This window comes from Sodiomyces alcalophilus, assembly GCF_042370955.1.
Source record: "Sodiomyces alcalophilus JCM 7366 unplaced genomic scaffold ACRALscaffold_2, whole genome shotgun sequence".
NCBI lineage: Eukaryota > Fungi > Ascomycota > Sordariomycetes > Glomerellales > Plectosphaerellaceae > Sodiomyces > Sodiomyces alcalophilus.
In genome coordinates this window covers 469,301-1,005,790 of record NW_027263533.1, presented here as the reverse complement: position 1 = coordinate 1,005,790, position 536,490 = coordinate 469,301, and the positions used below count along the sequence as shown (strand labels likewise).

The 536,490-nt window shown below is 49.9% G+C and overlaps 138 protein-coding genes and 1 non-coding gene across 140 annotated transcripts in view; 68 read left to right on the top strand and 71 right to left on the bottom strand.

Annotated features, from left to right (window-relative positions):
* ACRALDRAFT_2039931 (uncharacterized protein) overlaps positions 1–2,128 on the bottom strand; it is a gene marked incomplete at both ends in the record, with an annotated part of 3,006 nt that extends 878 nt beyond the window's left edge. Inside the window, 2 exons of the mRNA XM_071021003.1 lie at positions 1–1,854; positions 1,921–2,128. The exon at positions 1–1,854 is cut by the window's left edge and continues 878 nt beyond it. Of these exons, the coding sequence (XP_070876540.1) occupies positions 1–1,854; positions 1,921–2,128 (2,062 nt within the window). The remainder of the gene's footprint in view (positions 1,855–1,920) is intronic.
* Positions 2,129–3,271: 1,143 nt separating this feature from the next.
* ACRALDRAFT_1068084 (uncharacterized protein) lies at positions 3,272–4,224 on the top strand (the record flags this gene model as incomplete). Its single annotated transcript, XM_071017526.1, has 3 exons — positions 3,272–3,343; positions 3,397–3,457; positions 3,524–4,224. 3 exons carry the CDS (start codon positions 3,272–3,274, stop codon positions 4,222–4,224), a joined length of 834 nt encoding a protein of 277 aa, XP_070876539.1.
* Positions 4,225–4,648: 424 nt separating this feature from the next.
* ACRALDRAFT_2039930 (uncharacterized protein) lies at positions 4,649–6,368 on the bottom strand (the record flags this gene model as incomplete). Its single annotated transcript, XM_071021002.1, has 4 exons — positions 4,649–4,735; positions 4,811–4,884; positions 4,956–6,260; positions 6,341–6,368. The coding sequence occupies 4 exons, from the start codon at positions 6,366–6,368 to the stop codon at positions 4,649–4,651; spliced, it is 1,494 nt and encodes a 497-aa protein (XP_070876538.1).
* Positions 6,369–7,067: 699 nt separating this feature from the next.
* On the top strand, positions 7,068–7,838 carry ACRALDRAFT_2039929 (uncharacterized protein; the record flags this gene model as incomplete). The annotated part of the gene is made up of 2 exons (XM_071021001.1): positions 7,068–7,123; positions 7,238–7,838. The coding sequence occupies 2 exons, from the start codon at positions 7,068–7,070 to the stop codon at positions 7,836–7,838; spliced, it is 657 nt and encodes a 218-aa protein (XP_070876537.1).
* A 260-nt stretch (positions 7,839–8,098) lies between these two features.
* Positions 8,099–8,842, bottom strand: ACRALDRAFT_2099926 (uncharacterized protein; the record flags this gene model as incomplete). Its single annotated transcript, XM_071022981.1, has 1 exon — positions 8,099–8,842. The coding sequence occupies one exon, from the start codon at positions 8,840–8,842 to the stop codon at positions 8,099–8,101; it is 744 nt and encodes a 247-aa protein (XP_070876536.1).
* An 828-nt stretch (positions 8,843–9,670) lies between these two features.
* Positions 9,671–11,037, top strand: ACRALDRAFT_2025287 (uncharacterized protein; the record flags this gene model as incomplete). Its single annotated transcript, XM_071020301.1, has 2 exons — positions 9,671–10,921; positions 11,008–11,037. 2 exons carry the CDS (start codon positions 9,671–9,673, stop codon positions 11,035–11,037), a joined length of 1,281 nt encoding a protein of 426 aa, XP_070876535.1.
* ACRALDRAFT_1060863 (uncharacterized protein) lies at positions 10,856–12,525 on the bottom strand. Its single transcript, XM_071016316.1, has 5 exons — positions 12,123–12,525; positions 11,976–12,021; positions 11,673–11,861; positions 11,008–11,595; positions 10,856–10,921 (listed from the first exon to the last, which is right to left on the bottom strand). The coding sequence occupies exons 1-4, from the start codon at positions 12,337–12,339 to the stop codon at positions 11,295–11,297; spliced, it is 753 nt and encodes a 250-aa protein (XP_070876534.1). The 5' UTR covers positions 12,340–12,525; the 3' UTR covers positions 10,856–10,921; positions 11,008–11,294.
* A 498-nt stretch (positions 12,526–13,023) lies between these two features.
* ACRALDRAFT_2118350 (uncharacterized protein) lies at positions 13,024–15,042 on the bottom strand. Its single transcript, XM_071023793.1, has 2 exons — positions 14,861–15,042; positions 13,024–14,800 (listed from the first exon to the last, which is right to left on the bottom strand). Exons 1-2 carry the CDS (start codon positions 14,959–14,961, stop codon positions 13,180–13,182), a joined length of 1,722 nt encoding a protein of 573 aa, XP_070876533.1. The 5' UTR covers positions 14,962–15,042; the 3' UTR covers positions 13,024–13,179.
* Positions 15,043–15,114: 72 nt separating this feature from the next.
* Positions 15,115–15,943, bottom strand: ACRALDRAFT_1060861 (uncharacterized protein; the record flags this gene model as incomplete). The annotated part of the gene is made up of 1 exon (XM_071016315.1): positions 15,115–15,943. A coding segment is annotated over exon 1 (269 nt), but the record flags the coding sequence as incomplete, so codon positions are not given.
* A 2,174-nt stretch (positions 15,944–18,117) lies between these two features.
* Positions 18,118–23,407, bottom strand: ACRALDRAFT_1079699 (glycoside hydrolase family 18 protein; the record flags this gene model as incomplete). Its single annotated transcript, XM_071018933.1, has 17 exons — positions 18,118–18,259; positions 18,320–18,371; positions 18,427–18,551; positions 18,631–18,691; positions 18,752–18,946; positions 19,033–19,135; positions 19,244–19,723; positions 19,826–21,100; positions 21,206–21,375; positions 21,446–21,523; positions 21,638–21,738; positions 21,815–21,893; positions 21,948–22,097; positions 22,173–22,837; positions 22,898–23,044; positions 23,128–23,134; positions 23,202–23,407. 17 exons carry the CDS (start codon positions 23,405–23,407, stop codon positions 18,218–18,220), a joined length of 3,936 nt encoding a protein of 1,311 aa, XP_070876531.1. The 3' UTR covers positions 18,118–18,217.
* Positions 23,399–23,857, bottom strand: ACRALDRAFT_2057239 (uncharacterized protein). The gene has a single exon (XM_071021802.1). It carries the CDS (start codon positions 23,741–23,743, stop codon positions 23,516–23,518), a length of 228 nt encoding a protein of 75 aa, XP_070876530.1. The 5' UTR covers positions 23,744–23,857; the 3' UTR covers positions 23,399–23,515.
* Positions 23,858–24,135: 278 nt separating this feature from the next.
* On the top strand, positions 24,136–26,510 carry ACRALDRAFT_1068077 (carbohydrate-binding module family 50 protein; the record flags this gene model as incomplete). Its single annotated transcript, XM_071017525.1, has 8 exons — positions 24,136–24,509; positions 24,574–24,656; positions 24,733–24,901; positions 24,972–25,400; positions 25,510–25,946; positions 26,029–26,118; positions 26,278–26,367; positions 26,443–26,510. 8 exons carry the CDS (start codon positions 24,136–24,138, stop codon positions 26,508–26,510), a joined length of 1,740 nt encoding a protein of 579 aa, XP_070876529.1.
* Positions 26,511–71,272: 44,762 nt separating this feature from the next.
* On the top strand, positions 71,273–71,530 carry ACRALDRAFT_1028469 (uncharacterized protein; the record flags this gene model as incomplete). The annotated part of the gene is made up of 1 exon (XM_071014847.1): positions 71,273–71,530. A coding segment is annotated over one exon (258 nt), but the record flags the coding sequence as incomplete, so codon positions are not given.
* Positions 71,531–91,915: 20,385 nt separating this feature from the next.
* Positions 91,916–96,689, bottom strand: ACRALDRAFT_1028738 (uncharacterized protein; the record flags this gene model as incomplete). The annotated part of the gene is made up of 2 exons (XM_071014855.1): positions 91,916–92,065; positions 96,639–96,689. Coding segments are annotated over 2 exons (201 nt in total), but the record flags the coding sequence as incomplete, so codon positions are not given.
* Positions 96,690–104,477: 7,788 nt separating this feature from the next.
* ACRALDRAFT_206801 (uncharacterized protein) lies at positions 104,478–105,094 on the top strand (the record flags this gene model as incomplete). Its single annotated transcript, XM_071022117.1, has 6 exons — positions 104,478–104,505; positions 104,532–104,565; positions 104,589–104,666; positions 104,711–104,790; positions 104,828–104,935; positions 104,979–105,094. 6 exons carry the CDS (start codon positions 104,478–104,480, stop codon positions 105,092–105,094), a joined length of 444 nt encoding a protein of 147 aa, XP_070876526.1.
* ACRALDRAFT_1060858 (uncharacterized protein) lies at positions 104,759–106,900 on the bottom strand. Its single transcript, XM_071016314.1, has 2 exons — positions 106,196–106,900; positions 104,759–106,137 (listed from the first exon to the last, which is right to left on the bottom strand). Exons 1-2 carry the CDS (start codon positions 106,551–106,553, stop codon positions 105,161–105,163), a joined length of 1,335 nt encoding a protein of 444 aa, XP_070876525.1. The 5' UTR covers positions 106,554–106,900; the 3' UTR covers positions 104,759–105,160.
* A 155-nt stretch (positions 106,901–107,055) lies between these two features.
* Positions 107,056–108,305, bottom strand: ACRALDRAFT_1079697 (uncharacterized protein; the record flags this gene model as incomplete). The annotated part of the gene is made up of 2 exons (XM_071018932.1): positions 107,056–107,681; positions 107,763–108,305. The coding sequence occupies 2 exons, from the start codon at positions 108,303–108,305 to the stop codon at positions 107,088–107,090; spliced, it is 1,137 nt and encodes a 378-aa protein (XP_070876524.1). The 3' UTR covers positions 107,056–107,087.
* An 894-nt stretch (positions 108,306–109,199) lies between these two features.
* ACRALDRAFT_1079696 (carbohydrate-binding module family 50 protein) lies at positions 109,200–110,604 on the top strand (the record flags this gene model as incomplete). 2 transcript variants are annotated; one of them, XM_071018930.1, is made up of 2 exons in its annotated part: positions 109,234–109,431; positions 109,495–110,604. In XM_071018930.1, the coding sequence occupies 2 exons, from the start codon at positions 109,234–109,236 to the stop codon at positions 110,602–110,604; spliced, it is 1,308 nt and encodes a 435-aa protein (XP_070876522.1). The 2 variants fall into 2 exon arrangements, with proteins under 2 accessions (XP_070876523.1, XP_070876522.1); XM_071018931.1 differs by having other exon boundaries at positions 109,200–109,764.
* Positions 110,605–111,217: 613 nt separating this feature from the next.
* On the bottom strand, positions 111,218–114,753 carry ACRALDRAFT_2039919 (uncharacterized protein; the record flags this gene model as incomplete). Its single annotated transcript, XM_071021000.1, has 3 exons — positions 111,218–111,779; positions 111,839–111,930; positions 112,003–114,753. The coding sequence occupies 3 exons, from the start codon at positions 114,751–114,753 to the stop codon at positions 111,218–111,220; spliced, it is 3,405 nt and encodes a 1,134-aa protein (XP_070876521.1).
* Positions 114,754–115,112: 359 nt separating this feature from the next.
* ACRALDRAFT_1060855 (glycoside hydrolase family 16 protein) lies at positions 115,113–117,146 on the bottom strand. The gene has a single exon (XM_071016313.1). The coding sequence runs from the start codon at positions 116,679–116,681 to the stop codon at positions 115,719–115,721; it is 963 nt and encodes a 320-aa protein (XP_070876520.1). The 5' UTR covers positions 116,682–117,146; the 3' UTR covers positions 115,113–115,718.
* A 1,366-nt stretch (positions 117,147–118,512) lies between these two features.
* Positions 118,513–121,448, bottom strand: ACRALDRAFT_1068070 (glycosyltransferase family 34 protein; the record flags this gene model as incomplete). The annotated part of the gene is made up of 7 exons (XM_071017524.1): positions 118,513–119,176; positions 119,244–119,532; positions 119,590–120,057; positions 120,125–120,201; positions 120,688–120,772; positions 121,181–121,221; positions 121,411–121,448. The coding sequence occupies 7 exons, from the start codon at positions 121,446–121,448 to the stop codon at positions 118,513–118,515; spliced, it is 1,662 nt and encodes a 553-aa protein (XP_070876519.1).
* A 424-nt stretch (positions 121,449–121,872) lies between these two features.
* Positions 121,873–125,576, top strand: ACRALDRAFT_2046328 (uncharacterized protein). Its single transcript, XM_071021518.1, has one exon. It carries the CDS (start codon positions 122,226–122,228, stop codon positions 125,394–125,396), a length of 3,171 nt encoding a protein of 1,056 aa, XP_070876518.1. The 5' UTR covers positions 121,873–122,225; the 3' UTR covers positions 125,397–125,576.
* On the top strand, positions 125,452–127,455 carry ACRALDRAFT_206795 (uncharacterized protein; the record flags this gene model as incomplete). The annotated part of the gene is made up of 4 exons (XM_071022115.1): positions 125,452–125,492; positions 125,615–125,701; positions 125,762–127,296; positions 127,361–127,455. 4 exons carry the CDS (start codon positions 125,452–125,454, stop codon positions 127,453–127,455), a joined length of 1,758 nt encoding a protein of 585 aa, XP_070876517.1.
* Positions 127,456–127,522: 67 nt separating this feature from the next.
* ACRALDRAFT_2099560 (uncharacterized protein) lies at positions 127,523–128,460 on the bottom strand (the record flags this gene model as incomplete). The annotated part of the gene is made up of 2 exons (XM_071022954.1): positions 127,523–128,242; positions 128,317–128,460. The coding sequence occupies 2 exons, from the start codon at positions 128,458–128,460 to the stop codon at positions 127,523–127,525; spliced, it is 864 nt and encodes a 287-aa protein (XP_070876516.1).
* A 514-nt stretch (positions 128,461–128,974) lies between these two features.
* ACRALDRAFT_2073887 (uncharacterized protein) lies at positions 128,975–129,432 on the top strand (the record flags this gene model as incomplete). Its single annotated transcript, XM_071022234.1, has 2 exons — positions 128,975–129,193; positions 129,262–129,432. Coding segments are annotated over 2 exons (390 nt in total), but the record flags the coding sequence as incomplete, so codon positions are not given.
* Positions 129,433–129,621: 189 nt separating this feature from the next.
* On the bottom strand, positions 129,622–132,042 carry ACRALDRAFT_1029780 (uncharacterized protein; the record flags this gene model as incomplete). Its single annotated transcript, XM_071014879.1, has 2 exons — positions 129,622–131,598; positions 131,911–132,042. The coding sequence occupies 2 exons, from the start codon at positions 132,040–132,042 to the stop codon at positions 129,622–129,624; spliced, it is 2,109 nt and encodes a 702-aa protein (XP_070876514.1).
* A 357-nt stretch (positions 132,043–132,399) lies between these two features.
* On the top strand, positions 132,400–132,864 carry ACRALDRAFT_1068065 (uncharacterized protein; the record flags this gene model as incomplete). The annotated part of the gene is made up of 3 exons (XM_071017523.1): positions 132,400–132,433; positions 132,495–132,738; positions 132,810–132,864. 3 exons carry the CDS (start codon positions 132,400–132,402, stop codon positions 132,862–132,864), a joined length of 333 nt encoding a protein of 110 aa, XP_070876513.1.
* A 165-nt stretch (positions 132,865–133,029) lies between these two features.
* On the bottom strand, positions 133,030–134,471 carry ACRALDRAFT_1068064 (uncharacterized protein; the record flags this gene model as incomplete). Its single annotated transcript, XM_071017522.1, has 2 exons — positions 133,030–133,089; positions 133,170–134,471. 2 exons carry the CDS (start codon positions 134,469–134,471, stop codon positions 133,030–133,032), a joined length of 1,362 nt encoding a protein of 453 aa, XP_070876512.1.
* A 324-nt stretch (positions 134,472–134,795) lies between these two features.
* On the top strand, positions 134,796–134,910 carry ACRALDRAFT_t110. The gene has a single exon. It is a non-coding gene; the product is annotated as a tRNA-Leu (tRNA).
* Positions 134,911–135,708: 798 nt separating this feature from the next.
* ACRALDRAFT_2099717 (uncharacterized protein) lies at positions 135,709–138,372 on the top strand (the record flags this gene model as incomplete). The annotated part of the gene is made up of 2 exons (XM_071022970.1): positions 135,709–136,480; positions 136,571–138,372. 2 exons carry the CDS (start codon positions 135,709–135,711, stop codon positions 138,370–138,372), a joined length of 2,574 nt encoding a protein of 857 aa, XP_070876511.1.
* A 415-nt stretch (positions 138,373–138,787) lies between these two features.
* ACRALDRAFT_1068062 (uncharacterized protein) lies at positions 138,788–139,223 on the bottom strand (the record flags this gene model as incomplete). The annotated part of the gene is made up of 2 exons (XM_071017521.1): positions 138,788–139,078; positions 139,152–139,223. 2 exons carry the CDS (start codon positions 139,221–139,223, stop codon positions 138,788–138,790), a joined length of 363 nt encoding a protein of 120 aa, XP_070876510.1.
* Positions 139,224–140,304: 1,081 nt separating this feature from the next.
* Positions 140,305–143,330, top strand: ACRALDRAFT_2118323 (uncharacterized protein). Its single transcript, XM_071023792.1, has 5 exons — positions 140,305–140,706; positions 140,806–141,002; positions 141,078–141,553; positions 141,634–142,085; positions 142,148–143,330. The coding sequence occupies exons 1-5, from the start codon at positions 140,658–140,660 to the stop codon at positions 142,828–142,830; spliced, it is 1,857 nt and encodes a 618-aa protein (XP_070876509.1). The 5' UTR covers positions 140,305–140,657; the 3' UTR covers positions 142,831–143,330.
* A 182-nt stretch (positions 143,331–143,512) lies between these two features.
* ACRALDRAFT_1074516 (uncharacterized protein) lies at positions 143,513–145,150 on the top strand. The gene is made up of 4 exons (XM_071018251.1): positions 143,513–143,864; positions 143,973–144,402; positions 144,483–144,772; positions 144,835–145,150. Exons 1-4 carry the CDS (start codon positions 143,823–143,825, stop codon positions 144,850–144,852), a joined length of 780 nt encoding a protein of 259 aa, XP_070876508.1. The 5' UTR covers positions 143,513–143,822; the 3' UTR covers positions 144,853–145,150.
* Positions 145,151–146,278: 1,128 nt separating this feature from the next.
* ACRALDRAFT_2051381 (uncharacterized protein) lies at positions 146,279–147,899 on the top strand (the record flags this gene model as incomplete). The annotated part of the gene is made up of 5 exons (XM_071021612.1): positions 146,279–146,537; positions 146,610–146,620; positions 146,693–146,772; positions 146,861–147,200; positions 147,278–147,899. Exons 1-5 carry the CDS (start codon positions 146,484–146,486, stop codon positions 147,897–147,899), a joined length of 1,107 nt encoding a protein of 368 aa, XP_070876507.1. The 5' UTR covers positions 146,279–146,483.
* A 301-nt stretch (positions 147,900–148,200) lies between these two features.
* ACRALDRAFT_1068059 (uncharacterized protein) lies at positions 148,201–148,823 on the bottom strand (the record flags this gene model as incomplete). The annotated part of the gene is made up of 2 exons (XM_071017520.1): positions 148,201–148,481; positions 148,553–148,823. 2 exons carry the CDS (start codon positions 148,821–148,823, stop codon positions 148,201–148,203), a joined length of 552 nt encoding a protein of 183 aa, XP_070876506.1.
* A 779-nt stretch (positions 148,824–149,602) lies between these two features.
* ACRALDRAFT_1079686 (uncharacterized protein) lies at positions 149,603–151,064 on the bottom strand (the record flags this gene model as incomplete). The annotated part of the gene is made up of 3 exons (XM_071018929.1): positions 150,942–151,064; positions 150,549–150,836; positions 149,603–150,490 (listed from the first exon to the last, which is right to left on the bottom strand). Exons 2-3 carry the CDS (start codon positions 150,663–150,665, stop codon positions 149,603–149,605), a joined length of 1,005 nt encoding a protein of 334 aa, XP_070876505.1. The 5' UTR covers positions 150,666–150,836; positions 150,942–151,064.
* Positions 151,065–152,058: 994 nt separating this feature from the next.
* Positions 152,059–153,523, top strand: ACRALDRAFT_2077095 (uncharacterized protein; the record flags this gene model as incomplete). The annotated part of the gene is made up of 2 exons (XM_071022297.1): positions 152,059–152,571; positions 152,651–153,523. Coding segments are annotated over 2 exons (1,386 nt in total), but the record flags the coding sequence as incomplete, so codon positions are not given.
* Positions 153,524–154,417: 894 nt separating this feature from the next.
* On the bottom strand, positions 154,418–155,307 carry ACRALDRAFT_1068056 (uncharacterized protein; the record flags this gene model as incomplete). Its single annotated transcript, XM_071017519.1, has 3 exons — positions 154,418–154,423; positions 154,587–154,639; positions 154,734–155,307. The coding sequence occupies 3 exons, from the start codon at positions 155,305–155,307 to the stop codon at positions 154,418–154,420; spliced, it is 633 nt and encodes a 210-aa protein (XP_070876503.1).
* Positions 155,308–156,026: 719 nt separating this feature from the next.
* Positions 156,027–156,719, bottom strand: ACRALDRAFT_206783 (uncharacterized protein; the record flags this gene model as incomplete). Its single annotated transcript, XM_071022114.1, has 7 exons — positions 156,027–156,076; positions 156,131–156,169; positions 156,269–156,282; positions 156,309–156,450; positions 156,482–156,552; positions 156,581–156,643; positions 156,673–156,719. 7 exons carry the CDS (start codon positions 156,717–156,719, stop codon positions 156,027–156,029), a joined length of 426 nt encoding a protein of 141 aa, XP_070876502.1.
* Positions 156,720–156,742: 23 nt separating this feature from the next.
* ACRALDRAFT_206782 (uncharacterized protein) lies at positions 156,743–157,237 on the top strand (the record flags this gene model as incomplete). Its single annotated transcript, XM_071022113.1, has 4 exons — positions 156,743–156,837; positions 156,875–156,903; positions 156,976–157,051; positions 157,087–157,237. The coding sequence occupies 4 exons, from the start codon at positions 156,743–156,745 to the stop codon at positions 157,235–157,237; spliced, it is 351 nt and encodes a 116-aa protein (XP_070876501.1).
* Positions 157,238–157,729: 492 nt separating this feature from the next.
* Positions 157,730–158,655, top strand: ACRALDRAFT_2025263 (uncharacterized protein; the record flags this gene model as incomplete). Its single annotated transcript, XM_071020300.1, has 2 exons — positions 157,730–157,961; positions 158,039–158,655. 2 exons carry the CDS (start codon positions 157,730–157,732, stop codon positions 158,653–158,655), a joined length of 849 nt encoding a protein of 282 aa, XP_070876500.1.
* Positions 158,656–160,058: 1,403 nt separating this feature from the next.
* ACRALDRAFT_2057225 (uncharacterized protein) lies at positions 160,059–161,987 on the bottom strand (the record flags this gene model as incomplete). The annotated part of the gene is made up of 3 exons (XM_071021800.1): positions 160,059–161,679; positions 161,806–161,878; positions 161,947–161,987. The coding sequence occupies 3 exons, from the start codon at positions 161,985–161,987 to the stop codon at positions 160,222–160,224; spliced, it is 1,572 nt and encodes a 523-aa protein (XP_070876499.1). The 3' UTR covers positions 160,059–160,221.
* A 1,862-nt stretch (positions 161,988–163,849) lies between these two features.
* ACRALDRAFT_1039765 (uncharacterized protein) lies at positions 163,850–167,418 on the bottom strand (the record flags this gene model as incomplete). Its single annotated transcript, XM_071015152.1, has 3 exons — positions 167,295–167,418; positions 165,541–167,117; positions 163,850–165,466 (listed from the first exon to the last, which is right to left on the bottom strand). The coding sequence occupies exons 1-3, from the start codon at positions 167,350–167,352 to the stop codon at positions 164,111–164,113; spliced, it is 2,991 nt and encodes a 996-aa protein (XP_070876498.1). The 5' UTR covers positions 167,353–167,418.
* A 2,490-nt stretch (positions 167,419–169,908) lies between these two features.
* Positions 169,909–172,900, bottom strand: ACRALDRAFT_1074512 (uncharacterized protein). Its single transcript, XM_071018250.1, has 4 exons — positions 172,611–172,900; positions 172,137–172,549; positions 171,265–172,077; positions 169,909–171,205 (listed from the first exon to the last, which is right to left on the bottom strand). The coding sequence occupies exons 1-4, from the start codon at positions 172,875–172,877 to the stop codon at positions 170,002–170,004; spliced, it is 2,697 nt and encodes an 898-aa protein (XP_070876497.1). The 5' UTR covers positions 172,878–172,900; the 3' UTR covers positions 169,909–170,001.
* Positions 172,901–173,216: 316 nt separating this feature from the next.
* On the top strand, positions 173,217–174,286 carry ACRALDRAFT_2039900 (uncharacterized protein; the record flags this gene model as incomplete). The annotated part of the gene is made up of 2 exons (XM_071020999.1): positions 173,217–173,601; positions 173,679–174,286. The coding sequence occupies 2 exons, from the start codon at positions 173,217–173,219 to the stop codon at positions 174,284–174,286; spliced, it is 993 nt and encodes a 330-aa protein (XP_070876496.1).
* A 2,525-nt stretch (positions 174,287–176,811) lies between these two features.
* On the top strand, positions 176,812–179,580 carry ACRALDRAFT_1074510 (uncharacterized protein). Its single transcript, XM_071018249.1, has 2 exons — positions 176,812–176,888; positions 177,002–179,580. Exons 1-2 carry the CDS (start codon positions 176,857–176,859, stop codon positions 179,061–179,063), a joined length of 2,094 nt encoding a protein of 697 aa, XP_070876495.1. The 5' UTR covers positions 176,812–176,856; the 3' UTR covers positions 179,064–179,580.
* A 26,912-nt stretch (positions 179,581–206,492) lies between these two features.
* Positions 206,493–207,319, bottom strand: ACRALDRAFT_206777 (uncharacterized protein; the record flags this gene model as incomplete). Its single annotated transcript, XM_071022112.1, has 4 exons — positions 206,493–206,572; positions 206,646–206,818; positions 207,185–207,231; positions 207,259–207,319. Coding segments are annotated over 4 exons (361 nt in total), but the record flags the coding sequence as incomplete, so codon positions are not given.
* A 569-nt stretch (positions 207,320–207,888) lies between these two features.
* On the top strand, positions 207,889–209,178 carry ACRALDRAFT_1068050 (uncharacterized protein; the record flags this gene model as incomplete). Its single annotated transcript, XM_071017518.1, has 2 exons — positions 207,889–208,008; positions 208,069–209,178. The coding sequence occupies 2 exons, from the start codon at positions 207,889–207,891 to the stop codon at positions 209,176–209,178; spliced, it is 1,230 nt and encodes a 409-aa protein (XP_070876493.1).
* A 570-nt stretch (positions 209,179–209,748) lies between these two features.
* Positions 209,749–213,419, bottom strand: ACRALDRAFT_2051371 (glycoside hydrolase family 38 protein; the record flags this gene model as incomplete). Its single annotated transcript, XM_071021610.1, has 4 exons — positions 213,092–213,419; positions 211,289–213,026; positions 210,494–211,200; positions 209,749–210,463 (listed from the first exon to the last, which is right to left on the bottom strand). Exons 1-4 carry the CDS (start codon positions 213,235–213,237, stop codon positions 209,749–209,751), a joined length of 3,306 nt encoding a protein of 1,101 aa, XP_070876492.1. The 5' UTR covers positions 213,238–213,419.
* Positions 213,420–213,850: 431 nt separating this feature from the next.
* On the bottom strand, positions 213,851–215,641 carry ACRALDRAFT_1060837 (uncharacterized protein). Its single transcript, XM_071016312.1, has one exon. The coding sequence runs from the start codon at positions 215,194–215,196 to the stop codon at positions 214,165–214,167; it is 1,032 nt and encodes a 343-aa protein (XP_070876491.1). The 5' UTR covers positions 215,197–215,641; the 3' UTR covers positions 213,851–214,164.
* An 881-nt stretch (positions 215,642–216,522) lies between these two features.
* Positions 216,523–220,153, top strand: ACRALDRAFT_1079676 (uncharacterized protein; the record flags this gene model as incomplete). Its single annotated transcript, XM_071018928.1, has 2 exons — positions 216,523–217,232; positions 217,475–220,153. The coding sequence occupies exons 1-2, from the start codon at positions 216,693–216,695 to the stop codon at positions 220,151–220,153; spliced, it is 3,219 nt and encodes a 1,072-aa protein (XP_070876490.1). The 5' UTR covers positions 216,523–216,692.
* Positions 220,154–220,186: 33 nt separating this feature from the next.
* ACRALDRAFT_1060836 (uncharacterized protein) lies at positions 220,187–220,387 on the bottom strand. Its single transcript, XM_071016311.1, has one exon. The coding sequence runs from the start codon at positions 220,373–220,375 to the stop codon at positions 220,217–220,219; it is 159 nt and encodes a 52-aa protein (XP_070876489.1). The 5' UTR covers positions 220,376–220,387; the 3' UTR covers positions 220,187–220,216.
* A 248-nt stretch (positions 220,388–220,635) lies between these two features.
* ACRALDRAFT_1068046 (60S ribosomal protein uL10) lies at positions 220,636–221,897 on the bottom strand (the record flags this gene model as incomplete). Its single annotated transcript, XM_071017517.1, has 5 exons — positions 220,636–220,642; positions 220,706–221,273; positions 221,334–221,526; positions 221,647–221,726; positions 221,804–221,897. 5 exons carry the CDS (start codon positions 221,895–221,897, stop codon positions 220,636–220,638), a joined length of 942 nt encoding a protein of 313 aa, XP_070876488.1.
* Positions 221,898–222,386: 489 nt separating this feature from the next.
* ACRALDRAFT_1068045 (uncharacterized protein) lies at positions 222,387–224,248 on the top strand (the record flags this gene model as incomplete). The annotated part of the gene is made up of 3 exons (XM_071017516.1): positions 222,387–222,961; positions 223,041–223,754; positions 223,828–224,248. 3 exons carry the CDS (start codon positions 222,387–222,389, stop codon positions 224,246–224,248), a joined length of 1,710 nt encoding a protein of 569 aa, XP_070876487.1.
* Positions 224,249–224,810: 562 nt separating this feature from the next.
* ACRALDRAFT_2100541 (uncharacterized protein) lies at positions 224,811–226,238 on the bottom strand (the record flags this gene model as incomplete). Its single annotated transcript, XM_071023015.1, has 4 exons — positions 224,811–225,136; positions 225,201–226,019; positions 226,073–226,142; positions 226,203–226,238. 4 exons carry the CDS (start codon positions 226,236–226,238, stop codon positions 224,811–224,813), a joined length of 1,251 nt encoding a protein of 416 aa, XP_070876486.1.
* Positions 226,239–227,519: 1,281 nt separating this feature from the next.
* Positions 227,520–228,244, top strand: ACRALDRAFT_2039891 (uncharacterized protein; the record flags this gene model as incomplete). The annotated part of the gene is made up of 3 exons (XM_071020998.1): positions 227,520–227,872; positions 228,016–228,097; positions 228,170–228,244. The coding sequence occupies 3 exons, from the start codon at positions 227,520–227,522 to the stop codon at positions 228,242–228,244; spliced, it is 510 nt and encodes a 169-aa protein (XP_070876485.1).
* A 646-nt stretch (positions 228,245–228,890) lies between these two features.
* Positions 228,891–230,552, bottom strand: ACRALDRAFT_2025249 (uncharacterized protein; the record flags this gene model as incomplete). The annotated part of the gene is made up of 7 exons (XM_071020299.1): positions 228,891–229,544; positions 229,610–229,968; positions 230,055–230,102; positions 230,164–230,170; positions 230,277–230,339; positions 230,392–230,417; positions 230,528–230,552. The coding sequence occupies 7 exons, from the start codon at positions 230,550–230,552 to the stop codon at positions 228,891–228,893; spliced, it is 1,182 nt and encodes a 393-aa protein (XP_070876484.1).
* Positions 230,553–231,058: 506 nt separating this feature from the next.
* On the top strand, positions 231,059–232,885 carry ACRALDRAFT_2057214 (uncharacterized protein; the record flags this gene model as incomplete). Its single annotated transcript, XM_071021798.1, has 4 exons — positions 231,059–231,363; positions 231,551–232,077; positions 232,141–232,248; positions 232,306–232,885. The coding sequence occupies 4 exons, from the start codon at positions 231,059–231,061 to the stop codon at positions 232,845–232,847; spliced, it is 1,482 nt and encodes a 493-aa protein (XP_070876483.1). The 3' UTR covers positions 232,848–232,885.
* A 536-nt stretch (positions 232,886–233,421) lies between these two features.
* Positions 233,422–236,666, top strand: ACRALDRAFT_1079671 (uncharacterized protein). The gene is made up of 4 exons (XM_071018927.1): positions 233,422–233,845; positions 233,974–235,145; positions 235,211–235,909; positions 236,000–236,666. The coding sequence occupies exons 2-4, from the start codon at positions 234,208–234,210 to the stop codon at positions 236,556–236,558; spliced, it is 2,196 nt and encodes a 731-aa protein (XP_070876482.1). The 5' UTR covers positions 233,422–233,845; positions 233,974–234,207; the 3' UTR covers positions 236,559–236,666.
* A 649-nt stretch (positions 236,667–237,315) lies between these two features.
* On the top strand, positions 237,316–238,584 carry ACRALDRAFT_2099707 (uncharacterized protein; the record flags this gene model as incomplete). Its single annotated transcript, XM_071022969.1, has 2 exons — positions 237,316–238,046; positions 238,122–238,584. 2 exons carry the CDS (start codon positions 237,316–237,318, stop codon positions 238,582–238,584), a joined length of 1,194 nt encoding a protein of 397 aa, XP_070876481.1.
* Positions 238,585–239,012: 428 nt separating this feature from the next.
* Positions 239,013–240,863, bottom strand: ACRALDRAFT_1079669 (uncharacterized protein; the record flags this gene model as incomplete). Its single annotated transcript, XM_071018926.1, has 2 exons — positions 240,613–240,863; positions 239,013–240,410 (listed from the first exon to the last, which is right to left on the bottom strand). The coding sequence occupies exons 1-2, from the start codon at positions 240,775–240,777 to the stop codon at positions 239,013–239,015; spliced, it is 1,563 nt and encodes a 520-aa protein (XP_070876480.1). The 5' UTR covers positions 240,778–240,863.
* Positions 240,864–241,138: 275 nt separating this feature from the next.
* On the top strand, positions 241,139–243,225 carry ACRALDRAFT_1060828 (uncharacterized protein). The gene is made up of 2 exons (XM_071016310.1): positions 241,139–241,408; positions 241,489–243,225. Exons 1-2 carry the CDS (start codon positions 241,348–241,350, stop codon positions 242,850–242,852), a joined length of 1,425 nt encoding a protein of 474 aa, XP_070876479.1. The 5' UTR covers positions 241,139–241,347; the 3' UTR covers positions 242,853–243,225.
* Positions 243,226–244,321: 1,096 nt separating this feature from the next.
* On the top strand, positions 244,322–245,920 carry ACRALDRAFT_1074499 (polysaccharide lyase family 3 protein). Its single transcript, XM_071018248.1, has 4 exons — positions 244,322–245,000; positions 245,077–245,175; positions 245,245–245,298; positions 245,383–245,920. Exons 1-4 carry the CDS (start codon positions 244,638–244,640, stop codon positions 245,575–245,577), a joined length of 711 nt encoding a protein of 236 aa, XP_070876478.1. The 5' UTR covers positions 244,322–244,637; the 3' UTR covers positions 245,578–245,920.
* Positions 245,921–246,275: 355 nt separating this feature from the next.
* On the top strand, positions 246,276–248,201 carry ACRALDRAFT_1068036 (uncharacterized protein; the record flags this gene model as incomplete). The annotated part of the gene is made up of 2 exons (XM_071017515.1): positions 246,276–247,113; positions 247,198–248,201. 2 exons carry the CDS (start codon positions 246,276–246,278, stop codon positions 248,199–248,201), a joined length of 1,842 nt encoding a protein of 613 aa, XP_070876477.1.
* A 381-nt stretch (positions 248,202–248,582) lies between these two features.
* Positions 248,583–252,073, bottom strand: ACRALDRAFT_2039882 (uncharacterized protein; the record flags this gene model as incomplete). The annotated part of the gene is made up of 14 exons (XM_071020997.1): positions 248,583–248,614; positions 248,678–248,783; positions 248,843–248,927; positions 248,990–249,094; positions 249,160–249,387; positions 249,439–249,882; positions 249,946–250,173; positions 250,243–250,346; positions 250,400–250,401; positions 250,460–250,937; positions 251,003–251,185; positions 251,250–251,521; positions 251,578–251,894; positions 251,949–252,073. 14 exons carry the CDS (start codon positions 252,071–252,073, stop codon positions 248,583–248,585), a joined length of 2,709 nt encoding a protein of 902 aa, XP_070876476.1.
* Positions 252,074–252,781: 708 nt separating this feature from the next.
* ACRALDRAFT_206759 (uncharacterized protein) lies at positions 252,782–255,000 on the bottom strand (the record flags this gene model as incomplete). Its single annotated transcript, XM_071022111.1, has 17 exons — positions 252,782–252,817; positions 252,856–252,899; positions 252,924–252,998; positions 253,066–253,151; positions 253,178–253,317; positions 253,394–253,438; positions 253,485–253,592; positions 253,696–253,746; positions 253,780–253,792; positions 253,855–253,892; positions 253,965–253,977; positions 254,098–254,195; positions 254,223–254,564; positions 254,593–254,650; positions 254,707–254,823; positions 254,875–254,940; positions 254,981–255,000. 17 exons carry the CDS (start codon positions 254,998–255,000, stop codon positions 252,782–252,784), a joined length of 1,350 nt encoding a protein of 449 aa, XP_070876475.1.
* A 1,286-nt stretch (positions 255,001–256,286) lies between these two features.
* On the top strand, positions 256,287–262,791 carry ACRALDRAFT_1039744 (uncharacterized protein). Its single transcript, XM_071015151.1, has 5 exons — positions 256,287–257,595; positions 257,750–258,233; positions 258,379–260,248; positions 260,319–260,715; positions 260,784–262,791. The coding sequence occupies exons 1-5, from the start codon at positions 256,785–256,787 to the stop codon at positions 262,271–262,273; spliced, it is 5,052 nt and encodes a 1,683-aa protein (XP_070876474.1). The 5' UTR covers positions 256,287–256,784; the 3' UTR covers positions 262,274–262,791.
* Positions 262,792–264,731: 1,940 nt separating this feature from the next.
* Positions 264,732–268,512, top strand: ACRALDRAFT_2100347 (uncharacterized protein; the record flags this gene model as incomplete). The annotated part of the gene is made up of 4 exons (XM_071023008.1): positions 264,732–265,019; positions 265,113–265,809; positions 265,927–267,968; positions 268,063–268,512. 4 exons carry the CDS (start codon positions 264,732–264,734, stop codon positions 268,510–268,512), a joined length of 3,477 nt encoding a protein of 1,158 aa, XP_070876473.1.
* Positions 268,513–269,913: 1,401 nt separating this feature from the next.
* On the bottom strand, positions 269,914–271,318 carry ACRALDRAFT_2016602 (uncharacterized protein; the record flags this gene model as incomplete). Its single annotated transcript, XM_071019851.1, has 2 exons — positions 269,914–271,196; positions 271,279–271,318. 2 exons carry the CDS (start codon positions 271,316–271,318, stop codon positions 269,914–269,916), a joined length of 1,323 nt encoding a protein of 440 aa, XP_070876472.1.
* Positions 271,319–272,463: 1,145 nt separating this feature from the next.
* Positions 272,464–274,865, bottom strand: ACRALDRAFT_1079663 (uncharacterized protein). Its single transcript, XM_071018925.1, is given in 4 exon segments — positions 272,464–273,123; positions 273,213–273,236; positions 274,044–274,323; positions 274,336–274,865. The coding sequence occupies 4 exon segments, from the start codon at positions 274,744–274,746 to the stop codon at positions 272,762–272,764; spliced, it is 1,077 nt and encodes a 358-aa protein (XP_070876471.1). The 5' UTR covers positions 274,747–274,865; the 3' UTR covers positions 272,464–272,761.
* A 445-nt stretch (positions 274,866–275,310) lies between these two features.
* ACRALDRAFT_1074496 (uncharacterized protein) lies at positions 275,311–276,982 on the bottom strand. Its single transcript, XM_071018247.1, has 3 exons — positions 276,375–276,982; positions 275,972–276,286; positions 275,311–275,862 (listed from the first exon to the last, which is right to left on the bottom strand). Exons 1-3 carry the CDS (start codon positions 276,825–276,827, stop codon positions 275,755–275,757), a joined length of 876 nt encoding a protein of 291 aa, XP_070876470.1. The 5' UTR covers positions 276,828–276,982; the 3' UTR covers positions 275,311–275,754.
* Positions 276,983–277,459: 477 nt separating this feature from the next.
* On the top strand, positions 277,460–278,469 carry ACRALDRAFT_1029091 (uncharacterized protein; the record flags this gene model as incomplete). Its single annotated transcript, XM_071014868.1, has 3 exons — positions 277,460–277,489; positions 277,558–277,705; positions 277,835–278,469. The coding sequence occupies 3 exons, from the start codon at positions 277,460–277,462 to the stop codon at positions 278,467–278,469; spliced, it is 813 nt and encodes a 270-aa protein (XP_070876469.1).
* Positions 278,470–279,275: 806 nt separating this feature from the next.
* ACRALDRAFT_2039876 (uncharacterized protein) lies at positions 279,276–282,234 on the bottom strand (the record flags this gene model as incomplete). Its single annotated transcript, XM_071020996.1, has 5 exons — positions 279,276–279,496; positions 279,560–281,133; positions 281,357–281,588; positions 281,809–281,879; positions 282,230–282,234. The coding sequence occupies 5 exons, from the start codon at positions 282,232–282,234 to the stop codon at positions 279,276–279,278; spliced, it is 2,103 nt and encodes a 700-aa protein (XP_070876468.1).
* Positions 282,235–283,002: 768 nt separating this feature from the next.
* ACRALDRAFT_206752 (uncharacterized protein) lies at positions 283,003–285,570 on the top strand (the record flags this gene model as incomplete). The annotated part of the gene is made up of 15 exons (XM_071022110.1): positions 283,003–283,037; positions 283,138–283,222; positions 283,292–283,305; positions 283,419–283,572; positions 283,608–283,713; positions 283,844–283,952; positions 283,987–284,099; positions 284,150–284,194; positions 284,251–284,261; positions 284,329–284,412; positions 284,452–284,539; positions 284,571–284,604; positions 284,645–284,804; positions 284,846–285,459; positions 285,501–285,570. The coding sequence occupies 15 exons, from the start codon at positions 283,003–283,005 to the stop codon at positions 285,568–285,570; spliced, it is 1,722 nt and encodes a 573-aa protein (XP_070876467.1).
* ACRALDRAFT_1047520 (uncharacterized protein) lies at positions 285,169–287,269 on the bottom strand. The gene is made up of 5 exons (XM_071015507.1): positions 286,849–287,269; positions 286,459–286,766; positions 286,321–286,399; positions 285,784–286,240; positions 285,169–285,712 (listed from the first exon to the last, which is right to left on the bottom strand). Exons 1-5 carry the CDS (start codon positions 287,057–287,059, stop codon positions 285,592–285,594), a joined length of 1,176 nt encoding a protein of 391 aa, XP_070876466.1. The 5' UTR covers positions 287,060–287,269; the 3' UTR covers positions 285,169–285,591.
* A 1,101-nt stretch (positions 287,270–288,370) lies between these two features.
* ACRALDRAFT_1060816 (uncharacterized protein) lies at positions 288,371–289,339 on the bottom strand. The gene has a single exon (XM_071016309.1). The coding sequence runs from the start codon at positions 288,936–288,938 to the stop codon at positions 288,777–288,779; it is 162 nt and encodes a 53-aa protein (XP_070876465.1). The 5' UTR covers positions 288,939–289,339; the 3' UTR covers positions 288,371–288,776.
* A 302-nt stretch (positions 289,340–289,641) lies between these two features.
* ACRALDRAFT_206748 (uncharacterized protein) lies at positions 289,642–290,245 on the top strand (the record flags this gene model as incomplete). Its single annotated transcript, XM_071022109.1, has 5 exons — positions 289,642–289,674; positions 289,775–289,830; positions 289,888–289,959; positions 290,002–290,134; positions 290,171–290,245. The coding sequence occupies 5 exons, from the start codon at positions 289,642–289,644 to the stop codon at positions 290,243–290,245; spliced, it is 369 nt and encodes a 122-aa protein (XP_070876464.1).
* On the bottom strand, positions 290,105–292,857 carry ACRALDRAFT_1079659 (uncharacterized protein). The gene is made up of 2 exons (XM_071018924.1): positions 292,564–292,857; positions 290,105–292,400 (listed from the first exon to the last, which is right to left on the bottom strand). Exon 2 carries the CDS (start codon positions 292,239–292,241, stop codon positions 290,592–290,594), a length of 1,650 nt encoding a protein of 549 aa, XP_070876463.1. The 5' UTR covers positions 292,242–292,400; positions 292,564–292,857; the 3' UTR covers positions 290,105–290,591.
* A 95-nt stretch (positions 292,858–292,952) lies between these two features.
* ACRALDRAFT_206745 (uncharacterized protein) lies at positions 292,953–293,725 on the bottom strand (the record flags this gene model as incomplete). The annotated part of the gene is made up of 6 exons (XM_071022108.1): positions 292,953–293,046; positions 293,110–293,274; positions 293,321–293,354; positions 293,391–293,456; positions 293,586–293,648; positions 293,707–293,725. 6 exons carry the CDS (start codon positions 293,723–293,725, stop codon positions 292,953–292,955), a joined length of 441 nt encoding a protein of 146 aa, XP_070876462.1.
* A 57-nt stretch (positions 293,726–293,782) lies between these two features.
* On the top strand, positions 293,783–299,510 carry ACRALDRAFT_206744 (uncharacterized protein; the record flags this gene model as incomplete). Its single annotated transcript, XM_071022107.1, has 16 exons — positions 293,783–293,845; positions 293,876–293,939; positions 293,974–293,998; positions 294,031–294,071; positions 294,108–294,153; positions 294,177–294,345; positions 294,388–294,419; positions 294,511–294,969; positions 294,996–295,230; positions 295,284–295,315; positions 295,431–298,768; positions 298,806–299,002; positions 299,092–299,175; positions 299,262–299,279; positions 299,321–299,433; positions 299,501–299,510. 16 exons carry the CDS (start codon positions 293,783–293,785, stop codon positions 299,508–299,510), a joined length of 4,926 nt encoding a protein of 1,641 aa, XP_070876461.1.
* Positions 299,511–299,808: 298 nt separating this feature from the next.
* Positions 299,809–301,384, bottom strand: ACRALDRAFT_1068024 (uncharacterized protein; the record flags this gene model as incomplete). Its single annotated transcript, XM_071017514.1, has 2 exons — positions 299,809–300,087; positions 300,167–301,384. 2 exons carry the CDS (start codon positions 301,382–301,384, stop codon positions 299,809–299,811), a joined length of 1,497 nt encoding a protein of 498 aa, XP_070876460.1.
* Positions 301,385–302,024: 640 nt separating this feature from the next.
* ACRALDRAFT_1060813 (glycosyltransferase family 57 protein) lies at positions 302,025–303,899 on the top strand (the record flags this gene model as incomplete). The annotated part of the gene is made up of 2 exons (XM_071016308.1): positions 302,025–302,271; positions 302,338–303,899. 2 exons carry the CDS (start codon positions 302,025–302,027, stop codon positions 303,897–303,899), a joined length of 1,809 nt encoding a protein of 602 aa, XP_070876459.1.
* Positions 303,900–304,322: 423 nt separating this feature from the next.
* ACRALDRAFT_1091744 (uncharacterized protein) lies at positions 304,323–306,172 on the top strand (the record flags this gene model as incomplete). The annotated part of the gene is made up of 7 exons (XM_071019585.1): positions 304,323–304,441; positions 304,512–304,866; positions 304,931–305,718; positions 305,742–305,767; positions 305,841–305,947; positions 305,984–306,065; positions 306,138–306,172. The coding sequence occupies 7 exons, from the start codon at positions 304,323–304,325 to the stop codon at positions 306,170–306,172; spliced, it is 1,512 nt and encodes a 503-aa protein (XP_070876458.1).
* Positions 306,173–306,195: 23 nt separating this feature from the next.
* ACRALDRAFT_2025227 (uncharacterized protein) lies at positions 306,196–309,876 on the top strand (the record flags this gene model as incomplete). Its single annotated transcript, XM_071020298.1, has 1 exon — positions 306,196–309,876. The coding sequence occupies one exon, from the start codon at positions 306,196–306,198 to the stop codon at positions 309,874–309,876; it is 3,681 nt and encodes a 1,226-aa protein (XP_070876457.1).
* Positions 309,877–310,633: 757 nt separating this feature from the next.
* Positions 310,634–311,201, bottom strand: ACRALDRAFT_2039865 (uncharacterized protein; the record flags this gene model as incomplete). The annotated part of the gene is made up of 4 exons (XM_071020995.1): positions 310,634–310,665; positions 310,773–310,875; positions 310,950–311,097; positions 311,188–311,201. 4 exons carry the CDS (start codon positions 311,199–311,201, stop codon positions 310,634–310,636), a joined length of 297 nt encoding a protein of 98 aa, XP_070876456.1.
* Positions 311,202–311,454: 253 nt separating this feature from the next.
* Positions 311,455–314,556, bottom strand: ACRALDRAFT_1039730 (uncharacterized protein). Its single transcript, XM_071015150.1, has 2 exons — positions 314,507–314,556; positions 311,455–314,441 (listed from the first exon to the last, which is right to left on the bottom strand). Exons 1-2 carry the CDS (start codon positions 314,521–314,523, stop codon positions 311,570–311,572), a joined length of 2,889 nt encoding a protein of 962 aa, XP_070876455.1. The 5' UTR covers positions 314,524–314,556; the 3' UTR covers positions 311,455–311,569.
* A 190-nt stretch (positions 314,557–314,746) lies between these two features.
* ACRALDRAFT_1060809 (uncharacterized protein) lies at positions 314,747–316,326 on the top strand. Its single transcript, XM_071016307.1, has 5 exons — positions 314,747–314,882; positions 314,968–315,209; positions 315,278–315,700; positions 315,797–315,946; positions 316,003–316,326. Exons 1-5 carry the CDS (start codon positions 314,821–314,823, stop codon positions 316,083–316,085), a joined length of 960 nt encoding a protein of 319 aa, XP_070876454.1. The 5' UTR covers positions 314,747–314,820; the 3' UTR covers positions 316,086–316,326.
* Positions 316,327–316,995: 669 nt separating this feature from the next.
* On the top strand, positions 316,996–317,775 carry ACRALDRAFT_2100321 (uncharacterized protein; the record flags this gene model as incomplete). Its single annotated transcript, XM_071023007.1, has 1 exon — positions 316,996–317,775. One exon carries the CDS (start codon positions 316,996–316,998, stop codon positions 317,773–317,775), a length of 780 nt encoding a protein of 259 aa, XP_070876453.1.
* A 1,248-nt stretch (positions 317,776–319,023) lies between these two features.
* ACRALDRAFT_1079655 (uncharacterized protein) lies at positions 319,024–324,104 on the top strand. Its single transcript, XM_071018923.1, has 2 exons — positions 319,024–323,061; positions 323,123–324,104. Exons 1-2 carry the CDS (start codon positions 319,572–319,574, stop codon positions 323,353–323,355), a joined length of 3,723 nt encoding a protein of 1,240 aa, XP_070876452.1. The 5' UTR covers positions 319,024–319,571; the 3' UTR covers positions 323,356–324,104.
* ACRALDRAFT_206736 (uncharacterized protein) lies at positions 323,418–324,393 on the bottom strand (the record flags this gene model as incomplete). The annotated part of the gene is made up of 9 exons (XM_071022105.1): positions 323,418–323,439; positions 323,493–323,543; positions 323,584–323,760; positions 323,798–323,902; positions 323,938–323,988; positions 324,074–324,091; positions 324,182–324,208; positions 324,240–324,297; positions 324,381–324,393. The coding sequence occupies 9 exons, from the start codon at positions 324,391–324,393 to the stop codon at positions 323,418–323,420; spliced, it is 522 nt and encodes a 173-aa protein (XP_070876451.1).
* A 673-nt stretch (positions 324,394–325,066) lies between these two features.
* ACRALDRAFT_2118236 (uncharacterized protein) lies at positions 325,067–327,746 on the top strand. The gene has a single exon (XM_071023790.1). It carries the CDS (start codon positions 325,183–325,185, stop codon positions 327,238–327,240), a length of 2,058 nt encoding a protein of 685 aa, XP_070876450.1. The 5' UTR covers positions 325,067–325,182; the 3' UTR covers positions 327,241–327,746.
* A 3,552-nt stretch (positions 327,747–331,298) lies between these two features.
* Positions 331,299–332,032, top strand: ACRALDRAFT_206733 (uncharacterized protein; the record flags this gene model as incomplete). The annotated part of the gene is made up of 7 exons (XM_071022104.1): positions 331,299–331,328; positions 331,462–331,501; positions 331,542–331,605; positions 331,647–331,709; positions 331,765–331,846; positions 331,886–331,938; positions 331,996–332,032. The coding sequence occupies 7 exons, from the start codon at positions 331,299–331,301 to the stop codon at positions 332,030–332,032; spliced, it is 369 nt and encodes a 122-aa protein (XP_070876449.1).
* A 29-nt stretch (positions 332,033–332,061) lies between these two features.
* ACRALDRAFT_206732 (uncharacterized protein) lies at positions 332,062–333,373 on the top strand (the record flags this gene model as incomplete). The annotated part of the gene is made up of 9 exons (XM_071022103.1): positions 332,062–332,090; positions 332,143–332,369; positions 332,396–332,444; positions 332,519–332,545; positions 332,678–332,941; positions 332,991–333,015; positions 333,074–333,090; positions 333,156–333,286; positions 333,336–333,373. 9 exons carry the CDS (start codon positions 332,062–332,064, stop codon positions 333,371–333,373), a joined length of 807 nt encoding a protein of 268 aa, XP_070876448.1.
* A 345-nt stretch (positions 333,374–333,718) lies between these two features.
* ACRALDRAFT_206731 (uncharacterized protein) lies at positions 333,719–334,726 on the bottom strand (the record flags this gene model as incomplete). Its single annotated transcript, XM_071022102.1, has 9 exons — positions 333,719–333,746; positions 333,792–333,852; positions 333,938–333,987; positions 334,056–334,065; positions 334,125–334,224; positions 334,288–334,312; positions 334,350–334,480; positions 334,558–334,613; positions 334,684–334,726. 9 exons carry the CDS (start codon positions 334,724–334,726, stop codon positions 333,719–333,721), a joined length of 504 nt encoding a protein of 167 aa, XP_070876447.1.
* A 1,505-nt stretch (positions 334,727–336,231) lies between these two features.
* Positions 336,232–337,522, top strand: ACRALDRAFT_2039859 (uncharacterized protein; the record flags this gene model as incomplete). Its single annotated transcript, XM_071020994.1, has 3 exons — positions 336,232–336,514; positions 336,600–337,322; positions 337,395–337,522. 3 exons carry the CDS (start codon positions 336,232–336,234, stop codon positions 337,520–337,522), a joined length of 1,134 nt encoding a protein of 377 aa, XP_070876446.1.
* Positions 337,523–345,879: 8,357 nt separating this feature from the next.
* On the bottom strand, positions 345,880–351,379 carry ACRALDRAFT_2051345 (uncharacterized protein). Its single transcript, XM_071021608.1, has 3 exons — positions 351,008–351,379; positions 350,277–350,931; positions 345,880–350,223 (listed from the first exon to the last, which is right to left on the bottom strand). Exons 1-3 carry the CDS (start codon positions 351,104–351,106, stop codon positions 346,253–346,255), a joined length of 4,725 nt encoding a protein of 1,574 aa, XP_070876445.1. The 5' UTR covers positions 351,107–351,379; the 3' UTR covers positions 345,880–346,252.
* Positions 351,380–351,916: 537 nt separating this feature from the next.
* ACRALDRAFT_1028466 (uncharacterized protein) lies at positions 351,917–352,857 on the top strand (the record flags this gene model as incomplete). Its single annotated transcript, XM_071014846.1, has 2 exons — positions 351,917–352,042; positions 352,168–352,857. 2 exons carry the CDS (start codon positions 351,917–351,919, stop codon positions 352,855–352,857), a joined length of 816 nt encoding a protein of 271 aa, XP_070876444.1.
* Positions 352,858–352,883: 26 nt separating this feature from the next.
* On the bottom strand, positions 352,884–353,124 carry ACRALDRAFT_2016579 (uncharacterized protein; the record flags this gene model as incomplete). Its single annotated transcript, XM_071019850.1, has 3 exons — positions 352,884–352,957; positions 352,994–353,035; positions 353,067–353,124. The coding sequence occupies 3 exons, from the start codon at positions 353,122–353,124 to the stop codon at positions 352,884–352,886; spliced, it is 174 nt and encodes a 57-aa protein (XP_070876443.1).
* Positions 353,125–353,146: 22 nt separating this feature from the next.
* ACRALDRAFT_206726 (uncharacterized protein) lies at positions 353,147–353,536 on the bottom strand (the record flags this gene model as incomplete). Its single annotated transcript, XM_071022101.1, has 4 exons — positions 353,147–353,195; positions 353,274–353,299; positions 353,339–353,381; positions 353,427–353,536. 4 exons carry the CDS (start codon positions 353,534–353,536, stop codon positions 353,147–353,149), a joined length of 228 nt encoding a protein of 75 aa, XP_070876442.1.
* A 35-nt stretch (positions 353,537–353,571) lies between these two features.
* Positions 353,572–355,883, bottom strand: ACRALDRAFT_2039856 (uncharacterized protein; the record flags this gene model as incomplete). The annotated part of the gene is made up of 3 exons (XM_071020993.1): positions 353,572–353,680; positions 353,744–353,882; positions 353,939–355,883. 3 exons carry the CDS (start codon positions 355,881–355,883, stop codon positions 353,572–353,574), a joined length of 2,193 nt encoding a protein of 730 aa, XP_070876441.1.
* Positions 355,884–357,806: 1,923 nt separating this feature from the next.
* On the top strand, positions 357,807–358,012 carry ACRALDRAFT_206724 (uncharacterized protein; the record flags this gene model as incomplete). The annotated part of the gene is made up of 2 exons (XM_071022100.1): positions 357,807–357,819; positions 357,843–358,012. The coding sequence occupies 2 exons, from the start codon at positions 357,807–357,809 to the stop codon at positions 358,010–358,012; spliced, it is 183 nt and encodes a 60-aa protein (XP_070876440.1).
* Positions 358,013–358,733: 721 nt separating this feature from the next.
* ACRALDRAFT_1047505 (uncharacterized protein) lies at positions 358,734–360,749 on the bottom strand. The gene is made up of 4 exons (XM_071015506.1): positions 360,501–360,749; positions 360,308–360,433; positions 360,132–360,253; positions 358,734–360,068 (listed from the first exon to the last, which is right to left on the bottom strand). The coding sequence occupies exons 1-4, from the start codon at positions 360,547–360,549 to the stop codon at positions 359,454–359,456; spliced, it is 912 nt and encodes a 303-aa protein (XP_070876439.1). The 5' UTR covers positions 360,550–360,749; the 3' UTR covers positions 358,734–359,453.
* A 540-nt stretch (positions 360,750–361,289) lies between these two features.
* Positions 361,290–362,825, top strand: ACRALDRAFT_2099004 (uncharacterized protein; the record flags this gene model as incomplete). Its single annotated transcript, XM_071022922.1, has 4 exons — positions 361,290–361,482; positions 361,557–361,737; positions 361,828–362,590; positions 362,652–362,825. The coding sequence occupies 4 exons, from the start codon at positions 361,290–361,292 to the stop codon at positions 362,823–362,825; spliced, it is 1,311 nt and encodes a 436-aa protein (XP_070876438.1).
* Positions 362,826–363,349: 524 nt separating this feature from the next.
* Positions 363,350–365,101, bottom strand: ACRALDRAFT_1068012 (uncharacterized protein; the record flags this gene model as incomplete). The annotated part of the gene is made up of 3 exons (XM_071017513.1): positions 363,350–363,490; positions 363,555–364,431; positions 364,488–365,101. The coding sequence occupies 3 exons, from the start codon at positions 365,099–365,101 to the stop codon at positions 363,350–363,352; spliced, it is 1,632 nt and encodes a 543-aa protein (XP_070876437.1).
* Positions 365,102–365,434: 333 nt separating this feature from the next.
* Positions 365,435–366,449, top strand: ACRALDRAFT_2039852 (uncharacterized protein; the record flags this gene model as incomplete). The annotated part of the gene is made up of 4 exons (XM_071020992.1): positions 365,435–365,465; positions 365,570–366,021; positions 366,136–366,358; positions 366,424–366,449. 4 exons carry the CDS (start codon positions 365,435–365,437, stop codon positions 366,447–366,449), a joined length of 732 nt encoding a protein of 243 aa, XP_070876436.1.
* A 613-nt stretch (positions 366,450–367,062) lies between these two features.
* Positions 367,063–369,266, bottom strand: ACRALDRAFT_2039851 (uncharacterized protein; the record flags this gene model as incomplete). The annotated part of the gene is made up of 3 exons (XM_071020991.1): positions 367,063–367,308; positions 367,346–367,667; positions 367,804–369,266. 3 exons carry the CDS (start codon positions 369,264–369,266, stop codon positions 367,063–367,065), a joined length of 2,031 nt encoding a protein of 676 aa, XP_070876435.1.
* A 573-nt stretch (positions 369,267–369,839) lies between these two features.
* Positions 369,840–371,542, top strand: ACRALDRAFT_1039713 (uncharacterized protein). The gene is made up of 2 exons (XM_071015149.1): positions 369,840–370,082; positions 370,153–371,542. Exons 1-2 carry the CDS (start codon positions 369,896–369,898, stop codon positions 371,451–371,453), a joined length of 1,488 nt encoding a protein of 495 aa, XP_070876434.1. The 5' UTR covers positions 369,840–369,895; the 3' UTR covers positions 371,454–371,542.
* A 76-nt stretch (positions 371,543–371,618) lies between these two features.
* ACRALDRAFT_1039711 (uncharacterized protein) lies at positions 371,619–373,555 on the bottom strand. The gene is made up of 3 exons (XM_071015148.1): positions 372,706–373,555; positions 371,845–372,586; positions 371,619–371,774 (listed from the first exon to the last, which is right to left on the bottom strand). The coding sequence occupies exons 1-3, from the start codon at positions 373,375–373,377 to the stop codon at positions 371,758–371,760; spliced, it is 1,431 nt and encodes a 476-aa protein (XP_070876433.1). The 5' UTR covers positions 373,378–373,555; the 3' UTR covers positions 371,619–371,757.
* A 202-nt stretch (positions 373,556–373,757) lies between these two features.
* Positions 373,758–375,135, top strand: ACRALDRAFT_1060799 (uncharacterized protein). The gene is made up of 3 exons (XM_071016306.1): positions 373,758–373,917; positions 373,977–374,428; positions 374,498–375,135. The coding sequence occupies exons 2-3, from the start codon at positions 374,018–374,020 to the stop codon at positions 374,951–374,953; spliced, it is 867 nt and encodes a 288-aa protein (XP_070876432.1). The 5' UTR covers positions 373,758–373,917; positions 373,977–374,017; the 3' UTR covers positions 374,954–375,135.
* Positions 375,136–375,583: 448 nt separating this feature from the next.
* ACRALDRAFT_1079645 (uncharacterized protein) lies at positions 375,584–378,820 on the top strand (the record flags this gene model as incomplete). The annotated part of the gene is made up of 1 exon (XM_071018922.1): positions 375,584–378,820. The coding sequence occupies one exon, from the start codon at positions 375,584–375,586 to the stop codon at positions 378,044–378,046; it is 2,463 nt and encodes an 820-aa protein (XP_070876431.1). The 3' UTR covers positions 378,047–378,820.
* On the bottom strand, positions 378,376–381,568 carry ACRALDRAFT_2099194 (uncharacterized protein; the record flags this gene model as incomplete). The annotated part of the gene is made up of 3 exons (XM_071022936.1): positions 378,376–380,198; positions 380,267–380,647; positions 380,770–381,568. 3 exons carry the CDS (start codon positions 381,566–381,568, stop codon positions 378,376–378,378), a joined length of 3,003 nt encoding a protein of 1,000 aa, XP_070876430.1.
* A 447-nt stretch (positions 381,569–382,015) lies between these two features.
* ACRALDRAFT_1060795 (uncharacterized protein) lies at positions 382,016–383,929 on the top strand. Its single transcript, XM_071016305.1, has 4 exons — positions 382,016–382,120; positions 382,193–382,306; positions 382,422–382,501; positions 382,589–383,929. The coding sequence occupies exons 1-4, from the start codon at positions 382,035–382,037 to the stop codon at positions 383,659–383,661; spliced, it is 1,353 nt and encodes a 450-aa protein (XP_070876429.1). The 5' UTR covers positions 382,016–382,034; the 3' UTR covers positions 383,662–383,929.
* Positions 383,930–384,093: 164 nt separating this feature from the next.
* On the bottom strand, positions 384,094–385,282 carry ACRALDRAFT_1068004 (uncharacterized protein; the record flags this gene model as incomplete). The annotated part of the gene is made up of 2 exons (XM_071017512.1): positions 384,094–385,170; positions 385,235–385,282. The coding sequence occupies 2 exons, from the start codon at positions 385,280–385,282 to the stop codon at positions 384,094–384,096; spliced, it is 1,125 nt and encodes a 374-aa protein (XP_070876428.1).
* Positions 385,283–385,550: 268 nt separating this feature from the next.
* Positions 385,551–388,581, top strand: ACRALDRAFT_1091729 (uncharacterized protein; the record flags this gene model as incomplete). The annotated part of the gene is made up of 10 exons (XM_071019584.1): positions 385,551–385,670; positions 385,715–385,761; positions 385,805–385,897; positions 385,967–386,202; positions 386,272–386,347; positions 386,410–388,093; positions 388,140–388,215; positions 388,297–388,317; positions 388,368–388,440; positions 388,503–388,581. Exons 1-10 carry the CDS (start codon positions 385,608–385,610, stop codon positions 388,579–388,581), a joined length of 2,448 nt encoding a protein of 815 aa, XP_070876427.1. The 5' UTR covers positions 385,551–385,607.
* Positions 388,539–392,684, bottom strand: ACRALDRAFT_1060792 (uncharacterized protein). Its single transcript, XM_071016304.1, has 2 exons — positions 392,327–392,684; positions 388,539–392,249 (listed from the first exon to the last, which is right to left on the bottom strand). The coding sequence occupies exons 1-2, from the start codon at positions 392,441–392,443 to the stop codon at positions 388,668–388,670; spliced, it is 3,699 nt and encodes a 1,232-aa protein (XP_070876426.1). The 5' UTR covers positions 392,444–392,684; the 3' UTR covers positions 388,539–388,667.
* Positions 392,685–393,175: 491 nt separating this feature from the next.
* ACRALDRAFT_2025206 (DNA replication licensing factor MCM7) lies at positions 393,176–395,932 on the top strand (the record flags this gene model as incomplete). The annotated part of the gene is made up of 5 exons (XM_071020297.1): positions 393,176–393,224; positions 393,297–393,559; positions 393,630–393,766; positions 393,841–395,773; positions 395,843–395,932. 5 exons carry the CDS (start codon positions 393,176–393,178, stop codon positions 395,930–395,932), a joined length of 2,472 nt encoding a protein of 823 aa, XP_070876425.1.
* A 44-nt stretch (positions 395,933–395,976) lies between these two features.
* On the bottom strand, positions 395,977–396,217 carry ACRALDRAFT_2016561 (uncharacterized protein; the record flags this gene model as incomplete). Its single annotated transcript, XM_071019849.1, has 2 exons — positions 395,977–396,120; positions 396,194–396,217. The coding sequence occupies 2 exons, from the start codon at positions 396,215–396,217 to the stop codon at positions 395,977–395,979; spliced, it is 168 nt and encodes a 55-aa protein (XP_070876424.1).
* A 142-nt stretch (positions 396,218–396,359) lies between these two features.
* ACRALDRAFT_1068001 (mitochondrial 37S ribosomal protein mS29) lies at positions 396,360–397,845 on the bottom strand (the record flags this gene model as incomplete). The annotated part of the gene is made up of 2 exons (XM_071017511.1): positions 396,360–397,150; positions 397,218–397,845. 2 exons carry the CDS (start codon positions 397,843–397,845, stop codon positions 396,360–396,362), a joined length of 1,419 nt encoding a protein of 472 aa, XP_070876423.1.
* A 34-nt stretch (positions 397,846–397,879) lies between these two features.
* Positions 397,880–399,784, top strand: ACRALDRAFT_206708 (uncharacterized protein; the record flags this gene model as incomplete). The annotated part of the gene is made up of 12 exons (XM_071022097.1): positions 397,880–397,917; positions 397,958–398,037; positions 398,144–398,160; positions 398,194–398,310; positions 398,351–398,399; positions 398,447–398,459; positions 398,490–398,738; positions 398,805–398,834; positions 398,888–399,213; positions 399,264–399,429; positions 399,467–399,603; positions 399,660–399,784. 12 exons carry the CDS (start codon positions 397,880–397,882, stop codon positions 399,782–399,784), a joined length of 1,347 nt encoding a protein of 448 aa, XP_070876422.1.
* ACRALDRAFT_2032328 (uncharacterized protein) lies at positions 399,160–401,405 on the bottom strand. Its single transcript, XM_071020703.1, has 2 exons — positions 399,264–401,405; positions 399,160–399,213 (listed from the first exon to the last, which is right to left on the bottom strand). Exon 1 carries the CDS (start codon positions 401,333–401,335, stop codon positions 399,824–399,826), a length of 1,512 nt encoding a protein of 503 aa, XP_070876421.1. The 5' UTR covers positions 401,336–401,405; the 3' UTR covers positions 399,160–399,213; positions 399,264–399,823.
* Positions 401,406–402,366: 961 nt separating this feature from the next.
* Positions 402,367–403,732, top strand: ACRALDRAFT_1060788 (uncharacterized protein). The gene is made up of 2 exons (XM_071016303.1): positions 402,367–402,660; positions 402,711–403,732. The coding sequence occupies exons 1-2, from the start codon at positions 402,448–402,450 to the stop codon at positions 403,323–403,325; spliced, it is 828 nt and encodes a 275-aa protein (XP_070876420.1). The 5' UTR covers positions 402,367–402,447; the 3' UTR covers positions 403,326–403,732.
* Positions 403,733–479,690: 75,958 nt separating this feature from the next.
* On the top strand, positions 479,691–481,158 carry ACRALDRAFT_1039701 (uncharacterized protein). The gene is made up of 3 exons (XM_071015147.1): positions 479,691–479,801; positions 479,860–479,958; positions 480,043–481,158. The coding sequence occupies exons 1-3, from the start codon at positions 479,735–479,737 to the stop codon at positions 480,465–480,467; spliced, it is 591 nt and encodes a 196-aa protein (XP_070876419.1). The 5' UTR covers positions 479,691–479,734; the 3' UTR covers positions 480,468–481,158.
* Positions 481,159–481,188: 30 nt separating this feature from the next.
* On the bottom strand, positions 481,189–483,245 carry ACRALDRAFT_1047484 (uncharacterized protein). Its single transcript, XM_071015505.1, has 3 exons — positions 482,470–483,245; positions 481,840–482,408; positions 481,189–481,728 (listed from the first exon to the last, which is right to left on the bottom strand). Exons 1-3 carry the CDS (start codon positions 483,023–483,025, stop codon positions 481,546–481,548), a joined length of 1,308 nt encoding a protein of 435 aa, XP_070876418.1. The 5' UTR covers positions 483,026–483,245; the 3' UTR covers positions 481,189–481,545.
* Positions 483,246–485,395: 2,150 nt separating this feature from the next.
* Positions 485,396–485,981, bottom strand: ACRALDRAFT_206699 (uncharacterized protein; the record flags this gene model as incomplete). The annotated part of the gene is made up of 5 exons (XM_071022095.1): positions 485,396–485,496; positions 485,582–485,613; positions 485,662–485,689; positions 485,734–485,850; positions 485,921–485,981. 5 exons carry the CDS (start codon positions 485,979–485,981, stop codon positions 485,396–485,398), a joined length of 339 nt encoding a protein of 112 aa, XP_070876417.1.
* A 130-nt stretch (positions 485,982–486,111) lies between these two features.
* On the top strand, positions 486,112–487,156 carry ACRALDRAFT_2099904 (uncharacterized protein; the record flags this gene model as incomplete). The annotated part of the gene is made up of 2 exons (XM_071022978.1): positions 486,112–486,478; positions 486,537–487,156. The coding sequence occupies 2 exons, from the start codon at positions 486,112–486,114 to the stop codon at positions 487,154–487,156; spliced, it is 987 nt and encodes a 328-aa protein (XP_070876416.1).
* Positions 487,157–489,302: 2,146 nt separating this feature from the next.
* On the top strand, positions 489,303–492,521 carry ACRALDRAFT_1067996 (uncharacterized protein; the record flags this gene model as incomplete). Its single annotated transcript, XM_071017510.1, has 6 exons — positions 489,303–489,383; positions 490,006–490,668; positions 490,756–491,256; positions 491,316–491,760; positions 491,826–491,902; positions 492,078–492,521. 6 exons carry the CDS (start codon positions 489,303–489,305, stop codon positions 492,519–492,521), a joined length of 2,211 nt encoding a protein of 736 aa, XP_070876415.1.
* Positions 492,522–493,264: 743 nt separating this feature from the next.
* Positions 493,265–497,124, bottom strand: ACRALDRAFT_2016548 (uncharacterized protein; the record flags this gene model as incomplete). Its single annotated transcript, XM_071019848.1, has 4 exons — positions 493,265–493,286; positions 493,329–493,371; positions 493,412–497,046; positions 497,105–497,124. 4 exons carry the CDS (start codon positions 497,122–497,124, stop codon positions 493,265–493,267), a joined length of 3,720 nt encoding a protein of 1,239 aa, XP_070876414.1.
* A 269-nt stretch (positions 497,125–497,393) lies between these two features.
* Positions 497,394–497,750, top strand: ACRALDRAFT_2039831 (uncharacterized protein; the record flags this gene model as incomplete). Its single annotated transcript, XM_071020990.1, has 3 exons — positions 497,394–497,418; positions 497,475–497,530; positions 497,610–497,750. The coding sequence occupies 3 exons, from the start codon at positions 497,394–497,396 to the stop codon at positions 497,748–497,750; spliced, it is 222 nt and encodes a 73-aa protein (XP_070876413.1).
* Positions 497,751–497,963: 213 nt separating this feature from the next.
* Positions 497,964–499,007, bottom strand: ACRALDRAFT_2016546 (uncharacterized protein; the record flags this gene model as incomplete). Its single annotated transcript, XM_071019847.1, has 8 exons — positions 497,964–497,988; positions 498,040–498,128; positions 498,159–498,170; positions 498,237–498,287; positions 498,342–498,539; positions 498,598–498,828; positions 498,857–498,896; positions 498,937–499,007. The coding sequence occupies 8 exons, from the start codon at positions 499,005–499,007 to the stop codon at positions 497,964–497,966; spliced, it is 717 nt and encodes a 238-aa protein (XP_070876412.1).
* A 482-nt stretch (positions 499,008–499,489) lies between these two features.
* Positions 499,490–500,888, top strand: ACRALDRAFT_1074468 (uncharacterized protein). The gene is made up of 3 exons (XM_071018246.1): positions 499,490–499,569; positions 499,629–500,778; positions 500,835–500,888. Exons 1-3 carry the CDS (start codon positions 499,547–499,549, stop codon positions 500,862–500,864), a joined length of 1,203 nt encoding a protein of 400 aa, XP_070876411.1. The 5' UTR covers positions 499,490–499,546; the 3' UTR covers positions 500,865–500,888.
* Positions 500,889–501,443: 555 nt separating this feature from the next.
* On the bottom strand, positions 501,444–503,799 carry ACRALDRAFT_206692 (uncharacterized protein; the record flags this gene model as incomplete). The annotated part of the gene is made up of 10 exons (XM_071022094.1): positions 501,444–501,477; positions 501,591–501,611; positions 501,637–503,009; positions 503,050–503,064; positions 503,109–503,188; positions 503,311–503,321; positions 503,356–503,387; positions 503,494–503,545; positions 503,601–503,622; positions 503,661–503,799. 10 exons carry the CDS (start codon positions 503,797–503,799, stop codon positions 501,444–501,446), a joined length of 1,779 nt encoding a protein of 592 aa, XP_070876410.1.
* ACRALDRAFT_1047475 (uncharacterized protein) lies at positions 503,781–505,679 on the bottom strand. Its single transcript, XM_071015504.1, has 3 exons — positions 505,506–505,679; positions 504,776–505,371; positions 503,781–504,700 (listed from the first exon to the last, which is right to left on the bottom strand). Exons 1-3 carry the CDS (start codon positions 505,582–505,584, stop codon positions 504,356–504,358), a joined length of 1,020 nt encoding a protein of 339 aa, XP_070876409.1. The 5' UTR covers positions 505,585–505,679; the 3' UTR covers positions 503,781–504,355.
* A 349-nt stretch (positions 505,680–506,028) lies between these two features.
* On the top strand, positions 506,029–507,891 carry ACRALDRAFT_1060781 (uncharacterized protein). The gene has a single exon (XM_071016302.1). The coding sequence runs from the start codon at positions 506,149–506,151 to the stop codon at positions 507,475–507,477; it is 1,329 nt and encodes a 442-aa protein (XP_070876408.1). The 5' UTR covers positions 506,029–506,148; the 3' UTR covers positions 507,478–507,891.
* Positions 507,892–509,561: 1,670 nt separating this feature from the next.
* ACRALDRAFT_2025194 (uncharacterized protein) lies at positions 509,562–510,220 on the top strand (the record flags this gene model as incomplete). Its single annotated transcript, XM_071020296.1, has 2 exons — positions 509,562–509,568; positions 509,637–510,220. The coding sequence occupies 2 exons, from the start codon at positions 509,562–509,564 to the stop codon at positions 510,218–510,220; spliced, it is 591 nt and encodes a 196-aa protein (XP_070876407.1).
* A 5,262-nt stretch (positions 510,221–515,482) lies between these two features.
* Positions 515,483–522,852, top strand: ACRALDRAFT_2088851 (uncharacterized protein; the record flags this gene model as incomplete). Its single annotated transcript, XM_071022530.1, has 5 exons — positions 515,483–516,694; positions 516,770–519,386; positions 520,359–522,074; positions 522,197–522,653; positions 522,729–522,852. Coding segments are annotated over 5 exons (6,126 nt in total), but the record flags the coding sequence as incomplete, so codon positions are not given.
* Positions 522,853–524,680: 1,828 nt separating this feature from the next.
* On the bottom strand, positions 524,681–525,592 carry ACRALDRAFT_2079759 (uncharacterized protein; the record flags this gene model as incomplete). The annotated part of the gene is made up of 2 exons (XM_071022366.1): positions 524,681–524,973; positions 525,187–525,592. Coding segments are annotated over 2 exons (699 nt in total), but the record flags the coding sequence as incomplete, so codon positions are not given.
* A 3,363-nt stretch (positions 525,593–528,955) lies between these two features.
* ACRALDRAFT_2039823 (uncharacterized protein) lies at positions 528,956–530,019 on the bottom strand (the record flags this gene model as incomplete). The annotated part of the gene is made up of 2 exons (XM_071020989.1): positions 528,956–529,410; positions 529,599–530,019. 2 exons carry the CDS (start codon positions 530,017–530,019, stop codon positions 528,956–528,958), a joined length of 876 nt encoding a protein of 291 aa, XP_070876404.1.
* A 977-nt stretch (positions 530,020–530,996) lies between these two features.
* Positions 530,997–532,950, bottom strand: ACRALDRAFT_1060773 (uncharacterized protein). The gene is made up of 5 exons (XM_071016301.1): positions 532,402–532,950; positions 532,008–532,335; positions 531,300–531,923; positions 531,202–531,224; positions 530,997–531,128 (listed from the first exon to the last, which is right to left on the bottom strand). Exons 1-3 carry the CDS (start codon positions 532,692–532,694, stop codon positions 531,492–531,494), a joined length of 1,053 nt encoding a protein of 350 aa, XP_070876403.1. The 5' UTR covers positions 532,695–532,950; the 3' UTR covers positions 530,997–531,128; positions 531,202–531,224; positions 531,300–531,491.
* Positions 532,951–535,695: 2,745 nt separating this feature from the next.
* ACRALDRAFT_2082223 (uncharacterized protein) overlaps positions 535,696–536,490 on the top strand; it is a gene marked incomplete at both ends in the record, with an annotated part of 1,007 nt that continues 212 nt past the window's right edge. Inside the window, 2 exons of the mRNA XM_071022421.1 lie at positions 535,696–535,764; positions 535,897–536,414. Of these exons, the coding sequence (XP_070876402.1) occupies positions 535,696–535,764; positions 535,897–536,414 (587 nt within the window). The remainder of the gene's footprint in view (positions 535,765–535,896; positions 536,415–536,490) is intronic.

The window sequence follows — 536,490 nt, the reverse complement described above, 5'->3', positions numbered from 1 at the left end:
GGTGGACGTAGTCTTCCAAGTGATTGGGCGCATCGTAGTTGACGACGAGCTTCAGCTGCTTCACGTCCAAGCCACGGGCGGCCACGGACGTGGCAATCAAAATAGGCACAATGCCTTTTTTAAAGTCGGAAATGGTCGAATCTCGGTCGACCTGGTCCTTACCGCCGTGGATGGACATGCAAGGGTATCCTTTGGTCATGAGTTCCTTGAGCAGGTCATCGGCCTTTTCCTGGCGTTCCACGAAGATCAGCGTCCGGGCATCCTCGTCCTGGTCGTACAGCTCGCCTAGGAGGCCAAGCAGGTGGAAGAACTTGGCACCTTCGTCCAAGACTTCGACAACCTGGGTGATCTCGGGGGCGACCACACTGCGTCCGCCAACGGTGATCTCGACTGGTGACTTGAGCACCTTCTTCGTCAGGGAATCAATGATGCGGGGCATCGTCGCCGAGAACAGGATGGTCTGTCGGTCTGGCCGCATGCTGGCGAAGATCTTCATGACCTGCGGCTCGAAGCCCATGTCGAACATGCGGTCCGCTTCATCCAGCACGACGTATGAGGCTCGCCGGAGGTTCGTCACTCGGCCCTGGTTGGCGGCTAACAAGTCGATCATGCGCCCGGGCGTGCACACGATGATTTCCGCCCCGCGCTTGAGCTCGGCAATTTGATCGCGAATCGGCGCTCCACCGTAGGCGCATACGGCGCGCAGACCCATGGATCGGAGGAATGGCTTGCAGTCCCTGTGGATCTGCACGGCCAACTCGCGCGTGGGCGTCATGATCAAGCCAACGGGGCCGTCCATGTCCTTCAGCGGCGGTTGGTCCATGATGTGGCGGAACATGGGAAGGAGGAAAGCCATCGTCTTGCCCGAACCCGTCTTGGCGACGCCGACGACGTCCCGACCGGACATGAGCGCTGGCAGAGCTTGCATCTGAATCGGCGTCGGCTTTTCGTAGCCTAGGCCGGCGATGATGTCCAGTGTCTGTCGAGTCAACCCGCATTGCGCCCATTTCTGAACCGGTTTGGGCACGTCTTTTCCGGACACCTTGATGCCATCCAACTCCAAGCGCAACTCGTTCGTCTCGGCTTCGGTCAAACTGCTCAGTTCGGCGGGCTCGACCCAGAAGTCCTTGCGGATGGGTTGCAAATCGATTTTGGTGTAATCGACCGTGGGGATATCCTTTTTCTTGCGCTTGGCGGCGGCCATGGCTAAGGCGGCACTTGGTTTTCCCTCCTCTGGCTTGAAAGCGTAGTCATCATCGCTAAAGTACGCTTCGGGCTCTTGGACCTTGGAACTACTCGCCTTGGGCTCCTCCTTCGATACCGTGTCGTCCAACCCGGCCATAAAAGCATCCAAAGGGTCTACCTCCTCCTCCTCCTCCTCCTTGGCCTCATCAGCAACAGCAACCTTGACATGTTCTGTTTTGGCGACCGCGCTTTGCCCTTGTTTGGGTGACTTTTGTCCATTCGGAATGCCGTTTGTGTTTGTTTCCACCGGAGCGTCAGCGCCAGCACCGGCACCAGCATCAGCGTCAGTCATCTCGACATCGTTCGTCGACTCGGCCTGGGGGTCTTGCTGCATCTCTCTTTCCCGCCTTTCGTGCGCAGCGCGTGCGGCAGCCGCCGCTTCTTCCTCGGTCCCGGCAAAGTTGTCACCGTCGGATTCATCGTCGTCTTGATCAGCATATGGGGTGTCATCGGCTTCGAGGGGAAGAGCGGGGAGTTTCGTGAGCTTCCTCTTGGTTTCGTCGTCTTCGTCGAGAACGAGCTTTCGTTTGCTGGGGAGTTTGTCATTCTCGGCCTTTTGGAATCCAAAGGCGCTCAGGTTGCTTCTGTTTGCTGGGAGTGCAGATGCTACTATGGCCGATTGCGTTAGCATAAACAAGCGGTCCAGACAATTCGGGAAACAGGCATCTGACGAACCTTGTGAAACCGGTTTTACAGGTGCTGGCACCTTGTCGGCGCCGTCAACGCTTCCCCAGACACCGTTAGCAGTACCTTGTTTCTGAGACGTCGCCGTCGATTTCTTGGCGATAGCCTTCGGATCAAACTTGCCAGTGTATTGGGTAGGCGTCGCCGCTTCACTGGGCGCACTGGGAGATCTGGTGGCCGACGACTCCTTCTGGTCCATCTCGGCAAGCAGATTCCGGGTTTGAACAGGATTCACTTCCGTTTCCTTCTTCGACTCTCTGCTCTTCTTCCAGGCTTCGAGCCGAGCAAGGCGTTCCGCCTTCTTCTCGGCCTCGGTCTGGGCCTTCGCGGGCTTCGGCTTGGGGGTATCATGGCCGGCAGCGCTGGTGGGCGTGGCGGGTTCGTGGGTGCGGCTGCGACTGCGGTCGTCACGCCGACTTCGCGCGGGGGAGTCGGCAGCGCCATCACGACGGCGACCACCCCGATCGCGCGATCCGTCTCGCCTCGCGCGAATATCCCTGTCGCCGCCATCCCGACGTCTCCGGTCGGGCGTCCGATCGCGGGATCGCCGTCGCTCTCTGTGGCGGTCATGGTCACGCCTGGTACTTCCTCGGTAGGAATCGTCTCGGCGGTCTACGGACCGGTCTCGTCGGCGATACGCGTCCCGGTCCCGTTCGCGGTCAAAATATCGACGCTGATCATGTCCTCTGTCAGATAATTCCTCTCGACGATGCTCAAAGTATCTTCTCACATTGCCGGGACTTCGAGACCGGTCACGACGACGGTAGTCGCGGCCATCGTCGCGACGGTCTCGATCGCGACGGTCATCATCTCTCCGCCGTCTCGAGCTGTGGTAACTTCCTGCAGGCGATGGTGAGCGCGAGTCCCTGGTCCGAACCATTATAAAGGTCCCGAGGCTCAGCGAGACAAGTTGGTGAGAGAGCTACTTTAAAAGCTGCTGTTGTCCTTGGGAGCGGCAAGAGCCACGTGAACGAACTGTCTATACGAGTGTTGCAGTGGAAATAAGGGTGCGAGGGTAAATGGGTTGTAAATTTTCTTGTCTTCAATCGTTTCTTCGCAGGGCGTAGGGGAAGTGTAAGAGTTGAGTCAAAATCGTCATGGGTCGGAAGCCCAAAGGTTTGCTTCGAATCAGAAGCCGGGAGAAACTGGATGGGACTTTTCTTGTCTTGGCAAAGGTGATTATATAATACGTCAGTGATTCAGCCACATGTGGCTTAGTTATCAGGACCCATCCGTATTTCGTACTTTGTAGTTCACCTCGTCCTCCAGAAGACAGGAAAGTGAGTTGACCCAGACTCATCCATCCACTCAACACCTCTTGTATTCACCGTTTCCTTCGATCATGGCTGGACTTGTAGCATATACCAGCGATGATGACGATGATGAAGTTACAGAGGTTACGCCAAAGCCGCTGGTGAGTCCCAGACACCAGCTTGTTTTCATGGCCAGTCACTCATGAGATTCTAGCAGCAGGCAGAAGCAGATGTGAAAGAGACGGCGCCCAAAGCTTCTGCTCCGGATCAACCACGTATGGATTCCATTGGTTGTCGCGAACCTCATACTAGGACAGTGATATTCTGACATGATGCCACAGAAACCTCCTCTACCCCTGCATCACAAGAAGCACCGCCGACGTCCAAGCAAACGGAAGAGCCCACAGTCACTGGGCCCATACCGCAGCATGCTGTTCCCCTAGGCCCATCATTGCCACCAGGAGATGTGTCCTACCTTCCCGAACCAGAAGATCTTGCTTCGCAGCCCGATGCCCCATCATCGCCCTACTCCGCCAACCGCGCTCTCCTGCGGCACCTCACGCTCCCTACACACCCCGACCTCGACATCCCCCCATCGCCTCCCAGGTCGCCACCACCAGGCTTGAACGAGAAATTCGAAAAATTCCTCGACCTGAAGAGGAAGAACGTGCACTTTAACAGCAAGCTCGCCAACTCCTCCGCGCTCCGGAACCCATCCCTCATGGATAAGCTCATTGACTTTATCGAATTGGGTCCGGAAGAGGGCAGCAGTGGGGACGTAAACTACAGAAGACAATACGTCACCACGCTGTCGCCGGACGTATGGGACCCGACGGGTCCGGCGTTCCCTGACTGGGCCTTCAGGGGTTCCCTCAGGAAGAACCAGGAGAAAATCCGTCAGGAACGGATGGCGGAGAAGACGGGCGGGAAGCGGAGTGGGATTGAGTTTGTGCCGTCTGTCACTGCGTCGTCGGGAAGTGGCGGAAGCTCCGAGGGGAGAGGACTGTCACGTAGGGGTAAGAGGAAGGCCGGCGGACAGTAAAAGGTATACCCAGGGTCTGTCAGCCCAAAGTGAATGGCGTGGTAGGGGCTGGTATGCTCACAATGCGCTGGCGCACGGTGAGGTTATTTTTTTCATCTTTTATTGTTTACTGGTGACAACGAAGTCAGGTAGTCATTGCGGCCCAGAGGCTCGGTTCAGGGGGTGCGCCGTTTACTTATTACTGTGCTACACCTGTATTTTGGAGTCTTATTTTGGTCATGCAGGCTTAGACCTCTTGACAACTCATGGCATGAACCGCGCAGACCGTAATGCGGTAATGAATGATAAAGATTGACCTCCTTGAGAAGAATAACATGAGGCTGGCTATGGAATCCAAGGAATTATGGGCCAAGTCGGATATATGTCTTCTATGCAACGCTGATGAACTCGGATGGAAATCCCAACCCTCGGCCAGACATGTCGTTTATAGCTTTGCTGGGGTCCATAGTCCGCCCTTATCCAAACCGGGGTCGCCATCGAAAATCTCCTTTTCAACCATTCTAGTGTTGATCTGCAGCCAAAGTTAGTCGGACTTCCCAAACGCACCCAGGTTTGGGCTCTAGGGATGGGAAAATTGTCGACTTACGAATCGAGGACCTAAATCAGCAATGGACTGTGCGCCCAGGAGTCGCACACAAGTATCGATCTCTCCTCTCAAAACTGACATGGCGTTAGACTGCGAAGCTCTCCCTTCGACGATGGTAAACATGGCAAAGTGGATGGCCACTCACTCTCAAACGTCCGCTCCACGCCGGCCTGACCGCCGGCTCCAAGTCCAAACAGCGCCGCCCGTCCTATACCAACACCCTTGGCGCCCAGGCAGAGCGCCTTGACAACGTCAGTTCCGCGCCTGATGCCGCCGTCCACCCACACCTCGACCTTGCTGAACACCTCGGGGCAGTATTTGCGAATCTCGAGAAGGGTGTGGACGGCAGGCGGCGCCGTGTCGAGGGCCCTGCCGCCGTGGTTTGACAGGATGATGGCCTTGACCTGCGGGGCGTACTTGGCAGCGAGGTACGCGTCTTCGTGCGTCTGCAGGCCCTTGAGGACGATCGGGAGGTCCGTGTGCTGGGCCAGCCAGGGCAGCGTCGTCTTCCAAGTAAGGTCGTTGGCCGTGCCCCAGAAGAGCTGCTGGCCCACGCCGCCTCCTCCCGGTCGCTGCTCGGACGCCTCCTTTTGGTTGGAGGACGCTTCGACAGGCTCAAAGTCGTCAATCTGCTGGCGCTCGTCGAGCTCACGCTTCCCCGGCAGTGGGGCATCTAGGGTCAGGCAGATGTATTTGAAGTGTTGCTTCATGGCGTTGATTCGCTTTAGCATGGCCTCGCTCTTCTTGCGGTCCTGCTGGACGTAGAGCTGCCAGCCAAACACCTGCGAAGGGTCGGCGCCCTCGACGATTTGTTCGGGCGTCATGGACGCGTTGTTGGAGATGTTCAGCATGATGCCGAACTTGGCAGCCGCCCTTGCAATGCCCCGCTCGCCGTCCGGGTGGGCGAGCCGGGCCATGGCGGCCGGAGCGACATAGAGTGGCAGGCCGACTTTGTGTCCCAGCAGGGTGGTGGTCAAATCGCTCTTGCTGATGTCGAGAAAGACTCGGGGCCGCAGCAAGATCTTCCTGTACACCAAGTTGTTGTAGGTCTTGGACCACATGTCATCGCCGGCGGAGTAGTAGTACGCATGGGCCTTCTTGGAGATGCGCTTGGTGGCTGCCGCCTCGATGTCGTCGAGGTTGAGCAGCGCCTCTAGCCGCACAGGCGCATCCTCGTCTTTTGCGGATTCTTTCGGAGCGGAAAGTTTCTCATTCGCCTTCGCCTTGGTTAGCGACTCCGGGTTGATTTTGCCCAGTTTCGCCTCTGGCTTCAGGTTCTCTTCGAGGGTCCCAGGAGGGTGAACTGGGTCATACTCCTCGGTAGCATCTTTGCCGCCCAGCTTGAGAATAATCCTCGAGCCTCCTGGGTGTGAAGGGAGGAATTCCGTCACATCATAGACGTCGCCATATAACACCACCCAGCAGCTCTCGGGGGTGTTGTGTTTGGCCACTGGTACGAAGGGACGAGGGAGGATTGTACGTCAGTTTCTCTGTACCACCTGGTGGATATGACGGGAAAAAACACAATACCTTCATCAGCTTCAAAGATCTTGACCATCGTATTAGTCCTTAATTGATTCGGATGATGTTTTGGGCCAGACCATCGGTTGGGAGAATGAGAACTCACCTTACAAGGACTGGTCCAAGGCCTGGGTGGTGTCGACCTCCTGAAAGGGCAAGGAAACGGGATTGGAACCCACTCTCGGTGGCTCGGTGTTAGTTATGCCGTCGAATCAGTGGGGTACGTAAGCCGGGCCCCACACTGCGGGGTTAGAGGGATCCACTGTGTACAAGGTACATCGGAAGCATTGGCGAAACACCCCCACGTAAGTCACGACAGAGCCATTACTATTGCACAGGACCCAATGCAGGCGACAATGAGATATAAGCCCTGTTACGGTTTGTTTGGGTCCAGGCAACGCTTTGATGTTGGTGTATTGAAAAGAACAAATTATCTGCTCCGTAGGGTACCTGGTGTGGCGGAGACGGCCCACCGGCGTGCAACGTCCAGGTCACGTGATTTCCAACAGACTGATACGTAGACCGCCAATCTACTTCGTAGTCGTCATAGGCCAAGCCTCTTATCTTCCGGAGCTACCCTTGGCCAAGCAAGAAATTCGAGCTCGGAGCTTTAACCGATGCAAAAAATTGCAACATCCCTACATCCTCCACGCAACACACCGTTACCGACGTGTATCTGCGTACAGCTCACTTATGTAGCATTTTGGCCACTGCTTCAAGTGCGATTACCTTAACGATGCGGACGTCTATCCGGAGTTCCGTCCGAGCCTGCGTCAGGTGCCGCGTCCAGGCGTCGGTGGCCCAGCCATCCACCTTCTCGCCCTTCTCCCAGAGCAGAACAGTCGCTGTACCGAAAACCCAAAGGAATCCGAGGACATCAGTTCATGCGCGATGGATCACTCATAGCGCGTCTCTCTGTCATGCATCCTCCTCTTCCTCTTCGTCCTCTTCCTCACGCCCGACCAGCCCTCCGACAAACCACTACGATTTCTTCCCCGAGGCGCTACCCGACGGTCCCCCACCCAGAGGCCACTTTCCCATCGACCAGCGCGCCCTGCGCCGCGAATTCCTCCGGCTCCAAGCTAAGGCCCACCCGGACTTGCATCCGGCCGACCTGAAAGCCCGAGCCGAGGCAACATCGGCCCGCATCAACGAGGCGTACAAGACCCTCTCCAACCCGCTGCTGCGTGCCCAATACCTCCTCTCCCTGCGTGGCGTCGACGTCTCCAACGACGAGACTCTGCGCGTCGAGGATCCGAATCTGCTCATGATGGTCCTCGAAGCCCGCGAGACCATCGAGGAGGCGCAGGACGAGGCCGAGCTTGAGCAGCCGCGGGCGGAAAACGACGAGAGGATCCGGGCCAGCGAGGCCGTGCTGGAGGATGCTTTTGCGCGGGATGATATTGACGCTGCGAAGCGGGAGGCCGTCAAGCTGCGGTACTGGGTGAACATCAAGGATAGCTTGGATGCGTGGGAGAAAGGGAAGCCCGTCGTATTAGAGCACTGAGAGCGATTTGATTTTTCATATATTCCTAGATAAGACGGCCGTACATAGGCGAACATAAAAGGACACGAGTAATGTTTTTGTGTATGTTGAAACAAACAACAGGGAGACAAGCTCATGTAAGCAAAGGTTCTAGCTATCTACCGGTTCTCCTAAATACAATACCATGAGATTACGAGGCTCCTGTGACCGGAGACGACAGTTATTTCAGCTACTTACCAAGCGGCATACAGACAGCTACTTCTACCACCGTATCAGCTCCCTCAAAGACCATGCACCGGGGGCACATCCTCCGCACCCCAGTACTCCGCAAAAGGATCGCTTGATGGATCGGTAACCCGTTCATGCTCGATACCGATAGCAAGAGTCTCGGCGTATTCTTCACCAAAGACGGCCCCGACCCAAGCAAGGGTAGCATCGATCCCGGCGCTAACACCGCTCGAGGTCCAGACGTTACCGTCGACGACCCACCGGGCGCGGGCGATCCAGTTGGTGGCAGGGCCGTGGGCCACCGTCTCGGCCCAGGCGCGCTTGTTCGTGGTCGCGTTGCGGCCATCCAGGACCCCAGCGCGGGCGACCAGGCCGGCCCCCGTGCAGATGGAGATGAGGTATTCGAGGCTCGGATACACGTCGCGAATGTAGCCGATCACCTCGGCCAGCCGTGGCTCCGGGGCGCGCGTGCCGATGCCACCTGGGACGAACAGGACGTCGAGGTCGGGCGGAGGGTCGGCGAAGGTGTGGGTCGGGACGACCGACTCGGAGAAGCTCGAGTTCATGGGGTTCATGGACACGGGGGCGGTGCTGACGGGGTCGAGAGTGGGGGCGATGAGGTACAGGTTCATGTGCTGCGACAAGGAGAACAGGTTGAGGATGTCGAGGGGCCCGAAGACGTCGAGTGCTTGGAAGGCGGGGAAGAGAACCATGCCAAAGCTGACGGGGGTGCTGGTACTATTTCCGCACCGGGCGGATGCTGGGTTGACGTGAGAGAATGTCCATGCCAGCAGCATCGACAAGCTGGGAGGTGAGAATTTCATGTCGATGAGGGGGTAGCCCGTTGCGCGATACTTTGTCAAGTGATGAGGGCCCGACGTTTACCTGCGAGGATTACAGGGCGATTTGAAGTCGTCTCGAGGCCGCAGCGTCGCATGGCTTTATAGTTCTTCTCGACATGGCGGTGTCCTTTTTTCGTCCCCTGCCGTTCCTAAATACGTCGCATAAGCTCCAATCAGATTTCTAGAAAACTGCTCATTATACCGCATATTGGTGGTAGAAAGAAGCTGAAGGATCTCAGGCTGACGAGCTCGGTGGACAAGCCCAGTAACGATGTTACGTTGGCATCTGAAGCTAAGACGGGGTAAGCATCTCGGTGCCAAAGTTCTCTTTTGGAACGGAGAGTTTAGTTTGTGAGATCCTATTGTGAAAGGATCCTAGAGCATTTGGTCTCAGCAAGACAGCTCAAGAGCAGCTGAGCAGCTGTTCATGCCGAGATGCAAATGTGACTACCAGACAGAGAGCCTTCAAAGGTACCGTACCGTAACTAGGTACCTAGACCCTGGTCCTGAGGGCCAATCATATTGGACTCCGTTATCATCACGTGGTGGTACGTACCTGGGCATAGCATGTGGGGTCAATGAAGCTCCAATGCTAGGTACAACCGTACCTTGGCTACCCCACATTACCGTTGACAACCTACGGCATTCTCTCAGCACGACGCAACTTGAATACCTACAAGCAGCTCCAGATACCACCACGGGAATCGGGATTCCAACAACAAACACTACCGCCCTTTTCCGACTTTCTTCCCCAGCCAAGGACCTGAAAGTACACAATTCACAATGGAGGCATCAGAGGCAGTGGCGGCCGAGCTCGCCAAAGCACAGTCAGCCTCCGACAAGGCCCCCGTTTACGAATCCATCATTTCCAACATCAAAACCCTCTCCAACCCCTCCACCATCAGCGCCGACCTTAAAATTACTCTCACCTCCTTATTCGATGACTCCCTGGGCATAGTGGGCACGCGGTCCCTCGTCCAATTCTTCATCGAAACCCTGCGGGCCCTGGACAACCATGAAATCTGGAAAGACGTCGGCCTCCACGCCCTTTCCGTCCTGGCGTCACAGCAGTCCACCTCCTTCATGGACCAGGTGGCCGATTTCCGAGACCTCGTAGCGACGGCGTACGAGGCCGACGAAGACTTCCTCGCCGCCGCCCAATGCCTCGCCGAGATCCCGCTCGACTCGTCCCAGCGAAAAGTCACCGACACGGACCGCGCCCGCGTCTGGGTGCGCATCGCCCGCAACTACCTCGAGGAGGACGACACCACCGCGGCCGAGACGTACGTCAACAAGCTCAAGAACATCATGCACGTCGTGTCGGAGCGCGAGCGCCCCTCGGACGCCCGCGACCTCGACCTCCACTTCCGCCTCAGCCAGGCCCGCATCCTCGACTCCAAGCGCGACTTCCTCGCCGCCGCCGCCCGCTACCTTGACATCAGCCTCATCCCGGCCATCGCCGAGGAGGAGCGCCTCCACACCCTCGCCATGGCCGTCAAGTGCGCCATCCTCGCCCCCGCGGGGCCCCTGCGCAGCCGCACCCTGGGCCGCCTGTACAAGGACGAACGCTCCGCCGCGCTGGCCGAGTTTGGCCTCCTCGAGAACATCTACTTTGACCGCCTCCTCTCCCAGGAGGACGTCGACAAGTTCGCCCAGGGCCTGCAGCCGCACCAGCTCGCCACCACCGCCGACGGGTCGACCGTGCTGGCCCGCGCCGTCGTCGAGCACAACCTGCTCGGCGCCTCGCGGCTCTATGCCAATATTGGGATTGACGCCCTGGGGGACCTGCTCGGGCTGGACCCGGAAAAGGCCGAGGAGACGACTGCGCGCATGATCGAGCAGGGCCGGCTCGTGGGTCGGATTGACCAGATCGACCGCATTATCTGGTTCGAGAGGGGAGAGGCGTCCGGCGAGAAGGGCAGCGGCCCGGCGGAAATGGTGGTGGGCAAGGAGATGCGGCAGTGGGATGCCAACATACAGAGCGTGGCCGAGGAGGTGGAGAATGTTACCAACATTCTGCAGAAGGAGTTTCCGGTATGTCCGTTCCGTCATTCTTCTCTCCTCTTTCTTCGCTATGTCTCTGCCAAAGTAACCACAGAAAAGCTAACCATTTGATCCAGACTTTTGTAGCGAAGAACCTCCACGTGTAAAGAAAGCAAAAGAAGGGGAATAGAAGACGAAGAAGGCCGGTCACATCATGACATTCACGAGACGAATATGCATTAGGGCGTTAACACGGAATTGGATTTGGGACGTCTCAATCAGATTTCAAGCTGAACGAAAAGAAGAGCATAGCATGTTACGGAGCCGGAATGAACAAGAACGCCATGGCGTGGGCTTTTTGGGGGTTTGCTGCACCGGCGAAGGATCCCCAGATGTCCAACCCTAATGATATCATGTTTTCCTCTTAGTTAAGATCTTTCAACCGTACGACGACATACCCCTCGTTGAGATGCCTGGGGTCCCCCATTTCCTCCTCGAACAGCAGCTCGTCCTGCGCGTACCGCAACATCCTCCTCGATCGCCGATCGGAGGCACCGGTGGCACTAACCTGTTCAATTATAAGCTTGATGAGGGCGCTGGCGATATGCTTGCCCATCCAGTCATAGCCATCCGGTGTCAAGTGGACGGCGTCGTCCCAGTACTTCTTCTTGTCCCGAGGCGACAGGGAGTGGTACGGTATCGCGGCGTGGAGGTCAAAGGCGTAGCTAGAAAGGGGGGGCAGGGGGGGTTGTTTGTTAGTTCGACTGGTGGTCCAAGTGGGAGAGAAGACGACGGGTCTTACAGGCCATGCGTGTCGTGATTCATGATGGCATCGTTGATTTGTTTCCGGCGTGAGCTGATGCTTTCTGGATTCAAGCGTGTTTCCGGGATGGTGAGGGCGAGGACCTTGCTGCCCTTGAAGAGGGCGGATGCCCAAACATCCTCCAGGCATGACGTGATCTTTTCCGGACTGATTCCGTATGCGATGTCACTAGGGCGGACGTATTAGAGCACATGTTCCCACGGAGTACGGAGTTATGGGGATATAATCCGGAGAGTCGCGAGCACGTGTAGAGACGACAGAGTAACGGGAGTAGCAGCTCACTTGGTCCCGCCCAGAATGATAACCCAGTCAAAAGTCGGCCTGTTTACTGCTTGACGCCCAGAGTGCGTCAGCTACGATCATCAAAAGCGAGGAGAACCCGCCCCCCAAAAACATCGGCAAGGCGCGTGAAACAGGGGCAGACTTAACGTTCTGACGCTAGCCTCTGTGCAAACGCCTCTGCACAAACAACATCCCCGGCCATGCCATTCTCGATGACCGTGACGTCGGTGTCTGGGAAGGCGGCTTTGAGTGTCTCCTCAAGCACCTCCGAGTAAGGGTGGTAGACGGTGCCGCGGCGGGAGTAGCCGGCGGTCAGGGAGTCGCCGAAGCAGAGGACACGGAGGGACCGTTTCGGAGTCGGCATGGCTTGGTCAAGCCCCTTTGCTAGATGGAACAGAGAGGCGGATGGATTCGGAATGAGATGGCGGGAGAGCTCAGGGTAGGTAGCTTTGGTAGGTGGGTAGCTATCCCAGTTATCTTATCTGTGAATGGGGGTGGGGAAAACGCGGGGTACGGGGTATGTGTGGGCAGGCAGACGAGAGAAATGAAGCAAGGGTACAGCCAGAAAACCTGCGATAGTTCTCTCGGACTACTTCGTACATGGTCTGGGGCGTGGAGATGTACACGTAGAAGTATTCGCATGTCTCGGGGAGTCGGTGAACGTCACCACAGTCCTCCAGGCAGCGGCATATGGTAAGCTTGGTAGGGCGCATGTACCCGCGAGGTTAGCTTGGTACCTACGGTACCTGTGTGCTAAGTCACTGCGAAGTACCTTATTTCCCAGACAGCGGAATGGGTGGTGGACTCCTTAGGCAGGCGGACGTGTAGTGAAGCGGCGTGACACCTTGCATCTGCACCTATGACGCCCAACCCCTGCAGAGTCCTATTTTGAGAGAGGTGCAATGATGCGAATCTGCGCGTCCACTGGTGGGTAATTATCCCGTCACTGCGTCGAACCTGCGTCTGCTCACCTAGTCCAGCCAGAACAACTTACCATGTCAAATATAAAGCGGGAACCAAGGCCTCATCGTAGAAGTATAGTAATATTAGCTAGGGTATTATTATTAGTATTATTAAATGGTCGGCAAGACCACCAGTATGTATGTTCATACATGTCCTACCCATGATAGGTTCATTGATATCGTCAAGATGCATTCTGCCACCCCATTGTCCGTTCATGTCGCGGCAGCGCCAAGCACGCCATCTAGGCCAATTCCACGCCCCTCCAGCGCCCACGTTCCGTATGCCACCACTTCTCCTTCTCGATCCGGTCGACGTAGCCGCTCGTGGTCATATTCCATCGCCCACAACACCCGTCGCGGTTGCTCAGGTCTTCGCCGCAGTCCCCCATGACATCCCCCACATCCACCAGCCCGCCCTTGTCGTCGCGCGCTCCCGTATCCGGCAGCAGCATGTATCGTATCGGACTGTCGACGGTCCCCAGAAATCCGGCGACGCCAAATTCCTCGGCCAAGACGCCGTCCTCGTTCACGACGCGTATTAGAAATCGCGGGGCTTGCCGTGCCTCTTCGAGGCGTGCTTGGGCTGCCAGACGGGCCTCGCGCAGGTCGCTCGACTCTCCAAAGGCGGCCGTGGTTGGGGTGGATGGGGTGGTCGGCGTTGTGGGCGTCCGAGGCGAGCTTTGGGGTCGATCCACGCCATTCACGCTCCTACTCCCGTCGCTGCCACTGCTGCTGAGGTCGAAGTGATTCCGCCCGGGGCGTAAGAATCGATCGGTTACAATCTCGACCCTTTCCATTGGGCGACAGAGTGATTGGAAGATGCCCTCCGGGTCATTGGGTATGCGCAAGGTGCGCAAGGACGGGAAACCACCCGTGGTAATGCTGCGGGCGAGGATCTGATCTGCCGGGTCCGCGACGAGGGAAGGTGTCGTCACGTCCCAGTGTAGCCTCCTTAGAGAGGGAGAAGCAAGGTAAGGCATGAGCCAGATCATGGTATCCTCGGGCAGAGTGGGGCAAGATGTCTGCACCAGAGAAAAAGTATGGAGGCGGGTCAGGTTGGAGAAGATCCGGGCCAGCGCAGGAAGGGAGTCGAGATTCACGTGGCGGAGCGTCAACTTGGTCATGTCCTGGCTGGCAGGTCGTGTGGCCAAGACGGAGAGGCCGGCACTGGTAACTCCGGGTACGTGGGAGAGCGAGAGGGTTTGGAGGGGCGGGAGGGAACATAGCGAGCGGTCGTCGAAAGTGGCGTGGGATAGGCGAGAGAGGTACAGATGCTGGAGAGCAGGCAGACGCCTCAATGCCCTCATGATTAGGCCGTTGGGTAGTTGCGTTGCTCTTGGGAGGGTGTGGATAGATAGCGTTGTCAAAGTGGTCCAGTTGACATGTAAATCCAGGAAGGCCGTGCTGTCCTGAAATTCAACACCTTGGGGCGATGGGGTCGAATTCCACCGAGATTTATTCAGGACGCCGGCCCTCCCCGAGCTCGATCCCGGCCGAGAGCTTGGGCGCTGGTGGTGCTGCGGGTGACCCGGTGGTTCCAAGATCCAGTCCATCTGTTTCAGGTGCTGGCGAGTCGACAAAGCGTGAAAGAGCTTGCTAAAGCTGTGGTCGTGTCGTGGGTTCAGGCCGAGAAAGCGCTCCAAGTTGGGGCACGCCATGACAAGGGTGGCCACGAGGTTGTGATAATCGTCGAGCGAGTGGCCCTCGGGGGCCATAGGCACCTTCAAGGTGCGTACCATGGCCGCGAGTCTGGGGTTGGCACGCAAAGTACGGCGCAGCACCACAAGCCTAGACCCAAATGCAATTTTGTAACGTTTCTTCTGAGTCGCTGAATCAGCGCCGTCCAACTGGATGTTCTCGTACCTATCTCATGGTTAGTTAACTTGCTGCTCTGAGAGGGAACGCAGGAAGAAGGCATCTTACAAGGCACGCGTCGCATAAGTATGCCATCTCCTAGACGTAGAGGCAATCGAGCACATGTCTCGCATGGCGCACGTTGCACAGCTGTCGCTTTTCCAAGACATGTGATGGTCGCGAAGCTTCTCCAATATGAGCTCGAGAACCTCGCCCGGTAGGGCGGCAAATAGCTCTCCAGGCGGGCGTTTGACAGGCATAAAGTTTGTCCTGATAGGACTCGGTCGGGAATATGCATACTCGGGCCGCCATGCAGCATATCCACCCGGCGCGTCGTGGGACTGGAAAGTCGTCTGGCTGCTCCAGGATGAGCTTCTGGACCTGATTTCGAAGCTATCTCGGGGGGAGCTGGGCGGGGTGGTGGTGGTGGTGTTGGACGAGGTGGCCATGGACAGCTTCCTCGGCCGGTTGAGGGTGACCGGGTAGGTCTGTTCACCGACCATCCTTCGTTGCGACGTCGTCTCAATGGCGGGTCTCGGAGTTCGGGGCATGGAGGCATTGCCGGCCGCCCAATGGTTCCGTGGCATATAATCCATGGTCGGTTGGTTCAGCTCTGGAGGGTAGCTATCAGAGCTGGCACCGGGATACGACGGCATGGCCATCGTGGCCACAGCAGTCATAGCTGCCATAACGGGAGGAAGTCGCGGAGGGACCGTCAGAAACCTCGTATCACTCGGAGTGTTGTGGAAGGCGGGCGACGCAGATTTCCGTGTCTGATGCTGAATCTGCCGAGGAGTACTGGAGAGAAGAAAGTCAGAAGGTCAGATGCAAGGACGTGCAGATTTTGAGGTATGTGCGTCGTGCAAGGTAGCGAAAGTGGTCTGCCTGGCAAGACCTTGTACCTCCGATGGCAGGGCAAGGAGGGAACAGAAATAGAGAGGAAATGGAATCAAAAATCCAATGACAGAAAAATTGGAGAATATGCACTCATCTTCCAAAGACAGGAAAAGAATCGTGGAGTAGCAAAAGGCGACCGAAGGGGAGAAGGTCATAAGGTTAAGAGACGTCGAACAAGCGAGTCGCGTTCACGTCCACGTCCACGTTCACGTTCATTTACAAAAAGCCATCGTTCCTGTCCCCTCCGTGTCCGCTCTTGTGCCGTGCTCAAAGAGCTTTGTGCTCCGCCGGCACGAGCTGCCAAGTTCATCCAAGCTTCCGAGCGCGCGCACGGCTCTCGGAGACACTGGTCGGTGAATGAGACTGGACAGGCTCGAGGAAACAGTGGGGGGCCTTTGGCGAGGCTGCTTAGCCTTCATCGTCGTCGAGACCCAAAGCGGTTCTAGCGCCCTTGCGATGACGATGTTCGTCCCAGCGTCCCCTGTCCAAGAAGTCTCCGTCGCCCATGGTTGGCTGGCGGGAAAGAATTTGGAGGATTTAGCGAGGACAAGATCCACACAAACCAGGCGTGGGAATTAACCCCCCTTTTTTCTTTTTCCTTTTTGGTAGCGACGCCTTCAGGTACCATGCCACTAGCACGAGGCTGTCCAACCAGATGCGGCCGTACCTGGGCGTTACTGCAACTTGGCAGGTGCCTCCCCTGGCCGCACTTGCACTAGTGGAGATTACGACCATTGGCCCATCATTTGGCGCATTTTAGGGCATTGGCCAGCGTTTTTCTCGGTCGATTCTCAGGGGAAAGGGCTCGGCAGTCGGTTGAGTTAAAGGACGAACAAGGCGCCAAGATGTGATAGAATCCGAGTTCAATCGGTGGAATTGTGAACAGGGCAATTGACTTGTACGTTGTACGTACGAACCCGATTTGAGAAAGGCCGGAATCATAAAGATGTCCCTGGAAAAGGATGGCGTCTGGTTTCGAATAACCAACCGACCTTGTGTTGGCAAAAAAGAAAAAAGAAACAAAACAAAACAAAAGAAAAGAAAAGAAAAGAAAAAGAAACGTGGCGATGCGGAGGGGTGGTGGTGCCATGCAAGCCATCGGGTTCAAGACGTGACACTTGTGTCGGTCTCTCTTTTCGTCTCGGACTGACCATGGTGGCAGCGATAACCAAACAATCGGCGACGTGGGCCATCCAATGCAATGCTACTTACCAGCCATTTGCTCCCCGTCTATTTTCGGCTCGTTTAGCAGCACAGGTTTCGACGCTTTCTCGAATCACCTCGCGCGGCTTGCGCTCCGGTGCTGGCAAAGACCGCCTGTCGGATCGCAGCAGGCACTTCAACTTGCACGTCCTTTGCTGTTTTGCGTCTTCCCTCAGCTCGAGTCCCTTGTCGTTGGGCTTTGTCCCCGTCCTAGGACCATACATCACCGTATCGTCGCGTCGGTTTCGTCTCGGGGGACAACTCATATGCTTTTGCAAGGGGCCGTCGATTCGTAGGGCGCGCTGTGTCAACTCACGGTCCTGTCTCACGGTTCTCTCTCATAGGATTCTTGCCAGTCGAGGGGCTTGGGGAGTTCTCGGAGGTACCAAGGCGTTTCAATCTCCCGCCGAGTTGTTTCTCGCTTCTCGTTTCCACTCGTTTCATAGGAAAGAGGTGGTCATATATATATCGCCACAAGGAGCCGAGTTGTCCATCGTCGACCCAGACCGTCGTTGAGGTGGTACCCGATGCAAAGACGTCGTATTCATGAGGCAAGAAGACGCCGACTGCTGTGTTCCGTCGTCCGATGGTGATCAAGGCGTGGAATTAATAGGCAGGTCAACCGAATACGGTTTCCATTCGCCCTTGGCACAGAGCCAGGAGCAGCGAAACTTGGATCGAATCGCGGCTTCATTACAAGTCGTTGAGGGTATTGTCATCAGGTGGAACAAGTGTCGCTGCTTTCTGCCATCGAGGCCGGTTTCTGATTCCTCCAAATTCTGCGTCACGTGCTTATTAACCCGTGCATGCGACGTACCTGATATCGAGGTAATGCTCCAGCTACGTCTCCAACATGGATAACGCCGTTCGTCCAACTTCTGGGCAATTTCGCGCCATCAATCCAGCTTTCGCGTGGTATCTTCATGCTTCGGAAAACACGCTACCGAGTCCCAAGTTCGAGAAGCCGTCAACTCCCCGGTCAGTCTACCAATAGTCAGCAGGGCATCGACTCGGGCGTCAACTACGCCACGATTAGGTGCATGACGACCATCATGTGGCCCGGCTTCTCACGTTGAGCGGATATGCCAAGGGCGTACGGCCTCTACTGCTCAGTGCCTTGTATGAGTCCAGCATAGAATGCAATATGGCACGCCGTAGCTCCGGCAAGGACGATGCCGGGATAACTCATGGGACTCCCGCATGAGATCTAAAAGAACACATTAACTGCAGGTATCGTTGCGAAATTCGTTACTGTTCAGCATTCAAGTAACTAATATAGTTGCAATTTAATCGAGTCCTCCCTTCCAGCGACCAGTTCCGGGTACCTCAACTGTCAGAGTCGTCACAGGTTCTTGGAATAATGTCAAACTAGCAGAGCACCCCTTCGTCAGTACCTATCCGTAGACACAGAAACGGGAATGAACTCACCGTGTCAGAAAGCAGGTCCCAACGCCGATTCAACGACATGCCAAACAATTCCCTGGAGTGGTCGACTCGTTAGCCAAGCGATAGTGAGCAGGATAGGATCAACTTACGGAGAGGAGACCCTGCCAAAGACGCTGTACCCAGCTTCTGCACCGTAGCAATACTCCCACGCAATCTCAGTGCTGGATCCTGCCGAGGCGTACATCCGGGCATATGCATCGACGCCCGCATCGATCTGTAATACAAGATTGGCTTTTAGTGTCGTTCTTTCGCGCGGAAAGGAGAGGGGATACAACAAGGTAGAGTAAACTAACCGCCGAGTTGGGGACCTGAAGAGATGAATCAAAGACGATGCCGAATGATATAATCGGGGTGCTGGCATCCCGTCTCAGTAAGCCTGCTGCAAACCCAAGGAATGCTTCGAGATGCACTTACACAATGGCCTCAATCATGCCCTCGGCCCTCAGATCATAGCCGAATTGAGGTTTGCCTCTTACGGCGAGACCCTCTCGTGGATCTTCGGTATCAGGCTCGTCCTTGTCGTTATGGATGGGCCCCTGGTTGCTATCTTTGAGAGGGTACTGCTGCGAGAAGTCCCACTTCATGACATTAAATCCGACATGGGCGTTTCTGGAAGACCATATTGAATGAGCACACAGCGGGGCAAGACAGGCCGAATGGAAAGAAAAAAGGAAGCAGGCGATTCTTCGACGTACACATTGATGGAGGCTCGTCCGTTAAGTTCCGCCATCATTCGGAACTGTGGTCCAATGGTGACGATGCCCGGAATCTTGAAACTTGCACCGAGGGGGGCGATCCCTACGCACCAGCCTTGTTAGATCCAGTTCGCCATGGGCAAAGAAAAGAAGAGAGAAGAAGAGAGGGGGGGGGCGCCACCAGGGCCTGCCCAGCAGCGGGTCGACTCACCAACGACCTCTGTAGGCCCAGTCGTAAATCGGAGCTCGGCGTTGGCATCAAAGTGGAACGTGAATTTGACGTCTCCCGAGTTGCGGAACGTCACATAGGTATGCTGCAGGTTGGCGATATTCGTGATGGAACCAATGAAGGTGGCCACAGCCGCCGTCTCGACGTTGACGTTCAGGGACGCCCAGAGCTCGGCGTGCGCATCCAGTCGCGGGCAGCTGATGTCCTGGTCGAATAACGTCCATCGGAAGTTCTGGTTGACGCTGTGACGGACGAGGTCGTAATCCGTTTCGGCATCGTGCTGCCTATCCAGCCAGTCTTCGAGGGCCAAGGCGAACCACCTCTTTTCAAACTCGTGCAATTGGTCGTCGGGCGTCTCGCGTCTCTCCTTTCTGAACTGGTGGTCGACATAGCGCTTCCAATTTCCGCCGTGCTCCCTTTGGACCTCCCGCTTGACTGATCTCTTCCTGTCGGGGGGTGCGGCTGTTGGACCGGTTAGTCCCGACGAAAAAGGAAAAAAGGGGAGGGATGATCCCCTCTTCAGCTGACGAGAGCGAGGCATCATAGAGAAAGATTGATACTTACCGACAACCTGGCTCCAGTACCCCGGAATATCGCTGTAGTCGATTCGGATCCTCACCTGCTTGTCCTGCCGGCCTTGAAGAATCGAATAATCATAATCAAAGGTCAGGTTGTAGACCCGTGGCTGCTCAATCCCCCTCTTGAACAGCCGCCTCCGGGCATGCGATGGTAGGCTTGCTGCTGCTTCTTCTTCCGGCAGCTGGTCCATGCTTACGGCGATGGCGTACTTGCCCGCTCCGCAGTGCGCAGGCATCTCCATGATGGTGGTTGGCACGCCGCCCTCGAAGATCTTGTGGCAGTTGCTCGACTCGGTCTCGTCGATGCAGACCATCCTGGCGCTCTGACGTCCCTGATGGATCTCCCTGTCGCAATCGTACAGGCGCCAGTGCGACCCGTCGCGCTTGGTCAAGCTTATGAGTTGATCTTCCGGGCCGGACATGATGTGCCAGCCGAAGCTGTTGGCATCCGGGTGGTCGTCCCCCGTTTTCTTCTTCTTACCGCCCATGGTCTGGTCAACCTCGACCTCGAAGCTCTGCTCGTCCGACTCGGGAATGTCGTCGTGGTCCGGGAACAAGTTCTCCAGCGGTATGGGGAGCTCTTTCAACTTGGCGTCAAAGTCATCGGCGTCGCAGCACAACCGCGGAAAGACGGTCGCCTGCGCACCAGGTTGTCCCGGAAACGTGCCGCCACCAGGCACGCTGTACTGGCAGTTATGGCCGCCGCCCTCGTTATGCTGGCCAAAGCTGATCTCGTTGCCTTGGCAGGTCGGGTTACACTTGTCGAACATGTGGGCCCTCCATCGGCACGAGCTGCTGTCGACGTCAGTGTCGCAGCAGAACGGCTCGTACCGTCCGGACGGACACCTGCCCCTTCGGTGGGTGATGTACTTGGTGCCAGAGGGGCACTGCGGGTCGTCCTGAGGTTTCCCGGTGCTGTCGACTTTGATGCAACGGTCCGTATTCCATTCGCATTTCAGGGGCCCGCCAGACGCGAGCTCGCAGCAATAGGAAGCAACACCCGGTCCGCCGCACCGTACGTCTTTATTGCCGTCCTTGTAGTATTCGCTAGAAGCAACCCGCTGCTCGCCAGATGGGCATACATCCCCAGGCTCGCACCACAGGCCGCCAAATGCCGTTCCACGCCAGTGGCAGGTGTCCGGGTCCGGTGCGTGGTCCATGGGACAGCATAGTTTCTTGTATGGACGTGTTCCGTCACTCCTGATATGGCAGCGCACTTCCTCGATCGGGATGTAGCGGACCGGGCAATCGCCACCACACGCTGTTGGCCCCGTATTAGTCTTTGTTTTGCAAAAGGAGAATCGACGGGGGATAATGCTGCGTCGAAGGAATCAAAGCTCTCTCCCAATGACATAGATTGACTCACAAGACCAGTAGCAACCGCCCTCCATGTCGACGCTCGTCCAATCCTGCCCATCGCCACCGACGCCGTTTCGCTTCTTGAACTTTCCCAGGCCATCCGGCTGTAGCACGGCGTCTAGCATACTATTATCATAGTCATCCTGATCAATGGCCCAGATGAACAGGCCCCGGAGACTGACGGATATCGAGTCAGCAAATAGCCATCGTTGTAAGAGGGCGCATCGACTGAATGCGTTCTACGTACCCCATTTCGTTGGCGAACTTGACCTTGTCCTGTATCGTTTCCTCATCATCGTACGAAACCCATTGATTCTTGTCATACCTGCACACTCTTGTGTTAGAAGCGGTTACCGCTATGAAGACAACCCTCCGTCGAAAACCCCTTGGTGCATGGAGGGGGAGGGAGCTCTCCGTCCTCCCCTGGAACTACACATACGTAAAATATTTCACCATCTCTTTCTTGTCATGCGTGATTTTGGGATTCCAGGTTTCTTTGATGTATTTAAGATCCTGCCAGGACATGTAGCCTGGCGTGCCCTGAAAATCATGTCAATATGCATTCACCCATGAAATGCAGTGTATGTACAAGCATAATGGAATAGGGGATACCTACCGAGCATTGACCTGCTCTGCCAGGATCGTCGAATTTGCATCCTGGCGTCGTACAACTTGATGATTCCAGGAGATAAGTTCTTTCCAAGGCGTTAGACTCGTCATCTTGCAATGGACAAGAGTTCAGTAACTACCTTCCGTAGAAAGCCAGACCCAGCTGGACCTTGTTTGCTGGGACGCCGTTTCTCCATAAGAGCCCTAAGCCCTTCTTAATCTCGGTCATGTTGGTGTGGGCGTATACATGAGGGCCAATCCAGTCGGAATCTTCATCCCAGCTGCCGTGACTATTTGCAAAAGCTTCCGTCAGTGTTTCTCAGTTGGCAGGTCAAGAAAGGTATGCATGGTAAGAAAGAACTCACATATCGTAGGTCATCAGATTGATCCAGTCCAGGTACGGATGCATGTTTCCAATATCAAACCACCGCAAATACCAATACGAAGTGGGAGCGGCAATGGAGAGACCCCAGCCTCTGCCTTCCGCGTCGAACCTGGTACGAATGTCCTTTACGAGCTGGACATAGTTTTCCGTGTCTCGGTCTTGGCCGCCGCGGTCAGGGGCTCCGGGGTATTCCCAGTCGAGATCGACGCCGTCAAAACCCCATTCCAGCATGAACCGGACCAGTTTATCAATGAAACGTGCTCTCTTTGTGCTGGAACTCGATAGATCCCCAAATACGGGCTGCGTATCGGTATCATTGTCGTTGTGCGTCCAGCCGCCCAATGCAATCCAGACCTTGAGACCGGGTGCCTCCTGCTTGAGGTTGGTGATTTCTTGGAAGCTGCTAATACTCGCGCCCCTGATGGGGTAGATCTCGTAAGTATCAGGTCTGATGAAGCCAAAGGCGACATTGATGTGCGTCAGGGAGTCGGTACGGATGTGGTCGATTGTCCTCTTGCTGCAGCCGCGTTTAAGGAGGGTCCAGGCTGCGAAGTAGCCGACAACCTGATCCCGGACATCGCTGTCGTACTGGCCTTTTGGAGGGGGCTCGTCACAGTTGCTTTGACATCCGTCCTCGCAGAAGTCCTGACGAGGCAGCAATCGTGTCAGTCGAGTCTCTCCCCCTTCAACATGGCTCTAACGAACCTCTGCAACACCACAAAAACCATGTTTACTGCAACATGTTCGCAATGGGCATTCCGTTCCAGGGGGGTCGGCGTACTGCCCGCAATCCGCCTTGGCATCGCAGTCGGCTACACACTCCGAACCGCAGTGCGATGGCTCAAAGCCACACTATCGAATGTCAGTATCGTCAACTCCAACAGGATGCAACCCCTCATTCCTTGGGTTTGCTTTTCCTAGGCGGTAAAACGTACGAAGCCACTGCATAGCAGACGTTAGCTAGATTCTGATAAGGAGCATTTCCATGGAAGGATGCGACATCATGTACCTAACGCCATTACAGCAAGCCCTCGGCTTTACACATGGGTTGTCTTTCGAGCAACCAGACTGTCGAACCTGGAGGCCATGGGCGAGGTTCTCGGACACTTCCGATGAGGCGATTACCTGACCGCAGGCGTAGACGACGAAGAGGAGGAGAAAGCAGAGACCTCTCACGGGAGAGATTGGCCTCGGCAAAGCCCCGAGTGAAAGCATTAGAATGATATTCGTGCGAGTGTATCCGTCATGAGGTGGTATGTATGATCAAGAAATCAAAACTTGAAGGAAAGAGATGATGCAGTCTTCAAAGGTCGGCTCGGGGTGCTAGGCGGCATGGATGGAACAAGTCGTCGTCGGTCGACGCCCTTGACGACCCAAGCGACCAGCCGCCCACAACACCTGAAATGGTCCATCTGATTCCGTTGCTTGCCAGGGGGGTAGATGATGGACGTCGTCGTGATGGAGGAGCATTCCCAAGTACTGGTACTTTGGGAGAATCAGAAGACAGGAGGTGGGGAGGAGGATGCAATTCCCTGCGTTAAGAGCCAACATCCCTGATGCATCCTCCGCTGCAATACTACCGCCCTGTCAGGGTTGCTTCCTGGGCCCCGTCACCCGACCCTTCCGCGGCCAAGGCTGGAATGGACTATTGTCTGCACATGCATGAACATCCCTGGAAAGGAGGCATCGGGCTGTCTGTCATCTTGATCCGTCATCATCCCCTAGGGCTTTGAAATCAAGGAAAGCTGAAAATTAGATGGGGCGTCGGCCACCAGACGATGCGCGGGCGTCTGTGATACAGTGGCCCTGGTGGGCTGCTGCCATCGAACCGTGCTGTTGATGATTGTGCCTGGCAAGCTTCAGACTTTTTTTTCCATTGGCGGTTTCTCCATCTCGAAAAAGTCAGTGTAATCTGGAACCACATCCAAAGCTGGCACGAAACGATGCTTATACGTTCTACCCTCATCCTCGCTGCCGTTCTTGTGACGGCACCGCGAGCGTCAGTTGCTCAGGTGTATCTCGCAAACATTACGGCGCCCATTGCGGGACTGTCAAGCACCTGTATCCAGGTTCTCAACCAGCAAGTCGCTTGCGATCCGCGGATTCTCGAGATCGAACCAAACCGCTATGAACCCAACTCGGTGGTCACTGCTGTTTGCACGAGCACCTGTGCAGCGGCACTTGACACGTACCAGCGGCGCGTCCAGGGAGCATGCGGAAACAGTAGATATGATGGCGGCGATGGCTGGATGTATCTGGCGACCTACAATCTGCAGATTGTCCTCGAGAGCTATCGCGGATTCTGCCTCAGAGACTCGTACGTCCGTCATCATGAAGCCCCTCGTCGAGTTGAATCATTGGACTAAAAGGATGATGTATAGCCAGAGCAATTTGTGCAATACCGTCATTCGTGATAGCGTGTATGGCATCGACCCTGAGAATTATCAGGTCACGGCGACTCCTGGTAGGCTCCCCATGTCGATGTGAAGTTCTTCATTTCGCCGTGATTTATTATGAGTTTGGAACCTCACATTACATAGCTTCAACGGTCTTTTGCAACGACTGCTTCCTGTCGAGCATGAAATTCCAGCTTGAACAGCCGTTGGGAGCCGAGCCAGCGTTTGAGACAGTGTTCAGCTCCTTGACATCTTCATGCGGAAGTTCAGGCTTCGCCGTGACGACGCCAGCGTCAACGACCTGGGCAACCAGGTTAGATGGTCCCCTCAGATGAGCTCGTTCTTTGTCAAGCGCTGTACTGACCACAGAGTCTGAGATGTAGGGCAACTTCTGCACCGGCACCTCCTGAATGCGACGGCACCGAGTATACTCTTCAGTCTGGCGATACGTGTCAAAGCGTCTCCCTCGCCCAAGGAATCAACACTAACCAGCTCCTTGCCGCGAACAATTTGGTGGCATATTGCCGCAACTTTCCTACTTCAGGGAAGATTTGCATCCCATCAAGGCACAAGTGCGCGCCGTACCAACTCGAGGCGGGCGACCACTGCCGCAATTTGGCGCTGAGCAACCAGATCACCTGGACGCAAGTAGTGACGTGGAATCCCGACGTCGGCTTATTTTGCGAAAATATTGAGGCCCTCGCATCGGACGGGTTCGTGGTCTGCCTTTCCACTCCGGGAGGTGGTTGGGAACATCCTCTACCGGAACTGGAGCCCGAGCCGGAGGAGCCGATCACTACGGCAACAGCCATGTAAGTGCACCTCGGCTGACCATGAAAGGCGGGCAGGAGGGAGATTCGAGGCTGACGTGATGCAATGCTGGAATAGAGACTATGGGATCTCGATGACGACGTATTCCAGCCGTCCGTCGCCGACGAGAGACGCACTTTTGCCCAATCTGGGCCACCTCGATCCGCTCGCCGACGGCACGCGCAACGACTGTTTCCAGTACGCAGTGGCGCCCGTGGTCCTGAGCAGCATAAACTCGACGCTCACATCCGTCTGTGACGAAGTGGCCGAGGCCTACGGCGTAAGCGAGGCCGACCTCACAGAGTGGAATCCCGATCTGCTCGCCACCCCGGGAGAGGACTTCCCCTGCCAGCTGCGCGCCGGCTTCCGGTACTGCGTGCAGGATGAAAAGGTCAGGGCCAGCACGCTGACGCCTTACTGCGTGCGTGAGACGACGGGGCTGCCCGGATGGTACTGCGAGGATCTGCTGAACCTCCTCGACGTGCCCCTCGCCCGGTTCGCTGAATGGAACCCCGATGTCGGTGCAAGCTGCCAAAACTACGAGTTCAGTTCGTCTCCCGGGTCCCAATGCGTCCTTACCCTCTCGGCCTTGGTTTCTTGACTTGGGCTGACACGGTTTCCTTTCTTCAGGCCACACGTATTGCACAGCCGTGCAGGGCTTCCGCCCAGCAGGGCAAATCTCAACATGCAACCGCTGGGCGACAGCGACCGACGTAGATCGTGAGTCCACCATCCTTGCATGGCCGGGGCCCCTTTCCAATCAGTAGCATACCAGCTTCCCCTTCTCCGACCCCGGAATTCTCCATCACCCCGTCACATTGCCATTCTTGTCTGTTAGAACCAACCGAATGAAATGCTAACGAAAGGGTTCACGTGTAGCGGATAACGACCCGTGTGGGCAGATTGAACAAGAGTATGGCCTGCAGCATGCGAGGTTCGTCGCGTGGAATCCTTCGCTTCAGCAAGACTGTGAGTCCACTTCCCCGTTCGTCACTGCGCCGCAGATATGCGCAGCGCTAGCTTAGTGCTTACCGGTAATTGTAGGCTCTGGAATTGTCGAAGGATACGAGTACTGTGTGGGCACACCTTCTTTCCCACCGCCTTCGGGTTGAGGGATCTTTGGATGATCGGGCCAGTAATTGCTGGGGTTGGAGGGTTTCTTGGGGTGTCTCGTTGGGGTCTTCCACCTCGCAATGATGATGGCATACTTTGATGAATCACAATCACTGTGAAGTGATGATCAGGGCCGCAGACGCGATGAATTGGGCGAACATGAGTACCCCACGAACATGGAGGTGTGTTGAACTGAATAAAGGAAAACCCACTATCATTAGGTAATATTAAGTTATGGCCCTATATCGGAAGGATAATTATCCGAAGGGTATATCTTATAATATATTTAGACTTAGTATATAATTTTCCTTTATACACGTAGAAAAGAGATAATATAACGCTTTTACCTCTTTTTTATTTACTCGAGATATAGTATAATAGTTATAAGCCCGGGTAGTAGATAAACGCTAGTAACTTCTAACACGACTATTACTTTATAATTAAGTGCTTATCTTTCTCTTTTTAAATAGCCTAATAGCTCTTTAACTCGGTACTAAGCCTTTAAACCCCTTACTAAAAAGCTTACCTAAAGATTATTAAAAATAGACTTAAAGGATTATAGTGTATCGATGCCACGCCTAGAGTCTACTAATTAATAGTCGGATTAGATCCTAGAGCTATAGAACGTAGCGCGCACCCTAGAAGTCTAGGAACTCATGGATCCCGATAAACCCGATTACCTAGACGATATCCTAAAGCGTACTAAGCCGGAAACCCTCGAATAGATTTAAGAGCATTTAACTATAAAAGACGATCTAGGAATACCGGTAGCTCCGAATAAGAATAAAGTCTACGAAAAATATAAAGTCGGATATAAAGGTGCTATAATTAAAAACTAAGAAATTTAAGGTATAATAAAGTCGCTTAATAAAGTCCGTTAATTAATCTATTAATCGGTTAAAACCACGGCGTATACTTAGGCCTAAAGTGCCGCGATTTAGGTATTTAAGGATAAGTATAATAACACTATAGCTAAAAGCAGTACTAAAAACCGTATTATAATCCGGAAAACGTTCTCTAACCGATAATTAATTAAGGAGCTTGAGAAGATCTTTATACCGAGCCCTCTTTATACTAAGGAAAAAGTTAGACGAGTATATAATCGCTATCTTAAAGATATATATTATACTAATACTAAAATTAATCCTTAGTATACCGAATAAATAGCTTTTCTCTAACGCGTAAGACACTATAAGGTAGCTAATATTAAGGGAATAACTACTATATATAACTTCCTTTAAGTAATCGGATACCGTTTTAGCCTAGTATAGGCCGAATCTAAGCGTTAAGAGCTAGTCCTTAAGGAGATTAATAATAAAGGTATCTAAGACCTTCTAAGTTATAGTCACGAATTTCTAGCGATTTCTAAGGCCCTAGCTATTAGTGGAATATATTATTGTGTATTTATTATACTAGGAGAAAGCTCGGATAAGGATAAAGACGGTAAAAGGAAAAACAGTAAAGGATCCCCTTATCCTTATAAGCGAACCCACTAATAAAAACCTAAGTAGTATTTCCGCCTAGAGTATACTCTAACTAGGAAGAATAATAAGCCTGATTATATAATAAGTAAGCGTAATATTAAGGAAATCCGGAAAAAGATCTAATAGCCGAAATAGAAGAATCTAAAAGATAACCTAGTAAAGAAAGGCTAGAGTCTATGCTCGGAGAGTAAAGATACCGCTAAGGGAAGCTACCCTAGGAAAGTTATCGCGACGATCCTAGACCCGACGCTCCTTTATAATAAAGAGGAACCTCCTTTAGTCTTTTTTACGCTTAGAATCGGCGACTATCCGCTCTTAAAAAGCACTCTTCTTAATAATTACGGTATAACTTATCTTATTAACTCGGTCGACCTACTTATTAAGGGATTATTTATCCTATACGACGGTATAGTTAAATCAGGTATAATAGAATTTCTGATTATTAGGAAGGGTAAAAGAATCTTTAAGGGTTTATTAGATAAGGGACTAGGTGCTTTAAAGGCAGACCTAGAGCTTAACGATATAATCGTTATAAAGGGATTCTATATAAATATTATTTTAAAAGCTTTATTATATAAAGTTAGTATTTAGTATTCTAGGTTTAATTACTTACTACGCTATAGTAGGGCTAATAATAGCGTTATTTTACTAAAGTTAATTCGTTAATATAACGTTACGATTCTAGAGTATAAATAGATTTCTTTTTACTCTTTTATTCCTATAATAATCCGAGATATAATTCTAATTAGTACCGACTTTATCTTTATACTCGTTATAATAATAAATCGGCCTTTAAGATTAAAGATTTATAGGCCTGTAACGAAAGGAAAGTCCGTAGACTTTAGTTAAGGAAAAGATATTATAGAAAAGGCTCGATAACTTAGTATCGCAGAGTGATCGCAGTATATTTATTAACTAAGCGCTGACTTTAAACTAAGACTTTAACTTAAGGGATTAAACTAATCCCTTAACGTACGCATAGAGATAGGTTCGGATCGGTGGTCCGTGCGCAGCCATCGGTCCGACTATATACCGATGGGTCTGCGATTATCTTATTACACTGCCCCCCCTAATAAGTCTAGTCCCGTAGACTTATATTATCGTGATGCCTTGAATTACGCGTTTATCGTGATTAATTATCTCTATCTGGTTCTATACAAGCCCTCGTTAAAAACCCGTAGGAAAAAAGAGTAGCCGCTCCTTTATTTACCTTTATCGGCATTCTATCGCCGACTATATACCTTATAATTTATCCGAATATTACTACGGAAACTCCGCGATACTTATTATTACTGCTTATAGTTATCTAACCCTTTATGGATATTATGCCTAGCCTTAGGTAACCGTTTAGCGATAATATATAGTACCGTTATATAATTCTCTATAATAAGACGATCGCAGACCTATCGGCATGTAGTCGGACCGATAGCCGCGCACGGACTACCGATCCGAACCTATCTCTGTGCGTACGTTAAGGGATCAGTTTAATCCCTTAAGTTAAAGTCTTGGTTTAAAGTTAGCGCTTAGTTAATGAATATACTGCGGTCACTCTACGATACTAAGCTATCGAGCCTTTTCTATAATATCTTTTCCTTAACTGAAGTCTATAGACTTTCCTTTCGTTATAATTCTTTAACTTCTATACCTTTAAGGTAGTTAGGCCGAAGATACCACCGAGAAGGACTCGAGGAATAAGCGTCCCCCCAAGGGGAGCTAGCAAAGCGGACGCCGGGTAGGAGGCGCCCGTCGTGCCTAAACTAATAATAACGGTGCCTAAGCAGGGGCCGGATAAAGATAAGAACGAGGGGTTAACGGATACGCCGGTTACGCTTAGTCCTAAAGATAGTGGTTCGTAGGTTAATCGGCGATCCGTTACCGGCCCCTTACCGTCGATATAAAAGGCGTTAATTATAATATTTTTATAGTATTTTTAGTAATAAAGCGAGATTAATCGAGTAATTATAAAGAAGCTCGCTAAACGACCGGCGCCCCGGCGCGATTACGAAAAACCGCCGGTATATAATTATAAACTAATTAAAGAGTTATCCACGGTTATAGAGATTAATAATTAGTTAGTAGCGATTAAGGCTAGGAACCAGTTTAGGCCTAGTGCCCTAGTGCTATAGTAGATCGAATAGGCTTTAACGAAGCTCGAATATACCTTCTAGATATCCTAGAGGCACTATACCCGGAAAATCACTAACCCGAATTAAAACGACTTTATAGCGTTTATTCGGTAAGAGTATCTATCCCGGGATATATAACGGTACTATTACTATAAGGAACTTCGTAAGCTATGGATAACCGGCGATATAACGCCGATAAAGCTATTTAAACGGTGGGATAACCTATATAGGCTATTAGGCCAGGAGATAAGCGGAAGCGAAGAGCGTGCCTACGACTATTTTAGTCGGCTACCCCTATGTATTAAGGATAAGATATAAGAGCGGAAGACTAAACTAGATAAGGCCGTAACGCTAGCTTAAGAGGCGTAGCTATTCTAGGATATAAGCCCTATTAAGAAGGCGAATAGCGAGCGGTCGGATACTAGCTATAAGAGGACCTTATCGAACTTCCAGTATTCGGACGGTCGCTTAAGCCGGGTAAGCACTCCGGCGACTAATCGGCGTATACCCGCTAAGCTAGGTAAGACGGACTCGAAGGGGGCGCCCCTAACGGGTTAAAAGGCACCGGGCTCGGGCCTAGAGCCTTCGTAAATATAGCCTAGCACGCGTGCTTTTATAGGCGAGTGCTATAACTATGGTAAGAAGGGTCACCGTTCTAAGGACTATTATAGTAATAAGGAACGGCGGATAACGACTAATAACGGGGCTGCGAAGAGTCGCGCCCGTGTTAGTAATATACACGCTATATATAATAACCTCGATAACGATATTCGGGTCAGGGAACTCTATTTATCGGGAAACGAGTCGGCGTAGACGGGGAGGCCGAACCTATACCTAATAACCGGCCGGCGATCGCTATTAGCGAGGTGGCGAGATCTATAGCGATAATAATCCGTTACGGGAAGGAGATCGAGTTTAGCGTGGATTTAGATACCTATACGTAAGTAAATATTATTAGCCCGGCGTTAATAAAACGCCTAGGGTTAAAACCGCTCTTAGAGGTTAAGACTCCGGAGATTAAAGGCTTCGACGGTAGCCCGGTAAGGGTTCGCGGAGTATACGGCTTAGCTTTTTACCTGCTAGACGTAAAGGGACGGCCACGCCTATTAAAAAGGGTCTTCCTATATATAGATCGACCTAAGGGTACCGGATAATTACTGCTCTTAAACGATAGTATAGGTTAGGAAGGTATTATAATTAATACGGCTCGCCGAATATTCGTCTACGGGCCGATCTTAATTATAGACCCCGAGCTATAGGCTCGCGAGGTTATCGAAAAGCGGGCGAAGGCGTATATTATATATATCGCTACCGTTACTACTATTATACCAGGGACGCCGGATATAACTATTCTGTCTATAAATAACAAGGTGATATACGGACTAGTCGTTAAACTGCTACCGGAAATCGCTAACTATTAGGACGTATTTTCGGAGCAGGCTATAAAGGAGCCACCCTTACTAAAGGACGCCGAATACACGATTAACTTATAAGATAGGAAGGAACCGCCGTTTAGGCTATTATATCCCCTGTCTTAAGCCTAGCTAGAGGAGCTAAAAAGGTATATCGCCGAAGGGATAACAAGCGGTCGTATCTAATAGTCGACGAGCCTTATAGGCTCGCTAATACTATTCGTGCCTAAGAAGGACGGTAGCTTACGACTCTATATCGATTATTAAGGGTTAAATACTATAACGATTAAGAATAGGTACCCTTTACCCCTAGTCGGCGAGCTATTAGACAGGCTCGCCGGGGTAAAGTACTTTTCTAAGGTGGATATCCGAGATACCTATTATAGGATCCGGATTAAGAAGGAGGACCGCTAAAAGACAGCGTTTAGAACGCGATACGGCTATTATAAGTATACGGTTATACTATTCGGGCTAATAAATACTCCGGCCACTTTCTAGGCGTACGTTTACTAAGCACTCGCCGGTTTACTAGATATATATTATATCGCTTACCTAGATAATATCCTTATATATTCTACGTTAAGGGAATAGTACACGAAGGACCTAAAGAAGGTCCTAGATCGGCTTTATAGGGCCTAGCTATACGCGAAGCTATTAAAGTATAAATTCTACTATAACTAAGTAGACTTTTTAGGGTTTATAGTAACCCGCGAAGGTATCGCGATAGATCCGGAACGCGTATATACGGTCGCTAAATAGCTAGCGCCCGAGTCGTTCCGGGATATCTAAGTTTTCCTCGGTTTTACTAATTTCTATAGGAGGTTTATTAAGGGATACTCTAGGGTTATAACGCTATTAACTACGCTACTAAAAGGCAGTTAGGCGGGCAAAAAGAAGGGACCTTTTAAGTTCCTAGATAACGCTAAGCGGGCGTTTAAATTACTAAAAGTCGCCTTCGGGTCGGCGATTATTCTACGGTACTAGAACCTAGTACTGGATATAAGGGTCGAGATAGACGCCTTAAATAAGGCTATTTCCGGGATCCTGAGTTAGAAGTATAAGACAGGATAGCGACCGGTCGCCTACTTCTTATAAAAGCTTTCTGAAACGGAGTAACGATAGGGTATAGGATAGCAGGAGCTATTAGCTATAGTAAAGAGCCTCGAGTATTAGCGCCACTATCTCGAAGGCATAGGATAAGCGTTTATAGTGCTAATAGACTATTAGGCGCTTAAGGGCATACTAAACGCGCCGGCGCGGGACCTTCGCGGAAGGCTCGCTAGATAGGTATACCGATTATCGTTATTCGACTTCGAGGTTTAACACCGCCCGGGCAAAATAAACCCGGTAGACGGCCTATTAAGACGGCCGGATTATATAATAGATAAGACGCTATACGATAATATACTTCCTACCCTATTATAAAGGTTATAACTAGTTAGCGACCTCCCGATAAGCGTTCGCTAACGGATTACAAGTATCCACCTTACCCTAATAAGTAACACGGTAAAGATCGTATACGTTTAAGCTGCTCGGGTAACGCTACCCGAATATAGGCCTAGTAAGCGTAAGCGGGTATAGACTCTATAGGAGGGGGCCCTGCCTAGCTTAAGAGATAAGGACGGAAAAGGGCTATAACCCCTATATCCTACTAATAATACCCGGTATATTATTATCGCTACTATTACCCGCTCCTGAATATAAGACGTGGGGTATAGGGCGACTGCCTAATAAAGGGTCGCTAATAAGATATCGCCGATACCTAAGGCTAAGGCTAGGGTTACTATAATACCGGATTAGTATATCCTATATTCTATAGCTAGAGAGCTAGCTAGGAACGAAACGGTAAGTCGGTATACTATTAGCGAGGAACTAGAAGATCTGGTTAGAGGGCTATAGACTATTAACCCGGATTATATATCCTTAATTAAGAATATTCGCCGAGGGACCGGAAAAAGAGCGGGGTACTCTCTTAAAGATAAGGACGTGCTACTATTTAAGGGACGGTTAGTACTGCCTATATAGGGCGCCTTAAGGGCGGAGGTCCTATAATAACACCACGATAACCCTAGAGCCGGGTATATAGGAGCGAATAAGACGCTTAAGCTGATTTTAAGAAAGTTCTATTAGGTGGACTTAGCGGCGGATATTCGCGATTACGTCGCTATATATTCGGCGTGTTAAGGAGTATAGGTGCCGCGATATAAGCTATACGGTTAGCTATAGACGTTACCGTTACCTATATATCCGTTCTAAGAGATTAGTATAGATTTTATCACGGGTCTACCGCCTATACAAGGGGTAGACAGGCAAACGTATAACGCTATCCTAGTAATCGTCGACTAGTATATAAAGTACGCTCTGTTTATTCCTACGCGGAAGGATCTAATAGCACCCTAGCTAGCGGCGCTACTATATAAGGAAATTAAGTGCCGATTCGGTAGCCCGGAGGGTATAATAATAGACCGGGATAAGCTATTTACTAGTTAGTTTTAGATAGAGTTCTGCTATAAGCGGGTAAACGCTTAGCGACTATCCACCGTATACTACCCGTAGACGGATAGTTAGACGGAACGAACGTATTAGTTCCTAATTAAGTACCTATAAACGATTACCGGTAACACGACGATATAATAGCCTGTTTAGTTATTAAAAGCAGGGTTCGCCTATAATAATAGCAAGCACTCCTCGCTTAATATCTCGCCGTATAAAGCGTTATACGGGTACTATCCACGTATAGTAGAATATATTTAACCTAGGGATAATACCCGGGTACAGGGCGTTTAAGAACGTATTAAGAAATTAGCGGAGGTTCGGCAGAAGGTCCGCGAATACTAGGCGCGTGCTACGGAGCACTAGGCCCGGCACTATAATAAGCGCTACTAACCATAATAGTATAAGGTAAGCGATATCGTTAGACTATCCACGAAGAACTTCCGATTCCGGTAAAGGTTAAAGCTAGCATTATAATATATTCGGGTATAGGTGACTAAGAGGATCGGCGAGTAGGCGTATAGGGTTCGCCTTCCTATATAATATATAAGGATATATAATATATTCCCGGTGTCTTTATTAGAGCCGTGGAAAGACCGAGTAGCCGTAAAGCTATCGGCGAAAGATCTCCCGCTTCTAGAGGAGGAGTAAGACGAATAGGAGGTAGAAGATATTATTAGTTATAAAGAAGAATAAGGGAAAACGTTCTATCTTATAAAGTAGGCAGGCTAGCTAGTAGAGTATAATACCTAGGAACCAGAGGACCACCTAGAAAACGCTCTAGGGATCTAGAAAAGGTACTAGAAGCATAAAAAACATATATATATAAAGTAGGACGATTATAAGATAGTATAAGGCGCCGAAGGGTCATCGGATATAAATAAGAACTCGATTATAGGTTATAATAACCTTTTCCTTATAGTAACTAAATAAATAGGGTTAAGCCCCGACTAGTCCTAAAACAAAATCCTAAAACTATCCGTATAAAGTTTAACGCTATTTTAGGCGATTATTACTAGCAATTACTCGGCGAATAAAAAAAAAATTAGTTACTAAAACCGAAAAAGTCGGTCTTATTACTAATAACGGCGGCTACGATATTATCGTTATTAGTAGGGGCCGACGGGGCGGCGGGGGCTTAACGATAAGGTATACGAACACGCCGACAGGGCATATTATCCTTATTTAATAAGGTAAACACTAGCGGCGTGTACGCGGTATTACTAGTAGAAGCCAGGGCGTTAGCGGCCGATAAGGCGGCGGAGGCTTAACGATAAGCAGGGCGACAAGGGCGAGTTATAAAGGGACGGGGAATAAGTAGGATAGCCTTATCAGAACTATCGCTAAAAGGGTTATTATTATTATCGGCGGAGGCATAACTATAGCGAGTAGCCGCTAAGCGACCGGCGAAATAATAAGCCAGAGCAGGGCGTCGAGGATTATTAACGGCCACTAAGAGGTCGGCGAGTCTATCTAAAGATAGAAACGCCTCGAGACCTTAAAGGCGGTCCTTATAATCGAATAGGCGGTAACCGTTTATCGCTAAGTCCTTAACGAAAAAAATAAGCGACTTAATATCGCAGAGGTCGCCTTTACGGGGCGGGCGGGTTTAGTCTAGTAACGCCGACGCTTTAGCGTTATTAATACGACCTAAACGGTATATAAAGTCGACCGTTATTATAGAATATAAGGATAAGATTTTATCTAGAACTAGTATTTAAGACTGCTAATCGTTAGGAATAGGTAGCCGAGCGGTCGGCGATTAAACTTATATCCTTAGCGGTAAGCTTTTTCTTACCGCGGTCTATAACCACGCGGAACTATTTACAGGCCTTAAAGATACGCTTATAAAAGCGACGCCGGGCTATTAGCGTTAAATTATTATCTATTATATAAATACGCTTACTGCTATTCTATAGTAACTAAGCAGCACCTAGTATAAAATCGGGGATCTAACGACTAATTAGTATAGAAAAACGCCGAAGAGTCGGCGAACCTATAGTAACGTATTACTAATAACCCCGGGTATAGGCGACGCAGCGACTAGCCCCCGTGCTATCGCCGGCTTTATTAAAACAGTTAATACTAATATATAAATCTAGCCGAGAAACATAAAATAAACAGGGAGCCTTGTCCCTAATAACCGATTCCTATCCGTTATCGGTATTATATTATAGCTCGCGAAGAGCCATAGTAACTTATAAATTAACCGACGATATAATAGCGATTAGTCGGCGTGATAATATTAATATTATTAATAGTAATGGAATTAAGATAGGTAAATTAATAATCAGCGAACGGTCGGCGATTATAATAATAGAAGATGGTTATAGGAAGAAAATTAGGAGCTATAAGGGAAATTATACAAGGGACTATATACTCGTCGCCGAACGGTTACCTAAGGCTAGGCATATTATCCGCGAAAGGTTAGATAACCATAGGCAATAATAATAAGTATCGCGGAGTTTCTATAATAATATTCGGATAAATCACGAGGTATATAGTCGGCGATAGAACGCCGAAAAGATAAATAAAAGGAGCAGCCACTCTTTTTCCTACGGGTTTTAATAAGCGCTCGTATAGAACCAGATAGAGATAATTAATCGCGATAAACGCGTAATTAAAGTTATCACGATAACATAAGTCTACGGGACCAGACTTATCAGGAGGGGGGGCAGTATAATAAGACGATCGTAGACCTATCGGCATATAGTCGGACCGATGGCCGCGTACGGACTACCGATCCGAACCTATCTCTATGCGTACGTTAAGGGATCAGTTTAATCCCTCAAGTTAAAGTCTTGGTTTAAAGTTAGCGCTTAGTTAATAAATATACTACGGTCACTCTGCGATACTAAGCTATCGAGCCTTTTCTATAATATCTTTTCCTTAACTAAAATCTACGGACTTTCCTTTTGTTATATTCTCCTCGTAGTAATTCTAACCTTCCTTCTATAACTATCTTCTATTATTATTATAATCGCTAACCGTATAGCGATTATTTCGTTTATCTTAATTCCATTATTATTAATATTATTACCGCCGATCTATCGCCGCTATATCGTCGGTTAATTTATAGGTTATTATAGCTCTCTAAGAGCTTTAATATAATACCGATAACGGATAGGAGTCTATTATTAGGGATAAAGCTCCCTATTTATTTTATATATCCCGGCTAGACGCTTATATTAGCGTCGATTACTTTAATAAGGCCGGTGATAGTACCGGCGCTAGCCGTTATATCGCCTACGCCCGCGGCTATTAGTAATACATCGCTATAGGTTCGCTAATCCTTCGGCATTTTCCCTTATACTAATTAGTTATTAGATTCCGGATTTCCTGCTAGGCGCTACTTAGTTACTATAGAATAGTAGTAAGCGTGATATGCACTAACCGTATATATCTCTGGCCAGCCAGTACTATAGGACCTACGAGAGGATTTAAGTTAGGTAACCTTAGGGTGCAGTAAATGATGTGTAAATAGGATGGATTCTCTAAAGGAGAGGGCGAGGTTCCGGCCGTGTATATCTACGGGGGAACCTCGGACTATCTAAGGCTAGGCGCTATACTGGGTATAGTGCTAGGACGGTGCTAGCACCGGTCTAGCTCTATACTGGTTTAGTGCTAGTATAGGGCTAGCACTAATCCAGCGCTATACGGGTTTAGTGCCCGTATAGTGCTGGCATTAATCTAGAACTATATAGTTTTGGGTCCTGGTATAGTGCCGGATAGTGGTGCGTAGTATATACCCCGGGAGAGATAAAGCCCTATATCCCGCGGGCTTCCCCGTCTTTTAAGGTCTACGACGTCCGACTTAGACTCGGCGTGGCCGATTATTATACTAGTAATAAGTGGTAGACGTGGTTATAGTCTTTATTCTTAGTCGGGGCTAAACTAATAAAAAAGAAAAAACTATAGTATATAATAGCGCTTTATAGCGCGACTCCTAACTCTATTAGGCTCTATTTATAGCACTAGTAATTATGCCTAGCCGCCTGTCCCCCTTCGCGTGATTACTAACCTGGGACTCGGTATAGATAAAAGAAAATAATTAAATAAAGACCACGAGTATCCTTCCCCCCTTTACTCTACTATAGTATCTTAACCTCTAGGGCGTCCGGCTCTATACTAGGTAAGCCCTAGTCTTATATAGGCAGTCCGAGAATTATGGCTATATCCTTAGGTAAGATCTCGTCTAGACGCGTCTATAGCTTATTATCCACTAGATTATATAACGCCAGGATTCCTTTACGGCCGTTCCTCTAATAGTGGTTATAGATAGCTACGGTATAGTAAATAAGGTCCGTGACTAATTAGGTATTAGTGGTTAATCGGTTAGATATAGTCTCCTGCTTAGTAGCGTCTAAAGCCCTATTACTCTCTAATCTAGCTACTAGCGTATATAGTTCTATACGCTATATCGCGACTAAAAAGGGTAGGTCGGCTACTTATTACACGTCGTGCTATACCACGTAGTCTTTAATAAACTATATCACGAACTTAGCGGTCGGTAGAGGGACGATAATAGCGTGGTGGCGCTAGGTAATAATAGCTAGTATCTAGTTAATAATCTCGATATCTATACGTTAGGCTTAGGCGTTAGGGTCTTTAAGCCGCGAGGCGAAAGCCTTAGCGGCCTACACCTAAATTTTATCTTCTCTGTGTCGCGTAAAAAGCATCTTTTAGACTAGTCCTGTATAGCCGGAGTTATTATATAGCCTCTTTCTGGAGGCGATAGTTCCGCTAGGGGTAATAGGTTCGGCACTAGCCGGGGATAGTTATAGACTTATTTACGCTAAGATATCTATAACTAAACGAATAGCGGGGGCTGGTCGTTCTTTAAGCGTCTATATATATTCTTTAATAGCCATGGTATACTATTAGATATACTCGCGGTATTCTTTAGTCGCCGCGATAAACGAGTCTAGATTAATATTCCTGTTATTAAGCTTATCGATAGCGTTTACTAGCGCGAGACTAATACTATTAGTTTCGTTAATCTTATTAATTATCTTAGCCGATAGGTGGGCGCCTCGGAGCGCTAGGCTCTAGCGGTTAGTTAGCGTGTTAGCGACACGTATAGGTGAACCAGTCTCTATCACCGTGAGTCTACTAGCCCGACGGGCCGATCTATATAAGAATTACCTATCTAGGCCGCGGGGTATATTATAGCGTGCTATCGTAAGGTATTATTCGAATAACTGTTTATACTAAGGCTACTAGGTAATAATAAGATTATTATCTAATAGAAACTATAGCTACGGGTATTCTAAAGTAATCGATCTTACCCTGGCGACGCTAATAGATTTATTAGCGATAGCTTCTAGGGCGAATATAGTGCGTTCTAGGCGCCGGTTTTATAGGTCGTCGTATCCCGCTTCTATTATTTATCTACGGTACCTCTTTACTATGCTCTTATGCTTAGTGCACCACTCTTTAAAGGTTAGCCCGGCTATAGTAAGGTGATATACGATATAATTCTTATCGCTAAAGAGAGTGACCGTATAAAAATATCCCTTAAACGTTAGGCCTAATCCGTCCCTTCCGTTCCTAAACCAGCGTGTAAACTCGTCTCGGAGTCCCTGGTCCTTTAAGCGATAGACGTTTATAGGGTATACTACGACGTAAAACGTTATATTAGGGGGTATAGAGCTAGGATAGTGACGGTTAGCTATAAGGGGCATAATATTATTAATCGGGGAAGTGACTAGGACGTTAGTAAACCTATAACGGGAATGGTTTCTTATACCGGCGGAATATAATAAGGGATAGTGCTTAATGGTCTTATGATAGGGTAATTAACTAATTAAGGAGGATTATGATAGGAAATAATAGAGTTAGGCGAGAGTTATAGTCGAACTATAGTCGCGATTGTTTAATTATAGATAAAGAATAAGGGAAAATTACGAGGCTATAGGCGGGCGAGGAAATCTTTTATTTTTAAGCTAGCCGTGCTGATTTATATATATACTAGGGCTATATACCCGGTAAGGCCTTTATTCTTATTAGTTCGAGATTAGATAGTATTATTCTTTTTATATCGGTTATACCTTCTAAAGGAGTGTTCGTTATTACGGGGGGTGGTTCTTTAGCTCTAGCCTAGCTCCGCCGCGAGGCTAAATAGGTCCTTTTAGTTCTTTAGAGCTCGCCGGGCTCTAGTCTTTTAACCTCTTTTATTCCCTTTAATACTAAACAAAGCACTTCTAAAGCTCTTTAACGTTTCTCGAATTCCTCTACTAAATCCGGAGCTTCTATTACGTCTATAGGCATCCAGATATTCCACTAGTCCGGCTAGTCCTTTTATCGAATAAGGTACTCGGTGCGTGGCTTGCCTCTTCCCCTACGGGTAATCCGTTTATCTAGGATAGCTTCGATCTCGTAGTGCTTATATAGGTCCCGCTATTATTCTTAGTCTCCATCTTACACGTCGACGGGTCCTCTAGTCTTAGGTGTCTCCACGAACCTAACTATCTAGAGTTAAGTAATACTAATAACGGAATACACGTTAAGAGTCTTAGGCAGATCTAATCGGTACGCTAACGGGCGACACTTACTTAAGGACCTTAAAGGGGCCTATCCGTTAAGCGCCAAGCTTAGGTCTAGCCTTACCTAAGAGCGAGTATCCGCGGCTAAGGCGGACGTATACACGGTCGCCGGGCTAGAACCGAATATTACGCTATTTCTTATTATATAGGCGCTTTATATATATCTAAGCTATTATAATAGTAAGTTTCGTGTCCTCCCAGAATATCTTATATACGAACTTAGGGTTAATATTACCGATTAGATTAAGTAGACTATTCGTTTTAGTGCTATATAGTATCTTATTTAGTATATAGCCGAGCGTCTTATTAAAGGCGTTATTTAGGTTAAACTATAGAGGTATAATCACCTTCGGCTATAGGGCGTTTAGGTTATCCGCTAGATATATATATATCCCGATCTTAACGGTTTAGTTCTTCCTCTCGGAAATACCGTCGGTTTAAGGATACTATACTATTAAAAACTTTAGCTTAGTTCCGGCTACCTTCTATAGAGTTATCTAGAAGTCTAATAAGAACTTAGGGTCACGATCTAAGATAATAACGCGGGGGATACCCTAGTTACCTATCTAGAGGGCTTAAAAGAGCACGGATACCTAGTCCTTTACGGTATAGGTGCTATAGCCACGGATAAGCAGGGAGGCCTTTAAGAACTTATCCGTGACGGTTAAGAGGGTATCGAATAAAGGGAAGCCTTCGCGCTGCCAGGGAGTCCCTATAGAGGGCACTTCGGGTAGCCCGATAATAAAGTCTATAGCGATAGTATAGAAAGGGATAGGGGGCGTTAGGATAGGCTATATCTCGTTAAAGGGAGCCTGCCGATCCGTTTAGTAGGTGCGATATATCTTATATTAAGCGATATATAAGTCGACCTCCTTATAGAGTTATAGGATTACGAAGCGGCTAACTAAATTATACTATATCCGTTTAGCTCCGAAATAATACTAGTCGTTATAGGCGGCCTAGAGGAATTCCTTATACAGGGAGAAGGGGATATAAAGGCGTTTTCTCTTATTTAGATCCACTTAGTATAGGAGACTATTATCCACCTTAAAAGGGATCTTAACTAGTAAGTTATAGTTAGTGGCTTAGGTAAGGATAGGTGCCTACTTCGAATCGTTAACGTATCCTTTAATAATCCTTTATCGTATATCGTCCTTTATTTAGATTTTACTAACATGGTATATAGCCTAGTCTTCCTAAATCCGGTCTAATTCGCCTAGGCCTTTAGCTAGGGGGCCGTCGGTGGTAGGTAGCCAAGATAAGGCGTTAGCTACCACGTTTATCTTACCGGGGATATATCGATAATCTAACTAGAACTAGCTAAGAAACTCGGAGGAGAGGGTAAGCTTTATATTTAGCCTAGTCTTATCGGTGCTAGACAGGACTATCGACTTTATAATCCTAATAGTTGCGGCGTGGTCTATAAGGACTATAGTCGGGTTACGATAAGCGGACTAAATAATAGTGCGGGTTTTATAAACGGCCTATACTAGGCAGGTAACCTTAAGTTCCGTGGGCTAGTACTTTTCTTCGGCGGCGTTAAGCCCCTTACTAATATAGAGTACTAGTTAAACGTTAGTTTTCTTAAAGGTTCCTTTAGTAAGCTATTTAGTCTTATCGACTAACTAAAAGAGTATAGCGGAGAACCCGTGCTCTTTAAAGGCGTCTAGCTAAATAAAGAGGATCTTAGTAGGGATATAGTAGAATAGGTAAGTATCCAAGGTAAAAGCACCGGTGATATTATAGAACGTAGCTAACTCTTTAGTAGTGGCCTCGAATATAGTGCGTTTAGTATACGCCTTACGGGCCTATCCCTTATCTTTCCCGATTTAATAAGCCTCGGCGAGAAGGGTCGTTTTCTGTTACTAAAAGGGAGCGATTTAGTAAGAGAATCGGGGAATAAGATAGCGAAGCCACCCCGTTATCCCGATCTAACGTTCTAAGGACTAAAGAGAAGTCGGAGGGCGAATCTTTCGTAGAGCCTTAGTATATTCTTTAGTATTTAATAGCCTAAGGGCGTCGACCTTAAATCCTAGTAGTTAAACTAACGGGTATCCGATAAAGGACTTATTAGGAGAGATACTAATCCTCTTTTTACTAAATAGGGAGAGCACCGTGTTTAAGTGCTTAGCGTAGTCGTCCTTAGTATCCGATATAATAATAATATTATCGATAAAGGCGGAGATAAAGTCCTTATATAGGCGAAGGAGCTAGTCTATATAGCGTTAGATATACGCGGGCGAATTACGGAAGCCTATTAAGGCGACCTTTAGTCGTTCCTATCCCTATTAGGAAATAATAGTAAACCGCTCGCGGTGCGGTTTATACACAGGGAACTAATAGAAGAATACCCGGGCATCGATAACGGAGATAAACTTCTTCCCTTAAAGTCGCTTAATAACCTCGTCCTAGAGCGGTATCGGGTATATATCCGGGATAGTAACCTTATTTAGGGTATGAAGGTCGACCACTATACGGCCTTTACGTTTACCTTTTACCTCTCGCTATATAATAAAAACCGGAGTATTAAAGGGCGTTAATACTAACGTCTATTCTATACGGTCCTAGTCGTAGAGTCTATCCAGAGTCTAGTCTAGAAAAGCTTAGTCCTTACGGCTAAGCGGGTATAGCTTCTAGCTAATCCTTTAGGTATACTACCCGTTAATTAGGGGAAGGCATATATAGTCCTTCTTATTTATATTAATAACGCCTTAGTCCGTCTAAACCTTAGGGTAGTTACCGATAATCCTAGTAAAGCGTCGTATAAAGCGGGCTCCGTGGTCGTAAATAGTCACGCCTTCTAGAGTCGCTTTAGTTAGGGTATATAGGCTCTTAGCGATTCCGAGCTTCCCGCTAATAGGTAGATACCCTCTAAAGATATCGCCTTATCCTTCCGGACTTAGGGACTTCTTTACGGCCTCTAGTTATTTTATTAGAATATCACAGGCTTTATCTTACTCTATATTAAAATATCTATTAGCGTGGAAGGGATCTATATACCCTAGCTTATTACCCCGGGAAATAAGTAATAGCCGGTCGCTAGCGTTATAGATTAGAACGGATATCCCTTCGCTAAGGATATAGTTTAGTAAACCTTTAATATCCGGTTAGAATTCTATAGAGTCTAAGGTTATATTCCGTTCCTTAAATAGAACGAATCCGTACTAATACGGCGGAATAGTAACCTTTTTAGCGGCTTTTAATCGGCGCCTAACTAGCGAACGTTTAGCGAAGATACGGGCCGGGACGATAAGACCTTCGTAGGACCTAATCTGGATAGCGTCCCGCGAGTTAAGGATATCGACCTTATTCGGATAGTTAAATTCCTGCTTAAGGAGTAGACCGGCTTTTAGCTTAGGAACCACCTAAGCTTTTATATATAGCCGTCCGACTCGGGGCTAGTTATCTACTATGCCTCGTACTAGTAGGGTAAATAAAGCCTATCTAATAGTATCTAAAGTACCCACGCCGCGAAGCGTAGATCTTTTAAACGTGTCGACTTCTATATCAGGGAGGTAGGGGAGGAGGTACTAGCTTATAACGTATCGCGAGGCACCTAAATTAATATAAACTTCGAAGGGAGCGCTATCTAGGGTTACACGAACTTAGACCCTTACGTATATATAACCGTATAGGCCGGCTAGTAGGTTTATTATTTCCTAAGGGGCGCCTTTAATTAGCGGGGAGTCCTAACCGCCTTATTCCTTTATTAGGAATAGGTAGGAACAGGACTTCTTATAGCGGAGGGCCTTATTATTAGATCTTATTAGTTATCTATACCTAGTATATTATCGTCGTACCTAATAAAGATCACGGTACTTAGGTACGAATCCGGGTTTATCGGCGACCTAGTATAGTTAATTATTACCTTTATCGGTCTTGGCTTTATTATCTATAAGGTCCTTAGAACTATTAGACTCCTCCTCGAAATAATATAGGTCCTCTGGTTCCTTATTGTTCTCGCGTCCTTTATCGGAGACCTTATTATTAATAACAGTATTTACTAGATCCCTGGATTATTCCCGGCGAAAGTTCCGGTTTCCGCGCGCTAGTTAATTAGACGTATTATTAGCTAAGAGCCGTTAGCCGTGTTTATTTATATAGCGGTTTAGCGTTCCTAGGGCCGGTAGAGCGCGGTTATTCCGGCGGAATTATCTTAGTCCTGGTCCTAGTAAGCGACGTTCCGGGAATAGTGGACGATAATCCGGCGCTAGGGAACGTTATTCGGGCTATAGTGAGCGGCGTAGAGCCGGGCTACCGCGTCGATCCGGGTACTATAGAAAAGGCGAATATACCTAGGAGGATTAGTTTAATATCGATATCTATTTAATCTATAGTAGCGTTTATCGGGTAATAAGTACCTTCTAGGCTTTATTAGTATAATTCCGGTACTATCCTAGTATTATACTAGCTAGGCTATTTATAAAGTCGGTTATTATAGTTTCCGGTCTAGGACGGGGTATAGTATTCGCTAGGTTAGCGTCTAAGCGATCCTATATAAGAGCTAAATGCTTACCTCTAGGTTCGTTAGCCGCCTTAGCTAATCGGATTACCTTATCTATAAAAACACGGATATCGCGGCGGGTGATTATATCGTTTAGGGTATATCGCTCGCGTCTTAGCTTATACTCGGCTTCCTCTTAAGGTAGTCGGAACCTTTCCTGTAGGGCGGTCTTTTATTCTATAACGGTAGCTATTATAGTAAGGTACGAATATCGTCCCTTATTAAGGCTTATAAACTATACGGATACCTCGCTTAATAAATAGCGGGCTAGTCCGCGGGGAAAGGACTCGCGGTGCTAGGCATTTAGGCCGGTATACTAGTCTATTACGTTAATAAAGCGGAAAACGTCTATATAGATTAGTTTAGTTCCTTTAGTTTCGAGATCCTAGTCGGCGGCGAAGTATAAAGGAGGCTTAAAGTAGCCTAGGTTATCGGCCTTAAACTAGTATATTCGGTTATCGCGCTAGCTAAGGATAGCGAGTAAATCCGATTATCGTATATATAGGTATGGTTCCGGATAGCTAGTGCCCGGTGCGTTCCCTAGGGGAGGACCTACGCCGGGGGAATTATGTCCGGGAGGACTATTACCCGGAGGGGCTACTCGCTATTAACGTTCCGGGTTCCCGCCGTTTCCGGTTCCGATATCCTCTATCTTATCGCGAGGGTAGTATATAATATCGGAGGGTATAGGGCTTATACGCTCGTCGCGGTTACTTATAGTATCGGCTTAGTAACTTTCTTAGTTAGAGAATAGTATACGGTTATCGGGTATTAGGGTATAGTCGGGTATTCCTTTAGAAGGTTTAGCGTACTTTAAAGAAGGGCTTTCCGCTATATCTTCGGGGAAACTTCTAACTAGCTATTCGACTATACTTATAGCGGGGCGGATTAAAAGCGATTCCGATCCCTTAACCTTAATCTTTAGTTCTACCGGCGGAGAATCGTAGCCGGCGGTAAAGGGGGCTAGCTCCTTTCCCTTTATTACGCTGCTATAGGGTATAACTATAGACTTATAAAGGTCGATATACTCGGGCTCCTTTTTTAGCTAATTATAGAATACCTTTATAAAAGAGTCGTGATAAGTAACCTACTTAGTAGGATAGGTTAGCTAAGGAGGCAGGATAGCTTTAGAGACTCTCCCTTTAAAGGTTATGGCCTGGCTAGCTTTACTAGTGCCAGGGAGGTTCCCTGCTCGCTCGGCTATAAAGAGGAGTAGCCGATATTCGGGTATAAGAACCTTTTCGGCTATATCTGGATAGGCGTTTACTATTATAGTAAGGGGACGTACGCCTTTTAGATCCCTTAGCGTAGGGGGAGAGTCTAGGAGAACGGGGTAAGGAGTATCGGTTATTATTAAGCGGGTTCCATAATAATACTATTTAGTATTCGATAGGTCGTTTTAGATATAGGCCTATCGGATAACTAGTACTCGTGGACTCTTATACTTATCGCTTACTCGCCTAGTCCTAATAAAGGGGAGGCGCTTTACTTAGTAAACTACGGTTAACCGGTACCGCTCTAGCTATATATCCGCTTAGTACGCTATATATAGCTATTTAACTAAATAGGGGTTTAGTACGCAGACCTTTACGGTTTATACTAGAGGGCTAGTAAATATAGTAAGGGGCGCGTGGGTAAGTAGTTTCTTATCGGCACTATTAGGCTATGGCTTGATAGTCGCTGCTTATCGCCTAGTCCTATTTAAGGGGAGGCACTTTATTAACGACGGATAGTTACTTACCCTAGGATCGTGTAACTAGAATAGTCTTTGCGGTCGTTTAATAGGATCGGTACACGAACCTTACTAAGATCGAATAATCTTATTCTAGTTACTATTATTTAATATACACTAACCGTATATATCTCTAGCTAGCTAGTATTATAGGACCTATAAGAGGATTTAAGTTAGGTAACCTTAGGGTATAGTAAATAATATATAAATAGGATGGATTCTCTAAAGGAGAGGGCGAGGTTCTAGCCGTGTATATCTACGGGGGAACCTCGGACTATCTAAGGCTAGGCGCTATACTAGGTATAATACTAGGACGGTGCTAGCACCGGTCTAGCTCTATACTGGTTTAGTGCTAGTATAGGGCTAGCACTAATCCAGCGCTATACGGGTTTAGTGCCCGTATAGTGCTAGCACTAATCTAGAACTATATAGTTTTGGGTCCTGGTATAGTACCGGATAGTGGTGCGTAGCAAAGCGCGTCTATATAATAGATAATAATTTAACGCCGATAGCTTAGCGCCGCGCTTATAAGCGTATCTCTAAGGCCTATAAGTGGTTCCGCGTAGTTATAAACCGCGGTAAGAAGAAGCTCGCCGCTAAGGATATAAGTTCTTTTTCCGGTCGCCGATTATTCGGCTATATTCTTAACGGTTAGTAGTTATAGATACTGGTTTTAGATATAAGCGGCTGATCACGAGTTGTTTATAGAGTAAGGCCGAATAATTAAATTATCTAAAGCTAAGGAGAAAAGAAGGAAAGGGGAAAACTCTATAGGTGCCTACGACCTAAATATAATATCACGGCGACCCACTAGGAACACACTATAATTAGTCGGAAGATCCAGTGCTTTACCGGATTATCTCCACGGGGTTAGCCCGTAATATTACCCCCCTCCCCCCTTAATAAGTTATTAACCTTTAGTATAGGTTCGTGGAGCGTTATTATTTAATCGAATAACGCCTCTTTATTAATTAAACAACGACCCTTAGTGGCTTTTTAATCCTAAATAACCTCTCTATTCGTTAAAGAGCGCTTAAGGAAGGCCTTTATAGTTATACGATTAATTAATATATTATATACGGCTATTATTATTATTTATAGACGGGTTATAGGATCATTCCTTCTATATAAGGAACCGATATACGTACCTTCCCTAACTATATAACTTATTTATTAATAATACTAACTTTACCGTTACCTCCGTTATCCCGTTTTTTTTTCTTTTCTTTAATAATATCCTTTACTATTAGCAGTACGTTTTCTATCGCCTACCACCCTTTCGCACGCCGTTTTATTATTCTAACCCCTTATCTCTCTTTTTAGAAGATATTTAAGTTTTTAGGATTATCTCCGGCCCCTAAGGTACGTTTCCTGTTCTTCCTAAGAGCCTCGCGCGATGTTTACTAACTTATATATATAATACAGGGGACTAATAATAATAATAATAATAGTGCCGGCGAGGAGGCACCTGCTCCCGCCCCGGCTAATAAGGAGATCACCTCTCCTACCTTGGCTATAGACCGCCGCGCCTAGTAATAAAAGGCGAAGCCGTCACTATGCAGAACGGCTTAGGTAGTGTGATCTCGGATAAGTCTTCGATAACAGGAGTGCTTAAGACCACGAAGTGTATATAACTAAAACAACATATATAATAAGGAGACCTTTAAAAGAGGTTCCTGGAGGTGCGTGCTGCTCTGATTAGGGTAACGTAGCTTAAACGAAGTGAATATAATAAACGTGGTAAAACTTAGGGTTAAAAGGATAATGATTATATAGGATAATAAGTATCCTCTGTGTCTGGGTGGCGTCGCCACGTATATATAATGTATAAGATAAATAAAAAAGCGCGCGTCTTATAATATCACGTAACGTCCTAACAATATAGCACTAGGTCTCCGATCCACCCCTTTATAATCGGCCCTAGTTATTTTACTCACACCCTTATAGCTATAATAACTCTAAATATAATCAGGTTACCCTAATTAAGCTAAGTATAATCTAGTAAAACTATCCTAAAACTTATTTACGCTTACGGAGAGTCCGTCCACCGACTATATAATCCTCCTTCTTAGTATATACTCGCTTTATAATAGCCGTAACTATATCCTTATCCTACTTAATCCTAGCGTTATACCGTAACTATCCTTCCTAGGGAATCACGCGTAAAGGCGGTATATATAAAGAACTATTAACGGCGGTATCGTGAAGTGTTACCTAGTAGACACTATTATATAAATAAACCTAATTATCTTAAGAGAATAAGCTGGGTCTAATCGGACTAACACAAGAGTCTATAGGGCGAGGATTATATAGTCTATAGAATAGATAACTACGAGATATCTTGACGCCCTTATCTTACTCCTTTATATCCTTAACCTATCTGCCTTAGATATTAATCTTCCTAGGCTATACTAAGACCTTCTTTAGCGATATCTAAATAATCTCGTAGCTATTTAAGTTAATACTAGTAAACTTAGAAGGCTTAGAGGACTTAGGAGTCTTCTTAGGACTCTTTATAACCTTAGCGATCTTCTTAGGCGTGCTCGGTGCCGAGGGCTTCTTAAAGATAGCCTTAGGTATCTTAGGACGCACCGGGACACTAGTATCTTTCTTAGGCTCCTATAACTTAGGAGTACTCGTAACTAAGGCTTAAGTCTTCTTCTTAGCCTAATCAGAGGAACCAGGGGTAGTAGGCTTAGACTTAATAATAGGTTTATTAATAGGGGTAAAACCTATACTCTTAGGAGGAGGCGGCAGAGGGGACTAAGGGACTACCGGGACTACTAATATCTTCTAATAGCCGAAACCAAGAATTACTCTAACATAGGATAGCTATTCTTCTTTAATATAATAAGCATAAGCTATACCGTTATTTAAGTAGCAGCGTCCTTATACGAACCGGTAAATCTTCGAGCTTTAAGGGAATAAGTAGCCCTCCTAGATAATAGCTCGTATCTACTCGATAATAAAAAGGCCGTATAAGTAATTATCCGTTTAACGGGGACCGGGAATAATATAGAAACGGCGAGTAAGACTAAAGACGGCCTTATTAGGTGTATTAATACTGCGTAGCTAACCTATAACGTACTTAAATAACCGTAAAAGGCGGTCCTTAGTATCGTTAGTATTCTAAATACTATTATACCTATATATATACTATATCTCTTAATCTATAATTAAACTAATAAAGTGGTTATCGAAGTAATAAATAATAGGGATAAAGCGACTTCTCTTAATACGGTTAATTACCTTAAGCGGCTAAGATAAGTAGACCGCTATACGGCTATTTAACTCCTAGTAAGGCGTAATACTAATCTATGCTATAGGACGGGTATCCCCTTATCTACGCTTAAATATAGCGCGTATTATATCTTCTAGACTACCCCGCTCTAACTATCTTTTATTTATTAGGTTATAATATATCCTAAAAGACGACTAAACTACCGGGTAAGTATCACGCGGCCTCTCGGCGAACGTGCTTATTATAGGAATATAAGGCAGTATTATATTAACTATAATAGCGTTAAGCTCGCTATCCACGGCGTTCTTAAGGAGGCGTTAGACTGCACGTATATTATCCTTAGGCTATTAGGGAAAACCTATAAAGGGGGCGGCGTTATCGGGGACGTTAAATAAACGATACGGCAGGCCTTATATAGGAAACACCTATCGGCTATTATTAGGGTTATTAATACGACAGGGGCGTATAGTCTTATCGATAATAACGCGGGTAGCGGGAACGATATTAGCGGTAAGGATAGGACCGGCGGGAGCCGGCTCCTAGTAGTTAGTAAGGGATATAGATATTCTTAATGCCTTTATTAGCCTAATCACGGTAATATATAGGCGGGGGAATATAGGAAAAATATATAAGGGCAGCGGGGGTAATAAATAGCGAAGAAATAGATAGGGGGTAAGTTAGAAATAAACTTAATAATATAGGAAAAGAGAAGAAGAGAGGGAAAACGGGTTAACTAGAGCTAGTGATAGGGGATATATATCCTTTATCGACGTCTAATATTTCTAGGTAGTGCCTCCCTTATAAGACTGGCTTTAACCGGAGTTCCTATTACGGCTATTAGTTAAATAGGGTCGTGATTATTAAAGAAAGGGTAATCCTAATACTATTTATAGTTTTCGGATAAAAGTAACTTAGTGAATTAGGTATAGGATCTAAATACGGAAGTCGGCTTACCGTATAACCGATCTAATTAGACGAAAAGATTAGATAATACCTTTTTTATTATACCTATAGTCGCGACTATATAATAAAGCGACGTACAGAAGGTAATCGTGAATCACGCTTAAAGCCTAATCTTTTTTAGTAACTTAAAATAGGCTATTTATTTAACTACGCCTCCTTAAGTTACTAAAACTATAAACCGCTAGGCCACGTCACCTATCGTTAAGGGATATAAGGCGGAGGGCTACCGGCTAAAGGCGTATCTTTCGGGCTCTGCGTCTTTATATTATTATACGATTCGATATCGTGTTTCCTATACGCTTCTCTTTAATAATAGCAATAAGATTATCGATATATCTACTAAAGCTCTAATCACGGGGCTTAATAACCTTAGCTCTTATAAGCGTAAGAAAGCCATGGCTTATTAAGAGTTAGTTTATCCTATACCGTGTTTCTGGTCTAAAACATAACTTATCGTAGGTACGGTTAATAAGTATAATGTTTTTACGACGGTCTAAGATATAGTGGTAAGTTCTTTTTACGCTTTTTATTATGTTACCCTAATTAGGGTAAGCTAATATTATAGATATAAGTAAACTCGTATTTTATTTAGTACGAAGTAGCTAGTAAAGGTGGTGTATCGTATATTAAGCTAGACTTCGTAGGCTAGGTTATCCAGGGCGACTCTAAGGCTATTATCGTAGGCCGGGTATAGGATAGCCTACTAAATCTTACTAATAGAGATATAAAATAGGAGCTATTTAAGAAGGTAAGGTCTAATAATAGTTCGTCTTTATTTCGCCGCCGTGTATTCGTGGCTAAGGACCTCGCTGGTCTATAAAGGGAGTATATTATAAAGACGGTGACCCGGGCTTATACGGTTAGAGCTCTAATTATCTAGGGGTTCGGGGTTATTAATAAGGTGCCGTGCTAGTGCTATAAGGAACGGTGGTCGGCTATAAATAATCGGGTTAATAATAAGATCACTTATCCTTTTTTCGAGTACGTATCGCTCTAATATAACGATCGATTTCCGGACTACGCTAACTATTATTTTTATAAGATAGCTTATATATATTATAATAATAAGCTCCGAAAGCAGTTCTATTAGTCTAATCAGGAGGTCTTATAGCCAGATAGTAACTATATAGGTGTTAGTCACGCTAATCCGTGTACTAAAGACTTACTAATACTATTATAGTCCGTATACGACGATAAGATACGTCCACGGCTATCGCCTCGATATAGCGTCTTTATAGTAAGCACTATTACTCTATACTATAAAAATACTTAGTAGATACGCGATGTTTATAGAGGAAGGGGTCTTAAACCGTGGGACTATATAATAGTATAGGTCCCTATATTAGCGTATAAATATAAGGACGATCTCGAGAAGTTCTGTTATACTATTTAGAATAACCCGATAAAAAGGGATTAAGAAAAGACGGTAGAGTAGTATTATATTCCCTTTATCTCTAGGGCTTAGGTTTAACGGTATAAGTCGGAAGTGTATAGCCCTAGTAATAGCGACTATAAGAGTAAGCCGGAGTAAGATATAGATAGGTGATTCGGGTAGTAATTACTATAATCAGGGTAACCTTAGTATAATTAGGATATTTTTATTTCGGTGCGCGGCGTAAACGGGTAAAGGAAAGATAGATAAATAATAAATATGTTTAGTGGATATATCTTTATAGTGTCTACTTAGTTAGTGCGTGTAAATAGAAAATAGTAATAGTAAAATATAAATAAAAGGAACTAATAAATAAAATAATAAGTAGAAGGGCGTGGAATAGGGTGATTAGGGTAATAAAGGGTAAACGGGAAAGAAATAAGAAAAAGAGCGAGTAGAGGAGTCCTAAAGGTGGTATTTTCGTTTTAGGGGGTGGTAGTTAGTTTTCGACGATAAGTAGATAGCGGTGCCTTATATATCCTTGGCCCTAATACTATACGTAAAACTCCTATTAAGTATAGTATTACTATAATTAGGTTAACTAAATAAGAAGTAATAATAGGGGATAAAGTATAAGGTCCTAGTATAGTCCTTATACTTACTTAGGTTAAAGTCAGGATCTCTAGGGATATAGACTTCGACTCTTCCTGATTATATCGCTTTCCGGAGTTCCGCTTCTAACCTCTTATAATACTCGCCTAGTATATCCCGAAGTCTCGCTAACCGTTATAGGAGAGCGTTAATAGTCTAATTAAGGGAACCAGCGTTATCTTAACGCTTATTACCCTCGGCCCTAGTATCTTTATTAGTGGATTCACCTAGGAGGAGGGGTGCTTTAACTAGTTCTTTATTAATAGGAACACCGCGGGCAGGGTATATAATTATTAGTTCTTTAGCGTAGTCCCTTTCTAGTATCGTCTAGTCCTTTAGCTCCTAGTATCCGTCTTTATCCTAGATAAATTTCTTAAGACGGTTAGCGGTAAAAGTAACGCCCTAGAGCTCTTCCCCTAATAAAGTCGATAGCCTAAAGGTCTTATTATCCTAATTAGACGAAATAATACGAAATAGGCTATTCTAACGGTAATCCAGCTTCTTATCGCGGCTTATATTAATAGCTAGCTTAGTGTCGTGTATAAGGATAAGGTCGCCGACTCGGAGTCTTTACTTACGCAGGGTCCTAACTCTTAAACGGTTAATAGAGTCCGTCTTCTACTACCGTTACTTATTAACTATATCGGTAATAGTCCTCCTATCGGCTTTTAACTAGGCGAAGGCCCTTAGGCGTAATAATATCTCTTCCTTAGGGGTCTTAACGCGGCCCTAGTTAAGTACTCTCTAAGTAAGGCAGGTCGTCTTTATAGGCGTGATAGCCTTATAGCTATAAAGGAGGTAAAAGGGGGTCCTCCCGGTAGATACTCGGATAGTCGTACGGTCCGCGAAAAGGACTATAGGCAGGATCTTATATAATATACTATGGTAAATCTTCTGCTAGATAGCCAGCGTATAGGCGATAGGCTTATATCCTACCTTATTTAGACTATTAGCGCGGGGGTAGTAGGCAGAGATAACCTTCCGCTTTATTAGGTACGCCCGATTTAGCTTAATCACACTGCCCTTATTCTTAGGACCTCCGTCCACGATAATATACTAGTATAGCCTATACCGGCAGATAACGTCTTCTTATAAGAATATCGCGATGGCTCGCGATATGTTTTTTTATAGTAGACGGGCTTCGACCTATCCCGTGAATATATATCGAGCTTCCACTAAGTAGTACCCGTTAAGATACTGGATATTAAGACTTACCTATATAAAGGGGAGGGCTTATTAAGGTAGTTAAGTGGCGATTAGGGGATCCTTATATACTTTACCTTAGCGGCTTTAATACTCGGCGTATACTTCGATAACCTCCTTAGTCTGCTTATAGATCCCGTCCTAAGTGTATAAGGGGGCGAGCTTTTAGTATATCCCGTCCCTTACACGATAGCCTAACTTATCGTAGGCCCTCCTAATTAGGGTAACCTAAGTCTCTTTATCGTTAATCCACCTCTTAAGAGTCGAATCTTTCTTAGTAACTCTCGTCTATAGCAGACCGTCCTTTATAAAAACACGGGTTAACCGATCTTAGACGCGGCGGGCGTTACGAGGGTTTATTCTAGAGGGTATCCGTAGGCTCGTTAAATATAAGGCCACTTATTAAGAGAACTGGCTCTAGGTGATATCTAGGTCTAAAACGTTTTTAGCTAGGGTAGGGTTATTAAACCTCTTATCCGTATCTATAAGGAAGATTCGGCTATTAATAAAATCGTTAATATCTCCCTCCGTAGCGTTATTAGCCTGATTAGACGGAGTAGCAGGTATCCTTAAAAGTCCGTTAGCCGTAGTATTCTTAGTCCCTTTAATATACTTAACCTTAAAGTCGAAGAGTCGGATCTAGGTAATCCACCGAGTAATAAATACGCCGGGTAGGTCTATGGCAGAACCACTAAGCTAGGATACTAAGGCTTAAGTATCTATTTCTAGTATAAAACGGACTTTATAAAGATAGTTACGAAGTTAGCGAAGCACCTTTAATACTCCCCTTAGCTTTAGCTTACCGGTATTATAAACCTTCTTTACCGGGTTCTATTTACCGCTTTCGTACTAGGCGATAACTCTTTTCCTATCGATATACTAGCCTAAGATCCCGCCCTAGCCCTTAATATATACGTCGATAATTATATAGATAATACCGGCCCCTTTACTATACTTAATAGTGATTAGAACTAGTATAGAGGTTAGGGTAACCTTAAAAGTGTTTATAGCGTACTACTAAGGCTCGCTTTATAGGAAGACGGAAGTCTTTTTTAGTAGGTCTATTAACGGCCCCGCGATAATAGCGAAGCGGTAGATCTAGATACGGTAAAAGGTGGCGAGACTAAGAAAAGAACGGACTTCGGAAATAGTCCGGCACTTCTACTATTTAGTTAACTTAGCTACCTTAGCCTGCTTAGAGGAACGATTATCGGTTCCGTATATATAGCCCACGATAATAGCCGCTTTCTGATACTATTAGCTTTTAGCGCTAGCTATAGTGCCTTTAGCGAGCTCTATATTAAGAAGGACTCTATTAATATTACTAATATACTTAGCTACGTAGCGGCGAATTCTAGGCCTAATTAGGGTATCGTTATAGGTAGTAGTCGGCCCTTTAACCGCGATATCGTTAATAAAGGGTCGATAGCACTAGGGAATAAGGTTATATAGGATACGGGTTATAGTATATATAAATTAGGCCACTAAGTTAGTCGCCCCTTATAAAAGGGTATATATCCTAAAAAGTCCTAAAACCGTAGTAAAGGTCGTTAAGTCCCTCGATTCCTTATTAAGGGTGACCTAGTCGTAGCCGGAGAAGAAATCTAGAAGGGAAACTATCTTATATATACCGAAGTCCTTAGAAAACTTGTCGGCCCTAGGCGGGATAAAGGCATCGCGTAGGGTAATAGCGTTAATCTTAGTAGTAGAGTTAATAAGGCGTATATTACTATCTTTTTTCTTTATAAGGAACCAGGGGTTATAGTAGGCCGCGTGGCTTTCCCTAATAACCCCCTTATCCTTCCTATCCTTAATTATCTTAACGATAATAGACTCTAGGGCTCTTAGGATAAGGATCCCTTTCGCCTACTATACCTTATACGGAACCACCTTAATCTTCTATAGCGGGGCGACTCTAGGGTTAAGCCTCCTATATTCCTGCTAATCCTATATAAGGGCAGCTTCGCGGTTTAAGAGGGTCTTTATTAAGAGCTCCTTTTTTATAGGCAGTAGATAGTCGGCAGAGTCTAAGATATCTTTAAGTCGCTTTTCCGTAAGTCTCGAGTAAGGGGTAATCTTAGAGAACTTTAGGGTAATTAGGCTAATAAAACGGTCGTCTTCCTATTCCTATATATCCTCGGGGATTTCCGCTAAGATCCTCTGCTTCTAGAGGGGGTCGCCTTTAAGGACGGAACTATCGGATAGCGTGTTATTAATAGGGTGAATCTTAAAGGCTTTTGGCTTATATATAGTATAGATAGCCTAATTAGGCCTATAGTATACCTCCTTAATTAGGTCCTTATGCTTTTTTCTTTTCGCGGTCTATAGCTTCTTCACGGCTATTACGGCGGCGCTAGTAATACGCGCGTCTTTAGCCCTTAAAGCTAATAACGCTAACGACTAGTAAGACTTCCACGCTTCTAACTTAAAATTAGTATAAGTAATTTAGTATAAATTAGGCTAATTAGGGTAACTATGATAAGGACTTATAAAAAAATATAGTAGTGGGGGAAAAAAACGGTGTTTATAGTGTTATCGGGCTTCCTTATCGTATTTCCTATACCCTTAGCCCTAATTCTATAATATCGCCCTTAAGGCCACGTATACCCTTAGTAAAAATAGCTTAATCTCCTTAGAGAATATAAAGGCTATTAAAGACGCTGCGTCGGCGTCCCTAATTATATATTAAATCTTATCGCCCTCCTTTAGAACGTTCAAAGGGTAATAGTTAGCCTTTTCCTTAACGGATAGCGAGGCAGCGGCCCTAGGCTAATAGGTAGGGTCGCTATCCTAAAGCTAATAATAATTAGCCTAATTAGACTAATCCTTATTAATCCGATACCTTTTATTAGCCTTATAGTTCGGCTAGCTTTAGTTCCTCGGTATCTCCTTAATCTACTCGCGATAGGCGATAGGTATAAGAATACGGGTATTACCGAGTATAAAGTCGGTATCGATCTAACTATCCCGGAAAGAAAAGGACGCTCTAGTCTCCTGGATTTATAGTATACTAAGTAGTATATCGGGCCCTAGACCGGGGAGAACTTAGAAGTTAAAAACGCTACTCTGCTCGCTAACCTATAAACGCTCCTTAAGGTATCTAGTACACGGTTACCCTTCCCGGTTATTAACACCCTTAATTCGGATCTTAGTCTAGCTAATACGATATTCTAAACCGAAATGTTTTATAGTGTTTATAGAGATAGTATTAAAGGTGGCCCCTATATCGATAATAGCCTTAATAAAAATATCAGGGTTATACGTTAAGGCACCTTTATAAGTAAGCCTGTATTTTAAGACTATATGTCGGGTAATAACTAAAGGGTTATCGGTTTTAGGGACGGCCTCCCTTTTAATAATAGTAAGGGTATTCGAGTTAGCGTTATTAGGTCGGGTAAATAAGACGGTATACCCCTTAGACGAAGGCGGGGGAGGAGGTATATTAGGGGGACCTTATCTATTAAGGAAGAAGGCTTTATTAGCGGTTAGGCGAACGATCTTACGCTAAGGCTAACTAGTCTTAGCGGCGCGTATTCTCTTATTATTTCTTAGCCTTATATCTAGGTCGCTAATAAGGTAATACTATAAAGGAACTTTAATCCGGAGATCCCTGATTTACCTATCCAGGTCTTTCTATGGTTACTCTAGGTTATAAGGGTTATCCGCGGAGGCACTAGCCTTACCTTTACCTTTATCGACTACCTTAGGTTATTACTAGTCGGGCTATATCGGCGCTTCGTCTATCTCCACTTTTTTATTAATAACCTTAGCTATAATTAGGGTCGGTACCCGGTAGCTAGGACTAGGGTTTAACTTTTATAGGCGTTATTTAATAACCTAATTAAGGAAACGGATAACCTTAGGAGTGGGTTTAACGATCCTCCTACTCCTAGTTATATATAAAGGCTATACGGGGGGCTACTCTTTCCGAGTATCCTTTAACGCGGTATAAATATCCGCCTACTAATAATCGGATATAATAAACACGAAATTAACGCTAGTACTTACTATGGGAGCCTTAGCCTTCGCTTTTTCCTCCTTTAGCCTAGTATAATATTCTAATATTACTCTTATAACGTCTTCTATCTTAATAGGGAGGCTTCCGGAGTTAGTATTAACGTGGTAGGCTTTAACTAGGTCTTTATACTTCCCTTAAAGGCGCGTGCTAAGCTAATAGAGGATAGACCGCCGGTACGGCTAGTCTTACTGCTTAAGGTATATATCCTAGGGGCAGGGCTATTACTCGTTATTCTAGTCTAAGGCGAGGTAGTCGGGGTAGCGGAACCTAACTAGGTGCTAGGTCTTATCTAGCTATAATACCGCGCACTACTCGCGGCGGTAACGCTCCTATCTATAATAAAAGTAATAGGGGGGTTAGTTATCGATAGGGTGGTATTATAACGGACCGCCGGAATAGGGGTAGGAATTCCTATTCCTATACCGCGGTGGCCCTTACCTATACTATATATCGTCCTTATATATACCGACGTTAGTCTAATTAGGGGTAATATAATAAGCTACCGGAGCGGCGTCCTGCCTCTCCGAAGTAGACTGCTTTAGGGCGGCGTAGAACGGGGTCTTTAGGTAGGGGTCGGTAGCCAGGATCGCGTTAACCTTATTAGCTCCTACTCGGCGCGAGAGGGCCACGACTTAGGGGACCGCGTTCCTAATAACGCCCGTACCGTTATAGACTATAAAGATAGCGCACTTCTTTAAAAGCTCCGTTAACTTATCTATATCGCTCTATATCTATATAGCCGGTTTAGGCACCACGGTAGGCCTCTATAAGATAATCGGCGTATATATTATCGGGTTAGCCTGATTAGGCCAAGGCGTAACGGCTAGTATCGGTTTAGTGGTTAGCGTAGGGGTAGGAATATCTATAATACTCGCTATTTTATTAATAGGCCGCCCGTTAGCTACCTAAATATCTTCTGCCTACTCTTTTAATATATCCGATAAATCGTAATACCTATATAGTCGGTCCTTTAGGTTAACGAACTTATACTTTATCCGGTTATCAAGCTATATATTAATATCTCTGTATACGATAGTAAGGAAGATATCGTAAAGCTTATAGTCTTTAATAAAGGTGCCGCCGACCTTATCTACTCTCGACTTCTAAACCGTGATACTTATTAATAGCTACTTAACCTATTAGACGGTCTTAACCTTTTTATACTTATAAGTAAGTCGTAACTAGTATACTTAGTCGGATAGGTTAAGCTGCTAGTCGGGATCCAGGTAAGAGTATTCGTTAATCAGCCGCTACTTTAAGTGCTTTTATCGGCCACCGGATACTTCGATTAGTCGGATTATCTTATTAACCGCAGGACGGATACCAGGCTCTATAAATAGGCTAATATAGGAGATCTTATCGGCCTCGCTAAGGCGGTTAAGCTTAGTATAGTCTTCGTAGTCCCTAAGGAAGTTAGATAGGGCCCTTCTACTAAAGCAAGGGGCTCCCGCGGCAAAGGGGTTTAGGGGCGCGCGAGATATAATAGTAGCTCGAGTCTTCTTATTATCGTATAGGCTAATATACTAGTAGATAGCCGCGAGCGTCTTTATAGTAAGGCTCGCCTTAAAGTTCTTTAGGATATCGTTAAGGGGCGCGACCTTTATACTAGGAGCGTGGGCCTACTAGGGAGCGCTCGGTCCGGGGGAAACGGGGGGAATAAGGGAAATAGGGGGAGCTAGCCCGCCGATAGGTATCGGGTTACCCTAACTAGGCGAAGGGGAGGCCGATACGGCTTTATAGTTAGACGCCAGGGCGCTCTAACCGTAAGCGATAGTCGTTAACGGGCCGATACCGGGGTCTACGTCCCCTTACCTAAGTAAGGCGGTCACGAAAGGAGGGTTAGCCGTAGGAGCGGCGTTACCCTAATTAAGCGTAACCGTGGTTACTAAGGTCAGGATAGCCGTATACGTGCTATTATCGTTAGGCTTAGAGTCGCTATAAACTATAACCGTAGGGGGAGGGTCGTAATAGTCGGTCCACTATAAAGCTATTATATTATTAAAAGGGGGGGGTTAATCTATTATAGTAATAGGTTTAGGTAGATTAGGGGAATTAGGGTCTTTAAAAAAGAAAGGGTTAAGAAATAAAAAGCAGTTATATATTAAGTCTATAAGTCTAAGGATAATTCCACTTAGCGATAGGGGGTAGGAGGAACCCTTTTTTTAGGGGCCCTAAAGGATATAATATAAGTACTCTCCGCTAAGGCTTAGGAGGGAACCTACTATAGTTAGACTAATAGAGACACCTATAAGGAATAGGATAAGGTATCGCTAGCTATTATAGGAGATTAGTTTAAGTTATATCCGGGATCCACTAGCAGGTTTACCTAATCGCCGGGTCTATAAAGGCGCGGTATCTCGGGGCTCCTTAATAGGTTTTTCTAACTATTAGGGCCTTATATAACTAGATTTTCTTAAAATTCTCGGGGCTAAGGACTTACCGCCGTTTATATAGGCCTTCGTTACCCTGATTATAATAAGGTTAACCCTATGCCTTTATCGTTTTATACTTAGAGGGTTATAGTAAAGGATTTTTTTATATCTAGGCTTTATAGCCCCTAACGGTCTATATCCGTAGCTTTTCCTATTCCAGTAAAGGAGCGCGCCCTCTATATCTATATCTATACTATATCCGGAATCTATCTTATAGTTAATCTATTCTTTATTCTATTTATCGTACCTTTTTCTTAACTATCTTTCGCTTTTCTTCCTACCTTTACCTTATCGGCGGTAAGGGCCTATCTCTCTATCTATAGCTCTTATCTTATTTTTAGTAGGGAGGATCTATCCCCGTTTTCTAGTTACTAGGTTTTTATTAAGGCTATATAGGGGGTAGGTTTCCTAGGCTATTATCGTAATCTTAATACTAATTTTAAATATTAATACTTTATTTTAATCTCGGCCCCTTAGCCGTATACTTCCCTTCCTATTTCCGTAATTAACGTGCAGTTCGTTTAGGTAGGCCGGAACTCCCCTTAAGTATTTTCGGTTACCCTAATTAGGCGATCAGGACTTCCTAGGCACCGAATAGATCCGCCTCTAAGCACTAATTAATAAAAGGCGAAGCCGTTACTATACAGAACGGCTTAGGTAGTGTGATCTCGGATAAGTCTTCGATAATAGGAGTGCTTAAGACCACGAAGTGTATATAACTAAAATAATATATATAATAAGGAGACCTTTAAAAGAGGTTCCTAGAGGTGTGTGCTGCTTTGATTAGGGTAACGTAGCTTAAACGAAGTGAATATAATAAACGTGGCAAAACTTAGGGTCAAAAGGATAATAATTATATAGGATAATAAGCATCCTCTGTGTCTGGGTGGCGTCGCCACGTATATATAATGTATAAGATAAATAAAAAAGCGCGCGTCTTATAACGTCACGTGACGTCCTAACGATATAGCACTGGGTCTCCGATCCACCCCTCTATACTAGCTAGCCCGAGCCGCTAAGGCTAAGGGTAAGCGTTCCGTGGGCGAAGCTTCTATAGTGGTTAAGAGCCCCGTGAAGCGCGCTCGTGGAATAAAATATCCTCTTAAAGGGACCCGTTCGGTCTTCTACTACTCTTACATAAAGGCTATTACGAACGGCCAGGATAGGCGGCGCTACCGCGACTAGTCGGGACCCGGAGCGAGGATACCCGATCCTAAGTACTATAATTACTTAAAGGGCGGTTATAGGTGCGTTCCTCCTCCGCCTAGGATAACTAGTCTATCGGTAGTACTCCTAGAAGCGGTAAAGGTGGTTAATAACGACCCCTTCTATAGCCCTAAAGCGACGGAGGCGCTTATAGCGGCTTATTCGGCCTTCTAGAAGGCGTCTAGGGTTTCGAAAAAGATCTCTAGTACTTTATAGGAGGATAAGCCTATCTCGACGCCTATTAACTCGGGTACCGGTAAGCCTTATTTATCGGTATAAGCCACCGCCTCCCCCCCTCGCGGGGACTCCTATATTATAGTAGGTAGACCTATACCTATCACGGCGCCTCCTATTATTATTACGCCCGTTCCTAGCGTGATAATTACTTTTACGGGGGTAAAAGGCCTACGCCGGCTTAACCGGTTCTTATAGGTAGTCGAGAATATTATAGGGGTTATTCGTGTCGAGGTAAAGGATATTAAGTCCTTTAAGGGAAAGAAAAAGGATAGGTAGGCCGAGGTTATAGTGTCTACGTTATCTCCCGTTATTACTAAAAGCGTTAATAGTTATAAGGATACTTATAATAACGTTAATCTTAATACCTAAACCCGGTAGCTAGGGGCGGGGTGTCAGGGATATTCTATTTAAGGGGGTCGGATAGGACTTAGAGGCGGTAAGGAATACGTTAGGAACCCGGAACCGGCCCTAAGGTTAACCCTAGGAGATATTTAGGACCGAGTCATGTTTTAGGACTATTAAGCTGGCCTAAGACCTATTATCTTAGAGCCTTAGGTTATTATATACTAGTCCTAGGGAGGATAGTCACTGGCCCTTAAGTAGGGTGTTTCCCGTTAAGTCCTAAGTTAGAAGGGCTTAACGAATAATCTTATAATTATTCCCCTCTAAGGTTAGCTTCGTGACCTATCCTTATTATAGTCTTAACGACTCTTTTTACTCCTTATATAAACCTATAATATTTTATTTATTCTAACCGTTTACGGGTATAATAACCGTTAAGAGTTTAAAAGACTAGTTATTTTTTTAAATCCTACCACTACCCCTAACTAGTACCTAAGATACCCCCTAAACGCACCGCCCTTATTCGTACCCGGGATACTTCCCCCGTTACTAAAGGAGCCGAAGCCAGGCTATTAGGCGTCGATCACGAGTAATCCCTTACGCCCGAGTTAGAGGATAAAGATAGTAACCCCGAATTCGAGATTCGCGGATAAGCTAACCCGGGCGCTTATAATCCTATAGTAGGACCACTACTCGACTAAGGGACCCCCTAAGTTATCCGTATAGGACCCTAATTTAATATTAAAGACCTCGAGGGCCGCCCCCCCGGCACTCTATCGTCAGCGGAACTCGACTTCCTAATTAAGCACTATAAGGACCGCCGAGCGCGCGAAAAAAAGGAGAAGCGTCTCCTTACCCTCTAATAGGGGAAGGACCCCGATACCTCCGAATATACCCCCCAAGGGGACTCCCGTAAAAGCTAGTATAAGGTCCCGTAGAAGCTCCCCGAATAGGATAGGCAGTCCTATAACCAGTTCTAGACGTTTATCGAAGAAATCGAGGAGCGCTTTATACTTAATAAGGTCGAGCCGTCTAAGGCAGAGAAGATCTATTTTACCTTTACCCTACTACCGAAGATTATAAAATCCCGATAGTATACCTACTATAGGCGCGTCTATAAGAAGACTAAAGGTGCTACCTAGGAGGACCTTAAGACCTTCCTAACTAAGCAGTTAGTTAATAATAAAACCCATAAGATATCTATAACTAAGAAGCTATTCTCGGACTAGACTATATAGAAACCTAATTAGACCTACGCTAAGTTTATCGATAAGCTAGACTCGTTATTTAATAAGGTATCCCTACCCTTCCCCGATAAGTAGCGTATATAGTTAATCTTAATAAAGCTTAATAAGCCGCTATATAACTAAATCGTGGCCGCTAGTATCCCTACCGATAATAAGGCGTTAGGTATCGTAGCCCGATAAACAGAGATCACTCTCTTATATAAGAATAAAAAAAAGATACCCCGGAATAATCGCCTAAGGTAGCCTTATAATAAGAAGCGTGGGCAAAATAGGGCCCTTAATAGGGCCCGCACTATAACTATTCGGCCCTCTATACCTCCCTAAGGTTTCGTGGAATTAATCGAAGTAGACGATATAAAAGCCCCCGGGCCCCTTAAAAGGCGCCACTACCCTGGCGTTATATATTTTAGCTATAATAAAAAGGGGTATTACCGGAATAAATACCCGAAGGAACCCCCTAAGTCAGGTTAGTCGTTAGGATACTCCGCTAGTTAGAACCCGAATAACCTACCGGTTAATATAAGGCACCCTATTATTAGATAGGCTTAGGCCTAGGAAAGGCCGCCGTCTTAGCCGTTCTTCGCTAGTAAGGGCGCGATTAAGGTAAAGTTAAAGATACGGCTAAGCGGCGGATAGGGCCGCCGGAGCGCTAAGCTTAATAAAGGTGCCGAGGTTAACCTAATCGACTAAAAGGCCCTGCCTCCTGCCCACGGTCCCCTAGGACCACCGAAGCGATTTAGATAGGTTATCCCTAGGATCGATATATAGTCTATCAGGACCTTTAAGACGTATATTAAGGTTATGGATAGTTAGGACCGGACCCGGATATATCCGATTAAGTTCGAGGTATTAAATATAAACCCCGATAGGTCCTAAATTATCCTCGGTATACCCTAGTTAGTGGAATATAACCCCGTTACCTCTTTCCGGTCCGGCGAATAGATATATCGACTTTAGCGAGAGGACCTTCGAGGCGTCCCGGGTTAAAAAGAGTTAAAGAAGGCGAAGGAGTATATATAGCTTATTATCCGCCTTATAAAGTCCGGTGCCCCCCGTATCGGCTAAGTTATTAGTATAAAATAGAACGCTACCAAGGAAAAAAAGGACACGTTACCTAATAGTCCTTTAATCCTTATTATCTAATTAGACCCGTCGTAACCTATACCCCCTATACCCCTTAACCCGACCCGACTAGATAAAGGGATCCTGGAATATCTTAATCCCGGGCCGTATTAAGAGTCGCTAGATAAGGACGAGTTAGGGAACGTTATCCCCGAGCACTATTAAGAGTTTTTAGATGTTTTCGACGTTATAAAGGCTGGCCGTCTACCCGCCTATTAGCGTTAGGATCACGCTATTAAGATAAAGGAAAGTAAGTCACCCCTATTCGGCCCTATTTACCCCCTAGCTAAGTAAGAACTAGCCGTCCTATAAGAATATATTAAGGGGGCTATAGCTAAAGGGTAGATTCGACTATCGATAAGCTCTACGGGCGCCCCGATTCTATTTATACTAAAGAAGGGTGGATAGCTACGCCTATATATAGACTATTAAGGTCTTAATAAGGTTACCCGTAAGGACTATACCCCGCTCCCCTTAATATATAAGATCCTTAACCGCCTCGCGTCCTCCACGGTTTATACTAAGTTAGATCTTAAGGACGCCTACTATCGCTTAAGAATTCGAGAAGGGGACGAGTAGAAGACGGCTTTTAGAACTAAGTATAAACACTTTAAGTACTTAGTGATACCCTTTAGTCTATATAATACCCCCGCTAGCTTTTAGCGTTATATTAATAAAGCCTTAAAGGGTCTCGTCGATACTATCTACGTTATATATCTAGACGATATCCTAATCTATAGCAAGGACCTTAGTACCCACCGCGTACACGTTAAGGAGATCCTTACACGCCTAAAGGAGTGGTCCCTATTTATAAACCCTTAGAAGTGCGTGTTCGAGACGTAAAAGGTCGAGTTCTTAGGCTTTATATATAGCCCTAATAGGGTCTTTATAAACCTAAAAAGGGTCGAGGCTATTAAGGATTAGGAGGAACCCACTTCTATTAAAAAGATTCAGGTCTTCCTAGGTTTTACCGGTTTCTATTAACGTTTTATTAAAGGCTACTCTAAGGTCGCTACCCCTTTTACGGACCTATTAAAGTTAGGGGGCAGACCAGGTATATTCTAGTTAGGGGACGTAGAGAGGGCCGCTTTTAAGAAGTTACGATTATTATTCTAGTCGGTACCTATACTACGGTATTTTAACCCAGCCCTACCTATTCGTGTAGAACCCGACGCGTCTAACTTTATATTAGGCGCTATAATTAGTTAGTATAAGGACTGAACCTAGCGATTTATAGCGTTCCTATCTAGGAAGCTAAGAGGACCCGAACTAAACTATCCGACGCTAGATACTAAGTTAATAGTAATCGTCGAAGCGTTCCGGTAATAGCGCTACTATTTAGCGTATAGTTAAACCTTAGTAAAGGTGCTAACTAACCACTTAAACTACCGGTATCTGCTAAATAAGCCTTAAATTAAACCTTAACACGCCTATTAGCTAGAGGAGCTATTAAGCTTTGATTTTAAGATCCGTTACCGCCTAGGCGTTTAGAACCCCGTAGATAGGCTTTTACGGAAGCCGTAGCTCGTTATAGATTAGGTAGATCTCGAAGCGGAGCGGCAGAAACCCGTTAAGGGATTCACTAAGAAGTTTATTATTAGCCTTATAAGGGCCTAAGGTATACCTAAGCCCTCGGGTCTATCTAGCCTAAAGGATAAGATTATCTTTACCTAGAAGGACGATCCCTTTTATATCTCCTTGGTATTAAAAGATAACTTAGCGGACCTATAATCCTATAACGGTTAGGGTACGGTCTACTTTAGGGACCGTCTCTTTATACCGAACTAGTTAGGTTTACGCGATAAGGTCCTCTAGGTATTTTATAATACGCCTACTATAAGCCACTATAGGTTAGGTCGGACGATTAAGAGGATTTCCGAGTCCTATTATTAGGAATACCTCTCGCGAGATATTAAGAAGTTCGTGCCTATATATAGTATCTATTAAAGGACTAAGCCGCGCTAGCATAAGCCCTTTAGGTACCTAGCACCTCTGCCTATACCCGAATAGCCGTTCTAAAAGATCTTAATAGACTTCGTAACAGGCCTCCCCCCTATAACCTTATAGGGAAAAAAGAGGGATTCTATCCTAATCGTGGTGTATCGATACACTAAGTACGCGATCTATATCCCTTATAGCAGCTCTTTAATAGCTAAGGGTCTCGCTAGTATTCTATAGGTGTATGTTTTTAGTATCTACGGCCTACCTAATAGCATCGTTTCGGACTAAGGGTCCCTATTTACTAGTAAGTTCTAGACCACCCTGTATAGCCTCCTAAGCGTTAAGCGGCGGTTATTAACCGCGTTCCACCCCTAGACGGATAGCTAAACGGAACGATAAAACCAGAACTTAGAGCACTTTCTACGGGTATTCGGTGCCCTATAACAGGACGACTAGGTTAACTAGCTACCCCTAGCCTAGTTCACCTATAACACCGTATAGTATTTAGCTATCCGGTAAACCCCTTCTATTACACTAATAGGTTTTAACCCACGCGGACTATATAATATATAGATACATAAGTCGGGTAAGGTTCGTGCCGCTATAGCTAAGTAAAGGGTAAAGCACCTTATATCGAATCGCAGGGCTATAAAGGTCCTTATTAGGAAAGCCTAAACTACCTATAAACGATACTATAATACTAGCCAGGTAGCCTAGCGCTTTAAGATTAGCGACTACGTGCTACTATCTTCGAAGAATATTAAGTAACGTCGCCCTAATAAGAAACTATCCGATAAGTTCCTCGGCCCCTATAAGATTACCTCCGTAATAGGTTAGTATAGGCTCGCCTATAAGCTATAGCTCCCGGAGTTAATAAAGATTTATAACGTTTTCCCGATCTCGCTCCTTAAACTATAGAAGTCTCGGGACGGTAGGTCGCCTATACCCGCGGACGTTAAGGTCGAACTATAAGAGTCGGATAAATACGAGGTAAAGGAAGTCCTAGCTTATCGCTATAACAGGAATAGGCGCGAATACCTTATTAAGTAGGCCGGGTACGAGCATAAACATAATACTTAGGAACCACGAAGACACCTCCCCGACACGCTTATTAAGGAGTATCAAAATCGGAAAAGGGAAGCTAATTAATAGTATCGTCGGTGCCCCGCAGGCAGGGTTAGGAATTAGTCTCTTAGTAATTAGTATTAGTTTAGTATACTAATAGTATCTTAGTATTAGTTTAGTATTAGTACCGCTATGCTTAGTAAGCTTTAGTATTAGTCTTTACCTAGATTAGTATTAGTTTAGTCTTAGTTAGTATTTAGTATACTAAAATACTAAAGGTAATATCTTTAAGAATAATAAAATATAAGTATAAATACTATAAATAAAGTAGCTATAGATTTAATAAATTAGCTTTAATTAGTTTAAATGAGTCTTAAAATCTATTATATTAAGATGTATTAAGAAGATATAATTTATTAAAATATATATATAATTATTCACTAAAAGAGTTTAAATTAAGATAATATTAGTTTATAATTCTAGAATATTCTAGAATATTCTATAAAATACTAATATATATAATAGAGTATTAGAATATCTTATTAAATACTAGAATATTCTATAGAATTCTAGAAAAGGCTACGAAAGTCTAGAAGATTCTATGAAATTTTATGAAATTCTATGGTATTCTATAGAACTCTAAAGTATTCTATATTAATAAGCATTTATAAACCTAGCTTCTATAATATTCTTTCGTATTCTATGATTATAAATCAGTTATAGAAATCTATTTCTATTACATTCTATTAGATTCTATAGCTTTTAGATAGAAAAGTATAAATATAAGGGTCTCCCTAAATCTATACTTACTTTTCTCTCTTTTATATATATATTATATACTAACTCTTTAACAAGCTTACTTATTATATAACTCTTTTAACTACCTAACGACCTTATTATAAGTTTATATCTTATATACAATGGATTCCTTTATCGAGTCAACGCCTTACGAATCCGAGGTAGAAAATAGTCAAGTATCGACTACACCTACTATATCGAATACTCCTACCTCCTTTAAGGACTCTTTATATAATAAAGAGGACTATATCTTAGAAAGTAACTCTGATTCGAAGATATATATCTTTAAAAACGATTTATTTACTAGAGAGCTTCTGCCTATCGACTTAACTAAAGAACGCTTAATGCGTTTAAAGTGTACGGTATAAGTATAATAATATTATATTTATATATCGTATATATAAATACTAACTAATATAGGTGTGGAAAAACCTTTATAACTACTATAAAGGGATTTCAAAGCTCGAACTACGTTAAACACTATCGAAAATACCATTCAACTATCGCATATAATAAAGAAACTAAAAAAACTTTATAAAAAAGTAAGTTATATAATATAAAGATTTATAACCAGATACTAACTATTATTCTAGAATCAGATACTATTCCTATACACGAGAACTTCTTTAATCAACAGAAACGACAGCGAACTAATACGATAACGGATTTTAACGAAGAAGACGCTTATTTAAAGATTCTTACATTTATTAGCGATAATAACCTACCCTTTTCGATTATCGATTCAGAGTCCTTTCAAGATTTATTAAACTACTATAATCGGTATATATAACCTATTATTCACTACTATAACTACTAATTACTAACTTATATAGGGTTAATCTTACGTTAAATCGAAAGAAAATCCGAGAGCTACTAGAAAGTACTTATAATCGTTATTTAACGGTTATAAATTCCGAAATCGAAGAAAATATAAGGACTTCAGGGTCTTTTTCCTTAACGTTCGATATCTGGACGTCGAAATCACAAGATGCCTATCTTGGTATTATACTAAGTTATATCGATAAAGAGTTTAACTTAGTATATAAGCTTATATGCTTCGAGCTACTAACAAAATCACACACGGGGCTTTATATATACGATGAGTTTATTAAAGCTCTTAGTATATATCCAAAGCTGTCTTTAAGTACGATACAAAGGTACGTTATATTTATATTTACATATTTATATATATATATTTACTAATAATATTATAGTATTACTCGCGATAATGCATCGAATAATAATACTTTCTTAACTTCCTTTAAAGATAGATACTATCTATCTTTACAAAAGGATTTTAAGGGTGATATTCGATATCTAGCTCATATTATTAATCTTATCGCACAAGATATACTTAAAGACTTTATATCGAATTCAACTACCGATTCGTTATTATTTAATTATACTAATAGCGATATTCAATCGGTTAATACTAACGATAGTATCGAAATATCGGATATAGCCCCCGGCTTTAAAAGTAAGTAATTACTACTAGTATTACTATTATTATTACTATTATTATATATATACTAACTTATTATTTATAGCTTTAACTACTCGAATTCGACGTATATCTGTACTTATACGATATACCTCTAAAGTTAAACGACTATTTAATAAGGGCCTAGAGAAGGCTAAAAGGGATAATTACCTTCCTATAAATTATAAAAAGAAGAATATTCCACTAGGTAAGTAATATATTTAACTAAATTATTATTATTATTATAATTATACTAATTATATATAGATACACCTACAAGGTGGAACTCTACCTACTATATAATATCAACTACTATTGAACTTAGAGAAGTTCTTTTATATATCTTTCGGAATACAAGTAATAAAGAGTTTAAAGAACTCTTTATTACTGATCCGGAATGGACGGCTTTAAACGAGTTAAAAGATATATTTACTATCTTTTTAAAGCCAACAATTCGCTTACAAAGCGAGTTTTATACAAATATTAACAAAGGGCTTTTATATATTTATTCGATATATAATAAGCTCGAGGCACTAATTGCTAAGTATCAACGCTTTCGGGATATAAACCCAGCCCTAGTAAGTAATTCTCTATCATATTTTAAATATTATACATACTAATTATAACGTAGAATAACTATTATTCGACCTTTATAACTGCTTTAGCTACTGGTATAGCTAAATTAGATAAATACTTTCCTCGAAAACTCGACCATAATGATATTACTAAGTATATAGTATATATACTTAGTATTATCCTCGATCCACGTTTAAAGCTATATCATTTTCAGCCTAATCGACTACTATACTTCTTTTCAGATATCGAACAAGAAGTAAAAGAACTACTAATACAAGAATATAATAAGTAAGTATATTATTATTATTATTATTATTATATACTAAAGATATAATTTACTAACGCTTATTAGAGTTAAAAATAAGTCTGAGATCTTAATTCACGAAGATACTTCGTTAGAAAGATCTTATAACTCTGATTCTGATAACGACTTTTATATTCAGGATAATACTATATTACCTGAGTATATTATCTATTTTCAAGAGCCGCCTCTACCGCAGACTGTAAGTTATAATACACTCTTTTTAATAACGTATATAATATCTACTAACTTATATATTAGATTGATCCTTTACTATTCTGGAAGAATAACGCCTTTAAATATCCGATTTTATCAATTTTAGCTCGTCGATATCTAGCTATACCGGCTACTTCAGCTTCTATTGAACGGATCTTCTCAGTTACTAGTAATATTATCTCTAAAAACCGTATTAATCTTTATCCAAATACGGTTAAAGAGATTATATTACTGAAAAACTGGAAAATTAAAGATTTAAAAGAATTAGAACTACTATATAAGGAGGAAGATATCGAGGAGAACGAGGAGTAAATATATATATACTATATAAAAAACTATATATACTATAATATATATAGTTTAAATATATTGATTTTTTATTTATAATTATTTTAGTATTTTAGTATTAGTATTAGTATACTAAGAAATTTTAGTATAGTATTAGTACTACCCTATACTAAACTAGTTAGTTTTAGTATCACCCTGTACTATACTAGTTAGTATTAGTATTACCCTATACTAAACTAAACTAAACTAATTCCCAACCCTGCCCGCAGGGTCTTTTTTTATTCAGGCCAGGGAAGAAAAATAAAAAAAAAAAAAAAATAGAAAAAAGAAAAATCAAAGAAAAAACCAAACGCTAACGCCCCCCCCCTACCCCTAACTCCCCCTAGTCCGAGCCTAATAATAACCATAAGCAGTCCTTATTTATTTTTTATAGCCGGTTTTTTTATAAAGACTAGCTAACTTCGAATTTTATTTAACTAACTAGCCTAAACGGCGGGTAATAGTGGCTAGGTAGCGCTCCGTGTTAATAAGAGTATCGCGGCGCTTCTTCTCCGCCTCCTCCTCCTCCTCCTAGCGATAACGCTTTAGGGGGTCGAACCCCTTATTATCGCGGGCGTATTTCTTTATAGCCTTAAGGGCCCGGCGTAACTTAATTTAGACCCGGAAGGCCCGGCGCTTATATACATTAGCGGTGCTCTCTATAAAGATATCGGGCCAACTTATAGACGCCTAGTTATTTAGACCACCGCCGCCCCGTACGGCCGCTATTAATATCTTCTATAGCTTTTTAGCTACCCTCTCCGCCTATAATAAAAGCTATATATCTAGTTAGTAACCTCGGGAGCGGTTAAAGTAAAGGGGACTATAGCTATATAAACGTACTAACTTATAGTCGCGGCTATTACTATTATAGTAGTAATAGTATTTATCGGACACCTTATTACCGCGGCAGGGCCGTATAGTAATAGGACCGGTAGCGTTATCGCTATATAGTACTAAGAAACCCAGTATACGGGCGCACCGCCTATAAGGAGCATAAAGCTCTAGGCCCGACCTAACTAAGATAACAGGACGCACCGGTATCTTAATACTATCGCCGTTACTAAAGTCTAAGGGTTTATCGCTAGACCCGTTTATAGATAAAGCGAACTCCGATAACGATAACCTATTAGAGTTAGCTTCCTTATCGTTAAAAAGGGTGGCTTTATCGGCACTACCGCTTATAATAACGTCCTAACTAGTATAATCAAGGATACCCTCTAGGTCACTAAGGGGCTCGAGAGCACCCTACGGCGAGTTATTATACCCTAAAGGGAGAGGGCCGGTTAACTTAGTAACCGGAGTAGCCATAATAGCCGGCTTCTTAACAGTCCTAACCGGCGTAGCTTACTTAGCTAGAGTAGCCGCCGTACCTAGCTACTTAATAGCTTTATCCTCTAAGGAGGAAGAAGACGACGAATCCGAAGATAAATCCGACGATAAGTCCGACGAAGAGTCAGACTACTACTACTACTACTACTACTACTACTACTTAAGAGTAGCCGCTATAGCCGTGGCCTTAGCCTTAGCCTAAGCCTTCTTAGCGGCCCGCTATGCCTTCTTCCTAGTAGTCTTAGTTATCCCCTTATCGATAACCTTAGGTGCCACCTTAGTAGACTTTATACCGGCCTTACCGGACTTCTTGGATTTACCGGCCACGCCGGACTTTTTATACTTATTAGCTAAAGCAGGGGGCGCTATTATATAATAGTGGTCTGCTCTAATACTATAAGTTAGCCTATAGTCTACGCGAAGGGGGCATAACACTTATATAGTAGTGATAGTAACGGTGGTAGTAATAATAATAATAATCTGCCACGATATTAGCCGGACCCTAAGCCGCCCGTGTTCTTATATACGATACACGGAACCATATAGAGATAATACGTACCCTAATAAAGAGTCGATAGGATAAGTTAATACCCTTAATATAGACGGGGGCGGATAACTTATTATTAATAGTAATAGCGTTATTATTATTATAGATAGGTAAATAAGAATAGGTAAGGAAAAGGAAAAATAATAAGATAAGTTAGGTAGACGGAAAAGTCCTATATTAGAATAGGCGTATAACCTAATATAGGCCCTACTTATATTACTCCTTCCCCTTTTACCTAGATACGACTACCTATTACGGGTTTCTACGATACGGTTATTTAGTTAATTAAGGGCGCGTCTAGGGTGCTATTATAGAACACGCGTCTACGGAGGGGCTTTATTATTATTAATATTCACGATAGATACCACGCCTTATTATTACCCGGCCTTAAGCTAGACGAGCCGCGAGAGGGTAATAAAGGAAATAGGGCAAGTTCTTTATTATTTAGGACTATATTATAACGGGCTTTATTTAGGATAGGCCCTTTATATATATATCTTAGGCCGCCTTAATAATAGTGGTAGTATAAAAAGAGTAGATAAAAGGAGTCCTAGAGGATTACTAAAGTAATAAGGACTACGGTTTACTACCTATAAATACCACTATTTACCGATATAATACCTGCCTTTAGAATTATAGTTTATCTAGACTAGAGCCCTTTATCGGAGGGGCCCCGGCCAGAGCGCTCGGGGCTTTATTAGGGTATAGTCGTAATAGTGGTGATAAATAAGGGGACCCAGGAGAGTTATGCTTTATCTAAAGACAACGGGGTCTCCCGGTTTGTAAGGATTACGGTTATATTATATAAGGAGGACGGGATTAATTAGAGGAAGGTTAGGCCAGGTTAACGGGGACGTTTAGTTTAGCTCGGATAAACGAGGAGGGAGTTAGTGGCCCCGATAAGTAGGGTTTAGGCCGGCCTATCCGTCCCCAGGTCGGGATAGATTAACGGACGGGTCCGGACTAGTAACGGTCACCGGCTCCCGTGGACAGGAGCCTTAGAAGGAGGGGCGTGATATCAGGGATATTCTATTCGAGGGGGTTAGATAGGACTTAGAGGCGGTAAGGAATACGTTAGGAACCCGGAACCGGCCCTAAGGTTAACCCTAGGAGATATTTAGGACCGAGTTATATTTTAGGACTATTAAGCTAGCCTAAGACCTGTTATCTCAGAGCCTTAGGTTATTATATACTAGTCCTAGGGAGGATAGTCACTGGCCCTTAAGTAGGGTGTTTCCCGTTAAGTCCTGAGTTAGAAGGGCTTAACGAATAATCTCATAATCATTCCCCTCTAAGGTCAGCTTTATAACCTGTCCTTATTATAGTCTTGACGACTCTCTTCACTCCTCACACAAACCTATAACACGGGGCTTATCCGCCCCGACTTAATTAATATAAACGGCTTTACCGTTATCCTAACCTTTACTTAATCCTTACTGCCTTTCCTATAACTCTTTTTCTTCTTATACCGTTCGCGTAGTCCGTTATTAACTTTAATCGGGCTATACTTCTCTTTATAGCGGTCCAGGGCGGTTAATTCTTATAGGGACTCTATTAGTTCCTAAGATATCTAGGCGTATCCTTTTTACTTTACTAACGCCTCTCTCCTTACGCTTCTACCTACCTTCCTATTCCTAGCGTATAAGATTTCCTTTACTATCTATTCGTCTTCTTTAAGGCCGTTATAAATTAGTCCGGGTTAAGGGTCGTATAGAATTTAACTAGGAAGCGGGTCTTCGCTTATATATTATAGGAGGTCTATATAAAACCTCGGGTATATATTTAAAGGTATATCTAGTTCTATAATATACGGGTTAATAACCTTAGTGACCCTATACTTCTAGTATAGCTAGCTTAACTTACGTAACGGTCTTAGGGTAGAGTAGTTTACGAGTAAGAGCTATATAAGGTCGCCTTTACGAAGGCGTTTAGCGGGGATACGATACTTATTCGCTAACTCTTCTTATTATAGCTATATAGCCGCTATTAAGGCTTAGGCGAACTCTATAGCTTCTTAGAGATAGCGAAGTAGGTTATAGGCTACGAACTCCTAAGCGTCGCTGCTTAGTTCCTTATAGATCTGGATCGGGTCGATATAGTATCCGTGTTTAAAGAAGAATAGGCTTATCTTAGTAGTAAAGCTCTCTCGGTTATTTAACGCTAGTTAGGCGGCAGGCAGTAACCTATCCTAATTATCTTAGGCGTAGTAGATAAAGGCTTAGAGGTACGCCTATACTTCTTAGTTCGCTTATTTAGTGGCTTTATCGGTCTAGGGGTAATACGCTATACTTAATCGTTATTCGATTTTAGCTAATTTATAGAAGTATTACTAAAAGCGACTTATCTAGTTAGAACCTCTATTATTTACGATTAAGCGAGGTATACCGTGGAACCGAAAATAATAGTATAGGAACCGTTCGGTATAAGCTTCCGCCTTTATAGAGTCTATCGCTTTAAGGGTAATAGCCTTTATAAGTCGATCGGTTATAACCTATAAGTATCTACACTTCTTCTCCTTAGCGGGGGGCAGATCCGTTATAAAGTCTATTAATAGGTCGCTCCTTATTTATTCGGGATTTAGGAATAGTTTTAAGAGTCCTCGTTAAGCGTTCCGCTACGTATAGCTCTAGTTATAAATATTATAGTTACGTATAAACCTATTAATAAAAGGCGAAGCCGTTACTATGCAGAACGGCTTAGGCAGTATAATCTCGGACAAGTCTTCGATAACAGGAGTGCTTAAGACCACGAAGTGTATATAACCAAAACAACACACATAATAAGGAGACCTTTAAAAGAGGTTCCTAGAGGTGCGTGCTGCTCTAATCAGGGCAACGTAGCTTAAACGAAGTGAATATAATAAATATAGCAAAACTTAGGGTTAAAAGGATAATGATTATATAGGATAATAAGTATCCTCTATGTCTGGGTGGCGTCGCTATATATATATAATATATAAGATAAATAAAAAAGCGCGCGTCTTATAACGTTACGTAACGTCTTAACGATATAGCACTAGGTCTCCGATCCACCCCTTTATAATCGGCCCTAGTTATCTTACTTACGCCCTTATAGCTATAATAACTCTAAATATAATTAGGTTACCTTAATTAAGCTAAGTATAATCTAGTAAAACTATCCTAAAACTTATTTACGCTTACGGAGAGTCCGTCCACCGACTATATAATCCTCCTTCTTAGTATATACTCGCTTTATAATAGCCGTAACTATATCCTTATCCTACTTAATCCTAGTATTATACCGTAACTATCCTTCCTAGGGAATTACGCGTAAAGGCGGTATATATAAAGAACTATTAATAGCGGTATCGTAAAGTATCGCCTAGTAAACACTATTATATAAATAAACCTAATTATCTTAAGAGAATAAGCTAGGTCTAATCGGACTAATATAAGAGTCTATAAGGCAAGGATTATATAGTCTATAAAACAGATAACTATAAGATATCTCGACGCCCTTATCCTGCTCCTCTATATCCTTAACCTATCTGCCTTAGATATTAATCTTCCTGGGCTATACTAAGACCTTCTTTAGCGATATCTAAATAATCTCGTAGCTATTTAAGTTAATACTAATAAACTTAGAAGGCTTAGAGGACTTAGGAGTCTTCTTAGGACTCTTCGTGACCTTAGCGATCTTCTTAGGCGTGCTCGGTGCCGAGGGCTTCTTAGAGATAGCCTTAGGTGTCTTAGGACGCACCGGGATACTAGTATCTTTCTTAGGCTCCTATAACTTAGGAGCACTCGTAACTAGGGCTTAAGTCTTCTTCTTAGCCTAATTAAAGGAACCAGGGGTAGCAGACTTAGACTTAATAACAGGTTTATTAATAGGGGTAAAACCTATACTCTTAGGAGGAGGCGGTAGAGGGGACTAAGGGATTACCGGGACTACCAGTATCTTCTAATAGCCGAAACCGAGAATTACTCTAATATAGGATAGCTATTCTTCTTTAATATAATAAGCGTAAGCTATACCGTTATTTAAGTAATAGCGTCCTTATACGAACCGGTAAATCTTCGAGCTTTAAGGGAATAAGTAGCCCTCCTAGATAATAGCTTATATTTACTTAATAACAAAGAGGCCGTATAAGTAATTATCCGTCTAACAGGGACCGGGAATAATATAGAAACGGCGAGTAAGACTAAAGACGGCCTTATTAGGTGTATTAATGCTACGTAGCTAACCCATAACGTACTTAAATAACCGTAAAAGGCGGTCCTTAGTATCATTAGTATTCTAAATACTATTATACCTATATATACACTATATCTCTTAATCTATAATCAGACTAATAAAATAGTTATTAAAGTAATAAATAATAGGGATAAAACGACTTCTCTTAATACGGTTAATTACCTTAAGCGGCTAAGATAAGTAGACCGCTATACGGCTATTTAACTCCTAATAAGGCATAACACTAATCCATACTATAGGACGGGTATCCCCTTATCTACGCTTAAATATAGCGCGTATTATATTTTCTAGACTGCCCCGCTCTAACTATCTCTTATTTATCAGGTTATAATATATCCTAAAAGATAATTAAATTACCGGGTAAGTATCACGCGGCCTCTTAGCGAATATGCTTATTATAGGAATATAAGGCAGTATTATATTAACTATAATAGCATCGAGCTCGCTATCCACGGCGTTCTTAAGGAGGCGTTAGACTACACGCATATTATCCTTAGGCTATTAGGGAAAACCTATAAAGGGGGCGGCGTTATCGGGGACGTTAAATAAACGATACGGCAGGCCTTATATAAAAAACACCTATCGGCTATTATTAGGGTTATTAATATAACGGGGGCGCGTGGTCTTATCGATAATAACGCGGGTAGCGGGAACGATATTAGCGGTAAGGATAGGACCGGCGGGAGCCGGCTCTTAGTAGTTAGTAAGGGATATAGATATTCTTAATACCTTTATTAGCCTAATCACGGTAATATATAGGCGGGGGAATACAGGAAAAATATATAAGGGTAGCGGGGGTAATAAATAACGAAAAAATAGATAGGGGGTAAGTTAGAAATAAACTTAACGATATAGGAAAAGAGAAGAAAAGAGGGAAAACGGGTTAACTAGAGCTAGTAATAGGGGATATATATCCTCTATTAATATCTAATATTTCTAGGCAGTGCCTCCTTTACGAGACTGGCTTTAACCGGAGTTCCTATTACGGCTATTAGTTAAATAGGGTCGTGATTATTAAAGAAAGGGTAATCCTGATACTATTTATGGTTTTCGGATAAAAGTAACTTAGTGAATTAAGCGTAGGATCTAAATACGGAAGTCGGCTTACCGTATAACCGATCTAATTAGACGAAAAGATTAGATAATACCTTTTTTATTATACCTATAATCGCGACTATATAATAAAGCGACGTAAGGAAGGTAATCGTGAATCACGCTTAAAGCCTAATCTTTTTTAGTAACTTAAAATAGGCTATTTATTTAACTACGCCTCCTTAAGTCACTAAAACTATAAACCGCTAGGCTATATTACCTATCGTCGAGGGATATAAGGCGGAGGGCTGCCGGCTAGAGGCGTATCTTTTAGGCTCTACGTCTTTATATTATCGTATAATTCGATATCGTGTTTCCTACACGCTTCTTTTTAATAATAATAATAAGATTATCGATATATCTGCTAAAGCTCTAATCACGGGGCTTAATAACCTTAGCTCTTATAAGCGTAAAAAAGCCGTGGCTTATTAAGAGTTAGTTTATCCTATACCGTGTTTCTAGTCTAAGACACGACTTATCGTAGGTACGGTTAATAAGTATAATGTTTTTACGACGGTCTAAGATATAATAGTGAGTTCTCTTTACGCTTCTTATCGTGTTACCCTAATTAGGGTAAGCTGATATTATAGATATAGGCAAACTCGTATTTTATTTAGTATAAAGTGGCTAGTAAAGGTGGTGTATTATATATTAAGCTAGACTTCGTGGGCCAGGTTATTTAGGGCGACTCTAAGGCTACTATTATAGGCCGGGTATAGGATAGCCTACTAAATCTTACTAATAAAGATATAGAATAGGAGCTGTTTAAGAAGGTAAGGTCTAGTAATAGTTCGTCTCTATTTCGCCGCCGTGTATTCGTAGCTAAGGACCTCGCTAGTCTATAAAGGGAGTATATTATAAAGACGGTGACCCGGGCTTATACGGTCAGAGCTCTAATTATCTAGGGGTTCGGGGTTATTAATAAGGTGCTATACTAGTACTATAAGGAACGGTAGTCGGCTATAAGTGATCGGGTTAATAATAAGATCACTTATCCTTTCTTCGAGTATATATCGCTTTAACGTAATAATCGATTTCCGGACTACGCTAACTGCTATTTTCACAAGATAGCTTATATATATTATAATAATAAGCTCCGAAAATAGTTTTATTAGTCTAATCAGGAGGTCTTATAGCTAGATAGTGACTATATAGGTGTTAGTCACGCTAATCCGTGTACTAAAGACTTACTAGTGCTGCTATAGTCCGTATACGACGATAAGATACGTCTACGGCTATCGCCTTAATACGGCGTCTTTATAGTAAGCACTATTACTCTATACCGTGAAAGTGCTTGGTAGATACGCGACGTTTATAGAGGAAGGGGTCTTAAACCGTGGGACTATATAATAGTATAGGTCCCTATGTTAGTATATAAATATAAGGACGATCTTAAGAAGTTCTATTATACTATTTAGAATAACCCGATAAAAAGGGATTAAGAAGAGACGGTAGAGTGGTATTATATTCCCTTTATCTCTAGGGCTTAGGTTTAGCGGTATAAGTCGGAAGTATACGGCCCTAATAATAGCGACTATAAGAGTAAGCCGGAGTAAGATATAGATAGGTGATTCGGGTAATAATTACTATAATCAGGGTAACCTTAGTATAATTAGGATATTTTTATTTTAGTGCGCGGCGTAAACGGGTAAAGGAAAGATAGATAAATAATAAATATATTTAGTGGATATATCTTTACGGTATCCACTTAATTAATACGTATAAATAGAAAATAGTGATAGTAAAATATAAATAAAAGGAACTAATAAATAAAATAATAAGTAGAAGGGCGTGGAATAGGGTGATTAGGGTAATAAAGGGTAAACGGGAAAGAAATAGGAAAAAGAGCGAGTAAAGGAGTCCTAAAGGTGGTATTTTTATTTTAGGGGGTGGTAGTTAGTTTTCGACGATAAGTAAATAGCGGTGCCTTATATATCCTCGGCCCTAATACTACATATAAGACTCTTATTAAGTATAGTATTACCACGATTAGGTTAACTAGGTAGGAAATAATAGTAGGGGATAAAGTATAAGGTCCTAGTATAGTCCTTATACTTACTTAGGTTAAAGTCAGGATCTCTAGGGATATAGACTTCGACTCTTCCTAACTACGTCGCTTTCCGGAGTTCCGCTTCTAACCTCTTATAATACTCGCCTAGTATATCCCGAAGTCTCGCTAACTATTATAGGAGAGCATTAACGGTCTAATTAAAGGAACTAGCGTTATCTTAACGCTTATCACCCTCGGCCCTAGTATCTTTATTAGTGGATTCACCTAGGAGGAGGGGTGCTTTAACTAGTTTTTTATCGATAGGAACACCGCGGGCAGGGTATATAATTATTAGTTCTTTAGCGTAGTCCCTTTCTAGTATCATCTAGTCCTCTGGCTCCTAGTATCCGTCTTCGTCCTAGATAAATTTCTTAAGACGGTTAGCGGTAAAAGTAACGCCCTAAAGCTCTTCCCCTAATAAAGTCGATAGCCTAAAGGTCTTATTATCCTAATTAGATAATATAATACGAAATAGGCTATTCTAGCGGTAATCCAGCTTCTTATCGCGGCTTATATCGATAACCAGCTTAGTATTATATATAAGGATAAGGTCGCTAACTCGGAGTCTTTACTTACGCAGAGTCCTAACTCTTAAACGGTTAATAAAGTCCGTCTTCTACTACCATTACTTATTAACTATATCGGTAGCAGTCCTCCTATCGGCTTCTAACTAGGCGAAGGCCCTTAGGCGCAGTAATATCTCTTCCTTAGGGGTCTTAACGCGGCCCTAGTCGAGCACTCTCTAAGTAAGGCAGGTTGTCTCTATAAACGTGATAGCCTTATAGCTATAAAGGAGGTAAAAGGGGGTCCTCCCGGTAGATACTCGGATAGTTATACGGTCCGCGAAAAGGACTATAGGCAGGATCTTATATAATATACCGCGGTAAATCTTTTACTAGATAGCCAGCGTATAGGCGATAGGCTTATATCCTACCTTATTTAGACTATTAGCGCGGGGGTAATAGGTAAAAATAACCTTCCGCTTTATTAGGTATACCCGATTTAGCTTAATCATACTACCCTTATTCTTAGGACCTCTATCCACGATAATATACTAGTATAGCCCGTGCCGGTAAATAACGTCTTCCTATAAGAATATCGCGACAGCTTATAATATATTCTTCTATAGTAGACGGGCTTTAACCTATCCCGTGAATATATATTAAGCTTCTACTAAGTAGTACCCGTTAAGATACTAGATATTAAGACTTACCTATATAAAAGGGAGGGCTTATTAAGGCAGTTAAGTAGCGATTAGGGGATCCTCGCGTACTTTACCTCGGCGGCTCTAATACTCGGCGTATACTTTAATAACCTCCTTAGTCTGCTTATAGATCCCGTCCTAAGTATATAAGGGGGCGAGCTTTTAGTATATCCCGTCCCTTATACGATAGCCTAACTCGTTATAGGCCCTCCTAATCAGGGTAACCTAAGTCTCTTTATCGTTAATCCACCTTTTAGGAGTCGAATCTTTCTTAGTGACTCTTATCTATAGCAGACCGTCCTTTATAAAAACACGGGTTAACCGATCTCGGACACGGCGGGCGTTATAAGGGTCTATTCTAGAGGGTATCCGTAGGCTTATTAAATATAAGGCTATTTATTAAGAGAACTGGCTCTAGGTGATATCTAGGTCTAAAACGTCTTCGGCTAGGGTAGGGTTATTAAACCTCTTATCCGTATCTATAAGGAAGATTCGGCTATTAATAAAGTCGTTAATATCTCCCTCTATAGCGTTATTAGCCTGATTAGATAGAGTAGTAGGTATCCTTAAAAGTCCGTCGGCTATAGTATTTTTAGTCCCCTTAATATACTTAACCTCGAAGTCGAAGAGTCGGATCTAGGTAATCCACTAAGTAATAAGTGCGCCGGGCAGGTCTATAGTAGAACCACTAAGCTAGGACACTAAGGCTTAAGTATTTATTTCTAGTATAAAGCGGACTCTATAAAGATAGTTACGAAGTCGGTAAAGCACCTTTAATACTCCCCTTAGCTCTAGCTTACTAGTATCGTAGACCTTCTTTACCGGGTTCTATTTACCGCTTTCGTACTAGGCGATAGCTCTTTTCCCGTTAATATACTAGCCTAAGATCCCGCCCTAGCCCTTAATATATATATCGACGATTACGTAGATAATACCGGCCCCTTTACTATACTTAATAGTGATTAGAACTGGTATAGAGGTTAGGGTAACCTTAAGAGTGTCTATAGCGTATTACTAAGGCTCGCTCTATAAGAAGATAAAAGTCTTTTTTAGTAGGTCTATTAACGGCCTCGCGATAATAGCGAAGCGGTAGATCTAGATACGGTAAAAGGTGGCGAGACTAAGAAAAGAACGGACTTTAGAAATAGTCCGGCACTTCTGCTATTTAGTTAACTTAGCCACCTTAGCCTGCTTAGGGGAACGACTATCGGTTCCGTATATATAGCCCACGATAATAGCCGCTTTCTAATACTATTAGCTTTTAGCGCTAGCTATAGTGCCTCTAATAAGCTTTATATTAAAAAGGACTCTATCGATATTACTAATATACTTAGCCACGTAGCGGCGAATTCTAGGCCTAATTAGGGTATTATTATAGGTGGTAGTCGGCCTTTTAACCGCGATATCGTTAATAAAGGGTTAATAGCACTAGGGAATAAGGTTATATAGGATACGGGTTATAGCACGTATAAATTAGGCTATTAAGTTAGTCGCCCTTTACGGAAGGGTGTATATCCTAAAAAGTCCTAAAACCATAATAAAGGTTATTAAGTCCCTCGATTCCTTATTAAGGGTAACCTAATCATAGCCGGAGAAGAAATCTAAAAAAGAAACTATCTTATATATACCAGAATCCTTAGAAAACTTATCGGCCCTAGGCGGGATAAAGGTATCGCGTAGGGTAATAGCGTTAATCTTAGTAGCAGAGTTAATAAGGCGTATATTACCGTCTTTCTTCTTTATAAGGAACCAGGGGTTACGGTAGGCCGCATAGCTTTCCTTAATAACCCCCTTATCCTTCCTATCCTTAATTATCTTAACGATAATAGACTCTAGGGCTCTCGGGATAGGGATCCCTTTCGCCTACTATACCTTATACGGAACCACCTTAATCCTTTATAGCGGGGCGACTCTAGGGTTAAGCCTCCCGTATTCCTACTAATCCTATATAAGGGCAGCTTCGCGGTTTAAAAAGGTCTTCGTTAAAAGCTCCTTTTCTATAGGTAATAGATAGTCGGTAGAGTCTAAGATATCTTTAAATCGCTTTTCTATAAGTCTCGAGTAAGGGGTAATCTTAGAGAACTTTAGGGTAATTAGGCTAATAAAACGGTTATCTTCCTATTCCTATATATCCTCGGGGATTTCCGCTAAGATCTTCTGCTTCTAGAGGGGGTCGCCTTCGGGGATAGAATTATCGTATAACGCGTTATTAATAGGGTGAATCTTAAGGGCTTTCGGCTTATATATAGTATAGATAGCCTAATTAGGCCCGTGGTATGCCTCCTCGATTAGGTCCTTATGCTTTTTTCTTTTCGCGGTCTATAGCTTCTTTATAGCCACTACGGCGGCGCTAGTAATACACGCGTCTTTAGCCCTTAGAGCCGATAACGCTAACGACTAGTAAGACTTTTATACTTCCGACTTAAAATTAGTATAAGTGATTTAGTATAAATTAGGCTAATTAGGGTAACTACGATAAGGACTTATAGAAAAATATAATAGTAGGGGAAGAAAACGGTGTTTATAGTGTTATTAGGCTTCCTTATCGTATTTCCTATACCCTCGGCCCTAATTCTATAGTATCGCCCTTAAGGCCACGCACACCCTTAGTAAAAGTGGCTTAATCTCCTTAAAGAACACGAAGGCTATTAAAGACGCTATATCGGCGTCCCTAATCGTGTATTAAATCTTATCGCCCTCCTCTAGAACGTTTAAAGGGTAATAGTTAGCCTTTTCCTTAACGGATAGCGAGGCAGCGGCCCTAGGCTAATAGGTAGGGTCGCTATCCTAAAACTAATAGTAATTAGCCTAATTAGACCGATCCTTATCAATCCGATACCTCTTATTAGCCTTATAGTTTAGCTAGCTTTAGTTCCTTAATATCTCCTCGATCCACTTATAATAGGCGATAGGTATAAAAATATAGGCATTACCGAGTATAAAGTCGGTATTAATCTAACTATCCCGGAAAAAAAAGGACGCTCTAGTCTTCTAGATCTATAGTATACTAAGCAGTATATTAGGCCCTAGACCGGGGAGAACTTAGAAGTTAAAAACGCTACTCTACTCGCCGACCTATAAACGCTCCTCGAGGTATCTAGTATACGGTTACCCCTCCCGGTTATTAACACCCTTAATTCGGATCTTAGTCTAGCTAATACGATATTCTAAACTAAAACGTTTTACGGTGTTTATAGAGATAGTGTTAAAAGTAGCCCCTATATCGATAATAGCCTTAATAAAAACGTCGGGGTTATATATTAAGGCACCCTTATAAGTAAGCCTGCACTTTAAGACTATATATCGGGTAATAACTAGAGGGTTATTGGTCTTAGGGACGGCCTCCTTTTCGATAATAGTAAGGGTATTCGAGTTAGCGTTATTAGGTTAAGTAAATAAGACGGTGTACCCCTTAGACGAAGGCGGGGGAGGAGGTATACTAGGGGGACCTTATCTATTAAGGAAAAAGGCTTTATTAGCGGTTAGGCGAACGATCTTACGCTAAGGCTAACTAGTCTCGGCGGCGCGTATTCTCTTATTATTTCTTAGCCTCGTATCTAGGTCGCTAATAAGGTAATACTATAAGGGAACTTTAATCCGGAGATCCCTAATTTACCTATCCAGGTCTTTCCGTGCTTACTTTAGGTTATAAGGGTTATCCGCGGAGGCACTAGCCTTACCTTTGCCTTTATCGATTACCTTAGGTTATTACTAGTCGGGCTATATCGGCGCTTTATTTATCTTTACTTTTTTATTAACGACCTCGGCTATAATCGGGGTCGGTACCCGGTAACTAGGACCAGGGTTTAACTTCTATAGGCGTTATTTAATAACCTAATCAGGGAAACGGATAATCTTAGGAGTGGGTTTAATAATCCTCCTACTCCTAGTTATATATAGAGGCTACGCGGGGGGCTACTCTTTCCGAGTATCCTTTAACGCGGTATAGATATCCGCCTACTAATAATTAAACGTAATAAACACGAAATTAACGCTAGTGCTTACTACGGGAGCCTTAGCCTTCGCTTCTTCCTCCTTTAGCCTAGTATAATATTCTAACGTTACTCTTATAACGTCTTCTATCTTAATAAGGAGGCTTCCGGAGTTAGTGCTAATATAGTAGGCTTTAGCTAGGTCTTTATACTTCCCTTAAAGGCGCGTGCTAAGCTAGTAGAGGACGGACCGCCGGTACGGCTAGTCTTACTACTTAAGGTATATATCCTAGGGGTAAGGCTATTACTCGTTATTCTAGTCTAAGGCGAGGTAATTAGGGTAGCGGAACCTAACCAGGTACTAGGTCTTATTTAGCTATAATATCGCGCACTACTCGTAGCGGTAACGCTCCTATCTATAATAAAAGTAACGGGGGGGTTAGTTATCGATAAGGTAATATTACGACGGACCGCCGGAACAGGGGTAGGAATTCCTATTCCTATACCGCGGTGGCCCTTACCCGTACTATATATCGTCCTTATATATACCGATATTAGTCTGATTAGGGGTAATATAATAAGCTACCGGAGCGGCGTCCTGCCTCTCCGAAATGGACTACTTTAGGGCGGCGTAGAATAGGGTCTTTAGGTAGGGGTCGGTAACTAGGATCGCGTTAACCTTATCGGCTCCTACTCGGCGTAAAAGGGCTATAACTTAGGGGACCGCGTTCCTAATAACGCCTATACCGTTATAGACTATAAAAATAACGCACTTCTTTAAAAGCTCCGTTAACTTATCTATATCGCTCCTTATCTATACGGCCGGTTTAGGCACTATAATAGGCCTCCGTAAAATAATTAGTATATATATTATCGGGTTAGCCTAATTAGGCCGAGGCGTAATAGCTAGTATCGGTTTAGTGGTTAGCATAGGGGTAGGAATATCTATAACACTCGCCACTTCGTTAATAGGCCGCCCGTTAGCTACCTAGACATCTTCTACCCACTCTTTTAATATATCCAATAAATCATAATACCTACGTAGTCGGTCCTTTAGGTTAATAAACTTATACTTTATCCGGTTAGCGAGCCATATATTAATATCTTTATATAAGATAGCAAGGAAGATATCGTAAAGCTTATAATCTTCGATAAAGGTACCGCCGACCTTATTTACTCTTAACTTCTAAACCGTAACGCTTATTAATAGCTGCTTAACCTATTAGACGGTCTTAACCTTTTTATGCTTATAAGTAAATCGTAACTAGTATACTTAGTCGGATAGGTTAAGCTATTAGTCGGGATCTAGGTAAGAGTATTCGTTAATAAGCCGCTGCTTTAAGTGCTTTTATCGGCCACCGGATATTTTAACTAGTCGGATTATCTTATTAACCGTAGGACGGATACTAGGCTTTATAAATAGGCTAATATAGGAGATCTTATCGGCCTCGCTAAGGCGGTTAAGCTTAGTATAGTCTTCGTAGTCCCTAAGGAAGTTAGATAAGGCCCTTTTACTAAAACGAGGGGCTCCCGTGGCGAAGGGGTTTAGGGGCGCGCGAGATATAATAATAGCTTAAGTCTTTTTATCGTCGTATAGGCTAATATACTAGTAGATAGCCGCGAGCGTCTTTATAGTAAGGCTCGCCTTAAAGTTCTTTAGGACGTTATTAGGGGGCGTGACCTTTATACTAGGAGCGTGGGCCTATTAGGGAGTGCTTAGTCCGGGGGAAACGGGGGGAATAAGGGAAACGGGGGGAGCTAGCCCGCTAATAAGTATTAGGTTATCCTAACTAGGCGAAGGGGAGGCCGATACGGCTTTATAGTCGGACGCCAGGGCGCCCTAACCGTAAATAATAGTCGTTAATAGGCTAATACCGGGGTCTACGTCCCCTTACCTAAGCGAGGCGGTCGCGAGAGGAGGGTTAGCCGTAAAAGCGGCGTTACCCTAATTAGGCGTAACCGTGGTCGCTAGGGTTAGGATAGCCGTGTATATACTATTATTATTAGGCTTAGAGTCGCTATAGACTATAACCGTAGGGGGAGGGTCGTGATAGTCGGTCTACTATAAAGCCGTTATATTATTAAAAGGGGGGGGTTAATTTATTATAGTAATAGGTTTAGGTAGATTAGGGGAATTAGGGTCTTTAAGAAAGAAAGGGTTAAGAAATAAAAAGCAGTTATATATTAAGTCTATAAGTCTAAGGATAATTCTACTTAGCGATAGGGGGTAAGAGGAACCCTTTTCTTAGGGGCCCTAAAGGATATAATATAAGTACTCTCCGCTAAGGCTTAGGAGGGAACCTACCGTGGTTAGACTAATAGAGACACCTATAAGGAATAGGATAAGGTATCGCTAGCTATTATAGGAGATTAGTTTAAATCGTATCCGGGATCCACTAATAGGTTTACTTAACCGCCGGGTCTATAAGGGCGCGGTATCTTAGGGCTCCTTAATAGGTTCTTCTAACCGTTAGGGCCTTATATAACTAGATTTTCTTAAAATTCTCGGGGCTAGGGACTTACCGCTATTCGTATAGGCCTTTATTACCTTAATTATAGTAAGGTTAACCCTACGCCTTTATTATTTTATACTTAGAGGGTTATAGTAAAGGATTTTTTTATATCTAGGCTTTACGGCCCCTAACGGTCTATATCCGTAGCTTTTCCTATTCCGGTAAGGGAGCGCGCCCTTTATATCTATATCTATACTATATCCGGAATCTGTTTTATAGTTAATCTATTCTTTATTTTATTCGTTATACCTTTTTCTTAACTATCTTTCGCTTTTCTTCCTACCTTTACCTTATCGGCGGTAGGGGCCTATCTCTCCGTCTATAGCTCTTATCTTATTTTTAGTAGGGAGGATCCGTCCCTATTTTCTGGTTACTAGGTTTTTATTAAGGCCACGTAGGGGGCAGGTTTCCTAGGCTATTATTATAATCTTAATACTAATTTTAAATATTAATACTTTATTTTAATCTCGGCCCCTTAGCCGTATACTTCCCTTCCTACTTCCGTAATTAATATATAGTTCGTTTAGGTAGGCCGGAACTCCCCTTAAATACTTTCGGTTACCCTAATTAGGCGATCAGGACTTCCTAGGCACCAAATAGATCCGCCTCCGAGCACTAATTAATAAAAGGCGAAGCCGTTACTATACAGAACGGCTTAGGCAGTGTGATCTCGGATAAGTCTTCGATAACAGGAGTGCTTAAGACCACGAAGTGTATATAACCAAAATAATATATATAATAAGGAGACCTTTAAAAGAGGTTCCTGGAGGTACGTGCTGCTTTAATCAGGGTAACGTAGCTTAAATAAAGTGAATATAATAAACGTGGTAAAACTTAGGGTTAAAAGGATAATAATTATATAGGATAATAAGTATCCTCTGTGTCTGGGTGGCGTCGCCACGTATATATAATGTATAAGATAAATGAAAAAGCGCGTGTCTTATAACGTCACGTGACGTCCTAACGATATGGCACTGGGTCTCCGATCCACCCCTCTATACTATATACGTCTCGGTTTATTCCCGGCCAGAAGAAGCGTCTTGCTACGAGGGTAATTATATTATCTCGCCCCGGGTAACCTCTAATCGTAGAGTTATATATAGATTAGATTACTCGCGTTTATAACATACTCCCTTCTTAGGCTCCTAGTACCTATAGGCGATCTCGGAATATTAGTAGTCCTTATAAGGTGATCCCGTATTCGGTAATCTAGGCTCGGAGACCTAATAAGGGGGAAAACTATCGATCGCCTTTAGATACGGCTTATATAGCTTAGTTATCTCCTTCTACCATGGCGTCCTATAGCCGTTATAATTCGTTATTAGCTTCGAATACTTATAGGTGTATATGAAGGAGGCGGATCTTTAGGGGGATTAAGGTCTTAGGGATTAACTATATATATCGCGCCTATTCCTATTCGTTAAAGAAATCCTTCGGTTTATCTTATTCTTTTCGCGAGAGAGCATTAATAGTATAGTTATCGGCACCCTTACGGTATTCTAATATAAAGTCGAACTAAGTAAGCTCGCCGGCCTATCGGCTTTATCTCTTATTAAGTATCTTTTTTATTATAAAGTATTCCAGGGCCTTATAGTCGGATAGGATCGTAAAACGACTATAACTTAGGAGCTTTACTCTTTAATACGTCACGTAACTTATAATCGCTAATATCTCCTTATTATAGATAGGGTAGTTATACTCGGCTCCTATAAATCGCCTAGAGTAGTAGGCGACCACGTAACGATATCCTTATTCGTCTTCTTAAACTAATACACCTCTTAGTACGAATCCCGAGTAATCGGTTTCCACGAAGGTCTTATTACTTAAGACCTATTATTATAGGATCGGTTCCTCCTAGAACCTCTTCTTAACCTCTTTAAAGGCCGTTTATTCGTTAAGACCCTAGGAGAATACTCGATCCTTCTTTATTAGTCTTATTAGGGCGGATATAATATAGGCGAAGTTCTCTATAAATATACGGTAATAGTTTATAAAGCCTAGGAAGCTTCGGACTCCCTTTACCGAGGTCGGGGCTTCCTACTCTTAGATCGCCTTTAGTTTATTAGGGTCGTATAAAACGCCCTAGCCGGCAGTAACTATAAACCCTAAGTACTTCACGGTCTTTATACTAAACTCGCACTTCGCTAAGTTAAGCGTTAGTTCTGCGTTACTTAGCGATTATAGTACTAGGTTAACCTTTTTTTTATAGTTATAAAGGGATCCGCTTAAATAAATTAGGATATCGTTAATATATACGGTAATAAAGTCGTTAAGGTAGCGCTATAACGTCTTATTAATATATCGTTAAAAGGACGCGGGGGCGCTACTAAGTCTAAAGGGGTATACTAACTATTTAAATAAGCCGAATCGAGTTCGGAACGCTATCTTCGCTTTATGGCTAGCGGCTATTCGGATCTTATAGAACGTAGTAACTATATCGAGCTTCGTAAACCACTTAGCTTACTCTAGGTTTCGGAGTATCTCCGTAATTAGTAGGAGAGGATAGCGGTCTCTCTAGGTGATTATATTTAGGGCACGGTAATTATAATAGAATTATAACCCTCCTCCTGGCTTTTTTATAAATAGAACTAGAGCTTTAGCGGCGGAGCTGCTAGCTTATATAAACCCCTTATTAATAAGGTCGGTAAGGGTCTTCCGCAGGACTAAGAGTTCCTCTCTGGATATATTATAAAGAGGGCCCTAGGGTAGTTCTGGCTCCTTATTATCGGGCCTTTATATAAGGTTTATTTTATAGTTAACCCTAGGTCGATAAGGGGGAAGGCGGTTTACTTATAAGTCAGAGAATAAGTCCGGGAATTATCGTAGTATCTTTTTTAGGATATACTTCCGGGGGTCGACTAAGGACTTACCTTAAAGGGCCTTATCGATATCCTTAATACTAGTAGCGTAAAGCGCGAGTTCCTTTTTACTAAACCGTTATTTCCTTTATAATCGCCGTATAATACCGGCGAACACCGACCTAGTTACTACTTAAGCTCCACGGATAGCTCTGATATTATCGGGTTCTTCTTCGCCTTAGAGTTAGATATCTATCCGGGCCACTCCGTGGTAAAGGCGATATCTCTTCGCGTAATAAGTAATATCGTTATATTCTATCTATGGTTTCCCTAGGAATATATTATAATCTAATCCTAGTATTATATAGGCGAATAGTCGTTATATATATCCACTAATCTTAAGATCGTATATAGCGATACCGGAACTCTTTATAGACCCTATAGTATCGGAGAACCCCGAGAGGGGTCTTTTAGTCTTATTAACTAATAGGAGGCGGAGGGACTTTATAAGATATTCACTTATAGCTATATAATAGTTATATCTAGTATCTATAAAAGCAGTAATTAACTTTTTATTAATCCGCGCTTATATAAAAGCTAAATAACTATTACGCGACTATAATATAAACTCTTTCTAATCCCTTTATTCCTTTATAATAGGCTCTAGTACCCGTTTTTATACTAAAGCTATTCTTTTTCCGGGTCTTTATCGTTATCCGTGACTCCCGTATAGATCGTCTTATTATCCGAGGCTACTAAGACCTTCGCTACGCGGTTCTCTTTATAATCCTTAGCGTCTTTTTTCTTTAAGCGGTATCTTCTAGTAAGGTATCCTTTCTTTCTATAGTTATAGCACTCTTTTATCTCTTTCTTCTCGGTCTATACTCGATTAACTCCTCCTATCTTTATATCGCCGTTATAATTATAAGCATAACTATTATTATTACTATTATATAGCGCTTAGCCGAACCGTGGCCTTATAGCGAGGGCTTCGAGTCTCTAAGCGATGCTTTATACTTTAGTTACCTAAGCGTAGTAGTTATTTAGTAGTTTTGTGGTAATAAAGGCGGCGTGGAGGCGACTACTAAGAGCTCCCTCTAGGAATATAATCTTCGTAGTATTATCCTATTAACCTTTACCGGCGATAGCGAGCTATTATTCGAAACCGGGTATAAAGCTTCCGAACGCTTAGTCTTTACGCTAGCATAATATTCTTAGGGCGTTAGCCGCGCGAGGTTATTTATTAACGTCTTTATATATACGGTTAAGGTAATTAAGGAAGTCTTCGGGGTTATATTAATTATCGGTTCCGCCTACGGCCTAAAAGGAGGCGATAACACGGCGGGGAGCTTCGTCTAAGTAGGCGTTAATAAAATACCACTTCTTATAAGCGTTCTAGAAAAGATATTAATCGAGTAGGAGCTTTTCGCGAATCTCGGATAACCAGCTTATATACTCGGAGCGTTTACCGTTAAACTTCTAGGGTAATAGAAGTGCTTTAGTCCTAAGGTTCGGAATAAGCGTTATATCGGGTATAGGCGTAGTAATAGGCGGCTAAGGGCCTTATATAGTCTTTTCCGATAGTATAGCGAGATAAGGCGTGGTTATATATTATTAGTTTTATATCGCCTATAATAGCTAGTTAATAGTGTTCTGTTATTCTTAGATCTAGGTGGTTAAGGTCGCGACCTAAGTCTATAAAGGGTTAATGATCTCCCTCCTCCACTCCGTAGCCTTAGGCGACTTGCCCGCTAGGCGTAACGGAGCGCCGGGAGGTGGATTAAAGTAATAGTCTATCTCTATTAGCGTAGCGTATAGGTTTCGCTAAGCTTTAGATATATAAGCGGCTAATCACGAGTTATTTATAGAGTAAGGCCGAATAATTAAATTATCTAAAGCTAAGGAGAAAAGAAGGAAAGGGGAAAACTCTATAAGTGCCTACGACCTAAATATAATATCGCGGCGACCCACTAGGAACACACTATGATTAGTCGGAAGATCCGGTGCTCTACCGGATTATCTCCACGGGGTCAGCCCATAACATTAGATAAGATCTTATCCTTATGTTCTATAATAACGGTTAACTTTATACACCGTCTTAGTCGTATTAATAATACTAAAGCGTTGGCGTTACTAGACTAAACCCGTCCCCCTTATAAAGGCGATCTCCGCGACGTTAAGTCGCTTATCTTTTTTATTAAGGATTTAGCGGCGAACGGTTACTGTCTATTTAATTATAAGGATCGTTTACGTAGCCTCGACGCCTTCCTATCTCTGGACGGTCTTACTAGCCTCTTATCGGCCGTTAATAACCCTTATTATCCCGCTCTAGTATATCGCTTCGCTAGTTAGTCGGCGGCCACTCGCTATAGTTACGCCTCCGTTAATAGTAATAAAAATCCTTTTACCGATAGTTCTGATAAGGCTATCACGCCGGCCCCTTATCCCGCTTATCCTACTACGGCTTATCCTTATCGCCTAGCTCGTCGTTAAGCTTCTACCGCTTCGTTAGCTATTAGTCCCCCGGCTCCGGCTAGCGATACCGAGTATACGCCGCCGAATTTTACCTCTTCCGATAAGGAGGATATTCCCCGTTATTATATCCGTACGCCCCGCCGTTATACCCCCGCCGCCTAGTCGGCTCCCGCTAATAATAACAATATCGTAGCCGCCGTTATCGGTAAGGAGACCGACTTCCATGGTTTTAGTAACTAAATTTTTTTTTTATTCGCTAAGCGATCGCCGGTAATAATCGCCTAAAATAGCGTTAAACTTTATTCTAATAGTTTAGGATTTTATTTTAGGACTAGTCGGGGTTTAGCCTTATTTATTTAGTCACTATAAGAGAAAGGTTATTATAACCTATAATTAAGTTCTTATTTATATCCGATAACCCTTCGGCGCCTTATACTATCTCGTAGTCGTCCCACTTTTTATATATATGTTTTTTATGCTTTTAGTACCTTTTCCGGATCCCTAGAGCGTTTTCTAGGTAGTCCTCTAGTTCCTAGGTATTATACTTTACTAGCTAGCCTACCTACTTTATAAAATAGAACGTTTTCCCTTATTCTTTTTTATAACTAATAATATCTTTTACCTTCTATTTATCTTACTCCTCCTTTAGAAACGGGAGATCCTTCGCCGATAGCTTTATAGCTACTTGGTCTCTCCACGGTTCTAATAAGGATACCGGGAATATATCGTGTATCCTTATATACTATATAGGAAGGCGAACCCTATACGCCTACTCGCCGATTCTCCTAGTTACCTATACCCGAATATATCGCGGTATTAGTTTCGACCCTTATCGGAATCGGAAGTTCTTCGTGGATAGTCTAACGATATCGCCTACCTTATACTATTACGGCTAGTAGCGTTTATTATAGTGCCGAGCCTACTGCTCTATAGTATACGCCTAATACTCGCGGACCTTCCGCCGAACCTCCGCTAACTTTTTAATACGTTCTTAGACGCCCTATACCCGGGTATCGTCTCTAGGTTAAATATATTCTATTATACGTGGATAGTATCCGTATAACGCTTTATACGGCGAGATACCTAGCAAGGAGTACTCGTTATTATTATAGGCGAACCCTGCTTCTAATAACTAAATAGGCTATTATATTATCGTGTTACTAGCGATTATTTATAGGTACTTAATTAGGAACTAATACGTTTATTCTATCTAACTATCCGTTTACGGGTAGTATACGGTGGATAGTCGCTAAGCGTTCGCCCGCTCACGGCAGAACTTTATCTAAAACTAGCTAGTAAATAGCTTATCCCGGTCTATTATTATACCCTCTAGGCTACCGAATCGGTATTTAATTTCCTTATATAATAGCGCCGCTAGCTAGGGTATTATTAGGTCCTTCCGCGTAGGAATAAATAGAGTATACTTTGTGTACCGGTTAATAATTACTAGGATAGCGTTATATATTTGCCCGTCTACCCCTTTTATAGGCGGTAAACCCGTAATAAAATCTATACTAATCTCTTAGAACGGATATATAGGTAACGGTAATATCTATAGCTAACTATACGGCTTATATCGCGGCACCTACGCCCCTTAATACGCCGAATATACGGTAACGTAATCGCGAATATCCGCCGCTAAGTCCACTTAATAGAACTTTCTTAAAATCAGCTTAAGCGTTTTATTCGCTCCTATATACCCGGCTTTAGGGTTATCGTGGTGCTATTATAAGACCTCCGCCCTTAGGGCGCCCTATACAGGCAGTACTAACTATCCCTTAAATAATAGTATATCCTTATCTCTAAGAAAGTACCCCGCTCTTTTTCCGGTCTCTTGGCGAATATTCTTAATTAAGGATATATAATCCGGGTTAGTAGTCTATAGCCCTCTAACCAGATCTTTTAGTTCCTCGCTAATAATACGCCGACCTACCGTTTTATTCCTAGCTAGCTCTCTGGCTATAGAATATAGGATATACTAATCCGGTATTATAGTAACCCTAGCCTTAGCCTTAGGCGTCGGCGATATCTTATCGGCGACCCTTTACTAGGTAGTCGCCCTATAACCTATGTCTTATATTCGGGAGCGGGTAATAGCAGCGACGATAATACGCCGGGTGCTATCGGTAGGACGTAGGGGTCGTAGCCCTTTTCTGTCCTTATCTCTTAAGCTAGGCAGGGCCCCCTCCTATAGAGTCTATACCCGTTTACGTTTACTAGGCCTATATTCGGGTAGCGTTACCCGAGCGGCTTAAACGTATATAATCTTTACCGCGTTACTTATTAGGGTAAGATAGATACTTATAATCCGTTAGCGAACGCTTATCGGGAGGTCGCTAACTAATTATAACTTTTATAATAGGGTAGGAAGTATATTATCGTATAGCGTTTTATCTACTATATAATCCGGCCGTCTTAATAGGCCGTTTACCGGGTTCGTCTTACCCGGGCGGTGTTAAACCTTAAAGTCGAATAATAATAACTAGTATACCTATCTAGTAAGCCTTCCGCGAAGGTCCCGCGCCGGCGTGTTTAGCACGCCCTTAAGCGCTTAATAGTCTATTAGTACTATAAACGCCTATCCCGTGCCTTTAAGATAGTAGCGCTAATACTCGAGGCTCTTTATTATAACTAATAGCTCCTGCTACCCTATACCCTATTATTACTCTATTTCGGAAAGCTTCCGCGAGAAGTAGGCGACCGGTCGCTATCTAGTCTCGTACTTCTGGCTTAGGATCCCGGAAATAGCCTTATTCAAGGCATCTATCTCGACCCTTATATCTAATACTAGGTTCTAGTACCGTAGAATAGTCGCCGACCCGAAAACGACTTTTAGTAATTTAAACGCCCTCTTAGTATTATCCGGGAACTTAAAAGGTCTTTTCTTTTTACCCGCCTAACTGCCTTTTAATAGCGTAGTTAACGGCGTAGTGACTCTAGAGTATCCCTTAATAAACCTCCTATAGAAGTTAGTAAAACCGAGGAAAACTTAGATATCTCGGAATAACTCGGGTACCGGCTACTCGGCGACTATATATACGCGTTCTAGATCTATCGCGATACCTTCGCGGGTTACTATAAACCCTAAGAAGTCTACTCGGTCATGGTAGAATTCGTACTTCGATAGCTTTATATATAGCTAGGCCCTATAAAGCTAATCTAAGACCTTCTTTAGGTCCTTTATATACTATTCCCTTAATATAGAATATATAAGGATATTATCCAGGTAAGCGATATAATATATATTTAGTAAACCGGCGAGTACTTAGTAAATATATACCTAGAAAATAGCCGGAGTATTTATTAGCCTAAACGGTATAACCGTATACTTATAGTGGCCGTATCGCGTTCTAAACGCCGTCTTTTAACGGTCCTCCTTTTTAATCCGGATCCTATAATAGGTATCTCGGATATCCACCTTAGAAAAATACTTTGCCCCGGCGAGCCTATCTAATAGGTCGCCGACTAAGGGCAGAGGGTACCTATTCTTAATCGTTATAACGTTTAACCCTCGATAATCGATATAGAGTCGTAAGCTACCGTCCTTCTTAGGCACGAATAGTATTAGCGAGCCTATAAGGCTTATTAACCGTTAGATACGACTACTCGCTATCCCTTTAGCGATATACCTTTTTAGCTCCTTTAGCTAGGCTCGAGATAGGGGATATAACGGCCCGAATAGCGGTTCCTTCCTGTTTTATAAGTTAATCGTGTATTCGGCGTCCTTTAGTAAGGGTGGCTCCTTTATAGCCTGCTCCGAAAACACGTCCTAATAGTTAGCGATTTCTAGCGGTAATTCGACGACTAGTCCGTATATCACCTTATCGTTATCAATAGACGGAATAGTTATATCCGGTATCCCCGGTACGATAGTAATAGCGGTAGTGATATATATAATATACGCCTTCGCCCGCTTTTCGATAACCTCGCGAGCCTATAGCTCGGGGTTTATAATTAAGATCGGCCTATAGATAAACGTTCGGCGAGCCGTATTAATTATAATACCTTCCTAACCTATACTATTATTCGAGAATAGTAATTATCCGGTGCCTTTAGGTCGATCCGTATATAGGAAGACCCTTTTTAATAGGCGTGGCCGCCCCTCTATGTCTAGTAGATAGAAAGCTAAGCTATACGCTCCGCGAACCCTTACCGGGCTACCGTCGAAGCCTTTAATCTCCGGAGTCTTAACCTCTAAGAGCGGTTTTAACCCTAGGCGTTCTATTAACGCCGGGCTAATAATATCTACCTATATATAGGTATCTAAATCTATACTAAACTCGATCTCCTTTCCGTAACGGATTATTATCGCTATAGATCTTGCTACCTTACTAACTATAATCGCTGGCCGGTTATCGGGCGTAGGTTCGGCCCCCCCGTCTACGCCGACTCGTTTCCTAATAAATAGAGTTCCCTAACCCGAATATCGTTATTAAGGTTATTATATATAGCGTGTATATTATTAATACGGGCGCGAGCCTTCGCCGCCCCGTTATCGGTTATCCGCTATTCCTTATTACTATAATAGTCCTTAGAACGGTGGCCCTTTTTGCCGTAGTTATAGCACTTGCCCGTGAAGGCACGCGTACTAGGCTACGCTTATAAGGGCTCTAGGCCCGGTGCCTTTTAACCCGTTAAGGGCGCCCCCTTCGAGTCTGCCTTACCTGGCTTAGCGGGCGTACGCCGGCTTATCGCCGGAGTGCTTACCCGGCTTAAGCGATTATCCGAGCGCTAGAAGTTCGATAAGGTCCTCTTATAGCTAGTATCCGACCGCTCGCTATTCGCCTTTTTAATAGGGCTTATATCCTAGAATAGCTATGCCTCTTAAGCTAGCGTCACGGCCTTATTTAGTTTAGTCTTCCGCTCTTATATCTTATCCTTAATACGTAGGGGTAGCCGACTAAAATAGTCGTAGGCACGCTCTTCGTTTCCGCTTATCTCTTAGCCTAATAGCCTATATAGGTTATCCTACTATTCGAATAGCTTTATCGGCGTTATATCGCCGATTATTCGTAGCTTACAAAGTTCTTTACGGTAATAGTACCGTTATATATCCTGGGATAGATACTCTTACCGAATAAACGCCGTAAAGTCGTTTTAATTCGGGTCGGTGATTTTCCGGGCGTGGTGCCTCTAGGACGTCTAGAAGGTATATTCGAGTTTCGTTAAAGCCTATTCGATCTACTATAGCACTAAGGCACCAGGTCTAAACTGGTTCCTAGCCTTAATCGCCGCTAGCTAATCGTCGATTTCTATAACCGTGGATAACTCTTTAATTAGCTTATAATTATATACCGGCGGTTTTTCGTAATCGCGCCGGGGCGCCGGTCGTTCGGCGAGCTTCTCTATAATTACTCGATTAATCTCGCTCTGTTACTAAAGATACTACGAAAATATTGTAATTAACGCCTTTTACGTTAACGTTAAGGGGCCCGCGACGGATCGCCGATCGACCTACGACCTACTATCCTTAGGACCGAGCGTAACCGGCGTATCCGTTAACCCCTTATTTTTATCCGGTCCCTGCTCGGGTACCGTCGTGATTAATTTCGGTATAATAGGCGCCTACTCGGCGTCCTTATTAGCTCCCCCCGGGGGGACGCTCGTTCCTTAAGTCCTTCTTAGTAGTATCTTCGGCCTAACTACCTTAAAGGTGTAGAAGTTAAAGAATTATAACGAAAAGAAAGTCCATAGACTTTAGTTAAGGAAAAGATATTATAGAAAAGGCTTGATAACTTAGTATCGTAGAGTGATCGTAGTATATTCGTTAACTAAGCGCTGACTTTAAACCAAGACTTTAACTTAAGGGATTAAACTGATCCCTTAACGTACACACAGAGATAGGTTCGGATCGGTGGTCCGTACACGGCCATCGGTCCGACTGCATGCCGATGGGTCTGCGATTATCTCGTTATAAGGCCCTTAGCGGATAACCTAAGACCCTGAGTCTATAAAGAATAACTATAGCACTTAAGAGCTGGCTATTTAGGTCCTGATACTCTAAGAGAGCTTATTTATAACGTAAAGAATATATTAATTAAGGGAACTAAGCGGATAGATTATAAGGTGTGTTTATATATATAGGCTATATAAATCGTATCGCGGAGATAATCCGAGTATCGCTTACCTCGACCCTTTTAGTGTATTTATTAGGACCTCTAAGAGCTACCTAAGAGCTATAACGGTATACGATATCTCCTTATAGTAAAGGACGAATATAGCGGATAGATTTATATAATACTAATTATATCTAAAGACGGCGTTACGATCCATAACGCTTTAATATCCATCGATAATTAGGTTACACGATAATTTTTAGTTTTAATCTATAAGATATATAGTAATAATAAGCCCGCTATAATATATATATTAGGAAATGCCTATTTCTAATAATGGCAGCGCTTTTAAGGGATCGAAGCCGAAGTCGTACCCTTATACACCTATAAACTAAATAGAGGATCGGAATAAGCCGGATAAAAGGTAGTTAATAAGTCGAATATAATACTTACCGGAGCAGGATTACCTTAGTTTATATAGCCAGAGAGTATAAAGGCAGCAGCGAAAATTATTAATATAAGTCCCTTAAAACGCCTAGGATAGAAATCCCTAATTAAGGTCCTAGACTTATAGTTTATAAATAATATGCTATTACTAATAAAAGAGTATACCGCCGACCTACGCCCTAATTAAAGTATATTACGTGTATATAAATACTATACTTACCCGCTAAAAAGGGATAAAGAGGCAGGAAGAGATAAGAAAGCGTATAAAGTTAAGCCGAGGGCTTATATTAGATACCTAATAGGATATATCGCCTATAATATCTATAGGATCTAGATCCCTTAGGTCTAGAAGGTTATCTTAACACGTAACGTTCGCTTTAATAAGTATATATTTTATAACCTAAAGCTCGAAAAAGAAACGTAAATTAAGGAGGCAGAGATAAAAAAGTGGATTATACTCTACGAAGAGAAAGAAAAGGATAAAAACATAGAATTTATTCCTTAAATACTACCTTTAAGGACGTTAAGCGTAACTTCTAGAGAATAAGTATAGTCCGCGGGTTTAAACTCGGGGGTGGAAGTAAAGGGAGTATTAGAAACGGATACCGATACACGGCCTAGAAAAGATCCTAATATAGACACTTAGTATATACCGTCACGAACTATAGCGACTAGACTTTAAACACTACGGGAAACGCCTAAACCGACTACGCGTATATAGGAATAGGATTAACCCGAATTACCGTAAAAGAAACTAAGGATAGTGCTTAAGACACCTAAGCCTAAGTGTTAACCTTATTCTTAGAAAGATATAGTAGTTAGCGGTAAGGACGCTAGGCTTAACACGCTAGATACGCCCGGTCTAGAGCTTAACTTAGATTACTTAATATATAAAGTAAGCGATAGGAATACGCAGACTTCTTCTAAGGTTATAGCTACCCTCGAATAGAGTCACGGTATCACCTTATCGCTACTAATTCCTCTAATAAAGTCCGAAATACTAAAACCTAAGGTAAGTAAATAATATATAGAACTAACACGTTTAAGCGTAAGGATCCGTGAACGAAGAGCTTAGGGGAAGGTAAAGATAATTAATCGGAGGATATACGAAGCAGAACCGGAGGAAGACGGAGCCCTGATTATATTCCTTTTATCTAATTAATAAGAGGAATATAAGAAGGACCTATCCGCGTTTTTAGCGTTCTTTTTAATATTCCTTAGAGTAATAGACCCTAAGAGGTCCGCTCGACTAAGTAAAGTAATAAAAAAGTAAATAATAATAAGCCTAAGGCTTAATAGACGGATCTATTAGGATAACCTATAATCTCCGCTAAGGAACTAGTTAGAGATAACTTTATATTTAATAAATACTTAATTTAAGGAAGCAGCGTATAAGGAAATTAATAAACTAATTAAAAAACGTATATAAAAAGAAATTAACCGTGACGATATAAAAACCAGACCTTTTCTATAAAAATAGGTCTTTACCTATAAATTTAACTAAGACGGATATCTTAAGAAAGCTAAGGTATATATTTACGTAAGGGGCGATCTTTAGGATAGCTTTATAATTAAGGGTATATATATAGCGATACTCGTATCGCGCTTATTCTGTATAATAATAGCGCTCGCCACGTAATTCGACCTTAAGATTAAGTAACTCGATATTATAAACGCCTTTATCCTCGCTAAATAAAGTAAGACCGGATAGCTAGTTACGTATAAGCTATTTAAGGGATTTAAGTAACCAGGAAAGTGCCTAAAGCTTAATAAAGCTCTATACGGCCTAAAAGACTCGCTAAGACTCTGGTTTATAACCTTTTTAGCCACGTTAAAGGAGCTAGGAATAGAGGCTAGTTTAGAAGAACCGTGCCTCTTTTTTACTCTAAAAAGAGACGTTTTTATTATATTCTTCGTAGACGATATATTAGTCTTATTCTATAGAAATAACGCGTCTCGAGTATACGAAATTATAAACGGTATTAAAGGTCGATTCGAAGTATCGGATAAGGGAGATACCGAATTCTTCCTAGGCGTTAAAATTATATAAAATTATACCGAGTATAAGATTAGCCTATTATACGAGTTATATATCGAGAAAGTAGTATAGCGATTTAGGATAAATACTCTAAATATATATCCGATAATCCTGATCCCCGTTATGGATTATAAGAAAAGCACCGATAAAGTAACTAAATACTAAGTAAAGAGATATTAGGAGAAGGTCGGATTACTGCTTTATATAGTAATTATAATTAGACTTAATATAGTATTTACGTTTTCCGTTTTATCACGATTTCTTACTAACCCTATATAAGAATATAAGAAAACCGTGGATTAAGTAATCCGCTATTTATTTATAACGCGTAACCTCTTAATTTAATACGGTTCGAGTATAGGGGTATAGGTAATAGTAATCGCTAGCGACGCCTCTTTTATAAACGATATAGATACACGCTAATCGTTATAAGGTTTTTTAATAAGCCTTTTCGGTGGTCTTATCGTTTAGAAAGCTAATCGCTAGGCTATAGTTATAACGTCTATAACCAAGGCAGAACTACTTACCTTAGAATAAGTCGCGAAGGAAATAATAGGACTAAAGCGTCTTTTCGCTAAGATAAGATTTAACCCGGAGTTACCTTAGAATATCTACTATAATAATATATAAACGACCCGACTTATAGTTAATAATAACTACCGGATTAAAACCCGTCTACGCCACGTCGATATATAGCGTATATAGGTCCGCTAGGAATATAAGAAAGGGGTATTCAGAGTGGTTTATCTTACTATAAAAGAGATACTAGCTAACGGTTTAACGAAGGCGCTCCTAAGGTAACGATTTAAGACTTTCCGAGCGCACCTTAATATAAAGGTACTCGGAGGGGGTGGAAATTAAGGAAATTAACTAAGGACCGAAAACACTACCGAAAATCAATTATCTAAGTTAACCCTATAATAGGGGAAAAAGGTATTATATACTAATAACGCCTATACGCTATAAAGCCCCTATCCTCTTATTAAAAGCTCGAATAAAAAAATCATTTACTCGTACCCTTACTATTAGCTAAAGTATTAGCCGCCTTAGTTATAGTTTTTATTAGCTTCTTTATTTAAGCCTTAACTACCTTTTAAACAGTATTAGTTAATACCGACCCTAGTCTATTTCTAGATACTTTATCGGAGCTTTTATCGCCCTTAACAAGAGCTTTATTTAGAATAAGTTCTAGGCTTAGTTTATTAAAAAATTCCTCGAATTCATTAAATAAAATTAATTAAAACTTAATAGTCTTTTTAAGCTTATCTTCGAACTACTAAGGAGTTAGTAAGTAAGAAATAACGGTTATAAATCTTAGATAAGCACTTATACCTAGAATATCTCGAACCCTTATATTATCCTAACCACTAATAATTTTAATTAAGACACGTATTAGTAGGAGGAGGTACGCCGGGCTAAGTATAAGTTAGCGGTTATAAGTCTTAAAATTAAGAAAAAGGAGTAACTTATATTAGCTTATATACGTGGCTGCTATTATAACACTTACTATAACGCTTTAACCGTTTAGAGTAGGTATAGTATTTATTAAACGATTTCTGTTTACTAGACACGATACTATATATATATTAAACGCATAGAGGATTAAATAGGATCGGAACGTGCTCCTTAGTACTTACTTTGGCTTTAGCCTTGCCCTTATTAACTTTCGCCTTTTTTAAAGGCGAGGGGGAGGTAGTAGCCTTGGACTTAGAAGCGGGGGCGGTGGCGGCATTTAAGGCGGGGGTGGTAGCGGTATTTAACGGCTTAGAAGTTAAATCGACGGTATTAATATTCCTCTTATTCTACTCGTTATTAGAGTATAAAGCAGACTAACAGAAAGCTTAACTTACCCGAGGAGAACGCCGAATAGGAGGGGGCGTGGCGGGAGGGGGCGTGGCGGTATAATTATTCGAGACGGCGGGGAGAGGGTCCTGTATACCCGAGTCCTAAGATTAGCTCCGGGCCAAGCAATAAGTGCGACGATTAAACAGAAGCTGAGCAGATCACTTACTATGGTGAAGCTTTGTTAAACGTTTGATTTGCTAAGAAACGGGGACTCCCGTGCACTTAGCGGGAATGTATAGGGCCGCTGTGGGGCCCTATTAGGCGAGGCGAGATGGGTCACGATGTATTATCACGTGATAACATATGTCTACCTACCTATGTACCTAGGCACCTAATTAGAGACCAAATTCCTCTAGCATCGGAGCTTACGATGTATTCGTATGTTCGTATGTACGCGAGCAAGACAATATGTACCTGTTGAAGAGCTGACTTGACAGGCCAGTACACTCCAACAGAGCGGAATCGGGCCCTGTGCGGTTGTGTAACCATAAGCTGCAAGGAAGCGAAAGCTGCGGGCGGGCGAGCTTGGCGCAGTAACCGGTCCGGCCACCGACTCGACATTAGTAAGCGTCATCATGTGACGGAATAACAATCCCCCGAACTGCAAATGGATATTAACAGCCAGCCGGAAGGCCGTGGGGACAGACAACCTACATACACACCCGACAAACGCATTACACCTCTCAACCTGTTCGTCAATCGTATCAATCTCTTACGTTGTGGAAAGCTGTATTCGAGATGCCGAGCTGCATGTGCGCTTACTGAGCGAAAATTCCGACAGATGCTTGTCAATCCGTCACCCCACTACCGGTATCGCCAACGCGCTGAGGATTGAATCCGTCGAGAGTGAGACTTACGCCGAGCCACTATACGATGGTGTCAAGGAAAGAGGGTGAGATTGAACGTTATGCATGCACGTGGTACTGCTGCTGCGATGAACTTGGGACGTTACAACGGTTCAACAGTTCAACGGCCCAACGGCTCAACGGTTCGCTCCGTTGCTAGCTGTGCCGCAAGCTTGCATCACGTTAACTTCACCAAGACGCAGAACCCCCGCGCCCCTGGCAGCTTTCACTCCTCGGTAGCCTGATGGGTAAGCTGCTCAATCCACTGGGCAAAATTCTCATGTCCGCGTGCCCTCGCAATCCCCGCCGCATCCAATCCCGATCCTCGATCCCGTGCGTCGACTCTGGCACCGTGCTCCACGAGCAACCTCGCCACCTCCACATTGCCTCGCCAGGCGGCCGCATGCAAGGCGTTGAGCTGGTCCCCAGGCTGCGCCGGCATACCCCAGTCGCGCATTTCCGTCCAGCGTCGCTCGACCCCCTGCTCCAGGTCCAAGCCCGGAATTCCCTCAAGCACCAGCCTGATCAACTCCACCCGCAGCTCGTCGGTGAGGTGGTCGGACTCGATGAGCACAACCAGGACCTGCCCGGTATGTTGGGGGTAAAATGCCGCGCCCGTCGCCACCTGTGCCGGGGGGAACCGGGTAAAGTACAGCTCTGCGCGCTCCAGGGAAGGGCAATGGGAGAGGAACTTTCCAATCTGTACCAGCCCGGGGAAGAGATTGTTGGCGCCCAGGGCGGCGTGGAAGGCATCCAGGTGGGGTGATGCGTAGTCGATGATCCATGGTCCTGGATGTTGGACTTGATGGGCGAGTGCGCCGAGACCAACTCGAAGTCCCCATTCTACCGGCTGGTGGACCCACCCCGCGTTGAGGAGCTGTGTCCAGAGCCGCGCTTCCAGTTCGACGTTGGCAGGTCCTCGGGCGGAATGCTGATGCATATGGTAGTAGTCGTTCGAACGAGACTCCACGACGGCCATCTCGAACCAATCGAACGATGACCTCGCCGGCACTGGAACCTGTTCCAAGAGGTGTCCGAAGAGCGCAACGTGCCTCCTGGCGTAGCAGACCATGATGAGGATATCGGCCGCTTCGGCCGACAGGACCGACAAGTCGAGACTGCGCTCCTCGCTTAGACGGTCGAACGCCGCAGGGTCTTCTGTAACCCACGCCAAGCCGGCGAGACCTCGTAGGGTATCCCATTCTGAGCGATTTGTAAGTTACTCGTTCAGAGGGTACCAACGTATAGACTTCATGCGTACCCTGGGCGCGAAGCGCCTGGAAGCCGTCCGTCCAGAGACGTGCTTTCACCGCCCCCGCGAAGACGTCAACGAGGTGGAGGGGTAATAAGTCGATCTCCGGGTCTACTTCCCGGGCCGGCCGCCTGTCGAAGCTGTGACGGACTCCACCGTCATCCTCGGCCCTCAAGTGCAGGAGGATGGCATCAAGATATTGATCGAGGTCGTACTGGCCCAGGAAGAACTGCGCCGCAGTCCTGGCGAAACAGGGGGCATGGCCTGGGTCGTTGTACTCTGCCTCAATCCTACCAACCAGTACACCACTACCGTACTCCCGCCAGGCTACCCCGGTAGTGCCGTCGGGTCGCGTAATGGCCTGCATCGGATGGGCGTTGTGCTAGAATCTCGGAGAGTGGAAAGATATGAACGACGTGGGAAGAATGAGTGAAATCGAACCCGGACTATAAGGATGCAGTGCCAGGTTAGGCAGCTAGATAAGGAGAATGTAAATGCCGATAAAGGCGATTGTGCGCGCCAGTGGCATGGCTTAAATAACCGTCTTGTGACACCAGAGACTCTGCAGAGGGGGAGTGGAGTGGCACTTGCATGATACCACCTGGCTCAGCCTCTGTGTTGGGTCCCTAGAGGTCGTAAGGGGTAAGATGCCTACAGCCACTGTAAATGCTTGGCATAGGTGGGTCAGATCACTAAGGGGCTTCCACCAACTTCAGGGCCAAGTTCCCTTTGAACGGATCGCCCTGAATACAGAGATCTGTATGTAGTCTTTGCGGTTACCAAAGGGTTAATCATGCTGTTAGTCAAGGCGGCATTATATACAGGACCAAAGATATGAAAATTGCAGATGGAATTGCAGATGGACAAGTGGCGCATCGTGCATCCAAGCAAGCCCTTCGCATCAACCCCAAGGAGCGGGAAGCTGTGGGTGCTCGGCATCGTTAAAGTAATCCATTCCCGGTTTCTGCGATGCGAGTCCCGTGGTATCGCACATGTCTCTCTGCAAGAGCATCGAGAAGGTCTCATTGAGCGCGGCAAGCTCAGTGTCCCTCTTCCACCACGTATTCAGGGGTTTGAGTGGACCGACAGTAAAGGTCCTCGTGTTGGTCACTTGACGGGCTCCCCCCATGGGGTCGTTGGCGTCGACGACGAAAAGCTCCGCGTTGCCGGCGAAGACATGGTCTCTCAGGACGGGTCTCTCGTGCGACCAGAAGATGTTGTTGAATCGCTCGTAGGCGCCTCCCGGTCGGTACTCGTAGAGCTCTGTCGGCGTCCACGTGAAGATGACGATGCGGCCGGAGCACGCCTCGGCCATGGACTGCGACATGGCCTGGAAGTAATTGATGGCTGGCGATGCGCCCGTCCTCCCCGCCCGGGTGAAGCGAATGGCGGCATCGCGCACGGGAGCGAGCCAGTGGTCGCCTTGGTCCCAGAGGCAGTAGAAGTCGCGCACGCCGGGGTTTCCCGCTGCATCGACGCTGTTGGGGAACAAGTGCTAACAGACAAGGCAGCGTCAGAATAGATTCTCTGAAGTCGTCACCAAACCTGACATGTTCACAGCCGTGTTCCTGCTTACCCAGATGGTGTAAAGTGCGTTCGTCCTCGATCGACAAGCCCAGTTGGTCGATGCCTCGGAAAGTCCGCTAGTGTTGGGAATGGCCTTGGTGTAGAAGACGCACTTGTCCTTCAGCCCAGAACTACTTCCCTTCATGTAAGACCGGAACATGGTGGGCGTCATGTAGTTCAGGATGGCATGGGCGTCGGTATCGTCGGCGATGTCGCCGAGCTCAGGCCGGCAGAAGATGCAGTTGGACATGGAGAAAGCTGGACCAAGTTGCATCACGTTGTCATCGGGTAGCATCTGTCGCTCCTCCAGCTCTCTCTGGCGAATGCTCTGGGGAGACGCCTGCCCGAGAGGCAGTGGATATCTCGGGACATCTTCCTGCTCGAAAATCGCCCCGACCATGCCTTCCAGCACCCGCGGTGGGTTGTCTGGCCGCCATTCTACTCGCTCGGCTCGAGCGACCACCTCGACCGCCCGGTCATCGACAAAACCGGAGAGGCCAAAGGAGCCGAAAAGGGCTACAGCGAGAGAAAGAGAGAGCCGGAGAGGCATCATTGTGGAAATCATCGACAAGAACAGAGGTCAAATTCTGAATCCGCGATGTGCTGTCAAGTTCGAACAGCTAGCTGGCTTGAGGAGGGGCAAAACCTCAAGACTCGACTGTCACCACGCAACGCGGCCAGGGCTTGAAAGGGCGAGCTTCAGCGAGGTGCGAGACACTGAGGAGTGGCTCTGTCTCGCCGTATGACCCGTATCCTTTCACCCTTTCCCGGACCCCCTGCCGCCTCGTCTTACATGGAGCTTTAGACGAGTGTCCACCACGAATCCTCGTGATTCGACCACTTTCCGAAACCCCCACGCTGGAGGGTGACCTGATAATTGATCAGCCTCGGTCACCAGAAGGGTCCAGGGTCGAGTCCAACCCGGACAGTTTTACTAATCCGCGGACCGAGGCCTCCCCTGCTCATATGTGATGTAACCCACAGGCCAAGGGGGCCCCTGACCGAAGGATCTGATAACCCACATACAGCATGCAGTATCCATAAGACAGGCCATTGGAATCGATGTACTGGTACATCTCCAGGCATCACCGTATCGTCTGCACGGAAAATACAGAGAATGCCTCAGAATGTGGAGGCTTCGAGTCGACACCGCCGCCCACGCCGCCAAAACAACAACCTCAGTCCTCGTGGACCATGGTTACTATAGCATGCAGATGGGCAAGGATTTTGCTAGTCGACATGAGACTATCGATACTCTGCAGTCGACTGACGAACACGGGTGCATGCTCTTACCTCAGAACATGTAGGCAGTCATATCGACGTAGAGAAGGCCCACCGTCCAGTTCGTGCTCGACATGGCGTCAACTGTCGTCCTGCACCGCATATAAACACGACCAAAATAACCCGACTTTTCTCTCAGAAGCGTGAAGCTTACTTCGTTGTCAGTAGCGAACCGCAGGTCCTCATCCCAGCTTCTCGTCATGATCTTCTCTGCTCGCCTGGCTTTGCCAGCCCTCTGGGCTTCCTCTGCCGTCGCGCAATGGCTTACGGATCCGCCTTCAATTGCTGATCCAAACACCCCCGCCGATTGTAGCTGGTGGCATATTGCCGCGTCAAGTGACACTTGCGAGTCCATCTCGCTCAACCACCACATCTCGGAAGCACAGTTCCAGAGCTATGTGAGTATATTCCAACCCCCTTGATAGGACATCATCTGACAAAGTCGTGAACGTGCGTCTCAGAACCCTACTTTAGCATCTGCTTGCGACCTGGTAGTCGGCAACTCTTATTGTGTTGAGAGGAATTGGGGAATCCCCCCTGAAGAGCCCGAAGAGCCAACTCCGACCTCCGCGTCGGCTGGCCCTACAAGCAGCGCTGGCAATGGCGTCCAGACCCCTACCCCTACTCAGCAAGGCATGGTGGCCGACTGCGACGATTTCTACTTTGTCCAGAAAGATGATGGCTGCGCAGACATCGCTGCCGCCCACGGCATTTCCCTGAGCGACTTTTACTCCTGGAACCCAGCCGCAGGCCCCGACTGCGCTGGCCTCTGGGCCAATGTGTACGTCTGCGTGGGCATCATCGGAAGCAACATCCCTTCGTCGACGTTTAGCACCATCACCACAACCACAACCACAACGCCTGGAAACGGCATCTCGACGCCCACGCCCACACAGCCGGGAATGGTTTCCAACTGCAACGAGTTTGATTTCGTCGAGCCCGGAACCGGCTGCGCTGATATTGCCCTTCGGAACGGCATCTCTCGGACCCAGTTCAACGCGTGGAACCCGTCCGTAGGGACAGATTGCGCCGGCCTCTGGGCCAATGTGTACGTCTGCGTGGGCATCATCGGCTCCACGCCCACCCCGACATCCTCGTCCGATGCTAGCACTACCACCCCTGGGAACGGCATCACAACCCCGACGCCTATCCGCGCGGGCATGACGACGGATTGCGACACTTTCTACTTCGTCAGACCGGGAGACGGCTGTGTCGATATAGCCATCGAGCACGGCATCTCCACCGCCCAGTTCTATGAGTGGAACCCGGCCGCAGGAGCAGACTGCCAAGGCCTCTGGGCCGATACCTACGTGTGCGTCGGCGTCATCGGTTCCACCCCCGTGCCTACTACCACCTCGACAGGGAACGGCGTAGCAACACCTACACCTATCCAACCTGGTATGACCACCCGATGCAACAGGTTCCATGAGGTCGTGGCTGGGGATACCTGCGAGACCATCGCGACACCTCTGGGCATTAGCTTGAGCAACTTTTACTCCTGGAATCCGGGCGTCGGCGATAACTGCGAGACTCTGTGGGCCGAATACTTTGTCTGCACCAGGGTGTTCTAGGCCATAGGGTCTCCCTGCTTGAGTGCGACCTTGAACGATTTTCCTTCATGAGTCGCGAGGTCGGTCAACAGCATGTCCTCTTCTTCTTTCTTCTTCGAACGAAGCCAGGTCGAAGGGATTTGACGAGTATTACTCGAATTTGGTCCCTGCACCCGCAAACATGCCAGGTTGAGAATCGGGAGCATCCGAGATCCCGGGTGGAACTGCAGGTAGGGAACAAGGATTAAAAGAAGCCTTTGACAGCACGGGCCATAATCAAGGCGTGCCACCGGAGGTTAGATTCGGGTGCGGAATAACAAGCGGCCGAACCGTGGGAATACATGTAGTATCAACAGCTGCAACTAGAATCAATTAATTTTGAACGCCTACAATCTTTTCAATCGCATCAGTCTAGGATGTTGTGAAACCGCCGCATTGGACAGATGCCGGTCAAGCACCCACATACCAGTAGTACAGGGTTCAATGCATAACGTGGAATAGCTTGGTTTCCATGCGACTCAAAAAGACGACACGGGAGATCACCAAGCCATGTTAAATGCGAACCACGAAAGAAGCCAAAGCGTTGAAGTCGCCACCCGCCGTTGCAGTTGTAGACGTGCCCGCCAACACAAATTCATCCAAAGCGTACCCGGCGAGCCGCTCTCTCAGGAAGAATCCCGTCCATTTCAACCTTCTCCGAAGGGCGGGAATGATTCGGATTCGCACCGGAGTGGGTTCGCTTGAGCCCATTCAGCTTCGCCGCCCCAGCGTCGTCCTTGTCGCCCGTCCAGAGGTCCTCGTCCGGGTGCATCTCTCGCCCGAAACCGCGCCCGAATATAGGCTGCGGGTGTTTCAACGGAGCCATCTGATCCAGCTTGCTCGGTTCTCCTTCAGGCATGGGCATGATGCTCGCGTTCAAAATCCAGTCGTAGATGGGCCGGTCGTCTAACAGCGACTTGCACTTCCAGTGCTCCGCCTGGCTCATGGTGTTCTTCCGCTCGACAATGACCTCCTCGATGCTGCCGCGCAGTACGAGAGTCTCGACGGAGACGGGCTTTTGCTGGCTGATCCTGCGAACACGCCCAATGGCCTGCGCCTGGATTTGGGGGTTCAAGATGGGATGCATAAAGTAGATCCTCGACGCAGCTCTCATGTCCAAGCCGAAAGCCGCTTGCGTAAGGTCCATCAGTAGAACCCTATTTGTTTTTGTCCCTGTCAGTGCTAATTACGCGTTCCGCTGGCTGAGCAAACTCACCTAAACTTCGTATCATTGTTGAAAGTGTTAATGTACTGGGCTTTCCGCTTGGTGGTCAGGGACTTGGCGTAAATGAGATAGCGAACCCGAATCTGTGTCGTTGTGTTAGCAGCAAGAACCATACCAGAAGAAACAGGCCAGATGGCGCTGAAAACGTTTCTTACCACGTCCAACATGCCGGCCACGTACCACGCCATGTTCTCATTTTCGTAAAAGATGATGATCTGCTCTTTCTCCTGGTGCTCGGTTATGCTGTCCAGGAGATAGGACATCTTTGCCGAGGCTGTCGAGATGAGTTTCGCTTTGGCAAATGCCTCGGGAACCTCGTCTTTATCAGGATCACGACCATCCTTGTCGTTGAGGGGAGCCCAAAGTACGTTCGACCGGAGATTCTTGGGGCTCTTTTCGTCACCCAGTTTGGTATCTCCGGCAAGAGATTTGGACCTCGCAGCGGCGTCGTCTCCGTCTTCTTCCCGCGTCAGTGCAGTCGACTTGCGCTCACGTCCCGCCGCGAGAAGCCCGCCATTTAGCAGGCTGTTTAGCTGGGTAGGATCGTTGACAGAGTGGCGAATGATCTTCTGCGCGTCCATAACCAGCGTCGTGTTTGTGCACACTGGATCGCCGTCCTTGCCGTCCAAGGACCAAGCTTGGCCGGCACCGTTGGGCAGGAAGTCCCGCACAAAAACTGGCATCTCGTGAAACTGGTGACTGTGCCGTCTCAATTCGTTTCCAAGGGCCAGCTGGCCGGCCCCGATAGCCTGCCTCAGAAGAGTTTCGTCGTCCGCGCTGATGGGCACCTTCTTCTTCTCCAGGAATGTGCTTGCCGTCTCGAGGGCCTTGGCTAGTTCCTGGCTGGAGAAGAAACCGCCGCCAAAGAAGCAGGCCAGCCTCAGGTTTTGTACCAGTTGAAGCAGAAACTTCCGCTGGCTTGGGTGGAAAAAGTAGTCTCGGTCGGTTCTTTGCGACTGGACTGCGTTGAAGATGATCATCATCGAGAAGGCGTTGAGGGCCAGTTTGTCTTGGTACGAACCTTCTAGCACCACCACTTTCTCATCGACAGTTGGCAGCATACGACTGAGCTCGGAGAGCCTATGCCGGACGATCAGCGAGTTAAGTGTGGCTTTCAATGAGCCCTGCCGCCCAGAACCCTTCGGGGTGTGTTTCGGCTGCATCACGTACACCGCCCACTTGGCGGGTGTGTCCCCCTCTTCAATCGTGTTCGCCCAAGGACGGACCTTGAGATAAAGCGACGCTATGGCACCGATCCTAAGAAGATCTCGCCTCTCCAGCTCGTCCGATTGTTTCCCTTTCTTACTTGCAGGCCCCGGTCCTACCTTCCCTGACTCTTCTGACGATAAAGTCATGCTCTCGTGCGGCTTGTCGCTTTGAGGACCGTCTACGCCATAAAGCCCTCGGGAAGGTGTTCCGGTGACGACCCAACGAGCCGAAACGTGCAGGCGGTCGAGCGCCAGGAGCAAGTCGCTCTTGTTGTGTGCGGTGTAGTTCCCGAACATGTGACCTTCATCCACGATACAGCGCTTGAAAAGGACCCTGGTTAAGGAGCTGCCGCTGGATTGCATGATCCCGTGTAGCCGGGAATGCGAGACGAGGACAAGGTCGCAATGAGCAAGCGTTTTCGGAGAAACGTCACAACTGTTGTCTGTCAGCCTAAGGGTCTTGAGACCAGTCGTGTGCTTGCGAATCTCCGCCTCCCACTGTGGCATCAAGTTGCCGGGGACCACGATGACCGACCCGTGACCGATAAGTATAGGTCGTGAAGCGGCTGTTACCAGCTGCCGGGACACAGCGCGGGCACGCTTCTTGGCCTCGGGAGCGGGGATTGTGTACGCCCCCGGATTGCGGTCTATGGCTTTGAGGCAGTTCTCGTACACGAGGTCCCGCTGGTCATCGTGAGCCCCGAAATACCACTTCCAGGGCGCACCGTTGGACGTCGCGCAGGCAGCGGCCATGTCGGCAAGTGACCTGACGCCACGCGACTGTGGTACGAGGGGGCTGCGGAACGGAGGGGGTTCGGCGGATAGTGACCTGGTAGCTAGGATGAGAGCGAGGCAGATGAGCGTTTTCCCCGCGCCCATCTGCTCGGCAAGAATCCCACCGCGAACACGGTCATAATAGCGCGGTTCCTTAAGTAAAACACCGGCGGGAGCGTCGAAAAACCAGTCGCGGTCTGCCTGGTCCTTGACCCGGACTAGTCGGGGGTCGATATCCTGAACGGGCTGGACTTCTCTCATTAACATAACAGCGGCCGACCGGCGTTGGTACGGGTAAAGTGTCGTATTCAGACCAGCAACCTCGCTCTGAAGCAGGCTGTTGAGCGGTGCTTGGTACAAGGGTTTGAGGAGCTTTTCGGCGAAAGGGTCTGGCGAGGGAATGTCGTTGAACATTTCCAACAAGGAACGCGATTCTTCCCGGTCCACCTCGGGGTCCCGCGGCTCAGGAACCCATCGAGGGACCGGGCTGGGATTGCCGGCCCAGGTAGATTTCGAATAGTCCAGGTTCGCAAGCAAGTCCTTCCTCGCCTTCTTCAGGCGGATGTCGGACCTGTCCACAAGGAGGTTATCCACATCGTCGGGGAGAACATACACGCGAATCACGGCAGTGGCGGGTTTGCTAGAACAAACGCAAAAGTCCAGATTGATCCATTTCTTGCTGAAGAGCTCGGGGAGAAGGGGTGCCGTCTTCAAGGTAGTAAAGACTTCAGACTGGACCTCCCTGGGCAGGACCGGCGTAGGCAGGGCGGCAAACTGGAGGTCTTTCTCGTTCTCGTCCCCAATCCGAAGAAACGCATGCCACTGGTGAAAACATGCTTGAGACCAGAACTGTTGTTCCGGGGGTTCGGTGTTATGGTCCCTTGATATGACGAGACATCCCACTGGTATGTATCGAGATGCCATCCCGGCTGTGGAAAGGTCCGCCAGCTTCAACCTGCTACCTGGTATTAGGGAGTGGGCCGAGAGCGGGCATCGTCGCAGCGTGCCAAAAATAGCGATGCAGGATGAGGAAAATCGATGCGCCGTCGATAACAGGGTTGAGATGCGAACGATGGAATATGGAGTTGAGTAGTGGGTTGAAGTGTTCAAGTCCGTGCGAGTTGAGGGACGGGGGATGTTTGCCTAATTGTCCGTGTAATTAATTATTGATACTGTGCCATGTATCTACCTTCTTAGTAAACTTAAAGCAACCAGGTCTTTCTTTCCCTTTCACCAGAGCTTCCTCACGGAAGGACCCCGGTACGAGAATTTTCCTAGAAAATCAGCGATAGCAGTTAGCTGGCCGAAACATGACCGCTGTTGGGGCCTACCGATACACCCGATATAGGGGTCCGTTGCACAGTGTGGTTCAAGTCGGGAACTATTCCGGTCTTGGAGGCCATGAAATCACGGCGATGTCCGGGCTTTGCAGGTGTGCCGTCGCCCGCTGGATGAAGCATTCAATATGGGGTTGGCTACGAAATCGCAGCTGATGTCAAGCTCTCTGGCCTTTTCTCAACCGGCTCAACCACCATGACCTGTGTCGCAATAAGAGTCTTTTTGGCACTTGTTGCAATGCCGTTGGCACCCGGACGCAAAATCCGTGGTTTGATGTCGCCGAAATGTAATGGTCCATCAATGGGACAACAAAAATCTAGTAAGCGCAATGGTATGTTGAGGGTATCTGTCTAACAATACCGAGACCAAAAGACAAAAGCAAACGAGCAGATGAAACGCATGCCGCCATGCAGAAGTATTGACAAAGCGTTAATTCATAGAGGCGTAGGACGTCCGCCAGTTCCAACCTTCCTGAAACGGGCAATTCAAAATGCTTAAAACAAGAAGACCTCGTCGTGGAGCATATGCCAAGTGGAAAAGAAAAACGCCTCTCAAGCCTCGTGCGCCTGGAAGATTCGAACCGAGTTGATCAACCAGTACGCCTCAGCAAATGCATCCGGATTGTCGGCAACCCACTCATCGCATGTCGGCGCCAGCGCCGAGCACTCTGCATTATCACCCCATACACGTCCCGCCCATTCGCCGCACAGCGCGATGTTGAAGACGAGGCTCTGCTTCTTGAAGTGGTCCGGGAGGTGACACTCTTCCCCGCCGTTGAAGCGGGCCAGCGCGGGGCCCCATGCCGAAGGGTCCGGGCTATCCGACTCCACATTGTCCGGGATTCTGCCTCGAGGGAAGAACCAGACCGAGATGTGCTCGTCGGTCCACTGGATCGCGTAGACGCCGCCGCCTATGTCGTTGAAGCCGTCGCCGTAGTTGTCGTTGCTGGCCGTCGCCTGCGTGCAGCCGAGGTACGCGTCGCCGGCGTTGCAGTTGGTCTCCTTCAGTGTCGTGGACGCCACGGTTCCTTCGTTGGTGATGGAACAGCCGGGGCCGGTGTGCAGGGTGACCTTGTTCTTATCCTGGGTGTTGACGCCCTCGATGATGTCGATCTCCCCGTCGTACGGCCACTGGGGCCCGAACATCCAGAACGCCGGCCAGACCCCGCAGCTGCTGGTGGGCATGTGCGCAATATCGGCGATGAAGAGCCCGCTGTCGTAGGCGGTATTGGATGTGACGCGGACCGAGCGCCGCCATGGCCCCGGGGTCGTGTAGTCCACGCCTAGAAAGACTGCATCGTTGGCGAAGCCGGCAAGATCCACCGCATTGGCCTCGAATGCGCTGACATAACGCTGAACACCACGTGTGGGATCCGGTTCGCTGAAGAAGCTGAATTCATCAAAGAAGTTGGTGTGGTCGAAAAGGTGGTGTAGAACATATTGTTGGGCCCCCACTAGGCTAAGGAAAGGAATCGCACAGAGCCAGAGTGAAACGCTATGCACAGAAAAACGCATCGCGGTTTCTGGATAGAGCCCGAATAGATCTTAAAGGAGTGACTGGGGGAAAAATGAGGATAGTTTGCTGTTCAGCGCCTCGGCGCAGATGTCGGCGGCTGATATATTCAGGAAGATAGGCCGCAGTTAGGGGTTGATCGACGCCAGACGAACTGCTTGGTAAGTGATGGACGATGAGAAGCACACGCCTTGGAACAATGGAAAATACCGCACGAAAGGAGTGGAATACTTCTTATGTAGATCGGAGGGAAACTGGATAACAATTTACTGACTTTGAATACGACGGGGTCTATTATCCATGGAACAATAGAACAGCTGGAACAGAGGGAGTGACTCCAGTCCGTGGATAACCAAACCTCGTGATTATGCTCGATGAACATCAATAATAGGACCCCTAGCCCGGCCGAGGCGGGTGGATTGCCCTGGCATAACTGAACAAAGAACCCATGACGACGGCGAAGCAGATGTCATGCAGCTGTTGTCTGGCTAGAGAGGAGAAACCCTCCAAACCGACCACTTGGTGGAATGGCCGAGGATAAAACTGCTTGGTCGGCAATACCGGCAACCGGGTCTCAAGTTGTGCAAAGGTAATGAAGCATCGTATGTACGCCCAGCCAGCTCAGCTCGTACGGGGATAGAGCATTCTCGACTGACAAAACGCGTCTGGGCATGGCGGGACATCGAATGTCGGTCATCTGACCCGCAGGCCGCTTGACGCCATTCTGAAGTTTGTTTCAGCCATACTGCCATCCTATACAACAGGACGTCCGGGCAGCGAATGTTGGAATGGAGATAGAAGTCTGGACCATGGCCACGATCCCCGTACTGGCTGGGATGAACCTCGACTGGGGTCCGGCCAGTGGCCGAGTTCTCGTACGTGCTTCTACGGGGTTGGAAGCATTCAAAGTCGGGTCAAGTGCAGTATATTCCGGCCTGAATGTTCCCCAAGTCAAAGGGCTGGGAAAATACCATCTAGCGGCGAGGGAGGCAGCGTAGCTGATGCGAGGAAGAGGCAAGTGAACTGAGACACTGGCGGAGGTCGAGAATGTGCCTCGAGGCACGGGCCATTGACCAATCAGTGCCTTGTTCATGACCCACTCTATCCACCAAGAACGTTGATACAGCTGTCAATGTTGTAGCGTACAGATCGACGCGACAACACCATCTTCACGTCGGCAACAGGACCGCAGTGATGTGACGTTGATTGCATTCCCTGGGCCACCTCGTCACGGTTACAATTCCCGTTTACACTGAAATTCGACAAATCGCCCCCACGCGAACCAGGAATCTGGAAAGCCGGTTATATCTACCACGTGGGCCGAGATACGACTCGAGGACGCGAAAAGGAGATCATAATCGGACCGAGCCTTTTCCCAAATGAGTGGCCAATGCTGGTGTTGAGAATACACCAAACCATCACAAGTGGTAAATATTACGTCGGGTCATGCGTGGACTTTTGATCCAGAGGCTCTTGACCTCTTTCGTCTTCGTTTCGGACTTCTACCTCTGTCTCCTCTCTCCGACAGTGTTCATAACCGCCCTGTGTCCATTCTCCAAGCGTATCATTTCGCGCACCCTTCTACGGGCAGCTGGAGAAGGAAAAAAAAGAAAAGACAGGAATAACCTGAAACGCGCTCATGCAAAGGCTTCCGGGTGGAAGAGTGGTATATAAAGAATCCCCCAGACGAACAGCAGAACAAAGTATGTGATGCCGCCATGCAAAGACTCGCCATTGTGACTCCAAGCTGTACAAGAATCGAATGATAAAACAACATGGAAATGATACGCGACGTATAAGAGGAGGCCAGGTGAGCCTCCCTAGTCTGGCACCTTAGAGCTTGACCTTCTGCCCGGTCAGCTTGTACCATATCACAGCCACCAGATCTTCCTTGAACCGCTCCCAGAGGCTCCGGTTCAAGTAGTAGCTAAGCTCGCGATAGTTGTATATTTCGCCCCAGCAATCGCGGTTCACCTCGCAGCCGGCCGTATGGACCACAAAGTCCCGGTCTTCCCTCTGGTAGTGGAAGCGCGCGTCGTTATCGCCTTCCCCACAGGCCCCTGGCGGGAAGCTGTTGATCATGCGCTGGGGTAAGAAGGCCGTGTGCTTCCGAACCCACGGCTGGGAGCTGTACAGCTGTTCGAGGGGATCTTGCTCTTTGCGGCTCCACTGCATATGCATCTGCTCGTATGCGACCGGGTCCCACCACATGTCCAGCAGGCGATCCAGCCAAGCACTCCGCCGGACGAAGAAGGAGCCGAGGTTGAACCCCATGCAGTCCTGGGTGAGGAGGAGCGAGACGGACTCTTCCTTTCCGTCTCCCACGGGGCTTCGCGATTCCGAGTCGAGGTATTTTTCGGTGAAGGGGTGTGTAAAGTTGAGGGGATTGTATTCGTTGACATCACGGTATACCACCTCGGCGAGGTTATCGAAGATGTGGCTTTGGAGAGAGTATGAGGGTTCCATGATGAGAGTGTTCAAGTCGAGCCACCAGACCCTGCATCCCAGTCAGTCGGATGCTCCCAGCACGGATTCTTGTTCTCTGTCAAGGAGGACTGTCTTACCATTCGGCTTTGGGATACTTTCGAAGTGTCTTTCGGATAAGATCAACCTTTTCCCAACCCTGGCGCCACTCGTGGGCGTACCGTTTCTTGGTGCTCATGTCGACAATCTCCAAATCATACCCCCAACGAGCGACATATCTTTTCTTGTTCCGAATGCTGTCGCGCTCGATGGCCCATTCGCGGCCACCTTTCCACTCCATGACCCCTCCCTCCACGTTGGCTCCTAGGATGATTACGAATTTCTCGCCGCCACCCCAGGAAGCCGATCTCCTCCACTTGTATACCAATGCTATAAAATGGTCAGTAACGCCAACAGAAATGGGCGAAGGTTCAGGGAGAATCTCACAGGTATTGTAGAAGATGTAGCGGCTGGCTAGAATAAAGAAGATGAAGAGCAGAAACAGCCTCGTCCCTCGGCTCCTGCGGGACCATCCAGTGCATATCCTGCCCACCATGGGCAGCCTCCGAGGGGACCATGTGCCGCGACCCAGCTTGTCTTTGTCGGCGTAACGGGTATGCCTGTCGTGGTTGAAACGGGGCAGGCTACTGGATATGCGGTGCATATATTTCTGAAAGAAACTCCGGCTCTGAGTCGTCGAAAAAGATGGATAACTTCTCCCCCCCGGCTTTCTCATCGCCGCCGACTCCCAGGGCACAAAGCTGGGGGAATTCGAAGAAGGGGTCCATCGGCTCGCCGGACTGTGGCGGTCGTCGTTCTTGAAATGGTCGGGAGAGTCGAGGCCATGGCTGGGCCAGCCGCCACCAGGGAGAGGTGACGGACTGCGCGAAAGAGGCATCTGGCCAAAGGGGGTGACTGCAACGGGAGAGCAACATGACCAGTTAGCGACACGGTATCGTCCATCGTCCTGTGAACCACATACCTGGCAGGGTCGGAAGGGGAGACCCCTGAGGACCCAGGTGCCTGGGACTGCCGCGTGCTGCAGCATCGACGTCTATTCTACCCGGGCCAAGCAAAGGGCGTTTGCGCTGAGCGGACGCAACGGGGCGGCTATCGCCCGAGAGCGAGGGAGCTGCCGAAGCAGCGGCCGCCGTGGGTTGTGGGTCGGCCAGATTGGAAGAATGCCGGCGTCAACGCCCCGGCAGCAGGCGCTGTGCGAGACTTGCTGGTCCCGGATGGTCGGGTATGTATGTCGACTCGGCGTATGAGTGGCGGCCGTTCTTGGAAGGAATGCGACAGCTCGTGGGGGCGCGAGATTGCAACGGTAGGGTTGTCGGAAAAAGGTATTCGCGTGAAGGGAGGAATGCGATTCTTAGGACTGCCCAATGATCATGCGTTGTCGGCGAAACTCGTCGTCAATGTCAGAGACCGGGGGGCTAGGAGGCGTGGTGGGAAGCAACTAGAGATTCGCGAATGGGAAAAAGTACAACCGAATAGACGAGTCTGCAAACACGGGCTGGAGAGCCAGGACTCGAGGACTTTTACCCTGTATCAGAGAGAAGGGAGGAGGGAACAAAGGTGTCCATTCGGCTGTGGTAATGAGCCAAGCACGCCCAGATGGGCTGGCCATCTAGTCTCTTTAGAGTAATTGCTAATAAGTAACTATCGCGGTGGGCTGGGCTCTTGCTAGATATTCGGTAGGTGCGCACGCTCAGGGGTATGGGGTGTGGCTAGGGCGGGGCTAAGGAAGCGGCAACGAGTTTGATTGAACGGAAAAGGAAGGACCCTTGCCGTTCCCTTTCAGCCGCCGGCCAGAAACAAACACCAAATGTGGCGCTTCCATGTCAACGTGTCCCTGTGAGTACTCCGACAAACCGCTCTCAGCTTTTGCGTAGTGACTCTACGAAGTACGGGTGATCTAGACAAAAATACTCACTTTACGGATAGATGTTCATATAGCCGTCCGAATGTGTAGTAAATACCCGTGTTGTCGTGATAGTTTGGTTCCAGGAACAGTTGCATGACCGTACCTACGTACATAGTGCACCATCGGCGACCGGATGATTAGTAACCAGCGTACTGAGTAATCACAGAACGTAGCCACAGGGAAGCCACAGACAGTTAGCTTGGTCCCACGATGGTACGTACCTTGAGTGCAATGCAATGCTGTCGTCGTCCCGTCCGTCTCCAACTTCAACTTCCTACAACAACACTTGACCATTTGACCCGTATTCGCCCAAGCGTAGCAGATAATCGTTGCCAACGTACCGTAGAGATGTCTCCCCCTCAGCCAGTTGGCCGGCCATGGCAGAATCCGATCTGCACAAGACGGGACGACCAGTCGTAATCCCGCATTGGCATGCCGCTCATTCAGACTGGGCGGCACCTCATCCAATCAACACGCCATGACAACTGCCTCGGCGCTTGCTCACACTACGATGCCATCAACCAGCCAAACACCTTCGAATGTCGCACTCAAACGGCAATATGGAACCCCATCGACGCGTGTGGCCTAGGTCGACAGACCGACGGGGACGGACGGACATGATGGGCCGGGCGATATTTGAACCAGAGTCCTCCCACTCATCGTGTTCTTGCCTTGGTTGGCCGTCATTTCTCTTTTTTTCGTTGGACGCAAAGCTGTGGTGCGTGGCCCGGGGCAGCAGCCTTTCTTTCATTCTTTACTCACTTGTTACTCAGTCTATCCATTGAGTGATACGACTATTCATTCACCCGCTCTGGCCATTGTTCCGTGAACAACGCCGTTGTCCTTCTTTATCTTTCTCTCCCTGACTTGCACAACTTTCTCTTCTTGACCTTCTTACATCTCAAGACGTCTTGGTCTTTCTTTTCTCGTTCAACTTTCCGTAATTACGAAACAACCCTTCGTTCAAATCAGTTTGCTACTCCCAGATGACTCGACATCTCCTTTGAATCCTCGCCCAACGTCTCCAACACAGCTCTCAAAAGCTTATGAACAGCTTCAACGATTTTTACCACACATCCCTCCCTTTTCCCACCGCACGACTTTCCCTTACACACGACATTACCTTGCATACTACAAGACACCAACAAGAAAAACAATGAACACGACCCTCAGTATACAACCGCCCAGGCGACTTCGCTCCGGCGAGAAGGGGGCTGGGAGAGAGGTCGAGGGCTGGGAGGACTGGGAGGACGAAGAGGTGGTCACCCCCATCAATGACGACGAACAGACCCCCATCATCGAGAGGGACGCACTTCCGAGCCCCCTCCGGCCCATCAAGTTGACGGCCGCGCGAACGTCCCAGGCGAGACACTCGGTACAGAAGCTCAGGAGACTAAAGTCTAGGAAAAGACAAAAAGCACAAAACGCCAAGGCGGGTATCAGGTTGATAACTGATATGACCGCCCTCCGCCAGAACCAGCTCGTCCAGGAGCTCACGAGCCCCGAACGTCCACGGGGCAAATTCGTCGACGCTGCTGCTCTCAGGGCCCTCGAGGGCGAGCCCTCGTCAGCCTCCGTGGGCAACTGGAACTGGTTAAAAAAGAGGTCGGCCCGGTCGCCGCAGTTGGGAAATGAATCAGCAACTCCCACCCGCAGTCCCCAAGGGCCGCAGCTCTCCCCCGACGACCGGCCCATCGTCATTGGCATATCGTTGCCTTCTGAATTGGCTAGCCAGGGCAATGCGAGTACCACCGCCGATGCACCCATGCTGGCCACCCCTCTGGAGTACTCGGCACACCCCGCGAGAACGGCTCATGCAAACTGGGGTGAATCAGATCGCCACGTCACCCCTCTGACCCCTTCTCAGATGAAATCCGTGTGGAGTCCTGACACACCCGACACCACGTCACCATTTCAATCACCCCGGCCGGGATCCAGTATCTACTCGCAAGCAACGGGTTTCGGCGCCACGGTCGACGGCGACGCACCGCCTGTCCCCACTGTTCCGCGTGCATACCAGGACCAGGAACGTCCCGTGGATATCGAGCGGCCAAAAGGCGGCAGTGCAAGCGACGACGGGGGGAGTCCCTGTACCCTCTTTGAGGAGGACACCGCCCTCACCACGTCTCCCCAGAGCATCAAAATCAAGGAAACGTCTCGGAGTCCAGGTAGCGCTCAGACACAAACCCGTGGCTGGTGGGACCACATTATCACACCATTCACGGAGAAGACGAGTCCACTCCGTGAAGCCCAAGAGTCATGCATGACCAACATCCCAGTCACGCATGAGCAGACGACTGAAGATGTACCATCAAAACCGACGCTCGACAAGATGGACGCAGAGGCAGAAAAGGCTGCTATTTTCAGACCCGGTCTTCCAGTGTCACCGAAACCATCCCCCAGGAGCGATCACACCCCCATAGTCAGGGTGCCCACTCCAAGAAGGTCACCATCTCCGTTCTTGGCCCACCGTGCTTATTCCCCGGCATCTTCTTCTCGGTCTGCGACACCACGGCTGGCCACACCGCTGATGAGTGGTGGTAACACCAACACCGAAAAACTAAGAACCGAAACAACGAGTCTTCAAATCCCCTCGGAGGAGCCCCCGCCTTATTCCCCTCCTAACAGGCAGAAGCCGGTCAGATATCGTGCCGTGTTCCCCGCCGGGCATCCGCTCCAGGGACTATACCCGCCTTCTCCCGGACCCGTCTCTCCCGCCATTGTCGGGACAATGAGCTCCCAGGGTGCCGTCACCATGTCCGAGATCCCTTTGACCCCAGCACCTGGGACATCGACACTCCCACAAAGGTTGCCGGGGACTTATCTCCCACAGGAGCATTTTCTTGCTTCTTCGGGTGCACCGGAATCCCGTGTCGAGCGTGAGCGCCGTCGGCATGAGAAGGAAGAGGTCGTTGCCAGGAAAGCTGGTGGTCTTTGGAGGGGCCGCGGCTGCATCCCAGCTAGCGGCTGCTTTGGGCGGCCCGGAAGGGAGGGCCGCAAGAGGAGGCGTGTATGGCTTGGGGTATGCGGCGGCATCCTGGCCATCGTTCTCATTATCGTGCTCTGCGTGACCCTCATTCCGCGAGGTGGCGACGCTCCCCCGGTCGAGAGCATGTTTGTCAACCTCACCAACTTTCCCCCCATGCCGACAGGCGTCATGACTATCGTCGGCCCGGACAACTCGGCTGCTGTCACCGGGTGCACGCAGCCCACGACGGTATGGAGCTGCGCGTTGCCGAAAGAGGACCACGATACAGCTGCTCCGTTCCGACCTAACCAGCCGGAGTTTATCATGCAGATTCAGTGGGACAACAGCACGCGGGAAGCGTGGAACATTCCGAACGGAGAGCCCCCACGTCCCGGTAATGAGGGTCGAGACGGGAGGCAGAGGGCAAGGCGGAGCGGTGGGTTTACGACCAGAGCGCGGGATGTCATTCGGAGACGCCAGGACCGCGGGGGTTTCAATCCAACTCCGCGGCCACCTTCGTTTGAAGAGATGTTCTTCCTCGGAAAAGAGACAGACGGCATCGTCTCCGACGACAAGGCGGGGGAGCCGACGCCTTTCTACCTCAGCATCCTGACGCACCCCAATGACACGGCTGGGCCCAACGCCGTCAGCAAGCGACAGGACGACTCTGACCCCGGGTCTGGATCCGGGTTTATCGTGGATCTGCCCGAGCCCGACCTCAACCAAGACGGCACGGTAGCCCCGGCCAGGTTCATGCCCGAGGCGTTTCAGCAGCCCGTGCGCCTGTATGACCGCGGGTTGCCAACGGAGCATTACGGATTCTACACGTACTTCAAGCGATCCCTCTATCTCAAATCCGTGAGCGTGCTCAACGGCTCGGAACCCAGCCGCGGGGGCACGGGGGAGGGCAACGTCCCACTCGACGAGAACGGCGGGGTGGGCCGCACAGAAGCCAACTTTGTCGTCACATGGACGCAGGTGCGGTTCCTCGTGCAGATCTGGACGCGCCGGGAGAGCAGAACGCAGCTTCTATCCGACAGGGTCAGGTCCGGGGCCTCGACAGACGGCGCGTCCACGGACAGGCCGGGTACCATGCCCTACCCGGTCACTATCACCACGGACACGCACGGCGGGCAGCCGGGGGAGAAGTTTGTGTGGCATTGGCCCATCGATGCGCGGCAGAGGGTTGATACGAGCAGGCCGCAGCTAATAGCCAACAATATTGGTTTTGGGGGGACGGTGGTGAACCCGCGGCGGGAGAATGACACGTCTTTCGGAGGGTTCGATGGGGGGAAGGGAGGCTGCAAGTGCGAGTGGGTAAACTTCCTCGAGAGGAGGGGTGGTTCCCAGGACGATTGATGAATGGACGTGGACCTTGGACCTACGCCGTGAGGTTTTAATTCTGATATTTTGCATGAGGTTGGCATTCGAAAATGGCATTGCATTAGATGGGATGTAACATAGCGGTTCGAGCCCGGATATAGGTACTTGTCGAAATTTCGGCATAATATTCACTTGTAACATGATCTTGATATTGGGCTTGATCTCTCTTGATATTTGTGTCGTGGTTCTTGTAGACGGCCAGATAATTTGAAGACGGTGTTGTCGGTGAAGGCGGTGATAGTGAAGTCGGTGAAGTCGGTGAACTCGGTGAACTCGGTGAAGTAGATTGATATCGGTGGGAGATAAGATAAGAAACCTCACGGATATTGTACTTCGTACAGGTCTGAATGGCCGTCTGGGAGCTGTATTAAGTCCGATCCTCTTTCAACTGCCCTCATTCCCTCCTCGCACACCTACATCACCTTGATGAGAGCCCCATGTCGCCCGCTATGGCCACGGCTTGCATCGCAAAGTCGGCGCCACCAAGCACACGGACTGCGACAATGGCACGTTGACTCGATACCGACTCCCCCTCGTCGCCGCAACCTCCTCACGTTAGCCATCGAAACCTCCTGTGACGACACATGCGTGGCCATCCTCTCGAAACACAAAGACGGGTCTGCGACGCTCCACTATAACCGCAAGCACACCTCGGACAGCCGTGCCTACGGTGGCGTGCACCCGGTCGTAGCAGTAGAAGGACACACCAGCTCCCTCGCCGAGCTCATCCACGACAGCCTATCTTCCCTCCCGGGCGTCGACGGCAGCGGCGCAGAAAAAGATGGCAAGGTGATAGTGGTCCAGGGAAAGAGGCGGCGCATCCCGGACTTTGTATCCGTCACGCGGGGCCCAGGCATGCTCGCCAACTTGTCCGCTGGACTAAACACGGCCAAAGGTCTGGCCGCCGCGTGGCAGGTGCCGCTCGTCGGGGTGAACCACATGCAGGCGCATGCCTTGACGCCGCGGCTCGTCACGGCTCTTGAGAGAGGCGACGATACCTCTCAAACCGGGATCACGGCAAATGGCTACGCCCCTGCGTTTCCTTTCCTTTCGCTGCTGGTCTCGGGAGGACATACCATCCTCGTACATTCACGCGGGCTCAACGACCATCGTATCTTGGCCGAGGCGACAGACATTGCGGTCGGGGACGCTATCGACAAGGCAGCACGTCTGGTTTTGCCCGGTGACGTTGTTGCCGGCGCCAAGGACGTCATGTTCGGGCGTATGTTTGAGGCCTTTGCTTTTCCCGAAGAAAACGGGGGTGCCGCTGCTGCACCATCATCGCAAGATGTAGAAGGGGCGGTAGAAGCAACGCCATCCATGCACGGAGGCCACTACCACTACCAACCACCTCAGAAACGCGTGGACGAAATCACACCCCGGCCCACGCCGTACGGCTGGCAAATCATGCCGCCCATGGCCGAATCGCGCCGCATGGGGTACGCCTTCTCCGGGATTGGATCTCAGATACGCAGGATCGTCGAGGCGAACCCCGGCATGTCCGTGGACGAGAGGAGGGACCTCGCGCGGGAATCCATGCGTGTCATATTCGAGCACCTGGCGAGCCGGGTGGTGCTGGCGCTGGGGAACGCCGAGCTGGGCGTCCGCGACGTCCGGACGCTGGTCGTCTCGGGCGGGGTGGCGAGCAACCGGTTCCTGATGCACATACTCCGGACGGTGCTCGATGTGCGCGGATACGAGTCGGTGGGCATCACTGCGCCGCCGCGCGAGCTCTGCACGGATAACGCGGCCATGATTGCATGGACCGGCATGGAGATGTACGAAGCTGGGTATGAGAGTCGGCTGTCCATCAAGGCGATTCGGAAGTGGCCTCTGGATCCTACTGGGGCGGATGGAGGGATCTTGGGTGTAGACGGTTGGATCAAGAGGGGGTAGAGAGGGTTTTGTCCCTCCAAGGCCATGGTTTTGTATCATCACAGCATTATCACTTGTCGAATCACGGAAGCACCTGTACAATAGAATAGGACAAATGGGGAACATAATTGTAATTTACAAGATACAAGGAGCAGCGTGATCTTTTTTTTTTTGCCGCACCCCGACCCTTGCCCTATTCATCCGCCTGTCTCTACCCTCGAACTCCCCTAGTCTAGGTCCGCGGTCACGTTGGTGAACTCGCCCTTCTCTAGCTTGGTATTCCAGAAGATCGGGTTGGTGTCCTCGAAGCCAAGCTTGACCCATCCAGCCTCCTTGACGTGGTACAGGTTGATGAAACCACCGGAGAAGGCGTCACGGTGGGTAGCGGCGAGGATGCTCCGGCGTCCGAGCTCGATGGCGTCTTCGTCGCTGAGGTCGTAGCGGTACTCGGCGTCGAGCACGCCGTAGGCGAAGGTCTGGCCGGAGCCGACGCAGAACAGGTTCCCGGCGAGGCGGGTGCCGTCCGAGTCGACGTAGTAGAGGGCGGGGCCCTCCTCCTTGGTGACGCCGGCGCACATGGTGCCCATGCTGAGGCCCATGCCCTTGTAGTTGTAGACGAGGTTGGCGAGGATCTTGGAGGCGGCGGCGACGGAGATGCGGCGCTTGTGGCGGAGCTCGTGCAGGCGGCACTGCATGCCCAGCCAGGCGAGCCAGTACTGGCAGTCGGCGGCGCCGCCGGCCATGGTGCCGAGGAGGACCGAGTTGATCTCGATGACCTTCTTGACCGTCTGGGAAGCGATCCAGTTGCCGGCGGTGGCGCGGGAGTCGGTGGCCACGATGATGCCGCCCTGAAAGCGGAACGCGAGCGTCGTGGTGCCGTGGGCGATCTTGATGGGGCAGTCCGGGTTGGAGCGGTCGTCTGTCGCGGCGCGGAGCCAAGAGGAGGGCTAATGGAAGGGGGGGGATTAGCATCTGATATAGGGAATGGACGAAATAGGCCATCGGCGGAGGGGTGGCGTACCTGTGCTATCGGGGGCATGGCAAACTTCAGAGACAGGGGTGGCGCGGCGCCCATGAGCTCCAGATCCTGTTGTTCCTCATCTTGGAAGGCGACCTCATTCTCCTGGTAGGCCGGACGGCTGTATCTGGATACCAGACTGTCCATGTCGGCTGTTGGGTTTAGGTAGTTTCACTCGTCCGACCGTTCCGGTAATCGATTGTCGTTTATTTGGGGACGAGTAACGATATTCGTGATCCGGCGGACAGGGTGCAGCCGAGATGAATGACGAGGCTTGGTGTTGTAAATGGGTTGATTTTTCGTGGTGATGATGGACGTTGGAGCTTCAACCCGCTCCTAGAAGACAGGCAGCTCTTTGCTCGCGTCACAGCAGCTCCCAGGAATAAGGTACGTAGGTACATTCGAAGCTGACTGATGCCTGTTGCCTCATTCGGAATAGTCAAGAGTACAAAGCACTTTCAGTCGGCGGACCGGTAGAAACCGTTGGCAGGTGACAGTATCAACCTTCGGCCCGGCCCGGATTTCATGGAATCTCTCATCGTCAAACCCGACGCTCATATTTACGGTATTGTCGTGGGTATCCAACGGATTTCATATCACATTTGGTCAAAATATCTCCTTAATCTCCTCGAAGCTTTTCAAATCGACAGTGTGACCACCAATGCGTCCTTCAACAGCTCGAAGATGGGCCTCTGCCGCCACCCGAGCCAGAACCCTCGGCCCCAACGCCCCAATGCCTCTTCTGCCGCCCATCCCCCTCTACCGCCGCTTGCTAAGAGCCCACCGCAAGTTCCTCCCGGCCGATATGCGGCTGCTCGGGGACGAATACGTCAAGGCCGAGTTCCGGGCCCACCGCAACGTGGACAACCCCGCCCATCTAGTACGACCGCCGGCCCCCCGTCTTACAACAACCTGGACTGCAGGCCCAGCGCTAACATATTTTGCTAGATTGGCTTCTTAACGGAGTGGCAGCTATACGCCCAAAAGGTCGAGGGCGAGTCGTGGATAGGGGAGAAGATTGACAAGACCAAGTTTGAGAAACTCAGTGACGACCAAGTTGGACAGCTTTACGAGCTCATGATGGCTATTCGGCAACAGCAGCAGGAGGAGGGGGGAGAAGGCGAGTCGAATGCAACATAATGGTTCCTCCCGCATCTATCATGGTGGAATTTGTGGATTTTGAACTCCAACAGGGATTGCATCTAAATTCTATCCAAGATAGCCATCCATGTCATGTATAATGACCATGAGGTCTCAACTGTATTATATCTTATACCACCCACAGGTTGCCTATGCCGCTTCTTTCCCTCAGTCCTCCCCTTGCAAAGCCTCCACGATCCAGTTCCCCTGGATGGCGCTGACTTTCTTGGCGTAGTTCTTCTGCGTAAAGACATGCTCCAAGAACATGATGGCCTCCCTCTTCTGCCCGTGCAAGACGCTGGACGGATGGATCGCCACCACGTGCTTCCCCTGCGACGTCACATAACTGGCATCCGGCGCCAGAACCGCCGTCTTGGAGGCGAAACCCCGCAGGAAACACTTGAGCAGCGTCTCGGCGCGCTCCGGCGTCGGGGGGACAAACGGCTGCGGATCCGGCTCGGGCGGGGCGGCGAGCAAGCCCTCCTTGAGGCACAGGGCGCGGAGCTGGCGGCGGATGCTCATGGCCGTGCGCATGTTGCGCACGTTGACGCCGCGCCGCTTGCACCAGGCCACGCGGTCGGCATGCTCGGCCGCGTAGAGCTGCACCGTCGTCAGGTAGGTCAGCACGTCGCCCTCGCGGCGGTACACCTCCTTGCGCGCCTCTTCGACCTCCTCGCGCTGCTCCTCCGACTGCAGCTGGTGGAAGATGTCGTCGCCCGCCGTCAGCGCCGAGATGACGTCGACCGCCTCCAGGACGCAGTCAAACCCGGGCTTGGCGGCGGCGAGGATCACGGCGGCCAGCGGCGCCGAGATGGGGAACGAGGCCATCTTGCGGCCGGCCGGGCTGAGGGAGCCGTCGTCTGCGAGGGCGCCGAGGGCGTGTAGTTGGAGAAGAACCTTTTCGATGGCGTCCACCGGGGGGGAGTCCATTAGCGGGAAGGAGAGGACGTCGTCGATGCCTCGAGCCTTCATCGTGAGAACGGCACCGAGAACGTCGATACGCAGCATCTCGGGAAGGTCGGCATCGTGCAGGGTCGCAAAGGCATCTTCGGTGTAGAGCCGGAAGCATTTTCCGGGCCCCTCACGACCGGCTCGTCCAGTCCTCTGTATGGCCGAGGATTTGGAGATGGGCTTCGCCAGCAAGGACTCCATGCCTAGCCGGGAGCGGAACTGCTTCACCTTGGCCTTTCCGCAATCCACTACATACCGCACACCTGGCACCGTGACGGACGTCTCGGCGATGTTCGTGGCAAGGACAACTTTGCGCGTGAAGCCCCCCTTGATCGGTTTGAACGCCTCGTGCTGTGCTTCGATGGAGAGCTGGCCGAACAGGGGGAAGACGCGAATCTTGGGGACACCGGAGGACAAAGTGGCCGAATATTCCTCGATGAGCCCTTGCGCGGCCTCAATCTCTTCCTGGCCCGTTAGGAAAGCGAGAATGTCACCGGGGAGAGGTTCCTCCGTATGGATCTTGAAGATCGATTTGAGGAGGCCCTCCTGGATGTCGGGGATCGCCTTGGGCAGGTGGACCGTTTGCACCGGATACTGTCGACCTGGAATCCGAAGTTCTCCGACCGAAATAGCTAACCCTTGACTCGTTGCTGGCTGAGATTGATTCTCGCCGTTTTGAATCCCGGCATCGTCCGAGTGGAAGAAGCTTCGTATCCTCTCGACATCAGCCGTTGCGCTCATGACCACCACCTTCAAGGGAATACCGCCACGGCCAGCGAGGTCTTTTCCCGACAGAATCTGCTTCAAGAATCCCGACAGCAAGTCGACGTCGACGCTCCTCTCGTGGATTTCGTCCACCACAATGGCGCTGTACTGCCGCAAGCAAGGGTCGTGCAGCAGCTCCTGCAGGAGCATACCTTCGGTGACAAACTTGATTTTCGTTCCCTTGGGAACGTTGTGGTCGAACCGGACCGAGTAGCCCACCATTCCCGGGGTGCCTTGTCTCAGCGGCGTGCCGGCCTCGCGGGCGACACGGTGTGCTAGTGTGGTGGCCGCGACTCGGCGCGGCTGGGTGACGGCGATGACTCCTCCTACGCCGACCTCGCGATCCTTGTCGACTTTTACCGTCTTCCGGCGACACCAGGGTTCGGAAACGAGAAACTGCGGCACCTGCGTGGATTTGCCCGAACCCGTCTCACCGACGAGAATGAGCACATCGTTCTTGCGGACGAGGTCCTGGATTTCGCCGCGGTGCGCCCAGATGGGCAGTTTTTGGCGAATTTTCAGCAGCGAAGCATCTTCCTTCCAGCGGGATGACGGACCATCCTTCTTGGATCGAGGGCCCTTGGCCTGATGTGAGGGTTCAACTGTCTCGCCTTTAGACGAGGGCTGATGCGATTTGTGCCGTTTGTGCGCCCTCGCCTGGTTGTCATTAGAGGCATCCTGTGGTTGTTTCTGCTCTTCAGACTCTTTGGTATCGGGCTCCTTCTGGGGAGTCTCGTCGACTGGCTTCTTTTTCTTCGCAGGCGGGTTGAAATAACCGTCGAGTGAGAGGACTTTGTCGCCGACTTTGATGATGTGCTGGCTGCTGAGTTTTCGCTTCTTGCTCTTTGGCTCGCCGTTCTTTAAGTTCGACATGGCAACAGAGCCCCTACTATTTGAATATCACTTTTGGCGATATGGCGGAATCTGTCGACGAGAAGGCGAGGTTGGAGTTGAGACTGAACCGACGAACCAAAAATTTGGTGATGGACTTGAACGTGGAGCTTCCCCATGTACCTTAGGAAGTACACTGTAAGTCAACAACTATATGACACTGTCCGATGTAGGTTACACAGGCTGCCCACTGTGGTGCACACAGGGTGGAGATCCCGCCCTGGGCAGAGATACTTCGTATCGTATGAGGGGAACAAGTCAAACCACCTCTGTCGTCTTCCTTATTTCCCAGTCTATTCCCTGATACTCCGTACATTATATACCATCACGTATAACAAGATGGACCGATACAAACTGGTATATACAGTCCCCTGTAGGTAGCCATGCTCCTCTGACCATGACATGGACCCATCGCTAATGGCCTCCCGTCTCAGCATCCCACTTGACGGCTACCAAGGACGCCGTCTTCGCCGCCGGAGCAGGCGTGTATGAAGGCGGAAAATACGTCCAGGTGGCCTTTGAGCTCACCGGACAGGGTCAGTTCCTACCCGTAGCCGAGGCCGGCGCCGACCCTCACACCGGCTCGGCCGGTCAGCTGGAGCGAGTCCTCGAGTACCGCGTCGAGATACTATGTGAAGGACGGGACACCGCCAAGGCCGCCGTCGCTGCACTGAAGAGGTACGTCCGAGACATGCTCGTGGGGTATGTGCGGGAGCAAGAGAGTCCACTGACATGTTTCCCATGCATAGCTCTCACCCATATGAGGTACCGGCATACGAGGTGTACAAGTTGGAAGACCTATGAACCTCATCACACGAAGGATGGATTGCGAATCGGCAGAGACAAGCTATGAAGTCAATGAATGTAGAAACTCCAATTACGCCAAATGTATCAACCGTTAAGACTGCTTTAGTTTCATGCTCCATCTTTCTATACTTCTGACAGCCCATGTACCGCCGGTCCGTCTGATTACTTGATGCGGTCCAAACGAGCCCTGTTGATGCGCACACCATCGTCCACCATGTCGGTCTATCCCGGTTTGTCAGCATTGGCTTTCTTGTATTTGAAGGATTTCTTTGGTTCGAACATGGCTCATAGGACCGCCTTACCTTCTCGTTGATCCTGTCGGCGCTGACAATCTGTCTCTGGACCGTCTGAGACTGCGCCTTGGCTACCCGGTTGAGCACGCTGACTGCATCGCCCAGCTCGCCCATCTGTCGCGAAATCGTCGCCTCATCCTCCAGTGCCTGGGCATTCTCCTCGTCATCGTCGTCAGTAAAGACGTATTTATTGGTCTCGGCCGCCGACGGCCTGTAATCACGACGCGGCGCAGCAGGTCCCAGGTTGATGTCCCTGAGCGACTTTTCTATCGCCTGGTTCGAATCCCAGGCGTTCTTGCGGGTGGCCTGGCGTAAGTCACGCTCGGTGCGGTGATTTTCGAGTACCGACTGCTCGTACTCGGCGGTGCGCCGCTGTGACGTGAACGGGTTGGAGACGTGGACGGCAAACATGCTCCGGTTGAGATGCTTGAGCTTCTTGGCCCTCTCGGCTCCGATCTTGTTGTAATTGGCCGCCTCGTCGAGCCGCTTCTCCGTGTTGATCAGCCGCTCTTCGTCTCGCGCGAGGATGCTCATCGTGTTGATACCCGTGTCGGCTGCCTGGTGGGCGAGGGCGATGGACCGGTTGAGGGATTGAATCGACTCTTGTCTCGTGTCCTGGATCTGCTTCTTGATGTCCTTGACCTCCAGTTCTTCCACCTCTTCTTCGGTAAGCTGCCGGTCTGCCCCGTACCCGCCGTAGGGATCAGCTGCCGAGGCGCCGGACTGGCCGTAACCGCCGCTGCTGCCACCACTGCCCTGGCCTTGGGCCGGCGGGGCATTTTGCTGTTGTTTCTGCCGTTGCTGGGCTCCCGAGAAGAGCTGGTCCCGCTGAGCATCCGAGTCAGCGTCACCCGCCGGACCAAGACCTCCATAGCCACCGGGTCTTCGCGATGCACTCGAGGTCGACCCGTATCGGTTTGCACCATGGCCGCTTCCAGTATCGTATCGATTGTCACCGTAGCCGCCCGCTGCGCCGTAGGTGTCGGCGCCGTATCGAGCAGTCGGGCGCTCGCCAGGGTCGGACGCGCCGTAGGGGGGAGGAGGCTGAGAGTAGCTGGATGCACTGCTGGAGGAGGGATCGCGGCGAAGACCGCCGGGGCCGGACGGGAGCCCAGAGCGGGATTGTTGTGACGGAGCAGGGCTGGCGGATTTCGAGCTTTGGGCGTAGGGATCGTTGCTGGGACCTGCCCGAGCGTAGGGATTGTCGTTCACGGGTGCTGGGGATTGCTTCTTCCGACCGAAGAGTGCGCTTCGAGACGCATCTTCCTCGCCAGCATTGTCATCTTTCCTGCCAAACCCAAACTTCTTCATGATTATTGACGCCCGGAATTAATAGGTAGGTGCGGGTTCGAGCGACCGATGCGAATGCAGAGGAAGAATACTGTAGTGAGATGATGTTGGTTGGTAAGGTGAATAGGGGTTCAAGGCGGAGGTTAGTCGTTGCGAGGTACAACAGTGGCGAAGGTGTAACAACAGGGGTTAGGTATCAAAGGGTTAGCGTCGGTGTTGGGTGTTTCGGTTGGCGTCTCAGGCGGGGCTGAGTTCTGGGGCTATGCACCAGGCAGCCATTGTGGAACCTAATTTGGACTAATAATACTCATACCGAATTTTCCAAGCAGAATCAAAAGTCACGTAGGCAAGGTGACCGAGTGGTTAAGGTGATGGACTCAAGTTTACTCTTGTATGCTTCCCTCCAAGAGGGTCTTTTCCATTGTGGCAACACGCATGGGTTCGAATCCCATCCTTGTCAGTTTCTTTTTGATTCATTTTCATTTTTTTTTTTTTGCCCATACGAAACGCAAGCCTTCGATTCGACTGATCCAAGGGCTCATTGTGTTTTGCTTTGAATTACTAGCTAGGCAGGTGCAAACATCAAATTTTACCAGTGCACTACCAACATCGAGGCAGAGAGGCGCAGGTGACGAACTTTACATTATTACTCACCCGGGTGCACAGTGCTTTCCACACGGTGCTTCTAGCCACTAGCAGCTGCCACACACGGAAGGAAGTGTACAAGTCACAATGTACCATATGTTGCCTGACCGTTGTGGTGCCATAATATCCGTCTTGCTGTCATCTCCGTCTGCGTCACAGCGACAGCCTGAAGACTCACTCACTCGCATCTTTTAGTCCGTCTCCCCATAGTCTTTTCGCGTTTCCCTTTTGCTTCTTTTCTTCTCAAACCAAATGCGAAGAGGCAAACACACTTTGAACAGTCAAGTCCTCATCGCTCTCATCACCATTGCCATGTCACCGTCCCCTAATTGATCGTCGACTGGGCTTCGTTCTCTCTTTGCTCGTCACCGCTTAAATCACCAAGTTCCGCGCATTGTTTTAACCATCAGGTTTATACGTATTACAAGTCCGCATTAACAAGATGATACCTCACTTACACGCCTATGTGCCCTTTTCTGTACTGAACGTATTAGTCCTTACACTGCTCATGAGCGAGTAGACGACTTGCTACCAGTCTTGCACTCACCATCGTCGCTCTACCAACTCCCCAACATCGCTTCGCACAAAAGCCGTTTCGAATACTTTGGCAGCCATGGCTTCGGGTTCTATCTTCACTTTCGAGGCCGAGCCCCAGAGGGTCTCCTCGCCGTGGGCTGATGCCGAGGACTCGGCCAGAAGGAAAGCCACTCCTGTCCAGGCCACCTCAGACAGTACGGAGCCGATGAAGCTGGCCAAACTCTCGGATTATGGCGTAACGAAACTCGAGGCCGAGCCGCAAGAGGGCCCGACCGAATACAAACTTCATCTGTTGCTGCGGGCACGCAGGAAATACAAGTCCATGACCACCATGCCCGCTGTCTACCGAGCCCAAATCGAGCCTCGCGCCTTGTCGTCCTCGAACCAGTCGCGCCAAGTGCGCCTCCAGCAACTCACAAACCAACTCCTGTGGCGTCTCCAGCAGTCTTCTCCTTGTCATGTCTTGAAACCAAAGGATCTGGTCATACCGCAGTTGCCCGACGACGCCATCGACCTGAGTCAAGCCCTCACACTGCAGCCGCTTCTCCCGGGACTGGAAGAATCCCGCGGTGCGCTGTACGAAATTGGAGTCGCCGACGACGGCACGCTTGTTGGTCTGACCAAGGACGAGATGGAGGAGAGTATCACGACACTACGGGTCATGGCTGCCACCTTGGGTTGCCGCGTCGAGATCCTTCGCGACGTCAACGTGGGGGAATGCGAGTGGCTAGAGACCTCCGAGCTGGTGGACAATGCTGCGTCGGAACCGGCCGAAACCCTGCGACACGGCAGCTTATGGGTCGTCGAAGCCTTCGTGGCGCCGGACTTTGATTCGCGACACAACGACGGTGCAGCATCGGCCAAGGGAGCCGCCGGAGCCTTCGTGATGCCGGACTTTGGTTCTGGGCGCAAAGAAGATGCAGCATTGGCTAGGGGAGGCGTTGTTTCGACCCAAGTTCGCTCTTCTAAAACGCCTAGCCAAGCTCGCTCGACCACGGACCAGCTACGGGTCACGCTTACGGGGCCAACGACGTCTGGGAAATCGACTCTCCTCGGTACTTTGTCCACAGGCACCTTCGACAACGGCCGTGGGCGCAGCAGGCTGAGCTTGTTCAAGCACCGTCATGAGGTCGCCTCCGGGATGACCAGCTCGGTCGCCCAGGAGCTGATAGGGTATCGGGACGGCACTGTGGTCAACTATGCACAGTCGCACATCGAATCCTGGCTGGACATCCATTATGAGTCGGAGAACGGCCGCCTTGTTTTCGTCTCCGATTCGGCCGGCCACCCACGATTCCGTCGGACCATTCTCAGGGGCTTGTTCGGCTGGGCACCTCAGTGGACCGTGTTATGCCTAGCGGCGGACGATGCGGAGGCCAACTCGGCCAAAGACGGCCCGACTTCCTCTGCCCAAGAGGTGCTAGGCACTGCCGGCGCTGGCGTGGATCTCGCCAAAGCCCACCTAGAGCTATGTCTCAGGCTCCAGACGCCGCTCGTGGTAGCCATCACCAAGCTAGATCTCGCCACAAAGACAAGTCTGCAGCGTGTCCTGGGAACAGCCCTGACGCTCATCAAGGCGGCTGGTCGCACTCCCAGAATCCTGCAACCTGGGCAGAATGGCCATCAGGACGCGACCAAGATTTCGGAGGCGGACATGGCGAAGGCGCAAGGTGTGGTTGGGGAAATCAAGAAACACAGAGACTTCCTCAAGCTCGTTCCCATCGTCCTGACCAGTTCTGTGGATGGTTCCGGGGTCGGACTCACACATGCTCTACTCGCGAATCTACCTCTTCCCGCTCTCCCCACGTCTCGCGACTACGTGGGAATGGCGTTGAATCCAGAGCAGCCGACGAGCGCTTTTCATATCGACGACACGTTCACCCGGCCGGCCGACTTCGCCACGGTAGCTGACAACGTGAACCGGTCGGATTTTGCCATCGTGGTCTCTGGCTACCTCCGGTTCGGACAATTATCCGTCGGGGATACGGTTGTCGTGGGCCCGTTTCCTTCTGACGGAGATGATTCCAAGGGCATGACACCGGACGAGCGTCCGTCTCCTGGGGGGTATGGGCTTTCCATATCCCATCCGTCGTCGGCCGAGCTAGCCAAGGTAGCTATACGAAACGCCGTTGCCGCGTCTACCATCAAGGGCGAGTGGCACAACGCCAAGATTGTCAGCGTGCGTAACTTGCGGTTGTCCGTGAGAACGCTGGAGGCTGGTCAGGTTGGCACCATCGGCATCCTGCTCGACCTGCCGCCAGAGGCTCCCGCGGACCAACCCGAGCCGCGACCTCGTGACGTCCCCCGAATACGCAAGGGGATGGTCCTGGCGGTCCCCTCCGACCATATGCTGAAGACCGGCCTATCACTCCAGGCGGCTAGCGGCCTGACGGCACACTTCAATGATCCGGCCGCGTCTTCTCTTGTGGTAGGCTCTTTGGTGAATGTCTATTGCGGAATGGTCCGTGTGGCTGCGCGGGTACTGGGACTCTCGTCTGTTCCCCATGGCCAGCATTCGAAGGAGACGACGGATGTGGAAGATGCCGAGGAGATCTTCGCAGTTGATCGGGAAGAGGACGACAACAGTATGAATGCGAGAGGTACCGAAGTCGTTCTAGAGCTTCTGACTAGCAGGGAGTGGGTTGAGCTTGGATCTCAGATCATCCTACTGGAAGGAGGTCGCAACGATCGGTCAGGTCTGGAAGGGTTTGTTGGCAACGTCGTGGAAATTGTCGACTGAAGCGTTTAGATTGTCTTCTCTTCTGTCCGTGTTTTCTGGTTTGGACTAGCGTTTGATTGCATTTATTCCTGCCTCTCAGTATTTTAGTCTTTCTGTCGTTACTAGATTTCTTCGAAACTTGTTGTCAATGTCTCGATATCGTTCTCGATGCGTGAAGAAACCCAACCTCGAGACTAGTTGTCATTAATGTAGGCATATCGTTCGCGACGAATCTGCAAAAAAGGTGCAGCACAATCAAACGAGAACGAATATTCGTGACACAGCTACCATACCCTTCCTGAAGGCACGCCCTTGATGTAAGATGCCTAGTTGATCAATCCCTCAAAATTGGGAACATGCGACAGACTCCGCAACGCCAGCTTGTTCTCCCTCCGTACAATTAAACCAGCTCTCGTCCTTTGCCTTCCAGACACAATCAGGCTCTCACGATGCCGTAAAACAGCGTCCACGTCAATATGAACCCCGGCAACCCATTAAACATAGCACCGATCCAAAAGTCGAACGGTCGCCGGAAGAATCGTGATGTGTCGAAGAGCGGTAATCCAGCGGACATGGACTCGGGAGCAACTCGGAGGACGTATGTGAAGAAGGTGACGAAGGCGGCGAAGGCGAAGTAGAAGAGGAAGCCGGCGTATGATTCGAGGCCCAGGATGCCAGCGCCTACACCGAACAGGGACGCGGTGACATTTTGAAGGTTCGTTAACGTCTACAAGGAACGCGGTCTTGAAGTCAGCATCATTGTTCGAGCTCAAGGGCGCGTGGGACGGGAGCTCGCGCACCTTGGTGTTGTGGACGACGGCTTCGCCGACGATGGGGTAGATCTGGGCCTCTCGCTCCCGTTGTCGAGACATGACTGCAGATCGAATTCGAGGACTCGGGATTCGTTAAGCGGTGTTTGGCGGAATGGATTGGTAGAATATGCCTCTTTGTGGTGTTGTGCTTGCTCGTTTTCTGAGCCCAGAGGTCGATCGCAGCTATGATGTCCGTGATGCAAGCTTGGGTGTACTACGAAGTATGCTCCCAAGCAGTCCGATCACGTGACAGGACTGCGGCCTACGAAGTAGGTACGTATCTTTGCTTCACAATGTACCTAGGTACCTACTTCGTAGTGGACCTAGCACAATGTAATTACGTTGTACTTCGTACACGGAAGGCAACGAGGCACGATTGAGGAGTACACTACGAACAGCTATGAATAGGTAGGTACCTTTTCATGAGCATCATTTACAATGCGAGATGCATCATGCATTGGCTCCGGACTGCAAGCGATTTTTTTTTTTTTTTTTGAGTTTGAAAACGCGGAGGACGATTGTTATTAGCACCGTAGGAGTCGGCTCATGCTGAGAAGCGATGAGGATGGCCACGGTGCCAATAGGTATCGCCGGCTTGCACAGCTCTGCGAGTGTGCTAACAAAAGGAACAGAGATCGGCTCTGCCGTTGGGTTTACCTACGACGTAAGAACCACCCCGTACTTGGTACGAAGTACATGCACAACCGCATCCTGGGAACAAGGAGCATCTCTCATGATTGGATTCCCCGGCAGCTGGGCCGATGCGGATCCTTGCCTTTGTCCGTCTCGACTCCTGTCAGGGCTTCCAGATTCCGTCGGACTGCTTTTATAGGACGCCGTTAGTGGGCCGGCGGTGTCTCCTAAAATTGCCTGGGTTCGGTCGCTTTGCCCCAGCTTTCCCCCCTGCAATATGCAAATGAACAGGAATAGTGAATACGCAATGCGCAATGCGGCATCCCCTATTTCTGCAGACACTGGAAATATCCCGCGTCCGGAGGGGACAGCGTGTGCTTTTCCCAAACTGCTGTTCCGTTGGCTCGGGGAAAGATCGTGTTCCGTATTCCATGTACTCTGTACCTGCGGTGTGTATTCGTAAGTTGCATCCGTCGATTCGCTTTTGAATACCTGCCACCTAATGTAAGGTACATCCAAGCCATGTCCACGCATCTCGCCCCAAGACCTTCAACGTGACTTCATCATCTCCACATTCTCGCCTCCGCCTTCACCTCCGCCTTTGCCTCCACGACTTCCTCCAATTACCCTATCCGACTGGGTGACTAGATCGCATCCTCTACCAACTAAACGCTATACTCACTACGCGCAACGTCAAACCGACCAAACGTCGAATACACACCGAATACACAGGTCGAGTATTCTACGAACAGACACAGCGACATCGAACACGAGACGCCGACGCCGACGCCTTCGACTCGTCGAAGCTGCAGATGGCTTTACTGCATGTGAAAGCCGCCTCGACAATCCCCAGGCGATTAGATGGAGCCCGTCGTCTTTGATCAGTCCCCTCTCGCCGACTATCTTCGCGGTATGTCTCGGTGGAACAGACCGACTTTTGGCACCCGTTCTGCTCCTCGTGCACCGTCCATCGTCGCCAGCAACATAACTAACGTCGGGCAACTTGCAGATGAAGGCGAGGTCGACCATGAAGAGTGGGCACAACCGGCCGAGTCCGTCCACGACATCTCCCCCCCATCTAGTCCCGGGTTTGCACCCACCGGCCTGCCGATGGTCAAAACCCGATTTCGCTCTAAAGCCCCCGACTCCCTGAATCTCGAAATCCCGAATAAGTCGTCGCTCGATACGTGGAGAAAAAGCTACTCTGTGCGTCCCACCTCTACTTCCTACGAACCTACATTTGAAGCTGACAGCTTTCCTGCCATTCTCCCCCGACCCCAGACAGCTGTAGCATCTAGAATAGACCGCGCGGACAATACCAAGTTCCTCGAGCAGTTTCGATACACCATCGTCGCATCCCAGCTCCTAAGCGGCTACTCCGTCAGTTGCCAGAAGCATACATCGGCGCGCCGCCTTCCGCACGCGACAAATGGCCACGATGGCACTATCGGGTTCCTCGATCCAACCGGCGCAATCGGTGCCGTGCTGGCGGCTCTTGCGATCGCCCTCACCATCAGCTGGCTGCTGGGCGGGGGACCTTTGAACAAGAGACGGCTTGCCCTCGTGCTATTCTTCGGCGCCATCGCAGTAGGGGTCGCCAGGGTGTTCATGCGGCGGCAGTGGCTGCGGTACCGTCGACACCAAGCACTGTCCGAGGTCGCTACTTTGGTCTCAAATTCTCAAGAATTCGACGATGTCACTTCAGCGGCTATATCTCTAATCCAGGAAGTGGAGCTGGTTTCCCGGGGCTACAGGATGTGAGCTTGAGGATCCTTCCTTTTCTTGACTGTTTGGACTGTCTTTTAAATGCATCACCCAGTGCTAATAATGGACTCAGAAGCGCGCCGCTCCCGCCCATAAGTCGCCTGGAGAACCGCTCGCAGACACGGCGGTGCGTGCGTCTGCGAAAGGCCCTGAGAATGTGTTTCGCGGAAGCTCTGCAGACCTATGAACAAACCTTCGCCGTCGTGAAGAGCTTTTCCGAACAGCTTAACCTGGAGAAGTACTACGATATTTACGATATCAGTGATCTGGACATCTCCGACGTCATGCAAGGACTGGCGGAGACGGACTCGGAGGATGCCGAGTCGTTGAGATCTCTCAAGATCGCAGCAGCGCGGTTCCATACGATTCGCAAGATGTTTCTTTGCGCGCTACTTGCGCTCGATGCGAGCGGCGACAGCAACGATCTTCTGAGGTGGACGACGGCCGTCGAAGCCATCCGAACGCTCAATTCCATCACATCCGCAAACTACGAAAGGCTCAGATCGATACTGAGCGAAGAAGAATGTTAGTCCCGTGCCATGTGATATCCATCGCCCTGTCTTGTTGAAGCTAACGCGACTTTGAAGCCTTCCCTGTTCCCCCGACGCCCCAACAGCCGCTGACTCCTGGACGCGAGCGATGGAGAGGGCAATTGCAAAAGCTCAATTCTCTGTCGACGGGAATCCGCGGGTTGCAAGCGAAGCTTCATCTTCTGCGGGAAGAATCGGATAGGACCCTTAACGAATCGGACGACATCTCCGAGCTCGGGTCGAACCTCATGGCCCAGTACGAATCGATCGGCGTCGACCTCAAGGCGTTGATGCAGGCCTGGGAGGAAGGCAAGGCAGCCCTGGCCATGGGCATTGACCGGAATGAGAAGCGTCTCTCGTCGATGAGCACCTTGCTCTCCCCGACCAGCTCTCTCAGTGGGCCCACGGCCATCGAGGATGGCGGCACGTTGGAGGCCCTAAAAGCGCTGTCTGGAGATTCTTTCGGCAGCGTCGATGGGAGCAGTAACGCTGACAGCGACGAGGTGTTCGAGGCCGTGGCCATGCCGAGGCCGCGAAGCCTCCTCACCCGAGAGGAAAGAATCGCCAAGATGAAGGAAGACCGGGAAAAGAGGGAGACGGCGAAGGAGAGTGCCGAGGCCACGAGGGGCATGCTCCGGGAACTTGAGACCGTTATCAATCTCAGGCCTCGCAAGGCCACCAGGCCCAGGAACAACACAACACCAACTCGGTCGACGGGAGCTCGCATCACGACCTTGTGATGGGCTGCCCAACAACAGACCCTAGCGGTCTACACAAGTCATGACGACAAATTGTTTTATAGAGTCGAGCGCGTTGTCCGGAACTTTTTACTTGATGAATCGGCGTTTTGGGGGGAGTGGAAACCTTTCTTTCTTTCTCTCTCTTTTTTTTTATCCTTTCGTCTCACGGCTGGACCTCTACTCCCATCCTAATCGTTGTCCCTCACTTGTCAATTTCTTTTTTCCACATGGTATATCCCTCGCCTGGTTACTGCTGGGCTGTCTGTCTCTCTCTTTCGGCATATTGTATAGACATAGATTGGTTTCCAAGGCGCAGCCCCATGGGCGGGGGCTCGTTCGGCGTCGTTGGGGTTCACGATGCTCGCTGTACATCTTATTACACAGCGCTGGGATTCCGAGGCTAAAAACCAGGTTTCCATTTGTTACACACCAACTTGGGACAGAGTACCTAGGTTGAGGTTCAATACCGGTACTTCAATAGACAATTCGCAATTCCCATGATGACGCTGTGGTACCCGTACAGTGGATACATTATTGATTAGTGATTCGATTCGCCTCCGGCACAGGTGACCGGGCATTGATGACCTAATCATAGCCCACCGACGCGTCTGCCCCAAAATCCATTAAACCCCGGCCACACAGATTGCGCGTTGACCGCGTCGTTGACTACACGACCTGACCCTTTGAAGTCCATTCGTTTCCTTGAACGAATTAATATTGCCCTCCTCCTTTCTCCCCTCAACCCTCCTTACACAGCATCGTCCACAAAACACGCTTCGCTGCCAACCTCTCCATCTCTCGTCTTGGCCCTATCTCTGCACTTTATTTTCCCAGATTGTTTTCGAAGCGCCTTTTTGCCGGTCTTCCATCTAATTCTCCTTAATTTCTACTACATTCGACCCGCCGGCCAGTCAGTCCTCAGTGCGACTCAAAGCCGTTTCTAACGAACTACCCCGCCTCTTTCCCTACTCAACACCGTCGCCGTCGCAAAGATGTTGGAAGCGCGGCTTGAGCAGGCTAACATCCTGAAAAAGGTACGTCTTAGCCCTCTATCCATGCATCCAGCCATCCCCCATACTCAGCAGGATTCCGGGTACCCCTGACAAAAGACGTGGCTAACGTGAATCTCCTCGCTGTTCCAGGTCGTCGATGCTATTAAGGACCTCGTTCAAGACTGCAACTTCGACTGCAATGACTCAGGCGTCGCCCTGCAGGCCATGGACAACTCCCATGTCGCCCTCGTATCCATGATGCTCAAGGCCGAGGCCTTCTCCCCTTTCCGCTGCGACCGCAACATCGCTCTTGGCGTCAACCTGACCTCGCTCACCAAGGTCCTGCGCGCCGCCCAAAACGAGGACGTGCTCACGATGAAGGCCGAGGACGCCCCGGACAGCCTGAACCTCGTGTTCGAGAGCAGCGACAACGACCGTATCAGCGAATATGACCTCAAGCTCATGGACATCGACCAGGAGCACTTGGGTATCCCCGAGACGGAGTACGCGGCTACCATTGCCATGCCTTCTGCCGAGTTCAAGCGGATCTGCACCGATTTGGCTGCCATGAGCGAGTCAGGTAAGGAGAGGCCTCTATGGAAGAAGAGAGAGCGGAGAAGGAGTTGGTCAAGGCTGACGTTTTTTTTTCTACTTCTGCAGTTACCATCGACGCGAGCAAGGATGGCGTTAAATTCTCATGCAACGGCGACATCGGTAACGGCGCCGTGACCCTGCGGTCGCACTCGAACGTGGAAAAGCCCGAGAACAACGTCGATATTGAGCTGACCGAGCCCGTTTCCCTCACCTTCTCCCTCAAGTATCTCGTCAACTTCTGCAAGGCGTCGGCGCTCTCCAACCAGGTCAAGATCTGCCTCTCGAACGAGGTGCCGCTCCTGGTCGAGTACAACCTCTCGGGAAGCAGCTACCTGCGCTTTTACCTTGCTCCCAAGGCAAGTCATGTTTCGCGCGACGTGAGGGGGAATCAGGCTAACACTCGTGTGCTTTCTTGCAGATTGGTGACGAGGAATAAACGGTTTCTCTTTAGCAGACATAGTGGTGAGGACTCAAAGGACTTGCGACTGGCCGGCGTTGATGGAGAATTTCAGGGTTTTGGACCCGGGTTTGCTGTACTCGGAATCAAAGGTTCGTATTTTCGGAACAACAAGGGGAGGGGCCCCCTGTCTCTCGGGGGGTGGCCAAAACGACGGGATTTGATGGCATTAGATGATAATGAAGACAAAATGTTTCGCCGATTTTCTACTGGCTGTCTGATCATTTGTTTATATGCGACACCTACATCAATACTGACCTTCAACCCACAAACGATCTGGGAGGTAAGGGAAACCCGAGCCATGTCTAACTCTTTCCTGCTAAGCCAACAGGACCCAGTCCCCCCTTTCGTCCAGTACCGCAATTACCCAAACGTATAAAGGTCGATATCGGGACGAAGAACGACGACACCGGCATTCAGGCTAGGCCCTCTGGTCGTGGGGTGGCTGTGACCTACTTGACGGCGCTTAAAGGGGGCTGGGGTCAGTTCTGGGCGCGTAATTGAGCATAAGTGTTGAGGCAGCGGTGCGTTCTAATCTGAAAACGCCGTGACTGTCCCTTACACATTGTTCGTCTTTACCTCTCCCGCTTTAACCTTCTATTTTTATTCGTCATTTTCCCGGTATAACACACAGCGAGCACAACACGATCTCCTGCCGGGCGGGTGGCATCTGTGACAACGTCCAAGGCAACAACCCGAGGCATCCGACTCAACGGCACCCCACTACATTGACGAACATGGGTCATTCATCAACTCGCCGGATGACACCTCGAGCACCATATCGACCTCGGAGATTGAGGTGCTGAGTCGGGAAATCACGGATGAGGAAGGGATGTACCGAATCCGGGCGCGCAACAGAGTCCACTATCTCACGATATCCTCGCTTCCCAGTCTCGTGTTTGACGAGGACACCTTGTACCGTCCGTATCTTTTGATCCCAAGGCTCCCGCCGCTCCCAGACGCAGATTGGACTCGCATGCGACTATGCCGGAACTCTGACGGCCATTTGCATTCCTCCATTTCGTATGCTCCCCTGGACCAGATACAGTCCTGCTGGGATCCAAAAGAATCGACGTCCCTACATCGAGGCGGCGTTCTAGCTACAACTCTCGGGTTAAAGGAGTTGAATAATAAGCCGAGAGACTGGTATTGAGAGGTCAACTTGTCGTTTAGGTACAGTGACGGGACAAAACTGTCGAGCCGATATACTTACAACACCACGCTATAGGTGTGCGTAGGTAGGTACATCGGCTCGACACTTGTGTCGAGTTACTGTACACTCACCCGAAGGAGGGTGGGGCGCTTCTAAGCTTTTTACACGTGATTTTTATTGACTCTGCCGCGATTACTTTCTGCTATTATTAACCCGTCCTCGTCTTGCATTTATTATTATTGCCTCTGAAGGAGTGCAAATGTCCAACTCTTAGTATACCTATGGTTATGGTCATGTTTACTTGTGTCTTCCATATATCCTATTTCCCGTCGGTCGGTGCCCATCTCATTATAAGCCGTCCCTAGGACGCTGTCTTGGATTCTCTTTTTTTTACCCCCGTGTCTCCGAGATGACGATCTGAGGTCTAGGTATAAATCCGGCACCGTGCAGTTCCAGAATGGCTTCCGAGTTCCCCGTTCCAGAGACACGGGTATTAGCCATAGCCAGCCATGTAAGCTTGACTAGAAAATATGCAGCCAAAAAACCCTGCGCACTGGGACTCGCATGCTAACTTGGTCCCAAGGTCGTCTCCGGGTGAGTCGAGTGCCATCTCCCTCACGGCCAGCATGGGATGAGCCGAATAGCTAACGGCGTCTGTGACCGAAGAAATGTCGGAAACAAAATTGCCGTCTTCACACTTCAGTCCCTCGGATGCGAGGTGGCTGCGCTAAATACTGTCCAATTTAGTCCGTGAAACCCGCCATGGCCCATCCCCGTCTTTGCTGTCTATGGTGTCTTTCAAGGGGCAAGCGGCTGACAGTCCAGCATGTTAAGGCAACCACACTGGCTACCGTCAGTGGACGGGAAGCAAGGTGTCAGCTGAGGAGATCTACTCGCTGTATCAAGGTCTGAAGCAGTCGTACCTCGACGACTTTGATATGATGCTCTCGGGTTACATCCCCGGCGCCGAGGCCGTCGCGGCAGTAGGACGGATCGGCAAGGACCTGCGCGAGAAGTCTCTAGCCGAGCCCTCTGGCCCGGGGAGTTTCTTTTGGGTGTTGGACCCCGTCATGGGGGACAATGGTCGGCTTTACGTCTCCGAGGAAGTCATCCCTGCGTATCAGGCTCTGGTAGAGCACGCCGACCTAATATTGCCTAACCAGTTTGAGGCGGAGTATGTCTGGGGTTTTCTTCTTTTCTTTTTTTTTTCTCCCTTCTTTCCCCCCTCTTGCCTGTGATAAGGATGTCAAGGCCCAGGGGCTTCATCGCTAATGCAGAGAGCAGGGTTCTCTCAGGTGTCAAAATTGTCGATATGGATACCCTGAAAGAAGCAATCAAGGTGCTTCACCGGCGATATCGTATTCCCCACATCATCATCACTTCTGTCCGATTACCTGCTCCGGACCTACCCCCACGCCATCTCTCCGTCGTCGGCTCCACCATGACGTCCGACCTCCGCCCGCGCTTATTCAAAATCATCTTCCCGGCCATCGACTGCTACTTTAGCGGCACGGGCGACATGTTTGCCGCGCTCACGACGGCGCGCATGCGTCAGGCCGTCTGGGAAGAGGATGCAGACCTGCGCACGAGGCGGTCGTGGCTCAGTGGCGACGACGTCGACGTGCTGTCACTACCCCTTGTCCGAGCGGCCGAGTGCGTGCTGGGCAGCATGCACGAAGTTCTCACGAAGACGGTGGATGGGATGGCGGCGGCCACAGAGAAAGCCGAGGCCACAACGGGGCTGGTGGACGGCGGGGAGGGAGGCGAGAAGAAGGCGCATTTGCTGAGGAGCAGAAATGCGGAGCTGCGGCTAGTGAGAAACTTGGCCAGCTTGCGGGATCCCCAGGCGAGATTCAAGGCCAAGGCAATATAATGTTGAGAAGGTGCTGGGCCGGGGCATTGGACATAGATAGACGGCGTGCATGAAGCTGGTGATTTTGAAAACACATCTGATAGAACTGGATTTAAAAGTCAAGAGATATTATAGAAAAGAGGAATCTATTGATGCAATATTCATGATTCGTTCCGCCGTCTAGTCGGACCACGCTTTATATCCCATGCTTCTCGATTCTACTCCATGCTATCCGCTATCGAGGATAGTAAATGCAAGCGTCCTTCAGGTCGGGTGTTCATCGTCCCCCAAAATAGGGGGGTTATAATAGGAGGTTCATCCCTCATGCTGCCGCCGGCTTGTCGAGCGACACGCCCGTGCTGCCGAAGCCGCCAGCTCCGCGCACACTCTCCTCCAACTCGGCGACTTCAACGACCTCGGGGGTGTAGATGCGCTCGATGACGAGCTGAGCGACACGATCACCCTCGGCGACGGAGAAATCGGCGTCCGAATGGTTGAAGAGCAGGACCTTGACCTGGCCGCGGTAGTCGGCGTCGATGACACCCGCGCCCGTATCGATGAAGTGCTTGGCAGCAAGGCCGGACCGGGGGGCGATGCGGCCATCTTGGGGCACGTTACGTTAGCGCACACCGCAAAGGTAAAAAGGATTCCAGAAGAAAAAGGGAGGAACGAACAGGTTCCGGCCGGCACGGAGATGGCAATGTCCGTGTCAACTAGGGCCTTGCCGCGGGCGGGGATGATGGTCTCTTTGGCGGCGTAGAGGTCGTATCCGGCGGCGAAGGCCGAGCCGCGGGTGGGCAGGCGAGCCTTATCGGAGAGCTTCTTGATGAGGAGGGGTGGGGCTTGTTGTGAGGATGCCATCTTGGGATGTTCGTCTGTAGTGGTCTTTACACGTTTGGCGGGCGGAGAGGTCGGTGGGGAGGTCACGGATTCCGCTGTGGTCATGTCGGCCTTGGCGGTGCAGAGGAGGGAAGTATAACGATGGGGTGGTAGAAGTGCAGGAGTGATCGTGCTCAACGTACGAATATTTGGTATTGGCACCGGCGAAGAGAAGACGCGACCCCGACGCGTAACTCAGGTACAACATGCAGTTTGATATCCGGCATACAATCCACTTTTAAGTGGAGTCACACATGTGGCGCGGCCTAAGCATGTACCTCACCATGGCGGGTCGCTTCCTCAGGAGTGAGTATCAAGTCGCCAACAAGAACGTTGAAGTTGTCGCAGAGGAAAATGTTATTGCATGATATGTCGCAATGAAGCACATTTTCGAACATAGAAAAGCGATCACGTCCGTGGCCCGTTCGGCCCAGTGGAGTCTGGTGGCCACAGTTGTGCGACCAGTGAGAGTGCAGTCAGGTGTTGCTTGATAGAGCCGTTGCATGCAAATTGGAGAACCACGCACCGGTCCTCTGGAAGACCGTAGTATCGCATAATGTATGGGTGCTAACCGTCATAAGCTTGAGACGTTCATAGACAGCTGGACGGTGTAGCATTTGGCTACGGCATCAAGTCGGAAGGCCCATGATGAAAGGCCCGGCCGACAGACTTGAGAGGGCCTCCATGGCAGCGTCACACGAATCCCGTATTATCTCTGGTCTTTCAAGTCGCAACTCGGGACCTTTTTATGCCTAGTTACCGTCATAGGAGAGAATGTGATAATGTGGTATGCCCGAATCCTCCCGATGAAACACGGCGAGCAGAAATATAAATGTCCATCTTCCTTAATCATCCAGTTCCTTGCCAAAATCGATCAGCTTGATCCGCGTTGCGTCCCTGGGATGGAAATGTGCCACTTTGGATCGAATTAGAAACCGTGCAGCCGCCGTCTCTTTGGGTAATCGGACGTATGCGGCGGAGCTATCGCCCCCCGACTCGACCAATCTGTTGAGAAGCTCCTCGATCAGTTCGCGCAGTTCTTGTCCGGCCGCTGCAGTCTCGTCAACAGGCTGCCCTCCGGGCGCCGGTTGAAACACAGTTGGACCCCAGACCTCCTCGAGCCGCCGCTGCCTCAACCCCCCTTCGTCTTCGCCCGTTGCTGTCTTACGCTTCTTTGGCCGTCCATGGCTCGTAAACCCCCCGGCGAGATCATCCGAGTCAACCTCCATCATATCACCCACAACAGGGCCACCGAGGACCTCTGCAGCGAGCTGCGCCGCCAGGTGATCGTCGATCAACTTATTGAGACCCTTGAATAGCGCGATTCTTTCCCGGTCGTAGCGCTTCTTCTTCTCCTTCAGCTCGCCCACCCTCTCCCGAGCCACCTGCTCTGGCGTCATGTCCATCTGGACATTAAGATCGTCCTTCAGTCGCCGGATACGGGTTTCCAAGCTGGTCGTAAGCAGGCGTTGTTCGTTCAGACTGGCTTCCTCAACTTCGAGTCGCCTCTTGGTTTTGTCCATCGAAGTCGTCTGGCTTTCAAGATACGCCCGGGTCTCTACGATGGTCTGGTGTGTCGTGCGTAGTGCTAGCAGAGCCGGTAGTACAGAGGCGGAAGAGGGCATGAAGGGCGCCTCCTGGGACACGCTTTCAAACGCAGCCTTCATCACCTCAAACGGAGCCCGCCTCGACGTGGAGAGCTCTGAGCTGGTAGTTTTTGCATCGCGCTGTAGCTGAGAAGGGATCAGTATGAAAGACGAATGTCTGAACGAAAAGAAGGGGATGCCTCACTGCCGCGAGTTCCTGTTTGTACTCCTCGATCTTATCTTGTAGCTCTCTCAAGCTCTGCTCCATGCTGGTGGCATGCCTGGCCACCACTGCGTCTCGGCTAGTGAGTCCTCTCTCCATGTTTGTTTCTACTGGGCCAACACGAAACCGGAGCTCGCCCTTGAGAGCTTGTTATCCCGCTTGTCAGATTTCACTGAAGGGATGGGCCGAACATATGACGCCTTAATGTTCGTCGGAAGTTCTATTCAACAACAGAGAACGAATAGGACCTTAATTTGGATATCTACGGCGCTGGTGACGCGTTTCAAAAAGTCAGAAACACGACTTCATCTGCCCGACAGACACATCATGGGCACTTGGAGACAAGATGGGGTCGGCTGATTGCGGGTGACCTACAGGCTATTATATAAGTCGAGACGCAACTAAACACAGACCAGAGGCAATTGTCACGTTCGAGTAGATCGGTCAATTGCTGCTCGTGCTGTTCACCAAAACTGCTGTAACTCGTCTCCAGGTCACAGGGAACACGGACATTCTCGATGTGGTCACATTGTACAGTGTTTTAGTATCATACACTCACTGTGGAATCTTGTACGAATATGTACGGTACGCATGCCCCATACTCCAATCGGAACTATATTTATCCGGACTCGACCCACTTAAGATCCAGCTTCCTCTTTCGAACGATCACGATTCTTTTCCAAAACCACGACACCAACGTCAGCTCCCCAAGACTCCAGAGCATCGCGTCCGTCGTTCATCAATCGTCCTTTCGGTCGTCTTATTTGAAGCACCTCGCCGTGTCTTCCATCAATTCTTTCCTCCCTATTTCGACGGTATTTCACCTGTCAGACACGCATAGTTTCGACTACCCAGCAAGATACCTCGCCTTCCACCTGCGTGCCGACCGCGCATCGAAAGCCGAGAACGCGGCCGTAGCTGCGTACGGGATATTCTTGTTGCAGGCTAGGGAATTTGAAGAAGGTGTTGTTCGCCATCGTCAGGTTCTACGTTAAGAACAGAGCGTCGTGGTCAAGGCCAAGGTTTGAGCATCCTGCGCGTCCGCAATCCATTCTCGCCTTTGGCATTCGTCTTCACACCCTCAACTCCGCATCTCGGCATCCGCCCACACCCTCCTGCCTACTTCCTACTCCTCTTTCTCCCATCAGCCTTCTACCTACGCTGTCCCTTTCTGGTCGGATTTGAGATAGCACCACCGGTACCGCATCCCAGCCATCAGCCCAAGCACGAATTCCTCCCCGACCTCAGCCTTGTGTACGAGCTCTATATATTTTCCCAGGCTCCTCATCCTCGATCCGTCATCACCGCCACTTCACCAACAACCTCATCTCGCCCTACACCAGGCCCATCAGCGTTCGCCACTACACCAGCCCGTTTTCCTTTGAAAACCGTCGCGTGGTGTAGATAGAGGCGAATATAACTTTTCTTGAAACAAAAAAAAAATCTCAGCTGCCCTCGACTCTTCGCGTGAGACATTAACCCATAGCCAGTCATGTCGGCTTCTCCTACTCAGCCTGCCAACTCGGCCAAGCGCCCTCTCGAGGAGACTTCGTCTCCTTCCCAAAACAATGACCAACCCGAGGCCAAGCGCCCTGCCCTCGACAACATCTTGAAGAATAACGAGGAAATCCCTGTGGCCGAAAAGCCGGAGGATGCTGCCCCCGAGGCCAATGAAAATGCCCCTGCCGAGTCTTCCAACGGCGCCCAAGGCGAAACCGCAGGCGATGCTTCTGCTTCTGCTGCTACTGCCGAGGAGCCCAAGCCCATCACGAGCGCTGTTCCTGCTGCTGCCCCGGACGCTGCCGCCACCCACGATGAGACGGCATGGATTCACATCAGAGCGGTGATCTCGAGTCCTGAGGCAGCCACGATCATTGGAAAAGGCGGCGAGAATGTTTCCAATATTCGTAAGATGTCCGGCGCCAAGTGCACCGTCAGCGACTACCAGAAGGGAGCGGTTGAGCGCATCCTAACCGTTAGTGGTGTTGTGGATGCCGCGGCCAAGGTACGTGAATGGTCTCCTGGGCTTTTTTGGGTGTTGAAAGCATCGGATTCGGGTACCTGCTAACATACCCACCTAACAGGCGTTCGGTCTCATCATCCGGACTCTCAACAATGAGCCGCTCAGCGAGGCGTCCAACGCCCAATCCAAGACGTATCCACTTCGACTCCTTATTCCACATATCCTCATCGGATCTATCATCGGCAAGGGTGGTGCGCGAATTCGGGAGATCCAGGAGGCCTCCGGTGCTCGACTCAACGCTTCCGACTCCTGCCTGCCCATGTCTACTGAGCGATCTCTCGTCGTTATGGGCGTCGCCGATGCCGTTCACATTGCCACCTACTACGTGGGCAGCACGCTGCTCGAGCAGCTCAACGACCGCTTTGGCGGCCCTGCCGCGTCGGCCTACGCGACACGTAGCGGCGGTCCTGCCGGCGTCGTGCCTGGCGGCATGCAGGTGGTGCCATACTGCCCTCAGCCGACCACTGGTAATTACGGGAATAGGGAGAACTACGGCAGGCGACACGACGTTCGGGCCCAACATCCCCCGCAACACCCTCTGCCTACGGCGCCTTATGCGCAGCACTATCCGCCCCACGCTGCGCAGCCCAGTCCGGCCATGCCCATCCACTATGGCGGCCAAGCTGGTGCTTACGGGGCGGCCGCACCGGTCCAGCCTCACGGTGCGGCTGTTCCTCAGCCCCACGGCGCCCATGCTGCGCCCGTGCACGGCGGTATCGCCGGTGCTCCTTTGACGCAACAGATCTTCATCCCCAACGACATGGTGGGCGCCATTATCGGCAAGGGTGGCACGAAGATCAATGAGATTCGTCAAATCAGCGGGAGCGTCATTAAAATCAATGAGCCCCAGGACAACAGCAATGAGCGCCTGGTCACCATTACCGGAACCGAGGAGACTAACCGCATGGCGCTCTACATGCTGTACTCTCGCCTTGGTGAGGCCCAGAAGAAGCAAGATCATGACAAGACCAGAATGCCTTTCTAATACCGCGCCCCCCAACAGAATCGGAAAAGCACCGGATCTGAGGACCGGTCCAATGACGCCCACGACTTTTTTTCTTTTCCTCCTTTTGCTAACAACTGTTGTGATTTCTTGTCTCCTGTTTCGTTTTTTCTTCTTTAGGGCTTTTCGTAGATCTTAACCAAAAAATTGCTAACCGGGGGAGGGATGCCTTTTCCACTTTGGTGGCTATCTTGATACCGGCTCTCGGGCGGTGTTTGGGTGGGCGGTGACGGCACCTTCGAACGATTTGATCGTCGAAACACGGCAAGGACGGTTACAAGGGTTTGCAATCTGAATAGGTGGAATCATCGGAATCGCGATGGTTTTCTTGAGGAACAGACAGAAGGTACACTTCTTTTAATAGCGCAATACTTTATCTTTCACTTCCACGTCTGTTCCGGGTTTGTTTTCTGTTGTCCTCGCGTCCGAATCTTTCTCTATGCGATGAAAGGAAGGACACTGGTTCTTGGGGACATGTGCTTGGGCTCAAGTCGTGATACCTCGACCCTTTCCCGTCGAGCTCCGGATCATTTTCCACAGTCCCCCAGTCTACATCACTCATCTTAGCCTGGACCTGGTAGAGGAGCTGGGGCATCAGAAGTGGCACTGCGGTTTGTAACAACTGTTGGCTCCCTGCCCCTGGGTTTGTCGGTCAGCATGCTCACTATCAAGTGTCCCCCAAGACCAACGACCAAGAAGACCGGTCCTACTGGCGATGTGCTCAGTCGAAGCGCGTGTGTATTAGCGCCCTCTTTTTAGTGGCTGATATAATGCAACAGGTCAAGTGGGCCAAGTTCATCCAGTGTCTACGAGACGCGGCACAGCTCATTGCTGGACCACGTAAATAGTATGCGATTTACGAAACTCTTCTTTCCCTGAACATTTGACCCGGAACCAGTTCTCCTCGGGGCCCGCTACAGCTTTTTCAGATTGACATGGTACTGAGGATTGTTAGTGTCGTCCGAAAAGCTCAGGCCCAATTCGGCCGACTTACCATTGTCAAAGCCTCACGCTCTTTTCGGATCAGCTCGATGTTGTCCGATATGGCTGGCAGACGGGAGCATCAGCACTCCAATTCTCGGCGAATCAACGGCAGGCAGGTAGCTGTAAGTGAGGCGAGGTAATGAGGAAAGAAACATACGTCCAGGTACGGCCTTGGCCTCGAGATGGGCGTCCTTGCTATCCCAACCCACGAGCAGCACGGCGGCGTGTCCCTCGGCGCCGCCCGAAGGCGCAGGGAGCGGGGTGGTGACCTCGCCCCAGGCGTTGGCATGCCACCCGTTCATCGACCCGGAGCGGCCGCCGTCGGTCATGCGGTCGGAGAAGATGCGCAGGTTATCGACGAAGACGGGGCGACGGATGCCGTAGGCGACGACGACCTCGGTGCAGGGGGCGTCGAGGGCCGGGGCGGCGGACGGGGTGAAGCGGACCTGGTAGAAGCGGGGCTCGGCGGCGAGGGCCTTGAAGTCGGCGAGCCAGGGGGTGTAGGCGTCCGAGGCGGAGAAGGCGGCGAAGGCGTCGTGGGAGGCCCAGCGGATCACGAGGACGTGGGCCGTCGGGTCCTCGAGCTGGGTCCCGTGGTAGACGGAGTCCACGCCCTGGACGGACTTGAGTGTTGATATGACCGGGTCGAAAGCAGGCGATGGGTCGTCTTCGGGTCGCTTCACGCTGAAGAGGGCGAATTCCGTGATGGGCGTCTCCATGATGGAAGTCATCATGGCAAGTGGCTCGGGACGATTTCTCCGAGATGTCCAACCTTTTGGTTCTGAGATGCCAATGATAGAGCGAAGCGTTTCAGTAAGGTGGTGATGTAATGGTTTAGTTTGACGCTACTGGAAGCGGAACATTTGGCGATGGATCATCACGTGGGGCGCCGCTCCGCAGTCTTGTCCTGGCCGATGTGTGATACGGATAAGGTCGGAGAACAGACATTGTGGCTTCTTTAGACCCGGGCCGCTCATCATATTCTCCGAGTATATACATTGTGGCTTCAACGGGTAAAGAGACGTTGCTGTCGCCAAACAAATTGGGAGTGAACCTGGAAGGCAAATACGGATACCTCGCAGCATCTCAGGAGAAAAATCCCATCAACAACTTTGCTCCTCGGCAACGGTTGCTACCTCCGGACAAAGGGACGAACAAATACCCTCCCTTGGCTGGACCTTTTTCCCATCTCCCCCTTTTTCTTTTCAAAAAATGCCTTTGGTAATTGCGACTCTCGGCCATAACGACGAAAGACAATGACGCGACGCATTAAACAAAAAGTGCTTACTTTCCATGGCGCTAAATCTCGGTGTCCAGGTAAGGCTAAGCTGGGCTAGATAGGAACTGGGAATGACTACCTAATTCAAGCCAGCATGAGGAGGAGCAAACAGATGGAAAGCCGGAGGTGTCTTTTTTTCCCTTTGCGTGTTTGGAGATCCGTGTTCGCCATTCAGGCATGGATGGGGAAGTACAGATGCTGCTCCTGATGTAGCATGACGACTCACACCAATAATTTAGTGATTATTGATGTACATATTCGTAATGATATGTGACTTTTGTTGTTCCCAATGTACGTTGTACCTGGGCTCGCCACTCACGATGCTTCAAGGCCTTCCATTTCCCAAGTGCATCGAATAGTGATGATCATGGGGTTAGCGAGGCACGTGTCCTTACAGAGCACTCATGTCTCACTTTTCATCGCATCGCTCACATGGCAGGTCAGTTTTTGCACTTGGAAATCCAGACGGACTGGATGGCCGTGAAATCCGACGTATCCATGCCAAGAGAAGTGTCGGCCAGTCCGCTCTGAACCATATGATCGAAGGATGCGCTGTTGGTGCTGTTGGTTGGTGTCCCGCATTTGGTTCCTGGCGCTATTGAAATGCGTGCATGCCTGTTTGTCACCAACGGCATTTTCCTTCCCTTGCCAGCGAGCTAGGGCGAGTTGGGTCCATGGGCCGGCCTCGAGCCAGGCACTCCGAATCGACACGAAATACAACGTACTTCGTATGCGACATGGAATATTCCGTAGAGATATGCCAGAGGATATTCCAGAGGATATTGAAGCTTCATGAAGAGTGTCAATGACCTCATACACATCGCAGCTCATGTCGTCTGCTAAACTCGTCTCAGCAACGATCATCGCATCTGTGCGCGCGTGTACATATGAAGTGTGGGGAGGGCTCCAAATACAAGTACCTACGTACCTGGGTACCTACGCTACATATTCGTACTTCGTTCGGCTACAAGCACACATCTCTGTACATTGATTGTATGGGGCATTAAAATTGAATTGAGCTGCGAGAAAGAGACCAAACGAAGAATGAGTGCCAACAGAAAAGTACACAACGTACAGATGAGAGAAAACGTTGCCTTTAAACGCCGACTTTTTGGTTTAGCGACCCATTTCCCCGAAGCCAAGCTCAGCCCTGTTTGGTCCAAGGAAAGCAGTCCAAACCAATTATGTATAGAGCAGTTCCCAGCTCGAACCAATCACGACGCGTCAACAGAGAGCCTAATCTCGTAGACCCATCCGTTTTGGCGGCGCAGCAGAAAAGCGGACACAGGATCGTCAGGGGGTGGAAGGAGGCCACCAGCGCATCCCCCCACCCCCATCCATTTCAGAAATATGTCCATACTGGTTCACCGAGCTCACGATGACCTGCCCTGTTACGGCCATGTTACTGGCTACCATACGATAGCAGAAGAATGACTCCCACTCTGATGGCGTTCGGTGCCGTTTACCCGGGTGGGCTCTACGAAGTACCACACCATGCGCCTCACCACTGACCAGTGCTTACTCTATACGTACCCAATCCATATCACTCCTTCCTTCTCTCTCCCCCCTTTCCCTTCCTTCCCTCCACCTTCCTCACCCTCAATTCGTCAAATAGACCTTACCGCTCACGGTCCTCGTGGTCTTTCCTGGCTTTTTCTGCCTTGCCACTCATTTTTCTCAATACCTTGCCTACCTAGCCACTCCTTTGGTCTCATCGCCATTCGTCGCTCTTTTTTGACCTGTTCTCAACTTGCCGTCCCTTCGCCACGACAGCATTCCAGTCGCTCCCTCCGTCGTTTATTCACCGCTACAAATACCCGTCTCATCCTCTATCGTACCCCTTAAGGTCTTTACTTCCACCTCCTACCATCACGATGCGCTTCTCCGTCGCTGCTACTGCCCTCGTGGCCTATGTGGGCTCCGTTCTTGCCCAGAACCCCGACTTCAACCCCGTCTATAAGCCCGAATCGGGTGAGGAGCTGGTTGCCGGTAGCACCGTGACCATCGAGTGGACCACCCCCGAGAAATACGCCGATGTCACCATCAGCATTGCACTCATCGGTGGCCCGACTCAGAACACCCAGGTGCACATCGTGGACGTTGCTTGTGAGCTTTTCATTCCTTTTTTTCCCCGGGGCCACCAGTTCCCAATGCGGGCGCTAACCGTGACTTGTTCCTTCTAGCCGGCGTTCCCAACTCGGATGAGAAATACGAGTGGACCATTCCCAGCGATATCGGCGGCGCGAAATTCTACGGCCTTGTCCTGACCTCCGAGTCGAACCCGGATGACTGGCAGTACTCCAACCCCTTCAACATTGTCCTTGACGAGGACGTCAGCGACGCCGATGCCGATGACGATGCCGATGACGATGCCGATGACGACGCCGATGACGATGCCTCTCCCTCTGCCTCTGCCTCTGCCCCTGCCAGCGATGCCAGCGAAACCGTCACGCTTACTACTTCGGTCGGAACTGCCACCGTCACCCTGTCCCTCGCCGAAAGCAGCGTCGTCTCGATCTCTAGCAGCAGCGTCGTCTCCGAGTCCAGCAGCGTCGTTGTAGAGGAATCCACCTCCTCCGTCCCCGCCGAGACCTCCAGCAGCTTCATCGTCACTAGCTCGCTTGCCCCGAGCACCCTCGTCCCCTCGGTTACACCCACGCCCTCCTCCGATGAGGATGACGAGGCTCCCTCCGCCACAGGCGACGCGCCCGTCGTCATCGATGAGGATTCCGCCGCCCCCAAGGCCGCCGTCGGCATCTATGCTCTCATCGCTGGTCTGGCTGTCGCCGCCATGATGTAAGAGCTGCAGCAGCCGGCTCCGTCTCATCGGCTCGTATATTCGTCAACCATACAGCCCGACACGTTTTCATACGGTCCTTCCTCACTACGCCCGATTTTCCCTTCTCTTTTACTTTTTTCATGACACACTTGCGCGTCAAGCAATACTGGCCCCCGACATTTTGCGCACATTCACGATAATTGGGTTATTCTTGGAGAGGGATGTGCCGCAGTTCGGAGGCGTTGTACTGCTTGCATATTGGGGCGGCGATTTTCGGGGGGGGTGTCCGCTTGCCTGAAGATACCATGGGATGGGATGATCTTTTTTTTTCACGCGTACGCCACAAGGCAAAAAGGGGTCTCGCATGGGTTTTTGACGCCTGGACAGTTTTGAGCGGCCTGATTCTCGAGCCGGTTTTATTATTCGACTGTTCTTGGTACTGGTCGAGGGAAAAGAAGAAGAAAAAGGAAATCAATTCTGTTATTCGAGATGCCATGCCCCCTTTTTGCTGCTTGCCGGCCCGCGTCGTTGATCCCGTCCTCCGCCCAAACTTAGCTATCGCGCTTGTTTTAAAAGAAGCTTGGTTTGGACCATCCTTGATGGCTTATGCAGTAGGGAAGAAACTCCCTGGGCCCTGTCTGTAAACGACGCATCGTCGTGGACACGCGCCATTTTTGCGTGATGGATGTTGTTCTGTGCCCCGCGGTCCCTTAACTGGGTGGTCCACTTTGACGGCTCCGTGTTGGAATGAAGACGTTTGAGCATGGAACACTGCAGTGAACCCCGAGACACGCAAAGGATCCGGCAATAATTACCGAGGACGTTGTATTACATGCACATGCCACTACACCCATTGCATGGCACGTTGTACATAGCATGCATGGGGAAATCGCGTGCCCATGAACCCCTGGATGGGATTCAGATGAGGCAGGACGCAGGGGGAGAGAGAGGTTTCGTCGTCGGAACGTTATTTCGACATTTCGGGGAATTTTGACGAGTGGGCATCACGATCAAGGGAGCAAAGCTTCTTCGCCCTTTAGCGCCGCCGACAATGCATCGATCAATATTATATTGGCTGTCGCAGGTTGCGCGCCCTGCATATATTGAAGAAGAAGGGAAGTAATAAATGTGCATGTGAAATGAAAATATCCAGCGTTCCTCGTGAAGTAGGCAATCGGGCTGGAGGGAGCACAAATCACACGCGGTTGCTCCAAGTAGGGATCAGCCACAATGTAATACACTACGAAGTACACTACCTACACTAATACTCGACGGATAACTCCGCCGGGAAGTGGATCTTCTTTTCCTTGTACCTGCACTAGCTCACCGCTCGACCTCACCAGCCACAAATGAGCCTTGTTGGACTTGTACACGGATTCGCCGCCTGTAGTGGCTGAGGTTCGGTGCCAAAAACGCCGAAAACCGAGAAACACTTGTGATTAAGTCTAAAGCCCAGGGACGTCTAGCTACTCCTTTCTAAACAAAACCAGAACACACATCTCGAACGCCAAACTTCTAAATCATCATGTCACGTGTCATATCTCTGTACGCAATGAAACGTCATTGTTTTACCCTTTACCGCGACCCTCAATGTCCACCAATCTGGCCCTTGGGCACGGGCGGGATCCAGGACACCGCCAAGTTCAACCCGATGTGAATGCAGCCGATGACCCAGAATCCCTTTGCATAGCTGGTCCCACCGTCCATGAAGCGGAAGATGACGGCAAAGACGACGCCGCCGAGGTTTCCGCCTGCGCCGGTGAGACCGGACAAGACGCCGTTAGCAGTCGGATGGACATGGGGCACGAGGGCAAAGTTGGCGCCGTTGCCGGCCTCGTGGAAGACGGCCATGAGGAAAATGAGGCCGAACATGGTGGGCTCGTGGTGCGGGTCGAGCTGGCCGATGAGGACGAGCAGGGTGCCGGTGGCGACGCCGCAGGCGACGACCCAGGCCTTCTTCCACCACAGGTCCCGGCCGACGTAGTTGTAGAGCAGGTCGCCGACGATGCCGCCCAGGGGCCGGGTGACGACGTTGAGGAAGCCGAACATGGCGGCCCAGTTCGAGGCGCCGGTCTGGCCCAGGTGGGGGAAGTTCTTGAGGTAGTAGGACGAGAGGATGGCGTTGATGGCCAGCTCGCCGCCGAAGGAGCAGGCGTACGTGAGTACGTGGAAGATGGTCTGCGGGGAGACGGCGACGCGTAGGGCATCGCGGAGTGACGGTTTCACCACCGTCTCGCCCTGGGCTGCTTCGAGCATCTCGGCGCGGGAAAGGTCGATGGTGTGGGTGTCGAAGTGCGACTCGTTTTTGCGCGACTTTGTGCTGTTCTTCTCCTCGTCGGAGCCGTCGGCGGGTGGGGGGGTTGAGGGTGGGAGCTCGGGGCGGTCGGTGATGGCCCCGGGGACGTCAACGACTGTGGTGACGGGGGTGGTGGGTTGGATCGGGACGGTGGCATCTTCCATGCCCTGGCTTCGCAGGTTCTCTTGAATGTGGAGATGGCGGTCGCTCCACTTACCCATCGGCGTGTCGTCGCAGCAGAGGATGAGGCTGATGCCGCAGACAATGATGCAGGCCAGGGGCACGATGAAGGTGAGACGCCAGGCGACGCCGGGACTGTGGCCCCTGGCACGGAACGCGTCGAAAACAGCAGGCATGACAAAGTAGGTGATGCCACCGCCGGCATTACCCCAGCCTCCGGCAAGGGCGTTGGCCGTGCCGACGATATTCTTGTCGAAGAATCCGGTGCACCACACCTGGCAGGGCACAAAGGTGGCGCCGAGAACACCGATGAAGAAGCGGCTGATGTAGAGGCCGGTGGCGTCCTTGACTAAAGGAGCCAGGCCGACCGGGAGGGCGCCAAGAAGTAGCAGGCCACCGAAGACGAGTCGAGAACCGAACTTGTCACAGGCCGGGCCGGCCAAGAGGCGCATCAAAAGGGTGGATGACAAGGATACAATGTTGGAATTGGCGACCTGGGCCGGGGTGAGGTCGAGGTCGTCCCGTATAGTGACGGTCAGGAGGGGCGGAAAGGTGTACCAGGCCCAGAACTTTAAGGAAAAGAAGAGTTCTGCGTTAATAAGGGATGATTTAAAGGGGTGTATAGGAGAGGGGGGGAAAAAGGGAAAAAAGGGGGGAAAAGGGGAAAAAGGGGTACATCGACATAGTCGACTTACGGCAATCATAAAGCCCATCCAGCTGAAGAAAAAGACCGCGCCATACTTATTAAAGGGGTTCAGTACTGGAATACTGCGAGCCTGTTGGGCATTGTTAGATTGACATGCTTGGGTTTCTTGGGAGGCGTTGAGCCGGCCGACATGCCTTTAGGCTTATAGGGTTGACCTCCGGGGCTCTCCATAAATAATGTAATTTCATCGCGGATCTTTTCGTCTGAAGAGGGCAGAGAAGGTGGCTCGATTGAGAGTCTCAGAGAAGTGTGCCAAGTCTGAACCGGCCGGGGGCGGCAGGGGAGAGGAGAGGAGCTCTGTAAGCCGATATCGATGTGAAGAGCTATTGAAGCGTGCTCTGTAGATCCGTGATACTATAGCCGGGAGGTCGAGTGAGAATCCGTGGATCGATGATTTTTTGAGGCTGAGACTGCAAAACGGCTTCATTGTTGATTCGAGGCATCTTATAGAGTTGTTGATCATACTCGGTCCATATCTGGTGTCGTATATTTGGAGGCGGTCATGGTCGCGGCACCTGCACGATAAAGAGAAGAAAAAAACATCTCCGGACGAGGCACTTGAAATGTGCCACACTAAGAATATCGACTCTGCCGGGGAGAGTTTCCCTTGCCTCTTCGTGGGAGACGTACAGGGGTATGGAGCTCGAGGTGGACGAGGAGGCCAGTGAGAGACCTGGATAGGACGCAGATAGCAGATAGCAGATAGTAGACGGCTTGGTGCAGATGAAGATTACTGATAAGGGTCCAGTCTCGAACCCTACGCCCTTTTTGGGGGTATTTGACTGAAGACGAGCATGACGCAAGCCAGAGATGGTCTCGGTTGTCGATTCTGCCACCTGTCATCTGAAGAAGCGAAGAAGAGACAGTCTTCGAGCGTAACCCGGATGAAGAAACAGGGAGAATATCCTGACGACACAGGAAATATCTCCTCTCAGCATCTAATTTGCTGTAAACGTCTCAGTCCCGGGACACGAACACTATCAGGAGAGAGGTGGCGGGACTGTACCAACGCGGGCTACACGTCACACTTGGAGGGGTGTGCCGAGACGATATCTGAAAGACGCATGAGTTTCCAACGACGGCTTATCAGTATGATGCTGGCTATGTCCATGCCGGCAAGATATCTATGAGAGGGCTTGATGGTTTTGGCAGAAGACACTATCACGAAGTCATGTCAGGTCCAAGATAAGTATGGACGGACTAAGATAAGGCACGGTACTTGTCAAGCTTAGGTAATCGTCGTGCGGAATAGGTACCACATTTCGAGTACCCCCCCACAGAGCCGCCCTGCCAAGAGATAAGAATTCAAGATTCTGATTGGGTCAAGCTCTACCCATATCAACGACGTCTCTATCGCCAGCCCAACACCGACGATACTACAGTAAATTCGACCCGGCAAGAAATTCGGCGATAGGGAATGAATGCTGCGATTATCATGGATGATGCAGACAGACTCGATTATACGAGTCCAGCCGGTGCACGTTCATCTCCGCTGAGAGTTATTATCAGAATGGCCTCGATATCGTTGCTGTTCAGTGCTTGGACGACGAGGTTCAGCTCGGCATTCATGTCCAGTCCCGACCCGAGATCTGTGGAAAAGAGCAGGGTCAGAGATGGTTAACCAATCTCCCGTCTTCTTATTGATATTACGGGGCACTGGGTAATGATGGCACCCCGATAGATATCAAGGCTTGCTCACCGTGCTACCGGCATGACCATCAACGTCATGACAACATACTTAGATACCGACGGGATGGTCAGCGGCTTTCTGCCAGATAAAGCGGGAGGGCCCTCAGAAGCGGGACTAGAGTGGCCGCATCGCATCGTCTGCTTCCGTGGAGATGCAAGATTCATCGATTCATCCGACATCACTGATAGCCTATCTGACGGAATGGAGCGACACTGGCGCCTTTCATCAACCCCTGACCACGAACAGCAGTAGAAGCAAGTCCCGGTAAATTCTCCGGCTGGTCTGGCTTATCCGACTTGCTATCTGCATGCCCGTAGCTACTCACGACGTCCGTAGTCCGGTCTAAGATGCAGTAATTCACTCCAAATCTTGATCTTCAACAGCCATGGTCAATCCCATCAGCGCCTACGGACGAGACGGAAATGACCTGTCTATCATGACCCCTATTCGCTATTTCTTCGATATCCCGCAGAACGCCTGCCTCGCACCTAATCATTTTACATCGTGATATCCCTCGTTGTCATGCCAGTTCGCTAGACGCCTTAATTACCAATGCATGCCAAGGTATGCTACACCCAGTGCCATCGTGTCCCATCATTGTTGTTCATATGGGCATCAGTCCAACTCCACCGCCACCGCCACTGCCACTACCGCCACCTCCCTTCTTCTCACCCTTGTACATAAAACTCGACAGTGTAGCCTTGTTCAACGACCCAGGCCTAGCCGTCACCCCGCTACTGCTCCCGGCCCGCCTACTCGGCCCGGCCGTCGCCGCCGCCTTCCTCTTCGTGACTCCGGCCCCCTTCGTACCGCCGCGTTTCGGGAACCCACCCGACGCCTTCCGTGATCCCCCCGTCTTCCTGCCCCCGCTGCGCCCGCCCGACGCCTGGCTGCTCCGCCGAACGCCCTTGGCGCGGGATGACGTGCCGGCCTGGTCCGCCGCTTGCTTTGCCTGGGCGCTCTTCAGAGCCTCCATCTTGTCATGCCATTCCCGTACACCGGGCGACGAGGGTTCGTGGTCCGACACTTCTTCGCCAAAGTACTTGGACGATTCACCCTCATCCAGATCCAAGTCCTCGAAACTGCCAAACTCGTCTCCCCCGTCGTCTTCGTCGTCGCTGATGGTGATGGGGTCTGCGTTGGCCGTGCTCCGGCTCGAATGGACCTGCATCCCGTCTCCGCCCCCTCCGCCCCCCGACCCGACCATTTCCATGTAGCTGGCATGGTAGCGCTTGATAAGAGGCAGAAATTTGCTGCCGAACCGTCCGACCTTGTCTTCGTCTATATCGGGAATCGCTTGCATCTCCTCCAGCGTCCTCGTCCAGGTCATCACCATCTCCCGCAGCACGCTTTCCGAGAAGAGCGGCTTGCGGAGCTGCTGTTGGTTTCGCAATTTCTCTTCCAGCCTCTTTGCGTCCTCCACAAAGTTGTAGACGATGTCCTGATGCAGCTCGTCCAGCTGAGCGAGACGTTGGTTCTGTGAGATCCGGCCGCCGCCCACGCTGCCTGACGCCGTCTTCTGCCTCCTGTTTTTCGGTAACGGTTGGAACCCGTCATCTGAATCGTCATCCGAGAATGCGTTGTCCGAAACCACAAACTCGTCGCTTCGGTCGTAGCCGTTGCCATCTAATCCATCCACATCGTCGTCCTCCTCCTCGTCCTCACCATTGGCGGATGTTTGACGAGCGACTTGTTTCGCCTTCTTCTTTCGCTTCTGTGCCCCTCGATCGGGCGGCGACGAGACGTTGGTGGACGGTGGTGGCCGAGACCGCCCTCCGCCGATTCTTTCGTCATCGTCATCGTCGTCGGCAGCCGCGGCAGCGGCAGCGGCAGCAGCAGTAGACTTCACCGCCCGCCTTCTAGCTGTAGTGGCCGATGAGTCCTTACTCTTATCGGAAACCTGTACCGACATCAACAGCTTTCGGCGTCCGCCGACAAAGTCGCGCGCATTGCGTCCCCGCTACAAACACCCTTCGGTCAGCGCTCGGATGAAAAGGAATAATAAAACCGGCATGATGAAGGCTCATAACTCACAGCAAGATACTGGATGGCAATCTTGACCCGCCTGTTGAAAACGTTCTCCTCCTTCAGCGCGCCCTCGGTCACAAGCCTGTCGAGAATACGCTCGAGCTCGTGCTTTTTCATCTTCCCCTTGGCTATGCCGTAGAAATCGCCGAGCTCCGTGGCCATCGTCTTCTTCCCCATCAGTATGTCCGAGCACTGAGTGATAGTCAAGCGCTTGTTCGCCGTGATGGCTTCAATCGCCGCAATGGCGTACTCGCTCCAGTCTTGCTGCTCGAACACGCCTCCGACCAGGCAGTTGTCACACGTCTTGTTACACTGCGCTGCCGTGAAGCCCTCGCCAAAGTACCGCAGTACCGTGACGCGGCGGCACTCCTCCTGCCCGTCGCAGAATGCCGTGACCTTGTTGAGCATCGTCAGCTGCCTCTCCTTCTGCTCCATATTCCCCTCGCTGTTGTGGATCATTCGCCTCAGCGTCATCACATCGCCGTAGCCGAAGAACAGGATGCAATCCGAAGGCTGCCCATCTCGGCCGGCCCGCCCCGTTTCTTGATAGTAGCCCTCCAAGCTCTTGGGCAACGCGTAGTGGATGACGAACCTGACATCGGGCTTGTCGATCCCCATGCCGAACGCTATCGTGGCCACCACAATCTTGACGTCTCCGTTCTGCCACGCACGTTGGACCTGAATTTTGTCTCCCGAATCCATGCTCCCATGGTAGTGACTAGCTTGGATGCCATATAGTTCCCGGAGCTTTTGGGCCACCGTCTCCGACGTCTTGCGCGAGAGCGTGTAGATGATGCCACACTGGCCGTCGTATTTGCTTAGTATCATGTCGGCCACTGTGTCCAGGAGGTTTCGTGCCTTCCTGCGGACCTCGTACCTCAGGTTGGGCCGGTTAAAGCTCTGCGAAAAGACCCGACACTGGTCGATACGAAGGTTGTGCTTAATGTCCATGATCACGTTCGGTGTAGCCGTCGCCGTGAGTGCGATGATCGGAACCCCAGGGAACTTGTCGCGAAGTTGGCCAAGCGCCTTGTAATCCGGCCGGAAATCATGCCCCCATTGACTAACGCAATGTGCCTCGTCGACGACGAACCGTGCGAGTCTCTTGTTTCTGTAGAGCCTCATCAGGGCCTTCTCGAACGGTGCACTCATGTTGATCATCTCCGGCGTTACGTAGAGCAGCTGGATATGCAGTTCAGGCCGGTGGTGGTCGAATACAGACAGAATATGCCTCCGGACATCGGCTTTCGTGTCGCCGTTGAATGTTTCCGCCATGATGTTCAGCCGCTTCAAGTGGTCAACCTGGTCTTGCATCAAGCTGAGCAGAGGGGAGACGACAATCGTGATGCCCCTTGTCTTCCCGCTGCTGATAACCGCGGGTAGTTGGTAGCAGAGAGATTTGCCTCCTCCCGTGGGCATCAGAACGAATGCATCTTGACCCGCCAAGGTAGCATTGATGGCTTCGAGTTGGTTCGTACGGAACCCGTGCATCCTGAACCTGTCCTTCAGAGCTCTCCTGACATCGGGCGACCAGGGGTGCTTCATCAGCTCCGGGGGGATCAACGGTTTGACTGTCGACGGCTCTCGTGGCTTTGGAGTGCTGTTGCTTCTTGAAGGCGGAGCTGCATTTCCGGAGGTAGGTGCGAGTACGGTGCGGCGTGTAGATGGCTCTCCGGATGACGGTTGGCGCATCTCATAATCCTCTGCAAAGGCAAGCATTTCTGCGTCGCAAAAGTCGTCGCTGAACGTGTCTGGACCACGCCTATGCGATGTTTTCAGCGGGCTCCTTCGGCCGGATTGGTGGTTGGTCCGAGTCATGGTAGGGGTTGGTATGGCGCTCAGATCCGCCTCCTCGATATCGTCAAAAAAGTCGTCGTCGTCGTCTGCATATTCTTGTCTTCCATCCGGTTTGGAGCCGCGAGCGACATGAGTCTGGCGAGCGGCTGGTGCATGAGACAGATGCCCCCTCGGAAATGGCGGAGGCGATGCTTCTATTCGGCGAGGCAGCTGAGGTGGCGGCGCAAATTGTGTTTGATGGATGACTTGGGTCCCCATGCCAGATTCTTCATCGGGCACATTGTGTCTGAACCTGCTAGTGTCTGGCTGCGTGGCCAACACAACAGGGGCTGCCGACCTATTGTTTACCTGAGAAGCCCGGGCGTATTCGTTCAGAAACGAAAGATCTATGCCAGCTTCTGGGAGGTGGGGTAGAAAAGCACGCTCCATGGATCTTATCCTATCCGAGAGGTCGTCTAGACGGCTCTCGTCTTGCTCTGTGTCGAGCCCGGCGTCGTAGCTTTCCGCAACCTGCAGAGCAAGTGCTTCCCTTTCATCGTTGAGCAGCTTGTGCTCCTCTACCAGTTTAGACAGGCCTGTGAGTGCATGCTGCCGCTTGAGCAGAGGGTCCCTCATGTTCTTGATCTTGTCACGCTCCTCCTTTGGCCAGCCTTCCCGCAGAGACTTTGTATATGTCTCTCGGTTCTGAAGCAGCTGATCGTCAATCCGCTTTTTCCAGGCTTCTAGTGCACCGGGGTGCTTCAAGAACAGACGTAATAGGCGGGACTCGGGCTCCCCGGAAGACTGCGGCTGGCTAGAAGGTGCTGATTGGGGTAGGGACACATGGGCTTGTCCGGATGCTGGGTCTGAGCCATGCACGGCTGCTGTCTCCCGTTGGACGCGTTTAGGCGTTGTTCCCCGAGAAGGCGTGTCGAGAGCTAAAAGCTCCTCGTCCGTTTCAGAGGGTGGCTCGAATGCGGGGGCAATCGTATTACTGTTTGCTGCTAGGGCGGTAGGTCCGCGGCGGCTCGGTGGAGTGAGGAATTCGTCGTCCATGTCTTCATCAGAGTCTTGTATCACTCGCCGCTGGGCGTTTCTCGGTTGCCGTCGTGCCACAGATTCGGAGCCCGCGGTCTGGGGATGGGACCGCTTGACGCCTGCATTTGCCTTGGGCGGTTTGTTGGTCTCCGGCGAGGAGGAGAGCAGGAGTGCTTTGCTTGGTGTCCTTCCGAGGAATTGGTCGTCCGAGATGGTGCTAATTGCCCGGGTGGGTGTGGCTCCAAGTCCGGCATTGTCATCTAGTCGGTAAGATTTTTTGCTTCGCCTTGGTGTTTGCGACGTGGCTCCCTGATCGTTCAGTCGGGACTCGCCACTAGCCCGGGCAAGACCAGGCGTAACGGCTTTAGATGTCTTCACGGATTTGGAACTTGGAGGTGCCGGAGTCCCGATGACCTGGTAGATGTCCGGGAACTCGTCCGAATCGTAGGGTTCGGCCTTACTCATATCGGTGCTTTTCCTCTTCTTCCCGCGTGTCGGTTGAGGCTCTGGCCTGGAAGCATGGTCCTCGTCCCATATCCTCACGTCATCGCCAAACTGGATCGAGTCTGATGACGGAGCGGTGTCTTCTCCCGTCAAATCCATAATGTCGTCAAGGTCTTCGTCGAGATCCCAAAGATCTGCTTCCGATGCTCCGGGTCCTTTGGCGTTTGTTGCTCCTACATAACAGGTTAGCCATTTAATACAGCTCGGCATAGTAACAGACAAGGCTCACCATCTTGCAAAGGCTTGGCGGCGTAGGCACGTTGAAGTCCACCGCCATGGCTAGAATTTTCGGATGCTGGTGTGGGGAGCTGTTGCTGCTTGAAGACGAGGGACGATTTCTTGGGCTTGGATGCCGAGGTAAGCTTTGCCATTGTCGCAGATGGCTCTCCTCTTCCTCCTGTGTCCTGCACGTCATGTGCCGCCGAGTCCAGGTTGGGTGTACCCACAGCATTGAAGCTGGGCTTAGGCTGTGAGCTGGGACGGATAGATAGATCGGCCGAGTTTGTAGGGGTGTTCAGCTGTGACCGCTCGTTATTTAGGGACTGGGAGAAGCTAAGAATGGCGGAATTCCCGGCAGATGGATATTCTATGTTGGCAGGTTTGCACACGGCGACGTTGCTCAATAGCCACGAGATATGCTCCCCGAGGTTGTGACGCGTCATGAATTCGGTGGTGGGTTAACGCTCGGAGTATGGGAAGACATTGGTGACTGTGACTGGATCCGAGGATGAAGGGTCGTATCCTCCGGTCCGTATTGTTTTGACTGCAGTGTGGGATCAATCCGTCGTTTGACCTGCCTACTTTGTATGTAGGTATTGTGCATGGTGGTGGTATCGAAGCGGCAATAGAAGACGAGTCGCGTTGGTGGGGATGAGAGACGCGAAATGATTACTCATCCAATTAATCACTCGTGATCCCGTGATTTCGTGATCCCGTGATCAAGCGTCGAATCGCGCCTTTACCGTGCACGGTCCTACTGATACTGTACTATGTAAGTACGTTGACGGCCTCCCAGTCCTTGACTTGTTCTGGTTCATTACACTTCGCGATGGATTTCGTTTTGCTCAGGGACATCAGATTCAACACCAAGTTGTGGACCAAAGCCACCTATATAACGTAAAGCGCCAAAGATACATAATCCTCTTAATGCTACCTGTTCCTCGCCTTCTTCCGGAAGTCCTTTTCCCTCTCGTAAGCGTTCGCCTCCCGGCCCTCCTCGTTCTGAATCTCCGCCACGAGCCGCTTGTACTTCTTCTCGTACGCCTCGTCGCGGGCGATCTTGGCCCGAAGCTTCTCGCGCGCCATGAACCGTGCGTCCTTGCGCAGTTCCCGCAGCGCTCCCTTGCGCTCCTTCTTGTGCTCCGCCCGCAGCTTGGCGAGCTCGGCGCGCTCGCGGTCCGGATCGTAGTGCTTGTGGGGGTCGAAGGCATCCTCGAACTTCGGGATCGCCGTCTTGATGGCGAGAGGGCGGTGGTTGTGCTCAAGAAGCGGGCGGCGTGATAGGACGGCCGTCTGCCGCATGCGCGCGAGCTTGAGTGCCACCCTCTCGAGGCGCCCGAAGAGGGCGGCGGAGAATTTGGCACGGTGGGATGATTTGGCAGAAGCGATGTTCTTAAGAATGCGAAGCGCGGGCTCGAAAGTTTCAATGAAGGAAGGCCCCCCAGTCCAGAGGTCAGCGGACGCTTCCAGGAGCTGAATAGCCGCACCGATGAGGGCGGCCTTGATCACCTCCGCCTCCGCCTTTGTATGTTCCTGGGGGACGCAGTCGGTGATCTTCATCTTTCGGTCCTCTTTCGCGGCAGCTGTCACGCGAAGGCCGTCGGCCGGCTCATGGAAGGGGAAGTTGCCCCCCAAAGGTCCGGACACCGCCAGGGCCAAGGTGTTTAGCGAGAAATTCATGACCTCCGGTACGAATCGACGAGAAAGTTTCTGGTACTGTAATGCGAGCGTGGACAGGTAGGTCCCAACGGCGTAGTCGGAAAGCGTCCGTGGTATCTTCTGACTCAAATATCTTGTCATCAGTAACAGCGCCGGACTTGCCACCTGGTGATAGGCGTCTGACGTCGGGTAGATGCTGCCGATAGCAGCGAGCAGTGTGAGGTCGCCCAAGTGGAGCTCGAACGGTCGCAGGTTGATCTCCTTGATATGTTCCCTGAACTGAAGCCCGATCTCAAGTGGGAATGACTTGGATAGCGAATGGACGTGTCGCGTGATGCTTTCCAGAACTTGAAAGGGGACACTGCCTCCTGAGTGATCCGCAGCAATATAGTCTACTAAAGATTTTGAGAAATTCCCAAGCATCTCCTTGTACTTGCTATCGAGCTTTGGGTGATAGAGCGCGCGAATACGCTGACTACAGGGCCTGTTAGTGGATAACAGCACGTAGATGTTGGAGCCTGGGGTAAAACTCACACAATAGTCGGGATTTTGTCGACAGGGTACTGCCGGACCAAGGCCACGAACTCGTCGTAGTCTTGAGGGCATGGGAACGAATAGGGCAGCTCATCGGCCGACCCAGGAGCCCCGTTTGTGGCACCGCCGGAGCCACCTTTGGCAAAGACGGAGCTTCTGGCCTCCTCTTCAGTCAGGAGCCCCTTTGTGAACTCGTCATCGGATTCATCATCCGCGTGCTCGGGGCCAGACAAGTCCTCGTCCTCTTCATCGTCAAAGTCTGAATCGACGGGCTCCAGATCTGAACCGCTGGCGACGAGATCATCGTCAATAATGAAGGAATCTTCATCTGGGAAGTCGGCAGCGGATTGTTTTGCCTTGACTCCGCTGCCCAGGCCCCAGTCTTCCTCTTCCTCAGTGGGGAAGAATTGGACCGCAGACTTTTCCTGGCCATGTTTGCCTCCTTCTCCTTCCTCCTCGTCATCGTCCGAGCTGTCGTCCGACACGGACTCGCCCCTCATCCGCTTCAGGCGTTTCTCCTCCAGCTCCTTGAGACGCTCCGACTCCTCTTGCACTATTTCCTCTTCGGTCTTGGTTCGGTTGGTGGGCTTCGATCGGCGATCATGGACAAGCTGCTTCAGGCGACGGTCAAAGTCGGAAATGAACTGGCCCTTGTTTATGCCCAGTGGTGTAACTGTGTCTGCTTCAGCACTGGTGTCTTTCTCAGTATGTGTCGCACTACGTCCAGCAAGCATCATCTGCAGGTTTCGCAGGTCCTTGTCTAGCTCCCGCCGAAGCTCGTCGTCTTCGTCCTTGGCCACTTGTCGCTCGTACCTGTAGAAGGGCGGTTAGTCAAAACACTGCAGTCCTAAAAAGGGGAGGACTTTACGTGCTTGTATGCCTTGGACTTGGCGATGACTTCTTGCATGATTTCCGCCTTGGTCTTCTTCCTCTGTGGTTGATCTTGGGCCTGCTCCTCGTCCTCGTCTTCGGCGCCAAGCTCGTCAAACCGTGGGCGCTTCCGGCCCTTCCTCTCCGAATCCGAGTCGCTGCCTCCGAGATCATCCTCGTCGAAATCCTCGTCGAGCGCAAGGGACTGGCCATTATGGGTAAGCGAGTCGATGGGTTCCGTCTCCTCAAGGTCGAAGAGACTCGTCTTCTTATGCGACCTCTGCTTTTCGCGGACGAAACGCTCCAACATCTTGTCTTCTTCTGCCATTGTCGGATCGGCCTCGCCAAATCGCTTGTCCATGATGCCTCCCACGCGGTTGCGCCGTTGCATCTCGGCAAGCAAAGTCTCCCGCCGCTGATACGCAGTTAGCGTCGGAGTGACAGTGACATGACATGATCTAGGAAGTACAACGAACCCTCTCTTCGCCCAGAGACCGGGAGGCCGTCGGCCGGCCGGTGATTTCCTCGGCAGCATTACGAAGACTTGCTACGGGGAATTTTGGCCCTCTCGCGTTCTTCTTGAGGTCGAATGGGTTGAATTCTTCGCGAATTTCCTGGATGGCTTCTCTCCGATTCCTTTGTCCGGTTTGGCGTTTCTTCTCCTTTTTCGACTTTTGTGGACCAACAATTCCCTGCTCGCGAAGGCTGGCCTTCAGCCGCTTGAGATGAGAACCCCCTGCCATAGTTGGGCGAGATTTATCGTATCGTGTTAATAGTAGTGGACATCCACAAGGCTTCGTCTCAAAATTTTGAAGGCGATAACTGGAAGTGCAGGTGCTTATCTTATCGCACCTGGTCATTATCTAAGTGGGGCATCTAGCGGTGTCGAACGGCAAATCTTGGGAGAGGAGAGGGCGCAGCGATGGTACTCGTGGTACTCGGTCTTACCATTTACGACACCCGTTTCTTTATCCAGCTATCCACCAGAATCGGAGGACAGTCGAACGGCAGTCTCAACAGGCAGCACTATCGGTGTTAGCTGACGATGAATATTTCCCCCTGATCCGCCAATATTGCCGAGCATGTTCTATTCGGGACTGCTGCGATTCTTCCGCGATGAGCGCGTTATCCTTGCGGGAATCGGCGTCACCACGCTGGCCATGGTGTCGCTCATGACGCAGGCGCTGGTTGTGGTGCGCGACGAGAACGAAGTGAAACCCACGCCGCCAAAAGCACAATATATCACTCAAGAGACGGAAGATGCGCTGCAGCTGGAGACACTCGACAAACTACTGGCCCATCCTAACTACTCCATCCAGGATATTGCGACGAGAATCCTCTGTGACAGGGCCGTCAACAGCGACGAGACGATGCAATACCTCCTATACAACATAACCCGCCCTGACTATGATACTCGGACACAGAGCCTTCGCGCCTTGGCGATGCTGTTGTGCCAGGCACACGGGGGTAAATACGAGATAGCACCGGCTTACGGGTGCACCATAATTACAAGTCATGATGGAGACTGACTAGTAGACTCACAGAAACCCTAGCCCAGATGCACAACTGGAAAGGGTACACAGCCCTTGTCAGATCTCTCGAGCTTTCCTTGGAGGAAGGGGAACATCCGAAACTTAACGATCGACTTTGGGACGATTACCCGCTCCGCGATATGGCCGAAAAGTTCTGCCTCTCGTTCGCCCTGGAACTGGTCAACAGGTACGACGCCGACATGTTGGTCAAGGCGAAGTTTGTGGAAAAGTGGCTCGCCAAACAAAACTGGGGGGATGGGGACCGAGAGAGGCGCGAGAACTTTCTCTATTACGTCGAATACAGGAGTAACAGGATTGTCGACATTATCACGAAGATAGCGCGTTCCCACGAGGGGAGCAAGGCGCTCGTTGCAAGCAAACTGGCGGCCGAGTCGAATTTTAGCCTGAGCTCCGAGGCAGCCTTCCTAGTCCAGCCGACACTGCGGGCGGGCGAATTGGATGACGACCAGGCAGGAGAACAGATGCCACGAAACAGGGACCATTCCGACGAGGAACAACGGCTTCGACGCCAACATCGCGAAGCTATGGTGTTCAATGACGGGACGCGCCCCATTGGAAGGGAGGACATAATTGAGCGGAGCGACGCTTCGCTATCGTAACGACTTTATTCTATTGTATTGGTATGGCCGCGGCGCATCGTGCGGGTATCGAGCGCAAGCCAGCGCCGACATGCGTACGCAACGTTTCTTATGAACTAAAGCGTTGGCCGGCTAGGTGCCGTCGAGTATCGATATTTTGAAGCCGAAGAGAAAAGAGAAGAAAAAGAAGAAGGCTCCGGGCCACCTTCGCGAAGAAGTGAAACGGTCGCCAATAGGGACTCCTTGAAATGGCATCCCATCGAAATCAGGGTTCAATGGACTGCCCAGGGAAGGCTTTTATTGAAATAATATACGCTCTGTAGGAAGGGAGAAAGGGACTGGAACAGCATCAGAGTAGCCAGGGAGATACGATGGCCTCGTCCAATGCACTCTCCTTGTGCTAACGCTCTCTGTGGCGGCCCGCGGGGAACTGAGAGGGGACCCATGGTGCAGTTTTTAGCGGAGGCCTAGGGAACGGGCTACCCCGCGCTAATAAGCTGCCAGCGCCCGACGGTGGCGGCCCGCGGTGTTCCGTGCTGCTGGGTTTGTGTAATGAGGGAGGGCCTGTGTGATGAGGAGGACATTGTAACAAAAAAGAAGAGGCAACTGGAATCGCCTTGGACACTATTAACTGTAAATGTATCGATTATTGGGGCGACCTGCGCGGAGGGAAAGGGAAGTAAAATGTATAGCTATACATAGTGTCAGTGTCCCCGTGGGATGTTAACCACCCCAAGAGACCGAGAGAGGGAGCAAGGTCACATCGCCACGTACGGGGGATCCTGGATTGGCCTTGGGAAAATAAAAGTAAAATACCACCCGACACGGTTTTCTCCTTCGTTTTCTGGCTGTTATGAATTGTGAGTTGTACGTGGTAAGGTAGGGAAGAGTAAAACAGTAGATAGGTATATAATTACGTTGTATGCAGAGTCCGGGAGCTTTCCCCCGTCTTCGTCTTGGTTCTCCCGAAAGGAACGGCAGCCGGAAACGGCCACACTGACCCCTATCGTCGTAGATGGAAAGATGGAAAGAAGACCTCTGGTTCGCGGAAGCACCCCTGTCACCAGCGCAACCACAAAACTCCCACCGCCAATTCGCCCAAGTATGTGCTGAACTGCAGTACTAGCCGTGCTTTGCAGGTATGGTACCTACATACAATGTACGTCTTGCAGGAACTGACGAGAGATGCGACGGAATAGGCTCGAAGAAAAGAGGTTGCCATTGGTAAGAGCGGGTTTGTTTTGTTTTGTTTTGTTTTCTTTCGCTTTCTCTGTTTTCTTCACCTTCTCATGCCTTCTATTTCTGTCCTCTTTTCCTTTGTTCCGATGCTGGCATTGAGGCTTCATTTTACCCTCGTACGCCCAAATCGCTGCTGTATTCACCGCTGCTCTCCAGATCATTAAACGACGCCCCTGCTAAACCCCGCCCAGTTCATTTCAATCTCTTCTTTTCCAAGACAGGCGTTGACTGGCTTTGACTGGGTCGAACTGCCTACCAGCCAGCACTGACTTTCAAGCGGACGTTCGTTCAGAAAAAGGTCCACCAGGTTTCTGCGAAACCGAACAACGATCATCCGTTGTGTGACCAAGATCATCACTCGTAAGTCATTACCTTACCGACTTCCTGCCCTCAACTTGCTTGAGGACCACACCATTGCACTGAGCCTTCCCCTGGGGGTTGGGTTGGTGGTGTGGTGGAGTCTGCCGAATAAACTAGGATTACTAATGGTTCAGGTTGGTCGCGCGGTGAACCGTTCGCTGGGGCCGCTAGGACCACGCGCCTTTCAGTTGCCGTTGCCAGTGCGCCAGAGTTTTTAGTGGGTTTCCTTAGCAGATCATCGCTCCGCCAAGTACACACCACACAGTGGAGTGACAGAAGCCGCCTTTGCCAGGTACACCCGCTGTACAACCCCTTTTCCAAGCCGGCAGTGTGACCCGCTGTGTACCTGTGGTGGGGCCATAGTACCTCTGAGTACCTAACAAAGTGCAAAGGCACCACCAAGAACCAAAGAAAGCGGTGGGCGGCCTACAGAGGTACCGCCCGGCAACCATCGCATCATGTCACCCACCCTTACCGAGACAACATCACCACCAACACCAACAACAACAACAACACCCAAAAAACTTCTATCCCCAGACAAAATTCGATCGCAGCTTGCTCAGCCATCACGACAACTCCGCAAGGCTCCGAGCTTTTCAAATATCCACGTCGCGTCCCACGCTGCATCTACGCCCAATCTCAACTCGCTCTACAGCGCCCACGCGCGCCTCGCCCCGCCGCTTCCTCCGCTATCGCGTAAAGGGTCCTTCGCCGCGCTCACCCAAACGTCCCTCGCCGCCATCCCCGATGTTAGCGAGACCTACGGCATCGAAAGCGTCCTGACCGAGCCGTCATCGCCAGACAAGGAAAAAATGATGCCGACCACCCCTAGACGGAGCCCTGGTCCCGGCATGCTGGGCCTGGGGGGAGATTTGGCCGTCGGGGATTCCGTCGACGTGCCCGGCAACATGAACGGTATTGTTCGCTTCGTCGGGCCTGTTCGCGGGAAGAAGGGCATCTTTGCCGGTATCGAGTTGCATCCCGACTTTGCTATGCGGGGGAAGAACTCGGGTGATGTAGATGGGTATGTCGTCTGGGGAAACTTTCTCTCCTGGCTATTAACCACCTATTTTCCCTTTCGTTCTATGCTTTTACTTTTCCTTCTTGTTTCCGGCTGACCATAATCTGTGCTTTCAGTGAGTCCTACTTCACCACAAGCATTCCCGGTGCTGGTATCTTCGTACCCTTGGCCAAAGCTCTCCGAAGAGACTCCCCTCCAAACTCGGTGTCGACCACCTACCCTCTCACTCCGACAACAAGCTCCTTTGGGGGGCTCAGGGCTGGGACGCAAAATTCGACAAATCATGCACCGCCAACGCCGTCTCTCCCCAAATTCAGCCAGTCGATTGGTCCTGGGGCTGCTCCTCCAAGAGCACCTAGTCCTCAGACGAGACGCACCAGACCGTCTTTACCGCGACCTGAATCGCCCATTCGGAGGTTGGCCATGACACCTGGACCCCGACCCTCTTATGGATCCACTACGCCAGCACCTCGGGTGCCGTCCCGATATGGCACGCCGCCGCCGAACCGGTTTGCACAGAGTGTGCGTGGGACGGCGGGAGATCCGAGCAAGAGGACGCTGGAGAGGCAGGCGAGCATTGGTCCTCGCAGCGCGTCAGCCCTGGGACAAGCCTCAAACTTTGGCGGCGACGACGACGTCGTGTCCACGAGCATGCAGCCGCCGCCTGCGAAGACGAATGGGAGCATCGGATCCATGTCATCGTTCAACTCCAAGTTCAGGCCGGCGTCCCGGGCCAACAATGACGAAGAAGTGGAACGGCTGCGAGGGCAGCTCGAAGACCGCGAGAGGCAACTCCGGGAGCAGTCGGCCACGCTGGGCGAGATGGAAAGCAGTCTTACCGAACTCCAGGCGTTGATGGAGAATCCCGAGACGTTGCGGCCGCGGCGAAATAGCCTGGACGACAAGGATTCGATGCAGCTCCGCGCCATCATCCGGGAGAAGAACGAAAAGATCACCATGCTCACGGCCGAGTTTGACGCGCACCGAGCCGATTTCCGCAGCACCATCGATACGCTGGAGATGGCCAGCACCGAGACGGAGCGGGTGTACGAGAAACGAATCGAAGAGCTCCAGCAGGAGATCCGGGAGCTCGAGTCGAGGATCGAGGACGTGGACACTGTGGCCCGCCAGTTTGCGCAGCTGGAAGAATTGGTCCAGGAACTGGAGGAGGGCCTGGAAGAATCACGCCGCAGCGAGGCGGAGGCCAGGGGCGAGGTCGAGTTTCTGCGCGGCGAAGTCGAGCGCACCCGGGCCGAGCTCCGTCGGGAACGCGAAAAGGCGTCAGGCGGCGGCGGTGGGGCGGGTGGTCCCAAGGAGGGCAACGAGGGAACGGCGAGCTCAAAGGAACTGGAGCAGAAGGAGGACGAGATCCGCGGCCTCAAAGCCATTATCCACTCGCTCAGCCGCGACTCTGTGCCCGGCGGCGGTGACGGTGAGGCGGCGGAACGGTCGCACCCAGGCCGCAGCGGCTCGTTTGTCCAGACGCACTCGGCCACGGACGCGCAGGCGATCCGGGAGAAGATGGAGAGGGAAATGGCGGAGCTGCGCGTGATGCTCGACGACAAGAGCCACCGCGAGGAGGAGCTGGAGCGGGAGCTCGAGGTGCTCCGCCGGGCGTCGATGACGAGGGAGGCGGGCGCGCAACGATCGTCGCTGCGGGACTCCCGGGACACGGTGGTCCTCTCGCGCCGACGCGACTCCCGGTCGTCCCCCGAGGAGACGCTCAAGCGGGGCAGCACGCAGACGCTGGATCCGATGGTGGAGAGCGACGCGTACTCGACGGCGACGGAGAACAGCACGCTCTGGTGCGAGATTTGCGAAACGGCGGGCCACGACGTGCTCTCGTGCACGCAGATGTTTGGCGACGGGGCCAACAGCAGCAGCAACAATGGCGCCGCGACCGCCACCGCCGCCAGCGCCCGTGCCTTGTCGACGAGCACGGCTGGCCAGCAGCAGCATTTGGGGAGTGTCAGTGACGACGTCAAGCCGGCGCCGCTCTCGCCGGCCAAGACGAAGACGCCGCTGGCGACTCCCACGGTGTCGGCGGCGCCCAACCCGCTCGACTCGGGGCCGGTGGCCGGTAAGGCCAGCGGCGTGGTGGACGACTCGAAGTGGTGCGCGTTGTGCGAGCGGGACGGCCACGACAGCGTCGATTGCCCTTTTGAAGACGCTTTCTAGAGGTACAGGGGCATGTCTCCCATCATGTTCAATTTACATTCTACCCCTTTTTTCTTTTTTTCTTCTTTTTTTTCCGTTTTTCGTTCCTACGAGTACATCAAAGACAGCATATTGCAGCGAACGATGATACCACTTTCCTGCTCTCTTCACTCTCGATTTCTTTTACGGCGCAGATTTGCTTGAGGGCAGATGTTTGTATGATTCGCTCCGCTTCTCCTGTGTCTGTTCACAGCGCATGGGCCCAGGACAGGGGGGCAAAGAGGGTAGATATGACGACGGGACACGGGCATCGGAACGACATGAGCTGTACAGAATATACGAAGACAATGAAAGAGGGTCGACGATGGAGGATGGAAGGGGGGATCAAGATGGCAGGGGACGTGCCGTCTTGTGAGCGTTTTATTTCGTGCTCAGTTGTTGTAGGATATTATATTTTTAATAGACGACGCCGCGGCATAAGTTGTACGCAGGATTAAGGGCAGGATTTCCAGAGTCAATTGAATCAACAGATCGACTGTCAATTATTGTATGCTGTTTGATTATGACAACAACGACAACAACGACAACAACGACAACAACGACAACAACGACAACAACGACAACAACGACAACAACGACAACAACGACAACAACGACAACAACGACAACAACGACAACAACGACAACAACGACAACAACGACAACCACAATAACAGGAACAGCAGCAGCAAAAGTTCAATTAATCTAAACGATCCGAATATCCAAATGGTATAGTCGGAATATCCTGTCTCTTGTGTTAATAGTCTATTCCGGGTATTCATGCCCATCCCAATATTCTATGATACCTCTGTTGTCTGTTACTAGAAATCCTAAGCGCCCGTATCGCCTCCACCCAGCCCAACCGCCTGTGCTATCGTTGCCAGAAGCCAGAATACGCCTGTTAATTCATCCTTGTTTGGCTCGATATCCTGATCCTCGGGTTCCTCGGGTTCCTGGCGTTGCTGCATATCTATACTCTGCGCAGACTCCTGAGGTGGATAGTTATGCGCCGCGTCTATCGTGTCTCCATGTCTTGTGGTTGGCGCGCATTGATGTTCTGCGTGTAGTCTTCGTCTTCCTAGGACGTATTCTCGGCCATTTTCTCCATGCGACGACTATTACCGCTATTGGGCGGGTTTGCTTGAATAGGTTCTTCAGGGAGCTGCCCCCTGAATACAACTTGCGTTCGGTCTGGGCTGCGTTGTTGGCTTATTTATATTCGCCTGTACAGGTATATTTTCGTCGCTTTGTCCGTTGTTTTGTCGATTGGCGAGTTCTAATCCACGCTCGACGTCGTTTCGCCGGCCATGGCTAGTGTACTTCGGTGTAAGCCGGCCCGTTGTAGGGCGAATGCTCTGGGCTCAGTATTGTGAGAGTGGAAGATGTAATAGGAAGCGTGTCTTGTTCTTGTCTCTGTGTGTGTGTGTGTAGGAGGAAGAATCTCCCAGCTGTTCAAAGGGAGCCTTCGAGGCTAATATACCCATCATCAAAGCTGGCCTGCTGGCAAGCACCACGCAACCTGTACCTACTCTGTACAATTTTTAGCATTTAAGCAAGTACGAACGAAGCACATACGAAAAATAACCACATCAGGCGTCTGGAAAGAATGATGGAGGAGCGGAAGGAAGCACGGTAAACCAGTTCGGGAGGGAACAGAATAACACAAATTTGGCTTCGATGGGAAAAACATCGGTTTCTTTGCTTGGACGGACGGACGGACAGACATGAAGAAATGAGGTTGTATCATCACATCCCCGACAAGACGACATTCCTGAACCTGGACGCCAGGCAAACGGTTTGGGAGTGTTCCTCTTCCACTTGGCGAAGCCGTGGGACGGCGGCAAGATCCCAGTCAACGCTATTCAGCCTATACTTTTCCCCTCGAGAAAGTTGACAGCAGCAGGATCACGGTACAAAGCAACGGAGTTGGAGATCTGTGCATTGGTCTGGGCATGCAAGATGCTCCGAACACGTCTGCAATCCTGTCGCGAGCCAGTGGTGGTTACAGATCACCAAGCAAGAACTCAACTAACTGAGCTTTGAGCTAAAACTAGGTACCTGTATGATCTACCAATCATACCGCATCTACCTAGGTACTTGATGCTAAGGCTTGAGTACCTAACCGGGCCGGGGGGGGGTCTGGACAGTCTAGCCTTATAATGACTGTCGCTAATATAATAACCTCATAATGTTATGGTTCGTAATTATATTAACATACTATGGATACCATTAAAAAGCCTATTTACTAACAAGGGCTAAAACCATATCGTAATGGTCAGGTACATTACGGCAGCTATTCTGAACGGTGAAATATATAGTAACTAATAAAAAACGGTGACTCGAAGATATACACTATTATACACCTTCGGGTATCAGATTTATTATTATAGGCCTACTAAATAACTAATAGTATACTTTACACTAACCTATCCATGAAATATATACTTATATACTATAATATATAAGTTAATCTCTATTATACTAGTCAGTCACTTACTTCTATTAGTATAGCTAAGCAGATAGTATAATAACACTAATAGTGGATTTAGCCCCTTATCCTAATCATTCATAGTAGCTATATCTAGTATAATATAGCAATACGTATTTTACTATAGCAAATCCATTACCCGATCTATTTTAGGTTATCCTGTCTACCCGGATATCAGAACTTCTCGTTATCGGAATCGACTTTTTTCTTTAGATATATATTCATATCAGATAGCCAGTCTGGTTTTATAATAAACGACTCTTCGGCTATAATAATAATAGACTATCTTATATCCGTAAAATCACTAAGACTTCCTTTATAAACTTTTATCGAGTCGGAAGTTATATCGGGCGTTTAGATAGGAGGCGTTATATTCCGCGATATATAGTACTAATCGCGGAGTTAACGCACCTATTATCTTATACGGAACTATCAGAAATACTCGCTATATCTAATATTTTTAATATCCAGGTTTATATAAAATTTATCCCTAATCTCCCGCCGAATCTTAGCCGATTCTTCTATAGCTTAGAACTCCTTTAATTCGTGGGAATTAAGACTAGGGGGACAAGCCAGAGTAGCAGCCTTATAGTAAATAATAGATTTAAATAGGTTAATCTATCGGTAAGAATTATCCTTATTATTTAGTCCTGGATCTAAATCTGGGATTATAGAGGGGAATCGCTATCTATTAGATAAAGAATAGGATCTTTTATCTTTTCCGTCCTCTCGGGCCTTTATTAAAATCCTTAAGTTATAAGGGGCGGGTGCGTTAACCCTTTATATAGGTATAAAGTAAGGTAGGTAGGTAGGAATTAATATAATCTATATATTATATAGGTTAGTATTCGACCTGATTTCCTGGTCTAGGAGGCTTAGTTTCTTACCTAGTAAAAACGTGAATCTAAAGATCTCGAGATACGGATAGCGGTGTTAGGAACTTTATAAAATTAGAGGTTAATACTTAACTTAACCGCCTATCTACGAAAATATAGATCTTATCTTAGTAAAAAGAAAATCTAGTAACCTAGGAATTTATAAAATTAAGGTAAATCGGAATCTAAACTTAATATTAGGTATAATTACGCGGCGTGAAATCTTTATTATTCTCCTAACCCCATTATATAACCACCGATTCTATCCTAATATAACTACCCTTAGCTTCTATCTCCTAGAACCCAGTAATATTCTTTTTTTAAGATATTATATTTTAGACTCCTATCCCTATTTCCTTCTCTAAGATAGCGCCCCTTCGCTATATCCTTTAAGCTATAATTATTTTACTAGATATATCGCTAGTAATATTCCTATTATCCGCCTCCTTAAGATCGCCTTAATAGTATTATCCCCTAAATATCCCCCCCCTTTTCTTATTTCTCACGAGCCTAAGCCTAGCTAGTACCTATAATTCTATTTACTAACCGTCCTCTTTAGTAGCTTATATCTCCTAGGCTAGCTAAGTATCCTCCTTACTCGCCTCCTTAACTTACCCTGTCTTATTAGTCGGTTCGGCTACCTTATTATCCTTTTAGTAAAATCCAGCGCCGCTACTCTTCGACTTCCTTATACGGGTATTTCCGGTATAGCTTATCTTAGAGGACTTAATAGCCTGGTTTATAATAGCAGTTTTCTTTATCTATTTACGAATCTTAGCCTTTAGTTCGTATACTCTAAAAGTCTTAGCCAGAGTATCTAGATTATCGTCCTGTTTCTGTTTCTAAGAACCAGCTTAGTTAGGATCATAGCCTCTCTTATTACTACGTTCCTTAAGTTTTATAATAGTTATAATAAGATCTTTCTTAGGGCGTGTAGCCCCGTTAATAGTAGTAAAACCAAGGTATATAGCGGACTAACGCTAATCCTTTACTATAGCTACTCGTTCTAGGATTAGAACAGGGATATTCTTACTATCCTACACGATAATCTTATACTACCACTTATCTAGTAGATTTCTTATATACGTGAGAAAAAGGGCCTTATTCTAATAGACTAAGAGGGCCCTAAGAAAATACCCTTTATAGAGCGTTTTATTATTATCTTTCTTTAGGGTATCGAAGAATAGGCGGTATAGGAGCTACTACGACTTAGGCATACTAGTATCCGTTATAATGGTTCTTACTAACTTCTAAAATAAGTTATATCTAGATCTTATCCGAGGTAATTATTAGTAATATTCGGCAAGTTATCTAAGGCGGCCCTCGGGAAATTATAAGAATATAGTAATAAATAGTAAGAAATAGTAAGAAATAGTAAGAAACTCTAGGTATAGCTAGATATAGCTTACCTAGAGATTAAATATTTTAAATTTCGAACTAGCGTTACTTACTGGATATTAGAGTAAAGCTTATAGGATAGGTAATATAAGGAGAGCTTTAAGAGGAGTAAGAGTCTAGAAGAGAACTGGACTTAGAGAGGTGGTAGGATAGAAGGTAGGAGTAACTACCTTTCCTTTTTATCTTTATTTTCTATATAGTTATAATATAAAGATATTAGGTTATTACCTAGATATCCTATAATATTATTATCTATCTTTACTTTTAGGTAAGAATTAGTGAAAATCGAGGTTAAGACTTAGCTACTTAGTGTATTAACTAGATAATGCTTATATAGTAGTAAGATAAAGATATAAAACCAGTTTACTTTATTCCTATTTATAGTCCCGTAAACTTAAATATATAGTAATGCCTAATCTCGGAACCCTACGTATATCGTGGCCTTTTCCCACCGTGATAGCTATAACCTAAATAATTATATCCTATATATATACCCTAGTCTTAGTCTCTTAAACGCCTAAAAACATTTCCCGACCCGGCTTATCTTCCTAACTAAGAGTAGTATTATCCTCGTTATTATTATCTCCTAGCTTTATAGAATTAACCCTAATCCTCTAGAAAAAAACCTTATTCGGCTTTAATACGTTATTATTATTATCGGTAATAGAGATTTCGGTGATCTTATATTTCCGAGTCTCAGGCCGTCTAGGCCTATCCACGATCTCCTTAATAACAGAAATTCGGTACTTACGCTAGCGCTTAGCTATACCTATATCGGTAAATCTTTCTAATACCTAGCCACGATTATATTTCTTCCCGCTAATAGGTCGGTTAGCCTTAATTTACTCCTCCTAGATTAAATAGGTCTAAGCTACACGGTATAGCTCGTAATAAATAATAGTATACTAGGCCCTAACCCTATCTAATAACCAAGAGATATTAATCTAATCCTTTATCTATATAAATATAGCTTCAAACTAGTTAAGGCTATACTGCTATATAAGACTATATTATAGTATTTCCGAGGAGGACTTAAATTTATCTGGCTCTTTCTTTTTTAACGTCTTTATATACTCCTATAATAAGATATTAGTACCTAGGTAAAGTAAAGGGGGATAATAGGAAATATAATATATAATTAGGTTAGTGATAGAGCGGCTTTTCTAAGTGTTAATATTATCTTTGAATCTCTTCTCTGCCAGGGCAAGAGTCTAAAGTCCAGTCTCGCCTCTACCCGTGAAGCTCTTAAAATACCACTCGATATAGAGGTGTATTGCTTGCTTACCGAAGTATATAAGGAATAGTTTTCTTATAGCCCGCTCGAAGGCCTTAAAATATCCTCGTAACTCTTTATACTACTCCCCTTTAGTCTTCGTGATATATACCCGCTTATTATTAGGCCTTACTACTATAGCTAAGAGATTACTATCCTTAGGCTTAGTGAAATGTTAGTAGAAGACGTATATAATAGGACGGGACTATTAGTATATTAGGTACTCACTATATTCCTATCGAACTAACGGTTAAAGCTATTATTATCTAGAATACTACTATTCTTATCTTAGAATAGGTTATCTATATCCACGTTAATAGTATTCCCGTTATCCCCTTATAGGGTGGTGGTGTCTCTCTACGAGTTAGGAATAACTAAATCCTGTGTAGCGGTAGCTATAGTATCGACTAATACGGCTAAGATAGTGAAGTTAAAGCTATAGAGAAATAAGAATATAGACAGAATAAAATAGGTATAGCCGCTCGAAGTTAAAGTTTAGGATATACTAGCGTGAAACGATATCGAACCAGGTAGAATAACAGAGTGTGGATTTTAGAGGGGTTAGAGGAAAGGAAAAAGGGGGTAGATATGCTATCAGGCAGTTATGCTATCAGGCGCCTAGTTATACTATTATAAGTTCCAGATATCAGGGGAAGGTTCGACCGGGGATATATACCGGTATATATTACTAAGTTATATAACACTTACTAAGTTTTAATACGTTAGGTAAATATTATATTATTAATTTAATATCTCTGATTTAATATCTTTTTCGGCGTCTTTTTTTATAATTAGGCGTGATAATACCGCGGTTTCCTCTGGTATCGCTAGACCGTTAAGGTCGTCGGCCTGCCCCCTATAATATTAATTATTCGAATATCCCGGATATACCGGATATTAACGACCTTAAACTCCCTTGATCGCTATTAAATTCCCCTCCTCCACGCTATGCTATAGAACGGTTACCGCCTATACCGCCCGAATATTTATCCTTAAACGATAGAGTCGTCTCCTAGCTAAATAAGTAAGCTGCTATAAGTTTAAGCGATACCGTCGGTAAATTCGAGACGGGCCCGGATAACGATAATATAATAGATATTAACGGCGCCGGCGATACTAGTTCTAGAACTCTTCTAGATAAGAGAAATATTAGCGTAGATGCCCTGGAAACAGTCTAATACGTATAGGATACTATCGAGATAGATCTTATCTAAGATAACCCAGACTCTAAGTCTATATTAGAGCCAGAGCAGGAAAATACACCCGAAGTATCCACTATAGTTTCTATAGTGCCCGCTAATATTAAAGACGACTTTAATAATAATACCGATAATTATTATTTTACCGGTAATAGTGATTCAGATTTATAGGAACGCAGTATTCCTCTATAAGAGTCCGTTATAGTTAATAATAAGATATATAACTCCGGGTCTTTCTAATATATACTACCACCTAATCCTACCGAGGAAGTACGCTATAATACTAAACCTTTCACGATATCCTTAATAGCGTTTAAGTTTTCTGTTTTCCTTATAAAGGTTAATCTATCCAGGTCGGTATAGTCAGCTCTATATAAAATACTACAAACTTTACCGGCTAAAGAGCTACGTTAACTGCTAAAAGAGAAGGACGGGCTTCTATATGCTTTCCGGACTTAAGTTCCTTAATATATAGTTCGGAAGATATCGGTAAAGCTTAACTCTCGAAAGCTACCTTCGCGTGCCTAGATTATCGAAGAGGTTATATCGTTCGATATTAAATACTACCTTAAGATATTTCTAAGTTCTCCGATCCTTTCCTTTTTTTACTATTCCGGCCTTACTAGGCTAAATTACCCTAACGCGACTAATAATAAGTCCGAGATATAGGATGCCTGTGTTTAGGGCGAATCTCTTAGGATAATATCTAGGCGTTTTCTCTATTTTACCGACGGCTCCCCTATTTTCCCCTTAGATTTTGTCCGGTATAGATATCTTTTACTATACTGCGCTGGTGATCCTATAACTTATAGCTACTATCTGGGTCGTGTGGTTTAGTGCGGCCTGGATTATTCCAGGGGCTCGTAAGCACTAACTGAGGCAGTGATTATTTATCTAGTATACCTAAGAAATAGTCTGTATTCGTTTATATCTATATCGATAGCGGCGGCGGCAGATTTATTCCTATCACTACGTTTTCCCTTTTATATCCTGGATCTCCTACTATAAGAGCTAATCCTTACCGAGAACTATAAAATTACCCTCCCCGCTTCTTAGCTACTAAAGAGGGTCGACGTCTTCCTTTAGTACACCTTTAATCTAATAGATTAAGATACTTACTATATCCCGAATACGTGCCGGTATATTATCCGGTATCTACTAGATATAGATAATGAAATCCCCTTATAGCGGGCTTTAATAATTTTAAATCCTTACCGGGGCGAACTCGAGTTATCGATATACGGGCGAAGCTGGTTTATTAAGCGATTCGATAGCCAGGATATAATCTCCTTACCTTAGAAACTTTTTAGTGACGAATTTAGGCTTTATAGAAATATATACCGCTTTATTCTCGGTATTTACGGACTGCCTGCTTTTCTTCCCGAGTATATAGGCTTAAGGAGATTAAGCGTTTTCCTGATTACCCTAGCGCCGTTTAGATCCGATTATACATAGATCTTCTCGAGCCTTATATAACTAGGTTACCTCGATAAAGGTTATAACCTTATAATTCGTGGAATAAGGAAATTTATTTATACTTTCCCCCTATACTTCCTAGGAGATATAAAGTAGTAGTAAGAGATATCTGGTGTCACGGGTTGACCCCTCGAAAGTGTAGTTCCGGCATAAGGCCGGAACCGCTAATCAGCACGTAGATCCGATACTCGGACCTCGCGCTGCCCTTACCGCGGAATCGCATAAACCTAGTAAATCCTGTACCTCTCTATAGACCTTTTCCTTTCCTTTTCCTTAATTCTAGCTAATATAATTATTCGGCCTTACTTAGTGCGATTAACCTATAACCAGCCGCTTATATAGCTAGAATTTAGCGAACCCCACGCGCTGCGTTAGTATAGAGCCAGATACGAACGCGCTATTAGGCGGCGGAGGTCCTATAAACCCCGCTAAGCTGGCTAAGTGGACGGATAGAAGGATCCCCGAAGCTATTAATATAACGCTTAGTCCCTTATAGGAATAGATAGCTTAATAACGAGAGTTACTTTAACGACTTATAAACGGCCTCGCGAATATCCAGGCCCTATAGTAACCTACCCTTAACCTCGCGCCCCCCTTAGAGGGAGCCCCTATAAACACGCTTACTAAGTCGGTAGCAGGTCCCCTAACCCCGGCGACCTCTGCTCCCCCCTAGATTATAGTCCTATAGGAACTAAATAAACCACGCCCGCCGCGTACTAAGCCCCTGCTATACCCCGCGAAGTTTAGCGGAAAAAAAACGAACAGAGTACGCTACCTAGTCGTAGTAAATACGCGATAAGCTCCTACTAGATAAGCACTTATTTAATAACCGAGCCGAAATATAGTATTATATTAACTTATACTTAGAAGGGAGTGCCTAATAAGTGGTATTAGCCTTCTACGCCGCTAGGGGGCCGGGAGGTACCCGCGACCTAGAGTTATTCCTTACCTACCTAGATTATATATATAAGGACCAGAACGAATAGCCTCGCACGGCCCTCGCGCTATGTTCCCTTAAATAATATAAGGAGTAAACCTTTTTATAGTTCCTACTAAAATTCGAAAAATAGATCGCCTAAACAGGTAGTAGCGAGTAGGTAGACTTAGCGAAGATCACCTTCCTAAAGGGAGCCCTAAGCCAGAAGCTATATAGCGCCCTAGTTACCGCGAAGTTACCCCACGACTATATAAGCTAGGTTATTAAGGTATAGAGTATCGCCTAGAAGCTAGAAGGACTACGCCTAACTAGCCGGAATACTTATATACCGAACCGAACCCGGAACTAAGAGACCGACGCTAACGGAGATATCGTGATAGGCGGGATTAATTAGGTCCGGCCCGATACGATTATAGACTAACCTCGCGATAACTAGGAGTGCTAGGGTTATAGGAAAAAGGGATATATTCGTATAAACTATAAGTCCCGGGATAAGGGTAAGGCTAAGGGCGCCCGCGTAGCGAAGGTATAGGCCGAGGATAGCGATATCGCCGCGAGTTTAGACGGTTCGGATAATAAAGAGTTAGAAAAAGAATAGCTTTAATATAAAAACAGGTATTAGAGCCGATAGCCGCTCTACGGCGGGAGTAGGAGGCGTTTAAATACCTAGCTAGCGGCGACTTAGCTTTAATATTAACGCGAGTAAATAAAAGATATATATATACTCTTATAGATATAGGTTATAACTACTACGCTACTATAAATAAACGCTTTACCTAAAGACTTTAGTTACTATTAGTTAATAAAAGGAGACGACTACTAAAAGGATTCTCGGATATATCTAAGCCGGCTATTAGCGCCGGGATCGCCGCGTTTAAGCTTAAGATTAGCGGCTATATATAACGAGTCTTCGCCTATATAGTAGAAGGACTAGATTAGGATATATTCCTAGGAAAACCATAGCTAGAATATAACGATATTACGTATTACGCGAAGAACTATAGGTTATACTATAAAGTCGCTAATATTAACCTGCGATTAGTAGGCGAGGAGGAACTAGCTAACGTATAAGCTATCCGCGAAGTAAGGCTAATCTCGGGATCGGTGTTTATGGCCACGATATAATAAATAAGAAAAGGATTAAGGGGAAAAGAAAAAGACGAGTTTAATACCTTAATCCGGGCTATTAGTATACGGGATATCGATAAGGCCCTCCGTAAAAAGGAACTAGTAGACCCTCGGGACTATATCCCTACGAATATACTATAAGAGTTTAGCGACCTCTTCGCGCCTAATAAGGCTAACGATTTACCCCCTTACTAACTAGGCGTTAACCACGAAATCACCCTAAAGTAAGGTCCTAATAGGCTTAAGCCGACCCTGCTATAGGGGCCCCTTTACGGTATATCCAGGGAAGAGTTACTAGTACTCCGAAAGACGCTTAATAACCTAATAGATAAGGGGTTTATACGGGCTAGTAGCTTAGCGGCTACCGCGCCGGTCTTATTCGTAAAGAAGCTAGGGGGCGGTCTACGCTTTTACTATAATTATAAAGCCCTAAACGCGATTACCTAGCGGGATCGCTACCCCCTCCCCCTAATTACTAAGACCCTATATAACCTAGCTAGCGCTAAGTAGTTTATAAAGCTCGATATAGTCGCCGCCTTTTATAAAATCCGTATAGCTCCCGGGTATAAAAGCAAAACGGCCTTTAGAATACGCTTTAGTCTCTTTAAGTGGCTAGTATATCCCTTTGGACTAAGCGGCGCCCCCGCTACCTTCTAACGCTATATTAACTAGACCTTATAGGAGTTCCTTAACGACTTTATCACGGCCTATATCGACGATATCCTAATCTACTCGAGTAGATCTTATAAGGACTATAAGGCGAAGGTCCGGCTAGTACTACGTAGGCTTATAAACGCCAGCCTAAATCTAAACCCGGCTAAGTATAAGTTTAGCGTAATAATAATAAAATACCTAGGCTTTATCGTTATAGTGGGTAAAGGAGTATCCTACGACCCTAAGAAATTAAAGGCTATCCGCGACTAGGAGGCCCCTACCTCCGTAAAGGGAGTACGAAGCTTCTTAGGATTCGCGAACTATTACCGGATATTTATCTACGACTTTATAGGTATCACGGCCCCCCTTATAGTATTAATAAAAAAGGACCGACTCTTTAGGTAGGGGACCGAAGAAGACGCTACCTTTAAGGAACTAAAACGACTCTTCTAGATAGAGCCCGTCCTATAGTTATAGAACCCGGACCGTAAGACTATATTAGAAACCGACTACTCGGGCTATACGCTAAGTGGTATCCTATCCTAGGTGGATAAGCTAGGACGTTACTGCGTGGTCGTATATTACTCGTATAAGCTTACCCCGGCGGAGTATAACTACCCTATCCACGATAAGGAGATACTAGTAATTATAAGCTATATACTCGCCTAGAAAGCAGAGCTAACTAGCTACGAGTAATTTATAATACTATCGGACTATAAGGCCCTTAAGTACTTTATAACTAAACGGTCTCTTACCGAAAGGTAAAGCCGCTAGGCTAGCGAATTAGCTTAGTTTAACTTTATACTAGAGTACCGGCGAGGTACTAAGAACTTTATAGCGGATACGCTCTCCTATCGCGAATAGGACACCCCGAAGGATAGCTTAGATAACCGGGAATAAGGGCGGGTAATCTAATTAATACCCGATTCCGCGATCCTAAAAACGATTCCTAAGCCGATAATACGGAAGATATCCGTTAAGCGTGTATTCGAAGTAAATAAAGACCTTTAACGACTTTAGGATAAGATTATAGTAACCGACCCCTAGTATTAAGGAGTCCTCGCTATAATCACTACGAGAGCTTATAGTTTTAACCCCTCCCTTAGGCTACGATTATAGATCGCGGAATATTCCCTTAACCCCGCGGGATATATAACCTTCTAGAATCGTCTCTAGGTTCTAAGCTCCGGGGAGGACTCGCTACTAAGGGGACGCTTAGTATAAGCGATCCACGACTCTACTATCGGCGGCTACCCGGGTAAGGAGAATATAATCGCTATAGTAGCCTAATAGTTCTTCTAGCCCGGTATAAATAAGGATATACGGAAGTTTATCCGTAACTATAATCCGTATAACGGAGGTAATTAATAGCGGAATATAAAACACGGGCTACTAAAACCACTACCCGTGCTAAAGCGAATTCGTAGCCACCTTATAATAGACTTTATAACGGACCTACTACCTATAAGTAAGGTTAGGGCGAGGTTCCTATAGGTAATTATAGATAGGCTAACGAAGTTAGTAATATTAAAAGCGATAGAAATAATAAAAGCAGAGGCCTACGTAGAACGCTTTCTAAACTATTATTTTAGGTTCTATAGTATACCCCTCTTAATCGTTAACGACTAAGGTTCGAACTAGACTAGGAGGTTCTAGCGATACTTCTATAAACTTATAAGGATTAAGTAGCGACTTAGCACGGCTTACTACCCCTAGACCGATAAAGGGCCCGAGAGGTTAAACTAAGATATTTAAGCCTACCTCTATACCTTTATATACTATTCCTAGGATAACTAGGGTCGCCTATTACCCGCCGCGTAGTTATCGCTTAATAGTAGGAAGAGCTTAATAACCTAACTAAGCCCTTTCTTCTTAGAACACGGGTTCCACGTCGACCCTATCTAAATCCACGACCCGACGCCCCTATACCCGAAAAAAGCCGCCGCTTATAACCTACTAAGTCGCTTATAAGGTGCTATAGAGTTTATATAAGTAGCTATAGCCTTAAAGTAATTATAGGATAAGGAATCCGTGAATAGATAGCGACTCCCGGCGGAGCGCTTTAAAATAAGAGACCTCGCGTAGCTCTTTATAGCTAACTACTCCACGCCCAGGCCCTTAAAGAAGCTAAGCTAGCTATACTAAAAGTATAGAGTAATAAAAGTGATTAACTCCCACGTTATAAAGCTAAATATACCCCTCGGGGATATACCCCCGTTTCTATATCGATATCCTAAAGCGAGCTAGCCGCGACCCCCTCCCTAGATAGGTTATAACCGACCCCTAACCCGAACTAATTAGGGATATACTTTATAGCGATAAAGAGTAGGAGGTAAAAAGTATCTTATACGTATAGAATAAACGGCGAGGTCACGGCGTACTACGCAAAGTGTTAGTATAATAAGCGGGATACGCGAAACCTACTTAGGAACCGTTAAATACTATACAGAATACTAAGGCGTTAGATAATTTCGAAGCGGAATATAGCCCCGCGGATAAGAATAATAGGCCTTTATAGGATTATATTATAAGGAATACGCGAAGATAAAGAGACCCTAATATAAGGAGGGCATAACCTATAGTCGTAAGTTAATTAAAGGGGGGGAATTCACCGGCCCCCCTACCGGTTTCTAAGGAGATAGATAATACCTCCGTAAAGGACTTTAATTAGCGACATTATCGCCTAGGCCCTTTTAGCTACTATTATTACTATTACCGGTAGCAGGACCGCTATCTCCCTAGAGGGCGGCGAGGATACCCTCTAGGAGGCGCGTTATCGCTACGCCCTATAAACGAACCTCGTAGCGGAGGGCCGCCACCTCGCGGCGGAGACCCTTACCGTTATTAACGGAGGCGGGGGCGGAGTTAGCGGGGGCGATAGCGGGAGCTACCTTAGATAGGGAGGCGTAGTAGTTACTACGAGCTAACTCAAAGGCTTTACGGAGCTAGACTAGAGTTAGTAGCGACCTTAAAGAAGACGCGGGAATACTTATATTATCGTTATCTGGATTATTATGTATAGCGCGACCCGCCTTAGCTATAGGGCGGATAAACGGGGCGGTAGCGGGAGGGAGCTAAGAAGGTTAGTCGCGACTATTTAGCCTATAGATTATAAAGGACTTACTAGGCGGTATATATAAGATCCTATAGCGTATTCGTAGTACTTAGGGTTTTTATAGGGTATACCGGGCCCGGATTAGTTATAACACGTTTAGTTAAATTTTATCTTAGTGCCCGCGATACGATTAGCGTAGGGGCGGTAAAAGTTGTTACGATAATAACCGGGAGGGTAGGCCGGGCCGCGCTATCGCTTATTAGGCATAGCAGGCTACCGGAGAGTTAGTAGGACCCTTATAGCGAAGTATAGACTCCCGTCGTATACCTCTTTATTACCGGGACGCTTACCGGTATTCGCTATCTTAGCGATAGCCTTTTCGGCCACTTCCTTAACGGAGGGGGAGGGGGGGGCGGCGGAGGGAGAGGGGGCGGCGACGTTACTAGCGGCCAGGACCTTTTTAACAGTGCCCTCGCGGGTATAATAAGCGCTATAGCGGGGGGCGGATATCTAGACACACTCTATTAGCCGCGACCTAACCGGATCGGGATAAGGACTTGTCGGGAGACTTATAATAGTTAATTAAATAATCGAAAGACGGAAAATTATTAGATTAATAAAAAAGAAAAAAAAAACTATAAGGATAAAGCGACTACGCCGAGAGTTAGCGAGGAATAATACGGCCCTTAGCACGGAATAGGCGATAGAGCTTACTACTAAAACAACGTTATAGGCTTATAGGAAAAAGAATTAACTACGAATAAAAAACCGGGCGAAGCCACGCTTATACTACGATATCGGACTATAGAATACGATAAAAGCCTATAAAGCTATTTATTATAATAGTTTATAAATAAAGAAAAAGGAGTAACCGGGCGTTTTTAATATAAAGAGTAAGCGCTCGGCGCGATATAGAACGCTAGCGACTTAGGAGCGAAGTCGCCGCGAACGCCGCGACTCGAACGTATCTAACGTAAAGGAGGATATACGCCTCCCTCGCGACGCGTTTAAGCAAAAAATAGACTCGGCGCTTAGTTATTACGGCCCCGGAGGGGGGAGGAGGGGGGTAATATCACGGGTTAACCCCTCGAAAGTATAGTTCCGGTATAAGGCCGGAACCGCTAATTAGCATGTAGATCCGACGCTCGGACCTCGCGCTACCCTTACCGCGGAATCGTATAAACCTAGTAAATCCTGCACCTCTTTATAGACCTTTTCCTTTCCTTTTCCTTAATTCTAGCTAATACAATTATTCGGCCTTACTTAGTGCGATTAACCTATAACTAGCCGCTTATATCTGGTTACTTATCCTGGCGGGCAAATAAACTATACCGTAAGTATCTAATATCCGATAAGTCCCGTTAAGATCTTAACTTCGATATCACTAAAAACGGCCACTACTTTTATTATATATAAGCAGTTCGTGAAAAAGCAGAAGCGGAATAAGTTATAAAAAAGAGATTAACCCTAAAGTTAGTTAGTCTTCTTAAAGACGATAAGCTGCTTAGGTTAATATATTCCTTTTCTCCTATACTAGACCCTTACTATACCCGTGTTCCTGATACCGCTTACTCGGAGTTTATAAGCCTTATTAAATATACCTATAGGATTTTAATCGATTATATTATTCTTCCGAAGTTTCACGAGGACTTTATCCGAGCTTTCTAATATATTCCTCTACCACTAGGCTTCTAAAGGATCCAGTCCCCTCTTATATATATAGATTTCTGGCGTATAATAGAGGCGAGCATAGTATCGATTCTAATACCCGTGGTTTTAAGGTATTAGTTAAATATTTAACGTATATCTCCTGGTTTTACGGAGGCTATTCGTTCCGAAGCTCTTGATTTCCTTAGAAGTGTAAATATTCACGATAATATAACCATTACCGATTTTATTATTATAGCGCTCTGGAATATTACTTGCTCTAACCTTTAGGTTATAGGACGCTATCCACCATAAGTTTCTAAATAGGATTTCACTAATATTATTAAGAGAGGTCGAAAATTAATTTAGTTACTCTTTTAGTTAGTAGTAAGATATATCTATAGTCGTTCGGGGTAAAAGCGATAGGCGGGGCGAAAGACTTAAGGCCTTACCTAATCTACCCTCTAATCTATAAATAATTCGGGCCTTTATTATAGTATAATAAGCCTTTAAGGAACGGATAGTATATGTTTACCTATACTTAACCTATACCTAGATAGGTATGCTTTATATACTAATATTATAATACGGTAATATTATAGATAGCGTAATATTACGAATAGGAATAGCCGATAATATATCGTAAGTTAGTGGAGTAACTAGAATATCTAATTTCACTATGCTAAAGGATAAAGTAATTGATATCTAAAGACTGCTAGCGTTATCTAAAGCATTTACTTACTATAGGATAAAAGGCCTTCCGAATATCCATATCGGGCTATATCTCTAGGAAGTGTAGAAGCAGTATGGCTTTTATCGTCGAGTTTTTACCTTCCTCGGAGAAGATAAGTATAAGGAATATAAGAATAATATTATAAAGATAAACCACCGAAACGCAGCCTCGATTCTTATATATTAAGAACGTCTACGAAAAATAACCCTATTTAGCCTATCCGGATTATTCGAGTTTAACTATCTAAGAGTATATTCCGCTTTTATATATTTCCGAACTAAGTGTACCACGCTTATATCTAGGATTAAAAATAAGATATATATCGGTATTATCGACGAAGAGGAGAATAATATATATATACCTATATTCGATATTATAGAAGACCTATCGTATATTAGGCCTTAGTGTTTTAGTGGTCTTTAGTATAAGATAGTACGAAGTTAGATATACCCTTTTCTTTCGATAATTTTCCCGAGTTAATAAGCAGATTTAAGTAAGTTTAATTTACTATTATCTTAAGTATACTAGGAGGACTATAATCTTAGTAATCTTATATATAGAAGTCGCGATACCCTAAGATAGTTCTTAAAGATTAGCTTTATAATAAGAGACCGATAGGTTTATTGCTTTTCGGTGAATAACTTTATACGTATCCGAGACTAGTAACTAGTACGTATTAATGGTATATTTATATATAAATTCACTACTATTTTCCGGGTTTTCTTTATTATTATAGCCATGACTAGCCCTATAATATAAGATTTAATCCTATAATACCCGATCTATACTCTTATAAAGGAAAAGATTATTATCGGCTTACCCGTATTATAGGAAAGTCAGGAGTGGGTTATATAAAGAGTAGATAAAACGCTTTTATACTGCCCCTACGATATATATATTGTTTAGCTAGAAAATGCTATTATATCGCCCTGGATTTCGATTATTAAAGCTCCCTGGATATTTATTTATACGCTTATCGTGGAATTTAGCTTACTAGAGCTTAGATTATTTTAGATCCGTGAAATTTACGCCTAGACTACCTACCTTAATTATAACGTTACTATAAATCTATAACGAAAGGAAAGTCCGTAGACTTCAGTCAAGGAAAAGATATCACGGAAAAGGCTCGATAGCTTAGTATCGCAGAGTAATCGCAGTATATTCGTCAACCAAGCGCTGACTTCAAACCAAGACTTTAACTTAAGGGATTAAACTGATCCCTTAACGTACGCATAGAGATAGGTTCGGATCGGTGGTCCGTGCGCGGCCATCGGTCCGACTATATACCGACGGGTCTATGATTATCTCGTTATACTGCCCCCCCCTTAATAAGTCTAGTCCCGTAGACTTATATTATCGTGATACCTTTAATTACGCGTTTATCGCGATTAATTATCTCTATCTAGTTCTATACGAGCCCTTATTAAAAACCCGTAGGAAAAAAGAGTAGCCGCTCCTTTTATTTACCTATTCGTCGGCGTTCCATCGCCGACTATATACCTCGTGATTTATCCGAATATTGCTATAGAAACTCCGCGATGCTTATTGTTATTGCCTATAGTTATCTAACCTTTCGCGGATAATATGCCTAGCCTTAGGTAACCGTTCGGCGATAGTATATAGTACCGTCACGTAATTCTCCTCGTAGTAATTCCAACCTTCCTTCTATAACCATCTTCTATTATTATTATAATCGCCGATCGTATAGCGATTATTTCGTTTATCTTAATTCTATTATTATTAATATCATCACCGCCAATCCATTGCCGTTATATCGTCGGTTAATTTATAAGTCGTTATAGCTCTCTAAGAGCTTTAATATAATACCGATAACGGATAGGAGTCTATTATTAGGGACGAAGCTCCCTATTTATTTTATATATCCCGGCTAGACGCTTATATTAGCGTCGATTACTTCGATAAGGCCGGTAATAGTACCGGCGCTAGCCGTTATATCGCCTACGCCCGCGGCTACTAGTAATACGTCGCTATAGGTTCGCCGATCCTTCGGCGTTTTCCCTTATACTAATTAGTTATTAGATTCCGGATTTCCTGCTAGGCGCTGCTTAGTTACTATAAAATAGTAGTAAGCGCGTTTATATAATAGATAATAACCTAATACCGATAGCTCGGCGCCGCGCCTATAAGCGTATCTCTAAGGCCTATAAGTGGTTCCGCGTAATCATAGACCGCGGTAAGAAGAAGCTCGCCGCTAAGGATATAAGTTCTTCTTCCGGTCGCCGATTATTCGGCTATATTCCTAATAGTTAGTAGTCGTAGATACTAGTTTTAGATAAGATCTTATCCTTACGTTCTATAATAACGGTTAACTTTATACACCGTCTTAGTCGTATTAATAACGCCGAAGCGTCGGCGTTATTAGACTAAACCCGCCCGCCCTATAAGGGTAACCTCCGCGATATTAAGTTGCTTATTTCTTTTATTAAGGATTTAGCGATAAACGGTTACTACCTATTCGATTATAAGGATCGCCTCTAAGGTCTTAAGGCGTTTTTATCTTTAGATAGACTCGCCGACCTCTTAGCGGCCGTTAATAATCCTCGATATCCCGCCTTAGCTTATCGTTTCGCCGGCCGCTTAGCGGCTACTCGCCACGATCACGCCTCTATTAATAGCGATAATCCTTTTACTAATAGTTCTAATAAGGCTATCACGCCTATTCCTTATCCCACTACGACTTATCCTCGCTATCCTACTCACTAACTATCTACCGCTTTATCGGCTACCCCGGCGCCCCCTAGAGACGCCGAGTACACGCCGCCTATCTTTACGTCCTCTAATAAGGAAGACGTCCCTTATCGTCGTATTCGCACGCCCTATTATTATATACCCTCCCCCTCGCCGGCCCCCGCTAATAACAATAATACCGCCGATAACGTCGTTAATAAAACCGATTTCTATAGTTTTAGTAACTAATAATTCCTTTTTTATTCGCCGTGTAATCGCCGGTAATAATCGCCCGAAATAGCGTTAAACTTTATTCTAATAGTTTAGGATTTTGTTTTAGGACTAGTCGGGGTTTAGCCCTATTTATTTAGTCACTATAAAAGAAAGGTTATTATAACCTGTAATTAAGTTCTTACTTATATCCGACGACCCTTTAGCGCCTTATACTATCTCGTAGTTATCCTACTTTTTATATATATATTTTTTATGCTTTTAGTACCTTTTCCGGATCCCTAGAGCGTTTCCTAGGTAGTCCTTTAGTTCCTAGGTATTATACTTTACCGGCTAGCCTGCCTACTTTATAAGATAAAACGTTTTCCCTTATTCTTCTTTATAACTAACGATATCTTCTACCTCCTATTTATCTTACTCCTCCTCTAAAAGCGGGAGATCCTTCGCCGATAGCTCTATAGCTACTCGGTCTTTCCACGGCTCTAATAAGGATACCGGGAATATATCGTGTATCCTTATATACTACGCAGGAAAGCGAACCCTATACGCCTACTCGCCGATCCTCTTAGTTACTTATACCCGAATATATCGCGGTACTAGCTTTAACCCTTACCGGAATCGGAAGTTCTTTATAGATAGTCTAATAATATCGCCTACCTTATACTACTACGGTTAGTAGCGCTTATTATAGTGCCGAGCCTAGTGCTTAGTAGCGCGCGCCTAGTATTCGCGGACCTTCCGCTAAACCTCCGCTAGTTTCTTAATACGTTCTTAAACGCCCTATACCCGGGTATTATCCCTAGGTCGAATATATTCTATTATATATAGGTAGTACCCGTATAACGCTTTATATAGTAAGATACTAAGCGAGGAGTGCTTACTATTATTATAGGCGAACCCTGCTTCTAATAACTAAATAGGCCACTACGTTATCGCGTTACTAGTAATTATTCGTAGGTACTTAATTAGGAACTAATATATTCGTTCCGTCTAACTATCCGTTTATAGGTAGTATACGGTAGATAATCGCTAAGCGTTCGCCCGCTTATAATAAAACTCCGTCTAAAACTAACTAGTAAATAGCTTATCCCGGTCTATTACTATACCCTCTAGGCTACCGAATCGGCACTTAATTTCCCTATATAATAGCGCCGCTAGCTAGGATGCTATTAAATCCTTCCGCGTAGGGATAAATAAAGCATACTTTATATACTAGTTAACGATTACTAGGATAGCGTTATATATTTACCCGTCTACCCCTTTTATAGGCGGCAGACCCGTAATAAAATCTATACTAATCTCTTAGAACGGATATATAGGTAATAGCAGCGTTTATAGCTAACCGTATAGCTTATATCGCGGCACCTATACTCCTTAACACGCCGAATATACGGCGATATAATCGCGAATATCCGCCGCTAAGTCTATTTAGTAGAACTTTCTTAAAATCAGCTTAAGCGTCTTATTCGCTCCTATATACCCGGCTCTAGGGTTATTATAGTGCTATCGCAGGACCTCCGCCCTTAGGGCGCCCTATATAGGTAGTACTAACTATCCCTTAAATAATAGTATATCCTTATCTCTAAAAGAGTACCCCGCTCTCTTTCTGGTCCCTCGGCGAATATTCTTAATTAAGGATATATAATCCGGGTTAATAATCTATAGCCCTCTAACTAGATCTTCTAGTTCCTCGCTAATAGTATACCGACTTACTATTTCGTTCCTAGCTAGCTCTCTAGCTATAGAATATAGGATATACTAATCCGGTATTATAATAACCCTAGCCTTAGCCTTAGGTATCGGCGATATCTTATCGGCGACCCTTTACTAGATAGTCGCCCTATAACCCATGTCTTATATTTAAGAGCGGGTAATAGTAGCGATAATAACACGCCGGGTGCTGTTAGTAGGACGCAGGGGTTATAGCCCTTTTCCGTCCTTATCTCTTAAGCTAGGCAGGGCCCCCTCTTATAGAGTCTATGCCCGCTTATATTTACTAGGCCTATATTCGGGTAGCGTTACCCGAGCGGCTTAAACGTATACGATCTTTACCGCGTTACTTATTAAGGTAAGGTGGATACTCGTAATCCGTTAGCGAACGCTTATTAAGAGGTCGCTAACTAGTCATAACCTTTATAATAGGGTAAAAAGCATATTATCGTATAGCGTCTTATCTACTATATAATCCGGCCGTCTTAATAGGCTATCTGCCGGGTTCGTCTTACCCGGATAGTATTAAACCTTAAAGTCGAATAATAATAATTAGTATACCTATTTAGTAAGCCTTCCGCGAAGGTTCCGCGCCGGCGCGTTTAGCACGCCCTTAAGCGCCTAATAGTCCGTTAGCACCGTAAACGCCTATCCCGTGCCTTTAAGATAGTGGCGCTAATACTTAAGGCTCTTTATTATAGCTAATAGCTCCTACTATCCCTATACCCTATTATTACTCTGTTTCGGAAAGCTTCCGCGAAAAATAGGCGACCGGTCGCTATCTAGTCTTATACTTCTAGCTTAGAATCCCGGAAATAACCTTATTCGAGGCGTCTATCTTAACCCTTATATCCAGTATTAGATTCTAGTACTATAGAATAGTCGCCGACCCGAAGGCGACTTTTAGTAGCTTAAACGCCCGCTTAGCGTTATCCGGGAACTTAAAAGGTCCCTTTTTCTTACCCGCTTAACTGCCTTTTAGCAGCGCGGTTAACGGCGTTATAACCCGGGAGTACCCCTTAATAAACCTTTTATAGAAGTTAATAAAACCGAGGAAGACTTAGATATCCCGGAACGACTTAGGCGCCGGCTACTTAGTAACCGCTTATACACGTTCCGGGTCTATCACGATACCTTCGCGGGTTACTATAAACCCTAAGAAGTCTACCCGGTTATAGTAAAATTCGTACTTTAATAGCTTTGCGTATAGCTAGGCCCTATAAAGCCGATCCAAGACCTTCTTTAGGTCCTTTATATACTATTCCCTTAATATAGAATATATAAGGATATTATCTAGGTAAGCGATATAATATATATCTAGTAGACCGGCGAGTGCTCGGTGAATATACGCCTAGAAGGTAGCCGGAGTATTCGTTAGCCCGAATAGCATAACCGTATACTTATAATAGCCGTATCGCGTTTTAAACGCCGTCTTCTAGCGGTCCTCCTTCTTAATCCGGATCCTATAATAGGTATCTCGGATATCCACCTTAGAAAAGTACTTCGCCCCGGCAAGCCTATTTAATAGCTTACCGACCAGGGGTAGAGGGTACCTATTCTTAATTATTATAGCGTTTAACCCTCGATAATCGATATAGAGTTATAAGCTACTATCTTTCTTAGGCACGAATAGCACTAATAAGCCTATAAGGCTTATCGACTATTAAATACGACCGCTCGCTATCCTTTCGGCGATATACTTTTTTAGCTCCTCTAGCTAGGCTCGAGATAAGGGATATAACGGCCCGAATAGCGGTTCCTTCCTGTTTTATAAGTTAATCGTGTATTCGGCGTCCTTTAGTAAGGGTGGCTCCTTTATAGCCTACTCCGAAAACATATCCTAATAGTTAGCGATTTCTAGCGGCAGTTTAACGATTAGTCCGTATATTACCTTATCGTTATCTATAAACGGAATAGTTATATCCGGCGTCCCTAGTATAATAGCAGTAGCGGCAGCGATATATATAATATACGCCTTTACTCGTTTTTCGATAACCTTATAAGCCTATAGCTCGGGGTCTATAATTAAGATTAGCCTATAAACGAATATTTAGCGAGCCGTATTAATTATAATACCTTCCTAACCTATACTATTATTCGAAAGCAGTAATTATCCGGTACCCTTAGGTCGATCCGTATACAGGAAGACCCTTTTTAATAGGCATAGCCGTCCCTCTGCGTCTAGCAGATAAAAAGCTAGGCCGTACGCTCCGTAAACCCTCGCCGGGCTACTATTAAAGCCTTTAATCTCCGGAGTCTCGACCTCTAAGAGCGGTTTTAACCCTAGGCGTTCCACTAACGCCGGGCTAATAATATCTACCTGCGTATAGGTATCTAAGTCTACGCTAAACTTAACCTCCTTTCCGTAACGGATTATTATCGCTATAAATCTCGCCACCTTACTAACTACGATTACTAGCCGGTTATCGGGTATAGGTTCGGCCTCCCCGTCTACGCCGACTCGTTTCCCGATAAATAGAGTTCTTTAACCCGAATATCGTTATCGAGGTTATTATATATAGTATATATATTATTAACGCGGGCGCGACTCTTCGCCGCCCTGTTATTAGCTATTATCCGCCGTTCCTTATTACTATAATAGTCCTTAAAACGGTAACCCTTTTTACCGTAGCTATAGCACTCGCCTATAAAGGCACGCGTGCTAGGCTACGCTTATAAAGGCTCTAGGCCCGAGCCTAATGCCTTTTAACCTATTAGGGGCGCCCCCTTCGAGTCCGTCTTACCTGGCTTAGCGGGTATACGCCGACTAATCGCCGGAGTGCTTACCCGGCTTAAACGACTATCCGAACGCTAAAAGTTCGATAAGGTCCTTTTACGGCCGGTATCCGACCGCTTACTATTCGCCTTCTCGATAAGGCTTGTATCCTAGAATAGCTACGCCTCTTAAGCTAGCGTCACGGCCTTATCCAGTTTAGTCTTCTACTCTCGTATCTTATCCTTAATACGCAGGGGTAGCCGACTAAAATAATCGTAGGCACGCTCTTCGCTTCCGCTTATCTCCTGGCCTAATAGCCTATATAGGTTATCCTACTATTCGAATAGCTTTATCGGCGTTATATCGCCGGTTATTCGTAGCTTATAAAGTTCCTTACGGTAATAGTACCGTTATATATCCCGGGATAAATACTCTCGCCGAATAAACGCCGTAAAGTTATTCTAATTCGGGTTAGTGATCTTCCGGGGCGTGGTGCCTTTAGGATATCTAAAAGGTATATTCGAGCTTTATTAAAGCCTATTCGATCTACTATAGTACTAGGGCACTAGGTCTAAACTAATTCCTAGCCTTAATCGCTACTAACTAGTTATTAATTTCTATAACCGTGGATAACTCTTTAATTAGCTTATAATTATATACCGGCGGTTTTTCGTAATCACGCCGGGGCGCTAGTCGTTTAGCGAGCTTCTCTATAATTACTCGGTTAATCTCGTTTTATTACTAGAGATATTACGAAAATATCGTAATTAACGCCTTTTACGTCGACGTTAAGGGGCCAGCGACGGATCGCTAATCGGCCTACGAACCACTATCTTTAGGACCGAGCGTAACCGGTATATCCGTTAACCCCTTATTATTATCCGGTCCCTGCTCGGGCACCGTTATTATTAGTTACGGTATAACGGGCGCCTACTCGGCATCCGTCTTATTAGATCCCCCTAGGGGGATGCTCGTTCCTTAAGTCCTTCTTAGTAGTATCTTCGGCCTAACTACCTTAAAGGTATAGAAGTTAAAGAATTATAATAAAAGGAAAGTCCGTAGACTTTAGTTAAGGAAAAGATATCACGGAAAAGGCTCGATAGCTTAGTATCGCAGAGTGATCGTAGTATATTCGTTAACTAAGCGCTGACTTTAAACCAAGACTTTAACTTAAGGGATTAAACTGATCCCTTAACGTACGTACAGAGATAGGTTCGGATCGGTGGTCCGTGCGCGGCCATCGGTCCGACTATATGCCGACGGGTCTACGATCATCTTATTATAAAATCTGGCTTGCTTTTTCCCCTTTCTACCTATAATCTAACTTTCCTAGTAAAAAAAATAAGTTAGCCTCTTTAATCTCTTTATACTACTAGATATACTCTGGATTATCTTTCTACTATTTAATTTTATTATACTAGCTTCTTCTAATAAACGCTATAGTAAAGCTAGGTTATTACTTAAGTGCGTTAGTAGGTTAGCCACCCTCTAATAGTGTTATAATAGCTTCTAGGTTTTTATTACCGGCTACCGCTAGAGTGTGTTAGTAGACCTCTGGTCTTCTAATAGTGTCTTACTGGCTTTTATATCTTAATGGCTTTATTCGGGATTTTTACTACCTACTTACCGGCTACCGCTAAAGTGCGTTAGTAGACTTCTGGTCTTCTAATAGTGTCTTACTGGCTCCTAGACTAATCTATATTTATTTTACCGTATCTATATAATATTACTAGGGTTATTATACCGCTCGAGTATATTAGTGGACTTATCCACTAATAGGGTCTTGCTGGCTCCCCGTAACGCCTGTTTCGATTATATAATCGGTGAAATATATACGTATAGCTAACTAACGATAGCTTTAAGTTTATTCTATAAGCAGTAAAAAACTAAAAGCCGAGTATCGACCGCGGTACGGTATATTATTAATCCTTATTACCTGGATACTCTTTTTTATTACTCTAGGATTCTAGTATATCGATTAATTTTCACTATTCCTTACCGCGCTTAACGATACTAAGCCTAGAACTTTTACTATATAATATAGCGAGAGATTTAAAATAGTTGCCCGATAAAAGATAGTGCGAAGGTTAGTTCCCTGTTTTACCTATACTTACTAATTTATATATATATCCTTAACAGTTTAAGATACCTTATTCTGTTTTATATTATGGCCTAGTAAATAATAAAAGTATATAAGTTCCTTAACCCTTTCCTAGAAGTTATTATAATATTATTTAGCTAATACTAGGCGATTATATCTAGGTACTAACTATAATATAAGTAGTAGCCCGATATTCTCCTGGGTAACTACCTATCCTATTCTTCTTATACCTATCGCTCCACGGTATACGTCCTGTTAGTAGGTACGTAAAGGATCCTACGATTAAGTCACTAAGAGATATAAATTCACTAACTTTGAATTAAGTAGGATTCCCGATTTACGTTATTTAAGGTAAGGCGATATATTATTAAGCCCGACCGCTCTAACTTTTATAAACTATTATAACTTAATAATAACGTGTAAGAAAGCTATAATAGAGAGATAGATAGTAAAGAGATAGATAGTGACGGGATAGAATGATTTTGATATTTAGTTCGAGGTCTAGAATTCACTAAGTATTATATTAATAACGATATATAGTATATCCGCCTAGATACCTGTATAGGTATACTAGTGCTATACGGCACCTAATCGTAGTAAAATACCTATTAGTAATTATTTTTTTAAAAGTATAGCTAAGATCGATATTATAACCTTTATTAGTTATAATAATATTAATAATATCTATTATTTTGGATAGGATAAACCTGCTAGACGTTATAACCTATTAGATAGAATAAAGATCCTGAATAGGCTGTTTTTATAAATAGTCGAGTCTTAGTGGTTAGGCTAAGGCTATGTTTATAAAATTAAGGGTAATAGGATAATAATATAGATATCCTAAATATTAATATTAATATAGGATAGACTATCCGGTTATTTTATTATCTAAGTATAAACGCTAACTAATCTGGTCACCGTCTAGCACTTCCTATACTAACTATAGGGATAGGAGCAATATTATAAGGTTCGAGTTATTCCGACTGTACCACTTGGTTATTCCGACTGTAGTTCAGATATAGACCCTTCGTAACCACGGTCGCAAACCACTTCGACGTCTTTTTTTATTAATTTGATTGCTCGGACTTAATTAACGGATAGCTTATTCGTTCGATCGAGCGAGTAGCAGCAGTAGCAGTAACTCCTTTGTCTTCGACTCTTCGTCTTCGTCTTCGTCTTCGTCTTCCACGTCCACACCCACGCCCACGCGACCGCGGCTATCTTATTCTTACTTTATATAACGAGGTAACGGAACGTGCTGCCTGTATCTGTAGATTGACGACGTAGATTGACGACGTAGATTGACGACGTAGATTGACGACGTAGATTGACGACGTAGATTGACGACGTAGATTGACGACGTAGATTAACGACGTAGATTGACGATATAGATTGATGAGGAAGATTGGTAGCAAGATTACGAAGGGTCTAGGTCTGAACTACAGTCGGAATAACCAAGTGGTACAGTCGGAATAACTCGAACCTATTATAATATAGTAAAGGCCTAAAATAGTAAGCAGCTTAGACACCCTGGATCCTGGTTATAATAGTGTCGATATATTATAGTGCGTAATATGACCAGGGTTGATATGCTAGGGTTAGGCTAAACAAGACACTGTCCACGACCCCCCCTAACCCGGGTAGGTACCCTATCGTGAAAGGACATAGTCCTGTTGGTTGACTTTAGGAATATATAGGGAAACCGGCGCCAAGTCCTTACCTACCTAGGTACCTAGGTAGCTCAAAGTTCAGTTATTAGGTAGGTACATAATTACTTCGTAGTTGAGTTCTTACGGTACATATACGTTGTAGCATGGCGCGGCAAGTTGGAGACGAAACGTCTCCGACGATGTACACGTGTAGTGCACAGTACGAAGTACTTACTGTAGAAGTAGCTCGTAAAGTACTTCGTACTTCGTTCTTCGCCATTCCACTTTCCCAAACCTCTCTCGAAATCTCGACTTGCTTCTCTTTATGATTCTTCCATCTCTCTTCGATACACCAACCCAATTCTCCGCAATCTGCCCCGTTCTTCAACCACGACAGCTTGGCTTAGCTTTACTTATTAGCAGCAGTTGGCCTCTCAGCTCGGTTCGAACCGCGACGATCCACCTGGCCATCTTGGCGTCCCATCCACTCGACACGTCGATCTGGTCGACGTTCCACCATAATCGCGACCGACCTCCATCCAACCTCCTCATAGCCGGATCCGTCAAAGACAGACACTACCACACTACGCCCTATCGACGATTATACGTACCTCTGTACCGCATTGTCCTATCGATTCACGCCACCCACCCAGCTACAGAAGCGCGCCTGTGTACCTCAAAACCACTATTCGTACATGACGACGTGACCTTGGACAACCTCGACCTCCATCTCATACACCCCTTCTACGTTGGCTCTCTTTTCCTCCGGACGAAACCAATTGAGTCCGAGTTTCTGAGCATAAGAGGAAAAAGAGTGAATTGCACATGACATAGCATCACATTGCCAAGATGGCGCAAGTACTACTAGACATATTCTATTCCCTGGGCAATTGCATCAACTGCTTCCCCGGTTCGCCAACTCTCAAGATCAATGGCCGGAACTTCAAGATCCTACGGTTGTTAGGCGAGGTAAATCAGGCTCCAACTCGACCCCCCGATCACACTAGCTGACAGTGATATCTCCTCTAGGGCGGCTTCTCCTACGTCTACCTCGTCCAAGACACCGCCACCGAATCCCTCTACGCCCTCAAAAAGATCCGCTGCCCCTTTGGCGCCGAGTCGGTCGCCCAGGCCATGAAAGAAGTCGAAGCCTACCGCCTCTTCGCCAACACCCCGGGCATCATCCATGCCGTCGACCACGCCGTCGCCACCGAGCGCGGCGGAGAGCCCGGCGCCAAAACCGTCTACGTCCTGCTCCCCTACTTCAAGCGCGGCAACCTGCAAGACATGATCAACGCCAACGCCGTCAACCACACCCACTTCCCCGAGCGCCGCCTCATGCTTCTCTTCCTCGGCGTCTGCCGCGCCCTCAAGAGCATGCACCAGTACCGCGCCCGTCCCGCCGTCGCCATGGAGAGGATGGAAATGGGCCACGGCGACGAGCACGACCAGGGCCGCGGGCCCCGTCGCGCCGCCGTACCCGACGACCAGGACGAGGGCGCCCAGCAGCGGCCCCTGATGGAGGCCGAGGACCGCCCCGCCGCCGGCGAGCACAGGTCATACGCCCACCGCGACATCAAGCCCGGCAACATCATGATCTCCGACGACGGCGCCGCGCCCATCCTCATGGACCTGGGCTCCGTCGCCGCCTCCCCGCTCCCCATCACCTCGCACTCCCTCGCCATCCAGACCCAGGACACCGCCGCCGAGCACAGCACCATGCCCTACCGCGCCCCCGAGCTCTTCGACGTCCAGACCGGCTCCGTCATCGACACCAAAGTCGACATCTGGTCCCTCGGCTGCACCCTCTACGCCTGCCTCGTCGGCAAGTCACCCTTCGAGGCCCGCTCCGACGAGACCGGCGGCACCCTCAGCCTCTGTATCCTCGGCGGCGACTGGCGCTTCCCCGACGAGGGCCTGCAGCGGACCGGCACCGGCGGCATCAACAAGGGCAAGGCCAGGGCCGTCGATGCGGCGGCGGGTGCGAACGGATCCGCTGGTCACCCTCCCATCAGCGATCCCGTCCGCGACGTCGTCAGGCGGTGTCTCCGCGTCGAACCTGACGAGAGGCCCGACATTGATGAGCTCATCGACATTGTTGAGAGGGCTATCGATGCATTGCCGGAAGACGACGCATGATAGGGGCGGCAAGCAGGATAACTACCCTTCCTTTTGCAATGTGAGCGGGCTACTCGTTCCTTTTCCCCGTTCAACTCGTTGCCTGGCAACCATCATCGCTGGCGGGCCTCGTCCTTGACTGTATCATCAGACGATGATTTCTCGCTGTTTTCCTACGTCACGCATGAACCCATCTTTAAATTTAGCCCAGTTACCAAAGGCCAGGGCACGGAAACGCATTACTTGGGAAGTTTCATGTCCATGTTGAGCATTGTTGAATTATTCATTGGGTTTAACTGAGGAGACACTCTTGTGGTCAGCGTATTAGGGCGTTTTGGTTTCCGCAATTAAAGAGTCATTTTATATCCGCTATCATGAGTGCTACGAGGGCAAATAAATTAAAGAAACAAAGTATTGGCATCTTTCTGAGCAGAGGTTCGAAGCAAAGGAAAAAAATCCGTTAGTCTTACGCCGCAATCGCCATTCGCTAATATATCACACATGGTCATGAGGAAACAGGCGAGAAGAGAAGGTAGAGGTCGAACAGTGGCAGGAGTCGAGTCGAAAGGGAGGAAGAGAGGAAAGGGGATCCTACAAGGCCAAGCGATACGATGCCACCTCAAAAGGCCGCAAGTCAATGTCAAACTCGCCCTTCGCCCGGAGCGGAATCTCCTCCAAGTCATCCTCGAGCAAGTTGCACTTGAACACAGCTCTGACGTCCCAGGCAGTCTTGATGGTGCCACGGCCCCGCCCACCGAGACTGTCGTAGACGCGCAGTACGACGCTCCGACCCTTGCGCTTGGGCAGGTTGCCGCTGACGTCCTCGTCTCCCGGGCGCACGTCCTCGTCGTCTTCGCCCCGCTTGACCGTGTCCAGCACGAGACTCGGATCGCCCACGAGTTTGATTCCGATAGGGCTGGCCCTGCCGGCTGCAACAAGGGCGGAAACGTCCGGGGACGAAGCCACCGCTTTCAGGGGCTGGTTGAAGGCAAAGGCGGCGCGGACGGTCGCGTGGCCCAGCGACTGCTGGTGCGGCAGGATGGCCCATCGGATGTGGTGGGTGCCCATGTCGGCATGGGCGTCGGGTGCCTTGGGCGCGCGGAGCAGCGAGAGGCGCATGACGTTTCCGGTGGTGGCGAAGCCGTACTTGCTGTCGTTCAGGATGGAGACGCCGTAATTGTGCTCGGACAAGTCGGCGAAGCGGTGGCAGCAGACCTCAAACTTGGGCCATGTCCCAGCTGCATGGAAGGTCAGCACGACAATGGCTTGAATGATCGGGGGCAATGAGAAAAGGAAACAGGGGCAACTCTGAATGCAAGCACATGCCGCAGCTTACCTGGTGTTGTAGTGCGTCGGACGCTTCACAATGCCAAACGCCGTCTCGTAGGATGCCTCGGTGTTGCGCACATCGACGGGGAATTCGACCTTGAGGAATTTCATGTTCTCGTGCCACTCTACCTCGGCGTGGCATTCGACCCACGACTGGACGCCCTTCAGTGCAGCAGCTAATGTGATGGTGGATTTGATGGAGCTGGCGTCGCTGATCTTGATCGTCGTGGTGAGGCTGACCCGGTGCGGTTTCTTCTCGGAGATGGTCGTTTCACCGCATGACAGCTCCTGGCGCGTCGCCAGATGGTATACCTCCACATCCCAGGCCTGCCAGTACAGGGGCTTGTCATCAAAGATGGTGTATTGGTTTGCCTTTGCACCCTTCTCGATTACCTCCCGCTTGGCCACGCGGTCATATAGGGAGGTGATACACCCGCCTTCCACCTTGACTCGAAGCTGGTCGTTTTCTAGAACAAAGACACCCTTGCGGACCTCCTCGATGGTGACAGCGGGTTGTTCTTCGGTGGTCTTGAAGGGTCGAATGGCCAAGAATGGACCCTCGCCGCATGCCACGCCGACCTCATTGTCGGAGAGATGGACGAGCTCCTTGCGATGCCATGGGAGGGTATTGATGGCAACGGAGTCTTGGAGAGAAGCCCGGCGGTCGGAGACTCCCAAGGCTTTGCGGATGTCCTTGAGCAGCCGTTCTCCCGTCTGAAATACCTTTTCATATTCCTATAAGGGGGGACCCAAAAGTGAGCTGAGAACGCAAAGTGACAAGGACAGAAAGGAGAAAAGTTACCTTGTCAGAATCGTCGTACACCATCTCGATGGAACTTCCCGGCAGACAGTCGTGGAACTGGCAAAGGAGAACGGCCTCCCACATGGCGTCAATGTCGGCTTTGGGGTACTTATACGACTCGTTCTTAATAGAGGCGAGGGTGGCGAGCCACTCAACGTCCCGGAGCATGGCTTCCGACTTGCGGTTATTGAGCTTGGTCTTCGCTTGGGTGGTATATGTGCCACGGTGCAGCTCAAAGTAGAGTTCGCCGTACCAGGTAACGAACGTGTCGGCCTTGGGCTGGAGAAAGTCGAAGAATTCGTCGACGGTGTTGCCCATGTGCACCCTGGGAAGCAGACCCACCTGGTCGGCGACGCCGCGGCATCGTCTCAGCTTCTCGAGATGCTGCCAGGTCGGGCCGCCGCCTCCGTCGCCTTTCCCAAAGACGAGCAGCGACGTGGCGTCCTGGTCCATCGACTTGTGCTGGGTGACACTGCGTCGCACGTCGCCGAAATGGGCCTCGGCGGTGTAGGTCTCGGAGGGCGGCATGTGACAGACGACCTGGCTGCCGTCGAGCGCGACCCAGTTGAAGGTGGTGTGGGGGAACTTGTTGATGTTGTTCCAGCTAAGCTTCTGGGTCAGAAAGCGGTCCATGCCGGCGAGACGGCAGAGCTGGGGCAGCTGGGCGGCGTAGCCGAATGTGTCGGGAAGCCAAAAGGTCTGGGAGCGCCGGCCGAGGTTGCTCTCGAAGAAGCGCTGGCCGTAGAGGAACTGGCGGACCAGGGACTCGCCGCTGGGCATGTTGGTGTCGTGCTCGACCCAGCTGCCGCCGATGGGATGGAACTGGCCGGCCCTGACCTTGGCCTTGACGCGATCCCAGACGTTGGGGTACAGCTGCTTGAGCCACTTGTACTGCTGGGCCTGGGAGCAGGCAAAGTTGAGTTCGGGGTAGCGGTCCATGAGGTCGCACTGGTTGGACCACGACCGGGCGACCTTCCGCTTGGTCTCGTCCCAGGGCCAGAGCCAGCAGCTGTCGATGTGGCAGTGGCCGATGCCGTAGACCTTGACGTCCTTGGCGCTGGAGTAGACCCTGTGGGAGTCGACGTTGGGACCGAGGTACTCCTGGGCCATCCTGCGGCACTTGGTGATGGACTCCTTGTCGCCCAGCTTGAATGTGTCGATGATGTCATTGGCGATCTTGAGGGCCTTGTGCTGCTCCCAGCTGTTTTCGGGAAACTCGCGGGCGGCATCGCCGATGATCCACATGTCGATGTAGAGGGCGCGAGCCTCGAGGTTGACGGCGACAATCTCGGCCTTCTTGAGGGTGAAGTATTTGTCGGGGTCGGGGGGCTGGATGATATCCCCACCGGGCGAGTTGCCGAACATGCCATTGCAGGCCATCTCGATGTAGATGATGTGCTCCTTGCCGTCACGGAAGGACTCGGGCAGGATCCACTCGATGCGCTCTCCGCCGCCGGTGAGGCCTTGCAGAGCCTGGCCGTCTTTGGACCAGACCATGCCCTCCGTGTCGGCATCCCAGTGTAACTCGAGGTGTTCTTTCCGGCGGAGGTTCTCGGGGACGGTGATGGCGATTTTGAACCAGTGTGTTGACCATGAAGGACCGAATGAGTGGCCGACGCTGGTCTTTCGGAACTCATGGCTCACGGCCTCGTCGAATGTCGGGCGTTCTTGACCCGGCGCGTCCCAAACCCAGAGCTTGATGTTCGATTCCTCCGAAGCGATACCCTCGTGCATCATACTGCGGCAAGTCAAAGGTCAACGTCAGTTCGAAATGTCCAAAGGAAGATGGACGGGAATACATACGCCAGGAGGTTATGTTTCTCGTACTGGCCCCGGGAATAGAACGACCTGATTCTATCCTTGTAGATCTTGGAGATCATCTGGCCGACCGGGCGTGGGGCCAGGGTTGGGTAGGAGCTTTTGCTCCTGAGGTCCGGTCCGCCGCCCATGATGAAGACGGACGAGGAAAGCAGTCGGGGTGGTTATTGTTGTGATAATGACGATGTCCTGCCTCTAAGCGGCGTTTGGCATTGCGAGCGTGGTGATAGTAGGTGCGATCAGATCAAGTCGGGGGAGGCTCGTGTCTCGACCTGACATGGAATGCGGCCTTGTTGACTCTTCAGAGAAGGAGTTCAAGGAACAGAATGGGAAATATATAGAAGGACAGAGGAATGCAAGCTCCCGAAGACGTCGTCGCCCCGTCCCCGCATTCATTCTGCCCCAGATTAAGCTGCAGCTGACTTTAGGGGGGTGACTTCAGGGGGTGACTTGGGGGGTGTGATTCGCAGTCGTACTGGGTACGTCACTACCGGGGAATGCGGGGGAGGCGGGTGCGATACCGGGTGACTTGATGGAAAACGCGGGGTTGGAATCTATGAGATAAGGTAAGCTGAGAGGTACTTGAGCTGGAGTACGAATACGGGTGTCGTCTTTGGTTAGCATCCGTATACATCATCTCACCTCATCCCTAGTGGGCTGCTGATAGTCGAAGACGGAGAGGAGCTATTCAGTTTTCCATTATCCCAGGGGAATCTCGCTCTTCGGTATCACTCCATTGGATTTGGATAACACATGACCTTGTGACGAGTACGAGTACGACCTCGCCTGTACTGCGGTAGAGATACATGCTTCACGAGAAAAGAGAACACGGGGAAGCGTTGTGGATTTACACAGTAGGTGTATACGTAGACCGGCTACCGTAAAGGTACTTCAATAGATGGACGGGATATCCAAGTTAGCTAACTCCTGGATGCCGACATGCCCCCAGATCAACCCAAGACATTAGGGACCAAACCCATGGAAATGCAGATGCTCCGTGCAGAATAAAACAATATGCGCATCAGTAACCCAAGGATAGCTAAAAAAGTGTCATGTCGCTATGATAAGTGACTCTCGTACATGATGCGGCTCCCCGTCTCGGTGACCGTGTCGTGCTGAACCTCATGCGACGCCGCCGCGTGCTCATCCTCACTCTCGGTGTCCCCATCGCTCTCTTCAAACGACAACATCCCCAGCATCGGAACACCAACCTTTCCGGACTGGGACTTTATGAGCCGATCCGCCATGTCGTACAGCTTGGCGTCGTCATCTTCAGGGCCGAAATTCCCGTCGACCGCCGGCTCCTTCTCCTTCTCCTTCTTCTCCGGACCAGCCTCGACAGGCGGAACGTCCGGCGATACGGGGTCCTCGGGTAGCTGCATGAGCCACCGACAAACCGACTCGCGGGGGTCGCCGCCGCCCCCGTGCCGTGACCGCTGCGGGGCCTGGTTCCTGGCCCGCAGGCCGGCCCGGAACTTTCGCTTCTCCTTGCGTCGTCGCCGCTGGATGCGGTCGCGGATGTACCATGCCACGACCAGCATGGCGGCCTGCATGGCCTCCTGGCACTTTTGCCTGTGCATGTTGGCCCAGGCTTGGCATCGTTGCTGCTGTGCGTTGGAGATGGCCTGGCATCGTTGCTGGTAGTAAGATGCTATTTGGGAGGCCATGGTGAGGTAGCGGGGGTCCAGTGGTTGTTGTTGTTGTGGTGGTTGTGGTTGCTGTTGCTGTTCTGGCTGCTGTTGTGACTGCTGATGCCCCTGGGTGCTGTCGTTCGGGGAGATGAGCGGAGCCACCTTGGCGTGACTGCCGCCCGTGTTGCTACTCACATTCTCCCTGTCCTCATGACGGGGTTCTTGTGTGTCGGTCTGCCCTCGCGGGATGGCGGGTGTGTTGTTTAGGATGGTCGGAATCTTGTTGTAAGGATGTGGTTGGAGGAAGCTCGGCGGCGACTGGGCTCTTAATTCCGGCGCTTTAAAGTCGTTGTGCCTGGCATAGGGTGGCAGCTGAGGACCAGGATTTCCAAAGATGTGGTGTTCAGGCGGAGGTGTCACAGGAGTCGTTGGATTAGAGAGAGGTGCTTGAGTCGCCATGTTGTTTGGTGCGTTATTACGGTCGTCACTCCTCGCGGCAGCAACAGAAGCGTACACGGTAGGAGATTTATTAGTGTCAATGTCTGGGCGTATTTCTGGACCGAATGATGTATAGATATCGATGGGTTTGACGAAGCAATGTCGAGGTTGATGAGATAGAGTGGTAGCGGTGGGCTGGATGCTTATGTGTGCGGGCACCAGAGGACGACGACAGTGAGTAGATGGTATACGAAGCGATCGTTACGAACGGAACCACAGCAAAGAGGCGTTTCCCTTGTTGGAGATGGGGGAAGTGAATCGTGTCAGGGAGAGATCAGGTGGCGGGTGAGTATGAAGACGAGAGGTGAAGTGGGCGACTGGTGATAATGAGGAGACTTGTTGTAAAAGTCGCAAGAATCCCGAGTCGCGCAGTCAAGTGCATGACAGGAGGGGGACGAGATTACATTATATCGTACATTACATTTTCATCGTGACAGCAGCCTCGGTAGGTCGGTAGGGCAGAGCATATAGGGAGTGTCGGGCGATTAGACGGAGAGAGTGGGCTGAGACGAGGGTTGAATCGGTCGACGCCGAGGGCGGGGAAGGCTATGGCCACTGATCGGTCACGCCTGGCCCCACCTTTCCGAGAATGTACGTGGTACTTCCAACGTACCTTCTCCACCTGCCACTTCGCTCGCCCCACTTCTCCCTCGCCTTATCTCTTCCTATGCCTCTGTCTCCTACCCAGACCCAGGCCCATTCTATGGTCAAACGTCGAACCATCTGCCCGCAAACACACATGACATGACATTGATTCCCTAAACTCGTCTAGATGTCAAAGGCTATGGAACTACGTATCCGGGTCTATGTGACAGCGGATGTACTTGGAAAACAATCTCCTTGTAACCTCCATCGTCAAACGGTGGCATGTGGTTTCCATGATTTCGGAGCCATGATGTTTTAGGTAGGACTGCCGATATTGGTCCCAGCATCGTGGGCTTCTCCGACAGGTTCGGCGTCCAGCGCCGGGGGCTTGTCTTTTAAGCGCCTACCAAGCGCCTCTGTCGCTTAGGCGGACAAGCCGAAGAACTCCGGGATATGTCACACTTGAAGTGCTACACTGTTTGCTTCGCCTGTCTTCAGTGACATTTACACTGTTGTATTCCATAACGGCTGCCTATAGTGGCTTGTATACCACCTGAGTCCCCCGTGTTTCAGCTGCTCCGAGCGCCCAAGAAACACAGTGTAGATATAATCACACCACACTGTCTTAGTGATGTCTTACTCATCCACTCCCAAGCGCATCTTCTTTATTATTGTCACCACCTCCGAGAATTTCGGACCATGCCACCGAGAGACCCCCGGAATCAGACCCTTAGCATTTTCCTTCCACCGCGCTTCTTACCTTTTAGCGGCATAACCGCCCTAAAATCGCCCCTCCTTGGCATATGTTTTGGCTCGTTTGAACACCTGTCCCAACTCACAACACTCCGGTAGCGGCGGTCCCTGTCTGTTTGATGTTGGGCCGTCGACTCGGAGCCCGCATCTCCTCCTCTAATGCCGCCCTCCTGCGCCTACCGCGGAGATCATCACCCCCATGCCACCATTATCTATCTTCCGTGGCGCTCGGTAATGGAACCGGCGGCCGTCTCGCCCACGGCACCTGCTCCCCCGTCTGGCCCTTGTCCAGCTTCGCTGGGTCAACGATCCCTGTTCGGGGAAAGAAGACCAAGACTGTCCTGAGGATCCAGGACTTGCCTCAGGGCAGGATTCATGTCGACGTCGATTCGCAGCCGTCTACTGCCCTTCCGAATGCCGAAGATGCCGCTGCTGCCAAGTCTGCCCGCTCTCCCGCAGACCCGGCAGCGGACCAGGAACCTGCTTATCCCACCGTCCTCCTCCAAGTTCGGAGGAACATGCAAAAGTTCGCCAACTGCGTCCTCCTCACCCGCCTCGGCGGCTTCTACGAGCTCTATTTTGACCAAGCCGACGAGTTGGGTCCCCTCCTGAACCTCAAAGTCGCCCAGAAGAAGACGAATGCCGGGCCCGTTTCCATGGTAAACCCCCACCTCCACCCTCCTCTTCTCCCTCAAGTTCCCTGTGACCCTTGACCTCCCCAGTATTTCTTCAAAACAAGTATCCATCACCTTGAGACTTCGGCACTTGGAAAGGTCAAAGCTCCCTCCGCCCCTCTACGGGCGAGCTTCTGGCCTCCTTGTCTTCTTCCCCGTCTAATTGTCCATCCCGCGAAATGTGTGATATCGACATCGGCATCGACTCTGACACTCTCGTCTCGTAGGCCGGCTTCCCCTTCTTCCAGCTTGATAGGTTCCTCAAGATCCTCGTCCAAGACCTCAACCGTCATGTCGCTATTGCGGAAGAATTCCCCAACAGCGCCCCGGACAAGATCAAGTCCGGAGGTCTCATGCATGATCGGAGAGTCGCCCGCATCATCACGCCCGGAACGCTGATCGACGAAAACTTTATGGACCCCTATGCCAACAATTTCGTCTTGGCCATCCACGCACCCCCCGCGGGCGAGACGCCACCACCTGCAATGCCGACACCCACCTCGGAGGCCAGCGACCAACACCCCTCCTCCCTTCCTGCGGCTGCGGCTGCGGCTGCTTTCGGTCCCATGCCTCTAGGACTAGCCTGGCTGGATCTCTCCACCGGTCAGTTCTTCACCCAGACGACCAACCTTTCTTCTCTGTCTGCTGTCCTATCTCGCATTTCCCCCAGGGAGGTCGTCCTTGACGAGGAGTTGCAGTCCAACCGAGACCATGGCCTATTTTCCGTCCTGGCCGAAGATCGACATCTTACCACCTATAGCCCAATGGGCGAGTTGACCTCCCTCGCCGACTGGGCGCCAATGCTCGAATCCGAAATCCCCCCCAAGACCGCCCAGGCCTTCACCACCGACGAGCTTGCCGCCGGTAGTCTCCTCCTCCACTACGTCAAGGACCGCCTCCAGGGCATGAGCATGAGACTTCAGCCCCCGCTCCGTCACGAGGCCATGCAGATCATGACCATAGACAAGAATACCATGCGCGCTCTGGAGATCAAGCAGACCATCCGGGACGGCTGCTATCGCGGGAGCTTGCTTCACGCCATCAGGCGCACCGTGACCAAGAGTGGCACCAGACTACTGAACGAGTGGCTCAGCGCACCTTCCACTTCGCTCGAGGTCATCAAGTCCCGGCAAGATCTCGTAGCCCGTTTCATCGCACACGGCGATCTGCGCGACATCATCACCCTCTTGCTACGACGCACCCATGACTCGCAGCGCCTCGTGCAAAAGTTCGCCCTCGGGAGAGGAGACCCAGACGACCTACTGGCTCTCAGCGCCACCATAGACGCGACGGATGCCATCGCCAGTCGGCTCACCAAGCCTTCTTCCGCTTCGACAGATCCGGATACGGCCACGGGCACAGACACGACATGTCTCTCTGCCATGGCTAGCCGCCTCAATCTCGAGGAACCGCTCGAGCTGGCACGCCGAATCCGCGAGGCCATCGACGAGGAAGGGATCGTACACCAGCATGAAATCGAAGACGGCGAGACGAACCAGATGATGGCCCTCGCCCAGGACATCATCAGCGCCGAGGGCTCCCACGACGACGCAGCCGCCGCCCTTCCCAAAGGCGCGGCCAAGAGAAGCGCCAAGGCGCGCCCGACCTCGGTGCGTGAGCACTACGCCAACGACAACGAGGCCTGGGTCATGAGACCGTCCGCCAGCCCCGCCCTCCGCCGCCTCCACGACGAGCTCGCGTCCCTGCACGCCGAGAAGGCCAACCTCATCGAGTCCCTCCGCGAGCGACACGACGCCGCCAGCCTCACGCTGCGTTGGACCCCAGGACTCGGCCACATCTGCCACGTAAGGGGTAAGGACGCCCGGGCCCTCGCCGCCGCCGACGTCGGCCGCTCCCTCTCCGTGAGCCGCTCCACCCGCTCCTTTCACCTCCCCGAGTGGACCGCCCTCGGCCAGCGCCTCGACTCGGTCCGCGCCGCCATCCGCACCGAGGAGCAGGTCGTCTTCCAGGGCCTCCGCGAGTCGGTCGTTCTCAACCTCGTCAAGCTCCGCCGCAACGCCGCCGTGCTCGACGAACTTGATGTCGCCACCTCGTTTGCCCGCCTCGCCCTCGAACAGGACCTCACCCGCCCGCGCCTCGACCATTCTACCGCCACAACCATCATCGGCGGCCGGCACCCGACCGTCGAAGGGGGCCTCCGCGAACACGGCCGCTCCTTTGTCCGGAACGACTGTCTCGTGGGGTCCGGTTCCGCCCACGGGAGGCTCTGGCTCATCACGGGTCCGAACATGGGCGGCAAGAGCACCTTCCTACGGCAGAACGCTCTCATCACCATCCTGGCCCAGGTGGGATGTTACGTCCCTGCCGATTACGCCGAGCTGGGACTTGTGGACGCCATCTTCAGCCGCGTCGGGTCTGCAGATAACCTGTACCGGGACCAGAGCACCTTCATGGTAGAGATGCTGGAGACGGCGCAGATTCTACGCACCGCGACACCGAGGTCATTTGTCATCATGGACGAAATTGGCCGCGGGACTACGCCCGAAGACGGCACCGCTGTCGCGTTTGCCAGCCTGCACCACCTCGTCACCGTGAACAAGTGTCGCTCGTTGTTCGCGACCCATTTTCACGCCGTGGCCGACCTCGCTGCCGCGTCCGGTCTGTGTGGCCCTGACGGCAGCGGCACGGGCGGCCAAGTCGAAATGTATTGTACAGACGTGGAGGAGGACGAAACGGGTGCATTTGTTTACGTGCACAAGCTACGGAAGGGTATCAACAAAGAGAGCCACGCGCTCAAGGTCGCGCGCTTGGCCGGGCTGCCCGAGGCGGCAGTTCGCGTCGCGAAGAACGTCCTGGAGAAGCAACACACATTACACACACACGAGCGTGGATATACACAAGGTCATCACTGGAGTCCTGGAGAAGTGGCGTCTTCCGTTGGTTAGGTCAACTTCCTAAGTAAAGATTGGAGTCGAATGGGCAGTTTTCTTCCTAGTCTGTGATACTGGTTAGCCTCTGATACCCCCAGCATCGAGTATGAGAAAATCAAAAATGAAGATGAATAGGAGGCCTCCCTCATAGGGGTTGTTGTTTAGTATGGTGTCATCAAGAAGAGTCAGGGTTAAAAAGCTCTGTACATGTTGATAATCATCGGGAGGATTGTGCATGCGAGAAACAAGTCGAGAAGAGAAAAACCGAACTGACCTTTTTGCTGAGGACAAGTTGGCGTGCCTGGAATACCATGCAAACACATGTCACCTTGTCAAGCAACTCATTCCACACTTCAGGAATGCCAGATCGTCAAATGCGTAGGCTTGATTGACCAGCAAACCATCTATGAAATCGTCGTAAAGGTTCACATATCGTCGTAAACCCAGACCGAAGCCCATATAGCCGCCAGAACAACGCCAACGACATGTCATCACATTTAACCGCTGGGAGAAAGTCAGTATACATCAGAGCAAAAGACGGGGGTGGGATGGGGAGATGTTTCTTACAAGAGATCGCCGAAGCCACCCTCCTCGTCGGACTCCTCCTCCTCCTCTTCCTTCGTCTCCTCCTTGGCCTCTTCCTGAGCATCACCGCCAGCGGCAGCGGCAGGGGCGGCCGCGGCGTAGGCCTCGGGGTTGGCAATGCGGTCCTTGAGCTCCTCAACCTCGGGCCAGCCGTACTCGGTCTCGACGGCAACAGCGAGAAGGTTCTTGTAGCTGTTGAAGAACGAGTGCACGACCGAGGGAACGGTGGGGAAGTTGATGGCGAGAGAGATGCAGGCCACGGTGGTGACGGCGGTGGCGAACGCCTTGAGGAGCTGCTCCTCACCAACGTCAAGGACGAAGGGCTCGAAAGTCTGGCCCTGGTCGTAGACCTGGGTAATACCCATGCCGTAGGTGAAGGGCGAGATGTTGAGCATGTTGAGCAGGGTAGCCTCGGAGGCACCGACCTTGCTGTTGGCCTCGACGAGCTTCAGGTCGGCAGTAATTTCAATGGTACCACGGGCAATCTTGGTGGGGACACCGAGGGCCTGGAAGAAAGAGGTCTTGCCGGGTTCCATGCCAGTGTTTCCAGCTAGAAGGGATCAATTAGCGGACGAAGCAAGGAGAAAGAAAAGTTTCGGCGTCGCCATACCGGGAACCCAGACGTCGCCAGGGGCAATGGCACCAGCACGGGCGGGAGCAGCAACCCTGTTCTCAAGGATCTTGTCACGGACCGTCTTCAGGTCGCCATTGGTGAAGACGAAGCCAATGTTGCCCTTGATGAAGGGCAGAAGGCGCTCGTACTCGGGGGTATCGTTGATGAAGGTCTTCAGAGCTCGGCGAACCTACACAGCGAAAACAAAACGCAACGGTTAGACGCCAGTTCCTGCATTATTCGAACTTCTCAACCTGACGGCCTGGGTCCGGGCATTGTAGTGGTGCGAAAGAGACGGAGCCAGACATACCATGGTGTTCTTGCCCATCAGAATGGTGGCCTCACCACGCAGAGAGTGGCGGATCTGGTGCAGCTGCTGCGAGGAGACATCTGCAATCGAAATCGCCCTGGTTAGTGCTCGATTCAAGTTTACGCGATGGTGCCTTGACTGCTTCGTCTGGACGTACTGTCGACGGTGACGATGAAGACCGAGTTGTGGCTCTCGAGCAAGCCCTTGAGCTTGTCGAAATACCCGGCCTTGTTCGAAGATTTGCCCCCCATATCTTCTTATAGATGAAGGCAGGATGTTTAAGGGCAAATTGAGTGTATAATATGTTGGATTTGAGCTTGGGAGGGTTGGTATGTCAGAGAGAGGATGAAGCTCGTTCCCAAGTCGCAAGTATTTTGAAAACTTTGGTGTGTCTGCAATGTCTGGTTAGGGCAAGCAGCCGCTAATTCCATATTCGGAATAGTGTGAGTGGAATCTTAGCGCTATGTCGTACCTTACTAACAGTGGGGCGCTTATCGGGTACCTTATCGACGGAGTACATGGCACAATGTCACTTTTTTTGGTGCAACTCCGATATTGGAGTTGAGATTTATCTCGCAGCCATCTTCATGAAAGCGGCGATTTCGATACCGCCAGGGCCTTTCACCACCCTCATATCAACCAATCTGAAGTGAAGGCATAGAATCTCTAATTGGTCTGTCTCATATATATTCTCATTGACTTCTATCACTCACCCTCGCAATATCCATTGCAGTTCAATCATGAAGCTGCCTTACAACCGTCTCAGGCCCTTTGGTCAAGTGTTGTTCGCCGCAAAGGGTGGAAAGATCCATTCATTCAGCTTACATGACGGTTCACACATCTCAACATGGGATCACCCAGATGTCAAAAAGCTGGAAGAAAGCCAGACTCCGTCTCAGCAACCTGAAGTTGAGTCTGATACAGCGGCGGCAACACCAAACTCAGCCCAGGGCGAGGACAATCAGGGACCAGATAATAACAACGGGCCTCCCACCAAGAGACAGAAGCTTGCTGAAGATCCTGAGCCTGGTCAGAGCAAGGATGACACTGCCATGGATGTGGACGAGCCGGCAACTGGGGATCAGTCTAAGGAGGCTGCGTCCAAAACCAGGAGACAGAAGAAGAGGGAGAGAAGGGATCGGAAGACGGGTCCCAATCTCAGACAGAGCTACGGCAAGATCCCAGATCAACCCATCATCACCCATATGGCGGTCACAAGCACTGGTAGTCACCTCGTAGCAACCTCTGGACACGACAAGACCATTTGGGTATTCGAGCACGATGGCAACGGAACTCTCACCCAGCTGAGCCAGAGGTTTGACCTCCCCTTTCCCCCCCTTATTCTCCCTCTATGTTGATGTGCAAGGAACCCGCAATCTAATTTCCGGATATAGACCTATGCCTAAGCGTCCCAACGCTGTCCTCATCACCGCCGACGACAAGAGCATCCTCTGCGCCGACAAGTTCGGCGACGTCTACATCCTCCCCGTTATTGCGTCGCTGGACGGCTCCACCGCTGACACCACTCCCTCCCGCTCTACTCCCACCCCAGCCGCCGCCCAAAAGTCCCGGAAACCCGAAGGCACCAACCTGACCGTCCACTCGCAGCGGAACCTCAAGGCCCTGCAGCAGCAGCTTCTGTGGGCGGCCAAAGCGGAAAAGGAGGCCCAGGAGGGCACCCACTCCGACCGGCCCACGTTCGAGCACAGCCTCATCATAGGCCACGTCTCCCTCCTCACGGCCATGTGCTTCGCCCAGAAGGACGCACGGCGTTACATCATCACCGCCGACAGGGACGAGCACATCCGCGTGTCGCGGTACATGCCGCAGACGCACGTCATCGAGGGCTTCTGCTTGGGCCATAAGCACTTCGTCACCGGCCTCGCTATCCCGCCGGCGCGCCCGGACTTACTCGTCTCCGGAGGTGGTGACGACGAGCTTTTCGTATGGGACTGGGAACAGAGCCGGTTGCTCGGCAAGTTCGACTTGCTGGTGCATGTAAAGGGTGTAACTCCCGAAGCATCGAAGATTGCCGTCACCCATCTCTCCTCGACGACGATCCAGTTTGGTGATAAGGAGACACCTTTCCTCTTTGCCATCTGTGAAGGGTTTGCTTCCCCCTTTCTTTCCTCCCCCCTCCTTCCATCCCGTCATCCAAAATCCCGACTAATCATGCCCCAGTGTTCCGGCCATTTTCATTCTCCGAATCACGGACGAGTCGTCAATTGTACACGTGCAGACCCTCTCTTGTCCCGGTGCGCCGCTTGACCTGACTCCTGTGTACACGGAGCAAGGAGCGCTCTCGAAACTCCTCGTGGCTCTGGATACCAGCGGTGTCGAGAACGCTACCTCGTCCGTCTCCTCACTCGTCTGGGACCAGGGCTCCTTTGTTCTCGATCCCAAGTTCCACGTCAAGGATAGTGGATTGGACGCCAATGAAGAAGAGCTGTCGGAAGGCGATGTCCGGGCGCTGCTTTACAACGTGGAAGATCTGCGCAAGCAGCCTATCCACCTCAACGATGACGAAGGAGGTGCTGAAGGAGAGCAAGTCACGGAACAGCCGGTAGTAGAGCCGGAAGGGAACCGGCCCGGTCAGGAATAGCGCAGTACTTCGTATGGTGTGGTGACTCTTTTGAACACATCCCGAATAGAACGACGGTGGGTGCGGCAGAAGAAATGAAATACCAAAAAGACCAGAGAGTTACAAAAGTCATATCACTAGCCTCTATTGTGTGTCTCTAACGCCCTTTCCCGACCCAAACGAACCCCGAGCATTGTCGAGATCCGAAAGACTAAATAAAGGAAAGATAAAAGAAAAGAAAAAAGAAAGCCAAGTCATCATGAGGGTGTGAGACTGGCAAGCCGCAAGGGGACGTCTCGCCTGCTCTGTGCCAAGGTGTACAATGCTTGATGAGCGCGAGACAAAATGCAGAAGCCCGAGACGCAACAGCCCGGAATCATATCCCCATCTCGCGCCATGCCATGCTCTTCCTAATTTGTCGCCGGATATGTCCCAGAGCCGACCGACCTCGTCCTATTTTCGTTTTCGCTCGCTAGGCGCGAAACGCCCAGGGAAGACACACATACCTCCTTCTGCCCATCCCCCTTGCACGCCGAAAGAATCCCGTCATCATCAAATTCATCATGGTAGATCCCCATTGTCTCTACTGGGATGCGCACTGCACACGCTCAGCGTGGGGGTGGCCGTCTTCATCGTCCTCGTCCATGGCACCACCGCCGGAACCGCCACCGAACACCTTGGCCTGCGCCGCCGTCTCGATATCCTCCAAGTCCGCTGGCTCGGTCATAGCGTCTGGCGGGGTTGGCGGAAGAGTCGGCTCCGGGAGCAATTTACGGAGGGCTTCAAAACCAGCCTCGTCTTGCATCCAATGCTTCTCGGGGAACTTGACGCTGAACTGGATGTAGAGGTTGCCGAAATCGTGGTGCCGATACGACGGCATGCCTTGGCCGCGGACCATTTTGATAGCATCTGTACAAGGAACGGTCAGCTGGTGCCTTTCAAGAAAAAGGGGGAAGCAAGGGGGAAGACTAACCTGGAGCGATGGCCTCTCCGGGCAGGATATCTATGCTGAGCCACCTGTCGTCGAGATGCTCGATGTAGAGAGTGCCGCCGGCTAGGGCAGTCACCAGCTCGATCTCGGCCTTGTATAGGAGATCGTCATCCTTGCGGACGAAACGTGAATGGGGCTTCTGCTCAATTTCAAAGACAACGTCGCCCGCCTGGATACCAGGAGCCTGATCGCCTTCGCCACGGAACTCGACTTTCGTGCCGCTCTTGACACCACGGTCGACGTGAACGTGGAGAACCTTCCGGTCGACTACGGTCTTCTTACCGTTGCAGTTCTTGCAGCGGTCCTTGTTGTTGATGATCTCTCCCTCTCCATTGCAGTCGGGACAGACGGTCTGGAAGCGCTGAATCATGGGTCCCATCTGGCGCATCATGGTCTTCATACCATGACCGTCGCAGCCACCGCAGCGCTTGACTGCTCCTTCCTTGCCGCCGCGGCCCTCGCACTTCGGGCAGATGATGGACCGTTGGAGGGCGAGCTTGGAGATTTTGCCGCGGTAAATGTCCTCGAGAGAGACCTTGTGTGTGTGGTGGATGGTGCGGGCCTTGGGGGGGCCACGGTTTGGCATGCCGCCACCAAACATGCCGCCGAAACCACCACCTCCACCAAAGAACTGCGCGAACAGGTCCTCGGCTGCCATGCCACCTCCTCCTGCACCACCCTCGAGGCCAGCCTCGCCATATTGGTCGTAGATGGCGCGCTTCTGAGAGTCGGATAGGATTTCGTAGGCATGAGAGATTTCCTTGAATTTCTCTTCGGCGGCGGGGTTATGGGCGTTCTTGTCTGCGACCAGAGTCAATATGGGGTTGTCGCGGAACAAATAGACAGGAACATACCAGGGTGGAACTTGAGGGCGCCCGTTTTGTACGCCTTTTTCAACTCCTGCTCGGTTGCTGTTGGTGAGACCTACAAGGCGGTTAGTGACATTCCGGTTGACATGGTCGGGTGTAAATAGGCAGAACGTACGCCGAGGACGTCGTAGAGTTTTGTCTCCTTGACCATTTTGCAAGTCGATCAACGAAAATAGTAAGTGGCGGTTGGTGGGATGAGTTCGAGAAGGGGGGTTGAGGAGATCCTCGGCGGATGGAGGGGCCTAGAGGCCTGCGTATCAGTAAGAAATCGTTCTTGGCGGCAAGCAAGAGGTAATCGCAAGATGCTTCTGCGCCCAGTAAGGCAGAGCGCTCGTCGAGAATTGTATGAGCAAAGGGAGAAAGAGAGGTTGATCTGAGAACTCGGAAAGTGTTGTCTTACTGTAAAGCCGGAACAAAAAGAGATGGAAATCGAAGGCGCCGCCGAAACGTGATACTGGAAATTTGAGAGTGCGGAATGAGCAAGATACCAATTCAGCAGGAACCACCGAAAATTAAATCGGCGCTGTGAGGTGGAAGAAACTGGAAGATTCACAAGGCAACAAGGGCGAAAACCGTAGAAACGCCAGTAGTCTTGTTGATTTTCTAAAATAAAAAGGGATGTTGCTGCGGGTCACCTCCCGCTTCGATCTTCTATCCATGGAAGAAGGTGGAAGACTTTCGATCTGCCCAGCCATTAGTGGCGGTACAAGTAGGGATGACTTGCGTCTCAGGTATATTTCGGGCAATCAGGGCTGAGAAAAGTACAAAGGATTCAAGTACTCCCCTCCCGAATGTACTGTCCAGCCTTGGTCCCCTAAAGCCGGCCGGCAGAGCAGGGATTTTCATCGCCTTTGTTCTCCAACCCAAAAGATGGATTCCCGCCACGGCGTCAGGTACCAAAGTAGGCTCTTCACCTTATCGAGTCAGGTTGGTAGAGGCAACACAGCTACGAATACTCGTGTTATACTTCGTACGTATCGAGATATTTTTAGCTTCTCATTCATCTCCTCTACAGGCAATCGAGATCTTGCACGGGGTACTGTGTAGTTAGGTACATAATAAACTGGTTTGCCTCTTCTGCAGAGCTGTTGTTGCTTTGTCCCGAAAGTAATGTCGCTGTACCTATCCGCGTTACCATGACCACAAATCCTTTATGTTCTCTGAGCACACTTATTACTAGTGCCAGCCCCAAATGGCCGACTGCCTTCCTCCACCGCCCATCGGCCATCATCGGCCTTGTTGACTCGTTGGTGGTGTGGCAATTCTTCGAAATGTCCGAGCCGGGGTCTCAACGGCAAAATCGGACAGTACCTTTGTTATTTTCGAACCCACCCCGCTCTCAGGTTCAGCTTATCCTCGCCCTTGGCCTTATCACCAGTATTCGTACCTTCGTACCTACTCTACCTCGTCGGGACTCCGTCAACGCACAGAAATGGTGGCCCTCAAGACCTACTCGATCCAGGACTCGTCCCATCTGGAGGAGGCCGTGAAGAAATACGGCCTCACAAAAGACGAGCTGACAACGCTCCACGAGAGATCCGTCGCAGCTAAGAGCACGGCATACTGCCCATATAGCAAGTTTCGCGTGGGTGCAACGCTCCTGTCGAACGACGGTCAGTGGGTCGACGGCGCCAACGTTGAGAACGCCTCGTACGGGGTGGGAACCTGCGCAGAGCGCGTGGCTCTGGGCAAAGCCGTCACCGAAGGTATCCGCAGCTTCAAGGCAGTCGGCGTCGCCGCTGACATAGAAGAGACGTGCAGTCCATGCGGTGCGTGTAGGCAGTTGTAAGTTTCCTAGGAAGGAGGGGCTCGTTGTTATAGCCGTTTTGGGGATGATATCGTGAGATGGGCCGCTCCAATATGACAAAACGAAGGAGAGGAGGAGGCCACTCCTATGGGTACCAGCTGACGACCTGAATTATCGGCAGCATCCGGGAGTTCTGTGACCCGGAGACGCCTATTTTCATGTTCAATGTAAAGGGTGAATACGTCGTGATGACTCTCTCCGAGGTGCGATTTCCCAGGTTGTCCCAGGATGTGCCTACTTCAGTTGCCTTCAAATGGCTAAAACATGCACTACAGCTCTTACCACTATCTTTCGGGCCGAATGTATTGCCTCCTCCTGAGGTTCTCGAGGCCAGGCGGCAGCAGATCTAAACCGCAACCTCTCCATCAATGGGAAATACCAGGGTAAGCCGGCCAGGCGGCAGTCGTTCACCAAGGTGGGATCTTATAGCGATGGCCTGTTCCCACACGAGTTATTTCAATAAGAACGACAAGCGCAGGAGGGGCTGGGAGGGTTGATAGGATGGATATTCATTCTGGTTCAGTTCCGGGATAGCTAATACGGCTACGCAGTCGTCCCAGAGCAAAGTAGGGTAGCAAAGTAGGGTGGCGGCCAAAAAGTAACTGGCAAAAAACAAAACATTCATGATTTTCCCCTAACCGAATAAGCTAAGAGACTATCTGGAAATCGGAAGTACAGTCATATCCCCCCAACCGTACTCTCGATGTATCGGCCTGCACCTTCAGAAGCATTAAAGGTGCCGAAGAAAACCCATACCTCGTCTTCGCATGTCATGAAGCCCCTTTTTTTGGTTGCCACCCCGCGAGCCACGATCGAAGCTGGCCGCAGGTAGCCGTGGCCACGCGACTCTCTACCCAGGTAGCCTCGACCACTCTATAGACAATCAAGAAGCCCTTGCAAACTCTCACGAATACTCCACCCAAAATGCAAAGCCGTCCAGTGACACCGCCAAGTATGCGGTGTCCAGGACAAAATCTCGACTCCTCGATTATTTGATTAGATGAGGTCGGCAACGTTCATGGGCATCTCCTCAATCTGAGTGCTGTAGAACTGCTCAATCTCGCGCATCATGCGAACGTCCTCGGCAGTGACGAAGTTGATGGCAACGCCCTTACGACCGAATCGGCCACCACGACCAATACGGTGAATGTAGTTCTCGCGGTTGGCAGGCAGGTCGTAGTTGATGACCAGCGATACCTGCTGGACGTCAATGCCACGAGCAAGCAGGTCAGTGGCGATCAGGACGCGAGAGGAGCCGGACCGGAACTCCTTCATAATCAAATCACGCTGAGCCTGGTCCATGTCGCCGTGCATGGCCGAGACGGTGAAGTCACGAGCGGTGAGCTTGTCGGTAAGCCAGTCGACCTTGCGGCGGGTGTTGCAGAAGATGACGGCCTGAGTGATGGTCACGGTCTCGTACAAGTCGGAAAGAGTGTCAAGCTTCCACTCCTCCTTCTCGACAGCAATGTAGAACTGTTTGATACCCTCGAGGGTAAGTTCGTCCTTCTTGACCAGAATGCGAACGGGGTCCCGCATGAACTTGGTGGTGACCTCCAGAACGTCCTGGGGCATAGTGGCCGAAAGAAGGACGACCTGGGTGGCCTGAGGCAGGAGCTGGAAGATGTCGTAGATTTGCTCGGTGAAACCACGCTGAAGGGCGAGTTAGAGACCGGGTAAAGGGACTCAATGGAGAAGCAGAGGTATAGGGAACATACAGAAAGCATCTCGTCAGCCTCATCAAGGACGAACATCTTCATGCTGTCGGTCTTGAGGAAGCGACGCTGAATCATGTCATGGACACGTCCAGGGGTGCCGACAACGACCTGGGGGCCATCCTGCAGGGCCTTCATGTCATCACGGACGCTGGTGCCGCCAATGCAAGCATGCGTCTCAATGTTCATGAAGTCGCCAATGGCGACAACGACCTTCTGAATCTGCTGAGCAAGCTCACGGGTAGGGGCCAGAATCAGGGCCTGGCACTGCTTGACGGCAGGGTCGATCTTCTGAAGAACGGAGATGGAGAAAGTGGCGGTCTTGCCAGTGCCGGACTGGGCCTGGGCAATGACATCGTTGCCTGTGGGCTGGAGTCAGCAACGGTTTGAACAGAAAGATAACGGGAAAAAATAAGGAAAAAATAAGCCGGTCGGGACAGCGACGTACCTTTCACAACGGGAATGATGGCACGAGACTGAATAGCGCTGGGACGCTCTAGAAAAACATTGTCAATACTTCAGTATGGTTATTGGCGAGGAAGGACATCGCAGCATACCGAAACCCTGTGGAATAGCGCAAGTCAGTACATAGCCCACACTGGAAAAGTAGGAACGACAGTGCGCGATATCAAGTCGACATCAACTGGCGGGTGAATCGGGGAGAACTCACGTAGGCATAGACACCACGGAGAAGCTCAGGCTTCAGATCCATGTCATCGAAGGAGTCGGTGACCTAGGCCAGGTTAGTCTTGGTGGTTGGGCACCACGAGTATTTCGGAACATACGCCATCGTAGTTGCTCTCAATTTGAGCTGCGAGGGGCAGAAAAGTCAGTAAAAGTAGAAACTTCCAAAGCATTGTCACGCAGACAAGCAGAGACGACGATATTTAGATGGGAGTTCCGGGGACTCGATGGACTTACTCTCGGGAACGTCCTCCAAAGACATCTTGGGTGGTTGGGATGCGGGGGTTTTGTTGGTGGGTGGTGCGTAAAAAGCGTCACTGAATTAGAATGGGAGGGGCTTCCGGGCCTCCAAAGATCGCGCACGTCTCGTCAAGAGGTGTCGCGAATATAGTAAATGAAATGAGAGTCCGAAATCAACAGACCCTCTATTATCGTCAGGAAAAATGTTGAGTTTTGTCGTGGTTGGTGGTTCAGGGTTGGTGGTGGTTGTGAAGTAAGGGTTTTTCTTTTTTTCCCCGAGGCGGGCGAAAATTTCGACCAGGGCGATATAGGAGGCTTAAAAAAAATTGGTAGCACCTACCATCGCCACACCCCACCTTGGCGTCTTACCTAATAACGTAATGCCCCACCCAACAACTCGGCATGCCTTCAATCCCACCATCCCACAATTTTTGCGACCCGAATCGACCTGACTGTGTTGACTTTTGGGGGTTGGCAGATTTTAAACCGTAGTGATAACCATGACGGTGCATCAGCGTTCCCATCCCAATGGCCTCAATGGGGGCAACGGCGCAGGAGGGGCCCAATGGCTCGTTGGAGACGACCTTGCCCGAGGGCGACGCAGTCTCAACTTCACCAACTCATCCTCTAGGCGTTTTGCCTCTAGGCAATAAGTTTTTCTTCAAGGGAACAGAAGCTCGCACATTCTGCGGAACCTTCCAAAGGTTCCCAGAGGAGATGCTGAGCTTGTTTTTAGAGTATCTTGACCAGGAGTCTCTGCGAATGTTAGGCTATACTTGTCGATATCTGTATGCTTTTGCATATGACGACGCTTTGTGGAAGTCCCTTTTTCTGTGAGTCGAAATAGCCTCCCTGCGCAGGTGATGGATCGTCGTATTTTATCAGAGTATTATGTCCCATGCCTTTGTTGGGGTGTTCAGGCCGACTTTGCTTTTCCCTTTGTAACTCGATTGGCATATCGATCCATGTGGGGTCCAACTGAAGTAGTAATCCTGGCTGACAAGAACATCTTGTTCACAGAGAGGCGAACACGGGGAGATTCGAAGGCAAGTGGCTTGGTTCTTGGCGATCAACAGTCCTCAAGCTCCCCGCTGGCCAAAAGTCCAATCTCGACTGCAGCAACGTCTTCTCCGATGTTCTTCACCGGCCCTTTGTCTGTCGATATGTGGACCTAGAACAGTTTGCGTCGAATATCCCCCCGAGATCTCAGATTCAAAGGTTTAAGAACATCTCGTATGAAGAGTTTGCAGAAAATTTGACAGGGCAGCCTTTTGTCCTGACAGAATGTATCCAGGAATGGCCTGCTTATATGTCATGGAACCTGGAGGAAATCCTGAGGCGATATGGCGACGTCGACTTCCGCGCCGAGGCTGTTGACTGGCCATTTTCGACGTATTATGACTACATGAATAACACCAAAGACGAGAGTCCGCTTTACCTTTTCGACAAAAAGTTTGCTGAGAAGATGGGGATTACCGTCGGTCACGAGCAAGGAGCAGCATATTGGTCACCAGACTGCTTTGGGCCAGACCTATTTGATGCCCTTGGTACGTTCGCCCGTTTCTGCGCATTGATAATGCTCTTCGCTAACCCCCGATCCGCGTGTACAGGAGGCGATAGACCAGCACGCAGGTGGCTAATCATCGGACCTGAGGGGTCGGGGTCGACTTTCCATAAGGACCCCAATGCGACCTCGGCCTGGAATGCCGTCCTTTCTGGTGAGTACCGCAGGCTTTCTCCTCTTCGCAAACCGCGCCTGCTAACAGAGACAAAAGGCAGGAAATACTGGATCATGTTCCCCCCATCAGCTGCAGTGCCCGGAGTGTTCGTTTCCAAAGATGGCGGCGAAGTGACAAGCCCTCTCAGTATTGCCGAATGGCTGTTGCAATTCCACGAGGAGGCCAGGCAACTGCCCGAATGCATAGAGGGCATCTGCCACGCGGGGGAGATTCTACATGTCCCAAGTGGATGGTGGCATCTGGTGGTCAACCTAGAGGCCGGAATTGCCCTGACGCAGAACTTCGTGCCCAAGTCCCCTTCCTGCGGCCACCTCTCTAACGTTTTATCCTTCCTCAAAGACAAACCCGACCAGGTGACAGGGTTCCGATCAGACATCGAGGACCCGTATGGACTCTTCGTTGACCGACTACGGGAGACCCATCCAGAGGTCCTCGACAAGGCCCTGGAAATACTGGAGAAGAGAAATGCACTCAAGAAGAGAACATGGTCAGAAGCTGTAGGAGAAAGCAAAGACGAGCCTTCGGGCGGCGGGTTTAGCTTTGGCTTTGGCGATGATGATGATGAGGAGATTCCCTAGATTATCAAATCCAAGAGTCTTTGGCTCGGCCATTTTGTTCGTTTGTGGACATCTCGAGGTTCTTGTGAAAACTTTAGAACGAGATGGGACGTAGGATCAACGCATTTCGTACAACGTGCATTTCTCGTTCTTCTTCATCGTGTAGGCCACCTTCTATTCAGAGAGGTCTATTGAACCTTGGTGATAGCTCCTTGGATACCTCAAGATAACGTCATGCGAGGTGCTCAGCCTCCCGAGGGACAAGTCATGTCACTTTTTTGTCTCTATTCCATAAGATCAGGCAGTGGATTCACCGCAACAGGTGAAACCTACTCTGTAGCCAAGATGGAACTTTCTTTTGTTCATGGGCCTCCGTGATAATATTGAAGCTGAGACTTTGTGGCGGTCGAGGGTGATTCGGGCGTTGGCCTTGGTCGGACCAATCAAAAGGGGTATCACCAATGTTACGATTACAGACCCCGACAGGTGGGGCACATCGGAGGTGCCTGCCCAGTCCATTCCCTAAACCCCAAAACGCCCCGGTGTCTATATCTCCTTTTGCTGCCTCTTGACCCTGGTTTGTCCTTACCACAAACTTCTTGGGATCTCTCTTCAAGTTCATCCCATCCATGACACCGTCGGCCTTTGCTCCAAGTCTCCGGCAAGCTATATTCTTTGCGCAAACCTGGCCGCCTCTCTCCTAGTTTGTCAGATCGCACAAGACAAAAGCCCCCCCGCCTCAGCCTCGTCATTTACCCCAGTTCCCGCAGCCTCAAGGCGTCTTTAAACCGAAGCCGTCCCCGTCTGTCTCAACGATATTCCTCCATCATCTGCGACAGAGGACCATGTGACAGCGAGGGTGCGCCGCGTTCCTCCCTTCCACTCATCGTCTTCGAACTTCTGCGCACTTTGTGTCTCTCGGTACTTCCCGCTCGCAGATCAGCCACCTAAGCGATAGCTATCAGCATTGATCTGGGGGACACCCTGAACTGTTTCCTTTCCCATAAATTTCTCTACAGGTAGGGCTTTTCTTTTCGTTCTCGTATCACTTTATCTGGTCCTTATCGGCATTGGGTAGTCTCGAGTGTCGAGCTCTAGCCGTTCTCGTGCGAATCGCCAAGTCTGACATCGATGCTTGCTGTCCTAGTAATTACTTCTTCCCCGGCCCCGTCCTGTCTTGCGGGATAGTCTACAACAAGATTCCCCACTTCGGTTCGATACCTCGGACGCCTGAGGTCAACTCGCCCTACTATTACCATCCGCCTTTTGTTATCACATAGCGCCTGTCTCTACCCTATTCCAGCATACGTGTTATATTTGTTTCGTTTTCGTTTTCATTTTTATTTTCTTTCCGAGAAGCTCTCGTCACGACTGCGCCACCATGGTTTCCGACGAACACTACGAACTGTGCCTCCCGATACTCCAAGACGCGAGTCTCGAAGATGAAGACAAGACGGACCGCTTGGAGGAGGTTCTGAGGAAGGAGACTGCATTAAGGGATTCTTCACTCGAGCATGCGATTCTCGACGCCTTATGGCGGTATCGTGACGGAGGAAACAGCGCGGCTTCTCCCCCTCCTATACGCCAAACCATCCTTCGACGGCCGTCGCCTGCATCATGGCGGGGAAATGGCACACCTCTCTCGGGGTCCCCGCGCCTAGGGGTTAGCCCCCTGGCCCCTCACGGCTTCTTCCCATCCAGCTTGACCAGAAATAAAACTTCGACCGTTTCTCCATTTTCGTCCCCACGGCCGTCGCCGAGACTCGCGTTCGCGACCCCTGCCATACCCCACAGTCCGAACCTGAATGCCTACGAATTTGCTCACGATACTACCCCGTCACAGGAGGTATTCGGTGATTACCAGACGGAGAACGTCGAATGGCTTGTCGCCGATGATGCGGTCAGTATCACGTCGTCCGTTGGTACTTCAAGTGGCCTCAACGCTGCCGCACCCGAATTTTCGTCGCTATCGTCGCAGCAAACCGACATGTCCCCGTATGACATGCTGCGCTCCATCCTAGGACCGGCGAGGACGGACGAAGAGATAGAGAGCGCCCTTGCGGTACACGGCTACGATTTGAGTGCCACTCTTGTGGCCATTATGGAAAACCACATGTCCAATACTTCATACGCTGTGAATGCAAAGGCAGAAGAGACAAAGAGCGTTGTGATCGGTAAATCCATGACCAGCGATGGCCGGCCGACGACACCGGCCAATCAGCAGAGGTTGGGCGTGATCTGCAAGTTCTACCTGTCCACGGGGCAATGTCTACGATCCGACTGCCGATTCAGTCACGACCTGAGCAACCATCTGTGCAAGTGAGTTAACTCTGCGAACCGGGATGTTCTACAAAAGAAAAGAAACAAAGCTAAACGCAATGCAGGTATTGGATCATGGGAAACTGCTTGGCGGGAGATACGTGTATTTTCTCCCATGATCCGGCACAGCTGGTGAACAAGCTTTCTGTAGACGGGGCCCAGACGCCTCCGTCAAAGCAACAAGTCAATATCCAACTGTCAGATTACAATTCGTTCCCGGCACTGCAACCAGGCACGCCCGATCAGGTGCCACACTACGCCGGGGCCGCCAGATACAGAGGGATGACGCCGCCTCCGGGGTTAAGGCAGTTCCACACGAATGACAGCCCAAGGCCGCGATCTCGTCCAGGTAGCCGGCAGCAACAAGCACGAGACACCTCCGGTGGCGCCCCTCCGCTGGATGACGCCGAAGCTTTTCCCAGCCTAGGTTCGGCGGTGGCTAAACAGGGAAAGAAGCAACACACCAAGCGGGCCGGGCACGGCAGTAAGGACAATACGACTGCAGCGCCGAGCTCCCTCGCCGATATTGTCAAGATGTCGCCGTCTCCTGGGCCCACGCCAACACGCCAGGATATCAAAAAGACAGCACGAAACGGAAGCACCGCAGTTGCCCGTCATGGGGAAAACAGCGCTGCGGCACAGGCCATTCCAAGCCCCAAGCATATCCCTTGGCTCGAAACGGGCGAGAGGGCCAACAAGTCTTACCTGAAGGCTCGACAAGAAGCTATTAAGCACGGCGGTCTCCGAAATAAGTTCTTACAAAGGTATGTCGATGAGGATAGGGAAAGGATTAGGTGGTCGATGGGCCAATTTTGTCCAGTTCCTGTTGGCGGTGGCTGACGATGTTTTCGCAGTGCTGCGCAGGCGTGGAACAGAAATGATGCGCGGGCGGCCAAGGCCCTCAGCCTCCGCGGGCAGAGCGAGAATGACTTGATGCGCAAAGCGCACCGCGAGGCGGCGCGCGAGCTTTACGAGGAACGGAACAAGGGCAATTCGACTAGCTCGGAGATCTACGTCGACCTGCACGGCCTGCACCCCGACGAGGCGGTGGAGTACCTCGAGCGGGTGCTGCTGGACAACAGCAAGGAGATTCGACCGATCTATGCCATCACCGGGACGGGCCATCACAGCAAGAACGGGAAAGATAAGGTCGGCAGGGCGATTCGGAATTTCCTGAACGAGTGGAGTTACGCATACCGCGAATTCTCGGTGCCCGGGGACCGCAACAACATGGGAGGGATACTGGGTATCGACGCGAGGAGTTACGACAAGAGTCTGGCGCGGGGCGGAGGGGCGAGTCTGGCGGAGGCAAAGGAGGAGGAGGACATTCTCAGCCAGGGAGTCGAGATTGGGGATGGGAAGGTCAGGCTCTTGGTTCGCGATCCTCCTAAAGGACCGAGCGCCAAGCGGTGACCTGCGGGGGGTGGGAGAATTTCAGCTTCAAGTCCTAGAAGTATCAGTATAAGTGGCAGATGCAGACTCGAATAAGATTCCGTCTTTGAAATGAGGCGTTCAGCCGAGATGAAGTATCACCTGTCAATCGCTGTGTAATTCTACGTACCTACGAAGTACTTCGTACACTACCTACAAGTATGGAGTATCAATACTCTCCCGAGAAGGCTGCATGATTATTAAGGTCTCAAGCTACCCAGGAGGTTTCGTGCAGGTACCGTTCTCCACCCACGATGTAGGGATACAATGCAGTACTCCGTAAGAACGACGTCAACCACACGGAAGTTGCATTGAGGCCACGCAGCCAGCACCGCCCCATTTCCGACACAGCCAGTGACGATATCGAATACCTCACCACTTACGTTTCTCTTTACAAAGTACGAATACGCTCCTCAGCTTTCCCTACCTACCGATATTCGAATTATCCGATATCCTATATCCAGGCACACGTCGAATCTACAAGGTACATCCTATTTAGAAGCAAAGAAGCCACCTCCTCCGTCCCGGGATCGAGCAGCATTCAGAGAGAACATGGCCGCGAGATAGCCATAATCCGCTCTTCCTAAACGCTGCTGTGCTGCGACAGAAGCCGAGATCATATCGTCCGACCTCCTAACTCGCTGCCCCCTCCCATTTACGATCCGACCCGGGGCCTGGTTCCGGAACCGCGGGGTTTCTGTCGTCATCAGCCATGCTCAACGCGGAACAAACGCCAGCGATGCCGCTCGCGGCCGACGACCACGACTCCGATAGACGCTCTGCCCCGTCTTCTCCCACCTCCCCCGATCCACCCGTCCCCTGGGCGCGCCGACCCGCCTCCCTATCCTCGCGCCGTCTCTCCTCGACCCGATATACTCGCACCGCCCGTATCCCCGCCCTCACGCGCCTTCACCGCACCGCCGCCAAGGCCTACCACAACCTCCGTGCCGCCTACCTACGCCTGACCCCCCTCCAGCGCGCCGGCGTCATCGCCGCCGTCGTCTCGCTCAACGTCCTCGCCATCCTCTTCCTCGTCTACTCCCACGCCATCTTCACCTGGCTGGGCCCCATAAGCCACCAATGGCGCGCCCTCCCGGGGGGGTGGCTCATCATCTGGGTCCTCGTCGTCATCTCCGCCTTTCCCCCTCTCATCGGCTACAGCACCTGCATCACGATCGCGGGCTTCGTCTACGGGTTCCCGCTCGGCTACCCCATCGTCGCCACCGCCAACGTCGCCGGTAGCCTCGCGGCGTTCTGCGCCAGCCGCACCATCTTTAGCGACTACGTACACCGCCTCGTCGGCCGGGACCACCGCTTCATCGCCCTTGGCCAGGTCCTGCGCAAGGATGGTCTCGGCATATTGGTTGCCGTTCGTCTGTGCCCGCTACCTTACTCCATCTCCAACGGCTTCCTCGCGACTGTCCCTTCCATACATCCCTTGGCCTTTGCGGCCGCCACGGCCCTGGCGAGGTAATGCCCCGGCCATGTCCTTATGCCCTGATACCCCGGGCGAAACATAACTTTGACTAACACGCAAGGCCCCAGTCCGAAACTCCTCGTCCATGTATTCATCGGTAGCCGCCTCGCCCTCATCGCCGAACAGGGCGACAAGATGTCACTGGCCGACAAAGCCATCAACTGGACCTCGATGATCCTGGGAGGCCTCCTCGGCGCCTTCATCGGCTGGCTCATCTACCACCGCACCATGACCCGCGCCGCCGAGATCGCCCTCGAAGAGAATCAGGCGGCAGACCTCGACGATGCCGACAACCGGGACGTGGCTGAAAACAGCCCCGCGCCCCGCGGCCACGGCGATTTCGACTTTGCCGATGTCGAGGCCGGTCTTGTCGATCCGGACGACATAGCGGCCCTCATGAACGAGGATGACATTAGTCTCTGGGGAGAGGACGAGGGACTGGAGGCCGACGAAAGGTATCATGACAATGACGAAAATGGTTCTGTTGACGGACATGGGAATGACAATACAAATGGGTTAGGGAAAAAATAGGTCTCTTATATATATATATTCTTTTTTGGCTGTCTATCTTGGTTGAACATGTTGGGAGTAGCTGGCGTCTATTGATTATCCTATCCTATGAGCATCATCTCTCGTTCGGTTTGCTTTGAATTAGAAAGACCGTATCAGAGACCAGGTACAGACGAGCGTAAGGAAAAGGTGGAAACGAAAGAGCGACGATGTACAATGTTATATTAGACTATTTATTTCTCATACTGCGTAGCTGGTATCTTCTGTTATTGCCCGTGTGGATTTCGCTTCCGAAGCCTTTAAACCCCGGCCCTGTTCAAAGTTATTTGTTGCAAAAACGGCAGGAAAGCAAAGAGTCGTGCGCGCGGGCGGCGTCACGTCAGTCGTCCATGTCAAAACGCCAACGCTGTTATAATCACAAAAAGGAAGAAACAAACAAACCAAACCCATTATTGTCTTCCCTGAAAGTGCTGCATGATCTGAATCGCTTGCTCGGTGGGGTACCCGATGAATACCGGTCCTGTAAAGACCATCTGCGGCGTGCTTGCGCCACCCTGTTTCGCGTCCTCGGCAGGAGGAGCAGGAGGGTTGATGAACGTGGGCTGAGGGGCTATAGGCGGCGGAGCCTGTTCCTTAGCCGGTGTCTCCGGCCGTACGGGGCCATCGGTTACGACATCACCTGCTGACTTGGGAGGGCCCATCGGCGGGGGAGAACCGCGGCCGTTCATGAGGGCAGCTATCTTGGTGTGGTCAAACGGGCACTTGCCCCCCGCACTCTTCGTGGGTGCCGGATGTCCCTGGGACGACGACGACGTCGTCGGCATGACCACGGGCGCCGGCGGTGGGGAGAGCGGAGGTCCTTGTTCCTCTTCCAAGCCGTGGGGCTCGTATACCGGCACGTGGATGCCCCATGGTCTGCTGGGAGACTCGCCTACTCGGACTTCCTTGAACGGGCGGTCAAAGTGGCCTTCCCTATCGGCGTCGGCGGGTTCGGCCTCGTCATGGGCATCAGCCGATTCCTGACCATCCATAGTGCTCGAGGTGACGGCGTTGGCCCAGTTTTCGACTCTTTCGTTTGAAGCCTTATCGATTTCCCGCCGTTCCTTCGAGGTAGGCAGCATGCGTTTGTGAAGGTTGCTCAAATCTTGGATCATGCCCACGATGTCCCCGTATTTCGCATCGAGCTTTCTTATTTGATCTTCGTTCTTTTGATTCCTCCTGAGGCACACCTCATGGCTGCGAGGCAGCTTGTGTTTGTTGGTTTCGACGTAGCGAGCAATTTCCTCCGGAGAATGTTTGTCTAAGAATCGGATCGGACATTTTGCTGGCACGGCCCCGTTTGCCTGTTGGTCGGGCTTCGGCATGGATTCCTCGTACATGGCTGCGCATATCGGATCGGAGGATTGATGAGGCGTCGGGTCCTGGGAACCTTCCTCGGCAGCCCGCTGCCCGCTGGTGTCGTCGGCGTCGGCGTCGGCTGGTGCGGGTGTTTGTGCGGTGGAGAAGGGGCATTGCAGCTTGCCCTTCTTCCCTTCAATGGTGAAATCTTGCTCGAGTACCGTTGATAAAGACGTCCCTGTTCTCGAGTTCCCAGAAAGCGTATCTCTGCTAGAGGCGCTGGTCTTGCTGGGGTCTATCAAGATAGCCAGCTCGTTGGCAACACGTCGGCCATCGCGGATAGTGAGAGCAACCCGGTTGCCGGTGTCGAGCTTGATACGGCGGGGAAGCGGGACCGAGGTTACGTTTTCTACCATGGGGCGGCGTAGATCGGGAGGAAGTTGCAATTTGGCCAGCGTCTCGGCGATTTCTGGTGCTGCGGGCGCGTATTTATCTGCCAAAAACTGGTACTATAGACAACTCAAAGGTCTGGTCAGTCGTGGTACGTGAAGCCGATGCAGGCACAGGTCGGAACATGGAGGGGAGATGTAGGGTGCTCCGCTACTGCTCTGATCAACTTTTGACCGGAGCTAATAGACAACGCGGATAAGGCGGACTACCGAAGGAAGGTATCCTCGTCCACTGTGGCGAAAGATCCGGGCATCGACTTACCTGTTCGTGAGCGAAGCGAAGCTTATGTTCGAGGATGGTTTTCCTGTCCGTTAAGCTTTGGACTTCATTGGCGAGTTCGTTGAAGGATTCGACCAAGGTCTGTGTTAGAGTGATATAATTCATCACATTGCTGACGTCAAAGTCAGTGCTTGTATGTTGTGACATGGATGACGATGATGGGGTTGGACTGAACACAGAACGCTGGACGAAATGACCAGACAGGGCTGAGCAGAAGCAAGTCGAAGTACAAGGCCAACCTTATGGGGTCGAGGCGAAGGTCGGAGTTTCGTCGGACCAGGACCCTGATCTGATAACGGTGAAGTAATCACTGTGTCATTATGACTAAGATGCACTGTTCCTTGTGCTGTTTGCCGCGGAACGGACACCGTATGGACAATGTTGTATCACATGCAATACTGTGGATTCTACCTTTCTAATCACAGCTGCAACAACCGTGTGACGTACCATGTACCTTAGATAAGGCACATTGCTTCTACTTCGTACCTACCTTACTCACCCCCGCCATCTGTTCCATCAGGGCCAGGTGCGCTCGACGGTGGGATTGCAAATTACATCGCGGTGTTTTGCTTCTAAACTCAGGCTTTCCATGGCCTTATTGTCAATAACTCTACAATAATCCCGGCCTCTCAGTGATATCTGTTCGCTGCGGAGTACTCATTCAGTTCTGCCTTTACCAAGATCGAAAGCTCCATCTCAACCCTGAGTCCCGCCATCATGATATCCAAACTGATTAGCCCTGCTCGACTCATCTCCAGGAGGTCGCATGTCCTGCCAGGTACGGGTTGCGGGCCCGGTGGCTACCAGTCCACGCGAGTCCTTCCCCGTCCCTGACTACCGCTGATCTCTCTCCATCAGACCAGCTGCTCGTGTCGGAGCTCTTCTTCGAGGTGCCCCTCGACCACTCCAATCGCAATGCGGGAAACATCCGACTATTCGGCAGGAGCGCCACCAAACATGAGAGGCCCATCGTCCCCGTGGTCGGGCCCGACGCCGTCAAGGCAGAGCAGAAGCCCTGGCTGGTCTATTTAGAAGGCGGTCCCGGCTTTGGGAACAGCGGACCGCAAGACAGCCCCATCACCCGCATGGCTATCGACCGGGGGTATCAAGTTCTGTTCCTCGATTACCGGGGCGTCGGTTTAAGCACGCCCGTCACCGCCGCCACGATGAATATCATTGGCGACCCGTCGGTTCAGGCTACCTACCTCAGCCGGTTCCGCCAAGACTCCATCGTAGAAGATCTCGAGGCGGTCAGGGCGTGCCTCACGCACGAATACCCGGAGGAGAAGAAGAAGTGGACCATCTTTGGCCAGTCCTTCGGCGGCTTCGTCGCGCTGACCTACCTCTCCTTCTTCCCGGAAGGGCTCCGCGAAGTTTTCCTGACCGGCGGCCTGGCTCCCGTTGGCAAGACGGCTGATGAGACCTACAAGGCCACCTTTCGAAAGGTGTTGGAGCGTAACCGGGCCTACTATACCAAGTTCCCCGAGGACGTCAAACGCGTCCGCCACATCGCGCGCTTCATTCAGCAGCAGGAAGGGGGTCGCGTGGCCCTCCCCGGCGGCGGGTTCCTTACAGTCCCACGACTGCTGACCCTCGGCCTCGCTTTCGGCTCGCACGGCGGCCTCGATTCGGTGCACGCACTGATTCTCAAGATGAAAACGGACCTCGACCAATTCGGCTTCCTCGGCCGGCCTGTTCTCACCGCCCTCGAGCAGTTCAATCCCTTTGACACACACGTCATCTACGCGATTCTCCACGAAGCCATCTACTGCCATCGACCGGGTATCGCATCCGAGTGGGCGGCATTCCGCGTCGGAAAGGAGCTCGAGGAGTTTTCCTGGCTAGCCCAGACGCCCGATCTCTCCACGCTATCCGACAGTGGTCCGCCACTTTACTTCTCCGGGGAGATGATATTCCCCTTGCATTTCGATACCTACCCCGAGCTGATGCCTCTAAAAGATGTCGCCAACAAGCTCGCGTCATTCCGGTCGTGGCCGACGCTGTACGACGAAGACCAGCTGCGGCGCAACCAAGTGCCCGTCTACGCAGCCAGCTTCATTGACGATATGTACGTTGACAATGGGCTTGCCAGGGAAACCGCGGCCCTTGTCCAGTACTGCAAGGTATTCGAAACCAATACGATGTATCATAACGCGCTGCGGGCGCAGACGAAAGAGGTGATGGCCCAGCTGTTTAAGCTCCGAGACAGCTCCATCGACTGAGTATTTCCCGGGGCAGTGCGCAAAAGGAGTTTAGTTTTAGCTTTCGATCGGCCTTTTATGGATATCCCCTTTCTCGTGGACTTTTGACATGCAAACCGAGCTGGGTGTTTGATGTCATTAGCATGTATTAGAGCCGACTTGGAAGATCAGTCGTGGATTCGAGTAAACAGGGAAACCGTCCATGCATTTACTATAGAAGCACGGAGGGTAGGCTCCGCAGGAGAGAAAGGGGGCTAGCTTCTCGGTGGAACAACATAATTCCTAAGCCTCGGTGCAACCCCTTGCCCGTCTCTTGTGAGCACCGGTCTTCCGCCACCCCCTGCTCGGTCTTCCGGGTCTTCTCAAACCATTTCGGGCTAGAATAATCCACTACCCTGCATAACCCGAAATTAGGTGTATTTTGGAGGTCTTTCGAAGTACACAAACATCCACAAAGGAAAGAGTGCGAGGAAGAACACCAAAACACCATACGATCAACGCACGATATCCTGATATGCGTTGTATACACGCGGCAGCTGCCCACTACCGTAATAGCTGCTTCCGTGATAGCTGCTTCCGTGATAGCTGCTGCCGTGATAGCTGCTGCCGTGATAGCTGCTGCCGTGATAGCTACTACCGTAATAGCTATAGAGTAACGCGTTTAAAGGTGAAGGTGAAGGTGGACGCGGAGGAGGAGGTAGAGGGTTACGATATAGATAAAAAATATAAAGTAGACCCATAATTATATATCACGTAATAATAGATCACGTGGCAGGTCACGTGACCTATTACCTGAATTAAATTTCCGTGGGATACAACGCGTTAAGTAAAGTGATTATATAATTAGTGGTCACGTGACTATCTTAGTCATATAGCCACGTAACTCGCGTATGTCTTATAACCGATTTCTTACGAATACAAGGAATAAAAAGAACACACTTTCCTACACCTATAATGGGTGGTCCTCCTCCTTACGCGTATCGCTCAGTTTATGCTTGTGTACATCGAAATACCTTGAAAGTACAGCTAATTTCGGCTTGTGGGGATGTAGTGGATCATTCTAGCCTAGAAGGGTTTGAGAAGACCCGGAAGACCGAGCAGGGGGTGGCGGAAGACCGGTACTCGTCTCTTGTGTCGCCATCTGCACCCCAGGTTTAGTTATTCTTCCGCTCGACTACCGAACCAGACCCGATGCGATACCCGGTTGCGAGCCCCAGGCCTTCTCGCAGACGTGCGTGATTGGTGCGCGAGATGGTCCCTGATCCCCGCTCCCTGGAGAGATGGCCACGGGGCTGCGACTCGCTATGTGTCTCAGCGTACTGAGATGTGATATATGCGAAACAGCAGACCTGGTCGGTGCATCTTCTCGTGGGAAGACTTGGCAATCAGATCTATACATGTGAATTTCGGTGGCTTTGCAGGGCGACGACTGGCTCTCTTGTCAGCGAGGAAGGGAAGTCCTTCATCCGTCCAAAATGAAAACAATGTTGACGTTTCTCCACCAATGAAGCCCGCATCGAGACGAGACGAACCCTTTCCTTTCGTGGAGATATCTCCTCTCTTAGCTTCGGGCATCTCTGGTGTGTGGGGATGGAGCAGTTTCGTCCCAGTCTCTCCAAACCGGGGTGGAGGGCCCGCCTCTGTGTCTTTACACATATAAGATTCAGTGATCCTGTCGCTCCATGCTGATCCGTTTCGCTTGTTAACGGGTTGATCGTCCTGCTCAAACACGCCACAGCCGATCAGCGACTCTTGTTTCCTCTCGCTGCCCTCGTTTCTGTTTTACCACGTGCCCATCCCTTGAAAATGGTCCCCTGGCTCAAGTCCGCCCTAGTGGCTCTTCTCGCTGCCGTCCCGGGCTCCCTGGCTTGCCTGGGCTACGACGGAGGTGTCCCCGTCCCCACGGCGCACCACTCCAACAGGCAGGTAATCGAGGTCGGTGCCGGCCAGGTCTTCGATGGCGGTTGGGCTAGGTACGACCGCGGCCCGGGCGCCTGCAACGAGCAGGCCGAGGGCGGCTGGCAGGATGCGGTGTTCTACCTCCGCCGCGGCGCCACGCTCCGGAACGTCATCATCGGGGCCAACCAGGCCGAGGGCGTGCACTGCGACGGTCCTTGCACGCTTGAGTTTGTCTGGTTCGAGGACGTGTGCGAGGATGCCATCTCTGTGGTATGTCAGGCCGGCACTACAAGAATCAAGGGGTCGGAAGCTCCGAGCATTGCTGATCACAACGTACTGTCAACAGAAGAACGATAGGCCGGGCGATCATACGTGGATCATCGGCGGCGGCGCGTACCATGCCGCTGACAAGATTATCCAACACAACGGCTGCGGTACCGTCAACGTGAGTTTCCAACCGGTCTGGCGCGGATAGAGATGTTTGATGTGCTTGCTGACTGGTCATTCTGTCCAGATTATCAACTTTTACGCGGAAAACTATGGAAAGGTCTACCGCTCATGCGGCAACGTAAGACCCCCTCCCTCTCCTTTTATCTCTTCACATTGTCTCCCTCTTCTCACGTGCTAATGTTGGGTTCGCCTCATGTTACAGTGCAGCTCGCAGTGCAAGCGCAACGTCTATGTCGAGGGTGTCACGGCCTGGAACGGAGGCGAGGTGGTTGCCATCAACGAGAAATTTGGCGACACTGCGACGCTTGTCAATGTCTGCACCGACGCCAGGGAGGCTTGCTGGATCTACGATGGCTGTGCGGGTGGCTGCTCTCCTAAGAAAGTCCGCCCTTGCTAAGGCGGGAACTCTGGATTCGTTTGGAGTATAAGTGAACGGTTCTGTCATGATAGCTTCGGTCGCTTGAAAATAGCTTCACTTTCTTGTTTTAACTGCGTATACCATCAGCTTCCATCTTGCATATTCTTCGGTGTTTGTCTATGACGGGCAATAGGGTTGATGCTTGGTCCATCGCTTGGAAAGTGGTGATATTTCACTCTCCCAAGGCGGAACAAGGCGGAAGTAGGGGCCGCGAATAGGTCATGAGTACGAGTATGCCATCATGATGCTCGTGGTATAGCCTCTTATCAGGGCCGATTTGATTTATATGAATCTCCCTTTTCAGGATATTCCTTTTCTTTTTTTTTTCTTTTTTTTTTTTTTTTTAGAAGAAGAATCTTGAGAATCTTGAGGGCATGGCACAAAATAGGACAAGTCGGTGGAGAGGAAATCATTGCTATAGGGACCATTAGCGGGGTTGTGACAAATACGTCATTGCCTTGGTGGGTGAACTCTTCACCGCTTTCCATTCTAGACCCATATCGAAAAGGCGGCAGAATAATTTCTCCACGACAAACCGCGCATTTGACTGACACACTTATCCTCCGAATTCGGTTCGCAAGGGTCACCTGCAAGATTGAGTCGTCCATCGTCTCAGGGGCTCCTGTCGGAAAAACAACTTAACATCCGTAATCATCTGCCCGCTCAAGAACGACATCATGGCAAAAAAACCCGTCATTGGACTCCTCGGCGGTGGTCAGCTCGGCCGCATGCTTTGCGAAGCCGCGGGGCCCCTCGGTATCGAACTCGTTGTCCTCGACGAGGCCAATTGCCCTGCCAAACAAGTCAATCAGAATGCGAAGCACGTTACCGGCTCATTCAAGGACCCCGAAAAAATCAGGGAGCTCGCTGCCCGGTGTGATGTCCTCACTGTCGAAATCGAGCATGTCAATACCGACATCCTCGAGGAGATCGCCACCAAGGGCGTCACCACGGGTCCCGGTACCGTCAAAAAAATCCCCGTTCACCCTTCCTGGGAGACTATCCGCCTCATCCAAGACAAATTCCTGCAAAAGGAGCACTTCTCACGGGCTGGACTGCCCGTCGCGCCGCAGATGGCCATCGAGTCTGGCCCCTCCATGCTCGACTCGTTGCGGGAGGCCCACGACCGCTTTGGGTTCCCCTTCATGCTAAAAGCCCGCAAAGGGTCCTACGACGGCAGGGGGAACTTTAAGGTGAGCGGGGTGCAGGACTTTGAGGAGGCAGTGAACGTCATGGGCAAGCTGCCCTTATATGCCGAGAAGTGGGTGCCATTCGTGAAAGAGCTGGCTGTTGTTGTCGTCAGGACTGAAGACGACGACGGACAGCTGCGCGAAGTATACACATATCCAACCGTAGAGACCATCCACGAGGACAGCGTCTGCACCAAGGTCTATTACCCCCCGCGGAAGACGCCGGCCGACATTTGCGAGAAGGCGAGGGGTGTGGCGGCTGGTGTTGTCAAGACGCTCAAGGGCAGGGGTGTCTTTGCCGTGGAGATGTTCCTCCTGGAAGATGGTACGTTGGTCACCTATTTCCAGAAATCACTGCCCGAATCAATAATGTGAAAAAGTCGTCGCTTACTTACCCACCTGCCTATAGGAAGCATCGAGGTAAACGAAGTCGCACCTCGGATACACAACTCGGGCCACTACACCATCGAGGCTGTCCCGTACATGTCTCAGTTCAAGGCCCAACTCTGCGCCATCCTCGACATCCTCCCGCGCTCACTCAAACTTCAGCCCCGCGTCTCCAGCGCCATCATGCTGAACATCCTCGGCGGCGCGCAAGAGAATTCACACGACGCCCTCGTTGATCTGTCCGCGTCGCTGTACGACGACCAGATGGACATTTTCCTGCACCAGTACGGCAAGACGTCGAAACCCGGTCGAAAGATTGGCCATATCACCGCCACAGCCTACACCCCCGACACAGATCTCGAGCAACTGGTAGCACCCCTCGTCAAGGAGGTCGACCACATCCGCCAAGGCCGCCTCGACGCCGCCTCTGCTCAGCTACGACCGAGCGATACACCCGCAGCCGGCCTCCCCGCTACCTCTTCCTCCCCCTCCTCGTCATCCTCGCGCGACCCGTCCGCTCCCCTGGTAGTCGTGACCATGGGATCCGACTCGGACCTCCCCGTTCTCAAGGGCGCCTTCGAGATCCTCGAGCGCTTCCGCGTCCCCTACGATTTTACAATCACCTCTGCCCATCGGACCCCCCACCGCATGGTCGAGCTGGGCCAGTCCGCCGTCCGCCGCGGCGTCCGCGTGCTCATCGCTGCGGCCGGCGGCGCCGCCCACCTCCCCGGCATGCTGGCGTCCGAAACCACCGTGCCGGTCATCGGTGTCCCCGTCAAGGCGACCCACCTCGACGGCCACGACAGCCTGCTGAGCATCGTGCAGATGCCGCGCGGGTGCCCCGTTGCCACCGTCGGCATCAACAATTCCACCAACGCCGCCTTGCTCGCGGTCAAGATCTTGGGCTCCCATGACCCGGCCTACAGGGACGCCATGGCTGCCTACATGAAGGGGATGAGCGACGAGGTGGAGGGGAAGGCGGCCAGGCTTCAGGAGATTGGCTGGAAGGCATACCTAGAGAAGTGATAGACTGGGCCGACCAAACTCGTTGCGAGACATTATCGTGGGTACGAATTCGGGACAGACATGACTGGACGGGGTATATGATGATATGATACCAACTGAGAGGGTGAATGGGGACATATAAAAGCATGGAAGACGGTCGACTCTTTTCTCGTCTTTACGTTTTGAAATACCATTATTGTTTCAAAGATATATCCGTCTAACTATTTGTTAAAATTCTATAACAACCTTTTTCTTTCTTTCTTTCTTTCTTTTCTTTGCAAGAGATTGGAACTTAACAATGCTGATCATACAGCCCTCTCGCGGTGAGGGCATGGTGTACAGTTCAGAACCCCTGAGCCCATCCAACTTTAACCAGCATGGATTCACGAACCCATATCTCACCTATTCCTCCAAGTCCTCTTGCATTTGGAGTTCTACAGAGTTGTCAGCTGCCCTGTATCGATTCGCCGGGGAAAGCGACAGTGCGCCCGACTTACGCCAGATCCTGTTTGCCGAGTTGGAGATGACTTGGGCTTTGGCAAGCAGCTTCTCTTCGTACTTGGTGCTCTCTCGTGCCTTGATTCGCAACTTACTCGGCTGGGCCTGTGGAATAGTAAGCCTCCGGAATCTCTCCCCGACATGGAACAACGGACTGAGCTTACTTGCATCAGAACAGGTATGAGTTCTTTCGGATCTGCGTTGGCCACGGCAGCCACGCTCCGGAATCCATTTTCCCAGAAAACACGTCTGATTTGTCCATGTTAGACGCAAAAGGGGTCCACGAACTTCCACTGGGAATGCCGACTTACGCTGTCCTGCTCTTGATGAACGTAATCTTCGCCAGGTCCAACAGATCGGCCCTCGCACCTGCTCTGAGACGGTCCGAGAAATGATCCAATGCGACGGCCATGATCCTGTGAATCGCGAATCAGCCACCTCCCAAAGAATTTACCACCCATGACACGATCCAGATCCTTACCCCCAGCCCATTTGCTCGCAGAACTTGATCATGCCGGCTCCGAACCCATGACATGTTTGGGAGAGTGTTTGAACCGTCCCCCGAGGAACGTCGTACTTGCGGGCAACAACATGAATCGGCATCTCGTTGCATAGGTCACGTAGTTGCAGAGCCAAGTAGAATCGACGATACACCCGCATCGCCTGCTCTTCTTCGGGTGTGGATTCCTTCGGGGCGCCGCCGTGTACCCTAAACACTCAGGTCAATGCAAGTACGCCTCCTCGCCGGGCTAGTACATACATCCGGTTTATTACGGACCGTTTAATGTCCAGAAAACGAATGACCCGATGTCCACTATCGTCAAGTGCTTCCATCTCGTTCAGGAACACCCGCCAGTTGACGTTGATACCGAAGTCCTGGACCGGTGTGAACATATACAGGAGATGCATGTCACCATCCATCACGAAACCTCGCAAGGCTCGCTCGAGCTCTTTGTGGATGAAGGTACCGTCGTCTGGGTCGAGGGAAGATGCCACAATCGCTTGGCCTAGCTGAGTGGCCGAATAATTACCGGCAAAATCACTGGTGATAAATCCCAGAGCCAGAAGACTGTCCAGACTGGTTTCTATGCACGCTCGAACCAGGTCGAGGTCGCCTGACGCGGCTAACAGGGTCTTTGCGGCGTACTCATCTATGGTATCTTGGCTGTTGGCGAGTCGAGTGGCAATGACTTCCAGTAGTGCCCTAGCCCAAGAATGTCAATACCAACGACTTATCCGGGACACAAAGGCCGGGACGGAGTATTACCTTTGGATACGCTGCTTGTCTGTATTCAGAGAGCTTGAAATCTGGGGAAGATCTGCATGCATCAGATCCACGACTTGCTCGAGATCGTCTTTCCGGCAGCAGAGAAACGTCTCGCCAATCTCGTCTTTGCCTTTTCGTCCTGCTCGTCCGCGCATTTGCCGAAGCATTGAAGGTCCGACGAAATCACGTCCCATGCGAGCATTGTGCAGGATAACCCTTCGAGCAGGCCTGGGGGGCAGAAAAGGAAAGAAAACAAATGAGCAACTGGAAGATTCCTCTCACAGGACGATGACATACAGATTGATACCCGCAGCAAGGCTGCATGTGGCTACACAGACCTTGAGAACACCGTTGTCGTATGCTGTAGCGATGAGCTCGCGCTCTTCCGTGGTAAGTCCAGCCTGTGCAAATTTAGAATAACATGGCATTATCAAGAGGTTCAACGGAAACGAACATCTGCCACCGAGATTAGTATGGATGGACCCGACTGGGAAGGCGTCTCTTGACAACTTACGATGAAATGCGACCCCAAAAGTGATAGTTTCTTCAAGGACGGGATCCAGACCCGTAGAAAGACTACGTAGCTCCGCGAGAAGATCAATCCGCTTGTCCACGATGTCTGCGTTTAATTCATCCAGCTGGGGCATGACTCTTGCTATCAACTTGGCATTGGACTCACAAGCTGCCCTGCTGCCCGCAAAGACGAGCACACCATAGCCTGCCCTGGCCGTCTCGTTCGCAAGTGCGACAACGGCATTCAACACGGGATCCTTGAATTCCCTATGAGCAGAGGGCTCGATACGTTTGAGGGCGTTTGTGTGTTGGGCGGCACCGACGGCCGAGCTCAGCCGTTTGACGGTTTTTAACAGCTCGCTCGTCGTCGCGGCCGGGTACACGTGGCTCTCGTACACGAGGTGCTCCTCGATCGGAACCGGTTTGTATCGCGTCTCGTACGAGTGGGCGTCAAGCCAGTCAGAGAGCAGTTTGATATTCTGAGCAAGAAGTCGCAGGGTCAGCCAAGCACACGAGATGGGGATGCGAACCTGGCGGTACGAACAGAAAGCGTTGCGCTCATGCCGACAATCTGAATTTGCTGGGGAAGAGTAAGCAGCTTCGTGGCCATTAGTTCCATTAGATAGCCTCTATGATCGTCATCTATCATGTGCAGCTCATCGAGAACCACGACTTTCAGATCCTTGACGGAATAGTCGACGATGGCCGTGTTAAGTAAAGCATTTGCCTTTATCGTACATGGTCAGTCTCGGATGTGCGGTGGGCAGTAGATGCAACCAAGGGTTTCTTGCCTTTTCTATTGTGCAAACACCAATGTCAAAGTCGGCCCAGGTTGCTTTAACCTTGCCGCCGCCAAAGAAGCCGACGACGCGAACTGTGTTCTCATCCGCGCGCCGCTGCCATATCCGCTTATTGTCATCCTCATCGGTGGGATCCACGTGTTTCATCAGGCCAGCCGCGAGGTTCCGGAGCCAGCGAACTTTCTCCTGGACAAGGGCAACATAAGGGAGAACGAGGATCGCTTTGGCGTCCTTCTCCTCGAGAACTCTCTTCAACATGAGAACTGAAAGGCTTCTCAGCACGATACTGGGGCTTGCGAGGACACAAGTCTGGACTCACCATCGGCGACCAGGGACTTCCCGCCACCGGTGGGAGCACTGTAGACGAGATTCTTTTCTCCAGTCAATAGACCGGGCGCCATCAAGCAAGATTTCTGCCATGGATATATGTTCTTAATGCCAAGACTGGCCAGGTTTTGAACCAACGGGGCCGAGAGACCATACGCCGGATGGCTGAGGGAGAGCAAGGGGTCTACCGTGCTGGTGGGAGTAGACTGGATCGCCCTTCTCTGGGAGTATTCGGAAGGATCATTGTTTAAACCTTCTCCAAGATACGTGACCGAGCTAGCAGAGAGTCTGGGCGGACCGGTTGGAAGACTGGCAGACCGCGTCACGGCCGAGGGACGGTGGGGCACTGAGGGTCGAGAATACAAGGGGGGCTCCTCGATGGAATAGGCACGCTTCTGGCCAGCCAGAGAAGTGGTCGAATAGGTCTTTCGCTGCTCATGAGCTGCCTGGACCGACGTCTTGTGCCAAACGCCATTGCTGCCGGCCATAGCAAGGGACTCGGGAGTATGGACGTTGACGTTGCCAGCGCCAGATGACTGTAGGTGCTCGGCTCGAGCAGGTCATATGAGATTTCAAAACTAGGTAGCAAGGGTAAAAGTGTGTGCGATATGAAAGGGCCACGACATTGCGTGGCTGTCAGAGCAAGACGGGCCTGGATGGCTAGGCACGGTTGGTAGGTGAAAGGAGGACGCGTCAAAGCCAACGGCCCAGTGGATCATGAGAGACGCGAGGTCAGGTGATTGCATCGACTTCCGGCGCTGTGCTGTGGCTGTGGGGGGGTTCGTGGGCCACAGCACTAGCCACCGGATATAAGCGATGTTTAACCGGGCTAACAACGGTGCACCTGGGGCAGCGAATACGAAGCAATTATCTACTCGGCATGTCTCACTTCGTACCAACTCCATTATGTTACGGAGAAGTTTTTAAGTTTTCTTCTCACAACACTGCCTGATAGAGCTGGCTTTGAGAGTCTCACTACCAGTGCTGGCTAGTTATCTGATAATGAGGCCTCCTGACAATATCCGTTGGTGCTGGAATAAGCCAGGAAAATAATATCGGGCTCGTCTTTAGAAACAATCAGACAGCCAGACGAACAACAGCAGCGGTTTCGGTAAAGTCGGAAATAATCATGTACTAATTACTAGTCGTGCGGTATTCGCGAAGTAAATCGAAATAGCTTTTGTTGATGTTGGGCATCAGCCCCGAGACTCATCAGTCGCTGTCGGGGTTGCCTTGCCAGCACGTTGTACGAATAGCGCAGTGGGCCCACATATTTCTCGCAGATGACGGACGGGTGGGGATGGCCATCGTGGTCTTGAATGACTGATCATGGGCAACGAATCCCAGTGGCTATTGATGGTGTCGTAACGACATCCTTCACATACGAAGTATCAACGTCGTGACCTTTGACGGCTGTCCATTCCGTGGGCAAGGAGAACGGTGATAATAGCATTTTTTTTATAATAGGCACGACACTGACATCGGGCATTTAAACGGGTATAAGCCAATCCAATTTTAGGTGTTGGTGTGCGCGTGTGAGCTTCATCTAAAGCCACCCCCCGTCCACTTACAACGTAGTCGTGGTATCAGACGTGCGAAGAATTGTTACAGCCTGGACAGGATAAAAATCACAGAACGACACCAACCAGTCTAAACACGCCGCAACAATTTGGTCGCTGGAGATATAAGAGGACGGAATCACTTCACGATGAACCCCGCAATGCGCAATGGTCTAGTGTAGTGAATTCGTGGGTTCATCTCCCGTGTTCGGAACAATAGTGGGCGCTTACCCAATCCCTGCCCCTCACAAGGGGCGGTCCCAAGCTATCGATATCTCCTACGGAGTAAAGAATCTGACAATGATGGCGTTTTGGCTCTGGTAAACGAGAACAGACACACAATACACTCGCCTAGCTCTGTTGCTGAAGAATTGGCTTGATATTGGATCCCGACTGAACAACTGTCGCTCAATTGGCCAGTCGAATCAATAAGCTTCAAGCCCGGAAGCTTTTGTTGTGGCTCGAACGTTATGACGAATACGGATGATGAATGATTAGTCATCAGTCATGTCGTCTTTCTCAGTCCCGCCGCGAAGTCTGGGTATTGTCACTATGTCACTGAACTTGGTGGCAAACACACTGACAAGACACGTCCCTGTCGCCTCGTGATCTGGAAGAGACATATCTTAGTCAACTGCCGCCAGTTCTCTTGTTCAGTACTTCGTACCTAGTAACTTCCTTCTGGCTTATTAGAGTCATTCCGTTGATACGGAGCACCAAAGACCCACTCCACCGACTCGGATGCTTTCTATCGCGAATCATCCCTAACTTTGATGGCGCATTGATATCCAAGCCACTTATTACTTGGTTGCCTAGGCACTTGGTCGGCTCGGCTGTGGTGAGGTAATGCCATGTCCGCTTTACTACGTAATATCGTTCCTCGTTGGGATTAACGGCCGTTTCTTGAAGAAACGGGTTCGCGGACGTATTTGTACGAATATAGGAACCGACACGAGACGATGCGCCAGCTGTCCTGATCGGCGCTATGGATGCGGCAACGATGTTCATATATACATTGGTGCTCTATCGCTGAAGATATGGCCCCGAATTTCTATGGTGCATCTAGAGGGATGCTTACCTTGAGCGAAGTCGACATACCAATGATTACTAATGATGAGGAGACGCTTTGCGGAGAAGTCTTGAAGACCACGAGGTGGATTATCGCGGCTGCAGAAAGGACATAGGGAGACGGCGAAGCCAGCAAGAAGACGGGACTTGAAGAGAAGGTAGTCTGTGTGAATTCTGGGCACCATTTAAATGATGAATAGTGTGGAAAGGTAGAAGGGACGAGGCCAAGAAACCGAACGCAGTTTGAGACCTCCCGTGACTGGCCATGCGCAAGCGATGCGTAATCACCCCTGTGCAGCCTTGCGCCGGAGAAGGGCCCCCCAAATGACAGCAGTCTCCACGGGGCGAGGAACTGAACAGATCGTCTTGATGGATGTGACCAACTTGCAATCGTCGGTCCAATGCGGCACTGCCGACGCATCCATGGAAGAGGGATATCTTTCAGTGTAATGTCGGGATTTGATTTCTCGCAGGAATATTTTTCTCAATGCCACGCTGTAATTACTCCATACTCGAGCACGTACATAAACGTAGGTGCAACGTACGAAGTAAGTTGGGCGGAGACTGATGGGGCAGCGGCCCCTCTGACGTGTAGGTATTTCTGATGTACACTATTGGGACAAGAAACACGTTTTGTTACTCGGGGCAGACCAGGGTGCCACAAACCGAGGACAGGAATTTTGGGCGTGGAAAATGCGGAAAATGCGTATGACCGACGCTGTTGGCGGCTGGAGGCAAAGAACGCCAGAAAAGCCTTATTAGTGCGACAAGGTTGGTGCTACCTGCATTGCAACGCGATGTACATACAACGTACACGCACTACACGTAAGTGAAGTCCCGACTCGGTTCAGTCGCGATCGGTAACAGTACACCACAACGTAAGCAAAGACGAGCTACTACGACGAGTGGGGCCAAGGAGATAGAAAGGGTTTGGAGAATAGGAAATCGGGAGAACGGTGAGTTACGGCCAAATTCGAAATATGATAGGAGGTTAAATAACGCGCGAGGAATTACTGACACGGCACAGCTACAAATTGTTCCAAGTACTACCTAGATAAAGATAAACCAGCCCCCGAATGAGAGTCAGTTTCGGGACAACGACATCCCATAATGGTAGTAACGAAGCGTAGTCGAGTCGAGGTTGTGCCGACAAGAAGTGACGCGGGCAATATCCCTGTCCAGCCGCCACATCACACAAGACGAGACATACGGCCCAATTACCTAGTCCATAGTTCATTCGGAGTACTTGTGATCTGGAATGAGGACACTGCTGTACCGTGGTTCAGTTCTCCATTCTTCCTCTTGCCATCAGGTTCATGGCCAAGATAGGCAGCCTATGTCGCTCTCAATGTTCTTCGGGAACAGCAAGGATCATGATATCGCATATGTACTGTATTGCATGTACCTGCATGAAAGGGGAAAAATAAAAAGAATGAGTGAAGTTTTCTTGGGGAAAAGTCGGTGCACGCGGACCGGAGGATGAACAAGAAGATATCTGGACGGCGACAAGAAGAGACGAATGATAGCTTTCCTGGTGAAGAGTTTTCCCCAGAGAGGGTCGCACAGGAACACGATCTAAATAACCGCCATGATTGAGGTTGGGGTCGGAACTTGTAGCGTAGAAGCTTTTGGTTTGAGGAAACGATGAAGAGGTGAGGTGAAAGTGCAAGGCATATATATGTGTATATATGTGTGTGAGAGGACCGTCTGGGGGAGCGAATGATGAGCCATGGGGCGGGTACAGAGATACTCGGTGGGTCCAGTACCATGCAGACCCTAGTCGGTCTCTAGTACCTCTGGACATGTCAGAACAGCGCAAAGAAGTGTCGAAGAATATGTACTAACACCTTTGCTGCGACTGATCGGTACCTGCCGCGGGTCCATCAGCACCAAAACAGAGGGCCTACCGGACGCCTCCCACCCCCAGTCTGGGACAGGGCACCCTTAGTGGGAAGGGACCTTCGACGTTTCCCTTCCCTTGCCTGGGAGTCGGCCCCATCCCGTCTTCTTCTCTTAGCTTCTTCCTCTTTTTCCTCCTTCATATCTTCCGAACCTCACCGTTACACCCTCCGGAGCCTTCTGCTGCGTAGCATTGTTGGAGCCTTCATCACTCGGGCTCGTCCAAACTCTCTGCATCCACTTCAAGGGTCCTCGCTGGAGCCGTCCCTCATCCCCCCCTTCATTAACTCTTTTCCCTTCCCCTGCCCATCATCTCCTGGCCTAGGTCACCATCATTCTTTGCCCTACGCTCCCATTTCCCGGGTTCAGCTCACTTCATCTACCCAAAAGCTTGGAGCCGACTCACCACTCACTCCCCATCTACCCCTCGCATCAGTCCTGCCTTTTTATCGCCGTGAATCGGTTCACAAAGTTTCCATGGGCTTTGCATTATAGTTGGTGATCTATCTCCAACTCCCCTAGCGGCCACGCTCTGAATCGTGCCCATCATTTATTTGTCTAGTGGTCCATCTTCAGCTGCTGGCCCTCTCGCATCTTCTTTTTTTGCGGGAAGGGCCTCGACTGGATTTTACCAAGACCGTGCGCCGCGACACCTGGTTCTCATATCGGTGCCATGGCTCAGAAGACAGCCAGTGCAGCCCCTTCGAGGGGCCAGTCCTTGAGAGCGACTCCTTCCACCACCACAGATGCTCCGGATGCCGTTGCCCCATCCCAGCCGGGCACCACTCCTCATTCAACTGATCCCACGTCGACACCGGTTGACAAGGCCAGTGTGAACGAGCCGGATCAGACTCGGGCGCAGGCTACGTCTCAACCGATGTCTAAGACGACTTCGACTGGGTCTAATCTTTCGGGGAAAGATGCCACCGCGGAGACGGCTTCACCCTACGGCACCCGATCGCGGTACCGTACCGGTTCGTCTCGTCCCAATTATGCCGAAGACAAGGACATCGACGTAGACATGTACGATATTTATCCCGAAAAGAAGGAGCCCGAACCTAAAAAGTCGTCTCGCCACGCCAACCAGTCTGCCACCTCGACACACGAACATTCGCGACCCAATGGGTCTTCACGCAAAACCGCTTCGGCCGACGACAGCAAAACTCATCTTTCCAGCCATGGTTCGAAGGACGCGACGGTCGCGAATGCTTCTGGCACGTCCCAAAACGCGACCCATTCCAGTAACGCACCAGCATCAAAAAAGCGCAAGGCGGCGGCTGCACAGTCATCATCGGCATCCGCTTCACAGTCACAGACACCCGCACCGGCGGCCACGACAAGCGGAGGAACATCACGACGGTCTGCACCGACGGCATCTCAGACTCCCAATGTTGTCCCTGAGACGAACATGCTCAGTTTCTCCGATGCTCGGCTCAAAGATGGGGCCTTGGTGGCTGATGATGGCACTTCCCTCAGGCCAAACGGTGAGACAGCACCCACCCACTCATCGCCATACCTTGGCGCCTCCCTCACCCACCAATTCCCAAGTCACCGACTTTTTCTTACCCTACCCACCACCGCGAATTCATAAGGGTCCTCCAGCTTTGACCGAGTAGTGATACTGACATGACATCCCAGACAATGTGTATCTGGTGTGCGAGCCGCCGGGCGAGCCTTACTACCTGGGTCGCATCATGGAATTCCTGCACGTGCAAAACGACCAGAACAAACCGGTTGATGCCATCCGGATCAATTGGTTTTATCGACCCAAAGACATCGGCAAGAAAGTGAACGACACTCGGCTCGTGTTTGCAACTATGCATTCGGACATCAGCCCGTTAACGTCGTTGCGCGGCAAATGTCTAATCAGACACAAGGCCGAAATCCCCGCGATGAGTGACTACCGGAAAACACCCGACTGCTTCTGGTACGAAAAACTGTACGATCGCTACATTCAGAAAAACTACGACTTGATCCCCACGTCGCAGATCGTCAATGTCCCCGAAAAAGTTAAAAAAGTGCTCGACGAGCGCTGGAAGTTCATCATTGTGGAGCAGGGTCGTGGCAAGGAATTCACTAGCGCCGTGAAGTTGTGCAAGCGTTGTAGTGGGTACTGCGCCAGGTACGTGGTCTCATTTTTCTAGTGCGGTGCCGGGGGTCCCGTGTCATGTGCGTCCTAAGGAGGGGCGGTGGACGGGGGCCCCTGATTGCCGCCGTGCCGAGTGATATTTGCACAGTGCGAAACTGACCAGAATCCCGTTAACCAGCAACGACTCGGTGGATTGCGCTGTCTGCAAGAACACGTATCACATGAATTGTGTCAGGCCACCGTTGCTCAAGAAGCCGTCGCGGGGCTTCGCGTGGTCTTGCGCTGCGTGTAGCCGTGCGCAGGAACGGAAGCTGGAGGCCAGACACACCCCTAACATGGTGGAGCCGGCCGCCGATGCCGACGACGACGAGCTGTACGATGAAGAGGAGGAGGACATCCAGGGCGTCGACACGGGCCAGACCAGCCCGGCGAATGCCGATGACGACGACACTCATCGCACCGGCACGGCCGAGCAGATCTACCAAGCTAGCCTCTGGCCCTGGCGCTATCTGGGTATGCATTGCAAGCCGGAAGACGCGCTGGACTACGACGACCGGATTTATCCCCGTGCGAGCACACGCGTAGGGCCTCGCCATCAGGCCACAGTGCTTCCTTGGCCGGGCCGGCCGGTGCAGTACATGAAGCCCTTGGAGTACAAGAGGAGCGGGAAGAAGGACTCCAAGATGTCCAAGGAAGCACAGGCCGCCTACGAGGCCGAGAAGGCCCGACGTGAAAAGCTCCCGAAATGGTTTCAGGATGAGCCACCTGGCTATGTGGCCCGAGGCGAGGACTGCGATAGCGACGATCCTGGCGCGACAGCAACTCTGCTATGGAAACCGCCCCCGGCGGGGGACAATGGCCAGGAGGAAAAGACCAAGATTGATCAATATATGAGCAGGGCGAAGGAAATGGCGATCCCGCTCGGCTTGCCCGAGAATTCAACCAACCTGCTAGACGTCGCGCTTGAGACATACATGCACAGCGGCTACTCGGCAGATCGTGCCCTAAAGGTTCTGTCAGAGACGGAAAAGGCCGCGTTTAAAGAACCCGACCTGACGCCGGCCGAACAGAAGAAGTTCGAGGAAGCCGTGTCCAAATATGGCTCCGAGCTTCAGCTAATCACCAGACACATCAAGACTGTGCCGTACGGCGCAATCGTACGATACTACTACACTTGGAAGAAGACCAAACAGGGCAGGCAAATCTGGGGTAATTTCCGGAACCGCAAAGGCAAAAAGGAGGCCAAGAAAGCGGAGGCTGCTGCCAACAAGCTGCAAGATGACATCGCCGACGATGCGGACGATTCAGCCTTTGACGCGGAGAAAGCCGCCCAGAAGAAGAAGGCCTTCATCTGCAAATTCTGCCACACCAAGTCTTCTCGTCAATGGAGGCGGGCGCCAAATGCGTCGAACGCCATGGTCACCGAGACTGGCGGCAAGAGCACACAGAAAGACAAGAACGACCAGTACATCCAGGCCCTGTGTCGTCGCTGCGCCGAGCTGTGGCGACGTTACGCCATTCAATGGGAGGACCTGGAAGAGGTGGCCAGGAAGCTAGCGCAATCTGGCAATCGAGCCTGGAAGCGCAAGCAGGACGAGGAGCTTCTCAAGGAACTGCTCACGGCGAACGAGCTCCTCACCGCGACCTACGGCACGCCCGAACCGTCCAACCAGCCGACCCCGGCTTCCGCCTCCAACAGCGGCGCACCCTCGGGAGAGCCGCCCCGAAAGAAACTCAAGGGTGTCCCGGCTGACAAGGAGTCGGATCCTGCCGCTTCGGATGCGGGCACTGCTCCTGCACCTCAGACCAAGAAGAAGGAGAAGGCCGTCGAAAAGCCAGCCGCGCCGGCAGTACCCGAAATCCCGAAACCCAAGACCATGCCTTGCGCCATCTGCGACCAGCTAGAACCACTGGGGGATCAGCACCTGTCTTGTAGAGAGTGCCGAATGACAGTCCACCGCAACTGCTATGGAGTTGTCGACAGCCGGGCCTCTGGGAAATGGACCTGCGATATGTGCATGAACGATAAGAACCCACAGGTCTCTATTGTAAGTTTGGCCGTCCAGCATTCGTCGGCGCTTCCTGATGCCCACCGTTCAGTGCTAACCATGTTCACAGCATTATAAATGTGTTTTGTGCCCCGTTGAGTACACGGAACACGATTTTGTCGAAGCTCCGAAGCCGTCTACTCATAAGAAGAAGTCAGAAAAGGAAAAGGAGCGTGAGCGGCTAGAGCGTGAACAAGCCCAGAAAGCGGCCGAGTACTACAAGAAAAAACAAGAAGAACTCAACCGTCCAACCAACCCCCGCGAGCCCCTGAAGCGCACGGCAGATAACAACTGGGTACATGTCACCTGCGCGGTATGGACGCCGGAGGTCAAGTTTGGCACTGCCAAGGCGCTCAGTCCGTCGGAAGGGATCTCTTCGATTCCCCGGGTGAGATACGATGAAGTTTGCAAAGCATGTGGTCACAAGGGCGGGGCATGTGTCTCTTGTCACCATTGCAAGGTTTCGGGTACGTGTGTGAGAGTGTTTTTTGAGAGACCCGAGTTCGGGAGGACTGACTGAGTGTTTTTTTTCTAGTGCATGTTGAGTGTGCCCGGCAGAAAGGGTATCTGTTAGGTTTCGACATCACGCCTGTCAAGGGATCTCGCCGAGATCAACACAGCATCGTCACCATCAATGGCGAGACGGGGGCCATGTCTGCAGCCATCTGGTGCAAGGAGCATGTGCCTACGAAGACGATCGTCCATCGGATGCACGACATTGTAAACGACAATGGGCAGAATGCCTTGCAGCTTTACGTCCAAAGTTGTAAGCAGGCCGACCTGACATTGACAGGCACCGTCCGGAAGGCCAATCTGATCACAAACGCCACGAAAATGGCAAGTGCACCGATCACGACGGGAGCTCGACGTGCGTCCACGACAAACTTGCCGGCGGCGGTCCAGGGGCTATCGAATGGTAACCAGGGTGACTCGACGACGGCTCGGGACCTTTGCCGGATCTGCATAACCTGCGGCATTGATACGACGCCGAGATGGTACCGGATAAGCGAGTCAGACGAGCGCGATCTGGCTAACGGGCATTACGGCACGGAAGCACAGAAATTTATCGAGCAGAGGAAGTTCCAGTGTCACAAGTGTCGCAAAGCAGGACGGCGACCTAATCCACATCCTCCTCGAGAGCCGTCGCCTCCGGAGGAACCACACCAGGTACCACCTCCGATGCCGCTTGCGCAAACCCCGCTCGCGGCTCCTATTTCACTGAGGAGTCCGCCTCCCCTTCTTCTCTCGGAACCCCGAAGAACAAGCACGTCATACCCGTGGGGTGGGCCTGTCGTTCCCCCTCCCCAGCACGCCTCGGGCCCAGGAGGACCTCCCTCGGTGACGGCGGCAGCGGCAGCAGCAGCAGTGGCACCTATGCAGGTACCAGGACCGCCTCCGGCCCACCCTCACCACCCTGCCGCAGGAGCTGGCATGGCGTACGGTGCTCCAGGCCCGCGCTATCCCGATTGGCACGGCCAGGCACATGCACAACATGGATCACCTTCTCCGAGACAGGTCAATGGCGGACCGGCCGGGGTCCAAGCTGGAGGACCGTTAGGGAACCTGTCAGCTTTGCGACCTCCGCCAATGTCTATGCCCCCGGGGTCTCCACTTCCCCCTGGCATGCCCAATGGGCACCACGGACCGGCAGTGCAGAACGGGCTCCTCCCATCGCCACCGCATCGAGTCGATGGGCATCCACCTCCGATGCCTCATTCTTCGTCTTTTGGGCATCCCTTCCATCACAATCTCCCTCCATCGCATGTCATGCCCAACGGAGGACCACTACCGCCTCCGCCGCCATCGCGTGGTCCGGAGTCGTTCCCGCAGGGTCTCATGGCGCAGCGGGCACCATTCCAGGCACCTCATGGCAGCCCGCCTGGGCCAGCACCGAGGGACGGGCCGTTGACGAGAGAATCCCGCGAAACCAGCGGGCCCCTCGGCACGCCTAATATCAGGCCAAGTGCGCCTCCCAGACCGGCTGGAGCCAGCACAAGCCCGTCGCTTCGCAACCTGTTGTCTTGAGCACCTTGGGATCACCCCGAGAAGTTTTGAAGTACCTTGACTGTTTCTTTTTCTTTATATTTGGAGTTATAAGAGGGCTTCTGAGATTCAGTTGCATGGGTGATATACAGTATATGCATCGCTAGGAGCATGAGTGACCCGGCACGTTTTTTTTCTTCTTCTTTTCCTTGTGCTGTCCTTTTACCTTGCATTCCCGCGTACCATCAGTGTCTTTGTCGAGGAGTTACACAAAGAGAGCCGGAGGAGAGTAGATTGAGAGCTAACGACTTGATCCGTCGTTGTTTCATGACAGCAATTACGGGTCGCTGTGGGGTTGAAAATTAGGGTGTTATACTGTAGCAGCAAAGAGGGGGTTCAGTTTCAGAGTCAATGGCAGAGTTGTATCTGGCGGAGCGAAGACGAAGGCTGAACACATCATCCAGACGAGGTTCAAGGGGCTGTTCTATGTACGATTACTACTAGCGGATGATTTGTTATTTGACAGTTGTTTACCAGTTATTTAACCTTGGCTGTTCGTGTGCCCATCGTGAGCTCATTTCATTATGTTGTAATCCGAACGCGGCTTCGCCATGATTAGCAGTGTTAGCCCTGAATAAAGGAGAAAAAGAAAAGTATTATTGATTTTATTGTGGCCAAAATAAAAGACCTTGCCCCTGAGTGGGCGTACGAAGGAAGTCTGCGCTTTAGGTCCACGGCGTCGATGAGGCGCATATTGTGCTGATGTTTTGGGATGAATATCACAGTTAGGATGGCAGGAGGCGGAACTGAAAATGATCCAACCAATTGAGCTGTCCTAGTTCATGAAATATTATTCAATGAAAGACGAAGGATGGCAAAGACACTTGCTGTTGAGGCTCCTCTTCTGAATCTGACGGACGTTTGGATGTTGATTAGCAGCCATGCGGATGACAGGCACGTGACTAAAGTCCGTACGAATACAGTAAAACAGGCACAGTATACACGGAGTACCGTCTCCACCACAAGCTCAGTGTCTTACCCGTATCCATGCCTGGTGATACACCCAATTTACGTACCTTCCAAAGTCACTCCTAACAATACTGGGCAAGTGCGTCACTCCTGCCATATAATACAGTTTCACCTCTAAAGACTAGCATGTCTGAAAATAGCATCTTGCCGTAATGGAGATCCAACAGATACACTGCCTAGGAGTCTCCTCACCTTCTTGCTTAACATTTTTCCCCTCCCAAGGCTGTTACGGTTAAGGTTCTTGGACCCAATACTTCGTATACACACACACCGCCCCCCTTATCCGATTTATTAGTTTCGGTTTCGTATTTCGCATTTCACCGGGTAGCCCAGAGCCCACCCTTCTTCCTCTGCCGGCCTTGTTCTACTAAGCCTTGATCGGAGCACAAGAGGAGATAACAAGAGTGCGATCAACCGTTTAGCGCCCTGAAGAGGAGTACGGAGTACAAGCACACATCACTGCCAGTTACCCACCTTCAGGCACGGGGGGAAACACTGCAGACCGACCTACCTACCTAGGTACGCTACAGTGCTACACAAGATTCTCTGGCCATCCAATCATTATCGTACAACAAACATCCGGTATTATCGCTTGCCTGGCATCCGTGGTCGTTCGTCTCCATCGAGTCCACTGCCCACTGTCCACTATTATCCACTGTTTAACTAACTGATACGTCTTCCACCCAAGACAGAACATTCACAGAGGCCTAGCGTGCAGCTATTTCGAACTTAACCCGTAACCTTACTCCGTTCCCCCATATTGCACGGCTGGTTACCGACCAAAAAGCTATCCCGACATCGACGCGAAATATCAAACATCGAACCTCACCCTCCGCCTCGACCTCCACTCACTCGTCCCTTCTAACCACCAACCCTACGCCCATTACCCTCATTCACGCCTCGTTCATTCGTCGCCACGTCTCCCATCTGCTCCTCTCGAGGCATCAACACTATCGCGTGCGCCTTCAAATGACGATACTGACGTGATCGACTGAACGATTGAATAAACCTAATCGACCAACACTACCCTACCAAAAGAAGCAGCCCTCACACCGGCTAGCTGGGCACCTTTGCCTTGAACTGTCCCTGCACAGTCACTCGCTTTATTGTTCTTGGGCTTCACCCCCCCTTTCTCCTCCCTTCACCCGCAACGCGAACTTTACTGCACGAGAAACTCAAGGTGCATTCGGAGCCCCCTTGGTTGCCTTTCTCCTCCATGCTCAGCAAACAAAGCCAGAGCTGATGACGACCGTTATCTACTCCATCCATCTCCTGCTTGGCACAAGAGGCTGACGGGGTACACATCCCAAAAAATACCCGATTCCCTGGCGAGTGCACTCGGAGGATTGTGTACCGATACATTGATTCAGAAACAGAGCGGTCCGGAATGGCCTCAGGTCACGGTATAAGACCAGCCGACGACCTGGTCCCCGGTCATAGCCACCCGGCTGTCATGAGCCCTGGCTATCCCATGGACAGCAGGGGCTGGGCAAATGGCGGCCAACAAACACCCGACAACAGTATCCTCTACCCTCCTCCTCCTCCCGCAGAGTCACCCAGCCGTAGAACAACCCCCAACATCCCTCCTTCCGACGACGACGATACGAGGCGTAGCGGTGAGCGAAACAGATCCAAGCAACGAAGCGGCCGATCAGCGAGCGGTCCACAAAGAATATGCAAGAAATGCGCCGAGCCTTTGACAGGCCAATTTGTGCGCGCGCTGGACGGGACATTCCATCTGGACTGTTTTAAGTGCCGAGTAAGAGCCCAACACAAACAACAAGGGGGAGACTGCGCACACGTATCCAGACTACCAGGACTGTTATTTTCTAACACGTGCGCACCTTGCCAGGACTGCGGTCAAATTGTAGCTTCCAAGTTCTTCCCGGCCGACGACGAAGACGGCCAAGGGCAGTACCCCCTTTGCGAAACCGACTACTTTCGGCGCCTCGGCCTTTTATGTTTCCAGTGCGGAGGAGCTCTTCGAGGTTCGTACATCACGGCCTTGGATCGGAAATACCACGTCGACCATTTCACCTGTTCCCTGTGCTCGACCGTCTTCGGCGCACAAGACAGCTATTACGAGCACGATGACAGCGTCTACTGCCACTATCACTACTCGACCCAGTTCGCCCAGCGCTGCAATGGCTGCCATACCGCCATCCTCAAGCAGTTTGTCGAAATCTTCCGAAACGGTCAGAACCAGCATTGGCATCCGGAATGCTACATGATCCACAAGTTCTGGAACGTACGGCTATCCTCCTCGACCGAAACCGAAAAACCCCACAGGGACTTGGACGACGACGGCGCCCGGGACAGCATACGCGAGGAAGAAGAGCGCATGGAAGAGAAAGTCTACCGTATCTGGAGCGTCCTGTCTACTTTTGAAGAATCCTCGGCGGCCTGTATCTCGGACATGCTCCTCCACGTCAGCAACGGGGCCTACGTCGACGGCGTCTTGGTAGCAAAGAAGTTTATATGGCACGTCGAAGTGCTCTTCGCGGCCGCCGACCGGCTCGATGCCACCATGCATCGGCTAGAGATCAAGGGTAGGAACACCATTTACCATTGCCATTACTCCTCACTCATTTCTCCTGGCGTCCGCCTTGGCCTCGTCGTCTCCGTCACGTGGTACTAACTTGGGGCTTTTTGTTTCTTCCTTCTAGGGCTGTCATATGGTCGAGAGGCCAAGCTTCTTTGCAAAAAGATCGTTTCCTTCTTCTCCCTCTTGTCCAAGACGCAGGACACAGGCGCCCGCAAACTCGGCGTCACGCAGGAGCTTCTCACCTTGGTCACCGGTCTTGCCCATTACCTGAAGCTCCTCATCCGCATCTGCCTCCAAGGCGCCTTGAGGCTCGAGCGGGAATCAAATAGCTCGGACGGTATCTATCAGTTCCTCGATGATTTAGGTCATCTGGAGTCGCTCAAAACCGACGACCCCTCCTTCCAAGTCTTGACGAGCTCACCGCGTCTCTCGGCAAAGGACTCGGACCATTGCGCGCTCTGCACCAAATCCGTCGAGGATGAATGCGCCTTGAACAAGGACAGGCGATGGCACATTGCCTGCGTCAAGTGCGCGAGGTGCAACCTGGAGTTGGGCCGACAGCTCGAGGAGGCTCGGTATAACGCTTTTGACAGAAAGATCTACTGCAGTAACTGCATCGGCATCGACGCTGAGGACATGCAGCCGTTTGAACACATTACCAAACTGCAACAATACGTCTTTCTCCTCAAGGTCGCGCTCGCAAGGCTACTAGAAATCCTGAAAAGCAGTGGGGCTCTTGTGCGCCAAGACATGGCGGACGCTCGGGCGAATGGGTATGCCACGGACGGCGAGCGAGCCGCCGCCGGCGAGGCTGAGGATGCACCCCACTTCCTGCGATCCGATTCGCGATCCAAATCGTACGCAGGTGGCCCACGTGAGCACCACCGTGAGTCGTCGTATGAGAACACTCTGAATGACGTCCGTCGCCTGCGAAGCACCCGGCTCGACAAACACTTGTCCGCAAGCTTCAGGAAGGCCCGCACCTCGCGGGTTTTTGAAGGCAAAGATGGTCAGGGCATTCACGAAGAGCCCGAGGAGGGGGACCGCAGCGGCGGTGCCAGGGACAACACAGACCGTGCAGGGGGACCCTCGGACGGCGGCACCAACGACATGATGTTTGGCCATCAGGATGCGCTGACCCTCGACGACATACCCCGGATCGCGGCCGCCGAACAGTTCCGGGAACACTACCAGCCCGGGCGCCAGGACCTCTTCCGAAACCCAGCACCGGGTGCCGCCAGCGGCCTCCAGCGGTCCCAGTCCGAGGGCCGCCAGGGAGATTTCCCTGCCGGTGATCAGGCACCCCGTATGGGTAGCAGGAAGTTCTTCTCGGAGCTCTCTGGCCTCGAATACTTCAACGTGCGGCACCTGGCTGTGCTGATCATGCACCCTCACGTGGAAAATGAGTTCTCGCTAGACGAGCTGCTGAGCTTTATCGAATCCAAGAAACCGGCGACCTTTTGGAAAAACCTGGGCAAGGCGTTCAAGAACGACCGGCCGAAGAACACCAAGAAGAAGGGCGTCTTTGGCGTGCCCCTCGAAGTCATCATTGAGAAGGATGGGGCCGAGTCGACGGACGGCGTTGGGCCCGGCGCTCTCAAGATCCCCGCCATCATAGACGACCTGATTCGGTCGATGAGGGGCATGGACCTCTCGGTGGAAGGCGTGTTCCGGAAGAACGGCAACATCAAGAAGGCGTCGGAGCTGGTCGAGAGGATCGACAGGGAGGGATGCGAGAGCGCCAACCTCACCGAACAGAACGTCGTCCAGATCGCGGCCCTGCTCAAGCGCTATCTCCGCGAACTGCCGGACCCCTTGCTCACCCACAAGCTCTTCCGTCTGTGGCTCGTCGTGTCCAAGATCCCGGACGCCGATCGACGGCGCCAGTGCCTGCACCTGACCTGCTGCCTGCTTCCCAAGGCGCACCGGGACTGCATGGAGATTCTGTTTTGCTTCCTAAAGTGGGCCGGCTCGTTCCACCAGGTCGATGAGGAAGCTGGGTCTCGGATGGACATCAAGAATCTCTCCACCGTTATTACTCCCAACATTCTGTATACGAGTTCCAAGATGCTCGCCTTGGACACTGACCACATGTGGGCCATTTCGGCTGTGGAGGAGTTGGTTAATCATATTGAGGAGATGTGTTTGGTATGTGTTTGTATTGTACTGTCTTGCACCAACGTTTCTCTCCCCCTCTCTGTCTCCATCTCTTTTTTTCCTCGGATTTCTCAGGCTAACGACTCCCTCGTGTTTTCAGGTTCCCGAGGAAGTGATGCAACTTATGGAAGACCCATCCGTGATTACAGGAGGCGCAAACGCAGACCTCTCGACCAAGGAGATCCTCAAGCGATTCCAAGACCGAATGGGTCAGAGGCCGGCCTACGGGGAAGTCAGCGAGGTACATAACCGTCAGGACAACTCTTCTAGACCACCGCCCACTCGGGTCGACACCGACCCTGCCGCCTTGACGCAGGCTAGCAGTGTCCGGCCGGTCCAGGACCCGTCGATGCCGTACAGCGGAAGCCACCCAGGCTCAGGAGCCCCGCCGCAGTTCTTGAGGGGGCCTAGCGATCCCACCCACACCGCTGTCTACCGAAACAACTCGGAGCCGATTATTGACCACGCTGACGGCAACCAGCGGAAGGAATGGCGAAATTCCGCATGGGGCCGGCCGAATGGGGGGGTTGGCGTGGGCGGCAACACATGAATTTGGCCATCACCCATCACCCACCGACATTACAATACACTCACCTCCCGGCGGGGGCTACATGTCCTCTTTGTTACGAACTGAACACCAAGAAACAGAAGAATGTCTTGCAGGACTTGAGCTACTAAGGGGTTTGGCGAATTTTCTTCTTCCGCAGAGAGCTCAGGCTTTCTGCGTCACTGGCGGCGTTTCGAGCCTTTCTATCATGGATGCACACAAAATGTGCCTTTTTCTTTCTCAGGTTTTACTTATTTCTCGCGTCCTGTTTCGAGGCAGACTCACGACTGGCGGCATCATGACAACAATTCTGTGTCCCCTTTGTGGATTTTTTTCTTCTTCTTTTTTTCCCTCTTTTTTAGCTGCCCCTCTTCCTTTCTACTTTGCGACTTGTCAGTGTGTCTTCAGTCTTTTCTTTTCTTCTCTTTTCTGCCTTGACCGCTGGCTGGTATGCCACTTTGGGCCAGACCAAGCAACCTTTCTTGATACCTCTGGAGGACAGCCAGGTCATGCACATCGCTGAGACTTGGACAAGTGAGGCGAAGCAGAAGGGATGTGGCCCCTTGTGGTTGAGATGCCGCCCTTCACGGAGAAGAGATAAAATAGGCTTGGCGAATATCAGTTCTTTGATGTGGGAGCGTGTGGAACAGGCGACAGCACACTATTCTCTTTCTCCCACTTTCTTACATTTGCTTCGTTTCCTGCCTCATGTTACCACATGCGGTGGAGGCAGTACGAGTTTATTGGAGTGTTTGGAGTGCTTGGAGTGACAATTCCTTTTCTTCTTTGGGGCGGCAGGGGGAGAGATGGAGGTAAAGAGGTGTTTCTATCGTGGAGAGACATACCGTTCATGGTTGGCGAGAAGGGGTCGGTCAACATACCACCTGGCTTCGCTGGATATCTTGGTGCTTTGATGCTAGGTCCGAGGGTTTGGGGGCGACGCGTTGGCACGGGAAAAGGTGGAGTGGCCAGTCATAAGCTATCGGGACTCGTGGGAACCCAAAGACAAATCCCTGCGGACATATACGAAGGGGAATGAGAGAGTCCCGGCAGTAAAAGGGGTGACGCATAGCCATAGTGAAGTCAGTTTGGCCAGTGAAACCTACAAGTTCGCTCCCCATGGTGATGGCATCAATGTTTACGTGTTTGTCAGGGTATGATTGTCTGTCGTAATTAATCATTATACCGCGATTTTATTCTAGAAACCTGGACAATCCGCTCATAAACAAGAGAATACAAGTACGTAGATATAGAGGTATGAACAGAAAAAGAAGATCAAAAAATCCGCCACGGGTTCCGTGACTATACAAGACAGAAGAGAGGTGCTTTTGGCTGCGGTTTTTATCCCTTTCCCTCCTCTTTCACTGACTGTCATGACAAAATCTCTTCCTGCCTGGCGGCCGATTATTTCGCAGCGGGGATGAGACCGGCGGCCTCCTGTTCAAGGAACCACTTGACGCCCTTCTTGATACCCTCATCGAGGCTGACGATGGGCTTGTAACCGAGAACACGGGTGGCCTTGGCAATGTTGTAGTAGCGGGTCATGCAACTATAAGTGCAACGCTGGCGGGTGAAGGTCGGGGGTTTGCCGATGATGTGGAAGAAGACTTCGCTGCAGAAGCCGAGGACGAGGCCAAGTTCCTTGGGCATCTCCCAAACGTGGCTGGTGCCCTTATCAGAGCCGGCGGCGCGCCAGACGGCGCGGGCGAAATCCCAAAAGTAGACGGGAGACCCGTTGGTGACGAAGAAGGCCTCGCCGTCGACGCGCTCGTAGTCCAGGGGTATGGAGCCGCCGGCGCTGTGGGTGAAGAGGAGGAGGCGGGCGGCGAGGAGGTGGGCGTGGGCGACGTTGCCGACGTAGGTAAAGTCAAAGAGGTTCTCGCCGTCGCCAATCTGGACGCCGGTGCGGCCCTGGCGGTAGATCTTGATGAGCTGGTGGGTGACCATGCCGTCGCCCTCGCCGAAGATGCCGGCGGGGCGGATGGCGGTGGTGAGGAAGGTGGGGTGGGGGTCCTTGCGGTTGGCGGCCAGGACGAGCTCCTCGGCGGCGGCCTTGGTCTCGGTGTAGTACTCGGGCTGGAGGTCGCCGCGGACGAGGGGCCAGCGCTCGTCGGCGTTGATGGTGTTGCTGCTGTTGTCGGTGACGACGCTGGCGGAGCTGGTGTAGACGAGGGCCTTGACGCCGGCCTGTTGGCAGGCGGCTATGACGGCGGCGGTGCCGTCGACGTTGACGCGCTTGAAGAGGTCCTTGGCAACGTCATCGTCGCCTTGTGGTGCCGGGCTGGCGGTGTGGATGACCACGTCGGGCTTGACCTCTTCCACGATGGAGAGGACCTTGTCGGCGTCGGAGATGTCGGCCTCGTGGTAGGCGACCTTGTCGGTGTCTGGTCGGCGGTTCCGGGAGCAGCGTAGGTCGATGACGGAAAGGTGGGAGGCGGTCCAGAGGGGGTCGTCGAGGATCTGGTTGACGATGTGGTGGCCCAGGAAGCCGTTGCCGCCGATTACGAGGACGCGGCCTAGGTCGCGTGCTTTTTGCGTGGGGGTGTCGGGTTTCTCAGACATGATAGGCGACAGGTATGGTGGGCAGAGCGACGGTTCCGTGGAAGGGGTTAAGAGGACCCGAATGGTGAGAAAAGAAGAGAAGAATAAAAGAAAATTAAAAAAGGAGCGACCAACTTCCAACGGTACTCACTCCGTAGTGGGTGGTTGGAGTGGAAGATCTGGGGTACAGAAATTACGGTACTAGGGGGTAAGTAGCTACCTACGTACCCGTTGTACCTACGAAGGTTGAGGGCATAAGTTTTGTCATGTCCGAAAGTACTCTGGGACCCACCTATTTCCTATTTAAGAACAGACACTTTTCAGTACATCTTTTTACGACTCGTTACCTTCATACTTCTTTTTTTTTTGGAAAACTACGTCACGATATTAATCTGATTTTCCCCTTCCACGATATCAATAACGTGATTTTTCCCTTCGACGATATCAATAACGCAGGAAAACGCGGCTACGCGAATAGGTTATAAAGACGTGGAATCAACTACCTAAAGACTTTTTAGAAGAGCAGATTAGTATGATGCCTGATCGATGCAACGCAGTGATTAAGGCGGGCAGGCTATTCATAAAGTACTAGGTAGTACCATAGTAAAACGGAACGTATTTCCCCAGCTCCACATAGCGTTGCATACCGACCCACAGGCACAAAACATACCGATATAGCCTTCGTATTGTACCTTCTGTGTGCCTGCCGCTACTAACACGTTCTTCATCAAGGCCAATCCAGTGGTCCTCTACAACTAGCGAATCATACCAAGAATTCTCTAGTACATAGATGTTACAACAACTTCCCGTGAAAAGTCGTGTCTTGGTAAGTCTTCACAAGTACTGAGGACATATTTACATACTTCGTACCATTCGGGACTGCTCTGCAAAGGATGAAGCCACGAGCCAGCCCGGTGGGGAACAGTAGAACAATGACTATGTGGCGGTGCATACACACTTGAGCCATTCGCTGCTCGATAGTAGGACACTGCTGGCGAGAAGTGGTTACGCACCGACTGGCGTGCGAGTTGGTATTATGGAACCAGGCGGTATAAGTCATGTCAAGATACAGCGTTTTTTACAAAAAGAAAAGGAAAAAGGAAAAAAGCAGGTCCAAAAAACATACAACACCGGGTATTCGCTGGTCGTCACCGACCCAACTACTAATCCGGCCCTCACTGGCTTATCTATGGGAGAGCGGACGGGATCCCGAGCTTTCCAGTGGGTATGGTCGTATGTGACAGATCAGCACGAGGGAAGCCCTTATAAAGGCTCTATTCGTACATCAATCCATGGTAATCCGTCGGCCATCCCTAGCTTATCTAAGGGGGTGGCCGGATAAACGTCGGGTATACTGAACTTAGCTTCGGGACCGTTTTATGTAGAGAAAACGGTGACAGCACTCCCAAGTGTGTCCGTTTCATATTCGAGCCCCGTCGGCGAGGTCTACGAGGACCTTGCCAGGTCCTACGTCCTCGGCCAGTTCTACAACACAGCCGACCCTTGCCAGCTACCCGTGGTCACCGACACCGCCGTCGCCGAGGGGTTCTCTTCTTGGGCTTCGGCTTATACCTCCCATATTGAGGAGCACTATACTGTTTACCGAGCTATTTGGCAGGAGTGCTGGGGTGCGCCGTTCCTTAATAACACTCATGGCGTTTCGCATTTATGCAGCGACCTTGCCTTCTCCATCACGAGCGGGTTAGGGCCGTCAGGCGAATCGGAGCCGACCGCGACGCCGACACCAACGCTCACCGGCGACCGTTCGGAAGATGATGGCGAGGAGGCGGAAGATGACGAGGTTGAGGAGGATGACGAGGGCGAGGAGGAGGGTGACAATAGTGAGGACACGGATAGTTCGGATGACGGCGACAGCGGCACCAATACCGGTAGCGGCTCGGAAGATAGCAGTGACGATGATGCCCAGGACGGCGAGAATGGCGAAGACGCGAACGGCGAGGGCGACAACAGCGACAACAGCGACAATGATTCTGGCTCGGCCGCCAACCCTACAACGGTCGCGAGCCTTCTTACTACCAGCGTCGTCGCCTTGGCGTGCATGGCCGTCGCATACTAAAGACTGGCGGTCACACGATCGTGTCGCATGGTCACGTGACATACGGCCTCGGCATGAAGTACATATGATTTGGGTTGGTACTCACTAAGTAGCACGTAGACAATATTATCTAGCACGTCAATTCAATATTGTGTGTTATATGACTTGGCCTCTTCTAAAGAGTAGGTATTCCTGATCTGTTCCAATGCCTAATTACTTCGTAGTCGGCGGGTTACATGGGTATCGTTCCGCCTAGGCGGTCTTCCATTTACGGCAGATTGTTTATCCACCCCGAAATCACGGCCTGCAACAAGCCACGAACCAGCCCGGTGGACTGTGGCGGGTGCATCCAGGCACACTGCAACCAGTGTGGCTGCTTCTGGAGACCAACGTTGACGCCTTCGCTCGTTGTTCCTCTCTTAACTTAAACACAAATTCACTGCCTGTTTTGCTTGAGAAAACGGCAGTCTCTAGCATGACCGCGTCTACTTCATCCAGGCATTGGTCATCTCGATTATCTTTTCGGCCTCCGCATCGTTTTCTTACCCTGCGCTTTGCCTCGTAATAAATGCTCTCTCCGATATGCCTCTCCATTCTCCGCCATATCCTCCAGCTGGCGGTTCGATCATGAATGAAGTTGGCGGCTCGTAACAATACACCACTACCATGACTCCAAACGTCGAGATCCTGGCCCATGTCACCGCGCCGGCCATGTCTTCCGATGATGTGCGTTATCGGTCACTAGCATCCGCCTACCTGGCCTTTGTCCCTGGTGCGCGGACAACGGTTCTGTCCCGTAATCAGCAGGCCAAAGGGCCATCTCATGCTCCAGGATCATCTAGCCAGAGGGATTGTGCTGATGCCAGACCGCCCGGTGCCCTCTCTCTCGAATCACCACAGCTGTCCTTCGCCAGCGTCCTAGATAATGCGGGCTCACCGCGCTTCGCCATGGCCTTGGTTGCGCCACCACCAGGAGAAACGCCGGAACCATCCCAGGCCAGACCGCAAAGGGGCAGCTCTGAGATGGAGATCTCGGACTCTTGGCCGGAACCTCCAAGCACCGTTCCCGACTCGCTGCCGCTGAATGACGTCCGGTTGCCGGGCTTTTCGTCGCCCAGCCGCTTGATTGAACACTTCCTAGGTGATTTCCAGAGCACCCAGTCCGAGTCCCAGTCGTCATTGTGCGCAGACGGCTCCCAGCAAGAGCTGGACAGCAGCAGCAGCAGCAGCAGCAGCAGCAGCAGCAGCCAAAATGAGCTAGAGATCGCTATTCCCATGGCGCCAGGCGACGGGCGGGCTCTTCCATGGTCAGGGGCACGCTCGAGTGGAAGAAGTGATGGCAGCATTATTCCAGCCACGCCCTCTCGTCTATCAGATTCCTCCCATGCCGAAGGGCAGCATGGACACGAGGCAGGCAACGGGACAGTCATCGAAGACACCATCTTGGAAGATGGTGATGGTGTCGTGGGGGATACCCCTGGTTTTGCCACATCTCGAAAGCGAACACTCTCAGTAATTGGGGTTCGAGCGGATTCAGAGCCCGCTTCCCCAAAACGGCACAGGAGGACGTCGTCTGAGGATGGCATGACTCCACCGCGGCTCCTGCGGAGCTCCAGCGAGAGTAGTCTCGGCCTGACCATGGAGGACGCACTCGAACGCGGTCGGAGGTATCTAAGGCGCTTCAATCCTCCTCACCTGTACATGACAGAGCTTCACTCTCCTACCCCTGGCGTCTCCAACGACGTCATCACGGCGGCCGACCTCGTCACCCCTCACTTGGATAAGCTCGCCGCAGACCTTGACGCCTGCTCGCAACCATCTTCTCAAGAACAAGGGCCGTCACGCTTTGATTCCGTCGAGATGCGACGACAGCTATCGCCCTTTGAGCGAGGCTACTGGCTCGTCGACTGTTCCACGTGGATCGACGACCTCCCCCAGCTGATGTGGTGCTCGCTGGCCAAGTTCGTGAGCGTCGAGGGGGTCGCCGGATGGGGGACATGGTGCTGTAGAGACGAGCATTGGCGCTGGATCCGCGTATATTGCTTTGGACACGTCGCCAGACACCTTTACTTTTTGCTGTACGCTTCCAGCTATAGAAAGCTGAAGATGACACGGGCGTCCTGGATAGACGCCGCCGGGGAGGTCATTTTGGTTATGGACGGGGCATGATTCGAATATGTCTATGATTGGGTACGAGTTGATGACTTGCTTGAATATCCCATGATAAATGACCGACAATGCATTTTGGATGACGGAGTTTTCAGGAGTTGCCACGGGGCTAAAGGACTCAGAATCGAGATAGGAGCGAGGAGGACAATATACTATATAGGGTCACCAAGGACATGCCCTGAACTTTGCTAAACACGAACCCCGTAAAATTGGTATCGATACAGTTATACTAGACTTCCTCGCCGGCACACCACGTTCGGATGAGAGCCGACTCGACCATCAACTATAGGGATTAACGCAAGAGACACCGTGCTACCGCCTTCTCGCCATCGACAGCTATCCCGCGTAACAGAATTGACAGGTATTCCTCGATCAAACAATGTCGGAACCAGCTTTGCAACTTGAACCCCAGCCCAGTTAAATGCCAGCGTAGCAGAAAGATAATACAGATAACACGTGTGGATGGGTACGTGGCTGCCTCACGGGGAGGGAGGGGATGTAGAACGGCTCTTCACTTTCCTGTTAAGCACCGTCTCCATTTCCCTGGCGTAGCGCTCGCGATCCGCCTCGGCGAGATCAATGTATTTCTGTCCAAAGTCAGCTACTCATCTCCCATGTATTCTCTTCTCACCGGGCACAGCCTCGAAAGGAGAAGACAAGAACCCAAGGGATATCGGAAAAGGAAGTTTTTCATACCTGTTTCTCCGAGGCGGGCAGCGCCTTGTACTCAGCAGCAATCTCCTTGGCCAGCTCAGTGACGTTGCCGGTGAGGTTGCCGGTTGCCCAGCGCTCCTGGGAGAACTGGGTGTAGGAAGACCCCGGCCGCTTGGGCAGGCGCGGGTCGCGGATGGGGGTGCGGTAGCCCTTGTAGCGGCCTTCGGGGAGCAGGCGGTCCAGCCTGGCGCGAGCGGCGTTGGCGGCGTAGATGGTCTCGGGGTCATGTTCCTCCACCCACGCCCGGTAGGCTTCTTGGTTCGCAATCTTGTTCTTGTCGGCCGTTTCTTGGAGCCGCTGGACCGAAGGAAAGTAGAGGTTAGCAGAATTGATCAAACGAGGGCAGTTTAACACATAAGTTCCTGGGCAGGGTTGAGGTTCGTACTTCGAGCTCGGATGGAGAGAGAGACTTGTAGTCGACGCTGAGCTGCTTCATGCGCTCGGTGACATCGCCCGTGCCCTGTGCAATGCCCTCGGAAGTATAGACGGTCCAGGCCGTCTGGGGCAGCTTTTTGGGAGTGGTGTGAAGCGCGGCTGCCTTGAGGCTCCGGATCTCCAGCTTCAGTTGCTTCTCACGCGACATGGGCTTCTTCTTCGCCGCCTTCTTCTTGGGCTTGGCGGTCTTCTTTGCCGTCTCGGAGGCGCCGGACTCGATCGAGTCGTCCGCCTCATCTGCAGCACGCGCCCATTGTGTCGTCGTGAAGCTCCGGACAGGTAGGGTCTTCAGGTAGGTGGAAGGGCCGGTGGCGGTGATGGTGGTGGTTGTTCGGACGACGAGCTTCAGGTTGCTGCGTGCCAGAACGCGTGACGCTGCCGCCCGGCCGATAGCTGTCAACATGGCTAATTATGTCGAAGCTGCTGGAAAGAGGGCAAATGAGACGATGGATTGCTAGTTTTCGAGATTGAAATGAATCGTTAGACCCTCGAATCTTCAATTTCTTCAACAAGGTTGTCTATCGTCACAAAAGTGGTGTGGTGGTTGCGTTATGCAGGTGTCAAGGTGCACGAGGGACCATATCTCCCAAACTCGATGTTTCGTAGCTCGAAGGTATAGGTACAAGTTAATACGCAAGATTTGTTAGGTATTACAAGTACTCGCTACTTTTGTTCCCCTGGGAACCCCTGCGTCACCAACCTGGAACCGAATTCCAGCAGTCCAGTGGGTGGGCCACACCGTAGCTCCTGAGTGGGGTACTATGCTTATTCAGCCAAGAGGCACACATGGAGCAGGTACGTACCTATTACCGCAAGCCGGGAGGCACCAGCGAGAACACGAAGCTAGGTATCATGCCAGAGCTGCACGAGCCAACCTCAACTTCATAGCTTGCACACTCCAACCCAGCTTGCAGCCACGACTTCCGACTCCCGACAACTATCCACCAGCTACCTCACCAGCCCTGTATCTCGATTATATCCTTCTACCGCGAAGTCCCCCTCCATCATCGTCCATACCAAGACACATTGCCAAAAATGGACCACAGACCGCAGGCTTGGGGTCGCGTATGTTCTAGAGCCCGCCTTCAGCCTCAGCCTCTTGTCATAAACCCAATGCTGACCTCTGTCAATAGCCCAGGGACGACGTCTACGGCGCTTACGATGCCTCTTTCATGAACCCGAACGGCCCTAACCAAGCATCACAATCCCCCATCGTCACCGGCACCTCCGTCGTCGCCATCAAGTTTAGTGAAGGCGTCGTCATCGCCGCAGATAACCTGGGTTTGTCCCCCTAGCCTCGAGTCTCGCTGTCCCGCATCTCCCACGAAATAATCTCGAAAGACAACAAACCCCCAGCCGTTTTTGCCTCCTACCAAACTCTCGTCTCGCTAACCCAACCTGCGCTCCTAGCCTCATACGGCTCCCTCGCCCGCTTCACCGACGTCAAGCGCCTCCGCACATTCGCCGACTCCACCGTCATCGGTTTCGGCGGCGACGTCTCCGACATGCAGTACATCGACCGCCACCTGACCTCCCTCGCCATCGACGAGTCGTACGCCGCGCCCTCCCTCGACTCGGACGCCGGCGGCCCGCCCAAGGCCCGCCTCAACGCCGCCAACCTGCACAAGTACCTCGCCAAGCTCCTCTACGCCCGCCGCTCCAAGTTCGACCCGCTCTGGAACCACCTCCTCGTCGCCGGCGTCGACGACGACGACAAGCCTTTCCTCGGCGCCGCCGACCTCCTCGGCACCACCTTCACCGGCCCCAGCCTCGCCACCGGCTTCGGCAGCATGCTCGCCCAGCCCATCATGCGCCGCTTCGCCCCCGACGAGGAGTCCGCCGCCCGCCTCACCCGCGACCAGGCCGTCGACGTCGTCAAGCAGTGCATGAAGGTCCTCTTCTACCGCGACGCCCGCTCCCTCGACTCGTACAGCATCGCCGTAGTCACCAAGGACGGCGTCGACCTCAAGGAGAACGAGAAGCTCGAGGACCAGAGCTGGGCCTTTGCCGAGAGGATTCGTGGCTACGGGACCCAGACGGTGTAGAAACGGGAAGGTTATCCGTGGTGGGAAAGAGGACAGAAAGGTCTTTTTTGTTTCAAAGAGATAGCGACAAAGAGGCATGTGACAGCAGGGAGATCCGATGCTGTGGCCAAAGGTACAGAGTCTGCCAGGACCCGGGGGAAGGGTACCCGGCTAACGAATATGTACGGGGCAGATGGTCATGAAAGGGAGCCGTGGGTTGTAACATTAAATGGGAATACATGAGTCTCTCGCATGGACTGGCCATGGCGTACTGATCACTTGGGGACTACTACAAGGCGGTCTACTAAGACGGCAGCCTGCCGGTTGACCACACGAATCGGAACTCCTCAGCCTTGCTTCGAGACGCTTCTCTCCAGATGATAGGATTCAAAACGGCCAGGCAAAAGAAGGCCGAATCAACTCCAGCCGGCGGTCCCATCATGACCAAGTAAGTACACGCAGCAAACACGCGAAAGGACAGTTTAGAGCTCTAGAGTAATCAGGTGATCGATCATTTTTCGCCGTCATTTACGCTCCACCATACATCCATTCGTTACCGTCTTCCCAGTAATACATGCCACGAGCGAACCCCCTCCACTATATCCGATCCCGTCTTTTTCTTTCTCCCGTAAAGTAAAACTCATAAGGTATCTGACCAAAGCATTAACAAACCCAAAGGACCGGCCTGCCGAGTTCCTCATCCCATATTTGGCAACCCAACTCCTTGGTCTATTCGCTAAGGAAGGCGTGAAAACCCCCTCCATTGGACTCCCCGTGTGCGAATATATGGAATACAGGTTTTTTTTTGGAATATCCTCTCCCCCAGTTTACTCGACAGTCACCGACTTGGCCAGGTTGCGAGGGAAGTCGACGTTGAGGCCCTCCATGACGGCGAGCCAGTAGGCGATGAGCTGCAGGGGAATGACGTTGAGGATGCCCTGGAGGACGTCGACCGTCTTGGGGATCTCGATCTTTTGAGCTTGGCTGGCCGAGAATTCTTCATCGTCGGGGTTGCAAATAACGATGGGCTTGCCACCACGGGCAACGACTGTAAATATCAAGTCAGTACAATTACTCAATTACCGATGGGTGGTGGGGGACAAGTACATACCTTGCTGGTAAGCGTTGAGAGCCTTTTTGAAGATTCTGTCGCGTGTCAGGATCATGATGATGGGAAGGTTCTCATCGACCAAAGCCAGCACGCCGTGCTTCAGCTCGCCCGACATGACGGCCTCGCAGTGGAGGTAGGAAATTTCCTTGATCTTGAGCGCACCCTCGAGCGCAGTGGAAAACTGGCTACCACGGCCGAGCAGCAGGAGAGACTTCTGTTCCTTGAAGGTCTTGGCGCAGAGCTCCTTGATATCCTGGTCCTGTTTGAGGATGTCGCGGATCTGGTCGCTAATCTTGGCCAGGCCATCGATGATCTCCTCCCTACGCTGCTGCTTGGATGCACGGTCTTCGCTGAGGGACAGCGCAAACATGACCATGGCGATGAACTGGGAGGTGTATGCCTTGGTGGAGGCGACGCCAATCTCGGGGCCGGCGTTGATGTGGACACCACAGTGGGTGAGCAGCGAGATGGAGGAGCCGACGACGTTGACGAAACCAACAGTCAGGGCACCACGCTCCAAGCAGTACTTCAGAGCCATGAGCGAGTCGGCCGTCTCGCCAGACTGGGAGACGAACACGCACGTGTCGTCGCGGAAAACAGGAGCCTCGCGGTCGAGGAAGTCGGAGGCGAGTTCCACGGCGATGGGAATCTCAACGAGCTCCTCGAAAACGCCGCGAACCGCCATACACGAGTGGTAGCTAGTACCGCAGGCGATGAAGATCAAGCGTCGGCATCTGCGGATGGTCGAGATGTAGGAGCGGAGACCGCCGAGGGTGACGGTCTTTCCTTCGACATCGAGACGACCACGCATGGTGTTTACAACAGACTCGGGCTGCTCGAAGATCTCCTTCTGCATGAAGTGGTCGAACTTGCCCTTCATGATCTGCTGGAGCTCGAGCTCGAGGGTCTGGATGGTGCGGACATTGGAGCTGCCGTCGGCCTTCTTAAGGCGGTGGATGTTGAGGGAGCCCTCGTGGATGTGGGCAATGTCGTCATCCTCGAGGTACAAGACCTTCTTGGTGTGCTCGACAATGGCCGAGGGGTCGGACGAGAGGAAGAACTCGGTCGGCATGGGCATGCCATCGTCGGTCATGAAGGCGCGGGACTGAGAGCGGTGGAGGAGGGACTTGTCGGGGGTGGCAAGGAGAGAGCTAGGGCTGAGCAGGTCGTCTTGCTTCTTGACGGCGACATTCTGGGAGGCAGCCTCGGCAGGCAGGGCGGCGTTCTCATCGGCGTACTCCACGTCGACAAAGTCAACCTTCATGCGGCGCTGCGTCTTGACGCCGATGACGAGGGGCGAACCCTTGCGGGCAGCGATGATCTCGTGGGGATAGTGGAAAGACTTGATGAGCACACCATAGGCACCCTCGAGCTCTTGGATCACAGCCTTGGCCAGATCGGTGAAGCCGATGGTGCGATCTTGATCGTAGATATACTTGGTGAGCTTCGCAATGCACTCCGTGTCCGTCTCCGTCTCGAACTTGAAGCCCTTGCCGGTGAGGAGAGTCCTGAGCTCCTTGTAGTTTGTGATAATGCCATTGTGGACAACGGTAAACTCCCAGGTGGGATCGGACCTAGAGAGAAAGGTTCAGTCAGTACCTTGTTTTGCCAGTTTTTGGAGCTCAATAAAGGAATGGATTGACAAGGCAACCCAAGAATACGAATGTCCACACAAGAGTCAAATGATCCTTCCCGCTGTCTTCACACAAGCGCGAATTTCAGCTGGGTAGGATGACACGACTCCACTCGGACTCCATTCATAGGGGTTGCCTGTCGCAGCTTTGCAATTGAGCGTACCTGTGAGGGTGGCAGTTGACACGCGAGGGAGGACCGTGGGTGGCCCAGCGGGTGTGGGCAATACCGGCGTGCGAGTCGAAGACTTGGGTGAGGTCGGGCTTGGCCTCCGCGATCAGCTCCTTCAGCTTGGCGACCTTGCCAACCTCCTTGTACGCAAGAACCTCATTTTTCTTATCGCCATCTACCACTAGACCGGCCGAGTCATATCCTCTGTATTCAAGGCGTGAAAGACCTAAGCAAGTGGGCCGAGGCGTCAGCGTCAGTCAGCACGTAGGGGTGCAGTTGGCTATTGGCAAGTTGCTCAGGGGGACAAGCACGGGTACGAGGCTAGTGGGGCTCATAGGAGGAACAAAGCAATCAACAAAGACCGGACTCGGACGAATCCTGCGCCTCTTCAACGCTAGGCATATTAGGGGAGCCGATGGCAGGCTGTTTTTTTTTTTTTTACTCACCATTGATCAGAGTGTCGAGAATGAATTTGCGGTCCTTCTCCACCAGGTAATTCACGTATCCGAAAATACCACTGTTGAGAAGATGATATTGTTAGCCACAAATGTCTCCAGGAAGTTCCGAGAGCCGAGTGAGTGCGCGTCCAAGGTGTATGCGGTGAGCGAGTCGATAAAACTGCAGGGTGTGGTGCTATGCATAAGGGTGGGCGACCACCCCTCTCCCTGAGTCTCCCGCTCGTCTCAAATCTCACACCAGCAAAGACAGCCGGCGAGAAGCTGCAATTGGACCACCGGTGGAAGAACCGTTGAGAAGGAGACGGTGGGAGTGCATTGCGGGAGATAGCAAGGCACCACACCCACCACCACCCTTCTTCACCCGTGTTGAGGGGTGGCTGGGAGCACGAGAGGCAAGCTCAAAACGTACCACATGTTGACTTATTATTCGGGTTGCGTACGAAGCTGGAAACGAGTGATGAGGATCGAGGGACGTCGGAGAATGAAGCTGGTTTGGCGGCAACGGTTGTGATGTACTAAGAGCGAATGATGCCGAGATAGAGCAGGACGATGGCTGTCGTTCGTAGATGGAATCGGGGGTATCAAGGAGTAGACAGTACGACGACGTAAGTTAGGTAGAGGGGAGGGAAAGAGAGTAACGGGATATGAGGAGAAAGTAAGGGAACACTTGAAAAGGAGGGAAACGCGGGGGCTTGGACAGCTTTTATGGATTATGTCCAAGGATTGCCGTCTCAGAACCATGGACGGCATGGGCTAGACTGGCGAAGCAATCGTAAGGCAGGCGGCTAGGTCCAGATAGTGGAGGGGTGGAGGAGGGGGATTTCAGACCCCCCCGATCAGGGGGTGCAAAGCGGAGACAACGGGCGGTGCGATTGCAGTGGAACCCTCGTGTTAGTTGAACAACAGCAGGCAAAGGAAAAGACGATGACAGAAAATATGGCCGATATTCTTTTCGGGGCTAGAATCTCCATGACCGCTTGCCGACCTAGATAGACTCTAATAAGAGTCGGGAACACCCTGGATGTGTGCTCCCAAGTCAGGGGACATCAGTCAGGTTCTCTGTCCACCGGCCAACGTATTTTATAGTACCTAGACATACATATCTTCCGTTGGACGTTAATTGACCTTGTATTCAACGTACTCCTCAACTACTTTATACGTAGATATATTATTCCGCTTCCGATGTACCAAAAGCACGAAGTTCAGGGAGCGGTGAAGTCTTGTTGTTGTACATATCGTACACTATTCCTACGAATTGCGGTCAACAGTACGGAGTACGTAACGGTGCCTACAGGGGGGTTCAAATCGTGAGTCCAGGCCGAACAACGGCGACGGCTCTCGTCACTCCCAGAGTCAAGAACGAACTCCTGATAAGGCCAGTTCTCCGACCTCCTTTTTTTCTGTCCCACTCTAAGCCTACGGTCTACCTGTCGCTAGGGGTGGTATTTTGTTCTGCTCTGACATCATTCAGGAGACGGAAATAACGTAGTGGACCGACACGTTAAAGACTGGGCTCAGCCTTGAATACTTTTGCTCGGCTTAAGGTAAGGGACGGACGTGTAGTACGGCTGGCTAATCGGGGGTTAAAGCACAGCAAGCATCAAGAAAAAGACGTGGCCAAAAGTCCGCAGCTCAGAGGTCAATGTCAAAACTCAATGCCAAACCCACGTCGGGTTGGAATCTCGGGATAACAACGATCTGACACTCCGTCCCGTCCGATCTCACAGGCAACGAAGAGCTTCCCAGCGACCAGTGGGACGAGCGACACTGATCTGAAGCAACAACAGACACTGCGTGGCGCACCAGCCCTGGCCCTAGCCCCTGAAGCCGGCGAATATTGTGCCTCGACCATGTGTCCCGCTGCCAATAAGCTACCCATCTCCAATATTACTTGTCCGATTACTCGGTACCTGAGCCACCGGTAGTCCAGAGCTTCTCTGCTCTATAATTACATGCACTACGTTGTAATTACATTCGACAATAGTATCTAGTCTTTGGGAGAAACGTGGAAACACAAATGCAGACCCAGTTTCCAAAGCTTGGTCCGTCTACGGGGTGGGGGTCCTCGATCAGCAGCTCTGCCACCCGAAATGTTTCCTGAAGCGTAGTACGATTCAGGGACACGCACATCTGTCTGTTCCTGCCCAGGGTCACATCATCCAACAGTTCCGTCTTCGTATTGCGCATTTGCCCCCCTTGGCTTACGTTTCTGAACCCTCTCTGCCCCGGTAGTGGACCCACCCAAGCAGCGTCACCGCTAGGAGAGGCAACCGGCATGGGTTTGTCCAGGTACCTACAACGTAGGTACGAATACGTTGCATGTGTACAGAACCCCGCTTGCCGACCAAAGGTGGCTTGGTTTGGGCCGTTGATCGTTTGTTTCTTTCTCAGGAAACACGTACGTTAGTGTTGTACGGACAACCTCCCAAGGGGTTAAGGGGGTGAACTATACAACCTTGCGAAGAAAACCCTACTAAAAAGTGGGGGTTGATTTGGTTGACTGAACAGAACTACGAAGTGCCTAGTGTAGGTATCAAGACTGCGCCCCCATTCTTGGAGCCTGAGAAAACCCGGCTCTCAGGACGGACACTAGTGACCCTTGCGCTTCGATTCTGCACTTTGCACATACAGAACTCACTACCTTTACCTTACAGTAGTGTCCGAAGTGCTGATGCGCGCAGCGCGCAACCCAGTGGCCAGTGGCCAGTGGGATCGCACCGTCACGTTTTCGACGCCACGGTGGTACTAAGACTTGGCCGGTCGTCGTGTCGACCGTCTTGTCCTGTCACAGCCTCAAAAATGGGGGGGTCTGATCGTCCCCTAGGCCCAGAAACTCCAAGAATAGCATCTGGGTCCCCCTAAGCCGCCATATGACAAGATTCAGACGCCTTCTCATGGATGGATGGCCTTCTTTCACATCAGGCAATTGGGCATTCAACGTCATGAAAGCCGAGGCAAAACAAGAAAGAAAACAGAACCGGATGGTCAGCAAAGTAGTAGTATCCTGTGTTGATGGGACGACGAGAGCCGTAAGCAGAGGAAGGACACCCCGCGATTGACCTTGTCCTACGCATCACGTCAATGCAGGGCACCAGGGCAACCATTGATAGACAGTAAGCACGCCAGCAGGCCGGCATCCCAGGGATACGGGCCTACCTTACCCTGTATCCTCATGTCAGCACCAGATGCCCTTGGATCCGAAGGGCAACAGCCCGTGGACCATCTCGTTTCGAACCCATGCAGGTCCCCATCTCCCCATAATAATAGCGACGACGCTCTTGTGACCCCGCCGCCTATTTGGTGCGATAAGCGCCGCGACCCGAGAGACGCGACCATAACAACTCGGGCGTCGGCACGTGGGCGGAATCTTAAGCCGTATTCTATCAACTCTCCCCCGAGTCTGATATATTTCTCCTCCATTTCTCGTCTTGATTTGCTGCGTCTATTTCCCGGTCCTAATATGCTGCCGGTGAAAGTTCAGGCTTCCTCACTAATCTACCTAGGTACCCACCCAAAGAGCACCCCAATCACGCTTGCCAAAAAGAATGAGGACAGTATCAAGCAACCGAATGACGTTCATGATCCTGTTCTTGACCAACTCCATCCTTCGGGAACTTTCCACGCGCACACAATTCGGAAGTAATGTACAAGTTTTACAGGGCTGCTGGTCGGATCATTAGGATCTTTGACCTCGGGGCCCCAAGCTGCGAGCTTCCGGTGTGCGATTCGCCATGGCTCGTGCTCTTATGAATTGCATTCGCTATTATCCCTCTACAGCTTTTGATATTCAAGCTTGCCCTCGAGCTTCTTCGACTCGGCTACCTTGCGCACCGCCTTATTGAAATCATCCTGGCTGATGGCATCGCGGTAGTCCTTGATGGCAAAAAGGCCACTATAAGAGGAGCCAGTTAGCTTACTGTCGCAGTGAATGGTAGGCGGGGAATAAAAGACATAAAAACTTACGCCTCAGTGACGACATTTCGCAAATCGGCGCCGTTGAGACCGTCACTCATCTTGACCACGCTCTCAAAGTCAATCTCGCCCTCTGTGACAACACCAGCAGCGTGGATCTTGAGAATCTCCAGCCGGCCAACCTCGTTGGGAAGAGGAATCTCAATTTTACGGTCCAAACGACCCGCACGGAGTAGGGCCGGATCTAGGGTGTCTGGGCGGTTGGTGGCCATGATGATCTTGGTCTTGCCGAGGTAGTCGAAGCCGTCGAGCTGGTTCAGAAGCTCCATGAGAGTCCTCTGAATTTCTCGGTCCGCACTTGTTCCCTCCGAAAATCTTCTTCCGCCGATGGCGTCGATCTCATCCATGAAGATAATACACGGCTCATTTTCCTTGGCGAAGCCAAACATCTCTCGAATCAAACGTGCCGATTCTCCAATATACTTGTCGACGATAGCCGACGACACAACTGCCAGTTTGTTAGTTTCCCAGGATGCCTTCTCTCTGCTTTTCCTGTGTAGCAAAGTCGCGAGATGGGACGGAGCATACCCTTCAAGAAGTTTGTCTCCAGGCTGCTTGCGACGGCCCGAGCCAACAGCGTCTTGCCAGTTCCGGGAGGTCCGTAGAGCTATGTTTTCGTAAGCATGACACAACGTTTAAGACTGGTCCGGAGGGGTGGAAACCCACCAGGACTCCCTTGGGGGGCTTGATGCCCACGCGTAGGAAAAGCTCTGGGTTCTTCAAGGGCAACTCGATGACCTCGCGCAGTTCGCGGATCTGGTCGTTGAGACCGCCGATGCCAGCGAAGCTGACTTGGCCAGGGTCCTCCAGCGACATATTATAGACAAGCGGGTCGACCTCGCGGGGAAGCATGCGCATGATGGTGAGAGTGGTCATGTCCAACGCAACACGAGTGCCCTGCTTCAACTTGGACTTGTCGAGCTTCGATCGGCATCCGACGACGTAGCGGGGGCCCGACGAGGCCTTGACGATGACTGCAGCACAAAAGCAAGATCATTCGTTAGCAAACGCATGCGCAGGCAAAGTGAAGTGGGCGCACGGGAAGAGAGAACTCACATCGCTCATCCGGGAGCTGTTTGAGAACCTCGCCGATTATTTGGCCCACGCTCTGCAGAGCTTTGATGGCGTCCTCGGTCCCGTCATACTCCTTTTGCAGCTCCCGAATCTCCAAGCGCGTGGCCTTTAGCTTGGCCTCTAGTTCTCTCGACTTGATGAGCTCGGCCCGGTAGGCGTCGAGGGCCTGGCTTCGCTCCTCCTCCGGCGACATCGTGAGCGACTGGGGTTCTTCGTGGGGCGGGGGCGTTTCGGTGGGAGAATCAATAGCGCTGAGCCCGGGTTTCAGAAGCGGTATTCCCGGTGTCGATGCTGGATAATACAGGCAGGCAGATGTTGATGGGTGTGGTTGCGATAATGGTGCAGGGTGTTGCGTGGGTGTTGCGTGTTGGAGTAACACGACAATAATTCAGGAAGACGTTGGAGCTGAGCAGGCATCTAGTGGAATTCGTGTACGTTGTACCCAGCACCCACGTTTGGCTGACGAGCATCCAAAGAAGTGGGTCATGTTCCACTTCGCCCCTTAGCAAAATCCCATTATAAACACATGTCATTTCGATAACGAGACCACTTCGATAACGGTATGAACACAGCGTAAGGTACGCAGAATGTGCTTAGTGTTTAACACAATACACACACGACAGTCGCCCCAAGTCAGAATCAATCAGTGCTCTCTGACGTGTGATGAGAAGTATTTTTGGGGAGGGCATTCCGAGATACAAATTGGGGGACAAAGTCCCGCGTAACTTGTAGCTTGATACCTATAATAGGTACACACACGACAAGTTTCCCCCCGAGTCGGAATCAATCATTAGGCGCTCTTTGCTCTTTGGCGGGTGACAGCGGGACCGTTCTCGGAGGTACAGTGGGTGTATTTCTCCACGGTATTTCGGCATTCCTCTATCCCATATCTCGTTTCCCAAGGCCGTATATCGTATGCCCATACGGCATGTCGTGCTTTATCTGCATTTCTTGGTCATAGGCAGCAGTACACTTACACGGCAGACCACCCGCCGGACATAAGGGCTAGTGAGGTATGGAAGACACTCAATCACCCAGCGCCATATCGAGCATTTGAAAATAGTATGGGTGTGATATGTATCCTTACACTATATATTACCTAAATGTATCTACGTATTTATTTCCCTTTGTTATTCTGCCAGAATACACTCGAGTAATATCAAGAGAAAATACATAGGGGTTGCTCTTGCTCTTGCAACGAATCATTTTAGGAGCTGTTCCTGGCCTGTCTGTACTGTTAGGGTTATGGGAGGATATCCCCCAGACGTGCCAGATAACAGGGCGGACCATATCCAGTCTATCGGTACTATTAGAGTCAAGGAAGGGGTGTCCCCCGACCTTGCCAGATGACGAGGCTAATCAGTCCAATCCATAGATAGGTACTGTTAGAGTTAAGGAAGGGGTATTCCCCAGACCGCATCACCTTGCCCGATGACGAGGCAGTGTATGTCCGATCTGTAGTTAGAGTTAGGGAAGGGGTATCCCTTAGGCCTTGCCTGATAATGAGGTAGAGTGTAGATTAAGCTATAAACGCCCACGTCCTATTACCTCTCCTCTCCCATCACCTCTCCTCTCCCATCACCTCTCCTCTCCCATCACCTCTCCTCTCCCATCACCTCTCCTCTCCCATCACCTCTCCTCTCCCATCACCTCTCCTCTCCCATCACCTCTCCCCACCACTGCACCCGCTTTGGAGACTCAGAGTGCTGTTCAGTGCAGCAACTGTTCATCACTGTCTCCATTGATGGCCCTCAGTACTAGTGGCTCGTCTTTCTCATGACGTTTCACTTCCCAGCGAGGGCCATATTAATATTTAGGTAGGTTTCGGGTGACGGGGCTAGCATGGCAGTTGCTATCCCAAGATCCATGCACGTTTCCTACTTTTCCCACGCTCCATCATGCTTGCAATGTCATAGTGACTTGGCCACATCATCATTGGTACTTGGTAGAGGCTCAGTATCGCAGATTGTGACTGTGTAGCTGGTCAAGACCAGTACACAGACGCCTCTGACATGCTCATCACTGCCCAACCTGAAGTGAACCCCTCCCCCCAAGCCTGTAGTACCAATCATGGAGAACTTTCTCCCTGTTTCAAAGGAAAGAAATCAGCTGTTAAGATCTGGGTGTAGTGGTCAAGTAAATTTCTTAGGCGACTCTGCCTGGACAGCAGATGGTTGGATGGCCAGTTAGAAGAAGGGTATTTCAATAGGTACCTAAGCGGTGGTGATGGTGTGTGTCCGCTGAGATTGTAAGAAGACCATAGATCCAAGCCTCAACTTTTAAGTACCTAGGCCAGGAAGACTTAGATCTGCAGGATAATATAGGTTAATCATGACGAAATGCAGTAGGAGCAAAGCAAGCAAAATCGATACAGAACCGCTATGGTCCAGGCTTTAGGCGTGATGATGAGATATCTTGCGATTGGGTATTTTTCGGTGCTATGATGCCTCTTGTAAGAGTGTACTTTCGGGATGATATATCCAGGTGAAAGATGTGCAGTGCGGTGGCTCCGCCAAGATTTCGACACTTATATAGGACGGCGGAGTAAGTTAGGAATCCGTCGGAATTCCTGTTTTATTGTGGTGACTATGGGGTGACATCTTGTGCTGCGCGCTTAAGGTTAGGGTTGTGGATACGATAGCCGCCATCTATTGAAAACTACCGTAAAATTAATCGCGGACTCGCTTATTAATCCCTAACTTATCTTCGTCCAGTTTAGTGTCGAGTAAGTCACCCTACCCGCGCGTAACACGTCCATTTTCAACGCCCAACTTCATGTTTTTCTGTCATTTTGAGGATGCATTCAGTGTACATTTCTTGCCAAAGCTAAGTACCAAGGCATATGGGTGGTACAGATTCTCCTTTAGTCGTATCGTACATCAAACAGTGTACCTTTGCTGTGTTGTAGGCCTGTTTGCAACTACATTCACCCCGGGGCGTCAGCCCCGTCCTGTTTAGTGTACTGTGGAAAGCTTATTCGTAGAGGGTGTCGGCAGAAAGTGGGATTGCATGTGGTTTCAGCATTGGAGTCTTGTCCCTTGCGCTCGTCGGTGAGGTTGACATCCGCGGACTAGCGCTTCACGGTGAGAGTTTGTGAAGGTTCCATTATTCATGGCAGAGCCTATTGTTTTGTAGTGGTAGGAGCAGTTTGTTACGTAGTGAACGAGTAGTTGGCCAGATGTCTTTTACCGCGTTTGCCAAACATATCTCCACGCAACAGTTTCAGGACAATCCCATACTCATGATACTCATAGCGCCTGGAGGCACGGTTCTATGAAATATTCAAACATGTTCACTATAATAGCTCGGTCATATTCATGTTTTTGCATATCATGGCAGCACTTCGCGTTGTCCGATTGACTTGAATTCTGCAGGCTGACATGGGAAACGGCTTATTAAGGGCAGCGATGCGGCAATGAATGACTGTATTCCCCGATTACCATAGAACATTAGTGTCTAGGATTGACAAAGCTGGGGCTGCCAGCAAGACTGGGGTTCTCAACTATTCATACGGTAGAGTGGCATAATCCAACATGAAAGCGTTCCAAAAATGCAGCAAGAGCGTAGAACAGACCGGGAGATGAATGGGTGTATAGCTCAACGAGCAGAGAGACAGACCAGATAACAAAAGAAAAAAAAGGTATAGACTCCAGGGTATTGCGGGACAACGTCATAAATCATCATGACTTGACAGGCGTTCTGATCCAGCTTCGATATTCCGTCGTTCAAACATCCAACTCGGCGGCAATCTCCTCCCGCACCATGTGACACCACTTCCAAATGGCGGCCTCCAAGTCAATCCACACTTGGGGCTCGGTGTTGTACACGACGCCGAGGGCATCCAGCTTGAGGAGCACCTCCCACCGCAGCTCGGCAGCTTTGACCCAGTAGCGCAGGTTATCTGCGCAGCGGTACGGCTTTTCCGTGTCCTCGTGGAATGTGGTGATACTGCCGAAGCGTCGCTTCGACTTTTTGACCGCGGCGTTGTGCAGCTTGACGAGCCGGAGGCCGTTCTGCATGCTTTTCAGGAACGGCGTCGGAAGGTCCTCGGCTGCTACGTCGGCAGCCGGCGTGTACGGCGGCAGGGGGTCGAGGCCCAGGTCGACGGAGAGGGATGCGAGGAACGCTAGCTCTCGCTCGGTTTCCCGGCCGGTCCAGTCGCCCTTCAACCAGACCCAACCGGCGCGTTCCGCGCGCTCGGCCTCCTCAATCTCGTCCTCCTGCTTGAGCATGTCGAAGAGATTCCGAATCCAGGTCTCGAGGTTGACAAGCTCGTCGTCGCGGATGCCGCCGGCCCAGCGACGGGTGGCCATTTGTTTCAACGTCTCCATGACGGAGAAGAGTTCGGCGCGGATCTGGCGTTCGGGCTTGATGGCGTCGAGGCGTTCGGGCTGCTCGTGGGCGGTATAGTACATCTTGGCAGCACGGATGGCGAGAGTCATTACGTCGAGAATGTGCATGCCCTGAAGTTCGTACCAGCCCATGGCCTTGGACTTTTGCCGCGAGTGTTGGGATTGCGATCGTGGGCTCTCGGTCGTCGTTTGCGCTGGCTCGCTTGTCCCTTCTTCTATTTTTGGTGGGCCGTCCTTGCGGTCTCGGACATCCTTGAGGGACTCGGCGGCTTTCTCTAGGGAACCGGTGAGATCGGACTTGAGCTCTTCGATGGTGGGCGGTGGGGCCACCGGCTTCTCTCGATGGATGTAAGTGCTGGTGGTTGGAGGTGGCATGTCCGGGTCGGGGTCATCGAATTCGTCGGAGTAGTAGGACTCTTCCGTGGGCGATTCGACCAGGGAACCGGCGCCGAAGCCAGAGGCGGCGAGTTCGGGACTGCTCCCCATGGACGCGTACGACGAATCGACATCAGAACCAGCAACCTGGGGCGACAGGGACGACGATGACGAGGTGTCCAATGCCGAGAGATCCAATGTCGCGCGATTTTGTTTGTTCTTGCGCTGCAGCTGCGCACCCTTTCCATCGAGCAAGCCGGTTCTGGCAAAGTAGTACTGCAGATGGGCGATGCTGCCCAGGCTTAGGACGCTCTCGCGCGACTGAGCACTGGCGGCGAAAGCGGTACCCTGCGGACGCATGTACCCGCGACGGCGACTCGATCGGGTTCCATCGGCACTGTATGTAGACTGGCGGGAGGAGGCAAAGCTGACGTCGGAGCGACGGCCATAGCTCGCGGAGGATTGTCGAGAGAAGGCGTCGTCGCTGCCGAGAGAATCTCGGGTGGTCTCGCTACCGGAGCCATGGGAGGGGTCGGAGGCGGTGGATAGGCAGCGCGAGAGGTTCGGACAAGCGCCGATGGCTGGGGTAGGAGTTATCTCGGGCGAGGGCGACTCGCAGCGGAAGGAAGGAGGTTCGTCGGAACTCATTTCTAGGGAAATGAACGTGGTCGCACCTGTGATACGTGGTACACGGATCAATGTCGCGTCAAGACGTATAACTAGGAAGTGAGATGCTTCGTTTTTGAAGAGACGTTTCTCAAAGCCGACTGTTGCGTTGGGCGAGTCGCTTAGCGAAGGAGAGGGAGTAGGTAGTCTCCGAACAACGTAAAATTCAAGGGTCTAGGCCGGTTTGGATGGTTCGGAATGTTATGTTTCAGAGTCGTAGACGGGGTGACGGTAGAGACGATGGAGACAGAAACGGAGAGGTAGACGATTCCGAACGACCCAGGCGAATATATGGTTCTTTGGCTTTATATTAGAAGGGGCAAAGCCCAAAGAAAGACGGGAAAAGCAAATATGTATAAGGACAGAGATCAGATGGGCGGAATTATCGTCCAGTGGGCTGGATTTCTCGTGGAGGGAGACTGCGCAGCAGCTGAGTTTGAGGTAATGAAAGAAAGTGATGGCGCAGGCGTTGTTCGTCAAACGAAGGAGTGAGTGATAAGCGAATGTAAGGGGTGGTTATGGTTCTTGAAGAGATGATATGGAACTAAATAATTGTATTGAAATGGGAAGAACGGTTGCAAAGGGAGCGTTGCGGTGGAGTGTCCGTGTGTGGTTCTGAAAGGAATGAAAGGAAACCGGCAATATGATTAATAAGTACGTTGTACCTATCCTCGGAATTCAATATTCGTGCATTCAATGCGCGTTGTTGGGGTTGACTCCGTAGTTCGCTTGTCGGCTAGTCTGCGACATGGACAGGTTGCCGTGGAAGCTTTGGAAGACGGCCGAACTAGGAAGTAATTACACAAGGGGAAGGAGAAGAAGCCGAGTCGAGTCCAGAACTCCTCCATACACAATGCATAGCATTGGCGTGTGGAGTGGCGGATAAAACGGAGCGACGCGAACGAAATGAATGTTCATCAATGTCAACTGTTCGGAGGAGGGACGGTCCGGATGTCCTTGTATTTGGAGGGATCTGATTGGGCCCATCGTCCCGTTCTTCTCAGGTACCTGTACTCTAAATGGATTAGCGTGCTACCGTTTAAGAGACGGAGGTAAAGCACGCGTCGAGTTGTGCATTAGATACGCGACGATTGGCTCGACAGAATCCCTTGGTCTTACTAACCAGTGTACTTCGTGCAACGTATGGTCCGTAAGCATGAAATGCTTCGGAGTACAGTAATTGCCATATGGAGACGGCTAGTCGCAAATTGATTGCTTTACTAATTGCATCGTAAACTCGAGGAGGCGGAAGAAGAAGTCGGGGAGCTTATCCGAATAACCGTGTGTTTAATTAGTAAACGAGGGAAGATTTGCCAAAATAAGGACGTTTGCTGGATTCACGGTAACTCAAAGCCTTGAGGGTCGTACAAGGCTGCCGATTCCGCTCCTCTTACTTGTCCATGATCGTAAACTTGGTACGTTGTATTATGTACTTACTGTATTGTACCTATGCGAGGCACGGCCATCTTAAGCTTACTGTCCCTAGACCCGTCTCTCCTACTATTCCATACTAATCCATACTAATGCTGGGCACGATATGCATCCCTATCAGGAACGACCACAACCGTGGATATCATACCTACCACGTACGTTGTGCATTCCCTGACTTATCCAAGCTCGATCACTTGATCATGCTTTACCTGAAGAGGGAACGTGTCCAGGGTCCTGCAGAGAGTGCCAGTGCGCGGGCCCAGTCAACTGCCGTGCCTGGAAGCCAATGCAACGCTAATCCAGGATTCGTGAGAGAGAACCTGGTTGACGTGACGGTCAGACCCGAGACCGGGCTGATGAACTGTGCTCTCACAGCTCATCGTAATGTAATCTGATATCACAAGATACAACGTACAGACGCCGGCAGCCCTAACACAAGCCATCAGGCTCCGAGCATTGATTTGTGTTTATGCACAAGCTCTGTAGCTCTCAGCTGATCCGAACATCCTCCCCGTGGAGGTGGAGACGGGAGATTAAAAGCCCACCGGTCATACCAATCTCCGGGTCCGCGGCTTGCCCAACTCGACGGGGAATTCCACCTCCCTCGTTGGGTACGAACAGAGGGATGGTTCTGATGAGGCGGAAGAGCAAGGCAGTTTGTTACGAGAGTCTACGAAGCACAATTCACCTTCACAAGGCTTTTAGCAAGGGCCATCTTTTCCTTCTTTCGTCTTTTTTTCTTTTTCCTTTTCTTTTTCCTCCTTTCTGCCCAATCTCCTTCCACTCCTTTATATCGCTTCATTGGAAATCTGTGCATCAGTCTTCCCCAGGTCCTTCGTTTCTTATCCAAGACAAGCTCTGCACCGAGCCGGCTCCACATAGAAAGCACAGAGTCCGAGACGACGTCCAGCCTTTCGGACATTTCCTGTCGTACGTTACGATACGCAAGCAGCATCCGAACTTTTAACGTAAAGAGCCCTAGTAGCCCTTCAAGACCACATTGCTGTCACCATTCCTTGTCTCTACTTCTTATTCTTACCCCGTATCCCTTTTCTCTTCATGATCCCTTACCAATTGTACCCTTTTTACTTCTCCTTCCCCACATGATCGTCTTTAAGGGCACAGAAAGTCATAAGAAGAAGCTTCGCCGGATCAGTCCATCTTCAGCTGAAAACCCGGGGCGACCAAGTCATATATATGATCCTCACTCATACTCATCTCGGCCTATTCAGCAATCTGCACAGACGCTGGACGGAGGTGGATCGATCACCCAAGGATTGTCGTCATTCTGCATTCCTCTTCGAGCCAGACGGGACTGCTGCAGCATGATGCATACGACCACTTCGACCCAATAACGACTGCATCCAGCACCTCGAGCACCTTCAGCCAGTCCTTCGCTACGCAGCCAGTCCTACGAAGCCACAGGTTTTACAGCAGCTGCCTTGGTCTCAAATTCGTCAGCCACAATTTCGGGCTCCGAGAAGGGACCATTCCACTCACTGCACCACGAGTTTCCAACCACAGTATCCGTACTACTGCAGTTGGACCCTTTTTTTTTTCTCCCTCCTCTAAAGCAAAGTCAATTCGAACAAGTACATGCAACCGCTCTGGTTAAATGAACGCAGTGGTTGAGGAAGCAGGAGGGAGGACTGGCAATCCTCCTAGGACAAGTCCTAACCCACCAACCAGAGCCCAGGTTCAAGTCACAACGAAGGCCCTAGAAATCGCTGAAGCCTGTGCTTCAGGGGAAGGTACAGCGAGCGAGTCCCGCTGCCCTCCCGCTAACCACTGGACAGGGGGCTCTGTCGGCCCCACCGGCACGCCTGTCTTGTTCCCCGAGACCGCCCAAGGTACAACACTCCACATTCCCAGTGATGAGCCACGACCAGTAGAAGAAGGCCAGAACAACAACAACAACCACGACAGCAACAACCACCTCAACAATCTCAACAATCCGCTCACCACCACCACCAATCCCCTACCGACAACTTGTATCAAGCAGATCGCCATCACTCCCCTTGCTTCTTCGTACACGGATGAACCATCAACAGTGACCGCTGACCTCTCTTTATCCGACCTTTCAAGCGAGGCACCACACCTACATCTCGACAAAGGCATCTCCAAGCCTGACAAAAGCGACAACACCACCTGGCCAGCCACCGCGGGGCGCAACTCCAACTTGAACACCGGCAGCTCTTCCATTTCCCCCAGGTCGCCCATTTCCAATCCCGCAACTCCGAGCTCTGCCACGGCTTCCTCCTCAGTTCAAACTGCAGCTACTTCTCAATCGAGCACGCCAGCCTCTACCTCCATTCAGCCACGCAGGCCATCGCCCGGGTTAGCCGCACGCCTAAAGGCCCTCGGGTTTGGCTCCAATAAATCCCGAGATCCCTCCCCGGTGGCCGCTCACCACGATCGCGTCGGCCGCCTACCCCAAGATCAGATTCGCCAACTCGACAAGCGACACCAGGCCGGCTCCCTGTCTTCCATCATCGAACGGCGCGGTCGCCCTTGGAAGGGTACCGCCGCTCTCACGCCCGCCCCGGCCCTGCCGACCCCTGCCGTGACGGACGACGGGATCGTGGCCCCCGACGACGCCTCGACCGCGGGCCCTGGCACCACGAGCGCACCTCTGCTGCCGGAAATAACCACCTCGGGACCCTTGGACTTGGACATGGATACCCAAAAATACAGGCTGCCCGACCATACCAATGGAAACGGCACCAAGACACAGCTCGAAACGCGGAAAGAGCACGTCGAGCGAAGCGTGAAACCCCCCTCGCTCGACGACCACGACGAGTCTGACAACCCTCCGCCGCCACTCCCCAAGGACACTCCCCCGACCACCACCCCTGCCGAGTTTACCCCCGATATCGCCTCGTACTTCACCCCAAATCACCAACGGCCCGGCTCCATCTACACCCTATCGCGTGCCTCGTTCGCCAACCAGCTCGCACAGTTGACCTCGCTGCAGCTTCCCGATGCCGGATCGCTGTCCAGCAAGGTATCCGCCATTCCTACCGCCCATGTCGCCTCCAAGGCCCTCATCAATGCGGCCGAGCAGATCCGGAGCTGGATCTCCAAGGCATCCGAGGTCATCGCAGGCTTAGATAGTGAGGACGACGTCGAATGGGCCGCCGCAGGTGGCCGTGAGGGCCTGGCCGAGGTGGAGAATGCCGCTCTCCGGTTCGAGGAGCTGATCAATGCCTACGTCAGCGCCATCGAAGAGCTGCAGAACCGGAACGACATTGCCAGCGTGCCCGCCGACCATCTCCGGCACGCCGTGGCCCAGATGGAATCCATCATTACCGAGTGGGCCAACATTCAGTCTGCCCTCGGCAATGTCAAGGAGCAGGTCGAAATTGCCATGGAATGGGAAGAGCTCTGGAACATGGTCCTCGGAGACATCCAAAGCGAGATGGATGAGCTGTGCAGACTGGTTTTTGAAATGGAAGAGCGCCGCCACACGTCGTTGATGGCCACCCCGACAGGCGACGACGGTGTTGACATTGGAGACCTCGAGACCATCGTCGAAGAGACGCCTCCGCAGTCCATAGCCAAGCTCGCACCCCGCGCCCGATCGAGTCTTCCGACGTTCCCCATGAGTCCGAGCTCCCCAAGCACCCCGGCTCTATCCCAGGACGACTCCAGCCTGCTCGCCTTGTTCGCTCGCATGCAACCTCTCAGGGCGTCCCTTGACTTCTTGCCGATGCGGCTCTCCGTTTTCGAAGCGAGGGCGAGGAAGGCGTTCCCCACGACCTGCGACGAGCTGGAGATGCGGAGGGCTGCCCTAGACGGAACGTACAAGAAACTCGAAAAGGACGCCGAGTCGTTGCGCAAGGAACTGGGCGAAGATCGTTGGGTTCTCGTCTTCCGAGGAGCCGGTCGACAGGCGCAGAAGATGATCGAGTCGGTAGAAAGGTCGCTTCTCAAGCTGAAGGAGTCGCTGGACTCGGGCGTCCACCTCACCAGTCCTCCGGCGATGGGCAAGAAAGTCGAGAGTTACGACGCCAAGAAGACGCATTACGGCCCCGCCATTGAACGCGTCCTCACCATCGTCGACAAGGGCGTCAAGGAGCGCCTCACGGTCAATGGCGAGATTATACGTCTGAACGCCGAACTACAATCCAAATGGGAATCGCTCAAGGACCAGATGAAGGAGACGGATACCGCACTGGAAGAGATCCAGTGGGATAGCCACGGTCAGCAACTGAGAGACTCCGTCTCGAGCATGCTCTCCAACGACCGTTCGACCATTGCCAGCACCCACGATACCCCCGGGAGCTCCCCGCCATCCTCCGTCATCATGTCCGGCCTCGGCATCGACCCGGTCACCCCGACACCTAGGACCAAAGCCCGCTCGGGGAGCACTCCCAGCAATCTGCCACCGGCTTCGGGCCGGAGGCAATCCTCCTCGCTCACGCCGTCCTCTCAAACCCGCAGGCCCTTGACCTCCCGGCTCTCCAGTGCCGGGCCCTCCAACCTGCCCACCCCTACCAGTGGCAGCAAGGTGCCCCGCCCTGTCAGCAACACCCTGGCCAATCGTCCCAAGTGGAACAGCTCGACCAACACAGCCGACGCCGGCATCGGCCACAACTTCAAACCCCTCACCCTCACGACGCCCAGCCCGTACGCCAAGAGGACGCCACTGGCCCGCTCCGTCTCGTCGCTCACCCCAGCCTCCGGTGCCGCCGCCGCCAGGAGCCCCGCGGCTCGCAGCCCCCTCAACCGCTCCACCTCGGCCTCGCCCATGCCGGACGACACGCCCACTAGGACAAGCCTGTCTCGGCTGGCCATGCGCGACCGCACCAGCCTGCCGGGTCCTCAGGCGACACAGCAGCACGCTCTGTCCAAGCCTCGTCTCCCGCTTGCCAAGTCGGTCTCGAGCACCGCGAGCACTCGGCGCGCGTCGTTCCAGCCTCCACGGCCCAGGGACCCCTTGGAGAATAGCAGGCAGGCTGTGCCAGCGCGGCCGGCCAGCTCCATGTCGCCGGGTCGGCGGGGTAGTATGATTCCGCAGGCGAGGTCTACGGCCACCACGGGTCGGGCGTCTCCCCAGGCCATTGCCGGTGCCCGGAGTGCGATGCGCAGTTCCTCCACATCTGGCGTCTCTAGGAATGTCATCAGCAGCAAGCCTCCGTGGAGGCCTTGAGGGGGGAACGAATCTGCGACTCGCTCCATTTTACAATGTGGTCATGATCTGGGCCGTCCAAACGAGGGGTCATTCCACATTCTTCTATACAAACGCCCAAGCGTCACTCAGAGACAAGCTCGGCTTTGTCCTTTTATTCCCCTGCTCTTCTCCCAGCTTGGTCACAGGACTATTTTTGTTTTCGTTCTTTCTCATTTTCATTTTTTCACTTGTTTTACCGCCCTTGATTCAGCTTGTTTGCGCATCCAGCATGGCGTTTGTTGGAGCCAAGGGGCCGGGAGTTGGTTTCTGGAACAGAGGAGACACAATCGAGACACGGCTGGTCCTCCTAATGTCTGATATTTCCTAGTCTTTTTTCTTTTTCCTTTTCCCACGCCCAAAGATGAAAGCCAGCTTCCACTTCTGACTCGTCATGACAGACGCGTCAATGGGCGTTTGTCGAATTTCTTTCTGAAGGGATGCAATGGCTTTTCTTGAGAACGGATCTGTCTCTCTCTCACATTGTTCTCAACTCCTGACTGTCATCCTGCGCCAAGGGGGAATGCGCGGAGACTGGGACGAAAAAGACCCACGAACTATCCGCGAGATTGAGTCTGGGAAGAGACAAAGGGGAAAGCTAAAGGAAGAAAAGAGGTCGATTGCATTCATAGCATGTAAGTACCAGCTGATTGACGTTATACCCATCTTGTACGTATTCACCTACGATGGCGGTTATAATGGGATTTGCCCGTGATATCCTACACAGGGTAGGGCCAAATGATGTAGGCCGTCAGGCAGGTGAAAGCACAATTGATAATGGAATTTCCGCTGAGCTGCTGTGCTTCGCTGTGATGGGATGCATGTACATATGTATAATTATATGACGTCTCCGGTCAGTAGGTTGCAGTTCCGTCTTTATCATGCCCCAAGTCGGATCTTACAGTAAGCACACTGGAGTAGAATGTTGAAGATACGGGGCGGTCCGGTTTAATAATACGAACTCCCGCTGCCGTAACCCTGCCTTGCGCCCGGGTATGCCCCGACACGCGCCTGCTTAACGCTACCCTGATCGCCGGCCTCGTCGTCCGAACTCAAGCCGTCCCCTATACCAGCATTGTCGTCAGTCGTATCCGGCGGCGCCCGCGTCGCCTCTAGCACCATCTGGTCTAGCTGGGGGACCTGGTACGGTTTGATCATGTGTATCTCGCGACCCGAGGGCATCTGGGCAATCAACGGGCCCGTCGGAGGGATGGTTTGTGAAGCGATCTGAGGAAAAAGAATGACCGGTAAGCATATTGAAGACTGGGTTTCCCATCAACTACTCGTGTACGACAGTTGAACTTACCATGTCGTTGACCTTGGTCCATTGAGCCTCGAGGTGCTCAATAACCCGCGTCTCTTCCAGCCTTCCACCGTCGGCTCCCCAGGCATCCTCCCGCTCGACCCGTTTGTCCTCGCGCTTCTCGGCCCAGCCCTTCTTGAAGCGACTCAAGCCGGCACTTAGACCACTTTTTTGGCTTGTCGCGGCGTCGCGGGACTCGACGCCCAACTCCTGCAACCCGGCACGAAGCCAAGCCAGCGCAGTGCCGGTTTGACCCCCTAGTTCCGCGTCGATACCGAAGAAACGGCAGGCTCGGGCGCGACATGTTCGCCGTGTATCCTCGAGGTAACGCAGTAAAGCGTCGTTTACCTTCCCGGCAGCAGCGGCACCGGGACCACTGTCTCCTGTCGTGGCGACGCGGGTCTGGCAAAGGGAGGAGGCCTTGGCGGCATGTTCGGCGGCGGCGAGACAAAGGCGGGCAAAGAGGTGGGCGCGGACCTTGGGGATGTCGGGGGACTTGTACATCCATTCCTTGTCGGTCTCATTGCGGGACTGGGAGACGATGGCGGGATAAGGGTCGTCTTTAAGTACAGCGAGAAGAGTTGCTTCGGCATGGGCAAGGGAAGCGAGACCGCGGAGGGTAGTTGGGGCGATATCGGCACAGGGAACAGACGCGTTTGCGTCGGCGCGGGTGGCGAGGTATTCGTAAATAGAGGCGGCGTCAAGGAGGTGTCTAGTTGCCGTCTGGATAGCAACGGTTCGCTCTTCGGAGGTGGGAACGGCAGCGGATGTCACGTAAAGCGGATGGAGGGCGGATCGGCCGACTAGCGTGTAAGCCTCGGCCAGCGTGGACAGGGTGAAGGCGATCTCATGGTCCAGATTGCGGACCTTGATCCGGGGCGGTTCGCGGCCGGGGACGGCGGTGTCAGAAAGGGTAGGACGCCATTCGATGGTAGGGGTGTCCTGGAGGGCGACCCTGATTTCAGATGACAGGGGACCTCGGAGGTTGACGCCAGCGTCAATGGCCAGCAGGTAGGGAAGGTAGTTGGTCAAAGAAGAGATGACGGAAGAGAGATGCGGCGACTGAGCTGACGGTGGCAGGCGTTTGTGCTTCTTAAGGGCATCTCGGACTACCCCGCGATATGTGCTCGCAGAGAGGGGCAGCGACGGGTGGGAGTCACTTCTGAAGGAGGCGGAAAAGGAGAAGGATGAAGTGGTTGGGAGAACAAAGGGAAAAGGCATAGTGGCGGGTTCGCCTCTTCACCAAGGCACTGGAGGCTATGATATGGACGAGAGGGAGGCGAGAGGGCAGGGTTGCAAGATACCGGGAGACGCGCCAGGAGCGATGATGTCGCACCGTTTGAATAGTATGGGCATACCGTGTTGGGGACAGGGCGGGGTATTGTGTACGTAGAGTGTACATTCAGAGTGACAGTGGCTCATTCGTCTATGCTAGTACTTAGTCAGCAACGGACTCGACCGTCAAATGTTCTCTGGGTCATCGATAATAGTTCGTTAAGATCCAACAAAATATAAAATTGAACTTCTAGGCCTTTCTCTCTAGTACAGGCTTAATTCACACGAAGAAGGAAAATCACGGACGTTGGCGAGCTGCTTTGTGATCGGGGAACTGCTTGACTTGTCAACCGTGGCAGTCTTGGCGATGAAGGCTGACTAACCGAGTAACGACGGGTACTGTGTAACCAAAGGCTAGCGGAACTTGTACCCTCTCCCAAGATGAAATAATTCACCAGATTACCCAGCATCTTGCCCACCCAGTTCCAGCCGAAACCTCGGCCAGCCAGCCACCCAATCACCCAGCAGGCACACCGTGATAACCTCATGCGGCCTGCTTGAGCTTCACTCGTTTACCTTGGGAAAAATGGCCGGCCCTTCACCTCACAAGCCCCGCAACAGGGGAAAGAAGCCGGCCGGTGGCTCCCAGCTACGAACCAGCATCGCCAGCAAGACCCTCTCGTCTAGCGAAACCGTGATCAAGACGCCTCTGTTTCCGCTGGCTTCACTGCTATGGCCGGCCCGGGGCTCGACCTCGCAATGGAACGTTCTACCATTTATCCTGATGGCCGTGGGGCTGTTCCGCTGGGCTGCTGGTCTCTGGGGCTATTCGGGTGAGTAGGACAGACAGAAACCACATGTGGAACGACGGGCTTTACTGACACTTGGTGGTCTCCCAGGACATCGAAGCCCCCCAATGTTTGGCGACTACGAGGCTCAAAGACACTGGATGGAGATTACGACAAAGCTTCCCATCTCCCAGTGGTACTTTCACGATTTGCAATGGTGGGGGCTGGATTACCCTCCACTGACTGCCTACCATAGCTGGCTCTGTGGCCGGATCGGCGCTCTCGTCAACCCGGACTGGTTCGCCCTGTACGCTTCACGCGGACTGGAAGATCCGACGCTAAAGATCTTCATGAGGGCTACCGTCATCGTGTCGGAATACCTCATCTACGTCCCGGCCACCGTGATCTTCGTGAGAAGGTTCAGTAGGACCTGCGGCGCTTCTACCTGGTCGGCTTCACTGGCATTGGTTGCCATCCTGATGCAGCCTGCGACTATACTCATTGACCATGTGCACTTCCAATACAACACAGTCATGCTCGGGTTCGTCATCGCGACCCTGTCCAACATACTCGCAGGACGATACATGTGGTCGGCTGTCTTCTTCGTCGCGGCTCTCGGGTTCAAGCAGATGGCACTCTACTACGCCTTTGCCATCTTTTCTTCCCTGCTGGGCATCTGCATCTCTCCGAGACTTAACCCGTCCCGCTTTGTTGGCATAGCCCTAGTCACTATAGCTTCGTTCGCCCTCCTTGTCCTGCCTATTATTCTAGGCACGCTCTACGACGTGCGCCGAGGCATTGGCCCTCATCCAGACATCGACGGTCCCCCCGCCTCTCTCCCACTATTCCCCCAACTGGTCAACTATCTCGATACCGAGGCCATCTACTACCCAGTGGTTGAGCAGTTGCTGCAGATGGTGCATAGGGTTTTCCCCTTCGCCCGGGGGCTATTCGAAGACAAGGTCGCAAACTTTTGGTGTGCCCTTAATGTCGTCATCAAGCTGCGCCAGTATCCTTCCAATCTCCTCCAGACGGCAGCTCTCGTCCTCACTCTCGCCTCGATCATCCCGCCCAATCTGATCCTACTGCTCCGACCTCGAAAGCACCTGCTGCCCGCCGCGCTAGCTGCCACCGCATGGGGCTTCTTCCTCTTCAGCTACCAGGTCCATGAGAAGAGCGTTTTGCTTCCCCTGATGCCTATGACGCTCATGCTCGCAGGCAAGCAAGGCCTGTCAAGGGACAGCGACTTCCGCGCTTGGATCGGCTTCGCGAATCTGCTAGGTGCATGGACCATGTTCCCATTGTTGCAGCGCGTTGACCTGCGCGTGCCCTACACGGTCATCACCCTGCTTTGGGCCTACCTCCTTGGTCTGCCACCGACGTCGCTGAGTGCCTACTTCCCCGACGGCCAGTCCCCCTGGCTGAAGTGGACAACGGCGATAATCCATGGCGCCTTTTATGCCGCCATGACCGCGTGGCATGTTGTCGAGGCTTTCATCTTGCCGCCGGCCGACAAACCGGATCTCTGGGTTGTGGTCAACGTCGGCGTCGGCTGCGCAGGGTTTGTACTGTGCTACCTTTGGTGTCTATGGCAGCTTGTCGTGCAGAGTGACCTGTTTCCGGCAAAAGGAAAGGGGAAGGGGAAGGTGACCAACACGAGGAAGACCAAGTAGGACGGAGAAGGGGGTTGGTGGAACGCATAGTTCAGATGGAGTTCTGCGCTGTCGATTTCTTTGTACTAAAGCCACGTTATGATACCAATTGCTGAATAGATGCCGAATATACATCTCTGAAGGTCTCTTCCGTGCGACTTGGATTATCTTCCGGCCGGACCAGGAACTTTGAACGGGGTGAGTGCAAGTACACAGTGCAGGCAGTCGTCCTAAGATCCACTTCCATGTAACCGTGAAGTACCTTATTACTCACGTGACCCGATTCGACTTTGGACAACGCCCCTGAACTGAACTAACATTCGAATCTTGATGAGGAAGTGTCTGAATGGTGATGATTCGTTTCTCAGTAGAAACATATTCAGGACTTACAATATCTTGCTGCATACGTCTACAATGCATACCTGTCTATACATGGCGTAAATAATGGCCGCCACCAAAGTTTCGGCATGGAGCCGGTTACCCGTAAGCTTGACGGAACTCTGCATCGACACAACGCTTCGATGCGGACAATCCTTTCGCTGGCGCAAGCTCAATGACGAATGGTTCGAGCCCTTTATGATTATACGCTATGTATATTTGAGAAAGCGCTCAAAGTTAACGTGACCTGATTAGGTCTTGTGTGCTACATGGCCGAGTCGTCTCTCTGAAGCAGGACTCGACTCACCTACATTACCGGGTTACATGGCCCGCCACCGGGAATCGCTTTCCCTCTCTAGCTTCGTCGGTGAAGAGCCCAGTCGGAGATGAGAATGTTCCAAAGGACGATACGGAAGATCTACTCAGGCACTACTTGAGTCTGAAACTCGACTTGGTGTCATTATATGAGCGGTGGTCGGCGGCTGATCCCAACTTTCGAAAACGGGCTCCCAAGTTTGAAGGGATCCGGATCCTGAGCCAGGATGCCTGGGAGGCTCTCATAGCTTTCATTTGCAGTAGCAATAATAACATCTCCAGGATCTCCCAGATGGTAAGTGTTACTCCCCGGGACAAGTGGTCTCTTTTGCTCCCCTATCTGATCATCATGGTTATAGGTCCTCAAGCTCTGTCAACATTATGGCCCATTCATCGGCCATGTCAGCGGCGAGCCTTTCCACGACTTTCCCATGCCGGAAGCACTCTGTGGCAACGAGGTAGAGGCACACCTGCGTGAACTGGGCTTCGGGTATCGGGCCAAATACATCGTGCAGACGGCCCGGATCATCGCCCACCAGAAGCCCAAGGGCTGGTTGGACAGCCTGACGAACCCGGAAAACCCCAATTTTCGCAGAGCGCCCGAGGCCGGCAACCTACCTCCGGCGACTTATAAGGAAGCGCACGAGAAACTACTCGAACTCACTGGGGTGGGCCCCAAGGTGGCGGACTGTGTCTGTCTAATGGGGCTGGGATGGGGCGAGGCGGTGCCCGTCGACACCCACGTCTGGCAAATTGCGCAGCGGGATTATAAGTTCGGCAAAGCTAAAGTCAAAACGCTGAACAAGGCCATGTACGATGCGGTGGGGGATCATTTCAGAGAGCTCTGGGGCGCCCATGCCGGGTGGGCGCACTCGGTCTTGTTCACGGCGAACTTGAGAGCATTCTCGGATCGTAGCAACGGCAACAAGACGACTAAACAGATCACGAAGGAGGAGGGCGTGATTACTGTAAAGAATGAAGAGGAGGAGGGACGGGAAGTTACAGAGAGGACGCTGATTTTGAGTGATGAGACTGTCAGTAATGGGGCGAAAAGGAGGCGAAATGCGGTGCAAACAGATGTCAAAGTTGAGGTGGCGGTGGGCGTTGACGAAGCTGTAGAGAATTCCCCCAAACGCCGGAGAACGCGGTCACAGACGAAATCAAAGTGAGGCCCTTCATTACCAGAGCTAGAACCTGTTGCAATACTCATGACTTTTTGTTTTTGTTTTTATTCTTCATAATAAAAAAAAAAATGTTGCCTTGACGGAGCGTTCGCGATTTTTGCCCCTGGCCTGAACATGGAGTATATGATTACTAATTCAGTAAAGGAGAAACGGGTGGGTGCTGATTGGTCGTTGGAACTGAGGCTTGATGAGGTAAGCAAGGCGGCTAGCGACATCAGCAAATCATAGAAGGCTCTGCCCGTAACATGGCCCGAGTGCAAAACTTCAACCTTTACCACATCGAGGCAACACCCATCTCCATCAACAACGCGTCACCTCTTCTCCCAACTCATCTCCCTTCAAACTCACTCTAACTGAATCATACTGATGCGCACCTGCGAAGTCGTACGACCACTCTTCAACCCTCAAGGGACATGAGACCAGAACACCGGTGATTCAAGATGTCTGACGCAGACTTCGAGACCATCCGCAAGCTCCAGGCGGAGCGCAACGCGGCAGCCGCAGCCAAAAAGGGCTCTCAGACTTTCGACCCTGCCAACCAACGTGGCGATCTGGGCACCAAGCAGAAGCTGACCGAATCGTTTGATACCGACCTTTACGACCGAAACGATGTGGACAAGTTTGCCGGATACAACACGTCCATTCCCACGGGCACCAACGAAGATGAGGAGATGGACGATGGGCCCGACACCACGCGGCGCCTCGTCGGTCAGTACACGGCATCCCGAGAACTGATTGACGAGTTTGCTCGCGGTGATGGCGTCGAGGAAGATGACCCCCTTGCCGGTCGCGGCGAGCGGAGCAACCGAATCACCGATCGCGAAACCGATTATCAAAAGCGTAGGTTCGACCGGGCCCTCAGCCCCGCTCGTGCCGATGCCTTTGCCGCCGCCAACGGAAAGCCTGGTGCTGCCGAGGAAGGTGCCACCTACCGCGAGGTCATGGAGGCGAGGGAGCTCGAGAGAGAAGAAGAACGCGTCCGCCGTGCTATTCAGGCCAAGATGGAGGGCAAGGAAGAGGAGGGTAATGTCGCCAAGGCCACGCTGGCTGACGGTGACAAGAAGGAAAACGACGAGGCTGGCTCGACCGAGGTGGCAACGGCCGGCCGCAAACGCAAGAAGAGATGGGACGTCTCGTCCACCCCGGCCGAAGGTGAGGCCGCGACGACGACCCAGCCCGAGGAACCGGTGAAGCCCAAGCGGTCGCGGTGGGACCAGACCCCCGCCCCTCCTGGCCTCGAGGCCCCCAAGAAGCGCTCGCGATGGGACCAGGCTCCCTCGGCAACGCCCATGGTCAGCCAAGGACTCGCCACGCCCATGCACCCTTCGCACCAGGCACCGGGCGGCGCCACCCCGGCTGCTTTTGGTCCCGGTGTCTCCATGCGAAACATGCCCATCAGCGACGAGGAATTGGATGCTATGCTGCCAGGCGAGGACCAGGGATACAAGATCCTCGAGCCGCCCCCCGGCTACGCTCCGATCCGGGCCCCGGCCCATAAGCTCATGGCCACGCCCGCCCCCCAGACTGGCTTCATGATGCAGGACCCCGATGCGGTGAGGCTGAGCGGCAAGCCGGTTCCGAACGAGATTCCCGGCATCGGCGACCTGCAGTTCTTCAAACCCGAGGATATGGCTTACTTTGGCAAGTTGACCGACGGCGCCGACGAGAACAGCCTCAGTGTGGAGGACATGAAAGAGAGAAAGATTATGAGGCTGCTCTTGAAAGTCAAGAACGGCACGCCGCCGATGCGCAAGACGGCTCTGAGACAGCTCACCGACAACGCCCGGCAGTTTGGTGCCGGTCCGCTCTTCGACCAGATCCTCCCCCTACTCATGGAAAAGACCCTCGAAGATCAAGAGCGCCATTTGCTCGTCAAGGTCATCGACCGTATCCTCTACAAGCTGGATGACCTCGTCCGTCCGTACGTCCACAAGATTCTCGTCGTCATCGAGCCGCTGCTCATCGACCAGGATTATTACGCGCGTGTCGAGGGTCGGGAGATCATCTCCAACCTCAGCAAGGCCGCTGGCTTGGCCACCATGATTAGTACGATGCGACCTGACATTGACCATGTCGACGAATACGTCCGGAACACCACCGCCAGAGCCTTTGCCGTCGTTGCCTCGGCCTTGGGCATCCCCGCTCTCCTGCCCTTCCTTCGGGCCGTCTGCCGAAGCAAAAAGTCGTGGCAAGCACGGCACACCGGCGTGAAGATTGTGCAGCAGATCCCCATTCTCATGGGATGCGCCGTTTTGCCTCACCTGAAGGGGCTTGTTGACTGCATTTCGCCTAATCTCAATGACGAGCAGACCAAGGTTCGGACGGTCACCAGTTTGGCCATCGCCGCCCTGGCCGAGGCGTCCAACCCGTACGGTATTGAGAGCTTCGACGACATTCTCAACCCCCTGTGGACGGGTGCTCGAAAGCAGCGCGGCAAGGGTCTCGCCGGCTTTCTCAAGGCCGTCGGCTACATCATCCCGCTGATGGACGAGGAGTATGCCAACTACTACACGAGCCAGATCATGGAGATCCTCCTGCGGGAGTTCTCCTCTCCCGACGAGGAGATGAAGAAAGTGGTGCTCAAGGTCGTGTCCCAGTGTGCGGCTACCGATGGTGTCACAGCTGGCTATCTGAAAGAACATGTGCTGGACGATTTCTTCAAGAACTTCTGGGTGAGGCGGATGGCCCTCGACAAGCGCAACTACCGACAGGTGGTCGAGACGACGGTGGATATCGGCCAGAAGGTCGGTGTCAGCGAGATCCTGGAGCGGATCGTCGTCAACCTCAAGGACGAGAGCGAAGCCTACCGGAAGATGACGGTCGAGACGGTCGAGAAGATTGTCGCCAGCCTGGGCGCCGCCGACATTGGCGAACGTCTGGAGGAGCGCCTCATCGACGGCATTTTGCATGCCTTCCAGGAGCAGAGCGTCGAGGACATTGTTATGCTCAATGGATTCGGCTCTGTCGTCAATGCTCTGGGCACCCGTTGCAAGCCATATCTCCCCCAGATTGTCAGCACGATCCTCTGGCGTCTGAACAACAAGTCTGCCACGGTCCGGCAGCAGGCGGCCGACCTGATCTCGCGCATCGCCATGGTCATGAAGCAATGCGGGGAGGATGCCCTCATGGGTAAGCTGGGTGTCGTGCTGTACGAGTACCTGGGTGAAGAGTATCCCGAAGTGTTGGGTTCCATCCTTGGTGCCCTGCGGTCCATCGTCACCGTCGTCGGCATCGCGCAGATGCAGCCTCCCATCAAGGATCTGCTCCCGCGATTGACGCCGATCCTCCGGAACAGGCACGAGAAGGTCCAGGAGAACACGATTGACCTCGTCGGCCGTATCGCCGACCGTGGCCCGGAGAGCGTCAACGCGCGAGAATGGATGCGCATCTGCTTTGAGCTGCTCGACATGCTCAAGGCCCACAAAAAGGGCATTCGTCGAGCGGCCAACAACACGTTCGGCTTCATCGCCAAGGCCATCGGACCGCAGGACGTCCTGGCCACTCTGCTCAACAACCTGCGTGTGCAGGAACGTCAGTCTCGTGTCAACACGGCCGTGGCCATCGGTATCGTTGCCGAGACGTGTGCGCCGTTCACGGTCCTGCCTGCGCTGATGAACGAGTACCGAGTCCCCGAACTCAATGTCCAGAACGGCGTGCTCAAGTCGCTCTCGTTCCTCTTCGAGTACATTGGCGAGATGGCCAAGGATTACGTCTACGCCGTCACGCCACTGCTCGAGGACGCGCTCATCGACCGAGACCAGGTCCACAGACAGACGGCGGCATCGGTCGTGAAGCACATCGCGCTGGGCGTCGTCGGCCTCGGCTGCGAGGACGCCATGATCCACCTCCTCAATCTCCTCTACCCCAACCTCTTCGAGACCAGCCCGCACGTCATCGACCGCATCATCGAGGCCATCGAGGCCATCCGCGTGGCCGTGGGTCCCGGCATCGTCATGAACTACGTCTGGGCGGGTCTCTTCCACCCGGCGCGCAAGGTGCGCCAGCCGTACTGGCGGCTGTACAACGACGCGTACGTCCACTGCGCGGACGCCATGGTGCCATACTATCCCAACCTGGAGGAGGAGAAGCTCGACAGGCCAGAGCTGGCCATCATGCTGTGAAGTAGTAGGCTGGGGCAAAGAAAAGCGTTCGCTTTGTTGGAGATAATGGAGATGCGAGTTGAGGGTGATAATTAACCGGGGTTGCGTTTGTTTGCACTTGCTTTTATTCGTGGCAGGGGCTAGCACTGGAAGTTATTGCATTTCTTTCCTGTGTATAGGCGGCGTGCTTCAGTGTGTAGATTCGGGTGGCAAGGAAAGCATCCCGTATGGCGTTCAAAGGAAGTTAAATTTCAATGCCATACCAAGTCATTTCAGTGTTGCTCCGATTCGTTCCATCATGACCGTGCCGTGGGTTGATGGAGTACATAAGAAGCATGATGGATACCCAAGGGTCCATCTACACTCATCTACACTCGAGAGACAGATTGGTAGAGAACGGCGACATCGTTGCGCCTCTTCTCATGGCCAACTCTCTCATGCCAACCTCCAGTAGTTGTCCACATCTGATTCAAGTCTCGCTACGGCTGACTGACTGGCTTGGTCGCATCCGTCAACGTGCCGCTCAGTCGTCATCCAAGACCGAACGGGATTTTCCCCTGACTGCGCCTAAACAGCCCAATAACCTCCTAGTTACTCCTCATCGCCTCGCGCCATCCCAAAAGCTCGGTGGAGTAACACATGCAATATGTTGTTCTCCCCTGTCCTAGCTTTACAACTCCCAAGAGAAAAGTGGATGGGAGGAACAAACTCCAGACGTCCAAGGCGAGTGCGATTCGCTAACAGAGAAATCATAAACACTGAATAGGTGAGGGTTTTCTCATTTCGCCTTGGCTTGCTGTGCTGCCGCCTCTGTAACGTGACGGTCAGTATCAGCACCACCTTTGGTCCTGGACTGACGCCAGGTCCGTCTGCAGGACGCGGTTTCCAGGACGGAGGGAGTACAGAACAGCACTTACCTCTCCTCGTGGCGTCCTCCAGGAGCGGCACGTCAACAGAACCGGCGGGGAGATGGACGTAGCGGACTACGGAGCCACGGATGAAGACGTTTTTCACTGAGCTCTGTTGAGATTGTAGAATCATCAGTCAGCAACGAGGATGCGACGAGAAGACCATGCACAAGGGAATGAACTGACCATGTGCGGGTACTTGAGCTCCTCGACGACGGAAATGTCTTCCAGCTTGATGTTGAGATACTGATCTACGCTCTTGAGAGTGCCGCGAATCTGAATATCGTTCTTGAGCTCGACGGTGACCTCGTGGTCGATGAGGGTCTTGAAGAAGCTGGGAGTTGGGAGTTAGTGAGCTCAACGTGTGGTGGACAGCCCTCGGATGACGCCGTGTTGTTCTAGGCAGTAAGAGAATGACACATACCTGAAAAACAACATCTTCGCGACGTCGTGGAGGGAGAGAGTTGGTGATTGTGGTTCTTTGGTGTCGGAAAGTTGGGTGACTTGGTGAACTGAGAGAGGTGCCCGGACAGGCAGGGTGCTGATGAGTAAGCAGGACGACTTCATGTGACTATCACGTGACGACTGCTGGATGAGATACCAGACATCATCGTCACCTCCAAGGCTTCCTTCGGCTACAAGCTACTTAATACGTTCAAGGCCTGTGAAGACGCAAAACGAAATGAATATACACTTCTACTATAGAACCCGGACTCTTCCTCAGGTTCCCAAGATCAAGGAACGCCTCGAGAAAATCATCAACTTGAACCCTGAATTCGTCTAACAATCAACACACATCTGTCTTCCTATGCTACATCAACAAAGGCCCGTTTCCTCACAGCCCGAGCCTCCGCCTCCTCATCCCACGTATCATCTACATAGTCCTTCACGCTCCTGTCTCGGATCTGCATCCCCATGACCTTGAGCGCAGCAATGTTGTAGCCCATCTCGTCCTTCTGCTTCTTCAGCGCCGCCCGCAAGTTTGTTCGAATGCCATCCAACATGACCCGCATGGTCCGGCTCGCCACAATCTGCCGGTGGTGCGTCTTGAGCATGAAGAAGAGGATCCGGCACGTCAGCGGCATGTTCATGGACCGCGCCGCGAACCGGTCCAGGAAGGTGAAGAGCAGCGGCACCGTCGCGAACGGGAGCACCAGCAGCGCGTCCTGCAGCGCCGACGCCTTGATGCGCTGCAGCACCGACATGACGTGCGTCTCGGCGCTGATGTTGCCCAGCGCCAGGAAGATGGGGTTGCGCTGCGGCGCCGGCGCGTTCGGGTTCGTCACCTTGGCCTGCTCCCACTCCTGCGCCAGGCGGAGGTCCGCCATGCCCAGCTCCAGGGCTTCCGCGATGCGTTCTCCCGCCATGAGCGTCTCCACCGTCTGCTTGCTTGCCGCCGCCACCTCGCCGTCCTCGTCGCCCGCGTCCGGGTCCCGCTCCAGCGATGTCGTCAGCGTCTTCTCGTATAGCTCTTCCAGCTCCTTCTCGCGCTCTTCCTCGAGGAAGATTTGCTCGTCCGTCTCCTGCCAGACGCGGATGCTCTTGTCGTGCCCGGCGCTGACGAGCATGGTGCCGCCGTTGCTGACGGCCATGGCCCAGATCTCGCCGTGGTGCCCGTCTATCTTCTGGATCTGTTCAAACTTGTCGGCGTCCCAGTACTTGATCACCCTGTCCTTGCCGGCGCTGAAAAAGTGGTGCCCGTTGCCGTCCGAGTTGTGTGGGATGAAGGCCACTTGGAGGATACTGTCTTGGTGGCCGAAGAGCGCCTTGTGGCAATCGCCAAAGTCCAAGCCCCATATCCTGATGTTCTTGTCCGCCGAGCTGGTCACGATGAGCTTGCTGTCGTAGGAAATGTCCATGCTCAGTACGGGAAGCTTGTGGCCGTATAGGTTCAGGTAGAGCTTCAGGCTGTCGGTGAAGAAGACCTTGACCGTACTGTCCAGTAGCGCCACGGCCAAAAGCCTCGCGTCCGGGGAGAAGCGAACACTGAGGACGTCATCGGCAAGCTTTAATATCCTCGATTGTGCCAGCTTGAGCCGTGGTGTCGTGCGGGTGGTGCCGAGAATCTCCTCCTGGACGATGCGGAATGTCCAGAACTTGACCGACTTGTCGGCGCTGCCCGAGACCATCGACTTACCGTCCGGATGTACCTGAAGCGACCAGACGGCACCTTCGTGGGCAGAGACGCTGTCGAGGAGGCTTGCCGACGCCACGTCGAACAGCTCGAGCTCGCCCCCTTTCGTGCCCACCACCACCACCTTGTCGCCCGGGAGGAATGCGCAGCATAGCGCATAGCCGCACTCGAATGTCCTGATGCACGTTTGCGTTTTGATGTTCCAAATCTTGAGACTCCCGTTCGCGGCCGTGGCTAGCATCTTGTCGTCCGAGCTGAGGGACACGGACCGGACATCGGTCCTATGGCCTGGCAGCTCCACGGCGAGTGACCGCGTGTAGTCGGGCACGTCGTCCTTCTTCGACTTTGACCCACGCTCTTTCGTCGGTATTGTGTAGTACTCCAGCTGGTTGTTCGTTGTGCCGACGACGAGCTGGATATCTTTGTGGCCACTGCCCATTGCCCAATCGACGGAGCGTGCCCTGCCCCCAGTCCTGACGATTACATACTGGACGAAGAAATCGCCAACCTCGGCGCTGGACAGATCAGCTGCTGCGTCCTGCCCATCCGCAGCATCGTCCCCGTCGCCGCCCTTTTCCTTTCCCTTCTCCCGTCTTCTCCTCCTCTTGCGTGCGAGGCCCTTTTTGACTTCGGCTTCGGATCGAATGCGCCAGATCTCGACGGATTTTTCCGTGCCGTGGACGGCAAAGTAGTCACGCCGGGGATGGAAAACCACCTCGGTGGCCTTGTCCTTGCTCTGACGGAACAGCGTCCCCCGGTCTAGTAGGAACTTGGTCGACTGGGGAGCGTCCACCCGGCCTTTCATCGCCGCCAAACCATCCGTATCGATATACCAGACTTTGAGTTCCCCGTCGTTTCCGGCCGTGATGCAGCCGTTATAGTCGGGCGAGAGACCGAGAGCCCAGCATTCCCCGTTATTCTGCGCAATATGCGTCTCGATACAGTGTCTGGATGAGAGATCCCAGAGCTTGATCAGAGCGTCCTTCCCGGTCGAGAGAAGGTAGCCGTCCGAGCCGTCTTCATCCACGACCATGGCTTGCGCGCCATCTTCATCCTCGACTGGTTTCGATTCTGGTTCGACAAATCGTAGCCCGGTAACCTGGTCCTTGTGGCCTCGCAGCTTGTACTGGCCCACTTCGGCCACGAGGTCCCAGATGATAATGTCGGTATCTTTCGAGCCACTCGCGAGTCGGACGCCGGACTTGTCGAATGCTAACTGTGTGATTGCTGATTTGTGGCCGTTGAAGTTGACAATCACCGTCGCAATCTTGCTGTCCCACAGCCGTATGCTGCCATCTTCATAGCCAACAGCGAAGACGTCCTTGTCTACCTGACTCTGGGCTATGGCTGTGACGGGCAGGGTAGCCTTCTCATCCCTCCAGCGACTCAGAAGTTCGCCCTTCTTGATGTCCCAGCATAAAACTTCTTCGTTCGCCGCGACAATCGCCTGGCCAGCTCCCGTGCTGGAACCTTGCTTAGAAGTCCATACGATGTTTGATGTGCTGGATGCGACGACTCCAAAGGACTTTTGATGCTCGAACTTCCTATATCAGCACTTTCATTAGTATATGTAGCAGACCGAGCTGTTTCTTAGTACAATGCGACATACAAATATGACTTGACCATTTTGCTAGAGTCTGGAGCGCGAAATGGGAAGCCAATTGTCCTCTCAAGCGCATGCGCAGTTCAGGACTCGTCCTCGATTTCTGGTGCTTGCTCGTTGAAGCGGGAAACTTTTTCTTATCGATAAAGGATGGCTTGGACGAGATCCATTGCTTACGTGATCACTGGGTCCGGTTGACGGGGGGAAACAGCTACGAAGAGCCCCACCAGGACGACCACCAGGCATCGTCATCATCAGTCCAAGACACAGCAACGCCCACCGACGACAGGAGAGAAGCAGGCCATTGGGGTACAAACAAGATGCTTCTCCTGGACTACCAAAATGTTCTTATTCAATCGGTGTTGACGGAGAGATTTTCCGGGTGAGAACGCCCAAACACGGCCGGCCCCCTTCGTCGTCCCCAAGTCACGTCGATGAGTTCGGCTGACTGCTAACGAGCAAGTCAGGGCCCCTCCCGTACACATCGACCAGACAGTTTCCGATTTCGATGGCGTTCTTTACCACATCTCCACCCCCGAGACGAAGACACGAATTCTCCTCTCTGTTCAGATCCGCTGTTTCAAAGAGCTGGTGCGGTACGGCGCCGAGCAGGTGCTCCAGCGGGAGTATGGACCTTACATCGTAACGCCCGAGGCAGGCTACGACTTTTCCGTGTTGATCGATTTGGAAAACCTGCCTGCCGAGAAAGGTTTGCATGCTCCTTGTAAACAGAACCCGGATTGGTCGACTTGCAACTGACATGATACGGTGACCAAGATGAGCGGGACGCACTGATCAACAAGATGGCTCTGCTGAAGCGCAATGCGATGGCGGCGCCGTTCGAGGCCGCTTACGAGGAACATTACAAGCTGAGAGAAGCGGCGTCCAAGTACACGTCGGAGGAAGCACCGCAAGGCGTGCGGGAAGGTGGGGAGGTCATGGCGATCCGCCACCGTGAGGAGGAGGCCATCTTCATCAAGGCCAGCCACGATCGGGTTACGGTCATTTTCAGCACCATTTTCCGGGAAGAGACGGACCGGATTTTCGGCAAGGTCTTCATCCAGGAATTTGTCGACGCTCGCCGCCGGGCCATCCAGAACGCACCGCAAGTGCTCTTCCGAAACGACCCGCCGCTTGAGCTGCAACAGGTGCCGGGCGTGCAGAGCTCCAGCTCTGGCGAGATTGGCTACGTTACATTTGGTGGGTTCGATTCTTTGGCAACTTCGACACGGGAGTTTGAGTTTGCGTAATGCCAGCCACATTGGACCGGCCGGCTGACGAAAAAATCCCATCTAGTTCTGTTCCCGCGCCACCTTACGCCGCAACAGATGCCCGAGGTGATCTCTCACATACAGACCTTCCGAGACTACTTCCACTACCACATCAAGGCATCCAAGGCTTACATCCATTCGCGCATGCGGAAGAGGACGGCGGACTTCCTCCAAGGCAAGGCGGCGTGTCCCTGGGCAGTTTCTGGAACCATGGCTAACGTGGCAGTGCAGTTCTCCGCAGAGCCCGGCCGGACAGCGAGGAAAAGGAGAGGAAGACGGCGAGTGGCAGAACTTTCAAGGTTCACGGTGCCTGAGTGTAATGAGACTCGCGGTGGAGGTCTCCCCAAGGCCAGCTTGGGAGCTCCAGGGACCGCGACGAGAGAGTGTCTCGAGGCCGAATCGTTGAAGAACAAGTACCAAGGACGCTGCCGTAGAACTAATTGTGTTACGAACGATATGATGAGTTACCGGAATATGCTTTCCCGTCCAATGTGTCGTTTTTCGATGTTTTTTGAGAGATCAACTGCGAGTTCTGGCGAGACTGACATTGGCTTGCCACGTTATGTGGAGGTTTCTATGCGCCCATTGCCTGCAGCCAGCTCGCAACTGTCTTGTGTCGTTGTTGCCCGTTATCGGCCTTTTTTTGGGTGTTTACGTTGACGATTATGGCGGAGCAGACAGATCATTGATAGGCTGTCTACCAATATTGTTACTCTCAAGTAATTTGGCGACAGCCTCAGCAAGTCCGTCTCTTTATTTGTTTCTTAAGAACAACGACACGAACACTATAAACAATGTCATGTGACGTGACGTGCCTCCAACGTAGGAACATCCGTTGTAGTGTACGCGCCAGTCTCCACAGCAGCATGGCGGGGATGGGTACTCGAGTGAGTGTATAGTTTGCAAGGGCCTCGAAAAAGGACACACTTTAAGTTTGCAAGGGCCTCTGTCAGGACACACTAATATCGTACTTCGTAAGCTTTTCCCAATCAATAGATCCAACACACAAACACGTAAGCATAGGCATCACTTCGGCCTTACTATACACGCAGTCACAACGGAGGCACCAAAATTCTCAAGGAGCTTCGGCACTGTCGTCGGTTACAATTGAGCCAAGGCATGACCGAATGGTGAGTGCTTAGACGAGCAAGGATCCAGACCTTTGTCTTCTCTTCTTCTCTTCTTCTCTGCATCTGTACTTACAAGTTATGCCAGATGTCCATCATGGATGACGAAGATAACACCGATTTCCGACCTCGCCTCCTTAGTAACCAATCCGGTGCGATCATCAGGGTTATCGATCCCGGCGTTGTTCAGAAGCGAGGCGACCGTGTTACGAGAAGTGAAGAAGCAGCTTTATTCTTTGTGAAGGAATACACAAAAGTTCCTCTCCCAGAATTATATGCTGCGGACTACTTTTTCAAGGATGGAAAAGAGCATGGCATTTTCCTGATGAGTCTCGTTGACGGCTCTCCACTCCATGTTGTATGGGATGGGTTTGATAATAGCACAAAGGAGCGAATATGTCACGAACTTTGGGGGACGGTCAGGCAGCTGCGCCAGATCCCGCGCCCACCTGCCTTGGGTCATCTATACCAGTGCCTGGCTGATGGCTCACCAAGCTCTGATGTATTACTCGAGGATCTGAACCAGCCCCCATCTCCAATCTTATCAGATGACGACTTACAAGCCCGCATATATAAACGCTATCTTCACCATAACGGCGGGTCATTTCCAGAGAATCTCCCTAGTATACTTCCACACTCATCCAAATCTGTCTTTACACACGGCGACCTTACCCCACGTAATATCATAGTTGATAGTGCTGGTCGGATAACTGGAATAGTGGACTGGGAGAATGCCGGATGGTATCCAGACTATTGGGAATACGCTAATATGATGAAACCTTCGAATGATGACGACTGGATGGCATGGATGGACTCTACGAAGCCGCAGGAATGGGATATCACGGGCATTATGAAGGCGAGGCGGGTGCTTTTCTAGCAGCACATGTGAAGGTGAAGTGAGAAGTTGGCTGTGGGGTACACCGTGGCCCCGCTGTGGCGCTGTGGCCTGCATCATACCCGCTGTGTTGATATTAGACTACTATGGTACTAAGAAATTATAAGGTAGTCCCTTATACCTAAAGTGAGTTATACTAAGTACACGGGATATAAAAAATGAGTCTGATGTTATCCTGATTTTGTATCTTTATGTTATAAGGTGCGTTATTCCGACTATACTATTTGGTTATTCCGACTATAGTTCTAATCAGGACGAAGACGAAGGCAACGACAAAGACAACGACGAAGACAACAACGACGATAACAAAGACAACGATAACGAAGAAGAAAGGAGTTACTACTACTACCACTATTAGCTTTGCTCGAATAAACAAGCTATCCGTTAATTAAGTCTAAGTAATCGAATTATTCTAAATATATAGACGTTAGAGTGGTTTACCTGGCCTAAGAACTCGTGATACTTGGACATAAGGACTTTGTGTTTGGGTGTTGGGGATGGACGTCTTTATGTGACGACTGTACCACTTGGTTATTCCGACTGTAGTTCCAATCAGACCCAATCTTCCTACTACCTTATCGATCTACTTCGTATGTCTTCAATCTTCATCGTCAATCTAGGTCGTCAATCTAGGTCGTCAATCTAGGTCGTCAATCTAGGTCGTCAATCTAGGTCGTCAATCTAGGTCGTCAATCTACGCAATAGGAGGCGGCGCGCTCGTTGTCTCGTCACAGGAATAAGATAGCCGTGGGCGTGGGCGGCGTGGACGTGGACGTGGGAGGAAGAGGCGTTACTATTACTGCTGCTATTAGCTTCGATCGAACTGATAAGCTTATCCATCAATACAACGCAATTGATCCGAGCGATCAAATTGATCAACTTGTCAAAGGACGTTGGAGACCGTAGTTACGAAGTACTGTATTGGTATTCCGAAGGGACTATCTGTATTATATATGTGTGAACTATAGTCGGAATAACCAAGTGGTATAGTCGGAATAACGGGTCTCTAAACGGGTTTGGTGGCATAAGGTACAAGGAACTCCGGAACGAAGGCCAAAATTCACACCGAGTGCTGGTGGACCCATTGCAGCCAGTCAACCAATCAGTATCACCAACATCACACAGCCACAACGCTACGATTACTTCGCACGCCCAGAAGGTACCTCTGCAGGTTCCCGTCCCCTCTCACTTTCTCTCCATCGTCTCTCCAGGCCAACCAAGTCTTCATTTCGCTAGATTGGTTGATCGCACCACGCTACCCAAAACTAAGCACCCTCCGCCTCCTTTTCACGCCGACCTACACCAGCAAGCTGCACTTTTAGTGTTTGTAAGGTACGGGATAGCTTCGCGACAGCGATCATTCACGAGTGGACAAACAAACACGACACGAACACAATCGCACGCGAAAACAACAAGTCATTACGCTTCCGAACGACCAAAATCGACAAATCTTCCTCCTCTCTACCGACCGACGAAACGAATTGACCGACGGCGAATTTCAGTCAAGTCCTCTCGCTCTTTTGACGGCATCTGGGAAACGCCGCCGTTTTCTGACTCGGGACGAACACGCGAATTGATACCAGGGGTCGATCGTCGATACCTGGTTATGGGCATTCCCTTTTGCCATTGAGAATTCGATCAAAACTCTTTGCCAATGCAATTCGAAGGCCATCATATCCATTTTCGCGTTTTCAACAACCATTCTCTGCGCGTACTGCTGTCATTGAAACTTTCGACCCATCATTCGCCGTGAATACAGGACGAGAACGGTCACAACGATGCGGTTACCCTTTTGGAGGCGCTCCGCGGCGCCCCGTGGCTGTTCCCGGGCTCACCTCAACCCTCTCGCCATGGCAGCCCTCGCTACCGCGTCGCTCGTGACGGCCATCGACTTCACCCCGGTCTCCGAGGCCGACCTCGATCTCTCGCAGCTGGGAAGGATAGGACTGGCGGGAGATTTTTCCGGAATTTCGCTGTACGAGTTTGAAGGCCAAAGCGAACAGCCCGTGAGGAGGGACGGGAGCGAGTCGTTACTCGCCATGTTGCCTAATGGCGCCTTTGCTTCCATTGCATCCACCGATGCTTCCATTCACGACATGTGCGTGTTCACACTCGACTCGGGTGACGTTGCTGGTGTGGTAATAGCGGGAAATTTCACAAGTGTCGACGGCACACCTTCCCAGGGCGTCGTCTTGTACAACACTACTTCCTCCGAATTCGTACCCCTCGACGGGCTGTCCGGTCAGGTCAACGCCCTGCTCTGCGATTCAGATTCCAACCAGGTTTATGTTGGCGGCAGCTTTCGACGTGAAAATTCAACGAATGCCATGTCTTGGGTGCATGGCGAAGGATGGACTCCCCTCCCGTTCGCCGGATTCAACGGACCGGTATTCTCCATTGCGAAATCGTCAAATGGTCATATCATCTTTGGCGGACGCTTCACCGGTTTGGGCAACACGACTACCCCGGACAGCCCGGACGGCCAGGCCATCAATCTAGGCAGTGCGAACATCACATCCGGATCAAGCTCTACCAGCGGCGGCTTCTCCGATCCGCGCAACATCCTCTGCAAGACGGATGGTCAGGACGGTCCCGGCGACACCTGGCTCCTGCAAGACAACTCGCCCGGCTTCTGGCAGGCGTCGTTCGGCTTTGGCTTCCGGCCGAGCAAGATCAGGCTGTACAACACCCGGCTGGACGGGCGAGGCACCCGAACATGGCGCTTCACCGCGCTCCCCATCAACGGAATCCTCAACATGACCTATATCGACCCGGCCACCGGCCAGAATGCCTCATGCACCAGCGAATGCCCCCTGAGCGATGATCCCGATGTGACGTACCAAGACTTCCATTTCGTCAACAGCGTCGGCATGAATGCCTTCCGGGTCGACATATCCGAGTTTTACGGCCAGGGGGCCGGCCTGAACGGGATGCAGCTGTTTTCCGACGACATCTTTACCTTTGCCGTCGACGACTTTAACGAACCCACCTGCAGCGGCCTGGGCATCAGCAACCCTTCTGCCGCCACGGCGACCGGCCCTTGGACCCCGTCTCCGTCGTTACAGAGCACGTCCGGGTACCTGACCGCTCAGCTTTCCGGCGACATCTCCGAAGACTCGGCTTCCGTCGTCTTTTATCCCAATATTCAACAATCGGGTAACTACTCGGTTGAAATGTACACGCCCGGCTGCATCCAGGACGGTACATGCACGACGCGGGCCCAGGTCAATGTGAGCGGCGAAATGTCTCTGTCTCCCGACGGGCAGTTCACGACTTGGCTCTATCAGACCAACAACTTTGACAAATACGACCAGATTTACTTCGGCTTCATCGAAGCCAGCACCGAAGGCTTCCGGCCGAGCATCACCCTTACCCCTCTCGGTGGTCAGTCACTGGAAAGCATGACCATTGTGGCCCAGCGGGTCGGCTTCTCTCTCATCAACTCCACCGGCGGCCTTAACGGCCTGTTTGACTACGATCCCACCGTCGACACCATCGACAGGAACAACTTTTCTAGCTCAGCTGTTCACCGGCTCGGTGCAGGCTTCTCTGCTGGATCCGCTGTGACTAGCCTCAAGACGATGGGCGACGTGGTGGTTGTCGGTGGCAACTTCACCTCTAGTGGCGCTCGCAACGTGATTGCCGTCAACACGGCAGACCAGTCGCCCCAGATACTCGATGGTGGGCTGAACGGCGAGGTCAGGTCCATGCATCTGGAGGACACGCTCCTCTTCGTGGGCGGCGGTTTCTCGAACACCCTCGATAGCGGAGCTAAGGGCCTCAATCATGTTGCCGTCTACGATCGCGAGGACGACACCTGGTCGGCTCTCGGTGCCGGCGTCAACGGCAATGTGTGGCACGTTGTGCCGATGCGGATCAACGTAACAGACGACGAGCCCGAAACCGTCATTGCGATCACCGGCGATTTTGATCAGATCAATGAGTTTGGCGACAATGCTTCCGTTCCCGTGTCTGGGTTTGCGATCTGGGTTCCTTCCCAGGCGAACTGGCTGCAGAATCTCAATGCGACAGCTCCTGTGTACAGCGGCATCTTGACAGCCTCCGTCCTTGACATTCCGGACAGCGGCCCATTATTGGCGGGCTCGATGAGCTCAGCATCCATTGGCGCAAATGGGGCTGTGACGTTGACCGAGGACGGCAATGAGCTCGGCCGATTCCCCATCAAGATCCGGTCGTCGAGAACTAGCACCGGGTCATCAGCCGTTACCCGCCGCGATATTCTGTCTCATGGCGACATCAATGGCGTCGTGACGGGGGCATTCTATGACAAGGACGACCATGACGCGACAGTTCTTGCCGGGCATTTCACCGCGGAGGACAGCAACGGCTCGCCCATCCATAACCTCGCCGTTGTCAACGGATCGGCCGACAACGCCGTGCGTGGGGTTGGAGATGGCATCTCGGAAAACTCGACGTTCCTTACGCTGGCCATTGTCGATGACATCCTTTTCGCCGGAGGTGATATCGCCGGCACCGTGAATGATAGCCCTGTTCGCGGGCTTCTGACGTTCAATCTTGCCTCCGGAACGCTCAACTCGCAACCGCCGGCCATCAACGGGGGCAATGCGACCGTGTCGGCCATCCAAGGGCGCCCTGATACTGGCGACGTTTACGTCGGCGGGGCTTTCGAATCGGCAGGCTCGCTCGACTGCCCGGCCGTGTGCTACTACAACACGGAACTCTTGCAGTGGAACCGTCCTGGTTCTGGTCTCCAGGGCAGCGTCAGCGCACTACTGTGGACGAGCGGCGATCTCCTCGTTGCCGGTGGCGAGATGACCATCAACGGCTCGTCGGTGTCGCTCGCGCAATACGAGGCCGATGGCCAGACCTGGTCTGCCTTTGCCGGCCAGGAAGAGCTGCCGGGCCCCGTCGAGGTCGTCACGCGAGGTTCTCGGAACGGAGACCAGTTGTGGGTATCTGGCCGGGCGACCGATGGCTCGGTCTATCTCATGAAGCACGACGGTTCGGATTGGCACGCGGCGGGGCAGGGTCTCTCATCGGACACGGTCATTCGAAGCCTGCAGGTCCTCACGGTGACGTCTTCCCACGACAAGACCGACCTGCTGGGTTCAGACCAAGTCCTTATGTTGACGGGCTCCATTGGGATCCCGGACTTTGGCACCGCATCGGCCGCCCTCTTCGACGGAACTACCTTCCGGCCGTATATCCTGACGACCGGCAGCGGAAACAATGCGGGGACAATCAGTCAGCTCTTCTCTCAACATCAAGACTTTTTCACCAATAGAGGTATGTGTTTCGTATTTCGATGCTTCGATGCGGTATTCGCTAACGTAACCCAATTGAACAGGTCGCAAAATGGCACTCGTGTTTGTTGTCCTGATCGGCCTAGCCATTTCTCTTGGTCTCATGTTCCTTCTCGTCGTTGCAGGCGTCGCCTTGGATCGGCTTCGTAAGAAGCGCGAGGGGTACATGCCAGCACCGACGTCGATGTATGACCGAGGAGGTGGCATCCGCAGAATCCCCCCGGCCGAGCTCCTCCAGTCTCTGGGCAAGGGTCGGCCTGGCGCACCTCGCATCTGAAAGGAACGACAAAGAGAAAAGAAAAGAGAAGAAAGTGAGAAGAGCGTTTGACTTTTGGTGTTTCACCGGTCGGAGTTGGTATTTCTTTTTCAGGCATTGGACCATGGCGCGGAAACAGGGCGGCGCGCGAGGGCAACGAACATAATGGGATCTCCTTGCGATTCGACTCATTTTCCGAGGCTGGCGGACTCTGGGCGAGAACTACTACGAAGACGCTCTCTGGATCACATATCATCCGCCCCAGTTTCGCCGACGACGATACCCCCATAAGCAGCGCGAGGTGTCCAGGAGGGAGTGGCCACCCATGGAGGGACCCCTGGCGGCATCTTGCGCATCTCTGCTTTTGCTTTGCAATTCGATTCTTGACGACCTGACGACTCCTTTTTCTTAATGTCTACTTCTATTCTGCATCACAGCGCGCAAGCCGCGTCGTTTTAGCCACCGGAGCTGGTGCCTGCACTTGGCATTCTTTTTTTTTGTCCCATTTCTCATCTTCTGTACATTAACATTGCGTCCAGCGCCTGTTTGCTGCGCCTGTTTGCTGCGCCTGTCTTATACTGCGCGCTGTGCGACGGGGTCCACGGATACCCGCAGGTATGTTTCTTTTCATCGTGCGAGCTCGGAGGAGCATGGCTTTAGATGAGAGGACAACGGGGATAATGGGGTAGTACGAGGATAAGGAATGAAGACAGGGTCATATAGCTTTATTATTTCCAACTGGATTATACGGATTTTACTGTGAAGTCGCAACATGTCGAGATATCGAGATACATAGGTACTTGTAATCTATACGAAGTACGAATACCTGCGAATACGAATACGGTACCTTCGTACGTCGGTAGTCGGCTGTATGCTCACGTGACTTCGCGACGGAATGGGTCCACTGGGCCCCGCGTTTTTTCGTGTTCATAATGATTTCGTATTCCCGAGACCCCCAAACCACTGCAAAACGTCACGACAATGCCTTTAGGCCAGGCCGTAGCCGCGCTTCTGACCACAGTGGACGTCCCTATTCCCTTCTCAACCGAACTGATACATGGAAACTCTCCATTCCGAATCTCTATCGAACATCGCTCTGTGTACGCAATACTCTAATTGGCAAACATGAGCACACCAACATCCCGAAAACGAACCATGACCCCAAGGAGGCCTGTCTCTCGGTTCCCGCCTTCGTCCAAGAAATCTTCTCGGCCAAACGCTAGTATACTTAATTTCTTCCAGAAAACGGAGAAAGAGGAGCAAGCTCTGTTCATTGGTGAGGTGAAGCCTTCTGCAGGCCCATCCATCGTCTCGAAAGATGAAGACCCCGCAGCTGCCCATGTCGTGGAGGGTATCATGGGCGAGGATGAAATACGATATAACGAGAGTGGATCCACCGTTAAGAGGAGGAAGCTAAGCATAGACGAAGTGGATGGCGACAAGAATACTCCACAGGATCTGCTCGAGGGAGACGAGGGAGACTCGAGCTCTGGAGGGCAGGGCCCGGTTGCAACAAAGACGCCGGAGAAACCATTCCAAACAAAATCCGCGAAGAAAAAGGCCCCATCGGTGAAAAGAAAAGGACCTTTCCTCGAGGAATCCGACACCGAGAGCGAGGATGCCGACGACACACCGTCCAAGCCGATGCTTCCGTTCTCGACCCCTGGTAAAGTCCCCGATCCGGCCCCGATTACTTCTGAAAATATGGAGTCTAAGACCCCGGAAAAGGACACGAGCTGTCCGCCTCCACCACTCAAGCAGGACGGTGACGACTCGGTCGAGGCCGAGTTTGCCATCCTCGACGACTATGCGGGCGACGATGATGGGCTGGGGGGCGAGGAGTACCGCATGATGCTGTTCCTGGAACAAGAACAAATCAGGCTGGAAGCAGAAGCAGGGGATGATGATAGTTTCGGCTCGAACGGTGGAGAGGATACGCCCGCGGAGACCACGTCATCCGAGAACTCTTCAGTGACAAATTGCCCCATCTGCGACGGAAGCCTGACGGGAATCTCGTCCGTCGACGCGACGAGGCATGTCAACGCCTGTCTCGACGGGAATCCCATTCCCTTGCCAGAACCAGAGAAGAAGAAGGAGACGACGAAGACGGAGGACGGCTCTGGTCACACCAGTCCGGTGCACGTGGACGGACCGCAACTCGGAAAACGGTTTGCTCGCGCTGCAGTACCGCGGCCTGGACAGATGAATCCTTTCCGCCTCGGCGAAAACGACGGCAAGAACAAACCCAATTCGGCCTTTACGGAATTGATGTCCGGCCATGCCGAGAGCGCAGCCTGGGCGTCGGCGGCGGCGGCAGAACAGGCCTCGCGCGGCAGGCCGGCCCACGAAAGGACGTGTCCCTTTTACAAGATCATGCCCGGCTTCTCCATATGCGTAGACGCATTCCGGTACGGAGCCGTCAAGGGATGCAACGCGTACTTCCTGAGCCACTTCCACAGCGACCACTACATCGGCCTGACGGCGAACTGGTCCCACGGTCCCATTTACTGCAGCACGGTGACGGCGGACCTCGTCAAGATGCAGTTGAAGACGGCGGAGAAGTGGGTTGTGCCCCTGGAATTTGAGCAACAGGTCGAGATCCCGGGTACCGAAGGCGCAACGGTGACCATGATTCCGGCGAACCACTGTCCAGGCAGCTCCATGTTCCTCTTCGAGAAGACGATGGGCAAAGGGCCCAGTGCGAAGAAGCAACGCATTCTGCACTGCGGCGATTTCAGGGCCTGCCCGGCCCACGTCACCCACCCACTCCTCAAACCCGAGATTCAAGATGCCATCACGGGTAACACCAGGCAGCAGAAGATTGATGTCTGCTACCTAGACACCACCTACTTGAACCCACGCTACTCGTTCCCGTCGCAAGACGACGTCATCCGCGCTTGCGCCGAGCTCTGCGCCTCGCTGTCCCCCGACCCCAACTCCACAGACGACGTCTGGGACCGCCTGGGCCGCCAAAACGGCACAATCTCGGTGAGCAAGTTCTTCGTCTCTGCCAAGGAAACGGCCGCCCCGCAAGAATCATTGGCAGAGGACGAAGGAACAGTGGCCCTAGCTTCCTCGACTGTCGTTTCTTCCTTTTTTGCCAACATCAGGGACAAGAAACCCGCTACCCCGCGGCAACGCCTCCTGGTCATCTGCGGCACCTACTCCATCGGAAAAGAACGCATCTGCAAGGCCATAGCCCAGGCGCTCAACACCAAAATCTTTGCCTCCCCGGCCAAGATCCGCATCTGCTCCAAGCTCGGCGACCCGGAGCTCACGGCCCTGCTGACCTCGAACCCGCTCGAGGCGCAGGTCCACATGCAGATGCTCATGGAGATTCGCGCCGAGACGCTCCGCGAGTACCTCGACTCGTACCGGCCGCACTTTAGCCGCATCGTCGGGTTCCGGCCGTCGGGGTGGAACTACCGTCCTCGCCCGTCGTCGTCTACATCCCCTTCTTCCTTATCCGTCCCGGGAGCAGCGGCGGCGCCCGTTGTGATCAACGCCAGCACCGCCCCGGGCAGCGTTCCCACGACGCAGATTCTCCACTCGTCGGCGTGGCGGTCTCGCTTCACGGTCCGCGACATGGTGCCCCAGCGCGGCAGCTCGCGCGAGGCCATGTGCTTCGGCGTGCCGTACAGCGAGCACAGCAGTTTCCGGGAGCTGGCGCTCTTCGTCATGGGCTTGCGCATCGAGCGGATCGTACCCACCGTCAACGTCGGCAGCGAGGCGTCGAGGCGGCGCATGAAGGGGTGGACGGACCGGTGGATGGCGGAAAGGAGGCGGGGGGGACTGGTGGTGCCCCTCGTCTGGGAGGACGGGAGGGAAGGCGAGAGGAAGGAGGGGGAAGCAGGCGTCGCGCTTTGGGAGGGCAAGGACGGTAGAGGGGGAGGGGCATGGTGGTGACGATGCCAGTTGGCTATACTATATTATCATGCTTGTTGTTTTTTTGATATCATTCGAAGGGAGGGGTTACATGATGCCCAGGATTGAATAGTGGCGCCCTGGATTGGAAAGACACGGTTTTCTATTGCCGCCTACCTGTTTACCTTGTCTGCCTACTTTGATCCTACAGCGTGTCGAGGCCGAGACCAGTGCATTAGCAGCATGCCGACATTCTCATCATGAGCAGCCGTGCCACAGGGTGTCAAGGCCACGCCAAACCTGCTTCTTTGCTACGAAACGTCTTGTCTGGCGTTGATCACATTGGACTTGGGAGAACTTGACATGTCTTGAGTTTACAAGTCGAGCCTGTCTGGGTTGATATAGCGGAGCTGAACATTCACGACGAACGTCGCCGTTGTTACGGCCTCTGATTCCCATGATCCCAAGCAAACCCATGAGGACGGATGATGGGCAGAACTAGTCTTACCAGCCACGAGGCTCATTTAACACGAAAACTGCGATCTGCCATGTATGCCACCGGGCTCGTCTCAGTATGGTTTGATTGACACTTGATCATCGCGGATCCCTGTGCATCGGGGCGTCTAAAGAAAGCCTTGATAAGCGTTTCGAGGATGTACGATACCTCTACTACGATGTTGGTGGTTTTCCCAGACGGCCTGTCGGGTAACCCAATGACTCGGTTCGTTGGCGACTTGGCCGACTCGGGTTGATGTGTAACAGCCAGATATTTGCGTGTAGGAATCCCATGGGAGGGCGGACAACGGAAAAGCAAAGATGATCCGCCCTACCCAAGGCTCCGTCTTTCGACGCATGGTGACTCTGTTCGGTAGCTGCAAGACCAGCCAGCTCAAGACAAGCCAACATACTGCCCTTGACATGGTGGTCACCGAGGGCCACGAACCGCGAAAAAGCTTGTTCCTTTGGCAGCGGGTAATGTCTCGGTACTGTCTGGCTTTGCCGGCGTGCGAGTCGAGTGCCGACGACGCTTATCCCCTGGCCTTGACACATTGGCACACGCTATGCATCCCTTCGATGTATCCCTTCGTGACATGGCAATGACAGGGGCCATCCCTCTTGTTTAGGCCGTGTCTCATTTCTGGGGGAGCCGGCCACGAATCATAGCCTGTCAACCCAGCAAACTGCATTGGTCGTCATGACGGTCTTGGGGTCCTTGAAACTGCACGTAATTACTTGGTAATTTACCTTTGTACGGACCTATCAGTCGGAGTGATTCTGTCCCGAACGCCCATGTGTGAACGCTGGCGCATTAGAAAGCGCCGATGTTTGGCCTTGGTCGTTTTGATTGGGAGGCGGATTCATGTGGTCAAGCACTAGATACTAGATTTTCCTTTTTTCTTTTCCTCCCTTTTATGAATAAAAGGGAGAATTTATTGGTTAGAAGACGAAAAGAAAAAGGAAAAAAGGGACAAAAAGAGGGGGGGAGGCAACCATGTTCGAGTAAGCTCAAGCAATATGTCAGCGAACACATCAATCCCAAAAGGCGAGACATATAGTTGGGTTTCAGATGTTAAGGCCGCTGTATCCCGTACGACTGGAAGACGATTGTGAGATGTGGGCTGTGGTTGTGGGATCCTGTCAAAACGCCTTCATCCAAGAATGCTGGCCCTGATCAGTTGCAAGAAGATGACTATATCGCACCAGGTCACGACGCAGAACAGCTTCCCAGCTCGCGGTGCCGAGACTCTTGAAAAGACCGGGTGCATGCCTCCACATTCTCGCGCCTTCGCGCCTCTCCATGCCCTCCAAGCGCGAGTCCGTTTGCTTTGCTCGGCTATCATGATCAGAAAAGCGATATGCGGGGAAACAACAGATCATGCCTCTTTTCCAAAGCCAAGTAATCAGCTGAACCGTAAGAGTAAGGGACCAAGCGAAAGGGACCAAACAAAGCATCCATCTTGCACGTTTCCCAACCTTATCTGCTTTTCGCGTGTCGATCATCCCCCGAAAGGAGGTAAATCCTCATCGACCTTCGGCACTTGAATCTCGGCCGGTAGCGCTGCGTCATAGCGTCTATATGCCTCGGCACTAGTTCCTGCCTTTGTCGAGAGACTACGGAATAGGTCAGGTGCGTTTTGTTATGCTCTTGTTCCGCTATTCGGCTGCGGCTACTTTGAATGGCCCATGCTGTCTTTGGTTTGTGAAGAGTGTGCCCTTATTGATGCGCACAACGTACAACGTATGTACAGATACAACGTACCGGTACCAGGGTCATCTGTCTTCCAATGCTACGGACATGATATTACGCGCCAAACGCGACACTGTGCCATGTCCTTCTATCCTGCCCAGGCGGGCTTACTCGAGTCAAATGTATAGGTACGCTAATGCACTCATGTGCAGAAGACGCGCGTCCTCCCATCTCCACTATAGGTACGAACCTCTGTCTCTCCAACGTTAGCACGGGCCAACACAGCAGCCATGGACCAGGTAATTACGTTGTATGTATACGTTGTAGCTGGCACTAGTGTTAGCCCGCCACTTATCCTTCCATCTCAGATGCTATGCATTCAGGACTTGGTCACAAATGCTCGAGGCATAATCGTTGTACGTTGTAGTGTAAAGGTCGGTCAATTCTCCCACGGAGAAATAGAACAATAACCAGCGCTTCCCCCAATACACGATACACACTACAACGTACACTACACTAGACAACGAGGCTGCGCGGCTACTACCATGACCCTGATCACCGTCATACTGCAATCAGTTATGATCGACACGCCTTACTTCGGGCCATAAACCATCAAGCCCACGTCTCGTTACGAAGCAAGTATATGCCGCTGTAATGGGTGAGTGGAGTGTCGAAATTGCCGGGTCGGGTCTCTCTCCGTACAGTACTTTGTCCGCATCTACACAGTGTTTTCCAACCTCCACGGTCCGTCTCTGTTAGAGTGTTCTAAAATAAGACACGAGTGTTGAGTCGAAAACCTGTTGCTGACCAGCAAGGCGGAGGCACTTTATCAGTTTGTACACTACATATACGTTGTATACGTTGTACTGGCCGATACGTAATTAGTGGTCTTGCTTTTTCCTCCAGTTCCACTCATCCATCCACGTATTGCTACATGTCTATAATCATGGGTCAGGAGTACGTTGTACTCATATCTAGGCTAGTTTACATAGATGACACATCGAAGGCTTAAGCCTCGGTCAACTTTTTGTCCAAGGGCTTTCAATAACAAACTCACCAGGTTAGAGTCTGAGAATACGTTTCCAGATACAACGTACACGTCAGGTGCTCTCTAGTGAAGGAGAGAAGAGTGGAGAGTCCGTCTGTTTAGTGGTCACGAATAAGGGTTTCTCCCCGAGTGGATCCACGGATAAAGGAACAATTGTTAGACTGCAAAGTACTACTCTATTTTCCAACGGCGTAACGAGCTTTCAACCGTACGTGATATTATGAAATGGGACAACTTCAGAATACATACAATATAGGAATTACGAAACCCGTATCAGGTATATTTGGATTCGCTTACTCTCCGCTATTCTGTATGTTGTATATGCGTTTTATAAAGTAACCTTGATCGTGATCTGTTTGATAATGGTTGGGGGAGATGGGAAGAATTAAAGATGACGTATTAGGATGAAAAGTGTACCCTGGTACATACATACAACGTACGTGCGGCCTTGTAAAACCGGAGACAGAAACATTCACATACACACCAACCTCCGTACTGTCGGCCTTGCTAAGGCTCAAGCGCCAGCAGTTTCGGAGTGCGTAGAGTTAAGCAAAAGTGTTTATTAATTAACAGCTTTCCGCCTTGTCTAAGATTGGACATGCTCATTGGAGAGGGAGAGAGGGGAAGACATAATACAAGAGAAAAGGTTACTCCCGGATCAGCGCTGACGTGCCGTTGTATCTGGGAACCAATAGATGGTACCCTTGAGCACCTCGGAAAAGTGGAGAATCCGACGTCTAATATCCACAAAGTAATTAGGGTGCGGAGCTTTGTCCAGGGTCGTCAAGAGTGGATCTCGGATAGGGCGGTCTGTGCTTGGGCTGATTTGCGCCTTAATTAAGGGTTCCTTGTCTAGCGTGTTTCATGTCGCCGGATTCGGTCCGCTACGTACGCGTGGCTATTAAAACTGGACGACGCTGGACTCGATTGAATATTACGTTGTACGTTGTACGTTGTACGTTGTACGTTGTACGTTGTACGTTGTACGTTGTACGTTGTACATATTTCTACTGACGTCCCCACCGAGAATTTTATTGCGAGTATCCCCGGCCGAGTACATGCACAGAGTATGTGCGCGGTACAACGTTTGTAGGTCCTGTGCGCGAGAGCTGGGTGTTTTCCCACCGCTTTTATGTATATTCCTCCTCATTCAGATGAGGATTCAGCAGTCGTAAGGGATTCCAGTCCGTCTCTGCTATGTGTCCTTCAAAGCACACTACATACGGTGTACATATGTATCATATACGTTGTACATAGTCCTGTCTTCAAACAATTGTCGTGATTGGTGGTTAAATTCAATTTGGAACGGGTGTCGTGGACCATGAGCAAGAGTTGAACCAGCCGTTATGCTTGTTTTCTCTCGATTCCCCCAGCCAATACAGTCCGTGATATCAAAAGACTGGCATTGGCATGTACAGTACTTCTCTGGCTTGCAGCGGAAGACCTGCTAGCGCAACGCCACTCCCAACATCCCAGTCGCCGTCATCTCACGCGAGGCCCCAAGGTACACTAGGAACCGAGATCCTTGTTTATCAAGTGGATGTCCGCACTCGCTAGCAAGTACCGAACCCCTTCTCATTGACGAGACTACTCATTGACCGTTGCAGGGACCCAGCGAGATCGATAAATGAACTCCGAGTCGCCTGTGCATACGAAGTACACTACATACAATAGCCCCATGCCATGTTTCGATGTGCACCGTGGACAGAGAGAAACAAAAGAAATGGGTACGTTGTACTCCTCGAAGCTTTCATTTTCCGTTTCCCCCAATGCAGCAGCGCCTTGCGGAAACAAGGCCGCTCCAGTGGTTTACAGCGGTATGTGACACTTGCGAGGCGCGCCTCGTGTCCATTCCCCAGAGAAACAAGAGTGAGAAACAACACGGTCCATCTTTACGCCGGTCGAATTCAAGGACGGACGAGATTGTATTTTCAGGTGAACATTATGACAGATTGAGACAGAGAAGAATCATCTCGAGACTGTCAAGTCAGTGGGCGCGGAGACGGACAAGTGATAAAAGTTCCAAGCTAGTATCTGCCGTAGGCCCCCAGACGGGGAAATTAGATCTTTGCCCTCTCATGCAGCAAGGTGGATGCAAGAAGAAAAAAAATGTAAGGTTGTCGCGATAAGAATTTCTTTACAACGCACTTGTACGTGGTATGGACTAATACCTACTTTCCCGGCCCCTTTTTCCCCATACAACGTACCCGGCGCGGCGTCCCATGATCTGGCGAACAAGACAGGTGGCAGTCTGGACTAGGGGATCAATTGATCTACGGCAGACCGGGGAAGAAGGAAAATGAAAAACATGGCATCGGTGCCAAGGTACGTAACAACCGTAAATATGTTTATTTGTGGCATCATGACGACACCGGGCATTCGCCGGCCGCCATGCGCCGCCGCGCCGGCGTTTCTGCCTCCTCAGTTCGGGGCACCGCAGCTCTACATGCATACCTTGTACATACACTACGACATATGTACAACGAAGTGTCGTTGTACCTCCAGACGTTTCCTTCCCGCGCCTAGGTAGAGACTGCACTGAACCCTGACGCCGAGATTCGCTGATGGATGGCAATGCATCGTAAATAAGGGACCTGACGTACCTCCATTTAATTAGCCTATCATCTCAACTTTAACAGGTCGGATATGGATTACAGTGTGATTGCAATACGATAGACTGTATAGTGGACAAGGATACCAGCGGCTGTTTTGTTTCAACAGAGAGGGCCCTGCTCAAAACATAACAGCCAGTCAACGTACCTTACGTCACTGGTTCGGTTCACGTTCACTGCACTCACATCCGCGTCAAACCAGCAAGGCCCGCTTCTTTGCGCCACCCGCTTTCCTTTGGGGTACGTAGACGGATAAGGAGTCGGTCCCCCGCCAATTAAACCCGATTAGGACGGATGACCGACACCAATTGTCACGTGCGAAATTGAAGAGATCTCTACATTGTATTCGTACATCAGTTCTACTCTTATAGGTATTATAGGGTTGTAGTCCCGAAGTAGCTGCGTACATAGGTAGTCAAACGAATAGTCTCATGCATCTCGAGGCAAGTTAGTATATTCTTATTTAGCTGTCTATGCATGTAACTGACTCGTTCTTGACGGTTTATAATATCGTGTAGGATAGTGACAACTCTACGTTGTATACCGAGACTTCTACACTACTTAGATGCCTACGCCACGATAAGCGAGACTTGGTAGTGGCGATCTACTTAGTATATTGATGTGGTTTAACTTGGAAGACGGACCGAGCAGGGTTCCGCCGTGAACCGACCGCTACTTGAGGCGTGCGAAGCTGCATCCCCTTGAGTTTCTGGTACTTGGCACGGAGTACTTACGTTGTACACACCCACGCGCTATCAAGTTGCGCATTCTCCCCACGCCTTTCTGGTCCCCTCCGGAATGTTTCCCTACATCATAGTTGCTGACTTTGCGAGTCCGGTACGTTATGTCCCTAGGGGAAGGTGGCTTCTGTTCGGTCTCGGGGAGAGACACGTGCCTTCATTTCATATGTGCTTGTCTCGTGTCTCGCCATTGTCCTGGGACTTGAAGGGCAATGCAGCAGCGCCGCTTATAACTGCGTAGGAAAGCCCCTTCATTATTACCTATCAACATATCAGCAACTCGCTATTAGCTTGGTTCCGAAAATGGTTGGATTCCTGCGTACAAGCATGCTAAATACATATCTGTCTAGTCTCGCCGTCCGTTCGACTGAGAGAAATGCGAACCGGCACAACGAAGTACACTACAGCAACGACTACTCTACTGTCCAAGGCACGGGACTAAGAGGGAGTGGAGTTCGGACTAGGGAACTCCTATCGGTCGTTGAGACGATAGTAGTGTACTAAGTATGGCCGAGTCAAGATGCGCCTTGTACATTTTATAGTCTCTTTATTCATTTTTCTACTGCTGAAATTCAAAAGGTTGGTGAATCCAGGCTATGAGTCCCTGCATATCAACCTTCATCCGAGATACTGTACATACCTTGTAGTCACGTCCGCTCTGCTGTGCGTCCGGGGCATTGAGCTTGGGAGAGATCTTTTTCGGTTCTGTTTGATTTCTTTGTATCGGTACGGTTTCCCGTTGCATTTCGGCCGTTTCCAAAACTAGGGCACGTTGAGGTCCTTGATTTGAAAAGGACAAATAACTTCTTCACGAGCGTTACTGGCCACTGGCCACCGAGAGGACCAGGCAATGTCAAATGTTGATTACCTACCTGGTAGGGAATTAATTCAACTGACCCCGGATCGGCCCCTTCCTGGACAACGGCATTGAAACCCCCATGCTCGAACAAAATTATGTACAACGAATGTTGTATAGGTACAACTACAGAATTATGGAACTCCATGCAAGTTCCGTCTCCTCCCCAGGAATGAAAGTCCGTCAGACACCCCCCCTATCCACCCAAAGCGCACACCCCTACCCCACCCTCCTTGGTTCTTCCTGCCTCATTCGCCTCAAGTCGTGTACAACGTAGAGTGTACCTGGGTCGTCTTACTCAATATCCCGACATGTGCGTACCAGCCCTCACATCCCACACTTTATTAACGTAGGTACAACGTACATACCTAGGCAATTAGTTCTCGATTGCTTCGACTGACCGACATCATACCTTCGTCGTCTCTTCAAACAGAACCGCGCCGTCACTCTCCACGGCCCACAAGGAATTAAAAACGTTCACCTCCTCCGTCTCCTCCTCTCCCCAGCCTCTAGAGCAACACCCATCTTGACGATACACCCTCTGCTCAGAGATCATCGATCATCGATCAATCATCCTGCTACAGCCAGAGTACGTACGCACACCCGGGGTCGCCCACATCACACCCCCCTCTCTTCCCTCGGGACGAATAAGCTACACGTCTTGGCGAAGTTGCTTGATTTCTCCGACTTGGGCGCATGTACAACGTACAACGTATGTACTCACTCAGCTTTGGAAGCCTCAGAGGTCCACTCGTTTCCAGCAACAAATCGACAACCATCAAGAACGGCATCCCAACCGGCATATAACGTACATCTTATTGCCATCGTCTCCTTTACAACGTACATACAACGCTGGAAGAAACTTTGGGGGCCGAGTTACGCCCTCGAAGAAATACGTTGTCCGCCCCCCTTTTCTCAGATCCCCACGCGTGTCCTTTTTTTTAACCGGGTGTGTCAGAGACCGAAGAGGAGAAGGAGAGGACCAGCAAAAGCCGTCAAAAGCGTTATTACCCTTCGCTCCACATCCCCCTGTTCATCCCCGGGGCCCCTGGTCTCCAGTAATACCTTGTATTCTGTACCTCCCTGCCTTATCGACCCCTTACCCTGGTTCATCCTGGGCCTGTCTGCCACGGGACATTCGCCTGTCGATCACTCCGAGTCGGGAGTCGTCACAGCTTTACATTTATACCACATTTACCCTCCAAAAGACAAGGGACGGACGAGAAAGGGATCTCCACCACACACCCCCCCCGTCCCGCTGACCAGTGTGCTACAAGCTTCAGACTACCGCACTACCACCCCGGCTGTTCAAACTACTGGTCTCTCTTCCCGTCGGCAGTCTGCTACACGCACATATACCTCGCTGATCCCCCAACATTGAATGTCCTTCCCGTTTCCAAGGGGGTGGAGGAATATTTCTGTTCCATCTGATCTGTGATACGATATTCGTACAACTTGGATGCTTTTCATTTTATTATTCCCTTTACAGACGGACACGCGCATCGCATCTTGATCAGCAAAGCTACCCGCCATCGCCAAAGCTTCTTCGAAGGAAGTCCCCGACCACGCACATTCTATTGATCATGACAATGACATTAGACACTACACATCAGCGATTTGGTCCCTTGGACCACATGCCTCCTTATCCCGCCCCCTCGTCCACCACCACAACCGCCACCGCCCCTCAATTCTCCAATCCCTGGGGTTCCACGTCCTCGGCGCAGGGCAGCCACCCGCTCTATGTCAATGGCAATCGAAACCTCCATCATCACACCCTGGGGCTCGACAGGCCACACGCCGCTCGCACCAGCACGAGCAGCAACACTTCCATGGGGTCTTACGGCCAAATACCCGTAACAGCGGCATCAGCAGGTAAGCCGATTTTCCGACAGACAAGGACTCATTAGTTGAGACTGTCAATTGTATTTGTTTTCTTTTTTACTCACGTATCGTCAAGACGTCCTCGGAATCGGCCGCATGCAGCCCACCTCTGCTTCCCACTACGGCGATGCCGCCAGCAACTACGCATCCTCCGCATCACCCGTCCATCCGTCATACACGGCCTCCCCTGCCCCGTACGAGTCGATGGGCTACGCACCCGCGCCCGTGAGATCGGCCTTCACATTGGGCTACGAACACGACCACTCGCGAAGGTTCTCCCAATCGTCAGTATCCTCCACTTCTTGTTCGCCGCCGCTGCTTCAGGCCCGAAAGAACCCGTCGGTTGACTTTAACCGCAGGGCCGTGCAAGATGACAGGAGAAGTTTCGCCGACGCCATTGATGCCAGCCACGGCATGCTGGCCATGAGCCAGGAGACGCCCCGAAATATCTATGGCACCCGGAACGAGAGGGGTTCCGGTGACTCGTACGGATTCCCGCCCACCCATTCCACCAGCTCTTCGGTCTCATCTACCGGGGGCGCTTTTGCCAACTATTACGGCGCGGATTCCGTCAGCGACTATTCAACTTCGGATATCGAGTCGGTCACTTCCCGTACCCTACCCCGACCGCACGGCCTGCTCAACCAAGCGCCTCCCGCTCCACAGTCCATGATGGGCCAGTTCAGCTCCAAGATATCATCTAGCACCCAGAAGAAACACAAGTGCAAGATCTGCGATAAACGATTCACCCGACCGTCGTCTCTCCAGACGCACATGTACAGCCACACTGGCGAAAAGCGTATGCCAACATTCCCTAGACAAAGTTTTTTTTTTAAAACAAAGGACCTTGTTTGACTGACAATGAAGCTAGCTTTCGCCTGCGAGGTTGAAGGCTGTGGCCGGCACTTCTCTGTCGTTTCTAACCTCCGCCGCCACAAAAAGGTACACAAGGGAGACGCGAGATCAGAGGCCGGTTCCGAAGACCATCATTCCGAATAAGGGACCCAACTACCCAAGTTTCTGTGCGAAACTCTTCTGCACTGGGCATTTTTGAACTCTTGCCCAACTCACACGCAATTCACCTTTAACTTTGCCGTCGCCGCCACCACTTTACGCGGCAGTGATCGTCTCGGACGAGACATCACTACTCCTAATTCCTGCGGGGTGCGAGACAACTTCCGTCTCGATTATCCCCGCCAACCCTTACGGGGCCGTCCTACAGGCCCACATGATAGACGAGCCTGCTGTTCGCGATACGTTTACTTACAGTCTTTACCACCAATGTTCGGGAGCGAAGAAAAAGAAGAATCGAGCACAACTGGGTCTACTGGGATGGAAGTTTTCTGTTTTCTTGCGCATCTAATGTCCGGGGTCTTGGGCTTCGACTATGGAAGATTTGGGGTACCACCGAGAAGGAACGGCGCCATCCTGAGTTGTCCCTGTGAATAGGGCAACCTGTCGTGACGCCAACCCCAGCGACTCGTTTCGATCAGCGTCCTCCAGTGTCCTCACCCCTCGAACAGGACGCAAGAGGACGTCCGTTGCGTTCATCGTCAGGCCCCTACGGCGTTTTGATTCCGAGCGACCCGCGATAGTCGGTCTCCATGGAGACACTGCATGGGACTCTCAATGGGTGCTTAACGCGTCGTTAGGCCGTTGGACCAAGAGGGAAGATGAAAACCGCAACGATCGGATTACCAGTTGGACCAGTTGGACCAGGCGATACCCTCATCACGGCGTTACGGAAGATCATGCGGCGAAAAAAGGGTTCCTGGTTCCGTCTCTCGGGTCATGGCCCACGCCGGTCGGTTTCGTCTACGCAATCCCACACCCAGGTTCTCGCAGGCCCTCGCAGCAGCATGGCATCAGCGGCGAACAATTGGAGGGAACCCGGTTGATGTATTTGCTTTTTTTGATGGTTGCGTGTTCTGAGAACCCATCCTGTCATTCCCGCACTGCTTGCGAGGCCACGTTTGTTTATTTAGAATCATAGCCAGGCATTGGCGGTGGGTACGTCGTTGTGGCCACTATTGTTCGGGTTTCCGGTTTCTCCTGTGGATCGTATATAAAGGAGGACAGCCGCGTTAGGCGTTGTTTGCTCTTGAGAGATATCACTACGTAAAACACATTTATTACTATACTACTACTATTTTTTACTACTACTGCTATTACTACCTACCCCCGAGTTCAATATATACCAACGATACTATGCTCGTACCTCCTAGATAAGTAGCCTGGCTAGCTCGTCCAAAGGTGTGGAACCATCGCTCTGGCATGCTTCGTCATCTGTATCCCACAAGAGCTTATTAATATATTCTACAGTACCAGAGAGGTGAAGTATTATGTCCAATGGCTCTGTGTAATGCGAGGAGCCCAGGAGAAAGGGTGCTTTAAAGATACATTTATCCATTGACTGACTATAATAAGCTACTATTAATATCGCCCCAGCTCTTCCTGTAACCTGCGGATAGCGTCATCTATTCCCGACCAAGATCCAGCTTGCGTTGAGGCATTTCCCGCCAGCTTTAGCTGTGCTTGGCCTGATCCTATTCCGATGGATCACGGGCACGCGTTGCTGCTTCTTGTGGGCGCCGATTGCTGCCACGAGGGATCAGGGCAACTGGGATATCTTCGGGTGTAATACGCGGGCGACCGCGGCTAGATAGAACCATGATAGGATCGAGTATATATAGTCTATCGTCTGCGATAAGATCGCGTAGCCGTTATCGCGAGCCCATTCGTTGGCGTAGGGCGTCGTTGTGCGTACTGTCTTGTGTATGCTAGTATCACACCACAGTGGTCTTGCCACGGTTTATATGACTCTCTGTGCCGTCTTTATCGCTTATCCGACTTGGGGCCGTATGACTGTCCTTAAAGAAGTAGTAGATAGTTTGGCGATGTTTATATGCTTCCGGATTTAGAGTTAGTAACTAGTAAACGGCAAAGGCAATGGTTATGCGCGGATCCACGGTGGAATCCGTGGCATTGGGCGTTTCGTTGAAGGGGCGTATATGCGAAAGAGTAATTTTAAGACTATTATTGACTACTATATTAGTAGAGGCATCGACTTGTATCTGTTAAGAGCTCACTTGAGGATCCTCTCCTCGCATTAGAGAATGTGGTATGATATGTGAAGCTTCAAAGTAATAATTATACTAGTATTTTATAAGGAGCATTCCCTCTTGTCCTTAGCATACGTGACACCTGCTAAGTCTAGAAGTAATATATAAGGCCGGTGATATGCTAAGACGGATCTTGGAAGTTAGAATTACACTGCAAAGGCCAGGATATATATGAGTACGAATAAATCGTAATTTGTAACAGGTGCTGTCGTATATAATCACTTACAGCATTATGAAGACATAAGAAATTGCTACGAGTAAGCAAACAGTTTGCTAGTTCAAATTCAAACCAGTGGATTTGATTTTTCAGCATCTAAAAGATACGGGCACAATTTGTCTGCTGTCTGCTATAGACAGCTATCAGTGAAGCAAAGAGCTATCCCTCCTCAAAGCAAACTATCCACGACATATTCTCCCAACTATACAACCTCCCTTTTTCCACTCCTTTAGATAACGTAGACGAGTTGACCGTCGGTGAAGATAACGCTGGAAAGGGACCAGAAAAGGAAAATAGCAAACAAAGAAAAAAAGGGGGAATGGCTTGTATGTTGCGAACTTCATTTGGGCCAAGTTTGATGTCCCTAGCAAGCCGCTCACATATCAACAGAAGACAGGATAGGGCCGAGAGGAAACAAACGAGGCAATCCATGCCGGGAATATTGAGCAAATAATAGACACCGATATGCAGCAGCGCCAATGGACGGACATGATACCATACAACAAACACAGTGACGCGTCACCAAGTCTTATCTGCCATTATTCTTCTTTCCCGTGATGTTTTGCCTAAAGTACTGTAATAGGGGAAGGGGGGAGAGGGATACCTTCGTTTATGCCACTCAATATGCCGGTCGACAGTCAAGTCAGCCGGCGTAGCAGACAGCCAAGTTACCAGGCACGATGCATGACAGACAACAAGGGACACGGAATGTCGGGGCGATGGAGTGGCAACCATGGAGAATCTTCTACGGAGCCTCTCTCTCCAGATCTCCAGAGCGAGCATGACTGCCGACAGCTTTCGAGTGCCGTTCGTGCATGGCGTGGGGCCCAGCGGACGATCTCTGCCCCTTTTCATTCTTTTCGCCAGCTAGCACCACGTCTGCCGCTCCTCGGTTCTGTGGGACGACAGGGTACTATGACCCCTGAAGCTGGCGTCTGCATTGGATAGAATCGGGGAGTTTAGGTGCTCATGCTTTCCGTAAAGACTGGCAAGGAAGTGCCTGTCTTGGATTAAAGTTGTTCGTGTCTTGTAGCAAATATCAGGTCATTGGTGGAGAGAGAAGTGGACGGACTAGGAAGTAGGGGGCTGGGTTTTAGGGGCAACGATCGCCGATGAAGGGGGACTAGTTTTGGTGGAAATGCTTAACTCCTGCCCAAGCAAGCGGATAGAGGTAGCAGAGAAGAGCAATGATTTTCCGGTTTCCTTGAGACGAGGATCTGCCATGCAGTCGCCCTTTTACTTCTTGCCTCCGTCTCCGTCTTGGTTTCCTATTATCGCCATCTGGCCACCATGGCCCGAACAGGGGAACGGCCGGGGAGGAGAAGCTAGGATTCATGACGCGGCGAGACCGACGAGGCCGCGAGTGGCACATGGTTGCTTTCCGCACCTTCAGGGTCCTGATGGCGGGAACTAGGATCCGGACACAGCGGACGGCGGTCTGAACAGGTTTAGTCCCCCTGAACCAAGACGCTATGTGGTCACTGAGCGTGTTGTCTAATTAGCCCTGTTGAAACGAGCTGAAATGGTCTACGCCCAGCAACTCATTGTCGGGAGTGTAAAAGCACCGTTGAACTAATACTGCACTCAGTGCACTGATACAGAGGCATCCTTCGTCCGACTGACATATCATCAGCATCACGGCTAGGTCTGCGTCAGGGGCGGAATTCCCATTTGGTGCCTGGTGTATAGTCATCATCCGTCGTCTGTTTATAGTGGAACTGGTTGTCTCGGTATCCCTGGAGTGCGTGGTTGTCGGCGAAACGCGCCGGTAACAGCCTTTGCTTCGGACTAGATTGTCTGGAGACATTCTAAGCGCTCCGCCCCGGGAGAGGGTTTCACGAGCTGAGGAATGCCCGGTTAATTAGGATTTGCCACTCAGCAATGCGAGAGCTGATGTTGAGCTAATGCACAGAGGGGTTGATGAGCCGCTGAAATTGGCCGGGGGACCAACATCCGGGTCAACCATGGTTGGCGACTGTATGTACTGTATCACCGCAATCAGTATCCTGCTGGGCCGTCTACATGCACACATAGACGTTCGGCAACGCCAGTCGGTATGCTCGCAGTTGATGTGGGGAGAGAAACGTTGCAACTCCCGGTGACGGCGTGGGGAGTTTCGTAGGTAGGTAGGTAGACGAGTCGCCTCTCGCTACGAATACTGTGTCCAAGCCAGTACTTCGTAGTACCTGCAGGTTGGGTTCCTTGTTGTTAGCCAGCTGACACCATATTATGCGGAAATTGCTGGTCATCGTCGTCCGAGTAATCAGAAGGCCGCGCTCACTGCACGAGAGGAAGGGACGATGTTCCAGGGGTCCATCTGCAGGCTGCGTAAGCTAAAAGTGGGCACGCGTGTTTCAGAAAGAGTACGTTGTGTCTACGTAGCAAAATGGGAGGTTCAAGCGGGGGTGCCGCACGAACCAATGAGCAAGTACAACGTACAACGTACTTAGGTACCGATGAAAGGGGTACGTACAACGGTACTTTCGAACGAGGAACCCCAATGGAACCCAGAAGGAAGCCCAAAAGACAGTGACAGATCAACCCAATTGGCCCTACCAGGAACTTCAACGTACCGGACGGTGATCGTTGCCAGACGCGGGCAAGGCAAGCGGAAAGGAACAGAATAACAAAAAAAGGGACGAGGGGTGGGGGGAAGAACTGCCCCGCCACCTATCCGAAAGTCAAGTCTGATCAAGCTTTTGGGTTCCGGGCTTTTTATTGGGTCCGATGAGAAGTTGCGGAAACCGGCCGGCAAGGGATAAGAATGGACGGAAGGAGGGCGGGGAAGTACCGATTCGGTAGGATTAGACTGAGAAGACCGGTATAAAGCCGCGCTTATATTTAACACGCCATGATGACATGCTAGGCGCACGCGCACACCGCCCACGACCCACCACGGCCAAAAGGGTAGTTAATATGGAGAGAACCATCGAATTGACCTGACCTTGAAACGATGGTCAACAGAGGGAAACGTGGATGGATGTCACTTTCTCCGCAACACACAAGGCATCGGTCCAGTCAATCACGTCCATCTGGTCACGTTGAACCAGTCACGTTATCATGAGCGGAAATGGACAAGTTGCCTAATCAGGCCGTAGTGGACACGGTGTGGGTGTTTGGTCAACGGGTCGCTTCGTACCCTGCTTCATCTGTGGTGCACGTTGCTGTAATTGGTGTATTTTTGGAATCCCACTCCCTGGCGAATGGCCCTCCAACTTCGGCTCCGTACTCGAGCTCGGGGTGGCTGACATGCCAAGATGACCGGAACCGAAAGTTGGGAGATGTGAGGCCGGCATAAAGGGGGAGGAAACGTGTCACCAGGGAGCACGAAACATGGAGAACCATTTGCCGGGCGGGACTACGCGCGAAAAGCCACCCTTCAACGATCAAGTCTGGGTTAAGCCTGGGGCGGCGGATGCAACGTAGACGCCACTAGCGGGAAAGTAGTTAGCCAGGGTTTAATGGAACCGTTTTGATCCCGTGGACTCCATGTCGAGACGATCTTCAGGGGACCATGGGGTCGGTCCATGGGATCGTTGGATTCTGTCCAGTTTCGACGGTGAAGGCAGAGTCCATTAGCGGCGGAGTGGTTTGGATTCTGTTCGTTTCATTCGTGCCCCAGATTCACAGATTCGATCCCGTCGATCCGTGGCAATCTCGAGGGGTCGAACTCGGGGTTACTCTAGTTGGCTCCACCGAGGAATCTAAGGACGCGTGGTGTACAAAGTGGACATGCCAGGCGGTCCTAGGTAGTGAAATGCGCAAGTAAATTGCAGCCAGCTACCCACTGCCGACGGGGAAGAATTGAGGCCCGTTGCCTGTGTTGGGAGACGTGTGGGAGAGACAAAAGGCAGCAAATTACTCATGTACCCCTATGTAGGATGGAACTGCAGCAGCTCGGCATTCCACGAGTCGTCGGCCAACGGCCATGACGTCGCCTTACGTCATTTGCATGGTGCCCGAGAATGTTTGGATGAGCCACTGGAAGGCAAGTGTACACTAAGTACTCGATACCTCTTGCTAAAAAGGTGGGGGGAAGGGGCGTGCGGGGAAGCATAGCGTGTGCGACTAAGTGGGGGCCACTTGAAGGGAGGTCACGATAGTAAAGATGGGAGGTGTACCTAGGCAGCGTGGAAATGGACGAGCAAAGCGTCGTTATGTATCTATACTTGGGAGTAGAAAAAAAAAAAAAAGACCGACAGTGACCCGCAGCGCCTGGACACCTGCAATGATGCGTCTCAAGGGCAATCCATAAACGACTTGTGAGTGGAAAATATCGGTGGAATAAACCTCCGCTGCATTACTTGACGATAGAGAGGCATTGCACTTACGTGGCACTTGACAAGGATGGAGTTTCGTTTCCAGTTCCTTGTTCTCGTATCACTCACTTGTATGTCAAAGTCGACACATTGGACTCCATCTCCGTCGGTCCTGTCCGATATCCACTATACAACGTACGGAGTACTTCGTACATCTCGGTCTTCATGTCTAGGGATTGGTATGTTTTGGTACCATCTCAATACCCTATGTAACATGGAATACGATTTCATCTATTGGGCCTATCTTGAGCGGTGTGGTTGTGACGAGCATTGAAGCTGCTGCCGCCAGATCTCTCTCTCTCTCTCTCCTTTTTTTTTTTTTTTTTTTTCCTCCTTTTCCGGCCCTGCTCCTGCATGACTGCTCCAAGATGACGACCACTATGAAACCATCCAGAATCACGTCAACGGCAGGTCCCAATTCTCAGTGGGGGGTTCTCTCCCTGGCATGACCCCTCAACATCTCAACATCTTATAGAGGAAGCCAAGTCGGCAGGAGTCTCGACTCAACCCCGGCTTGATGTTTGGCTTTCCATGAATTGGGTCAGGGAAAAGAAAGGAGAATAGTCTGTTTGTCCAAAGGGAACTCGCCCTATAGCCAAGAGTGTCCTCCGTAATGCTTGGCGCTCTGCCCGAAGACTCAAGACACGCCGACGATCACCGCTTGATCGGCAAAGAGGACTGTGAGGCTCAAAATATTTCGAGTGGAATCTAACGACATGGCATACCTTTGCGTCTTTGCAGCGTAATTACCCCGTAGCAATGGACTGAACTTGATAGAACCCGTGTCCAATCTGTAGTCCCAAGTGCCCATTTCTTTGCTGCGAGGCTCGCTCGCTTTACCAAGGTTTCAATGAAAGCCACCTTGAAATCCAAGACGTCCCTCTCCCTCTCTCGCAGCGGGATTTGATGTTCTTGTAACCAGAGACATGACGTCAAGGTCTAAGAATTGCAAACCTGACCTTGCTTCCTGGCAGTTTCTCGGGACCCTCCTGAGGGGAAGAAGGCGTGATGGGGGATGAGGGATTTAGGGGTTCCAACCGCCCTGCAATATACAGAAAGGCCGAGAGACACGGTGCGGGTATCCGTTAGTTTGTCTTGTGGTGCCGACGACAAGACAGACACGCCTACTCGCAGCCTGGCATGACGACCTGTTTGGCGCCAAATCTCTCGACAAGATGTCGGGATAGGGGCCAGGGGAATGAGGGCCTGTTCTGTCGCCTCTTCTCCGAACTACCTGCTCAGCGCAGGCTCTCCCGTGCGTCAACTGAATGGCCGCAAGTCCATCACAGTCGGGCAAATAACTCGGTTGTCCCAGTCCCTCCTCGACGTTTGGCTGTCTTCCATGGAGCGATGCCAGTAAGGCCGTAAATGCCTTGCTTGCGGAGACCGCCTTGATGGTGATGCGGCTATAGCAGAAAGATTGTTATGAATACCCTTGATGGATTATTCGAGTCGCCTCGAACCACGGATATGAAACGTGGCGCAGTGTTAAGAGCAAGTTAATATCGTCCCTCCAGATAAACCAGTAGCGAAGGGAGTAGTAGAACAAGTTAATCTCGAGGGTCAAGGCATCTAGAGAAGCAAGGGTTCTATGGTAGCCGACGGAGTAGGACCAGATACGAGTATATGTTTATGCAGAATTCTACAGCATAATAAAGACATTACTATCTGTATTCCTTCAGGGAATAGAAAAGAGATGATCGCACATGATACCCTCTTGAAACCAACTTCAATCATGGAGAACGACCGACGACTCACGTCCACTCATGAGTCGCCGCATCCCACACCCACCGCACTCGATAGGAAGTTCAAACCTATTCTCAGACTCAAAGGTTATCACAGCACGGCGCAAAGAAGCCTTACATCCTATTACGAAGCACCATACGATAATACAATGCGTACCCAGTAGTCAAACTCCAGGCTCCCTGGTTCTGATTCCGCTCCCGTTCCATCATCACCAGGAACATCCCGGTGATCTACTATTCATACAACTCCCTCACATCCAACCAGCCAATGCTCTCAGCGGCGTGCCTCCCCCTCTGTACCAATCTTTCCGTGCCCTCCCACCTCCTCACGCCGTATCCTCGGGCATCGGCCAAGGCTGCACCCCATTACTCTGAATGTTCGCCTTGAGCTTATCCAGCACCGCCCGTCGCTTCGCCCGCCTCTCCATCAAATCCACCTTCTCCGCACGGCTGAACCCGCTCAACGTCTTCCTGGGCGTCGTGTTCTGCGCCCCCCCACCGCCGCCGACCGACGACATGAGCGAGTTGCGCGGGTTGTAGTTCGTCGACGCGCGAGGCGACCCCCCCGCCGCCGAGTCGGGCGAGAACATGACGGACCGGTTGTGGCCCTTGCGCTGCGGCGTCGCCACCGCAGGCGAGCCCTCGCGGCTGTTGGCCGACGAGAAGCGGAGCTTGCGCAGCTGGTTCTCCAACACGTCAATGTCGCCCGACCGCTTCTCCGCCATGCTGGTCATCTTGTTGATGGTTCGCATCACCGCCTCCACCGTCGGCACGTTGGCCGTGCTCTTGCCCGACGCCGCCGTGATCGACGCCAGCTTCGTCTTGAGAAGCGTCAGCGTCTCCTCCGCCTCCGCCAGCTGCCGCATGAACTTGCCGTACTCGCGCCGGAGCTCGTTCTGCTGCGACGCTTGCTCCGCGCTGAGCGGCAGCGACCGGCTGACTTCGGCCTGGTCTGGATCCAGCCGGACCGTGATGAGCTTCTTGAGGTCCTCCTGCTTGGACCGGAGCCGCGACATCTCCCGGCCCAGATCATGACACGCCTCCAGCTTCTCTTCCACCTTCTGGACCCTCCCGTTTTCGAGCTCTTGCGCCAGCTCCGTATCAAGGACGTGGCCTAGTTCATCCACTTCACAGAGAACCCAGTCGTCGGGATCCTCCAGATCTTCCTTGCATCGGCCGCCCTCCTTGTAGTTTTCGGAATGTCCCTGGATGAACGCCGCCATGGATCGCGCGTTCAGGCCGAGCATGTCGATCATCGAGTTGATGTCTCGGTAGACCACCTCCACCTGGGATGGAATCGTCTCCTGCGACACCGCGACGACGTTGGTGTGCGCAATAAAGTCGTCCAGAACGAGCGTCGGCTCCATATCCGACGCGAGGATCCTCTGAATCTCATCATCTTCCTCATCCTCCAACACCTGCGTCTCTTCCGCCTCGCGCCTCGAGCGCGCCAGCCTCTGCTGCCTCAGTTGCGGGTCCTCCTCCAGCCTGTTGGCCACGGTAGACAATCCCATCTGAGCTCCCGACCGCCTGGATGCTCCCAGAATCTGCGACGCCATGCCGGGGGCGCTAACCGACCGGGACGCGCTTGGCTGGGTAAGTCTGCCCGGTATCGCACCGCGGACCGGGCTTGGCGACCGAGGGCTGGTGGCCGTTGGCCGCGGCAGCACCTGTGCCCTCCCCAGCTCCCCGAACAAGGAGCTACGCGGCTTGTCTGTTTGCGCCGAAGGGATAATGAAAGTACTGCCGGATATGCCGCCAAACGAGCTCTGAGGCGTGTACCCGGGCGTCGCCGCGAATCCTGTGGTGGACGGGCTGGTATCCTTGCCCACCATGACACCGCTGCCCTCCGATTCCGCGTCGCCCTCTTCCTCCTCGCCGTCGCTCTCGCCTTCACTGTCTGGTACGGCCGGGACTTGCGGAGCTTCCTTGACTGGAGTCTTCTTGACAAAGTCGGGCGGCAAAGGCGCCTCTTCGCCAAGCTGTGATCCGTCCGTGGATTCTTCGTCCGAGCTGTCCGAGTAGGCATCCTGGGTGATGGATGGGAATGTGAATGGCTGCGAAGGCGTAGTCGACGGCTTTTTCTCAGACAGGGATGAGAAGATTCCTCCCGATGTGGATGCTTTGGGCGTGGCGAGGGTGTCCGGGGGCGAGGGTGACGCTCCCCCCGCCGGCTTCGTCTGGGCAGGCTTCGCAGGCTTGACAAAATCGGGTGGCAGCGGCGCATCGTCTGCCCGGGAGGTCCTAGAACCTAGATCTGTCCAAGTACCGGACGAGGACGACGATTCGCCCAGAGGATACGCGTTCCTGGTTGTCGACTCGGGGGGCAGCGGCGCTTCGCCGGGACTTTCCACCTTGATCTCGGGGTGTTTTGCCTCGGCGGCAGGTTTCGCAGGCTCAGATGTCTTGAAGAGAAAACCGGGTTTGCTGCTACCGCTAGTTGCAGCTGAGCCGAAGATGCTGCTCTGAGGGGTGTCGGAAGTAGTCCTATAATCAAATTTGTTCGGAGCCGGAGTAGTCGTAGGCGTCGTGGACTGAAGGCCAGAACTAAACGGAGATGTGAGCTGCGCCCCTTGCGCACCGCCTAGACCGAAAGACGGTTTTGCCAGAGGGGTGGTCTCCGTGCTACCAAATAGGGACTGGGCGGGCTTGGCCTCGGGCGTCTTCTGGTCGGATTGCGGAACGCCGCCGAAAGGCGAAGGCGTCTTCGTCTCTGTCGACTGCGAGCTTGCCGCGTTGGTGGCAAAGGGCGACTTTGACTGAGACCCGAACAGGCCGAACGGAGACTTGGACTCTGTTGTTGTCGACGGCGCGCTGCCCAGACTGAAAGGTGATTTACTTTGTGTGGGTTGTGGCGTCGTCGAGGTATCCATGTCCTCATCTTTTGACGTTTGTTGGGCCGCGTCCCCAAGAGCAGCACCGAAATTGCTACCAAATAGCGACGATCCCCCCGATGAAACGGGCTTCTCATTGTCGTTCGCCGTGGCATCTGGTTTGAAGGAGCTCTCGAGCTTGAAGGATCCCGCCGTGTTGAAGGTGAGACCCGAACCACCTGTTTTAGGAGCAGGAAACGCGGTATTTGCGTTCGCCGAAGTCTGAGAAGCCGAACCAAACGGAGATCCCGAAGCGGGCTTGCTGGAAAAGATACTGCTGCCGCTAGTGTTCGCGCCGGCGGCCGCAAATCCACCTGAGCTCGCAAAGCTGGCAAAGCCTCCAGAGGTAGGGCCCGACGCAGGTTTGCTACTCTCGCTGCTGCCGAAAACGCTCTTGGTTGCGCCGCCGCCCAAGGCGCCAAAGCCCGACTGACCAAACGCAGGGGTAGCCGAAGCTGTCGATGTATTAAGAGCCGTAGACCCTGAGGTACCCCACGGCGAAGATTTCGCACCGATTTGCGAAGATTGTCCAAAGCCGAGCGAGCTGGGCTTACCAAAGGCCGGGGCAGAAGCGGCGGGGCTACTTCCAAATGAACTACTGCCAAACGCCGTCGGGGGCTGCACTGCGGCCGAGCTCGTCGAGTTCTGGGATGTTCCCCATGGGGAGGGCTTCGCGCCGAGACCGGCGGAACTTCCAAACGCCGGCGTAGAGCCAAAGGCAGGAGTGCCTGTGCTGGTGCCAAAGGCCGGCGCGAGAGCCGGAGCCGGAGCAGGAGCGGGAGCTGCAGGTGCTGGCGCAGTGGCAGGGGTAGCCGTCTGACCAGAGCCATCAAGGGCGGCCAAGGCCGGGTAGGTGGTGCCTTGCCGGATGGAGTCTTCGTAGACAATCCACCACGAGGAAAGGACGCCCTCGTTGTTCAGCACCCAATAACCGGGCAAAGGTCCCGGAGACTCCTCAATCTCCTCGTCAGCAGGCAAAGGCTTGTACACTTTGTCTTTGCTGGATAGGTCGAGCGCTACGCCGATAGGAATGGTATTGTCCATCGACTCGCTCATGGGTAGCTGAGCCCGCTTGGAGTCGTCTAGAAGTTCTGTAGTGGTAAAGACGTTGGAAATGGAATCGGCAGGCTTGTCCGGGGACAAGGGCGTTTTGGACCTGCTGATCAGGCCAATGTCTGGCGATGCAGTCGATGCGACGATAAGAAGGTCTTGAAGATTGGGAGGGAAGTCTTTGAGTCTCATGATGGAGTGGTGGGGGGCCTTCTCTGCGCCAAAGGGGTCCACGGGATCGATCATCTTCTGGAAAGTGAAAGTGGACGGCGGCTCGCGTGTGATGATGTGGTAGGTTGAAGACGGGGGGGACTCGTTCGTGTTTGTGTGAATGGAAAGGATGACGTGGTTTTCCAGCCAGGACAGTGAAGCCACTACGATACGTTAGACACTAATCACAGTAGTCGTCGAGAGAGAAGAAACATACCGTGGGCATCCGTGACGGTCGGAGGTCTCGGAATTTCGGCCTTGGCCTCTCCTTCTGGCGTCATCTGGTGGATGATTCCGTCGGCCAAACCGGCAAGAAGCTGCTTTCCCCTCGTGCTCCAGCTGATGCAGCTGACTTGAGACTTCAAGGGGTTACTGATTTGTTTCTCCTTGAGATTCGCCATGTGTAGGTTCCCGTTGTTGGTCACAATGGCACATAGGTCCGCCTTTTCCGCTGTCGGGTTGGGCGCAAGAGCGCGGATCGACTCGCCATTAGTCCCTAGCTCGAAAGCCGCCTGGGTATTGCCTTGGAGCAAGGATTGTGTATCGTATACAGCCAAGCCTCCCCCGGATTCCGCAGAAAGTATCAGGTACGTCTCGTCGGCAGTGAAGGCGATATGGGATACGCGCATGGGCAGTGGGAGCTTAAGCTGCGGTTGGAAGGATCGGATATCGGAATCACCTTCCCTATCTCCGTCGAAGCCCTTTCGAATGGAATCCGTCGTAGCAATGGTGATACCGTCGGGACCAGCAGCAGCAACAAGGCCTTTGCGGGCGGCGATGGTGATGAGGGATGCGGTGTCAGAGGGGGGCGAGGACCATGGCGTCGTCAGGCGGAGCTTTGCGTCTCCAGCAATCGATTTGAATCCAAGGACCTGTGGACGATGATTAGCATGGAGATGGATGTATAGGCTAAATCAAATCAATCCTGATCGGAATCGAATGGCGCACCTCTGTTTGGATGAGTTCCAGTTCGGGACCTTCAGAGGCGCCTCCGGACCCTGGCGGGCCTCCGGACGCGCTTCCCGTGCTCCTAAATCCGAAAGCCATGACTGTTGCTAGGTAGCCGGCTGAGGAAGGCCTGGCAAGACCTTTGGCATTCGGAGAGAGGCTGATGGGTGGTATGGTGGTGACAGTGGAAGTTGTTTGACCCGAACGGTCTTTTTTTTTCTTTTTTTTATAACCACCCTTCGTGCCGCGGTCGCGGGCGTATGGCAGCAGGGGCGGATAAAAGTGACTTTGGCCAGAGGCCTCTAAGAAAGCTACACGTCGGACGCGTGGATGTACATGTATCGCAAAGGTAGATGTTGCCTGAAGTGTCGAACAATTGCAGCCTACGCGACCTGCTATTGACCTGGTAATCAGAACCGTTCTCAAAGAAATCGAGCTTGAACAGTCTCCCACCATCACGTGTTAGGAAGGAGCTTGGGCCACATCAGACTTAGGTCAGCTTATGCAAAAACAGTGCCTCTTAATTTGCATAAAAGGTATTTAGGTACAGGGTAATTGCCATACGCTTGTTTTTAACGAAATGTATGCTGGAAAAGAGGTGGGTTGTCCTCTGGCTGTGCCTGATGTGATTGGATATTGCTTGACTAACGACTTTGACCTTCAGAGGGTACCTGGGTACATTGGTACGAGCTCCAAGGTAGCACCTCGCACGACAGGCACGAGAAGGCAGCTTCTCTGCCTCGTCATCCAACGACAGCAACTCCCCAGTCAACTCTCCAGCTCTTCCACTTTTACACCCACATCTATACGCCGCCGACACCCATCGAAACGAAGAAAGCAGGGAATTCACGGAATAAGAGAAAGCTATTTGGGAATTTCGTTTGCAGGGACACGCCAGCACCTGCGACCATGCCCGGCTTTGATTTCACAAACTACAACCGCAATGCGGCCCTCCATGCTCGCGGTGTGCCTCTACCCAAGGCCACCAGCACAGGAACCACCATTGTAGGATGCATATTTGACGGCGGTGTAGTGGTTCGTCTCCCCTTGCAATACCCCCAACGTTTGGTTATTTACATTTAGACGCCCCGGTGCAAGTACACCACACCTCACCTTGGACGAACTGCGTTGACCTGACCCATCTCTTCTCTTCCATCTAGATCGCCGCCGATACAAGAGCAACCTCGGGCCCCATCGTGGCCGACAAGAATTGCGAGAAGCTGCACTACATCGCGCCGCAAATCTGGTGCGCAGGCGCCGGAACCGCGGCGGACACCGAGTTCACCACTGCCATCATCTCCTCCAACCTCGAGCTCCACGCCCTCTCGACGGGCCGCAAGCCCCGCGTGGTCACGTGCATGACCATGCTCAAGCAGCACCTCTTCCGCTACCAAGGCTACATCGGCGCCTACCTCGTCGTGGCCGGCGTCGACCCCACCGGCATCCACCTCTTCACCGTGCACGCCCACGGCTCCACCGACAAGCTCCCCTACGTCACCATGGGATCCGGCTCGCTCGCGGCCATGTCCGTCTTCGAGTCCCAGTGGAAGCCCAACCTCACCCGCGAGGAGGCCGTCAAGCTCTCCAGCGACGCCATCCTCGCCGGCGTCTTCAACGACCTCGGCTCCGGCAGCAACGTCGATGTCGCCATCATCACCCCCGACAAGACCGAGCTCAAGCGCGGCTACATCCGCCCCAACGAGCGGTCCGCCAAGCTTCAGAGCTATGTTTTCCCCAAGGGCACCACGGCCGTCCTCAACGAGAAGATCATCTCCAGGAACGATATGGGTCGGTACGTAACCGTTACCGAGGTCTCGGCCAGCGGCGAGGCGATGGAGGTGGATGCTTGAGGCGTTGTGCAGTATATGTCTGGGGGTCAGATGACGAGGGGAGCCTTGGGAATGTATTGTACAACACGGCGATTGCAATAGAAAGGTCTATAAGACTGGCCTGTCTATTCTCCGACACAAGCATATGGTTCCCAACAATCCGTGGTTACATCTGGTGATCCTCCAGATATTTGGATCTCTCCAATCTCTGCAGGGCATAAAAAGACCACGATCATAGTCGATAGGAAGAAGGGAGACGATGCCAAATGCGGCGTATGCAAAGGACATGTGTTTTCATTACACTTCCGATTCAGTCCTCATTGAGAAGCGCCAGTAGTGAGGCGACAGAAGCAGGCTGCCTGAAGGAAATCCATAAATACAAATACAAAGCTGGCTATGTCCGAGATTGGTATTCTTGTTATTACCGTAAACACTACATTGCCTCCATCCTGGCACACCAAAGCTAGGTGTTTGAAGTGTGACCTTACTGATAACGATGCACCTTCGAGTGCCCCATCAACGCATGCGAGTCCTCGGGCACAACACTGAACGTGACCCTTGGGATTAAAATAAAAATAAAAACCACAAACAGTCCCAAAGGCCGATGATGCACCCCATTCGCGGCCAGCCTGGCCATGTGTAGCGCCTCTTGCGCCGAATAAACTCCATAGACTGACAAATCAAAGGGGTAGTCGGGCATTTTTTGCTCGTCTCGTTACCCGATGCAAAACGACATCAGCTGGTCTTCTTGCCGAAAATGGAGCGGGTTCTAGATTTGCTTCGAGATTTCTTCCCTGCCTTTGATGTATCCGCGTCGTCGTCCTTATACTTGGGCTTGTGGATCCTATAGGGAGCGAAGAGTCAGTACCAAAGGCGTACGCAGTGCCTCGCCCAGCTCTGAACATACCAGCTGTTTCCCACCATGTTCATCCCCTTGGCCTCTGCCTCCCTGTAGAATTTGGCCGCCTTTTTCAGATTCTTCTTGCACCCAATGCCCTTGGCGTAGCAGTAGCCGCTTTCCGCCAAAGCATCCGCGTCACCCCAGGCTACGCAGTACGTTAGCACCTCTCGATACTGCAAGGTAAAGCAGCGCGCGACTCACATCCAGCAATCTCAAAGCATCGCAGGGCAAGGGCCTTGTCCTGCTCGATGCCCCAACCGTTCATGTGGCTGACACCCAGCTCGTAGATGCTCAGGGCAAACTGCGCCTTCCGGGTCCTCCTGTCGACGACGTCGACGTGTTTCCCGTCCTTGATCTGGCCCTCGTCGTCGGCAATCTCGAGGCTGACAGACTCGGCGGCCTTTCGTAGCCACTCCACGCCGTCTTGCTGGTTCGGCCGCATGCCCCAGCCGTGGCGACAGGCCAGGGCGTAAAGGAGCATGCCGGTGGGATGGTTCATTTTGGCCGCGTGCCGGAAATGGTAAGTGGACTCTTGGACCGAGCCGTTCTCGTGACACTCGATGCCCTTGGTGAGGTGCTCCTCGGCCGTCATGCCCGATGCCGATTGTGCCACCGACCTTAGCGAGGAGGATGGCTTGATCGTGTTCGCGGCGTCGGTCGTCGAGACGGGCGCAGCCGTCTTCATTTGGGCCGCGTCATGCGGTGAGATCCGAGACCGTCCCCTGGGCGTATCCTCCGATATCCTTTCACCATCCGCCGATGGACGGTAGGGTGTGGACGAAAGCGGCGGAGAGGCGCCGCTGAGCCCCGACGAGGTAGATTCCTTCTGGTCAAGGGACAGCTTGGCAAAGTCGGCCGTCTCTTGAAGCCCGTTTCCTGGGGAGCTAGAGGGCCTGGTGGGAGGCGATGGGGGAACGCAGCTAGGGTTTGATTGCACGTCGTTCGGAGGACCGGTGGGCTGCACGGACCGGCTCCTCACTTGAGGTTCACTGTCAATCGGGTCTGGTCTCTGGATGTTTTTACCCCTGGGCAGCGTAAACTTGGAATAGATGTACGAGGGCGCCGGCGATTTTCCATCATCAACGTAGGAATCAGGGAAACCTTCACCCGACATGCTGACTGGCGTGTGCACCGCGTCGTCGACCAGCACGAAAGACGGTTGGCTGTCGGATGAGGCCTGGCGCGATGGGGTCTCGGGGCCAGGAGTACCGGCACGACTCAGTGGCCGGGAGAAGTTCAGAGAACGCGGTGGCAACGGGAGCGAAGCGTCGGAGCTGATCGACATGGATCTGTGGAAAGTCGTGGAAGCAAGGGCGGGAGAGTGGGCATGCATACTGGAAAAGGCACTGCTGGAGGATGAGAGCTTTCGGGTCGGTGGTGAATGCATCGAAGCGCCCATGACGCTGTCCTCTGGAGGTTCCAGCGGAGAGGACGAGCTGCTTGATACGGACGGCCTTTTGGCAAACGACGGCCGGGGTGGAGCCAAAGCGGCCCCATCGAAAGACGGCTTCTTGGTCAACTTCTCGGGGGACAAAGAAATGGGATGGTGCGTAGTTTGCCCTGTCAGCCGGCGGGGTGGTGATGGATGGTCCCAGGGTTCATCGGCTGGTGCGGCGGACTCCATGGGGCCTGGGGACTGTTCCCTTCTGGCTCCGAAAAGCGTCTCATTTTCATTGATCTGGTTCAACTGGTGTCCGCGAAGTGGCGCTGGGGGAAGGGGGTTGTTCTCGTCGGGGATCGAGGGGGCGTAGCTCATGCGCGGATGCATCGACTTGGGGCGCTCCGTTTCCTCGCCCACTTCGGTTCTGAAACCGAAGCTGGTCTGTTGCGGCTCGGGCGAAGCGCTTGCGTCGGAGAACGAGTCCTGGGAAATGGAGCGAAAATACTCGGACCGGCCCTGGACGATAACGGGGCTGTCGGGCGTGAGGGGTGGCAGTCGACTCATGCGCCGGCCCGACCGGTCACTATCTTTGAGCTGGCGGGCCAGCAGGCGACTTTGCATGGCGAAGGCGTCGAGAGGCGAGAGCTCGGGCGGCACCTCCCCTGCGACATGAAGGCGAGGCGACCGCAGAGGTTTGGATACACTTGTCGCATTCGAGGCGCTCGACTTTGACCGCAAATCGAGGAAACCAGGATGGTGCGCCATGTTGGAAGGTGATTTCTTTTTGTCGATGTGAGTGGCGTGGTACGGGCGGTCATGCAACGCGCATATATGTACGGGTCGAGCGGCAACGGATGGTCGGGGCGAGTGATGGATACAAGATACGAGGGCGTGTTTTCGGCCTTTGAATTGACACGTCGTCAGGTGTGGACAGAGAAGTGTACCATGGGGAAAATTGGAGTCCAAATAACGGAGAGCACGAAGTGGCCGTCGGTGGTCAGTAGGAAGAGGGCGGAGCGCATCAAGAGCAGGATGCAGGTAGAACTGTGGCCTCTCAGCGCGAGGGGTCGGTGGCGTGGTAGAATGAATCGGCGGCGAATTTCAAGGGGCCGTGGGCACGTCGTCGCAATGGGCAATGACAGTCGACACCGGGACGTTACTCCTACTGATACAGTCGCTGTTGGATGGGGCGAATGCGTCTGTGTGTCGTGTGCTGACCTACGACGAAATGCTGGTTTGATGAGGGGTTTAAGCTCTAAGAGAATGTCGAGAGCCTGATGGAGGTTGCTAAGGAGTGGTCTGGGCGAAGCGGTAGAAAAAGAAACGGCGTCTGGTTCAGGAAATCAACCATGTACGGACGAAAGGTAAGGCGGAGGAAGTTGAAGACGGTCCGATCGAGGGTGAACGAAGAGCAGAAGTTGGTGATAGTGGAGAGAAGGACAGGGGACAAATGAAGAAACCGAAAAACGAGTGAAGATGCAGGCGCAGGTAGAGACAGCAACTTGTTGGTGTCGGGTAAAGGAAATGGATGCTCGTGGACGGGACGATGGCAGAGAGGAGAGACGAGAGACGGACTGCCCAGAACGGCATCTCGTGGTAAACCGGGAAACAAGAGTCAACAGTCAAGGCGGACGGACCCTGGGACCGGACGCTAGAATGGTGACATTAAAAGGTGGGACCTGTCACCCTGTTTAATTGCGTAAAGGATTCTGTACGAGGTACTCCCGCACTGTCCAGCGGCAGGCTGCAGCTGTGTGGCTGGCCGTGCGAATGGGATGTATACAACTTGACAGCACTGTGGAGTACTCCCGCTGTGTGTCTTGCAGCACAGCGCTAATGCTCTGTGGGGAAGGGGGGAAGGCCCCTGAAAGCCGTTTAACGGTGCCTGGGCCCCTTTTTTCCACCAACTCTTCTGGAAAGGGACGACGGCACTGGTCTTATGATCCAAGGGAAGTGGATCAACGGTTCTCATTCTTCAGGATAGAAGCATATAGGTACGTTATACATGCGTTATACATGTAATGTACTTTTGACTTTATGCTAGGATTCATTTCGCTCTGGACTAATAACGGTTCTGCTATGTAATCAAGACGAGCTCTTCCGAGTGTACTACCTACTGCACGTTGCATTTCGTGGCGCAAACAACCGCTTCGTACCCGTTTCTCTCATTACTTTACAACGTAATTGACACTCCCTCGGTTCGTCAAAACTGTCATCCAAATACAACGTACCGACTCTATTCTTCACCTCGTTCTTTTTGGCTTGGGGTGTCGTGTGGAAGGCCAACGTGAGATATGGCGACAGGGGATGCTGGCCGGGATTATTAGCGCTATCCTCTGGGAAGCCTAGCCCCAAAGAGCCGAGGTGTTCTAGCCTTTGCAATATTTCAGGTTGTCTAAGTGACCGAATGGTCATGGACGGTAGGTACTGAGTTCAAAGGTTAACGTACTACTTGTATACAGTACCTGTCAACACACCGTCGAGTTGTCAACTCGGTAAGACAGCATCTGGATGGGGATTCTGTAAAGAGTATACAGAGTATCATCGTTCTCCTGTCCCATTGTATGCCACTGGCCCTTCGAATACGGACCTTTTCCCGCCACCGCCCGTGGAGTCCCATTGAATACCTACCGTACGTAGGTACCGTGCTACTACCTTACGTATCACCCGTATTTTCTCGTATCTTACATGTACGCCTACTGTGCGCCGTATTACTGCATACAGCGCAAGGTAGTCTGCCGTCTACCCCTGAGCGCGACACTTCTCAGTACATAAGTAGAGCCTACTCGGAAAGATTGGTCAAATGCGACTACTGTGAAGAGGATGGTCTTGTGGGAATTGCGCTATTATTGGCGAGTTCGTCTGGTATTTGGATCAGGCATCAATCAATCTGACCAACGTGATGATATTACTATTACCGTTAGCACGCGGAAAGGGAATCATTTCCGAGTGCATTGACGGGATTGGCCGCGAGCATTACCCCAGAGTTGCCAGTAACATTGCTTTTTCTGCCATCAAGCTTCACGGGCACAGGGACTAGCGCATCTATGCGGAAATTACATTGGCAGACATTGCCGGATCCGATCATTGTGTACAACGTACGCGTTGTGAAAAAGACGCCAAGATGGAAAATATGTACTGATGCTGCAGGTCAGAGACAGCCAGATGCTTGTTGACCGGGTTGGATCTGATATCCAGAAGCTTAAGAATAACCGAAAAGACGTCAGGGTCGTCGACACATGGTCTCGTAGTGAAGACAAAACTCCATGACCCAGCGACACTGGGCCTCAACCGGAGCCATTTTAACCTAGGTAGTCGGGAATTGGTAGAGAAACAGGCAATTGTTGTTTCTGAGTAGGATGTAGATTTCCATACTTACAGTTGCATCGAATTATAACATCTTTCCTCTCACTCTCGATTCTTCTCCAAGCAAGGGAGATGTTGGTCTGGGGTACGGAAGGCTGGCGTTGTCAATTCAATCACTGTGACTGAACTTTGTGCCGCTTAGATTATGTAGTCTCCTACTCGACGGAGTGGCCTATGCATCCTTCCACTGAACTCTTCGAGAAGAGTGCCACAGACCCGGATATTCCCAGAGCAACTGCGTACTGCTGGTGAGAATAGAGATAGAATCTGGCCATAATGACCGTGGTATTATTAGATATCTATTGTTCAGCTGGGATACAGACCCCCCTTGTTCCCTCTCCCACAAATCACCCCAGAGCCGCCTCGCTGTGACGGATTGAGCGTCGAATCCCAACGTCCTTCTCTTGCTCAAACATGACGACTCGGCCGAAACTTGTAGCCGCCTTGAGGGAACCGAGCCGCCAAAAACTCCAGTGGCCGGCAACTCCGCAGACGCGTGGCAAAGTCCTACTGAAATCGAAATCTCGCTCCATACTATTCATGCCTGTATTTCTTTCCACTCAGGACATCCTTTGGTCCTGCGTTGTGGCGAATTAATCGTCCAGGTCATACAAACCGTGCGCATTATTACATCGAGTATGGTATGTCGCGCCTCAGTGAGCGACGTCACCACTTTGTGCACCGTGGCGCCAGACGTACAACGTATAGCAGCTACGGCAGTAGACTGTAGTGAGGGCTCTCTCGCATAAGGGTTATGGTTTCTGCCAAAGGCGGTAGGCTCGACAGGCTCGCTATCCTCCTCGGAGGCGTTATATCTGAGCAATGATTCCGTAGTAGAATATGTACCTCGGTTCCAGAACGACAAGTCAACGAGCCCAGAACGAGTTTGCCGTATAATGGTGACAGCGACATGAGCCCCCTAAGCAACACTCGAGAGCATAGTATTCGGGGCGATAGACGAAGACAAGTCTATCTTCGCTGCTGGCCGAACTGAGCACGTAGAGCAAGAACCTGGGCGCGTTCCGCCTCGGGAAGCAGGTTGATGGTCTCCATGGGCAGTTCCATGACCTGTCGCACCAGTGCCTCGGTATCTGCGGCCGGTGCAGGAGCAGGTGGCATAGCGCCATAGGGGGTCGCCTGAGGAGGGGCAGCATAAGGGGTGGCGGCTACCGGAGGCGTGTTGTTGGCGCCTCCTGGGACGGAGGGGTAAACGGCGGCTGGCTGCGGAGGGTAACCTGTTGGCACTGTCTGGGGAGCAGGCGCACTGGAATCCAATACCGAATGGATAGCCTCGGGAGACACCAGGCCCATAAGAAGCAATGCTTGGAAGATGGCGTAGGAAAGCTGGGGTGCTTGCTGAAGCAACTCGGTGGCTCGTCCTGGATCGGAAACAGCTAGTGCCTTCATCTGGCCGAGAATGTCCAGGAGCTGCGACGGCGGTAGAGTATTCAGTGTCCGTGAGATGGCGTCAGTCGCAGTGACACTCGGGGGAAGTTCTTTGCCTGGCGGTAACGGAGGCAGCGAGCCACCTTGCGAAGCTGCGGGTGCAGATTGTCCGTAACCGTTGGAGCCGCCGTCGCGGGCCTGCAGATACATGTCAGTCATTTGCAACAGGACATATATGAATCTGGGCAGGTCAACACGTACATGACTGTGGGTATGGCCGTCATTATCATTGTCTCCACCTCCTTCATTAGAAAAGTCGACTCGTAGTTTCCGGCCCATAGTTTCATAGTCGTTGAGGTTGCGGACCGCCGACGCCGCAGAGTCTATACGAGTCAACACGATGTAGAGACATGGGTGTTTGTTCCAGGATACCATACCATGATCGGGGTATTCCGCAAAACCAAAGCCCTTGGGCCTGCCCGTTTCTCTATCATACACAAGGCGGAAGTTGAGCACCTTGCCTGCACTGCTGAATATGTCGGTGATTTGTTCCTCGGATAGACCTGACTCCCACGGATGGTTAGATATTGACAGGAGAATGTAACAATTGAAAAGACAAGCTTGACTTACCGTAGGGAATGTTGCCTACAAAGACAATGCGTGATGTTGCTTTCGACATGGTGCGGGTGCTGTTGAGGTCTGGGTTCCTTTCGTCCCGCGTCCTCTCTTTCCTCTCTTAAAGCCAGTGATTCAAAAGAGACAGACAATGATGGTTAGGGAAAGATCAATTGATGCCTCGAAGTCTTTGATCTGCTTGGATTTTGTGACGTCAAATTGTGTCTAACAAAGGTAGAGAGAAAGGCTGTCAGAAGGTTCCTCAGAAGCTCAGCCTTCCCAAGCGGGAGCATGCACTGGAAATTTCGGGCTCTGGACCAGCAAGCTTTGGCACGGACCACTGTGGTTCAATGATTGGCAATCGCCATGCGCTGGACCAATGATTATCCGGGACCGGCCTTGCTGTCATGTCAGGTACCTCCGTACAGACAGAGTGCCCCACCACTGTGTCAAAGACCCCTGGTCCCTTGGCGTCTAGAAAACGCGAATGTGGCCTCAACCTCATGAAGTGCCTCCAGTAACATCGACTCTGGGGTCCCGTCTCAGACCGTTCAGCCTCCCATCGACTTTTTTTCCTATGCCAATGACCCAATTGTCTTGGAGATTCGTGGTGGTGTTTACTTAATATCTCTTCATCATCTCCATCGGGCAGGTCCTTCTTCCCTGCTTGTCGCAAAGGTGGAGGGGCAGGACTAGATCAGTGCGCGCTGGAACCTCCAGGCGAAAGACGGCGAAAGATCCTGCTTGTCGCCCTGGTTCCAAGACAATTTTACTCCCGCTCGACCTCTCTCAATCGACTTCACAATGGCCGGCAAATCGAGATTTACAAGGCTCGACGCCTTTACCAAAACTGTCGACGAAGCGCGCATCCGCACCTCATCCGGTGGCATTATCACCATCGTCTCGCTTATCATCGTTCTATGGCTGGCTTGGGGAGAATGGACCGATTATCGAAGGATAGAGATTCATCCGGAGCTGGTGGTGGACAAGGGACGAGGTAGGCTATTCTATCTCGCCGGGCAAGACGATCTGATAACAAGAGGCTGGGTGGGCTAACGGCTAAAAACACAGGCGAGAGGATGGAAATACATCTTAACATCACGTTCCCCAAAATGCCATGCGAGCTTCTGACTCTCGACGTTATGGATGTTTCTGGCGAGCAGCAACACGGTATCGTCTCCGGTATCAACAAGGTCCGCCTGAAGTCGCAGAAGGAGGGTGGAGGCGAAATAGACAAACGGTCTATAAAGCTGTACGATCCAACCTCGACCTTTCCGACTCCGCTCTGCCAGAAGCACAAGTGGAAACCCTGACTACAGAGCATAGCTGACCACTTAGCAAGGCACGATGACGACGATGACGCGCCCCACCTCGACCCCGACTATTGCGGTCCCTGCTATGGTGCCCCGGCCCCTTCCAACGCCGCGAAGCCGGGCTGCTGCAACACGTGCGACGAGGTGCGCGAGGCGTACGCCCAGGTGTCGTGGGGCTTCGGACGCGGGGAGAACGTCGAGCAGTGTACACGGGAGAATTATTCCGCGCGTCTCGACGAGCAGCGCCACGAGGGATGCCGCATCGAGGGCGGCCTGCGCGTCAACAGGGTCGTCGGAAACTTCCATCTCGCCCCGGGCCGCAGCTACAGCAACGGCAACATGCACGTGCACGACCTCAAGAACTACTGGGACTCGGATCCGCCACACGACTTCACCCACATCATCCACCACCTCCGCTTCGGACCCCAGCTTCCCGACTCGGTCACCCGCAGCCTGGAAAAGACGTTCCTGCCCTGGTCCAACCACGGCATGAACCCGCTTGACGACACCCGCCAGGACACCGACGACCCGAGCTTCAACTTTGTGTACTTTGTCAAGATCGTTCCCACATCGTACCTCCCACTCGGCTGGGAGGACAAAGGCGGCTTGTTCAAGCAGGACGATAACGCCGTCCTGGGCTCCTACGGCCGCGCCAGCGACGGTAGTATCGAGACCCACCAGTACTCGGTCACCAGCCATAAGCGAAGCCTCTCCGGCGGCGACGATTCCCACGAGGGTCACGCGGAGCGCGTTCACTCCAAGGGTGGCATCCCGGGTGTTTTCTTCTCCTATGTAAGCCCACTTTGCTGGTCCCTCCCACGCGGTTACTCTAGCTAATATGGATGCCGTCCAGGACATCTCTCCCATGAAGGTCATCAACCGCGAAGAGCGCGTCAAGACATTTACGGGATTCCTTACGGGCCTCTGCGCCGTTGTTGGTGGTACCCTGACCGTCGCTGCCGCGGTCGACAGGGGCTTTTTTGAGGGCTCCATCCGGCTGAAGAAGGTCCTGTCGAAGGACGAGTAAAGACGTCTTATTACAAATGTGTGTGTTTTGGCATTACAGCGAGGAAGAGCACAAACAAACTGGTGTGGGGGGTTAAGGGGTGGGACAGGGACGTGGTGGCAGATGCATGATTCAGAGCGTGTCAGGGAAAATGTTCTACGGAACATGTTGACTTTTGGTACATTCTAGATGAATGGCTGGTTCTGTGTGATATTCCAGGTGTTTTCTAAGAATGAGGATCGGAGTTCGTATTTGTTTTATTCTATTTTCTTGTCCGAGATTAGGATGCGACTGCGCCTGTAATCCAGGAAGCGCCACACAATAGCCCTGGAGTTGACCTACGCTGTCAAGCCATATCAAAATCCTCGAAAAGTACAACTCGAAACAATCCGTGACGATTCATTCCAAAGTCCTGAGCACAACTTAAGAGGGCATGGGGGCGTACATCATATATCTGTAGCTGCCCGGGGTATCTTGTGTTCACAAAGGTGTAAATGGGCCAAACGCTTTGCCAGTTCTCTCTACAGCCTGTCTTAATCGCTTCTTCATTGGAAATCCCAAAGTCCCACCAAAAGACTGTCTTCAACTCCCGATTCCGGGTCTTGTGGGAGGAAGACCCTCTTGGGGATCTGGAATTCAATGACGGGGGTTTTCTTCATGGTCTTGCTCATCTCGGCCTCCAAAAGCTAAAAGAAAAAACGGTGTCAGTGTCGCGTTATCCGGCTTGGCTCGCATGCTCTGACAACTTACACTGCTATATGAATGATCGAGGAAATCCTCAATGTTGTACGACTGCTTTGTGAACTGCTCCGACACAATCTTGGCAATGGTCGCCACGTTCGGGTGATAATGCTGCTGGAGCTGAACAAGCTCCCACAAGCAACTGTCAATCGCCTGGGTCTCCATTGGGTCGGCTTCGTCGGGGAGGAATGGATCCTCGAATCCCTCGTTCTCGACGCGCTTCTTCTCGTCCGGATCACGCAATTCCCGGTGCAACATGAACGTACACGTCGGGTGCCGCTTGAGGATGTTGTACGTCCACGGCACGATAAACACGACGGCAGCTGGCGGCGCGTTGAGTGCTAGGCGCGCCAGCCTCTTGATGAAGCTGGCCACCAGTAAGGCGGGAAGATGGGTGGAGGCCAAGAAGGTGTCCATGAGTCGGAAAAACCTCGACCTGTGCTTGGAGTGCAGGATGTCACGGTCGAGGAGACTGTAGAGCTTTGTGTAGAACGACGGGTAGTCCAGGTTCCTCTCCTTGATGAGGTAGAAAACACCAGACAGTGCTAGCAGCGACATGGAGCCGCCCGTGTTGTACGAGTCGGTCAGGAAGTCGGCCAGCAGTTCGGGCCGGAGGAACCAAGGGGCAATGTCCGTCGACATGACCTCCAATGTGCGCTTTCTCTGGGCCTTTGTCGATGCGAGCTTCAGGACGGCCAGCCATGCGTCTTGGCCTTGTTTCTGATGCTGGTGCAGCGAGTTGAGCGGATGCGCCTTCTTCTTCGGCTTGTCGAGGTAGTACTTCTCGAGAGTCTGCGGTACACTGCCGATGGATGACACGAGCTCAAATGCATCGTCAAAAAGCTCCTTCAGATTCACATGGGGTAAAGGGTTTTCAGCAATGTCCCTGTAACGTGTTAGCCGGCGGCCAAATACGTCGACTTGCTTGTCTGGGATACTTACTTCAGAGCCTTCAGAGCATAGAATCGTATGTCGTCAAACTCGGTCAAGAACGTGTCCACAAACTCACACCGAGCATCATCGCTGCTCGAGTCGAGGAGCGCCTGGATGATCTGCTGGAGAAAGACGTGAGGGAAGCTGTACTCGTCCCCGTCATTGAGATACTGGCCCTCGGTCCTGAGAGTCCGCATGGCGAGAGTCAGCGCAGGCGCCCCTAACTCATCCTGTCGGATCAAGTCGAGCAAAACATCCTTGTACTCGAAGTACCGATCCCTGAGCCACTGCACGACAACGGCCTCCTTTTCCGGCTGGCCCTTCTTCTTGATGAGAGAGCCCGAGGACAGCAATCTGACAAACACTCTGGTGAGTGCGACTGACGCAAGAGCAGCCGAATCGGGATCGTCTACAAAGTCCTTGGCCGTGGCGATCAGTTTGGCGATATTGTTGTAGTGTTTCTTTGACTCGAGGATCTGCTCTTCCAAGAGCAAAATCTCAGCCTGACGGTCGTCTAGGATGCTCTCATCCTCACTTTCAGATCGCGCTCGTTTCTTGGGCTTTCCAGCAACCTCGGACGCCCGCTTCCTCTTTTGACCATCCTTAGCCACCTTGGGCGCCATTTCTTCAGACTCTTGGTGCGTAAATGCAAGAATCACGGATAGTGGATGGCGTAGGCTTGGTGGGAGGCCGAATAAAACCAGCCAACCTGTTGAAGCTTCTCTTCAAAATCGATGCCAAGAACATGAAAATTTCCCAGTCGCAACATTATCAGGTTAGTCAGCACCTCGCCAAAAGTGGGACCATCCGATTCCGCCAACACCCGGCAACAAGAACAAAAATCACGTGACATAGTCTAGCCGAACTAGCGTTGTCCCCAAAAAACCTCAACCTCATTCCAAGAGCTCCGAACGACTTCAAGCATACCCGAACCGCATCCACCCGATCATCACAAAATGGCGTCCCGTCTGGCTAGAAGCGCTACTGGTGCGTCTCCCGTTCCGTCAATGACATTTTGCGAGGCCAATTGGCTTTGTTCCATCTACGCGGAACGACAGCTAACACGGCAGTTTGCTTCGCCTACCCAACAGGAGCGAACCTCCTCCGGCCGACCGTGGCGCGGCGCGCCCTCCCCGCCCTCGCCTCCGTCACCTCGACCCGGAACAACTCGAACGTGCCCGCCGAGGAACCCAAGAAGAAGGCCCAGGCCCTGATCGATGCCCTCCCCGGCAGCTCGCTCCTCTCCAAGTCGGCCATCCTTTCCTCCGCCGCCGGTCTCAGCGTCTACGGTATCAGCAACGAGTACTACGTCGTCAATGAGGAGACGGTCGTCGCCTTTTGTCTTCTCGCCGTCTGGGGTGCCCTCATCAAGTATGGCGGTCCCGCCTACAAGGAGTGGGCCGACGGCCAGGCCGCGAAGATGAAGAACCTGCTCAACCAGGCCCGCGCCGACCACGCCAAGGCCGTCCAGGTCCGCATCGATGATGTCAAGCAGATGCAGGGCGTTGTTGACATTACCAAGTCCCTCTTTGAGGTTTCCAAGGTATGACTTGCGGATACTCCTCTTCTCGGACAACTCCAAACGTTTGCATGTCTTCGACGAGGTTGGGAGTCGAAGGGTTGGAGAAAGAAATGCTAATGGCGCCCCGTGGTATAGGAAACCGCCAGGCTTGAGGCCGAGGCCTTTGAGCTCGAGCAGAAGACCGCCCTCGCTGCCGAGGCCAAGGCCGTCCTCGATTCGTGGGTACGGTACGAGAGCCAGGTCAAGCAGCGGCAACAGAAGGAGCTCGCCGAGAGCATCATTGCCAAGGTTCAGAAGGAGCTTCAGAGCCCCAAGGCTCTGCAGCAGATTCTCCAGCAGAGCGTTGCCGATGTCGAGAGTAAGTCTGACTGTTCTTTTGCCAAGTTTCCCTGTTCATGACACATGGGCTAACAATGTCTTCAGAGATCCTTGTCTCCAAGGCCCAATAGACAGACAATTCGGTCTCCCAAGTCCCGACACTAGACTTGCAAGAGAGGAAGGTTTCCTTTGTTCTGAGGGGAAATCCCTTCCGTGTTTATCAACATCCTGTGCATTAGCCGAATCGACAATCTTGAACATAATGTTTCGTCTCTTTTGTCCGCACAGTGAGCGTGACCGGGCAATGACGTGGTGACTTTTGACCATTGTACTATCTGAGTTAGACTCCGTATCGCCAGCGCTCCTTCGCCATTGTAAACGTATCAATTGGCTTGGGTCATTTCGATGAAGCTGAGACTGCCAGCTTTGGGGCTGTGTCAGGAAACGGAAGATTATTACGAATGAAGCGACGGAAGCCCATGACTCACAGCTGAGATATCAGCTCAAGTAAATCGTGATAAAGATTCAGCGATCAAGTGTGGCGCATGAATATCGGTCGCTACAGATCCCGTATCATCACACTTCTACGGACATGTATTTTGAAAGACGCTGGACGAGAACAACAGTACTAGACATTTCACCATCCCCGCCAGTCGCCTGATTACCTAGTCATTACAAAGGAAATACAAAAGTGAAGGTAGGTGGGCAAAACCAGAACATAAAGCCAGGCATCAGGTCCTCATCTTAGTACACGGGCCGTGACTCCTCCCATCTAGAGTGTCCGGCCGCCTTGTCCGTCTTTCGCGCCATCTCGGGCGAGTCTTCCGTCTTAACCTCCGTTCCAAAAGACAGACGTCCGCTCCGCCGCCTCCGGGCAGCCTCGCCTCCGATGGGTCCTATCCATTCCCAGGCGCGGCCAACTTCTCCGTTGCGGCTCTCGCGCTGGCTGGTCCGAACATTGCTGTTCTGCTCGACAACAGCCCGGACGCGCTTCCAGATCCCGGTCGCGGTCGCCAAGCGAGTGCACAGACCTGAGCACGTCGTCGCGAAGGTTCGGGAGGAAGAGCCAGGGGTCGTCAATCTCCTCTTCGCCGAGCTCCTTCTGTGCGGCGAGCCGGGAGAGGACGAGATCGACGAGGCCGGGCACCTGCGCCATCTCTGCCTTGTAGGACCGATAGCGAGAGCGGGCATACAAGTACAGGGCGGCTAGTACGACTAGAAGTCCAGCTGGGAATCGATATCGCTCCAGTCCGAGCCGGAAGGAGCGCTTGGCCGTGCACCCGATCGAAAGGCGAGCGAGAGAGGTGGACGAGAGGTGGGTGACTGGAACGCCGGAGGAATTGGCCGTTCTAGTTCCGGCATCACCGATCTGGTTAGTGGGACACTACCGGTCAGAATGGCTCTATGAAGGGAGAAGAGGGGAGTCAAAGTGCAGGGATGGAGGGCAGTTCAGGGTTTAAAGGGAGAAGGGGGCGAAAAACTTACTCAACAACCTCAATCTCCTCCCGGTCCTTCACATCCCCAATGGCAGCTAGCCAGAGGTCATCAAACTCCTCCTCGTTCATCCTCTTGCTGCGTTTGTCGCTGATGGTCTTGCGCAGCTGCTCCTCCGGAATGGCCGGGCCCTCGTCAGTGCTGCCGGTCTCATCGGCTAATTCGCCGCACTCGAACCGCGCCCGCCTTTCACGTAGCTCCTCGACCACCTTGTCCGCTACGACCTTGACACGGCGGACCTTTTCCCCGTCGGGTTCGCAAGTCGGAGGAAGGGGGATGATGCCACCGGCGGACAGCGGGTGAGGCTTCAAGACAAAGTCGGGTTCGCAGCGCACGGAAAAGTCTTGGTAGCAGTACGCGTGCTGCGGGCAGGGCTCGCATTGAGGTTCGACAAAGGGCAGAGCCCAATCGGGAATCGGAACCTCGGGAGGTATGATCTGCGTCGCAGGCCTGCCGAGGCCACAGTACCCAACGGCAATCTTCTCCTGCCGATACCATCCGGCGTAGGCACTGAGCAACGTGATACCCAGAGCTACGAAGGGGACCTTGAGGCTCGATCGTTGCTTGGCAGGCCGTGCTTGACGAGGTTGGACTGCCGTTTGACCTTTGGATGCCATCTCCAACTCCAACTCCAACTGTGCTTCTGGCGTGAATTCCTCGCCCGCATCGACCTCGTAGACGTCCGGTGTTTCTTGCCTCAAAAACTGGCTGACGGGCACTTCAAAGGACTTGCGAGACCTGGCAGACTTTGGTCCGTCATTCGAAACGTGTCCATCCGTCCGCCGTCTAGACTCCTTCTCACGGTACGGTGTCGTAGTAGGCTCTTGTCCTGCAGTTTTCCTGCGGCGGCTTGTTGAGCGCGGGGCCGTAAGCGGAGAACTCCCGCTCTGAAAGGGGTTATCAGAAGAGAAGGGCCCCTCCGCGTTCCGTGTGCGTTTGAACAAGTCGTCGTCCGATTCCTCTACCTTAACCTGAGGCGTCGAGGTGCGAGTGCTTCTTCTAGGGGACCGCAAGACCTCCCGGTCGTCCTCGTCTGGCGGAAGCGACAGTTGGCGACTGGCTCCACGCACCCTTCGCTTTGTTGGGCTTGGGGCTGGCACTGGTTCTGGCTCTTCAATCTGCTCCTCCGGCTGGATCCTGGCCGACGCTTTCCGCGGGGACCGGGATCGTCTTGTCTGCATCGGAGGCTGAAGATCAGGTTCTTCAAAGGTAGCCGAGGTACCGCTGGGCATGTCGACTATCCCCATGCTCGACCGTTTGGCGCGAGCCTGCTTGTCTAGGAATTTCTTCGCCTTGGGCACGACACCCTCGTAGAAGAGTTCGATAAGCTGGGGCTTCTTCGCAGTGGCGGGGTACTGGACATCGTGGGCAACAAGAATCGAGCGCAGTCGGGGCACCGTCAACGTTTTGGGATCAAACCCAGGCTGAAGATAGTCGTAGGTCTCGTCCTCCATGTTGTTGTTCGTGTTCGCTGTATCTAGTCGTGCGGTCTAGAGTAACAAGCTGGGTCGGGCAGGAGGTCGAGTGGGCCTCTAGAATCCGATAAAGACGCCAAAAATGGTCACTACTGTTTGAGACAAGTGGCCAAGTTGTTGCGACCTGCAAGGAACCTCCAGGCAGGATGAGGAAACACCTGGGATATTCCCGTGGTTCACAAGCCTTTGAGAATGTAGGTACCCGTTGACGTGGCCTTCCGTCGGCGGCCACAAGCAATAGAGAGGGGCCTTGGGAGTGTTGGGATATGGGGATGCACAGACAATGGAATGGAAAAAGAACACAGGGGCTACGTGTTGACCAAAAAAAACCTGCGGGATGGTGATTGATGATGTCGGGAGACGGAAAGACAGGACCTCGGTCTCTGTGGCAACGTGTTGGGAAAAGTGGGATAGGTGGGGTGACGTACATATGCGTCGACAGGACGACACGACGACGTGATTACTCAGCACATTTTCCCCCGCCACATCGTGGCTTGACTATGGCTAAGGCGTTTAACGGCGATGCTTCTCGGACCATACCTTCTGACCCTCGAGACTCATTGCAATAATCATCTCAGTCCCCTCTTTGGGTCTTTTCTCCAGTAACAATGGATAAGCTTGGGAGACGTGTCCTTTCTTCTGGGACACGGTTCGTTTGCCGAACTTGTACTCAGCGGCGCTTCCAATTCCAGTCCACCAGGACATTCGCCAGCGCAAGCAGTTCCGAGCCGGACTTTTACGATGTGGTCTGCGTTGGAGGTGGCCCGGCTGGTCTAAGTCTCCTCACTGCACTCCGTACGTTCTGCCGGTCACTGAATTGGGTTGCCGCGATGCTAACATATCGGGATCTCCCCTCTCAATGTAGGCGCGAATCCAACTACGTCTCACCTGCGAGTCGCCCTCGTAGAGGCGCAAGATGTATCCAAGATTCGGGATTGGAAGCTACCCGCGGACCGATTTTCCAACCGATGCAGCTCATTGACCCCGACGTCCGCACGATACCTCGACTCCATCGGTGCATGGGCCCATATGCAGCGTGAACGAGTCCAGGAGTACCAGGAAATGCAGGTCTGGGATGGCGTATCCGGGGCACGCATCGAGTTCGACTGGGCGCAGGACCCCACGGGATCCGAAGGAGGGATCATTGCATACATGACCGAAAACCTCAACCTCACGTCTGGGCTGCTCAAACGGCTCAGGGAGCTGGGGGGCGTCTCTATTTTCGACGGCGCAAAGGTCGACCATATATCGTTCGGTGCTGAGCGCCCCGATCTGGATCTCCAACAATGGCCCGTTGTGCATTTGTCAGGGGGTCGCGAGTTGTACGCCCGGTTACTAGTCGGGGCGGACGGTGTCAACAGTCCCGTCCGGACGTTTGCGGGCATCGAGGCTCGGGGATGGGATTATGACCGACACGGCGTCGTTGCTACGCTGGAAATGGAAGGTGACGGCTGGGGTGGCGAATACAGCAAGGTCGCATACCAACGGTTTCTGCCGACGGGCCCGGTAGCCATGCTCCCTCTACCGGGGAAGTATTCGACGCTGGTGTGGTCGACGACCCCGGCCAACGCGGCTTTCCTGAAGAGCCTCCCTCCCAAGGAGTTCATTGCCATGGTGAACGCGGCGTTCCGGCTTTCCCCAGTGGACCTGGAATTCATGCACAAGCAGACGTCGGGCCAAGAGGAGGAGCTCGCGTGGAGACTCAACCACACGCCCTTTGACCCGCAGTCCGTACCCCAGACAATTGTCGGCGTGCAGGAAGGCACGGTGGCATCGTTCCCCCTGAGACTGCGGCACGCCGATACGTACACCGGCGAGCGCGTCGCCCTGATTGGCGATGCGGCGCACGCAGTCCACCCGCTTGCTGGCCAAGGCCTGAACCAAGGGCAAGGCGACGTCCGGAGTCTGGTCAGGACCATCGAGTACGCCGTGTCCCACGGCCAGGACCTGGGCTCCACGCTGTCGCTTGAATCCTACAACGCGGACCGCTATGCTGCCAACCACATTCTAATGGGAATTTGCGACAAGCTTCACAAGCTTTACTCCGTGGGCAGCGGTCCTTTGGTGCCCTTGCGCTCGTTTGGGCTGAATGCCGTCAATGCGATGGGGCCGTTGAAGAGGTTCTTGATGAACCAGGCCGCAGGAAGCGGAGCCAAGCTTGTATAAAATAATCCGCTGTACATATATGTCTCTCCGTCCGTGTAATATAAATGTAGCATTACCTTGTATGTTCATCAGAAGACTTTGCCAGACTGTCATGTCACGAGATGGGAGCTGTGTGCCATGCATGGTTTCCACCATCTGGGATTCAAGATCACGCGCGGCTTTGTTGGGCAAAAGAAATAATTTAGAAGCAACAAAAAGAAAAGATGAGATATATACGTCAAGTTGGTGCTCTGTCTTTTCCCTACTAGTACAAACGGAATAGACCTTGCGATCCTCTACCTCACGTTCCCTTTTAAATAACCATCTATCGGTCGACCTCACCTAATTCAGTAGTTAGCAAAAGTCCTGTCTCGCTATTTAATGGCAATGACACGCAAAGTGTAGGACTTACCGAACACAAGATCCATGGTACCAATGACTGCCACAGCATCGGCAAGCAAGTGACCCTTGCACACGTGGTCGAAGCCGCCCAGGTGAGCAAAGCCAGGGGCGCGGATGTGGACACGGTACGGCCTCTCGCTGCCGTCGCTGACGACAAAGACACCCATCTCGCCCTTGGGGGCCTCGATGGCGCTATAGGTCTCGCCAGGAGGCACAGCGTAGCCCTTGGTGTAGAGGAGGAAGTGGTGGATGAGAGCCTCCATGTTCTCCTTCATGGCCGCTCGCGGCGGAGGCGAGATCTTGTAGTCCTCGACGCGGACGGGGCCGGGGGGCATCTTGTTCAGGCACTGGTGGATGATGCGGAGAGACTGCCTAAACTCCTCCATGCGGCAGAGGTATCGGTCGTAGCAGTCACCGCGGACACCCACGGGCACGTCAAACTCGACCTGGTCGTAGGCGTCGTAGGGAGCGGCCTTGCGAATGTCCCAGGGGACACCCGAGCCACGGAGCATGGGACCGGTGAAGGAGAGGTTCAGGGCGTCAGCGGCGCTGACGACGCCAACACCTTGCAGACGGTTGATCCAGATTCGGTTGTCCGTCAACATCTCCTCCGTCTCGTCGAGGCGGTCACCGAACTGGGTGGCCCATTGGTAGATGTCATCGAGCAGGCCGATGGGAATATCCTGGGACACACCACCGGGGCGGACGTAGGCGGCGTGGAAACGTGCGCCAGAGACACGTTCGTAGAATTCCTTGAATCGAAGTCAGTTTTATTGTCCGGGCGTGCGACATGGCCGAAAGTGAACAAGAAAAACAAGACCGAGATGTAAAAAAAAAGAAAAAAAAAAAAAAAAAAAGACAACAAACTCACCATAAGCTTCTCTCGCTCTTCGAAACCCCAGAGGAAAGGCGTCAGGGCACCAACGTCCATGCCGTGAGACAAGACAGACATCAGATGGTTCAGAATACGCGTGATTTCGCCAAACAGAGTCCGGATCCATTTCGCCCGCTCGGGAATCTCGACGTTGAGGAGCTTCTCGACGGCCAGCGAGAAGCACTGCTCGTTGGTCATCATGGAAACGTAGTCGAGACGGTCAAAGTAGGGCAGAGCCTGCAGGTAGGTCTTGTATTCGCACAGCTTCTCGGTACCACGGTGCAGCAGACCGACGTGGGGATCGGCGCGGACAATCTCCTCGCCATTGATCTCCAGAATCAATCGCAACACGCCGTGGGCGGCGGGATGCTGCGGTCCAAAGTTGACCGTGTAGTGCCTGACCTTCCTGTTCTCGACCGGGTGTTCCGCCGACGCCGCCGGTGAGCTGGCGCTGGACTCGTCGGGGCGAGGGGCGTTGGGGTCCAGCGGGATGCCAAAGTCGGCGTCGACGGGGACGAGGCGGGTCCCCTGGTATTCAGGGCTGGGGGTCGCGTATCTTCGAAGGGAGGTGGTCGAGAAGGGCCGGGCGGCGAAGGAGGCGACTGCGGCCGGTCGGAGGCATAACCGCTTGGCGCTGTGGCCAGCAAGACGGTAGATGCTGCTCGCCATTGTGCGTCGAGGAGTGGAGAGAGGCAGAGGGAGAGAGAAGTTGAGAGGGACCGATTCCTCCCCAATTGAGCCTCTTCAACTGTTGCCGGGTACGGTGGCGATCTTTGATGGTTGGTTGATGGAGGGGACGAGACGCAAAGTCGAGGTGTGGTGGTTGTGTGACATGGCCGTCATCTCCCGAGCTTTGACAATGAAGAAATCACCGTCGCATGATTGGTCAGGATGGTTCCAAAGTTTTTCCGGACCGCCAAGAACTAGCTGTCTCTTTTCTCCGGCTAACTGCACGGTGTGTACGTGGTGTATTCGCACATTATACTGTGTACCTACTTGAGCTCATTCGTAGAGCTTCACCGCCGACGCGGAACTGCCGTCGGGAATCCATTATTGCATATGTCCTGCGTTTGATAGGTATTCAACGGTCAATGCATCTACCTTGGGGTCGCATTGATCTCCGGGACTCCATTCTCGAGATCGCCCGGAGCGGGTAACGGGGACAGAAGAAAGTCAATTACATACAGACCTCATACACTGAAGACTTGGGTAAGTCGTATTTTTCTCATGTTCATCTCACCGACCTTCGTGTGTTCACCTTGACTCAGTCTCTTAGGACGCGTTGTCCAACACTGGCTGTCAAAATACAATGCCATGGCCATGGCCTTTTGGATCCTCGGGGTCCTCTGACAAGCCCACTTTGCCGGAAAAGGACAAGAAGAAAGAAGATGAATCCCCCAGGGACAGCCCGACGTCCTGGAACGACCTCCTTCCCAAACCAGACCCGCCTCTTCAGGCCGCGAAGGAATGGACTCCCGTGTTTCTCACGGCTGTCGGCTCTTTAGCCGTCTTTATGGTTTACCAGAACTATCTCAGGAGAATCTCTAGCGCAGGAAGCATCCCAGACAACTACTTCAGGCGAAGGTCGCTGCTTGGAAAAGTCACGAGTGTTGGGGATGGAGACGGATTCCACTTGTTCCACACACCTGGTGGTCGACTGGCTGGCTGGGGATGGCTCCGTAAGGTGCCGGATACCAGGCCGGCCTTGAAAGGGAAAACGGTCAGCTTTGAGCCCAACGACACTTACTCGAGGCCACAAGACGTAGCATGTGACTAACAATAGCTGCAGATTCCTGTTCGCTTGGCTGGTGTCGATGCCCCAGAGGGTGCCTACTTTGGTCAGCCTGGCCAGCCGTTTGCACGGGAGGCTCGTTCGTACTTGGCTGACTGTATACTCGACCGCCGAGTCAGGGCATATATCCACAGCCGAGACCAGTACAACAGAGTCGTCGCGACGGTGTATGTCAGGAAATCTCTTTTTCGGCGGGACGCCGGCCTGGAGTTGTTGAAGCAGGGACTCGCCACTACGTACGAAGCGAAGAGCGGAGTGGAATGGGGCGGCAGGGAGGAGGTGTATAGGGCGGCCGAGGCCAAGGCCCGGGCGAAGAGGCTGGGGATATGGTCAACCAAGTCCTCCGACTTTGTTAGTCCAAGGGCGTATAAGAGGGAACAGCAGGGGCAGCAGGAGAAACAGACAGAGGTTGAGAGGGAAACGAAAACGTCTCCATGGTGGAAGTGGTTCTGAATACTAGTGGCTATGGATATTAGGTGCGTACTTATACCGCTTTCGGGTGTCTCTATACTAGCCGACAGAATGCACATTTTCTGTCCTGGATGCCATCAATGGAAATTACAAGGAACATGACGAATGTCTACAAGTTAGAGTAGTCGACATATTGATATGCAGAATGATAAATAAGGTATAGACTGTATTTCTCTGAAGCACCTCCAACAGAGACCAGATGCAAGCCCCTGAGGCTCGGTGTATCTCGGTATCGGTATACCCGAACCGGACGCTCACCGAGGAACCGGTAAATCCATCGACCCCGTAGTCCGTTATGCAAGTTTCAAACGTCCAGTGCCTACGGAGTAAATGATTGGTCGATTGAGCGTATCTTCTACCCCTGTCCCTTTGCATCGACCAATCATATCAATTCACGATAAGCCCGAGCCCAGCTCTTATCGTCCTCCCATTTGTTGGTCCATCTCATCGCCACCACAAGATACGATGCGACTTGGAACTTCACACAAGTCACATCTACAACTCACCAATTTCTCTCTTAATCTCTCCAAATTCCATGTCAGATTCATACTCGCCGCTGATACACTTATTCGACCGAAAACGCGCCTTGGAGCGCGCAAATCCTGGCCCACCATGGCGACGCTTCAAGTACGACCGGCCTACTACTCAGATACGAAGCTGAAGGCGCTGAAAGATGCGGAAAAGATGCAAGAAACGGTGGACAAGCAGGTGGCCGAGGCCGGGCAGGAACCCCCTCCTTATCGGCTTGACGAGTTGATCGGCAAAGGGAGCTTCGGGCGAGTGTACAAGGCCGTGGCCGTCAAGACGAAGATGCCAGTGGCCGTCAAGATTATCGACATTGAACTGAGTGACACGGCCAACCCGAAACTCTCCGACACGTTCCGTGATATTCTGGCCGAGGTCAATGCCCTCAAGCTGTTGAGCGAGAGCGCTGCCAAGAACATCAACCATGTCATCGACGCCCTGCCCGTCGGCCAGTCCATGTGGATGATCACCGAGTACTGCGCCGGCGGCAGTGTGGCTACCCTGATGAGGCCCACCGCCCCGGGCGGCCTTCAGGAGAAGTGGATCATTCCCATCTTGCGCGAGGTTGCCGAGGCCATCTTCTGGGTCCATCGGCAGGGCATTATCCACCGCGATATCAAGTGCGCCAACGTCTTGGTCACCGAGTCGGGCAGCGTCCAGCTTTGCGACTTTGGCGTGGCCGGCATCATCGAGACTCAGTTCGACAAGCGGACCACGTTCATCGGCACCCCCAACTGGATGGCGCCCGAATTGTTCGATCAGGACAAGTCGTACGGTACCGAGGTGGATATCTGGGCCTTTGGATCGCTTGTCTACGAGATTGCCTCCGGCCTGCCGCCTTATGCCATGGCTGGCCTCGACATTTACCAGCTGGGGAATCAACTCAAGGTCAACGCTCCTCGACTACACGGCGACCAGTATTCCGATCAGCTGAGAAGCCTGGTGGCTTACTGCTTGGAGGAGGACCCGAGGCAGCGCCCAAACATCGAGCAAGTGCAGGCCCATCCTTACATCCACAACACGTCGCAGCAATACCCAACTTCGTCCCTCTCCATGCTGGTGAAAGGGTACAAGATGTGGGAGTCGCAGGGCAACAATCGCAGGTCGTTGTTTGCGCCAGGCGGCGCCCAAGGTCCGTCGGACGTGTCTGATCTCTCCTCTACCGCCCTGGCCGACGACGAATGGAACTTTAGCACGACGCTGGCCTTTGACGAAGAAGTCTTCCAGGAACCCGACGCCCAGGCCGTCTTCGACGTCTATGGTTCCAACGTCGACTTTGACCCTGCCGAGATACAACAAACCCCGTCCAAGCCAAAGTCCAGGCGGAGGCCACCGCCTCAGCAGCTAGCTGCCATGAAGGCCCCATTGGAAAAGGTCTTCGACCCCAACACCATCTCGAATTACGAGGACAACTCGCGCGCCTACTACGGGAACCCGATCCCTCCACCCGCCTCCGACTTGCCACTGAGAGATGATTCCGCTCAGTCGGCTACCGTCCGGGAGTCTCTCATCGACCTAGATGCCTCGCTTCACGGCGGCGAGCTTTCCAGCTTCGTGGACATGAGCACCATTCGAGCCGGAGGTCCGAGGATATCTGTTGACTACCAATCCGATAGTCAAGACTACAACAAGCCGCCCCTCAGTGACCCGGCAGACACGAACCCAAACCGGAGGACCCAGGATTGGAAGTTCCCGTCCATGGTTCCGCCCGCGACCGCCAACCCCGAGGTGTTCCGCTTCCCGTTCAACGACGACGGCTCGCGCCCGAGTCCATCTTCCCACCATTTTGACGAGCCGAGCCACGGAGCCGGTGATAGTTTCGACTCGTCCGAACCCGCCAACAACAACCGGGAATCAATGAGCAGTCTCATCGACTTGGACATGGGCCTGGTGGACCCGCCGTCGGAACACACCCGGCCCTCGACGTCCCACTCGGAAGCCGGCTCGGTTACCGGCTCCGAGATGGGGTTCGCCAATCCGTTCGACCTCGAAGAACACGCCTCCATCCACGTACCTTCGACCGACCGCGAACCCTCCATCTACGTCTCCGACGACTTCGTGTCCCCCTTCACCGACAGCCACGAATTCGCCGACAGCCTCGCCGGCCTCGCCATCTCCAACGGAACCCGCCTCGGAACATCGCTGCCGCGCCAGCTGCACCGGAACGACAGTTTCAGCGGCAGCAGCGTCGCCGACTCGCAGCGTGGTTTCACGTTCGACGCAATGGACACCCCGACCTCCGAGTACCCGGACGAGAGCGAGTACTTGACGCCGCAAACGGCGAGCGCCCCGCGGTTCGACGACGCGACGCCGCAGGCCGCCGAGAAGAGGAGGCTGAGGATCCCGCTGGGCGGTGTGGAGATGCCGCTGCCTCCGCCGCCGCCTTCGCTCGAGGTCATGCAGGGGCAGGCGGATAGCGCGGCGGTGAAGGAGGAGATACGGCGCCTGACCAAGAGCATGGGGGAGCATCTCACTTGCATAAACCAGTTTCTCTCTTCATTGCCTACGCCTGCACGGAACACCGGACTGGATGAGGCGTCTTTTCTGTAGGTGGCATGGATATCAATGCCAGGCTAGCGACTTTGTGTGTATACTTACTTTGCTTTGCCTTTGTTTTCCCTTTTCTACACTCTTATTGCTAGATATCGCGAGCGTCTTTTCTTGTCCTTTTCCTTTCTTTCGGAAGATATCGGCGTGCAGGTCAAGACATGGTATGGAATTAGGAGTCACTTGGTAGCGTCTGGGACACAACAGGAGTTGGGATAGCATGATGGGCGCAGAGCTGGAGCCCGCACTGAAAGAGGGCAGTTTCTGCCCATGCTACGATGTTTATTTATTTATTATTTTTAATTCTTAGAATCAATGGCCAGCTATCGAACCTACGTAAAGCCGACAAAATCGCCCATCAATAGAGCGCGGTACTTCTCCATAGCCTCCCGGAGCGTGATGAGAACGCCCGCAGCGAGCATCTTGACCTCATTCTCCTCGCCGCCGTCTTCCCCCCGCGTGCCATTGAAAACGGCGCCGACCCACTCCTGCGTCTCAACAAACTCGCGCGGCATCTCCTCGCACAGCCGCCGCAGCCCGCCCCCACCGGCATCGTTGACCTCGAGGAGCGCCGCCAGGGCGACCAGCAGGGCGTGGGTGCTCGTCAGGTCGCCGACGACGTGGCCGCGGACGCCCAGGAGGAGGTCCCACAGCTCGGTGGTCATCTGGGGGAGGCTCAGGGTCGCAGGACCGGCGGCGTGGACGAGGAGGGCGAGCGTCTTGAGGTAGAGCGGTAGGAGGTGCGGGTCGAAGAGGATGGCGTGGCGGCGCTGGGCCGGCGTGCGGAGGACGTGCTGGAAACGGGCTGTCAGGGGGGTGAAGAAGCCGGAGGCGATGAGAGCGGCTGTCTTGTTGGGGATGGAGCGGATGCCGGGTCTCGCTTTCGATTTGGGTTTGGTTTTGGTTATGGTGGGCGAGGACAGGGTCTCGGTGTTTTCCGCGGCGGCGAGGCGTGAGGTGAAGGAGGAGAGCTTCAGGGCGTTTGGACCGGTGGCTGCGTCGGCGGCCTCGGCTGCTAGCGGGGCGAGGAAAGACGACGTGAGGTCCTGAGCGATGGTGTCGAGTTCAGTGGGGGGCAAAGGCTTGAGTTTGGAGCCGGAGAATGACGAGGACTGCGACGAGAGGAGCCGGTTGTCACTGTTGGTACTGGCATCGCTTGGCGGCCCCAGGTACAGCTTCTCCAAGCGTTCAGGGAGGCGTTTAGACGGGAAGGCTGCCGCGGAGGCGTACTCGGATGTCTCGAAGCCGGCGAGTTCGCGGGCGCTGAGACCGAGAACGACGAGGATGGCGGCCCGCTGGGCGATGGAATAGTCGCCGTCGAAGAAGGTCTTGGAGAACCACGGGGCCATGGTATCAGGCTGAGCGACGACTAGGGCGATCATGCCCTGAATACGGAGTTGGGAGAACGCCTCCATGTCGAACTTGTCTTGGAGGCCGACCAGGAGCGACGCGAGCTCGTCGGCGTGGCTGCTTACCTCGGTTCCAAAGTTTGCCTTGCGCCGGATCAAGGACGGAGCCGTGGTCAGCGCCAACTTTTGCTTGTCGTAGTTCTCGGTGTCGCGGAAGTAGGTGATCAGATCCCGGATGTAAACCGGTGCTTTGGGCTTGTCGCGGCGGATGAGGGTAGGGTCGTCGTCCGAGTCTTCTGGGTCAGAGCTCGGTTTTGGATAGGGTACGATGTCGTCGTCTTCGCTTTCTTCCGACTCTTCTATCTCTTCGATGATGAAACCTGATGTTCTCGGTGGCGCTGCTTTTTTTGCCGCCGGTTTCTTCGGGGGCTCTACATTTGTCCGGGTTTTCGGGGCGAGGGCTTTCGGCGCATGAGCACCGGCGCCCTCGGACTTGGGATTCGGAGTGTAGCCGAGGTCGTCGATGGTTCCAATGTCATCCGACACGTTCGTCAAGCCTTTATACCACATGGCCTCCTCGGTGTCCATCTCTTTCATTTGAAAATCGAGTTTCGTCTGGCTACTGTCTGAAAGGGCTGAGAGGGATTCTCCTATAGCCATGCCTAGAAACTTTGCCCTCGACTGCGAAGCCTCCAGACGGTTAGAGATGGTATGGAGATAGTTCCCGGACCGTATCAACATCCTTAGTTTCAGCGCCGAGGACCTATGGACATATCCGGCACTCAAGAGAACGACTTGGGCATGAGCTGTGGTCATCATAAAGTCAGTGTCGAATTAGTAGAGACGGAGGTCTGGACGGTGGAGGAGGGCCAACCTTCTTGCTGTAAAGCAGGCGAATGTCTGATGTACAACTGATCTCCAAACTGGCTCAGGCTCTTCTCGAAAACCGTGCCGATAGCGTCCTTGTCTCGGGCCAGAGCTGCTAGAACAGCTCTCCGGACACCTATGGCATCTCCCAGTCCGGCTCCCGTGGAACCAGTCAGCCAGACTATAAGATGGTTCTTTCGGCTTTCCTCAGACCCGACAAGCTTTTCGACGACAGCAGCAGCTCCGGATATAATCTGTCTTGACTCTGGAGTAACTGCTGGGCCGAGCTTGTTGAGAAAGGTCTCGGCCAGATACTTCAAGACAGCGTAAAGGATGCGTTTTTGCTCGAGTTGGGAGATGTTTCCGAAGAGCCTCATGAATGAGTCGGCTCCATTCTCCGGCGACAAGAGCAGCCTTTCAATGAGATGCTTGATCAACTGATCTGTTAAAGGTATCAGCGTGTTTCTCGATGTCGAAAATCCAGAACAATAAGGAGAGAGAATGTTGTACCGGAATAGCCAAGACGAAGAGCTCGCGCGAAGAGATCGGAGCACAGCTTGTCCTGGTTGTTTGGTGGATTACTAGATATCCAGGCCGCCACATTCGAACCAAGCCAGAGACTATATTGGAGTCCATCAGCGACCCATCGATCCTCCTTCTCAGCGCCACTCTCCCGAGCAACAGCAAGAGCTTCGGCCGCCACGGAGACGAGCTTGCCTCCTGAGAAGAGGGTAACAAGTTCATGGGCCATGGCTTTCTGTCTCATGGGATTGTCAAGATGAACACGAGTCGAAGACCAAAGTATCCGTAGGGATTCATGGCCCTCGAGAAGAGACGTGAGCACCTGGAGGAGTATGGCGAGACCGAGAGTAATATCCGGTCGTTTCGCACCCTTGCTGCTAGACTTTGACTCTTGAGTCAAGGCCTTCATCTGCGTAATCAGAGAATTCACCGATGTGATATTCCTCAGACAGTAAAGCATCAGATCCAGGTCCCCCGGATCGCCGTCTTTGAGGAGAGGCCAGTAGTTGAGAATGATATCAGACGTCAAGACTTGAATCACCTGGGCCGACTCGGGAATCGGGTTTGATATCCGGTCATCCTCCGCAAGAAACTTTAGGGCCGAGATGAGAGCATCGTAGTCCGGCTGGCTCTTCAGCAGCTCGAGCGCATCTTGAATGGAGGTGAGGCTGGCCGGGGCCGCAGGTCGGACGGGCTCCCTACCCGTGGGTAGTTTCGATGCGCCGAGATTTTCTTGGCGCCTTGGTTTAAAGTACGTCTGACTAACAGGAGTCAAAAGCTCCTCCATCTTGTGTTTTTAATGGAAGGCCTGATTTTGATATCATGCATAGAGGTTCGCGGTCGGTCGATGTATAGGAGAAGACAGACGTGGACAGCTAGGTCATGAGCTATCTGGGTGCCTAATAGTTGTGTTGTTCCGTGTCTACAAGACTCTTGCTGCTATACTGGGAACCCTCTTGTCTTGAGTGAGGAGAGTAGACATGTCCCCTGGTCGTATTGATGAGTTGAACGGTTGATGTGTGTTAAACCTCAGTACGAAGCACCAAGATGATCGTCAGTCGTTGGTTTGATTCGCATTATAATCACACCCCCACATTTAGTTCACCCCCTCACATCGCCTTATCCCATCTTATCTTATCAGATACGCACGGACCATCCGATAACGACAGGTGCCGGTATGACTTCAAGTTGCTAGGCCCCTCCCTCCAGCTCTCCCTGAACCCCAGCCGAGACTCAGCTCTCTGATTTCCAACATGACGGACGTCAGTATGGGAGAGGCTTCCTCTGCCCACACGCCAGTGTCCACCCTGTCCACTCAAGTCGATGAATCCAAACGATGGTAAGCAAGAGTGCCACGGCATATTCCCAAGACGGGCAACGAATTGACTCGGCGGGCCCCGCGGTCCCCCAGGACCTATGTCGACAACATCCGGAAGCTGCCCGGTCCCTTCTCCGATCCTGTCGCCGGAACACAAGAAGCAATAGAACAGTTTGACAAGATTAAGGTCCTGTATGTGACTGTCAGTCCCGTCCGAGCGTGAAAACCGTTGCTTACTGACATTTGCGCTTCGACCAGTGTCATGTATGTCGTTCGTGCCCTTCCACATTCCGACCATGCGATTGACGATACGAGAGCGTAGTGGTGCCGGTGGTTTAGGATGCGAGATTCTCAAGAACCTGGCCATGTCCAAGTTTAAGGATATTCACGTCATTGACATGGGCAAGTGAAGCGCCCCCGGTTTCCCATACATCTGGCGCGTCGTCCCGCTCCATCTGTAGCCAGGTCTGCTGATACTCTCGTCTTCAGACACCATTGACGTGTCGAACCTGAACCGACAGTTTCTCTTCCGCCAGGACGATGTCGGCAAGTTCAAGGCCGAGGTAGCTGCGGCGTTCGTGATGCGGCGCGTCAAAGGCGTCAATATCACGGCCCACAACTGTCGCATCCAGGACTTTGATGCCGAGTTCTACAAGCAGTTCCAGTTTGTCATCTGCGGTCTGGACAGCATCGAGGCCCGTCGCTGGATCAACGCCATGCTGGTCTCCATTGCGGAGGAAGGCGAAGACGCCGACTCGCTCATCCCCATGATCGACGGCGGCACCGAGGGTTTCAAGGGCCAGGCTCGTGTCATAGTGCCCACCATCACCTCGTGCATCGAGTGCCAGCTGGACATGCATGCGCCTCGCGCCGCCGTCCCCCTCTGTACCATTGCCTCGATTCCTCGCCAGCCGGAGCACTGCATCGAGTGGGCTCACGTAATCGCCTGGGACCAGGAGAAGCCGTTCCCCCAGCTCGACAAGGACGACCCCGAGCACATCACCTGGCTCTACCAGAAGGCCCTTGGCCGCGCCCGGGAGTTCAATATCGAGGGCGTCACCTACTCGCTCACCCAGGGCGTCGTCAAGAACATCATACCCGCCATCGCGTCGACCAACGCCATCATTTCCGGCGCCTGTTGCAACGAGGCCTTCAAGCTCGCCACGTCGGCCGCGCCGCCACTCGGCATGGAGGATAACTACATGATGTATTCCGGTAACGACGGTATCTACACGTACACTTTCAAGCACGAAAAGAAGGACGACTGCCCCGTTTGTGGTCAGATGGCTCGCCCCTTGGCTGTGGACCCGAAGATGACGCTGCAGGATCTCATCGACTCCTTCGCCGTGCGGCCCGAGGCACAGCTCAAGAAACCGTCGATTCGTGCCGAGAGCAGAACGCTGTACATGCAGTTTCCCCCGTCTCTCGAGGAGAAGACTCGCGCCAACCTGGGCAAGACGCTCTTGGACCTCGGGCTGGAGGACAGGCAGAACGTGATTGTCACAGACCCTGCATACCCACTTGAGTTCAACTTTTTCTTGCAGTTCAAGAATGAAGTGTAATGCGTTTTGTTTTTCTTTCCGTATTGGCATCGGCGCGTTTGTTGGTGACTGATCATGGTCTTTTCCGTTCCTTTTCTTTTCTTTTCTTCCCTTTTTTTTCCTTCTCTCTTTGACCTGCATAGCGTAACACAAACGAAAACGGAGAAACGGGCGTTGCGATACCACAAGACGACGATAGAGACGAATACGAACTACTTCGAGATGGTTGCCAGGGACTTGCAAAATAGAAGCGAAAGCCTGGTTGGTATCAAAAATAGTTCATCTTGCCGTGTTCCGTATCCCAATGCAACCATGATAAAAACAGATGACCCAAAGTCTAGGGTCAGATGCAAGATGCATAATGCGCCCCTCGCCTGAAAGCGCCTCTCTATTCCATCTCCCTCTCCTTTCTTTCCCCTCTATTCTTACCCCCTCCGTTCTTCGCCCCTCAATTCACCTCACCATGTTGATAACCTGCTTCTCCAACCGCTCACACTTCTTCTTCAACGTCTTGATCGCCTCCAGCAGCAACTCATCGCTGTCCCACTGGCCCGTCGACTCGATGGAAAAGATGAAATGGTCGCGCCGGCGGCCGAGCTTGACCTTGCCCTCAAACTCGGGATGACGAAGACACTCACGGCTGACGGTGTCCTTCATGGCGTCGACGACGACGGCCTTCTTCTCGCCCTCGTGGCCCTCGTAGCCGCTGCCGGCCACGCTGGCCTCCTCGGCGGTGACGCGCTCAATACCGATGACGCCGCGCGGGAAGCAGCGGGCAAACTTTTCGGCATCTTGGCCAAGAATGGGGCGGGTGATGGTGATGGTGGGGAGGAGGCGGTACGAGGCGGTGGCGACGGGGGAGAACTTGGCGTGGTCGGCGCCGATGCCCTTGTGCATGTGCATCTGGAGGTCGATGAGCTGGCCCGGGCGGAGCTTGGCGACGAGAATATCCGGGTGGACGGGCCGGATGACGTCCTCGGGGTCCTTGAAGAGGTCGACCTGGCGGCCGGAGGGGACGAACTCGATGTCGCGGGCGTAGATGTGGGCGTTGTTGTAGAGCTTGGTGGGGTCGGTTTCGCCCGGGGCGGCGGACGGGTTGTGGGTGCACTCGACCTGCAGGCGGAGCTGGACCGTGTTGTAGTCGTAGACGGGGCCCGGTGTGCCGTCCTCGTTGTTGCGGCGCCAGCGCAAGAAGTCGCGGATGCCCTTCTTGCTCCCCGTGAAGGGGATCAGGCCGAGGCGGTGGCAGAGGACCTCATCCTGGACGACCGAGGTGTTGTTGTAGACGTAGACGGTCTCGATGGCGAGGGTGGGGATCTCGGCGATGAGGATGCGGCGCAGGGCGTTGGCGATGGCGGCGTCGATGCCGATGAGGGAGAAGGACGACTCGGCGGGGGTCAGGTAGTGGTGCTGCACGCGGAAGGTGTTTTTGAAGGTTTCGAACGACCAGCTGTTGTCCTCGCCGGGGTAGTGGCCGGGAAAGTCGGTCGAGTGGATGTTGGTTATAGTTTCTTCGTTGATTTGGACTATCTGCGAAGGGTTAGTTGGGATGAAGTTCGATAAGAGCGAGGTGGAGGAACAGTATAATTCTTACCTTCCGCCGTTCTAGCTCGGCTTCACTGGGTTGGATAAAGGAAGCCATGGCGGGCAGTGGATTGTGCTGACCGCGGATCGCAAGAAGCTGGTCGAGTTTCCGTGACGGCGCTGCTGGGACGGGAAATTTTTCGAGACCCCTCGTAGAAGTGTGGATACGTACACCCCTCTGTCCTTATCTTATCTCGTTGTTACACCCCATTCCACTAAGGTACCGAAGTACCAAGTACCCAAGTACTTCGTGGATCTTCACAGACCTTAATCGGACCTCACTTCTCGATGACACTTCCATTCTCACATCTCAGGCCCTGCTACGACTGATATATACCTTCAAGGAGGAGATTGCGACTATTCTATACGATTGTCCTGCTTAAATGCAGGCAATCTACCCCTCAATGATGCGCAGACCCCTCCTCAGGAATGCATGCACTCTCCCAGTTGGGACCTAGCAAATGATGTTAGTGATGCTGGTGTCTTGGAGTCGGTGTGGGAGCTACTGGAGTACAGCCTCCTGCATATTCCCACACTGTTTTCCTTGCGTAGCTGTGTGATTGGATTGATTCTTTCGCAGATACCCGTGCGTGGATGGATGGATGGCCTCCCGCATCATGGAGTTGGAGAGGATTTGGGACACTGTCACGAGGCCCGAAATGAGAGAGGAGCCGTTTGTCTCCTTGCTCATACATATATGGCGAGGTAATACATGATCAAGGCCATGTGCAGAGGACTAAAGACAGAAAAACATTCTGGTAAACTGGTCTTCCTACTTTAACACCCAGGCTTTCTCAGAAGACATGACCGTCAGCAGCAAGTCGGGAAGCAACTCACCAGATGTTCTCTCCGCTGAGAATACAGCCTTCTTATCTCTCCTTCACGAAGTCCCCGTTACTCCTTCAGCCCAGCCCCTCACTGATCTCGGTGTCAGAGCCGGCCAGGGGACGAGGACCCTATCCATTGACCGAGAGTTGCGTCTTGCAGGGGCACTGGCTCTACTAACCGGTATTTCCGACGATAAAAACTGTGTCACCGCCACTTCAGTTATAGAGAACCACAAAGATGACCGGTTGGATGTCCTCGTTGCCGTCAACCGCGCAAAGGAGAGGGATCAGGGCCCGTACCTAGCCAAAGTCGCCACTAGTATCGGGAAAGTATTGAAGGTTCTGTCTCGTGCTTCAGAGAGTACGCTGTCTTCCCCCACGACTCTCAGTTGCCCAGCTTACAACCAGTAGGGAACGAGCCGCATATAGAAGCAGAGGTGTTCACAGCGGTCGTCACCGTGTCGTATGAACGGATTGTCGCTCGATTACGTTTCGTAAAGCCCACGAAAGACCAGAAAGGCCATCCGAAAGGAAGGGCAAAGGCGTCTCTCCGTGACAGCCTCCAGAAAGCATGGAATGCTGTGCAGTCGAGCCGACAGCCACTTCAAATCGCCGGATTACAGCAAACGGCCGAGGCGTTCCTAGAGGCCTCCAAACTCATGCTCACTTCCCTGCAGTCGTTCGAGAATCACCGAACCATCAGCGGACTTGAGTCTCTTATAGATGAGGCCCTTCACTGGTCCCAACCAAGCGAATTCGAGCAGCTCTTCATTGCTCTCCCCAATTCCGTGATGGACCGGCAAACCTTCACCGCTCTCCGCCGCAACTTGAGGAAGATTGCCCAGTATCGAATTGCTTCTCGTGACTTGTATAGAACCGCTCGAAAATATCCCATTCTTCGGCGGGCCCTTGTCAGCCAGATTAATCTTGGCGCCAAAGCCTTTGCCCGACAGACGCCGGCCCAGTACCAGCCCGAACTTGACCGTACCTTAAAGAGGATTCTCCCTAATCACTCCCAGATTTCCGGCCTTGCCCGACTTGCTGGATACCTGAAGAAGGGCAAAGACGAACTCCGAGACGATTTCAAGGTAAAAGTCGGGCGCATCTTGAGAGAATCGAGAATCCATGCAGAAGTTCAGATTCTGGCATACCTCGAAGACAAATGTCCGCCACTTCCACCCCGCGTCATTCGATCGAGCAAAAAGGCCTGCTTCCTGTGCAACTCACTTTTTGGGCTGCAGAAGACATACTCCATCCCTCATTCTCATGGACGACTCTACGAGGGCTGGCGGGTGCCACGCATGCCTTGTCTCCACGGGCTACATCAGCGCCTGAATCATGCGCTCCAGTTGCAAGCTCGCAACAGCATCCAATTCCTGTTTCAGCAGAGGCGCCCTATAGGCTACCCTGCACCTTATGAGAGCAGTGCTTTCGCATTGTCTCGCTCAGAAACCACGGTGAATATAAATACTATCGAGGGACGGTCAGTCGATCGGGCAGTACAACCCGCAGTCGACACGGCAGTGGAACCGGTGTCGGAAGAAAGTACAGAGGACACAGAAGCCAAGGACGCAAAAATAGACGCTGACGCGGAAGCTGAGGCGGAGAAGGAATCCTCTTCCTCTCAGAGCGAGGTTCAGCTCCCGAGTACCCTGCCAGAACCACCGGACTATAAACAATCATTCGTGCTCTCAGGAGAGAACAGCTCCGTTGCTGTCGTCGAATCCACCAGCTCTGACTCGGAGCCTTTGCCCTGGCGAGAGGTTCCGTTGGAACAGGGCTGCATATACTCTCACAAGTTAAGCTCAGGGGGCGAATCTTGTGTCTACACCCTCGGGAAGCAGCTTGAGATATGTGTGGAGCACTTTAACACGAGCGCCTCCTTACGCTCACCTCATAAACCATTGATGTACGAGATCAAATGGCTGAACCCGGAACAAGCTCACAATCTCAGACAACATCGAGCTGTGGCCCTGGTTGATCCCAGAGCGCTCTCTCCCGGCGAAGACACCAACGTTTCCGACCAGAAGCCAATATACATTGTTTCAGGGGACGAGATAATTCAACTCAAGCTCCACTGATTAAAAGGGGAAGAAAAAAGAAACAAAAGGCAAAAGGAATTACCGGCCCGTGGATCGAACGCCGTTCCTTCACGCCCACCTTTGTGCGCGCCCTATGGGTCTAGAGGCTTGCCCCTCGGGTATTTGTTTGCGCCTCTACCACTGCACCATTTGACCTGTGGCAGTCATGGAGACCCGGGTGGTTGGTAGGTAATGCGTTTCTGGGGTTATAAAGCTTTAGTGGTTCCCTGTGCAGTGTTTGTATGGCTCTCCTCTGAGGCAACCCGAGCCACATCTCCGGCTCTCATGGATATAGATGCATCCCTTGCGTTGTTTCGGTACGAAGCTGTCTCAACCATGGCCGGTTAGCTTGGTTGCACTCAACATGCAGCTTGAGCATACCAGACATTGCTAATACCGAAATAGACAACAACTCGACGGCATCAAGGAGGATGATACAAGTCGATTGATATTCAGATAACCGACGTCTAACGGAGGCCTACCCGGGTATCTTCTTTCCGCAGCCATCTACCCACTCGATACTCGAACAAGCACATCACATCAGGCTACTACGCCCCCCAATCTCCATGCTCGGCTGCCCATCCCTCATCTCCCCGCTCCTCCCAACCACAAACTCATGGTAAATACGCTTCAGCCGGTTCCGCTCCTGGGCGCTGATGCTCGGCTTGGTCCCCTCCAGCGCCTTGACGAGATGCTTCCACCCCACAACCACCTCCTTGTCGCCCACGGCCGTCGTGCCCGCGCCCTTGGCCCCGTCGGGCTGCTGCGCCCGCCGCGCCCGCTTGCGCGCCTGCTTGATACCTTCAATCTTCGCCGCGATGGCCGCCTTCTCCACGAGTTTGTTTGACCGGGCGAGCGCCGATGCCGCACCGTTCTCCTCAGCCTGCGGGTCGTACGGGAACTGCATGAAGTTCGGCACAGAAGGCCCCTTGTCCGCCGTGTGACCGTCAGCCCTCCCACTGCCCTTCCCATTCGTGGACGGGGCGTCGCCGTCGGCACCAGTACCACCCTGCAACACGTCGTGGATAGCCTCGAGCTGCGCGTTGGAGATGAGGCCCTGCAGGTCGGCACCGGAAAACGCCTCGCAGCGGCGCGCAATCTCGGTCCAGGCCTCGTCGTTTTCGGTCAAGTCAGGGCTGAGCTTGACCTGCTGCGACACCGCCTTGAGGATGTCGACGCGGTCCTCGAGGGTGGGCAGGCCGCAGAGGAGGGACTTGTCGAGGCGGCCGGGACGGAGGAGGGCGGGGTCGATCAGGTCCGGGCGGGACGTGGCGGCGAGCACGTAGACGCCCGACAGGCCCTCTGCGCCGTCCATGAGCGTCAGGAGCTGGTTGACGACGCGGTCCGTCACGCCGGTCGAGTCGTGGCCTCGTTTCGGGGCGATGGAGTCAAACTCGTCGAAGAAGAGGACCGACGGCTTGGCGGCCGACGCTCGTTCGAAGAGGTCCCGGACGCTCTTTTCCGATGCGCCGATGTACTTGTTGAGGATCTCGGGACCCTTGACACTGATAAAGTTGAGTCCGCACTCGCCGGCCACGGCGCTGGCGAGGAGGGTCTTGCCGCAGCCGGGATAGCCGTAGAGCAACAAGCCCGAGCGCAGACGAAGCGGGCACTTTTCGAAGATGGGTGCGTACTTGGTCGGGTAGAGGAGAGTTTCTAGCAGGATCTGGCGCGTCTCCTGGAGACCACCAATGGAGCTGAACGTGGTGGTTGAGCTTTGCAGGGAGACGTCACGGAGCGACGTGGGGGTAAAGTCCTTTAAGGCGTTGTCAAAGTCGGATCGACAGAGATGGACCGGGGACGGGCTGGAACCAGGCGCAGAATCGCTGACAGATCGAATGACGGCTTCATTTTGCGCCCTTTCCACGACCACGCTGAGGTCCTTGGGCATGTAGCCGTCAGTCAAGCCCGCGATGTCGAGAAAGTCGACGTCGGAATCGAGCACAAAACGGCCAGCTTTGACCTTGCTCCCGGCGTTGTCGCGGCTCGCCTCGCTGGCCCCGTCCATCCACGCGCTCTCCTCGGCTGCCACGGTGCTTCCGTCTGCCGTTGGAGGGCGACTGCCGGTAGTATGGGACACATCTAACGCGTCATCGGCTGACACTGCGTCTTCACGGACGATGGCTTCTAGTATCTGCCTCCTGGCTTCCTTGTTGGGCGACTTGAGTTCGAAGATTTCCCGGAACACGTTGGCGCCGACGATGATCTCGTTCAACGACTCCTTGCCCTCGGCCGTCGCTAGCAAAACCACCCCGCTCTCGTGGCCGCAGTATTGGCGGGCCAGGGAGCTGACCAGCTCGCTCACCTGGCGGCTTCGGCCGTTCTCGTTGCCGACCTGCAGCTCCGTCTCGACGGGGCACGAGGTGTCGAGGTCATCCAGGATGACCAGGGACTTGCCTCCAAACTTGGCGCCCCAGGTGGCCGTCAGGAAGAGCTGGTTCAGGGTATTCCGAATGGAAGCCATCCGGCTCTCGTCGTTGACCAGGGATTTACAGGAGAAATAGACGGTGTGGAAGAGGGAGTCCTGTCGCAGCTTCTGCGCCACGTACTTGGCCACCGATGTTTTGCCAGACCCTGACGCGCCGGTGAGGAGCGTCGCGGAGATGTTGGAAAGGTTACTCTGGAGGTCCAGTAAGAGCTTGTCAATACTGACGAGCAAGCCGTCGTACGACGGGGCCGACTCGGCAACTTCGTCCTCGGTCATCCAGGAGGGCCGTGGGATGGGAGGCTGGAACTCGATGTGGACCTTGTCGCTTAGTCCAAAGGTCCACCGGGGGATCTTCGAGTCGGACGAGGTTGGCGGCGGATCGAACCGGACCACGCCCCCTTCCCAGCCCTGGGGGCTCTCGAGGCCCTCGTAGAGACCGAAGAGCGTGCCGTCCGTCAGGGGACCGGCAAGTAGCGATGTCGATTTTTGCGAAGCGTAGATGTGTCTAAATGCCTTGGCCGCCTCTTCCTTCTCGGCCTTGGATTCGGCGCCGAATCGCAGGCCGCCGTCCGTCGCCTTCTTGGACGTGGTGAAAGGAAACACGGCCAGCTTCTGAACGGCGTCCCGACCCAGCGGCTGGGGCGCCGGCTCGATTTCGACGACGCCGCCCACCATACCGCCCACCCCCAGGGCAGCACACAGTGGAGACGACAAGGCGGCCGGTTTACTATCGGGTGGGTCGTCCCAGGCGCGGAGGCTGGCGACGACCTGGACTGCCGGGCCGGACGAACTCGAGGTCGGCTGCTCGTCCTGTTGAGGACGTTGAGCGGTGTTGCCGGTATTGGAGGTGCGAAGAACGGTGACCAGAACATAATCGACACCCTTGAAGCCTCGCGACAGCAGGACGTCGAGATCGACCCAGATGCTAAAGTCCTGCGGAGCGTCATGGCCCTCGTCGAACCAGTCGCTGCACGCTGCCCGATCGACACCCCTCAGGACGATTCTGGGCTTGCTCTCGCCTCGGGAGCTTCGCCTCCGAACATTGCTGGCGCCACTCCTTCGCGATTTGGATGTGCTTGCCACGCTACGGCTATCGGAAACGGAGCGGGTGGTTTTCGACCTCGTCTTGGGGGCGACGATGACCTCGGCATCGGGCGAGATCTTGGCAAAGGGGACATCGGCGGGTGGTGGCGGGTCTAGGGACACGGCTTTGATCTTGGCGGTCGACGTCGGGGAAAGATGCAGGGCCAATGGGTGAGGCGGGACGAGAGTGCCTGACGGGGAGGCGTAGAGGGGATTCGGCACGGCACGGACTTGCGATAGGAGATTGAGCTCAAGGAAGGTGGCATGGAGTTCGATGATTTCCCAGTCTTCCGGTGTTAATGGTTCCAGGTTGATTGTGTGTACCAGAGGCGGGTCGACGTGTATGGAGGCGGTGATTTTCTGGCCATCTGCGAGGCCCAAGGTGTTGGCGAGGGTGGCGTCCATTTCGATGAGGGCCACCTCTTGATCGCGGCCCGAGGCACCGCCGCGCATACTGGTGATTCCATCTCGACCGACGATGGGCGCGAGTTTGCGCTTGCTCGGCATGCCCGTCCATCCTACAAACACAGACTGTTGTGACCCCGCGGCTCCGGTAGATGTTGTAGGGCTTCGATAGGTGAGTTGGACGACGACATTTTGGGCGGGCTATAGTGATAACGTCAGGATTAGCGAGAAGGACTATACAGAAGCCTAGAAACGGCAATCCGAGAGAAGACACATACTGTATTGACATTGACTAGGAGGGAGACCAGGGAGTTGGGGAGGTTGACGAGACAGTTGCGGAGGTGGACGAGGGATAGCTCGGCGGCCGTCGACTGGGCATTGTTGCGGGAGGCCATGTTGGGTAAGTCAAACTGACGAGTGAAGGTTCAGCTTAGAGCAATCGCGACGCCCAGCTTCGTCGTCTGAACGCAGGAGACAATGTCGAAAGTGGCTAGGAGAAAAAGAACATGATCGGGAGAAGATCTGAAGACGAACCGCAAGAGTTGGCCGAATGAGCTTTGAAGGTACGTACATACCGGTACCGCCCCTCCATGCCCCGGATTTGCTGATACGACACGATACGTACCAATGGCTTGCATGTGCCATGTGCCGACGCCGCCGAGGCATCGTTCGGGATACATCTGATTGGGTGAAAGTGACCTGAAGGTAGTGCCACATGTGGCTTAGCAATTCAACTGTCCTGTGGCTGGTGTCAAGTCGCGGGACGCGAGAAAACGCGTTTCATCGCGTTCCTTTTTTTCCACTCCTTGGATTCATTCTTTGAGATCCACCGACCTGACAACACTCCGATATCAACGATCCTTGTTGCGCCCGGACCCTAGCTTCCCGACGCAAACGACGGCACCTGGGTAGGCAGGCGTTAATCGATAACCAGCACTTCACCCACAAACCACCTCTCCCCAGTCCAGGCCTGGGGTTACTATCGTCCGAGCCGTCCTCTCTCAACGCTTCCTTGGTCCTTTGGTCAACGAATCCAACGCCCCGGCGCGTATAAAACAGCATAACAATATAAGACACTCTATTTCGTCGCATCGCAACACTTGCCCATCGTCGACCATCCGTTAATCATGGCGCTTCGTCGGTACAAGGCGCCTGTCCAGTACGACGCTCAGCAAAGTACAGCCAACATATATATTCCCCATCATCCCGACTGCCCCTGGAAGAGCACAAACTAATGACAGCATACAGAGGCCTTTGACCTTTTCCTCCAAGACTTCAAGGCTCTATCGGAGCAGACTATATCACACGCCCTCGGCAACATTACAATAGACGACGGCGACCTTGACGATGACGAGGAAGATGAACTCATGAACGACGACAGCGGTGTACGACAAACTCGGAGCCAGAAGCAGGCCCGCCGCGCGCCCCAACCCAAGTACCAGCGGCTCCTACAAGACCTGGCCGATCGCAAGATTAACCAGATCATCATTGACTTGGATGACCTCGAGAGTGTAAGCATGCCTCCTTGTCTGTCTCTTGTTTGATCATAGTCGAGCGAAGCTAACTCGCTCATCTCTGCAGTGGGAGAGACAACATGAGGCCGATACCGGTGAACAGTTGAAGCTGGTCGAGTCCATCGAGACGAACACCAAACGCTATGTCGAGCTTTTCTCAAGAGCCGTCGATAACCAGATGCCCGCCCCGAGTAACGACATTACGTACGTACCATGAGCACCATCCATTCAAAAAGTTGCTTCTTCTCCACGGCTCCCTGCTGACCACGGCTGCGCAGTTTCAAAGACGATGTCCTCGACGTCTTGATGGCGAGGAGACAAGACCGAAACAAGGAACTAGAAAACGCCGCCTCGCAAGAAGGAGATCCCACCATCAGCCAGGACAAATTCCCCGCAGAGCTCACCCGTCGCTATACCCTGGTCTTCAAGCCGAGGACCACAACCCTAGAGCACCCCCAGAAGCCCATGGCCGTGCGTGAGGTTCGTGCCGAGCACGTCGGCCACATGATCACCATCCGTGCCATCGCCACCCGAGTCTCCGACGTCAAGCCCCTCGTCCAGGTCAGCGCATATACTTGCGACCGCTGCGGCTGCGAGATTTTCCAGCCCGTGACCGACAAGCAGTTCGGGCCCTTGACCACCTGCCCCTCCGGGGACTGCAAGGCGAACCAGACCCAGGGTCAGCTGCATCCCTCGTCGCGCGCGTCCAAGTTCCTCCCCTTCCAGGAGGTCAAGGTACAGGAGCTGGCCGAGCAGGTGCCCATAGGCCAGATTCCGCGAATGCTTACCGTGCACTGCTACGGCTCCACGGTGCGCATGATCAATACGGGTGACATTGTCGATATCGCCGGCATCTTCCTACCCACCCCGTACACCGGCTTCCAGGCCATTCGCGCCGGTCTCCTGACCGACACGTACATCGAGGCCCACCACATCACCCAGCAAAAGCTGGCCTACTCGGACATGATGATCGACCCGCGCCTCATCCGACGCATTGAAAAGTACCGCCAGTCGGGCCAGGTCTACGAACTGCTGGCCAAGTCCATCGCCCCCGAAATCTACGGCCACCTCGACGTGAAGAAGGCCCTGCTCCTGCTCCTCATCGGCGGCGTCACCAAGGAGGTCGGCGATGGCATGAAGATCCGCGGCGACATCAACATTTGTCTCATGGGCGATCCCGGTGTCGCCAAGTCCCAGCTCCTCAAATACATCTCCAAGGTGGCGCCCCGGGGCGTCTACACCTCGGGCCGCGGAAGCAGCGGTGTCGGCCTGACCGCCGCCGTCATGCGCGACCCCGTCACCGACGACATGGTCCTCGAAGGCGGCGCCCTCGTCCTGGCCGACAACGGCGTCTGCTGCATCGACGAGTTTGACAAGATGGACGACAACGACCGCACCGCCATCCACGAAGTCATGGAGCAGCAGACCATCTCCATCTCCAAGGCCGGCATCTCCACCACCCTCAACGCCCGCACCGCCATCCTGGCCGCCGCCAACCCGGTCTACGGCCGCTACAACCCGCGCATCTCGCCCGTCGAGAACATCAACCTGCCCGCCGCCCTCCTCTCGCGCTTCGACATCCTCTTCCTCCTCCTCGACACCCCCAACCGCGACACCGACGCCCAGCTCGCCGAGCACGTCACCTACGTGCACATGCACTCGCGCCACCCGCCCGTCAACGACGACGACGACGTCACCTTCTCCCCGCACGAGATCCGCTCCTACATCGCCCAGGCCCGCACCTACCGCCCCACCCTGTCCAAGGGCGCCACCGACTACATCCAAAAGACGTACGTGCGCATGCGCGCCACCCAGCAGCGCGCCGAGAAGCGGGGCGAGCAGACCGCCCACGTGACCCCGCGCTCCCTCGTCGCCGTCATCCGCCTCTCCCAGGCCCTCGCCCGCCTGCGCTTCAGCAACCTCGTCGACCAGGACGACGTCGTCGAAGCCCTGCGCCTCCTCGAGGCCTCCAAGGAGAGCCTTGCCACCGACCAGGGAACAGGAGGTCGCAGCCGCCTCAACGCCAGCAGCCGCATTTACAATCTTGTCAAGTCGCTCGCCGATAGCGGCGCGTGCCGGCCCGACGACGTCGACGACGAGGACGAGTTTGGTGTTGAGCTGAGTCTGCGCAAGGTCAAGGAGCGCGTCATTGCCAAGGGGTTCACCGAGGACCAGTGGCTGGCTGCTTTGGAAGAGTATACCGAGCTCGACGTACGTTTAACCGCCCTTTCTTTCTTTATCTTCTTTTGCGGAGACAATATCTTGCTAACATGCGAACAGGTCTGGCAAACGGCGGGCAACATGACGAGACTCGTCTTCATCGACGCTTCGGGCAACAACGCAGATAGGGAGGACAGCATGGACCTGTAACTTGGACTAGTTGCACTACTCTTTCGTTCCGAGCTGGCCATTATTTATCGCGATTTGGTTTGCTTTTGCTGCTGCGCCGCGCTTGTCGTCTCGCATTGCCTGCAGGTTATGGCGTTGGGATACTGGAGGTCAATGAACGGGTGGATGAGGAGACTAGAGAATGAAGAGAGAAAGAACTCGTCATATTTCTACAAGACGTCTAAATTCACAATCTTTAACTTGTCATGGATGTGCTTAGTAGGTTGCAGTCTGCTGGGTCACTGCATGCTGGGCATAGGAGCACATTGAACACCAAGCGACACGATATCCGTCTCGCCTCTAACTCAACTCTCTGCATCGCAACTCAATTGTATATAGTACATTTTACACTATGCTGCACATATTACACGGGATAGAGCAACTCGGACCAAAACATTCCCAATCCCTTTTACAGCCTGATATTCTCAAGCGCCGCCCTCTCCATCTCGCCGAGAAGACCATGCCCGCCAATCGACCACTTCTCCGTCACCGTCGCCTCGTTGACGGTGGTCTGCAACACGCCGCTCGCAACCCAGTATTCCATGACCGCGCGGGCCTCGAGCTTGCTGATGCCGTTGACCTCGAGGACATCGACGTTGCACACCGCCTCGTACACGCGCGGGTCGTAGTCGCGGCGGTACGGGTCCGCGGCCGGGACGTCCTCCAGGCCGGCGTTCCGGGCCGCGACCTGGGCGAGGGCGAGCTCCATGCTGGCGGAGCGCGGGGCGTTGCTGCGGCTGGTGCCGGCGACGACGGCGCCGCCGTTGGCAAAGGGCGTGTGGCCGGCCAGGGCGTCGACCAGGAGGCGCACGAGGGTCAGGTCGTGGGCGTGCACGATGTTGAAGGACGGGTCGCGGTAGGCGCTCTGCTTCATGAGGTGCGAGAGGCCGTCGACGGTGAGGAGGACGGGCGGCCGGCCGGGGACGGCGGTGAGTTCGTGCCAGAGCGCCTGGACGACCGGCCAGGCGAACTCGGCTTCCTTGGCGGCGGCGGCGAGGTCGTACAGGGTCCCGTCCTCGGGGAGGTGGATCAGCTGGAGGTCGCTGTAGTTTTTGCTGAGCTTGTAGGCCTTGAGAACCTCGCCGTTGGCCTTGAGGATCATCTGGAGGAGGCTGAGGCAGTAGGTGGGTTGGAAGAATTGCATGGGGGAGGTGTTCGGGACAGGGGAGTACTCTGTGTTTGCATTGACGAGGTCTTGGGCTGCAGGGTGTTGGTTAGTTATTTTCTTTTGTTTTTTTGCGGCTGTGGAAAACCTTTGGAAGCTTACCTTCGGGAATGTTGATGACGACCCATTTGTTGAGCAGGGCATGCGACATGGCCTGGAGCAGCATGAGGCTCTTGCCCGAGTTCTTTCCCCCCGTCAAGACTGTCCTCAGAGTCTGCTTCTGCGTGGCCGCCTCATTCAGCCTCTCCATGAGCGAGACCGTCTCGGTCCGCACGAGCATGTGAGGTTTCCTGAACAAGCCCCAGAACTGGGTGGGTTTGAACGCCTCCAGCGCACGCAGCTGGTCCACGAGCTTGTCGGGGAGGCCGACCATCCGGCAGAGGTTCTCCTTGCTCGCCATGGTCTCGGCTTCTAGGACGGGGAGGCCAGTGACGGCAGCGGCATTGCTGTTGCTGAGCTGGATGCGTTTCCGGAAAGCCTTGCGCTGGCCGGGCTCGGGCTTCTTGATTCGTACAATCTCACGCTTCTTCTTGGAGTTTTGCGCAATCTTTCCCCGACGAATGTGTCTGCCGATGACCTGAAGAGGCTTCTTCGCGTTCGGTACCTTGCTGTCGACGGCGGGTGTGGTTGAAAAGGGAGCCGCCCAGGTGATGATGGGGGTGATCCGGGGCGCCAGCCGCAGGCTAGACGTCGGCCCTGTCAGGCCCCGAGAACAATGGATGGAAGCCATTACGGCCGGTTCTAGAAGGCAGTTTCACGGTCCGATGGAGGCGCTATCCGGCCATCCGCCCTGGTGTATTTGGTGTTGTTCAAGACGTCGCGTGGTCGAGGTCGTGGTCGAGGTTCAAGGGTCGTCGCCAGATTTTACGGCTGGAGCTTCAAGTGGACCCTGATTGGCCATCCCCGTCCATTGAGTCTACCGGTACGTATTCGTAGGTACCTTATTTTTTGGCGCTGTTATCGGAGGCATTGGCCGATTGATCCGCTCTTATCTTATCGTGGAACAACATGGTGTGGGATTGGCATAGGTATGTACCTGGGTATAGTGGGTAATCAATTATGACGAGTAGTTTCTTAGCCATCTATGCGCGTTACCTACTCATCACTTTTGCTTACTCACGTCTCACTGTACCTACCTCACCTCACGCCAGACAACGAGTTCGATAAATGGAAACATGGAAACACGTCTCTATCAGTGGTAAGATATTCCCAGCCCAACCGTCCCCGCCACCCAGTTGCCCACCCGTCCATCAATATCAACCATGAAATGCCGCCATTCCCTGAGTCAGTTTGCCCAACACCTACAGAAAACACTGATGACTTTCCATGAGACCAATTTCATCAGTGAACAGAAACTGGCGAGAGTCGCGGCAGACTGGGGAACTGGGAACAAACCAACCTCGACGCTCCAGAGGCACAGGAGGGGGAGGCCCGGAAGGTTCGCGAGCTGCTCCATGAAAAAGCAGGAGTCGAGGTCTTCATCTTATCGACCGTCTCCATCGCCAGTCAATGGTTGATGGATGTGAGCGCATTCGAAGACGAAGAGGAACTCTGTACTGGTCTCCAGGATTGGTGGCTCAGCCGACCTGACGAAATCCGAGCCCATTTCAGCCCGTCCGCAATGTGCCTACAAAAAAAAAAAAGCACTTTCCATTCCTCCATGGACATGAATTGAATGCCACTCGGAAGCGCCTGCGGTCTCGAGACGATCCGGAAAATGTCCCAGCCAAACGCTCTACCCGCCCGGGGGCCAGTCATGCTTCGTCAGCAAGCATGGACGATGAGTTGGGAAGTTGGAACGAACCGGGCGATGATCAAAACACCCCGGATGCGGACGGTCATCGAAACAGGACGGACGAGGCGGCCAACATGCTTGGCGAGGATGAAATCACAATCAACGAGGCAGGTGGTAATCACACGGCCATGACCGTTCCTAGAATGGATAACCCTAATCCAGGACAGACGCAGATACAATCAGTTCGCAGGTCCACCACTCCCAGACAAGGCGATGCCCATCCAGGACACTCACAGCCCAATCCTATACCGATACGGCAGGCGCAAGCCGATGTGATAATGGGCCGGGAGGCGACCAGGACCAGTATGTGGCTACGTCCTAGATCTGAGTTTCCCACTGACGCCGGACACCAGAAATCGTTCATACGCCGATTGTCGAAGCCATTCGTCTTCTTACCACCTTGCCCGAAGGCTCTACTGTGCCTCTGCATATTCCACCTAGGGACAAGCCATATTTACTCTGCGAGATCGATCGTACTGCGGCAGTAGAGACTCTCAGAAAACTAGGCTGGTTCACCCAGTGAGAGTTTATACCGAACACTGCAATGACGCGTGAGGACATCCCATCGCCATGAACGCCAACGGTGCTTGGGGTGCTCGATGCACAACTCTGCAGAACCACATGACATCGGCCATACGACACGCGTCTCTCAAGCGTCGTCTAGACTGATGCACTCACCAATCTGGACCAGCCGTTTGGCAGACATTATATCGAACGCAATACTCACGTCCATGGGCTTGGGTCACCAGACAAGTTCTTGGGGAATTATATTCAAATTGAGAATAGGAAGTATCATATCAATCTAGCCCAGCTCCTCCACAGCTCAAAATCGGATGCAACTCTGTTGAAGAGTTGGCCCGCAAGGCGAAGATGATGCTGAACAGACCAAGAAACGAAAGCCGACGCGGCCTACCTACTTTCTTGAGGACTCGCGCTTGGGTTCATGCTTGGGTAGACTTTTCGGGGATGGCTCATCTCGAGTCCAGTATGTGCGGCCTTTGTCTTTGTCGAAGTATATCCAACCACCCTGATCAAACGACTTCCAGTGACGCGCCTTAGTTTCCCTAATCTTGCCGCGGTACCTAAACACGACAGAACCATTCTCCGTCCAGCATGTCACCAACTTATACTCGGGCGTTACGACTTGGATCGCCTCCAGCACTGGAGAGCTGGCCTCAGTATTACCTGGGGATTCAGTTGGGTACTCGTGTGCGTGTCCTGACGGTCCGGCGTCATCCTCGGGCTCTGGCTGCGATTCCGACTGTGCGTTGTGAACGTTCGCACCGGCGGGCAACTTCCTCACTTGACGTAAGGTGGTGTTATGTCGAAAGCCAGATGGCTTCAGCTCGGTCCAACTGTCCAGGGGAGGATAGTCATACTCGAGATCAACTGATCCTCTGGCCAGGAGGCTAAGGAAGAAAAGAGCCAATCTCACAGTAAGCCGCCCTCTGCCATGAGCTTTCCAGGGAACAAAGGCATATTCGGGCCAGTGCAAATCTCCAAGTGAGAGATTCGAAACGGCACTCGAAACACTAGTCGCGATTTCAGTCGATATCGTGTTGACTGACGTGGCCCTCCGTCCAGGAACTGGGTCAGCAGTCGAATATGCATCTCGACGTGGGCGAGGCGTTGCTATGCCAGAGCCGGTGGGTTCTAGACGGAAGCGGAGGACAGTAATACCACCCTCTGTAAGGATGAAACCGTACCGAGTCATCGCGTCCTTGCAGTATTTTTGGACTTGGGATACTGGCTGTGACCACTGTTCAGGATCTGCTCTGTGCATTTCCGGTGACCATTTTTTCACCAGTTTTGTCTCGCCACAAACAAGATCCCTGCGAATGGAAAAAGAGCCGTATGACCAACGTCTGTCGTCGCAAGTGACGGTCCAATCCGTTTGCGTACCCCCCGATCCTGGGGCGGCATAAATTGGGATCTCGTTATGCTTCCTCGCAACCCTGTCGAGGGCTTGGTTAACGGCAGGGTGTATGAATCGAGCGCTGACACTCTCTAGGGTGCTTTCAGAGTAGATTTCGCCATCACGTCGAAGAAAAGTTATATTGTAGTCTCCATCAAAGTCAAGAGCCAGCTCCTCCTCATAGAGGGACGAGAGCCGAGTGTAGTTGAACTCCTTCCATGCTGTCCAGTTGTGAACGAGGCTGGAGTGGTTGACCCTGGTGTTCGGCCCTGGTTCATACAAGGATTCGAGATTAGGGTTCGGAGAGGATAGAGCTTTCAAGATAGTTGGCATGATGGTTGTGATGATACTTGCAAAGGGATGAGTGGTGGGAATGGCTGTCGCTGTCGGTTGCCCTCCCAGGTTTCTTGCATCATCGCTACCACCGGCTCTTCTTATAGACAGGCCGATTAGGAAACGAACACTCGCAACACTCGCACGACAGGATAGACCCTCATGCTTCTGGTTCATCCGATTGCCCGTTGGTGCAGCCTCTGATCGAGTCCGCCCTCCTTACCCTTTCTGCCTGCTCACCAACGCGCCCACTCTGGCCAGGTGCTCATTCAAATGTCCGTTATGACCAGGCACCCACTCCGCAGTCTGAGCATTTTATCTAATTACAACGTAGCTGCCTGCTTACCTGCACAGTCACTGCAACCAGGCGCTTATTCACACGGCCACCCATGCATTCTACAGCACACTGGCGCCAACGGAACTGCTTTGCCGCGTTACTCGGGGTCCCGAGACTAACCGCCTATGGATACCGAATGAGGACGACCGATGGTATCTACTTCGTATGGCTAGCTGGCTCTGGGTGCGCCAAATAATAACTCAGCCACGTCAGCAAGCCGCCCATCCTGCCGTCCGTCACTCCTACCTGTTTACCAACCGCTCCTACAACGCATTTGTCCAAGGGATCTAACACCAACACACACACCATCTTCTTATTGTCATTATTTCGCTTGCTCACCCACGCTCACACAAAAGCACACACCCCTTCGTGCATATCCCGTGCATAGGTAGGTATGTATAGTGGGTAGGTGGGTAGCCCATAAATGAAGAGTAGCTTCTAACCCACCCACGCGTGTCACCTACGAAGTTACACCCTCTCCCTTCGTACCTATGTACAGGACATGGGATGGGTACGTTAGTACCGTTGGTACTCTACCTGCACGTATATACGAATATGCTGTCAGGCATTTGTGCGCAAGGTCCCCGATAAGGCTGTCGGGTATAATTGTAAGGCCACGTCACACTGGTCCGAATACGGAGGTACTTCTGATGGATGTACTACAGTGTTTTTTCCCCCTCTTTTGCCTATATATTTGACATCGTAGAGTAGTACCTTTTCATAGTCGACAATGGGACACAAGTAACACTTTGTACGATATTCGTGTTCTGACATATGCATGCCTACCTAGGTAGGGAAATACTTCGGAAAGGGAGTAGTACCCCACACGTCTGTGCGGGTGGCCGGACGTACGTTGTACCAAGCTCCCAAATTCGTGGGCAGCTGGGCCTGAACCCATCACATCGCATCTCTCCAGATCATCCCACACCCGCACATCACGATTTCTGTCACCATGGACGCACAAGACGGGGCGGCATTGCCTTTCATCACCGATAAGCCGCTAGAAGGACCTCCAGACTGCTCTTGGAAAAGCTTTGCCTATCCACAGCTGAGAGCATTCCCCTCGTCTCACACGGAGATAAAATTCGGTGAAATGCTCGGCGCTGGTGTTGATGGGGTTGTCTGGAAGGCACACATTAATAAACAGGTATATGCCGTTAAAGTGGTAAGTACGAGCCAAGCGTTCTACATAAACTAGGCCCTTACATAGGTTAGTTTTGGCAAAACCTCGAACCCGTTGACTCTCGATACTGGGCTTTTGAGAGGGAGAGCTGTAATGTCGCGATTCTCCAGATGATCCAAACCGCTATCCAAAGGGCAAAAAGGCCGATCCATCTACGCTCTCACCCTCAAAAACCACGCCACATCACAGCCAATTTACATGCATTCTCTACCGAAGGTCAAGAACGGCAAAGTTCCCGCGAGTATTCTCCTCCAAAATATATTGCCGTCTCCAAGTTGCCCCGGTTTCGGCAATGCTTCGGCTGGACGACGGTGCCTGGAACAATGCTGACTTCGCTTCCCTTACGCATACAAGCGAAGAGAACGGGTGACAGCAAACTGCATTTTCCTGACCTCGAAGATGATGAGAGGTATTATGCAATCGTTTACGAATATATTCCTGTCGACATGGAGTCTGCTCCTACGGCGGAGGAGATACAGGAAGGGCTGGATCTACTCTGGCGAAGTGGGTTTTGTTTCGCGCCGTGTTTACCAGCGGCAAACTGGGCCTCTGGAATACTCCTTGACATGGCCGATCTAATTTACCCATGGGACAATGACTGGCAATGGTTTTTGTATAGGCGTGTTCGGCCTGAAAAGTGGTCCTGAGGAGCTCCGAGTCCACATTGCGCTGCGTATACGGGGACTACGCGGGATGTTACACAGCGAGTAAAAGGTAGACTTGCCTGCTCTCGAGGAATGTCCAATCAATCCCTCCTGGAGTCGACCAAGATACGGAGGAGGTCCTGTTCTGAGAGGGGACAAGCGTTTTCCGAGACGTAAGCCGTAGGTGTATATGGCCACGAGGTAGGTATACTTGACTAGAGTGGATGAATGGGTATGAGAGGATGGCGAACTATTGAGCTTCGACGGGCCAACAGGTCAGAATGTATAAGTGATGGCATCGCCTTAACCACCCTAAAATCAACTTAGATACCGTCATTATAACTACCTATGCCATCTTCTACCTGTCGTCAGAGCATTAAAGAAAAATTACAAATTACAAATTACATTACAAATTACATGTAATGTAATGTAATTTATTTGAAAAAAATTACATTACATGTAATGTAATTTGTAATGTAATTTATTTTAAAAAAATTACATTACATTACATTACATTACATATAATTTGTAATGTAATTTTGTAATGTTAGGGGAAAAATTACACTTTTTCTAAGTATATATTAAGGTGGTATTTTAAGGTATATACTATATATAATAGTATACATACTATAGTAAAATATTAATAATAATTATAGACTATAAATAAGAGGCTAAATACTATACTCTTTATATATATACTAAGAAAAGTAAGTTATAATACTTAATATATTAATATATATAGTATAAAATATAATTATTTATTATATTATAAGCTAACTAAGAATATAATAGTAATATGCCTATTATATAGTCTTCTCCTTAGCCGGGATATTCTTAATGCTTTTAAGTATTTAAGTTGCGTCTTCTTTAAATATTATAATATTAGTATCTAGATTTAATACTTATAAATATATAGTAAGCTATACTATAGCCTTAGTAATAATCACTTTATAGTATATATAAGGAATAACTAGTATAATATAATATAATTAACTTATATATAGTATATATATTAGAACTAACTTACTCTAGCAGTTATACCCTATATAGCTTTATAAAAAGCGATATTCGTAATAAGCTATCACAGGTACAATTCGTCGAAGACAGGGATAGCCTGAATAGGAGGGAATAATGCGTTTTGGCGGTCACGAAGGGGATTAGATAGGGTATGGTGTCCGGAGATAGGTAGTCGAGTCGGCTCCGGGACTAATACTATCCGGGCCGGTCTAGTATAGTGTAATAAGGAGGACTACCGGCGGATAGATCGTGGTCCTAGGAATACTTTCAGGGGGATTCTATAAGGTTCTCGGGGAAAAGGCTCTAGTTATCTATAAAAGGGATAAATAAAGCTAAACTCCTAACTTAGAGGTTTAGCGAATAATTTAACTCTTAATTTAACCTATTAGTTTATATTATCCTTTTATTATCTTATAACGTCTCTTTACTCTTTACATAAAAACCCCCTAATATATTATTCGCTAAACCGTTTTAATAGGTATAATAACTATTAAGAGTTATAAGTATAGTTTACCTTTATTAGTTAGCTAATAAATAACTATACCCCCTTATACGCGCTTTAGTATTACTCCTCCCGAGGACGGAGATCACGAATCGGTTTATAAGTATACGCTACCTCCTAGTCCTAGAAATAATACCACCGCGCCTCTGCCTAGTAAACAGGAAACTATTATCCCGTAGGGCCCTCTAAAGCTATAACCAGAACCGCTTCTAGCACCTTAGCGTGAGTCTCCTATAGCCCCTTAGCATAAAATATCCACGGCTCCCCCGGTTAATACTATAAAGCCACTATCTTACCCTTAGTCGGATATATATTTTAATATTAAGGAGCTAAAGAACTATCCTTTAGATTAACTGCTTCCCGAGGAGCTAGACTTCCTCCTAAACTACTATAAGGAATATAAGTAATAATAGCGTAAGTTAGAGCGTCTAGAAGCTATTTATTATAATAAGGACCTAGATACTACCCTACCCCTTTATTTAGCGAACTATTATTATCCCTAAGGTGGTCGCGGCGGTTTATTTAAGGTAAACCTTCCTACCCTAAAATAAGATAATAAGTCGTATAACTAGTTTAGAACCTTTATAAAAGAGATTAAGGAACGCTTTTACCTTAATCTAGTTAGTTTTATAACGGAGGCGAAGAAGGTTTATTTTACCGCTAGTTATCTTAAGAGGAATACGAAGTCCCGTTAATAAGCTTACTAAAGGAGGACCTATAGTTCTTTAATAAAGGCGGTATAGGCTAAGCTAAAGGCCTTCTTAACTAAGTAATTAATCGATAATAAGACCCGCGAGTTATTAGTTACGGAATAGATCTTTTCGGAACGGACCTTTTAGTAACCCGGTTAAACCTATAATTAATTCCTTAATAAGTTAGATTCCTTATTTAATAAGGTATTTATCCCCCTTCCTGATAAATAGTGTATATAGTTTATTATATCTAAATTAAATAAACCTCTACGCGATTAAATTATTACTAGAATTTTGCCTAAGACCTTCTAGGAGCTAAACGTCGCGGCTTACTAAGCTAAGGTTATATTATCTTATAAAGGTAAACCGTTTAATCGGGATCGCGGCTATTACTTATATATATCCCGTAATTAGGGTTATAAAAGGAAGCGCGGGACTATTAGTAAATCCTTAGTATCCTAGGCTAGTGGTTTATAAGAAGATTCGCCTACGCCCCCTACTATTATAACCGCGGCTATTACTACTGCCCCTGCCTAACCGCGGGATAACCCTAGCGGAACCTCGGAATTCTTAGGCCCTCGGAAATATTACGAATATAAAGAAAAAGGGTATATTCGACCTTTTTATCCTTATTTACGGAAAAGGCGGGCCGGTTAAAGCTTTACCTTAGTTACTAACCCTAATTAGGAGGCTATAGCCCCTAGTCGACCCACTTTAGGTTAGGTATAAGCCTTACGCTAAGCCTTATAGGGTTAGGCCTAGGATAACGCGCTATTAAAGTCGGACCCTCCCCCTAGTCTAGTAAGGGTAAAGCTTAATATACGACTAAATAGTGGATAGGACCGTTAAGTTATAATTCTGGATAGCGCTACCGACTTCGATATTATCGATAAACGCGTAATACCCCCCGGTAAAATAATTACTAGACTGCCTAAGGAAGTTAGGTAATTAAATAAGGAATATATAACCTAGATACTTAGATTAATCCTATTTATAGTTCGGATTATAGATAGTTAGAATCGTATACGGATATAGTATATAGAGTTATATATTATAGATTTAAGTAAAGATAGGTTAGAGGTTATCCTTAGGATCCCCTAGTTAACTAAGTATAACCCGATAATTAACTAGGTAAAGAAAAGTTAGATATTTCGGATTTAAAAGGAGGAGTTAAAATTCGTGGGTTTACGGAAGGAGTTAAAGAGGGCTATAAATAGGGCGAAGGTAACTATTAGGCTTATTAGGTCTTAGGTAGCGCGGGTTAGCCGTGTTTAAGCTTATATCTTAGAGGACACGACCACGCCTACTCCCCTACCTAAACTACTACCCGAACCCCCGGAGGACCCCTTACCCGTGGGTTAAGAAGAGTTATTAGTAGCTATACCGGAGTAATATTATAAGTTCTTAGATATATTTAACGTAGAAGAGGCCGGTAAGCTGCCTGGTTATTACTAATAGGACTATATAATCGAGTTAAAGGAAGGGAAAACGCCCTTATTTAGGCCGATTTATCTATTAGCGGAGGAGGAGCTAGCGGCGTTACGGGAGTACCTTTAGGGCGCCCTCGCTAAAGGTTAGATCCGTTATTCTATTAGCCCTATAGGTGCTTTTATTTTTTTTATACCGAAAAAGGGTAGGAAGTTAAGATTATATATAGATTATCGGGGGTTAAATAAGGTTACTTATAAGGACCGCACGCCGCTCCCGTTAATATATAAGATTATAGACCGACTTTTATTATTAAAGGTTTTTACTAAGCTAGACCTTAAGGACGCCTATTATCGACTTTATATACGACCCGGCGATAAGTAGAAGATAGCTTTTAGGACTCGTTATAGTTATTTCGAGTACTTAGTTATGCCTTTTAGGCTTACTAATACCCTAGCTAGTTTTTAACGGTATATTAACTAGGTATTAAGTAGGCTAGTCGATACGATTTATATAGTTTATCTAGACGATATCTTAATTTATAATAAGGACCTCGAGGTTTATTAAGTATATATTAAAAAGGTTTTAGGGAGGTTAAGGGAGTAGTCGTTATATACGAATCCCGAGAAGTGTGTGTTTAAGATATAAAAGGTGGAGTTCCTAGGGTTTATTATTAGAGTAGATAGAGTTTATATAGATTAGTCTAGGGTTAAGGCTATCCGCGATTAGTAAGAGCCGAACTTAGTAAAGACTATCTAAATCTTCCTAGGGTTTACTAGGTTCTACCAGTGTTTTATTAAGAACTACTTAAAGATTATAGCGCCGCTCTCGGACTTAATAAAGAAGAGTAGAGTAAAGGGGGTATTTATATTATTTATAAGGGAGAAGGAGGCTTTTAACGAATTACGCTAAAGGTTTTAAGAGGCTTTAGTTTTATAGTATTTCGATCCTAAGTTACTTATTCGACTAGAGCCGGATATATCGGGGTTTACTTTAGGGGCGGTGATTAGTTAATATATAGATCGGGTATAGTATCCTATTGTGTTCTTTTCGAGGAAGCTTAGGGGTACGGAGTTAAATTATTCGACTCCGGACACGGAGTTAATAGCTATTATTAAGGCATTCCGGTATTAAAGGCACTACCTGGCCTATAGCCAGACCCTAGTAGAAGTTCTAACGGACCACCTTAATTATCGGTACCTAATAGATAAGCTAAAGATTAAGCTATAGTATACGCGATAGCTAGAGGAGCTATCGGTATTCGACTTCGAAATTAAGTATCGACTAGGAGCTTAGAATCCGGCTAATAGTCTATCACGGAAGCCGTAGTATATTTCCGATTAGGCGGACCTAAACGCAGAACGTTAAAAGCCTATTAAGAGGTTTACCCGTAAATTTATATTAAGAGTAGTAAAAAAGGCGGGCAAAGCACCTAGTATTTCCGAGGACTTATTACTAAGTTTAAAGGAAGAGGTGGCCGACGCCTAAAAGGATAATCCCTTTTATATTTCTTTATCTAAAAAGGACCGGTTATCCGACCCGTGGTTAAGGGATAAAGAGGGCCTAGTCCTTTTTAGAGGTCGCCTCTTTATCCTAGATATATAGGGGTTAAGGAAAAAGATCCTATAGGCCTTCTATAATAAACCCACCGCTAAATATTATAGCTCCGGTAAAACGATTAAGAGGATTTCGGACTTATTCTATTAGGAGTATATATCCCGGGATATAAAAAAGTTCGTGCCTACGTATAGGGTTTATTAAAGGACTAAGGGGAGGTAGTATAAGCCTTATAGCCTATTAGCTAGTTTTTTAGTTCCGTTTTATCCGTTCTAGGAGATCTCGATTAATTTTATTACGGGTCTCTTTCTTATTAATTAGGGCGGAAAAAAAAAGGATACTAAAGAAAGGCGAAGCCGTCACTATGCAGAACGGCTCCGCTAGGGCCAAAACAAACAACTAACCAATAGGCTAGCCGAAGGGAGGGTCAGGCTCGTCACGGGTCCGTATCTAGAGCTAAACGGGTCCCGAGGAGACGGTCGCCGGGCCTCTAGAAGGGTCGGCAGTGGTCCGATCAGGGGAACGAATAGCTAGATAGGCAGGCGGGCCTATGGTCGGCTCTTCTGGATCGTCTAGATATCCGAAAAAGGAAGGATAATATAAATTATGATTATGATAGGTGATAGGTAACGATCGTGAAAGATCGGACGAAAAGCTAGCTAGATATAGTGGGTCTATTCCGAAGAATAGCCGTATATAAGACTAGATCTCTAGGACCGTGTACGTGGTTACGTGATATCCATAACGTCCAGACCCGGAATACGGGTCTACCCCTCTATAATCGGCCCTAAATTATTAAGCCACGCCCCGTGGTCTTAATAATTTCTAAACATAAACAGTAACTATCCTAAATATACCTCTATTACCCTGATTAGGGCATCTATAAGCAGCCTATATAGTAATAGCTTCCGTATCTTTCCTTGTGCGTATATATTCCTAAAGACGTTTCTCGAAGACGCGGGCTCGAAGGACGGTGACCTCGAAGATATAGAGGTGACCTTATAGGTCCTTCGTGCGTATAGAGTAGGCGGCAGCGGCGGCTTCCTCGGTTCCGTATAAGGAATAAGTAACGCGGCGGCGGCGGTAAATAGGCGGCGGCCCTAGCGTAGTCTTCGAGAAGACTATAACGACGAACGTATATATAGGGCAGGCGGCGGCCTCTTCGGTTCCGGGTCGTGACTATAGGAATAAGGCAACGCGGCGGCGGTAGTAGTGCGTAGGCGGCCCTAGTAAAAGATTAATAACGTAAAACGCAGAACCAGGCGACGTAGAGTATATCTATCTCTTTCCACTGCCTATATTAAGGTAGGCAGTCCACTTCTCGGTTCGTAGGCGTAAAGCACGTAGGTCGGATCTTTTTGGCGGCGTGGTATAGTATATAGGAGGCAGGTCGGTTTATCGAAGGCAGGAAGGTATCGCGGTTCGGTCGTTTTTTCGTAGAGTCGGTGGGCGAAGAATAGAACCGGGTCTCGTGGCAGGACTCTTCGAGGCGGTAGTATCGTGGCCGGGCTCGAAGGAATAGGAAGAAGAAGTAGTAGGATTAACGGGATTAACTAGATTAACTAGATTAATCGGATTAATAGGATTAACAGGATTAATCGGATTAACTATAGGCAGGCGGATTAGGCTCGGGCTAATTAGAGGAATAAAGATATCGGGAAAAAGAAGAGTAGTAAACGGAGTAGGAAAAAGAGGAAAAATAAGGAAAAGGTCGGTGGTGACTCTGCCGGCAGAAAATAGCAGGCAGGATTAAAAAGAGTAGGCGGGATTAGTGGCACGTGGTCTGCTTCGAATACCACGAAGATATCTAACACGTACCACTAAACCAACTAATAACTTAATAACTAGCAGGCTAAATTAATTAAAATCGGAACTATTTAAATCCTTTTCTTCTAATCAGGCTAATATAGTTATGAGTAAAAGAAATAGTGAAGAACTATAGAAGATATAGTCTAAAGAAGGTAAAAAGAAAAGCTAAAAAATCCGTGCAGGTTACTTCTATAGACTTATAGGCTAGGCCCCGGGCCTAGTTATCTATCGGCCCTAAAGCTATATAAAGAAGCTCCTGCGCGTATAGCTTTCTATATAAAGAATAGGTTAATTAGGGTATTTATATAGAAAAGAAGGGAATAAAAATCAGGCAGGGTAATTTAGGGGGAAAGGGCAGGACTCTATATCTATTAGCCCTAAAGCTATACGAAGAGGTCCCCCTTAAGGGTAGCTTTCTAAATAACCTAAAAACAAATAAAAATAAAAATAAGAAGAAGGGCAGAAATAATAGATCCTGATTAGGCTAACGGAGTAGCTTCGGGGAAAAAAAAATCCGGCCCTAGGGCGTAATTAAAAGAGACGCGGCCCTAGATTCGAATCCACGAACGCGGCCCTCGTTAATTAGAAAACGCGGCCCCCGTTAGGAACTAGAATAGCTCCTACGGAACCCACGCAGGACTTTTACTTCCGAAAACGATTCTATTACCCTAATTAGGTAAAAGGAAAGGAGGCGGGAAAAGGAAAAGGGAAAAAGGGAAAAGAGGTAGGAGGAGGGAGGAAGATAGTAAGGAAAAGTCCCTTGGCCCTAGAGGTAAATCCACCTAAAAAAGAAGATATTAACGCCCGTTAAGAACTAGAAAAAGCTCTTATAATCTCGCGAACGTTTTTATCTCCTAAAAACGATTACGTTAACACTTAATTATAAAGGCCCTGCTTTCGCTATACCTTTACTTCTATCACCTCTATTACCTACTATAAAGCTTAAATCTCTACCTTCTTTACCTCCTTTTCGAGGGAGGTGCCGAATATCTCTTTGATATATAGCCGGCTTAATAGACTATAGTAGCCTATATACCACTATAGATAAGGATTTTCGAAGCCGTCGGGTAGAAGGAAAGCCGTCTATCTAGGTAGGCGGGTAAAGAGGTTAATAAACGGATCGGTGCCGGCTTCTATAATAGGAGGCAGGCCTATAGTATATCGCCGCTCTTCTTCTTCGGCCTTTTCCGTATACTTTTTAACGTATACCTTTATTATCTTTTCTAAGCCTAGAGGTAGGCGGGGAGACTAATCGACGGGAATAGTAGGAGTAGGGGCAGGGGAGTCCACGGGAGGACTCTTTTCTACTATAGGAACGGTAGGCGCGGTAAAGCTAGCACGGGAGCTTTACGGCGGAGTAACGGGAATAGTAGGAATAGCGGGAATAGTAGAGTCTATAGGAGGACTCTTTTCTGCCATAGGAACGGTGGGCGTAGCGGGCGCTTTCTTCTCCTTTATAGAGTCTATAGGAGGACTCTGGATTAGAGGAACGGTAAGAGGGGCGGCAGGCTCCTTTACCACGGAGTCCACGGGAGGACTCTTCGGAACCATAGAGCTAATAGGGCTCTTCTTCACGGCGGGGGCGGTAGGCGTCTTCTTCTCTATAGAGTCTATAGGAGGACTCTAGACTAGAGGAATGGAATTAGTGGAGGTAACGGCAGGTTCCTTTGTTACGGAGTCCACGGGAGGACTTTTCGGAACCAGTGCCACGGGATCGGTGGAAGCAGGGGAGCTAGTATAGGAGCTTAGCGCCAGGATAACGGGATTAACGGACTTAACGTGTTAGTCCTTCTAAAACGCGGAGCTATCACGGGAGCTTTTCCGGATCTTCCTTTCCGGGCACCTACGCTGATAGTAGCCTTCCTGATTATAAGAATAATACCCGATTAGGCGAATAGGAACGTGCCGGGACTCTAGTTACTAGGCGGGGCTCTGCTACCGAACGGGGCTTTTCCGTGGAGTCGTACTTCTACCGCGGCGGCGGCTCTTCCGACTACTGCTTCGGCTACTTTAGCTACCCTCGGTGGGCTGCCTATAAGTAACGATGTTACCGTTACCCTAATTAGGCGAACGGGAAGTAAATAACGGTAAAGAATCTTCCGATTAGAGAGCGTATAGCTCCTATAACGCTACCTCGCACGCCTTTAGCGTGACTCTCGCGATAACCTTAAAATAGGAGGTAAAGCCGATTAGGTAAAATAGGAACGTATCCTACGCACGACTCTAACTACCCTGGTATTAAATCCTCCTTTTACGACGCTAAGGCGTCTTCCTCTTATATTATAACTATTAATATATAGGTAGTCTCTATGCTTCCGGATCCGTGGTACTCGGGACTGTTAAACCGGATCTATAAGACTATTAATATATAGGCAGTCTTTATATCGGGATGGTTCGGGGCTATTACTAATAAGTAGGCAGCCTCTGCTCTTCCGTATCCGTGGTACTAGGACCCGTCGAATCGGAACTAGTATCGGACTATTAATCTATAAGTAGTCTCTGTGTCGGGATAGACTATAGCTATTAATAAGCAGGCAGCCTCTACTTTCCCGAAGTATTATCGGGATCGCTTTTCCGGAGACTCGGGCCCCGGGAAACTATTTTTATTATTTTTGTTTATAGTGTTTTTAGTGTTTTTATTAATAATATATCGTATCCGGAATCAGAACTCGTATCGTAACCTTCTCTTTCTTTTCTTCTGCTGCCCACGTAACGCGCTATTCTTCCGGGCCTTAACCTAAGCCCTTTGGCCGCTATTAGAGGGTAATCGAAACTATACCGTATCCGAAGCTATATCTAAACCGAAGCTATATCGTATCTAAAACTAAAGCTATATCGTGACTAAGACTATATCGAAACCGAAGCTATACCGTGTCTAAAACTATACCGTAACTAAAGCTATACTGTATCCAAAACAAGACTCGAAGACTTAAGACCAAAGACTTAAAGGGAACCGAAGACTTAAGGGAAAACCGTGACCGTATTGTAATTAATAACGTGTTAATAGGCCGTTTGTTTAGGTAGGCCGGAACTACCCTCGTGCGTAGGATTATAATCTCCTACGCCGATTATATCCGCCTCCGAGCACTAATTAAAGAAAGGCGAAGCCGTTACTATACAGAACGGCTCCGCTAGGGCTAAAACAAATAACTAACTAATAGGCTAGCCGAAGGGAGGGTTAGGCTCGTTACGGGTCCGTATCTAGAGCTAAACGGGTCCCGAGGAGACGGTCGCCGGGCCTCTAAAAGGGTCGGCAGTGGTCCGATTAGGGGAACGAATAGCTAGATAGGTAGGCGGGCCTACGGTCGGCTCTTCTGGATCGTCTAGATATCCGAAAAAGGAAGGATAATATAAATTATGATTGTGATGGGTAATAGGTGACGATCGTGAAAGATCGGACGAAAAGCTAGCTAGATATAGTGGGTCTATTCCGAAGAATAGCCGTATACAAGACCAGATCTCTGGGACCGCGTACATGGTCACGTGATATCCATAACGTCCAGACCCGGAACACGGGTCTGCCCCTCTATAATACGATCCTTATAATAATTTACCGTTATATAAAGTATTCCTTTTATATCCCTTATAATAGTATACTAACCGCTAAAAGTTTAGCCGATATTATATAGTTAAGAGTCTTTAGTGTTTATAGGTTACTAGATAGTATTATTTCGGATCGGGGTTCTTTATTTATAAGTAAGTTTTAAAGGACCCTATATAGTCTTTTAGGCGTCTACTACCGGATATCCACTACGTTCTATCCCTAGACTAATAAGCAGACTAAGCGTTAGAATCAGAGTATTAAGCATTACCTTTATAGCTATTACTCGCGGGAGTAGACTAACTAAGTGGATAAGCTACCCCTTATATAGTTTACCTATAATACCGCGTAATACTCGGTAATTAAGTAAACGCCCTCTATAGCGTTAATAGGCTATAATCCTTATAGCCCTGATAATATCCGGTTACCTAAGTTATTAGATATTAGGGCGGTATCCGCTAAATAATAAGTAAAGCACCTAATCGCTAATTGTTAAGTAATAGAAACTTTTATTCGGAGGGCTTAAGAGTCTTATAAAAGGTTTTATAATACCGGGCGGACTTAATAACGGTTTAAGGTAGGAGACTATATTTTAGTCTCCTTAAAAAACATTAAGTAAAGGCGGCCTAATAAAAAACTCTCGGATAAGTACCTCGGGCTATACCGTATTACCTTAGTTATTAGTTATTATAGTCTTACCTATAAGCTGGATCTCCTATAGTCGATAAAGATTTATAATATTTTCCTAATCTTTTTATTAAAGCCCTGGTAGTCTTATAATAGTTAGGCCCCTAAGCCTATAAAGGTAGACATAGAGCCGTAAGAGTTAGAGGAGTATAAGGTAGAGGAGATTTTAGCTTATCGGTTTAATAGGAAAAGGAGGCAGTATTTAGTTAAGTGGGCGGATTATAAATATAAGGATAATACCTAGGAGCTAACACGATATATCCTAAAGGGACTTCTTTAAGAATATTATAATCGGTAGGAAGAGAGGGCGCGGAAGGTATAGAAACTATTATAATCCTAAGGGGTTTTCCGTTATTATCGTTAATTTATAATACCACGACCCCGGAGGGTCTTATTACTATCTTTATCTTTACTAAAAAAATCATTATATTATATCCTAAACGCCTAAAAGAAAAATAAATAGTAGTAGTTATATTATATATGTATAGTGCTAATCTAAATTAGATTAACGGATCCACTTCTTTCTATATACCTATAGACTAATAAAATTCTCCTTATCGTTACTATCACTATTAGCCTTAACGCCGCTAGCGACCTATAGGAGGTCACGGATTTAATATATAGCCTTTATTAGTTTACGCGCCTCCTGGGCCTAAATATTATAAGAGGTAATTTAAGCCTCCGTAACTATATTAGCACGATAACGCTTATACCGAGTAATATTAAAACCATTATAGTTATAGTACTAATTATTAGTATATACCCGATATAGCTCCCCCTAGAGCTTATAGGCGGCACGCTAATAGAAAGGAGTTAATATAAGTATATAAACAAGAAAGGGGAGAGATAACTTATAAGCTTCTTATTAGTAAAGCCACTATATCTTATAGTATTAATAAATGCCTCCTATATAGTAATAGCGGTATAGGTGGCTTAGAGGTTTATCTATAAATAAGTTAGTATACCAGGGCGGTCTATAGCGGGCAGGGAGTATAACTATACCTCCTTATACTTCTTACTATTCTAGTCCTCCTAATAGTAATGGTATTTAAACGATTATCGGCTAGAGTTACGGTATAAATAAAAGATAATAGGGCCTTAACTATCTAAGATAATATTAAGGAAACCCGAGTAGCACCGCTAATAAGGAGGGTTATAAAGGTCGCCCCCTATAACCACTTCCTAGACCGGGTAAAGGCCCGAGGGAGTGCCGTTATTAAAAGGCGTAGTATCGCTATCGCCCCTATTAGTATTATAGGATTTAAGTAAGGAGTAAAGGAAGCTATCACAAGACGAACAAGGAGGTCTACTAGTAGACTAAGGGAGGGGGTATTATACTAAGATTATTCGTTAAGTTCCTTTAAAAGATATAGGCATAGAGGTCTCTACTTATAGACCTCTGGGTGCCACTTAATAAGAAGGTATTAGTTATATAATCTCCTCTTAGAGCAACTAAGGGACCTTCGTAAACGAGGTAGCCTTACTATAAAGGCTACCACCCCCTTTATATACTCTAAGCTATCTCTCCTATTCTGAATACACGATAAGCCTTCTTTAAATACAAAGCTACCTAGTAGTTAACACGTAAGCCTCTAGAACCTCTTCCTAAGAGGCCTCTATGGCTTACGCGATAAGCTCGTACTAGACACTAGTAGGAAGCCTAGAGACTTAACACGAATTAATAAGACCTCTTTATGCCTCTTATAGATTACCCCCCCTTTCTTTGACTCCTGCCCTTAGGAGTAATAGAGGTCTAGAGGTAATAAAAAAGAACGACTCCCTTAGCCCGGCTACTCTTCTATATAAAGAACTCCGCCTAATCTAGGAACCTCCTTTTATACTATCCGTAGAATAACACTACTCCGAAAGTAAGTATTATAGAATAAGAGATAAAAGTAAGAAATAAAAAGAAAATAGAATAAAGCTTATAAATATAAAGATTCCTTTTAATACCCTATAGATAAACGTGATTATAGAGAATAAAGTTACTTAATAAAGAGGATTATTCTAAGAGACCCTAACTAGCGGCTAATATTATAAATATAAAGACCCTATAATAATAAAGAGATTACTACTAAGAACTATTCTAAAGGATTCTATTATAAACTCCTAACTTATTGTCTAATCTTTAAATAACCTATATAATACTCCTTTACCTACTAAAGGCCTATAATTATAACTTATAATATCTAAAAAGAGAAGGTATTTTCTAAGAGGGAAGTTATAATATATAAATAAGGCTAAATCCACGAGAGATTAGGCTGCTAGGCACCTATAGGCAAATCCTAACTTATCTATAAGAATATTTCGTCGACTCCTAACTTTATTATTTTTCTTCTTCTCTTTAGTTATTATCTAACTTTATAATTTTAGACTCTTAGATAACTATATATATAAGTTAATTCCCTGCTAGTGGTATAAAGCTGTATATATAGCTTAAAGTCTCTTATCGACTTCGCGGACTCGATTATCGGATTCGAATTCGTTCCTAGCGGCCGGGTAGTAGAGTATAATAGATAGAACTAATATAAAGATAGTTTCTTATATAATAATAATAATATTTCCCTTAACCTCCTTAATATAAGTGCTATAACAGTGCCCTATACGTGACCGTTACTAATATAGTGGAAGTCACTATACCTAATATCACTAATAATAATCGTAAGGCCGCTAAGGCGGCTCGTAAATTAGCTAAGAAGAAGGCTAGAAAGATAGTAAAAGCTATTAAAAAGTCCTACGGGGTAGGTAATAATAATATCAGTAATAGCCTTAATAAACTAATTATATAGGGTGATATTAATATCACGATAAGCAGCGCTAATAGAGGTTATAATAACGGTCTCTATAAGGGCAATATTATAGGCGGGGGCGGTGATACCGCTATAGTTAATGCTAATAATAATACTATTACTAGCGATAATAATAATAGCGCGGGTAGCCGCTAGGATACCACCTATAATAATAACGATAATATAGCGGATAAGGGCCCTAAGCCTTATATTATATAGGAAGAAGTCGATGGATTAGGTATGATTATACTATATAGCCGGTATGCTCGCTAATAGTTAGAACTAAAGCTAGATAATAAGTTCCGTAAGGATATTAAATTTTTAGCTTACCGGGATAGCGTGGCGGCCTCCTTTAAGTACTAACGTTATTAAATTCGTAAATCAAAGTATTATTAAGTTATAAGTCCGCTGCTCTGACTATCCACTAGGTGGGTGCTAACACGATAAGGACTAGCTTTTAGTTTCCGCTGCTCGGGCAGCCTCTAGGCTATAAAAGATTCTCCTAAAAGCCGTTAAGGATAGTGGTTTAACTAACTAAGAGCGGGTATATCGGACTTAAACGTGGTACCCTACTATTACTAACTATATAATAGGTTAAAGCTCTAACTAATTAGATAAAGCTATATAAGGCTCTATCTAAATTTAAGGAAAAAACCGGGACGGGGCTAAGGATAGGGCTAATAAGAAACGCCGTGCCGACTAAAAGGCCGCTAAGGAGGCGGAAAAGAAGGCTTAAGCTAAGTAAGAGTAGCGGGATAAAATATCCCATTTCGCCTAACGTATTGCCTATAGCCTGGAATACCTAGTATAACGGGCTAAAAATAAGGATAAGTAATAGCAGTGAGGACTAAGCTAGACTAGGCACTATAAGTGCTATACCCTAAACGACGTAAGGATTTTTGTTTTTATTTTATTTCCTTTTTTTTTTTTTCTAGAGTATAACGATACTAATAATTAACTAGGAGGCCACTATATAGCAGACTCTATACTAATAATAACTAACTAACTTAATATAGTATCTAACTATAGTATTATTATAAGAGGGAGTCCGGTAAGTGACTTTTAGGTTCCTAAGTATAATCTTCGAATCCGTAGTCCGCTTACTTAATAAGATACTTATAGCGTTTCCTATTATAACGGTAACCTAGGATTTTTTCGACTTTATACTTATCCGACTCTTAAGGCTCGACGTTAATATCTATAGGGATAGGTAGGGGCTAATTATCTCGAGAGACCTAAGGTTCTAAAAGGGAGATAGGGAAAACGTTATAAATCTTTATAGACTAAGGGAGTTCTAACCGGTAGGCTAACCCGTGGTTACCTATTATGCCGGTGACTTTAAAGGGACTAAGGTACTTATCGGAAATCTTATAACTTAGTCGGCCTTACTTAATATTCTTTAAAGAAAGTAACACGTAGTCCCTTACTTAGAAGTGCTAATAGGTATAACCGGTATTATAATAGCGTTTATAGGTCTTTTACGCGCGCTGAATAAGGACTTATATAGCTTAGCGATTTTATACTAGGTGACTGGCACGCTATTCGGCTTAGGCAGCGCGGACTTCCCCGGACTTAGGTAACCTAATCTTATCGGGACCTTAGGGGTTAAATCTTATTAAGGCGAAGGCGGGGGTCTAGCGAATAATAGAGTGCTAGGCTATATTATACATAAACTAAGCAAGGGATAACTTTTTTACCTAGTCGTGCTACTAAAGGCAGTAGTAGGACCGAAGATAGTGTTTTAGGTTCTAATTCTAACGTTCCGTTTAATTATTAGTCTATAGATAGAAAGCGGTAGATAATCGGCGGTAAACACTAAGGCGATAATAAAGGGTAGTCTAAAACTTACTAGTAAAAAGGGAGCCTTAATCGGAGATAATCCTATTAGGGAGACCGAAAATACTAAAGACGTGTAATTATAGGAGGTTAACGAGTCTATCTACTAATAATCCACTACTATAAGGGATATATAGGGCGTACTTAGTTAGATAGTAAATAATAACTAATACTATATCTTTTTTTTTACCCTATTAAGTGACCGGGGGGAGGCTAGTAATAAAGTTAATAGAAATTTCTTAGAAAGGACGACTTAGAATAGGCAAACTAGTAAGGCGACCATAGGGCTTATAGTGCCTGGGTTTAGTATGCTAATAAATAGGATAACTCGGGATAAACTTCTTAATATCCTAGGATATAAACTCCTAAAAGAAGGTATCGGAAATACGCTTATTAATTCTGCCTATACTATAATAGCTAGTAGTAAGGGTATCGTAAAGGGCTTATATAACTACTTCTTAAAGACCGGACTTATCGGGGATAAAAATATAATTATAAAAATAGACTAGACTATTAGCGTCCCGAGTCTACTAGGTAGGTAGTTTACTATTAGCGGAATAAAAGGGGTCGTCTCTTTATACTTCGATAACTTCCTCCCTTAGACTAGGTAGAGTGGGCTTCTCCTTATTAGCGATTTTTAGGAGGCTAATAATAAATTTCTTCGTAAAATCTTTAACTAAACGGCGCTTTTCTTAATCGACTTTGGCGGGGTTAGTAGCGTATTAGGGCTTTCGGGATAGTCTATTAGCAGGGTTCTAGACGCCTAAACGGTAGCGAATTTTAAAATTATAAACGGCTAACTCTTTTAACTAGCAGGCATATTATACCTTAATATAAGGCTTATTTAAGAGGTAGCGATAGTTTAAATAGTTAGTAAGGACTTCTATTAGGGTCTAGGTATAGGCTATATAGTATCGCTAATAATAGAATGCTTTATAAATAGCTATAAGCTCCGTATTAGGGGTTAGATAGTTTAACTTAGCTCCTTAAAGCTTATAAGAGAAGAACGCGACGGGTCGCTAAGTACGGTCCTTTAGTTAGCTAATAACTACGCTAATTACAAAGTTAAAGGCGTCTAGCTCGATTCGAATAGGAAGACGGGGGTCGAAATAGCGAAGGACGGGGGCGTCTTAGAATATATCTCGGAGCTTCTTAAAAGATACTCTTTATTTATTAGAAAGGGTAAAGACCCCTAGCTAACCACCCCCTTTTAATAGGTTAGTGAGTGGCCTAGCTATCTTAGAGTACCCCTTAATAAAGCGGCGGTAAAACCTAGTAAAACTAATAAAGGCTTATACCTTATTAATAGAATTAGGCTCCTCCTACTCGCGAATAGCTTTTACCCGTATAGGGTCTATATAAACACTATTAGGCTTATAAATAAAACTAAGAAACTCTATTTCCTAATACTTAAAGATATACTTTTCCGGGTTCGCGTATAAAGACTAATCTCTTAACCTCTAGAGGACCTTATATATATATACGCGGTGGCTATCCTTATCTAAACTATAAATTAAAATATTATCTAAATAAATAATATAAATAATATCTATAAGGCCTTATAGTGCCTTATTAATATAACACTAAAAACTAGCAGGGGTATTATAAAGACTAAAAGGTATAACTAAATACTTAAAGTGACTATACTTAATATAAAACACGGTTTTCCACTTATCCCCTTCTTTTATATATAGCCTATAGTAGGTATCTTTTAAGTCTAACTTAGTATATACCTTCGCTTCAGATAAGCGATCTAAAATCTTATAAATTAAGGGGAGGGGGGTACGATCCTTATAAGTAATCTTATTAAGTCCTTTATAATTAATATAAAGACGAAGCTTACCTCCTTTCTTTAGGATAAAGAGTACGGGGGCACTAGTAGGGCTAATAGAATTTCGAATCTAACCTTTAGCTAAGGCGTCTTTAATATACTATCGTAGAGTCTCTAACTCTTCTTCGGTAAGGGTATAGATAGGACTAAACGGTAAAGTCTAACCGTCTTCTAACTTAATAGTATAGTCCTACCTATAATACGGCGGGAGGCGACTAGCCTTAATAATATTAAAGACGTCTAAAAAATCTCGATATTATTCGGGTAAAAAGGACTTAAGTGACTTCGTGAGGGCGTTAAAGGTAACGTCCTTTAGGGGGGTATTAGGTTCGGGTAAAACAGAAACGGAACTAGCGGGCGGAATAGAATCGGAATAGGCGGAGGGCGAAACAGAATCAGAACAGGCTATTAGGTCGGAATCAGGAATAATAATATAGCCTATATAAAGGATATCTTCCTAGGGGCCTACTACTAAATTAACTAATCGGATAATTACGCGGGCGCGTTTTCTTTCTTTTTTAATTTCTTTAGGACTTTAGACTATCCCTCTCTTATTAATAGCTAATCCAAAGTCTTCTTTATCGATACGAAAATTCTAAAGGCGGTTAGACTAATTAATATAAGGATTATAGATAGTTAACTAGGGGATACCTAGAAGGACTTAAGAACCTTTAATAAGGTCGATAATACGAAATAAAGTACGATATATATAAGTACGGCCCTAATTATTAGTGGCCTTAATAAATAAAGTAATAGATCTATAGGTGTCTTTTTCGATTTCGGAAAGTCCTTAATTTAGACGCTCTAGGGGGCTAGTTAGGTTAATACCTAGAGGTAAGGCGTGGCGGTTAATAAGGTTAACGCTAGCTCTATAATCTATAAATATAAGATATTATTTCTAATTACTACCTAGCTATACTAGGAGATTAGTCTTAAGAGTCCTAGTTTCTAAGGACGGCGAGCTAGGCGGGGACTAATCCTAGGGGGCTACTAATAGGTTATTAGCTTAAACTTAGCTAACGACTTATTTCTTCGAATTAATAGGCTAATCGTTAAGACTAGTCTAGGGCGGAGGCATATAACGGGTTAGCGGAGTATAAGTATTATACGGCTAATAATTACTATTACCGGGCGTGTTAGAAGCGGAGGTATTAGCGGAAGACGAATTAGCTAATTTAGGGTATATAGACTTATAATAACCGAACTAATAATAATAGTAGTATTCGACTTCTAAGAGGGGCTAGCGTTTAGCAGAATCTGAAGAGGGACTCTCTGTTAATAAGGTAGTAGGAGGACTATTCGAAGAAGGCTAAGTAGAAGTGGAGGTAGATAGGGTAAAGGAGGATAAAGCGACGGGGGTAAAGGTAAAAGGCTAAAAGGACCGCGAGCTATTATTAGTAGCTACGCCTTAATAGGAAGCTAGATAATAGGCTAAGGGGCGGTTAAAGGCAGGTAACTCGACTTTTATTAACCGGGATAAATTAACTTCGGCTTAATAAGCTAAAACGTTAAGGTGCTTATAATCCCGGGGGAGGCTATTAATAGTGATCTAATCGCGAAGGGGCTTTTATAGCTTTATAAGAATAAGCTATATACGCTACTTATTAGGGAACTCTAAGGAGACTTCGTTAAACAGAGAGTCTAGTCGATTAAGGAACTGGCTATAGGACTAGTTAGGGCGTTATATAGTCTAATCTAAAAAAAGCTATTCTATAATAGATATCTTACGAGTATCGTGGTCTACTAGCTAACTAGTAAGGAATTTACGAATATCGACTTATTAAGCAGGCTTCCCCCTTTTTATAGGGTTATAGACCCTCCGCTAATAGGCACGCCACCTAGACTTTATTAAAGGTAGGAGATACCTATTAGTAAAGTATACTTTCTGCCTCTTAGTAATAAAGTAACGACGATCTGAATTAAACCTTTCCTATAGCTCCTTTATAAAGGTCTAGAACTAATTATAGGACTTATTATCCTACCTAGGGTTAGGATAATTAACTTTAGCCTAATCGTTACGCTTACGCCACGGCCATAATAAATAACCTCGACTACGGGGCGAAAATAAGTCTTAATAGCGATAACGCTTCTGGCAGTTAGCTAGTGGATAGTCGTTATCTAGGTCTTCCCTACGTTATAGATAACGCAGCTTTTTTTCCTATTTTTCTCGCTTTTTTCGGTCGGCGATATATAATAGGATAGCCTTTAGTTATTTATTAGTAAGCTTTTTAGGGGGAGTATCCTCCTACTAAGGATCGTAACATCCGACTAAATAATTAAGCGGGACTAGAGCTTAAGGCCTAGGGTTAGCCGGGGGTAAGGAAGTCTCTTTTCCTTTCCCTTTCGGACTTCTTAATAATAGGTTAGAATACTTAACTTAGGGAGGGCGAGCCGCTCTTAAGGGCTCTCCCCGAGTATAATAAGCAGGTAAAGGGCGGAACCGTTCTGCTAGACGATACGAGGACGGTATAGTAGCGATAATAGTAGGACTAGGGGTTCCTAGGGATTATTTATTAGGAGGTAAAGGATAGGAGGCCACTATAACGGCGTTACCGTTAAATTCTTTATAGTTAGAAGGCGGGTCGCTAAGCCTAGAGCTCTCGGGTTCTAGTTTAGGACTAGGAGGAGGACGGCGTCTAGGGCTTATATCGTAATAAAAGGCGGGTCCTATTAGGAGGATAACTAGCAAAATGCTTAATTAAAGTCTGCTAATAGCTTTTAATAGTTGTTATACCCGTATAGAAGGGGAGAACGAATAAAATATTATAGGATTTAAGTAAGGAGTAAAGGAAGCTATTATAAGACGAATAAGGAGGTCTATTAGTAGACTAAGGGAGGGGGTATTATACTAAGATTATTCGTTAAGTTCCTTTAAAAGATATAGGCATAGAGGTCTTTACTTATAGACCTCTGGGTGCTACTTAATAAGAAGGTATTAGTTATATAATCTCCTTTTAGAGTAACTAAGGGACCTTTATAAATAAGGTAGCCTTGCTATAAAGGCTACTACCCCCTCTATATACTCTAAGCTATCTCTTATATTCTGAATACACGATAAGCCTTCTCTAAACATAAAGCCACCTAGTAATTAACACGTAAGCCTCTAGAACCTCTTCCCGAGAGGCCTCTATAGCTTACGCGATAAGCTTATACTAGATACTAGTAGGAAGCCTAGAGACTTAACACGAATTGACAAGACCTCTTTATGCCTCTTATAATTAGCCCCCGGACCTTTATTAGTAACGTTATTATTACCGAAGATATCGTTACCTAGGAAACTCTTACCTTTACTAGGGATAAAGTTATTATCCTTGCTTTTATCGCTACTAATATAAAGGATACTGTTAACGCTACCCGATATAGTTATATCCTTATTATAGTTAACGATACTATTATCGTTATCTTTACCCTTATAGTCTATTAGCACCGGGGATAGAGTCCTTTAGTCGCTAATAGACTAGCCACTAGCTAAACTATTATCCGACCTAACTATTAGGAAAAACCGGGTAAGAACCCGGCTAACCTAATAGTTAGGGACTATAAGGGTCTCCTCGGTATAAAAGGCTAGGCCTCTTATTTTAGTAGGAGTCGTAAGCGACTCCGTACTAAGTGCGGCTAACCCCTTTATTTTAACGGGTATCTTAGATACCGCGCCGGGCACGGCGGACCCCTTATTATTTAGGCGCGGTTTAGCGGCCGGCCCCTTTACTTTAGTAGGCGTTTTAATAACTATACCGGGTATAGTTAACCTATTATTATTATAGCGCGCTTTAGTAGGAGTCGTAAGCGACTCCGTACTAGGCGCGGCCGGCCCTTTTACTTTAGTGGGCGTCTTAGACGCCGTATTAGGTATAGTTAACCCGTTATTAGTGCTACCCTTTTTAATAGTCTTCTTAATAGCGCTATTCTTAATAACGGAGGTCTTATTAGTAGCGGTATTAAGGCCACCGCCGGCCTTCTTACCGTTCTTTATAGGAGTAACGGGCTTTTTAGGGGGGGCGGGCTTCTTAGCGGGGGAGTTAGCGGGCTTAAGTAAACGGGCTAACTTATTAGCCGTATATAACTAATATTTCTAGGGAGCTATACTAGAACGTAGGGGGTTAGCTAGGTTTATAAGCCCATATATAATAATTACTTATATTATTATTCTATACGGAATTAAGGTATATTATCGATAAGAATTATTATTATTCGTATAAAAGATAGTTATAATAAGCTACTTTAGATACTAGAACTACTAAACCTAAGGGACCACCGGGAACCTCGCGTAACGTGACGAGTAGACCCCCGGAGAACTTAAGACGAACAGCTAAGTTAATACCTCTGAATTAGCCGAGGTGTGACGAAGAGGATTAACTTATAGATAGAGTTTATAATAAGGTTATTATAATAGTTACTCGAATAGGTAAAAAAAAGGAAGAAGAAAATAATAATAAGCTAGGAGGATTAGCTAGAATATATTCTATAATAGTTACTAGACCTCGAGTAAAGCCTACGTGGTTACTCCTACTTACTCTATAATCTAGGTATGCCTGCTATATTAGGAGCGCACCTATAGTTTATTATTTAGATAATAATAAAGCGTCGCGTACACTCCTTTAAGTCTATAGGCTTTATATTTAGATAAGCGAAAACAATTATTTATAGATTATTTACGAGGCCTTTAACGATAATTTAAAGGCGGAGTGTTAAAGGATCTACGAAGCTTTATTTAGGCTTTATCACGATAGTCTAGAGGTTTAAGAAAGATTAATCCTTATATTTATATTTAGCTCTGGCTTTAACGAGTTATTTATAAAAGGCCCTGTGGTAGGATAGCTATAACCTGGATACGAATAATGGCTTATAAGCTAGAAGCCTGGTGTAGGCTAATTTATGCTATTCGTAGTCGGGTACCGTCCCGGGCCGAGTCGTCTTTTTCGGAGCTATATCTAGAGGATATAGGTTAGACGGGAGAGGGTCCTTATAAGGGTACCCGGTTAACTATATTACTCCTAGGGATATAAGTATTAGGGGAGGGGGTATAATATCACGGGTATAATTTATCAAAGTCAGGGATAGCTAGAATAAGGGGGAAATAATATATCTTAGTAGTTATAAAGGGGATTAGGTAGGGTATAATATTCGGAGATAGGTAGTCGGGTCGGCTCCGGGACTAGTACTATCCGGACCGGTCTGGTATAGTATAATAGGGAGGACCACCGGCGGATAGATTATAGTCCTAGGAATATCTTCGGGGGGATTTTATAAGGTTCTCGGGGAAGAGGCTCTGGTTATCTATAAACGGGATAAGTAAAGCTAAACTCCTAGCTTAGAGGTTTAGCGAATAGTTTAACTCTTAATTTAACCTATTAGTTTATATCGTCCTTTTATTATCTTATAATATCTTTTTACTCTTTATATAAAAACCCCTTAATATATTATTCGCTAAACCGTTTTAACGGGTATAATAACTATTAAGAGTTATAAGTATAGTTTACCTCTGCTAATTAGCTAGCGAATAACTATACCCCCTTATGCACGCTTTAATACTACCCCTCCTAAGGACGGAGATCACGAATCGGTTTATAAGTATACGCTATCTCTTAGTCCTAGAAGCGATACCACCGCGCCTCTGCCTAGTAAATAGGAGACTATTATCCCGTAAGGCCCTTTAGAGCTATAACTAGAACCGTCTTTAGCACCTTAGCGTAAGTCTTTTATAGCCCCTTAGTATAAAATATCCACGGCTCCCCCGGTTAATATTATAAAGCCATTATCTTACCCTTAGTCGGATATACGTTTTAATATTAAGGAGCTAGAGAACTATCCTCTGGATTAACTACTTCCCGAGGAGCTAGACTTCCTCCTAAACTATTATAAGGAATATAAGCAGCGATAGTATAAGTTAGAGCGTCTAGAAGCTATTTATCGTGGCGAGAACCTAGATACTACCCCACCCCCTTATTCGGCGAACTATTATTATCCCCGAGGTGGTCGTGGCGATTTATTTAAGGTAAACCTTCTTACCCTAAAATAGGACGGTAAGTTATATAATTAGTTTAGAACCTTTATAGAAAAGATTAAGGAACGCTTTTACCTTAATCTAGCTAGTTTTATAATAAAGGCGAAAAAGGTTTATTTTATTACTAGTTATCTTAAAAGGAATACGAAGTCCTATTAGCGAGCTTACTAAAGGAGGACCTATAGTTCTTTAATAAAGGCGATATAGGCCGAGCTAAAGGCCTTCTTAACTAAGTAATTAATCGATAATAAGACCCGCGAGTTATTAGTTACGGAATAGATCTTTTCGGAACGGACCTTTTAGTAACCCGGTTAAACCTATAATTAATTCCTTAATAAGTTAGATTCCTTATTTAATAAGGTATTTATCCCTCTTCCCGATAAATAGTGTATATAGTTTATTATATCTAAGTTAAATAAACCTCTATACGATTAAATTATTACTAGAATTTTACCTAAGACCTTCTAGGAGCTAAACGTCGCGGCTTACTAAGCTAAGGTTATATTATCTCGTAAAGGTAAACCGTTTAATTAGGATCGCGGCTATTACTTATATATATCCCGTAATTAGGGTTATAAAAGGAAACGCGGGACTACTAGTAAATCCTTAGTGTCCTAGGCTAGTGGTTTATAAGAAGATTCGCCTACGCCCCCTGCTACTATAACCGCGGCTATTACTATTACCCCTGCCTAACCACGGGATAACCCTCGCAAAACCTCGGAATTCTCGGGCCCTCGGAAATATTACGAATATAAAAAGGAGGGCTATATTCGACCTTTTTACCCTTATCTACGGAATAGGCGGGCCGCCTAAAGTTCTACCTTAGCTATTAACCCTAATTAGGAGGCCGTGGCTTTTAGTTAACCCACTTTAGGTTAGGTATAAGCCCTACCCTAAGCCTTATAGGGTTAGGCCTAGGATAACGCGCTATTAGAGTCGGACCCTCCCCCTAGTCTAATAAGGGTAAAGCTTAATATATAACTAAACGGTGGATAGGACCGTTAAGTTATAATTCTAGATAGCGCTACCGATTTCGATATTATTAATAAACGCGTAGTGCCCCCTAGTAAAATAATCACCGGACCTCCTAAGGAAGTTAAGTGGTTAAATAAGGAATATATAACTTAAATACTCGGATCGATCTTATTTATAGTTCGGATTATAGATAGTTAGAATCGTATACGGATATAGTATATAAAGTTATATATTATAGATTTAGGTAAAGATAGGTTAGAGGTTATCCTCGGGATCCCTTAGTTAACTAAGTATAACCCGATAGTTAACTAGGTAAAGAAGAGTTAGACGTTTCGGATTTAGAAAAAGGAGTTAAAGTTTATAGGTTTACGGAAGGAGTTAAAGAGGGTTACGAATAGGGCGAAGGTGACCGTTAGGCTTATTAGGTCTTAGGTAGCGCGGGTTAGCCGTGTTTAAGCTTATATCTTAGAAGATACGACCACGCCTACTCCCCTACCTAAACTATTACCCGAACCCCCGGAGGACCCCTTGCCTATAGGTCGAGAAGAGTTATTAGTAGCCGTGCCGGAGTAGTATTATAAGTTCTTAGATATATTTAATATAGAGGAGGTAGGTAAGCTACCTAGTTATTCTTAGTAGGACCACGGAAACGAGTTAGAGGAAGGGAAGACGCCCTTATTTAGGCCGATTTATCTATTAGCGGAGGAGGAGTTAGCGGCGTTATAGGAGTACCTTTAGGGCGCCCTTACTAAAGGTTAGATCCGTTATTCTACTAGCCCTACGGGTACTCCTATTCTCTTTATACTAAAGAAGGGTAGGAAGTTAAGACTATATATAGACTATCGGGGGTTAAATAAGGTTACTTATAAGGACTATATACCGCTCCCGTTAATATATAAGATTATAGACCGACTTTTATTATTAAAGGTCTTTACTAAGCTAGACCTTAAGGACGCCTATTATCGACTCTGTATATAACCCGGCGATAAGTAGAAGATAGCTTTTAGGACTTATTATAGTTATTTCGAGTACTTAGTTATACCTTTTAGACTTACTAATACCCTAGCTAGCTTTTAATAGTATATTAACTAAGTATTAAGTGGGTTAGTTAACACGATTTATATAGTTTATCTAGATAATATCTTAATTTATAATAAGGACCTCGAGGTTTATCGAGTATATATTAAGGAGGTTTTAAGGAGGTTAAGGGAGTGGTCGTTATACGCGAATCTAGAGAAGTGTGTGTTTAAGACTTAAGAGGTAGAGTTCCTAGGGTTTATTATTAGAGTAGATAGAGTTCGTATAGATTAGTCTAGGGTCGAGGCTATCCGTGATTAATAAGAGCCGAACTCGGTAAAGACTATCTAAATCTTCCTAGGGTTTACTAGGTTCTACTAGCGTTTTATTAAGAACTACTTAAAGATTACGGCGCCGCTCTCGGACTTAATAAAGAAGAGTAGAGTAAAGGGTGTGTTCGTGTTATTTACGAGGGAGAAGGCGGTATTCGACGAGTTACGCTAGAGATTTTAGAAGGCTCCGGTTTTATAGTATTTCGACCCTAAGTTACTTATTCGATTAAAGCCGGATATATCAGGGTTTACTTTAGGAGCGGTGATTAGTTAGTATATAGATCGGGTATAGTATCCTATCGCGTTCTTTTCGAGGAAGCTTAGGGGTACGGAGTTAAACTATTTAACCCCGGACACGGAGTTAATAGCTATCGTCGAGGTATTCTAGTATTAAAGGTATTACCTAGCCTATAGCTAAACTCTAGTAGAAGTTCTAATAGACCACCTTAATTATCGGTACCTAATAGATAAACTAAAGATTAAGCCGTAGTATACGCGATAGCTAAAGGAATTATCGGTATTCGACTTCGAGATTAAGTATTAACCGGGGGCTTAGAACCTAGCTAATAGTCTATCACGGAAGCCATAGTACGCTTCCGATTAGGCGGACCTAGACGCGGAGCGTCGGAAACTGTTAGGGACATTCTATTCGAGGGAATCGGATAGGACTTAGAGGCGTTAGGGAATGTGTTAAGGACCCGGAACCGGCCCTAAGGTTAACCCTAGGGATATTTAGGACCGAGTTATGTTTTAGGATTATTAAGCTGGCCTAAGACCTGTGGTCTTAGAGCCTTAGGTTATTATATACCGATCCTAGGGAGGATAGTCACTAGTCCTTAAATAGGGTGTATCCTATTAAATCCTGAGTTAAAGGGGCTTAACGAATAATCTTATAATTATTTCCCCCCTAAGGTTAGCTTTATAACCTGTTTTTATTATAGTCTAGACGACTCTTTTTACTCCTTATATAAACCTATAATATTTTATTTATTCTAACCGTTTACGGGTATAACGACTATTAAGAGTTTAAAAAACTAAGTTATTTTTTAAATCCTACTATTACCCTAACTAGTACCTAAGATACCCCCTAAGCGCACTACTATTATTCGTACCCGGGATACTTCCCCTGCTATTAAAGGAGCTAAAGCCGGGCTATTAGGCGCCGATTATAAGTAATCCCTTATACCTAAGTTAGAGGATAAAGATAGTAACCCTGAATTCGAGATTCGCGGATAAGCTAACCCGGACGCTTATAATCCTATAGTAGGACCACTACTTAACTAAGGGACCCCCTAAGTTATCCGAATAGGACCCTAATTCGATATTAAAGACCTTAAGAGCCGCCCCCCCGGCACTTTATTATTAGCGGAACTCGATTTCCTGATTAAGCACTATAAGGACCGCTAAGCCTATGAAAAAAAGGAGAAGCGCCTCCTCGCCCTTTAATAAGGGAAGGACCCCGATACCTCCGAGCGTATCCCCTAAGGGGACTCCCGTAAAAGCTAGTATAAGGTCCCGTAGAAGCTCCTTAAATAGGACGGGCAGTCCTATAACCAGTTCTAGACGTTTATTAAAGAAATCGAAGAGCGCTTTATACTTAATAAGGTTAAGCCGTCCGAAGCAGAGAAGATCTATCTCGCCTTTACCCTGCTACTAAAGATTATAAAATCCCGATAGCGTGCCTATTATAGGCGCGTTTATAGGAAGACTAAAGGTGCTACCTAGGAGGACCTTAAGACCTTCCTAACCGAGTAATTAGTTAATAATAAAACCTATAAGATTTCTATAACTAAGAAGCTATTCTTGGACTAGACTATATAAAAACCTAATTAAACCTACGCTAAGTTTATTGATAGGCTAGACTCGTTATTTAATAAGGTATCCTTACCCTTCCCCGATAAGTGGCGTGATACGTAGTATCTATTAGCTTAGTTATATATATACTCGTTAGTTAGCAGGACCCTATAGATATTAATCTACGGTCCTATAAAGCTCTAGGAGCTTATACTTATAGAATATCTTTACTTTTCCTAATTTCGCTTATACACGTTTATAACACTATAGACACGGGATTTCGCGTAGTAAATAGTAGTAACTAAATTATTATAATCGTTCGCCCTATACTATATACCCTAGACCCTTTTTTTTTTTCCTCGTTTACAAGATATAAATTAATAATCCTCCGTTTAAAATTAACCCTATAGCCGCCCCGTAACGATTTCTACTAGCCGTTAATCACTAGTCTATAATAGATAGCCGTAGACGTTACCTCTATTAGCGATATAAAAGATCCCTTTTAAATAACCGATAAGACGCCTATAGCCGTTATAAAATGGTTTGCCTCGAAGCGTTTAATAATCGCCTAAAACTATACTCCTATAAACCCAGTTTGCCTATTTTTCCCTTTATTTTCGTTCTATACTCCTCGGTAACCTTATTTTTAGTCGATTACGTTATCCACCCATAATTACATTTTCCCTATCTTTTACACTTATTATTACCTGCTATATTTAATTATACGAACCATAAAACATATAGCTATAAACTCTAGACCTCTATCACTTCTTTCCCTATCCCGTTATAAACCTATATTATTAGCACCTCCGCTATAAATAGAACTACTAATAACTACCGAGAGAGAATTATTCTATATCCATAAATTTCTTTAAGTATACCCTAAGTGGGCTATATAATAAAATCTGCTAGACGGAGCTATCGCTATTATTAGATAAGAGGGAATAGCACTATATAACAGAGCGGTAAGGGAATATTAAGACGTAATCCGTATAGCTAGATATAATAATAGAGCCCCCGGTATAGATAACGGACCGACCTTCCTAGTATAGTAGAAGATAGATAATTAGGTAGTAAAAGTAACTCTCGCTGCTATACTAAGGCACCTAAATATTAGCAGAAGTCAGAATAATAGCAGGACTTACTCCCGTAATAACAGCCAGAACCTATTATAAAGTATATAGGTAGGCAGATAAACCATTAAATAACATAGTCGATAGCTATCGGTTAAAAACAGACTATAAACCATTAATAATTAATTAACGTCTTTAAATATTAACGCCCTATACCGACCTCTATTCGAAGAATTATATATATAATAGCCGGTAAGCTAAGTTCCCTTAGTATAAACTCTATAGACGCTAGAAGATAGTTAACCACTACTATATATATCCCGAGAACCCTTTATAGCCCCGGAGTAACCACCACGCTAACTAGTTATAGATACTAATAGATAGGCATAAGCGTCTAGCTCTAGCACCTAGAGCCAGGGAGATTAATAGTAGTAGGCGGCCCCCTAGCTAAGCCTATAGCCACCTACCGTTATATTTACCCCTAATTAATTCTAACGTATAATAAGCTTCTTCGCTAATAAAGCTCCGGCCACCGGTAATAAAGGCGCCGGCGCCGGAACGAACGACACTAATAATAGCGATATATAATATAATAGCGGCCTATAGGTCTTCCGTCGTAAACTAACTATAATTAGATTCTTTAGTCCCCCTAAGCATATATCGCTAACCTCTATTCTATAGTCGGTTTCCGGAGACAAAGTCCTTTAGTATAATATTAAACTGTTTATCGAAAACGTTAAGGAGTAGGCGACCACCCCTAATATAGTAAAAGAAGCTTATATTAACCTACACGCCCTATTCGTGGGCGAAGCTGCCTTGTAGTAGCTAACTAGCCTCACGGCTATATAGCGTAGCGAGGTACGCTATTCTTTAGACGGCTAGTACGTAGCTCTTCGCTAACGCTAGTAAATTAACCCGGAGACTGCCGCGGCTAAGATAATAGACTTACGGTTTATAGCCAGGGATATCGTCGACGGCAAAGTATTTACTAAATAGGTAAATCACCTCGCCCGCTTATATAGAGCCTCGGGAATTAGCCCCTATACTAATCTAGATATATAATAAGAGATCTAGAATTAAATTAACTTATCGCTATAAGAAATTTACGCACGACCTAATATAAACAGGTATCTAGACGAATTTATCCGATAAATCGAAGATTAGATCGCTAACCGATAGCTCTCGCTAAGGCACTAAGTATAGTATAGTATATTCTGTATAGATTAACTAGGACCGTCGTCGGTATAATAGATCGTACCTTATATTAACGTTACTATACCCTACGCTAACATTCCTATAGAGATAATCCTAGAAAATCGCCTAATTATATATATAGTAAACGTGGCCCCTATAGATAATATAAATAAGATAGGCGAATAGGTAAATTAGGGACGTTAGGGCAGAAGCTTTAATAAAGGACGATTTAACTATAACGGAAATCGTTTTAGTAACTATAGCGGCTTCGGAAGAGGCTAACTATAGGGAAATAGCTCTAGTAACCGCGATAAATCTTTCTAAAGCCGCTAAGGTAATAATAATCGCGGTAACCGCGGCTATAAAGGTCGCTAGTTTCGTAGAGGCGGATACTGGTTCCGTGAGGAATATCGCCTATACTAACGACGTATAGGATAATAGGTAAAAAGCAGCGGTAATTATAACTACTAAGTAGTATATATAGCGGAGGATAACCCCGGTAAAGATACCGATAAAAAAGACTTACGTGAAAAGGGCTATATTCTTATTAATAAAATTCTTAGTAAGGGTAAGGAGACCTACGTTTATAAGATGAGCGAGGAGGACTTAGCTAATAGTGAAATTAACGTTTATTATTCTTATTTTATAGGCTAAGCCGGCCGATCCTATATAAGTAACCGATAAACGTATAAATATAAGTTAGAACGGACCTTAGCACGTACACGATAAACCTTATAGACTCCCGTTTTACCGTAATTACCGAAGCCACCGATACACTAGTATAGAAAATACGACGCCTACTTCCCTAGTAATATATAACTCTTTCGACACGTATTCTTAAATACCTATATAAAGCTAAAGCTAAAGGGATAGAGACCTTATAAAGCCCTTATTATACCGGCGGTAACCAGGCTAATCACGCTAAAAGATCCGGAGACGCTATCCGAGTCTATAGAGTAGCTAACCGAACTAGATATCTGCACGGAAGACCCTATATAAATATAATCTACCGATATATAGTATAGATCCGAAGCCACGTATATATAGTCTATAGATAAGGAGATAGAGCCGATAATAGCTAATATAAAGCCACTAAGACCACCTAAGCCCGATAAACTTAGGTACCACTTTATATTTAAGCTATACGAGATTATCGACGCATAGGCGTTAGTTAAGCCCGGATTCGAGTAATATACCCACTATAAAATAGCGATTAAGTTTATACCTAACGGTAAGACTATAGAAGTCTATATAGACTCCGGATATACCTTAATCCTGGTTAATAGGGACTAGCTAATAGAATATAGAAAGAACGTCTAATACGGAAAAGCTATAAACCCGAAGCTAATAAAAGGACTTATAGGGATAATCCAGGTATAGGAGGTCGCCACTTTTAACTTCTATATCGGCGGCTATATCTAAGATACCCTAGTTATAGGTCACTTTATAATTATAGGCTAGGTAATTAACGACCTGGAACTAAATATACTACTTAGAGGAACCTTCCTGAAGACCTTTAGCGTCGATATCCTATATTCTTCCGGCACCCTAAGGATAATAGGATATCACGGTATACGGATCCTAATCGTCGGGTATCGTAGAAAGCCTATAGGCAGATACTAACGCCGAGTTATAATAGCGTAGACTATTATAGTGCCGTTATATATAGCTATATTCGTGCCTATACGGTATATAAACTTACCTAAGAACTATAAATTTCACTTTAATCCAGACCCGAAACACGATATAATACGATATATCTACGATATAGATACCCCTAAGGTGGTATATTATACGAACGATTCGGATAAACTAAAAGTGCTACGTAGAAATAAAAGAATAGGCCGACTAATAGACTTATAGGACGATAAGGAAGTCGAAGAGGTTAACTAGGTAAACGCTTATATATTAATAGTAGTAGAAGAACACGGAGAGTTCGAGGACTCTAAATTAGTGCGTCGATTACTAAGGGCTACCCCCGAGGAACTCTAGAAGATTATAATAGATAACACGATAAAGATAAAGAATGGTAGAGGCGATAAACCTAGAGCGGATAGGGAGAAGCATAGCGATATAAAGACGGAATGGCCGGAAGACGTACCCGAAATTATAATAAAAGACGGCGTGTATATATATACGATAGACTTACTGAAGGCTTAGGAAATTATTAAGTTATTAGAATCCTTTAATATATAGCGCGATAAAGGAATTATACCTTTGCCCCCTAATAAACGGATACGAGTCGATCTGATTAATAGATAGTAGAAGATAAACTTATACTCGAGGCCTTTTTAACTTAGCGGAGAAGATCGCGGCCTACTTAATAATAAGTTTAACGGAATATATAAAGTCGGACGTATAATATAGTAGAAATTACCGACCCCTTTCGCTTTCCCTATATTTATAGTATAGCGTATAGTATAGAAGCTAAAGAAAGGTAGGGTGGTCGTGGATCTACGGAAGCTTAACGCGGCCGTTCTACTAAACGTATACCCGATTCTATTATAGGACGAAATTATCTAGTATCTATAAAGGAATAAATAGTTTAGCGCTTTAGACGCTAGCTCTTTCTTCTATTAGCTGCCTATAAAGGAAGAGTATAAAAAGAGGATAATAATCATATCCCCTAAAGGATTAGAACGCCTAGAAGTAATACTAATAGGCTTCCGTAACTTATTACCGTTTATATAACGATTTATAGACTAAAGACTATTTAAGTATCGCCACTTTTATAGGGCGTATATTAATAATATTATTATCTTCTTAGATACTTTCGAAGAATATATAGAATACCTCCGGACTATACTAAAGCTATTTAAAGATATCCGATTAGTATTATCTCCGGTAAAGTCCTTCTATACGTATAATTCGGTTTGATTACTCGGTTTTAAGGTAGACGGCCTGGGTCTATATACTATATCTAATCGAATCAAAGCTCTATAATAGATTAAAATACCCGAAAAGCTTAGCGATTTAGAGATATACTTTAGCAAAGTGGGATTTCTACGGCGATTTATCTAGTGGTTTCGAGTTAAAGTTAAGCCTTTATAGCGATAAAAGACGACTATACTTAACGACACGAAAAAGGCTAGGTAAATTACCGTATACGTACCTAAGCACTTAAGGTAAAAGTAAATAGGTAAGTTAATATATAAACCTATAGATATCGAATAATAGGTTTTCGAGATTATATAAAAGTAAGTTATTAAAGAGATAAGGTTATACTACTATATTCCCGATAAGACGACTTTCTTAAACCTAGACGCTAGCGCGAATAGTCTAGGAGTATTCCTCTTTTATCTAGCAAAGCTATAGGACGGCGGTAAAATCCTAGTTAATGCTATTTAGCCTATACTTTTCCTTTTAAGAAAACTTATTATAGCAGAATCGTAATATAAAGCGACGGAGCTAGAGATTTATATACTAGTCTGGGTATATAAAATACTCCGGACACGCCTATAATCCTACCGCGATCCTATAGTGGTTCTTACTAATCACTAAGTAATAAAAGGAATCGTCGGATAAATATCCCTAAAGATAATAGATATTAATAAGCTAAACCCGTGCCTAATAGCGGCGTCTACTTTTCTAAGCTAATTTCGCCTAGATATCCGTTATATTCTAGGATAATAAAATATAGTATTAGACGTATTATCCCGACTACCGACGGTAAATAATAAGGACTCTAAAGCACTAATAGGAGCTAAAAAAGCGAAGAGAACGGATAAGAAGAAATAAGCTTATAATAGCGAGTTAGATAATATATAAACCGAACACGATAAGGCGTTAGTAGTATATATAGCTATTTTAGACCTAAGGCTATTAATAGATATAGACGAATACTCTTTAACTTACGTAGCGGTGGACTACGCGATACTAGACGATCTAAAAAGGGAATTCTAATAAGTATATTAGGAGGATCCGAAATATAAAGCTATAATCGACGAAGTTAACACTAGATAAACCGATAGATAAACTTTTAGCGGTAGACTAATAAGACTACTGCCGACCCGACTTAAGAACGGACTATTATATATAGTCGGAGAAGCTAATAAACTAAGGTTAGTGGTGCCCTGTAAACTTATTAAAAAGGTTCTATAAATAGTATACGATAATAATTATTACTTTAATAAAAAGCGAATAATACACGCCTTAGATAACTTTAGCTTTAAAGGTAAAGTACGTGCCGTGGCGGAATAAATAAGATATTGCCTAGTATGCCTAGAAAATATTATAGATCGATAAAAGCCGCTTAGAGAACTATAACCGATTCTACCGCTAATGATACTATTTTCCGTAATTATAATTAACTTTATAGTCGGTCTACTACCCACGGAATACCGATAGCTATTCTAAAGAATTAAGAGTAAGCTAATAGATAGACTCGATACTATACTTACCGTTACCTATAAGACTAGTAAGAAGACGATCCTTATTCCCGGATACTTGATATATATAGCTAAGGATTAGGCAGAACTGCTACTCCGGATACTATAGCTAATAGACTAGGGCCTACCGATAAGAATTATATCCGATAAAGATCCGAAATTTATATCCGAATTCTGGCGCGAGCTATTTAAGGCTTTAGGAGTGCTACTAATAATCTCGACGGCGTGGTATATATAAACTAACGGGTTATTAGAAAGGAAGAATCAGTCTATAGAAATTATCCTACGATATTATACCTCTACTAGCGATATTCCGTGGCCGGATATTATCCTAGTAGTATAGCACGCTTTAAATTAAGTATACACCGAAACGCTTAATACCTCCCTAAATAAATTCCTTCTCGGATTTCGCTTATAGATAGTCGTAGATTTAGCGGTCGGCACGGGTACTCCGTAAACCTATAATAGGGAGTAGACCGAATATATTAGGCAGCTATACTACTAAGAGGCAGAGCACTTAGTAACGATTATTATAGCCGATATAAAATAACGGTACGATATAACGCGATATCAGTATACCTTTAAAGTAGGCGATCCCGTATATCTTTATCTATACTATAGATATAAGCTTCCGGGATAAGCTTACGACTCGAGGAAGTGGTTATAGTAGAGGGTCGGACCTTTCCGGGTAGTTAGGGTAATTAATCTACTCGTATACGAGTTAGATTTTCCCCGGTTATAGCGAGTCTATAGAGTAGTATCGATCGCGTAGCTTATACTAGTACTAATAGGGGACCCGTTTAGTAGAGAATAAATAAAGCCGGGACCTATAATAGTAAACGGAGACGATAGCGAATAAAGATCCTATAAAATTAAGAAGCTATAGAGACGGCGAGTAATAAAGATTAGGGGACGACTATAAACGGAATATCTAGTTAAATAAAAAGGCTAGCTAACGTAGTACGACGAATAGTACTTATAATAGCTATTAATAAAGAACGCGAGCGATATAGTTTATAATTTCGAGAAACGGAACCCGATTACTATAGCGGAACTAACCGGTTAAACGATAAACGATAATAAGGGAGCAGAAAAGAGAATAGTCGGCGTTAGTAGATAAAGAAATTAAAGATAAATTAAACTAATACTCCTACACGGCCAGCGTAAGGACGATAAAGAATATTAAGATATAAGCGCTTAAGACGATAACTAATAAAGAAAACACTCTCCTTATTTCCGCTTACCCCCCTTTTTCCTAGGTATCGCTTACCCCCTTTTTTCTTATTTCCGTTTACCCCTTTTTCCTTTATCTTTTTATTTCTATTTATATTTTCGGCCCTACTCCCTTATATAAACAGAACTTAAAGAACGACTTATATAAGCGTAAACGCTTACGAAAAGGCCTATTTAAATAAAGAAAGAACGCGATACGACTAACCGTTTCCGGAAAAGAAGCGTAATTAGATATCCTTTATATCGCTTTCTATTTTTACTTAAACTATCTACGATCCGAATAGGATAGAAAGATATAACTATCTAGCCTAGAGACCTTAAGTAACCGACTTACACTACTTTTCTACTCTCTTAACGCCTGCCAGAAGTCTATAGTATTTTATTTTACTTAGACGATAGCGATAGTTAAGATTCCTTTTCTATAAACTAACACATAAACATATACTCTTCCTAGCGATGAACCTCTATATCACTATAATAAAGAAAACTAAGGATATAGTTCCTAGTCTAAAGGAGCGCCGTTTTATCTATAGTAAGGCGGAGGAGAGTATTAAATGACTTAGAAAGATTTCTAAATATCTTTATAAATACTACCGTTTATATAAATAGTATTATAATATACTATTATTTTTATTAACAGAATAGAGGCGTAATGACTAGGAAAGAAAGGCTACTATAACGTTCTATACTAGTTAGACGGTGGCGAGCGGAAGTAATAGAAAAAAGGCAGATAACTTTAACGACTTTATCCTTAAGAATAATCTAAGCCTATATCTGCTAGAGGCATAGCACGCTACGTACTATATCTAGACGAACGGTATAAAGCGGTAAATTAACGACTAATAAGAAGTGTAGGATACAGTAAGTAAATAAATACAGGATAACGACTACCTGCCTAATAATAAGAACGCTCTATAGTTATTCGAAAGAGCCCTGATCGATACTAAAATATTTAGATACTAGGAGGACCTAGCTTTCGTTATAGACGCCTAGGACGACGATACGGTAAGAGATAATAGATAATAAACTATAGATTATATAAACTTTATAATATCTAATAGTAATATCTGCGTATATAGCGATAACGACTTTAGTCCGTGTAATAATAATAACACTAACGACCCGGATAATATAGCCATAACGACCGATATAAATAACCCATAGACTATAGCCCCCGTACCGATAATAGCTTAGTAAGCGGACCCCGATTAATAGACCGCCACTCTATAGCCGAGTATAGTATTATAGATAACCGCTAACACGGCTCTATAGCTAGCTATTAGCTTAGCTTTATAGCCCGCCGCCAGCGTAACTATATAGCCGCCGATAGTTAATCTAACTTAAGTATAGCTAACCGATAACGATAATTATATAAAATAAATATTTATAGATTAGTGGTTTACTATTACCGGAGCTAAAGGTATAATCGACTAGCATATAGCCGCCAAAGTGGATAACCTGCTAGGGTCTATATTCTTCGACTATATAGATCTCGTGGCTAGGCTTAAGAATAAGCTAGTAGCCGGAAAATCGTCTATTAAACACTATATTATCGCCCTCGCACTTAGGGACGGAGGAACCGTCGGATTAGACTAACTAAATATAATAAACCGCGAGGTAATTATAGACCAGATTATATAATAAAGATAGAAGGGTAAGAATAATAGATAGCGAAAACGATTAGCCTCTCCTAGCGACCTATAGGATTTTATCGACGTAAACCCTAGGAAAAGGAATAAGATAACGAATATTACTAATCCTATAGCGGCACCTGTAATATAACCGAACATAACGGTCGTATAGCCGGTTACCCAGAATTTCGCGATAAAGGATAAGTTAACGGCGGCGGATATAAGATCGAATAATTATATTAAACGGCTTAAACGTATAATCGATAATAGGGATAAGACACTTAACGATAAACTCGCTTATTAAGTAAACGAATTCTAAAAGAAACTCGACTAAAGAGCGGATATTATACTAAAGGGATAGGAAAGAAACCACCTTCGGATTAATAAACTAAATAATAACGGTTAATAGTAATAGGCGGAACTAAAGCAAATCAGTAAGAAGATTAAAGATAATCAGGTAGTTATAGAGGTAAGTATTAGGGCTTTAGAAACGCGTATCACGATAATATAAAAGGAAATCGATTAGTTAAAGAAAGCTACAAAGACTTAGAAATAGGCAAAATCGGCCTATCTAAAGTCGGCCTAGCCGACCATATCTTAGCCATAGCTATAAGCACCACGACCAAAGTCGATAAAGCCGAAGGCTTTATAGTAGTAGTAACCTTTATCCTTATAACCGTAATCGTCGTAGCAGTAATAGCTAGTATCTTCGTAACCATAAGCTCCTCTAATATCGCGATAAAACTCGTAATCAACAGACTAGCTAGAGGATTCCGATTAATTCTAGTAGTACGGACGAACACGGACGACCGGAGGAACATAAATTAACTGTATATTATTAAGATATAGGAGCGCGGCGGTATAAAAGGGAGATAAACATTAAAAGAGAGATATAAGAGACTAAAAATTTTCCTTCCCTGCTTAGGAATAGATATTTACTTAGTTTTCGCTTTACTTTGCTTTAATAAAATAATATATATAGGGGAGTATAGTATAGTAATCGGGACGATTACTTTTACGGCGGAGGGCACTTAATACATAGTATCCATTAGCTTAGTCACACATATACTCATTAGTTAGCAGGACCCTGCAGATATTAATCTGCGGTCCTATAAAGCTCTAGGAGCTTATACTTACAGAATATATCTTCACTTTTCCTGATTTCGCTTATACACGTTTATAACACTATAGACGCGGGATTTCGCGCAGCATAGCGTATATAGTTAATCTTAATAAAGCTTAATAAGCCGCTACGTAACTAGATCGTGGCCGCCGGTATCCCTACTAATAATAAGGCGTTAGGTATCGTAGCCTAATAAGTAAAGATCACTTTTTTACGTAAAAATAAAGAAAAGACGCCCTAGAACAATCGCTAAAGGCAGCCCCGTAGCAAGAAGCGTGGGCGTAATAGTGTCATAGGCTTTGTGTAAGGAGTGAAGAGAGTCGTCAAGACTATAACAAGAACAGGTCACGAAGCTAACCTTAGGGGGGAATGATTATAAGATTATTCGTTAAGCCCCTTTCTAAGGACTTAACGGGAAACACCCTACTTAAGGACCAGTGACTATCCTCCCTAGGATCGGTATATAATAACCTAAGGCTCTAAGACCATAAGTCTTAGGCCAGCTTAATAATCCTAAAATATAACTCGGTCCTAAATATCCCTAGGGTTAACCTTAGGACCGGTTCTGGGTTCTTAACGTATTCCTTAACGCCTCTAAGTCCTACCCGACTCCCTTAAATAGAATATCCCTAATATCACGCCCCTCCTTCTAAGGCTCCCGTCCACGGGAGCCGGTAACCGTTATTAGCCCGGCCCGTCCGCTAATCCACCCCGGCCTAGGGACGGATAGGCCGGCCTAAACTCTACCTATTAGGGCTACTAACTCTCTCCTTATCCTCCTAAAACTAAACTAGTCGTCCCCCTCGACCTGATATAACCCTCTAATTAATCTTACCCACCTCGTATAGTATAACTATAGTCTTTTTATAAACTAAGAGGCCCGGTTATCTTTAAATAAAGTATAACTCTCCTAGGTCTCCTTTATTTATCTCCCTTACTACGACTATACTATAATAAAGCCCTAAGCGCTCTAGCTAGGGCCCTATCTAATAAAAGGCTCTAGTTAGAATAAACCATAACTCTAAAAGCAGATATTAGGTTAGTAGTGAACCGTAACCCTTATTGCTTTCGTAATCCTCTTATACTACTATTATTATTAAGGCGACCTAAAAAGCCTATATAAAAGACACTATTATAATAGGGCCTGCCACGCTATAGTCCTTAATAATAAAAGAACTTACTCCGTTTCCTTCGTCGCCCTCTTACGGCTTATCTAGCTTAAGGCCGGGCGATAATAAGTCGTGATATCTATTATAAATATTAATAATAATAAAGCCTATCCGTAGACGCGTACACTATAATAGCACCTTAGGCGCGCCCTTTATTAACTAAATAACCGTATTATAGAAACCCGTAATAGGTAGTCGTATCTAGTTAAAAGGGGAAGGAATAATATAAGTAGGGCCTATATTAGGTTATACGACTATTCTAATATAGGACTTTTCTATCTACCTAACTTATCTTATTATTTTCCTCTCCCTTACCCTCTCTTATTTACCTATCTATAATAATAATAATAGTATCGCTATTATAGTAAGTTATCTATCCCCGTCTATATTAAGGGTATCCACTTATCCTATCGACTCCTTATTAGGGTATATATTATCTCTACGTGGTTCCGTGTATCGCGTATAGGAGCGCGGGCCGCTTAGGATTCGGCTAATATCGTAGCAGATTATTATTATTATTATCACTACTACCACCGTTATTATCACCACTATATAAGTGTTATATCCCCTTCGCGTAGACCCTAGGCTAACTTATAGTATCGGAGCAGACCACTATTATATAATAGCGCCCCCTGCTTTAGCTAATAAGCATAAAAAGTCCGGCGCGGCCGGTAAGTCCTCTAAGAAGTCCGGTAAGGCCAGTAAAAAGTCCGACGCGGTCGGCACTAAGTCCACTAAGGTAGCACCTAAGGTTATCGATAAGGGGATAACTAAGACTATTAGGAAGAAGGCACGGCGGGCCGCTAAGAAGGCTTAGGCTAAGGCTAAGGCCGCGGCTATAGCGGCTACTCTTAAGCAGTAGCAGTAGTAGCAGTAGCAGCAGTAGTCTAACTCTTTATCGGACTCGTTATCGGACTCGTCCTTAAGTTCGTCGTTTTCTTCCTCCTCGGAGGATAAAGCTATCGAGTAGCCGGGTATAACGGCTACTCTAGCTAAATAAGCTATATCAGTTAAGACTATTAAGAAGCCGGCTATTATAGCTACCCCGGTTACTAAGTTAACCGACCCTCTCCCTTTAGGGCGTGTTAATTCGCCGTAGGGTACTCTTAAGCCCCTTAGTAACCTAGAGGGTATCCTTAACTATACTAGTTAGGATATTATTATAAGCGGTGGTACTAATAAAGCTATTATTTTTAATAATAAGAAAGCTAACTCTAATAGGTTATTATTATCGGAGTTCGCTTTATCTATAACCGGGTCTAGCGATAAACCCTTAGACTTTAGTAATAGCGGCGGCGTTAAAATACCGGTACGTCCTATTATTTTAGTTAGGTCGGGCCTAGAGCTACGTGCTCCTTATAGGCGGTGCGCCCGTATACTGGGTTCTCTTATGCTACGTAGCGATAGCGCTACCGGTCCTATTACTATACGGCCCTACCGCGGTAGTAAGGCATCTAATAAGTGCTATTACTACTATAATAGTAATAGCCGCGACTACGAGTTAGTATATTTATATAGCTATAGTCCCCTTTACTTTAACCGCTCCTAAGGTTACTAACTAGATATATAGCTTTCGTTATAGGCGGAGCGGGTAGCTAAAAAGCTATAAAAGGTGTTAGTAAAGGCCGTACGGGGCGGTAATAGTCTAAACGACTAGATATCTATAAGTTAGCCTAATATCCTTATAAGGAGCACCGCTAATATATATAAGCGCCGGGCCTACCGGGTCTAAATTAAGCTATACCGGGCCCTTAAGGCTATAAAGAAGTACGCCTACGATAATAAGGGGTTCGACCCTATAGTACGTTATCGCTAGGAGGAGGAGGAGAAGGCGGAGAGGAAGCGCCGCGATACTCCTATTAAAACAGAGCGTTACCTAGCCACTATCGCCCGCTATCTAGGCTAGCTAGTTAAATAAAATTCGAAGTTAGCCGGTCTTTATAAAAAAACCGGCTAAAACTAAATAAGGATTACTTATAGTAGTTATTAGGATCGGGCTAAGGGGAGTTTAGGGGGGGGGGGTAGGCGTTAGCGTTTTGTTTTTTTTTTTGATTTTTCTTTTTTTATTTTTTTTTATTTACTTCCCTAGACCTAAATAAGAAAAGTCCCTGCGGGGCACCGATAATACTATTAACTAGTTTTATTCTTTCGACTATAATACTCCTCGATAAGCGTGTCGGGGAGGTATCTTTATAGTTCCTAAGTATTATATTTATGCTTATACCCGGCCTACTTAATAAGGTATTCGCGCCTATTTCTATTATAGCGATAAGCCAGGACTTCTTCTACCTTATATTTATCCGACTCTTATAGTTCGACCTTAACGTCCGCGGGTATAAGCGACCTGCCGTCCCGAGACTTTTATAGTTTAAGGAGCGAGATTAGGAAAACGTTATAAATCTTTATCGACTCTAGGAGCTATAGCTTATAGGCGAGCCTATACTAGCCTATTATAGAGGTAATCTTATAGGGGCCAAGGAACTTATCTAATAGTTTTTTATTAGGGCGACGTTACTTAATATTCTTTAAGGATAGCAGTATATAGTCGCTAATCTTAAAGCGCTAGGCCGCCCGGCTAGTATTATAATACCGTTTATAGGTGGTTTAGGCTTTCCTAATAAGGACCTTTATAGCCCTGCGATTCGATATAAGGTGCTTTACCCTTTACTCGGCTATAGCGGTATAAACTTTACCCGACTTACGTATCTATACATCGTATAGTCCGCGTAGGTTAAAACCTATTAGCGTAATAGAGGGGGTTTATCGGATAGCTAAATACTATACGGTGTTATAAGTAAACTAGGCTAGGGGTAGCTAGTTAACCTAATTATCCTATTAGAGGGCACCGAATACCCGTAGGAAGTGCTCTAAGTTCTGGTTCTAACGTTCTATCTAGCTATCCGTTTAGGGGTGGAACGCGGTTAATAACCGTCGCTTAACGCTTAGGAGGCTATATAGGGTGGTCTAGAACTTACTAGTAAATAGGGACCCTTAGTCCGAAACGATACTATTAGGTAGGCTATAGATACTAAAAATATACACTTATAGGATACTAGTAAGACCCTTAGCTATTAAAGAGCTACTATAGGGGATATAGATTATATACTTAGTATATCGATATACTATAACCAGGATAGAATCCCTTCTCTTTCCCTATAAGGTTATAGGGGGGAGGCCTATTATAAAATCCATTAAGATCTCTTAGAACGGATATTCGGGTATAGGTAAAGGTGCTAGGTACCTAAAGGGCTTATACTAGCGCGGCTTAGTCCTCTAATAAATACTATACGTAGGCACGAACTTCTTAATATCTCGCGAGAGGTATTCCTAGTAGTAAGACTCGGAAATCCTTTTAATTATCTAACCTAACCTATAATAGCCCGTGGTAAGCGCGTTATAAAATGCCTAGAGGACCTTATCGCGTAAACCTAATTAGTTCGGTATAAAGAGGCGGTCCCTAAAATAGACCGTACCCTAACCGTTATAGGACTATAGGTCCGTTAAGTTATCTTTCGATACTAAGGAGATATAAAAGGGATTATCCTTTTAAGTAAAGATAATCTTATCCTTTAGGCTGGATAGACCCGAGGGCTTAGGTATACCTCGGGCCCTTATAAGGCTAATAACGAACTTCTTAGTAAATCCCTTAACGGGTTTCTACCGCTCCGCTTTAAGATCTACCTAATCTATAACGAGCTATAGCTTCTATAAGAGCCTATCTACGGGGTTCTAAACGCCCGGGTGGTAACGGATCTTAAAATCAAAGCTTAATAGCTCCTTTAGCTAATAGGCGTGTTAAGGTTTAATTTAAGGCTTATTTAGTAGATACCGGTGGTTTAAGTGGTTAGTTAGTACCTTTACTAGGGTCTAACTATACGCTAAATAATAGCGCTATTACCGGAACGCTTTAATAATCGCTATTAACTTAGTATTTAGCGTGGGATAGTTTAGTTCGGGTCCCCTTAGCTTCTTAGATAGGAACGCCATGGGTCGCTAGGTTCGGTCCTTATACTAGCTAATTATAGCGCCTAGTACGAAGTTAGATATATCGGGTTCTATACGAATAGGCAGGGCTAGGTTAAAATACCGTAGTATAGGTGCCGACTAGAATAATAAGCGTAACTTCTTAAATACGGCCCTCTTTATATTCCCTAACTAGAATATACCTAGTCTGCCCCCTAACCTTAATAGGTCCGTAAAAGGGGCAGCGACCTTAGAGTAGCCTTTAATAAAACGTTAGTAGAAACCGGTAAAACCCAGGAAGACCTAAATCTTCTTAACGGAAGTAGGTTCCTCCTAATCCTTAATAGCCTTAACCCTTTTAGGGTCTATAAAGATATTATTAAGGCTATATATAAAGCCTAAGAACTCGACCTTTTACGTCTTAAACACGTATTTCTAAGGGTTTACGAATAGGGACTATTCCCTTAGGCGCGTAAGGATCTTCTTAACGTGTATATAATAGGTACTAAGGTCCTTATTATAAATTAGGATATCGTCTAGGTATATAACGCGGATAGTGTTAATAAGACCCTTTAAGGCTTTATTAATATAACGCTAAAAGCTAGCGGGGGTATTATATAGACTAAAGGGTATTATTAAGTACTTAAAGTATCTATACTTGGTTCTAAAAGCCGTCTTCTACTCGTCCCCTTCTCGAATCCTTAAGCGATAATAGGCGTCCTTAAGATCTAACTTAGTATAAACTATAAAGGACGCGAGGCGGTTAAGGATCTTATATATTAGGGGGAGCGGGGTACGGTCTTTACGGGTAACCTTATTAAGACCTTAATAGTCTATATATAGATATAGCTATCTACCCTTCTTTAGTATAAATAGGATCGGGGCGCCTATAAAGCTTATTAATAGGCGAATCTACCCTTTAGCTATAGCCTCCTTAATATAGTCTTAAAGGATAGCCAGTTCTTACTCGGCTAGGGGGTAGATAGGGCTATACCGTATTACCTTAGTCGTTAGTTATTATAGTCTCGCCTATAAGCTGGATTTCCTATAATCGATAAAGATTTATAATATTTTCCCGATCTTTTTATTAGAGCCCTAGCGGTCTCGCGATAGTTAGGCCCCCGAGCCTATAGAGGTAGATATAAAGCCATAGGAGTTAGAGGAGTATAAGGTAAAGGAGATTTTAGCTTATCGGTTTAATAGGAAAAGGAGGTAGTATTTAGTTAAGTAGGCGGATTATAGATATAAGGATAACACCTAGGAGCTAACACGGTATATCCTAAAGGGACTTCTTTAAGAATATTATAATCGGTAGGAAGAGAGGGCGCGGAAGGTATAGAAACTATTATAATCCTAAGGGGTCTTCTATTATTATCGTTAATTTATAATACCACGACCCCGGAGGGTCTTATTACTATCTTTATCTTTACTAAAAAAATTATTATATTATATCCTAAACGCCTAAAAGAAAAATAAATAATGGTAGTCGCACTATATATATATAGTGCTAATCTAAATTAGATTAACGGATCTATTTCTTTTTATATACCTATAGACTAACGAAATTCTCCTTATTATTATTATTACCATTAGCCTTAACGCCGCTAGTGACCCGTAGGAGGTCACGGATTTAACGTATAGCCTTTATTAGTTTACGCGCCTCCTAGGCCTAAATATTATAAGAGGTAATTTAAGCCTCCGTAACTACGTTAGCCTAATAACGCTTATACTAAGTAGTATTAAAACTATTATAGTTATAATGCTAATTATTAGTATATACCCGATATAGCTCCCCTTAGAGCTTATAGGCGGCACGCTAATAGAAAGGAGTTAATATAAGTATATAAATAAGAGAGGGGAGAGATAACTTATAAGCTTTTTATCGGTAAAGCCACTATATCTTATAGTATTAATAAGTGCCTTTTATATAGCGATAGCGGTATAGGTAGCTCGGAGGTTTATCTATAAATAAGTTAGTGTACCAGGGCGGTTTATGGTAGGCGGGGAGTATAACTATACCTCCTCGTACTTCTTACTATTCTAGTCCTCCTAATATTAGTGGTATTTAAACGATTATCAGCTAGAGTTATAGTATAAATAAAAAATAATAGGGCCTTAATTATCTAAGATAATATTAAGGAAACCCGAGTAGCACCGCTAATAAGGAGGGTCACGGAGGTCGCCCCCTATAACCACTTCCTAGACCGGGTAAAGGCCCGAGGGAGTGCCGTTATTAGAAGGCGTAGTATCGCTATCGCCCCTATTAGCCCCCGGACCTTTATCGGTAATATTATTATTACCGAAGATATCGTTACCTAAGAAGCTTTTACCTTTACTAGGGATAAAGTTATTATCCTTACTCTTATTACTACTAATATAAAGGATACCGTCGGCGCTACCCGATATAATTATATCCCTATTATAGTCGATAATACTATTATCGTTATCCTTACCCTTATAGTCTATTAGCACCGGGGATAGAGTCCTTTAGTCGCTAGCAGACTAGCTACTAGCCGAACTATTATCCGACCTAATTACTAGGAAAAACCGGGTAAGAACCCGGCTAACCTAATAGTTAGGGACCGTAAAGGTCTCCTTAGTATAGAGGGCTAGGCCCCTCGCTTTAGTGGGAGTCGTAAGTAACTCCGTACTAGGTACGGCTAACCCTTTTGTTTTAACGGGTATTTTAGATACCGCGCCGGGCATAGCGGACCCCTTATTATTTAGGCGCGGTTTAGCGGCCGGCCTTTTTATTTTAGTAGGCGTTTTAACGACTATACCGGGTATAGTTAACCTATTATTATTATAGCGCGCTTTAGTAGGAGTTATAAGCGACTCCGTACTAGGCGCGGCCGGCCCCTTTACTTTAGTAGGCGTCTTAGACGCCGTACTAGGTATAATTAACCCGTTATTAGTGCCACCCTTTTTAGTAGTCTTCTTAATAGCGCTATCCTTAATAACGGAGGTTTTATCGGTGGCGGTGTTAAGGCTATCGCCGGCCTTCTTACTATTCTTTATAAGAGTAACGGGCTTTTTAGGGGGGGCGGGCTTCTTAGCGGGGGAGTTAGCGGGCTTAAGTAAACGGGCTAACTTATTAGCTATATATAACTAATATTTCTAGGGAGCTATACTAGAATATAGGGGGTTAGCTAGGTTTATAAGGCCACGCACGATAATCACTTATATTATTATTCTATATAGAATTAAGGTATATTATCGATAGGAATTATTACTATTCGTATAAAAGACGGTTATAATAAGCTATTTTAGATATCAGAACTACTAAACCTAAGGGACTACCGGGAACCTCGCGTAACGTGACGAGTAGACCCCCGGAGAACTCGAGACGAACCGCTAAGTTAATGCCTCTAAATTAGCCGAGGTGCGATAAAGAGGATTAACTTATGGATAGAGTTTATAATAAGGTTATTATAATAGTTACTCGAATAGGTAAAAAAGAGGAAGAAGAAAATAATAATAAGCTAGGAGGACTAGCTAGAATATATTCTATAATAGTCACTAAACCTTAAGTAGAGCCTATATAGTTACTCCTGCCTACTTTATAATCTAGGTATACCTGCTATATTAGGAGCGTACCTATAGTTTATTATTTAGATAATAATAAAGCGTCGCGTATACTCCTTTAAGTCTATAGACTTTATGTTTAGATAGGCGAAAACGATTATTTATGGATTATTTATAAGGCCTTTAATAATAGTTTAAAGGCGGAGTATTAAAGGATCTACGAAGCTTTATTTAGGCTTTATTATAATAGTCCGGAGGTTTAGGAAAGATTAATCCTTATATTTATATTTAGCTCTAGCTTTAATAAGTTATTTATAAAAGGCCCTATAGTGGGATAGCTATAACCTGGATACGAATAATGGCTTATAAGCTAAAAGCCTAGTATAGGCTAATTTAAGCTATTAGTAGTTAGGTGCTATCCTAGGCCGAGTCGTTTTTTTCGGAGCTATATCCGGAGGATATAGGTTAGATAGGAGAGGGTCCTTATAAGGGTACCCGGTTAACTACGTTACTCCTAGGGATATAAGTATTAGAGGAGGGGGCGTGATATCACGGGTATAATTTATCGAAGATAGGGATAGCCTAAATAGGAGGGAATAATACGTTTAGCAGTCATAAAGGGGATTAGATAGGGTATAGTGTCCGGAGATAGGTGGTCGAGTCGGCTCCGGGACTAGTACTATCCGGGCCGGTCTGGTATAGTATAATAGGGAGGACCACCAGCGGATGGATTATGGTCCTAGGAATACTTTCGGTGGGATTCTATAAGGTTCTCGGGGAAGAGGCTCTGGTTATCTATAAAAGGGATAGATGAAGCTAAACTCCTGACTTATAGGTTTAGCGAATAATTTAACTCTTAATTTAACCCATTGGTTTATATCGTCCTTTTATTATCTTATAACGTCTCTTTACTCTTTACACGAAAACCCCCTAATATAAGCTCTATTTCGAGACTAATAAACTACCCTATTACTAAGCTAGTTCTAAGGTAGGAGCTAAAATTAATAATTATAGTATAATAGAGAGTATAATCTAATAAGTAGTTATATTAAGTATAGATATAAATATATAATAAAATCAATATATATAGTCTTATTATATATATATAGATATAGTACGCTTATATATATTTAAGAATTATGGTTCTAAATATTAAAGCACTTACTAAACGAGGATAATATTCTAATACTTAAAGAATAGTCTATATACTATAATAAAATCTTCCTTCTAAATACTACCTACATTATATAAAAATTTAAGACCTAGCCTAAGCTCTTAAACTTCTAGTTATTATAGATTCGCTAGCTAAAATCATTATTAGTATTTAAAAGCAAATAGTTTATATATATAGAAGTCTATTATTTAGACCCTATAGGCCTTATATAATAGTCTTATATAGCTAGCTAGATATAAAAAGTTATTTATATATATAAAATATACTTAATTATACTAGACTAGCTAGCTACCCTAGCTAGAAAGTATTACTAATACGATATACTACGCCCCACTATCCGGCACTATACCAAGGCCTAAAACCATATAATTCCAGATTAGGGCCAGTACTATACGGGCACTAAACCCGTATAGCGCTAGATTAGTGCTAGCCCTATACTAGCACTAAACTAGTATAGCGCTAGACCGGTGCTAGCACCATCCTAGCACTATACCTAGTATAGCGCCTAGCCTTAGATAGTCCAAGGTTCCCCCGTAGATATACACGACCAGAACCTCGCCCTCTCCTTTAGAGAATCCATCCTATTTATATATTATTTACTACACCCTAAGGTTACCTAACTTAAATCCTCTTATAGGTCCTATAATACTAGCTAGCCAGAGATATATACGGTTAGTGTATATTAAATAGTAATAACTAAAATAAGATTATTCGATCTTAGTAAGGTTCGCGTACTAATCCTATTAAATAACTATAAAGACTATTCTAATTATATAATCCTAGGGTAAGTAACTATCCGTTATTAATAAAGTGCCTCCCCTTAAATAGGACTAGGCGATAAGCAGCGACTATTAAGCCATAGCCTAATAGCGCCGATAAGGAACTGCTTACCCACGCGCCCCTTACTACGCTTACTAGCCCTTTAGCGTAAAGTATAGAGGTCTACGCACTAAACCCCTATTTAGTTAAATAGCTATATATAGCGCCCTTAGTGGATATATAGCTAAAGCGGTACCGGTTAACTATAGTCTACTAAGTAAAGCGCCTCCCCTTTATTAGGAGTAAGCGAGTAAGCAATAAGTATAAGAGTCTACGAGTACTAGTTATCCGATAGGCCCGTATCTAAAACGACCTATTAAATACTAAATAGCACTATTATAGAACCCGCTTAATAATAACTAACACTCCTTACCCCGTTCTCCTAGACTCTCCCCCTACGCTAAGGGATCTAAAAGGTATACGTCCGCTCGCCGTAATAGCGAACGCCTATCTAGATATAGCCGAGAAGGTTCTTATGCCCGAATATCGGCTACTCCTCTTTATAGCCGAGCGAGCAGGGAACCTCCCTAGCACCGGTAGAGCTAGCTATACCACGACCTCTAGAGGAAGAGTCTCTAAAGCTATCCTATCTCCTTAGCTAACCTATCCTGCTAAGTAGGTTACCTATCACGACTCTTTTATAAAGGCATTCTATAATTAGCTAAAAAAGGAGCCCGAGTATATCGACCTTTATAAGTCTATAGTTATACCCCGTAGTAGCGTAGCTAAGGGAAAGGAGCTAGCCCCCTTTACCGCCGGCTATAATTCTCCGCCGGTAGAACTAAAGATTAAGGTCGAGGGATCGGAATCGCTTCTAACCCGCCCCGCTATAAGTATAGTAGAACGGCTAGTCGGAAGTTTCTCTAAAGATATAGCGGAAAGCCCTTCTCTAAAGTACGCTAAACCTTTTAAAGGAACGCCCGATAACTATATACTATTCTCTAACTAGGAAAGTCTTTAAGCCGATACTATAAGTAACCGCGATAAGTATATAAGCCCCACGCCCTCCGATATTATATACTACCCTCGTGATAAGATAGAGGATATCGGACCCGGGAATAGCGGGAATCCGGAACGCTAATAGCACCGGGCAGCCCCTTTAGGCAATAGTCCCCCCGGACGCGGCCCTCCTAACGCAGGCCCTCCCCTAGGGAATACGCCGGATATTAACTACCCGGAACTATACCTATACGTGTAATAGTCGGATTTACTCGCTATCCTTAGGCAGCGCGATAATCGGATATACCGATTTAAGGCCGATAACCTAGGCTACTTTAAGCCTCCCCTATACTTCGCTACCGACTAGGATCTTAAGACTAAAGGAACTAAACTAATTTATATAGATATCTTCCGCTTTACCGATATAATAGACTAGTATACCGGTATAAATACCTAGTACCGCGAGTCCCTTCCCCGCGGACTAGCCTGCTACCTATTAGGCGAGGTATCCGTATAGTTTATAAGCCTCGATAAGGGATAATATTTATACCTTACTATAATAGCCACCGTTACCGAATAGAAGACCGCCTTATAGGAAAGGTTCCGATTACCTTAAGAGGAAGCCGAGTATAAGCTAAGATATAAGCGATATACCCTAGACGATATAGTTACCCGCCGCGATATCCGTGTCTTTATAGATAAGGTAATCCGATTAGCGAAGGCGGCTAATAAACCTAGAGGTAAGTATTTAGCTTTTATATAGGACCGCTTAGATACTAACCTAGTAAATACTATTCCCCGTCCCGGACCGGAAACTATAGCGACCGACTTTATAAATAGCCTAGCTAGTATAATACTAGGATAGTACCGGAATTATACTAATAGAGCCTAGAAGGTACTTATTACCCGATAAACCCTACTACGGATCGAACGGATAGTAATACCGAATTAATCCTCCTAGGTATATTCGCCTTTTCCCCGGTACCCGGATCGACGCGGCAGCCCGGCTCTACGCCGCTCGCTATAGCCTAAATAACGTTCCTTAGCGCCGGATTATTATTTACTATTCCCGGAATATCGCTTATTAGGACTAGGATAATTCCGCCGGAACGACCACGCCCTACTAGCCCCAGGAACGCTAAACCGCTATATAAATAAACACGGCTAACGGCTCTTAGCTAATAATATATCCGATTAACTAGCGCGCGGTAACTAGAACTTTCGCCGGGAATAATCTAGGGATCTAGTAAACACTGCCGTTAATAATAAGGTCTCCGATAAAGGATATAAGAACGATAAGGAACTAGAGGACCTATACTATTTTGAAAAGGAGTCTAATAGTTCCGAGGACCTTATAGATAATAAAGCTAAGACCGATAAAGGCAGTGATTAACTATACTAGGTCGCTAATAGACCCGGATTCGTACTTAAGTACCGTGATCTTTATTAGGTATAATAATAATATACTAGGTATAGATAACTAATAAGATCTAATAATAAGGCCCTCCGCTACGAGAAGTCCTATTCCTACTTATTCCTAATAAAGGAATAAGGCGGTTAGGACTCCCCCCTAATTAAAGGCGCCCTATAGGAAGTAATAAACCTAATAGCCGGCCTATACGGTTATATATATATAAGGGTCTAGGTTTATATAACCCTAGATAGCGCTCCTTTCGAAATTTACGTTAATTTAGGTGCCTCGCGATGTATTATAAGCTAGCACCTCCTCCCCTACCTCCCTGATATAGAAGTCGATACGTCTAAGAGATCTACGCTTCGCGGCGTAGGCACTTCGGATACTATTAGATAGGCTTTATTTACCCTGCTAGTATAAGGCGCGGTGGACGGCTAGCCCCGAGTCGGATAGCTATATATAAAGGCTTAGGTAGTCCCTAAGCTAGACGCCGGTTTACTCCTTAGGCAGGAATTTAACTATCCGAATAAGGTCGATATCCTTAACTCGCGGGGCGCTATCCAGATTAGGTCCTACGAAGGTCTTATTATCCCGGCACGTATCTTCGCTAAACGTTTATTAATTAGGCGCCGATTAAAAGCCGCTAAGAAGGTTATTATTCCGTTATATTAATACGGATTCGTCCTATTTAAGGAATAGAATATAACCTTAGACTCTATAAAATTCTAACCGGATATCGAGGGTTTACTAAACTATATCCTTAGCGAAGGGATATCCGTCCTAATCTATAACGCTAGCGACCGGCTATTACTTATTTCCCGGGGTAGTAAGCTAGGGTATATAGATCCCTTTTATACGGATAGATACTTTAATATAGAGTAGGATAACGCTCGCGATATTCTAATAAAATAGCTAGAGGCCGTAGAGAAGTCCCTAAGTCTGGAAGGATAAGGCGATATCTTTAGAGGGTATTTACTTATCGGCGGGAAGCTCGGAATCGCTAAGAGCCTAGATACCCCGACTAAAGCGACTCTAAAAGGCGTAACTATCTATAACCACGGCGCCCGCTTTATACGACGCTTTACTAGGATTATAGGTAACTACCCTAAGGTTTAGACGGACTAAGGCGTTATCGATATAAATAAAAAGGACTATATACGCGTTCCCCTAATCGATAGGTTATATACCTAAAGGATTAGCTAGAAGCTATATCTACTAAGCCGTAAGGACTAAGCGTTTCTAGACTAGACCCTGGATAGACTTTATAACCAGGACTATATAGAATAAATATTAGTATTAACGCCCTTTAGTGCTCCGGTTTTTATTATATAGCGAAAGGTAAAAGGTAAACGCAAAGGCCGTATAGTAATCGACCTTCGTGCCCTAAATAAGGTTACTATCCTAGATATATACCCGATACCGCTCTAGGATAAGGTTATTAAACGACTCTAAGGGAAGAAGTTTATCTCCGTTATTAACGCCCGGGCCTTCTTCTACTAATTCCCTGTATATAAGCCGCACCGCGAGCGGTTTACTATTATTTCTTAATAGGGATAGGAATAACTAAAGGTCGCCTAAATAGGCTTCCGTAACTCGCCCACGCACGTCTAACGCTATATAGACTAGCTCCTTCGCTTATACTAGGACTTTATCTCCGCCTTTATCGATAATATCGTTATTATATCGGATACCGAGGACGACTATACTAAGTATTTAAATATAATACTCTCCCTGTTTAGTAAAAAAAGGATTAATATCTCTCCTAATAAGTCCTTTATTAGATATCCGTTAGTCTAACTACTAGGATTTAAGGTTAACGCCCTTAGGCTATCGAATACTAAAGAACGTACTAAGGCTTTATAAAAGATTCGCCCTCCGACTTCTCTTTAGTCCTTAAAGCGTTAGATCGGGATAACGGGGTGGCTTCGCTATCTTATTCCCCGATTCTCTTATCGAATCGCTCCCCTCTAATAACGGAAAATAACCCTTCTTGCCGAGGCTTATTAAATCGGGAAAGATAAGGGATAGGCTTATAAGGCGTATACTAGACGTATAATATTTAAGGCTATTACTAAAGAGTTAGCTATATTCCACGATATCACCGGCGCTCTTACCTTAGATACTTACCTATTCTACTATATCCCTACTAAGATCCTCTTTATCTAGCTAAACGCCTTTAAAAAGTATAGGTTCTTTATTATACTTTTTTAGTTAGTCGATAAGACTAAATAGCTTACTAAAGGAACCTTTAAGAAAACCGATATTTAACTAGTGCTTTATATTAGTAAGGGGCTTAATGCCGCCGAAGAAAAGTACTAGCCTATAGAACTTAAGGTCGCCTACCTAGTATAGGCCGTTTATAAGACCCGTACTATTATCTAGTCCGCTTATCGTAACCCGATTATAGTCCTTATAGACTACGCCGCTATTATCGGTATTATAAAGTCGATAGTCCTATCTAGTACCGATAAGACCAGGCTAAATATAAAGCTTACCCTCTCCTTTAAGTTTCTTAGCTAATTCTAGTTAGATTATCGATATATCCCCGGTAAGACGAATATAGTAGCCGACGCCTTATCTTAGCTACCTACCACCGATAGCCCCCCGGCCGAAGGTCTAGGCGAATTAGACCGGATTTAGGAAGACTAGGCTATACACTATATTAGCGAAATCTAAATAAAGGATAATATATAATAAAGGATTATCGAAGGATATACTAACGACTTAAAGTAAGCACCTATCCTCGCGTAAACCACTAACCATAACTTATTAGTTAAGATCCCTTTTAAGGTGGATAATAGTCTTATATACTAGGTGGATTTAAATAGGAGGAAGCGCCTTTATATCCCCTTCTCCCTGTATAAGGAATTCCTCTAGGCCGCCTATAACGACCGGTATTATTTCGGAGCTAAACGGATATAATACGATTTAGTTAGCCGCTTTATAATCCTATAACTCCGTAAGGAGGTCGACTTATATACCGCTTAATATAAGATATATCGTACCTACTAAACGGATCGGCAGGCTCCCCTTAATAAGATATAGCCTATCCTAACGCCCCCTATCCCTTTCTATACTATCGCTATAGACTTTATTATCGGGCTACCCGAAGTGCCCTTTATAAGGATACCGTGGTAGCGCGAAGGCTTCCCTTTATTCGATACCCTCCTAACCGTCACGGATAAGTTCTTAAAGGCCTCCCTGCTTATCCCTAGCCATAGCACCTATACCGCTAAGGACTAGGCGTCTATGCTCTTTTAAGCCCTCTAGATAGGTAACTAGGGTATCCCCCGCGCTATTATCTTAGATTATAACCCTAAATTCTTATTAGACTTCTAGATAACTCTATAGAAAGTAGCCGGAACTAAGCTAAAGTTCTTAATAGCCTAGTATCCTTAAACCGATAGTATTTCCGAGAGGAAGAACTAAACCGTCGAGATCGGGATATATATATACCTAGCGGATAACCTAAACGCCCTATAGCCGAAAGTGATTATACCTTTATAGTTTAACCTAAATAACGCCTTTAATAAGACGCTCGGCTATATACTAAATAAGATACTATACGGTACTAAAATAAATAGTCTACTCGATCTAATCGGTAATATTAACCCTAAGTTCGTATATAAGATATTCTAAGAGGACACGAAACTTATTATCGTAATAGCTTAGATATATATAAAGCGCCTATATAATAAGAAACAGCGTAATATTCGGTTCTAGCCCGGCGACCGCGTATATATCCGCCTTAGCCGCGGATACTCGCTCCTAGGTAAGGCTAGCCCTAAGCTCGGCGCTTAACGGATAGGCCCCTTTAAGGTCCTTAAGTAAGTATCGCTACTAGTATACCGATTAGATCTGCCTAAGACCCTTAATATACACCCCGTTATTAGTATTACTTAACTCTAAATAGTTAGATTCACGGAGATACCTAAGACTAAAGGACCCGTTAACGTATAAGACGGGGACTAAAAGTAATAGCGGGACCTATATAAGCACTACGAGATTAAAGCTATCCTGGATAAACGGACTACCCGTAGGGGAAGAGGCAAGCTATATACCGAGTACCTTATTTAGTAGAAGGACTGGCCGGACTAGTAGAACGTCTAGATACCCGTAGACGTAATAAAAGCTCCGGATTTAGTAAAGGAATTCGAGGAACGTTAAAAAGCTTTAGAAGTGCTTCGTTTAGTATTAAAGGGAATAAGACAGGTTAAAAGACTAGAGCCCGGCGAGCTTAAAAGAACTAAAGGGACCTATTTAGCCCCGTGGCGGAGCTAGGCTAGAGCTAAAGAACCGTCCCCCTTAATAACGGAAACCCCTTTAGAAGGCATAACCGATATAAAAGGAGTAACACTATCTAATCTCGAACTAGTAAGAATAAAAGCCCTACCGGCTATATAGCCTTAATATACACGTAAATTAGCCCGGCTAGCTTAAAAATAAAAGAGATTTCCTTAGCCGCCTATAGCTTTACTATATCCCTCTATCCTTTACCAATAGCTAAGCGATTATAATAGCTATCCTAACTATAATCCGCTTAGCGATTCACTCTACTATAATTCCTATTATAATCCCTTATAATTCTACTATTCTTTACTATTAACGGGCCACGCAGGGCTATCGAGTTATAGTATTCCCTATTTTATATACGCTAGCACTTTATTAGTTCCCCTATACACCTTATTCCTTCGCACTCTTACTAAGCTTCCCTATCTTAACCTTATACCCCCTAATATAACTTTCTATATCGTTATATACCTAATAGACGTCTATAGGTCAAAGGACTAAGAGCTATAAGAAGAATTCACTTATTAGTTTAGGAATAGCCGGGACGGATCCGGCCTAACGTTTAAGGGCTACTTTAGAGCTATTATATTATTTAGGGATAAGAACGGCGTAGTATATCACCTTACCACCACCAGACTAGTATTTAAATAGTGGATTATAGAGTATAAGGTTATTACTAAACGCTACTGCCGTTAATCGACTAAACTAGGATACGACGATCCGTAGAATAGGAAGTTAGAGCGTACTATATTTACCCTAGAGTTAATTGCTAATAAGTCTATAAGCGCTGCTAGAGCTAAAGAGATCGCTTTAGAGTACCCGTAGCTATAATTCCTGCTAGATAATAATTAAACTATTACCTAATAGCCTTAGTATAAGTAGATGTTTAAGTAATACCTTATTATAGCACGGTATAATACCCCGCGCGGACTAAACGGTTAATTTTTATATAGCTCGGCTTATAAAGCTAGTAGGATTATAGTGACTAAAACGGGTTTACTAATATATATAGCCTATATACTAACTAACTAGCAGAGCCCCGTCTTCTATAATAATTGTTATAGGTTGACCCTACTTATACACAGATCCGGTAAGAAGCCGAAATAACTAACCAGCGCGCGAGGCCTATGCCCGGACCACGCGCTGCCCTTATAACGGACTCGTATATACTTAGCAGATCCTGCACCTCCCCTTTTCGTAACTCTTCTTTTCTTCTCCTTTAATTCTAGCCAATATAATTATTCGGCCTTACTTAGTATAACTAACCTATAACTAGCCGCTTATATAGCTAGAATTTAGTAAAGCCTACGCGCTGCGTTAGTATATCCTTAGATACGAACGCGCTATTAGGTGGCGGCGGCCCTATAACCCCCGCCGAGATAACGGAGTGGACGGAAAGACGGATTATAGAAGCCCTAAATACGACGATAGGTCTGTTATAAGAGTAGCTAGCCCTATAATAGAGCTTGCTCGAATAACTAGCGAACCGACTAACCGCCGAATAGCCTACGCTACGACCTCCTTACGGCCTAGCGCCGTCCTTAGAAGGAGGTTACCTGTATACCCCCGTGGAGTTAGCAGGGCCCCTAAGCCCGGCTATCTCCGTTACCCCCTAACTCGAAATACTACGGGAATAACCTTAAGTTCTAGTACGCACTAAGCCCCTGCCTTACCCTTTAAAGTTTAGCGGGAAACGAATCGAGTACGCTACTTAGTTATAATAGATACGCGATAAGCTCCGCTTAGACTAGCACTTATTTAATAACGGAGATAAGATATAGTATTATATTAACTTATGCCTAGAAGGAAGCGCCTAGTAGGTGGTATCCGCCTACTACGCGGCTAGCGGCCTAGGAGGTTACTATAACCCGGAACGGTTCTTAGAATACCTGGATCGCACCTATAAGGATTAAAATAAGTAACCTCGCGCCGCTAATATACTATATACGCTCTAATAACGCGAGGAATAAACCTTCGCCTAGTTCCTACTAAAGTTTAAGAAGCAGATCGCCTAAGCCGGTAGTAGCGATTAGGCGGACGCCGCTAAGATTATATTTTTAGAGGGTGCCCTAAGCTAGAAGCTTTATAACGCCCTGGTTATTATAAAGTTACCTAACGACTACCCCGGCTAGGTATCCGAAGTTTAAGGGGTGTGTAAGAGGCATAAAGAGGTCTTATCAATTCGTGTTAAGTCTCTGGCTTCCTACTAGTATCTAGTACGAGCTTATCGCGTAAGCTATAGAGGCCTCTCGTAAAGAGGTTCTAGAGGCTTACGTGTTAACCACTAGATAGCTTCGTGTTTAGAGAAGGCTTATCGTGTATTCAGAATATAAGAGCTAGCTTAGAGTATATAGAGGGGGTGGTAGCCTTTATAGTAAGGCTACCTTATTTACAAAGGTCCCTTAGTTACTCTAAGAGGAGATTATATAGCTAATACCTTCTTATTAAGTGGCACCCAGAGGTCTATAAGTAAAGACCTCTATGCCTATATTTTCTTAAAGGAACTTAACGAATAATCTTAGTATAATACCCCCTCCCTTAGTCCGTTAATAGGCCTCCTTATTCGTCTTATAATAGTTTCCTTTACTCCTTACTTAAATCCTATAATATTTTATTCGTTCTCCCTAAGTATACGGGTATAACGATTATCGGAAGCTATTAGTAAACTTCGATTAAGCACTTTACTAGTTATCCTCCTAGTAGGAACCTACCTCCTATTATAATATAAGCCCTAGACGCCGTCCTCCTCCTAGTCCTAAACCAGAACCTAAGAGCTTTAGACTTAGTAACCCGCTTTCCGACCCCGAAAACTCTAATAATAACGCTATTATAATAGCCTCCCGTCCTTTACCTCCTAATAGCTAGTCCCTAGGAACCCCTAGTCCTACCACTATCGCTACTATACTATCCTCGTATCGTCTAGCAGAACGGTTCCGTCCTCCGCCTACTTATTATACTCAGGGAGAGCCCTTAAAAGCGGCTCGCCCTTACTAAGTTAAGTATTCTAACCTATTATTAAGAAGTCCGAAAAGGAAAGGAAAAGAGACTTCCCTACCCCCGGCTAACCCTAGGCCTTAAGCTCTAGTCCCGCTTAACTATTTAGTCGGATATTACGATCCTTAGTAAGAGGATACTCCCCCTAAAAAGCTTACCGATAAATAACTAAAAGCTATCCTATTACGTATCGCCGATTAAAAAAAACGAGAAAAACAGGAAGAAAAGCTATATCGTTTATAACGTAAGGAAGACCTAGATAATAACTATTCACTAGCTAACCGCTATAAGCGTTATCGCCGTTAAGACTCCTTTTCGCCCCCTAGTTAAGGCTATTTATTATCGCCGCGGCGCGAGTATAACGATTAGGCTAAAATTAGTTACCCTAATCCGAAATAGGATAGTAAGTCCTATAATTAGTTCTAGACCTTTATAAAGGAGCTATAGGAAAGGTTTAATTTAGATTATTATTACTTTACTACTAAGAGGCAGAAAGTATACTTTATTAGTGGATATCTCCTACCTTTAATAAAGTCTAGATAGCGTGCCTACTAGCGGAGAGTCTATAACCCTATAAAAGGAGGGAAGCCCGCTTAATAAGTCGATATTTATAAATTCCTTACTAGCTAGCTAATAAACCACGATACTCGTAAGATATCTATTACGGAATAGCTCTTTTTAGATTAGTCTATATAACGCCCTAATTAGTCCTATAGCCAGTTCCTTAATCGACTAGACTCTTTATTTAATAAAGTCTCCTTAGAGTTCCCCGATAAATGGCGTATATAGCTTATTCTTATAAAGCTATAAAAGCCCTTTCGCGATTAGATTACTATTAGTAGCCTCCCTTAGGATTACGAGCACCTTAACGTTTTAGCTTATTAAGCTAAAGTTAATTTATCCCGGTTAATAGAGGTTAAGTTACCTGCCTTTAGCCGCACCTTAGCCTATTATCCAGCTTCCCGTTAAGGCGTAGCTACTAATAATAGCTCGCGGTCCTCTTAGCCCTCTACCTCTACCCCCGCCGCCTTATCCTCCTTTACCCCGTCTACCTTATCTACCTCCACTTCTACTTAGCCTTCTTCGAATAGTCCTACTACTATCTTATTAACGGAGAGTCCCTCCTAAGACTCTATTAAACACTAGCCCCTCTTAGAAATCGAATATTACTATTATTATTAGTTTAGTTATTATAAGTCTATATACCCTAAGCTAGCTAATTCGTCTTCCGCTAGTGCCTCCGCTTTTAATACGCCTAGTAATAGTAATTATCGGCTATATAATACTTATACTCCGCTAACCCGCTATATACCTCCGCCTTAGTCTAGTCCTAATAATTAGCCCGTTAATTCGAAGAAATAAGTCGTTAGCTAAGTTTAAACTAATAACCTACTAGCAGCCCCCTAGGATTAGTCCCCGCCTAGCTCGCCGTCCCTAGAGACTAAGACCCTTAAGACTAATCTCCTAGTACGGCTAGGTAGTAATAAAAAATAATATCTTATATCTATAGATTATAGAGCTAGCGTTAACCTTATTAACCGCCACGCCTTACCTCTAGGTATTAACCTAACTAGCCCCCTAGAACGTCTAAATTAAGGACTCTCTAAAATCGAAAAAGACACCTACGGATCTATTACTTTATTTATTAAGGCTACCGATAATTAGGGCCGTACTTATATATATTATACTTTATTTTGTATTATCGACCTTACTAAAGGTTCTTAAGTCCTTCTAGGTATCCCTTAGTTAACTACCTATAATCCTTATATCGATTAGTCCGACCGCCTTTAGAATTTTCGTATCGATAAAGAAGACTTTGGATTAGCTATTAATAAGAGTAGGATAGTCTAAAGCCCTAAAGAAATTAAAAAAGAAAGAAAACGCGCCCGCGTAATTATCCGATTAGTTAATTTAGTAGTAGCCCCCTAGGAGGATATCCTTTATATAGGCCGTATCGTTATTCCCGATTCCGACCTAGTAGACTATTCCGATTCCGTTTCGCCCTCCGCCTATTCCGATTCCGTTCCGCCTATTAGTTCTGTTTCCGTTTTACCCGAACCTAATACCCCCCTAGAGAATATCACCTTTAACGCCCTCTTAAAGTCACCTAAGTCCTTTTTACCCGAATAGTATTAAGATTTTTTAGATATCTTCGATATCGTCGAGGCTAGTCGCCTCCCGCTATACTATAGGTAGGACCACGCTATTAAGTTAGAAGACGGTTAGACTCTACTATTTAGTCCTATTTATACCCTTGCCGAAGAAGAGTTAGAGACTGTATAATAGTATATTAAAGACGCCTTAGCTAAAGGTTAGATTCGAAATTCTACTAGCCCTACCGGTGCCCCTATACTCTTTATCCTAAAGAAAGGAGGTAAGCTTTATCTTTATATCGATTATAAAGGACTTAATAAGATTACTTATAAGGATTATACCCCCCTCCCCTTAATTTATAAGATTTTAGATCGCTTATCTAAAACAAAGGTATATACTAAGTTAGATTTAAAAGATACCTACTATAGGCTACGTATAAAAGAAGGGGATAAGTGGAAAACTGCGTTTCGCACTAAGTATAATCACTTTAAGTATTTAGTTATACCTTTTAGTCTTTATAATACCCCCGCTAGTTTTTAGCGTTATATTAATAAGGTACTATACGGCCTTATAGATACTATTTATATTATCTACTTAGATAATATTTTAATTTATAGTTCGGATAAGAAGACCCACCGCGTATATATACGCGAGGTCCTCTAGAGGTTAAGAGATTAGTCTTTATACGCGAACCCGGAAAAGTATATCTTTAAGTATTAGGAAGTGGAGTTTCTTAGTTTTATTTATAAGCCTAATAGTATCTATATAGACCCTATACGGGTAAAAGCTATTCGTGAGTAGGAGGAGCCTAATTCTATTAATAAGGTGTAAGTCTTTATTAGTTTTACTAGGTTCTACCGCCGCTTTATTAAGGGATACTCTAAAATAGCGAGGCCACTTACCGACCTATTAAAAGGGGGTAGTCAGCTAGGGGTATTCACCCTTTCTGATAAATAAAAAGCGTTTTTTAAGAAGCTCCGAGATACGTTCTAAGACGCCCCCGTCCTCCGCTATTTCGACCCCTGTCTTCCTATTCGAATCGAGCTAGACGCCTCTAACTTCGTAATTAGCGTAGTTATTAGCTAACTAAAGGACCGTACTTAGCGACCCGTCGCGTTCTTTTCTTATAAGCTTCGAGGAGCTAAGTTAAACTACCTAACCCCTAATACTAAGCTTATAGCTATTTATAAAGCGTTCCGTTATTAGCGTTACTATATAGCCTATACCTAAACCCTAGTTAAAGTCCTTACTAACTATTTAAACTATCGCTACCTCTTAAATAAGCCTTATATTAAGGCATAGCACGCCTACTAATTAGAAAAGCTAGCCGTTTATAATTTCAAAATTCGCTATTATCCGGGTATCCAGAACCCTGCTAATAAACTATCCCGAAAGCCCTAATACGCCGCTAACCCCGCTAAAATCGATTAAGAAAGGCGCCGTCTAGTTAAGGATTTTATAAAGAAGTTCGTCGTCGGCCTCCTAAAGATCGCTAATAAGGAGAAACCCACTTTACTAAGTCTAAGGGAGGAAGTTATCGAAGCATAGAAAGACAACCCCTTTTATTCTACTAATAATAAACTACCTACCTAGTAGACTCGGGATGCTAATAGTATAGTCTATTTTCGTGATCGTCTTTTTATCCCCGATAAGTCCGGTCTTTAAGAAGTAGTTATATAAGCCCTTCACGACGCCCCTACTACTAGCTACTATAATATAGGCAGAACTAATAAGCGTATTTCCGATACCTTCTTTTAGGAGTTTATATCCTAAGATATTAAGAAGTTTATCCCGAGTTATCCTATCTATTAGTATACTAAACCTAGGCACTATAAGCCCTACGGTTACTTTACTAGTTTACCTATTCTAAGTCGTCCTTTCTAAGAGATTTCTATTAACTTTATTACTAGCCTCCCCCTAATTACCTACTAGGGTAAAAAAAGAGATATAGTATTAGTTATTATTTACCGTCTTACTAAGTACGCCCTATATATCCCTTATAGTAGCGGATTATTAGTAGATAGCCTCGCTAACCTCTTATAGCTATATATCTTTAGTATTTTCGGTCTCCCTAATAGGATTATCTCCGATTAGGGCTCCCTCTTTACTAGTAAATTTTAGACCACCCTTTATTATCGTCTTAGTATTAACCGGAGGTTATCTACTACCTTTTATCCCTAGACCGATAGTTAGACGGAACATTAGAATCAGAACTTAGAACACTACCTTTAATCGTACTATTACCTTTAGCAGGACGATTAGGTAAAGAAGTTATCCCTTGCTTAGTTTATATATAATATAGCCTAGCACTCCGCTATTCGCTAAACCCCCGCTATCGCCCTAATAGGATTTAACCCCTAAGGTCCTAATAAAATTAAATTACCTAAATCCGGAGAAGTCCGAGCCGCCTAAGCTAAATAGCGTGCTAGTCACCTAATATAAAATCGTTAAGCTATATAAGTCCTTATCTAGCGCGCGTAAAGGACCTATAAACGTTATTATAATACCGGATACACCTATTAGCACTTCTAAGTAAGTAACTACGTGTTACTTTCTTCGAAGAATATTAAGTAAGGCCGACTAAGTTATAAGATCTCCGATAAGTACCTTAGTCCTTTTAAAGTTATTAGTATTATCGGTAATCACGGGTTAGCTTACCGGTTAGAACTCCCTTTATCTATAAAGATTTATAACGTCTTCCCTATTTCGCTTTTAGAACCTTAGGTCTCTTATGATAATTAGCCTCTACCCGTCCCTATAGAAGTTAATATCGAGCCTTAAGAGTCGGATAAGTATAAGGTCGAAAAAATCCTTAGTTACCGTTATAATAGGAAACGCCGCGAGTATCTTATTAAGTAAGCGGACTACGGATTCGAAGATTATACTTAGGAACCTAAAAGCCACTTACCGGACTCCCTCTTAGAATAGTACTATAGTTAGACACCACGTTAAGTCAGTTAGTTATCGTTAGTATAGGTCTGCTATATAATAGTAGCTCCGTTAATTATTAGTATCTTTATACTCTAAAAAAAAAAAAATAAAATAAAAAAAAAAAAAAAAGGTTCCGTTATTTATTATATAGCACTTATAGTGCCTAGTCTATCTTACCCTTACTACCACTACTTATCCTCCTACTCGGCCCTTTATACCAGGTATTCTAGGCTATAAGTAATTCTCTAGGCGTAATCAGATATCTTATCACGCTATTCTTACTTAACTTAAGCCTTCTTCTCCGCCTCCTTAGCGGCCCTTTAGTCGGCTTAGCGTTTTTCGTTAGCCCTATCTTTAGCCCTGTCCCTGTTTTCTTCCTTAAACTCCGATAACGTCTTATAGAGTTTCGTTTAATTAATTAAAGCTTTAACCTATTATATAGTTAGTAGTAGTAGGGTACCACGTTCTAAGTTCGATATACCCTTTCACGGTTAGTTAAACCGTTATCGGCTATAGCCTTTAAGAGAATCTTCTATAGGCTAGTAGCGGCCCGGGTAGCGGAAACCGAAAGCTAGTCCCTAACTTATTAGCACCTACCTAGTAGTCTATTAGAGTAGCAGACTTATAACTTAGTAATACTTCGATTTACGTACTTAATAACGTTTATATTTAAATAAGGCGGCGACACTATCTCGGTATACCAAGAACTTAATCGGCCCGCGGGCCTTATTATCCAACTCTAACTCCAGCTATTAATAAGCATACCGGCCATATAGTATTATAACTTTAAGTCTATTAACCTTTTCACGAATAATATAAGGTTTAGGGCCCTCGCCCGCTATATAGTCGTTATCGTTATAGGTAGTATTCTAGTAGCTACCCGCACTAATATCCTTAGCACTAATAGTAGTATTATCGTTAGTATTAGTTATAGCGGCATCACCGCCCGTAATATCGCCCTTATAGTAGTCGTTATTATATCCTCTATTAGCGCCGCTTATTATAATATCGAGGTCGCCCTATATAATTAGTTTATTAACGCTATTATTAACGTTATTATTACCTACCCCGTAGGACTTTTTAATAGCCTTCGCCACCTTATAAGCTTTCTTTTTAGCCAGCTTACGGGCCGCCTTAGCGGCCTTACGATTATTATTAGTAATGTTAGGCATTATGGCTTTCACGATATTAGTAACGGTTATATATAAGGCACTATTATAGAACTTATATTAAGGAAGTTAAGGGGAATATTATTATTATTATATAAAAAACTATCTCTTTATTAGTTCTATCTATTATATCCTACTACCCGGCCGCTAGGAACGAATTCGAATCCGATAATCGAGTCCGCGAAGTCGATAAAAGACTTTAAGCTATATATACAGCTTTATACCACTAGCAGGGAGTTAACTTATATATATAGTTATCTAAGAGTCTAAAATTATAAAGTTAGATAATAACTAAAAAGAAAAAGAAAAATAATAAAGTTAGGAGTTAACGAAAAGTTTTTATAAATAAGTTACGAATTACCTATAGGTGCCTAGCAGCCTAATCTTTTATAGAATTCGCCTTATTTATATATTATAACTTCCCCCTTTATAAGCACCTTCTCTCTTTAGATATTATAAGTTATAATTATAGGCCTCTAGTAAGTAAAGGAGTATTATATAGGTTATTTAAAGATTAGATAATAAGTTAGGAGTTTATAATAGAATCCTTTAGAATAGGTTCTTAGTGGTGGTCTCTTTACTATTATAGGGTCTTTATATTTATAATATTAGCCGCTAGTTAGGATCTCTTAAAACAATCTCCTTTATTAAGTCACTTTATTCTTTATAATCACATTTATCTATATAATATCAAGGGAATCTTTATATTTATAAGCTTTATTTTATTTTCTTTTTATCTCTTACTTTTATCTCTTATTCTTTAATACTTACTTTAGGAGTGGTGTTATTCTATAGGTGGTATAAAAGGAGGTTCCTAGATTAGGCGGAGTTTTTTATATAGAAGAGTGGCCGGGCTAAAGGAGTCGTTCTTTTTTATTACCTCTAGACCTCCATTACTCCTAAGGGCAGGAGTCAAAGAAAGGGGGGGTAATCTATAAGAGGCATAAAAAGGTTTTATTAATTCGTGTTAAGTCTCTGGCTTCCTACTAGTATCTAGTACAAGCTTATCGCGTAAGCTATAAAGGCCTCTTGTGAAGAGGTTCTAGAGGCTTACGTGTTAACCACCAGATAGCTTCGTGTTTAAAAAAGGCTTATCGTGTATTTAGAATACGAGAGCTAGCTTAGAGTATATAGAGGGGGTGGTAGCCTTTATAGTAAGGCTACCTTATTTACGAAGGTCCCTTAGTTACTCTAAGAGGAGATTATATAGCTAATACCTTCTTATTAAGTGGCACCCAGAGGTCTATAAGTAAAGACCTTTATGCCTATATCTTCTTAAAGGAACTTAACGAATAATCTTAGTATAATACCCCCTCCCTTAGTCCGCTAGTAGGCCTCCTTGTTCGTCTTATAATAGTTTCCTTTACTCCTTACTTGAATCCTATGATAGGGTGGCTTAGAAACTAAAGGGACTATGCCTAACTAATAAGAATACTTATATACCGAACCGAGGTCGGAACTAAGATATAGACAGGGATATCGCGATAAGCGGGGTTTATTAAGTATATCCTAATATAAACTCGGGTCGACCTTATAATAACCGAGAATACTAGGAGTATAGGAAGAAGGGGTATATACGGGTAAACTATAGGTCCTAAGCTAAAGGATCACGTATAAAGGAAGTCCGCGCCGCGAAGGTATAACCGGGGGATAGCGATATCTCCGCGAGTTTAGTAGGATCTGATAATAAAGAGTCGGAAAAAGAGTAGCTCTAGTATAAAAGCGGGCGCTAGAGTAGACCGCCGTTTTATAGCAGGAGTAGGAAGCGTTTAAATACTTAGCTAGTAACGACTTAGCCCTTATATCGACGCGAGTTAATAAAAGATATATATATACTCTTATAGATACGGGTTATAACTATTACGCTACTATAAATAAACGATTTACCTAAAGACTCTAGCTATCGTTAGTTAAAAGAAAGAAACGATTACTAAAAGGCTTTACGGAAGCCACTAAACCGGCCGTTAGCGCCGGTATCGCCGCCCTCGAGCTAGAGATTAGCGGCTATACTTAACGAATCTTCGCCTATATAGTTAAAGGATTAGACTAAGACGTGTTCTTAGGGAAACCTTAAATAGAATATAATAATATCACCTACTACGCGAAGAATAGACGTCTCTACTATAGAGTCGCCGATATTAACCTCCGTCTTATCGGCGAGGAAGAACCCGCTAGTATATAAGCTATCCGCGAGTCTAGGCTTATCTCCGGATCGGTATTTATAGCCTTAATTAGGAGAATACGGAGAGGGCTAAAGGGTAAGGAAAAGGATAAATTCGACGCCTTTATATAATCGGTTAGTATAAGGGATATCGATAAGGCCCTTAGGAAAAAGGAACCTATAGACCCTTAGGACTATATCCTAGCGAATATCCTATAAGAGTTCGGCGACCTCTTTATACCCGATAAGGCTAACTAGTTACCGCCTTATTAATTAGGGGTAGACCACGAAATTAACCTAAAGCGAGGTCCTAACGGAGATAAGCCGAACCTATTATAGGGTCCGCTTTACGGTATATCTAGGGAGGAACTACTTATATTACGAAAGACGCTAAATAACCTAATAGATAAGGGCTTTATTCGGGCTAGCAGCTCGGCCGCCGTAGCCCTAGTCCTCTTTATATATAAACCGGGAGGGGGACTCTGTTTCTATTACGATTACTAAGCCCTAAACGCGATTACCTAGTAAGATCGCTACCCGCTCCCCTTAATCACTAAGACCCTCCGTAACTTAGTAAAGGTAAAATAGTTTATAAAGCTGGATATAATGGCCGCGTTCTATAAGATCCGTATAGCCCCAGGATATAAGAGTAAGACCGTGTTCTATATAAGGTTCGGCCTCTTCGAATAGCTAGTATACCTATTCGGACTTAGCGGCGCGCCTATAATATTCTAGCGATATATTAACTAGACCCTCTAGGAGTTCGTAGACGATTTCGTGATAGCGTATATCGACGACGTCCTGATTTATTTAAGTAGCTCTTATAAGGAATATAAAGAAAAGGTAAGGCTAGTACTGCGTAAGCTCGTAGACGCCGGCCTAAACCTAGACCCGGCTAAGTACGAGTTTAGTATAATAACGGTAAAATATCTAGGGTTTATTATTATAGTCGATAAGGGAGTCTTATACGACCTAGAGAAGCTAAAGGCTATTAAAGAATAGGAAGCTCCTATATTAGTAAAAGGAGTACAAAGCTTTCTCGGGTTCACGAATTATTACCGGATATTTATATACGACTTTATAGGTATATCGGCTTTACTTATAGCGTTAATAAAAAAGGACCGCCTATTTAGATAGGGGGTCGAGGAAGACATAGTATTCTAGGAACTTAAACGACTCTTTTAATTAGAGCCGGTCCTATAACTTTAGGATCCCGATTATAATATAATAGTAGAAACCGACTACTCTAGCTACGCGCTAAGGGGTATCTTAACCTAGGTAGATAACTTAGGACGCCGGTGCGTGGTAGTATACTACTCGCGTAAACTTACGCTAGCCGAGTATAATTATTTAATCTATAATAAGGAAATATTAGCTATTATAAGCTATATACTCGCGTAGAAAGCTAAGCTAATTAGCTATAAACGGTTCATGATCTTATCGGACTATAAGGCGCTTAAGTGCTTTATAGCGAAACGAGTTTTAACGGAGAGGTAAAGCTAGTAGGCCGAAGAACTAGCCTAGTTTAACTTCGCGTTAGAATACCGGCGAGGTACCGAGAATAACGCGGCGGACGCCTTATCTTATCGAGAATAGGATACTCCGTAAAACGTATTAGATAAGCGGGAATAAGGGAGAGTAGTTTAATTAATCCTAGACTCCGCGATACCGGCTAGTACGCTAGCTATTAGGTAGACCCTTATAAGGGGAATAGCGATCCGATATATATTCGAAGCCGATAACGACCTTTAGCGTTTTTAGGATAAAACGATACCTATTAACGCCTAATACTAGGGAGTGCTCGCCGTTATCGCCTCGCGAGCTTATAGGTTTAACCTATCTCTAAACCTTAAGCTTTAGATCGTAGAGTATTCCGTGAATTCCGACGGATTACTAATATTCCGCGATCGCCTTTAGGTGCCGGGTCTAAGGAACTCGCCGTTAAGAGGATACTTAGTATAGGCGATCCACGACTTAGTTATCGGCGGTTATCTAGGCAGAGAAAACACTATCGCTATAATAGCCCGACGGTTCTTTTAGCCAGGGATAAATAAAGATATCCGGAAGTTTATATATAACTACGACCCTTACTACCATAATAACTAGTAGCGTAATATAAAGAGAGGTCTACTAAAGCCCCTACTAATACCTAAGCGTATTCGTAGCTACCTTATAATAGATTTTATAACCGACCTTCCTGTTATTAGAAAAGAGAAAGCCTATTACCTTTAGGTTATTATAGACCGGCTAACTAAAGCCGTTACGCTAAAGGCGATAGAATCGATAAAAGCAAAAGCCTACACGGAACGATTTTTATATAGTTACTTCTAGTTCCACGGTATACCTTTATTAATAGTAAGCGACCGCGGCTTAAACTAGACTAGTAGGTTCTAGCGATACTTCTATAAACTCGCTAAGACCGAATAGCGACTTATTATAGTATACTACCTATAGACTAATAAGGGTCCCGAGAGGCTAAACTAAGATATATAAGCCTACCTTAGAGCGTTTATCTATTATTCCTAGGACGATTAGGGTCGCCTATTACTAGTAGCGTAGTTATTACTAAATAACCGGAGGAGCTTTATAACCCAGCTAAGCCCGTTCTTCCTAGAGTATAGGTTCTATGTCGACCCGATTTAAGTACGCGAACCTATTCCTTTATACCCTAAGGAATTCGCGGTACACGACTTACTAAGCCGTTTATAAGGAGCTATAGAGTTCGCCTAAGCCTTTATAGCCGCGAAGTAACTATAGGATAAGGAGTCCACGAACTAATAGCGACTACCCGCCGAATAATTCGAAGTAGGAGACTTAGCCTAGTTATCTATAGCGAACTATATAACGCTAAGACCCTCGCGTAAACTAAGCTGGTTATACTAAAAGTATAAAGTAATTAAAGTTATTAACCCTTATATTATTAAACTTAATATCCTATCGGGGATATACCCGCGCTTCCACGTCGATATCCTTAAGCGAGCTAGCCGCGACCCTTTACCTAGTTAAGTTATAGATAACCCTTAACCTAAACTAATCCGAGATGCGCTCTACGGTAATAATAAGTAGGAGGTAAAGGAGATCCTATACGTATAGAGTAAGCGGCGAGGTCACGGGATATAATAAGAAGCCCTTATATAATAGGTGGGTTACGCGGAGCCTACTTAGGAGCCTCTAGAAGCCGTATAAGATATATAAGCGCTAGACGTTTTCGAAAAATATTATAGTATAGCGGATATTTATAATAGACCACTTAGCGATTATATTATAGAAAGGACGCGAGGTTATAGGGAACCTATAATACGCTCTTAGGTATTAGTCGATATTCTTTATTTATTAGGGGGGTATTCGCTAGCCCCCCCTCCGGCCTCTAGACTAAGCGTATATACCCCTTAGGCGGTCCCTAATTAATAGCCTTATCATTATTACTATTACCGCTAGTAGTCTCGGGAATACCCTTAGCCTAGAGGGCCGCTAAGACGCTATATAGGAGAGCCGTCTACGCTATAGCCTTACGCCGGATCGCTATAAGCTCTTAGCGTACCTCCTTATCGCTATTAGCATTAGCGGCGGGAGCAGGAGCGGCGGGGGTAGTATTCGGGTCCTACTTACCTATAGCTATATAATAGTCACCTTAAGCTATAACCTAAGCTTCCTTAAGCTATAGGCGAATTAGTATAAAAGTTATAAAATAAATAGGGTTATACTTATATCCGCGTTATTAGGAGACGCCTTATAAGCCTATCCTGCCTTAATTATAGGGGCGATAAACTCTATAGTATTAGGGGGGAGCTACGGGGAGTATAATATTAGTATAACGAACTATACGCAAAGTCGCGGAGAACTTATAGGGCTATAGCTATACGTTTTAACCGAATACTTATAACACTTAGTATTATAGCGAGCGGCTCCTAGTCCCGACTAGTAGTAATATATCTAACTAAATTTTTTTATTAGTAATACGATCGGCGTAAGGACGATATATAACCTTCTTAGGGCGTCCGGGGGGGTTATAGGGGCCTCGCTAGCGCTTAGAGGGAGTAGCTTATTACTAAAGAGTTAGTAGGATACTCGTAGCGATATATAAAGGATTAAGACGTATATCCTTATTATTTAGACGCTTACCCGAATTAGCTATTATAGCGAGAGCTTATTCTATGACGCTTTTTATAGACTCGCCGTGTTCGACCTTATTAGCGGGGGAAGGGGCGGGCGCGGCGACCTTATCTTTAGGCGGGACGGAAGCTTATTTACCCTCGCGGGCGCGACGGTTACTACGATAAGGGGAAGCTATCTACGAACTCGAAGTTAGCCCTAGCGCGCTAGCTATAAGTAACTGAAGGATTAGAGAGACTTATATTAAAAGGATTAACGGCGATAGACAAAGATAATAGACGAAGAGGTTAATATAAAAAAAAAAAAAGTATCGATCGGCGAAGCTAAAAATACACTGCTTAGTAGCGAGTTAGCACGATATTTAGCTATTCTTAGTATTAAAGGGAAGATTAAGCTTATAGCTAAAACGAGGTTATAGGCTTATAGGAGGAAAAAATAACTATATTTAGAAAAGTAGGAGAAACTACGCTTATACTACGATACTATAAGCGCGGAAATCGATTAAAGCCCTTAGAACTATCTAATATCGTGGCCTACGAATAAAAAGGTAGGAGTAATCGGGCGCTATTTAATATAGCGGGTAAGTATATCGTGAACTTAAGAGACTTATAATCCTATGACTATATTAGGGCGAGTATATCGCGACCTCGATACACGGACCACCTAAACCGAACGCAGGGAGCGTTTATTAACTAGGCGCGCCTCCCTTATTTCCGTTCTAGGAAATCCGGCCCGGGTTTTAATTAACCCGAGGGGGAGGGGACTTAGGGGGGGGGAAAGGGGGGTATTATTATGGGTTGACCCCACTTATATATAGATCCGGTAAGAAGCCGGAATAACTAACCAGCGCGCGAGGCCTATGCCCGGACCACGCGCTGCCCTTATAACGGACTCGTATATACTTAGTAGATCCTGCACCTCCCCTTTTCGTAACTCTTCTCTTCTTCTCCTTTAATTCTAGCTAATATAATTATTCAGCCTTACTTAGTGTAACTAACCTGTGACTAGCCGCTTATAATAATAACGTTATAGCGGATATACTCGTTTACATAGATAAGGCTATTACTATTAGCCTGGCCCTCGCTAACACGGTAGATAAGTTCGGTAACGGAGAAGTCGAGCCCGCCGACTTTATCGCGGCCACCTAGGAGTATAGGGACTATATTAAGCAGCACGTAACCGTTATTAAAGCCTAACTATAGGGCCTAAGGGAGCGACCTATACTAGCTATTCGCTTAGTAACGGATATACTATCCTAAGCTAGCTTAAAACTATCCCCCTTAGTAATAGTCGCTACGCCTAGTACCACCACGCTTAGAAAACGGGCTTACGACGGTATAGGATACGGCTAAGCCGCTAAGCGGCTGCTTTTTATTATATAAGGTAAAGATAAAATCTGGGTATAGGCCGCGAAAAGCTTCGTAAAGCGCCTTAAAGACTCTAGCCTAATACTAGCCCGTATAATATTCACTACTAATAGGTAGACACTAGCTATCGTTACTTAGGGTCCGCACGGTATTATCGTACCTATCCCCGTCGCTAAATTCGCTATAGACTTTATTAATACCTATATTATAGGTAATAACGTATAGCACGCCGCTAACCTGTTATTTCTTATCGCTATATAGCGATTAGAGAACCACGTCCAGGTCGCTAAGCTAGAAGATAATAGCCGTTTAAACGAGTCGAAGCGTAATACTATAGCCGACTAACTAACTAATAACGTTTAACTCGCGATAAACGCTATTTAACACGTTATAGTTATTAGCGACCACTATAAGGCTAATAGCCGTAAAGGACTGCTTTCCTTATACGACCTAGTCGGTATAGAGCTTAAAGACTATAAGGACGGTATCTAGCTAAAGGATATAAAGGCTATCCTAGGGATACCCTCGGAGGAATAGGGACTGCCTAATATAGAGCCAGAGGCTTTAGCGATTAAGATCCTATAAGAGGATAACGCCGAAGGGAATCGGTTTATTTACTTTAGGATTTTTTTATTTTTTATTTCTCCTTCCTTTTAGAGTATTATCGTTTTCTTTTATCTATATTCAGCCCCGGGTTAGTAAATATATAACGGAGGGGCGGGCGACTAGGCGTAATTACTAGCGCTATAAACGGCGCCTAACGGAGTTAGGACTATACGCTATAAGGCGCAATTCTATACCTTAGTTTTTTTTTTATATTTACTTAGCCTTAGCTAAAAAATAAAGAATTATAACCACGTCTACCACTTATTACTAGTATAATAATCGGCCACGCCGAGTCTAAGTCGGATATCGTAGACCTTAAGAGAGGGGGAAGCCCGCGGGACACAGGGCTTTATCTCTCCCGGGGTATATACTACGCACCACTATCCGGCATTATACTAAGGCCTAAAACCATATAATTCCAGATTAGGGCCAGCACTATACGGGCACTAAACCCGTATAGCGCTGGATTAATACTAGCCCTATACTAGCACTATACCTAGTATAGCGCCTAGCCTTAGATAGTCCGAGGTTCCCCCGTAGATATACACGACCGGAACCTCGCCCTCTCCTTTAGAGAATCTATCCTATTTACATATTATTTACTACACCCTAAGGTTACCTAACTCAAATCCTCTCGTAGGTCCTATAGTACTAGCTGGCCATAGATATATACGGTTAGTGTATAGCACGATATACTAAATACTTTTAGCTTTAAGTATATATAAGTACTTATATTTATCTTATTTAATATATTATATCTAAGTATTATAATAGGAAAGCCTTTATACTTAGTTACTTAGACGATATTATAGAACGTTTAAGGGTTTAGAATCTTCAAGTAGCTATTATATATTTTTCGGCTAAGTCCTGGCGTTAAACTAAGACTTTAAATTAGGATATTAAACTATATCTCTTAATATATATAATAAGATAGAATCGAGTAGGTAGGCTATATAGAGCTATCGATCGGATTAGATACCGGCTGCTCTACTATCGTCTTATTATAATTAGATATATAATTACCTAATAATAAGAGTATATACTTAACTAGTCCTAGCAGTAATAAAGTTAAATAACTCTATATAATAATATTAATAAATAATTAATATAAATATATAATTTATAAGAATATCTATATATATATGATTATATTAATATATAACTATATATATCTTTATAAGAATATATAGGAAGATTAGTATAAGCATTAGGGGTATTATCTTACCTATAAATAGTAGCTAGTCTATTAAGACTAGTATTATTTAATAATAGACAGTGAAGTATAGAATAAAAGTAGAATATATCGCTTTAAATATATCTGGCTGAGTAACTTAAGGGAGTGTAAAACTTAATATATGTATATATTTAAACCACCTTTTATTTATATCTTTAATTTTACGTTGATATTTATAGCGTTATTCTAAATCTATAATTACAGTACCTATTCTTATTTCAAGTCCATAATACGTTTAGCATAAATATTCTTTTAGATATAGATAGAAAATAGGATTAATGTATACTATACTATACACGAATATATACCATAAAACTATTACTATAATGGATATAAGCCAGGAAGAGATGCTAGTAGTTAATAGACGTAAATAATAAGATTTATGCTAATCTAAGCTATTAAATAGTTACTTTAGGATAGGTAAGTTAGACTATAGCCCTTTAGACTATAATATTTTGTCTTCGAGAATAGATAATGCCATTCTATAACTAGATTGTAATATTTATATATTAATAGCTATATTAAAGGCAAGCTACTTTATACTACCTCTAGTTAGAAGTTAAGGACTATTATATTAGATCTACTTTTTAATTTAGAGATAAAGTAAATAGTCTTAAGGGGTTAATCTATTAAAGTAACCATTTATATAATCTATTATATACTTTATAAGTATCTTACCGTATATAATAGAGTAGAAGTACTATTATATTTATATTCACTTTTATAATATATCTAACTTAGTAAACTATTAATAAGTAGAATGCCCTATAGTATATATTATAACCTGCCGTTATCTAACTGTTTTTATTAGTCTAGCTAATAGAGATAGATTAGGTATAATATCTTAGCTAGGATTATATCTATTTATTAACGATTTATAGTGGCTAGTAAGTAAATAAATAATTTTAAGGGAATTTTAATATATATTATATCTAATATATAGTATTTATAGGCTATATATATATATCTATTATATATATCTATTAAATACTAACTATATATAGATATATATATATAATATCATAGTCTACTTAGAATCTATAATATATACTAATTTAACTAGTATATATCTTTAATATATTAAAAAAGTATACTAAAAAAAATATAATTTTTCCCCTAACATTACAAAATTACATTATAAATTACATATAATATAATGTAATGTAATGTAATTTATTTGGAAAAAATTACATTACAAATTACATTACATGTAATGTAATTTATTTTGGAAAAATTACATTACATGTAATGTAATGTAATTTGTAATGTAATTTTTTTAATGCTCTGCCTGTCGAGTACCGCTATTTGTACGCCCCCGGTTCACTATTTGTTGTCCACTCAATCCATTTTTGGAAGGTTACGCGACCGCGTGCATAAGCAAGATCTTGGCCGTATATGCTGCGTACCTGTACCTCACGACAAGCCTTAATCTCTGCAATCAAAACCAGATGTCTTGAGCCACCAAATCACTACTGTTTCTGCCTCTGTATTCATTGACCCTAAGGCATTAAGAACATATAATGTCCTTACGCTAGGTACCTTGTCATATCACGTAATCCTAATGCCCTAGTCACGTGACCTTATCACACACCACGTAATCTTGATGCCCTAGTCACGTGACCTTATTATACACACCACGTAATCCTGATTACCTACTCTAACGTGTACAGGTACGTAACATTTACAGCCAAGATCTTACTTATGCACGCGCTCGCGTTACCTTCTTATTTGGGGTTGAGTGGACAGCAAATACCGAACAGGGGGCGTACAAATACCGGTACTCCTGCCTGTCGTCCAAGCAGTATTCCTGTGCCCCACCGATCAAGATCGTCGTAGCTCACCGAGCCCACACCTTGGTGGGCACCATGAACGGTATGGCGCACGGACCACCACACGTGACCGTAAATTCGGGGACCCAAAAAACATCAGCAGCACATGCTTTCAGAAAATCCCAATTGCGCATATACGACCGTATAATTCCAGGCCAACCCAACACAATGGCAGTCTCATCCACCAAAACAAAGCTGTCTGTGACAGTAGACAGGCCGACTCCCTACTACTTTGGTGAGCCCGCCCTCTACCCCATGATAATCACACAATCCGACGCTAACAAAGACTACAGACCTTGGCCTTCTGATGACAACCGACCCCAACCCCGTGACGATCGATTCCTCCAGCCCCGAAGAATCTCTAGCCAACGTAGCAAGAGATGGCGCACAAGGTAACCCGCCCCTGCGCTCTCAAGAAAAACCAAGCACACATAATCCCAAACTAACCACAAAAACCCCTTCCCGCCCGACCACAGCCCTCATCAACCAGCTCATGACGACCTGCCCCATCACCGCCAACGCCGAAGGCGTCCTCCTCACCCTCCCCCCCTCCTCGACCCCGCTCCCGCGCGAGAAACCCATCCCGAAGCCCAAGGAACCCACAAAGTGGGAGCGCTTCGCCGCCAAGCGCGGCATCAAGCCCAAGACGCGCGAGCAGCGCCGCAACCTCGCCTACGACGACGAGTCGGGCGAGTGGCGGCCCAAGTGGGGGTTCAAGGGCCTCAACAAGAAGGGCGAGGACGACTGGCTCGTCGAGGTCGACCCGGAGGCCGAAAGCCGCCGCAAGGAGGGCACCTCGGTGCGCATGGACGGCCGCCGCGAGCGCAAGGAGCGCGTCAAGAGGAACGAGCGCAGGATGCGCAAGAATGCCCTCCACGCCGAGAAGGGGAGGAAAGCTTGAGACGGGGGAGGCCAGGACCAGGACCGTCGTCCCTGTTTACTACCCCTGCATTGTGCTGTGCCTTCTTTTGTCCCGGCGACTTCGCCCCTCTTCCTCCGGGGACCGGTTTTGCGGGGTGGACGACTCGAATATGCTACTACATCGACGGCGTTTGGGAGTTGGCAAGGGTGGAAAAAGTCGGCCGTGTCTGGATGAGCAGACACCCATATAACATGCCATGTTTTCTTCTTCACCAGCACATCACGTATCCAGTAAACTTGTCGGTCGTGAATGCATTCGCCTTTTTTGTTTTCCCCGTGTATCAGCAAAAGACCGCCCCCACTGGCTCTCATCGGCCAGGATGCCATCCAGTCGTGCCGTTTTTCCTATTGCGCAATGACTTTGTAACTCCAAACTGCCGACCTATTCATACACGTACATATCAGACCCGAGCCTAGCGCACCCCTTGTACTCAACCTTTCCTCGAGTCTGATCCTGTGGACTGCAGTCTCCAAATTCTTGCTGGCCGCCGTCCATGCCGTCCATGCTGTCGCGAACGAGCAGCTCAAAAAAAGGAAACAAGCTCGCTCGATTCATAAACACGCCAAACGACAAAAAACAATGATACCACGAGTGGTTTATCCTGCCACTCCGACTGCGGATCCTTCGTCGCCCAATGCGCGCCGTGAACTTGCTGTCTGGAAGAAAAGCCAAAAACAAAACAACAAAAAAAAAAAAAGGCATGAGTCTGCTCAAGTGCACGAAACGCATAGGTCAGAGGGTCCATACTATGACCGTATCCAGTCGATCATCATGTGGCCAGACTGCCTCTGGGCAAGAAAAGCATAGCGTTGCGAAAATCCCAAGCTGCTGGTGAGGAGAAACTCATAAACAGCTCTCCGTCGACTGCTTTTTCGGGCGTGAGAAAGAAAACCAGTAAAACGAGTTTGCAAAGGTGGGGGCAGAATGGGTGAAAAGGTCGTCAGCAGCATAAGGTCATCGTCAGAAGAATGAGACAGGCCCGAGTACACGCAATGCTGTCCAGGGTATTGTGTAAAGGAAATAAAACGTGCGCAAAGGGGGTATTGGATAGAGAGATTCAGAAACCAAGCGGCGATAAAGGCTTAATCGGCGATAGTGGTCGCAATTCCGTGGTGCGTTTCGGTGTCTCCAACTGGTCGCTGTCGATGGTCAGGGTCGCAGACGCGGATGCGGCCGAGTCCGCAGTCGAGTGGGAGCCTCCGCTACCATTTGCATCTTGGAGCAGGAGCGGCTTCTTCTTCTTGGGCCGCGACTTTGGCGTCTTGGACCGTTCGTAATCTTCCTCGGCCTGCCTGGGGCCAACGTTTGACTGCTCGCTACTGCCAGAAGATGTGGCCCGCTCATCGGGGACTACGAGAATTGGCTGCTGCCGTTCCTCCGTATCCTCGGCCGACTCCCGAGCCTCCGGGCGGCCCTGGGACGTCTGTCTGGCCAGGGAATCCTGAGCGGACTGCTGCTCTCGTAGCAACGCCTGGGCCATATACAGGCTTTGAGGGGGAGGCAGATCGAAGTGCTGATACTCTTCCTCGATATATTTGGCCTCGTACTTGCAGCCTCGCCAGCAATCGCGCCAGTCGCAAACCAGAAACTTGAAGCAGAAGACGTCGATCTTCATGCAGGGCTGGAAGCAAATGCAGAGGTTGCGGAAATCCATCTTGTTCTTGTCCGAATGGGCAAGCAAGAGGCTCAGATGGCAAGTAATGGCAAAGAGAAGATAGTAGTTGAACGGCGGGAGGTTCGACAGCTCCTCGATCAGCAGTTCAGGTACCGTTTCCGCACCAGCACATTCCCTGGCGACTCGATTTTGGGCCTCTTTCGGAAAGAGCTCGTCAGGGAGCTCTCGAAGCCAAGCTTTGAGCATAGAGCCAATAATGTTGATATCATACAGGTCATCCTGCTCGAAGAGATTGACATCGTATTCTATAGGGGACATGTTAATGCCGAACGGGTTGACAAAGAGGGACTGGAAAAGGAAGCATACCTTCATCAAAACGTCGTTGCCACTTCTTGATCTGCGGACCGCTCCCAGGTATTCTGTACAGACCCTCAACATCACAGCCTTTGTAATTCAGGTAGTCAATGGCGCGCCATGGGAATGCGGGCAGCCAAAACTCCGTCTTGTCTCTCGAGTCCTCGAGCCGTTTCGAAATGCGCGTCAGGCGGGTTTGCTCGACCAGGGGGAGGTTGATGACCTTGAGGACATAGTTCTCGTCATCAACGATGGGTTCGCGCTCGGTGCTGCTAACACTGCGCATGCTCTTCCCAAACAGACCCTTACTGATCATGTCTGCTGCTTTGGTCGAGGAGTTGCGAAGGCCATGAAAGAATCCCGTGTTTTCTCGGAGCGACGACGGAGCCGCGGCCTTGTCCTTGCTTTCTTTGTCTCTGGACGGCGCCCGGTCCTCGGAGCGGTTGCGGGCGGCCGAGCTCATCATATCTCGGAAAGAGCGCTCGGCTGCCAGAGGCGCCGCCCTGAGTTCCGTATTGTGGTTCATAAGGGGATGAGCCTTCTCAGGTTCGGCGACCCTAGTTGGCATGAGGATGGCTGGGTTATGATGGTCCAGAGATCCTGGGTTATCTTTGTCGCGACCGGATTTGGTACGATGGATGCGTGAAAATGGCTTTGTTTTGCTCTTCTTCGAGGAGGGTTGGTAAGAGGAAGGAGGTTCCTGGATCGCACTGGCGGAGGCTAACGACAGCTCGGCTTTGGAGGGCAAAGACTCGGTAGGGTTATGTAGACGGTTCGCCTGGGATTTTTCTACTTGTGTGACGAACACAATCTAGTTAGTCCCGGTGTTACAAAAATAGGGAAGGAAATAAAGAACCATCGCAAAATGGACAATGGCGCCAATGAAAGAAGTGCGACTGCAAAAGTAACAGAGGCAGGGCGCACAGCAGGTAGGATTGACCGAAGGAAAAAGGCGAGGCAGAAAGAAAACAAGGAAATACAGCATACCTGATTTCTTTGCAAGTTTATTGTTGGTTTTATTGGTAGAAACGTTGGCCGAAGTGTCAGAGTTCTTTGACATGAGGTCGCCTTTGGAAGATGAATGCTGGTGACCGGATTTGCTGTTTCCTTTGAAGTTGAAGAAGGAGCCGCTTTTGGATGGCCGGTTCGGTTCACGATGGTGCCCGGCAGCGTCCGGCTGATGTTGTTTCTGGTGCTGCTGTTGATGAGACTGTGATGGCTTATGCTGGTGGTGTGGCCGAGTCGGCGTTTCAGCGGGTTGGTACAATGCAGATGTAATGTGCGGATATCGCTGCGCGCCTTCTTCGTCGTCCTCGTCGTCGTCGTCGTAGTCTTCTAGGGATCGTGTTTTTGGCCGCGAAGATTGTTCGGTGGTGTTCAAAGGTGATGGCGAGCGGTGGGTAGAGATGGATTGAGACTTTTTGGGCGAGAACCTGCTAAAGGGGGACCTGGGTGTTCGTGGGGAGGAGTACGAGGCCGAACTAGGAGGAACGACTCTGAGAGTTTCGCCCGACGGCGATTGTCGGTCTTCAGGCGAAGCAGACGAAGAGCCAGGCAGCGTCAACGGCTGCGGAACGGGTTTGCGACCCATTGTAGTAGGGCAATTTGTTCGTGGCCGACAGTTCAGAAGGGCAAGTGCGGGCGGGCGACGGGAGGCCAGAGGCACAGGCTTTTTGGGTACTGGCCTTCGCGAAGGCCCTTGGAAGACTAGAAGCTTTGAAGGCCAGGGGGCACGCCGCCTGTCAACAAGAGCCAAGTTTCAAGGTACCAAGTGTGGGCTAGGCCGCGCCTGGTCCGCACTCTGCCGCAGAGGGGGTAGTTCGTGTCTCGAGTTTGGCACGCGCAGGGATGTCGTAGTAATGCCGATACATCAGTGTAATGTGGTGTAGGCCTGAGATTGCTCGGAGAGGGAAGGAAAAAAATATTGGATGTGGCTGCCAATGGGAAAATGTCCGGGAAAAGGAAATTACCAGACTGAGAGATGCGGCGTCTGGATTCTTTGGGATCGGGGTTGCAGGCGGCGTGTTGCTGGTACGGCCAAAGGATGCATGCTAGTTGGGTGCCGAGAAATGACACAGGTCGTTGTTCAATGCCATGTCGGTATGTCGGTATTCGCAAGTCGTCTACAGGGAGAGAGATAGGGAGATGCTGTCCTTGTTTGCGGTGGAAAGCCACAAAGAATAAATTATCATGAGACTAGGGAGCAAAGGAAGCCCTTCCACTCGAGCAAAGGGCGTCGATTAGGTAGTCGACGGACTCTTTGGTACGAGACACAAAGCACGCTCTAGTGTAGAAAGGGGAAAGGGGGGGTAAATGGGGATGGAGGAGACGGATGCTTGGTCGATGGAATTAGCGGCATGTCGGGTTGCTATTGGACAAATGGTGAGGAGATCGATCCCTGGGCAAGTGGGTCGAATCGAGGACGTGGGAAAGGGAGACGCAGGGGAACCAAGTCGCAATGGTGTCCCCAATACGTTAATCCGGAGTACCTACGGTGGTAAGATACAGTGGGTGTACCTTTTGAAGGGTAGCCAACCCTGTCCCGACGCATCGTCAACCTCCCAGGACGGGTACCTGGCAGGCTGGCATGATCGATTCGTACCTCAAAGGAGAACCAATCTTCGTCACAACGACACGTGGGTACTGAACCAAACCAGTACGAAGTAAGACCGTCTCGGAATCGGAATCCCTCTGGTCATGAAGGCCATTGTCATATTATTATTCGCAATTACCTGGAGCACAAGGTGCGTAACCTACCTTACCATAACTTGACACAGTCGAGCCGATGTACCTACCTACAACGTACACGCACACTTATTACCTATAACGTGGTGTTGTAAGTACATCGGCTCGACAGTTTTGTCTCGTCACTGTACATACCTACGAAGTAGGTAATCAGAAGATCCCCGGTTTTCTGTCATTACGGTATCCTCCCGTATTACTCCTTCCCGTCTGCCGACTCTGAACGGCCGGGAATTGCAGTGACGATATTAAAACCCAGCCAGAACAAGCAAGTTGCCCTATTCTCCTTCACTGACACTCACCCTGCAGACGTTGCACACCCTTTCGTCACGCCCTTCGTTGATATATCGGTAGAGCGACGCTATTAGTACTTCAGTGTGACCGATCTGGCCCCTGTCATCACGGATGTTCGTACTGCGATACCATGTCATCATGCGCTTAGAAACATCCCCCTTGGTTCACGCCATGCTTGCATTATATCTCCATCCGTCTGTTTTGATGCAGGTGAACCCATCTCTGAAGCTAGGATACCACCCATATGAAGGTTGGCGAGTTGACCGAACTCGCTGGACGCCGATTCAGTTCGTACATCAACCAGTCTCCAGAGAGTTGTATGTATAAATCTATTACAGTTCTCGACTCCTCCGTATACTGGGAATTTTGTGTCAGCCTTATGGATCCCGACTCCCCGACCTTCTCCTACGAATGAATTGAAAAGCACTGCATTGTTGCGTGACGATTCGAGTCGTGTTGACCGTGGCTTCGCATTGTTTGTAATACATGATGACTAAGGTGGGTCCCGTGCTGCATAATGATCCGACATCCATCCAACGTCCATGCCTTCATTTTCTCCCTATATCCGTACATTTCGCATCCTCACCCACCCCAACAGTCCGTTAGCCGGGGAGCATCATGACCGGCCACGTCGAGAACCTCCCAGAGGAGCTCAAGCTCGTTACAGCTGCCCATGTAAAGTACATTCAGAGTCTCGACTCCAAAGAGGACGAGTACGATTACTGGCTTACGGAACACCTTCGCCTCAACGGCGTGTACTGGGGCCTGAACGCGCTGCATCTCCTGGGACATCCCGATGCCCTTCCCCGTGACAAGACCATCGACTTTGTCCTCTCATGCCAGCACCCAAGCGGCGGCTTCGGCGCTGCCCCCGGCCACGATGCCCACATGCTTCCCACCCTGTACGGCATCCAAATCCTGGTCATGCTCGACGCGCTAGACGTCCTTGAGAAGCGCGGCACGGGAAAGGCGCAGGTAGGAAAGTGTAAGTATTTCCTCCTCCACTTCTTTCCATTCTGCCCCCGGTCTAATCCCGGCAACAGTTGTCGCGGATCTGCAGAACCGGGACACGGGAACCTTTGCCGGGGACGAGTTTGGCGAAGAGGACACGCGGTTCCTGTACGCCGCTCTCAACGCCTTGTCTCTCCTGGGCCTCCTGTCCCTCGTAGATGTGGATAGGGCAGTGGCACACGTCGCCTCGTGTGCCAATTTCGACGGCGGGTATGGTGTCAGCCCCGGAGCCGAGTCCCATGCCGGCCAGGTCTTCACCTGCGTGGCGGCCTTGTCTATCGCTGGGCGTCTGGATCTCGTCGACGCCGATAACCTGGGACGCTGGCTCAGCGAACGGCAGATTCCCGGGGGCGGTCTCAATGGCCGCCCGGAAAAGAAGGAGGACGTCTGCTACAGCTGGTGGGTCCTCAGTAGCCTGGCCATGATCGGACGTACGCATTGGATCGATCGGGAGCAGCTCATCAACTTCATCCTCCGCTGTCAGGATCCTGAGCTCGGTGGAATCGCGGACCGCCCGGGAAACATGGTAGACGTCTGGCACACGGTTTTTGGTCTCTCCGGACTGAGCCTACTCAACTACCCGGGACTCGAACCTGTGAATCCTGTGTACTGCATGCCAAAGGCAAGCATCGATCAGGCCATGGGAAGGTAACGGGACGATCCCTCCTGACGAGATGCTCGTCTCCTCACAATGGAACGTTTTGAGAGCGGTGCATTTGTCACGCCAGTCATTCTTCTCGTTGGCCTGTCCCGTTCTCCATAACCCATATACTAGATGTGGCTTTTTGCCAATTTCCTCTCACCCATCGAATAACCTGCTAGACGCACTTCCCCGTGGTAGTCAGGTCAGATGGCGAGAGAAGAGCAACATGTCTGCGTTTTCATGGGTATCGCCTATTCCCCATGCGATTGGGCCCTGTGCTTGCCTTCAGACATTCTCTGCCCGAGATGCACTTACTGCACTTCCGCCGGCCGCTCTATCGTGGACATTGGTTGCTGGGCCTCACACTTTTCCATGGAGGTGGTCCGCGGCATGATCTAGGTACCTATGGCTTGGTCAAGGGATGGAAGTACACAATAGTTGCGTGTGAGTATCCTCGATTATTCGCGCGTAGTGTTGGTCGCCAACTGAGGTAGTAATAAACGAGCACTCTGACAAGTACAAACAGCGCCGTTGGATCCTGATACTCGAGGCCCATGATGAATGACCCTCAATGCGAAATTGTGTGTCTATCTCGGGTCCTCGGCACTCGATGTTGGGACCGCTCATCGTCCCTGCCGTTCCGGCTTCGTAGCTTGTGTATGCACAAGGCCATGAACGATTCTTATCTGCCCCTAAGTCGACCACACTCTGCTTCTTCATCCCAGTGAAGGTATTCATCTCCCAAAGTCCCTTATCAAAGCCCCACGTTGCTGACTCTCCTCTTGTGCTCTCCCATGCCATCTACTGTATGAGCACCGGGGCACTACCTACCTCCCCTTTCCACCGGGACAGAGAGTACATCGACCAATGTTCTACCTAAGGTATCTAGGTGCTGGGTAGGTCGAGACAAGGAACCAATGGCCCAACACAAATCATGATCGTCAAAGTGGCAGCATGGAGGCCCATCGTGGGTAGGCATTCATGACATACCTACTCCAACTCACCCGGCCCATCGTCATGGCAACAGAGGCTTGTGGGTGCGGTCCCGGGGCGTGATTTAGCTACGGACACAACGTCACGTACCGGCTTAGGACAGTACTCAATACAGTGTGCGTACCCCTATCCACTTGTTCCTTCCTGGATGTGAACAACCCGGACTCTTTTCTCCAGACAGCAACGGCGACCATCAAACAACTCTCCCAACATCTCTGGATACTTCGAGTTACTCGAACTTACGGAGTGCATCGCCTATTGCCTTGCCTTTAACCGATACCTGCATAACACACAAGACTTCTTCTGGGTGTGGATTTGTGTGCCTTCTTCTACCTAACCTGCCTCCCCCCTTCTTTCCTCCAACTCTCCTACCCTTGGTCGCGCCTTCCCAACAACTCTGAACTTCACCATCGAGTATAGTCGACAAGATCGCAACAACCAACGCCTACCTGCCAGGCGTATCGTCGTTAGGCCCTGCCGTGCTTTCAGTAAGCCCAACTCTCTTCCTTGATACTGCTACTCCATGATTTCGATATCCCAATATCCCCTGGCGGCGTGGTAGTATCAAAACCATCACGACACGTCTGCCTAGCATATCTAGCCGTGACGCGTGAACGCGTAGGTCCTGGAGAGACTCGCGAGCTTGACGCCATCATCACGCCAATGCCTTGACGTTTTCTTCCAGCCACTGCAGCCTGTTTTGCATACGATTCCAAATCTATACCTACGATATCCTCAGCTACATCACTTTCGTGCTTGTTCGTGATACATCTCCAGGATACTGATGTTGAATTCCTAGAGAACTGGTCTCCGGCCACAGCGCGCTTCATTGGCTTCCTTTTAACCTTTAGGAAGTATCTTGGTACATTTGTGAGTGATCACGCGATCTCCTTGGTTGTGCCTTCTCTCATCTGAAAATTCTTCCATGGATGATACTAATCTTTAATCCCTCCAGGTTCATAGACACCAGAAATCTTTGGCTATCTACCTGCCTACCAACCTACAGAGAAGGCTCGACGAGACGGAAGTTCCGACCAAGTCCAAGCTACTGCACTCCGCGGTACCTGCCTTCTTACCCTCCTTCCTCACTTCTTGATCTTTCGTGGTCAGCGCACCTTGTCGTCGCCGTTATGGACGCTGCAACTCGGTTGCCCTTGCCACAATGCCTCGCACGCAGCTTGGAGACGAGGCCAGAGCTTACCAGGAGCTCGAATCCCTCCTAGATGATGAACTCCATGAAGTGGTAAGTTCCTCCACATTTATTTCTTTCCCCTTCCCAAGGCGAGAGATGCCTGCCTACCTACCTGGTTATCCTGGCGGTTTGTCCTCGAGTCTACTTGGCTTCCCCGGAGGACCTTGATGCCGTGGTCGGGTAGGCTGGTCAATCCGGCCGTGTTGTATTATCCCTTCATATTGCCTGTCGTTCTTCTTCTTCTTCTTTTCCTTCACGGTCCAACTGCTTCACCGGATCCGTCTCCTTCAGTCGTTTGTCCTGCTAGGCCAGGTCGCTGGTAGATATCTTGGCCGGGGGCGTTGGTCTGGTCTTCGTTTTGCTTTCCATTGCTTCCAACTGCTCGTCCCACTCACTCCACACTCCTTACCGATCCCGCTTCAATCACGGAACCGCCCGAGTTGTGAGCCCCGGTTCCAAGCCTAGGAAAAGAAACGCCTTGGTTGCTCACTGTACATTCGCTTGTTCTCTACGCCGTTGTCTCGTGGTTTGGCTCTCGTTGGTTTGTTCATTTGTTGGTTTGCCAATCCTCTCTCAGGCCCAGGTGGCCGCTTGATATGGCTCGCGGATCCGTTCGTCATTTTCGGTATATCTTGATAACATATCGATGGGTTGCTAACGGACCTGGTAATAGAGCATGGCAGTGGCTGCCTCTCAGCCCCTGGGTTCCGAACCCTCCCCCTCGGAAGCTCCCACCCCGACCATCTCGCCGGCCTATGGCCTCTCTCGAAATACGCTGCCCAGTCTTGACCTGTTCCAGCATGGTGGTCTTGGATTCACTTCCGACGACATTGGTCTGGGACACGCTAACGGGCTGCCTCCATCCCTTCCCTCAACCGATCATCTCATTTCGAGACCCCGTGACTCGCCTGATACCGTTCACACGGAAGTCCAGTCTCTCGCCAAGACGGCCAGTACGTCGGATGACGGCGAACAATCCAAGTTGGACTCTGCAGATGGCCCTGCGAAGCGGCGCAAGACCTCCAAAGCCGCCCCGTCGACCGTTCCGCTGTTTTGTTCGGCCTGCCCCCATCGACCGACCTTTTCTGACCTTTCCCACCTCCTTACCCACTTGGGTTCCCGTGGCCACACCAAATTCGAATTCGATGCACGTGTTAAGGCGTCCACCAAAACGGACCCGACAGCAATGAAGATCATCGACGAGTACGATGTCTGGTTCAAGGAGAACAATATCAGTAAGATGCTTGCCGACCGCATGAATGACAAGGAAAAGAAGAGACAGGCGCGAGAAGAGGGAGAGGTGGCCAAACGTAAAAGAGGCCCCAGCCAAACTACGGTAAGCTTTCAACCCATGCCTCTAAGCCCCCTTGGCCATCCATTGCATTCCTGGATTTATTGCTAACTCACGTGAAACCATGACCAGTCGTCTAAGAAGAGAAAAGCAAACGACACGGACGTCAAGAGGGAGGTTGGAGAAGGTGCTGCCTTTAGGCAGAGTCCTGCCGGAGAGCAGCTCGGCTTCCATGGACACGGCTTTGATTTCAACGGAAGTCCCACGAATAGCAGCTCCTTCGGCCTCGGCTCCAGCAGCATGTCCCTGCAGCCCATGCCCTACTTTGAAGACGACCCTGCCTTCGAGGACGCACGTTCACCTGAACTCTGCTTCCTTTCCGACAACGAGTCGGAACCCGGAAATGAGCGAATGAAGCTGAAAGGGGTCTTCTGGCCCGGAATGGACATGTTCGACTCGGCAACCCCGGAGAACAAGAGGAAGCGGAATCAACGCAAGGACAGCTCTGTTGTGACCAGGATGATGCGTGAATCGTCGGCTATCCAACCCACCTTGATGGTCTGTGACAAGAACCTGACCATCGAACGGACCCGTGATATATATGAGAGCGCTACCGAGGAGGAAGTGATGCCGGTGAGTTACCCCATGCCCCATTCCTTCGTACGGTCATGCTCATCTGCCCCGGGACTTAGAAGGCACCAAAGGCGAAAAAGGCAAGGACCACAGCATCCAAGCCCGCAGTCAAACCGGAAGCACCTGTGGCCACATCGATGGCACCCCAGGTTCGGACGATGCAGAGACGACCTTCTGCTGATGGGCAAGTCCAGGGACCTGTGGAGGGAAGGGCGAGGCGTGGTAGCGCTGCGCTGGCCATAACTAGGATTGCTGAACAGGCACAGAATGATTTCGACGTAGATTTCGAAGACGATTTCGAGGAAGAGGATGACCTCCATGGGGACCTCCATGGGGACCTCGCTCCGGGGCCCGCCACCAGGGCTAGGCCTGGTCGGCCCTCCAACATGGCCCAGCAGTGGCCCGTCGACTTGTCTCGGAGCAACTCCACCCAGTCGTACCGTGATGGGGGCTCGACCACCGCCGGCTCGGATATCTTCCGCGACGATGAAGGGAACTCTGGAGGTGAGTCTCTTGTCTCCCATGAATCACAGTATATGATGTATTATTAACACGCCTGCTTCCGAAAGCCTCGCAGATGTCGATCGAGGGTCAAAATGAGTCAAGGTCGGACATTGCCGACTGCTACATGATTTGTTCTGATATGGTATATTGATGATCCCTGTTACAGATTTCGCCGTCGTTCTCGTTTCCCCCTTCAGACCCTCTCCCGCAACTCGAATATAAACGCGCGCTCGAATTTTTCTTCCCCAACCCCTTCCATTAAACCATTCCCCTTGCGTGTGTTTGGAGGAAAGGAGAATAACCATGTGATATCTCAGGGTATAACCTCTCAGCACCAGCAAAATGCTCAGGCCATGGGTGCCTACGGTACAGCGCAGAATGGCATGAAGCCTCGTTCGGCATGGTCAACCAGCATGGATTCTCCAAATTTCCTTCCCCTGCCCATGCTCTCGTCATTCGGAGACGACATGTTCTCTGACAGCCAGGGCTCGGGTAGCCATGCGGCCCAAAGCAATTCTCTCCAAGGTCAGATGGACTCTGGATACGGCGACGCATTCCAGGCCCAATATTTCCAGCCTACCTCTTCGCGCCAGAACCAGTCCTGGAATACCATCAACGGCTCGTCGGGCACTTGCCCCAGCATGGATCACAGCGCTTTCTTTTCTGCCGGTTGGATGCCGAATGACCAGGCATTTTCCTTTGATCAATCGGAACAGCAGACGCTTTACGACGGCGACCTGGGTAACATGGGAAACATGTGAAGCTCCATGTGAAGCTCGCGCCAATTCATTTCTTAACGTGGCATGATGCCGGGACATCTTTCGGAGACAAGAAGACGCAGAACACTCCAAGTTCACTCTACACAAATAACAAAGCCATCGCCGTCTTACTTATTGCTAGTTCTCATATATCATTTACGCCTTATTCAGTATGTTTGAGGTGAGTTGCTTCTTCTCTTTGTCGATGCACCCGGAACCCATGCTGATGAATAGTCCAGTGGTGAATGAAGTCCGGCATATGCGAACATCTTTCATCAGCGCGAACAGCATGAACCAGTTTCGGATGGCCTGCACTGCCCGAGGCCACCCTGCTAACCATAACATAACTTCCGTAAAACCGGGCCAGCAGCACCGGCTCAGTGGTTTTGATGACACCATTATCGCCTACATTCCTCGATACCACTGGGCGTATAGCATTAGGTGTGCACACACAGGCATAGAGGCATTGGGCTTAGAGAAAAGAAAAGAAATTCACTCGACTAGAGGCATGGTCGGTTATTGGGACTATTGAAGTCTCGGACGCATTAGGACACCCGTTTAGTACCGGTCTCTGGCGACATGCGTTGGTTGGGCCGACAAAGACCCACGGGGGTGAATATGGCGTGAGATGCATCTTCGAATGACGATGAATTGTCTCGGGGATTTTTCGCTTCGGAATGAGCAACGAGGTATTCGTGAGGTAGTTCATTTCTTCCCGAAATATTTATTCGCTTTGGTGCCTTAGATTACATGTCTCGACTGACTACTCTTGAGATAACAATGTGAGAAAAGACATGGGATTAAATACACAGTGGTTTCCATTCGGCCACTTGGGTAGGTATGATGCGAGACACTGTGAGACGACGAAAACTCCATCTAGAGTTGCTCAATACTAGATATGAGGTGCTCCAGCTGGTCGGCGGCACTTGGCTGATCCTCGGATGCGACGAGCTGGGACAAAAAGTGAGCCGTGCCCCGTAGTTTGCGGACTCTCATGTCCCATTCCATCTCCCGGGACTTGCGGGCGGCCAGGTTGATGACTTTACTCGGAATGCGGGCAAGGCGGGCGACGTTGAGACCGTAGGAACGATGCGCCACGCCCTCGCCAACCTCGTAGAGGAAGGTGATCTCTTCGTCTGCAGAGGACGCTTCGTCGTCCCCTTGCAGTTCCTCGCCGTCTTCGCCCAGCGGACGGTCGTCGGTGTTGTCATGGCCGTTCTCGGCGCGCTGGCCCGTCTTCTTGGTGGCGGTGAAGCGCATGTGGACGTTCTTGACGAGGGGCGCGGCGCGGTGGTCGTCGGCATGGGAGAGGGAGGACGACGCGTTGCCGATGGCCTGGGCGACGCGGGCGAGGTTCTGGTAGTGGGTGATGAAGAGGGTGAGGCAGCGGGTCTCGCGGACGATGTGGTGGAGGACGGCGTGGGCGATGGCGGCGCCGTCGTGGGTGCTGGTGCCGCGGCCGAGCTCGTCGAGGAGGACGAGGGAGCGCGGGGTGGCGGCGCGGAGGACGCGGGACGTCTCGGAGAGTTCGAGGGCGAAGGTGGATTCACCGGCGAAGAGATTGTCGCGGGCGCCCATGCGGGCGTGGATGGCGTCGACGAGGGTCAGAGTGAGGGAGTCGGCGGGGACGAAGGAGCCGATCTGGGCGAGGAGGGCGAGGAGGGCGAGGGCGCGGACGAAGGAGGACTTGCCGCCCATGTTGGGGCCGGTGATGAGATAGGCCAGCGGGCTGGGGGAGGCGAGCGAGGCGGAGAAGGGGATGTAGCCGCCGGCGAGGGTGTGTTCGGCGATGGGGTGGCGGCCGGCGGCGATGGAGATTTGGGGGGGCGCGGAGGGCGGGAGGAAGGTGGGGCGGGTGTAGCCGGGCAGGCGGGCGACGCGGGAGAGGGAGAGGAGGCAGTCGAGGGAGGCGAGGGAGGCGACGGCGTCTCGGAGGGGCTGGTAGGCGTCTTGGGCGAGGGAGCGGAGGAGGGCGGCAAAGGCGGCGTCGCAGGCGGCGGCGAGGGCTTCGCGGTGCTGGTCGCGCTCGGCGAGGAGGCGGATGACGTCCGGGGTGTGGAAGCGGGAGACCTTTCTTGTGCCGGAGATCTTGGCCCACGAGGCGGGCACGCGCTTGAGGTCGGTGTTGGACACCTCGACGAGGTACTCGATGCCGGCGACGGTGGCGTAGTCGACGGGTTTGGAGCGGGCGAGCTTGGCGGCGGCGTCGCGGCGGTGGTCGTCGAGTTCCTGCTCGACCGAGACGATGCCCATCTTGTGGTCCTGGATGTCGTCGTTTTGCTCGGCCTCGCGGAAGAAGTTGTACTTGTCGTCGCGGCGGGCGGCGTCGGCGTTGATCTTGTCGAGGAAGGCGACGACGGGCTCGCGGATGCGCGGCAGGGCCAGGATGGCGTCGGTCAGGAGGGGCGAGGCGAAGCCGGTGTCCTGGGCGGATCGGACGGCGACGTACTGCGAGGCGATGCGCTGGAGGGTCTGCAGGACGGCGAGGAGCTCGGGGCGCGAGCACTTGCCGTAGTAGATGCGGATGAGGCTGCGTTCGAGGTCCGTCTTGATGCCGGCCAGCAGGGTCTCGAGCTTGTCGACGTGGGCGGTGGCCTGGCCGCGGGCGAGCTCGTCGACGGCGGCGACGCGCTCCTCGAGGCGGTCCTGGTCGAGGAGTGGCCTGCCGACCCAGCGGCGGAGGAGGCGCTGGCCGAAGCGGGTGGTGGTCTTGTCGAGGGCCCAGAAGAGGCTGCCGCGCTCGGCGTGGTCGGTGGAGTTGCGGTAGATTTCGAGGCTCTCGAGGGTGGAGCCGTTGATGAGCATGTGCTGGCGGGTGGTGAAGCTCTGGAAGTACTTGGTCAGGTCGAAGATGTGTTCCAGGCCGTACTCCTTGAGGTGGTTGATCATGGCCGAGAGGCAAATGGTCACGGGTTCGGGAAGATGCAGCACTTTATCGAGAAGGAGATTGGCCCGGCCGTTTTTCTTGTCGGCGTCAGCATCACCGTCGGCGTCAGCGGCCTTGTCGCTCTTCAGTTTGCCCGCGTAAAACTGCGCGACGTGCGAGTAGGCCTCGGCGGCCATGGTCTTGGAACGAGGGACGCGCTCGACACGACTGCGGTCGCCAAAGACGTTGGTGCTGCTCCCGGCGAGGTGTTGGATCATCTTGTCGGTCCCTTTCGTCAGGTCGCCGACGATGACGAACTCGCAGGGCGAGATGTGAAGAAGCCGCGTTTCAATCTCGCTACGCATGAACCCATCTTCAAAGTTATCGTAGATGATATCACCCGTGGCCGGCTGCACGGCCACGATGCCGACGTCGACCTTCTCATCGGTACCGTGGCCCTTGGACGGCGTCTCGGTGATGCAGAGAAGGTAGCCGCCAGAGGGGGCACCGCCGTCGGCGTTCGAGTCGAGGTCCCCCGTCTCGTCGATGTAGGTGCCCTTGGTGTAGACGTTTGTGAGTTTCCGGATAAAGGGGGCGTTTCGGTTGTCGCCAGCCTTCTTGAGGGCGGCCGTCTCGATCTGGCGGACGACACCGACCTTGTGGCCGGCGGCAACGAGACGTTTGGCGTGGACGGAGAGGCGGTGGACGGGAATGCTGGCCGAGGCGAAGCGATCCCAGTGCGCTTCGGACGGGTGCTCGTCGTAGCGGTATTTTCCGGGAATGCAGACGATACCAAGCTCCTTGGAGGCGATGCGGGCGTCTTCGCCGAAGAAACGAAACTTGTAGCCCACTTCGACGATGAGGATGGTGTCGAGATGGTTCCTCTTGATCTCGAGGAACTGGAGCTCCATGGGAGTGAGCTTCTTGTTCGCCCTCGCACCGCCGCCTGTCTTTCTGGTGGGTTTCGGTGGAGGGGCGGGCTCGTCGTCAACATCGTCGGCATCTTCGCCGCCGTTTTCGTCCACCATTACGGCTGCCGCTTCGTCGCCGCCGTTCCAGCGGCCCCCTCGGAGCATGCTGTCGGCGTGGCCGAGCTTCTTGACGAATTTTCTATGCAGCTCTTCTTTCCTTTGCTTGGAGTGAGAGTCATCCATCTCTTCTTCTTCGCCATCTACCGGTACATGATTAGATGCGCCTGGTTCTTCGTATAGATATCGTTCGGTCCTTGACGATGATGGGAGGGCAGAGTTGCCAGTAATGGCTCGTCGATTAGATGTAGGGGAGGATAATTGATTCGCATCTTTCTCCCCCACTTCCTCGTTCATCCCCTTGGACCTTTTTGCCGGCTTGTTGATCCTGTCCGCATCTTCTTCAAGGGTTCGCTTGCGGGCACTGCCTGGTAGAGAGGGTAGGGAGGGTTGAGAGGACTGATGGGGTGAACGGGGTTCCTGAGAGGGAGACTGGGTTTCCGACTTGGACTGCGACTGGAAGAAGCTTGTCAAGGACCTCTGTTTCTTCTCTGGCGCCATTATGCAGGTTGGTCGGTTGGTGATGTCGACGATATCCAAGCGGCGGTCCTGTCTGGGCCTAGAGAATGGAGAAAGTCGCGTCGTCGTCTGTTCTCGAGGAGCGCGTTGAGAGCTTGCAGGTAAAGGTGGGTCACTCACGGTCTATGACCAATTAGCTTTGAAGTAGAGGTACAACGGTAACGGGACGACACTCGTAAATCATCAGCCACATCCGTATTCCAAAGGTACCTGTACTCGTACGGGACGAGGCGATCACGTGACCGCGTGATGGTTTTGGTGACCACTCAATCGACGCCGAATGCCGAGTATTCGGAGAATTCAACCGACCGACCTGACAAATCAACAAATCATGGTCCGATAACAGGACGAAAATACCCAAAATAAAATAACAGAAATAAACCATTCTATAACCAAACAACTCACGATCAGCGAATCAATTTATCGACGCACGCAATTCCGCTTCCATACATCGCCGTCACAATGTCCTCTCAAGCCGCCACTATCCGTACGTCATCTTCGTCCATGCTCTCAGATTCAATAGACTAACACTTTATTCGGCAGCTACCCTCAACAACCCCGCCGCCGCGCCGGCAACCACGCAACAGGAGAAGCCCAAGGTGCGCAAATCGCCAACCCCAGTCCTTTATACACCAGTGTGTCCTTTACAAACCGAAAACGAATCTGACCGAGCTGTAGCCCTGCTGCGTCTGCAAAGACGAAAAAGCCAAGCGCGACGAGTGCATGCTGTTCTCCAACGCCCCCGACCCGGCCAAGGACTGCCTCCCCACCATCCAAAAATACAAAGACTGCATGAAGGGCTTTGGGTTCGAGGTATAGAGTGCCGATGCGCAGCGAATTCATGATGCGAAAGGGGACACATGCGACGATAGTGTACATTACTTGCTTAGAACGACGCGCAAACAACGGCGCATTTCTCACGGGTTAGACGGCGTTGGATAAGGCGACCAACTAGGTCAATTCACTACTTTTTTCATCTCGCCGAAAGCGAAAAGGCGAATCCCATACCTGCGCCTAGGCTATTGATTGCTTTTACAGTGCGGTGAGCGTCCCTGAACTCACGACAACCCGTCGAGTCGTTCCACTGCTCTACTTTGCCTCAAGCTACTGGGCATCCGATACCGAAGGGCGAGCGGTAGGAACCTCTTCCTTCTCCTTGGCCGTGTCTTCCGCAACAGCCCCGGCCGACTGGGCCGACTAGGCCGATTCGGCAGCGCGGCCGTTGACTGTGGCCTCGAGCTGGTTTCCAAAGTCCACGCTGATTCCCTTTAGTATCCTTAGCTTCTCTACGAGTCTCCGCTCCACCTTCTTGCGCCGCTCGACAGCCCTGAAGTATCTGTCCACGTTCGATTGGTGCTGTTCTCCCCTGGACCACAGTCAAAATGTGTAAACTCATCGCCTCCCATCGACATCAGGATGGCCAAATGTCATGACAAGGGCAACGGGTGGCAGGACGCACTTCACGCGGAACTCGACCTCCAGGCTGTCGAGTAGCTGCTCTCTGACAGCAGACATGCTCTTCATGTGGTCGCTCATGACCCTCCGACGGCGAGCATCCTGGAGTTTCTTCATCTGCAGTCGGAAAGGGGAGGTTTCTGTTAGCTCGTTCTGTGGCCTGCTACAATCGTATAGTCCTTGCTCCCCCTGGCGTGGAACGGGTTCATACCTCGGTCATCTTCTGCTGTGCGCTGAGGCTTTTGTTTCTGAATTTCTGAGTGTCCCTGTTGGCTCGACTGGTGCTGTGGCCATTGGTGCTGGGTTTGGATTTGGACTTGGATTTGGATTTCTTGGGTGAATTTGCCTCCATCTTGCTGTTGATAAAGGCCGAACCATTACCGGACCACTCGGCAATGCACGACTCAGTGGTGACAGACGGAGATGCCTCCTCACGGGACTGCTGACGAGTAGTAACCATGGCGACTCACGGGATGCTCCCGGTGATGATTCCGGCGATGCTTCCTTTCGCTTTCACATACAGGTGGTGTAGGTCATTTGGCTATATCACTCAAAGGGATGAAAGGATGAGATGGCAGAGTATGAACAGGGATGCCCATCAACATTGCCACAAAGAAACATCACACTTCTTTGTCTGTTCTTATGCATAGGTACCAAAATACAAGAATACCTGGGGCTGATATATGGCATCACTTCATGCTGAGATGGCAAGCACCCGGGGGACTCTTTCCCTACAACAGTTCAGTGACAGGACTCTAGACTTATATCTACCAATCCAGTTAATTTAACGAACATAGTATTTATATAGCTAATAAAGACAATATATATTATTTCACCGCTATATAATATCTGCCTTAATTATCTATGTTCATCTTTTTCGTGTCAAGTATTCATACAGCAACTCTATTCAGGGAAAGTACGCTCTCGGTGAGATATCCGAGACTCGGTGTAGTGCAGCAGCTTTTATCAAGCCTTATCTGTGAAGTACAAGCGCACGGACCACGTTCCTTATCCCACTCCAAGACCCCACTAATTTTTCACGATAACGCCCAGGAAAATGAAATTCTTATCGTCTTCCACGATTGCTCTTCACGGCTCAGATCCAGTGTTGTCCGTCTCCGTTCCACCCCACGGCGACAGTCAACCAGGAAATTGAAGCCATGGGCTTGGCCGAAAACAAAGTGTAGGTTCAGCAGACATTGTCCTCGATTTCGAGCGCCATCCCAGCTGACCGCGATCCAGTCGTCGAAGAATCGACAAAGACCCGAACAACACAAAATGGGCTCGCGACACCAACTCGTTCGGTCACAAGATCCTGCGCTCCCAGGGCTGGGAGCCAGGCCAGTATCTCGGCGCTAAAGATGCCCCCCAGGCTGCCCACTACACCGCCGCCAACGCCTCCTTCGTCCGCGTCACCCTCAAGGACGACTCGCTCGGGCTCGGTTTTAAGCAAGCCAAGAACGAGCAGATCACCGGCATGGGTGCATTCCAAGACATGCTCGCTCGTCTGAACGGCAAATCCGACGGTGCGATACAAAAGGAAAAACAGGCCAGGGTGGCCATGCAGACGACGCTCTACTGCCAAACCAAGTTCGGTCCGATGCGCTTCGTTAGGGGAGGGTGGCTGGTCGGCGATCAGGAGAAGCAGGACATAAACCCGCAAGAGGACGGCAAGAAAACCACGGAGCCGACCTCGCAATCGTCAGAAACGTCCACCGAGGTCAAGTCAAAGAAGCGCAAGGCGGCGCAACTGTCAGACTCGGATTCGTCCGATTCGGATTCTTCGAGCGAAGACGAAAAGGCCAAGAAGAAGCGACGAAAGGAGGAGCGCAAGGCGGCCAAGAAGCTAAAGGCCAAGCAATCCGACACCGCCACCTCGGACGAAACGGAAAATGGCGACGACGCCTCCGCCGACAGTAAGGAGAAGAAGCGAAAGTCAAAGTCAAAGTCGAGGGATGCATCGAGTGATACCCAGGAGGATGCAGACAAGGCGGAGAAGAAGAGGTCCAAAAAGAAAAGGGAGAAGGACAGTGGAGATTCCTCTGACGACTCTGACGGTAAAGAGTCCAAGAAGAGGCGGAAAAAGTCGAAAAGCAAGGAAGAGGATGCGTCCGAACTCGACAAGGCGGCAAGGAAGGAAAAGAAGAAGCAGAAGAAGGAGTCCAAGTCGAAATCCAAGTCGAAATCGAAACGATCCAAAAAAGATGCCGAAAGCGACGATTCCGCCACGACCGCAGCGCAAACGTCTTCCAACCCCACCACCGGTTCTTCCACCCCGGCCAACACGGGCTCGGGGACATCGACTCCCGTACTACGAGGCCATCACGCCGTGCGGTCGAAATGGATTGCCTCCAAGAGGATGGCCACACTTGATGATGCGGCTCTGAACCAGGTTTGTCCTACCCTTCCCTTTTTGTTCTCGGCAGACTCGTCCTAATCAGCGTGTAGATATTCATGATAAAAGCGCCTTCTTCATAGCGACGTAATAAAAATAGTTTCCAGACCTGTCCATGGCCTTGGCCTTCCACTCCGTTGTGTTTCTGTTTGTCGTTCATCTTGCAAACTCGATAGGCTTCATGCCCTTCAGTCTCATTCTTGTCTTACCAACGCATGCCGACGTAACTTGCGTGAGCGACAAGCACTCTCATTCTATGAGCTACGGCTACATAGGCCTCATATTCCACGAAGTGGATTGATAACATAATATCGATATTCTCCTTACAGATATCACGAGCCATAGACTTCACGAATATCTAACCACGCTTTCTAGATAACCATTAAGGTGAGCGTGCACCTTGCAGCCCCAATTGGGAGGTATTTACTACTGACAATTGCCTTACCACCACCCACAGGGCGCATAATCCCTACCGTGCATATAAGATCACCATTATAATATCACAGGGCAGTGTGATGGTCGGCCATGTAGCAGCCGACAACTATAGTGCATCCTGATGGCAAACCTCCGCCTACTTATGCCACTGCGCTGCACTGCAGGCAGGCATGCTTATCTGAATCAGCTGGAACATGACAGGTAAGGAATCTCGTCTGCATGCGAAGTCACAAATGCATGAGTGAATGTGCATTTACGTTGCTCATACCACAGAAACACCACCTATCTATGGTCGCTCAATATTCAATTGCTGTATATGTCTGTCATATATTTATCCTTCTAGTCTCAAGCGATGTGCATGCTGATGTTCCAACGTTGTCCAGAACGCCATGCAACTAGCCAGCTAGTTGTGTCCTTCACTATGCCCATCCTATCCTGAAAAGCCGGTAGTCGCTCTCATCCCCGCGTCCAATACCTTTGCGCTTCTCCAATGTCTCGGATTCCAAGACGACCAAGCTCCGCCCGCAAGGACCCTTGGGACAGTCGACCTCTTTGTCCCCTTCGCGACTAAAGACGGCCTCCACCGTCTCGGCGGCCCGGAGATCTTGGAAACGACCCGCACGGCGCACAGCGATGAGGAGCCAGAAAGTGCCATGCGGGGCGAGCAGGCGGGAGGCGCACTCCCGGATCCAGCGGGCGTGTTCCGGGGCGTAGACCACGTCGGTGGCGACGAGCATGTCGGCCCCGAGGTGGAAAGGGGGCCTGGCGGCGTCGAGCTCAGACGACCAATCCAGCGGTGCCACCATGGGACGGGCAGCCGGGTGGGAACTTGCCGCGTCTTCCGGCGGCGGAAAGTTGGACTCTACATTGGCGCCGAGGTTAGCGAGGACGGAAGGGTGGTAGTCGGTCGCTATGACGGTGGGGTCGACAGTGGTGCCGAGGCGCGGGAGGAGGTGGGCGAGGACGATGGAGACGAGGCCCGTCCCCGCGCCGAGCTCGATGATGCGCGGCGACGACGCGGGCAGGCGGGTGAGTCCGAAGCGGGACGGGTCGGAGCAGAGGAGGTCGGAGAGGAGGACGGCGGCGCCCCAGCTCTGGAGACCCACGTCGTCTGGGTCGGAGGAGTCGGTGCCGGCCAGGCCGTCGTTGAGGCGGACCTCGATGGGCGGCGGAGTCTTCTCCTCTCCCTCCTTCTCCTCCGCCTGGCCACGCGACGAGGGGAGAGATGGGATGAAAGAGAAGGTGCGGGCGAAGGAGGCGGCTTCTTCCCGGCGGGCCTCTTCCTCGTCGAGCGGCGGGGCGTAGAAGGAGTCGAGGATTCCGGAGGCGAGGTCGAGGACGCGGGTCAGGAGGTCGTCGTCGGAGGCGAGGCAGGGGAGGGTGGCGGCGCGGCCGAGGAGGCCGGTCAGCCAGCGCTCGGCGTGGGCTCGCTCGAAGCGGTCGGCGCGGATGGAGGCGATGGCTTCTTCGCGGGGACAGGGGGCGGGATTGTCGTCATCCTCGTCTTCCGTCGCCGAGACGTAGCCAGAGTCGTGGAGGTCGCTGGGGTGGGAAGGCGGGGGGATCTTCTTCGAACCCGGGGCGATATCAGCGCCGGCTCCTGCTAGGGCCAGGGAGGTGCCGAGCAAGGGGCGATAGAGGGCCGTCAGGGAGTCGAGGGCTGCGAGGAGTTGGCCTTGGGGCAGGGCTGAGAGGGTGGACAGAGGCGGTAGGCTGCTCGAGGGAGGCAGCGGATAGGGCGGGGGTGTCATGAGTGAGGGTAGATGTAGATGGTGACTGAGGAGTCTCTGCCGCTCCGCCGTTCGGTGTTATGCATGCATAGAGGGAATGGACGAGATGATGGGGCAGCTTGGGACACCGCCATGATGCTATCTTGGTATATCTTCCGTTACTGGGTTGACTGGAGAGAGCGAGGGGAAGATGATGGTGGGATACCGAGGGGGTGAAAGATATGGGAAGGAAGTAGGCCCCACTTACACGGCCCATCTCTGTTTCCTTTTTTTTTTTTTTTTTTTCTTTTTTTTTTTTTTTGCCTTACCCGAGAATTACGTATCGTCTAAGGTCTGGTCCGGCTTTAATGTTACCCGTAACCACATGTCCACGTGCTCCACTGTGTGTCTGGTCTTCTGAATCCAAGACTTGCTCTCATTGCAAGTCATATGAAGAACCATCTCGGTTCATGATGAGGTACGTCCGTAGGTCCGGACAAATCTTAGCAGTACGATATCTCAATAGGTGAAAAAAAAAAATGTATTTGTTCAAGGAACGTGCTCCCACCTGTATATTACATTCGTCAAAATGATTGCATTCGTCAAAATGATTGACCTCGCTCCCGAGTCAACTTTGGATATAACACCGAGTCGTCGTTCTTATAACAAATCAACCGCTGAGGTCCGTCCTTGGTGTCTGTGTCTGTGTTCAGGGTCCAGGGTCAGTGGGTCCACTCACCTCAGGGTCCGGGACGTCGCTGACATAATAGCCCCACCCGCGCCAGATTTTCAGGTACAAAAGCCTTCGACCCGCGACTCCCATCTTTCTTGTTTTCTCTTCTTCTTTTTCTTCTTCGTGCGGCTGGCACGACATGAAATTTATTTCCCGTGTTGCTCGAGTCCTGATTCCCGTGGATGGTTTTGTCACCTTCTTCGCAGCGTCAGTCGTGCCCCAGATCAATCAAATTGCAGGTCGGCTCGTCTTTGTCCTGGCGTTCTGGCTCCTTCCGGCGCTCCGAAGCCTCGTTCCCGTCATTTTGTCTTGCCTCCGGGTTCAGCAAAGGACGGGGATGGGGTTTGGGAGTGCCTTGCTGGTTCGTAAGGGAGGCGGTCGAACATATTGTTAATTTTAGGGTACCCTAATTTTATCTTGAGCATTAATTATTCTTAGGGATGCGTCCCTCCTCAATCTGCTGCTCTCCATGCCGTGACTGTCGTGATTGTCCACGCCGATGGCAATGATGGCCTTGGCGGCCACGTAGAATTCACAAGGCGGCAACTACTGATTTGACCTATTGCTAGGTAGAAAAACTGCCCATGTTCCATCCGCTCGTATTAATGCATTTGTTTGTCGGCCGCCCTTGCCACCCATAAGAACGTAATCATCGTGTACGTCGAATCTCCTTGCTGTAGGCTCTCCAAGCTTCACACTACTCGCCTGGTTCGTCGCCGATTTTTTCCAGTTTGCCCATCTCTCTCTTCTCGCCCGACTCGCCCACCAGCCGCACACGGTCAAGACGGACCTTGTCGCCGTCGCCGTCGCCGCTGACCACGTAGATGACGAGGCTCGTGATGTTCTGGAACTTGACGAACCGGAGGCCAATGTTGGCCGTGCCGTTTGCGTTCCAGTCCTTCTCCGTCAGCTCGATGGCCTGCGTCGGCGGCGTATCGTCGGCTTCGCTAAAGTCCAGGTTGTGCGGTTTGTTGGTATACAGGTGGATCTTGCCGGGGCGCATCGGCGCATCGTCGTCGTCTTTGGCCGGCAGCGAGGTGAGCTTGACGCGGGGAAATGGAAGTTAGCCAAGAGTGAATATGTATAAACCGGGAAAAAACAATGAAACATAAAATACCTGAAGCGTGTGCAGCTTGACCATGGACTGGAAAGGCATAAAGAGCAAGAGCTGGTCATCTTCGCCGCTCTCTACCCAGTCTTTGGTCTTTGCCTCTTCGCCCTTCTTGTCGCCTAACGCGCTGGGCTTGGCACCGTCGAAAAGCACCTTGACGGGTCCCGAGTTGTCGTCCGCATTGAGCAGCTCGCTGCCTTTGGGCTCGATCTGGTCCGTAATATCCGTATATCCCCGGGGGAGCTCGGCACCCCTCCATGAGCCGTTAGCTCCGCCGGAGTTGCCGTTGTTTCTGCCGGATGCGGAGGCGCCGCCGCTGTTGCTGCTGCTGCTGCCGCCGCCAGATAGCAGATGGCCCGCCAGCCTGGCTACGGCCTGCTGTAGCTTACGCGGATCGGCGCCCTGGATTCTTTCGAGTACCGCGCCGTCCTTGAAGACGATGAATGTCGGGAGCGCGCTGACAGAGTAGGCAGCGGCGATGTCGCGATGGACTTGGGTGTCGACCTTGGCGAAACGGACGCTGGGGACGCCAGCAGTGGTTTCGGAGAGTTTCTGGAAGAACGGCGCAATGGCCTTGCAGGGCCCGCACCAGTCGGCGTAGACTAGAATGATGGTTCCCGTGTTAGCAGCGGTGCTCGTGTATTGAGGGGGAGTGAAGAGGATGAGGGGACGGGAAGGAAAGCGAGGGGTCGGTCCAGTGGTGCGACCATCGTGGCGGGGGGACAAGGCCACATACAGTCACAGACGACAATGGCAGTCTCTTTGATGAGACTTTCCAAGTGCGCCTTGGACTCGATTTGCGTGATGGTAGACATGATGCTGGCCTCTAAGGAGTATTCGTAGGGCTTGTGAGGTGATGGGAGGGGGAAGAATGGATTATGGGAGAGGGCGAAGTAGGCAAGAGGCTATCTATTATACGAAGTACGTCAATTGCTACCCCACCAATATTGCTACTTGTACTCTGTACTTCTACCATTTTAGATTCTCGTACAGTACGCTTTTTATTAGTAATCCAAACCTTGAACTAAGGGCTTGGCGCCCGTTTTCCCACATATTTCTGAAGCCAACCAATATGGTCAGGCCTTGGCATCAAGTTGATGCCAGGTATAATTTCGACGTGGTGTGATTGGTAGATTATGGTTTTAGCCCCTAGAAGTTATGGTACTCCATAAATTATTATATTACCTAAGACATTCTCCATTCCCCTACTCAGTACGCTTCATCCACGAAACACGAACAACCCAGACCGTGACTGGCAACTCCCGGCCTTCCCGCATCATCATCACTCAACAAGCAAACAGGCAAACAATCAACAAATCAATTGCTAGACCTGCATCTGGCTTTCTTTGTTATACCTTTTGCCGGCCGATTGATGAAAGATGGCTGAGGAATGCCACCATATGACCGATGAGGCTGTGCCAGCTGATACCAACCAAGTTGCTGCCCTCACAAGCACCTTGAAACAACTGACTGACGCGGTCACGGATCTCAAAAATGAGATTGCTAAACAAGCGCTCGAGATCAAAGAGCTGAGGGAGACCAAGAAGAGCAGCAGCAGCAGCAGCAGCAAACAGGCGTCCAGTATCCAAAATGACAACTCATCGCTTGGCACCTCAAACCGCAACTCGAGTCTTTACATCGACGGCCGAGCCAATCTGTTTTCCGGCTCTCTTTTTGCAACCTCCCTCAAATCCCCCCTATTCCCTCAGTCAAACGACACCCATTCCAAGTTTACCATCTTCAACCGTCTCCCGCCGGAGCTCCGCATGAAGATTTGGAAACTCGCCCTCCCTGGTCACCGCGTCTTCGAACCCTATATCGAACCGCCCGGCCGCTTCCCTGCACACGCTGCCGCCATCAACATTCACCTCAACGCGACGGGTGCCAACGCCAACCTGCAGCAAGCCCCGCCGCTTTTTGCTGCTGCTGCCAATGTAGGCCATGGTGCTGCCGGTGCCGGTCACGGTCCTGGTGCCGGCGCTGGCGGAGGAGGGACTGGTGGTGCTGGTGCGGGTGCCGGTGCTGGTGCTGGTGCTGGCGGAGGTGGAGGTGGAGGTGGAGGCCCGATACACCACATCATCCACCATGCCAACGCTCAGAACCATAATGCCGCACCCCGGCCTGATCCACCCGCCGTCAGATTCGAGACCGTGTACCCGCCTCCTCGCGTCCGCGCCGCCTGCCGCGAAGCCCGTCGTGCCAGCATCGAGGCGGGCGCCTTTGAATTCGGCGTCTTCCGCACAGCGCGCCGCGGTCACTGGGTGAACCACTCGTCCGACATGGTTCTCCTCCGCCCCGACATCTTCCCCAACCTCCACCACCTGCATCTCCACCGCATCCAGTGTCTCGCCTTCCCCAGCCTCCAGTTCAAGACGGAGAGGGGCTGCATCACGCTCCTCCAGGTCATCCTCCAGCACGCCCAGCGGTGCCGGACAGTCACGCTCGTCTTGGAGACCGACACGCGCAACAGCTTCCGCGTGCCCAACTACACCAAGGCCACCACCCAGCCCCTGGGCGACGATGATATCGTCGGACACCACGCCTTCCCTCCCAGCCGCGGACTCGGCGACGGACTTGTGAAATGGGGCGATCTACGTCGTGTGGTGCGGGCCGTTTGGACCGAGCATCTGGCTTCTCGGGGTTCGCCCCAGGCTAGCCTCCCCTCACTCACCGCTGCCGACCTTCTCAGGCCATCTGCGCGCTGGTAGTACGCACGCGTTCGATTGCCGGCCCACTAATGTCGGCCCTGGGGACAACATGTTGTTTTTACTGTTTTCTGACGAGCAGCGGCGTTGCTGGACACATGGGTCTGAAATATTTTCTTGTTTGGTTTGGCGCATGGCGCAAATAGCATTGGGCAATTCCGCTCCATCTTAATACTGCTGGCTGTTTGTCGTTGGAAACTGGCTTGGATGGGCAAGTCGATGGGATCAAGTCGCTGACCATAGACAGCCGCTTTCATGTGGTGTACGAGGCTACGTCAGGGCACAAACATAGGCTGACTTTGCGATCCTGTTACTTAATCAGTCTTGTAGCATCTCCTCAGCCATCGCCTCTATGATTTAAAGGGGTAGAGGCTAAGGATGAGGGAATGAACTCAGTATTCATATATTATTCCGCCGTTTCTACTATCCATAGCCTGTATCATGCTTTAATGTTTCGATTGCAGGAGGGCAGAAGATCCCGTCCGCGATGACGGATTCACATACTCGGCCGACCCTGACCCCGTGGACGGCACACCTCGTCCTTCGGGTCTCACCCACAAGGAAGACAAGGAACGGCTAGCCATCGTGAAGAAGCAAGTGGACTCGGCTTGCGAGCACCGGCGGGGAAAAGATTAAGTCCTCCATTACCGACTATCATCTTCTTTTGCTCGGGGGGCACCATGCCTTGCCCATCCATGTTCATCTATATGCCTGTCTGCCAACTTGATGGTAAGTTGTGCTGACGCCTCTCGCCTATATTTCCAGTGTCCTGGCCAATATTAAGACCGGCGACGTAACCTTCAAGAAAGTTGCCCGAGAAGGGATACGACTCCATGCAACTGCATCGTGAGATACCTACTGGAGGTTGTACACCCAGGCGAACCCTAAAAAGTGGGTCCCTTCCTCTTCGATATAAAGCTGATCATACCTTCCCATCCACTTTGTCTCTTAATCCGCTTTTTGTTAATACCTTATTATCGTGCACGGTTTTGTCTTCCATCCTTCGCCTTAAATGTCTGAGCAACGGCAGGATCAGGCGGCCATGAGTGCCAGGATCGAGCACCTACGGACGGAAATAGAGAGACTTCCATCCCAGCGGCACAACATCCAATCTATTATTGAGTATTATCAACAGGGCGGCTTGCCTCCGGTTTCCGGGGGTCCTCTAGTTTATTCATATGGCACCGGCGTGAAGCGGGCGACTCTGGAGGAGCTTGCGAGTGACCTTAGGGCCAACGGCAACGGACGCCAGCCGTACATCGACACGGCCGTTCGCCATTGCAGAGTCTTTTCGAAGTCTTCGGCCTAGGAAGCCGATAATTCCAACCCACCTCTGCCGTTCAATCCACCTCCGGCAAAGGTCGTTGAGCAAATGGCCCAACATACGACGTATGGGAAAGCTCCGGGGCGGACCGTTTATATCCTCGTTGATCGAGCATGTGCGAGGTATTACCGCGGAAATAATATTACTGATATTACCTCCCAGAAATATCATGCGCTTGTAACGACTGAATTTGTGCCTGGTAGAGATGTGAGGCTCCCGCCCGTAGGCCAGGTCACCTGACCTGCCTATCACGTATGTACTTCGTAGTGGTTGTAGACCCAACAGTGGATCAAAGGCCTACCCCATGTGGCTGACTCAGCCGAGTTCCTTGACTTACGTCATTGTTCCTGGACCCCAAAGTCGGACGTCGAGTTTCCCAGGCTCCCTCCACTTTTATCCTTTCCAACTTGTCAGTCTGTTCCAAGTTCCAACCGACGTGGTCGTCCATCCCACTTCCATCCTTGATTCGAACATCTCGTGGTCCTCGTCGCTTACCTTGTTTCGTCGCGTTGCCTCGTTTGCGCCCAGACTTTTCTCTTTTCTGTATCTCCTCCGCAGACACCAAGCAGAGTACTCTTTACCTGATCGATAGCTGAATTCCAAACCTCAAAGCTCATCGACACCGAGACAGACACGACGTTGAAGATCCGCCTGCCTTTTTACGCAACGGCTCCCGTGCAGGGGACACATCGGAAGAACCCCGGCTCTATCCTGACAGTGTCGTCCCACCAACACTGCCTCGTAGTACCATCCTATCGTCACCATGAGTGGTACGAGGAGATGCCGATTTTCTTTACCCATCTCAAAGTAATCCGCTGACCTTCTTTCGTCGCCTCAGCCTACCCAAGAGACTACCGCGGGACGCGCGGCTCCAAAGTGCGCCTCTATCTCGAACCCCCGATCCCGGACGTCGCTACCATTCGCACGCGCCGTACCACCATCATCCCCCCGCCTCCCCCTCCACCCCGGGAGTGTACCCCGCCTCCTATGGTCGAGGCGCCGCCTCCTCCACCGCCACCCTGTATCCCGCTCCCTCCACCCGTATGCGAACCAGTCGTGCCGGAACCCGAACCCATCGACGTCATCGCGGTAGACGTCGATCCGTCCGAGGACAGGAAAAGAAAGAAGAAGCGCCGTTCTCGGTCCCGGTCCCGCCAGGGTCGCACGGAAACCCGGGAAGTCTATATCGAGCGCGAGAAGCTCGTCCCCGTCCCCGTGCGCTGTCCCCCTCGCTCGCCCTCTCCGCAGTACGACACGTACCGTTATATCAATGTGCCGCGGAGGTACTCCCGTTCTCCCTCTCCGCGTCGTATGCTGCCCCCGCCGCCGCCACCCGAAGAGGACCGCACACGCATCAGCATCCATGACCGCAGACGGGAGAGGGAGTATTACGAGCCTTATCCTTATGATCGGCACCGTTGACGGAGCTAGCTGCGTGATAGTTCTTGTCTGGTGGCACTGTTCTTTGCTTTATTTTCTCTGGTTAACTTGCAGGCGCCGTATATGACAGATGCTATGTGTTTATGTATATGACCAAGTGACGGACTTTTTCGCTGGCGTTTAGTACACATCAGGTCGGACTGGTGGTAGGGCTTTTGGATTCTCTGACGGGAAGCATGGACAAGTTCTGACGGAACCTTAATGACAGCACCTACGGTTCATGTATTTACTTGTCAGTTTATTGAAGGGGGCATGAATTTTGGATTCCCCCATCTCCTTTAAGACCCTGCGGACGGGGGTGCAAAATCCAGGCAAGTGTCCCATATTGCGAGACATTTTGTCGATTGCTTTCGTCGAGGGCCGTCCATCCCGTCAATTGACAGGATATAAGATGCCAAACAAAGCGTCTCAGTCTCGGCATCATACCAGAATGAGATTGATGCTTGGACAGCTGAACTGGAACACTCATGCAAGATGAATACGATACCACCAAGAGAGCCCAATTTTACGAAGCTGCCGATTCGCAGAGCCGTATGGCATGAGCGACGTACTCAAGCACGAAACCAACAAAGGAGACTCATACACGAGGGTGTTTTGAAGAATGCTAGTTCCCGGCAGACATTTTTCGTCTTGTCTCAAGGACTGGAAAGGAGCTGAGCTGGATCAAAGTTTGAAAGTGCTGACGTGTGTTGGCGCTTTGCTTACAATCCGTTCCATCGCTATGAATCTTCTGGTCACGACATGTTGCATCGAGACCCAATGGGTAGTCTTGACGGTGTTTCAGACAAACAGGGGATCCAGGAATCAATCATTAGACAAAAGCACGGGTTGGGGGACGCGCACGCATCAAGTCTTACGGTTTGGCTTTCACTTGTCCGGTTCTACTCGAAAGTGCTTTGTTCTGGGACCTTTGCATGCGAAGCATAGCCATCACGCCACACAAACTCCGATCGGAACTACGCCTTTCCCTGTCTCTCGGGGAGAACTAACTGCCTGAGCGGCACCGGGCGGAAGGGATGATGCCGGAGAATGCGGTGCAAGTATCTCCAGGCGGCCTGGGGGTTCTGTGGGGGCCCGTTGTGGAATGCGGGGGATTCTGGACCGTTTATGTGGTTCCTGAATACGCTGTCATGTACGAAGTACGTTGTATGTACTTATTACTTCGTTTCTCGCCTTTGTCTACACTGTACTTCGTCTAGGTAGGTACGAACGATTTCAACGGGACGGCGCGGCGCGGCGAGAGAGGGAGAGAGACCCTGAGAGAGTTTTCCATCGTGTGGTTATATAAAAGAACGTGAGAACGAGGAGAGCAAGGAATAAAGCCTGTTTCGAGTACATCGAGGAAGCCTTTGACTGGAAATGATGTTATCCTTTAGACTGTGGATGGATGGACTCGGGAGCCAATCCTAACGGCTGTTGTACGAATATGGTTGTACACCTACCGATTGATAGGATGTTGAGCTTAAAAAAGATGGGATTGTTGTGATACAGGTGGGTCAACTTAATTGGCGACCCGCTCGGACCACATCTTTCAGGGGTTTTGGTCAAGGTACGCGATCTGGTTCCAAGCTAGGGGTGAAAACCTCCGTCACACCGCCTTGTGGTGGGAGAAAAAAAAAAGCGAAAGGGCCGAGGTGGGAGATGGCACGCCCCCCTGAATGGGCAGATGAGGTCCGCGATTGTCCATTGGCGGAAAAGATTCACGTCGCAAGGTTTCACCAGAATCACCCAAAGAAATTGGACTCTTCTGTTTGTTTGCCTTTTATTCGTAGTCGAGGCCGGCCGACGACGTGAACAAAGAATGAAAGATGAGATGACGTTTCTCCCAAGCGCCTGGGTCTGAGCCAAAGGCAAGCCACGGTCGGGCGAAGACACCGTTGGGTCCCAATTGTAGCGTCGAACAAAATAAGACCCGTAACACAGGATATTTCGGGCAGATACAGATACCTTCTGCGAGCGGAGGGGTTCTTGCTGCCACAACTACAACGTACAACGACATACCTAGGAAACATGAATTCAGGAAGGGTATGATCTCCTGTCTGTTTTGACTGCGGTATCTGTTTAGAGCCTGCCGAATACCAGCTTGTTACAGTTGGTTGTATTCAGACACACGCTGCGTGCGACGTGCAAGTCGATTCCATCGACTCCTTGTTTGGTGAACACTGGGCTGCAGGAACACATGCAGTCTCCTGCAGGACATGTGAGCAGCACCACTCGAATTACAATATAAGTACGTTGTATGTATATCGAAGTACATGGGGTTAGAAAAGTCCTTTAAGCCTTATGCCGAGCAAAGCCTTTAGAGTAGTTGTAAACATCGTACAACGTAAAGCCACATTGGGGTTCGTCAACAACGTTGTCAGTTCAAGAGTCTACTTCACACTTCAAGATTGCGCTGTATCCTTTGGGGGTTCAAAGGATATACTGTGCGTTGCAAGTACCTACGAAGTACGTTAGTGTCCTTTTTCGAACTGCCGTCTGTGCTCAATGATGGCAAGAGGCTAGGGTATCTCCAGGTCGCATTCGATAAATTGCCAAGGGGTTTGTGGGGTCACTAAGTAAGGTACCTACAACGTACGTTGTACTGTACTGTATGGTTGCACTCTGACGAGGATGGTATCGATCGAGGGGGGGTTAGGGTGGCAGCATACTGAGTAGTGACATGCAATATGCCGCGCTTCCAAGTTCGAAAGCCGTCTGGGTGATGCTACTTTTCTACAACAGCCGATGTAGGTACAACGTAGGTAGACACACTTGATGCCCTACGTCGGCCGTGTAGATGCGAGGCATGCTTCCAGCTTGGTACCCAAGGCACTCATACTCCGTACTTTGAGAGGAGTTGCCGTTGCTCACGACATACATAGGTATTTGGATCAGGCTCTTGTCCTTACTTGGCTGTGGTCATAATAAACACCCACGTCAGTTTAGCTGGCGTAGAGTGGATGGAGAAGCCATCTACCTACGGAGTGCTCGCTGCTCATACGTACAACGTACACGTGGCTCGCTTGTTCACGACTGTAACCGGTTGACGATGATGATGGTGCTTGCCGCGCAGTTCGCTCTACTGGGTATGCCCAAGGATAATTTGATATTGTCCTCTTCTGTGATTGTTTAGTATTCTTTTATATTGTTCCTCGTGAGTATCTTTCGTGGTTAAACGAGTCTTCGTATCGAGGTACCTCGGGCGGGCAGCCTTCCAACGTATATACAACTTCAAGTTCCGGAAGTAAAAGTCACCAGCCTGACCAGAGACCATACAACGTGGGACACTTGCTATCTGATTGATGAACCTGCCCCCCCGAGATACCGTAGATAGTCTTTTCCTACCATTACGGAGTGCCTCTTCCAAGCCTGGGGTGGTTCGAGAGGAGTGGCCATGTATGTTGTACATTGTACGTTGTAATCTTTCCCAATCAGACAGGTTTGTGTCCAAGGTAGTCTCATCTACCTAGGTCGCCCCTTAGTTAGGTACTTGGTGTTGACCAGTGCCCAAATGTCCGATTCCAAAATTTACTCCTACCTATTCAACCAAAGACTTTTCTTCGTTTCCAGAACTGCATACCATTAGGTCTTGTAGGTATTCGGTAATTCGTTGTCCGCATCGTGACCGGTTGTTGCTTTCCCCCCACATTTTGAAACCCCTGGGTGATGTGAACGAGGCACACTGTGTACGAACGCTGTACGTTGTACTTCGTAGCTTTTATGCTGTTGACTGCCCCGCTAGTCTCCACTCTGACAAAGCACCGCCTGTCTCCTCCCACCTGAGGAAATCTGAAAAACGACCGACCGATTCTCCATCATCTTCTTTCAGTCACGCGCCTTACCTTGATGATACGTACGTACGTGGTATGTACGCTGTATTATGATTTTAATTATATGCACCGTCAAATCGGGGACAACCAAACTCCGGACATCCCATCGGTCTGTGTTACATCCAGACCTTCTCTCGTTTTTGCCTTTGTAGGCCAAGCGAACGTCCCCACGCACCCAACCACACAGACCCCCGGCGACAACCTTTTCGTGTCGACACAGGCACAAGAGCCCATCCCCGTCTCTCGCGACCGCTAAGGCTAAGCCCTGTAACTCGTAACAGGGACGAAAGACGAGCCACCTAATTACCTACTACATACTACCATTATTACACTATCAATCGCTGTCCCGACTCCCCTGCTTTGGTGGGACCATGTCACATCATGCGGCCCAGAGCGCCCATGGCCCTCCTACCCACCAACCCAGTCGTCAACCTTCGCTTTCTTCATCTTCAACTCCGTCCTCACCTCTGTTCGACGAAACTCCGTCTACCGCTCGCTTAATCCACTCTTCGGGTCGTCCTCCCAGCGCAAACTCGCTGCCATCCCCAAGGTGCGTTGCGTCCAAACCCACTCGCCTTTACCCTGCCTTTCTGTCTCCCACGACCCCTGGCCTTCGCTTCATGTGTCTTCCTCCCCCAGAATTTCTGTCGCCGCTATTCCTCAAGCCGGACCGGACCGACAGGGAAGGAGGGCATGTGGAGTGTTTGCGAGGTTTGCGTGTGAGCAAAAAGTCACACTTCTCGTGACTCCCCTATCTATTCTCTCCCCATGTCCCTACCCATTGATGCCCTTCATCACCGATTTGGCCCACGCCTTTGTTTTCCGTCGCTCTCCTGGCTGAGTCTGCCGGAAGCAATTCTCGATTCTTGGGCTCCACTGCTGGGCCCTCCCCGTGTACCGACTTGGGCGAGAACGAGGAAAACGAAGCTTGTCCTTCCATTTCCAGGAAGCCCTAGTCCTCTCTCTACATTTATGTTTTCTGTGTCGGGCGTCACCTGTTGTACTACGCTTTACGTTTCGTTGCCTTGGTGCCACTCCGCTGATTTCGTCTTCCACAACCCTTCGCAGAACCGCTCGGAGACCGATACCTAGCCCTCTCTCCTTAACCGCCGCAGTATCGCCCGCGAGCCCGACATTTTCTAGCCGATCCGACATTTCCCCTGGCACTACGCCGCACCATCCTGGCCGATCGATCCCTCACTCCCCGGCCTACCTGGGAGAGGGGCCTCGTTCCCCGAGAGAGAAGCTGGACGAACTCCTTGCCGCCGAAAAGACTTTTTACCAAAGCGACACTTCGGCTGTTTCTACTCCAGAGGCTGGAGCCTCGCGGTTCGTCCACCTTCAGCTCATGATATCACTCTGCCAGATCTCTCCTGGGCTGACAAGAAATTCTCTCCTTCCATGCCATTGTAGACCAATCGCGAATCACCATTCCACGAATGGTAGCCGAGTTGTATCCGACGCCGTCGCAAACCCAACGCCTATAGCAGGCTTGCCAAGATCACAAACGGTGCCCAACATGGCGGGCCCTACACCTGCAGCCACCAGGGGAGAGCCTGGGAACGGTGCTCCCCGGAACTCATCCATCGACTCGGCCATGTCGGCTGCTACGAGCAGCTCGAACCACCGGAAGGGCTCTCAATCAAGCCAGGCAGAGATGCCCGACATCGCTAGCTTAATCAAGACGGCCGGAAGCCCCGAGGCAGTAATACAATACCTGCTCAAAGGAAAACAGTCGCAGTCTCAGCAGAACTCGCAGCTTTGGCGGTTGGTCGACAAGCAGCGCGCCATGATCCTGGGACTGAACAAAGACTTGGAAAGGGCCTTGAAAGATAAGGAGAAGTATCGCAAGAAGCTCAAAGAAGTCATGTCCTTGCCGGAGATTGCCAAGGCCGCCGAATCCCAAACGAGGCTCAAAACATCCGAAGTTGTTGTGGGTAGGGCCATCCCCAAGGTCGACATCTCCGGTCCTGACGACCAGCACGCCGCACCCGACTCTCCTAGCTTGGAATCGGATAGCCAGAAGCATTCGCCCATCGATATGGCCATGGCTCCATATCCCATCACGCCGCCCGCAGACCGAATCGACAACGGGCCGCCCTCCGCTATGGGCGAGATGCTGGATCCCTCCCACATGATGCCAAAGCCCCAAGAATACGCTTACGACAAGTTCGACCACGAAGCCGAGGAGAAGGCCGCCGATGCAGCGCGACACGAAGAGAAGGAGCGCCAGATTCGAGAGCTCCCCATCAACATGTCCCTCCCGCCATCGAGGAGCCTGCCGAGCCAGCCGCCCAAGGGCCCGCCTCCCAAGCCTCCCGTGGCCCCACCTGCCCTCGCAGCTACCGACGCAACGTCCAAGCCCGACCAGGACCTGACCCAGTTCCCCATCCCGCCGCCGCGGAAACCACCGCCAGCACCATTGCAACTCCACAAGAGCAAGACCCCGACCCCCGAAGACGGCGACACCGACTCGGACTTTGACGACATCTTGGAGGTGGACGAAATCGTCCTGGATGACAGGCGGGGCAGACGGCGAACGCGAGAAGAGGATGAACAGGCGCGACAGGCCCTGGCAAAGAAAGAGACGGAGATGCGGAGTCTGTCCAAGAAGAGCAAATCGCAGAGCCAAACGGGAACGCCTGTAACAACGGAGCTGGAGGCCCCCAAGCTGCTGGCGGAGGCTCTGCCGCCCAGCCCGAGGCAAAATATCCGGCAGCAGTTTGCCACCTACCAGAACAACGCTGCGTCTCTAGCCGGCGTCCTGAACGGCGACCGCCTAGGGGCGGCGAACCTGGGTCATCCCCTCACGTCTGGGCTGCCACTGAGTCCCCGGCCAGGAGGTGGTCCGCGAGTGGCCTCCCCTCCCCTGTCTCCCCGTACCACCAGCCTCCAGCCGAATGGGCCCCTTTCGCCGAGGCCTCCTCGGCAGCCGATCCCCCTTCCACCCGGAACTCCGCTCGTCCTGTCGCCCCGAGGAGGAGGAGGAGGAGGCGACGGCGCTGAAGATCCGAGGCTTGCCCCTCTGGCCGATGAGCCGACCCAGGGCAATCCCCCGGCACGCCGCAAAATCTTCAAGGGGTTCGTGATGGAAGAATACCCGGATCTGCTCCTGCCGCCCAACGCCATCCCGTCGGTCCAGGTGAGGGTCGCATCATCTCGGATGAAGCCTTCGCGGGCTAGCGTCCTCTCTCTCACACAGCTCGAGGAGGATCCCGTCTTTACCCTCGCCGTCTTCTCCCGAGTGGACCGGGGTGAATTGTGGCGCGTCGAAAAGGACTTGGCATCGCTGAGCAAGCTGGACCAGAGACTGAAGCAGTGCCCTTCTTTCACCACAAAGGCACCGGACAGGGCTCTGTTCACGGGTCATGCACCTGCCAAGTTGGATGCCCGCAGACAGGCTCTCGACCGGTACCTCGAAGAACTTTTAGAGACGCCCCTTGATCTCGCGACGGCCTTGGAATTTTGCAAATATCTATCCACCAACGTGGTCCCGCCGAATGCAGACGAAGAGGGTCGTGCCGATGGCGGGCCGGACTCGCCAACTGCCAGAGCTGGACCGGGGGGGCGGCCTTTCCGAAGCGGGTACCTGACAAAGCGAGGGAAGAACTTTGGCGGATGGAAGGCACGGTTCTTTGTGCTTGACGGCCCGCGTTTGCGATATTTCGAGGCACCAGGAGGCGCTCACCTGGGCACAATCAAGTTGCCTAACGCGCAGATTGGCAAGCAGTCGCAGAACAACAACAACGAGAACCAATCGCCAGCTTCCGGGACGGCGAGCACGGAAGATTTCGATAACCAGTACCGCCACGCCTTCCTCATCTTGGAACCGAAGAAGAAAGACTCGAGCAGCTACCTGAAGCACGTGCTTTGTGCCGAGAGCGATACCGAGAGAGACCGTTGGGTGGAGGCACTCCTCAAGTGGATCGACTACCGAGAAGGCGGAGAAGAAGACGGCGGCGCCGGTTCCGCTCACAACCGTCACGATTCGGGAGGATCGGAACGGACGGGCGCAAAGAAGAAGAAGGGCAAGGGCCATCAAGGCAGCAGCGGTCACCAACCCTCGGGTTCTGATGGCCTCATTGGTGTCCGGTACGACTCGACAACCCAGGGTGACTTGCCGCAAAGTGCGCGTCCCAAGACGTCATCTGGCACGCCGGATCATCATCACTCGGACGTGCCGCTCTCCCCCATGGTGATTTCGGGCCCGAAGGATATGCAGGTCATCTCCGACTCGGCGGCGTGGGGAAACAAGGTCGGTCTGTCTGTACCGAGTCACGAAGAGAAGAAGCAGCGGAAGAGGAGCTTCTTCGGATTCGGACCCAAGACGACGAGGTCCTCGGCCGACGGCCAGGACACGCTGTTCGGCAATGAGGGCAGCGCGTCGTCGACTCCGCCGCAGGGCGGTTACCAGGGCCCGGTTCGTCAGGTGTTCGGGGCACCGCTAGCCGAAGCCGTCCGCTACAACGCGCCGCAGGACGTGTCGGTGCCGCTACCCTCGGTCGTCTATCGATGCATCCAGTACCTGGACGCCAATAACGCGAGCCTGGAGGAAGGGATTTTCCGGCTCAGCGGATCCAATGTGGTGATCAAGGGACTCCGGGAGCGGTTCAACACGGAGGGCGATATCAACCTGGTCACGGACGAGATGTATTACGACATTCATGCGGTGGCGTCTCTCCTCAAGCTATACTTGCGCGAGTTGCCGACGACGATCCTGACGCGCGATCTTCACCTGGATTTCCTGACGGTGACGGAAATGACGGATCGGAACGAGAAGATTGATGCGCTCAGCGATCTCGTGCAGAGGCTCCCGCTGGCCAACGCCACGCTGCTCAAGTATCTCATCGCATTCTTGATCAAGATCATCAACAATGCGGACATCAACAAGATGACGGTACGGAACGTGGGCATCGTCTTCTCGCCCACGCTGAACATCCCGGCGCCTGTCTTTGCCATGTTTCTGCAAAACTACGAGCCGATCTTCGGCATCCCACCCGAGGAGTACGAGCTCCCGTCTGGGTCGGGCGAGTCCGCGTCGACGTACGAGGCGCCGTCGCCGATCCTGCCGCCTCCGGGGAGACCGTATGATTCGCAGCGGCCGGGGACTTCGGGGCAGAGCCAGTCGCCCCACCGGCAGCGGCTGCTGGAGACGGTCACTGGACAGGGCAGGGCCGGAGGCGTAACGCCGCCACTGCTGCAACATATGAACGCTGCGCGGGCGTCACCCACGCCGTCGCAGAACTTGTCGATGCACCGCGGCGTATCGTACGAGCCGCAATACGCGAATCATGGCCCCGGAGGCGGCCCGACTGCAGGGCGGCCGGGGTATGAGAGTGCGGCGAGCGGATATGACCAGGGTGGCTATCACGGGGGGTCTCGAAACGTTACCCCTGGGTATGATCAGCCCATCTACCCTTCGGCTGCTTACCAGGACGGCTCGAACGGCGGCGCGGCATCCTACGAGCCTGGTTACAAGAACAAGCGGCGTGAGAGCGCCATGTACGGTCTCGGCATGCTTGGGTCGGGTAACCCGAACCAGGGCTCGCGGAGCCGGTTGCGCGAGGAGACGCGATACTAGGGGGGGGTTTCGCCCTTGACTTTTATGATCTTTTTATTTTCGGAAATATTTTCTGTCATTTTTTTTGTCTTTCATTCTTCTTTCTTTCTTCCATGTCGTCTCGCGAGATACCCAATATTCATGGTGGGAGATGGCACGCGACGAGAACAGACAAACACCTGTAGGATGGGTTTATAGGGGGTAGAATTCAGTACATGTCATCGGATCATGCGAATGAACGAACACCAATTGGTTGTACTTATGATTTGGGACGGTTCTCTGGGCTGGTTTTTGGATATTTGAGCTTGCCTCCAGGAGCAGGAAATCACATGGAGGCTTTTGCGATGGATGGAACGGGACGGTCGAGATTGTACTACTACGAGCTAGCCGGCAGATGAAGGGGTGTATGAAGGGTAATGGGATAATGTGGTCTAATACATTTTATGCTGCTGTAAAAAGGGCTGTCATGAGGAAGTGAAGGCATATATTCTGTTTATTACCCTCCATCTCGGAACGTCGTGATGGTTAAGATGGTGTTGAAGTGGTGAATGCAGGTGAATACAGCCGTAGCTGACTAAGCGACGGGCGGCTCTCGCTTACGTATGACTATGACGCAAGTGTTGTCGGCGATTTCTATCGCCGCTCCTCCGACCTCCGACTCTCCGACCACTCTGACTCCTCATCTGGCCGACCAATGTCTTCACCTTTCACGTCTTCGTCGGCAACATGAATCACGATGAAGCCGTAGTGGATCCAGCGTTACGAGACCCCGAGCCAATTCCGATTGCATCAGGAGAGCAGCAGAACCAGCCGAGAGGACACTCGCCCACAGAAGCCGCAGCGAACCCCTCGGCCAAAGAAGGGGCCTCAAACGAAGGAGTTGCCAGCGAAGGAAGAAGACGGACACATACCAGCCAAGAGTATGAGGACCGGGTGTACTCTCCCGATAATGGAAACCCGACGCGTGCCGAAGACGGGGTAGCTTCTGCTCCCAGCCATGGCGATTCCCACCATGAGAAAGCGGCAACAAACGGCCAACTCGACGCATCCCCTGGAGGGGCAGAAGACGCGAAGCGACCTCGAGCCTGCGAATCTTGCCGCGGCCTGAAAGTGCGATGCGCACCCGATACTGCCGACCCCGAGGGTCCCTGCGCCCGCTGCAGGAAGGCGAAACGAAACTGCGTCGTGACGGTGCCGACGAGGAAGAGACAGAAGAAGACGGACACCAGGGTGGCGGAGCTTGAGAAGAAGATCGATGCCTTGACGGCGAGCTTACACACGAGAACGGGCGGAGCTGTCCCCGAGGTCCATCAGCCAAGTGCCGGACATGCGTCGTCCTTCCATGGCGGCGGTTGGGGAAGTGTCGCAGTACAAACACCGATAAAGCAGTCTTCTGGGCATAGGCGTGACGCCGTACAGGGCGATACAAACAACAACAACAGCAACAATGACAGCAACAGCCAAATCAACGGTGATGCGGTCGGTGAAAGGTATGCACACCCTCGATGCAGCACGCCGCCATGTCTGGCGGGCCATAAGAGGAAGCTGTCGGATCGGGATGAGACGCCCGCCCAACCCCCCGATCATTGTCGTCCACCACAACGAACCCCGCCACAACCACCACCGCCGATACGGATGGACAGCGAATACGAAGACGTCATAGACAGGGGCATCTTGACCATGGACAAGGCCATTGAGCTCTTCGCGCGCTACAACATGCACATGGTGAGACACTTCCCGGCCGTGGTGTTCCCCGCGACGCTGTCGGCGATGGACCTCAGGCGGACTAAACCGCTGCTCTTCCTCGCCATCATGACGGCCGCCTCGGGAGAAACATCGGGCCTGCAGCGCCAGCTCTGCCGCGAGCTGATGCAGATTCTGGCCGAGAAGATCATCATGGCGGGCGAGAAGAGCCTCGAGATTGTGCAGGCGCTCCACGTCAGCGTCATCTGGTACGTCCCGCCGGAGCACTTTGAGGAGCTCAAGTTCTACCAGCTCGTGCACATGGCCGGCGTCATGGCCATCGACATTGGGCTGGGTCGCCGGACGCCGGGTCGCCGGTTCATGCCGCTGGGCATGTACGTCCTGCGCAAGAGCCCCTACAAGCGGAGCATCATGCCGGACCCGACCACCTTGGAGGCCCGGAGGGCGTGGCTCGGGTGCTACCTCCTCTCGATCCACGTTGCCATCGCCATGCAGCGGCCCCTGCTGCTGCGCTGGACGCGGTTCGCCGCCGAGTGCGTCGACATGCTGGAGACGTCGCCCGAGGCGGCGCCCACCGACCGTTTCTTCTGCGCCTTGGTGCGCACCCATCGCTTGGCCGAGGACATTGCGCTGCAGCTCAACCTCGACGATCCCGAGCAGACCATCAACATTAGCGATCCGAGGATTCTGTTCTCGCTCCGAAAGTTGGGAAACGATCTGGAGTCGTATTTCCAGTCGGTGCCCAAGGAGATGCTACAACGTGAGTTCTTCGTCCTCTCTTTATTTTGATGTCGGTCTGTTGACGAGAAAAAAATGAAGCAACCCTCAAAATCTCCTTTGGCATCGTCTCCCTCCATCTTCATGAACTCTGTATCAGCCCAGATCCCTGCCACGACTCGGCCACCCACTTGCCTCCGTCCGTCTCCACGAACGCTGCGACGTCCCGGCCCCTCGGCCTCCCCGACGCGCAGACCCTGACCAACGCTCAGGTCAATCTAGTCTCGGCCTCCCTCGCGGCCATTGACACCATCATCGAGACGTTTCTGGGAATGGACGTTACCACTATCCGCTGCCTGCCCGTCTTCAACTTTTCGCGCGTCGCCTACAGCCTCATCGTCCTGCTGCGGACCTACTCGGCCGTGTCGACCCCCGCCACGGGCCTCGCGACCATCATCAACAAGGACGATATACGCGTCGACCACTACCTGGACGCCGTGTTCGACAAGTTCCGCGCCGTGGCAGCCGAGGATAAGAGCCGCGCCGCCAGCAAGTTCCTCATGATCATCGCCATGCTCAGGGGCTACCGCTCCCAGAGGTCCAGGACCGAAGAGGGCGGCTCGTCGTGCCTCTTCAGGATGGGCGGCGGTGCTGGCCCGGAGAACGATACAGCGCGCTCCGCCTCCTCGGCATCCAGGGAGCCGTCTTCGGCCGCCCAACGCGACGAGCCGAAACCCTTCACCCCGCCGTCTTCGCAGCAGCAAACAACGGGGAGTCTCAGCGCCAGTACGCCGCTCCACCTGCTCTCCGAGATTGCGACAAATGACCGCAGGTGTGCACCCCGACCACCGTCGCAAAGTACCAGCAACGACAACAATAATACCAATCACCACAACAGTAATCATAACGTCCTGTGGGGTCTCAACCCCCGCCACCAAGCGCCACCACAACCACCACCACCCCCATCATTCATGCACCCAGCCGAAGGTGCGGCAGCCACAAATCCCACAGTAGCTGCCAACGGAGACGCCGCAGCCGCGTCTTCCTTTACGTCGAACGGCGCCGACGCAGGGATCCCCGGAACCGGTACAGAAACAGGAACAGGAACAGGAACCGGCAGCGCCCCGTTCAACACCGACCCTTTCCTCGCGTCTTTCCCGCTATCCCAGTTTACAGAGCACCTCTCGATGGAAGAGCTGGCCTCGTGCCTCGGTCTCGGTTTCGGTCTCGGCGTTGGCGACAGCGGCGGCGGCGATGGTAGTGGCGGGACTAGTGCGGGATTCGCTTACCCTGGGGACCCGGGGATGCTCTTCGGCCAGGATTTCAACGGGACCAGCGGTACCAGCAACGGCAACGGCGCACTGACGGGGTTTGGCAAGGATGATACACGCTTCGTCATGGCCAACATGGAATTCCTGCAGGGGATGCCACTCGAGGCCTGGGGGGCCGGTGCGACTTCCAGTGGCGGCTCGGCTGCAAGGGGCGGCTCATCGTGGGGGAGCGGGAGCGGCGTACCCCCTTTTCAGATGTGACAATGGGAAATCCCATGCCCCAAATCAAACTTTCATCATGGCTGGTACCGGACGGGATACGGGGTACGTCTATCGGCGAGGAATGATTGAGACCCACGACGCTCTCTGTCTGAAAACACGAGACAGTATTACGACCACTATGTACTACTACGCCAAACACCGGCCACGGCGAAATGGGATCGAATACAGCAGGTCAAGGTGGCGTTTTCTTGTAGGGGCTTTCCAGGACTATAAAGCCGGGTGGTCAGGGTCATATATGGGTATACTGGTTGGTATGTTAATAGCACACAGGTGTTACGACGAATGCTGTTGAACAAATCGCGATGCACTCGAGTTGAGACAAAGGTGTCGCCGAATAGAGTCGTCCCGGTCATCATCATATCGATTTCCGTTGCGCCAACTTTGAGAGAGCCCGAGTTGAATACCAAAACACGAGAACAACCCTTTCTAACACCTTCCAATTGCAAGAAAATGGATCTGTATACTCAACCACGCTCAAGAGATGCCCGCCCGCTATTCGTCGCCCCGTCATACCATCATAAAACCTGAAAGCCTCTCCCGGATTCGCCGCCAAAGCCATCCCAATCAAACCCGATCCTGCTTGGCCGAGAGATCATGTGCGCCGTGCTCCAAAAACAAACCTAGCTCTGAACGGAATAAGACACAAACGACAGTGTTCCCGTCTCCCAATCTGAATGAAACGTGCGTGCAATAATAACGCCTTTGCTCCACCGACCATCTGACGTCCGTGGCCTTGTGCGGTCCTCACGAGCAACATCAAGCCGGAACACTCCAACTCGCCTGGTCCCCCTCTTCCACTCAAAACGCCGAACTAGTGAAATGATACCAAAGAGAGGACAAATCTAGAATCGTCATGTGTTGCGTAAAGAGAATGTGGAAGCTTCAAAAATGAACACCCGGTGACGGCATGTAGCAGGGTAAGAGTCAAGAGTCCCTGCGTATCTGAAGCCAAATAAGAAGACAGGTATGAGAGAAGGCGGCGCGGAACGCAAAAGGGTTCCACAACATGTAAGAACTGGTGCAGATGTACAGGTCGTATAAATCGTCATTTGCAAAGCGTAGCGTTGCATGTCCGTCCCATGGGGGCTTGGTCTTCTCAGTCCATATAGAAATCGCCCTTTAGGATACGCTCCTGGAAGGCGTCTGGCTTGCGACGCTCCGGCTCGGGGGGTCTGGGCGACACGGACGAGGCTTGCGTGGGTGGGGCGGGCATTTCGGCAACGGACTTGGCGCGGTCACGGCGAGCGGCGGCGGCGGCATTGGCAGGCTGACCATTACCACGCGGGGGCGAGGTGGACATGGTCGAGCCAAAGGTAAAAGAGGGCCGCGGCCCTTGGACGGAACTCTCGGCTCGGGACCTAAGCTGCTCGGACCAGTTGAAGCCCTGATCTGAGCGCGACAGAGACCGGTCAGAAGGACATCTTGATTTGGTGGCAGTGCTTGCCTGTACGCTAAGGCTCCGAGGCCGGCCCGGGGTAGACAGCGCAGCTGCAATAGCCGAGGGCGAGGACGACGCCGCCGGCCCGGGGCTCTTGATGGCCGTTGCACCACCTTTTTTTGCATCCGATTGTCGGGCCGGGGGAGAAACAAGTGGGTGATTACCATTTAGAGAACCGGGGCTTACGCCGCCGCTGCGAATGGGGGTGCGCATGGCTGGCCCACCAAAGCTCATCCTGCGGACGAAAGGCGTGGTGGGAGCGGTGCGGCTGCTCCCCTCGTCCTCGTCGATGGCGCTTTCGTCGACCACGGAATCCGAGTTGGTGGACATGCTGCCTCGGCGATAACTACCACTAAAGGTGGCAGAGTTGGCTACAGAGGTGCCGGCAATGCCGAGGCCTGTGGTGGAGATGGAAAGCCGGCGACGGTGAGCATCTGGAGTCGGAAAGTTGGTGCCTGCGGCGCCAGTGGTATTGTTGCGGAAGAGGCCAGCTAATGCCTGCTGGGTAACGGAGCCTCTGCGTCGACGATTCACATCGTTGGGGGGGCTGTTCGCGTTGGCGTTATCGGAGGGCATGCTGGGCGGATCCTAGGAGTTAGTGTTGGTTTGGGTGGCGATTGACGAGGCGGCCAGTTACACGTGACGGTTTGGTGGTTTGGTGGGGTCAGTTCACACGACAATCGTAAGTTGAATCGTCCGAGAGGCCGAGTCGGAGAGCGCCGGTGAAACGTCGGTTGTCGGTTGTCGCTTTTTAAAGTCGGAGGGTTGAAATGAATTGAACTCGGTAGCACCGAGCGAGGCGACGATACGTGTTCGGAATGTGCGGAGGACAGACACACAAGCAGGTGATGTGACGTGGTGTAGTGAAGCCAATGCGAGGCCAAGGTAGGATTGCCGGCGATGCCCTCTAGGAGGAATATGTGTTGGGTAATGGAGGGAGAAGAGATGAAGTGTTAGGAAGAAGATGGATGACGGCGAGGAAGAAGTGGAATGACGAGTTTCTTTGCGAATCTGGTTGAGGCGGAGTGAAATGATGGATTGGGTTGCCTGGGGATGATTTGTGAGAGGAATGAAAGAAGGAAAAGAAGGAGAGTAAGCTGAGGTTAAATCAGGAGAAGAAAAGGAAGAGAAAGGAAGGAAAGGGGCAAGAAATAGAAAAGGGGGGAAATACGAATAGACGATTTCGATACCGAACTAGCCGCCTAATAAATACTTAAACAATAGCTGAGCTGAGCTGAGCATCAAGTCGTGAGGGGATGGGATGTTTGGTGATATTGATGGTACTGTACTGTAGGTAGCTAGGACGTGGCTGCCTACAGGTAGACACACCCATGTTCAGCCGTACCTAGTAAGTATCATCACATGCTCACAGTTAGTAGTCATAGCTGCAAAATCAGGGTGCGCTACGAGAAAGGTACAAGAGACGGTACAAGCTAGGGTACAAATGCAGGGTAGGAAGTGCGGACGACTGCATGCGTTTGCCATGACAGGGAAAGAGCTCCTGGGGAAAGTACGGAGTTGGAGGTGGCGGAGACGGCGGCCACGGCGGCCACGGCGGCGACAAAATACTTGTCCCTTTGCGAAAGCAGGGGTTAAGCTACCTAGGTACCTATGACCACGCATCTGGCAACGAATGAAAACCAATCAACAGGCCGAAACCGCAACAAGAATCAGGTACGTAATTACAAGTAGGTACCAAAGTACATAAAGGGCCCACCCGGTTCCGGCGTGCGGCCTTCATTCCGGTCCGTGCGTACGTTAGCGTTGCATCCTCCAGGAGGCCTACGAGGGTTGTCGACGTCACCCCTTTTCAAGCTAAAATGCGGGGTAAACCCAGCTAACAAGCATTTGGTGGAAGGAGCAACGCATCGTCGATGCCAGCGACAGCCCGTACGTTGTACCTTCTCTTTGGACTCGTAGGTTCGTCGCCAATCCTATTTCTGTTCTCCATGGCTCCCATCCGTTTTGGCTGGATATTGAGGGGGCGATCTGTGGTAATGTGAGCACATCGACGTCTATCACTTGCGTCTTCCGTTCGCCCGCCTACGTGTTCTGATCTACAGACTTGATCAAAATGGAAACACCAAACACCTAATCATCGCCGGCCAGTTCCCTTGACGAATCGCATGTTGCCCCAAGTTGACCATCTCTATCGCTTGACTTGACATGACTTGTCGCAACGATGCCTGGTCTGGTCACTCTCTGAAGGACCAAAGCCGCCGAGCTATAAACCTGCCAAGATGATACAAGTTGGCGTCCATTATAGGGTGAGCTTGCTCAAGTTCACACGGCAACGGACTCAATTGCACTAGGCTCTCCCCACCAAAACTTACCTATTCCACATGGTTCATGCTCGTCTCTGCTCTGTTGGGCACGTGCCAATCCGCTAGTTGGGCGAAATCTGACCTCGAACTAACTCGTAAGTGTCCGCCAAAGTCCCGGCCGGGATTGCATGGTCTGCCCTTCCTCGAACATTTGGTGGAAACTGGGCGGGGAAGCTTTCCTGCGGCGTGGGTAGTCAAGGACGCAGTGTACTGAGTACGTACGCACCATGGTTCTTGCTTGATATTCGCTGCATGCGGATAAGGTCTCTCTACTGTGCGATCAGAGGGGCCAGGTGGCCGGGATGACAGGTCTCAGGAAACAGACCAATAATCTTGGTCTGCCTACGAAACCCATCCACAATGCATTTACAATGCATGGCGCTCCCGAGGCGTCTTAGCCGGCTGCATGGAACCAGCAAGTGGAGGCTGGTGCAGAGGCAAATGCCGTGTCACATCGGTACGATGTGAAGGCACGCACATGTCCTCCATTTACCATGGAGTCGTCGCCGTATCCTCCCGTTTATCAGTTTCAGCTGTCAAGATTTCGTTTCCCTACTGGATGGACAAAGTTGCAGTTGGTCTCTCTCTCACGCGAAGAGGTCGATACTACTGTACCTGTTGGCCACCTTGCTGCACCAACTACACCAACACGAAAGCCAGAGAGACAACAAAAGTGAGCGGTAGAGCATTCAAAGTTTACATCGTCCGACCCCACGATCAGCGATTCCCTCCCACTTCTGACTCGGTCGACGGTGACATGATCATCTCCATCCATACGATGCATCGCCTGATGAATGGTACAGCAACTAGTCAGTTTGCCAGTCCGCACTTCTTACTTCCCCGCATCTTACTCCCCCCTCGGTTTCCCATTCCCCTGAAGCCATCTCTAAGCTGTCGAGGAGCTTGTCTAGAATATACTAGCTAACTGCCGCATGCAAAGTACTGCTGGCCAGTAGCCAGCCATCCGAGTTCGATGCTCCTGCAACCCTCCGCGGATCCTTTGCCAAAAGAGACCAAGCTTATTGTGTCTGCCAAGGGACTGTCCATGCAACTTATACTCTAATTGCCGGCTTTTGCCTCTGATATCAAAATAGGCAGCACTCTAAACTAGACGTGCTGTGATTGGCCTGCTGCTATGAATATGTACGAATATGAGAGCCATGGGTCGACGAAGCGTTGGGCCCGCAGCTACTCTTACCATCGAAAGCTTCTTCGGATGGCTGCACCGCGGACTGCATCCGGACACCCGGACACCCGGACATGAATGTCCGACCACCAACCAACGACCAACGTTCCATCCCACCCAGCAAGTGTCTGTTGCAACTGGTTTTATAACCCATATGGCTGTACGAATAGAGGATATACAGAAACTGCGAAAGCAGCATGATGCATGTCGATTACGGACCGACTTTCACCATCCTTATCATCGAGGCCTGGTCGTGTCTGTCGTCTCTATTTTGAATGCACATTAACTCGTCTCCTTCCATTTTCAGGTATCGATTCCTTTCCCTTTCCCAATATCGTCCCATACCACCAGTTCCTAACAAGGGAAATTAAGGATGGATTATGCGAAAGCAACGCTGTGTGCCCTCACGGCGGTAGAGGAAGATCAGCAGTGCACAAACCCGTCGTCATGAGTATGGCACGATGCATCGGCGCTCTGGGTACCCGTCGGCTCGGCCGCCGCCGACGTTGTAGCAGACGACACTTGTGGAAGCTCACCGGAGCATCCGACGCCGGGGACGGCAATGTCGTAGGCCCAAGCGTCGATGGCAAAGTACTGGAGCGCGTCACTGTCGACGATGGCGAGTTCGGGGTCAGTGACGGCGAGCCGGAGAGCGTCGGCGTAGTCCTCCGAGTAGTGCTCGAGACGGAGATCGCTGATCAGCGGCACGTGGAAGACGCGGTGCAGCAAGTCGGTGGCCCAGTAGGTGTTCAGGGGCGACCCGGCGACGGTGTAGCCGCGGCTGCAGACGGCGGAGAGGGGTAGCCGGAGCTCGTAGGAGAGATCGCAGATGACGGTCTCTTGGGTTGCGTTATCGCCGCGCCAGTGGCCGGCCCAGCCTGTTTTGGAGCGTTAGTTTTGGCTTTGTTCATGATTGACCGGGGGTTAAGAAGAAGGGTTGTAGGGAAATGGTGATGGGTCGAGTTCGAGCAAGTCCACGACAAAAAAACCGCACTCAGAGACGGGAAAGAGAGAAACGGCGGAATAAGAAAGAGCACACACAGGTCACCAGGCCACAACGACATACCTTCCTGTGTCGCGCAGTTACGGTCCGGATCGTCGCAGCGGAAGAGCATCCCAGCCTTATTGCCCGACACTACGCGGCTGTACCATCCAATGGGGCCGGAAACGGAGGCGTTGCCGAAATACCTCCTGGCGAGCTCGGACTCGCTACCCCAGCGGAGGAGATGGTCGCGGGCGTGGGCGGCGAGCTGGACGGTCTCGCGCAAGCCGGCGGCGATCTGGGCACGATTGGTGGCGTTGCATGACTGGTGGATGGGGAACTCGTCCTCCCAGCCCTTGGCCCAGTTATAGACCGAGTTTGTCGGGCCGGCGGGGTCGGTGTCAACGGTGACTGTCACGGGGGAGTCGGCCTGGCGCGCGCCCAGCGGGGTGGCTGTTGCCAGGGGGAGGAGGAGGAGGAGGGCAGATGTCGCGCAGGCGAGCATTGTGGGCGGCTTGCGACGGCTGTGGCGAGAAAATGGCCTGGAGTTCACTCGACAGAGACGACGAGATGTGCTTCTGAGGAGTCCGGAGCCTGGGATCTGACTCTGGTGACCGGGAGAGAAGCTCAAGACAGGAGGGAATGGAACGGAAAGAGACGAGAGGGAAGGGAGCTTGAGTGCTCTTTAATAGCTCTGAGCTCAGCACGTCACGTCGCCGACGCATGTTCTTAGGCCGCGTCTAGAACTTTTCGAATCCCCGTGGACCGGATAACGTGCAAGTCGATAACCTTGGAATAACGGCATGGTTGTTCGCAATGCCCCGTAGCGGGGAACGACGGACATCAAGAGGCTGGATTGGCCAATCCCCCCACGGCTGAAGGGATTTATTGAACGGGATCTGTTGTGCGACGCCCTCGATAACGTCGTGAACCAATCCAAAGAGGAGCTCTTCGCTTCTTTTTCCCCTTTCGTGCAACCTCGATGCCCTGTCCTGCTGAGCATGAGGGTAGGATCACCGGCAGAAGAATCTTCATCCAAGTAACAGCGGGGGATGTACGGATGTACGTTGTAGTACGTGTCGTCCCTATGGGGAAGCTGGTTATGGAGAAAACACAACGACGTGGGGGCCCCGGCCATCCGGGTTCTCGTCTAGGCTCCGAACGGGGGCCCGAGTCCTACCGGTAACGGCGGTGTGGATCCATGACCATCCGGGTTCTCAGCGGGGTGATGACGCGACGCTCAACCAGCCGGCATTCCAGCAGGAGCGAGGGAGGTGGGCAAAGAAATGCCTCACCAGTCGGATGTCATGCCTCCCTTCGCTCCATGGGAAGAGGCCTAGGACGAAAATGCATGCCCAGGATGCTGTGGGTATTATGGGACAGTCGGACACCGGGGGCCTCTCCTTGCAGCGCGATACACATATGCCCAGGCGTCCATCGGAAACTACGACTTGGCCAGGGCATCTTCGTCTGGGAAGAACCCTGGGACTCCAGGGTTGAGAGATCATCGAAGGCTCTGGCAGGAAATTCAGCTTCCTTCACGACGGCTGCTATGACATACGTACAGTACAGCCTTTCGCTGCGGAGTCGTCGATGTGGCAAGTCAAAGTGACAGTTCGTCCGCCAGTAACATGCGCCTCGCCTTTGAAGAAGAAGGGGAAATTAATTCAGTTCTCTTGTCAGCTAGCTCAGTGTCGCGGTCCGGTAACTGTACGTCCTCGCCCTTACTCCTTGCAAGACATGAATGCAGACAGTTCCAGGTATGTTGCTAAATCAGACACACAGTTTCGATTCGACACGCCATCCCAAACTCCATTTCACCCTACCGAGGTAAATAAGACAGAGATGTATAGTCTCTTCTCCTTCTCTCGTCTTCATGTTTTTTTTTTTTTTTTTGATTTTCGTTTATTTTGCCTCTCAGGCCTGTTCCCCCTTCGATTTTCTTTACTTCCCAGCACCATTCGTCGAAAGTCGCAATTACCGTACTCCGCTACCCTCCAATTCCAGCGGGGGGGGCGACGTTCCGGGTTGGGCTGTCGGTGCCGGGGAATGGTACGAAGCGGGAGTGGGGTCGTAGGCGGGCGAGGGTTTCATCGCGCGCCAGTGATTCGACCCGTCATCTGTCGCCAACTCCTGAGGATTGACCACAGGCAGCTCGTGCGGTTTGGGCTTCGTCTCGTGACTCTTGTCTTTACCCGGCCTCCAGGTGTCAGGCTGCGCGGCTCCGGCGACTCGCTGGCGGCGCCGCCTGATCCAGAGCCAAAGGAGCAAGGCCCCAATCAATAAGCCGCCCATCGCAGATCCGACAGCAATACCCGCAATCGCGCCTGTACCAAGACCATCGCCTCCGCTGTTCTCGACGCTTCCTGTCTCGGACGGTGTGGCGGCTGACGGAGATGGTTGCGCCGTCTAGTCGAGGCCAAATTAATGGTTAGTCCTAGGGCGGCGGGAAAGGGGGAGCCGACCATGGCCCGTAAAATTCGATATACTCACCTCTGCTGGTTGGCTCGAACCGATGGTGGTTCTGCTCTGGGCGCTGTTGCTGTTGGCGATAACACTGCTGCTCTCGGCGCTGCTTGCAACACTGCTCTCGGTCGTCGAGACAAAGTCGGTTGACTGGAAGCGCACTTCGATACCGTACGCGTTGACGGCCGCCCCCCCAATCGAACCCGAAATGGACGTTACCTTTGTCTCGTCCCCCCATAGTTGTGTTATGGGGTCGATGGTCCAGGAGTTACCGGCGCCAATTAGGGGAGACATACAGATGAGGGTCGAGTGGAGTTTTCTAATCGGCTCAGATATGCACACGTGACGGTTGCCCCTGTTGTTCGGCGGTCAGTCGTGTGAAGTGTGGCGAGCAAGAGGGATTTCGAGAAAAAGAACTCACGTCGGGCAGCAGGTATGGATCGTCTCAGTCAGAGCGCCGACAGAGACCAACTTTGAACATGCTACGGTGAAGCCCTCTGGGCAGATGCCGGGAGAGAAATAGGCGCCGCGGATTGGGTCGTAGCCAGGGGGGTAGCAGTTACGAATATCGATGGGACCTTGAAGCTGGTAGGGGCCGACGCCTTCTCCCACGGTAGAGTAAATGTTGTAAATGTCGTTCCGGTCGGTGCATCGCTCGGGGGGAACGAAGGTAGTCGTCAGGGACCCGATATTCAGCGGCTCGTACGTCGTCATGATGTCGGTCTCGGCTGTTCTTCTTTTTCCTCCTTTCCTCGCTGCTTATTGTCTTTTTCTCTCTTTATTCTTTCCTATCGCTTCCCCTCGCCATCTGCCCGCGAGTTTGCGCGCGCTTTCGACGACAAGCCAGGATATTAGACCGAGGCAAGTCGTTCACAGGATGCCGTTTAGATGAGAAATGTGCGAGACATCGACCGGAGGCGTGCCAGCGGCAATTGATGAGCAGATCCGCCCCGAAAAGAAAGGAAAGGTGAAAAAAGAAAAAAAAAATGGGGGAAATAATGTGAAAAGCAGCCCGAAAAAAAAGCAGATCAGAGAAAGAGGAGAACAGAATCACAGGATCCGAGAAAAAGGGTCGGCCAGCAGAACACCCGCCCCTCCCCCCGGGCTTGGGGCAGGCAAGGCGGCGGGTAATCAGAACTAACCCTTGAGGAGCAGGCGGGTTCTTCTCCACGCATACCGGTAAGTGCTGTGCCTTGTGCGACAGCAAGTCGGTAGCCCGGGGCCGACGCAAAGATGAGCCTATTATGGGTTGCCTACGCGCCAGGTCCACTGTTCTGAGCTTGCTTTGCGGCCTTGGCCTCACGCGAAGGATCCCAACCCCGGACGCGAGGATCAGGTCCGGATTAGGTATTAGCCGCACCCTGCGCCCCCTATCTGTATGCATACGAAGTACGTTGTACGTTGCACAAACGTACGTTATAATTTGGATGGTTGCAAGATGTCTTGGCCTCGGCCTAGGAAATGACCATGTCCCAGAGCTCTAGCTCCCAGAACAGAGCGTTGACATTGGTAGTGCGAGCTGCCCGGTGATGCAGGACTAGCGGACTTACAACGTATGTCTTTCCCAATGGTCAACGGTAGAGTAAGGTAAGACACTCTGACGGGCCAACCTGATCAAGACATGCGAGCTTCGATCTCCTCTTCGGCCATAATTGTGATAATCCGATGGGTGGGATTGGAAATCGTCGCAGGAGCCGTTATGCTCCTAAAATGGCAGTCTCATGGTGGAGTGGAGTAGTGTCGAGATTAGGATATGTGCCATTTTAGCCCCCAACCTTTTATGAAGAAGAAGCGGCTCATATGCTTTGCGGAAGCTAGCACTAGTCACGAACGAGTTGTACGAATAGGGATTCGTGCCTCGACTTTTTGGATTAGGTAATGCAACGTATTCTTGTGCGGCAGAGCGGATAAATCGCAGTCTCGCGGATTATGTCATCACACTCAACCGTTTCTTTGCATGCCATTCTTACTCTGGGTACGACCAACTCGCATTCCTGGCTGCCCAAGAATAATCTTGTATGCCAAAGAGGCCTCTGCTTATGCGAAAATGAACGAACAAATTTCTGGAAGATTTATCCAAGATGTAGGTCTCGGATATTCCGACCCTAGAAAAGTGCCGATGGGTCGACTCTTTCTTCAGCTAATCCAGCGGAAATAAGTATCTTACTGACTGACTGCACTGCTTTAGGTACCCAAAAGAAGAATAGAAGCAGACAATAACAACCTCCCCTCCGTCACGATGAACAACCTTTTGCGTTGTACCGGCAAAGTCTAGAGGTCCACTTTGCCGAAACTTGCCTTTTCGTGCGGGCATTTCGGAGCGGGTTTGTGGGTAGCGCGCCCCGGTCCCGTGTTCTTGGATTCGGATGCTTCCGTTTCAGCTTCGTAGGTGTCCCGGACCTCTGGATGGAATCCCGGAATCGGGAAGACTAGAAAGTCTGAAGAATGCATTCTTTGTGGCAGATGATGACCTGCCAATCAGATCCGGTGGCATGGACCCGGTCATGTTGGCATACTTTCGGAACGTGTACGTTGTACGCTCCCGCCGTTGGCTTCCTGGACAGGTTTTCCAGGGCAACGCTTTCCGAGTTTAAAACGATTGTCAATGTATGGAGATCCCAGACATGACACAGATTTAATACCTAGGTAGTTACCCCCGCCGACGTATAGCCAGCGATTGGCTCTATCCTTACGATAGGAATCCGAGGAAGCCAACGCGGTTCCAGGGCCTCGCACAGAAAAACACGCCCTAAGAGATAGGCCAACGTGGCTGAGTTCCATGTTTCTCTTGCCATATCGCAGGCTGGTTATGAATTGATGGGCTGACACGATAGCCGTCTAAACCCTTACCCTTCATTCTCGAAATCAGCTGGTCCATCTCAACTCCGAGTTCGACCAATCCCACCTGTCGCCAATACGCGCCGTTTATTGGCTAAGCCCCGTGCTTGAGTCTCGAAATAATTTAGCGGCCTGGGGTGGTCCGTGCGCCAACAAGGGGTCCGTCCCCATCCGGATCTCGGCCGCAGCTGCATCTTCATCCTAACCCAAAGAGGAAGGCCGCCGTTTCGATACCCCTGAAATGCGAAGCTGAGGCTTTCAAAGTACAACGCTCTGGATCCTTTCGAGAAGCTGCAAAATAAGCTACTTTTGTACCCTCTTGCCAAAAGATGAGTGTACAGAACAGAAACCCCCAGATTCATGGCTCCAACCCCCCATTGCGCTGGCTGACGAGCTGGAAATTCCATGCGGGCGGTTGTCAATCTGCTCACGTTCACGTACGGGGAAAATGTCCACGGGATAAGCCTTGAAATGAGAGAACCACAAGTACAATAAACAGAATGCGACGTAAGTGTGCGTACCAAAGACCTTTCCTTCTTGATACGCCGGCCATGTCCCGTCGTCGGCTCGTGGTTGGTACCCTCCCCTGGTCCTTCCTTTGCATCTTCCCTCCCCTCCCCTCCCGCCTTTCCTCCCCTCCCTCCTTGATCATTCTGCCATTGCGCGACACCACCGCATCGTGTCTTCCCAACTTATCGTCATGCTTGTCAGGTCTCTGTGGCTTGCCGTGGCCTCAGTCGCCATGGCCGCCGGCGATACCATCATGCGCTGCGCAACGTCGGACCACCCCATCGAGAACCTCGCCGACAACGCCGTATTCGCGTCCCAAGAGGCGGACGCCCGTAACAGCCTAGCCGCATCCCGGTTATCGGCGACGCCCATCATCATTCCCACTGTCTTCCATGTCGTCTCCATCTCCGAATATCCCGAGGATGGCTACCTCAGTGTAAGCACCAGCTCCCACCTTCGCCAATGGCCTACCTTGGGAGAACGTCAAAGGGACCAAGGCTTTGCCGCTCGCTATATAAACCGAAATAACAGATCCACTAATTCTCCGAGGGCCTCTCCCCACCTGTAGAATGCAACGCTCATGGCCCAGCTCGACGTCCTGAACCAAGACTACGCCCCCTGGAACATCCACTTCTCCCTCGTCAACGTCACCAGGACGGTAAACGCGGCCTGGGCCTACTATCAGGAGGACCTGCCCATGCGGAAGTCCCTCCGCCAGGGCGACTACAGCACCCTCAACCTCTACTTCCTCACCTACGCCGGCGGCTACCTGGGTTCCTGCACATACCCGCACCACGCCGAGGAGGGATCCGACAGCTTCTACCGCGACGGCTGCGTGATCCTCGCCGGATCCGTCCCCGGCGGCTCCCTCGACCGCTACAACCTCGGCCGCACCGCCACCCACGAGGTCGGCCACTGGCTGAACCTCGCCCATACCTTCCAGGGCGGCTGCGGCTGCGTCGGCGACATGATCCACGATACCCCGCCCTCTGCCGAGCCTTCGTATGGCTGTCCCGTCGGGAAGAACACTTGTCCCGGCCGCTGGGGGGTTGATCCTATCCACAACTACATGGATTATGCGGACGAGTGAGTTCTTTTTGCCCTGAGAATGGAAAGGAAGGAGAAAATGAAACTGACTCCCCCCCCCCCCAACCCCCCCCCT

What these genes read in the sequence shown, in the direction of transcription:
- ACRALDRAFT_2118236 (XM_071023790.1), top strand. Translation starts at nt 325,183, where the DNA reads ATGATGCTGTTCCTGGAACAAGAACAAATCAGGCTGGAAGCAGAAGCA.
- ACRALDRAFT_1060828 (XM_071016310.1), top strand. Translation starts at nt 241,348, where the DNA reads ATGATATCCAAACTGATTAGCCCTGCTCGACTCATCTCCAGGAGGTCG. An exon ending in GAGGTCGCATGTCCTGCCAG is followed by an intron (nt 241,409 to 241,488) that starts GTACGGGTTGCG and finishes TCTCTCCATCAG; the next exon opens with ACCAGCTGCTCGTGTCGGAG.
- ACRALDRAFT_1047484 (XM_071015505.1), bottom strand. Translation starts at nt 483,025, where the DNA reads ATGCCAACTAGGGTCGCCGAACCTGAGAAGGCTCATCCCCTTATGAAC. An exon ending in GCAACGACGTTTTGATGAAG is followed by an intron (nt 482,409 to 482,469) that starts GTATGCTTCCTT and finishes TGTCCCCTATAG; the next exon opens with AATACGATGTCAATCTCTTC. An exon ending in GGCAGCAGCCAATTCTCGTA is followed by an intron (nt 481,729 to 481,839) that starts GTCCCCGATGAG and finishes TCGCGGCCCAAG; the next exon opens with AAGAAGAAGCCGCTCCTGCT.
- ACRALDRAFT_1047475 (XM_071015504.1), bottom strand. Translation starts at nt 505,584, where the DNA reads ATGTCTACCATCACGCAAATCGAGTCCAAGGCGCACTTGGAAAGTCTC. An exon ending in TGCCATTGTCGTCTGTGACT is followed by an intron (nt 505,372 to 505,505) that starts GTATGTGGCCTT and finishes CCATCATTCTAG; the next exon opens with TCTACGCCGACTGGTGCGGG. An exon ending in TCAAGCTGCACACGCTTCAG is followed by an intron (nt 504,701 to 504,775) that starts GTATTTTATGTT and finishes CCCCGCGTCAAG; the next exon opens with CTCACCTCGCTGCCGGCCAA.
- ACRALDRAFT_2032328 (XM_071020703.1), bottom strand. Translation starts at nt 401,335, where the DNA reads ATGAACCAGAAGCATGAGGGTCTATCCTGTCGTGCGAGTGTTGCGAGT.
- ACRALDRAFT_1060858 (XM_071016314.1), bottom strand. Translation starts at nt 106,553, where the DNA reads ATGCAGGCCATTACGCGACCCGACGGCACTACCGGGGTAGCCTGGCGG. An exon ending in CCAGGCGCTTCGCGCCCAGG is followed by an intron (nt 106,138 to 106,195) that starts GTACGCATGAAG and finishes CAAATCGCTCAG; the next exon opens with AATGGGATACCCTACGAGGT.
- ACRALDRAFT_1079659 (XM_071018924.1), bottom strand. Translation starts at nt 292,241, where the DNA reads ATGAGTTCCGACGAACCTCCTTCCTTCCGCTGCGAGTCGCCCTCGCCC.
- ACRALDRAFT_1060792 (XM_071016304.1), bottom strand. Translation starts at nt 392,443, where the DNA reads ATGGCCTCCCGCAACAATGCCCAGTCGACGGCCGCCGAGCTATCCCTC. An exon ending in TCCTAGTCAATGTCAATACA is followed by an intron (nt 392,250 to 392,326) that starts GTATGTGTCTTC and finishes TTATCACTATAG; the next exon opens with CCCGCCCAAAATGTCGTCGT.
- ACRALDRAFT_1079671 (XM_071018927.1), top strand. Translation starts at nt 234,208, where the DNA reads ATGGTTTCCGACGAACACTACGAACTGTGCCTCCCGATACTCCAAGAC. An exon ending in CTGAGCAACCATCTGTGCAA is followed by an intron (nt 235,146 to 235,210) that starts GTGAGTTAACTC and finishes AACGCAATGCAG; the next exon opens with GTATTGGATCATGGGAAACT. An exon ending in CGAAATAAGTTCTTACAAAG is followed by an intron (nt 235,910 to 235,999) that starts GTATGTCGATGA and finishes ATGTTTTCGCAG; the next exon opens with TGCTGCGCAGGCGTGGAACA.
- ACRALDRAFT_1039711 (XM_071015148.1), bottom strand. Translation starts at nt 373,377, where the DNA reads ATGGCGAGCAGCATCTACCGTCTTGCTGGCCACAGCGCCAAGCGGTTA. An exon ending in AAGAGCGAGAGAAGCTTATG is followed by an intron (nt 372,587 to 372,705) that starts GTGAGTTTGTTG and finishes CTTCGATTCAAG; the next exon opens with GAATTCTACGAACGTGTCTC.
- ACRALDRAFT_1074499 (XM_071018248.1), top strand. Translation starts at nt 244,638, where the DNA reads ATGGTCCCCTGGCTCAAGTCCGCCCTAGTGGCTCTTCTCGCTGCCGTC. An exon ending in ACGGCTGCGGTACCGTCAAC is followed by an intron (nt 245,176 to 245,244) that starts GTGAGTTTCCAA and finishes CATTCTGTCCAG; the next exon opens with ATTATCAACTTTTACGCGGA. An exon ending in TCTACCGCTCATGCGGCAAC is followed by an intron (nt 245,299 to 245,382) that starts GTAAGACCCCCT and finishes CTCATGTTACAG; the next exon opens with TGCAGCTCGCAGTGCAAGCG.
- ACRALDRAFT_2046328 (XM_071021518.1), top strand. Translation starts at nt 122,226, where the DNA reads ATGAACACGACCCTCAGTATACAACCGCCCAGGCGACTTCGCTCCGGC.
- ACRALDRAFT_1074516 (XM_071018251.1), top strand. Translation starts at nt 143,823, where the DNA reads ATGTTGGAAGCGCGGCTTGAGCAGGCTAACATCCTGAAAAAG. An exon ending in AGGCTAACATCCTGAAAAAG is followed by an intron (nt 143,865 to 143,972) that starts GTACGTCTTAGC and finishes TCGCTGTTCCAG; the next exon opens with GTCGTCGATGCTATTAAGGA. An exon ending in GGCTGCCATGAGCGAGTCAG is followed by an intron (nt 144,403 to 144,482) that starts GTAAGGAGAGGC and finishes CTACTTCTGCAG; the next exon opens with TTACCATCGACGCGAGCAAG.
- ACRALDRAFT_1047520 (XM_071015507.1), bottom strand. Translation starts at nt 287,059, where the DNA reads ATGTCGCCGGAGGAGGAGCGAAGCCAGGCCCTCGACGCCTACCGGGCC. An exon ending in AGCCCCCCAAGGGAGTCCTG is followed by an intron (nt 286,400 to 286,458) that starts GTGGGTTTCCAC and finishes ACGAAAACATAG; the next exon opens with CTCTACGGACCTCCCGGAAC. An exon ending in GGAGACAAACTTCTTGAAGG is followed by an intron (nt 286,241 to 286,320) that starts GTATGCTCCGTC and finishes ACAAACTGGCAG; the next exon opens with TTGTGTCGTCGGCTATCGTC.
- ACRALDRAFT_2118323 (XM_071023792.1), top strand. Translation starts at nt 140,658, where the DNA reads ATGGAGCCCGTCGTCTTTGATCAGTCCCCTCTCGCCGACTATCTTCGC. An exon ending in CGTGGAGAAAAAGCTACTCT is followed by an intron (nt 141,003 to 141,077) that starts GTGCGTCCCACC and finishes CCCCGACCCCAG; the next exon opens with ACAGCTGTAGCATCTAGAAT. An exon ending in GTTTCCCGGGGCTACAGGAT is followed by an intron (nt 141,554 to 141,633) that starts GTGAGCTTGAGG and finishes TAATGGACTCAG; the next exon opens with AAGCGCGCCGCTCCCGCCCA.
- ACRALDRAFT_1074510 (XM_071018249.1), top strand. Translation starts at nt 176,857, where the DNA reads ATGCGGGGGAAGAACTCGGGTGATGTAGATGG. An exon ending in AACTCGGGTGATGTAGATGG is followed by an intron (nt 176,889 to 177,001) that starts GTATGTCGTCTG and finishes CTGTGCTTTCAG; the next exon opens with TGAGTCCTACTTCACCACAA.
- ACRALDRAFT_1039701 (XM_071015147.1), top strand. Translation starts at nt 479,735, where the DNA reads ATGGCAGTCTCATCCACCAAAACAAAGCTGTCTGTGACAGTAGACAGG. An exon ending in GCCGACTCCCTACTACTTTG is followed by an intron (nt 479,802 to 479,859) that starts GTGAGCCCGCCC and finishes CAAAGACTACAG; the next exon opens with ACCTTGGCCTTCTGATGACA. An exon ending in AGCAAGAGATGGCGCACAAG is followed by an intron (nt 479,959 to 480,042) that starts GTAACCCGCCCC and finishes GCCCGACCACAG; the next exon opens with CCCTCATCAACCAGCTCATG.
- ACRALDRAFT_1079663 (XM_071018925.1), bottom strand. Translation starts at nt 274,746, where the DNA reads ATGGTCAGGCCGAGACTACTCTCGCTGGAGCTCCGCAGGAGCCGCGGT. An exon ending in CAAGGCCATGGCGAAGCGCG is followed by an intron (nt 273,237 to 274,043) that starts GTGAGCCCGCAT and finishes TTGACGTGCTAG; the next exon opens with ATAATATTGTCTACGTGCTA. An exon ending in TATTGTCTACGTGCTACTTA is followed by an intron (nt 273,124 to 273,212) that starts GTGAGTACCAAC and finishes GCCAGTCTTTAG; the next exon opens with TATGCGACGGCCATGCACGC.
- ACRALDRAFT_1039744 (XM_071015151.1), top strand. Translation starts at nt 256,785, where the DNA reads ATGGCTCAGAAGACAGCCAGTGCAGCCCCTTCGAGGGGCCAGTCCTTG. An exon ending in CACTTCCCTCAGGCCAAACG is followed by an intron (nt 257,596 to 257,749) that starts GTGAGACAGCAC and finishes ATGACATCCCAG; the next exon opens with ACAATGTGTATCTGGTGTGC. An exon ending in AGAACCCACAGGTCTCTATT is followed by an intron (nt 260,249 to 260,318) that starts GTAAGTTTGGCC and finishes CCATGTTCACAG; the next exon opens with CATTATAAATGTGTTTTGTG.
- ACRALDRAFT_2051345 (XM_071021608.1), bottom strand. Translation starts at nt 351,106, where the DNA reads ATGGCTTTCGGATTTAGGAGCACGGGAAGCGCGTCCGGAGGCCCGCCA. An exon ending in TGGAACTCATCCAAACAGAG is followed by an intron (nt 350,932 to 351,007) that starts GTGCGCCATTCG and finishes CATCGTCCACAG; the next exon opens with GTCCTTGGATTCAAATCGAT. An exon ending in GACCGTCACGGATGCCCACG is followed by an intron (nt 350,224 to 350,276) that starts GTATGTTTCTTC and finishes AACGTATCGTAG; the next exon opens with TGGCTTCACTGTCCTGGCTG.
- ACRALDRAFT_1079655 (XM_071018923.1), top strand. Translation starts at nt 319,572, where the DNA reads ATGCGGTTACCCTTTTGGAGGCGCTCCGCGGCGCCCCGTGGCTGTTCC. An exon ending in AGACTTTTTCACCAATAGAG is followed by an intron (nt 323,062 to 323,122) that starts GTATGTGTTTCG and finishes CCAATTGAACAG; the next exon opens with GTCGCAAAATGGCACTCGTG.
- ACRALDRAFT_1060837 (XM_071016312.1), bottom strand. Translation starts at nt 215,196, where the DNA reads ATGGCGACTCAAGCACCTCTCTCTAATCCAACGACTCCTGTGACACCT.
- ACRALDRAFT_1074512 (XM_071018250.1), bottom strand. Translation starts at nt 172,877, where the DNA reads ATGGCAGGGGGTTCTCATCTCAAGCGGCTGAAGGCCAGCCTTCGCGAG. An exon ending in GGTCTCTGGGCGAAGAGAGG is followed by an intron (nt 172,550 to 172,610) that starts GTTCGTTGTACT and finishes ACTGCGTATCAG; the next exon opens with CGGCGGGAGACTTTGCTTGC. An exon ending in GCCAAGTCCAAGGCATACAA is followed by an intron (nt 172,078 to 172,136) that starts GCACGTAAAGTC and finishes GCCCTTCTACAG; the next exon opens with GTACGAGCGACAAGTGGCCA.
- ACRALDRAFT_1060836 (XM_071016311.1), bottom strand. Translation starts at nt 220,375, where the DNA reads ATGCACAATCCTCCCGATGATTATCAACATGTACAGAGCTTTTTAACC.
- ACRALDRAFT_1039713 (XM_071015149.1), top strand. Translation starts at nt 369,896, where the DNA reads ATGGATAAGCTTGGGAGACGTGTCCTTTCTTCTGGGACACGGTTCGTT. An exon ending in AAGTCTCCTCACTGCACTCC is followed by an intron (nt 370,083 to 370,152) that starts GTACGTTCTGCC and finishes CTCTCAATGTAG; the next exon opens with GCGCGAATCCAACTACGTCT.
- ACRALDRAFT_1047505 (XM_071015506.1), bottom strand. Translation starts at nt 360,549, where the DNA reads ATGTCGAAAGCAACATCACGCATTGTCTTTGTAGGCAACATTCCCTAC. An exon ending in TGCGGAATACCCCGATCATG is followed by an intron (nt 360,254 to 360,307) that starts GTATGGTATCCT and finishes TGACTCGTATAG; the next exon opens with ACTCTGCGGCGTCGGCGGTC. An exon ending in ACGGCCATACCCACAGTCAT is followed by an intron (nt 360,069 to 360,131) that starts GTACGTGTTGAC and finishes ATGTATCTGCAG; the next exon opens with GCCCGCGACGGCGGCTCCAA.
- ACRALDRAFT_1060855 (XM_071016313.1), bottom strand. Translation starts at nt 116,681, where the DNA reads ATGCGTTTTTCTGTGCATAGCGTTTCACTCTGGCTCTGTGCGATTCCT.
- ACRALDRAFT_1060799 (XM_071016306.1), top strand. Translation starts at nt 374,018, where the DNA reads ATGCCATGGCCATGGCCTTTTGGATCCTCGGGGTCCTCTGACAAGCCC. An exon ending in CGGCCTTGAAAGGGAAAACG is followed by an intron (nt 374,429 to 374,497) that starts GTCAGCTTTGAG and finishes CAATAGCTGCAG; the next exon opens with ATTCCTGTTCGCTTGGCTGG.
- ACRALDRAFT_1060863 (XM_071016316.1), bottom strand. Translation starts at nt 12,339, where the DNA reads ATGCCGACTCCGAAACGGTCCCTCCGTGTCCTCTGCTTCGGCGACTCC. An exon ending in ACAGAGGCTAGCGTCAGAAC is followed by an intron (nt 12,022 to 12,122) that starts GTTAAGTCTGCC and finishes GGCGTCAAGCAG; the next exon opens with TAAACAGGCCGACTTTTGAC. An exon ending in ATCATTCTGGGCGGGACCAA is followed by an intron (nt 11,862 to 11,975) that starts GTGAGCTGCTAC and finishes CGTCCGCCCTAG; the next exon opens with TGACATCGCATACGGAATCA.
- ACRALDRAFT_1060795 (XM_071016305.1), top strand. Translation starts at nt 382,035, where the DNA reads ATGACGGACGTCAGTATGGGAGAGGCTTCCTCTGCCCACACGCCAGTG. An exon ending in GTCGATGAATCCAAACGATG is followed by an intron (nt 382,121 to 382,192) that starts GTAAGCAAGAGT and finishes GCGGTCCCCCAG; the next exon opens with GACCTATGTCGACAACATCC. An exon ending in GTCCTGTATGTGACTGTCAG is followed by an intron (nt 382,307 to 382,421) that starts TCCCGTCCGAGC and finishes ACGAGAGCGTAG; the next exon opens with TGGTGCCGGTGGTTTAGGAT.
- ACRALDRAFT_1060773 (XM_071016301.1), bottom strand. Translation starts at nt 532,694, where the DNA reads ATGACGACGTACGAGCCGCTGAATATCGGGTCCCTGACGACTACCTTC. An exon ending in ATCCATACCTGCTGCCCGAC is followed by an intron (nt 532,336 to 532,401) that starts GTGAGTTCTTTT and finishes GCCGAACAACAG; the next exon opens with GGGCAACCGTCACGTGTGCA. An exon ending in GTTCGAGCCAACCAGCAGAG is followed by an intron (nt 531,924 to 532,007) that starts GTGAGTATATCG and finishes GGCCTCGACTAG; the next exon opens with ACGGCGCAACCATCTCCGTC.
- ACRALDRAFT_1074468 (XM_071018246.1), top strand. Translation starts at nt 499,547, where the DNA reads ATGGGCTTGGCCGAAAACAAAGT. An exon ending in GGCTTGGCCGAAAACAAAGT is followed by an intron (nt 499,570 to 499,628) that starts GTAGGTTCAGCA and finishes ACCGCGATCCAG; the next exon opens with TCGTCGAAGAATCGACAAAG. An exon ending in ATGATGCGGCTCTGAACCAG is followed by an intron (nt 500,779 to 500,834) that starts GTTTGTCCTACC and finishes ATCAGCGTGTAG; the next exon opens with ATATTCATGATAAAAGCGCC.
- ACRALDRAFT_2118350 (XM_071023793.1), bottom strand. Translation starts at nt 14,961, where the DNA reads ATGTCTTGGAAAAGCGACAGCTGTGCAACGTGCGCCATGCGAGACATG. An exon ending in ACTTATGCGACGCGTGCCTT is followed by an intron (nt 14,801 to 14,860) that starts GTAAGATGCCTT and finishes ACCATGAGATAG; the next exon opens with GTACGAGAACATCCAGTTGG.
- ACRALDRAFT_1060816 (XM_071016309.1), bottom strand. Translation starts at nt 288,938, where the DNA reads ATGATTGGTACTACAGGCTTGGGGGGAGGGGTTCACTTCAGGTTGGGC.
- ACRALDRAFT_1060788 (XM_071016303.1), top strand. Translation starts at nt 402,448, where the DNA reads ATGGACGCACAAGACGGGGCGGCATTGCCTTTCATCACCGATAAGCCG. An exon ending in AGGTATATGCCGTTAAAGTG is followed by an intron (nt 402,661 to 402,710) that starts GTAAGTACGAGC and finishes TACATAGGTTAG; the next exon opens with TTTTGGCAAAACCTCGAACC.
- ACRALDRAFT_2057239 (XM_071021802.1), bottom strand. Translation starts at nt 23,743, where the DNA reads ATGTTGGCTCTTAACGCAGGGAATTGCATCCTCCTCCCCACCTCCTGT.
- ACRALDRAFT_1074496 (XM_071018247.1), bottom strand. Translation starts at nt 276,827, where the DNA reads ATGTTGACAGCTATCGGCCGGGCGGCAGCGTCACGCGTTCTGGCACGC. An exon ending in TCTCTCCATCCGAGCTCGAA is followed by an intron (nt 276,287 to 276,374) that starts GTACGAACCTCA and finishes CCTTCGGTCCAG; the next exon opens with CGGCTCCAAGAAACGGCCGA. An exon ending in TGCCCGCCTCGGAGAAACAG is followed by an intron (nt 275,863 to 275,971) that starts GTATGAAAAACT and finishes GACTTTGGACAG; the next exon opens with AAATACATTGATCTCGCCGA.
- ACRALDRAFT_1060781 (XM_071016302.1), top strand. Translation starts at nt 506,149, where the DNA reads ATGGCTGAGGAATGCCACCATATGACCGATGAGGCTGTGCCAGCTGAT.
- ACRALDRAFT_1060809 (XM_071016307.1), top strand. Translation starts at nt 314,821, where the DNA reads ATGCTTCTCCTGGACTACCAAAATGTTCTTATTCAATCGGTGTTGACG. An exon ending in GATTGGCTACGTTACATTTG is followed by an intron (nt 315,701 to 315,796) that starts GTGGGTTCGATT and finishes AATCCCATCTAG; the next exon opens with TTCTGTTCCCGCGCCACCTT. An exon ending in GACGGCGGACTTCCTCCAAG is followed by an intron (nt 315,947 to 316,002) that starts GCAAGGCGGCGT and finishes GTGGCAGTGCAG; the next exon opens with TTCTCCGCAGAGCCCGGCCG.